This window comes from Homo sapiens, chromosome 15 (genome assembly GCF_000001405.40).
Source record: "Homo sapiens chromosome 15, GRCh38.p14 Primary Assembly".
Lineage (NCBI taxonomy): Eukaryota > Metazoa > Chordata > Mammalia > Primates > Hominidae > Homo > Homo sapiens.
Window position 1 is genome coordinate 48,305,975 of NC_000015.10, and position 417,037 is coordinate 48,723,011.

General features: G+C 39.4%; 2 protein-coding genes and 4 long non-coding RNA genes across 14 annotated transcripts, besides 20 other annotated features; 3 read left to right on the plus strand and 3 right to left on the minus strand.

Annotated features, from left to right (window-relative positions):
• On the minus strand, positions 4,494 to 25,882 carry DUT-AS1 (DUT antisense RNA 1). 2 transcript variants are annotated; one of them, NR_186809.1, is made up of 3 exons: positions 25,589 to 25,882; positions 8,921 to 8,989; positions 4,494 to 6,767 (listed from the first exon to the last, which is right to left on the minus strand). It is a non-coding gene; the product is annotated as a DUT antisense RNA 1 (long non-coding RNA). The 2 variants fall into 2 exon arrangements; NR_186810.1 differs by lacking the exons at positions 4,494 to 6,767; positions 8,921 to 8,989 and adding an exon at positions 24,371 to 24,718.
• Positions 10,750 to 15,201, minus strand: LOC124903486 (uncharacterized). Its single transcript, XR_007064625.1, has 2 exons — positions 14,193 to 15,201; positions 10,750 to 12,671 (listed from the first exon to the last, which is right to left on the minus strand). It is a non-coding gene; the product is annotated as an uncharacterized LOC124903486 (long non-coding RNA).
• Positions 23,494 to 23,684: a silencer, noted in NCBI's record as "fragment chr15:48621665-48621855 (GRCh37/hg19 assembly coordinates)". NCBI's record gives its function as "represses an EF-1alpha promoter that drives an FKBP-Casp9 reporter gene in an ReSE screen in K562 erythroleukemia cells {active_cell/tissue: K562}" and the evidence as "EXISTENCE:reporter gene assay evidence [ECO:0000049][PMID:32094911]".
• Positions 24,963 to 25,489: an enhancer, noted in NCBI's record as "H3K27ac hESC enhancer chr15:48623134-48623660 (GRCh37/hg19 assembly coordinates)". NCBI's record gives its function as "activates a minimal SCP1, AML or CMV promoter by ChIP-STARR-seq in naive H9 embryonic stem cells {active_cell/tissue: H9 hESC(naive)}" and the evidence as "EXISTENCE:reporter gene assay evidence [ECO:0000049][PMID:30033119]".
• On the plus strand, positions 25,121 to 37,399 carry DUT (deoxyuridine triphosphatase). 4 transcript variants are annotated; one of them, NM_001330286.2, is made up of 7 exons: positions 25,121 to 25,217; positions 26,294 to 26,432; positions 28,443 to 28,534; positions 30,072 to 30,116; positions 35,315 to 35,389; positions 35,541 to 35,611; positions 36,048 to 37,399. In NM_001330286.2, exons 1-7 carry the CDS (start codon positions 25,193 to 25,195, stop codon positions 36,102 to 36,104), a joined length of 504 nt encoding a protein of 167 aa, NP_001317215.1. In that variant the 5' UTR covers positions 25,121 to 25,192; the 3' UTR covers positions 36,105 to 37,399. The 4 variants fall into 4 exon arrangements, with proteins under 4 accessions (NP_001317215.1, NP_001020420.1, NP_001020419.1 ...); NM_001025249.1 differs by lacking the exon at positions 25,121 to 25,217 and adding an exon at positions 25,450 to 25,505; NM_001025248.2 differs by lacking the exon at positions 25,121 to 25,217 and adding an exon at positions 25,455 to 25,821.
• Positions 25,490 to 26,014: an enhancer, noted in NCBI's record as "H3K27ac hESC enhancer chr15:48623661-48624185 (GRCh37/hg19 assembly coordinates)". NCBI's record gives its function as "activates a minimal SCP1, AML or CMV promoter by ChIP-STARR-seq in naive H9 embryonic stem cells {active_cell/tissue: H9 hESC(naive)}" and the evidence as "EXISTENCE:reporter gene assay evidence [ECO:0000049][PMID:30033119]".
• Positions 25,490 to 26,232: a biological region, named in NCBI's record as "Sharpr-MPRA regulatory region 3998".
• Positions 25,678 to 25,887: a silencer, noted in NCBI's record as "silent region_6415". NCBI's record gives its function as "represses an Ori minimal core promoter by ATAC-STARR-seq in GM12878 lymphoblastoid cells {active_cell/tissue: GM12878}" and the evidence as "EXISTENCE:reporter gene assay evidence [ECO:0000049][PMID:35858748]".
• Positions 25,938 to 26,232: a silencer, noted in NCBI's record as "tiled region #3998; HepG2 Repressive DNase unmatched - State 1:Tss". NCBI's record gives its function as "represses a minimal TATA promoter and a strong SV40 promoter by Sharpr-MPRA in HepG2 cells {active_cell/tissue: HepG2}" and the evidence as "EXISTENCE:reporter gene assay evidence [ECO:0000049][PMID:27701403]".
• Positions 25,938 to 26,232: an enhancer, noted in NCBI's record as "tiled region #3998; K562 Activating DNase matched - State 1:Tss". NCBI's record gives its function as "activates a minimal TATA promoter and a strong SV40 promoter by Sharpr-MPRA in K562 cells {active_cell/tissue: K562}" and the evidence as "EXISTENCE:reporter gene assay evidence [ECO:0000049][PMID:27701403]".
• Positions 31,043 to 31,112: a silencer, noted in NCBI's record as "silent region_6416". NCBI's record gives its function as "represses an Ori minimal core promoter by ATAC-STARR-seq in GM12878 lymphoblastoid cells {active_cell/tissue: GM12878}" and the evidence as "EXISTENCE:reporter gene assay evidence [ECO:0000049][PMID:35858748]".
• Positions 102,339 to 339,735, minus strand: FBN1 (fibrillin 1). 4 transcript variants are annotated; one of them, NM_000138.5, is made up of 66 exons: positions 339,601 to 339,735; positions 338,632 to 338,976; positions 307,036 to 307,118; positions 304,754 to 304,852; positions 294,165 to 294,260; positions 290,309 to 290,404; positions 231,637 to 231,834; positions 228,106 to 228,231; positions 220,156 to 220,281; positions 214,685 to 214,843; positions 210,209 to 210,388; positions 209,413 to 209,553; positions 207,575 to 207,694; positions 204,070 to 204,195; positions 202,608 to 202,730; positions 199,051 to 199,173; positions 197,813 to 197,965; positions 193,011 to 193,064; positions 191,292 to 191,417; positions 190,126 to 190,251; positions 189,495 to 189,614; positions 189,149 to 189,286; positions 188,230 to 188,280; positions 186,487 to 186,612; positions 183,877 to 184,104; positions 182,394 to 182,519; positions 182,139 to 182,267; positions 181,338 to 181,463; positions 181,101 to 181,226; positions 179,400 to 179,522; positions 177,844 to 177,969; positions 175,681 to 175,806; positions 168,554 to 168,676; positions 168,281 to 168,403; positions 166,577 to 166,702; positions 164,660 to 164,782; positions 162,438 to 162,560; positions 161,964 to 162,128; positions 159,816 to 159,884; positions 159,594 to 159,719; positions 157,925 to 158,047; positions 157,108 to 157,266; positions 154,272 to 154,343; positions 150,663 to 150,788; positions 146,588 to 146,710; positions 142,794 to 142,919; positions 140,732 to 140,848; positions 139,402 to 139,530; positions 138,567 to 138,686; positions 135,747 to 135,872; positions 131,794 to 131,943; positions 131,348 to 131,413; positions 130,987 to 131,103; positions 128,620 to 128,739; positions 126,892 to 127,014; positions 124,697 to 124,828; positions 122,372 to 122,497; positions 121,593 to 121,799; positions 119,765 to 119,890; positions 119,395 to 119,517; positions 115,978 to 116,094; positions 115,584 to 115,712; positions 114,713 to 114,832; positions 109,562 to 109,793; positions 106,595 to 106,769; positions 102,339 to 105,405 (listed from the first exon to the last, which is right to left on the minus strand). In NM_000138.5, the coding sequence occupies exons 2-66, from the start codon at positions 338,793 to 338,795 to the stop codon at positions 105,016 to 105,018; spliced, it is 8,616 nt and encodes a 2,871-aa protein (NP_000129.3). In that variant the 5' UTR covers positions 338,796 to 338,976; positions 339,601 to 339,735; the 3' UTR covers positions 102,339 to 105,015. The 4 variants fall into 4 exon arrangements, with proteins under 4 accessions (NP_000129.3, NP_001393645.1, NP_001393646.1 ...); NM_001406716.1 differs by lacking the exon at positions 339,601 to 339,735 and having other exon boundaries at positions 338,632 to 338,996; NM_001406717.1 differs by lacking the exons at positions 102,339 to 105,405; positions 106,595 to 106,769; positions 109,562 to 109,793; ... (53 more) ...; positions 214,685 to 214,843; positions 220,156 to 220,281 and adding an exon at positions 223,006 to 224,406.
• Positions 109,766 to 110,266: an enhancer, noted in NCBI's record as "H3K4me1 hESC enhancer chr15:48707937-48708437 (GRCh37/hg19 assembly coordinates)". NCBI's record gives its function as "activates a minimal SCP1, AML or CMV promoter by ChIP-STARR-seq in naive H9 embryonic stem cells {active_cell/tissue: H9 hESC(naive)}" and the evidence as "EXISTENCE:reporter gene assay evidence [ECO:0000049][PMID:30033119]".
• Positions 166,395 to 167,594: an enhancer, noted in NCBI's record as "CDK7 strongly-dependent group 2 enhancer chr15:48764566-48765765 (GRCh37/hg19 assembly coordinates)". NCBI's record gives its function as "activates an origin of replication core promoter dependent on BRD2, BRD4, P300/CBP, MED14 and CDK7 cofactors, with strong dependence on CDK7, by STARR-seq in HCT116 cells {active_cell/tissue: HCT116}" and the evidence as "EXISTENCE:reporter gene assay evidence [ECO:0000049][PMID:35650434]".
• Positions 201,498 to 201,792: a silencer, noted in NCBI's record as "tiled region #3576; HepG2 Repressive DNase matched - State 12:CtcfO". NCBI's record gives its function as "represses a minimal TATA promoter and a strong SV40 promoter by Sharpr-MPRA in HepG2 cells {active_cell/tissue: HepG2}" and the evidence as "EXISTENCE:reporter gene assay evidence [ECO:0000049][PMID:27701403]".
• Positions 214,558 to 214,852: a silencer, noted in NCBI's record as "tiled region #9539; HepG2 Repressive non-DNase unmatched - State 12:CtcfO, and K562 Repressive non-DNase unmatched - State 13:Ctcf". NCBI's record gives its function as "represses a minimal TATA promoter and a strong SV40 promoter by Sharpr-MPRA in HepG2 and K562 cells {active_cell/tissue: HepG2 | K562}" and the evidence as "EXISTENCE:reporter gene assay evidence [ECO:0000049][PMID:27701403]".
• Positions 220,277 to 225,383, plus strand: LOC124903488 (uncharacterized). Its single transcript, XR_007064628.1, has 3 exons — positions 220,277 to 224,750; positions 225,021 to 225,117; positions 225,304 to 225,383. It is a non-coding gene; the product is annotated as an uncharacterized LOC124903488 (long non-coding RNA).
• Positions 223,759 to 224,958: an enhancer, noted in NCBI's record as "CDK7 strongly-dependent group 2 enhancer chr15:48821930-48823129 (GRCh37/hg19 assembly coordinates)". NCBI's record gives its function as "activates an origin of replication core promoter dependent on BRD2, BRD4, P300/CBP, MED14 and CDK7 cofactors, with strong dependence on CDK7, by STARR-seq in HCT116 cells {active_cell/tissue: HCT116}" and the evidence as "EXISTENCE:reporter gene assay evidence [ECO:0000049][PMID:35650434]".
• Positions 290,105 to 290,274: an enhancer, noted in NCBI's record as "active region_9375". NCBI's record gives its function as "activates an Ori minimal core promoter by ATAC-STARR-seq in GM12878 lymphoblastoid cells {active_cell/tissue: GM12878}" and the evidence as "EXISTENCE:reporter gene assay evidence [ECO:0000049][PMID:35858748]".
• Positions 338,710 to 338,759: a silencer, noted in NCBI's record as "silent region_6417". NCBI's record gives its function as "represses an Ori minimal core promoter by ATAC-STARR-seq in GM12878 lymphoblastoid cells {active_cell/tissue: GM12878}" and the evidence as "EXISTENCE:reporter gene assay evidence [ECO:0000049][PMID:35858748]".
• Positions 338,860 to 338,989: a silencer, noted in NCBI's record as "silent region_6418". NCBI's record gives its function as "represses an Ori minimal core promoter by ATAC-STARR-seq in GM12878 lymphoblastoid cells {active_cell/tissue: GM12878}" and the evidence as "EXISTENCE:reporter gene assay evidence [ECO:0000049][PMID:35858748]".
• Positions 339,400 to 339,579: a silencer, noted in NCBI's record as "silent region_6419". NCBI's record gives its function as "represses an Ori minimal core promoter by ATAC-STARR-seq in GM12878 lymphoblastoid cells {active_cell/tissue: GM12878}" and the evidence as "EXISTENCE:reporter gene assay evidence [ECO:0000049][PMID:35858748]".
• Positions 339,620 to 339,699: a silencer, noted in NCBI's record as "silent region_6420". NCBI's record gives its function as "represses an Ori minimal core promoter by ATAC-STARR-seq in GM12878 lymphoblastoid cells {active_cell/tissue: GM12878}" and the evidence as "EXISTENCE:reporter gene assay evidence [ECO:0000049][PMID:35858748]".
• Positions 339,773 to 340,297: an enhancer, noted in NCBI's record as "H3K4me1 hESC enhancer chr15:48937944-48938468 (GRCh37/hg19 assembly coordinates)". NCBI's record gives its function as "activates a minimal SCP1, AML or CMV promoter by ChIP-STARR-seq in primed H9 embryonic stem cells {active_cell/tissue: H9 hESC(primed)}" and the evidence as "EXISTENCE:reporter gene assay evidence [ECO:0000049][PMID:30033119]".
• Positions 339,810 to 339,899: an enhancer, noted in NCBI's record as "active region_9376". NCBI's record gives its function as "activates an Ori minimal core promoter by ATAC-STARR-seq in GM12878 lymphoblastoid cells {active_cell/tissue: GM12878}" and the evidence as "EXISTENCE:reporter gene assay evidence [ECO:0000049][PMID:35858748]".
• Positions 339,831 to 346,286, plus strand: FBN1-DT (FBN1 divergent transcript). Of its 2 annotated transcripts, none has more exons than NR_183871.1 (2): positions 339,831 to 341,102; positions 344,980 to 346,286. It is a non-coding gene; the product is annotated as an FBN1 divergent transcript (long non-coding RNA). The 2 variants fall into 2 exon arrangements; NR_183872.1 differs by having other exon boundaries at positions 339,831 to 340,856.
• Positions 346,287 to 417,037: the final 70,751 nt, after the last annotated feature.

The following is a 417,037-nucleotide window of genomic DNA, read 5'->3' on the forward strand; positions in this document are numbered from 1 at the left end:
TACATTTTTAACTCAGATCTCTTCTAAGTCTCAGATCCATATATTTAAACACTAATTGTCTTGATGTTTCTCTCTAGGTGTCCTACCCTAAATGCAGATTGACCAGACTTTTGTAAAACACACACACATACACTGGAGGAATGGCATCTAATTCTCTTTCTCTCTCTCTTTTTTTTTTGACATGGAGTCTCACTTTGTCACCCAGGCTGGAGTGCCATGGCACAATCTCGGGTCCCTGAAACCTCCACCTCCCAGGTTCAAGCAATTCTCATGCCTCAGCCTCCTGAGTAGCTGTGATTAGAGGCACCTGGCTAATTTTTGTATTTTTAGTAGAGAGGGGGTTTGCCATGTTGGCCAGGCTGGTCTCGAACGCCTGACCTCAGGTGATCTGCTCGCCTTGGCCTCCCAAAGCGCTAGGATTACAAGTGTGAGCCACTGCGCCCAGCCTATCTAATTATCTTTCTCAATGCGTATCAGGTCTCCCCTGAAACAGCCGAGATCACGCCACTGCACTCCAGCCTGGGCAACAGAGTGAAACTTCGTCTCAAAAAAAAAAAATAAAATTTTTAAAAAACAGAAGAAAATCTGCATCACAGCAGAAAACTAAGAAAGGATGCCATTCACATGGTAATTTATTTAGAAATAAAATCATGCTATAGTTTACATGGGTGGAGACTGATGGAAGCAATCAAAGATCAGCTTACAATCAATGCTCCTGGGGAAAAAAAAATCTTAGGGAATAATTGCAGGAGACCCTGGGAGAATTCCAATAATCCTTCCCCGCAATTTGAAGCTGGAAGTGAGAATAGGCAGTAGGACAGGGTGGAGCACCTTCCTTAGGACCCATTGTGTTGGATACTGCAAGTATTCAGAACAGCTTCCCTGAGAGGTTGCATGGTATGCTTGGTGGGCATTGCTATGCAGCATCTCATGGATGCCTTTGGCAGAGGCATCAGAAAAGAAAACAACAACATTGTGTGTAAATCCCAATACATAAAGAGCATAAAAACATTAAAAATAATCCAAAAGAGAAGAGTAAAAAAATATTACTTAAAAAAGAGAGAAATTATACAATAATAGAATCCTACAATAGAAGAAAAATCAAACATGCAAGAAACAAATAGAAAACACAAATGTGTTCATCTTTCTTATTAACAAAATGACTCTCAAATTTAATGAAAAAATCAAACTCTATTCTATCTGCAAGCATTATATTCAGAATTAAATATAAAAAGGCTAAAAGTCCACAAGTGGAAGTGAAAAAAAAAGGCTAAAAGCAAAAGAATAAACAAAAATATACACAAACATTTAAGCAAAAGGAATAGAGTTGACAATATTAACTTCAAAGTTTAAGACTAAAAGAATTAGGAATGACAGGAGAGTATCATTTTATATTTATAAAATAGATATAGCCACAATGTAGCTATAATAATAATGCAGCATTCTGTAAACAAATAGCATAGTATTGACATAAATAATACAAAAAATTGTTGGAAACAAAAGGACAGTCCCAGAAAGCCAATTTTTGATTTTTTTTTTTTTTTTTTTTTTTTTAAGATGGAGTTTCACTCTTGTTGCCCAGGCTGGAGTGCAGTGGCACAATTTCTGCCTACTGCAAGCTCTGCCTCCCGGGATCAAGTGAGTCTCCTGCCTCAGTCTCCTGAATAGCTGGAATTATAAGCATGTGCCGACAGCTCGGTTAACTTTTGTGTTTTTAGTAGAGACAGAGTTTCACCATGTTGTCCAGGCTGTTCTTGAACTCCTAACCTCAGATGATTCACCCGCCTCGGCCTCCCAAAGTGCCGGGATTACAGGCGTGAGCCACTGCACCCGGCCAGAAAGTCAATTTTCTTAGGAAACAGTTCACCCTTATGACAATCTTTGACAAATCAAGTATAGGAAGAATTCAAACAACATTAAAAAAAAATTGAATAGGTACAATAGTGCTCACCCACAGAAAATACATCAACTTTTAAAAATCTATTGAATATTTATGAAAACAAATTCTATGTTAATAGCAAATAAAAACTCAGTAAATTCCAAAATGTAGAAATAGTAAATATAACACTTTTATCACAACACAATAAAACTGACATTACAAATATATAAACAACAATATAAAAAACCTTACTTACTGGAAAAAGAAAATTCTCCTAAATAACTCAGGTCAAAAAGAAGTAGAAAATGCAGCTTTAGACTCTTTGGTAAAAATGACATGGAGAATTCCACATAGCAAAACATATGATAAAAAAGCAGGAGTTGGAGGCAAATATGTAGCCATAAATGGCTTTATTAATAAATAAGAAAAATGGAAGTTAACATTAAACTCAAGAATTAAAAACAGCACAAAGTAATCAAAGGAAGGCATGAAAAAGAAATTGAGGGAAAAAGCAGCATAGTAAGATGAAGAGCTCAAGCCTAGGAGACAAAGAGCTGGGAGCTGAATCTCAGTTTCCCCACTCTCTAGAAGAGGGGTCGTTAGTTGGCGTCCTTAAGAATCAGTCTTCTCCTATGTAAAACGGGGATTAAGAGAATGCATCTCTTAGGGTTGTTGCAAACAGATGAGATAATGTGGGTCAATAGATGAGCACAGTACTGGGCTCAGCACTTTATGGTAAATACTTAAGCACAGACATTATTATTTTCAATAAAGACAGTAACAGCTCAAATGACAAACTCAACTGTTGTTTGTTGCTGTTGCTAAAAAAGAAAAGGAATAACATCAAATAAAAAAACTTCTTTTTAGTTTTAGAAGAATAGATAAAATATAAATATACACATTTACAAATAAGCAAGGGACTTTGGGTTCAACTTTGGGAAAGAATGTCCTTTAAAACTCTAGTATGGTAAATTTTTAATTACAATACACATATCTATTTGTAGTAAAATATAAACCACTCAAATTAACTCAAAAGGAAATAGAATACCTGATAAAATCTAATACTTCAGGATAAAACACGAAGATTGTCAAAGATCTAGCTCAAAAAAGTTTCAACCCAAAGGATTTTTTCTAGGCAACTTCTTTTAAACTTTCAAAGAAAATATAATTACCATTATATTTAAGCTATTGCTGAACAGAACAAGATAAAACATTGTCTTTCCCTTTCTCAGTTATTTTGCAAAACTAGCATAAACTTGATACCAAAATATGACAGACCACAAAAATAGGATACAAGTCAATTTCTTGTATGAATAAACATAGGAAAATCCAAAATAGAATACTAGCAACTCAATTTTACCAATGTATTCAAACAATATTCCACTATAATCAGGAATATGGTATTCTAGGAATACAGATATATCTTATTGCTAGGAAATCAGTTAATTTAATTAATCCAATTTAGTGAGCATTAGTTACCATTTACTTATTCATATTTTTTGAATATTTATTTGTAAATGCATAGTGTACCTCTAGAAGAATGCATAAGAAACCAATTAGGGTTGACTTTGGAGAAGAAAACTGAATGAAGGACAAGTAAGAGATTTCATTTTTACTATATACAATAATAACTACTCAAAAACTAACATTTAAATAATTAAATCCATAAACAAGCTACTTGTCTGCCAGACTGTATTTAATGATTAACTCATGTTTGATCTGACATATATTGTGAAGGTCATATATAATAAATTTCTAACACTCAAAAATATATTATACCATCATTATTGTGTTGTGCTTATTCGTAAAATAAGTGAGCAACTAAAACGTCACTGTAAAAAGAAAAAGTTGACCCCATCACATACCTACTGATAAGCTTAGGTTTTTAGTTTTGTTTTTTTTTTAAACATGAGATCTTTTAAAATATATATATGCCTCTTTCTTGGGTGGAGAAAGTGATAGAGAAATATTGCATCAGATTTACCACTATGGCCCTGCAGACATTATTTAGGTCAGTAGGTTCATATTGCATATTTTACTTTCTGGAACTCAGGAATAGACAAGTATAATCTTGTGCTGTGTTTTGTTTTGTTTTGTTTTGTCTGGAGACAGAGTCTCTGTTGCCCAGGCTGGAGTGCAGTGTCGCAGTCATAGCTCACTGAAGCCTCTGAACTCCTGGGCTCAAGTGATCCTCCCACCTCAGCCTCCCAGGTGGCTGGGACTACAGGTGCAAGCCACCATGCTGAACTATTTTTTCGTTTTATTATTCCTTTTTCTATAGATGGGGTCTCACTCTGTTGCCCAGGCAGGTCACAAATTCCTGCATTTAAGCAGTCCTCCCACCTCAACCTCCCCAAATGCTGGGATTACAGGCAGCAGCCACCATACTCAGCCAAGTATAATCTTAATAGGTTCTGAGTTTTATTTTCTGGGCCAAATAAAACTCAGAATTGATATTATCCATAGTAGGATAGGGTAATTATTATAATGTGACTGAATTGTGTGAATCTATGCATTATGAGTATAGTATGTTCTTTCATCCTTTTAAACACAAAACCCAAGTGGGATGTGTATTAATTTTCTACTGCTGCATAATAAATTATCACAAACTTCATGGTTTAAAACAGTACCCATTTATTATTTCACACTTTCCATGGGTCGAGAGTACAGGCATATCTTTTATTTTATTTTATTTTATTTTATTTATTTTTTGTAGAGACAAGGTCTTGCTATGTTGCCCAGGCTGGTCTAGAACTCCTGGCCTCAAACAATCTTCCTGCCTCGGCCTCCCACAGTGCTGGGATTACAGGTGTGAGCCCTATGGCTGGCCAGACATATCTTAACTGGGTTCTTTGCTCAGGATCTTACTATACTGGAATCAAGATTTTAGCTAGGGCTACAGTCTCCTCTGAGGTTCAGGATCCTCTTCCAAGCTCAAGTGATTGGCAGCTGTATTAATTTTCTTGCTGCTATAGAACTCATGGCAGCTTGCGTCTTTAAGGCCACCAGGGAGAAATCTTTAAACTCTAGACCCTCTGTTAAAGGGCTTACCTGATTAAGTCAGGCCCACTTTAGTCAATCTCCCTTATGATTGAACTTAAAGGCCGGGCATGGTGGCTCACACCTGTAATACTAGCACTTTGGGAGGCAGAGGCTGGTGGATCACCTGAGGTCAGGAGTTAGAGATCAGCCTGGCCAACATGGTAAAATCCCATCTCTACTAAAAATATAAAAATTAGCTGGGTGTGGTGGCCCGTGCCTGTAATCCCAGCTACTTGGGAGGCTGAGGCAAGAGAATTGCTTGAACCCGGGAGGCAGAAGTTGCAGTGAGCCAAGATCGCTCTACTGCACTCCAGCCTGCCCAACGGGAGCAAGATTCCCTCTCAAAAAAAAATAATAATAAAATAAAATAATTTTTAAAAAGATCAAACTTAAAGTCAACAGATTAAGGATTTTAATTATATCTGCAAAAATTTTCATCTTTTCCTTATAAAGTAAGCTAATAATTAGAGGGGCACCCCACCATACTCACAGGTCCCTCCCAGACTCAAGAGGAGGAGATTACACAGGCCATCTTAGAATCCTGCCTTCAATATTGCTATCTCACATTTCTAGAGATCATATATATCAGCTATGAAGAGCCAAGCTGGGAGTTAGATAAGTTAAAAATGGTCCATGAAGTGTCCCCCAAAAAGTTCCACTCTCTGTGCATGCACAATAGATCATATTCATTTGGAGGGATATCTAGAACCATAAAAATAAATTAAACCTGAAAAAGACCTCAGAGATCCTCAAGTACTAAAATGATGTTTCCATACAGAACATTTGCACACAATTCTAGTTACATTGTTTTTCAGTCAACAAAATGTTAAATGAGCAGTAACTAGCCATAAGTGACACCAGGGATAATGCAGCAAAACATGAAAAACTTTTAACAAAGGAAATATAGAGCACAAAATTGCAGCAATCTGAGGTCAAAAACGTGAAAGAGATTCTACACACCCCAGTAGAGCTTGAGGACATCATTACTTTGTAAGAGGACAGACTAATGGCAGAAAAGCTCAATTTTGTTCCATGTATCCTGGTTAAGAAAGCAAGGATACCTGCACTGCAATTCACCCTCAGAAAAATTCTCGTCCACATGGCTGGCATCAAAAGATGGCTAAGCTTCAGTTATCTGGAAAATTAATTTACATAGACAGACTCTTTCTGCAGTTAAGCAGAGTATATGGAGCTCCAGTGTAAGATTTAAACAGTATATTTTCAGGTTAAGTAATTTAAGATGAGGAATGCAGAAAGGAGAACTTCTCAGAGGTTGAGGCCAAGAACCAGGTCATGAATGTCATTGCTTCAGAGAAGGTGACAAGCAATGACAACTGGGATAAGAAGACTAATTTCCTCCTCAGCCTGGGAGACATATTGCAGCAGAGGGTAGTTTGGGACAAAACTCAGCAGTTGACTTTGAGAGAAAGGCATAAGTAACTGCTAAACTGTGAGACTGCTGCAGACCCTGGGGGCTCAAGCCCAACCCTCTGTTGTCATGCAAGCCCCTGTTCTCACACAGCATGGCTTTCCCAGACTTTCAAATCTGGATCATCTGCTCTTTTCGATGCCCAAGAGATGAAGAAAAAGAGACTGACTTCTCTGTTATTATGTACTTGCACTTTCTGATGTTCCTATTGCACTTCTGCCCAACAAAGAGGTGGTAAAATTATTCTCAGGGAAAGTGAGAAGTTCAGAGGAGTAAGAAATAACAGGTATTTAAAGATGTTAGGCCAAGCACGGTGGCTCACATCTGTAATCCCAGCACTTTGGGAAGCCGAGGCAGGAGGATAGCTTGAGCTCAGGAGTTCGAGAACAGTCTGGGCAACACAGTGAAACCCTGTCTCTACAAAAAAAAAATAATAATAATAATAACAAACATTAGTCAGGTGTGGTGGTGTATGCCTGTAGTCCCAGCTACTTGGGAGGCTGAGGTGGGAAGGATCACTTGAGCCCTAGAGGCGGAAGTTGCGGTAAGTTGTAATTGCACCACTGCACTCCAGCCTGGGTGACAGAGCAAGACTCTGTCTCAAAAAACAAAAAACAAAAACAAATACAAAAAAAAATATTAAACAACTCCAGCTGCTAACACAACACGCACATTGGAAACAGATCACCATACTGTGATTTCCTAATGCTCAAAGATACATTTACAAAATGAATTCTACTAAAAAAAAGTATTATTTGTGCACTTTTGACTTAATGTGTCCAAAAGTGAGCTCTTACTCTTCCTTCCCAAAGGTGCTCTTTAACACTCTTCCTTCATCTCCATGCATGACAATGCTATCCTTGCCATGAATCTTCGAGTCATCTTTGACTCTCACACGCACATCTGATTTATCAGCAAATCCTATTGGCTTCAGAATATATCCAGAATCTACTCACTTGTCACCATCTCCACTTCTGCCTCTCTGACCCATGTTGCCACTGGACCATTTCTCACCTGGATCACTGCAGGAGCCTTCTCAAGGGTCTTTCCACATCAGGCCTAGCTCCTCCTCTGCCTCATTTCAACATCTTCTCAAAGGTCTTTCCACATCAGGCCTTACTCCTCCTCTTCCTCATAGCAACCCAAGCAATCCTGCCAAGTAAACTAGAGATTGTCATTCCTGTTACCAAAATCTTCTAATGGCTTCCCATTTCAGTCCATGGAAAAGCCACTGTCCTTACAAGAGCTTACAAGGCCCTACCCCTGCACCCCATCCACCTATTTCTGCGACTTCAACACCTACAACTGTGTACGCCTTCCTCTGTCACTGTTCAGACCACACTGGCCTTCTTACAGGTGAGTTTGCACCCTGGGACCTTAGTGCCTGCTGTGTCCTCTGCCTGGAATGCCCTTCCCCAAGATATCACTTCCTTCAAGTTAGGTAAAACAACCCCCAGCCCCCAGCCCCACAATCAGCAAATAGCATGTTCTCACTGAGGCCTTCCCTGGCTTCCCTCTCTGAAATCAGAAGTCTAAATCCCATACCTCCCTCCCTGCTTTACTTTTCTCCTTAACTCTCGGCACTACTCATTTGAATCACATCTTCTATCTGTTGTCAGACTTATTTTGTCTGTTCTGTTCCCTGCCATATCCTCAAAGTCTAGACCAGTGCCTGGCACATGGAACACATTCAACAGATATTTGTTGGAACGATGAATTAATACAGGGCACTGAGGGGACATGGCAAGTATGAAACTCCTTTGGGGTCTGGTCTCTGACTCACTATGAAGCCGCATTCTGCCCTGCTCAGGGCCCTTCCACACCAGCTATGCCCTGACGCACCACACACTCTGTACTCTCCAGAGCTCTGAATATGCTTATCCTGCTGCCTGGGATTTCTGACTCTCTCTCTCTCTCTTTTTTTTTTTTTTTTTTTTTTTGAGATGGAGTCTCGCTCTGTCACCCAGGCTGGAGTGCAGTGGCATGTCTCAACCCACTGCAACTTTTGCCTCTCAGGTTCAAGCGATTCTCATGCATCAGCCTTTCAAGTAGCTGGGATTACAGGCATGCGCCACTATGCCCGGCTAATTTTTGTATTTTTAGCAGAGATGGAGTTTCACCATGTTGGCCAGGCTGTCTTGAACTAATCTCAAATTATCTGCCCACCTTGGCCTCCCAAAGTGCTAAGATTACAGGCATGAGCCACCGCACCCAGCCTCACTCTTTTTTTTATGTTTTTGAGACGGAGTCTCACGCTGTTGCCCAGGCTGGAGTGCAATGGTGCGATCTCGGCTCGCTGCAACCTCGCACTCCCGTTCAAACGATTCTCCTGCCTCAACCTCCAGCGTAGCTGGGATTACAGGCACCGCCACCACGCCAAGCTAATTTTTTAATTTTTAGTAGAGACAGGGTTTCACCATGTTGGTCAGGATGGTCTCAATCTCCTGACCTTGTGATCTGCCCACCTCAGCCTCCCAAACTGCTGGGATTATAGGCGTGAGCCACCTCGCCCAGCCTCTTTTTTCAATCACTGTTATTTTTATCCTTATTTAGTTCACTACTATACTCACTTTCTCTTGAGTTGATTGGCCATCTGGTGTCAGTTCTTTTGTCAATTGATTCAACAAAAATGTGTCAGGCTGTAAAGACACAAAGATACACTGTTCTGAGCTCTTAAGATATTGGCATCCACATTCCCTGCCCTCAAAAAGTTAAAGGTTTAGACAGACAAGAAAACAAGTTACACATAATAATTACAAATTGTGAAAAATACTGTGAAGGAAATAAAGAGAAAGTGTTGAGACAGGATAACTCTGTTGACCTTGATGCCCTTTGTGGGCGGGAACTGGAGAGGCTCCTTTCACTCAGCCCACTGTCGGCCACTCCTCCCAAAAGAGAGCCTGCGAGCAAGCGAGTGCAGCAACCGGAGACAACACTGGAACTGGCCCATTACTCCTCTCTGGCAGGAGCACGCTCTGTGCAGGCCCTATAGCAGCATCCAAGCCCCTGCCCTCTCCGTACCCGGGCATCCAGGAAGAATCAGGCCACAAGAACGAATAGAAGGGTGGTTGGTGTATGCGGAGGATTTTACTGGGTGATATAAGTGGCTCTCAGCAGGATAAGGAATTGGAAAGGGGATGGGTGTGGGAAGAAGGTGATCTTTCCCTGAAGCCACACTGTCTGAAGTTAGCCACATCTATCCATAGTCTTGATGCTCAGCAGCTTGTACCCCCACCGCTCCGCTGCTTGTGTTGCTCTGCCAGTTGAAGTCTTTTTATGTCAACAGGATAGGGGCGTGGCAGGCCAAAAAAGTAACATTTGGGTGGAAAAACAGGGTCAGCTATTTTCACTTAGGGCTGTGGTTCCAGGCTTAAGGGTGGGGTGGGGAGGGGGTTTAGCCAGGAGCCCAGCTGTTCTGTATCAGTGTGACAGAGAATAATGGAAATAGTAATACTTTATTAGGGTACTCAGTGAGGATGTCTATGAAAAACACATAAGGATAAGAAGGTGCTGACAGTGTTGAACTTTACCGGAGCCCTGTGCTCCTGGAACACAGCAATCGTTAAGAAGTCTCCCCAGCTTTCTGTGTTCTAGAAATGGCTAACTGAAATCAACCACCATTCCCTATATGACTTAGACAAGACACTGCCAACTCTTTCTCATGATTCCTACAAGACTGTAGATGATTCCTTTGTTTACCTGTGACAAGGTCAAACCCAGACTTTTCCCCTTTAAACTGAGCCTGCACATAAGGTCAGACAGACACCTTCTAACTTTATTCTTTGTCTCATGGATGATTAGCTGAGATAAGTTTTGTCCTCATGAAACTAACTAGACACAGAAATAAACAATCCCAACTTTAAATTTACTCCACCTATAACTTGTCTACTCTTCCCTATAAAAATCTAAGACAAGGCCAGGTGTGGGGACTCACACCTGTAATCCCAGCACTTTGGGAGGCCAAGGTGGGCAGATCACTTGAGGTCAGGGGTTTGAGACCATCCTGGCCAACATGGTGAAACCCAGCCTCTACTAAAAATACAAAAAAATAAGCCGGGCATGGTGGCGGGTGCCTATAATCCTAGCTACTCAGGGGGCTGAGGCAGGAGAATTGCTTGAACCCAGGAGGCAGAGGTTACAGTGAGCTGAGATCACACCACTGCACTCCAGCCTGAGTGGCAGAGTAAGACTCTGTCTCAAAAAAACAAACAAACAGAAAAAATCTAAAACAAAACTATCCTGCTAGATACACTGTAGTAGGCTGAACACGGCCCCTGAAGATATCCAGGTCCTAATCCCTGAAATCTGTGAATTTTACCTTACATGGAAAAAGGGCTTTTGCAAATGTGATTAAGGATCTTGAGATGAGGCAATCATCCTGGATTATCTGGCTAAGTCCTAAATAAAAGCACAAGTATTTTTTTAAATTTAAATTTTATTTTACTTTATTTTATTTTAAATTCTGGGATACATGTACAGGATGTGCAGGTTTGTTACATAAGTAAACACATGCCATGATGGTTTACTGCACCTATCCACCCATCACCTAGGTATTAAGCACCACATGCATAAGCACAAGTATCTTTGTAAGGGGGAAGCTGAGGGACATTTGACTATAAGCAGAAAATCATGTGATGGAAGCAGGGTCAGACAGAAGATGCTACACTGCCGGTTTTGAAGATAAAGGGGCCATGAGCCAAGGAATGCAGCTCTAGACATGGGAAAAAGCAAGAAAACAGATTCTCCCTTAGAGAATCTGCATCTCTCCAGAGGCAATGTGGCACCAGAGACACCTTGATTTTTGGCACGGAAGACTCATTTTGGAATTCTAGCCTCCAGAACTGTAAGGGAATCAATTTCTATTGTTTTAAGTCACTAATTTTGTGAAAATTTTTTACAGCAGTAATAGAAAATAAATACATACTCTAATCTTCAAATCTGGGGTGTTTTCCCTATTGCAATAGCCAAAATAAAATCAATCTCCTTACTTATTCAGTTTTTGTCTTTGATGGTGCTACCCATGTGAAGAACAGTGAGTAGAACAGGCCAGGCAGAATGAACACTACGGGCAAAAGCCCCCAGGCAAGAGAGGACTTGAGATATTCTGGAACCTAGGAAATGAGTGTGACTCAAGAGAAAGTTGAACAATAACAGTCTGATCATGCAGGGCCTTGGGCCATGACAGGGAATTGGGGATTTATTATATGTGTGATGGGAAACCTTTAGAAGATTTTAAGCCATAAATGGTGAAAGCAGGGAGGTTAGTTAACAGTCCCGGTAGCTGGGTGTGGTGGCTTACGCCTGTAATCCCAGCACTTTGGGAGGCCGAGGTGGGCAGATCACGAGGACAGGAGATAGAACCCATCCTGGACAACATGGTGAAACCCCATCTCTACTAAAAATACAAAAATTAGCCAGGTGTGGTGTTGCATGCCTGTAGTCCCAGCTACTCGGGAGGCTGAAGCAAGAGAATGGCTTGAACCTGGGAGGCGGAGGTTGCAGTAAGCCAAGATTGCGTCACTGCACTCCAGCCTGGCGACCGAACAAGAACTCCATCTCAAAACAAAAACAAAAACAAAAACAAAACAAAACAAAAAACCAGTCCTGGTAAGAAATGATGGTGGCCTCAGAATGGGAGAATAATTCAGATTTGTTTAGATACAGAATTAGTAGGGCTGGATGAACCAGATTCTGTCTTTGTGTGGGTCACAGTAGGAAACAGAGAACACAGTCAAATTAGGATAACTTGAGGAGGGTTTACTAAAGGGACTATTCATAAAGATGTGGGCAAGAAATGGAAGCCCAAAACCACAAGGGAGAGTCCAGTACCTACAAGCTGGGAATAATGTGATGCTCTTCCCTTTGCCAGGTCCGAAGAGAAAAGGGGAGAGCATCATTTCTAGAGCTTGGAAGACAAGGCAACTTGACAAGAGCAGTGGCGTTCAGTAGAGGTTTAACGCCCACCTGACCTTTCCCGCCCTTCTCCCTCTGGTCTCCTGCTGGGGCTCTCCATTGTCTTAACCCACATTGAAGCCACAAGACAAAGGAGCTCGTTGGTGATGCCCATACAGGTCAGCTGCCTGGACAGCGAACAAACTGTAAAGGGACAGAGAGTGGGCCTGGAGGGAACAAACAAAGGTGTGTTAGGGATAGTCCAATTATTACAATTTACTAAAAGAAAATGCAGAGACTTGAATTTTCTACATGATTTCCTTAATACTCAGTTTCAGCTAGCCTATGCCTATAGGCACAAAAATAATGAACTCTCACCTTCCTGACTTCTTTTTCTTTTTTTTGAACATTTACAACTGCTTTTTTGTCCTAAAGGCAATCAGGAAAGAAAGTGATTAAAACACTTATGAAGATTAATAATGCTGTCTTCAAAGTTCAGTGGAAAAATTATTTTGGTAAAATTCTAAAATTTGAGAAAACGTTTCTATAGGAGAACTGGATAATACCCACTTTGGACTAAAGAGAATTGAGTTTGTGCAGTCTAGTAAGTAAAGGTTGTTTCACCAGGGCAGAATGCGGAATCACAATCACCCGAAACCACAAGCGGAATTCATACGTCTCCCTGCACAGATACCCATATTTTGCCATTGCTTAAGTTTCCTTTTTGTTGTTGTTGTTATTACTCTGGAAGATAATTCAATTCATATTGCACATTTCCTCACAGAAAATTTGAATCTTATGAATATAAAAATCATGGACTTGGCCCAATTTTATTTTAATCAGTTTTTCAGTTTCCTAATTCAGGATTAGCTTCCCAGTATATATGCAGACATTTAGTAACAAGTGCAACAGTGTGCACATTAAAATATGGAGAGTTTCAGCAGCAATTTGAGTTATAGTAATTACTGGGTTTGTTTACACAGACATAGATGAAAAGTATAACCTTTTTCTTTTTTTTTAATTTGGAAAAATCATGTGCTACCAGCAGAAAAAATTATACAATAGTTGTATAATGTCATAGAGGAAATCAGGTGCAACCAATGAGACTGAGAAATAAAGGGATCAAAATCATATAAGGTAGTGTCTTAACTAGGCATCCTTTCTCCTGGAATTAGCCCCAATAGTAGAGAAAGGCTCTCACAGGCACATTCTGCTCAGAATGATTGCCACAACCTTCACCAGCACCCAAATCACCTGCCCAGTGGACACCAGGATCTCCATTTACCAATTCCAGTGCAATCCCAAAGCCATCTTCTACTGCGCTTTGGCAATCATTTGTCATATCTTGTTCCCTGGCCCCATTTGCTCCATCTGGGAAATCAGACTGATTGAGATGGGGTTTGTAAAGGGGAAGGAGAGAAGAGGGAGGAAAATGCCCTCTCTGCTACCCTAGCAACTGGGAGCCAACAAGAGAGGCACTAGTGTTCTTGGGGAAAGTGGGAAAGTAAGTCCATCCCTGGGGACACTCAGAAACAGATCAGGCCTGCTTTTGAAAGGCTTATTGATACCAGATCTGAAAGCTCTCCCAAGACACTCAGATTACTGCTTTCATGACTACAGGGCTGTTTCTCTAAAGGCAGCAAGCAGGCATACAGAGACCTTCACAAGTCTTACAATGATTAAAAAGGGGTAAAATTACCCAAATCACCAATAATTCATCTCAATATCTTCTTCCACCTATTCTACCCTATTTCCATATCAAATTGACTTACTGAGCCATCAATTCAGCTAAAAGGGAAGTCCTATTGATTGTTTAAAATATCCGTTTTAAGTCTTGTGGTAGACAGAAAAATGGCCTTCAAAGATGTCCACACTCAGATCCCCAGAACTATGAATTTTATTACCTCACATGGCAAAGGTGACTTTGCAGATGTGATTAAGGTCACCAACCTTGAGATGGGGAGATTATCCTGGATAATCTGGGTGGGGCCACTCTAATCACATGAGTCTTGAAAGAGAAGAAACTTTCTCAGCTGTGGACATAGAACCAGAGAGGTGGCAGTGGCAGCATGAGAAGAATTCAACTTGCTGCGTTGGCGAGGAAGACGGAAGAAGGAGGTCACAAAGCATGGAATGCAGGCAGCCCAGCAGCTGGGAAAAGCAAGAAAATGGATTCTCCCTCAGAGCCTCTAGAAGGGAGGGCGGCCTTACCAACATCTTAATTTTAGTCCAGTGATACCCATGTCGGACTTCTGACCTAAAGAACTGCAAGGTAAGAAGTTTGTATTGTTTAAGCCATCAAGGCTGTGGTAATTTTTTTACAGCAGCAATAGAAAATTTGGACTGTGTAGTCTTCATCACCTCAAGCTTGGATTAGCACAATAGAAAATTTCCAGTCTCCCCAGCCTCCAGCTTCTTAGTCTCCACGTCATCTTAGAAAATCTCATTCCACTAAACTCTTGTCAAATATTACTCTACTCATTCTACTCCCCTGTCCAAGAGCCTACAAATGGCAATTTTTCAAACTAAGCACCTCTGAACATCAGATCTGTGGTGTCCTCTTTGGGCCTGCCAAGGGGGGAAGATGGGAGGCTCACCATGCACCTATTTTAATGGCAAAAGTTCTGGTCTGACTGTTCTACACTGTGTACTTCAGAATAAAATTAGGCTGAAAGAATGGGTTCCATTGCTTTACAAGTATTTGACCTATAGCATTAAATATAAGCTTCTCGGCTCAATTTTTAAGGCCTGCACAATCTCACCCTACTCTGTTCCTCTAGTCTATGAACTCCTTTAGTCCCCAAAAGTAATCTTTCACATAAATCAGAACAATTTACTCACAATACCTACAAATAGTTATGTTCCTATTGATACCCACACACTGAAGAGTGCAAATACTGAAGCTTAAAATCATTCAGTCTTCTCTCAACTCGGAGAAAGACTTTCTTTTTTTTTTTTTTTTTTTTTTTGAGACGGAGTCTCTCTCTGTCGCCCAGGCTGGAGTGTGGAGTGCAGTGGCGTGATCTGGGCTCGCTGCAAGGTCCGCCTCCCGGGTTCACGCCATTCTCCTGCCTCAGCCTCCCCGGCAGCTGGGACTACAGGTGCACGCCGCCACGCCCGGCTAATTTTTTGTAGTTTTGGTAGAGATGGGGTTTCACCGTGTTAGCCAGGATGGTCTCATGAGCCACCACGCCCGGCCCAGAGAAAGCCTTTCTATTCACCTCCAGACCTTTTTACACCAAGAAACCAACCCAACTTCCCTATTCCCTCCCTGCCAAGTAAAGTCTACCTCTTCTACTCCAGGGAGCATTTACAGGTTAAGCATCCCTTAACTGAAATGCTTGAGACCGAAAGTGTTTCAGATTTTGAATTTTTTCAGATTCTGGAATATCTGCATATACATAATGAGTTATGTTGGGGATGCGATTCATGTCTAAAGGTAAAACTCACCAATGTTTCCTTTTTTTTTTTTTTTTTTTTTTTTTTTTGAGACGGAGTCTCGCTCTGTCGCCCAGGCCGGACTGCGGACTGCAGTGGCGCAATCTCGGCTCACTGCAAGCTCTGCTTCCCGGGTTCACGCCATTCTCCTGCCTCAGCCTCCCGAGTAGCTGGGACTACAGGCGCCCGCCACCGCGCCCGGCTAATTTTTTGTATTTTTAGTAGAGACGGGGTTTCACCTTGTTAGCCAGGATGGTCTCGATCTCCTGACCTCGTGATCCACCCGCCTCGGCCTCCCAAAGTGCTGGGATTACAGGCGTGAGCCACCGCGCCCGGCCACCAATGTTTCATATACACCTTATACACATAGCCTGAAGGTAATTTTATACAGTATATTACATAATTTTGTGTATGAAGCAAGGTTTGTGCATATATGAAGTTGATGTACATTGAACCATCAGAAAGCAAAGGTGTCACTATCTCAGACACCCATATGGACAGTCACCTGTTGTTTGGCATCACCATCATTGCTGACTTTGAATTGATATGCAACCAATAAGCAATCATTTTCTTATACTTATTCACATATAAGTACTTAGTAAAAAATATGACATACCACTAATACGGTGAAAAAATGTGTTCAGGGTAACTAAGTGGCACAATAGCACCACCAGAACACCTGTATCATCCATTAAACAACAGCAGTCACAAACAATGACAGGCTCTCAGTTTCCACCTACAATTCTGTGTTTTGATTGAAAAGTTACTGTGCACTGTAACCCCTTGGGAATGGTGAATAAACAGTGTGTTTTGTGTCTAAGTCTTGATTGCAACAAGTTGCATGAGGTCAGGTGAGGAATTTTCCATTTGTGGTGTCATTTGGTGCTCAAAAGTTTAAGATTTTGGAGCATTTTGGATTTTCAGATTAGGGATGTTCAACTCACAGAGCTATAGGGAGTCACTGTGTATGCCAAGGGAATGCCTCTCCTATCTCATGAGTCACTTTCCTCCAGCTTATTTGAGAGTCAATTTGTTTTAAGATCTAATTCTACATTGTTGCCTAGTTTCTTCTCAGAACCACTCCTGTTTAGTCCCCGTAAGTCTCCAAACCCCAACTCAGATGGGGCCTCTGATCACTTCTGTTGATTACTGGGGGGATTCTAAGATTTCCTTTAGCACAATGTCGTCATCATCAGGTTAAAATCAGAGGAGATGTGATCCTTGGAGAGAATACTCCCATTCTCCGCTTTATCCCTTCTTAGCCTAAAATGCCACTAACCTTGTATGCAACATGCTTTAATGAAGGTTTGTAATAACTGAAAGGATCGTAATGTAAATCAAAAGCAAAAATGGAAAGAAAAAGTAAAACTGGATGTCAAATTTGACTGCAAACAAAGATCAAGGTGAAATGTTATAACATTTAATCGCAAGGTTTCCAATAGCTGCCTGTTCTTCCTGGGGCTTGGTAGTTCAATTCAACAGGTTGAACAATACACCCATTGTTCTTCCAAATAAATGTTAGTTGTTGATAAGGTTAGCTCAGGTTAGTTTCTATTACTTACCAGCAAAAGACTACTAATATATCCTTTACAAAAAATGGTTCTATGGCCACATGTGCTTGGGAAATGCTTACAGAGCACATAGCCCAGCTTGGAAATTCACAATGGTCATTAAAGACTCTGAGAAGTCCTGCAATACAGACACGACTTTAATATATAAGCCATTATTACCAAAGAGTATGTCCCAAACTTTTGTCAGTGTAAAACTTCCATTAGCAATACGTGAATACAATGAATGCATGGAGGCAATCACATCATTATTCCAAAAGAATTTGCCAACTCATCAGATTGTCTTGGCCACATTTCATGTAGCATTTTATGAATAATTTGCATTAACATATTGATTAAAAGTAAAAGGGATAATACTTTTGTTTTTGAGGCAGAGTCTCACTCCGTGGCCCAGGCTGGAGTGCAGGTGGTGCGATCACTGCTCACGGCAGTCTCGACTTGCCAAGCTCAAGCAATCCGTCCACTTCAGCCTCCAAAGTAACTGAGACTACAAGCGCGCGCCACCACGTCCAGCTAATTTGTTAGTTTTTTGTGTGTGTGGAGACAAGGTCTCACTGTGTTGCCCAGGCTGGTCTCTAACTCCCAAGCTCAAGCAATTCTCTCGCCTTGACCTCCCAAAATGTTGGAATTACAGGCATGAGCCACCACACCCAGTCGGGATAATACTTTTGAAATGCCCTTCTTGGTAATCCAGGGTTTTTTCTTTACTTACCCTTTATTGCTCAGAATATGGGAGGGTGAGATCGAAGAAGTTTTTAAAGAAGAGAAGGTCTCTAAACAACAAGAAAAGACAGGAAACAGCAGAAAGAAAGAATATGGCCGAGAAATCTAAGGATCCTAGCTTTCCCCTGCTACCCTCCTCACCTCTCCTGAGTCAAAAATATGGGGGAGAGGGGTATTTGTTGCTCTCCTGAAAAGTTTTCAAGCCCTTTAAAGAAGCCCCATGATACAGAAATATGTTTGGTGATCTGAAATGTATTCCCAAATGAAAATATTGCAAAGAAACGTGTTTTACATTAAGAAATAACGAAGGCATGTGATCAAGGGTACACATTAATTTTGCGAGAGCATTTTACAGGAAAAATATCTTGATTCCTGTTATGGACTGAATGTGCCCCACCCTCCCAAATTTAATGTTAAAGTCCTAACCGCTGGTCTGATGGTATTTGAGATGGGGCCTTGGGGAGGTAATCAAGTTTAAATTAAGTCATAAGGGTGGGGTCTTAATCCAAGGAAAGACCATATGAGTACACAGAGAGAAGGTGGCCTTCTGCAACCCACAAGAGAGCCCTTAGCAGAACACCACGATGATGGCACCCTGACCTTGGAGCCTCCAGAACTGTTTGAAAATTAATTTCTGTTGTTTAACTTAGTCTATGGTATTTAGTTATGGCAGCCCAAGGTAACTAAGACATATCTAAGTATTTCGAAGGAAGAATATCTTGATTCCTGAGCTTTCACAAAATGGGTTAAAATGTTCCTAGTTCCCAAAACTCTGATGCAATAATTGCAACTTAGTGCCCCTTAGTTATAATGTATGTTTCCAGACGTTACTTGTTTCTGACATTGAGTCCATATTTACCTTGTTTGGTTTAATATAATTACAGACAGGAACATTGCTTGAGCTTCCATCATCATACCTTGAAATTTATGAGCCAAAGATCAGGCTGAAAGGCTAATTAATATTACTGAAGATGAACTGAAAAGATTCCTTGGGCAGACTGATGGGTCAATAGAAGTTTCCAGGGTTTTCATCACCAAACATATTTAACAATCGAAATACGCTGGTCAGCTTACAAAATCTCAGTGTTTGCCCGTTACACTGCATTACTACTACTATGAAAATAGTCCGTGTGCTGGAGTGAAACCAGTTCTGCTACTCTAGCCAAATGGAGCCAAACAATTAATGTCTGAACCAGGTATAAAGACGGTCTGCATTATATGTTTACTTTTCCAGTCCAATTGGATGCCCTCCAAAGATGAGAGAGGGAGACACAATATGAAGAGATCATATAAGCCAGAGGAGACAGTGGGAGCTTAGAGTTGACTTAGTTTTTAAAGAGCTTTCCAGTTTAGTCCATGTGATTCCCCTCCACCTACTCTTTTCCCCTTATCTAATCTTGAACAATTAAAACCAGCAAATATATTTCTTACACTAGAATTTACATTAAAATTTCACTTTACATTCTACAGTGTTTCAGCCTTGCAGTCCTGTTTAACTATTGGGGCCTCGTTAGCGACTTGTTTATTTAATAGTCTCAGCAAAACTAAGAAATAAGCAAATATTCTGAATGCTGCCTGGTCTGCAGTTATTCTTTTTAAAAAAAAATTTTTTTAAAGACTAGTCAAGCATAGTAGTGAGAAGGGGAGAAAGTAGAACAAGGAGTTTCAGATCAAACTCCTGACTGTGAACAATCGGTTGAGATAACTCCCTACCTTCGGGCCAGCCATGCAATTACTCTTAATACAATTGTACCACAGAAGCATTGCTAAGAACACAGACCCTGGCTCTGCCTCTATATTTAAGGTAATGGAGCCTTTATTAAAACGGTCCACAGTATAGTATACTTGGTAAAGCTGGTAATATTGGTTATATGTGACATTATTCTTTTCAGGATGTCTTGACCCCCACAGATTCTCTAGAAATAAATCCCCTAAAGCAGTGGTCTTTAACCAGGGGTGGGCAACAGAATCACCCTGGAGATTTTGTGTAGTCAGTTGGTGATGGGGCTTGGATATGTGCATTTACTCTAGCTCTTTTGATGATTCTCCTGTGTACCCTGGCACTTAAGCCATCTGCTTATAAAAGATAATTCTTATTCTTATTCTTTTTTTTTTTTTTTTTGAGATGGAGTTTTGCTCTGTCGCCCAGGCTGGAGGGCAATTGTGTGATCCAGGCTGGCTCACTGCAACCTCCACCTCCTTGATTCAAGTGTTTCTCCTGCCTCAGTCTCCCAAGTAGCTGGGATTGCAGGCATGCACCACCACACCTGGCTAATTTTTGTATCTTTAGTAGAGACAGCATTTCACCATGTTGGCCAGGCTGGTCTCAAACGACTGACCTCAAGTGATCTGCCCGTCTCGGCCTCCCAAAATGCTGGGATTACAGGCATGAGCCACCACGTCCGGCCTGTTTTTATTTCACTTCCTAAAACTCAATGATGCTTTAAAATGAAATAACAATAGTCTTTCTCTGGACTGTAATTACAGAACTTTTGGCTCCTAGTGCTTCTACGCCACTGGCATAATTCAGAGTATGCTTTTCATGGTGATTATGTTTGTTAAGAGAGATTGGGTATTCAGTGTATTAGGGAGAACTATAGTTCTGAGTTTGTGGCTTAAGTATTCTGCTCCCTTTGAGCCTTTAGTTCAATGAGGCAGTCATTTGTGAGCTTGTCCAAAGTAATTTTGCAGAAATAAATGCTTGTTTTGTTGATTATCTGCTAGCTCCTTAACTGTTTATTTAACTGCCATTCAATGTCAATCTACTGAGCTACTTACATGCTTAAGAGTTCTGTGTTGGTCTTATGAAATCAAGTCTACATATATTTATCTGGTCTTTGTGCTCTTCCCAAGAACCTGGCAGGAACATTTTTGTGGGTTTCATAAATTATACCCCAGTTCAGTGTTTTCACATTCAGCCATATATACTCTCGGGGGAGTATAAGACATTCCAAGGAGTTTCCTGATGGTATTCTGGACAAAACAGTTTTATAAGAATGAACCGTCAGCTAGTCAACATACAAATGTACTTTTTACTGAAACTGATCTGCCTATATTCTAGCCCTTCTTCCTACCTCCTCTATTGCAATTGCCCTTTTGCAAAAGATGGGCACACTTACCTATCCAAAACCTGACTGGCACCTTATCCTATGGTATAAAAACCTCTGGGCTTGAAACAAAGGAGCACTTCTAAATTTTGGTACCAGAACCCAAAGTATGGCTTCTGTCTTTTTTTGGCTTACACATATTTCTATTAAGCGTGAACTGTGGCATGATAAATGAGTATTTTGTTCCATGATGGAATGTTCTAAATTGAAATATAGATTCCTTCAGTTATAGGAAATGATGACAATTTTCCATTAATTTTTTCAGTTCTTCCATTCCTCAATGATCGCCAAAGAACATATTCCCCCGAGGAGGAGTTTGAGAGTTTTGTTCAAACTCACAAAAAACTAAGACAGCTCAACTGTCTATTGGAGATCCTCTCCATGGGAGGTTTGGGCAGAAGGACAGTGATCCAGATGGAGGTCGGAGATGAGAAAGAGGAGCAAAGAAAGTAATAAAAGCATGGGTAAATATTTTTTTAATGACTATAAAAAGTAGTAAAATAATGATGCTTATTGAGATTAAAAGATACATTTAATACACTAGACAGTAATAGCATATTTGTCAAAAGAAGGGTTAATGGTGTTAAAGCAGTCTAAGGTCCTTGAGTTATCCAGAAGACAATCATTTTGATTAATTTTATATTTTAGACACTGTATGTTTTAATTTATTTAAAATAATAAAACTAAAGAGTAAAACATCTAAATTAGAGGGGAAAGGTGAAATAAAAAACATTTAGTAAATTTCACAGAAGGCAGGAAAAGGTTTTAAAAAGGAACATCTGAAACCCAAATTAAGATAGGTTTAAATCCATCATGAAGGTTATATGATAGTGGAGGAAACAAACAGCTAACGAGTCAAGTGAATATACATGTAATTTTACATAGCAATATATACTATGCAGAAAAACCCAACAGGGTAAAGCATTAGATGCTGCCTAGGAGGAGACTATTTTTAGGTAAGGGAAGACCTAAGATAGAAAGAGGAGGTAAGTAAGACTCCAAGGGTTTTTATCGTGAGCAATAACAGGTTGAGAAGGGAAGAGGAGCCAAGGAGACTGAGGAGACAGCCAGTGAAATGGGAGGAAGTGTTTCAAGAAGGATGGTATGATCAACTGTGAAATTAAGAATGCTTGGCTTATTTACTACAAACATCTCTCCCAGACCTGGAAACACAGCCAGTAGCAAGGTCAGTATTAAGTTACCACAAGGCCAGGCACAGTGGCTGATGCCTGTAATCCTAGCACTTGGGCAGGCCAAGAAAGGCGGATTGCTTGAGCCCAGGAGTTCAAGAGACCCGCCATGGGCAACATGGTGAAATTGCATCTCTACAAAATGTACGAAAAATTAGCCAGGCGTGGTTGCACGTGCCTGTAGTCCCAGCTATCTGGAAGGCTGGGGTGGAAGGACCACCTGTACTCCAGCCTTGGTGACAGAGTAAGACCTTGTCTCAACATCAACAACTGCAAAAGAGTTACCATAGACTCAACAGGGGACATATAAATCTACAGCGCACAGTGGCTAAACGCAAGGGTTCTGAGGCCAGACTATCTGAATTGTGGTTTAACCTCCTTCTAGTTGTGATCTGTGTGATCTTGGGTAAGTTATTTAATCACTCTGTGCTTTGGTATCCTCATCTGTAAAATGGGGATAAAGAATTTGTTTCCTCTAGTTGTCATGATTAAACGAGTTTTTTTTTTTGAGACAGGGTCTCACTCTGTTGCCCAGACTGGAATGCAGTGGCATGATAATAACTGTCTGCAGCCTCCCAACTCCTGTGCTCAAGTGATCCTCCCACCTCTGCCTCCTGAGTAGCTAGGGCTACATGTGCCTGCCACCCACCATGCCTGGCTAATTTTGTATATGTTTTGTAGAGATGGGGTCTGCCTACGTTGCCCAGGCTGGTCTCGAACTCCTGAGCTGAAGCAATCCTCCCACCTTGACCTCCCAAAGTGCTGGGATTACAGGTGTGAGCCACTGCACCCAGCCAATTTTTTTTTTTTTTTTTTTTTTGCGACGTCGTTTTGCTCTTGTTGCCCAGGCTGGAGTGCAATGGCGCAATCTCAGCTCACCGCAACTTCCGCCTCCCGAGTTCAAGCGATTCTCCTGCCTCAGCCTCCCGAGTAGCTGGGATTACATGAATGTGCCATCACATGCGGCTAATTTTGTAGTTTTAGTAGAGACGGGGTTTCTCCATGTTGGTCAGGCTGGTCTCGAACTCCCGACCTCAGGTGATCCGCCCGCCTCAGCCTCCCAAAGTGCTGGGATTATAGGTGTGAGCCACCACGCCTGGCCTCGAGTTAATATTTTTTAAAGCACTTAGAATACACCTGACATAAAGTAGTAACAATGTGTATCTTTGTTAAAATGAGAGAGAAATCCCCAAAATGGCAAAGATAGGAAAAACAACCATGCTTTTCAAGTACTGACTTGCATTTTCAGAAGGTTCAAATTGGCACTAGACTTAGGTAATTGAATTAATCAGCATGACTGATAGGATAACTATAGTCTGATAAAGAAAACACCATGAAGGGCAGGGTGCGGTGGCTCACGCCTGTAATCCCAGCACTTTGGGAGGCCGAGGTGGGCGGATCACCTGAGGTCGGGAGTTCGAGACCAGCCTGACCAACATGGAGAAACCCCATCTCTACTAAAAATACAAAATTAGCCAGGCGTGGTGGCGCATGCCTGTAATTCCAGCTACTTGGAAGGCTGAGGAGGAGAATTGCTTGAACCTGGGAGGAGGTTGGGGTGAGCCGAGATCGAGCCATTGCACTCCAGCAAGGCTCTGTCTCAAAAAAAAAAACAAAAACTATGAAGTAAATTATGGTTGAAACATGTTTAGTTCTTAACTGCAGTATCTTGCATTTAAGGTGTATGTTCATAACAAGTTATATTTCTATTGTCATAAAGAACGTTCTATTAAATGCTTACTGGCTCAGAATCCTATTACTTTTTGCCAGTTAGATTATGGCCGTTTCTCTTTTAGTCTAAAATAAACTCAGCTGAAAAGTAACAATAAACACTTTATGTATACAGATTAACAACAAAAAATAGAAGGTAACCTGCTTGGTGTTAGATATTGTAATAAGCCAAACAAGTAACTTTTGTGTAAACACTGAAGTAAGTGCTTTGAAGAATTCATAAAAGTTTATGACTCTAATTCATGTGAGAGATAAAATGCATATACATCAGAAGATTACACAATGAAAGTATATGGCTAACGACTAATGAATGATATAGTAAGTGTTAAAAGAGATAAGATGGGGCAGAGGTCACTACTGATTGTAAAAAGTTTCATGAATGAAGCGAGACTTTTATCTGGGTCTAGGAAAATGAAGTCGTTACAATCATTACATCTTAGTACAAGCAAGGAATCAAATAGTATGTCTCTCATGTGAACATTTTAAGTAAATAACTGGAGAAAGTACTTCAACAAAATAAGGGAGCAAAATAATGTTGGCTCAAAATGAGGTCGAAAAGTTGCAGGGCTCGGATCGTGTTGCTAAAGGCATAAATTTGGGAGTCCTCAAGCTGTAGCTAATAGTTAACGTCCAGAGAAGGTAGTGTATATTCCATAGCCTCATGCAAAGGAATTCCAACTACGAAGACGAACCAGTTAAGGAGACCGAAAAGGGGGGGCCTGTATGGAAAGGCATAGCAACGAATGTAAAATTTCCCCAATAATACTCTAAAACTGCCCCACAGCTTTTTTAATTTTGAAAATTCAAAACCATTCAATTCAGCTCGCAGATTTTTGTGAGAAATAAGGAGATACTTGCAGCTCAGAAAAAATTATTAACAACTATCTAGAAAGTTACTGCTTTATCCCCCACTGTAAACTATACTACCACGACCCGGGATCCTTGTTCGACTCCTAGCCAAGGGGTTCCCACTGCGTTTCTGTTGGGTTATCCCAAACCTGTGATAGGATAGTAGCGCCCTCCCTGCCTCCGGTCGAATAAACACTACAACGTCTGACACTCGGTGCTGAAAGGAAATCGGGCGCGGTGTCTTGCCCACAGCTTGGGGAGCGGCCCCGGGCGCAATAACTGTCACCGGCGCCGAGATGCGGTTCCGGCGCTTAGGGCGCCGCTAAACTCAGAGCCCGGGAGTCATGGCTGCGGGCGGTGCCGCCCCAGGTAAATCAGTCCAGGAGCAGGGCCCGGGCCTGGCGTACACTCTCGGAAAAATGGGGGCCAGAGCAAACAAGAAGAGCGAAAGCAAGAGGGCTAGGCAGCCAGAGGCGGCAGCAAGACTCAAGACGCCAACGGCGCCGTCTTCCTGGGGCCCCAGGGCCTGCGCCATCCCTGGGCTGCCGGGGCACCGCCTCTCCACGCCCCTCGTCCGGCGGCGGCTGCGACTGCTTCCGAGGTCATGTTCCCAGGACGGGCGCGTCTTCAGGGTGGAAGCCTGGCGCACGTCCGGAGGTGCCGAGGACCCAACCAGCCCAAACTCTGGGGGAAATGACTCCCCTCTGCCCTCGCCCCGCGCTCTGCTACCATTTCCTTACGTCTCTGCTTCGCTCAGCGATGCAAAACGCGCGAGGCGCACGGCAGAGGGCCGAAGCCGCGGTACTCTCCGGGCCAGGCCCGCCCCTCGGCCGCGCCGCGCAGCACGGGATTCCCCGGCCGCTGTCCAGCGCTGGCCGCCTGAGCCAAGGCTGCCGCGGAGCCAGTACAGTCGGGGCCGCTGGCTGGAAGGGCGAGCTTCCTAAGGCGGGGGGAAGCCCGGCGCCGGGGCCGGGTAGGAAAGGCGGGGGAGGGGCTCCGGCCGTCTGGAAGGAATCCACGCGGCTTGAGGCTGTGGGGGAAGTAGGGTGGCGAGCGGTCCTTCTGCGCGCGGGGGGCGGGGGGGGTGGGGTGGTCCATTAGGGTCCCCTGGCGAGGGGGCGGCTTTCTAGTGTGTGAGGGCGACGCCCTAGAAGCTCCCCTTCAAAGTTGGCCCCACGCGCTGAATGTGGAAAGTTGACTGGGACCCAGTAGTTTCCCATCCCAAACCTGCTTTCCGAGAAGGGCTTCAAACCCAAAATGTGAATCCCGCCTCCCCTCTCAGCCAGAACTGTGGACTCGTCCCGGGGAGGGGCGGTGGGTGGGGCGGGGCTGGCGGGAAATTTCGGTTTTGGCGCGCTCCCTGCGGCGACGCTCATCGTGCGCTCTCCTCTTCCCCCGGTGGTCTCCTCGCTCGCCTTCTGGCTCTGCCATGCCCTGCTCTGAAGAGACACCCGCCATTTCACCCAGTAAGCGGGCCCGGCCTGCGGAGGTGGGCGGCATGCAGCTCCGCTTTGCCCGGCTCTCCGAGCACGCCACGGCCCCCACCCGGGGCTCCGCGCGCGCCGCGGGCTACGACCTGTACAGGTGAGCGGGGACCTGCCGGCGAGGAGGCTGGGAAGGGCCGGCCGTCCGCTGCCACAGCTAGAAACAGTCACCGGAGAGATCACAGGAACACACTAGCTATAAATAGGATTTCTGCCTTTTTCGTGTTTAAAATTTTAGCTTTCATCTTTGGCATAAATTAAATAGAGATTTGGGCAAAGACTGCAGAATAAGTAAAATAGCTATACGGTGTCTAGCAAGGCGTTACTTTGCAACGTTTATTGTGCCCTTCCTAAATAGAAGATAGAGAGGAAGGCCCATGGTGGCTTTCGAGTGGCCCGAGGGTGATGCTGTGCTCAATAGAAAAACCAAGGTGAGAGCCTAGATGTGAGCGTGAAAATACCTAAGAAGGATGAACGAAGATGCATCTGCCTTAAAAAGTTATTTTCTATACATTCATCCGGCCCAGGGCGGAATTTGAGAAGGCATCTGAAAACGAAAGGCAGAGCTGCCTGTAATCTACCACACTTTCATCTCTACAGCACGTTTTACCTGTACTAAAAACTTTCCGTATGCTGTTGTATTTAGTCCTCACAACAATCCTTAACTAGATAAGTGTTACTTTTTACACAGGCAGGAGTTTGTGAAGAGCTGAATTGATTTCCCCAGAGGCTTGAAGATGATATAATTTTTTATCCCGAATTTTGGGCTTTTTTTTTTTCATCTGACTACTGTGCCCAGTTCTTAGAACCATTAAGGTAGGAGAAAAGTAATGCTGAGAGGGAAGGAGATTTTATACTAAATCCCAAGCATTGGGATTTATTTTAAAGTATCTCAGATAATTCAAACATGAGAACTATTAGTCTAAGCACAGGAGAAGAGAAAGTAGTGCCTGATGATAGCAACAGAAAAAAAAGGAAAAGGAAAGTAGGTATGGACAATTGTAGCTGGAAAAACTACAGTCTCTTAATTTTGATGAATAAAAGTAGAGTGATATAGTTTGACTAGACCTTTCCAAAGTATATTTTGGAGCACTTTCTTGAGTCCTAGGGGAGTCCTTGATTTAAGATACCTTAAGTAGACTCCTAATAAACACAGGTGACTTTCTGTATACTGAAATTGACATGGAAATAATGGATCAGCAATAAATTAGGGCTTAACTGTTTAAAGAGGGATTTCAGTGAAAGAAGGGGTAGTACTGCTTTACCAGAGTTAATTAAGGTCTCCAAAGTAAACTTCCGGTTCTGCTCATTGTAAAATCTCTTAAATTTCTACCCAGGAGAGGGCCACAGTAATATCAAGAGTAGCAGCATTTGCTATGTGGACTTTAGAGGAATTCTGTTCCTAAGCAAGGTCCATCTCCAGGGGCCGTTCACGGTGATCAGCTGTCTCCCTCAGCCAGGAAATTCATAGCCTAAGCTTGGTAAACTACCAAGCCCTGCCTGACAGATACAACACAGTTCTTTATCTCTTATTTTGTCCACCCGTTTTTCTCCTTTCCTTCTGCATATTTTCCCTAATCACACAGATCATTGTGAGAATAAAATGGGTTAATATATGTAAACCAATTAGAACTGTTCCTGGCACACAGTAAAGGCTTAATCAATGATAGCTAGTATTATTAGTAGTATTTGGCCTTTTTTCTTTGTTCTTTCTTCATTTTTTTCCTTTTCAAACTATGGTTGTAAAGCATCCACCTTTTGAAAGTTTGCCTTTCTGCCCTTTCACGCTGATAAGTACCTCAGTTTCCAATAAACTTTTGTTCAGGGGCAAACATTTACAATGTTGACATCTCTTCACACCACCAAAAATATTCATGGAGAATTATTTTATCTAAAGCTGTCTTTTTAATAATAAAATAGCCACCTCTACCTTCTTCATAAACTTTTAAGATGAATTGGTAATTCATCATAGCAAGGTTGATTTTAGAAACTAAAGTTGCATTAATTCATTAAATACACTGAAAGTAATTTTGTATGCTTGGTCACAAAGAAAATATAAAAACAATTTTATAAATAGATTTGCAGTTATTTTCTTTCAATATTTTCTTAGTGCCTATGATTACACAATACCACCTATGGAGAAAGCTGTTGTGAAAACGGACATTCAGATAGCGCTCCCTTCTGGGTGTTATGGAAGAGTGGGTAAGTCATTTAAGAAACAGGTAACTATTTGTCAAGTTCTCCTTTGTGATAGATTCTTCATGTTTCATTTGGGGTAATAAGCAGGCAATATTGCTTGGGCTGTGTCCTAAAAGAAGCACCATTTGTGATAGCAAATGCACTCTTTGAAAGGCTTTATTTACATCTCTGCTTTGCCTCTTTTTGACCCTTTTATTTTTCTCCTTCCTCACTGGAGCTTTTAGGCTCACACTGGCCTAGAAGGCTGTTCTCAGAACATGGCATTTTATATTATGAGAGTAAAACTTCTGACCTGTTGGTCCCAGAATGTGTAAGCCTACTTAACCTTTTCTTGTTTGGCCATGGGGTTAGGGTAAGGGATACTCTTCAGTGTTGTAGAGGCACTGGGAGGAGCTAGGACAAAATGGAGTACACGTCAACAGGTTTGATTTTTCTGGAGCGGATCAGTTGTTACCAGACAGTTCTTTGCAAGAGCGTAAGTTCTTTTTGACTAACTTCAGAGTAAACATAAAGGAGGCAATGGAGCTGTGACGCCCTCCTCCAGGGAAAGGAGCTAGACTGGCACTATATTATTAGCCATGAGTGAGGAAACTGCCAGTACTTCAGCCCTTAAAAGATAACAAGATGGGCTCTCATCTCATCTCTTGAGCATCATTGACTCCATTTTTTAGAATTTTTTCAGGGGAAGGGGCAGGAGATGGAGTGAAATAAAGGTTAGTACAGAAAGAGGCAGCATTATTGACAAAGTGCCTGATTTAAATTATTCTAAAATAAAATGCTGGAAGTTAGGATAATTAATTATAGGCCTGATGCTTGAGTCTGCAATAATAAGGTGTAACCTTAGCTTTTTATTTTTTTCATTTTTTAGGATTAAAAAGTATACTAGCATTGAATCATTGAGACTTAGTTTTTGGCATTTTTACTTAACTGATATTAGCCCATTTATCTTACTCTGGTTCATGTGTTTCCTACAGGCATGTCTTTTGGCATCTGAATCATGAATAGTGGGGTCCCAAGTTGTAGGCTATGGTCTGCTACTATTTGGTTAGGTTTGTTTCCCTCTCCCTTCCTCTTCCTTTCCCTTCCCATCTGCATTGTACATGTTGTGGTGTCCCATCTTAAAACCAAAGTCTTCTTCCTCAGTAGTGTGTTCCTGCTGGCCATACTTCTCTTTCTTCCCCTTTGAGGCTTAACTTCTTGAAAGAGCAGCCTACAGTTGTTCCCGCTTGCTCACCTTTCAGCTCATTCTAGCAGTCCTTCTCCCCTGTCTGCAGCACCACAAATTCTGACTGAAGTCACATGGGAGTGGTTTAAGTTAGTTTTGAATTAAAACCTTGTGGAATTTTTCTAAACTAGTCTTTCCAACTTTGGTAATGCAGTATGATGAATATATATTCTTTAATTCAAAACCATGTGCTAAAGTTAAGATGAAGATATAGATATTATAGGTGAAGAGAATGACATGCTTAAATTGCATCAGTTATCTCTGATATAGCCCTTCCCCCTTAAAATAACCAATGTCTCCTTTTTTGTTTTTTAGCTCCACGGTCAGGCTTGGCTGCAAAACACTTTATTGATGTAGGAGGTAATATATTTCCTTTTTTATTCTGTAAATGTTTGCAAGTATTTACTTTGTCTTTAAAAGGTAATATTCAAATGACAGATTTTATTTTTAAGAAAAGAAAATGATTAGAGGAAAGCTTGTTATAATAGGAGGAAAAGCTTTGTGGTTATTTTAAGTAATTATATTTTGTTTAACTACTAACTTAATTTTTAAAATAATGATTACCTAATTAATAATGACAGATTTAATGATATAATAATTAAGTAATTATTTAAGCAACAAAAGTTCTAGAAAACACAGGTCTATCTTGTAAGAATTTTCTTCATAAGAGAGCTATCTGTCTTTAGCAAAATTTAAGAAGAAAATCTTTCCCTGAAGTCAGGAGAGAAAACACTTTTCTCTAAATTTGTTAAGACAGTCCTCTGTGTTACCTGTTTCCCTTATAATAAAGCCTTTCTCATGTTTGTCTCAAAGTTAACCCTACCTCATGTGGTACCTTTCATGAAGAACCCTCAGTGTCCTCTGCTAACTACTCTTGATACAGAGCTACTCCTCTTATTGTAAGGAAATTTCTACTTTCCTGATGTGGTTTCCTTGTTTCAGGTCCGCTCCAACTGGGATTCAGACCCCACTTATGTGGTCCTTACATACTGACCCTTTATCCCATCAGTAGTGAATCTTTCACTTAACAAGATACCTTGGCCCCCACATAAGTAGGTGTGCTAGATCTCCTCCTCCACCCGTTTTTACAGAGCTGCTTTATGGAGGCTTGTTAACAGATCAGGAAAACTGGCTTAGAAATGAGCCCACATGGATATGTGGTAAAAACTGGAGTCTCTGTGTGATTCCAGCCTCCTTGTTCTTTCCACTGCAATTAATTGTGGAGATTACCCTGCTGCATCCCCCTCACCAACTAAACACGTCCAGAATTAGCTCACTTTTATGTGCCACTGCAAGGGCTAACTAAGCACTTAATGAAACCTGGCTATCCTAGACCTGCCCCTTAGTCTAACATTTGGTGGGTGTGGTGTCTCTCCATAGTGTCACCAGGTGGTGCTGTGGGACAAGACAGGACCCCAAAAGTACACCCTTTAGGGACTAAAGGGGAGCTGAGTTTTACATAGCAGGGTGGACATTGACAGCCCACTCTTGGGTTGAGGATTCCTTGGGCTCTGTAAGTTATGCCCGATGTTCAAAAATGCTTTTACAAGGTCAACTGTGGTCATTTTGGGACAGTAACTTAAGGATATAAATAATTGTATATATTTTCAATGAAGTTTCAAATGATTGTTCAAGGAACGGGAGCTTTGGAATAACAACTGGATGTAGGTCCCAGCTCTGTCATTAACTAGTTATTACTTAACCTTTCTGAGCCTGTTTCCTCATTTTACAATGGAAATTAGTGTGCCTGCCTCTAGAGGTAGGAGGATTAAATGATAATGTGTATGAAATACCTAATATAGTACTTGGCACATATTAGATTCTGTGAGATATAATTTCTGTCCTTAGGGACTTCACAGATTGTTTTTATGTGGAAACTTTTTCTTTTATTCGACTTTGTTACTAATTTTTGCTCTGTTTAAAACAACTTTCTGGAAAAAAATTCATGTAAAAGAATGGAAAGTTAGTTTGCCTAGTGGTTGGTATGGTGTTATTCATAAAATCACATTGTGGTGTGTTCTTGGATGCAGAGAATCTTAACAATCTCCCTTAGGCACAAGTTTATCATAGTTGGCAACAGTTTTTATTTCTGAAGAGAGATGTTGTTAGAAATCCCAGGCTCTAAATAAGGGTCAAAGGGAAAAGTTGAGCATTCAGGATTCTGTTCAGAATTCACATCTGGTAGGTGTGGATAGTTTTTCACTAAAAAAGGTTTCCAACAAATGACATGCCAAACTCTTGACACAGTAAAACTTTTGCCTGAAGTCAGTTAATCACTCTGCCAGTTCCAATGCATGATTTTTCCAGTGATAACTTCAAGTTACTTTCTGCTTTCTCTGAGGAGAAATATCCCTGATACTTATATCCTGTAGGCAGAGAAGGCTTTTCTTGGAGGTCGAATGGCAATTGGGTGGTAAATGAATTTGGAACTACTGAAATTTTTATACCGTCAACATTCATGCAAAAAAAAAAACTATTGAGGGCCTTTTTTTCTGCCATACATTTGAATTGACTTCAAACTTCTTAATTTCTTTTAGTCACTTAAAGGTTTTTCACATTTTCGTGGCCCAAGCATAAAGATCACCTATCTGCAGGATTCAAGACACCCAATCATTTGAGTAGTTCTGATAGGACTGCTTTACAGATACGTTAGCAGAGGCCTTTCAAAAAGGGAGTGTTTTTGTATGTTAGAAGATACTATAAAGCCAACAAGCAAATATTTGCAACTTATATGAAAAAGAACAAATGAGAAAAAAACATACACAAAATATAGACAAGGACATGCAAATGTCCAACAAATGGGAGGAAAAAAATCCAGCCTCACTAGTCATCAGGGAATGAAAAGTAAGGCAATGAGATAGCCATTTTGTACTCATCATATTGGCCAGAATGTAAGAGATTGTTGCCATCAAATATTGGCAAGGATTTTGGAAATGGGCATTCTCAAATATTGCTGATGGAAGTTTGAGTGGCTACACCTTTTTTGCAACCTATTTGATGAAAATAAAAAGCATTCATATACAAGGATATACTTAAAGGGCTGCTTCATTTATTATAGCAAAATGTAAAAGCAGCCTGTGTCTGATATTATGCAAGAGAATAGTTACATAGAAACAATGGTACAGGTTGGGCGTTGTGGCTCATGCCTGTAATCCCAGCACTTTGGGAGGCTGAGACAGGCAGATTGCTTGAGCCCAGGAGTTTGAGGCTTATTTGAGCAACATAGGGATACTTTCTCTCTACAAGAAATACAAAAATTAGCCAGGTGTGGTGGTGCCTTTGTACCTGGAGGCTGAGGTGGGAGAATCACTTGAGGTTGAGGCTATAGTGAGTTGTGATCATACCACTATACTCCTGCCTGGGCTATAAGAGTGAGACCCTGCCAAAAAAAGAAAGAGAAGGAGAGAGAGAACCCATATTTCCATATCTTGTATCTAAAAAGAATGGCTAACATTTACATATATTAATCTCAAAGGATAAAAAGAAAAAAATAAAGTAGTATGTAAGATATATTTCTGTAACATTAGCTATCTCAGGGAGGGTAAGAGAATATTATAAGCTTTTACTTTATATGTATTTGTATTGTTTTAGTTATTTAAAAATTTTTGAATAAAGTAGAAACAATAGTTCAGAAGTCAGTCCATGTCTTTCTCTAACTCATTCAAGATAGATGAATTATTAGCTTGTACCTCAAAATCTCCCAGCATGGAAGTTCTCTAGCCTACTGTGGCCATTTTTTCTAGCATGGAACAACATGCTATGTTGAGGGATTTCTTCATTAAATCTAATTTAAATTGTCCCTGCAGTCAAAATTTTTTCCATATAGATAATATGGAAAACAGCTGGTTTCATCTTTATATCAAATTTTTTCATAAATATTAAGGTGTAAATTAATGGTCAACTGACGGTGGAGAAATAAAGCAGGGTTTGGTATTGGAATTGGTCAAGTTCAATAATGGATTGTTTCCTTCAGGCCCGACAGGAGATGAACTGCCTTTGCTGCTTTTCTGCCCAGTTTTATACTCACTCTTCTCGTAAAAGTGTTGCATCAGGAACCTTTTAAGAAGTGCTTAAATTCAGATTCACTTGTCCCTAGTAATTCATTCATAAAGCACAGGGGTTCATTTAAACGTATGTTGTAATCCATTCGGAAAATCTAAAATGTTGTTTTTGCTGAATATTTTTCCCCGTGGTGGACCTAAGGGTTTGCTTTTTTCCCCCCATTATATGAGAAAATTGAAAGGATATGCTTAGGAATTACCCTTGTTCTTAAAAAATGGGGGGTGGGTATGCTTTGGGGTTTTTTTGTCTGTTTTCTCAGCTTTCAAATAATGAGGAGTATGGGCAAATAGCATTACTGCCCATTGAGCTGAACACAGGATTATTTTTATTTCCATATTTTTTCCTTCATCAGGGCTTTTGTTTGGGGTAGAGTATTAATAACAAGTAAGATGTGACATGGAGCTGTCTTCAGTTAGATTCACGTGAGTCTTATCCAGCCTTTCACAAACTGAGGAGAAAGAATTAACGTGTATAGCAGGAAATTGGGGGTGGGAGGAGGAAGGGGAGTGACTGCTAATAAGGTAGGGGATTTTTGGAGGGAGGGTAATGTAAATGTGCTATAATTGACTGTGACGATAGTTGGCCAACTCTGATACACTATGAACTGTGGAATTGTAACACTTCAAATGGATAAATTGTATGCTTTGTGAATTATTTATCAATATAAAAAAATGAAAAGGCCCGGTGCACCTGTATTATCTGTGCTTGTGCTTATGGAAATATTTTAAATTATTGGCTCAAAGATAAATGCTAGCAAGTCTGGTAAGTATAACTCTCTGGGCTATGTCAGGGACCTGGCTCAAGTCTCCCCTGCAAAGATCTTCTCCCCCTGTGTTCATAATCTTAAACAAGTATTAATTACACAAAAAAAGTTGTACTCATGAAGCCTATGTGCTACAGTCTTCTGAGAAACCATGCTCTAAGAAAGGATGGTGGTTCAGATTAAAAGGAGAGGAAGATTATGAACTGAAAAATACAGCTTCATTTTTAGTGTAAAAATGGAATATTCTAATATTTGCAAGACTGCTGCTTAACAATGTCAGCGTTGATTTACTCCACTGCAGAGCTTTAGGCTTTTTGACATTTTTATTTATGACTCAATCGTATTTCAATCTGGGTATTAGCGGGAAGCTGATACCAGGAAAAACCTTTAAAACCCAAATCGTAATTTTCTCCTAGTCTTTTTGGCAAGTGTGCCGTGGGTAGACAGTAGGTTGGAGATGGCCATTGCTACTGCCAGCTTAAAATAGGAAATGGTCGCCATTTGATAAAGAGTGACAGGTTGGAAAATTAGGACCTGTTTTCTAAATTTTTATTTGTATTTTAGTAATGTCATTTCTTGGTTTTGAGGCTTTACATAGTACCAGGGCAAGATTCACTTATTCAATTGTAAGAATACAAATCTCAGAGCTACATGATAATGATTTTGAGATAATCTTACACCTCTAGTATTCCAATAGCAAAAATTGAGATAATATTACTTTTCTTTTCTCTAGCTGGTGTCATAGATGAAGATTATAGAGGAAATGTTGGTGTTGTACTGTTTAATTTTGGCAAAGAAAAGTTTGAAGGTATGTTAAATATATACATTCACATAATTTTAGTGAATTTTCAGAGTCATGTATGTGTAAATTAATATTGACTCCTTTAATTCTCATTGAATAAGACAGGATATGGCGAATGTGTCAGTAACGTCAGTAATAAACTATTCTTTCTTTGAAGTCAAAAAAGGTGATCGAATTGCACAGCTCATTTGCGAACGGATTTTTTATCCAGAAATAGAAGAAGTTCAAGTAAGTATTACAAAGGAAGATACAGAATAAGTAATATAACATCTTAAGTGAAGAAATATATATAATCTTGAGAATTTAATATGCTGTTTGTAACTAAATAGTATATATGACTAAACTTATTTTAAGCAAATTTAAAATACTAGTTTTAGAATTTCTTTAAATGTTTTTCATGTAGCTATTATGTAGTATTACTTTGGATAATAAGTTATTTAAACATACTGTGAACTTCTAATATTTTATTAGAATTTTTTAAAGTTATCCAGTATTCTAATTTATGGAGCTTTTTAGAATTTAATTTTCTTTCTGTAATCTCCCTTTTGAAAAGATGATATAGCAAGAGTAGAATTCTGGCTGTATTTTTCTTAGGAGCTGGAGAGGAAAACTGAAAGAGGCTCTTAAAAAAAACTGTGAAGCTTACTACCTTTCTATCTTTCAGGCCTTGGATGACACCGAAAGGGGTTCAGGAGGTTTTGGTTCCACTGGAAAGAATTAAAATTTATGCCAAGAACAGAAAACAAGAAGTCATACCTTTTTCTTAAAAAAAAAAAAAAAGTTTTTGCTTCAAGTGTTTTGGTGTTTTGCACTTCTGTAAACTTACTAGCTTTACCTTCTAAAAGTACTGCATTTTTTACTTTTTTTTATGATCAAGGAAAAGATCATTAAAAAAAAACACAAAGAAGTTTTTCTTTGTGTTTGGATCAAAAAGAAACTTTGTTTTTCCGCAATTGAAGGTTGTATGTAAATCTGCTTTGTGGTGACCTGATGTAAACAGTGTCTTCTTAAAATCAAATGTAAATCAATTACAGATTAAAAAAAAAAGCCTGTATTTAACTCATATGATCTCCCTTCAGCAACTTATTTTGCTTTAATTGCTTTAAATCTTAAGCAATATTTTTTATTCAGTAAACAAATTCTTTCACAAGGTACAAAATCTTGCATAAGCTGAACTAAAATAAAAATGAAAAGGAGAGATTAAAGGTATTCCTTGTTCTTCCCTTCTCTTCACTAGTCTAAAAACTTCTTTTTAATCTTAAGATTCTTTGTGATGAGGGTGAGAAAAAGAATCCTCAGTTTATTTTTCCACTATTAATCTTTCTTTTGATAAATCCTCTATTGACTGGGTAGAGGTATGTTTGTGAAAGACATGTAACTTGGGGATTTGTTACTTTAGGTTTGTTCCCTTGAATTTCATCTCATCAGGCAAATTGTACTAGTTGTAGTTACGAGTTTTCCCTCAGTGAAGTAGCAATAGGCTGTAATCAAGAAAATATGCCATTTATAGAGATAAGATAAATGAAATAATACTTCAGCCACCAGGTTTTTCTGTCTCACATACATAAGCAGCATTTCATTGCAGATATGGGACTGATTCTGTGGCTTACCTTGATTAACATCTTTTGGAAGTTTTGCTAGTGTGCTTTCCTTTCTTTACTATGTTTCTCAGATTCCTTTGTATCAGGGTTTTGGGTGTCACTTAGGTTTTGTCCATCAGATTCTGTGAGACACCAGGCATCGTTTTGAGGATGTGGGTTATACACATGGAGTGCTTCTGGAACTATCAGCCCACTTGACCACCCAGTTTGTGGAAGCACAGGCAAGAGTGTTCTTTTCTGGTGATTCTCCAGGCCATTTAATACCCTGCAATGTAATTGTCCCTCTGTGGCTCACATTTCATTAGTGAGCCATGAAATCAACTCAGTGGGACATAGCCAGCATTTTTGCATACCAGGTTGGGCTATAAAATATTTCTGTTGTCAATAAATTTTAAATGTTTTCCTGCTAAACTAACCAGAATGAATTCTGTTTTGTGCAACTAAACTGTGATCAATACCGAGTAACAGTTGAGTAAGAACAAACAGTATTACATGGCTACCGAGAAATATGGTCTTAGTTTACACTGTTAATGTCAGTTACCTCTTACAGAAAGTCTGCTGTAACAGGCACTTCATAAACACCTGGTTTTTTACTCATACTGTGAGAGAGTAGGTAAAACCCATTGTACAGAATGCAGAAATGGGCTCAGAGAGGTTTAGTAACCTGTATAACATTTCAGCTATGATGATCACTGTCTTTGTTTTGTGCTGCTATACCTGAGATGGTAATTTACAGAGAATGGAAATTTATTCTCAGTTTTGGAGGCTGGGAAGTCCAAGATGGTGCCTCATTGCTATGTCCTCCAGAGAGGAGGAATGTCATATCCTCACATGGCAGAAGACTAGAAAAGAGCCACTCCCACAAGCCCATTTTATAAGGGCACTATAATGCATTCATGAGGGCTCAGTCCTTAGGACTTAAACACTTCCCGTTAGGCGCTGCCTCCCAATACTGTTGCATTCGAGACTAAGTTCCCAGCATGAATTTTGGGGGACACATTGAGACCACACCAGTGACTTAAAATGCAGGCCCTTATGCCTTCAAGTCCATATGTGCAGTATCTTCAGCCTCTTCCAAGTGGTAGAGGTAGAGAATGTAGAGAAGAGAGAGTTTAATTTCTTCATACCCGGAATGTTTCCATCTGTGTACCATGCTTAAAGGAACATGCTCAGATATGAAGCTGCTCGGGAAATTAGAGATTTGGAGTATGTCCATGGGGTTAGGTGAAAGACCCAGGATGTTTTGTTTAGAGAAGAAATGTATCGGGAATGGGAGGAATATGGGGGAAGAAGTGGCTATTGAAAGTCCCTGGGATATGATAGATGTCCTTAGATTAAACACTTAGATGGGGCTGGGCACGGTGGCTCACGCCTGTAATCCCAGCACTTTTGGGAGGCCAAGGTGGGTGGATCACTTGAGGTCAGGAGTTTGAGACCAGCCTGGCCAACATGGTGAAACCCCATCTCTACTAAAAATACAAAAATTAGCTGGGGATAGTGGCACGCGCCTGTAACCCCAGCTACTTGGGAGGCCAAGGCAGGAGAATTGCTTGAACCCAGAAGGCAGGGTTGCAGTGAGCCGAGATCACACCACTACACTCCAGGCTAGGCGACAAAGCAAGACTCTGTCTCCAAAAAGGACTCAGATGGAATTAGCCTTGTCACATATGACTTGAGGGACCAGAAATAGGATTAGAGGACTTAATCTATAGGAAGATGGTGGCATAGGGGCGGACTCATAGAACTTCCCTGAAATAGCAAAATTAATAAAATGAAATAAAAGCAAAATATATGCCATATAAAAGAAAATAACGTAATGGGATTATTGGAGACTCATTTTTCTGTGTTATTTCTATAAAGTTTGATTATAGTATTTTTACTGGGTGAAATGTAAAATTTAGAAAAGCATACAAAGCAAGTTTACAGTATAGTGAATAACTACAAAATAAGAACATCTGAATAACCATTACCAAAGTGACCAAGCAGAATATTGCCAGGAGTACATTCCTTCTCAATCATACGCCACCTGTAGGGGTATCCATTCTTTTGACACTTAATTTCCTTTTCCTTAAAGTTTGCAACCTAATCAAGCCTAAGTTTCGCTTTGCCTGGTTTTGAACTTTATCAATGTACTCATTAATTCTTGGGTCTTGCTTCCTTTCCTTAACATTGAGATTTTATCCATGTTTCATATAGCTGTAGTTCATTTATTTTATTACCTTACAGTGTTCTGTTGTATTAATGCACCACAACCTTGCCAACCGAACTTGGTCATGCTGTATTATTGTTATTGCTAAACTTGGTTTTCTAATATTTTGTTTAGGGTCTTCTTTTTTATCAATGTTCACAGGAGAGATTGGCCTATAATTTTTCCCTTGTCACATTGTATTTGTCAGCTTTTGGTACCAAAATTATGCTACTTTCATAATGTGAACTGAGGAATATTCTTTCTCTCTCTTCGAATCCCCTGTGTTCCTCCCCTCTCCTCCCCTCCCCTCCCATCCTTTCTTTTCTCCTTTCTCCTTCCCTCCCCTCCCCTCTCCTACCTCCAGCACCTCTACAGTTTCTGGCTTTTCTTGTAACAGTTTAAAGAGTCAGTTGTCAATCAAGCTCTAGACAGGTTATGTGCCTTTTTTCCTCTGGTTGGTTTTAAGATTATGTGTTTGTATATGTCTTTGGTTTAGTGTAGTTGCACAACTAGGGAATAGATTACTGTTTATCTTTTGGGGATTCACTGAGTCTCTTAATCTGTGTATTGATATCTTTCATCAGTTCTGGAAAATCTCAGCATCTCTATCTCTGCATGTTTTATTATAATATTCTGAAATGTCTGCTCAAATTACAGTTATAGTTGCTTATTCTCAATTAAGTTAAAACCACTTCTTTTTATAGCAGTTTTAGGTTCACAGCAAAATTGAAAGAAAGTGCAAAGATATCCCATATACACCCTCCTCACACACGTGCACAGCCCCCTCCATTATCAGCATCCCCCACCAGGGTGGTATATTTGTTACAATTGATGAACGTACGTTGACGTATCATTTTTACCCAAAGTCTGTAGTTACATTTGGGTTCACTTTTGCTGTTGTACGTTCTATGGGTTTGGACACATTTATAATGACATGTGTTCATCTTTATTGTATCACACAGCACATTTTCACTGCCCTAGAAATCCTCTGTGCTTCATCTATTCTGCTCTTCTGACCCATGCCTGCCTACCCCTCGCTTAGCACACTTAAGCAACCACTGGTCTTTGTACTGTCTTCATAGTTTTGCCTTTTCCAGAGTCTTACATAGTTGGAATCATAGGATACAGCTTTTTCAGATTGGCTTCTTTCATTAATGTGCATTTCCATTTCTCCTGTTATTTTCTAGGAGTTTTACAGTTTCACATTTTACATTTAGTTCTGATCCATTTTGAATTTTTTTTTATGATCTTTTAATTTTTGAATTGTAAGGGTTTTTATTCTGGATTAAAGTCCAGGATCAGGTATATGATTTGCAAATATTTTCATTTATTATTTGAGTGTCCTTTCACTTTCATGATGGTGTCAAGAAACACAAATTTTTAAAATTCTGATTAGGTCCAAGTTATCTTTTTAATGTTGTTTGTGCTTCTGATGTCATATATTACATAATGCAAGGTCATAAAGATTTTACACCTAATTTTCTTCCAAGAGTTTTATAGTTTTAGCTTTTACATTTGGGGCTTTGATCCATTTTGACTTGACTTGGGTATGTGGTGTGAGATAGAGGTCTAACTTCATTCTTTGGCATGTGGATATTCAGTTATTCCAGCATTTGTTGAAAAGACTATTTCCCCATCTAATTGTTTTGGCATCCTTGTTGAAAATCAATTGACCATAAATATAAGGACCAATTTCTGAATTCTCAAGTCTGTTACATTGATCTTTATTTGTTAGTCTTTATGCCAGTATCACACTGCCTTGAGTACTATAGCTTCTATGAAGTTTTGAAATTAGGCATCCTCTCTCTCTCTCTCTCTTTTTTTTTTTTTTTTTTTTTTTTTTTGAGATGTAGTTTCGCTCTTGTTGCCCAGGCTGGAGTGTAATGGCATGATCTCAGCTCACTGCAACCTCCACCTCCCTGGTTCAAGCGATTCTCCTGCCTCAGCCTCCCGAGTAGCTGGGATTGTCACCACGCCCGACTAATTGTTTGCATTTTTAGTAGAGACGGGTCTTCACCATGATGGCCAGGCTGGTCTTGAACTCCTGACCTCAGGTGATCCACCCGCCTCGGCCTCCCAGAGTGCTGGGATTACAGGCATGAGCCACTGTGCCTGGCCTAGGCATCCTCTCTGTGTCTCTCTGTATATGTGTCCATATTTCCCTCTTCCTCAATGTAGTATGACCTCATCTTGATTACATCTGCCAAGCCCATATTTCCAATAAGATCACATTTACAAGTACTGGAAGTTAGGACTTCAACATATCTTTTTAGGGGACACATTTCTACCCACTACAGATATAATTAATAGTATTTTTCCTCTCTTGTGATGTCTTTGTTTTTGGCATTAGGACCTCATAGAATGAGATGGAACGTTTTCCCTCTTATGTTTTTAAGTTTGTGAAGATTGTTTGAATTCTTTAAAGGTTTGAAATTTACCAGTGAAACCATCTGCATCTGCACATTTCTTTGTAGAAAGCTTCGATTACTAATTAAGTGTATTTAATTGTTATTGGTCTGTCCAGATTTTCTATTTCTTCTTGAGTTTGTTTTGGTAGTTTATTAGGGCTCTCTCAGAGGGACAGAACTAATAGGATGGATATATATATATATATATATAGGTGAGTTTATTAAATAGTAACTTACACGATCACAAGGTTCCACAATAGGTTGTCTGCAAGCTGAGGAGCAAGGAGAGCCAATCCGGGTTCTAGGGCAAGAAGCATCCTACATGGAATAAAGATGTAGGTGCGGAGGCTAGGCCCATCTTTCCTTTTTCACATTTTTCTGCCTGCTTTATATTTGCTGGAAGCTGACTAGATTGTGCCCACCGGATTAAGGGTGGATTTGCCTTCCCCAGCCCACTGACTCAAATGTTAATCTCTTTTGGCAACACCCACACAGACACACCCAGGATTAATACTTTGTATCCCTCAATCCAATCAAGTTGACACTCAGTATTAACCATCACAGGTAGTTTGTGTCTTTTTAGAAATTTCTCCATTTCATCTAGGTTATCTAATTTCTTGGCATACGCTTGTTGATAGTGTTCTTATAATCCTTTTTATTTATTTCCTTTTTTTTTTTTTTTTTTTTTGAGACAGAGTCTCGCTCTGTTGCCAGGCTGGAGTGCAGTGGCGTAATCTCAGTTCACTGCAATCTCTGCCTCCTGGGTTCAAGCGATTCCCCTGCCTCAGCCTCCTGAATAGTTGGGACCACAGGCATGTGCCACCATGCCCGGCTAATTTTTTTTTTTTCTTGTATTTTAGTAGAGATGCGGTTTCACCATATTGGCCAGCATGGTCTCGATCTTCTGACCTCAGGTGATCCACCTGCCTTGGCCTCCCTAAGTGCTGGGGTTACAAGCGTGAGCTACTCCACCCTGCCAATCCTTTTTATTTCTACAAGGTCAATAGCAATGTACGTCTTTCATTCCTGATTTTAGTAATCTGAGTCTTCTCTCTTTTATTCTTGGTTAGTCAAGATAAAGATTCATTACTTTTATTGATATTTTCAAGAATCAAAAGTGGTTTTGATTTTTCTGCTTTTTATATTCTCTACTTCATTTATTGCCACTCTGATTTATATTATTTTCTTTCTCATTGCTTTAGTTTTAGTTTGCTTTTCATTTTCTAGTTTCTTAAGGTAGAGGATTAGATTATTAAATTGAGATTTTTCTTTTCTTTTTAAATATGGGCCTTTACAGTTATAAGTAAGAAGTAAAAAAGAAAATAAACTGGTTTTCTAGGAGGTGGAAGCCTTATGCTAATGAGGCTTGGTTCCTGAGCTCATTGAGCTTTGCATTCCCATTTGCTAGATTCCTGCTGGGGGCAAAGGGAGACCAGGGAAGTGTCTTTTTCTAAAGGCAAGTTCTTCTGCACTAGAAAGGAAACCAAAGTTATTTACTTATGGCCAAGGAGAAGACCTTATGATTTTCAGATTAACTAATAATTGAATAGTAGTAACCATTTTGCCAGTCTTAGTAATTTCCCAGCAGAAATCAGGCAGTTGTCTTCTTTCTTGACAGTCTGCCTCACTCACTAATGATGCCCACTGTTCATTCCTGTCCTTGGTGCTATATGTACATCAGAAGAGAAATAACAGGAAGTCTTCTAAAGATGAATCTGATGCTCCATCAATTAATTGACTTCAGTGGGGCTATTTGCAGAGGAAGCAACATAGTATTATTTAAACAGTTGGCTTGGCTGGGCAAGGAGGCCAGGGCCTGAGATCTGAGTTTCATAGCACCTTCCCTTCACAGTACTATACTTCCTGGCCATTTCCATCCCACCTTGCAGGAAATTGGTACCTCAACTTCTTTTTCATCTTTTCATATTTTATCAATGGAAGAATAGGGTAGGCTGGAGGGCCAAGATATGCAGACACCTGGAGTGTTGTGAAGCGAGTACATGAGAGATTGGGGTTAATGGGCCTTGAACATAACTGGCAAAATTAAATGAGTATTGAATAGTCCAAGTAGTCACATAGAAAGCATTCTCAGCAGAACTCCTACCCCAATCCCCTTGTGTTGACTGTCTGTTGACTGTCCCCAGACCACCTATGTCTTACTTGCCCTTCTTTCCCCCTGCGTCTTCACCTCCAGCAGGGCTCCCTGGTAGGACGGTACCAATAGTTCATACTATCTATGCCATCCAGCTTCCTTTCTCTCCCTACTGTTTATTTCTACTACATACCCTAAGGTAGTGGGGATCGCCTATCAGTTACCAGAACTGCAGATTACATAGGATAAAAGTAACTCACGAATGGAAAACCAAACATCGTATGTTCTCACTGATATGTGGGAGCTAAGCTATGAGGACGCAAAAGCAGTAGAATGATACAATGGACTTTGGGGACTCGGGGGGAAGAGTGGGAGCAGGGAGAGGGATAAAAGACTCTACACTACAGAGGGTGCAGCGTATACTGCTCGGGTAATGGGTGCACCAAAATATCACAAATCACCACTAAAGAACTTACTCATGTAACCAAATACCACCTGTACCCAAATAACATATGGACAAATAAAATAAAAAAATTTAAAAATCATATGGGCCAAAATTCAATTATAAGATGGTCAGCCCTCTGTATCTACGGGTTTTGTGTCTGTGAATTCAACCAACCATGGATCAAAAATATTTGAAAAAAGAAATAGGTGGTGTGCCTGTACTAAACGTGCAGACTTTTTTTCCTCTTGTTATTCTTGCCTAACCAATACAGCATAACAACTTTTTGCATAGCATTTACATTGTATTGGGTATTATAAGTAATCTGGAAATGATTTAAAGTATACAGGAGGATATGCATAGGTTCTATGAATATGACACAATTTTATATAAGGTACTTGAGCATTCTAGGATTTTGGTATCTGCAGGGGGCAGAGAGATCTCCCGGAACCAATCCCCAGTGGATACTGAGGGACCACTGTATTAGCAGTAATATTTATAGATTCACAGAATATCTCCGGACATAGAGAAAACTTTACACACAAAATCCATGCTAACAAGCATGTGAACATTCTAGTAAAGATAATAGTATAATTCTTGATCAAGCATTTAAAACCATTTCATCTTCCATTCATTAATGTAAAATATATAGTTTTATTGGTAACTGACCTAGTCCTTTTATTTTTATTTATTTATTTGTTTATTTATTTATTTGAGACAGAGTCTCACTCTGTCGCCCAGGCTGGAGTGCAGTGGTGTGATCTCGGCTCACTGCAACCTCGGCCTCCTGGGTTCACATGATTCTCCTGGAGAATTACAGGCACCCGCCACCATGCCCAGCTAATTTTTGTATTTTTAATGGAGACTGAGTTTCACCATGTTGGCTAGGCTGGTCTTGAACTCCTGACCTCAGGTGATCCACCCGCCTCGGCCTCCCAGAGTGCTAGGATTACAGGTGTGAGCCACCATGCCAGGCTGACCTGGTCCTTTTAGCTGAGAAATACCATCTAGTATTATCATCCTAAGAAGAGAGCTGAAATGGGGAGGAGTAACTTCTCAAAAGGGAAGATAAAATGCCTTTTGTGAAAAGATGCTTCTCCACTGGAGATGGGTATGTAAGCAATGTTTTGATGTTGCTCTTTTTCTTACTGAAAAGGGAATGAAAAAATGGAAAAGAAATTATAACTGAAACAAATTTTCACTGGAAGAATTATCTCAAGAAGCATATGATTAAAAAATATTAAAAAGTCTTTCATGGCAACTAAACACATTTAAGTTGGGAAGATTCTAAAAGATCCAGGATATCTCATAAAGAGGATATCTCATAAAGAAAAAGTCTAATAACTACGAGAGCAAGATTAGAGAGAAGAGTTAAGATTAACAAACTACCGGCCGGGCGCGGTGTCTCACGCCTGCAATCCCAGCACTTTGGGAGGCCAAGGCAGGCAGATCACGAGGTCAGGAGATTGAGACCGTCCTGGCTAACACGGTGAAACCCTGTCTCTACTAAAGATACAAAAAATTAGCCAGTGTGGTAGTGGGCACCTGTAGTCCCAGCTACTCGGGAGACTGAGGCAGGAGAATGGCGTGAACCCGGGAAGCGGAGCTTGCAGTGAGCCGAGATCGTGCCACTGGCACTCCAGCCTGGGCGACAGTGAGACTCCGTCTCAAAAAAAAAAAAGATTACCAAATTACCAAATTATGTCTAGGTTTGATCATATGTTTTCAAAATGGGTTTACCTATGAGTAAAGAAACTTCTAGGAGAATATATATCAAAATGATGATATCTTTGGCTGTTGGAATTGTAGGTAATTTTTTCCTTTTTGCATGATCTATATTTTAACTTTTTTTTTTTTTTTTTTTTTTTCTGATACGGAGTCTTGCTCTGTCGCCCAGAGCTGGAGTGCAATGGTGCGATCTCGGCTCACTGCAACCTCTGCCTCTTGGGTTCAAGCAATTCTCCTGCCTCAGCCTCCTGAGTAGCTGGGATTATAGGTGTGCGCCACTATGCCCAGCTAATTTTTTTTGTATTTTTAGAGAGACAGGGTTTCATCATGTTGGCCAGGCTGGTCTTGAACTCCTGACCTCATGGTCTGCCCATCTCAGCCTCCCAAAGTGCTGGGATTAATTACAGGCATGAGCCACTGCGCCCAGCCTATTTTAACATTTTTTAAACATGAAAACTATATTACTTGACTAAGAAACGATTAAAATTTTATTATAAAATACTTTTGTTAAATTTGTATTGCATTTACTGCTTTAACAAATACTTTTAATATTGAAAATATATGGGAACATTATAAATTACAAATTTTGAAGTAAAAAATGAGCCTGATCTAATGAAAAAAATAGTAACTTTGGGAGTTTTACATCTGAGTTTAAGCTCTGTTCTTTTACTAACTAAAATATCTTCAATAAATAAAGTAAACTTCCAGATCCTCAATTTTTATCATAAAATAAAGAGAGTCGGTCGGATAATCTCGGTAGTCTTCTCCCCCTCTCCCGTTTTACGAATCTTGAATAAGACCAGACTGTACAGCCGTGGCAAATTACTGCCACCTGGTGGCAGTTATCTAAGGTGAGCTAGCTGTATTTAAGGGATAGAATCACCATCATTCATGCATACTTGTGTTTGCCTAGCATCTATGTGCCAGGCAAGTGTCAGCATTATTGTTTATCCAATTTAGTGTTTTTCTAGATGATGTAGGTGAAACAACCAAGACATAAGCTGTGACATGCTAGCTGTGTGACCTTAAGGACATCATCTAACCTCTTGAGTCTGCCTTTCCATCTGAAAAATAAAGTTAATAATATCCACCTTACATTATTAGAAGACCTAGAGATGATAGGTGTAAAGTATCTTACACAGTCCATGGCAAAAGTATTTAGTCAATAAATGGTAGTAGTTATCCTTAGGAAGGTTACCATCTGTAGCAGGGGAAATAAGACAAATATAGGCATCTGTGCAAATATAGGTAGTGTGACATATATGATGTGCATGAAAATACAAAGAGGGCATGAGGTATATTCAAGAAATGGCAAAACCAAAGTTCCAATGGACTGGAGTATAAAGGACATGTAGGGAATTGTTGGTAACTCTTCTGGAATGGTAGGTTGCAGATCTGCTCTAGAGGGTCCTAAACGTCAAGGAGGCAATGGCCAGTCACAGAAGAGTTTTGGACTAAGAATAATATCACTAGAGCTGAGCTTCAGCAATACTGATATTAATCAAATGTCTGACAATGAGGTTAAGAAGCCAGGTAATGAGCACAGAGGATGGCAAAAGAAAGGTGGGTGGAGACCGAGCGTGGTGGCTCACATCTGTAATCAAAGCACCTCGGGAGACTGAGGTGGGCAAATTGCTTGTGCCCAGGAGTTCAAGACCAGCCTAAGCAACATAGCGAAACCTAGTCTCTAAAAAAATTAGCCAGGCATGATGGCTCACACTTGTAGTCCCAGCTACTCGGGAGGCTGAGAGATGGGAAGATCACTTAAGCCCAGGAAGTTGAGGATGCAGACCTTTGGTAATTACCCCAGGCAACGAGGCTGTTTTACAATGCGGCATAATCATGCCACTGCACTCCAGCCTGGGCAACAAAGTGAGACTCTGTCTCAAAAAAAAAAAAAAAAAAGAAAAAAAAGAAAAGAAAAGAAAGAAAGATGGAAGCCAGGTGCAGTGACTCACGCCTGTAATCCCAGCACTTTGGGAGGCAGAGGCGGGTGGATCACAAGGTCAGGAGATCGAGACCATCCTGGCCAACATGGCGAAACCCCGTCTCTACTAAAAATATAAAAATTAGCTGAGCGTGGTGGCGCATGCCTGTAATCCCAGCTACTTAGGAGGCTGAGGCAGGAGAATCGCTTGAACCAGGGAGTCGGAGCTTGCAGTGAGCCAAGATCACGCCACTGCACTCCACCCTGGCGACAGAGTGAGACTCCGTCTCAAAAAAGAAAGAAAGAAAGAAAGATGGGTAGGAATGACACTGAAAAACTGCAGAACTGCAATTGTGAGTGAATCTTTACAAATGAACTACCTGAGACAAAGGGAAACTAAGAAGTATTTGGTGTCAGGACACCAACCAGCCATAGCAGTTGTAGGACTAAACTCCAGGGTTCCTGGCCTGGGTCTAAAACCCTTTCCCCATCCATGAAAGGCATTAGCCCAAATTTCTACTGAGGTCTGAACCAAATATGAGTTTGGCCTTCGAATCACACATTGTTCAATACATAGGATAGTAACTCTTTGTGACTATTTTCTAATGTGCCATGGGCTAGAGAGGAAATACGACAAAATACTTTTCTACAAGGTCATTCACTTTGAGTATCAGAAAGAACATTCTACTTAGAATAAAATAAAATCCCAAGTGTGCCCATTTTAAAATCCCTGTGGGATTTATAATGGCTTAACTTTTAGTTGAGAAGAAATTTTTTTTTTTTCTGGCATCTTAGAGAAGCAGACAGAGAAGCAGAGGTGATGCTTTGACAAATAGTAGCATAGATCAGGATAAATGACAGGAAGCTCTCATAAAATATACTTCGATGAGAGCAAAGGCAAATAATGATATAATGCCCTGCAGCTACATGTTTGAAATGGAAATGTTTGGAATGAGGATGTTAGGGAAAATAATATTAGAAAAAGACTAATGCTGTATGAGGTTCCTGTCAGATGAGGAGTGTAGGATAATTGTGTAATAGTGAAATAATATGGTTTAGAAAAAAGAAGGTGCTGTTGACTGAGACTGTTTGATTATCATAGAAGAGATGAAACACTTTTTCATAGTCAGAAAAATCAATATACAGCCCAAGAAGAGAAGTCGTTTGATGATAAGGCAATAAAAACTTCAAAGGGCAAGTTAAAAATGTTTCCTAATTCATTTCAGCCTAAACTGATCCCTGCGCCCGTCTCACACTGTCCGCCAGCTCTTTTGCTGAAGTATGTTACCCTTTCTCCTTGGAATCATTACCCGGTCTCCTTGGAATGGAAACTGTGTCAGACTCCAGGGGTGAGTGGGAGGGAAAATGGTGCTCGCAGAAAGAGAGGAAGTGTTTTTTCAATTTAGAGCTAGAAGTAAGTGCTGACATTGTCTCATGTGTGTTTGGGGACAATGGCACAGGCCAGCGGTAACACATCCACTTTTCTGTGTCCCTTGCTCAGATGTGTTTGGCATGAGGCTGCAAAAGCCACGGCTACTTTATCGCACCCCAAATCTCTGAATCTCTGTTCTCCCTCCTGGGAATGTGAAATATGGACAACATGCAGTTTCTACCTTGTATTGTTAACATAATTATCCAGATGAATTCTCTTATTATTTCCCCACACATATTTTGAAACAAAAAATCCTTTCCCTTACGAAACTTCACTTCCTTTCTTCAGACGCACACCTTCTGTGGGGTTTGAACATTAACCTCAGCTGACTTCAGAGCTGCACTAAGCAAAGCCTGTGTTTTCTAGGCCAAAGTAGACAAAGTGAAGTGAAAGGAGCTGTTGCCAGTTGATGCTGACGAAGGTAGAAGAGAGGCTGGGTACTCACGCTAGGTTCCACCCCCTGCACCGCCCTCTCCCCCAGTACAGCTCATCTGGGAGTTCAGATTCCTCAGCCTTCTAGGTCACCTCTGATGAGCAGGGGCTGTGAGAACTGCTTAGCCTTTTGGCTACTGTAGTGTGGTTGGGAGAGAAAATACGTATTAATATTATTACTTAAAGATAGTTTTATTTGTGTCTATATTGAACATCTCTTGTTTAGAAGGCAAAATAATCATCTGCCTGCCACATTTTACTTCGTAGGCATAGAGTATCACCTTTTTTTTTTTTTTTTGAGACAGAGTCTTGCTCTGTTGCCCAGGCTGGAGTGCAGTGGCACGATTTCGGTTCACTGCAACTTCTGCTTCCTGGGTTCAAGAGATTCTCCTGCCTCAGCCTCCTGAGTAGTTGAGATTACAGGTGTCCGCCACCATGCCTGGCTAATTTTTGTATTTTTAGTAGAGGCGGGGTTTCACCATGTTGGCGAGACTGGTCTCAAATCCCTGGCCTCAAGTGATCCACCCGCCTCGGCCTCCCAAGTGCTGGGATTACAGGCGTGAGCCACCGCGCCCAGCCAGAGTATCATCTTTTAAACTGCTTTGTTCTAATATAATTATCTGTGTCCAAATTTTAGAATTGATTTTCATAACTTAAATTAGAATACAAATAATAAAAGGAAGAGAGCTAACATTTTTTAAGTGCTATATACACCAGGTGCTATTCTAGTTGTGTTCCTTTTACCTGAATGAGGTATTGTAAACCTAGGGGCAGAATTTACTCTTAGGGTGAAAACTGGTCTCTTTATTTTTAGGGAGTCAGCAAGCCATTCTGATGGGCTACTCAAATGTTAGAGTAGGATCTCAGAGCTCAAGGGCTTGTTTGGGCAGGCTGAGAAGGAGAGGCAGAGAGATGTGAGGGACTCAGGAGTTGGTGGCAGGGGTGGTTAGCAGGGGGCAGGAACGCCAAAATATGGTAGGAGGCTAATCAGAGAAAGGACCAGTGAGAAATTTCCTGCATCAAGGAGTGCCAAGACACTTCTTCTAAATTTATATTATGGAAATTTCTAGCATATACAAAAGCAGAATGAGAAGTATAATGAACCCCGTGTAATCATCACTCAGCTTTAACAATGATCCTCTCATAGCTGATTTTGTTTCTTCCGTATCCCTACCTACTTGCCCACTCCCAACCCCCAGTGAATTATTTTGAAACAAATCCCAGACATTGTATCACTTCACAGATTACATTTTAATCTGTTTTCCGAGCTATCTGTACGGTAGCTCCCCTCTTATTACCCAAACTTCAGTCAAATCCACTCCTTTAGTGTCAGTGGGACTTTAGAGGGGGACTAAAAGCAAAAGAGTTTGCATCTGGGCCAAAATGGGTGAAGAAAAAGTAGTGAGAAGCCTGATGCGCAGCCGAGATTAAGAATAAGCAGAGCTCCTGAGAATCCTTGAAAAGATTGGAGGTGAAGGGATGCTAGTTCTTCCATAGAAGTCAGATGGGAGTTTTATATAGTAGTGTGTGTGTCTGTGTGTGTGTGTGTGTGTGTGTGTGTGTGTGTGCTGTTATTAAAATGAAGAGTGACTCTGGAAGACTGGAAGACTTGGGGACAGCCAGACAGCTGGCCTTTGGGTTACAGTTGCATTTTCCAAGTTTCCTTTCCTTGCAAGGAAAGAAAATACTAAATTTAAACACCATCTTTCAATTTCTCAGTCAATAATTTCCTTTTCTGTCTCTTTCACAAATGCAGTTTCAAGACATCAATGCAAGGCATTTATTTTCTACGGCGCCTTTCAGAAACATGAAATCACTGAAGGAGCGTTGTTAAGCAATTCCAATCCCAATTAGGTTTGCAGCTGATGTCTACGTAGCCTTGTTTAAGTTACTATTCTTTAACAACTTGTGGTGTAACTAGCAAAAATTGTAAAAAGTGGACCTAGATTCTTGCAAAATTACCCTGTAGCGTTCTCAAGGTGGGGGAAAGAAAAATATGGACAACAATTGAACTAAATTTAATTTTATCAAGTTAATAATGCCTTTAAGATTATAGATAGGCCAGGCGCAGTGGCTCACGCCTATAATCCCAGCACTTTGGGAGGCCGAGGCAGGTGGATCACCTGAGATCAAGAGTTCAAGACCAGCCTGGCTAACATGGTGAAACCACATCTCTGCTAAAAATACAAAAAAATTAGCCAGGCATGGTGGCGGGCGCCTGTAATTCCAGCTACTTGGGAAGCTGAGGCAGGAGAATCACTTGAACCAGGGAGGCGGAGGTTGCAATAAGCTGAGATTGCGCTATTGCACTCCAGCCTGGGCAACAAGAGCAAAACTCCGTCTCAAAAAGCAAAACAAAACAAAAGATGATAGATAAACAGAGGAATTTGGGATTTGAAATGTCATCTTCTCTTAAGATGCATCTAGACAGTTGATAATTGCCCAAATAAGTTTAATATGGGATAGACTGCGAACTTTTTTTGCATGCAGATAGCATGAGTTATAGCTATTTCCTTATTTATATTCTAATAGAAAAAGAATTTTTCTTTGAGAAAAGAAAATGGCAACTTTACTATCTTTATCAGATGCGTTTCTGTCTTAAAAAAAGACCGAGGCTGTATGTGGGAAACAAAAATTATAACCAACATTAAGACAATATGTTGTTGAAAATACTGCTATCTAGAGGCCTTAGGAAATAGTATCTAGCAACCACTAGATGTCACTTGATGTTTGCTTTTTTGTAAAAGGTAGTTTTTTTGTTTTGTTTTTGTTTTTTCATAGTTTATCTGCAATTATAAGTCTACAATTCTCAATGGGTCCAAGCTGGCAGAAAACAAAATGCTGCAATATTTGAGTGAAAGCAGGCAAAAGTCATTAGATGAGAACAATGATTTTAACTTTAAATAAGATTTGGGTGGTTGCAGGGTTTGTATAATCTCTCCTGGCATTTGTAAGGACCAGAGAAGCCAGCAGCTTTGCCCTCCTGCTGTGTTTAAACAAAAATGGAAAATTGTAATGAACAGCTAGATTTTTCCTATCTTTCATTTTTTTCTTCCTCCTCCTTCCCCATTTTTAGGAGAATGTGACTTTTAAAATGATTGCCCTTTAATGAGGTTACTTGCAGCATTTTAAGATCAATCCTTCTTTGTTCAAATTTCTACCCACAAATCAAAACTGTTTTAATCTTCATTATCTCAGTAAAGCGCATGTGACAAAAGTAAATGGAGAAGACGTCTAGAAATGTTGTGAGGGTTCTCTGGGGTTATCCACTTCCTGTATTTGCTAAAACTCTAATAATCAGTTCCAGTAGAGACCATGTATCCTGGGGTTTTGTTTTGTGTAACAGCTATTTGTTTATTTTTTTTAACTGTCATTGTATTTTGGCTTCATGATGGTTAAATGAGTCTCCGTATTAAGTAAACCTCTCTGACCCTGCCTATTTCCTGTCTTGTCAAACCTTTCCTTGTAAGAATAACAGTGTTCTTTTATTTGGTAGTGTGCAGCATGATGTTTTTGGCATGGCCAACATTTTTGACTTGCAAAAATTTGTGACCTCAAGTGTGAGAGAAGTGAATGCTTTTTTCGGTACCTCATGGGGTCTCAATCTTAAAAAGTATCTTACGAAAGAATTATCAGCATGTTTATTTCCCAAACATCACAAATAAACAAATAGAAATAGCTTTTTTTAATAAGCTACTAAAAATATTAAACCAATGAATACTTGGTGAACATTTTGCTGCTACTAAACTTACATAATTTCTCAAACTGGCCTAGCTATATGAAGACACAGAGCTTTTATCATGTTCTGTCTAGTAATTCATATTTTTGAAAACATATTTTCAAACCAAAACACATTGTATGTGAGTGGAGTATGGCTATTCCAAGTCACAGAATGGAAGAAATATCTTTGTTGCCTCATCCTTATATACCTAGGTCTATTTAGTTCTGAAATGGATTCTATAAGATAAGAACCATCAAAATCAAAAGTCTCAATCAAATGCACCTCCTTTTTTTAAGGTAGCTAGCCATTTGCTAGCATTTTTCTCTTATCTTTTGGTTTATTTTTCAATAATGTGGACATTATGAGAATAAAATCATGGTAAACATCTCTTGCATTTAAAGATTGACAACTGCTAAATATTAATTTTGAAATATTGATAACTAATTAGAATCTGAAGAAAATAGATTGTGTTGATTTGAAGGTGTCATGAATAAATTCTTATAATCACATAGCAGTAGTTCTGAAAGTCTTGGCTAACAAAAATCTAAATATCTGCAGCAAATGGAATTTGATAAAAGTACCACCAACTAGTAGTTTTTTGTTTTTTATCATTGGCTAGAAATATAGTTCTAATAAAGAGCCTGTGATGTATAGGCAGTAACAAAGAAAAAGCTGAGGACTAAAAAGATACATTCATCATTCTAGTATGGAATATTTTTTCTCAAAATGTCTGAAACACAGAACTATAAGCTTAATTTAAGATTTTCAGCCTGAGCAACATGGTGAAAACCCATCTCTACCAAAAATTAGCTGGGCATGATGGTGCATGCCTGTAGCCTATAGTCCCAGCCATTCAGGAGGTTGAGGTGGGAGGATCAATTGAGCCTAGGAGTTCGAGGCTGCAGTGCACCGAGATCACACCATTGCACTCCAACTTGGGTGACAGAATGAGATCCTGTCTCAAAAAAAAATATTTTTTCTTAGACCTGTCATTCAAACTTCCTTTAATTATTCATTGTCATTAAGTATTTCTTTTTCAGAGCCAAATCCAAGGAGACTTAAATTGTATTATCAAGATTTATTTCATTTATACCACACACATATAACACATATACTTTCCTATACTATAGTTTTCAAAACACTATTGTGTTGTCTTCCTTTTTAGAAAAAAAATACAGTAATACTTGAAATTGTATTAGCATTTTAACTAGCCCAGCACCTATTTTTTTCCACATGTGGTTTCCACTGGTGGTTTTCATAGGCCTCTAGAAGTTGTAGGTGTAGCCCCTTGTAGGTACAGATTGCCTTGTTTAAATAAAGGAATCATTTTTTCTTTAATAGAACCTAATTTTTTAAAAGCACATTTAAGTTGTGCAGTTGTGATTTGAAATAATAACAAAAAGTGATTACACCTAAAAGTTCTAAACTGGTACAATATTATCATGCCATTAGCTGTGATGGAGCTGAAAGCTGATAGAACTTACACTTGTATCTCATGACTCTGTTTCCTTTGAAGTAAGCACTGGTGGCTGACCGAGTTTAATGTCCCAGCTTTTTGGATCTCTAAGAGGATTACAGTGTGATTTTATAACCTGCCACAAATTCCTCTCTATGCAACTTACTATGTGCTATGTATGTGTTTTTAAAAAAATCAACTGGAGCATGTGCCTGTAGTCCCACCTACTTGGGAGGCTGACTCAGGAGAATCATTTGAGCCCAGGAGGCGGGAGGTTGCAGTGGGCTGAGATCACACCACTGTACTCCAGCCTATGGGACAGGGAGAGATTCCATCTTAAAAAAAAAAAAAAGAAAAAAAAAAGCAAAACAAAAACAACAACAGCAAAAAACCAATTGGAATCAAAATGTGTTTTCAAATGAGTCACTTTATTTTTTATTTCTTAGAGTTTTCTGAAAAATTTTTTTTTTTTTTGAGACAGTCTCACTCTTTTGCCCAGGCTAGAGTGCAGTGGTGTGATCTCTGCTCACTGCAAGCTCAGCCTCCCGGGTTCAAGCGATTCTCCTGCCTCAGCCTCCTGAGTAGCTGGGACTACAGGCGCCTGCCACCATGCCTGGCAAATTTTTTTGTACTTTTAGTAGAGACGGAGTTTCACTGTATTAGCCAGGATGGTCTCGATCTCCTGACCTTGTGATCTGCCTGCCTTGGCCTCCCAAAGTGCTGGGATTACAGGCGTGAGCCACCGCACCTGGTCTTCTGAAATTTTAAAAATTGCTTCAGCATAGTGCTGAAATACTTTATGTATGTAATGTAGAAGTCAATACAACAATAAAAATATCAGTCCTCTCTCTACCCCTCTCCACTCTGAGTCTAAACACTTTCAACTGTTTGTGATTTACTTTCATGTTCCTAAATAATATGCAAGTGCAGTTATTTCATTTCGTTTCAAGTGTAGTCACTTTCTACTGGTTTTCTTCTGGGGCTGATGAGAATTTAGCTTTCTTACCATACCCCTCTGGCTGCATTCCTCCCATGCCCCCACTTTGTCCTTCCTCTCATCCTCCCAACATAATCGTCTAACAATATTCTGGCTAAATTTAAAGCTGAGTCATATAGTGTACTATGGTAACATGTTTATGTAACCTTTTGTGGGTTTCTTTTTTTCATTAGTAATAGCTTATTTTTTGTTGTTGCTTAGTTTTTTATGCTTATTAGGAATTTCTCCCTAAATTCTTTGGTAGAATTGTGATACTCCCTTGAATAGAGTTGGACTCTAAGATAATCTATCAGTTTCTTTTTCTTTTCATTTTTTTTCTTCTAGATGCTTCCCCACTTTAATTCCTTTGTCTCTAGCTCCTGTCACTCCTGACTACTCTGCAACTGCCATCCTGGAGCTCAGTCTTCATAGGAATCCCTTTCATCTGTGTCCTCCACGCAATTTCCTATTGCCTGTATCCCATGCTTTTCCAGTTTGGGTTTGTTCCTCACTTTGGTAAAGCACAATCTCCAGCAGCTGCTTTTTAAACATTTGAAAATTTTATTTTATTTATTTTTTTTTTTTTGAGATGGAGTTTTGCTCTTGTCACCCAGGCTGGAGTGCCGTGGTGCAATCTGGGCTCACTACAACTTCTGCCTCCTGGGTTCAAGTGATTCTCCTGCCTCAGCCTCCCAAGTAGCTGGGATTACAGGCACCCTCCACCATGCCTGGCTAATTTTTGTATTTTTAGTAGAGACGTGGTTTCACCATGGTGGCCACACTGGTCTCGAATTCCTGACCTCAGGTGATCTGTCCGCCTTGGCCTCCCAAGGTGCTGGGATTACAGGGGTGAGCCACCGCACCTGGCCTAAACATTTTTTTAAATTGAAGTGTACCAAACTGTTTGCTAAACTTAAATGCACTAACTTAAGTGCTCAGCCCAATGCATTTTTGTATACACAGACATTCACGTAACTGACATCCAGATCAAGATATTGAATAGTTCCCAAACTCTTCAAGGCTCCCTCATGCCTCTTCCCCATCAGTAACCTCTATCCTACCCCGTACCTTCAACACGGTCATCGCTACTCTGGCTTCTACCACCATCAATGAGTTTTGCCTGTTCTTGAACTTTATATAAAATCATCATACAGTATGTACTGTTTTGTGTTTGGTATTCTTGCATCATGCTTGGGAGAGTCATCCATGTTGTTGCATGTACCAGTTGTTTATTTTGTTGTTTGTTTTTGCTATTTTATGTGGTATGAATGTAAAGTATTTGGATATAATAAATAAAGCTGCTACAACCAGTCTGGTCCCTGTCTTTTGTTGCACGCATGCACTCATTTCTTTTGGGGAATATCACCTAGAGGTGGAATTGCTGGGTCATAGGGTAGCCATTAACTTCTTGAGAAATGGTACAGTTAGAAATATCTTTGATAGGTTATACATTAGGTTAGGCTAGACTATGCTGCAGAAAAAAATAAGCTTCATTTCTTTTTTTTTTATTATACTTTAAGTTTTAGGGTACATGTGCACAACGTGCAGGTTTGTTACATATGTATACATGTGCCATGTTGGTGTGCTGCACCCATTAACTAGTCATTAACATTAGGTATATCTCCTAATGACCCAGCCATCCCATTACTGGGTATATACTCAAAGGATTATAAATCATGCTGCTATAAAGACACATGCATACATATGTTTATTGTGGCACTATTCACAATAGCAAAGACTTGGAACGAACCTAAATGTCCAACAATGATAGACTAGATTAAGAAAATGTAGCTTCACTTCTTAATGGGTTAACATGTCAAGTCTTTTTCTGGGTCACACCAAGTTGGCTGGAAGTTGGGTAACTCTCCAGGGCAACTATCTTTCATGTGGTGATCCAGTAATGCAAACTGCTTCAATCTCGTGGCTCCACCATTTCAACATCAGACGTCTTCAGAAAGCGTGGAGTTCATACTCCTGTCTAACTATTTGGCCAGAAAGTCTATGTCACTTCTGTTCACAGCCATGATCAGAACGTGTGGCCCTGCCTAACTTGGAGAAGCCTGGGAAGTGTAGTCCTCTTTGCACCCAGGAAGGAAAGGGGAACCAGATATTGGGGAGCATAAATACTGTATACCACACTTTACATACCTGACAATACCTTGATTCTAATTTCACAGTGAAATGAGAGATTGGCCAGGGAGTAAAGCCTTGGTAGAAAGTAATTGTTTTCCTTGGGATCTTTAAGTCATTTCTACATTGCTTTTTAGCTTCTACTGTTACTGTTAAGAAGTCCAGTACATTTTGAATCAACTTTATGTGGAAACTATTTGTTTCTTTGGAGTTTTAAAGAGTTTTATTTTTTATTCCTAGTATTTTGAAATTTCACAATGACATACCTTGATATGGGTATTTTACTTTCTTATCTTTACTCATTGTGGTTTTTTTGTTTGTTTCTTTTGTACTGCCTTCTAAAAGATATTCTTAATTTTACCTGCCAATTCTTTGTGGATTTTTAAAAACATTTCTACTTTAACATTTTAATTTTTAAGAGATTTTTATAGCATCTTATTATCTAGGTGCAGGAACTCTTAAAGGAGGGTTTCTGAAGTCTTCTCTTGCATTGCCTCTTTTCTTCATGTTTTTGTTTTCTATTTATTTGTCATTGCTCTTGTTTTTAAAACCTGTCTCTCATATTGGAGAGTTTCCTAATGTATCTGGAGATCTTTGGCTGCCTACATTTAGGCGTCAGGGAATAAAATGTTGATTGGAAGCCCTGTGTGCTTTGGTAGGACTTGCAGACTGGTGGACTGCACTGTAGAATGATAGGCAGGAGCCAGGCACTTCGTTGGGTGACTGCCATGTCAGTATTAGTAGGTGTTTTCCTTAGGGTTGGTCACTTTCTCCAAAGAAGAACTTGCCAGTCTCCTCTGTAGGGAGCATAGGCTTTGATGTCTGTGTTCATGGAGCTGCATGAAGGTTTCCACGTGTCCCCCTTCAGTATGTGGACTTTCACTTAATCCTTCTGTTTCTGTCCAGCCTCTTACCCTACTCCCCAGTATCACTGAGTCCAGAACCCTGCTGGTTCAGCCTCTCCAGAGAGCAAACATCCTGCCTTCTACCAGGGAAGAGGAGAGACGCTCATCTGACTGGAGGCATGGTGAAGACTCTATAACTTACTTTTATAGACATTCAACAAAGTCTTTGCCTTTGGCTCCACCCATTCCTGTCATCTTCATCAACACCAAGAACTATCAATCCTGACCTTTCCTAAGTTCTTTAGAGCAACTTATCTTTCTTCTTCTTGGCTTCCTCTTAGGTTTTATTAGGCTTTTAGGTTTTGGTTGTTTTCCCCACTTTACTCAGTCAACAACTCCTCTCTTTTTGGCTTTCCATCTTCCAAAATACAATTGTCAACTTTTGTCTGATGTCTCCTCTACAGCTCTCTTTGTCCTTGGGAGTTTACACCTTTTTAAATCCCCTTACTGTCATTTTCAATAGGTTTCTCCAGAGAGTATATATAAATGTTTGTCTTTAATTTTCAATGTTTAATTTGAATCATAACTACTTTGTAAAGCCAGAATACCATCATGTGACTACTGTGGCTAAAATCTGTTCTTAGAACTTCAATCCTACAGCATGAGTTCTAACCCATAAGCATGCAAGATCTTTCACGATTTAACTCTTGGTAGCTTTTCTAACCTTAATAAAACAACCCAGACAAAGGATTTTGTTTTGTTTGCTATTTTTCAAATATTCCTACTCTTTCTTGTTTTCAAGGCTATGCATAGACTTTCCATTACATGGAATCTACTTGTCTTCTTCCTATGAAACACCTACTGATTCTTCATCTTTTCTATGAAGCATTCTTTGACTTCTCTAGATCAGAGTAAGTCTCTTCTTGTATGTTCATATAGCAAAAATAATAATAATTATAATAATAATAAAAAATATAAATATAAATATAAATATAAAATTTTTATTTTATAGTTATATTTTTATAATTTTATAATATAATTTTATAATATAAAATTTGATTTTTATTTTATAAAAATAAAAATATAATTATTATTATAATAAAAAATACTTCTTTAAAAACAACTATATTTTCCCAATCCCACAGTGGAGAATTTAGGTGTAGTATTTTGCAGTTCCACAATGGAGGACTGCTGCACAAAATATTGCCCTCAATGGCTACGATTGTGTCCTATTCTTCCTTGACTTTTCTAGCACTTAGCAAAGTGTCTGTCATATCTCAGCCATTCAGTATATATTTTATGAATGAATGAATATGGAAGATATAATCTGAGACCTCTTGGGTGCTGCAAAACAATTGCATCAAAAGGTAAAACCTTCACCCTGGAGCCAGGATTTCCAGGTCCTGATTTTTGCCTCAGTTGAGCTTGCAGGATATAACCTGGCATAACCCACTGTCACTTTTCTGCTCTTGAATTTACTCACTTGTGCAATAGGAATATCTCTCAGAATGTTATCTTCCCCTCCCCCCCTTTTTTTTTGACTCAAGAGTCTCAATTTGTTACCCAGGATAAAGTGCAATAGTACAATCATAGCTCATCGAAGCCTCTACCTCCTGTGCTCAAGTGATCCTCCCACCTCAGTCTCCTGGGTAGCTGAGACTACAAGCATATGCCACCACACCCAGATAATGAAAAAGCAATACCCTAGAGATAGGGTCAGTTGCCCAGGCGTCATAAGTTTTAAAGACAGGTTAAAAAATTGCTTTGAGTTCCAAAGTCCCTTAGACCAGTTATTTCAAACTCTGTAACTGAATTGTTTTCCTAATTGTTCTAGATAAGTTTGCTTCTCCCAAACACCAAGAAGGCAAGGACACCACCATTGGGAAATGCCCCACATCTAGGCATGATAAGCTACCCACCACACCATGGCTTTGTTGTTCTCATTAGCAATGGCTAATGAGCAAGGCTCTTTAAAAGATGCACCCTTTTTGTCTGACCTTGTCTGCTCGACACTGGCCTCAGATGAGCCTACACTCAAGATCCACCCCACAGCTGTCTCCTTGGTAATCATGTCGTGGGCCAGGATTTGTTTTGTAAAAGATCCAGCTGTATGGAAAGTCCCAACAACTGCAAATAGTCAATAGAATAGAATCTTTAACTCTGTTGCTGAGACTTCCAGGTGGGAAAACCTGTGAAAGATTGGTTCCTCTCAGGAAACTTCATCTCCACACTGGTGCACCTTTCCTGAGAACAGTCGGACAAGCACATTTTTCATTTAGAGCATCAACCCTGGAGGCAGCCAGACATGGGATTCTGCTTTTTTTTGCTGTCTGACCTCAGCAGGTCTTATCTATTTGAACTATTGACTGTGCTGTTGTTAAATGGAAGTGTCACCACTCGCCTCAAAGGGCTGGGTGTAAGAATTCAACAACATCATGTGTGTAAGGCACTAGCACCCAGCAGGCATCCCCTTCCAGTATTTTTCCTCCCAGAAAGGAAGTCACCATTCTGCTCTGTAGATTTTTACTTTTTTTCCTTTTACTGTTGGTACTTTTTAAATTTTTTGGCCAGTCTTTTATTGTTCCACCCATTATATCATCGTTCATTTTTCCTTATTTAGGTAATATGTTTGTAGTTTAAAATTTAAATTTAAAAGTATACATTTCATAAATTTTAGTTAAATGTTGGTCATATCTCTCACATCTGCTTTGTGATGATTTCCATCTTTTTTACTTTATTTTCTTTCTCATTTTTTGTCACATTGTGTTCTCTTAGTTTGTTGGCTTGAAGAGTAATCCCAGATAGCGTTTGGGAGTGTTTTATTCAGGCATCCATCTTCACAGTTGGAAGGAATAGAGAACCAGGAGAGCCCACTCAGTAGAGGTGAGGGTAGTTTGGAGGGAGAGTTGGGAGTGATGGTTGTGGTTGAGGGGCGGGGAGTGATGGTTACAAAACAAAGAAGAGTCACAGGAATTTGAAAACAAGAAATGAAATAGCATGGGAACTCATGGGACTTGGAATCTTGCCAGGAACCAAAGCCACTCTTTTTTTTTTTTTTTTTTTTTTGAGATGGAGTTTCACTCTGTCTCCCAGGCTGGAGTGCACTGGTGTAATCTCGGCTCACTGCAGCCTCCACCTCCTGGGTTCAAACAATTCTCTGCCTCAGCCTCCTGAGTAGATGGGATTACAGGCACCCACCACCACACCTGGCTAATTTTTGTATTTTTAGTAGAGACGGGGTTTCACCATCTTGGCCAGGCTGGTCTTGAACTCCTGACCTCATGATCCATCCGCCTTGGACTCCCAAAGTGCTGGGATTACAGGTGTGAGCCACCATGCTGGGCCCAAAGCCACTCATTTTAGGGGTATTCCCCTTTCCTCTCTGCCCCCTTTCTCCCCCTTTCTCTACATCTGCTCTGTGCTCTTGTCATATAGAACATGTCTCATGATGGCTAGCCCAGCTTCCCAGTCTACATGACCTTCCATTTGTCTTCTTACAGCTAAGAAGTTAGTCTCTCAGTTTCTCAAGTCCAAAATTTTAAAGAAAGTAATCCAATTGGCCCGGCTCAGTTTTTCTCTTTTCTCACTGGCCTGCTTATGGATGAGTTAGCATTGATCAATGTCCATCCTAGTCCAACTGGATATTGCCTGGGAGAATAGCATTGCTTGGAATTTCTGTGACTTTCTGGGTATGCCCCTCCCAGCTGGAGCATGAATGTCTTAGAAGATAGTTTGACCAGAATTCCCAGCTCCAAACACAGCAGTGCACTGGATTGGATCAAAATTACAAATATTGGGATGTGGCCAGGCATAGTGGCTCACACCTGTAATCCCAGCACTTTGGGAGGCCGAGGTGGGTGGATCACCTGAGGTCAGGATTTTGAGACCAGCCTGGACAACATGGTGAAACCCCATCTCCACTAAAAACACATTAAAAAATTAGCCGAGTGTGGTGGTGTGCGCCTGTAATCCCAGCTACTCAAGAGGCTGAGGCAGGAGAATCCCTTGAACCTGGGAGGCAGAGGTTGTAGTGAGCTGAGATTGCACCATTGCACTCCAGTCTGGGCAATAAGAGTGAGACTCTATCTCAAAACAAACAAACAAACAAAAAGAAAACAAAACAAATATTGGGATGCTTATTCTAAATGAGAAAATCCCCCCGCCCCCCACAAAAACAACTAATGTGTCAGAAAAAGACTTATCCTATGATGTAGAGTGTTTTTGGAATTTTCTCTATTAAAAATTTAGGTACCTGAGTGATCACTCTCCTTCTTTTGGAAACTTTCTTTTATGTGGAAGCTGTTTGCAAATAATTCTAAAGTGACATCGTTCCAAACTTTAAAATCTCACCTCTGGAAACTCCTAAGATGTAGCACCACTTGTTTCTTCACTAGCTCATTTAAGAGGGGGCGACCAAGGGGCACATGCCACAACTGAGCCAGCTTACCTGGCTACAGAGTTAGATAGGAACCTGGCATTCAGGCATGTCACCTGCATACATCTCACACATAGGCACAAGTGGGCTTGATGTGGGAGGTCCTGAGGGATAGGGTCAAGAGGGATCTCTCCCATGAGGCGAGGAACCTGGCCCTTGTTCATCTGGGTGACCAAGCCCAATTGTTAAAACACAAACAATCTATTCCCTGAAATTTTCTTTTTTCAGAGTGAATCTCCCATGTTCTAGTTTATACCTAAAATTATTCTACACATATTCAGAGGCAACATAGTAAAATCTCACAAGCTTTTCTGAGTTACTCTCCTAACCTAGTTGTCTCAGCAATCTCTCTCTTTTCATCTCTTCACTCTCTTTTTCTCCTCTCCCACAACCCTCCACTCCTACCAGGTTGTGCTCTCCACCTCTCCTTAACGTGGTTTTAGGAGTAACCTTTAGGAAGATCTGACTAGTGGAGTCAAATTGCCATAAAACATCTGAGCTCTCATTCTGACAATATGGGAATACAGCTGTAAGGCCAAAGTGACACCATCCCTCAGCTGAAGTATTGAAAATGCTCTACTCTGCCTCTCCTCCTTTCCTTCCCATCTTCTCGAAGCCAGCTTTTGTAAAGGGTGGATGACTGTGCACAGGGAATTTGCTTCTTATCAAAAGCATGAAAACTGGTACATAAACCTTTATTACTTTCCCCTATCCATTTTCACTGCTTAAATCTGAAATGTTTCACTTTGCTTTCCTACCAAGTTCAATGGTTTCTTTAGGAAACAAGAGTGTAGGCCTGGCACAGTGGCTCATGCCTGTAATCCCAGCACTTTGGGAGGCCAAGGCGGGTGGATCACGAGGTCAGGAGTTTGAGGCCAGCCTGGCCAATATGGTGAAACCCCGTCTCTTCTAAAAAATACAAAAATTAGCCAGGCATGCACCTGTAATTCCAGCTACTTGGAAGGCTGAGGCAGGAGAATCGCTTGAACCCAGGAGGTGGAGGTTGCAGTGAGCTGAGATTGCACCACTGCACTCCAGCCTGGGTGATAGAATGAGACTTTGTCTCAAAAAAAAAAAAAAAAAAGAAAAGAAAAAAAAAACGAAACAAGAGCGTAATGTACCTCTACCATTGATGACAGAGAATTATTTTTCTACACTTTAATTTATAAACGATATAACTTACCCAAAAGGACAGTATTTAAACAAGCTAGGGAACAAATATCAGGCAGAGAAGGGAGTTATTTATTGTTATTACCAACTTTTCTCCTTTCTAACGAGAACTCTTTGAAAGAAATGGGTCAATGCCATGCCTCTATTGGAAAATATCCCCCCAAACAGTGCTAGTTAGTGTTTCTGTCTGTTTTCTACATAGAGTGCTTCGTGAAAGACACGCCCAAATAGCATAAGACCAGAGCTTGGGAACCTCAGTCTGTTCCAGAAACCAGAGTTCCCACATAACTACATAATGTGCTGCTATCAGGTTACCAGCTCACCACAATTGCCTAATGTGACAGTGAGTTTGGGGTGCTGCTGTGGGGAGGTAGAATTACCAGGGGGGATGACTTAGGCTGAGTGGTTGCAGTATTAACGTGCACAGCTCATAAGCAGGCCAATGCTCCACCTAAATATTTAATCCTAGGCCAAGGATATCCAGGATTAAACTTCTCAAGATCTTTTCCTCCACTTTGAGATAATATTGTGTATTAGCTATTGTTTCTATGACACAAGAGTCAAGCAAAGGACAGCATTTAATTGCACTGCTGGTCTTGTTTTCATGCCTCTATTTCAGAGTATGTTTTGATTTCAGAATCCCCCAAATGATTTCTGACAAGGTTTCTGGTTTTTCCTTTGCAGTGCAAAAAATTGCTTGTTGACTTTTTTATAACAGGTTCAGGATGGTGATGATGATGATGGTGGCTTGTGACTAAATGTATTTTGATTTTTTTTTAAGAGATGAGAACTTGCTACGTTGCCTAGGCTGAAGTACAATGGCTATTCACAGGTACAATCATAGAGTAGTACAGCTTTGGCTTTCTAAGTTTAAGAGACCCTCCTGCCTCAGCCCCAAGTAGTTGGGACCACAGGTGTGCACCATCACACCTGGCTTAAATGTAGTCATTTTTATATCAAATTTCAGCCTGCATCTGTTCTTGTTGCTAATCATTACCCGGTCCCAGAGCCTGACCTGGAATGGGCTAGGCTCACTAGTGGAATTTATGGAGTTTATCCAATTTAGGGAGATGACAGGGTTGAATGTTGACTTCACACATTCATGGAAATGACAGGTAAAAGTGGAATGTTTAAAAGACAAGATCCAGTCCTGTTTAATGTGGTTGGTAGCGTTTCTAGTGGTGCATCAAAGCTCCCAGGAGTAAAGCCTAACCTGGGTCCTAGGATTTAATAGAATTCTGGCATAGGATCCAAGTCTGGAACTTGATCCCCTACATTCACTTCTCAGTTCCTACACACTACACACATTCCCTGAAGAGGTCCTGCTTGGCTCGGAGTTCCCACTATCACAGCCTTGGTGGGCCACCTTTTCTGACCCTGGATGACCAAATCCCCATGACTTCTAATCCCATGTCTTAAGCATGATCATCACTCCACCCCCTAGCTCCCATGTGACAGTCTAGATCACTGTTTACCTCTCCTGATGGTAAATTCCTTGGCTGAAAATTATCCAGATGTCCTGCACAACTAAACAGGCAAGAGGTTAAATAGTCCTGTATAATGACGAATTGCAAAGATTTTTCCTAAGTAGCAAAATATTCTTCAACTTAAATCTTATGCAGATGTCCAATATCTAAGACAGGTGAAAGTGGTACTGCAGGGATGTTCCACCATGATGTCGTGTTGACCCTAAGGAAACTTCACAAACTTGACCCTAAGGCTCCCCAGAACATGGACTGGAAACCACTACTGTACAGGATTCTGAAATGGGATGAAGAAATCAAAAAGTTTGCAGCTCATTTCAACAGTTTCTTCACTTAGCAATTATAGCTTCTGTTCCATGACCTGCCTCTGAACCCAAGCCTCTTGGATTCTATTCAGAGCCAGGGAATGGGGTGACCTATAATAAAGCAAGCTTCCCACTCCCTTGTTCAATTTCTTCTCCAAGTTTTTCACCAAATTCCTGCTCTTGTATGTCCTGCAGGTCTCTAGTCAAAGGATCTAGATTCTAATTCCGGTTCTGCTTTTTCCAGCTGTATGTAAGGATCATTTGAACTCCCTAGGACCTGATTTCCTTCTGGACTGATGGTGATAATAAAACCTACTTTACCTGTCATGAGGATAAAGATTAATATAAGCTAACTGTATAAAAGTATTATATAAATTAGGCATTATACATACTTTGGAAGTTGTTATTAATACATACACTAGAGTACTGGAGACAAGAGATACATTACCAAAGATTTATGGTTAAACTGTAATCACTGTTCTTAACCTGGATAGCTCTGGAGGCACACACAGAGGATACAGATGTTGGAGAAAAATGACCTGCTTTTTTTTTTTTTTTTTTTTTTTTTAGCATCCTCCCGGTGCTATGAATGAGGAGTTGACCTGTGATGTAGAGTCACAAATCTCAGTGTATGCTAGCAGGAGATTTAAGGGAGATGGACATCTCCCCTGGTGAAGTGTCATAGAGCAGAAGATGATCGCCAAACTCAGACTTTTGGCAGCACCGGGAAAATGATGAATTTGTTGACAACCAGCATAGGGTGTTTGACCAAGCACCTATGTGAGGCTGCAGGCAAAGCAAGGCAAGTTTCAGCATTTGTCCTGCGTCATCCATGAGAAAGTAGCCATGGAGCCAATGACTGCTTCCATGCATTCACGCAGAAGTGCTCAGGATCCTGGAGAGAAGGACAATGAAGACCGACAGTGGCAAAGAGGAACCCTATTAGGAGTAGCCTAAGGCAGGTCACTGCTGTAATCTCTCACATATTATAGTATTCTAGAGTGTGAAAAAAGGAATTTAGAGATTATTTGGTGCAGAAGTCAGAAACCCATGGCACTTATACCATGGCAGACACCACTAAGCAAGACTCACTGTGAGACTCCTTAATCATAAAATGGATTAATAATGACACAATTTATGTAGATCACTTAGAATAGTGACTTTCACAGAATACTCAAAAATTGCTATTTTTCACAATGACCCATGTTAGCATTTTCCCACTTACTCATGATGTAGTCTCAGAATCCCTTTCCAGACACAACACTCTAGGAAGCCACCTCCAAGATGTGAGAAGAAACTAAGGAGCCGTTTCCAATGATTCCTAGTTCAATTCCTCCTCCTAGCCTTGCCCCCACCACCATTTTGTGATGAAGGAAACTGACGCTAAGGGAGAAGGAGTGCTGCCTGTCCACTGTACTGTACACCCTGTAAAGACTGATCATGGTTGGAAACACCGGTCATTGTATCTGCTTTCTGGAATGTTACTGTACAGCATCTCACCTCCATTTTAAATAGCCCTTCATAAGCGAGACATCGTCTTCTAAGATTTTGGTAACTCCCTCTCCCCATGTCAGTGTCACCAATGACTTAGTCATATTACTGTGAGACAAGGCGAGGTGAAGGGAGGCTCAAGTTCTGTGCAGAGTGACATTAAGCAAAGGAATCACAGAGTTTTAGAGGAAAAGAAAATGAATGACTTCACAGTCCATGTGAATGACAAGACAAGATGGAATCCATAGGGCTGAAAAGAGACTAGTATAACATTAATCATGTTATGCTGGCAACAATAGCTGGCCCTACCCTTAGTATTTTAACCACTTCTTAATTTGCTAAGCTTCTTGATGAGCTCAAGTAGTCGTACCAACCAGGGGCTGCGAAGCAAATCTGCCTGAGAGGCGGTGAGTCACTCCTCTGAGGCTGCCCCGGTGTGCAGCTATCTGGACTTGCGCCATGCTTGCTTTTCCCCCACTACCTCCCTCCTCCTCCCCATTTCTCCCCAGACAGATTGTGAAGTCTCTTTGCTTGGTCCACTCCCTGCCTGTCTCCAATCCTCTGATTGCTTCACCTTCCCCCGGCTGCCATTATCTGTCGCGACCCACCCTTTCGGCATCCAGTCCTCGGTCCACACCCAGTGTCACTTTTCTGTTCATCAGCCTCTTTCTCTGCTCTCACTCCCACTCTCTTTGCTGTAGCCCATTTCTTTCCATTCTTCTCACTTATTAGTTTCCTGAGCTCCACCCTTCCTTATTCATCCCAGTTCTTATCTTTTATGTCTATTTCTCTAGACATTCTTTTCTTTTTAAACATCACAGTGCTGAGATTTAAACTCAGAGGAAAGTGTGTTTTGACCTATACTACCCTTCATAGCACATTTTCTCAAGGGTTTGACATTTCTCATCATGATCTGCATTCAAACTATTCATTCTCTTTTGTCTACTGATAGACTTTCTTCAATACCATGTAGCTATAAAGTCCCATCGATTTTTTTTTTTCTTGTTATGTTACTGGAGGCGGACAGGAGGCTGAAAGAGCAATGAGCACAAGAACGTAGAAGGGATTGGATTGGATTGGATGACTTCCAGCATCTTCATGAGCTCTGCAGCCCTGGAAGCTAGATTTTACTTCACCATTTGTACTCATTCTCTCCATATCATTTCTAAGAATATATTCACTCCTTTATGCACAGAAAACCTGGACTGGGGTAGAGAGATTGGTCTCCCTGATAAAAATCTTGGACAAATTACTATTTGCTTTATCAAGTGAGGGGAAGAAAAGGGATAGGGATAGAAGGGAGCAGAAATAGTATAATCCCTCTCTCTTTCTCTCATCCCCTTCTGTCAACCTGCAAATGAAGAACTGGCAGCTAAACCATGGAAATTGGACTAGTTTAATCTGGTTTTCAAAGATGGAGTTGAATTGGATCCCTTGGTAGCTATAAAGTAGGCAAAGTTAGTTTGCTCTGCCAGAACAATTTGGGTTTCATAGATTCACAGATCTCTTCCATCTGGAGACACAGAGCTGAGCTAGCAGTCGGGACCCATTTTTGAAAGTTAGGGCTTGTGTGCATGAAGTGGGACCTCAGCTACTCCAGGTGTTTCTGGACATCCCCCGGGGTGCCTCATATGTGCTCCCACCCAGTTCTCACAGTCATTCACTCCAGCCCTCTCACAGGTATTTGCTGCCCCAAAGTCACAGAACACCTTGCCCCAACCCTGTAAGAATCCCACCAGCTCCCTCCACATGGTATTATTTCCTGGTGATCTCAAAGCTGAAACCCTGGAGATGCAAAAATGACAGCAGCTTCCCCTAGATCCTGACAGCACTGGAGCATCTTGTGTTCCCTGTGGGCCTGGTAGAAGGCAGTGATATCTGTCACAACTGTCATCCAGGCCCCAAAGCCTGTCTGCTCATGGCCTCTGGCTCTGTGGAGCTCAGAGAAGAAACAGAAATATGGAAAAGATCTCAGCTCCCTTGCACCTGCCCCCAAGCACCTTTGAACAGCACCCTATCAAGAACTCCCTTCCTCTCTCATCCCCACCCTCCTCTGGTGAAAATCAGCACTAAAAAATAGCCCAATCAACTCACAGATTGACTTAAAACCCTTTGCCTTTGATATGGTTTGGCTTTGTGTCCCCACCCAAATCTCATCTTGTAGCTCCATAATTCCCATGTGTTGTAGGAGGGACCCAGTGGGAGATGACTGAATCATGGGGGCAGGTGTTTCCTGTGCTGTTCTGATGATAGTGAATGTATCTCATGAGATCTGATGGTTTTAAAAATGGGAGTTTCTCTGCACTAGCTCTCACTTTGCCTCCTGCCATCCGTGTAAGATGTGACTTGTTCCTCCTTGCCTTTGACCATGATTGCGAGGCCTCCCCAGCCATGTGGATCTGTAAGTCCATTAAGCCTCTTTCTTTTGTAGATTGCCCAGCCTCAAGTATGTCTTTATCAGCAGTGTAAAAATGGACTAATACAGTAAACTTGTACCAGTAGAGTGGGGTGCTGCTGAAAAGATACCTGAAAATGTGGAAGCAACTTTGGAACTGGGTAACAGGCAGAGGTTGGAACAGTTTGGAGGGCTCAGAAGAAGACAGGAAAATGTGGGACAATTTGGAACCTCCTAGAGACCTGTTGAACGGCTTTGACTAAAATGCTGAAAATGATATGGACAATGAAATCCAGGCTGAGGTGGTCTCAGATGGAGATGAGTAACTTGTTGGGAACCGGAGCAAAGGTGACTCTTGCTATGTTTGAGTGAAGGTGACTCTTGTTATGTTTTAGTGAAGAGACTGCAACATTTTGCCCCTGCCCTAGAGATTTGTAGAACTTTGAATTTGAGACAGATGATTTAGGATATCTGGCAGAAGAAATTTCTAAGCAGCAAAGCATTCAATAATTGACTTGGGTGCTATTAAAGGCACTCAGTTTTAAAAGGGAAACAGAGTATAAAAGTTTAGAAAATTTGCAGCCTCACAATATGATAGAAAAGAAAATCCCATTTTCTTTAGGAGAAATTCAAGCCAGCTGCAGAAATTCACAAAAGTAATAAAGAGTCAAATGTTAATTCCCAAGACAATGGGAAAAATGTCTCCAGGGCATGTTAGAGGTCTTCACAGCAGCCCTTCCCATCACAGGCATGGAGGCCCAGGAGGAAAAAGTGGTTTCGTGGGCTGGGCCCAGGGTCCTCATTCTGTGTGCAGCCTAGGGACTTGGTGCCCTGTGTCCCAGCTGCTCCAGCCATGGCTGAAAGGGGCCAATGTAGAGCTCAGGCCATGGCTTCGGAGGGTGGAAGCTCCAAGCCCTGGCAGCTTCCATGTGGTGTTGAGCCTGTGAGTGCACGGAAGTCAAGAATTGAGGTTTTGGAACCTCTGCCTAGATTTCAGAAGATGTATGGAAACACTTGGATGCCCAGGCAGAAGTTTGCTATAGGGGTGGTGTCCTCATGGAAAACCTCTGCTAGGGCAATGCAGAAGGGAAATGTGGGGTGGGAGCCCCCACACAGAGTCCCTACTGGGGCACCACCTAGTAGAACTGTGAGAGGAGGGCCACCATCCTCCAGACCCCAGAATGATAGATCCACTGACAGCTTGCACTGTGCACCTGGAAAAACTTCAGACACTCAACACCAGCCAGTGAAGGTAGCAAGGAGGGAGGCTGTACCCTGCAAAGCCACAGGGGTGGAGCTGCCCAAGACTCTAGGAACCCACCTCTTGCATCAGTGCGACCTGGATGTGAGACACGGAGTCAAAGGAGATCATTTTGAAGCTTTAGGATTTGACTGTCCTGCTGGATTTGGGACTTGCATGGGGCCTCTAGCCCCTTTGTTTTGGCCAATTTCTCCCATTTGGAATGGCTGTATTTACCCAATGCCTGTACCCCCATTGTATCCAGGAAGTAACTAACTTGCTTTTATTTCACAGGCTTATAGACAGAAGGAGCTTGCCTTGTCTCAGATGAGACGTTGGACTGTGTGGACTTTTGAGTTAATGCTGAAATGAGTTAAGGCTTTGGGGGACTGTTAGGAAGGTGTGATTGGTTTTGAGATGTGAGGACATGAGATATGGGAGGGGCCAGGAACAGAATCCTATGGTTTGGCTCTGTATCCTCACCCAAATCTCATCTTGTAGCTCCCATAATTCCCATGTGTTGTGGTAGATGACTGAGTCTTGGGGGCAGGTCTTTCCTGTGCTGTTTTCATGATAGTGAATGGGTTTTACAAGATCTGATGGTTTTAAAAACGGGAGTTTCTCTGCACAAGCTCTCTCTTTGCCAGTTGCCATCCATGTAAGATGTGATTTGCTCCTCCTTGCCTTCCGCCATGATTGTGAGGCCTCCCCAGCCATGTGGAACTGTAAGTCCAGTGAAACCTCTTTCTTTTGTAAATTGCCCAGTCTCAGCTACATCTTTATCAGCAGCATGAAAACAGACTAATACAGCCTTTTTTCTGAATATTGATATAAATCTGAGTAGTGATGGATGTGTGTTATTTACAGTCACCTTTGTAGCCAATGGAAGAACAAAAAGTAACAATGTAACCATTAAAGATCAGGAGGATAAGGGGGAGGGAAAGAAAATATTCTTTCTGGTTGTTGCCCTTCTTCTTCCCCTTATTTCTTCTCCATCTCCTCTCTCCGTTTCACTGACTCTCTCACTTCTATTTCTCGGACTCCCATCGGCCCCTGACTTTTTGTTCCAACCAAAAGGCTCAGTTCCTGCATGCTTGAAACTCTTGTATATTAGAAAGCACCTGTGCCTTCCAGGTCTACGAACAGAAGTCAGCACTTTCAGGCACTGCAGACTGAAAAGAGATTGTTAAATGAGGCAAGAATCTATCATCTGTGAGAGAACAGTTTCCATGAGTTGCTGGGGTCAGGAGTCAAAATTGAAAGGTTTTTTGAAATTGCACTTTTTAATTTTTGATAAAACTTTAAGGAAATATGTTGATGAAAATGTACTCAATTTTACCTGTGAAAATTGTTTTGCAGCTGAGTGTGAGGCAGAGGGCTGAGGATTTTGAGTCTTGAATTCTGGTAAACTGTCCAGGAAGTGTAAGGCCAAAATAAAGCTCTTTCTCGACAAGCAAGGGTATCCTTGCTTGAAATTAGGTAAGGATGCACTTCAGAAAAAGTAAATGAGAATGAAAGTCAAGGAAGAAGCAGCATAGGATTCTGGAAACAGAAGGTTCAACCCAAAAGTACAAAAAAGGCAGGTCTCAGAGGTCAGTCACGAAACGGGAGGATGCACTGCTTGGAGAGGAAGGCTTGCATTTGACAGCACGACTAAGGGGATGAGAAAACTTGAGGAAATCATAAAAGCACATTATTGTTTTGTCAAAAAAAGGCAAAGTGCAGGACAGTTCTCTGGGTGGCCCTGGACAGACCCAGTTCTCAACTCTTTCTCACTTTTTGTTTTCAAGAATAGCTGTAGAATGTTCTGGGAAGGCAACATCCTGAGATAGGGAGGGACTGGCCAGAACAGCCTGGGTTCTGTCCCAGTCCAGCTACCTGCAGGACAGAACATCCTTCAGTGCTTCATCCCACAGGGTCCTGTTACCCCAGATTATAAAACTCAGAATGGGTTAGTTTTAGAGTCTCAGCTGTGGTGCAAGTAGGGCATGCACAGTTGAGACTTCATCTGCCCTGTGTAGCTTTCCTGAGTCCTGGGGAACTGGCTTACAATGAATTCTGGGATTCTGCAATCTCTTGCTACATATCTGTAAGTAATAAATTTGCTTCATGTAACTTGTTGCATATGAGTGTGTTCTGTCTCACCAGACTCAGGCAAGTTGGTAATCAATGCACAGTGAACTACTTCACACAAAGCACATTAAAAGTGTCAGGAAAAACAATAATCAGGACAGAAAATCTTGGTCTGAATATAGAGTAAATAATAAAGGGGTATGATTTTAAGCAATTTGATAATATATAAGAAAAGGGAATCTGTTTGGCCTTGATGCTATAAACATTTTCCTTACATATCCCAGAAGACCTTTGAGAAGAAAATGCAATTCTAACATGCTACTTGGGTCAGCATTGAGCAAGATTTACTCAGTCACAGAAATACAAATGCTCTGTATTCACTTCTACCTTCTAAAATTAATCAATAGACAAAGTACAGATGCCTGACAGCTAAGCATAAATAAATGTTAACTGCTATGGTTATGCAAAAACTATGTCTATATTTGTAATTTACTCTACAAAAAAAGGAGTTGAGATATTGACCAAGGTTGATGGAGGATGAAATAGTGTATAAATGTGTTATTTAAAGTCACGAAGGCAGTCAGTGAAAAAACTGAAAAATAGTAACAGAACTATTAAAGATCAGAAGCATAAGGAGGAGGGAAGGTGAAGGATGATGTAAAGAGCTAAATTGACATTTTAAGAGTAAATTGATATCCTTAAGTGCTAATAGATCAAGAAATAGAAATCTACACCTATTATCCAGTACTGTGGATGTCAGTGTTTGCCTCAGGGTATGGCATGGGTGGTAGGGAAAGGTATAGAGAAAGACTATTATTTTAAAGCTCTTCTCCATTTTTTTTCTTAAACCATGTGTATTTGTTCGTTCTCACGCTGCTAGTAAAGACATATCCAAGACTGGGTAATTTATGAAGGAAAGAAGATTAATTGACTCACAGTTCCACATGGCTGGGAAGGCCTCAGGAAACTTACAATCATGGCAGAAGAGGAACCAAGATGTCCTTCTTCACACGGCAGCAGAGAGAACAAGAAGGAGAACTGAGCCAAGTGGGAAGCCCCTTATAAAACCATCAGCTCTTTTGAGAACTTATTGTCATCAGAATAGCATGGGGGAACTGCCCCGATGATTCAATTACCTCCCACTGGGTCCCTCCATGACACCTGGGGATTGTGGGAACTACAATTCAAGATGAGATTTGGGTGGGGACACTGCCATATCGTCATGCTTATTCTTATATTCATACAATATGAACTTAAATTATGCCCCACTTTATTTGTACCTATTCAGGACAGGGAGAACCCAGCAACCACCAGGGATCAGGCTTTTTCAAATGTTCATCATACACTATGCATTCATTTTCATTTTTCACCCTCATATCCCCCACAATAAAATAGGTGAGGTGCTGACCCCTGCACTGATGTCATTTCTTCGGAAACAAACATCACTGTTTCCAAGCTTGTCTATTTACTAGGCTTGGTGAGGCTGAGAATGGACAGCAGGGCAGGAAGCATTGTCCCCAATGCCCATAAGCCTTTGTTTTCTTTTCTTAGAGGATGACACTTAGAACATTCTGTTTTCACAGGTGGCCTCCTTGCTGAAATGTGAAAGGAAAATTGTGAACAGCAATTTTCAACCTGTTTACCAATGTTTTCCTGACATAGTACTCTTGTAGCTCTGCCTGCCTGGAGGGGAAAACAGGAAGGAAGCAGTGATGATTCCTTCCCTCTTTTCACTCCCAGTGGCCACCTTGGAAGGATATGAGGTGAGACTCTCTAGCTGGCCATTGAGTGCTGGCCTTAGCTTAGTCACTCAGAAACCATTGAGGAGCATCATACAGCCCTACAACCCTCCCAGGCCACATAAATTCATATGTGAACACACTGCAGAACATTTCCCCGTTGGGTATGTCCATAGTTCAAGTGAATTGAGAGTCACCTGCCCATTTAATTGAAGCAGCAAGATGAACTCTGAGCATGGGTGAAGCCTTTTGAAGCCAGGGGCAGGCAGAGGGCAGGTAAGCACTTTTCCAAAATCCAAAGCCAAAATGTAGTTATTGGTACTGTGGTAGCTCTAAAGTGTTAACATCCCTTCTGCAAATTCCTAACTTCCTCTAAGGGAATTGTTTCTACACTTAGTTCAATATTTCAAGAGAAATGCAAAATTAAGTAAACGAATCTTTTTTTTTTTTTCCTTTTTGAAGCCATCACAAACTTCTGGGTCACCTCATATTGACAAATATTTGTTGGTCAAAGAACTTAGAATACCATAGACTAAATTTTATATCAAGTGAATTCAGACCTTTATAGTTAAACCCATTCTCAGAGAAGATGAGAAACAAGATACCAGACCCTATGCTTGAATTGGAAGACTAAAGGTTATTAAAAAAAAAAAATCTATCTAAAGTGGTTACCATAGTGCCTCACCCAAAGTAGATTCTCATAATTGTAAGAGTGTTATCATTACTACTACTACTACTACTAAGGTTCTACTTTTTATAAAATAGCATAAGGATGTGTATGCTGAAAAATTTCTTAGTGATTATAACAATTAGGATGCTTTTGACAGCAAGTAACAAAAGACCTATGCAACTCAACATGGCTTACATGATAAAAATATTTATGATCCATATGAGAAGTCTAGTGGTAAAACAGTTCCTGAATGGGTTAATTCAGCACTTCCTTTATGTAATAAGGAACGTAATTCTTTCCATCTTGTCTGGCCTGCCAGGCTGACTGTGTCAGGTTTTGTTTTTTCCTCTAACGGTCCTATGGCTGAGACTCTAAATATTGCATTCTCACACACGTATATCTAAGTCTGGAAGACAGAAGCCTCCTTCCCTATGTCTCTTTTTAAGAGTGAGAAAAACTTTCCCAGAAACCTCATTGCAGACTTCACTTTCATCTCAGTGGCCGGAATTGTATGGCATGCCCATTTCCAAACCAAGGAAGGACAAAGGACTATATAATGCTCATAACTGGTCTGGGGGAAGAGGCCAATACTTCCTGAAGCCCATGTACTCCTGATACCCGAACAACATCAGGTGAATTCAGGTTGAAGAAATGGGGAATGGTCATTGGGTGCACAACCAACAGTAACAGCCACAGTGTTGGAGCTTTATGTTAATGTAATCAACCTGATTTCAGCCTATACTTTTCACAGGTCTAACTTTAGACTCTTTGAGATAGCAATGAAATCTTATTTGTCATTAGATTCTCCCCAAAATGCTTAACATTAAATGATTTTGTAGCTCAATAAAGTAAGACAATTACATATCTTTTCCATAGTTATGTTTTGTTTTCATTATGAGAACTGAGAGCTCAACTAATTAATAAAAACAGGATTTCCGGTTGTTATTTTTCCCCTGGTGACTTTTCCTTTTACGTTTATCCTGAGTTAAGAAAGTCTGAAACTGTCTTCATTAGGGTTGAACATTACCATGAGAATAGAGAGTAGAAAGCTAAGAAAAGCGTGCCATCAGAAATTTCTTTTTTCTAGGTTTCATCTCTATTCTTATCAAAATTTCAAATGTAATGGAGGTAGTGGGAAGAATGAATATTTTTGTTTGATGGAATCAAAATACCAAATTTTTCATTGAACTGAAATGATTAAAACTAATTTTTATGAGAAAAACAAATATAAGTTGCTAAATCAAATCCAAAAACCAATTACTAAAGTGCAAAAAGGAGGTATGGGAGAATGTGTGAGTGGTAAATCTGACCCTGCATGAAAAAACACTTAGACATTGATTTGGAAAAGCGTTATACTGCAAAAGCAATCCCAAAATCTTGTGCACAATGCAATAACAGTTTATTTTTCACTCAAGCAAATTGTGCTGCATGTCTGGGCAGCGTGCTAGGGCTGCTGTCCTCCATGTGTTGGCTCAGCATTCCAGCTTGATTCAATCTATGACAACTCTGTATCAACACATGGGTTGACAATAGTCAGGATGGGCAAAGAGATGCCTGGAAAGATGAGAATAAGCACTTAAGTGCCTGAACCTGGAACTGACATGTGATACTCTACTCATTTCCTATTGGCCACAGCTGGTAACATGACTATTTAAAAAACTGTTTTTCTCTATTCTCACAACACTTCTAACACTAAATTTGTGGGGATTTTTCTCACACCAACCAATTTTTCCAATTTTCAACTAGGTGTCCTACAATTTAACTCATTTCTGACACTATCTGCCCAGAGTTGGTGCCGACCCCACAGGTTGAGGCCTCAGTCCTACAAGAATGCACCACTAAAGGATCCCGAGCACAGAAGTTTCTGTCTCCATGGAATTTGGGGTGCTCCATCTTCCCAGCATGTGGATGCATTCTTGTTCACCAACCTGGAAGCTCTTCAAACCCCTTTGCTTAATTTTTTTAGGAAGGCTTCATGATATAGGCATGATTGATTAAATCACTGGCCATTGATGATCAACTCAACCTCTAGCCCCTCGCCCCTCCCAGAAAGGCAGAGGGTGTGAAACCAAGTTCCAATCCTCTAATCACATGGTTGGTTCTTTTAGCAACCAGTTCCTATCCTGAAGCCATCCAGGAACCCCAGCCACCAGTCATCTCATTAGCATACAAAATACACTTATCATTTGGGAGATTCTAAGGATTTTAGGAACTGTATTCCAGGAAAGAAGGGCAGAGACAAAATATATATTTTGCATTCTGTCACAATGACCATAGCTATCTTCAAGAGGCAGGGGAGTGTACTACTTCCATGTGCTCAGAGAGTAGAGCAGAACTGGTGATTGGTGACCAAGGGCGTGGCCTAGTCAAAAATTCTAGTGGGAAGTAAATTAATTATGAGTTCAAAATACCACAGGCTTTAAGAAACAGATAAATAGGAAACAAAGTCAATAGAAGTAAAATCTCAGAATGAAGAAACTGATAATGGTGTTGGTTCCTCTCCCTGAACAGAATATACATTGAGTGCTGTGTTCATATGAGGGACTGAACTTCAAGAGGTCCTCCGGAGGTGTTCAGAGGGAAGTAACTAGATGCAGAATAGTTAAGAATTCTTATGGTTTAGACTAGAGAAATCTGAGGACAAAATAGCCATTCATTCTCGAATATATGAATATTTGACTTGCTTTAAGGAACTGTGTGTTGTAATTTACAAAGAGACAGACTCTTTAAGAAAGAGTATTTTGCAGTCACACTGCATTAGTTGCCTTGGGGAGCTCTCCTTCTCAAAGGGTGGGGCTCCAAGCATGGGATGAACGTCCTCTGGCACAAAGAGGAAAAGAGGGAATTCAGGCATCATATGGCTCATTGGATTAGATGATCCTTAAAGATGCTTTTACTCTCAAATTTGATAGCTTGGTGGGATAGGTGCCCACAATTCCCATTTGGGTGATTGCCCCAGGACCTCCAAAACTACTGGCACTTGCTTGGACTTCCTCTCAGATCCTGGGGCCATACATTGCTAGGATCTGGCTACACAAATTAGAAGCTGATGACTCATATCCCAAAGGTGAAAAGATAGGGTGTGGTTCTGAGTCCTGAGTTGCTGTATTTTATCCAGAATTGAATTCACAAGGCGGCTTCGAGTCATTCCAAAGCTAATGTGGAAACACACAAGAAGCCGCACACCCTATTGTCTTCCTGCAGTGAAGTTGGGTTGAACTCATGCAAACCAAAGTTGATTTAAACAACAACAACAAAAATCAAATTCTTGTCAGGCAAAGTCTTTTGACGTTGTTTTATTCTTGAGTGAATATTTACAGCTGAGTTGGAAACTCTATCAAATAGGAATTAGAACTTTGCCAACTCCTGATGTACATCTTAGCCAGGGTATGCAGGGTATGCACGCAGCCTCTTCAGAGCTGCTCTGCTTCACTGACCAGGGGTTGACTGAGTTCTTCACTCTGTAACCATTTCCTGACATCCTCTGCATGGACACTCTTGCACAGACATTTTTTTTTTTTTAATCTAGGAGTTGCACTTTCTTGGTTACTATGGCTGCAAATTGTTTATACTGGATTCATAGTCAGGTTTTTATTTCCTTTTGTAATTTTTCCCGTGAACTAATAAGCCACAGTGGAGTTAAAAGTGCGAGTAAATGTGAACTCTACACAAAGCATTTTTATGTTCTATTGCCATTCCCTTCCTACCCTTAATCATTTAGAGCTGTTAACATAAAAAAAAATAAAAGTGTTCAGCCTCCTCTCTACTCCCCTCCTTTGCCCTCTCATTTCCCAAGCATCAGAGGGGAAGAACCACCACCCATTTCCCATCAGGACTGTTTGCAGAGTAACACATGTCCTCAATTACTGGGATCAGAAACTGAAGGCACCTTGGGTTGGTGATAGATGACTGGTTGGCCTCTGCTGGATATGCGTCATGGATGCCACAATAGGAATGGCTTAGCAGGGCAACAGTTTTCTCTCCTATGATTCACTTCAGCTTTTAGCCTGGGCCATCCACCCAGTACTCATTGGATATGGGCCCAGTTTCAGCTTATATGTGAACCACTCTATGAGAGAATGCAAGCTGAGAGCCCATCTTAGGGGAGAAAGATCTCAAACTGAATCAAGAGGGGGAAATGCTTAAGAGTTACCTTTCAGCCAGGTGCAGTGGCTCACGCCTGTAATCTCAGCAGTTTGGGAGGCCGAGGCAGGCAGATCACAAGTTCAGGAGACGGAGACCAGCCTGGCTAACATGGTGAAACCCCATCTCTACTAAAAATACAAAAAATTAGCTGGGCATGGCGGCACGTGCCTGTAGTCCCAGCTACTCGTGAGGCTGAGGCAGGAGAATCGCTTGAACCCGGGAGGCGGAGGTTGCAGTGAGCCGAGATTGGGCACTGCACTCCAGCCTGGGTGACAGAGCGAGACTCCACCTCAAAAAAAAAAAAAAAAAAAGTGACCTTTCATAATAGGAAGAGACAAGGCTCTAGATAAAACTGCCTGGGTTTGAAACTTGGATCTACCACTTGCCAGTTGCATGACTTTTCGCCAAGCCACATAATTTCTCAGCCACAGTTTTTTTCATCTGGGAAAAGGAAATTAAGAATGATAATCCCTAACTCATGGAGTTGTCATGAAGGTTCAAGCACACTGCATGGCATTGATTAAATGCTCAATAAGAGCTAACAATTATCCCAGTCAAGAACTTTTTCGTAGCAATGGACCAAACACTTCTCACAACAGCTTAAGCACAGAAAGGCAGTGATTGATTCATATGAGATATGGATGGTCCAGGGAGTCAAGAAGTGTCAATAAGACTCAGTCTCTGCTCCCCTTGGTTCTGCTGGTGTGGTAGCCAGCCTACCAGGTGACTGCCAATGATCCCTACCTTCTGACAATGTCACCCTTGTGAAGTTCCCTCCGGCAGTGCACCAGGGTGGGTCTATGTGACCAATATAGTATGAAAGAAAAAATAGTATGTTGCTTCCATGTTTAAGTTATAAAAGACACCATGGCTTCCATTTGGCCTCTATCTCTGTCTCTGTCTCCCTCCCATTATTCACGCTGGGGAAGCCAGGTGCTATGTTGTACTCAGCACTACAGAGAGGCCCATATGGTAATGAGCTGAAGTCTCCTGCCAATAGCCACATGAGGCCATTTTGGAAGTGGGTCCTCCAGCCCTAGTCAAGACTTCAAATGACTGAAGTCCCTGCTGACAACTTGACTGTAACCTCATGAGAGACCCTCAGTGAAAACTATCCAGCTAAGCCACTCCTGGGTGCTATCCAGCTAAGTCACACTTGACCCTCAGAAGTTGTGTGAGATAATACAGATAGCCTTAATTGACTATGGTTCTATTTAAATGATTTTTTCAGCCTTATAATGGTGTGAAAGCAATATGCATTCGGTATAACCATACATCAAGTACCTATACAACCATCCAATTTTTCACCTTCAGTACAGTATTCAACAAATTACATGAGATATTCAACAATTTGTTATAAAATAGTCTTTGTGTTAGATGATTTTGCCCAACTGTAGGCTAATGTAAGTGCTCTGAGCAAGTGTGAAATGGGTACCATTTCTATCTCTATTCTATGAGGAGTAGAGGATCAGAAAATTTAAGTAACTTTCCCAAAGTCACACAGCTAGTAAGTGATCAAGCTAGAATTTGAACCAAGACACTTTAGTTCTAAGGTCCATGGTCACAACCACACTGCTAAAACACCAATACTATGAAGTATCACAACCTGTTGAGTTTTGATTTCAGGTATTTTGTCCTCTTATGTCTCAGTTTTACTTTCTTTCTTTTTTGTTTTTTGAAAAGGAGTCTCACTCTGTAGCCCAGGCTGGAGTGCAGTGGTGCAATACTGGTTCATTGCAACCTCCACCTCCTGGGTTCAAGTGATTCTCCTACCTCAGCCTCCTGAGTAGCTGGGATTACAGGCACCTGACACCATGCCCGGCTAATTTTTGTATTGTTAGTAGAGACAGGGTTTCACTATGTTGGCCAGGCTGGTCTTGAACTCCTGACCTCAAGTGATCCGCCCACCTCGGTCTCCCAAAATGTCGGGATTACAGACATCAATTTTTCATTTATGGAGTATGTGTCTCTACTGAATTAGAAATGGAGATGGCTTGGCCTTAACTCTGAAGTACTGGACAGATGCAGTTAAATACCAGTGTGGGGGGAATGTATAAACACTTTCTAGTGATGTGCATCCAGAGTTCTACTGTAAGCACCTCCTGACTGACAGACCATTCACACAAAGGCACCCTCTCTTCCAACACTAAACACCAGTGATGGACAAGTGGACATTTAAAAAGTCATGGATCTTCTGAGTGAATATTCATGTAGAGAGGTACCTTTAATATAAGCCATTTAATATTGGCTATAACCCATTTACATTCCTATGTTTATATTTGTTCCAATCAATTGCACAACAACCTTCCTCATCTGGCCATATTAGTAGGAAATTTATTGTTTTCTTCTGAAGCCTTGGCTCCCAACTTAAATTGTACAGAAACCTGGTGACTTGTTCAGTGCAGATGGGTTAGTTTGGCTCCCAAGCTTTAGGCTGTTTGGGCAGTTAATGCCCTAGTGTGGTTTGCAGGGTGCCCTGCATGTTGTCTGCTGTGGCAATGGGCCCTCATGAGTCCTGCACTGGCTCTGAATTAACCTCACCTTCAGGCTTCAAGATGTAGGCTCTCTTCAGTTATATGCAGAAGGTTATTTATAGCCTCCCAAACATAAATACCACAGCAGGGTGGCTGGTCTTGGCTGAGCATGCAGGAGTCCAGCCCAGGCTACACTCCTGGAACCAGCTCTTCCTATAAACCCGTGGCCTTGTTCATTGATCCAGACTCCTGCTTCCTGCCTGTGAAGTTCTTCTCTGGGCCCCTTGATGTCCCGGGGAACTTCTGTTAGGACTGTCTCGATCCATCAGAGAGGCTTTCATTCTGTAGAACTGCACAAACACCCCAGCAGTTCTGAACCTGGAGTGTGTAACACACCCTTCTTCCTGGAGAGTGGCCAAGTCTGCATAACCTAGACCATCCAAGTGTTGTAGGGAAACATCGAGTATCATCTTTCCCAGGATGACTTTCTGCATCTTCCTAAACACAAAAGCTCTTGGCAAATTTTCTTTCTAAAAATGTATTGAAGTTATACTTGGCTGGACATCCTGCTAGAGAAATTTAACAACTTCCCAGTGTATTAGAATCTTGGGCATACTCTCAGATGGAGCCGGCCTTTCTAGCCCCATGTCTTTAATAAATCTACTTGATTAGAGAAGAGACAATTCCCTAAAGAGAGGGCACTACCATTCCCAGAAAAAGAGAGGGCTGTTGGGCAGACAGACCAAAGGTGACAAATACATTGAACAATGTGTCTGTGTCTGGCTAGCTTTGTGCTTGAGAAAGGGGAAGACACAAACTTTTTGATTCTAGCTGGTCCTATTCTTACTGCAATAAACTAGGTATTGTTCACCACTTATGACATTTTAGTAGAAAAATTAATTTTGAGCTAATGAAAATTTGAGACAAGTATATGAATTCAGAGGTAACAGGGAGATGGGGAGTAGTTACTAAGTAGATTGTTGTTATTGCCTCAGGATCTTGACACTCTATTCATTTTCTATGCCCCAATTCCATTGGGAATAAGAGGGTAGCAATTTTATCAGTTAAAAATACACAGGTAATTACATAGTGGGCAGTTTCATCTCAAAAATAAGAAGGCACCGAGCAAAGCACCAGGAAATACCAAAACTATTTGGATGATCAATGTTGAAAGGAAAGAACTCACCATTTCTTCTCTCCTCTCCTCTCCCCTGCCTTCTCCACCTCCTTTCTTTGAGTGAGCAACTTGCTACGGATTAAGAATCCTTGGCAAAAGCATGTCCCTTTTGAGGCAAGGGGAAATTAATATTTGGGGGTGAAAGAGAGAAGGATTGGGAGAGGTGTAAGCAAGAAGCCAGGTGCCGATGATTTCCCTGGAAACCTAAGACTTTCTAATTAAAACCTGGCAGCCCCACCGAACAGCTTGCACCATGTGGGAAAGAAAAGCCTGAAAGGTTGGGACAAGGAGGCCTGATGTAATTACATTCCACTGAGTGAGGATCCTTTCCTGTGGGTCAGTATTGTCCTGGGAATATCATATTCTGTTCCTAATAAATTTCAACAGGCAAAGACATGGACACATCACCTAAAAGAGGTCTTCAAATGATTATGGTTCCTAAAAGTCAGGAAATAGGTCTGATTTCCCATTAAAGTAGGTTTTTCTGTTCAGCAGGGTTCCCAGGTCGCTGTCATATAAAAGTTATTTGCTGACTCATCTTGAAATTGGAGAATTTTCAATTTTCCATTGTGCATAGTTCTGTCTCTTTCCAGAGTTTTCTTTTTAAATAATTTTGTGCAATATATGTGAACTATGTTTCCCTGTTTTATATCCTAACAAGAAATGTTACTTGTTCTTGATTCCGATAAAGATGGGAGAAACACGGTTTTTTCAGGACTTCTCAATTTAGTGTGTAAAAAAGCATAAGACATGGAAAATTAGTGGCCTCATATTTTGAGACAAACTATTGAAAAATGTGTCTTTTATTTAAGTCTTTCCACATTTTAGTAAGACTTTAAAAAATTATTGCACTTAAGAAGTTTTTTTTTTTTTTTTTTTTTCTTTTGGTCACTCCTTTGACGCTTATTTACATATATGGCCAAATAAACTAGCTTAAAAAAACAAACAAACCTTTGTTTGTTTGTTTGTTTCAGTAGGAAAGAACATGGCTTCCAGTAACTCTTCAGTTACTTTTAAACAAATACTATCTCTCCGTTCTGGTACAGGGTCCTACTCTTCCTGTCTTGAGTCCTGGCCCTGGCTAGGTGACTGCATCCTGAGATTTGGGGAATGGAAAGAATTTTGGAGACCCTCTATTTTGTATCACAACTAGTAAGGGGTTCCATCCACACCCTCGTCCCTCTCAATTAGGCCTCTGCTTGTACATTCAGGGGTGTCTCTATTTTGTGAGGCTTTTTCCTGGAGGAGATAAACTCATTTTCAAAGTTGGGCAGGGCAGAAAGACTGGATACATTCAAATTCATTTGTTAATTCATGCATTAATTTATTCCTTTGACAAATATTTAATGAGCACCCTTGTGCTAGGCAGGCTTTGTGTTGGCACTGAGGACAGAGATCAACAAAGCAGACGTGTTCTCTGCCTTCCTGGAGGTCCCAATAGGGGTGATAGACATTGACCAAGTAAGTGCAGGGACAACTAATTGCCAACTAATTGCACATTTTGCAATTATGATAAGTGGCATGAAGGACAAGTAGAAAGGATGATAGGGCTAATCATAGGGAGAGATAGCTTAGACTAGGGGGTCAGTTGGAACTATTAACTAACACTCTTTTCATTTTTCTCTTATCACCCAAAGAAAGCCGGGAGTATGAAAGTATGGGTTAGAATTCCTTAAAATAACTACTTATTAGAAAGGGCAAGAAGTATCATAAATGAAACAGTATTGATACAACCTAGAAGTCATTGATAAGGGAATAGTTAACTACTTTATAATATACATTATTCAGCAATATTATTTAGCCTTAAAACTAACTTAGAAAGGAGTTGTTATGGGTTTCAGAAAATTCTTATGCTCTAGCATTGAGAAAAATTGCAAATGCAGCGATTATCTCAAATATACTATATATATACATATGTCTAGCAAATATCTGAAAACCATATCAACATGTTTTCCATTTTTATTTGTATTATTAAGGATGTTACAAGTATGTAGCTAAAACATATTTTTCATGAATACATGTAAAGCAAACATCTGTGTAACCACAGCTAGATCAAGACATAGAACACTGCCACCATCCACAGGCCGCCCTTTCCTCCCTTTCCCCTTGAACAGCTTGTATCATAATTCTGTCTTCTCACCTAAAGGTAAACACTATCCTGATTTTTGTGATAATCATTTTATATATATATATATATATATATATATATATATATATATATATATATATATATACACATACACATACACACACACACACACATAACATTTTAATATACATATATTATGTATATATATATACAGTTTTATCACCTATATGTATTCATAAGTAATGTAAGTTAGTTTAGCTCAATTTCAAACTTAATATATATAGAATTATACTTTCCTTGTGTTTTAACTCAACCTTGTTTGTGGAATTCATCCTTGCCATTGTGTATAGCTGTGGTTAATTAATTTCATTGCTTTGGTGTCCCTAGGTATGAATGAATGTAACACAGTTTATTTATCCATTCTACTATGAGTGGATATTTGAGTAGTCTCCAGCTTGGGCCTTTTACAGATAGTATTGCTGCCAACCTTCTTGTCCATGCACATTGTACACAGTGCATTGAGCCTCTTTACTGTACAAAGCTCAAGTGGACTTGCTGGGTCATAGGAGGTGCTGGTTATTTTCGGTTTCTACCCTTCCGCCCTAATCCATTCTTTGCCTTTCTGTGCCTTGCTCTGTGTTTCTTTATGTACCATATTACTAGAGTACCTTGCCTTCAGCTTTTAGTTAGGTTTGGGCAATGGGAGGTAACAGTGTGAGTTTAGGGGGTGGGAAAAAGAGTTTGGAGCATTCTCTGATTTCCTCTTGGCCTTCCCACAGTTCTGGCAGTGGCCGCACCGCGTTTTCTCTTAGGTTCTAGCTCTTACAAGACTCTGGTAACATTCTTTCCTCCTCTTGTTGTTTCAGGCTTAACAGGCTTTCCCCACTTTCTGTCCCATTATTCTCATTGCCAGTGGCAAGGAGCCAAGAACCTTCTTGTCTCTGCAGCATAGAACAGAGACAGAGCCTCCTGCCCAGCCTTCCAGGAAGCCCGAGTTCTCATCTTAATTCCCATACCCTGTTTCTCTGGGTTCAGGCTAAGGTTACTTCTCTGTTCACTAAAGCTGCATTTATTTTCTGGGTTTTTCTCTGATCCACTTCCAGAGACTATGACTCCAAGAGCAAAGCAGTCTGTTCACGAAATAGATCATTCCCTCTCAGTGCCCAGATTCTGTTGACCTAATAATCAATCAGGCCTTCTCATCTCCTTTCTCTCTTCCGTCAACTTCTGCTTCCCACACAAACGGTCCTGGTACTCCTGTAGCTGCTCTTCGCCCTCTCCGGGGATGTTCGGGTCTCCTGTGGATCTAGACAGGCATTAGTGGTGAATGCAGGTTTGGCGTCAGAGTGCCTGGGCTCAAATCCCTGTCCTGCTATTTATTAGCTGTGAACCCTTGAAGAGGGTACCACTCAATTTCTAGTAGGGCTTCTTTCTAGTCTGTAAAATGGTGATAATGTAAGAATAAAATGAATTACTCATATAAACTTCTTAATTGTGTCTGGTACCTGGTACATTCTTAATAAATGTTAGCTATAATTGTGGTTATTATCTGATACTTATATAAAAACCCATCATGTCATAAAAGCCTTCTGTCATGAAAAAGATATATATATATATATATATATATTTAGGTTCATGTAGTAGTAAAGTGTTTACTCCTCGAAAAAGCCCAAAGGCAAGCAGATATATGAGAAAAAGCATTGTCATATAAACTGCTTTATATCATGATGACCAATCCTCTCTTCCAACACTTCTCAAACCCAAATCCTTTAGGGTCTAATTTGGAAGTGGAGAGGGCAGAGGTGCATGGAAACAGAAGCGGCGCTGGTGGGGTGCTGTGTTTCATGCCTAGGTTATGGTGCACGACAGACACCACACACTGGAAAGTAGAAGCTTACCAGAGGAGATGGCAATTACAAACGCCCTCAGGAATTCATAGAAACCAGGGGGAGAGTTTTACATTTCCACAGGCTGGTGGGGTTGGGGTAGGGGGTGATGATAGAATTCAAGCCCATCTTACTCTGATCTAAGGGGCAAAGACACCCCATCTGAGTTATTCAAGTAGAGCCCAGAATGGATCACTGGCACCATCTCCCCCAGTTGTTGACAGTTGAGCAAGGAGCCGGGCGTTCTCCCCTCCCCTCCTCCTGCTGTGCTCTGTCTTGGCCGCCTTCCTTATGGATAGGCCATATGGGCCGTTTTGGAGCCTGTGTTTGCTTTGGCTTGGTGGTTCGCAGCTTACTTCCTGTTAACATTCCTCCACCTCTCACCCCACATTATGGGTCTCTCTCTCAGAGCCACCTGCTCTTTCTGTTCTCTGTGCCCATAACCTCAGCTCTCTGATTTCTCCATTCATTGCTTGGCTCTTAACTGGGACTCAAATCTCACTTCTGTTTAAGTATTTTCCATGCCAGCTTCTTGTTTGGACCAGATAGTGTTTCACCATGATGGGCCTTTATTAGGAGACAAAGGGGTGATCGGGGTGGTACCGGAAAAGGCAAGTTCATGTATCCAAATGACTGTCAAGTGAGACCAGAAAAAGCCCTTCTTCCCATGAGTTTTTGTCCAAAAAGCATCAGACCTAGTATAGAGGCGATTATGGCCAAAAAGGCGAGCGCTGAGTTTGAGGCCAAAAAAAACAGCCTAGGAGTGGAGGGAGGCACAAAACTGGCACACGTGCCTGTAGATTCTCTCACATTTACCCTCCTGGGTCTCCTTAACCCAGGCCCTTGGCCTAGTAAGAGTGCCAGGCCAGGCCACAGTCCAAGGCCAACATGTGTACGAAACTACCACACCCCGCATGTGGCATGACTTGTTCTGGCTACTCACAAACGACTCGATGTTCATCTCCTCTAGTGGAGTTCAGATAAGGCCTTTCAGCTTGGCTGTCTCCATCTGGTTCTTCCCATTGAGCCCAGGTCCAGTGGCTCCACAGAGAAACACCTTAACCTGCCTCAAGAACCTCTTCCCTTGACTTCAACTCAGGTGGATGTCCCAGCCAAGAATGCTTTGGCAGGATGAAACCGTGCTGTGAAGAGCGTGTTCAGGGTGTGGGTTTAAGTCTCACTTCAACCAGGTCTTAGCTGTGTGACCTTGAGCAAGTCCCTTCACATCATTCTACCTGTTTCCTCTTTTGTGAGATGGAGCTAATTATGCAAAGAGGTGTGAGAATTCAAAAAGATCACCCACGAATAATAAGGTGGGACAATTCCCTGAAAAGCACACCAGGCCTACTGAGACAGGAAATAGGCTTGGTGTTGTGTATGGAGAGGTAGACCTTCTTTGCCATTTAGGGGATGAGATCCATAGCACAGTAGGAAGTATGGTGGGTAGCTGAGTCTGGAAAACAACTGTGTGTGTGAATGCAGAGGACTGCATATAAAGTGCCAGAGCTGTGCCTGGCACTTGTTGTTTGCCAGCCAAGGGTCCCTGAGTTGAGAACACACACACCAAGGACAGTGGAGAAGAGCAGATGCCATCCTTACATGTGCAGTGTTTTTGGCCTTGCTCCCATTCTGAAAGTGCCTGTCTGAAGGGATCTGGCTCCTGGAATGGGCAGGGGTTTTTGTCATCTGTTTCGCTGGGAGGAAGTCCACAGTCAGGGATTTTGTAGAATCTTAATGGTGACCGCCAGGCAGTGGCAACTATAGCCAAAAACAATGAGGCTCCTTGGTACACTAAGGAAGGCTTCGGGTTTAATGCCTTAGGGCAATACTCATCTGGACCGACTTTTTAGACTGAAGAAGCCTTCCTGGGGTCTTGGGGTTTTTACATAGACATAACAGGGGTGCCAAGGCATTTAGTGTACACATTTGAAAGATTGTGACTGCATTTTTATCCCAAGCTTATGAAGCAGCTACATTTGTGAAGTGGTTAGCAGGCTGCCTGGCATATTTTAAGGGTTTCATAAATGATGCTCATTATTATTAAGCACGCGTGTCACAGCAGCCAGAGCACTGAGCAGCGCTCCTTGGCAGCTGCAGCTCCCCAAGGGGAGGGCGGTGCCTTACAAGTTGGGAGAAGACAGTGGAATCATTAAGCAGCTGACACATACCCAGTCACTCCAAGGAATCTCCCATCCCTGTTCAGAAGTCTGACCCAATTTGCTCAGCTTTTCTCCTGAGACTCTCTTGTTCCAGCCACAAATCTGAGCTGGGAGCACCCTTCCTCTTAGCCACCTGTGACTGGGAGGCAGCGGGGGTGGCCCAGAGCTCACCCTAGTTGGGAGACTTGAGCAGTAGCTCCTCTCCTCCAGCATTCCCTGGTGGGGGTGTGGAAGGCTGTGAGTAAGGGAAGAGAGAGGGTGTGGGGCACCTCACATGGTCAGGGAGGGCTCCCCTCCCTTGGAACTCACAGCAGCCAGGTCATGGGCTCACTGGGGTTGTTTATCATCCTCAGTCTTGGGGAGAACAGGCTCACATGACAGCGCTTTGCAAATCGGTAAGTTTTTTTCCAAACATACAAAAACCTAGGCCTGGGGTTTAGGACTTCTAGAACTTCAGAGCACACGGTCCTGTGTCATGACTCTCAAACGGGGACACACATCACTTAAGTCAAGTGGAGGTGGAGCTGTCACGTTAGTCACTGCAGTTTGCAAGGCTTGGGTGCCAGATTCTTGTCAGATACCTCTCTGTATCCCTATGGAAACCAGAAGAATGGAGAGTGACTTGTGATGGGCTGTCCCAGGCATTGAGTCTCACAGAATCAGAGAGCTGGGAGCACAGGGGGTATGGGAGTGGGAACAGAGGAGGGAGATGGGGGGCAGGCAGATGTGGGAGGTCACCCAGGACAGCTTTCAGGCAGAGCAGTATCATCTGCCTTTTACAGATGTGGCAACTGAGGCAAAAAAAGACTCACTGGCTTCCCAGACCCACCACGACCCACTGCCTCTTCCTGCTGCCGCGCCAGATATCCTCCTTTTTTCATGAAAGCAACTGAGTTCATGGTGTTCCTGTGAACTTAGCAATTGTAGAATGTGGTTTTGCCTGGTGGCTGGAAAAGATCAGGAACCTATATAAGAAGTAAACCCTTTTCAACTTGTACAAGTCCAGAAGGATAAAGGGAGGTACAATCTAATGTGGCAGGAAGAGGCGTTGGGCCCATGGTGGGTCAGGGCGAGTGATTTCTGTGGGGGTCCAGAAAGGTTCCTGGCAAGAATAAGGAAACCAAGCGAGGTTCCCCAGCTGCAGAGGCTAATGTGCTCTCCACCTCAGCCTGTCCTATGCACCACCAGCTCATACTCCCTTCACCTTCTTTTTTTGTTTGTTTTTATTTAAAAAAAAAACAACTGTTGGTGGGACTGTAAACTAGTTCAACCATTGTGGAAGTCAGTGTGGCGATTCCTCAGGGATCTAGAACTAGAAATACCATTTGACCCAGCCATCTCATTACTGGGCATATACCCAAAGGACTATAAATCATGCTGCTATAAAGACACATGCACACGTATGTTTATTGCGGCACTATTCACAATAGCAAAGACTTGGAACCAACCCAAATGTCCAACAATGATAGACTGGATTAAGAAAATGTGGCACATATACACCATGGAATACTATGCAGCCATAAAAAATGATGAGTTCATGTCCTTTGTAGGGACATGGATGAAATTGGAAATCATCATTCTCAGTAAACTATCGCAAGAACAAAAACCAAACACTGCATATTCTCACTCATAGGTGGGAATTGAACAATGAGAACACATGGACACAGGAAGGGGAACATCACACTCTGGGGACTGTTGTGGGGTGGGGGGAGGGGGGAGGGATAGCTTTAGGAGATATACCTAATGCTAAATGATGAGTTAATGGGTGCAGCACACCAGCATGGCACATGTATACATATGTAACTAACCTGCACATTGTGCACATGTACCCTAAAACTTAAAGTATAATAAAATAAAATAAAACAAAGTTTTTAAACATGCTCTTTAACTTTTAGTTTTCCTTGATCACTATAACTCCATCTCCTCAGTGTTCATTTTTAGGGGACTAGGTAAAGGTGGAAAAACTAAGACCAGGAGAGAAGTGACTTTCCCCAGGCCACTGGGCAGTAGAGCAGGGGCAGGCCCTCTTAACTCATGCATTGCTTCCTTCCACTTTCTGAGCCACCACATTGTGAGATGCCGCCCTGTGTGGACTCGCACAGGATTTCATTCTTTCCACAAAGGATTGAGACAGACACAGCCCCTGCACTCATGCCTGAATGTGCAATGGGATAGGTGGGCATTGGCCAAGTGACTGTAAATGAGCAATGCAAAAGAGAGTTCAGAGACTTTCTGAATTGTTCCACCACCCCAGTCTCTGGGCTTCCCAGACATATCCTGTGCACTCCTGCTGGATTACTCCTCCGAATGTTCCCAAAGCTGCCCGCTGTATTCCAAATTACTCTAGACAGGCATTCTGGCCCCTCTACGACCACACCTCCTAACCTACTTCCTTTACACACGGTGCCTGCCAGCTGGCCTGTGGCCCACTGCACTGCCCTTACTCGGGATATCCTCTCTCTGAAAAAGCCCAGCCTGGCTGTCTGATCTCCAAGAAGCTTTCCCCAACACCTCTGATGGCAAGGATCTTTCAGCACCTCCATTACATACCCCCCATACTAAATTTTAGGAATTCGTTTTGTGGAAAATACATGTAATGCGATTCAAGAAATTTACAACTCCCTTCAGGTAATGAAAAGCCCAATAGTAGACAAAATGAAACTGGAAGACCTTGAACTAGCCATCTCTCAGCACATTTTTTCTTTTTTTTTTTTTTTTTTTGAGACAGGGTCTTCCTCCATCCCCCCGGCTGGAGTGTAGTGCTGTGATCATAGTTCACTGCAGGCTCAAACTCATGGGCTCAAGCAATCCTCCTACCTCACCCATCCAAATAAGTGGGACTACAGGCCTGCACCACAACATTTAGCTATTTTTTAATTTTTTTGTAGAGATGGGGGGTCTCACTATGTCGCCCAGGCTGGTCTCAAGCTCCTGGCTTCAAGTGATCCTCCTGCCTCAGCCTCCCAAAGTGCTAGGATTCCAGGCATGAGCCACTTGCGCCTGGCCACTCTCAGCACATTTTTCTAAAGCCCACTCTTACCCATAGACCACTCACAACACATCTTTTCTGAGCAACTGTCAAGTTCTGGGTATTGAATAACAGAATACAACATACAAAACAGGGTCCCCAGCCTCCGTGATCTTACATTTTGAGAAATCCCTGGAAAGGCTGCAGTCTACATCAGCTGAAAAGCATTTACTAAGCTCCATTTTTTTTTTTTTTAGAGTGCTGCCCTCCCCTAGGAGCTCAACCGGTGATATATATCATTGCATGTGATACGTCTCATAATATATCTCACAGCACCACTGTGAGACATCCTTACCTTCCCAATTCTGCATGTTTACTCTGGTTCTTCTCAGCCAGAAATGTCTTCTTCATATCCACTTTTCAGCACCCTAATCGGGTTTCCTTCTTTGTGCTCCAACCTTATGATCTCTGAATCCTTTGATCTTCTTTCCGGACTTGTAATTTGGCACCATACAGTTTAGCTGTTCCTCCTACATGATTCAGAAGCAGTGAGGTTTGGTGGCCTTGGAGTCTGTGGCAGAGAAAGCTAGGATATTTGCTCTCCTTCCATTAGGTTAGGTTGTTTCTGGGAAACAGCTATCTGGCCACTTCATTTCTCAACCCCTCTGTATCTTATTGGGGCCATGTAACTAATTATGGACCATGAAATAAAAGTGATTTATCTCATTTTGGGGTAAGAGTTGTTGCAGTATCTAATGTGCCATCATCATTCAGTCTTCCTCTTCTTTGATGACCTGAATGCCACCTGTTGGAAATAGCAGAGCTTCAAGATGGAAAGGACTGGATTCCTGAGTCACCACTTGGAGAATCACCTCCCAGAAGAGCCCAGCCAGCCAGGAACACCTGCAGAGGATATTGGGCAACAAATACACTTGTATCAGGTCAAGCCACTGGAGGTTTTCTTGACCAAAACAAAGTTAGATAAGTTTAGGATTGAGTCCCATCTCTGCCACTTGACAGCCCTGTCATGTTGGGAAGATTACTCACCCTTCCTGAGCCTCATATTCTCCTTCAATAAGAAGAGCTCAGTGATACCCAACCTTGCAGGATGGTCGTGAGGAGTAAATAAGATATTTCTGAACTACTTGAAACATTGTAGAAACCCAATAATTTGTATATCTTTATGTGTTTGTGAGGGTGTATGTGCATCCACATAGTGAGTGGCTTCATATGTGGTACTCTTGCTGCTGAATTGTAAATAAGTGGTTTAATGTTGTAAACCTGTATTCTTTCTAAAGCCTAGCACAGTGCAAAGCAAATGGAAGATCTCAGTTAATATTTACTAAGAAGCAAAAAAAATTGGCTTAAAATATAAGGAAAACTAATTTGCTGTGCTACCTCCTTATAATATCCCCCTGTGCAATGGGAGGAGTTTACAGCCCTCTCCCGCTGGGGCAGTGCTTCCCTTGGCTTCCCACTGATCCTGTCTTCTAAAGTGGATTTCTGTGTATACTTGCTGCTCAGTATGTGAGTAAATGGGTGTATTTATTTGGATAAAAGTGCTTTTGTGGTTTGTGACAAAGGAGTAGAAGCCAGACAGGGAAGGGAGGGGGCAGATTATTGAATTCTTTGGAAATAGATGGTGAGGAAACCATGCTAGAAGGGACCTTGTTTTATATTTTTGCAAGCGAGCTGTAGACACGAGCTGTGTGATGAAATCTCTGAGTTGAAAGATATCATTAAGCATTCCTGCCCAGTATAAAATATCAAATTGATGATGATCAACCATCTCATCAGATTGGTATGTTGAGATTTTGGTAATCATGTCAATGTGTTTTTAAAAAGAGGACACATATTTGAAGAATAAGAGCAATGAAGGAATAATGGATTATCTGAGGTCATCTTAAGCCAGCACAGTTTAGTTTATCTTTTAAAAACAAATCAGACTTGTCCTCCACTATTGAAGAAGCAGTTGAAGCTCCTTTTACGCCTGTTCATTTTGATATGCCCTTTGCATGTTAATCCCCTGACAAAAGCTCTCTAAAAAAGCAAAGTAACACCAATAAGTATTCTGATTATGCTAGATAGAGAATAAATGCCCAACCAAGGGAAAGCAAAATGTTTTTGCTTCAAGGACCATTCAAAAAGTTTTTTTTAAGGTGGCTCAGGCTTGTAATCCCAGCACTTTGGGAGGCCAAGGCGGGCGGGTCTCTAGGTCAGAAGATCGAGACCATCCTGGCTAACATGGTGAAACCCCGTCTCTACTAAAAAAATACAAAAAATTAGCCGGGCGTGGTGGTGGGCACCTGTAGTCCCAGCTACTCAGGAGGCTGAGGCAGGAGAATGGCGTGAACTGGGAGGCGGAGCTTGCGGTGAGCCGAGATCTTGCCGCTGCACTCCAGCCTGGGCAACAGAGCCAGACTCAGTCTCAAAAAAAAAAAAAGTATAAACTTCATTTTAAAAGAGTATAGACTGGGCATGGTGGCTCACACCTATGATCCCAACACTTTGGGAGGCCGATGTGGGAGGCCAGGAGTTCAAGACCAGCCTGGCCAACACAGTGAGACTTCATCTCTACAAAAAAATAAAAAAAATTAGCCAGGCGTAATGTTGCACACCTGTAGTCATAGCTACTCAGGAGGCTGAGGCAGGAGGATTGATTGAGACCAGAAGTTCAAGGCTGTGGTGAGCTATGATCACACCACTGTACTCCAGCGTGGGTGACACAGCAAGACCTTGTCTCAAAAATAAAAAAAAAAGAGGATGTACGGTATACACACATACATGCATGCACACATACACCATCAAGAAATGCAGCATCCATAATTGCAGTGAAGCATGCTAAATATTATTTCTCTTTCATAGAAAGAGTTTCATTCAGGAGGAGCTGAAATTTCAGAAACAACATATGCACAATTAGCACACATGGCAGTGTCTTCTTAAAATTCGGGGTCTTTGAACACATTTTATGTATAATAAGAACCAGTGGTATGGAGAGGAGGCAGGCTGGGGGGATTGAAATTGGATTGAATGCAAAGAGAAGTGCAAATCAATCACAGAGCAAGGACAACAGCCAAGAGCCATTCCACTAGCATCTCACTCCTGGAAGTGTGGTCCACAGGCCACACCCAGGACCTGGGCTAAGGCAAGGTAAGTGGGGCACTCTTCCAGAACAACCTCAGCACCTATAATAAATAATATTTTATGCAATATTTTAAAAATTCAAACTGCAAACTGTAACTGTGGTCTGGTGGCCTGTTTTTGTAAACAGAGTTCTATTGGAGCAGTATGAGCATCCCATGGGTGTTTGTTAGAAATGCAGAATCTTGGGCCCTATACCAGCCCTTCAGACTCAAAATTTGCATTTTAATAACATTCGCAACTGGTGTGTGTGCACATTAAAGTCTGGGAAACACTGCTCCAGCAGACTTTAAGGCAGGCTAGACTGACGTATGGTTGCTCTAGGCAGGACAGTAATTTGTTGCCCTTCAAGGTGGATACTCTTTAAACATTGATTACTTAGCATTTATTTAATAAGGACAGGAATAAATTAAAATAGATTTCTTTCTTCACATTTAACACAGAGAATTTATTGCATGCATTGGAAGAAACGTAATATTTAAACTTACTTGGAATGACTTTTTAATTTCACATCTTTCTACTGTGTATAATTGCACAGCGTTAGTCCCTCACACATGAAGTACACAAAAATATAATTGAACTTTCTTATTCAAAATATATTTTAAAGTTCCTTTTTCTGACTCTCATATTGGCAACAACATCCTACTTTTCTGTAGCTGATTTGTCTTCAATTTTTCTTTTGTGGTTTTCTGAATCAGAAAACTTCTAGGGAGGCATATGAAAGGTTTAAATTTGAGGTAACAGAATGCATCGCCCCTGCCATGCTTTAACTTTAGCATTTCAAGATCAGTTCACTTGAGCCTGGAGGTTGGTGAGCATGCTGGTTGGCAGCTCAGCCTGTATCCCATCACTGCACACTTTTAGCAGAAACTGATAGCTTCTTGAAAAGAAAAAGCTTCTATTTTCACTCCAGAGGACTATTTTTTTCAAAAGAATTAATTTCTATTTTCCAGTTTTGTAAAAAGTGATATGAGACAGCTTCAGTTAACTGGGCCCTGTTTCTGATTTGTATATTTTAGGGAGTTTTTCAGTATTTTGCTGTGGACAGATTTCACATTGGACACGCTGACTCCCTGGGAACTACCCAGTGTGGAGGCAAGAATTATAATCTTGCCCCAAGGCTAGCGTGAGAGGAGTCAGGTAGCTGGTTAATGCAGGAAACCACCTGGCAGCATCCACGCCTCACTGCTGCTTAATTCTTGTCTACTGATGACATGCCGCAAAACTCCAGTAAAAACACAGCTCACAGAGTCAGGAAATGGCATGGTTAATATTGTTAGGTGATAACACAATGTCCTGCAGACTGCGGTAACAATAGTGGAAGGGCACATACCAGAATTAAATGGTGGATTTCCCCAAGAAAACACCCTCATCTGTGTTATCTAAAGATTTAGAAAAGTGTTTCTTAACCATGGCTGCAAATTGCAGTCAACTGGAGAGCTTTTAAAACTGATAATGGCTGAACCTCAAATCCAGATTCTGAATTAATTGGTCTGGGGTGCAGTCAGGACACTGGGATTCTTTTTAAAAGCATCCTAAGCAGTTCTAACATGCAACCAAGTTTGAGAACCGTTGCTGTGGATTCCTTATAGTGAAAAAGTGGAGAATATTTATTTATTTATTATTTATTTGTATGAGGGTAATTAATATAGCTGGTACAACAAGGAGTCCCCAGATATCAATGGTTTACTACGAGAAAGTTTATTTCTTGTGAGTGTGGATGATTGCATAAGTGTTTTCTCAGCTAGACCTGAAAATGGTATACATCACACCTCCTGACATCCCGCTGGTTAGAATCACATCACCCAGCTCCAACCTAACTGCAGAAGAAGTTAGGATATGCCATCTTTCTGCGGCCCAGGAGAAAAAATACAGGGTTGGTGAGCTTGTAGTCCATTCCTGCCACATATAAATATCATAAAAATGCTTATAACTTCCTAATTTAAGAACCAAAGGCTTAGAGTTTAAGTACCAATATTTAAAAATAACTTTATATGGCCTGGCACAGTGGCTCAAGCCTGTAATCACAGCACTATGGGAGGCCAAGATGGGTGGATCACCTGAGGTCGGGAGTTCGAGACCAGCCTGACCAACATGAAAAAACCCCGTCTCTACTAAAAGTACAAAATTAGCTGGGCGTGGTGGCGGGCACCTGTAATCCCAGCTACTTGGGAGGCTGAGGCAGGAGAATCGCTTGAAACCCAGAGGCAGAGGTGGCAGTGAGCTGAGATTGTGCCATTTCAATCCAGCCTGGGCAACAAGAGTGAAATTCCATCTCAAAAAATGAAAAAAGTTAACTTTATATATTATTTTTCTCTTCTATTCGTAGAATCAATCATACATATACATTTTATATGTATATTGTTTTTACATATATATGTATATATATACATACACACACACTTATATTCGAAATAAAAGGGTCCTTTATGGCCGGGCACGGTGGCTCACACCTGTAATCCCAGCACTTTGGGAAGCCAAGTCTGGCGGATCACGAGGTCAGGAGATCAAGACTATCCTGGCTAACACGGTGAAACCCCGTCTCTACCAAAAATACAAAAAATTAGCCGGGCGCAGTGGTGGGCACCTGTAGTCCCAGCTACTCGGGAGGCTGAGGCAAGAGAATGGCGTGAACCCGGGAGGCGGAGCTTGCAGTGAGCCGAGATGGTGCCACTGCACTCCGGCCTGGGCGAAAGAGCGAGACTCCATCTCAAAAAAAAAAAAAAAAAAAAAAAAAAGGGTCCTTTACAGTATGAAATATGTCTGCCCAGGCCGGAGTGCAGTGGTGTGATCATGACTCACTGCAGCCTTGGCCTTCCAGGCTCAAGTAATCCTCCTGCCTTGGCCTCCCCAACAGCTGGGACTACAGGCATGTGCCACCATACCTGGCTAATTTGGGTATTTTTTGTAGAGACAGGGTCTCCCTATGTTGCCCAGACTGGGCTCAAGCAATCTACCTGCCTCAGCCTCCCAAAGTGCTGAAATCACAGGCATGAGCCCACACACTCTGTTATAATTTTTAATAAGAATTGTCTTGGAGGCAGTGAGTGTCTCCAGGTTGCCTAGCTTGGCTTTAACCCACGAAGCCCTGCTTATATTTTATGTATTGGATTTCAGAGTAAGTTTCATTTAAATATAGAAATTTAACTTTAAAAATGAACTCACCACTGAAAATCACCATTTTATGTGAAAACTACCACAGCATTACATGGGGGAGATAGGTTAGAAGGGTGTTTTAATTTCAGTGATTCATAAGGATCTAGACACGGGGCTTTACAGATGTCAGAAGGAACATAGTACAGAAGCATAGCTTGCCTCCTGGCTTCTAGGACCAAGGCACTGAAGATCATACACCCTGCTACTTCCTTCAAGAGCCTCAAAGGCTCACATCCCCTCTGACTATAGCTGGGAGAGAACTGCTCTGCTACCCCTTATTTGAAAGTACCTCTGCGTTAGGAACTTGGCTTCATTCATCTTTGTCTCTACTGCTTCATGCAGATGGCTCAAGGCAAGTGCTCAGAAAATATTTTTTTCAGAAAAACGAAGGGAGGGAGATGAAGAGGAAGAGATAGAAGAAATAGGTTGCTCTTCTGCAGAGATTTTTCCTATTTTCCTTCTCCTAATCTCAGTCATTGATCCTTTCAACACATATTAAGTGCCTGCTATGTGCCAGGCACTGAGCTGGGTGATAAAGCTACGAGGACAAAGCAGGCCTAGTCCTTGTCATCAGAGGCCTCGTATGGCAGCAGCGGGTTACAGGGGCCATGAAGAGATTTACTGAGGGGCGAGGGAGGGGAGCAAGCAGAGAAGCAAGAGGACTGACAACGGTATGGCCCACTCTCTCCTTGGCCTTCTCTTGGTTTCTAGAAGAGCAGAGAGAAGCCTAGATCTTGAATCACAATATAATTTGTAGCTTACAGATTCCTATTTTACTTTCTTGTGTTACATTTTATTCATTCTTCTGGCAAGCACAGTGAACTGGGTATGCACTGTGTTGTCAGAAGATCTGGAGTTTTTATTCTCAGTTCCAACTCTTTAGGGTGAGAGACCTTTGGCAAGAGACCCCAACTTGTGCATGATTAGGATGATAAAAATCTAGGATTGAGGTGAGGATTGAGGATCAGAGGTCACAGTTCACAAGTGCTTGTTAAAACTGTGAAGTTCTACAGAAGTATTAGACTTTTATATATAGTGGGTAATAATGGTCCAGCAAGGACATAGGGAAGGTGTTACTATTATCCACAATAATAAGGCTCAGAGACATCAAGGAGTTGCCCTGGGTGGAATAACTAGAAAGGGATGGAACTAAGATTTGAGCACAGCTTTCTGACCCCAGATGTCCTGCAGTATCAGGACTCTCAGGCAGGCACTCCTCAGGAGCAAAATGAGCTCTCAGTGAACTTTCTTTGCAGCTCACGGAAAGGTCAAAGCTCTGTAAATGAAGAATCACTGACGCTAGGAAAAAAAAAAATCAAGGCTGAAAGCATCAGCCTTTAAGGATGGTGCACCTGGCTTCCGTGTCCTCTCCTGGTAGGGGTGAGGCCTGTGGGGGTGAACATGTGGGCATGAGATCGGGAGCCATTTTCTCCTGGGGAGCTGGTTAAACAGCACACTGACTCCCCAGCTGGAGGCACCACACCTCCTGTGAATGACCCACCAGAGAGCCCACGGAAGCCAAGCCACAAAGGCGCAGGAAGCAGCAGGCCTCAGGGAGGAGCTTGCCACCCCGCCTGATCATGGGACTGCCCAAAGAGGGATAATCTCCATACAGCTGAAGACAGAAAGGCTAAACAGCACATCGTGCTGATTTCATGTAGTTACAAAAATACACAGACACAAACCCAATCTAGTCTGTTGAGCCTTGGAAATTCTGATATATTCAGGTCTCATTAATCTTTTCTGACAGGTCTGGCCTCCATAGCAGAGCTGGTGGGGCCACGCAGAGCAGAGTTCACCACGTAGACACAACTACAAAGGCCTGTGACCTCTGTCACTGTCTAGTAGGACTGATGGGATGTGTGATTATCATCAGGATGTTTTCAAATGTCTCCATTTCCAGGAGAAGAAAAAGGTTGATCATGTAGGTTTGATTTAATTCTCCCCAAGAGAGTATTTCAGGGTAAAAAGGAAACAGATCTCTTCTTATTTCTGCAACTCCCAGCACAGCTGCAAAGAATACATCAGGTGGGATATGAAAGTTAGGAAATGCTCAATGGAGCAGCTGCTTTTTGCTTAAAATCTCCACCTCTGTGTTGCTTAGATTTGAACCCAAGCTATGGATTCCAGAAGTACTTGGAAGGCTTGATGCCTTCTAGCTGACACCATAACCAACCCACAGGGGGCACAGGGGAGCACAGAGAGGATAATTTTGCCTTCATTTATGAAATGGGGATGGTCACAAAGATCAAAAATCACAATGAAGAGATAGCAGAGGGTGGAGCTAGCCAGAAATCGCATCCACTTACCTGCTATAACTTGGTTCAGTCCTTCTACCATCCAACAGTAAAAAATGAAACTGACATCCATTTGTAGAAGTTATAATTCAGATTTTTTTTTTCTTTTTCTTTTGAGATGGAGTCTTACTCTTCCATGCAGGCTGGAGTGCAGTGGTGTAATCTCAGCTCACTGCAATCTCCGCCTCCTGGGTTCAAGTAATTCTCCTGCCTCAGCCCCTCGAGTAGCTGGGACTACAGGTGCGCACCATCATGCCTGATTACGTTTTGTGTTTTCAGTAGAGATGGGGTTTCACCATGTTGGCTAGGCTGGTCTCAAACTCCTGACATCAAGTGATCTGCCCACCTTGGCCTCCCAAAGTGCTGGGATTACAGGCATCAGCCACAGTGCCCAGCCATAATTCAGGTTTGAATCAAGGATTCAAAGCAACCTATGTCCTAAAACAAGGTTTATGACTTTGTTTGAAAAAAAGAAACCATTTTAGATTTATTAGCAGTTAGTTGAAACAACAGATTTTGTGATTTTTGTCAGGTCTTGCCAAATGCATGTCAAATGTACAAGACCCTCATGTTTATGCAGATATTTGTGAGAATGTCTTTAACTGAGATCCAATCCTGTGAATAAAACCAGTCATGAATATACATGGAAATTTGCAAAGTCAAGTGTACAGCCCTTTTCTATCTCTCCAACCCTAACACTCAGAATAATATAGATCATCCTTTCCTAACTCATACGTAATGTCAGGCTCATACTGGGTTTCAAAAAAAGCATAATGAAGTAAATTGTTTTTTTTTTCTTCTCTCTTTTTTACAAAGTGTTATTTTAAATTGGCAAGGGGTAAATATCTGTCTTCAGCTATAAATGTGAAACTAATATTTCTGCCAGTAATGATCTTCTAACTTTAAAAACAATGTCCTTAAATCATTTAATAATTACATTCCTAATAATTACATTTCTAATACAGTTCTCTAAGAACTACAGTTAAAACCAGAATAAAATATATTCTGTGGACCAAGTTGATGGTAATTTTAAAATCCCTAACATTTATGGGTATATAACTTTTAAGGATACTAATGCAGCATCAACCCAATTGTCCTTTATTTTGGCTCATCTAATTTACAGACATGATTTCTGAAGTTTAACAGTATTTGTAATGGCAATATCCAAAGTGATTTTGGCTGAGTAAACTGCTATTTGTTGAACAAAAATGTAGTTGTTTGTGCAAGTTTAAACATTTCACAAGGCCAGCTGAGTTCATTTCAACCCTACTTACAAAATAATTATTGGCAAATGAAATGGGCTGAGGGGGTAGAGACAAGATATTTTCAAGCTTCTGAGAGATTTACAAAGCCAAGTTCTTCAACTATTGAAAGTGAAATTGAAAGGTCACAGACAATTGAAAGGTACAGGTTTAAATCTCAGGATTAAAAAGAGTTCCAACAAGAGGAATATTTACAATGGAACAATGAGGAAAATGTTTTGTTACAGTCAGAAACATGGAAAATATGCTGTTCAAAATTGTTGGCTCAGGAATAAATAAAATCCAGACTTGGACTATTAAAAATATCAAAGTGATCCACTGTGTGCCAACTCCATTTTCCCCTGTTGTTTGTTATAAAGAAAATCCGTTATTGAATATAATGCAGTTCTGGTTAAATTATCAAAGACATTTTCCATATGCAAACTGTTGTTTACCATATGCTATATATTCTTCGATAACAATTTTAATACACCTCTATCACATGGTTCCATAGGTGCAGCGTTAGAAGGAAATTTTGAGTTATATTTTAATCTCTTACCCAAGGTACAAACCCCCTTTGTAACAGCCATTCAGCTCATTCTGTTGAGCACCTATTATAAACAAAATTAGAGATACAAAAATACCTTTAAGATGTTAATGGCCTGTTAGGTGGAAGAAAGCATCTTTGTCCAATGGTTGCCATTAAGCCTAGACTGAAACTCTTCTATCTTGTGACAGGGAGCTCACCACAATGCAAGGAAACCCATTCTTTCAGTGAGTAGCTCTATAATTGGGACCGTGTGTATTAAACTGGGGCTGACATCAGCTGACCCTGGTTTTGCCTTCCGGAATAGTATGAGCCAAATCTACTCCATTTTTTTCAGCTGAGCTCTTCAAAGATTTTTGAGAGCACTTTCCTGTGTCCTACCTAGTTTCTCCGCCCACCACCTTCATGCCATCTTATTTCCTCTTATTTTCACTACCACGAAATGCTTTCCTGCCCTTAGGGATTTAAAAAATTATTTCATATCGACGGATTGAGCCTAACAGCTAAATACTCAATATTGCACTTAAAATAAAACAGACTTTAAAAATTATGACATTAAGAAACCAAAAGTTACAGCAATTGGATACAGTCTGGGATTATCCCTTTGTAATTAGATGAGCATTGACTAACGAAAGATGTTTAGGGGAAAAAAAAATGGAACAGAACACCTAAGGCTTGCCAAAACTGTGTATATTTGAGAGGGGGGCATGATAAATCTATTATAATGAAATTCATGTGCTCTAAGACAATGACTGAACTTGGTATTTAAGACTATTTAAAAGTCACAAGATGAATTAGGTCATGTTTCAGAAATGACTCTACAATCTAAATTTCTCACAAGCAAGTCAGGTTAATGACACCAGACTCTGCTACTTTCAATGGATAAAACAAGGGATCGACTCATATGTTAAATTTTCTTCTAGTGGTTATACATTTGGTACTTTCATAAGCCATAAGTAAGAGACCCAGGATAATTTAAATCCAGGAGACTTTATTTAGCCTCCGGAATGGCCCCTCCAACCCCAAATCCATGCAAGAACACAAAGCCAAGGGGTAAACTAAAAAAAAGAAGAGATTGTTTTATTGTGACATTTATGACATTGACCCCTTGTTGACAGGAATGACCGAGGGTAATCTTGGCATATTGCACATGCTGTGATGAAGGATGCACTGGTGATCCTCTGGCCACTGAGGCTGTTTCCTGGTCCTCCCAGACCTCTATGCACGTGTGGGCCAGTCACCGAAATTTCATTACCACTTGGTGTATACATTTAACAAGTCTTTGGTCTTAATAAGCACCATTACAAACCCTCACATTAAGGGCATTATTATTCTAGTTTATAAATGTTTCAATGATAAAAAATAGCACGATTACAGTATACACACACTTAATTTACATGTAATGTATTATACTCATAACTGAGATAAGCTACTGAACTAACTTTGGTTGATTGAAATTAATGAAGTATTGGAACTGAATACTTGTAATTTGGTTTCTAAGTTGTGTACATATTACAGTGCATTTATAAATCTAGTTTGAAAATTTACTAGCACCAAATAGGTACCATAAATGGACAACCTAGTACTTGTATTTGGAGAAGCAAAGTTTACAAATTTGCAAAAAATAGAGTAGTCCATCAATTGAAAGCACATTCCCGTACGTTTGCTGGAAGGATGGCATGTCAGCATAAATGGCCAACCCCCAATGGAAATACACGTCCCAGTTTTCAAGAATCAACACATATGACAAGGTAGCTTAGCTACACACATGAGAAGCCTGAGAAAGTGGTTGTTTTGAACTAGGGTAGTCACCTGTACCTTGCTTTGGTAATACAAAGAATAGTGCTTATTTATACAAATTTACTTGGTGAAAGATTGTACCTATGATATGATGATTCTGATTGGGGGAAAATATAGTTCTACCTATCTATATTTGTTTTTCTTTTAATTATTTGGTCTCTGGATGGTGAATTAATGAAGCAAAACCTGGATTTTCATCTTCAGATTATCACCCAGTTCACCACTGAGGTAGTCTTTGTCATATTTGTCTTCTAGTTGGTTAAGTTCTTTCTTTTTATAAAGTGGAGTACTACTGATTTGTAATGAATAGGTTCCAGCCACTGGCTTCTTCTTTGTGAAGTGGAGGTAGCTGATCCCTTCCTTTTGGTTGATTTTAAAGAAGCCATCTTCATTTCCAGATTCGATCAAGTATCTGTTGTGATTCGTCAGAGTTGTAAGAGCTGGAAGGAGTTCTAGGATTCGAACCTTGTTACTGACGTGGGAAATATTGAAAGCAAAGATGGCTGTCTTCTCAACATCCCAACTTGCAAGACTCACATTGGCTTCTGTCTCAGACTGATCCTGGAAAGACACATGGCAATATGTTAAATACAATGTACATATGCCACTTAGCTCTCATATTAAAGAAAAAATGACTCAAATTTCACACTAATACAATTTTCTGCCTTATGCTGCATACACAATATTGAAAGCATTTTGTTTAGACCACAAGTGTATTAAATTGGCACATATTTGTAATATTTGAAAATATTAACTGATGTCAGGAAGAAAGGCAGGTTGAAATCATTTGTATCTGGAGGTCTCAAAATGTAGTCCCTGAACAAGCTGCATCAGCATCACCTGGGAATCTGTTAGAAATGCAAATTCTCGGCATCACCCCAGAACTACTGAATCAGAAACCCTGGGATGTCTCCCAACAATCAATTTTAACAAGACCTAGTAGGTGATTCAGATGCATGCTAAAGTTTGAGAACCACTGTTTTAATAGATTATGTTCTTTCCAAAGACTTATCTCATTTCTTAAATGACAGCAGATGGGTTGCAGCACCAATACGAAGAACCAGACTATTTCAATTTGATTCATTGACGTAAAACCATCTTCTCCTAAGGACACACCTATGAGCCTACTTCCTGACTGTGATGATCTGCTAATATTCAATGCTTTTCACCTGGCTTCTTACTTGCCTCTCTGGGACCACATGTGCTGGATTCTATGGGCCCAGAGCCAGAGGTCTGGGTGAATATCTGTGCACTTCTGAGTTGACTGAAAGGCTGCAGCAGCCGTAGGCAAAGGAAACCAGGCTGCTTCAGCTCCACGTTATTTTTGTCTACAATCCAAGTTCCCTCACACTCCACATGGCTCTTTTCAGTAGAGGAGCCTCTAGCTTTCAGAACTTGGCATTCCTATGTAGGGAGCACTATGTCACTTCGCTATTCTGCCCACTTGCTGTCCTGGATCTCAGACCTTATCCTTTCAGCAGACTTTGGGTGGGTATTTGACTTTTTTTTGGCGAGACAGAGGAAATGAGCAAGTATGTGAAAACCTTCAAATGGCCACTCCCGAAAAGCAGCAAGAAACTCCAGAAAGCCCCACAGCCTCTTGTAAAATACAGCCTAGAGCTCAGGGAATGTCTGGAGTTTCTCCCTGGGGAGCTTTTTCACACTTTGGAGCATCCTTGGAGGAAACCACAGGAATCTGGAAGGGCTTTCCACCACAGGAGACATCAGGAGAAACTAACTTCTGACCCACCTCGATATTGGAGGCATCAGTTTCGTTTGTGCTTCTCCGTTTCCTGCCCCGTTTGGGGTAGCCATTGATCTTACACTCGTAACAAGCCTCTGGGGAGAGTGAATTGTCATCCATTTCACCACTGACAGGTGGCTCTGGGTTTCCTCGGCCCATGCCCATTCCAGAAACACAGTGCCTGCAGCAGAAGGGGAGCATAGATGTTTTTCATTAGAATGGGAAGACAAGGTAGGTGGTACAAGAGTTCTGGTGAAGCCTGTTCCTTGCAGTTGTGAGATACAGCCCTTGCTTGTCCACTGGAGGATCAGCTAGTTCTGAGAACTACATTGAGGTCCTCTGTTTGGCCTCTAATTCCCAGTTCCCTGAATGTATTGATTTCCTTCTACTGCCTATCAAGACCCTGTCTTGGATATTTATTTATCTCTTCATTCCCAAACCTAACATGGAAAGCATTTTGCAGTACTTATACTGGGGAGGAGACACAGAGTGGAAACAAGAGAATAGTAGATGAGGGAGGCCATGTAACTTGGGAGGCTAAATAAAAATGGCTTCTTTTTATGAAACAGGCTCCATGGGAGTGAGCAAGGTGTGAGACATCACTGTTGAGTTTCTTGCATTCTCCCACTTCCATCATTACTTTTCCTCACTCAAGCTTTGGAGCAATTGCTCCTATTCCTTGACGTTTCACTTTTGCTTATGCTACTGAGGATAAGAAGAAAGCTCCGGTTGATAATGAAGGTTAATTTAATAATAAACTATGAAGATATGCCGTATATAAAATGCATGTATCAGAGTTTGCCCAACTGTGGGAAACTGTTTCAAGTCATTCAAAACCACTAGGGCCACTGGCTCCGACTCATGTGAAGATGGATAAACAAACCCATGCCCAAGAGAGAACTCGTTCAGCTGTTTTTCTTTGCCTTTCAGTTATCAAAGCCAAGTTACGGAGGGAGGCTCGAATGTTTCACAAGTACCTTGTTTTGTTATTCTGCTTACTATTTCAGAGGCCACTTGGAATGTGTATTTATCAAGCTCCTCTTTCCAAATGTGTTGAAACATTTGAATGGTCCTTAAAAGAATCTTTATTTGGGGGCAGAGTCCATTCTAGTGATTCGGAGAGGCCAAAACTGTTTTAAATGGGTAGATTTCTAACAATGGGTCATAATATAGACCAAAAATTATTTATCTGTTTTTCTGTAATAGCTGATCTGCTCTTTAGAACTAATTTTCCTATATACCCTTAGGATTCAAAATATGTTGCCAATGAACAGAATATCTGTTGTATTTCAAAGCAGTTTATAGGTTCCTACTGTTTCCCCCAATCTTGCCAGAGTCCAATACATTTCCTTTCCTCTTTATCTTGCAACATGAAATATGTAGAAACAATACAATGGATGAAGTGATAAATGCTCATCCTGTGGGTGTGTGCGCATGCGTATACATTCACACAATGATTAAATTATTAGGAGGTAAACTGCAAATTTGCAGGCTTTGGTTCCTTTCTCAGAACTCCTTTCCAGTATTTTCATATCCCGGGAGCACCACTTATAAGAAGTGTGACTACAAAATCCCACTGGCCAAAAGCCAGTTTAGAGTGTCACAATTTTTGCTGGGAAGAAATGGTTCTGGCATTAAACTATAAAGAATGAGTCTACTGAGAGCCAGACACAAACATCTGGGAATTTGTGTCTGATTGCTGGCATTCTGTGTGCTTCCCACGAAACATTCTTCTACCTACCCAGATCCAAAATGAATCACTTGATGTTTGTATGTCAAGAAATCAAAGACTGCTACATTAATAATTTGGTATAAGTGTGGATGTGTGTGGGGGTGTGTGTGTACACGCATGTGGAGGAGTACATAATGTATATATATATTTAATGTCTATGTGTTCCTAATTAAAAAGTTAAAATGTGCACTTCCTCTCAGGATAGCTAAAACTAGGTGGACACCCGAGTCCAGATTAATTCAGCAGGAAAAAAGATCCAAACTTTGAAAACTTAACACTAAACTTTTAAATCACTGGGTAAAATAAAAATAGGCCTTCCCGGCCGGGTACAGTGGCTCTCGCCTGTAATCTCAGCACTTTGGGAGGTCAAGACGGGCAGATCACGAGGTCCGGAGATCGAGACCATCCTGGCTAACACGGTGAAACCCCGTTTCTATTAAAAATACAAAAAATTAGCCGGGCGTGGTGGCGGGCACCTGTAGTCCCAGCTACTCCAGAGGCTGAGGCAGGAGAATCGCGTGAACCCGGGAGGCAGAGCTTGCAGTGAGCTGAGATTGCACCACTGCACTCCAGCCTGGGCGACAGAGCAAGACTCCGTCTAAAAAAAAAAAAAAAAGGCCTTCCCTGCCCCAACTCTCACACAGACACACCTATAATTTGGTGAAGTGTTTTTTTTGTTTTTCTTTTTTTAACCAGGAAAATACAGTAAGTGTTTCAATGCACCTTTGGTAAAATTTAATGTAAATTCAAGTCTGAAATGTAAAATATAATTTAAAACCCTAAATAATTTTCAACCCAAAGGGATGTCTTTGACTTATTCTAACAGGAGCTAGATACAAAGGCATTTTAAGTCCAGATAGAATCCTCCCTGCCCCAGGAGAAGAGTGGATCAGTCGTGTGCAGGGTGAGCCCAGTTCTGTCATGGGTTGGCAGAGAGGTGTATTTACAGAGAGATGAATCACTTCCCAACAAGATGTGAAGATCAAGAGAATAAGATAGAGAAGTCATATAGCGAGATATTTACAATGTAGTTTCATTACTTTGTTTGACGTTTCCAGAAATCCAGATGCTTCCTTCCAAATAAAATAACCTAAAACTTTTGCCAAGCTAACTGGAATTAATTTTAGGATTACAAAAAGCATGGTTCTCCTCTGCTAGGACAGGTAATTTTGAGTTCAGTATACTTAATTATATTACGAATGAAAGAATCTCCAACCATGACCAGGAAGAGCACTGCTTACCCTTGGCCTATGCGGAAGTAACCAGGTGGACAGCCACACAGGTAACCGCCCTCGGTATTGGAACAGCCATAGCTGCAGGGGGCCTGCGCAGAGCCACATTCATTGATGTCTTGGCATCCTCCACTGAACTGTTCATACTGGAAGCCGGCGGGACACATGCACTTGTAGCTCCCCAGGGTGTTGTGACAGGAGGCTCCTCCGCAGATGTGAGCGCTGAGGCATTCGTTTTCATCTGCAGGCAAAATAAGAAGCGGCATGTGTGGCAGCAGCCAGAGATTTCTATTGAGGACATTGGATCTGGCCACTTGCTGCCGGCCAGCTGGCCCTCAGCTAGGCTCTCAGGAAGGTAAGACAGGCAGAGGTGGCTGGGTGGGGAGAGCAACAGCAGAGAAAGATGCGGGCATGGATGTGGCTTCTTGCTATGTTGTGAGTAAACATGGAAGATGAAACATGGAAGATGAAGTCAAATGCACCAGGCAGAGGGCATTAGAGGATGGCATTCTGAGGACCAGCAGACTCCAGTTCTCATCAGAAGTCAACACTGGTATCTTCTGCTCCATGTAAACATCCGGTCATGAACCAACATGGGGCTGGTCCGTAGCTAAGATTTAGGGTTCAAGGGGGGAGGAAAGGAATCTTGCAGTTCTCTGCGTACTTGCTTCACAAGTGCCCAGCGAGGAGACAAATCTCTCAAAAGCAGAGACCAACCATTTTCCCGCAGGCTGCTTTCCCTGTCAGCCTATTTCAGGATATGCTGATCTGGCAAAGGCTGATATCCTGCCCCAAGTGTCTGCCCCACGTGTCTGCCCCACTTGGACTTCCTTTTCAAAATTCTGCAAAAGCCCCCAGGTACCTGTTCTGGGAGATGAATAATGCCTTCTGGTATGTCTGCTCCCATCACCGAATCGGCCCCCTCCTTATTCAAACCAGCCTCCTGCCCAGAGTGTCTGAGCCCTGTCTAAAACTAAGTGTGGCTGGAAGAGATTTGGTGCAGACTTCACAAGCAGTAATTGGGGAAAACCCACAAGTGAGACAGAAGCTGCAGGGCTGGCTACCCACAGGGACCTGCCAAGTCTGATGCTAAGAAGCAGGAAAAAGAAATCTTACTTTAAAAAAATCAGCTAGAAGGGGGAAAACCATGAGTTTCTCATTATTTCTGATTTATAATTTTTGGAAGTCTCTAATATATTTTTGTAGATCTGCCTTTGCAGGGCAGGTTGGAAAGTTGCTGGTAAGACATTTCTTAACTGCCATAGTCCATTTTCAGGCATACGTTCATTTGAATGTAGATAGATTGGCCTTCTCTTCACTTAGCGAATAACCACTTCCTATGGAAGAGAGGAAGGGGAAGGGAATGAATGTTTATTAGATACCTATTTTATGATAGATAGGATACAGGTATTGACCATTTCCTTAGCTTTCCTAACAATCCTGAGAAAGAGGTATTATATTCTCTGTTTTACAGCTGAAGAAAGTGAGGCTCAGAAAGCTCTTCCAAGATCTCACAGCCAGCAGCAGCAGGGCAGAAATTCACAGCCAGGTCTGTTGGACTGCAAAGGCCATCCATGCGCTTTCCTTTATACCACAGTGCCTCTCAAGAGACGCTCCACATTTAAGCTGGTGCTTCCTTTCTCCTGTAATTAGTTTACCTTCTTTGCTAAGGCACATTCATTTATAAAGAAAAATAATGTTTCTCAACAAATCTATTTTTTCTTTTTTTTTAAATTAGAAAACAGGTGGATAAAAGTGGTGGGGAAGGATGCTCACTTGTATATACTTAGTATATATTCACATTTCCTACCTGCCTGCCTGCCTGCCTTCCCTCCTTCCATGTCTCCTTCCCTCCTACCTTCTTTCCTTCTCTCCTTCCCTTTCTTCCTTCCTTCCTTCCCCCCTCCCCTCCCCTCCCTCCTTTCCTTCCTTCCTTCCTTCCTTTCCTTCCTTCCTTCCTTCTCTCCTCCCCTCCTTCCTTCTCTCTTTCCCTCCTTCCCTTCAGCTACAGGTCTTTGATCTTAACTGCCTGTCTGAAAATCTTTTGTATCCAAAGACCTTCAAGTCTTCACCCAAGGTCACTTAGGCTCCAGGGCTCTTAAAATATAAATAATAATTTTATCTTTCTCATTCTTCCCTTTCTCTTTCTGTGCTCAACACGTTATCTGTGTTCTTTCTCCTTATTTTAAATTGAGGACGAAGTGTGCAATAGAGAGCAACAGAAACCACTGGCACCAAGCTCCATGTCAAACAAAGAATGAAGAACGAAGCATATTTACTTCATTGGAGAGAACACCCCTGGGCTGATGTCTTCTTGCTCCTCCACGTCCATCCTCCATCCTCTCCACTTGCTCTTGGCCCCAGGTGGCTGATCTATGGAGCATGAGCAAGCTCTGCTCCCCTGTCCCTCACTTTTGGTTGGCCTCAGCCATCTGCTTCTTGCTGGGACCCTGACTAATAAAACCTGCAAGGCGTGGGTATATGAGGGGGAAGACTTGTCATTCTATAGCTTAGATTTATTCTGTGTTTTTTCCTCCAAAGAGCAGAAGTAGGACCAATGGTGAGAAATTAGAGGGAGGAGAAATGATTTTTTTTATAGCAAAAAAAGACATTTCTAAGTATTAAAAGCTGTCTATACATAGATTGGGCTATCTTGGGAGAAAGTGGGCACCCTTCAAGGTGGTATTTAAGCCAAACTGGGATAAGCAAGGAAGTTAGAGAAGGATTTATATATTAGGAAAGAGAGAAGGCTAGATCTCTAAGGTTCTTTTTAACTTTGAGCATCTATCTGTGTTACTACAACTATCAAGAGTTCTCCCCCTCTCCTTTCACATTCTTTTAAATTTTATTTTACATTTTCTCCCTTCCCTGAGAATTTAATAAAGTTTAAATTAAACTTGCTTATCTAGGTTGGAGAGGTAGGATGGAGTAGAGCACAGATTAAAATAAGAAATTGGCAAATATTCAGTGTTTACAGTTTGAAAACAGCATGTTTGTGCACTCGCCCTTTTTATCAATATACAAACACCACGATTTGGTTAACATGTTTTGCACTTTTCCTGACCTTTTTCATCCTCTGCACTCTGGAGCAAATGACTCCACAAGGAATTTTTTTACACTCCAAAATATTTGTTTTATTCTTCCAGTTGGTACTTAGATTGGTGAGGGTTTTGTTTGTTTTATAAAAAGAGACAATTCGAATTTTACCAAAATAGCATTAAAGTCTGAAAACTACTCCTTAAAAGTGGATTGAAACCCACCACTCTGTCCTCTAAAATCAAAGGTTTCAGCATCCAGCTTGCACTGTTCATGTTAGCTGTGGCCTTAAGGGAGTACCGATAGGAAACTTCACAAATGCAGGATGGGCTTTCTTTTACTCATTTTCTCTAGGGGAAAATGGGTCAACTCTATCTATCTGCAAGCTGAATTTTTTGAAATTTACTTCTAGAAAGCAATGAAATTAGTGGCCCTCTTACCCCAAAGAGTGAACTTCCAGCCACCTGGGAGTGAGGATCCAGGGAGGGCTGGTCTAAGAGATCTGCTCTGTTTCTTGTGGTTCTGGGGAAGCTATTTTAGCCCACGGCAATGCTCATTCTAGATAACTCTAATTCTCAAGATTGATGAGAGCAATTTGGCATTTGGAGACATTAAGAACCCCAAACTTCTTCTGACTTCTAAATCAACTTGTTTTTTTAGAGTGTCCAGCCAGGAGATGATCTTCACGAGACCAGAGCAGAATCTCCAGGACACTAGTGCATGGCCTGGTCGCCTCTACCATCCTCAGACTGATGGTAGGAGGAGGAGGATAAGGTACAGGAGCGACATACCTTTCCTCTCTTATGTTTTTTTCACTTAGCTCCAGTGTTATTAAAATGACCTAAATAATGAGAACAGACAGGCTCATAAACTGGGTGTTGAATCAACAAAGTTCACTCTGGAAGTTCTGTGAACAATGTCAGAAACTGGTGATTAAAATCAAAGACCTCCCTGAGCTGCTAATGAACAAAGACATTTTTATTAAAACCAGATAGCTAGCCAGAGACTCACGCAGTCGAAACTCCTATAGCACAGGGGTCACTTCAGTCAACCCTACATGCCACTGCAAAACTGTCTTGTGTAGAATCAAACTAGATGACAGAGATGATTTTGATAAATGAAAACACACCAAATATGTCTTCATCTGCATGAAAGTGAACCCCTGCAATGCAGAGCCTGCACCCGGGAAGCAGTAATTCTTTGAGTTTTTGCTAAGGAGGGCTCTGTACAGAATAATGTGGCAACTAGAACAGGTTACCAAAGCACCAAGCTTGCAGTGGCACTTCACAGACGCTTGCTGAATGAACATAAACAAGTGAATGTGACACTTGAAAGGCAGCTCTACATCAGAAAGTTAAGAGTTGTGGGTTCTAGTTCCAAGCATGTCACAAAAGAACTGGGCAAGGAAATATTACCGTCCCTTTCTGGACTTCTAGGTCCTTATCTGTAAAACAAAGTGCCTGAGCTAAGTGGCTTCTGGTATCCCTCCAAACTCACAATGTTTTGATTCTCTGATGTGCATTAAGAGTTATTTTCCCATGACATTGTAGAATCAAAGATGACATCATTTCAATTTAATGAGAGAGTCAGTAGATCTCCCTTAATTATCAAAAGAATTTAGCAATCTTGAAAAACAAAACAAAACAAAACAAAACACACAAAAAAACACAACCTTGCTGTGTTTCCTGCTTGCGCTCTGTCTCAAAATGTGTAGAGCTGAACAGAACTACTTTGGCATCTTCAGGCCAAAAGCCACTCAAAATAGCCTTTGGCTGGCTGATATTTTTCAGTCATAAGTAAGATTTTTTGACCCCTGATATGAACATAACTCAAGTGTGGGCTGATGACTAGCAGTGCAGCGGGAGGGTGGAGGATATTGCGCTTCAAGAAATTCTGGGGGCATTTCATTTCAGATGCTCTCAAAGCACCCTCAATTATAATTTTTTTTCTTAGTTTGCTGTTTTGCAAAGACTGTTACTTACCTCGGGTTTCAACCAGGTTAGGGCAATTTTAAATGAGTATTTGTTGCTTCAATAACACATTTACAGCTTCAGAAAGCAAGCAGTGTTTTGCTTCATAGGACCTGATAGCCATGCATCTTGAGAGTGAGGAAAAGTTACTTGCCAACACACTGGTTCCACTGGTAGTGCTGGAGGTAGCCCTGGGGGCAGCTGCACCTGTAGCCCCCAATGATGTTCTGGCAGCCATGCTGGCAGCGGTGGTTACCCTCACACTCGTCCACGTCTGAAAAAGAAGCAGAGCCACCATGATGCCAACTCAACATCTCTCTCTGAAGCCAGATGGATTCTAATAAGAAATCTGGCCCCTACACATCCTACACATTATTCTACCACCAAAAACTTCAAGAATCTCTCTTCTGGAACTGCTGCTAAGTCCAAGGAGAAAATCATTCAGAGAGCCCTGGCAAAGTCTACAAATAAAAATTGTCAGGAAATTAGTGCAAAGCCCAAAGCACTCTCTGGGACAGCTCTGTAAGTTATAAGTTATTTGTGTTTGCTCTTTTTTTTTTTTATTTTTGGTGCCACAATTAGAAACCAAAACGTGTCAAAGCCACAGTCAACTTCTAAAAATATCATTTAAACTTCTAATTAAATGTCATCAGAAGAGCTATTCCTCATATGTTTAGTCCACATGGGGGAAATCCCTTTATGGCTCTGGACCCAGTGACCAGAAAATTAATGAATCAAAATCAAGTATATTTTTCTTGACTGAGTTATTCCCTATTAGGTTAAATTAAAAACTTAGCAGAAAAAGTCTTGATATACTTAGGAAAGGCATGTGTGTTAGACACAATCAAGCATGAAACAAAACACGACTCTCTAAGATACAGGACCTGTGCACACTATTTTAGCTGAGTGCCCCCCTGGGCTCAGATCTGCTATCTCATAGAGGCTGATGATGAAGGTGCCAATAGCCACACAGGCCACCTCCACAAGGATTCACCAGCTGGATCGCAGCTGAAGTCTCCACCCACCTTCACAGCTGGAGCCGGTCTGATCAAGTGAGAATCCCCGCTGGCATTCACAGGTGAAGCTTCCAGGAGTGTTCTGGCAAATGCCCTTAGACCCGCACAGATTGATGTCAGAGGTGCATTCATTGTTATCTATGAGAAGCAGTGGGGGCAAAGAGGGGTTAAAATTCCCCAAAGCTCTCTTTGTATCATTTAAAAGAAAATTAGAAGGATAACTCGGAAAAGGCCAAATAAGGCCAACAACGCTTCACATACATGTACAGGTGTGCTCACACATACATGCACTCATATATTTCTTTGAGCTTTTATTTTCTTATCCCAACAGCAGAGGAAATAGAAAATAATCCCTTAAAAGAATCGCTACAATCCATGTAGGATTTTTTCCTCTCCTACTCACCAATGCAGGACGTATGGTGTTGGGTAAATCCGGGAGGACATTTGCATGTGAAGCCGCCAATGGTGTTAACACATAGGAACTGGCAGTTGTGTTGCTTGGTTGCACACTCATCAAGATCTACAAGAAAATGCAAGAGAGGCATTTGAGTCAAGCCAACAAAACAGGATCAGGGAAGCTGACCCTATGAAGCAGCTCCACGTTTGATTTGGAGGTCTCAAATGACCCTGACTAGAAAGAAGCCACAGCAAAAGGCAAGGAGAGACACAGGGGGTAAAGATCTGAAAGATAAAACAAGGTGTCAATTTAGACCCTCCTCCCCTCAAAAAAATATAAAGAGATCTTTAGGGGATCCAAGAAAACACAATTCTAATTGGAGAAATGCAGGAATTCCTCAACAAAGGAATTTCAAATAAATCATGACATTTTAAACAAATTTTTAAATGAAGCGAAAGATGAATGATTCTGCAAATTTTCCAGAGCTTTGAAAAGATCTATTTAAGTTAAAACATAAAGAGAAATGTTGAAGCTGGAAATGAATTTGCTGGCTTAGTTCTCTTCTGTTTGCTGTTTTTAATCTACTCAAATGAAGTCATCAAAAACAAAATCTGATTTCTTTAGTCGTGATTCTTCTTAGGATAAACCAAAATTGAGCAATCAGGAAGGAAACAAAGCAAAGGAAAAATTCATTTTAATAGCTAAAGGCACTTTTAATAAAACTGCCTCCAGGCCAAGCGTGGTGGCTCATGCCTGTATTCCCAGCACTTTGGGAGGCCAAGGCAGGCTGATCACTTTGAGCTCACGAGTTTGAGACCAGCCTGGGCAACATGGCAAAACCTGTCTCTAGTGAATATACAAAAATTAGCTGGGTGTGGTGGTGTGTGCATGTAATCCCAGCTACCTGGGAGGCAGAGGTTGCAGTGAGCTGAGATCGCACCACTGCACTCCAGCCTGGGCAACAGAGTGAAACTTCGTCTCAAAACAAAAACAAAAACAAAAACAAAAAACAAAAAACAAAAAAAACAAAAATCCAAAACTGACAACTGCCTGCAGTGTTTATCCAACATTGTTTCCCACATCTCAATAAAACCCTCTGCTTTGACCAGGCCTCTTTTCTCAACGCCTCAACTTCTAAGTTGCATTCTCAACTCCAATGTTATTTCAAAATACCAAGAGATGAAATGTTGTGTTCTAGCTTCTAGCTAAACTTTAATGATAATTTTAAAATTGTCGCATATTCAGGAAAAAACATTAGTGACTTTATTTTATCACAAATTCAACCACTATGCCCTCACCATCTGCACAACTGCTTTGGAGCTGCAGATCAGTGCCAGCTTTGCCAGTGACTGCTTCCACTCCACAGGGCCAGTTCCTGGCTAGAGTAACATCTGGAGTGGACCTACACTGAGAGACCCTCCCGAGACCTGTCCTAGTTCCGGCTTCTCTTATAATGCTGCCTGTCCTGTGCTCTTTCCACTGCTGAGATCTTGACTGATATGCACTCTCTGTTCAGCTTTCTCAGAGTCTGTGGACTGGTTTCCCCTGTCTATGGCCCAAGGAGCTTGGCTGGAGCATCATGACACATTTGCTGAAGCTCACCTGCAACAGGTGAGGAAGATGACTCAGTGATTTCTCCTAACACCATTTCATGAGTACAACACATGAAGAACAGCAGCACTTGCTGCTCTTGCCTCCAAGATGCCCTTCCTCCTCTTCTCCCCTCTAATCTGCATTCTACCCATCTCTCACTGGGGATGTGCTGCTCCCACGGCCACCCTTCTGGCTTCCTCCTTCTCAGTGACTGTGGTGCAACTATCTGCACTATTCATTTGATATTTAGTTATATATACCAAGTAAGTGGAAGAATTTGAACCTTATGGGAAAAAACAGGAAAAGGGACAAGTTGTGAGTGGACATGTAAAAATTACAGTTGCTCTTTGCACTCCTAAAGCCATAAAGAGAACTTTATTGATGCATTTTCATTTTTCATCTTTTAATTGCTGGAAACTTTTGAGAATTTTCTGCCCCCAGAGGTTAGAAAAAATGCTATAAATTTGTTTTGCTTGTTACAGATAATATATACAATGAGAGATATTTTCCCCTTGAATTTGGTTCTTCATTTATATGAATAAATTTATGGCTCTGAGTTATAGCTTCACATTGCCTAGAACTCACAGTGACCCCAGATGTAAAATAAGTTCCACATTTGAGAAGAACAAAGCTATGAGCGACTTCATTTAAGATGTTTAGAATGTGTAAGTAGGTCTCTCAACTTCCTCTCCCCAAACTACAGGATTATACAGGCTTTGTGCTGCACAGGAAGGCCTCAGGCACTTGCCCATGATGTCATCCACTATTACATGTCTCTTAACTCTCCCTTTCAGCAGACACAGGAAAGAGGTCAAGAGCCCAACTTCTCTCTGCTCTCCACTTCTCTCCTCTCCTCTCCTCCAATCTGGATCCTCCGTGGGGATGTGCTGGTCCCACCCTCCACCCTTCTAGCCTCTTCTCAGTTCAGTGGTACACACAGCTGCATCATTCATTTGATATTTAGTTATATATACCAAGTAAGTGGAAGAACTTAAGCTTTATGAGAAAAAATAGGAAAAAGACTCCACTCTATCCTTTACCTTCCTTACTTCTGTATGTTTCTATAAATTTCCTTCAAAGTTTCATGGCATGACATGATATCTCTTGCTCTACCACTTGGTCTATCTTTTCTTCTCCAAATCTCTGATTTCCCAAATTATTGTTAAGTATGACTCACTAGTGCTATTCACTAAATATAATGTTCTTATTGTGGAGGAAGATGTTTACAGGAGTAAAATTAAACCAAAAAAATTTTGCAAAGGATAACTTCTGGTTGAGAAGGGATTTCTGCCCAGAGCTTTTCTGGTTCTTAATTCTGTGTGATATTTATGTCTCAGGGAAGCTCCTACAGGGCAGAAATAGACTTTTTCTGCAGAACAAAAATCTGGACACAGCATCTAATTCATTAGGCACAATGTCCTCTACGATCATGGCACTGATTATTCCGAGGCAGGACCTTCCTGGAAACCTGAACTATATAGCTATAAAGAATAAATACAAAAAACAGAAAGCAGAGAGGAGGTCACCAATTAAGAATCTGCCCCACCAGAGCCATTGAAGCTGGCCCTGCTATCTCTGAGACAGTCATGGATGGCCACCATGGATGCCCAGGGGGCATGCAGCAAGGACAGCTGCTTCCTCCACAATCTCCCTGGCTTTAGCCTCCTTCCCTCCAGCACAGGAGGTAGGTCCCATGGAGGCATTAACCCCAGGGAAGCACCTCCTGCCTGTAGAGCAGGTCTTTCGGCTTGCCTGTGGAGTTCTTACAGGCAAAGGAATGCAGCCATGTGTCAGGAGCTAGGTGAGGGGCAATGGTCAATTCTACTTTACCTTTGCAGCTCCTTCCATCCTCTTGCAGAATGTAGCCTTTCGGGCATGAACACTGGTAACTCCCTTCTGTGTTTTTGCAGATAAAATTGCAGGGTTTGGGAGCCTGGTTGCACTCGTTCAGATCTATGATCAAAGAAATACAGCGTGACTGTGCATCTAAAAATGATGTGTACACGCTCAATTTCCACAGGGTCTAACGAAGAATTTTAGTTTCGGGGAAAGAAAAAGGAAACTCTGTGTAGACTTTGATGATTGTCCTGTGCTTTCCTATGAAACTGCACAGACTTTTTAGATTTTTAGCTTTGGGTTTTTTTTTTTCCATAATCTAAAATTTCCACTTGAGGATAAGCCATCAGAAATAGACACTTACCTACACAGGAAGTCCCAGTTATATCTGGAGTGTACCCAGTTTTACAAATGCAATGATATGATCCTCTGTCATTGACACATTCCCCATTTCGGCAAACATCGTGAATAACCTTGCATTCATCGATATCTGTAATTTAACAAATATAAATTAAGAAATATATCATAAAATTGACAACATTAATATGTAGGGGGTCACTTCAGTGTAAATACTAATAAATTGTGTTACTATATTTTGGGCCTAAGAAATTAAACCAGTAAGATGACAGCATAAATTTAATATGTAACAGTAGCTATATCAAAAGGTAAACAAATAACTTCATTAGACTACAATTGATAAAATAATTCAGCCACAGAAAAACTTTAAAAACAACTGGTCTTCTAAATGTATATTTTTCTCTTCTGGATCCATAGAACAGCCACCCCATCTAGACATATTTGGCTTTTTGTGTCATCTCATGCCATTAAGCTTGCCTCCTGCTGACATCTAATAAATGAATCACAGAAGCAGATCCTTTTGATGAGGAAACCCCATTTCCACCCCCTAGTATTGCATGCTCAAAATAAGTAAGGTTTTTTGTTTTTTGTTTTTACATTATTTTTGTTGTCTTTGTGGTTAATCCTGAAAAAGTTCAAATTACATAATATTGGGGAAATGAGATGAACTTCTGTCCTCTGGTGAGGGGGGAAACTAACCAGGGCTCTGAGGTGGATGACAGTGCTGGGTTTTTGCAGCCTGCTAAGGAAGGGAGACCCTCACTCATGGCTGTACCACAGAGAGAAAGACTGGGTCAATATGCACTGTTGAGCATTAAAACCACTGTCTTCCACATCTTGACCCATTTTACCTCCTTACTGCTTGGCGAAGTGCCGATACAAGCACTTTCTACATGGGTTCTCAGCCCTTGACTGCCAAATAACCATTTTATACCAACAGCTGGGTGTATCTGACCTTTACAAGTCTACTCTGAAGTGCAATTTAGCACACTCTTATTGGTCTCCAGAAGTGAGTTTTTTCGGCTATCTTATTGCTACATCCTCCAAAGAATCATAAATTGCTTTTGGTCACTCCATCTTACCTTTCTAGGTCTGTTTTTTCTTTTTTTTTAAATCACATCCAGTTCCATTATTCTGCCTTCAGCCACATCTTTCCAATACAAACACAAATCCTTCTTAACCTCCTTCTTCCCCTTTCACTTCTAATTCCCTCCCAAGAAGCTCAAAAAAGCTCTCACCTTTTCTCAGTCCTTTTATGAACTAAAAACCAATTGTAGTTACAGTTGATAAACACAGGAATCATATTGGTGACAGGCCTAGATATCTCTAGAGTTGCCTTAGACAGTCTGACACTTCCTCATCCTGCTCTAGTTAAGGAGCTTGTGCTTTTCCAGATGCAATTGTGTCTAATTGCCAGGATATCAGCATGATTTATACTTCTTTTATGCAATACAGTTTGGCCAGTTTTAGGAGTTCCACATCTTGGTGGACTGGTTTGCACATTTAATAATCATTTATTTCAAAGTTTATCTAAAAAATTTAAAAATTATATTCTGAGTAGCCAATTGACTTATAGTAAACGGTTTAAAAAGTTGAAGACTCGCTGGAATGCAGAGGGAGGGTCCTAAGCACACACAGCTTAATCAAGTGGACCAAGGCCACTTTGGCAGCATGACCTCAAATGTCTAAAACTCCATAATGAAGAATTTTTGTTGGCCTCAGCTGTGCAATTCAACCTAGGCACATATTGCAAACTCCATATTTTCATCTGTGTTTCACACAAAAAACAAATAAATAGATTCCCTGCAAGTATTTTTGGACTATAAATGAAGTACCTGCTCCATTGGTCATGAATCCTCGGCCATGGGGACAGAGTTTCTTGAAAGCCACAGTCCCCTGGAAAGGGCAGATCTCACAGTGGGGACCCCAGCCTCTCCCTCCGTCACAGCAGCATTCCGATTTGGTGACGGGGTTCCTGTTGCTGGAGCCGATCTGACACATGTTTTGTAGCACCTCTGTGAAGCAGTACCCTTCCCGATTGTCTGGAAGGGACATTATATGGCAAAGGGGATGTCAGGAAATTTTAAGAGCAAACAAAATATTAAAAATTTGGTCAGATATAAAAACCAAAAAAGGATGTAACACTTTACCCTGGGTGAGAAGAAGCAAGAGGGGAAAGCTGGAGACAGCAGTAAAAGAGAAAGGATGACGTCTGAGGGAAACAAATAAGACATTCAGTAAGTAGGCAGAAAGACATTGGCCTAGACAAGCTTATAACTCTCTCTGCTCCCAGAAATACAGGGGAATAGCCATGCTTACAGACAGAGGGGCAGAGAAACATACGGAAGTGGATCCTGATCACCAAGGGCTTCAAAGGCAGCCAAGAAATTCCAAACAAGTGATTCAGGATCCAATTAGCAAAGGAAGAATTTAGCTGCAGGGTGGTGCTGAGCCCAATGGACAATCACAGTCATTACGGCATCTCCAAAATATGAACATTTTTTATCCTTCCTCAGATTTTGACATTTTCTTGTATTTTAAATAAGAAGTCTGGGTTTCCAGCATCCCAGTGTGGAGGCTGAGGTTAGGAAAGTGCGGTGCCAACTGTACTCACCAAGGCACTCGTCCTGGTTGGGGCTGGCGGTAAACCCATCATTACACTCACAGGTGTAGCTCCCACGGGTGTTGAGGCAGCGCCCATTCTCACAGATCCCTGGCTTCGTCTGACATTCATTCTCATCTGTTTGATTTTATTGAAGGACCAAAAACAAGAAGAGTCATCTGACCATTTTATAGAGGATGGAGCTCCTTCCTTCGTTCCTTCCTTCCTCCCTCCCTCCTTCCCTCCCTTTGTTCCTTTCTCCTTTCCTTCCTCCCTTCCCTCCCTCTCACCTTCCTTCCCTCTCTCACATCTTTCCTTCTTAACTTAGCTTTTGAATCACTAATCTGTTCACATGGCTCAAAATTTAAAAGGTATAAAAGAGACTTCAATTCATTCTTAACTGTTTGGTTTCATTGAAAGACTGAAAACAGAAAGAGCCATCTGAATCTTTTATAGAAGAATAGATTTTCTTCTTTCCTATATAGTTTGTAAATAGCTTATCTCTTCACATGGTTCAAAATTAAAAAGGTACAAAAGGAGATTCAGCAAAAGTACCCCCTTCATTTCCTATTTCCCAGACACCAAACTCCCCTCCTGAAAAGCAACCAATTCTGGGGCCGATTTCTAATGTATCCTTCCAGAGCTGGATTATGCATATAAAAGCAAATACATACATAATATGTGTATGTGTGTGTGCACTTCAGATCTTTTAAAAGCCTAACTGATAGCATTTTATATACTTAAACATAGATGGTAGCATTTTATGCACACTTACATTTTTCACTTAGTAAAATTTAAATCTTTTCATATTAGGACATAAAAAGGACTCTCAAAGTGTTATTTCAAGTGAAGGAGGGAAAAATGTGAATATCAGCATATGAAAGAAATATTTTAATACATGTTAGAATAATATCTGTAATGGTCAATATTGATCTGGGGGAGTTTGTCTAGATTAATCTTCAGATTAACCTAGATTATATCTCCAATATAGGTTGCATTTATTGTAATATTTCAACAATATTATTAAGAAATCATAAACTACAACTCAGTTTCCCAGGTTTAAAAAAACATTAAAATATCTACAGATTCTTAGAATTATCTGATGATTATTTAGAAAGATCAAAAATAATTTGCTGAGGTGCTTCCCTTCCTTTGAGAATAGTTCAGGGTCCCTCAGATGGAGCTCTCACTAGGAAAGAGAGAAAGTTGGAAGGTGAATCCAGAACAGTGTTAAAACAGGTTCAAAACCCCAATGCAATGCCCCAGCCACCCCCAGAACAATTCAATCAGAATATCTGAGGTTGGACTTGAGCTCCCCAAATGATTCCAAAGTGCAGCAGAGGTTGAGAATTACTGATCCAGGAGGATCCAGTGTGTGACAATTAATCTACATATTTTCTGATTCTGTGCTTTTAGAATCTGTTCTTTAATTCCTGCTTCAATCTGTATTGTACAGAGTAAAAGGGCAATGGGATTCTTAATCTTCTTGAATGACAACATAAAATATATCTTTATAATACCATTTATTATTAAAAAGAAAGAGAATGCGTGTGAGAAGGTTTTAATAATTTTCTCCTGTAATTATTATCTAAGCAGAGGTCAGGAAACTTTTTGTTAGGGTCAAATAGGAAATATTTTAGGCTTTGTGGGTCATATGGTCTCAGTTGCAACCACTTAGCTCTGCCATTGTGGCATGAAAGTAGCCATGGACAATATGCAAATGAATGGTTATACCTATGTTTAATAAAACCTTATTTATAAAAACACACAGTGGGCTGGCAGGCTGGAATTAGCCTGTAGGCAGTTTGCCAACTCCTGGTCTAAGGCTGAAGTCCTCAATGTTGGATCCCTATTAGAATCAGCTGAGGAGCTTTAAAAAAATATCAGTGCCTGGATGCTACTCTAGACAAGACCAGATTTTCTGGAGGTAGATCCCAATGGTTTTGAGATATTCCTGATTCAGAGGTACCTGGCATTTGTAGCAAAGCTAAGTCAATAGGGAAGCATTCCAATGTGATGGGGAGAATTGACCCCCAAATCAACAAAAGAGTATGGAAAGTAAAGGAGGAGAATAGAGAAAAGGCATGCTGTTCAAATCCTGGCAGCAAATGGGTCAAGAAAGCAGACAAAGGCCAGATCAGAGGGACAATGACAGTGCTCTTGGAATTCACAAATGATCACGAGGCAAGGGAACCACCATGGAGAGTCCTGACATGCGGTTAAGAGAACAAAATGGGTCTCGCCAAGAACAGTATCCCAAGAACTCAGAGCCCAGGTTCCTTCTGTCCACTGTCACTTCTGATGCACTCAAAGCTCCTTCCACAGGGATCCTCTTACCTACACAGCCTTCTCCATCAGGTCTCCGCTGATACCCGGGTCCACAGATGCACATATATGTGCCAATGAGGTTCTTGCATTCCATTTGTTTTTCAGTACAGTCATGTTTTCCCTCTTCACACTCATCCTCATCTGTAAAAAATGTACAATCACAAATTTGTCAAAGAAAATGCATATATCTGCCTTAATTACCTGACTTTTAAACATAAAATGTTAGTAAGTAACCAATTTTCATCTGTTATTTCACTACTGGCTGTATTTCCTTCTGCTCTGTTGAGTATGATCTCTAAAGAATGGAAAGGAATCTTCTAACCACCTTTGAACTTGAAGAAATTGCTCCCTAATCAACTGATGACCTCTTCAAGAAGCATGATTCTGATCATGCCTTTTCTCTCTTCTCCTTCCCTTATTTTTTATTTATTTTTATTTTTATTTATTTATGTTTTTGAAAGAGTCTCTCTCTGTTGCCCAGGCTGGAGTGCAGTGGCCCGATCTCAGCTCACTTCAACCTCTGCCTCCCGGGTTCAAGTGATTCTCATACCTCAGTCTCCCAAGTATCTGGGATTACAGGCATGCACCACCACGCCTGGCTAATTTTTTTTGTATTTTTAGTAGAGATGGGGTTTCACCATGTTGTCCAGTCTGGTCTCAAACTCCTGGCCTCAAGTGATCCACCCACCTCAGCCTCCCAAAGTGCTGGGATTACAGGCATGAGCCATCGTGCCTGGCTGTCCCTTTATGTTTTATACTCCTTTGTTGAAGCATGATTTCTAATTCTTGTTGACTAATTGAACTAAAAGGGCCTCATGTAATTATAATATAATGGATATATCTTAATATAACAATAATTATAACAGCATTATAATCACAATATATGATAAGGCAATAATTATAATAGTACTACAATCATAATGGATTGTAAGAGTAACAAACCAAAGCTTACATTATGCAATAATTATAATAATAACACAATATATTATAATATGATATTATTATTTTTTTGAGATGGAGTCTCACTCCGTCATCCAGTCTGGAGTGCAGTGGCATGATCTCAGCTCACTGCAACCTCCACCTCCGGGGTTCAAGCAATTCTTCTGCCTCAGCCTCCCAAGTAGGTGAGATTACAAGAATGCGCCATCACGCCAGCTAATTTTTTGTATTTTTAGTAGAGACAGGGTTTCACTATGTTGGTCAGGCTGGTCTCAAACTCCTGACCTCTGGTTATCCACCCACCTCGGCCTCCCAAAGTGCTGGGATTACAGGCATAAGCCACCGTGCCTGGCCAATATGACATTATTTTTATATGATAATATTAGTAAACAGGATATAATAGTAAATGACTATTTTATATTATATATCTCAAATATCTTATTCTCTACTGGTTCTTCCCTCCTTCATTTCCTTTTCTGGACTTGGTTGGGCCTTCCTCAGTCTTTACTTTCTGTCCTATTGTACTTCTTTATTTTTCTATCTTTCCCGTTTACATGCTCTGAGCTGAGAAATTTGAAATTTATTCTGCATATGATTAGGACCTTTCATTTAGGAAATTTCCCCACCCTTAAGCAAAATTATATTTACGCCATCTTGAGAGAACAGGTGTCTGTTCATTTAAGATATTGACAGGAGCAAATCAGAGCTCTTCAAGAGCAAACTCTATGATTACTGCAGTTTGTGAAATAGAGCCTAGTTCAGTGCTTAGGAAATTGCAGGTGTTCAGGAGGTATTTTTAATGGAGATGGTTTAGCTAAAGTAGATTCCACGTGTTACCCCATTCTTGAAATAGAATATCCTTTGGTGTTCTCAGAGCATTTTGTATATATAATCACCATAGCATTTATCACACTGTATTATGAGAACGTATTTATATCTGTCTCAATCTCTTCATATTGGGTTTTTTGAACGTGGGGAAATGTCTTTTTCTTTCTATTCCCATATCTTGTAGAAATACTGGCGTGTTGTGAGCATGCGATGCACAGTGAGACCTAATAAAGGATGTGCAGTGCAGTCCTCAACTTGGCTTGATGATGCTTCCAGCTACAATTTAGGGGGAAACGTGGCAGTGACAACCCCCGTATTGTCCACGGACTATTTATATTCCAATTCCCAGCCTTCTCCTACTAAGGGAAGCTTTGAGGGACATCTCCCCTCACAGATAAAGCTTCCTGGCTTAGATGACCTTGAACACGATGACTCACCTTTGCACATCCTACGGTCTTCTCTGAGCACATATCCCACGGGACATTTGCATTCATATGACCCATAAGTGTTCACACATCGGAAGGCACAGAGCAGAGGATTCTGGGCACATTCATTTATATCTGCAGCAGAGGAGAGTAAGTAAATAAGGGATCATGGACAGCAACAAAAGGGAACCTACCAATTGAACTAAAACTCTAAAACTTTACCAAAAGTTGCAATGCTTCATTGTCATAAACATGGATGGATCAAGTGGTCTCCCATTTCCCGGAAATTATAAAATGGGTTGATTATTTTATATTTGGTATAAACAGAGTGACTCTCCATCCCGGTTCTCCCAGCACAGTCCCAGTTTATGTTTGTTGTCCTGGTATAATTATTAATGATTATTTAGGTGGATGGGAAATTACAGGCCACCCAACATTTGAGGGGCTCTTCTGAAATTTTGGCTTAGAAGGCTCAGGTTGACCATTTGTCACTCCCAACAGTTACATGGCGTGGGAATCAGTTTTGCCCCATTCCGCCAAAACAATTGTGGTCAGAACAGAAACCAACTCCTCCAATATTGTTAACCACCTCTCTTTCCCCCAAACAAAGAGGCTCCTGTGAAATAACAGCAATTCTTCTGCCCAAGCAAATAGTGTTCCAGATCATTTTATACTGACAGAGACACTCAGTTTACACAGATGCCCATGTTCAAACCTTAAATAGATGGGAATGAGTTTACTGTTAATGGAAAAAAAGTCATTTCTGCAGACTGCAGAGTTTGGAACCATCAGAATGTGTTTTGGAAAAGCAGGATTAAAATAGACCATCTCAACTATCATGTTGCTCCCCAAGGCCAGTGCTGACTAAGAACACGAGTGAGAGCCCAGATCATGACTTAGTCACAACCTTTAAAGATTTACCACAACTCTGACAATGGGCATTTGATAGATCATATCTGATGAAGAGCTCTCTTTGCTACCAACTTTATTCTCTGCCTTCACCTCTCCTTCATTCTTTCCTTAGGCCAGTGAATCCCTACTTGAGAGTGTATCAGATCACCTAGAGGGCTGCTGGGCTCCACCCCACTCTCGGAGTTTCTGATTTAGGAGGTCTTGGATGAGGCCTCACAATGTGCATTTCTAATAAGTTCCCAGGTGATGCTGATACAGCTGCTCCTGGGAACCACCCTTTGAGAGCCACTGCTCTAGACACTCCCTCCCTTTCCTTCTTTCCATACATTCCACCAGGCTTACGGATGGACACTTTTCAGATGCTTATATATTACAGGCAACCGCTTTTGCTGTGATTGCCTCCAAATGGCTACAGGATGATGGTGGGTATCTTAGTGTGCAGTGCTCCTAGAAATAGAAAAGAAGAGAAAAAGAGAAAAGAAAAAGAAAGGGAGTATGAGAGACAGAAAGAAGGAGAAAGTGAGAGTAAGAAAGAAGGTATTAAACAACACGGAAGCATCTAAATATAAGTGGTAGGGAAACACCAATGAGAACTCTCTGTGATATACAGTGTAGATGTGCCATGAACACACAACTGTATCATTCTTGGATATCTCTCTTTCCCTACAGAGAAGAGGCCACAAAAGAAGAATGATCAAATGGCCCATCAGGCCTAGATGATCTTTATTATATACACCCTGAGTTGTATTTAATATTAAGACTTGTAATCAACCAATTGTTCCCAGGATCAGTACACGTAATCAACTGTTCTCTGTTTAAGAGATGTACCTTCACATGTCATCATTGGACCGGGCTCAAATCCCTCCTCGCAGGTGCATTCAAAACCTCCAATCACATTCTTGCAGGTTCCATTTCCACAAGGATTGCCAACAGAACATTCATCAGTATCTGCAAGAAACCAGGAATGTGTCCAAAACATGATGAATTGAGATAATACCTTTTATTCTATCAGAGGATTTTAAACTGTAATTTTGTTGTTGTTGTTGTTTTGAGACAGAGTCTCACTTTGACATCCAGACTGCAGTGCTGTGGCGCGATTTCAGCTCATGCAAACTCTGCCTCTCAGGTTCAAGTGAATCTCATGCCTCAGCCTCCTGAGTAGCTGGAATTATGGGTGCACATCACCACGCTCAGGTAATTTTTGTATTTTTAGTAGAGACAGGGTTTCGCCATGTTGGCCAGGCTGGTCTTGAACTCTTGACCTCAAGCAATCTGCCCACCTCGGCATCCCAAAGTGCTGAGATTAAAGGTGTGAGCCACCAAGCCCAGCCTGATCTGTAATGTTTAATTCTCATTCTGTTCTTGCAAAAAGGGAGTGTGCATGTCTTATTATCTCAGGTTTATAGCCGTGAAATTCGACTTGCTCAGTGGCAGTGGCAATGACAGTGAGAATGACAGTGCCTGGACATATAGCCCTTACAGTGCTCTTCTCCATGAGTTTCTCCAGCCTCCCACATTATAAACTAAATCTTCTACTTGGAGTAGATGCTCTAAGGGTTAAAAAAAAAAAGGCCCCTATCACTCGTCAAAAGTTTCTGCTTGTTTAAAGCAGAAATACATCCACAGTTTGGCCTTACATTACATCACTCCCCAAGAAGCCTTAAACATGATGGATTTTTGCCAGATATAAAATAAAAGACTAAACTTACGTAAAATAAAAGACCAGAGGTTAAGTAAAATTAATACATCAAATAAAATCAAGATTCAAGTAGATTGTGTTGATTCTGTTGAAACCAGATGGTTTACATTAGGAAGAGGAAAGGCTAGAAAAAAATATGTTTAGGTTATGACCGCTCTAAAACACAGGCGGAGAGAACAAATCTTTGACCAGAGACCTAAAATGTGTGTGTGTGTGTGTGTGTGTGCATGTGTGTGTGTATATATATGTGTGTATATATATGTGTATATATATGTGTGTATATATATGTGTGTATATATATGTGTATATGTGTGTGTGTGTGTGTGTGTGTGTGTGTGTGTGTGTGTATATATGCCTTCTAACCCATCCACCTAGAATACTCACCATTCTTATTCTGACACATCCCTTGGGGAGAATATCTCCCCTTAGGAAAGAAATAATTTTGAGAAATAACATTGATATTTTAGCTATCTAAGGCACAGAAGAGTAATGGCTCTTGTCAACAGTTGTTTCTTGTGCTGAGGTTCTTAAGTCAAAAGTAAAGGCAAGAGGCTATGGTGGGGAGCTCCTAGGCGAAGAGGCTCATTTCATATGCACATATTAGCACTAACTGAAGATTCTGAGGAGAAAACATTGAAATATTTGCTTTTGTTCTACTATAATATTCAATTACTGTCAAGAATATTATTTCTGTTTCAAGTTAATAAAAATCCCGATACCATTGATCTTTAGAGCTGCAAAGGTAATTAGAAATGTTATTTTACTTGCATAATATTATATTCTAAGGCCTAGAAAAGCTAAAAAAACTGCTTAAACTCCCACAGCCATAGCTGGAGCTGAAATCTTCATAACCTGATTTCTTGTATGGAAAAAGTACTTTCTAATTCACACAGACAAACTCTCAGCATTTATGCTAGTATTAATTATGTTATATTGAATCACTCTGGAATTCTTAGATAACTAAATATGATCCTTGGATTTAAGTTAGAGTTAGTGTTGATTAAGGGTCAAAGGCCAGCCAGAGGAGCCATTATTTGACATTTTAAAAACAGGGTTACAAAAAAAAGATTGTGTACTGGTTATATAGCCTTTCATCTTACTAAATGTAAAAGAATCCAGATAAAATTTTTATTTGATAAGGGAATAAGATTATGACCATTAACAATTTTTAAAAAATTTCACAAAGACTTTCATTATGATGTTGTCCTTTCTAGTATCTCTTCTGATATGTCCAGTGTCTGCCTTCACCATTAGGCTGTAAGGTCCATGAAAGGAAGGAACTTGTCTTTGTGGTTCAGTGCTGCAGCTCCAGAGCCTAGCACAGTGCCTGGGACCTGATGGTGACTCACTAGTATTCTAAATGAATGATGTATGAGTGGATGGATAAAACTTATTTCAGTGCCATCTTGGTACCTATATTCATGGCTATACAGTGAATACTGTATAGCTTAATTTTTAATTTGTAAAGTTCCTATGGAAGAAAACTTATTACTCACCTACACATTCATTCCCTGCTAGAATATAACCAAAGGGACACTCGCAGCGATAGGAACCATCTGTATTGATGCACTGTCCATGTTTACAGACATCGGGTTCTTTGCATTCGTCCATATCTTAAGCAAGAGAAAAAAAATAGTGAATAACAAGGTATTTTTTAAACGTGAAGATAAATTATGATCATTTCAGTGTTTAATCAAAAGATTATCTAATAATGCAATAATATAATTGCTATCTAAATGAAGGGACAAAAAAGTAGCACTTAATTTTCCAAGATAGATGGAGAAAAATAAGAATAACTAGAGAAGAAGCAGATTGAGAATACTGAGAAATGCTGAGAATCCAGCACAGGCAACTGACCAACTGCTGAATCATCAGGTCCCACGATGATCCCACTTCCATAAGGACATATCTGGCGGAAGGCCTCTGTGGTGGAGACACTCATTAATAGATAGAACAATAGCAATTCATTACAAGCTTCTCCACAAGTATTTTGAGGTAGAAAATTGCTACATGCTGTGCATATTGATAAATGATGGAAAAAACAAGCCCAGAAACCAGAGGAAGTTATTTAACGAGACTCCCTAAGATGTTGTGTCTACTCCTTGGGCATCTGTGATTCATGACATAATTAAAAAGAAAATAACTACCAAGCTCCTGAGATAAAATAATTTTTAATGAACATTCTAATTAGACTTACAATTAAATTAAATTGTGTTACTGTCTTTAAGGCCTACAGTCTTACTTACATCATGGCCAGTCTGCACCCTGCATGGCCCAGAGAGAAATGCAGATGACAGACATACCATCAGGTTCCGTGGGGCAGAGCTCGCAGGGGTCTCCCCAGCCTTCTCCCTTCAAGGCACAGCAGCATTCCTGCTTGGAGTGATTTCTGGATTTGGGTGATGAACACTTTCCTCCTTCAAACTTCGCATAACAGTAGCTCATTCGCAAATCTGCAGCATAAATTTATGACACCCTTCAGTTGCTTTCCTACTGAGTCCGTATTGCACCATAGCAAATAAAGAACAACCCACTATGTTATATATGTTCTCCTCTCAGGACCACAGCAATACTCCTTACGTGATTCTAATGGTAACTGAGCTGAGATTGTTAAAGTCATGGGTATCTTTTGTATAGTGAGATCTGATGAACAACTCTATGAACTTAAATTTATTACTTCTCATTTTAGTCACTATTTCAAAGTAACCCGATGTGAATCCAATAAAATCCAAAACTGACAGTTTTCAAAACTGACATCTGTCAGTGACTTCAGGATTGGAAAGTCCACAGAAGGAATCATTCACAAGATTCCTTCATTGATAGCTCTGCTTGCAATATCATGTTTAATGAGCACACTAGAGTAAGAGAATCCTCTTAGTTCTAATATTTACTGTGATATCACACTTTGTGGTTTATTCTGTGTCCCCTAAACTCTGGAACTAAAATAAAATCCCAGATCACAGGCACAGAACAAATACAGAAGTGGCAACTTTGTAGATGGGCAAAAATACAACACAAGGGTTGGTCACTGAAGCAGATACTCCCGGAGATGCTGGCTACAAAATGCAAGTGGGGCTTTTTGTAGATTTTACACACACACACATATGCAGAGCTGTGTCAATGTTAAATTTTTAAAAGAAGCTTGTTTAGCTCAACACAGAGAGGGAAGGAAGAGGAGGGCAGGGCTGTGGGTGGGTGGGAACAGAATAGTCTTTCTTTGAAAGAATATATTTCAATATTGATTATTGCTTTGATGACTCCAACAAAGAAGATGGGATCTACTTCCTATAAAATTCTCCAACATTGCTTGACATAATTTTGGAAACGGGCTTTTCCATTTCTCATACAACACATTGACTCCAAAAAGTGAGCTCAACCAGAGGTATGGACTGTGTTTTCCCTCGAACTTGACTTCTTAAAGCCTTCCAAAACTCCTCTCATTACACAGAGGCCACAATCTGCAGGTTTAAAAGAAATGCTTTCATACCCATATTGTACTATTCTTCTTTCTTTATATCTGACCACCTCTGCCTTTTTCATTCACTTCCATCACTGTTTTTCAATCCCAGGAACCATACTATCATAACCACCTAAGCACTTCTGTTAAGACAGTCTCACCAGCTTTTATTTCATGACAAAGAAGACAATGTAGGAATAACAGAGTTGCCAGAGATAACAAAGGAAAGGTTTTCATGAATTAAAGTTTCTATCTATCTATCTATTATATTTACCAAGTTATGTAAATCAAATTCAGGTAGCCTCCCCAGTAAACCTGCTCAACCTTTCATGGCTACCAACTCATCCAGATAAATCATCTCTCTAATTTCTATTCCACTTCCCCATCTGTTGTGGCAAGGACCTGGCAAGCACCTTTCAATGAATTATCCTTCTGAAGGTCAAGAGCAATAAAAGTCAATCCTGCGGCATCTCTGCCACCCAAATGTTTGCTTTGCTGAGAAACTTCAAGACTGAACAAATTCTTGTTTCTTGGAGAACACTTTTGATCTCTTTTATTCTTCAAGTTCTTTGTCACATATAATGTTTTGTATTTATCAGTCTTGTTTTTGTTATTTATGCCTCCAACTACCTTTAGATATAATTCAGTGACTACTCACAAAAATGTCTCAACAAATATATGAAAACTTAACTCTGCTTTGTCTTCCAGTTTGTAGTGTTTCTTTAAATATGTATGTTGTAATATTGGTGTATTAAAATTCTCATTCTCTTTTCCTTTAATAGCTGACTTCGTCCCAGACCCCAGCTCTATCTCCCCCACACCACTCCACCCCGAAAAAAAAAAATCTTGGCATTAGACAGAGACTCAAATGCACGAAGTCTTGAGTCAGTCTAAGTGGCAAATTCTCTTCGTTGAACTTTGCAAGTGGGAGTGGCTCATTTACACCTGTGGTCTTTTGTGCCAGGCTCTGTCCACCTGAGTCCCATGGCATTCGCTTTTTAAAAAACATTATCCACGGTTCTGTGGAATTTTCTCATTTCATGAGCAATAGAAGTCTGACTCCTAATTTGTCATCTTACAAGAAAAACCCAGCTCTCAATTTCCTGGCTCCAGCAAAATCTGTGCTCTGTAGGAGACTTACTTTAGCTTGTGGTGATTCTCTAGAATTGGCTTATTAATCAAGGGTGTCTTGCATTGGGGAAGAGAGCTGTGCTTGCCCACATACTTCAGGACTCACTGGGATGCCTGTTTACCAGTCCATCTGCAAAGAGCCCTTAATGACCTCGAAATTTCATCAGAACTACAAAAGTCACTTTCCCTGCTTGCATTCCTCAGTTCTGGCTCTGCCTCCTGGAGCTGAGCATGTGGCAGGGCTGCTCACAGCTGGGCTGATTCTTCCTGCAGCGTTAGCTTGCTCTGTGATGGGCCAGTGCAAATTGAATTAATAGCCTAGGAGTTTCCTCTGGCCTGCCACATCGGCAGATTCACACCTGGTTTCTCACTGCTTTCTTTCCAAATTCAGGCCAAGCCAAAGGCACACAAAAACAAGGGAGTAGGAGTTAGAATTTATCTGACTGGTCTGTACCATGCAGAATATCTGTTCGAATTAAGCACCACCCTGAAATCCACACAGACCACTGACAACTACCAACAAGCTGAAATCAACCGGAGAACTCTCAACCCTCTCCTTCTTACTTCCCAAATAACTAGTTGAAAAGTAAAAAGTTAATCAGATCATTAGAATAACAACAAGAGTCTACAAAGGACTCAGAAACTAACAAAGCTTTGTCACAGTAAGGCTGGTTGGGCAGATATTATTGTTGTTTAAAATGAGGAAATTGAGCTTCCAAAAGATTAAATGACTTGCTCTAGACTAAATATGGCAGGGCTGGGACCCCAAACTCAATTTTTTGAACCTTAAATGATATCCAGTGCCTCTTCCATATTTGGTAATACGGAAGCAAAACCAAAAAACCATGAAAAAAAAAAAAAACCCAACTCAACATCAAAACAACAGTAACAACCAAACAACAAAAGCTACAAGTGGAAAAAAAAGAAATACATGTGTTTGTTTCATCTCCCTTCCCCGGAATTCATGAAACTAGTTTGTGTATGTAGATATCCATACACAACTGTATTGTTTAGAAAAGTCTAAACAGTTTTCTGGGACTTAAGTACATACTGTGTTATGCCAAAGTTCAGGATCCTTTTGATTTTTGTTTAAAATTTGAAAGTCATTGGCAAACCCTTGAAAATCTTTACTCAAATAGTTGACAAGTATTATTCCTAAAAATGAACAATGGCCCAGCAAGAATCCTGATCAGTTTAAATTTATTTTTGTTTTCTTGGAGAATTTGTGATATAAGGGATGGTTACCATATTGTGGGGGCAAATGGGTTAATGTGCAGTTTTTCAGTCTCAAGTCTAACTTTGGACCCACATTTTTCAGCTTATCTCTTCAGAGGTAGGGGATATGTAGCTCAACTTCCCCCAGGCTTTGCTGTTTCGGTGGCTCAAGGTGTTTCCCCACTGATGGGCCTATCAGCATTTGTGTTCTTAGTGGGAGAGAGGTTTATGTGTCAGTACAATTGTATAAGCAACCATAACTTGATGGATGAGTTTTTAACCTTAAAAGTGAAAATGAACCTTCTGACATATGGTTATCATTAGACCTCTGGGTGAATGAAAACTCTCCATCTTCCTGTTCACAAAGAAACAGAGCTTTGCCATGTTTGAAAAATAAGACCACCACAAATAAACATGCAGCATTGAAAGCCCAAAGCCTTCAAAGACACTTACCTTGGCACCTTCTTCCACTGGAGGACAAGGAAAACCCTTCTGGACACAGACATTTGAAGCTGCCTTCAGTGTTACTGCATGTGCCCAGGGCACAAATTTCTGGCTCTTCGACACACTCATCAATATCTAAAAGAATCACATGAGTCAAACAAAGTCAAAACACGATGGAGACATCATCAGGTACCAAACACACAATGTGGACACACAAAGGGCAACTGAGTTTCCAAACTCTTACAATAATAAAGGTATTTTTCTGTACCATAACACTGTGGACTGGACTTCTAGGTTGTCATGACTTCAAAAGAATTAGTTTTGACAGTTATTGATATAAAAATGGAATGTGCAACTGCCTTCTAAGGGGTGCAGTGACAAACGTCTCTTACCCAGACTGAGTTGCTTGGCTAACTAGAAAAGTCAGAGTAATTTCATAGTACCCTAGGCCAGGAAAGAAGCATGAAATTCTAGAGTCACACTGCACCATTGTTCAGGAAGCAGAAATGCTGAGACTTTAAGCACATTGCTAGTGACTCACTCAATGTGAGATCTAGGCCTTTGATCCAAATTTACTCCCCTCCAACCACCCACAGAACTTTTCCCAATACCCTATGCTATAGCCCTAAAACTGTGAATTTTACAAGAACACTAAGACTCATGAAAATAAGTATAATCCTATGAAGTGCAAACTAACGATATCATAGAAGATGACGCTCCTGATTTGTGGGTTAATCTTTCTGAAGACACAAAAATACCTTTCTTGTACAGGCTTTTTCTTTCATCATATAGACAATAGGAAACTGTACACTTAGAATTGTGGCATGTTTTCTTTAGTATATTATACATCTTAGCTCCTGTACAGTGGTAGTTAAGAGTAGCCAATAAGAAGTTTGAATGGCTTGAGTAACCATATGTCCTAGTTTGCCTGGGGGAGCCCCAGCTCATGCCAGTTGGCCTGACTTTATTGTTAATAGTGCCCTTTTCTACTTTCAAAATTGGCTTGGGTTGGTCAATAAAACATACGATTACCTATGGAAAAATATGCCCACTCTATTCCAACAAACTCACTTATCTTTCCTCCTGACTTTCAGCAGGAATTTTTAGTGAACAAAGTGGTAAGTCTTAATTCTGAGCCATGCTACTTTTATGAGAATACTTTTTTATTTTTTCAACAAAACACAAAATATCCTTGTATCCTGGGCTCTTTATTTTTATATTTGTGCAAAGGTTTCTACTCACACCAAAATGTACTTGCATTATACAACTTTATTCTCAAGAGGCCCAACTAAGGAAAAGTTGAGAAATTAACCTTATTATCTTGACTTAATATTGTAAATACCACACAATAAATATTCTAGAAATGTGCAATGCCAAGTGATTCTCTTTCTGTGCAACGCAAAATCAGCTTCTCCATCATGCCATGTTATTGGGTTGCATTTATACCTGTGTTATGTTCCCTGTGGTTTATTAATGAATCTGATCTTCTATTGCCGATTGAATTACTCCATTCTGACACTCCTTCCACCCCTATATCCAACCTTTTCTTAATATAAAAGTTAACTTTTGTGAAAATGCTCAAATGTTTTCAGTTGTTTTTAATTATTACTATGACTATTTATATTATGGTAGAAATTAGCCTGTACATGCCAACTTATTAGGATAGGGCCAAATATTGTAGAATGGGCACATTCATTGACTGTGCAGTTATTTTTCTTTCTATATATATTCTGTTCAATTTAGCGAACTTATGTATTGATAATAAAGCCAATTTTTAATAAAAGTAAAATAACATGCTTAAAAAATTTGCATCTAGACAATTTCAATAAGGTGTTTCCATTTTAAATATCACCACTTGATTGTTACTTAAATTGGATATATAATAAAATTTCTAATTGACGATATTAAAAGTAGAGAAAATTCTCATTGTGGATTAGATGCAGACCTGTTTAAAGTCAGGGGTGTGAACTAGGTGACTTCTTGAAAATCCTTTCAACCCTACTTATTTATGAAATTCTAGCAATTAATGTCCTTCACTTAATGATATGACATATTTGTTGAGGTTAAAGGAAGGCCCTTGGGAGGCTGAGGAAGGAGGATCATTTGAGGCCAGGAGTTTGAGGCCAGCCTGGCAACATAGGGAGGCCCCATCTCTACAAAGAATTAAAAAATCAGCCAGGCATGGTGGCACATGCCTGTAGTCCCAGCTACTCCAGAGGCTGAGACAGGATGATCACTTGAGCCCAGGAGTTCAAGCTTACAGTGAGCTATACTCGTGCCACTGTACTTCAACCTGGTGACAGAGTAAGACCCTGTCTCCATTAAAAACAAACAAACAAAAAGGAATGTAATACTGTAAAATTTGCTGAGAATTTATTTGAAATAAGACATTTCCACTGCTCTATAGGTAAAAACAAAATAGACAAACGATATAACCACATTCATCCAACCTTGAATGTGGTCATTTAAAGTTTTTAAATGGAATCAGGAGCTATTTTTAGCTGCAAAGAATCGCCACTTAAAAAATGTAGTTCGGAAATACTGGGAGTAGGACACAGCATTCCTAACAAATGTGTGAAAGCACAGTGGAAAAGAGTCAGGATCATATGATCAGTCATATGCACAGAACAAAATAACTTCATTAGAGATTAGCATGATAATTAGTGCTTCTTGTCTTGCCAGAAGGATGAGACCATGTCATACCTATGCCCTTGCATTTGTTTCTGATAAAGTATTCCAAAATGAAGACGTCATTACAAAAATTCTCATTCTGCTAAGTCCAGTGGACACCCGACACTCCTCATTTGCTACAACTGATAGCTTTCCTACCTTCACACTTCTCATTTTGAAGACTGTATCCAGGTGGGCAAATGCATCTGTAGGACCCATCCAAGTTTTGACAGGTACCTGGTGCACATTTTCTGGGTTCTAGAAGACATTCATTGATATCTGCAAAGAAAAGGGAAAAATAAGGAAGAGGTTCCCACTGGCATGACTTCCATCAAACAATTAAAATTCAAAAAAACTAGAATGAATCAAAGAAATACATAAAGCAAATTAAAGTTCATAAAATTCCACCATGGAGAAAAATAAGCAATAATAAAAATAAGCTTTATCAGCTTTCAAAAATGTATAGCATAACAACCATATTTTATTTTACCTGCATCAAATTAAATGTTTCCAGAAAATTGTAGCATGTGAAAAGTCAGTGAGTATATAGATTTTAAGGATACTCAAAAGATATGAGAGCTTACTACAAAAGTATTTTAAAGAAAAATATTTAAGAAGGGAAATCACAATTGCTTACAGAGCAATTTAGCAATTTCACTGTTTAATAGTTTGAGTATTCTTGGTGAGTACAATAGCTTAATTTTTAAAATAAGGGAAAAAGTGATTATATATATATATACACATATATATATATACACACACACATATATATATACATATATATATACACACATATATATATGTATATATATATACATATATATATGTGTATATATACTTAAATAAAAACAAGCCTTTATAGGGAGGATTAATATAATTCTACTCTGACTTTTCCTCCAGGTTTCCAGAAAGAAGCATTAGAACAGAGACTGCATGATTCCTTGAGTGGTCTCTGGAAGCATTCTTTCCAGGTCTTTCTAAGTCCTGTACTTACCCACACAGGTCCTCCCATCTGGAGCCACCTCATAGCCTTCATTGCACTGGCACTGGAAAGACCCCACTGTATTAATGCATTGGCCATTTCTGCAAAGATTCCCATTTCCACTTGCACATTCATCAACATCTGCAGAAAAATCCCCAACAATCCTTTAATATATTCCAAAGATGTCATAATCCCAGCAATAATCAAAACTTCTAAAAGAAAAAATACTTTTTCTGAATTTTAGTGGCCTTTGCTGGCTTAGCCAAACAAGAAATGCCAATGAAGATCTAGTTTGCAACAACAGAACTGGCTTTAAGCACCTATACACATTTAACAATAAGATTACATTATTATATTAGAGACTGACAATTTACATTCAAATTTCCTATCAGTTTTTCCTTGATTTTCCTTTAGATTTTATTTTTAAATTTTAGATTTAAAAATTTTTTGATTTAAAAAATAAAATCCTAATACACAATTCAGCTAAGGGCATTCCTTTGTATTCTTGCAATTAGATTTAAATTAGCCTATAGCACAATAAAATTTAAAGAATTTGGCTTATTACTCTTGCCTAGTATGTTTTAGAAGGAGATTCTGTAGATTCAATGATTTATTTAAGAGAGGCTACATGAAACATCTAGACCAGAAGGTTCATAGTCCTGAATCATATAATTTCTATACAAAGAATCACTTTTGTATATTTAAAAATTTTTTGGCTTAATCTAATTCCATTTATTTTGAAATTTATTTAATTTACAGCAAAGTAGACATAAAAATTATAGCTGCTAATAAGCATTTTAATAAAAGTAATGGATATAGTTACAGTGGTTCCCTCTTATCTATGGTTTTGCTTTCTGGGGGTTCAGTTATCCAAGGTCAGCTGCTACCCAAAAATAGGTGAGTATAGTACAATAAAATATTTTGAGAGAGAGAGAGACAGTGCACAAGAAAGTACAGTCATATAACTTTTATTACAGTATACTGTTATAATTGTTCTATTTTCTTATTAGTTATTGATGTTAATCTATTACCATGCCTAATTTATAAATTAAACTTTAGGTATGTATGTGTAGGAAAAAACATGGTATATAGAGGGTTCAGTACTATCTGTGGTTTCAGGCATCTGCTGGGGGTCTCAGAATGTATCCCTCACGGATAAGGGGAGACTTCTGTAATATATTTCATGTTGAGCACATTGTATTTGACAAGTCCCATAACCAATTGTTATGCATAAGATAGCATACATTTTTAAAAGACAGCTGGAACACTAGAGATGATGCTAATTACAAAGAACACATATAAAACTGACTTCCTTTGCTGATGCACAATTTTGCACACGCACCTATACAGTCATTGTTGTGAGAAAGGATGAAACCATGATTGCAGCGGCAGTTGAAGGAACCAATTGTGTTCCGGCAAGTTCCATTCCCACAGGCATCTCTTTCACATTCATTTATGTCTAGTAGGAAGAAAGGCCATAAAGAAACATAATTATAAGTAGAAAAAGTGGTTACACGGTTACAGTGGCTAAAGAGCATTTTAGGGTTCACCAGGCCTCATCCATAGGCTGAGAACTTCTTGATGTTGGTATCAGCTCCAGCAGCAGTCATCCCTGCAAGATACCAGGCAGCGGCAAAGCTCTAAATCTTGGGAATAAATGGTTTCCTTGGCTGGCCAGTGAAAGGAGGCAAGCTAAGGACATGAGACCTGAACAAGAATTATTTTATTCTATTTACTTCTAGAATTCTCCACCCTTGCCACTTTTCTCAAATATTTTCACTTGAAAATGGAAAAAACTCTGTGTGCATCTGGGTCTTGAGGTGTTGCCACCTTTGGCAAACTTCAACCTTCAAGATTCTCACTCCAGTTTACCAAAAAGCAGTGACTCACCTGGCATTACCCCACAATCAGCAACAAAATAACTCAGCTTTCTAGCTCACCTGTCATTTCAGACAACTTTTCCTTTTTCCCTACACCCATAAAAACATAGAACAACTTCCACCAATGATGACTTCTCTCACTTTTCTAAACTACCCCAAAGAGATGGCACTTAATTTGTTCTTTTCATACATGCTTGCATTCTTATTCGCCTTTTGATTGGTCCGTACTTTTCTCTGATGATTTTGTAAAGCTACTCTGACATCTTATATGTCTTTGCATCTCATCACAGCAGCTAGCATATTTCTTATAAAGAGTAGATGCACATTATATTAAGGAGGAAGTAATAAAAAATTTAATGAAAGAAAGTTGTTACTGCTGGTTTGAAAGAATGAGGCACCATGAAGAGGGACAAGGATGAAATGAGAGAGAGAGAGAGTGGAAGGTAACAACGGAGAATAGCAAAATGTAATGATTAGAGCTAGGATTCCCTTTCTTTTCACATTTTGGACATGAAGATAAATGATCTGTGATTCCTGAATCAGGAAGCTATTGCTAACCCAAAGGGACTCTAATGTGTGTCTGTGGTTGAAGACTACACCCAGATGAGTCATTGCTAGTAATCAAGAATTTTTGCCTTGATTCATTTTTAGCCAAACTGGTGAAGTTCTTTGGTTGGGAAGGTTCTATGTTAGGGGGCTCCAGAAAATTCAGATGAGAGATGTAGAAAGAAAGTTGGGCAGGATCATCATAGCTTTTACACAGGTTAGCTGCCCAGTGATGAGTAGGGCTGTCAGTGCTCTTGTCATTACTCTGGAGAAGATACAACTTTATGAGAAATGTTCCCAAATGGATGAACCCAGTCATAGCCAAAGTCAAGGACTTAAACATTACTATATTAATTGTTCTTTCAGCTGTGAATCTGATTTATGTTCTTAATGTCCCAAAAAGACTTAATGGTATTGCTTTAAAGTAGAAAAATAAAGGAAGGAAAAGAAGAAAATGATTCATTACACACTGAAGTTTATTCTAAATCAGCATCCTGATAATAGAGAAATCAGGAAAGAGATTTAAAATCCTGAGCTCTTTTTCCTCTAGAAAAATGATTAACTTTTCTTTGCCTTTGTAGGATTTATAAATTTGCCTTTGAGAATCTGGTACACACTATAAACCCTTCCAAAAAAATGGTCATCTCACACTCAAAAACTCAAAAGAAAATCCACATCAATATTACATATGAATAATAGCCTATTAACATTAATATTTTTGTATTAATATCTTTTTCAATTTACCCCTTAGTCAATTTTTTCTAAACTGACAGCCAAATGAATAACAAAGGAAGAGGTTTATCATGTTCAGATTGCCAAAGATTAAATAGGATATCACTGCTGCATATCTGTCTGTGTTTTTATTTTGTATATAGCAAAAATACTACTAAAAGACTTAGTATTAAATTTTATCCATATTTAGAATCAAATGAAGCTTTCAACAGCATATGAAAAAAATAATAATAATTGCATACTTACCCAAGCACATGGTTTGGTCATCATTTGTTTTAAAACCAGTGTGGCAAAGGCAATAAAAGCTTCCAACTGTGTCAATGCACTGCCCATGACTGCATATATTGGGGATTTCTTGACATTCATTACGATCTGTAAATAAGAAGCATCTTAAGTGAGAACTTAGAAGACAAAATATAATTGAATAACTTACTTCTAGCTATCATTCTCAGGAGTAATCCTAGCTCTAAACTAAGTTAGTGAAACAGATATATTTATTTTTGCATCAAAATGGATTAAAACTTACTCTCATTTACCAGGCATAGTCAGAGTATGTTAACAATACTTGACACAATAAAAAATAAGGGTAAGTAATCAAAAAATATTCTGAAAGATGAGAAAACTTAGAAGTAAAATGGGGGGATTCAAGCCGGGAGGATTTTCTGTTTGATTATCGGCCTACGCAGCACCACAGACTGTGGAATTAATTGAAGTATTTTGTCTAGTTAAGATTTGGTGCCTTAAGTCATGGATAGTTCATGGCTTCCTTTGTAAATTTATATCAAAGTCAAATCCTATGACTAAGATTAAGTTTTTCTTGATGGACAACCTACATGGCTGCTTGTTCAAGTTGCATCTCTTTGTTTTGTCTTATGCCTGTAACTTTTTGTTCCATCTTCACCAAGTATTCACGTCTACACAGGGCTCCTTTTAGCATGTGACAACCTGAACACTGTCTCTTTCTTTTTACTCTCATCCATTCAAAAGGAAGCCCTCTCATCTTGCTTCTGCCAGTCTTTAAGTTCTAAATTATATTTATCATCAACTGAATCTTTGTTGCTTTCCTGAAATCTGATTATCTGAGGGGCAGAATTTAATGCATGAATTCACATATGACATAATTATATGCCAACTTACGTCTCTAATTTTTTAAAGCTCTATGTTTAGAGTAAATGTACTTTGAAGAGCACTGTGCCATTCTGATTTTCCTACTGTCACAGAAGAAAGCAAATGGAGTGTCATCTTTGCTGCAGATGCTGTAGGGCAGATGGCATTTCGCTCTTAGTTAAATAATCCAGACTTGCCGTTTGCCTGCAATGTCTACTCAGAACACAGTAATCATGAATGGACACTTTTTGCTGCACACAGCAACCCTCCCTGTGCCAGAATCATGGACATCTCCTCCATTTCATGTGTCCGGGATGCCACTGTTATGGTTATCTCCTATTTAGTAGATGAATCATCATACCATTTAGAAGTTCCAAGTGAAGTGGAGTATATCATTATGAGGGGAAATTGAAATAGAGCAGCTTAGGAACTACTACTAGCCTATGCAGAAATGCTATTTAACAAATTATGATTATTCCCTTTTGAGAAAATGAATTTAAAGTGAGCCAACTGCTTCCCAGTATAGGCAGAGGAGACTGATTTCCGATCTTGAGGAAGGGTGTCTCAGGTCCTACCATAGTTGGCCCAAAACTTTGGCACCTTCAGGTAGGACTGGACCTGGAGGTATGCAGGGGACGAGGTCTGTCTCATATCTGAGTTCCACAAGGAAATGGAGAGCCTTAAGGATCTTATTAGAAAGGGATCCCCAATTAGGAATTTCCTTTCATCTACTGCCCTATTTCATGATGGTTTAAATAAATGAAAAATGAAACATGGGGAGTACTTTGGAGTTCTACTGGTAAAACTAGAGCAGAAATCTAGGTTTCCACAAGCACCAGAATTTGAACTCTTAGATGATCATATTTGAGGTTGGGATAGGAGGTCTGAACAGGCTACTGTGGAAAGAAACCCAAATAGTCAACAGAGAAAGAGAGGAAACCACAAGGAAGTAGCTGGGAAGAAACTGTTCCTTGTCTTTTGTGGGGCAAGACATTTCAGAAGGGGGTTGCATTTGTTCTAACTATCCAGCTTCTGCTGTCAGACTAGCATCCTGAGCTCAGATATCTAATTATTCTCTCAGCTCTCTCAGCAATAATGTGGGTGCTATGGCCAGGTGTGATTTGGGATTTGAAATAATGTGCTTATGAATTCAAATAAGGATCTCATGATGGAGAGAAAGTTTTAGTTATTTTCATTTTAAACAGATGCACAAAGGAGTACTTTGCAGCATGCCTGAAAAAAAAAATGCCAAGTATAGAATAGCATTTAAAGATATTTTAAAAGTAAGACATAAATAAAGACATTTCTAGAATGAGGTCTTCAACCCAACAGGCTGAATGGTTGCAAAACTCAAGTTAATTCCCTTTCTTCTGAGGATTTCAATGAATAAAGGAAATCAAGCTTTTGGCTGCAAATGATGCTCACTCACAACACTTATGGCTGGCTGCATTTTATGTATGATAGTCTCCTACAAGAAAACAGTAAATGACTTAAGCTCCAGCAGGCTATGGCTGAATGTCTTATCTTGATCTATAAATAGCTCTGTCCCACTTCTTACCTGAGTGTGAAATGGTGTGAAATGACTCATTCTATATTATCAGCAATTCTTTATTTTGACTGGAATTATTTCATCCAGTTCTAAAGAAATATAAATTATGAGCAAAATGCAGGGAAGTGGTATCAATGCCAAGTTTCTCTAGGGTATTGTGGTTCATATCAGAGACGTCCCTGCTTTTCCTGTCCTGTATTTTTAATACATGGATAGCAACAGCTCTGTTGACAAAATGCTAAATACTTACACATTTTCCTTTAAACTCAACAAAACAAGTCTTGATTCTCAATGCGATTTTTTTGTTTGGCAATTACACCCTCTTCCCACCAAGGTCTCATAAAACAATGCAAAATACCCTAAAGAGAACAGTGCACTTCCTACCACTTAATCACTGGTAGGCAAGGAAATCCAAGGAAAATCTGACCACGTTCCCCTGTGTTGTTTCATTCACAAATGCATAAAATATCCAGGAAACCCCCCGTGAAATGAACCGTGAGCAAAATAACACATTCTTCCTGACTAATATACAATGATTTGCTTTGCTAAATATACAGTGATTTTTGCTAAATATACAGATTCAGAATTACTTAAAAACTTACAAGAAAATCATTCTGAGATATTATTTTGTTTCTGGGCTGAAACAGCAGTCTTTTAAATTTTCACACCACTGGCTACAAGATACCATCAGATACTGAATAACTTCACCGTACACTGAAGTTGATAACATGCCAACGTGCTTCCTATTTCTATCACATCCCTGACAAAAGTGAACACCAAAAAAATCTAATCTCTAGGGGTCATGGGAATAAATAGCTAATAAAGGCTGTTGATGTTTGCTGCCTTCAGTGAGTGACCCTTTCCCTGTAAGATGACTGGGAAGAAAAGCGATGGCTTTGTTTGTTCTGTTTCTGCAGATTAATCTGACCCAGCTCAGGAGAGCTTCACTGTCTAGATTTGGGGTATGCAGCCAAGATGGTGAAAACCTCACCTTTCTGAGAGGGATTCTGTGGAAGGAAAAAAATCATTTGGTCCTAAATGTTGCTTAGGGGAATGTGTGTATGCATAATTGTGTGTGTGTGTAATGTGTGGGGGTGAGTGTTTGCAGGCAGGGCAGCAGACAGGCAAATACGAAATCTATGTATGCGAATGATTTACTTCTTGTTTTGAAAATATCTCATCCAGAAAGAGGATTAAAAAGCTAAGTGTTTAGATATTTTGACAATATCCCTTTTTCCAATTTAGTTTAATATTAGAGTTCATCAATCTAAATCTTAACTCATATATTCTTCAGCTTAACTATCTGAAAATAAATCCAGATATCTGAAGCTTCATGAAGACAAACTCTTGGGTAGGCATGTCCAGCCTGTGGGGCACTACATACCATTGCACTGTCCTGTGGAGGTGAAGCGGTAGCCGGGCTTACAGTCACAGCGGTAGCTGCCTGCAGTGTTGATGCATTCGGCGTTGCGCTGGCACACTGGGCCGTTCTGACACTCGTCAATATCTACGAGCAGAAGAGAACTGAATTTGAAGGAGAACAGAATCTGGTGTCCAGTCAACAAAGCCTCTCACATGAAAACAAATTTATATTTTATTTTGATCTGTTCTATTGAAAAGACAACATAGATGTGTACAGCAGCTTTATTTATTGCCAGAATTTGGAAGCAACCAAGATGTCCTTCGATAGGTGAATTAACAAATAAACTGTGGTACATTCAGACAATGGAATGTTACTTAGCACTAAAAAGAAATGAGCTATCAAGCCATGAAAAGACATGGAAGAAAATTAAATATGGCCAGGTGCGGTTGCTCACACCTGTAATCCTAGCACTTTGGGAAGCTAAGGCGGGCGGATCACCTGAGGTCAGGAGTTTGAGACCAGCCTGACCAACATGGTGAAACCCCGTCTCTACTAAAAATACAAAGTTAGCTGGGCATGGTGGCGGGCACCTGCAATCCCAGCTACTTGGGAAGCTGGGGCAGGAGAACCGTTTGAGCCTGGGAGATGGAGGTAGCAGCGAGCCAAGATCATGCCATTGCATTCCAGCCTGGGCAACAAGTGCAAAACTCCAAGTCCAAAACAAACAAACAAACAAACAAAAAATAAAACAAACAAAAAAAAAACACACACAAAAAAAAAGGAAAAAAAAAGGAAAAAGAAAAAGAAGAAAAAAGAAAATTAAATGTATATTACTAAGCGAATCAGAAGCCAATCTGGAAAGGCGACATAATGTATGATTCCAACCATATAACATTCTGGAAAAGGCAAAACTCTGGAGACAGTAAAAAATCAGTGGTTGCCAGGGGTTAGGGGAGATTAGGGGATACACAGGCAAAGCACAGAGAATTTTTAGGGCAATGAGATTATTCTATGAATAGTTATGGAATGGTGGATACATGTCATTATAAATTTTTCCAAACCCATAGAATGTACAACACCAAGAGCGAGCTCTAATGTAAATCATCAGAGTGGACTCTGAGTGATAATGATGTCAACGGAGATTCAATTGTAACAAATGCACCACTCTGATGGAGGATGCTGATGATGGGGGAGGCTGTGCATGTGTAGGGGTAGGGAATATATGATAAATCTTTGTGCCTTCTTCTCAATATCGCTGTGGACCTAAAACTGCACTAGAAAATAAAGTCTATTAAAAAAAAAAGAAAGAAAGAAAGGAAGACCGAAAGTCCATTATCTAAACTTTCCCACTTAGTAATATTTATAAATGCAAGGCTTGATTTATGACCACATATGGACTCTAATGATGCTCACATCTAAAAAAAAGTCATGAAACTTGGCTGCTAGGGCCAGCACTTGACATGGGTATAGATTAATATCCTAGGAAGCCTTGTATTTACTCAAAGATCTGGATTTTATGATTCAATAAGGTTGCTATTGTCTGAAAGGCTGCAAGAGCAGAATGTCTCAAATCTTAAAGTCCACATGAATCACTTGGGATCTTGCTAAAATGCAGATTCTGACTTGGCATGTCTGGAAAATGGCCTGAGAGTCTGAATTTCTAATAAGTTCCCAGCTGATGCAGGTGCTCCTGGTCTGTAGAGAGTGCTTTGAGGTACAGGGCTGTAAAGACACCTGCTCAAATTACTACCACAAGGCAATCAAATCAAGAAAACCTAACATGGGAGTTATCATAAAACTACTGAAAACAAACCAACTCTCATTAAAACAGAAAAGATTTTGGATAATGGATATTGTGTGTTCCAGAGTTTTGACTTTGCTTAGGGGGTTGTCTGTCTACAAAACAAAACAACAACAACAAACAACAACAACAAAAAACAGATACTAATATAGTTCAAATTCATGGCATCACAAAAGTTACTACATGTCCATGCTATATCATGGGGCAAAATACATGTTTCCCTCTTCCCTGCTCCAGTGGAACAATCTAATTTACAGACTAAGTCCAATAAAGGGGATGGCCTATAACACAGGTGAAGGTTGGCCCTTAGTACCAGTTCTGGGCTTTTACACAGAAGTTGGCTCGACCAAAGAAGTTCCTACAAGGGGGTGGCAAATACATCAGCCGATGCCTCTTGGGCGTGATTCTGTGGTGGAAAACCCTCAGGACTGTCAGTCAGTCAGTGGGGGTTCCTGTCTAAGGCAGGTGGATTGTGCCTCTCTGGGCAACAGACACAGGAGCAGGAGTGTGTCTGCCTTGGGTTACAAGGGACCCAGCACCACCTCACTCACCAGGTCTGCCCTGCTTTGTATTCAGGATGTATAGAAACACAGGGGGCAGATTGCGCCACTGGAGAAACTGAGTAGTGTCACAGAGAAGCACTTCTATGATGTGGCATCTGATAATGTGGCTACTTGGCAAGAGCAGAGGCGTGGAAGCTCCCTAAATCACCTCTACAATCCATTCCAATTTCAGCATTGCTGAGGCATGTATGCACTCAACCTTCATTTTCCTATTCTAAGAGCTAAGAGTATGCTAGGAAGCAGCTGACCCTGGATTAAACATTCACCCTGAAGACGGATATTCTGTGAAATGGAAATCAGAAGTTGGAGCACTTAGTTATCTCAATATCCACAGAATGCTACCCTGACAGCAAAATGCCTTGCATTGGTACAGTTGCATGTGTTTAATCTCATGGATCTAGCAAGGTCTAAGTTGACTTGGTGGTCATGGGTGGTCTTGTCTATGGGTTCTGGCCAAGGCCTGCAGCTTCAGCAAATATAAGTGGTTAAAAGGTACCTGGGTACAGTCATCATCAAAGCCATCTCTGAGGGGAAGGGTGGGGAGGAAAATGCCACAGGCAGGTGGCAGGCATGCTGAGCATGTTTGAGAGGGGGAAAAGTGCGGCTGTGAGGGAGGCAGCCAACTCTAGCACTGTAAGATCATCTGCCGTGGGTTCCCTCTCCCACATCCATGCTTCCTCTCCAGGTACCTGATCCTTGATGGCTTCCCAGAGCCCAGGGACTTGGGCCAAGGTCTGAACTGGCTATCTTCTTAGGAAGGCTCGGAAGGGCTATTACCCCATTCCCACTAACTCACACAGCAGGCAGAGTAAGGGACATGTGCCCACTTGGACACAGTAACTGAAAGCCTGGTGACAGGAACTTAACAAGTATGTGGTTAGGACTATAACTTTACTTGTGGTATATAAGTTGTCTTCAGTATAGACAAAAAAGTTTTTTTTTTAACATTAAAATGTTGACATATGTGCTATAATACGTGCTCTAAGGGGTAATAACCCTTTCTAACATGAATAAAAATTCTGCTAGAGGCCTGAAGTGTAAGTATTAAATAGAAAATTATTCCAACTATCCTGGGCACATGGTATATTTAATAACCAGTAATGTCCCTTTTACTAAAATGTAAGAGAACTATCTTTCCCAGATGCAGGAAAAAATATGAAGTGCTATAAGGAATGCTCCGAATCACAGTACATATACATGGCAACAGGAGGTAATTTGAAAATGAAAAAAGTACATGTGCATGCCAACATTCTTCATATAAAATCAAATTTGCTGTTCTTGCCATTTGGAATTCTCTCATGCATTTGGAATATCTGCATTAACCTTGTTTTCACTTGGGAGTAGCAAAGTCTCTGTCTGGAAGAGAAATGATTTTGAGAGTCAACTAGGATGACTGTCCACTCATACTGATTTTCCAGCAATGTGAAACGAAAGCAATCTATGTGACACACCCAGGAACTCAAAGCTTTTTCATATCAGCTGGGAAGTCTAATATTAACACACTGTGTGTTGGGGGAAAGGGGCTGGGAATGTGCCTCCTGGTTTTTCCACTGAAGTTAGTGAATTTTTTTTTTTTGCATGAAATTTCATGTTGTTCCACACCATGCCCTTTACTATTTCTAGAGCTTAATGCATTTCTGAAATTTCAATGTTGTGAAATTCGCCAAGTGTGTATCAAGTAGCTCATCAGTTAGCTCTTTTCTGGATATGATAAAGTCATGATGCCACTTACCTTCACAAACCAACAACTTGTCATTATAGAAGAATCCCACTGGACATTCACATCGGAAGCTGCCAACCATGTTGATACACACTCCATTTTCACAGACCCCTGGGATCTCCCGGCACTCATCAATATCTAGAGACAGAGTAGTCATTCATGAGTGACAGGACAGCACATGATCCCTGTGCAGGGTAAGACAAGATGGAAAGTGCGTGCGTGTGTGTGTGTGTGTGTGTGTGTGTGTGCGTGCATGTGTTGGGGTGGTGGTGATGGCAATAGGGACATCAACGAATAGCAAATTGAGATAACTAAACCACTTTCCAGACATGAGTCTAACTGGATTTAAATATATGTTCTGGGTTTTGCTTCAGAATGTCAATTTTGTACAGGTAGGAGATATCTTTGTATCCTCTGGGCACTGTGGATGCACCAGATGAGTAGAATAGAGGGATGGTCAAGGGTAAACAGCCTCTCCACCCAAGTGTGCCTATATTTAGGGAAAAAGGCAGAGGTGAGCTGGTAAAGAACCACAGAGGAGCACATGGTCATATGGAACTCTGATCTTTCAAATTCCAGTTTAACTCCCCCTTCCTACTTCATGTGGCTTTAGAAAGGAGGTAAGTCAGGTGTGGGGATGTCAGCTGGGCTGGGGCTGACAATAAAAACGAGGTCAGCACCAAGGAAGAACTGTCGCAGTAGAATGTGTGCTTCCTAAGACTGGGAGTTGGGCTTGGCTCTCCAACACTGTGTTATGGTTCCTTAGCACTCTACATGACAGGTAGTAAGTGCTCAATTCAAATTTGTTCAGTTAAGAGCAAGTGTCTGGCAGTGTGTTGGTGAGCACTAAAACAGGACCAAGAGTGAGAACACAGCCAGGATCCAGGCTGCTAAGGCAGGGCTGGCCAGCTATGGATAGAGACTTTGGACACCTCACCAGCTTGGCCATGTCCCCAGCCTGGAGTGGTCCCATCTCTGTCTTACCCACTCTGAACTCCTGACCACTGAAGTGCCCTCTAGGATAAGAGTAGTAATAGTAGTAATAATGGTAATAGTATTAATAGTGACAGTATCTCATTTGCTGCATGACTGGTACATTTCTCAAGCATTCAACCTGTATTTATTGGCTGAATTATCACAGCCACCCCATGAGATGGTCTCGGTACTATGACTATTCTAACTAAGAGATGAAGCAAGTGAGGCCAAGCCACAGGATATAACCTGCCCAAGACCAAGCAGCCAATGAAAGGCAGAGTCAGGATTTGACACTGGGACTCAGTTAACAGGCCATCCTGCCTCCCTTATCATATAAGGGAAGATCGTATTATGGTGATTTCCTGCATCACCCTAATACAATCTTCACAGAACTGTCATCAACACTTTTGTTATCCTGGAGGGCCCTTCCATCAGCCCCTTGGCTGGGTTTGATGAAACACCTCAGCTGGGAGGTATGCAAAGCCTTGGTCTACAATCCAAAGTCTTCCAATTCACTAGTTTCTATGACTGTTGTTGAGATACGTTGTTTACTTATTATAGTCAGGAGCCTTTGCAAGGTACATACTTTGCTTGCATACTTGTGAGAAGATGATCACGGACTGAAGTGGAGCCTACAAGAGCTGCTGCAATTTTAGAAGAACCACACTCTATAACCAATCTGTTTTAAAGGAGAAATTTGATGTCATAGATTTATTTTAGACCCTTTTTAAAAAAGGGCTTGATTTTGTGTGAAGGCAAAATTGACCTATTTAATGAAAAGAAACAGCTTAGAATCTCAAAGGGTTCATTGCTATTTTGAATACACGCAATTATGTCTTTAGATCTTTCACACCTTTGTCATTCATGTCATGAAAATGCCATATAAAGTTACATCACAACTGTGTATCATAAGTAAACAAAAAACAAATTCAGATGCCATTCATTCAGTGTGGGTTAGAACACGAAACATCATATTCACATTCGTTTTAAATATAAGTGATATATTATTATCAAGTTTAACAATAACGGGCTGAGTCTAATTTCCAGCCATTGTTAGGTATAAAATAGCAAAAGGATATATTAAAAATTATATTTTCTTTTCCTGTCAGGATTTTATTTGAACTTCAACTTAGTGAAGTTTATATTTTAAGACAAGATTGATAAACATGCTATAGTTTTAACCCTATATGAATGGACTCCACATGCCAACAATCATAAGATCTTCCAAAAGGAGAGTATAAAGCTTAAATAAAACAAAGTTTTTCAGTCATCTAAATATTTTGTCATGCTGGAATTTGGTAACAATAAGCATATAGCTAAATAACAGATGTCCAGTTTTCAAGAGCTAGAAGCAAACTAAGCCATGAGTCAGGACTGTGTTCTGGTCCCAGCTCTGTTATTAATTAGCTGGGTGGCCTTGGGTGAGTCCCTTCCCCTCTCTGGGCCTCTGTCTCCTCAAATATGAAGCAAGGCATTTGGACTAGATGAAGTCTGAAGCCTTTCCAGCTCTCCTAGTGGACAACGCTAATGTTCTTTCTAGTCTTTGCTTACTGCCAAACTTGGAGGGCAGCCTTGCTGGGGTACATGCCTGGTTGGTCCGTGGAGAACCACTACCATTACAGACCACTTATCTTGTGATCACAGATTCTAGGGAGGTTAAAAGATCTGTTTTGGGAAGGGGAAAAACAAAGCAGCTAGGGCCAGGTGTTCCATGCCAATGTCATTTAGCAGTTTTTCTTTCCAAACCATGAAGTTTCTTTGGACGTGGACGAGACTGTGGAGCCATATGGATTTGGCACTAAGGGAGCCAGGCTGATTGCTGGACCAGACTCTTGTTTTCTTAAACAAGGTCACTGGAAAGGCTGATGTGGATTTTAGTTTACTTATTATGAATAAGGTGGAATAAAGCAAGTGGTGATGTTTGCTACTAGACACAACTGTGCAGACTTAAGAGGGCATCTAAGGATGCATATAAATCACACCAGGGAAAAACTCAGAGAATGCAATAGCTTTCCATCTACTTTTATGTTATTTGGTTTTAAACCACAAGGGCATTGCCTGCACTGGCTGAGTGCTGTGTAATACTTCTGATTCTTGCACAAGCATCTCTCCCAATGTTGTGTTCTCTGCTTCATTTACCAGGCAGGGCCTCAGACCGAAAAGATTTTTATTTCACATCTGAAATTCCCAAAGCAGATGACCTGAGGAGATTCCATGTAAGATAAAATTGATCCACGAAAGGACTTTATGTAAACAATCTACACGTAAGGATTGGTGTGAAGTCACTTAACCTGGTCTTAGTCAGAAGGAAGGATTGAGAATTACAGTTAAATCAAATGTCAACTGGCCCCACTCCCAGAATCTCTCCCCATGTTGATGCCTAAGGTTGGTGTAACTATGCTTGATTGTAATTTTGGGAAAAGCTTTCCAATCCCCTTAATCATGAACAACAAATGTTGTTGCCAATTAGGTGGAGCTGCACAGGGTGTTTGCACAGTTTGTTTCAAACTAAGAATCAGTGTTTCAATAAAGTGAAAGGCATTGTTTAATATTTTTTTTCCTTTAAGAAAAAAATGGGAACTGAAAAAATAATGCTAACACAAAGGCAAAAAACCAGAAAGTTCTGACAATGCCGTCATGACTCACCAACGGGTAAACCGGTATAAATGTCGATGACAAAGCCTGGCCTTTGACTTCCACAGAGTGTAGCAAACTCATCTGCAATGATTAAACAAAGGTGGGATGGGAGGATAGGGGTCAGCAAAGAACAATAATTGGACTGAAAAAAATTATTTTGTAAGCATTCTTGAAAGGTATTTGTCTGTAGTTTGAAGAATTTAAAATAAAAAGTAAACCTGAAAATTCCTACAGATATAATCTTGCCTGTAAGACAAATATTGAAGAAAAAAATGACCTAATGTTGACGTGATAATGAAGGAGAAGTAGAGATCCCCAGATCACATGCCACTCATTCACATGAGTTTACCTGTAGGAGTTTGGATTTCAATATGGATGTTATTCAGCTCTGAACTCAGGGACTGGTAAGAGTGCCTCTCTCTACTCTGCATTTAGAGATCTAGGGTTTGAGGAACACGTATAAAAGCCATTTTCTCGGTAGATTATAGGAGACCATAGCAAATCTAGCCACATTCTTGACATCAGATCTATTAATGACTAATTTGGGTCAATCAACCAACCTTCACCAGTTTTTCAGTTTTTGGAGCTGGATTTCATTTGGTACAGCTCTGTCATATTCTCTCCCTCTCCCTCTCTCCTTTTCTGTCTCTCTCTGTCTTTCTCTCACTTGAATTAGTCAAATTTAACAGATAATAAAGGATGAACTAAATTCTATCAGCAGTCCCTTCTAACTGTGAGATTTTGTGATTCCAGATCATGACTGTAACTGGTAAGGTATGGTATCAATCTAAGCTTCAGATGGCCATTGCCTTATTGGTCACGCTCAGTGAAAATCAGTAAAAGATTTCTGGAAGTATTTTAATCAAAATACAGCATGTTATTCTCCTTGTGTTTTGTCTCCTTAATCTATGAGTGTTCACTTCCAACACTGTAACGCCAGCTGACATTGGTCACCTAAAGAAATTACAGGGACTCTTAAAATATGTGCAGATTTCACAGCTAATGAAAAGCCATGACTGAATTTGGTGAATATCCAACATCAAGAAGAAATCTTGCATTTTACACAAGAGTATGTAGATATTCAAAACTCAGGCAATCATTTCTAAAAGTAAATGTTAGTCTACATTAAGGGTTTCCAAAGTGGTCTCCAGAGGAATATGCAATAATCCATTAGGATAAAAAAGAAAATGCGAGGACTTCTATCTATCTTTGGAAAAATCTAATCTTTAAAAAAATTAATTTTGTGTACACTTTATATTAGAACAGCTCAGAAAAATAATAAATGTATTTTTCAATATAATTGAAAACAAATACATATACACATACATAGATATATATACATAGACTTTTACATATAAATGCACACCAGGTGTGCATAAGCTTCAGATTTTTTACCAACAGGTAAGTACCACCTAAAGTTGTAAAGACCATTATTCAAGATCAAGGGTCAGCAAACTTTTTAATAAAGGGACAGAGAGTAAATATCTTAGGCTTTGCAGGCTGTACAGTCAGTCAAAACTATTTAATGTTGCCATGAAAGCAGTAGTAGACAATATGGAAATAAATTAGTGAGCTCTAAAAAAGTTTTATTTATGGGAAACAAAATCTGAAGTTCATGTAACTTTCATATTATGAAATACGATTCTCCTGATTTTTTCCAACCATTTAAAATGTAGAAATCCTTCTTAGCTTGCAGGCCATTCAAAAGTAGATGGTGGGACAGATTTGGCCCATGGGGTGTATTTTGCCAAGCCCTGGTCTAGAAACATTTTGCAGGGTGGAGGTAAATCAGAATTCTAAGTGGTGGTTATTATATTATTTCTGGAGTAAACAATGGATGGAATAATACATTTTACTAAAAAACAATTTTCTGTTGCATGCAATGTCAGGTAGTACCAAACAACAGATTTAATATTTTATATATCACTGTGGAAAATGGTGTAGGATTCCCTTTATAGAATACCCTAATCAATTCCTTGCATGATAATTTCAACTAACCCAAATCATAATCTTGGCAAATGATGTCATCATCATATACATAATGCACAGCATATACCATATGATATAAGAACAGTACACTAATGTCTTTATTTATTCAAAGGATGCAATTTAGCCTTTTTTTTTTAAGACAAATAACATTATTTAGTTTCTTTCTCCATGAGAATATAAGAAGAAATTTATCTCGATCTCAATATCAAGAAAAGTTGCACTTTCCTTTCATTTTGAGTTTTCTTTATGCTCATTGAGAATTTTGTACTTGATCACATCTCCCTTTTCATAGGAGCTGCTAGAAAGTTTGGGGCTAAAATTATTGCTTATTTCAGGCAAGTGTGTAGAATTCCCGGCTTGAATTTTGTGTATTAGTCCTGCTCCTGGCTCTTTCTTATTCTTGTTTGCCATTTGCCTTATGCTTATTTCTTGTTTAACATTTACATCTTTGTAGGCTGCCTTTAACTATTTTTGGAACAAGTTTAGCTTTAAATAAGTAAAAAGACAAGGAATTATGTTTCCCTTACTGTCACATTGATTTGTCTAATGTTTACAGTCTTTTAGATACATGAAGAATTCAGTAACAATGAGAACATTGTTTATAGTTTATATTTTTGTGATATGCTGAGTCTACAAGTCTGGTTACGTATTAGGGTATACATTAGAAAACATATTCTGTGACTCAGTGTTCGGCTGGAATGACCAGCACCAACTGTGAATTTAAATCATGAGCCGTTTTTTTCCCTGTAAAGATAAACAATGCACACTTTGCTTCCTTCGCTAAGACTGATTTCCCCAACAATTCATGGGTAATTTTTCAACCTATATTTTTGATAATGGAGAAACTAAAACTCACCTGTACTTGGGATGGGACACTGTTCACAGGGCTTGTTCCACGCCCGGCCAATGTTGTAGGAACAGCAGCACATCTTCTTGGTCATGTTGAATAACAATTCTCCATCACAGGTCTGGTTGTCAGCATAGTAGTTTCTGTAGCACAAACTTCTTCTCATATCTAGAAGGGAGGTAAAAAAAAGGATTGGAGGGTTGGTGATGCCATGTGGGAAATCACAACAAATTTCTAAGTGGATACTCAACAAGCAAGTTTCATTTGAATTGTATTGTAGCTTGACTTTGATAAGGACACAAAAAACTTGCTCTTACACAACTTTCTAGCTACCTATGCTGCTACAAGATAAAGGACTTTGAGAAATACATTCCCTGATATTTCATGCCACAGAACTAAGTCATTATATAGCTGTAGCATTAATAAACTTTAAATGACTCTCTGCCCAGTCTCCTAGTAACAATTCCCTACTGCCATTTGGCAATAAGTTTCTCGTTTCCGACTCGTGATGTTTTAATACTGTAGGTCAGCACTGTAAATATAATTGTACAAAGATACACCCAAAAGTCAAACAAAAGAAGTACTATTAACTGTTGTTTGGGATTTTCCAACATACATTTTAGAGAAAACTCCCAACCACCCACCCGTGGTGGTGAAAAAATGCCAAGTTATGATTTATAGGGGAAGAGTCTCCTAACAAGACAGTGAAGGGATGCCAGCACTCAGTCTGATGAGTAACATCACCCTAAGGTGATGAACTTGTGAGCTCTCTTCCTCTTTGTAGATGAGAACCAAACATGCATTACTGAGAAAAGCTTGGACTTACCCATGCAATTATTTCCCCCATTCACTTGCATGTAGTCTGGAGGACAGATACAGGTGTAGTTGCCAACGGTGTTGTAACATGTCCCTGGACCACAGATTCCAGGAGTCTCACATTCATTCACATCTATAATCCAAAGAGAAAGTGGTATGTGAATATGAAAACTTCACATTTTGGAATGGCCTGATACTTAATGAATGTTGACATTAGAGGAGAAAATCTATAGGGTATTTTCAAATAAGATAACGAAAATAGGTATTTCATTCATCCGTGTCCTCTCTCTGTGTAAATGTGTGCCTTTTGAGGAAAGAGGGTTTTAGAAAAGGAACTCTTGGCTGGGCATGGCGGCTCATGCCTGTAATCCCAGCATTTTGGGAGGCCAAGGTGGGTGGATCACTTGAGGTCAGGAGTTCCAGACTAGCCTGGCCAACATGGTGAAACCCCATCTCTACTAAAAATACAAAAATTAGCCAGGCGTGGTGGTGCACACCTGTAGTCCCAGCTACTCTACTCGGGAGGCTGAGGCAGGAGAATTGCTTGAACTCTACATGCAGAGGTTGCAGTGAGCCAAGATCATGCCATTGCACTCCAGCCTGGGCAACAGAGCAAGACTCTGTCTCGAAACAAACAAACAAAAAACAAAAACAAAAAAGAAAAGGAACTCTTGCCTTCTGACATGAGGCATTATCAAATATAATAATGAGTCTCCTAATAAATTAACCTATAATATCCTCAAAGGTAGGCAGAGATAGAAATGTGGAGAAATTAAAATATCAAATATCCCTTAGGAAGACAAGTACGCTTCTTATGCTCACAAAATCTATGATAGGGTATATAGTATCCCGAAGCCATTAACAGCTGGCTTCATGAATCTGCATTGGTAAGGCAGCATGGAGCATATTTCACATCCTCTCCCCACTTCCAAATGAAGGAGTTGATTCTAATCTTTGTTAACTCCATGGGTCTTAGAGCTGTGCCATATACACTGTGATGTTCAACTAATACTCAATAAGGTTGCCATTGTCTGGGTGACCTAATAAGCCATTAAAGAGCCAGGGGAATATTTCTTATGCAGAGCACAAGGAGGTCTCTTTCCTAAACAATTGTGTGATTCCTCCATGTAGATGAAAACCATGGCTCATGGCTGAAGTGCTCTGAAACCTGTAAGTGGTTAATATTCTCCACCTTTCCAGTAACACAGGATGAACAAGGGCCACCACTCATAGCATAAAGCCAAAGGGCCGCCTTCTAGGAGAAGCTTATTTGAATACATGAGCACCAATGGTAAGTGGTGAAGGATTAAAAGAAGAGGGCCCAGAACTCCTCCAAATAGAGAAGGAACACTGAAATTGGACCTGTGCCATTCATGTAAAAAATGGCTTTTCTGAAGAGCATGGAAAAATATTTTGTAAGCATAAATGAGGCTATGGTCCAGCAGAATAAGATTCTGTTTTTCTCAGGAAAAGAGGGAGATTTAGGACTTACCAGAAATGACATCACTTGAGTAACATTAGTCCAAATTGCCACATGTGAGACATATCTACCTGGCTATGTTCGTGTTTAGAACATTGTGCTACACTGCTAAATTCTATTTTCCTAGTAACCATATTCTGGTTTTGCAGGTCAGTTCTTGATATCTGCAAGACCTTATCATCCTACCAGGACCATTTACCATCACACACTCGTGTATCTTCATTCAGGTAGTAGCCGGTTGGACAGCGGCACTGGAAACTCCCAAAGGTGTTGATACATTTTCCTCCTTGGCACAGCCCTGGTAGCTCCTGGCACTCATCAATATCTATCAAAATCAAAACAAAGGCATTCCTTTAGCATTGTAAATAAACCCAAGGAAATTCAAGTTGTGTGTGCTTTAAGACAAAGGAAACACAATTACCTTCCAATATAACGGTGATAGGATTTGGTCGGAAACCTTCCCCTCCAGGACAAAGAATTTTGTACTCGGCTATTGAAACAAAAATTCAAATTGAGTTGTTTTGAATCTAAAGTTTTTAGAAATAGTATCCTCAAGAGAAATACTCACATATCCAACTGAAAATGTTCATTTTCAGGAATCTTTAGTTGTTACTCTGCCCGTCTGAAGTAAGTTAACACCTTTGTGTACACTTCCCATTTTCCAGTGGTTTTTATTATGTGTCCCCAGTGCAAGGCCACTGTCCTCAGTCCTTGAACTCTAACCACTCCCTGGTCTTACATGTGTGTGGACTGTTTTATACCTTACCTTCATCCCTTATTTCTTTTTACAGATTTTCTTTCCCTTTTTATTTTCTGAAAAACTTCATCTTCATTTTTATGTTCTGTTCAGCCTACTTTCTGGGAACTACAGCTTCCCTTAATAATCTTAATTGGCTTCTTTCCAAAACCCTTTCCAAATAGAGCCTTAGGAAAAGCTGTTCTCTGTTGATTCCCATCCCAATTCTCTCCTTAATGACTAGAGACATTTCTTGCACCTCTGTTTCTATGGGTGGCAATATTGATTCTCTTGGTTTCCAAAAACAACTTTCTATAGTGTCCTTGGGTTTCCCCCATTAATTCTTTCATCCAAGTATTTTACCCAGAAACATTTATTTCAGTGGTATGCACCAGGACGGTGATATGTACAGGACATGTGAATAAGAATGTCTGTAACCTGCTGCATCATCCCAGTGAGGAGCTATAAGATCAGTTCTTTCATAATGTCATGGTCTGTCCAGATCTGCTAATCCCTGTCCTGGCTCCCTGAAATTATATGTACACATGCCTATATGTATATATTCCAGTTCTAACTCTGGTCCAGATCTGGTGTGGTGTGGATATCTATTGTTTTGCTACTGTCATTAATCTACAAAGCTGACTCCCCAAATTAAGTGTCTTAGTTTGCCCCCTTCGACACCAATGAAATGAAAAGTCCTCCTCTTTTACTTGTTCTCCTCTTTCTGCAATCATCCATACTTTTTGAATTTCTTCTTTCATGTCACAACCTTCTTGAAGGCTCAATTAAAAAACACACTAAGTCCCCACCCTCTCCCAAGCAGAACTGACCTCCCTTTCTGAAGAGAAGAGAGAAGGAGGAGCCAGCTGAGCACTCACCCCTGTGCTGGGTGCTCTGCATGAGTGATTTCATTTAATCCTATGAGGTATTTTATGAATGCTAAGGAACTTGCCCAAGGTTACATGGGTGACAACTAGTGGAGTCCTAATGTGCACCAGGTGTGCTCTTTGTACCAACACAGCACTGTGCCTGCTCTTTCTTCTCTTTCTGAGGCCTATTTTGAATTATAGCGCTTATGTTTAGGTCATAATTTGCCTACTATGCTGTATTCTCCTGAAGGGCAGGATCTAGTCTAATTCATCTTTGCACATCCAGAGTACACATTCTAGGTACTCAACAAATATTTTTAGAAGAATTGAATAAATGACCCTTCAGCAAAAAAAGAATCCATACCTATCCCAACATACGCTATAAGCAGTAGCCACTGAATTTTGCCAAAGAAGCTACATCTAATTCTGAATCATAATACAGGACTCACTTGGAAAAACGAAAACCCTTTTATATTTTTAGGAGACATAGTTTGTATGTCCTTACAATCATATGCTAAAGCCTTCTTTCAAGCCACCCCATAACAATGGAATAATCTTCCATTTTATAGTTGCTTAACTAATTGCTTCTCTTCAAACCCCGGGACACTGAGTCTGGCGTACAGCCTTCCAAACTAGTCAATAGATGAGAAGAGGAGAGATAATCAATGTGTCCCTGGAACGTAAGCAACATGGTGAAAGTACCCTAGTCTGGAAAATCTTTAAAGTAATGCTATCTGCTTTTCACTTACACAGAAGTGAGATGTTACCTGCCCTACCTGATCTTTTAGTGTGAGCCAACCAGGAATATTTTCTGACTCTCGAATTGGGAATAAGGTCCCCTCTACAGGGCTGAGAGGACTGATCTTTCTTCTCTGATCTAAGAGTAGAAAAGGTTTGTCTTCTGATCTAGAAAGGAGAACTGGCTGGAGTTGAAATAATAATAAATAGGAGGATGTCCACTTACATGTGTTCACAGCAGGACACATCTCACAAGGAGTACCCCAGGCTTTACCCAGAGAACAGCAGCAGGAAGCTTTGGAAACACCAACTCCAATTTCATTGCTGCAGGCTGTATCTCCATTGTCTCCTCGAGGTCGAATATCCAAATAGCAATTTCCAGAGCGGGTATCTATTTACCATATACAAACACAAAAGCATCAGGCAGAATCTTTCTACTGGGGTTGAAAATTCAAACCCACTTCAGGAACTGTTCAAAAACCGTAATTTACTTTTACTGAGAAACTAAAAAGTGCCCATGAACATTATACACTACCGAGAATTTTCCCTATGGAAAAGATATCTGAATCTAAAGTAGAGTTAGGAAATGTTTAAATTTCTGTATCATTCATTTTGCAAACTTTGAGAATGGAATGTTTGGTGCTGTTTTCAAAATAATACACAGTATGCTTGCTTCTCTGAAAAGTTTTTAAGGTCTTACCAACACAGCCAACTCGAGTTGGGTTCAGTTCAAAATCAGGTGGGCAGTCACAGATATAGCTGCCTGGAGTGTTGACACAGTTCCCACTGATGCACGTGGTTGGATCCAGGCATTCATTCACATCTAAAACCGAACAGTGAGTAGTGGAGTTATCACCTGAGCCAGTGTAGGCAGACATCACCATAAAAGAACAGGGCCCAATCTAGAGCTCCAAACAAGAATTTTAAAGCTACTAGTTATAACTACATCTAGAAATGCAGTCTTCCACTTCAGAGATAAAACACCTCAGGAAGGAAATATGATATAGTCTTTGGTGGTCTTTCCCCAGAACACATTTACCATTCAAATTTGTCATCAGGATAAAATATAACTTTGGGCCGGGCACGGTGGCTCACGCCTGTAATCCCAGCACTTTGGGAGGCCGAGGCAGGCAGATCACGAGGTCAGGAGATCGAGACCATCCTGGCTAACACAGTGAAACCTCATCTCTACTAAAAATACAAAAAATTAGCCAGGCGTGGTGGTGGGTGCCTGTAGTCCCAGCTACTCGGGAGGCTGAGGCAGGAGAATGGCATGAACCTGGGAGGCGGAGCTTGCAGTGAGCCAAGATGGTACCACTGTACTCCAGCCTGGGCGACAGAGCGAGACTCCGTCTCAAAAAAAAAAAAATATATATATATATAAAATATAATATATATTACATATATATATAAAATATAATATATATTACATATATATATATAACTTTGGCACTAGGAAAAATATTCCAGTCAAGGTAACTGAAGGCAAAACACTGTTGTGACCTCGGTCAACCAAAAATTCAGACACAGGTTTTAAGAAAATATATTGAGTATATGTGGCTTGTTATTTCATCAAATTAGAGCAAGATGTCCCAGGAAACCCTCAGAAGGGCAACTCTTGCTGCTTCCCCTGACACACACGCGTGAGGCTTAGTGTGTTCCCTGAGGTCGGCAAGGAGTGTCTCTCCCATCATCCATGCTGAGTTGAATATTTCCCTTTCAGTTTCTATTCCAAAAATATGTACAGAATTCCAGATATTTAGGACATGGGTTTTGGCAAATTCCACTCTGTACAATTCCTTTTGTCTGTTTTGAACACTCATGAAATACTCAAGAATAGACAAACGGCTTCTGTGAGGAGGGACTGGAGAAGAGGGACAACACCTTTGCCTTGGTCCTCCCCTTGGATCTGGCAACCCTCCTGCGGGTTGCGCTGCAGATGATTTTTTTGTTCAAATTGCATGTGAATTTGGACGGACAGGGCCAGAGTAACAGAAACGAGATTAGACAGAATGATGTTGATAGTGATCTGGGGCACGCAGGACAGGGTACAGGCCATGGAGAGGGGGACTTCCTGAGGCATGCAAGAGACCCAGCCTGGTCTCGTAATAGCTTTAAGGAAAACCAAGGGAAGAATGTGTGGCTGGAGAGGAATACTCCATCCAGAGCATTTGCAGGGTGGTGGTGGTGGTCATGATCTGGAGAGCCCCTGAGTCATGGTTTGTTTAGGTGGTTGAAAAGACCAGATTTTTTCCGGAAATTTGAACTCATACAGAACATAAGTTGTTTCTTCAGTATCCTTGAACAGAGGGGTGAATTAGGAAGGGGAAATGCAAATGGCTTTCAAAGTCTTAGTGCCAAAGAGAACCGAGTGTCAGTCTGCTGGGTGCCTGTAGTTTTTCTAAGCTTTTTCTAATGTTCCCTGAGAGTCCTTGGCTCAACAAGAAAATGATTTATACACTAGAGATAGGTGGCTGAGCTCTGTGTACCCAGTACTCTGGTGACCACGAGCAGGGCAGGGGTAGGAAGGAGTGGGGTGGGTATTGCAACAACGAAGTACAAGGAGAAAACCCATGATCCCGGGGCATGGCCTCCAAAACGAAACTCTCCAAAAATGTACCCAAGTAGAAAAGGAAATGGCTGGGAAGCTACACCACTAGAGCACCCCTAGAACATTCCTTTGTAGCCACAAACTCAATTTCAAGGCTACAAACTGTGCTCCTTCAATTGTCTTAGACTCTTTCCTCTGGATCCTCACCTCCAATCAGTTCCAGGTCTGAGAAAAGGTATCTGTGATTCTTAATACTTCCCCCTTGCTTTTCTTGTCTTCTGTGACGGCCCTTGTGTAGTCCCAGGGAGGCTCCAATAGCTGGGTCCCCCGGGACACCAGGGAGCTGATTTTGATGCCAGTGGAGGTCTTACCTGTGCAGTTCCCGCCGCTTCTGTCCAGTTCGTAGCCTATCTCACACTCACAGCGGAACAGGCCAGGGAGGTTGTGGCAAGTTCCAAAGACACAGATGTTCGGAAGGGAGCACTCATCAATATCTTGGGGGGAGGGAGAAAAAAGCAAAAAACTTAACTTATATTTTTCTAAAAAAAACCTGCCAAATATAATTAGGCAACTAATGTAAATACTAAGAAAATGCAGAGTATCTAACACCAATCTGGGCACTTCTCCTATAGACTTTTAGATGATTTGCCATGCACAGTGAAGTCTCGTAGGTGAGAGGTTACTTTTCCTCAGTCTCTATTACATGCCAAGCAGCGGGCTGAGCATTTTATAGATACATATCTCATTTGTAGTGTTCCACGTAGGTCCACATCACTTTCGTAAAGTAAGAGGCAAGCAAGCCACCTTACGCTAAATTCGTTTTTTTTTTTTAATCTATCTATGTAGTCACTGTTTTTGTTGTGAATTAAAATTTCACAAGCCACAATGTCTTTCAGGGAACTGTCATAATTAGTTGCATAATCTCCAGTGTCCCTAGTCCTATGGCATGTGTTTGCCTTTGTTGACGGAGATTGGAAAACCGCACACGCTTCTTCCAGGCCTCTGTCTCTGCCTCCTGTTAACATTCTTCGTGTGCAGTTGACACACAGTCACATTTTCAGGCTTGAGACTAGCTTTAAATAGCCATGACCACTCCACCAGCCATGATTTATATTAAGAACAAACAAACAAACAAAACCTTCTCTTATAGCAATAAGAGAAGCAAAACTTTCACTGTGACTATTTGTGTCACCAGAGGTGGCACAGTACCTGTTTTCCTTGGATATTTGGAGTAACAAAAGTAAACAAGGTATTAGGCACATGATCAAGAGCATAATCTGGTTTCTTGACTCCAAGGAGTTTTATATCAAACTCTGCATATTTAATATAAACTGTATAAAGAACACCCAACGGTTCCATAACAAAGAAAAGTATTCACATAAAAATACATGAGGGAATTAGTATACATGTCATAGCTAATGACTGATTTTGAGTTCACGTCTTGTTAACAAGGAACAACTATTAACTAATACATTAATCAGGGTCTTGTTTAAACTTCTACTGACAATCGTTATCATTTGTTTATTTCTACTGAAATCTTCTTTTCAATGAAGGAGAATGTGCTTAAATTTGACAAATGTGGGTAAAGGGAAGAATCTTGTGTTCCCTAATGGGATCCAGCCTTAGCTAACAGGTTCCCAGGACTCTTCGTGTCTGACCAACACTTATCAGAATGACAGAGCCTAAAGCTGAGCGATACCATGCCATATGGCAGTATCCCAAGGGTCCCCTATTGAACAGATTTGCAAAACTGTTCCATGTTCATATATGTTAGATATTTAGAGCAAATGTGAGACATACCATTCTACGTATGGACAAGACTATTTGCTCTGCTTTTATTTCTACAAACCAAATACAGTGGAGATTAAAACCTGTGTTTCCATATTTAGTGATAATCCCACAACAGGACATTATCAGGGAACTTGCACTTTCAGCTCTTTTCTCCCTCAGTAGGGATTAACAGGTTGCATCCCCCTCCGTAGGGATAAATGGGTTGCACTGATTTAACCACACTTGGTTACCCTCATTGACCAATGGATACACCCTTGCAGACCATGCGGCCAAGGCTGGATGTACAGCTTGTGGCCAGTCAGCTGAGGTTTTCTGTGCAGCAAGAGAAATGGTCAGCTGGAAACCTAATCCCTCTACAAACTGAACTGACCAGCTTAGAAATGAAGCTAAAACACACCTCAGTTTAAAAAAAAAAAAAAAAAAAAGCATCAGGAATGTTTAAATAACCTAATCTCATCAAGCCCAGCAAGGCTCCCAGTGGCTTCCCCATCAGTTACCTTCACAGGCTTTCCCGTCAGCACTGGGCACGAAGCCCATGTCGCATTCACAGCGGTATCCTCCTGGTGCATTGAGGCACTGGCCATTGCCACAGAGATTCAGGTTCTCAGAGCACTCATCAAGGTCTACAGCCAGAAAGAAACACACGTTACTCTTCCTCGGTTAGGGGCTTTCTAATTCCTCAGGTCTATCAACTTTCCAGTGCAGCAATGTTTTGGCATAACTTCAATTTGACACATTTAAAGTCATTTATTTTTCTCTTTGGTAGGCTAACACTGAATATGAAATTTACATGTGGCTGATTCAGAATCCTGAATGATAATTTACCCTGAATGATATAAAATGAATAAGCCGAAGGAATCATGCAAACTAAGGCCTGTTCAAGAAGGGTCATCCGCATGGAGGGCACACCCATGACAGGAAATGACACATCATGTTTGTGTCTATTTCTCAAGTTTCAGGCTTAGCTTAGATGGGCACCAAAAGTGCAAAAGAATGGCAACCATAGGGAGAAGAAAAATTCCATCTGCTTAATCTCTACCTAGTTTTCTTAATAATCACAGGCATTTAAATATCAAACACATAAACCACACATGCCTAATACATGGAATTTGAATATGTTCTCAAAATGATGGGAGGTTTTTGATGACAAAACATCAATAAGTTAGGCAAAAATGATTTCATCTGAGATAAAACTTTCAGGGAATAAAAAAAAATTCCAGGTAAATCACTTAATGAGCCTTAGCCTCTATTGTGCTTAAATGACTTTTTATGAACAAAGTGCTCAGGATAAATCAATGTTTTAAGTTATAGGAGCAGCTATGCGACCTAATGGCTAATGGATCTTATTATTTTATTTAACTCCAGAGCTCTGATATAAAAAGTGCTGTCTGTAAATATATGCACATGTAAGTATATGTATAATTTATGTAATGACAAGTCTAATCATGTATGTTTACATGTGTATAGAAGTTTATGTTAATTCTATGGCTATTAATTAGAGCCAAAAAGAAAATTTCATTAATATATTATTGCAAAACTGGAAGTGAATGAATTCCATAGCAGGTTTGAAATTTTTACTTATACCAATATGGAATGTTGATGATGACGATAATGATGATGATGATGGCCTGTTGGAGAGAAATACATACTGTTCTTCTAATCTAGAACATCTAATCCCTTCTCCTTACATAGTTCCCTACAGCAAGCTTATCCTTGTGTTGGTACAGAAAGGAAGTCATTGGTGAGAAATAGGCAAAAAAAAAATAATAATAAATAAAGGCTAGGCATATAAAAGGAAGTATGATTTGTTTAAACTAATGACATCATTATATACAGTCATATAATGATATATATGCCAATTGTAACTATTATAAGGCCTAGCTGACTTGAGGTGGAGAATGGTATGACTTTTTTGGTATCATTTTATGTTAGAGCACAGATCACTGTAAATGATGTGATAATGGCACCTAAATATCTATCTATCTATCTATCTACCTACGTATCTACCTATCGAGAAGCTTTTGAGGTCTCCCTAATTGACCTGGTTCCAATTTTTTTTTTCCCACAGAGCTCTAGTGCCAAATGATGAATCTTTTCTATTAACTGACCCAGTCTTCAAAAAAGAATTGCTAGCCTGAGAAATGTGGAATGCCTGGCTTCTCTGACTAGTGTTGACACAGTTGTTTCCAGCGTGAACATACCTGTACAAGTGAAGCCATCACCTGTGTATCCTTCCTTGCACAGACAGCGGTAAGATCCCATGGTATTCTTGCAGTCTGCATGCTGGCTGCACATATGGGTTCCATTGGAACATTCGTCCAGATCTTATAGAAAAAGGTTATATCATTATTAACAGAAAGGGTGGTATTTAAAACCAATAATACACAAATTAAAATAACTTTACATAATTAATATTTTCATATGTGTAATCTATGCAGTCCTTGATAAGCAACCTCTGTTACTTTCCTACTCACCAGTGCACTTAATGCCATCTCCAATCCACCCGGGACTGCAGCTACATTTGAAGCTTCCTGCTGTATTGGTACATACAGCATGTTTGCCACAGTTGTGTGCTCCAATTTCACATTCATTGATGTCTGGAAAAATGAGCAGTGATTTAGAAAAAGGCTCAGCACAAATGTCTTTTGGTTTTTAAAATAAGTAATATTCAAAAGTTGACTTGCCTTCAAACTTCCCATGGTATAGTATAGACTGGTTTTGCATCCATATATAAACTCTACATATATCAAACAGCTTTAAATTTCAAATTATAAAGATATAACAATATGATTGTACTAGCTATTGTTAACTCTAATTATTTTCCGTATTTTAATGTAAGTTTCCAGTCACTGCAAAGTGACTTTTTACAGCTGAAGACCATAAAAAATGAGTTGCTTAATTTTCTATGGTTTTAATACTCCTTGTCACATATTTTCTTTTGCTAGTATTTTTAGTAAGTCAACTATGGAGTAATGATGCACATTATTTTCATATCTTGTATAGACAAAAAATACAAACTTGTTGGCAAATTAGAAAATTTTTGCATTATATTCTATATATAAAATATATTTTATTCTTAAACTTAAAACACTTATTTAATTATGCTTTATTTCTACAAAAGCTTTCCTTTAGGTATTGCTAATTTAAGCATTTGCAGAAAATGTTCCTTAAGACAGTATATAAGCCATCTTTTCCCTAGCTTCTTAGAGTCCTAGCACATTGGAGAGCCAAGCCTTCTTGTATATTTCATGTAAAACTCAAGTTAATCCAATGGGGATTTTGTCAGAATATAAGGAATACCAGATTAGGGTCACATTACTAAAAGACTCCAAATTTTCCAAAATGCTCTATTCTCCAAAATTCTATTGTCAACTTTAGCCAAGATAGACTCTCTAACATAAATATGTTACAGAAAAGAACATAAAGTACTAAGTGAAAATTTTCCAAAACGAGCCCATTCTATAATGGGTTACCCTCATAATCAACTTTGTCATTAACTAAGAACAAGAACTCATAAATATGGTACTCTATATGGAAACCAACATCTAACACCAATCTTAGGTCAAGAAGAACAATTTTGCCATACAAAACACTGCAAGAATTTCCAGTGAACACTTGAATAGTGGCATGAAAAAGAAACTGGGCAAGTAATTCATGTTTGCCTTTTTGTTTACTTATGAAGCCCAATTAAATGATTTGAAAGTGTTTGCAAACATGCTATCTGCCAAGTGTTCCATCTGAAGCTCTGAAATGGTCCTGGGATCTTTGGCTTCTTCATAACTTCTAGAGCAAACACAAAATGAAATAAGAACAGATTGCTCCTACAAAAGAACTTTATAATATCACTAATGATCATAAAAATGAAGCAGCATGCCTGGAAGAATGTCCTTTCAGTCATGACACATTGTATAGGTGGATTTTAGTGTAACCTTGGCAGCCACATGGACCTATCAAGTTATTACTGCAGGTCAAGAGAGACACATAGCTTTAGACTGTGACTGGGAGCTTTAACCAGCTAAATAATTGAGCATGGCACATTCCAAGGAAATGAGGAGGAAGGCCAATTCAGGGATAACAGTGCTAAGTAGGCACAGGAATTCAAGAATGTATGTCTTTCCATACCTGACCTAACAGATCCCGCAGAACTAGCACAAATACTCCCAAGCAGGGCTGTCGAAACTTCTTTCTGCCTCAGGTAATTGCTCCCCTCAGAGGTAATGCAACAAATCACCATTTTTGTGGAGTTTTGCCTAAATTTCTCTCCTATATTTGTCATGATCTCTGACAAATAATCTTATGTGGACACAAAAAGCTTCAATTGCATAAGTATCAAAGCCTCCAGATGTTATAGAATCAAGGAATTTTCTAAGTGGAAAGAACTCGTAATTCCATTCTCCCAATCTCAGTTTCTCAGAAGAAGACAAAGAAGTTGGGCCCTACAAGTCAGTGAGGGGCAGAGCCAGGACCTCCTGAAACTCAGTTTCCCCATCTGGTGATTGGCACTCCTTCCCTTGGGCCACAGCTGCCTAGCTGAGCTTCTTTCTTTCTTTTCTTTTCTTTTTTTTTTTTTTTTTTTGATGGAGTTTTGCTCTTGTCGCCCAGGCTGGAGTGCAATGGTGCGATCTCGGTTCACAGCAACCTCCGCCACCTGGGTTCAAGCAATTCTCCTGCCTCAGCCTCCCTAGTAGCTGGGATTACAGGTGCCTGCCACCACGCCTGGCTTTTTTTTTTTTTTTTTTTTTTTTTTGTATTTTTAGTAGGGATGGGGTATCACCATGTTGGTGAGGCTGGTCCTGAACTCCTAACCTCAGGTGATCCACCCGCCTTGGCCTCCCAAAGTGTTGGGATTAAGGCGTGAACCACTGCGCCCAGCTGAGCGCATTTCTTTAGTCATATCAGGATTTTATTCTAAGCCTTGCTTTATGGAGTTACCAAAATATTGGTGAATATTAACTGACTTATAGAAATACTCACTAATATCTTCTACTAAGCATAATTTTCAGAGATGACCACAACCTATTAATCTAGTAATTCTGTAATCTTTTTCTTTCCAGTTTTCTAATGACCAGAGGTACTCTTATTTTATGAGTATTATCATTTTCATATGGCTTTTACCTTCCATGTTTAATCTTGCAATTAAGAAAATTATCATTTCTTTTTAATGGAAAGTCTCCTTTAAAAATCATCAGTAATATGCTAATAGAAATTTACAACTTTAGAAAGTGTTTTCAGTTTTATGGCAATGTTTTCAAGGTGAAAAGAAACTATATTTACAACAGGCTGTGTATCATGGGCTTTTGGGTAATAGGAGAGAGTAACTCAGGAGCCAATATTCAATTCTCCATTTTGTGACTATTTGTATAAGTTATTATCTCAATGTTTTACACTCTCAGTATGTAACAATTGGAGAGACTTCAAGTGGTCATAAAGTATAAAAGCATCTCCAAATAAAAGGTTTTTGCATGTGGGTGTGTGTGCATGCATGCACCAACTATCATTCATTAATTGTTTCTGTGGCAGACTTGGACTGTAATTCATCATAAAAGCAAACAGAAGGGGAAAGTGAGCCATAAGGAAAACAAGCAAACAAAAATGCTGTATTGAAACACTCTTCAATAACATGAAGGAAACATAGTACATGTTTGCCAAGAATATCTCTTTCTGTAAAAATGTTCTCTTTCCTGCACAAGTTCGCTGCAAACAGAAAATTCCTGTTTAAGATTAAGAATAGCATAAGCCAAGAAAAGCAAAGAAATTCAAACTTAAAGTGACACCGCAACCTTCTTAACCCCACCAAACCTTTGTCACAAAGACTCAAAGGTCCTCTTGCATGGCTCTCTTGAAGGGCAAGGGTGTGGTGTGAGCAGACCCTGCTCACAGGCTCTGGGTATGTCCCATGCAAGTATGTCATCCAAGTATGGGCTTGTGCCCGGGGCTGCTGTGGCCTCCTCTTACAGTCACGCAGGGAGAGGCTGTATCACCCACACAAACACCTGCCTTCTCTGCCATCTGGGCATCTGTCTCCTGGATCCTAACCTGGCAGAGCTGTGCACTGCAGAAACTCCTTGATTAGGCATTGAGGAAGAGGGCGTTACCATGAATGGAGAGGCCAAACGTGAAGGCTACTTGGATTTCTTAATTTGGATCCAAATTTGAGCCAACACTATTAACTGAACACCCATGGAGTTTTCACAGGCCGACAGCCAGTGAAGGAAAATTAGCAGTGATAAGAAACTGGAAGGAAATGAACACAAATTCTCACTGACTGTTGGTGGTTGAAATATATGATTCTCTCCTATGAACCAAGATCCACCAGAGACATTTCTCTTATGAAAGAAACCAGCTAGTTTCCAATATGGAATTACCCAGAAATCCCGCTATTTTAACTGAAAACAAGTCTGATTTAATTCCACTTAATGGTATGCTTGCTTTATTCATTAACTAAGTAAGCACATGATGGGAGGTAGGGTCTTAAAATTAGCTTGTGAAAGCCAGGACCACCCATCAAAGATGACACCTAGCAGGGCCTTAATTATGTAGAACAAGCAGCAGAAGCCTTACATTGGGTCATAGAAAAATTGTAATCCAGCCCACTTAAGCCAAGGATAGAAGAGCTGTGTTCTGCGTTTCAAGCAAATGTGTTCTCTCTCCATTAAATGGAACATTCCCCCTTGGCAATACCCAGGGTCTGAACAAAGCTTACGGAGTAAAAAGAAACCCTTAGCATCTGTGTGGGCTGGGAATGTAAGTCAGTGGGTGGATTCTGAACATTGCTAAAGTGATTGGGGGAAAAAACATGTTTATTTGTTAAAATGGAAATACTCAGTAATGACAGGGAGCTGAAATATTTAGACAAAACTGTAATGGAGCCCAGAGGTCTTTTTCTTAGTTCTCATGAAGCAAAATTTCTCCTTATAAAATAGCATACATATTTTCATAATTCTTTTCATTAAACAATAATCTATCTAAATAAATAAATAGATAAATAAGTAGACATATTCCTTTTGTCTGCTTGCTTATCCAATTAGGCAAGATACCTATCTCTACTTACATTAGTTGCCTGGAACATTATTAGCAAAGCCATCACCAAGGTAACCTGACGGTGTTCTAAGTTGTGAATGACACGAATTTTAAACTAAAAGCAGCTAAAAGAGCCTTAGTGACATGGCATTCAAAAAACATTTTGCCCCAGATTTTTAAAAACACGTTTTCAAGTATACCAAACTTACTGTTTGGTTAAGCCATTTCCAATCAAATGTGATGCCCTTCCACAGGTCAGGGCTGTTACTTACCCAAGGAGAACATTTGAGTAACTGCAGAGCACCCTGGTGATTTGTTCAAGATCATGAATGAGTGGATTTACTAAGAACACAATTCAGGGTACTACTCCTTCAGATGAGAATATCACATGCCATGTTACTCTGGTATCAAAGGGGCATAAAACTCAAGTCTTCCTACAGTGCTAGCTGGATTTTAGCAAATTGGAAAATCATTTTAGGCTGTAATTTTCAAAACTGGAGGAAGAGCTCAAGTGTTTCTTTGACTTCAAATCTATGAAAAAGATTTGAAGAGGATCAAATGTTTCTTTGACTTCAAATCTATGTTCATGTGATTGACTCAAAGGCTGCTGTTCTTAACGTAAAGCTGGTGTCACTTCATGCAACTGTAGTGCACAGCTCTGTTACCATGGTCTTAGTATCTGTGCAAATTCAACTACGAAAAACAAGCCTTTCAATATAAAGAGTAAGATTTTCCTTCTTTAAACTGAGTTCAAGCATGAATCAGTAAACAGTAGCATAAAATTTTTGCTAGACTGTTAAATTCTCAAATGAAACAACAAAACAATGGACAATAGATATAGACTAGAAGCAATGGCTTTCACTAAAATGGCCTCTAGACACTGTGTCTATGTTTCATTTGACAATAGCTTTTATTTATTGACCAGCACTGCGCCAACAGCATTGTATACATTATATGTCATTTACCTAAAACTACATTAAATAACATGAAAATTTAAGCTTTCTTCAGGGTAAGGCCTAAAATAATCAGCCACTGCACATGACCCAGTTAGCTAGAATTTGGAGCATTGAATTCTAGAGACCTCTTTCTTATGGGGAATGAAGGTTGTTCCATGAGATTAACTTCTTTCATAAGCATCACTGCCTCTGGGTTGAATTTCAATGTGCTCAGCTTAACAAAACAGTAGTATTATCCTCTATTAGTTAAAACATAATACAGAACTATCTTACCTTTCTTTTCACTACTGCCAGACCATCATCCCTTACCAAGTCCTATATTTATACTGGAAGCTAAAAATAAAGCTTGAACCATAGACATACAAAGCTAGGCACCATTTGTACCGAGAGGCCGTATAGGAGTTGAGAGTTTAAACACTGTGCCATTTATCAGAATGGACCCCTAGACAGGCTTCATGTAAGGAGTAGCATAGTGAAAATGAAAACATTCCAGCTTCATGCTTCTTCTCATAATTTGGCTAGCATCTGTTATTTTTGAACCAACAATAATATTATTGCCCTTATCCTACATATCAATAAATTTGAAATAGCATTATTGGCCAGTTTGAAACAATAATAAATATATTTTGGTGTTTTCTTGAAATATGTTGATATAATTAAGAGGAGGATCTGCACATTTGCCCCACTGCCAATCTGCAAATATTTTAATATTTGTTTTAAGTCATAAGAGCTTGCCAAACTGGTTTTTGGAATTAAAGACTGTTATTTATTAAGAAATTATTCAGTTACCTAATTCAAGCTCACCATGGTTTCCATTATGTTTTAAATTATGTTATATGCCATAATCTGTCAAATTAATATAAGTAACTAGAGTAAAACTTTATTATATCATTCCATGGACTTAATGTCATTGCCTCATATTTGAAAATACCAACTAAACACTTATAAACTAAACACAATGTCATTAGCACAGAGTAACTTCTTCCATTTGGCATTTAATAGGATAGTCTCCTACAAATATTGTGAAAACATTTTCTCATGTGCTATTGGTAACAGACAACATTGCAAATGGTTTCATTATCACTTCATAAGATTTGCTAAGTCCCATGAATAAAGACTTCCTTGGACTAATATGACTTAATACATCAAAAGTACTCCTATTTAAGGCACTGGAAGACTAGTGAGAATTGATGAAATATATGAATTGTAGGATGTTTTCCTTTAAAGAGCAATTCCAGTTATAAACCTTAAATGAAGTGTTGGCAAAGGAGGTTATTGGAAAAGGCTTGCTTCGGTGAAGGGCCATGAATATTTGGTAATTAGCATGTTCACTAATTTGATATGAAAATGTGATTTTTAACCTCATAAAAATGTGCTATTTACAGTGTTAATTTATTCAATACACCTTTTTCCCCCCACAGGTCAAGAAAAAAACCTGCAACTTGGATCCAATATAAACGATGACAAATTTCAAAGAAGTGGAAGCTAAATTAATGAAAAATGTTATGCAAAATGTTTTATAATATAGTTAAAATGTATGAGTTTTAAAACATGTATCAATCTATAATTATGATACCAATCTCTTAACTACTTAATATTTTATTGTTCTACTTGAACAAACACACCTGTACAGCCAGTTTTTCCTTTTTTGCCGGAGTAGCCCATATCACAGTGGCAGATAAATGAGCCTTTCGTGTTTTCACAGGTCCCACTTAGGCAGATATTTGGATTCAGGTCACACTCATTGACATCTGTAAAACATATATACTATTAATATATGTAGCTATTTGATATCATTGAGTACTTTCCCCTCGAGACATAATAACTATGACAAATACATTAGAAAAGGTAAAATGCTTTCCCTCAGAAAAACAATGTTAAATTTTAGAGGCCAATTTACATTTGCTCTTCATTCTTTACATTGCAAGCTCATTATTCAGACTGGCTTTCATCTGGCCCATAAGCAGCAGGCCAGTTAATCAAATAAACAGATGGGCTCCATGCTGAGTTTAGAGCTCGTTTATGTGACAGTCTAGAAAACTTTTTAGAACAGCATACTCTATTGCAGGATGAAAAGTTTAATTCAGTCTGCATGATGATAACAATTTAGTTTTCATATTTTGAAAGAAAGGATAGATGAACTGGTTGTCTTAGTGTAAGTAGTTTAAGACTTCACTTCTTTTCCAAATTAAAAATTATTCATTTTTTATGACATTCATTTTAATTCTAGGACTTCAAACATTTTCAGTAAAGGCTTTCAGAAGATAAATGTGATAAAAATGTAAATATAATCAATACCAGACTCTTGCTTCTGGCCAAGATAGAATAACAGGAATTAAAATTATATTCTCAGATGAAACAACCAAAAAAAATAGACAATAGATACCTTAAAAAGTGGTTTTCTAGACATTGGACATTAGGCAACAAAAGACAGTGATCCCTGAGAGAAAGAAAAACTAGGTGAATCCTACAATTGCCCGAGATTACTGAATAGGAGAGTTTTAACTTCATGGCATAAGGAGGAGGTACCAGATGGAGCCAGGCACTGTCCTTGAGTTGAGGAGATGAATCTGGGCATCCTGGAAGGCTGAGGTAGTTAGGGTTCATAGGGCAGAGTAAAGGACAGGAGAGAGCTACACAGAAGAAAGCAATGCCAGAGATTTGCTAAGAGTCTTCTGCAAGTATTCAGATGAGTAGTGACCAGCACATTCATATAAGGAAACAAACTACTCAAGGCTGGGGAAAGCACTACCCAAGAAAATGAGAGGGAACAATCCTCAAAGTTCACAGGGGGTCTGGGATTGTGCCTGTTCCCACCAGCCTGACTGGAAAGCCTCATAATTCACAGGGAATTGGGTAGAATATCCAGAAGGGTCTTACCTCACTAACAGAGCAAAATTACCCCTAGACTAAGTGTAGCTTAAAAGCTTAAAAGCAAGACTTTGAAAGGGATCCATGTGTTTCCAAGTAATTTACACTTCAGAACAAAGTTCAAAAATATTTCTAGGAATACAAAAATATCTAGCACTCAGTAAGGCACAATTTACACTATCTGGTATCCAATCAAAAATTACCAGTCACTCAATGAAGCAGGAAAATATGACCTAAAATAAGGAAGAAAGTCAATTTATTCAAATGACCTAGAACCAATGCAGATGACAGAATTAGGAGACAAAGACACTAAAAGTTGTTATAACTGTATTCCATGTGTTCAAACAGCTAGAGGAATGATTGAACTTATGCAGAGACACAGAATATATGAAAAAATACCCAAGTCGAACTTTTAGAGGTGAAAACTACAACATCTGAGATGAAAAATACACTGTATGTGAGGAAAGGCAGATTAGAGATCGTAGAAGAAAAGTTTATCAAATTTGAAGGCATAACAATAGAAACTATACAAAACAAATAGATCAGTTCTAAAGTTTACTGCATTCTTGTCAGAAGTAAATTTTGTTTGCCTTTAGTCAAGGATTTAAAAAGCCTACATGATAGTCAAAGCAGAAGGAGGGTTAAGTGGACAAAAGTAATGGATAGGCATAAAAGAAATGTCCATCTGGAGCTGACGAATGGCCAGTCAGTCCTCATAACATATCTGACAAGAGTACCATTTAATAGCCACAAGAAAGCTCTCTTTGGAATGCTGGTTAAAATATGAGTATTGTGCCTCTAAATATCCTTACTTTTCCTATGGAATCTTTCTATCACTGACCCAAACTAACTTTATGTAATTTAACAGTGCTTATGACTAACAAGACAAGATGAAAAATTCTGTCTTCTTTGCTTACCTACACAAGTCTTCATGTCTTCAGATGCCATGAATCCATCATAACACAAGCACCTGTACTCTCCAGGGATATTTGTGCACTGACCACCATCACAGATATTGGGATTATCTTCACACTCATCGATGTCTGCAAAGAATAAAACCAACAACCACAGGTTGTTGATATTGGTTCCACTGTTCAGTGAGAAAACATTAACTGACCGCAGTCAAATAAACTTAGCCTACTAGCATAAGACTATTAACTCTCAAATCCAAATGAAGCTTTGCATAAACTAGCCCATTGGGTTATCCTTGGTAAAAAAGGAAAAAATATTTTTCAATATTTATAATATACTGCTCAAGGGCAACGTCCACACCTGCTTAAAAGTCTATTATTTATTTAAAATCTTTCTTTCATTTAATTTATCATTCAAAAATTATTATAAATCTTATTTTCCCTATTGTCAAATTATAAATGCCTGAATTCTATCAACTGTTTTAGCAATATTTTAAGGTAAGAATTACTTGAAATAACCATACCTACTTAGATGCTCTTAGTAATAATATTTACTTTCAACAATTTTTTTTTTTTTTTGAGACAGAGTCTCACTCTGTCACCAGGCTGGAGTGCAATGGCGCGATCTTGGCTCACTGCAACCACCGCCTCCCAGGTTCAAGCGATTCTCCTGCCTCAGCCTCCCAAGTAGCTGGGATTACAGGCATGTGCCACCACACCCAACTAATTTTGTATTTTTAGTAGAAATGGGGTTTCACCATGTTGGTCAGGCTGGTCTTGAACTCCTGAACTCAGGTGATCTGCCTGCCTCAGCCTCCCACAGTGCTGGGATTACAAGTGTAAGCCACCGTGCCTGGCCTTATTTTCAACAATTTTTGTAGCCAAATTTATATCTAGATTTTTTAAGGGACATTTTTCTAGGTCAGTAAAATAATTTTGGTTCCTAAATCCAAATTCTCTTCTTAAGCCAAGCCAAAATCAAAGCCTATGTTATTACCCACTTTGTTTCTCACCTCTACCTGGCTCACAGCTCTCGCAGCCAGGGTGATACAAAAGGAAGTGTAAATTAGACCACTGGTTCTCAAACTTTAGCATGCATCCAAATCATTTGGAGAGATTGTGAAAACAAATTCCTGGGATCTACCTCAGTAGTTTCTGATACGGTAGATCTGGAATGGGGCCTGAGATTTTACATTTTTTTAACAAGTTCTCAGGTGATGCTGTTGCCAATGGTTCAAGGAATAAACCTGGAGTTGCACTGAATTAGGCCAAAACATCAAACTCTTCAAAAGTCTGGTCAATGAAGGAAAATGTATTTTATATTCCATTTATTATATGCCAGGTACTATGGTAAGCTCTGTAAATACTATTTTATGCAGGCAATTTGAACTTCATTTTATAGATGAGGATTCTAATAATAGGTATCTTGATTAAGGATACAGTTAAAATATATGACAAACAAGGGTTTGGACTCAAGCCTGCTTGACTCCAAAGCCTGGGCCCTAAACTACTTTACTTAGGAACCTACTGAGAGATTCAACATGAGGCTAGAACCTACTCACCGGTGCATGATCTCTGGTCAGGCATTAGTGCAAATCCCGGCTGACAGCTACATTCATAGCTGCCTTCAGAGTTTGTGCAGAAGGTTTCACAACCACCATTCATTATGCTGCATTCATCAATGTCTAAAAGAAATGAAAATAATATCACCTTCTGATATGGTTTGGATGTCTGTCCCCTCCAATACTCGTGTTGAAATTTAACTGCCATTGTAACACTATTTAAGAGGCAGGGCCTTTAAAAGAGGTAATCATCCTATGAGGGCTCTACCCTCATGGTGGGATCGGTGCTGTTATAAAAGATCAAGTTCAGCCCCCTCTTGCTCTCTTTCACCCTCGTGCTTTCTTCAATGGGATAACGTAGGAAGAAGGACCATGCAAAATCCTGGCTTCTTGATATTGGATTTCCCACCCTCCAGAACTGTGAACTAATAATTTCTATTCATTATAAATCACCCAGTTTCAGGTATTCTATTACAGTATCACAAAAATGGGCTAACACACCTCCCTCTGTGTTTATGAGCATGGCACATTTTTAACATTTCCAGGCATACGTCAAATAAAGGGGAAAAAGCATTCTAGGGCAACTGAGTCACTGATTCCTTCAACAAATGTTAATGACATACCTACTATATGCTAGAGATGAGACTCTAATAGTGAATGGGACAGACACAATCTTTGACTTCAAAATGATTACACTGTGGCCAGGAGACAGATGAACAATTAATTGCACCATGCATGATGTGCCATTTGCAATGCAGGAGAAGTATTGGGTGCTAGGAGAACACATCTCAGTTATGATAATAGGCACGTGGATGAAATTCTCTTGGCCACAGATTCACTTATAAACTTGAAATTCAGTTTGATTGGCTGAGGTTCCAATCTTTTTCAATAACCTGAGTTGAAGTTCTGAGTTGTCCTGGGCCATGTTTCAGAAAACTTTGGGCTGATTTATGGTTTTGGGTGGAAACCATGTGAGACTTGGCAGTTCCACATGGTGTACACCCCAAACCAGGCAAAAACTGGCAGTTTCTACAAAGTTTCACTTTGACTCGGGGCACAATAAAGCCACAGGACTGTCTGTGCCACTCTTCACAGCACGACTAAACCTACAGAGGGCTGACCACAAAGCAAAATTCTTGTCCCACAAAAACCCATCTTTAAGGAGAGCCAGGCATAGCCTCAATTGCAGTGTAAGATATGAACATTCCATGGTCTTCTTTCCAATAGTTATTTTTTTGAAATCTTTTAGCTGATCTAAACCACATAAGGGCAGTGATTTCAACTCAGCTTTCTGCTCTTTTCCACAGCACTCACCGTGTTTAGTTTATTTCAGGTGGTTAGTTACCATTTGTTAATGTGCATTGGTATGCATGTGTGTAGACAAAGCACATGCTGCTACTGTTCCCTATCCAAACGGCATGGGTCAAATTATGCTTATTAGAGCTAAAACATCCTATGTCCTTCACTTAACTGGCTCTTTAAACAGATAATGGAGATGAGATCCAAAGATCGTGAGCCACTATAAAAAGAATATTGCAGGGAAACAAGAAAGATAAGTAAAAGTAGCGATGAAAACAAAACTCAGAGTACATAGAGTGTTTTAGGGAGAGATGAAATAAAATAAAATAAAATAACATAACATAACATAACATAAAATAAAGTAAAATAAAATAAAATAAAATAAAATAAAAAAGAACTTACCAACACAAAATAGCCTATCGGGAGTTGAATGGTAGCCAGGGTTGCAGGCACACTGATACTTCCCTATGAGGTTCACGCAACGGCCATTGGGGCACAGGTGTGCACTCAGCTCACATTCATTGATGTCTGTCGGGAAAATAAGAAGAACAAACACCCAAACATAAGCTTCCAACTTTGGCAATGATGTCATTCAAACAACTGACCACAAGTAAATGGTGTGAAAGTCTTTCTCCTTACCGATACACGCGGAGATGTTGGGGGACAGCTGATGGCCAGGCGGGCATTCACAGCGGTAACTTCCCTCTGTGTTATGGCAAACACCACCTCGGCATAGGAGAGGATCTCTCTGACACTCATCAATATCTGCAAAATGGAAATGACCATGTTAAAGGTGGGGGCCTCATCTCCTCCACCAGACCAAGCACTCCTCCCCCACCCATTGCTGGGTGTCCATCTTGACCTCCTTGTCTCAAGGTGGGACAACTCTCTGGTGCTATTCATACACCAGATCTCCCTGCAGGATCAGACTAAAACCAAAATGCAGCCAAACTCTTGGTTTATTTTCTTCTCCTGCACTACCCTGCTCTCCTTACTTCCTGACAAGTACCTTCTGAGAGAATTTGCTCACAGTAAGAAATACCACTTTTGCAAGAATCTCCATTTCAAACTTTGTTTCTAGGAAACCAGACCTAAAGCAACAAGTTTACCAATCACCTTTTCTAGAAGTGTTGGACAGACATCTTGTAAAGGGACCTCTACTACAGCTTCTGTCTCAATTGTCCTCTCTTCCGCCTGGGTATCCATTTCAGGTGTTAAAATCACTTCTCAAGGGCCCACAACTGGTCTCCGCCATCACCCACAAACCCACAGCATGAATTCCCTCATTCTTTCTACCTCAGTCTCCCTCTGTTGCAGACTGATTCCTAACTTCACTGGTTGCACTGGGGCAGCAGGAAGAACCTGGAACATAGGCTATGAGCCATCAAAGCTTCATGGAATCCTTCTCTTTCTGTGTTGATCAAATGATCCCAAACTTACCCATGCAGTTCTTCATCATCATGAATCCACTTTCATAGCCTTCGTCACACTTGCATTCAAAGTCCCCAGGGGTGTTCACACACTGGCCTCTGCCACAGAGGTCAGGAGATATGCGGCATTCGTCAATGTCTGCACAAAAACAGCAAGTGGCAGCAAATGAGTCTCAGGACAGCCTTAATTCTTGCGACAATATGTTAAAGATAAAGAGTTTTAAAGGACGTCCCCTCTCCTGGCCCTTAAGGCTCATTAACTGACCTGTGCAGTTCCTTTCTTCAGAATCAAGAGCAAAGCCGCTGTCACACCTGCACTTAAAGCTGCCAATGGTGTTTCTGCACTTGCCGTGGGTGCAGAGGCTGGGTATCATCTTGCACTCATTGATATCTTCAAGAATAAGAAAATGTGGGGCAAAATAAGTTTATGAGCAAGCAGTCAGGAGGTCTCAATGCCCACCATTTTAAATCATGAAGGTTGGAAGTTCTTGATTTAAGGTCTTGGCAGTATACATTTCCAAGAATGTGTGATGATCCATGAGATATATGACTTTGTAAACATTTCTAGCCTTTCAAATTTCTACATTTTATAAAGCATTGTTAAAGAAGCAAATAATGTGTCTATTCAGACTTCTAGGGCCCAGCACACTGCCTGACACATAGTGAATATTTAACCACTACTTGCTGAGTGAATAGATAATATATTCTAAACCACTAGTATCTATATTTAAAGCACATAGAACATTATTAGAATATATTATCCTACAGCTATCAATTGACTGTGTAGCAGAATGAGATATTCACTTAATACTGTTTGGTGCTTTTTTGGATATGCCAAAAATATAAAAATTTCAAAGATATAATTTATAATTTAAATTATTTGCAAATAATTTGTACAATTTAAAAATATTTTCTTAATGTATATACCTTAAGATGTCTTTCTTTCTTTTTTTGAGACAGGATCTGCTCTGTCATCAAGGCTGGAGTACAGTGGTGTGCTTGGCTCACTGCAACCTCTGCCTCCCAGATTCAAGCAATTCTTGTGCCTCAGCCATCTGAGTAGCTGGGATTACAGGTGTGCACCACCATGCCTAGATATTTTTTTTTTTTTTTTTTTTTTTTTTTTTGTAGACACAGGGTTTCACCATGTTGCCCAGGCTGGTCTTGAACTCCTGGACTCAAGTAATCTGCCCACCTTGGCCTCTCAAAGTGCTGGGATTATAGGCATGAGCCACCGCATCCAGCTCAAGATCTCATTAATATAATTTAAAGAGCTTCTTGTACACTAGAAAACTGCATACATGTAACATGTGACCTGAGTTTCCCACTACAGGGCCTTTTTCCAAAACAAGACCAAACACTCAAGAAATACGCAAGTAATTTCTACATGTAAGACAGAACTGGGAGATTAAATCTCCAGAACACCAAGTCCTTCTTCAGCAATGAATTACCATAGCTTTTGGAAGCAAAATTAAAGTTCCTTTGAGTTTACGTAACTGACATTTAAGAGGGCCACCTAGAAACTATCTGAAACTATCTCTCCATACAGAACAATTTTAACCCCCAGGACTTCTTGGACCAAACAGTTAAAAACAAAAAGTTCATACTTTTCTAAACAAAGATAATTATATAATTCAGAAAGCAAAAAGTCCATGCTGGGATGATCAAGTAGAGTGCTGAGATCATGAAAATGCATCCTATTTGTCTAAAAAGGGAGGCAATTGGCCATGGAAAACGTAACATTGTACCTTTGAAGAAAGGCTTTCCATTTGTAATTTCTTTTGTGGCAAATCCGGGTCCTCTCGGACACAGCTCCTCGTACTCAGGAGTATTTCTCATGGGACACTCCTCGCATTCCTCAGTACCCCAGGCTGCCCCGACGGAGCAGCAGCAGGCGTCCATGCGGTGGCGGCCAGCAATAGGCAGGGTGCACTCCTCGTCCTCGTACCTCAGGAAGCAGGTTTCCAGGCGGATATCTGTCAGAGGGAATCAAGGGAGGTTAAATAGAGCCACACGGCTTCCACTGCCCCAAACTGCCAACACTCTGTTAGGTAAAATACTGCACACATAATAATTTGCTGTATACTTATTGACTGGAATTAGTTTTATTCCTCAAAAAAAACCCCAGGCTCTGGGGTAAGTATCCTTGCCTAATAAAGACTCTCTTTGTCAGCCCATGTTTGCACCTCCTACTTCTGAAAAGTTCCCTTTCAACATCTGATAATTCTACATAAGGAATGGTATTCTGAGAGATCCCACAGTGTTCTTTCGGGAGATGTTTTTCTCCTGTACAGAAATACCTATCACCGATGCGTGCATGCCATGATGTCTTGGCATGTCCTCCACAGCTAAAAGCCAACTGTACTCTTTATTGTTGGAGCGTGTCTGCCCTAGTGCAATCACCTTTTCCTCCGACCCACTTCATTTTTGGAAAGGTGGAATGATGAACTCTGGAAAGAGGACTGCTTTACTTGAGATTAAAGAGAAAAATGCAAAGAAAAGCCATTCACTTTACTTCTCAAATATTTCTTTCACCTAAACACGTGCTTAAGGGCACATTCTTCAAGGTACTTGTGGGATACCTCTAGCCCCAAACCCAAATTCATGGGATTATAAAGAAGAGCAGAAAGCCTAGCAGAGCAGAGGTCAGAAGAGCTGGATTTTGGTCCTCTTCTGTAACTCAGTGGATTGTCTTCAATAAATTATCCTAAACCTGAATTTCCACATCTGTTACAGGATGTTGCACTCATCTCTCAGAAGGTTCTGTGAAGCTCAACTGAGATTATGCATCTGAAAATAATGAAGTGTAATTGAAATGTAAGATGTATCTTCCTTCTCTTTCTCCTTCACAATGGGGTCATTAACAATATATCTAACTCCCTGGGTTTCCTCTAACGTTAGAAAGTTTTTGAAGTCTTTATATTCAGCTTTATATTCAGACTGCCCATATTAAGATAAATTATTTTTAAGTGAATCCTAAATTAAACACTGAAGCATCTTTCAACTGAAGAACCTAGAAGAAGATTCTCATTAAATACTGATTCTTCCTAAACAAATAAACTAAGACTCAGAATAGCATTAACTGACATCCTTAATTACAAAAATACTTTTGGCTTTGAATTCCCGGTTCCATTCCATATTATTTATTTACACTATAAACTATAAAGTTCAATATTTAAAGGTTTGTTAATTCTAATTCGTAAGTGATCAAAATCCTTCACTGTATACCACTTTCTTTTTCTTTTTCTTTTCTTTTTTTTTTTTTAGAGACGGAGTCTCACTCTTTTGCCTAGGCCGGACTGCAGTGGCACTATCTCGGCTCACTGCAAGCTCCAACTCCCGGGTTCATGCCATTCTCCTGCCTCAGCCTCCCGAGTAGCTGGGATTACAGGTGCCCGCCACCGTGCCTGGCTACTTTTTTTGTATTTTTAGTAGAAACGGGGTTTCACCATGTTAGCAAAGATGGTCTCGATCTCCTGACCTCGTGATCCACCTGCCTCGGCCTCCCGAAGTGCTGGGATTACAGGCGTGAGCCATCGCACCCGGCCCACTTTTTTAACTACCTACAATAGTCTTCACTGAGCCTACACTTCAAAGTAATGTGGTTTCAGATGCAAAGTACAGGTAAGCATCATTTCCAGAGTCATGAACTCAGAAACCAGTGATCCAAGGGATATACTCTAGGCAGGCAGAAGCCATAGTAGTAACACCAGAATAAGTCTGCCAGACCTTAGATGCATGAGATGTGCGATCTCAAACTTGCCACTATCACGAGCCCATAGGGACTTAGGACTTAGAGTTCTAAGGACTTAGGGTTGGGGTGAGACAATTTGGCTAGAGGATCCCATTTGGGCTCTAGCAGTTGGCACAGAATATCCCACTATGACTAGCAGTGATACCTACCCTGGGCTGAGCTTTCTCAGGTTCACTTTTCAGGGGAGTGGCATCTTCACTCCTGATCTCCACAGGTGTTTTTGCAAGGACCTGTCCTTCTGGCCAATGTCAGGGTATGCTTAGAAGACATGGGCTACAGTTTCCAAATATGTGCAAATATTGTTCTTTTCTCCACCACTCAGCTTGTATTTTATAGTTCACGGCATATGGGGCCGATTTAAGAGCTCTGGAAAAATAACTGTGATGCTAGTGATTTAAGGAATAGTTGCATATCAACAGAAACTACAGTTGCTGCTTACTATTTGAAAGACTGTCAAAGGAGTGGCCATGGACCCTATCGGACATGCTGAATTTTGGAGTGTGTGTCTGTACCTGAAGCTAAGTGCTCAGCTATATCTTGTTAACTTCATTTTTAATAATCGTTAATAAATTATTATTAGAAAAATAATGAGCTCAGTATTTACCAAGACAGATCCTTCCTGTGGCATCCAAAGTCATTCCACTGGGACACTGACACTTGAATGACCCCCTAGTGTTAACACACAGGCCATTTTTACACACTCCTGGGAACACTTCACATTCATCTATATCTAAAAAGAAAAAAAAAGTATAAAGTTAATATATCTTTATAATATCATTCTACCTTATTCTACTCATAGAGTCATAATTATTCCCCATTTTGAACCTGGTAAGTTCATAAAACTAGTTTGCCTACAAGTAGTTTGTGTAGAATTTCTAGGGTGCCTGAATAGCAACCAGAACGAGCCCACCTATTACTAAATATGTAAGAGTTTCTCCATTGGTTTCAGGGAATAACTTTTGAGTTGTAGAGACAGGCAGCTGGTGTGAGTTCTTGGAGACAGCTCTGGTAGCTGCGGACATTTCAGGTAAGGTTCCCAGCAATATAATTTGCTTTATGAGACCAGATGTCTGGAAATGAGTAGAGAAGCAAAAACCTGGTTTTTCAAACTAGCAAAGAAGAAACAGCTTGAAGTTCAGCATAGAAAAATATCCCACCAAGGAATATGTGGGCCAGTGAAGGGTCTCTTTTAAGAAGTTCTGATAAATCACCAGAAAATGTACAATCAATTCTAACTCAGCCATGGTCTCAGGCTGTTCTGTCCATGCTTTGGTCTCAGCTTGGGTTGAGGGGAATTAAAAGATACTCATGTTCATTCATTCATCATTCATCCAATCTCTCTCAAATGTACCAGTCCTTCCCAGTTTGCCTAATGGAGAGCAATATGTTCTCTGCACTTAATTTGGAAAAGTATTCACCACCAAGTTAATCAAAAGAAAGGCACTTACTTGCCAATGCCAAAAAAAAAAGAGGGGGGAACATTAGCTAAGAAACTCATACACACTGTGTCTCTATTTAGAAGAAATAACTTTCCACAACAGGAATGTTGAAAAAATATTCTGAATCTTTCCTTGTAAGAGAGATCAATGGGGAGAGGGTGGAATCTACCTTTTTGGGTTTTTTGTTTTGTTTTGGCCACTTGTACAACAAAATATGCTGCTGAGGTCAGATAAGTTATTAACAGCGGGTCTGGACCAGAGAAAGGCCAAAGGATTCAGTCATCATTTGGAAAGCAAGACCTTGGGTGGGGGTTGTAGTGTGCCTCTTTGTTTTAACAGGGAAAAAACTTCATTTCATCCCACATATGGGACTAATTGCTGTTTTTAAAATTTTTCAGCTGCTGTGTCATGTCAGGTTGTGTTAGTCACCATGACCTATGTCTATCTGAAACTCCAGGAGAAAGAATCACAGCAAACTGAAGAAACTCCATGCAGACTTTCAACAAAGAGAAAACAGAATGTGTCCTTCTAAATCACCCATGACTGTGAAACAAACAAATAAAAAATGCCAGGACAAACCAAAGAAAGGCAAATTTTACAGACTCATCAAAAACTTCCTGTTTTTCTCTTCCTGATAGCATTTTGAAAGTGCAGTCTCTCTAAACTGCGATCAACCTAAAACATTTTCAGCCACCCACCCTGTCCTTTGGACATAGCGTTCTGACACTAGCAACAGTATATATATGCTTGTGAAATTAACAGCTGTTCCGTTTTGTAGTTCTCATTATTTTTTTTCTCTGCTGCATATTTCTCCCTGTGAAGTTATATGACAGCTTTATCCAGTCCGAGTTAACACAAACATTCATTATGCACACAAAAATGTATGGTTTATAAGTAATCAGAAATACCTTCACATTGTGTTCCTTTAATTCTTGAGTACCCTTTACCACATATGGGATCTGTAATAAAAAGCGAAAAACAAAACAGAAAACAAATTTGAGATAACAATATCCAGACTTTGCAGTTCTGACATAGTGTAAGAAACATGAAAGATGACCTGGAACATGAAGTAGATTGTGTTGCTATAAGTATGAGATAACAAAATGTTTCTGCGATTGCATAGGTGAGGAAGAACAGTAATGAAATGTCTCCTCAAATAAAGCTCAATTCCACTAAGATACTCCAAAAGACACAGACGTGCCCTATAGATCATGTTAAAGTGATAGCTAAGAGGGAAACTGAAGGTAGCTTTCTCTCTTGCTGTTCACCTGAAAATAGGAATCACACTATAGAATTACTTTAACCTGAATATAGAAAACTCAAGTCTATAATTTGGAGATCTCATGGCCTCCAGCATTCACATAAATTTACACATTTATATATTTAAACATTAAATCAGCAAAACCATGAGCAAGGTTCTCAAACCTCAAGTTCCCAACAGATTTAGAAGTTCACCAGAAACCCTTATGAAGTTTAGTCATGAATACCGGTTTCTTTACATCAATTAGCTTTTTGAAAGATAATCTGTACCTATAAAAAGCTCAGAACCCCTAACCACAAGGTTCCCAAGAGAGCTGGCAGGCACTGGTGCTCCAGGGAAGCAACACAAACTAACCACATTACAATGTGAAGATAGAAAATAATAAATGAACAAAATCACATAAAATTTGACACTTCTTATTTCCCATTCAGCAATATGTTCGGGGCCATCAGGATTAAATCTTTGAAAATTCTCATGTGAGCCTAGATAAATGAAATACTAGGCTTCCCCTTTTTATGCAAAGACCATTGGAGTGGTATAGGAACCACAGCATGGGTTTCTCTTACCAACTTGGCATAGGGTGCACGGGCTTCCCCACGCAGCACCGAGGGAGGAGCAGCACTGGGACTTTAAGGTGGCTCCATTGATGTTGATCTCACATCGCCCATCAATGACAGTCTGCCAGCAAGTGCCCTTGATGGTTTCTGCAGAGGAGGGAATAATATTTAATAGAATCTATATAAAAATTCAAACATACACCTTGGAATTATAGACAAAAATAGCATTTGAAACAAGGAATAATGAAGTTTTTAATATTGTTCATCCATACTTAAATTCTTTTGCAGGAAAAGCTGACATTAAGTATAACAACATTGATAAACATAGAAAAATCATTCTCAGAAAGATAAATACCTATGCAGATGGTTTTTGTTGGATCCAAAGTACTTTCAGAAGAACATTCACAAATAAAAGAGCCTGGGCTGTTCTTGCAGACTCCATTAATGCAAGGACTTGATTCGCATTCATCAATGTCTGAAACAAAAACAGGTCTACATTACTGCTAAAATCTAGTCTTGGGCCTAAAAGAGTACTTCAACTTTGACCCCAATTGCTACTACATATCCTTAATCCCACACAGTAAAGCTGGGCTAAATAGTTTTTCCTACACTAGATGGAATGCCAAAATAATAACTCTATAGTATAGACTAGTACATCTCTATAGTATAGAATACGGGACTTGGCTGAATCTTTTTATTTAGAAAATCTGGAGTAAATGTGTATGTGATTTCTGAATGAATAGCTCAAATAGCAGACACATAACATTTTCTTTATCTATTAAATGATGGCAATTAAAATGCCAATTACAAGTAAATACCATAAGTGGCTTACAAAGTACATACTAGTGCCATGTAGAACCACAGAATTTCAACTAAACTGGCATAACTGTCTAAAATACAGGAGACTCTAATTCAGTCTTATGGTTTTCTAATGGCATTCCAAAAGATAGCAAAGTACACAGTATAAGAACAAAAATATGGTTTACCTTCACATGTTTTTAGATCAGGTTTGTAGATAAATCCCTTGGGGCAGGTACAGACAAAACTTCCAGGAGTATTTCTACATTGTCCATTGTCACAAAGGAGACTGTTCAGTACACATTCATTAATATCTGCAAAGTCAATGAAAATAAACACTTAAAAAGGGCCCAAACTTTGCCTGTATCTACTTTGCTCTTTTACATTAGATCTTTAAAGTCATAACGACGTGATCAATTCAAGCAAAAAGGCAAAACTCCTGTAGCATTAGCTTTTACCTAAACTATCTCATTTTAGGAAAACAGAGGCTTGACCTGGTTTTAAACTAAGTATCTAAACTAAATATCTACAAAGCCTAAAGTCACTAGGCTATTTAATTCACTTATTTCTTTAGCAGGAAGAAAATACAGATTTGCTGGAAATCATTAATCTTTATAGAGTTACATTATATAATTAAATTTATATAATTTAATTCATTTTGTCGAATTAAAAGGATTAACCTTATTGATTTAAGGAACTAAATAAATATTTAGAAAGTATGGTCCAACTTTGAAATGTGTTAGTTCCAGAATGGGTGTTTCTTCCTTATAATAATTCAAATTGTCTCCAGGTATGATTATAAAGTACAAAGTAATCTGTAGCATTTATGATTGTCATGGGGAATTTAGCTTCATGATTCAGGGACCTCAGGAAAACTGCTTGCTTTTAGCTGAATAATATGCCTGTCTGAAGCAAAACCCAACTTTAAGAGAGCAGGTATTCCTGAAAATAAGCTGTGTTTTTTTCTGATTAAGTCTAATAAATGGTTGGGAGAAGAGCTGCTTCTCTCTCAGTAAAATCAAGGTTGACTTTGTAGTCACATGAGAATGGCTCAGAATCTCTGCATCTTATATCTAAGGAGCTTCTCTTTGAAGGAGTGAAATCTGATACATCATTATTTTAAGGAGCAAATCATTTCAAGGAGTGAATCTGATACATCGTTATTCATAAACTGTGAAGATTCAGTGATGTAAATTTTTGTTACTAAAGATATGTATATGCTGTGCTAACATCCGAAGTATAAAGTGTCCATTTGCCCAGTCCTCTAAGCTACTCAAAGGCAGTTTTCTCCCAGCAATGAAAGAAGGAATGCATTATGCAGGCAATGTTTCAGAAAATGGGTAAAACTTCTCACCAACGCAGTTTTTCCCAGTTGAATCCACTTCATATCCTGAATTGCATATACATTTATAGGTCCCACGAAGGTTTTCACAGATTCCATTTGGGCAAATATCAGGATCTAGTGCACATTCATTTATATCTGCACCACAAAAAAGGTCAAAATCAATTAAGATTATAAAATAAATACTGAATGAATTGTTAAAAATATAACACTACAATAAATGTAATGACCTTAGGAGCTACAGGAGGAAAAAAATCGATTTCACTGGAAAGAGAACACTCTGTCTCTTTTTCTCACTGTAAGATATTCTGAGTCCAATCTTTCTCCCACAAGTTCCTGAGAGGAACTTTGCATCTCAGCTGGAACTACAAGATAACCAATCCTTAATCAAGCTGAAGGAGACCTCCTGGACTTCTCCTAGTCCAAGCACCAAGATGGAAAAATGGATCGACAGCAGATCCCAAGTCCCGACAACTGGTCTCCCTACCACCAGCCCCTCTTTCTTCCATCTACCCTGCACTACTCTACACTGCAACCATTCTTACCATCCTAAAAACAAGGTATTATATCGTTCTCATGGTTCAAACTTTCATAGGTTCAACAATATCCTCAAGATAAAACTAAAATATAAATTCTTTGTTTACTTATCCCAGACTTCACACTCTTCTATGAACATATAATGCCCTCTTCACTCTGTGTCAGGAATGCTTGGAGCAGGCCTATTTACAGGTCAAAAGCCAGCTCCAACACCACATGCTCTGAAAAAGCCTCCGTTGCTCTGCCCACCTGAGGTGGGGCCCTCCCTCTTCTGTACCCTCACAACTGAGGAGGGAATCTCATAGTCAAGGCAGGTGCAGAATGACAACCAGTGAATGGATAGTCTCAAATCCTGGTGCCTGACTCTTCTATAAATTAGGGTTGACTTTTTTTTTTTCTTCCAAGTCCCTATCACAACTTACTTATTCCCCATTAACTCCTTATTCGTTATAAGTTTCCTTACCTCTCCTCTTTCCTCCTCTAAATATCCCCTCCACATTTTCATTCACGCACAATGATGAAACTAATCATACTGAATGAACTGACAATCAATTCAGCCAGTCCATGTTCTTTCAGATCTCCCTGAATCAAACTATGTAGCTTTATATTAATAAAATAATCCCTTCCTCTTTCTTGTCACCTATTGTCATACTTGTTCCAATTCTCCTTTTTAACTTTAATTCCTTGCATGGCACCAATATTTCTCTAGCTAAATATTTCATTCTCTTTTAACTCAGTTAATTGTTGTCACTGCTCTCTATTGCCATTTTATAATACTGAGCACTTAACAGTTCAGAATCCTTCAGAATGCAGATGGAGAATGGTTCAACTAGCCCATCATCCCGAGTGGTACTTGATAGTGGAAGATCCACAAGAGAGTCAGGCTGCCCCTTCTCAAGCATGAGCAACAAAAGTCATTACACATCATCTGCGAGCACCCATCAACCACACTGAGAGAGCACCTGACCCCCTCAGTGGCCAAGTCCCACAGCCACACCCAGAAATCCTAGAGCCCACAGTGCCCCGGCTGCTCTGCCACTGAAGGCTTCTGAGCATCCCAGATACATGGCACAGTGATGGCCAGAGAGGGAGTCAGGCCAGACTAGTGTAAAGGGATCAACTGGAAACCCACAAGAAAGCCTGATGCTGCCTCTGCACATACTGAAGGTAGTAAATTTTGAAAGGAATCCTTACCACTGCCTGCTGACGTCATTCCTGGCCCACTGCTGCAGAGTGCCTGATATTCCGCTGCAATAAATTAACAGATAGTAAATGATTCCCTTGTTTGCAGAACAGGTAGATCCTGCCCTTGGTTTTGCACACATCATTTCCTCCAAAGTGAGTAGAACCAAACTTAAGTGGTAACGGAAAAGGAGGTATCTCCCCAGGGAGTCACCTTTACACCAGGCTCCCATTTTAAAGGCTACACATCATCAAGGAAAACAACTTTTAAGGATACAGGCAAGTTATAGCAATTCCTTGTGCAAAGCCCTTTCGGAAAAGGTGTTTTTCCTATAACTTGATTTTGTTCACCAGGGAACACTTTACACTTACGGTGAAATGTGCCTGTTAAAATGTGGTTTCTTAACTGTTAATAAAACTTTCTCCCACCATCTTGGGGATAATTTTGTTTCTCAGTGCTAGCTGTTTTTTCAGTACAATTGGTTCTTAACATTTCCTCATTTCTCTCTGCAAATTCTCTAGCCTCCTCTCACAAGAGCAACAACAGAATACCTACTCTTGCATTTAAGTGTATTTTTAAAGTTAATATGTATCAGGATACTGGATTCATTCTCTATGGTATATCCATAGAGAAAGTATTGCTTAATGTTAAAACTGTGAGATCATATTGAAAAAACTGAAGTATAAAGAATATGTCCCCAAATTTGAGATAGAATCAAATTTCTATTTCTTAAAATTAATACCATGTTTTATATACAATTCCAACAATACTTAACATAAGAGTGAATGATGAAAATGTAGAACTAACTGGAATCACACTATCCAAGGAAAGGAAACTAGTGTCCCCTTAAGTTGCCAATGGTTTCTGGCAAACACAGTCTCATGGTCATATGTAAATCATCTGTGCTTAAGTGGAAGGAGAACTGGATATCAGGGCTGGGGCTTATTGTAGAGGCTGACTGCACCTCACTGCTGAAGCAAATAGTTCCTATCCCCTGCATGCCAGAGAATTGCATCCTGATGACATTGGAGGTAAATGAGTTATACAACCAAAGATTATCATGTCTTCTAACAAATGTGAATTTGAGAAAGCAGTGATGATTTAATTTTCAAACCATCTTAGAAGGGGTCAAAAAAACAACAGATGGGAAGGTGTGTTTGAAAGCCAGGTGTGGGAACAAAAAGAAATTCATCTTTTTTATTCTGCTGTATCAGCAAAAAGCTAAAATATGCATGAAATACTGTAAGTAATAAAACAAGAAAACCAAAATCATACCAGTTTTATAAAAAGGACTTTTAGAGATAATGACAATTTTGCTGATGTTTGGCCTAAATGGAAGCAAATTATTGTCACCATTGTTTTCCATTTAGGCAGGATCTGGTACTAGACCATTTTTTGTAGTGAGTTCAAATAAGCATGGGTTTTAATACCGATGACAACGCTAATTGCTGGGAGTTTTGGAAGCAGCCCTTTTCCTCTGTTAGTTTCTTCTCCCATAAATTTGGAATGACAACTCCCATTTCACCTGGTGGCTGTACAGAATTAACATTACATGTTTAATGATTGAACGTGTACTGTGCACAGCTCAGGCCCTGAATAAAAAAATAAGTAAATAAAAGTATTATAAACACATAGTGAGGGGTAGGTGTTGATGAGCTAACTCCGCGTAGTGCCATGGAGACAGTGACATGAGGGATCCATGAGAAAATCCCCCCGAATTACCCTCCTGTGGGTTTAACTGACCAATTACACTCCCGTGGGTTTAACTGATCCATGTCTGTGAAATGTCATTGTCAGAAGGCTGAGGACACAAGAGGGCTTGCTGAACAATGTGAATCAGCTCCAGCAACCAGTGAGAAACAGCTTCATATGTAGCTTGCCTGACTTGCAGACCACAAAGATGAACTTCAGATTTTGTATATTTGGAGTCTCTCCCTCAACTGACTGAAGACATTCCTTTTGAATATTTTCAGTACTTTAAACAGCCTACCCCCCATTCTTGAAATGAGGGATATCCTACATTCGGATGGTTCATGACCAAAGAGGTGGAGAAACCAAATGAATGAAACTACTTCCATGTGTGGACCCTTTTTTGGGTAAATTCATTCAAATATAAGACAAAAGTTAGTGGAACCGGGCCTTACATTTAACTCTCTTTAAGCTTTACTGTTGCTTTGGTTTGAATGTGTCCTCCAAAGTTCATGTGCTGGAAACTTCATCCCCAATTCAATAGTAATGCTGGGAGGTGAGGCCTAATAAGAGGTGATTAGGTCGTGAAGGCTCTACCCTCATGAATGGATTAATGTCATTATTATGGGAGTGAGTTAGTTATCATGAGAGTGACTTTGTTATAAAAGCACATTCAGTCCTCTCTAGCTTTCTCTCACTCCTGCATGCTCTGTTGCCCTTCCACTTTCAGCTGTGAAGTGACTTGGCAAGAAGGCCCCCCACAGATGCTGGCACCTTGATATTGGACTTCCCAGGCTCCAGAACTGGGAGAAATTAATGCATTTTCTTTATAAATTACTCAATCTGTGGTTTTCTGTTACTGCAACAAAAACTGGACTAAGACAACTGCTTAAAGAAATCTGGTCTTTTGGTCACCTTTTTATAAACCCACATAATTTCCCTGTGGATTTTAAGAATTCTTTGGAAGTGCACTTGGTCCAGAGGAAAATACAAAGGCAAATAACTATATGCACCAAGGTTCCTGGATTCTAAATCTTGGCTCTTCCAATCATTCAACATGTGAACAAGTCACCTGTACTCTTGTGTGCCAGCTTTCATGATACTTGTCTGTATTGCAAATTCAAAGTAGGTAAGTAAAGTACTTTGAAAAGTTAAAGTAACACACAAAAGGATGATATTAATAATATACAACTATAAAGTTATAGGCAAATGTCTTCAACAGAATGGTATTTGTATATAATAAAAGTATTATAAACACATATTGAACTGATTGGTGATCATACATAAAATGATAATTTCTATATTATTCACCGGGTGAAGTCATTAGCCAGAGCAGTTTTTTTCTTTAAATAGGCATCCCTCATTTCCTTTTTCTTTCTTTATTGAGACAGAGTCTCGCTCTGTCACCCACGCTGGAGAACAGTGGTGCTATCTTGGCTCACTGAAACCTCCACCTCCTGGATTCAAGTGATTCTCCTGCCTCAGCCTCCCGAGTAGCTGGGGTTATAGGCGCGCACCACCACGCATGACTTTTTGTTTGTTTGTTTGTTCGTTTGTATTTTTAGTAGAGATGAGATTTCACCATGTCAGCCAAGCTGGTCTTGAACTCCTAACCTCAAGTGATACACCTGCCTTGGCCTCCCATAGTGCTGGGATTACAGGTGTGAGGCACCATGCCTGGCCCCCCATTTCTTTTAAAGTCTTCCATTTAACTTTCTCTAACTTTTCATAGTGTATTTTAATTTCCAACTGTTACTTTCAAATACTATCATTTTTAAAATAACAAATCTTTTAAAATTATGATTTACTCTTTAATTTGTTTCCTTTAGGGCAGAAATAAACTGACTAAATCCTATATGTAAAAACAACCAACCAGAGCTACATATTTTCAATATTAGGTCTAACTTTATTTTAGGACATTAGAGGTCCACTGCCAAGCTACCTTAAAATTGTGTTTAAATACTGGCAGAACATTGTTTTAATTTCAGTAATCTATTCTTGTTTTATAAATAGAAATAATTTACAACTGGACAGGACCTTTTGGATTATCTAAGGCAACTCATTTTGTAGATGAAGTGTCTAAGGATAGCTTGTCTGCATTATTCTATTTTATAATTATGTTTATTAATATAAGCCACCTCAAATCCTTTTGAAAAGTAGGTGAGGAAAATTCAGAAATAAGCAAAATACACAAATAACTAAATCCCCTGATTAAGTAATTTGGCTGCCTGTTGATGGAGGAAGAGAATTCTGACTCGCTATCCAGTTCTCTTTTCATTAGGCCATGTCACTTCAACTGGAGAAAAATAGTTTTTTCTCTCAGGTTAAATCAAATCATTAAAGAAAACCACACCGGTCCGGGCGCGGTGGCTCACACCTGTAATCCCAGCACTTTGGGAGGCCGAGGCAGGTGGATCACGAGGTCAGGAGTTCAAGACCAGCCTGGCCAATATGGTGAAACCTCGTCTCTACTAAAAATACAAAAATTAGCCGGGCGTGGTGGCGCACACGTGTAATCCCAGCTACTCAGGAGTTTGAGGCAGAGAATCACTTGAACCCGGGAGGCGGAGGTGGCAGTGAGCTGAGATCGCGCCACTGCACTCCAGCCTGGGCAACAGGGCGAGACTCCATCTCAAAAAAAAAAAAAAAAAAGAAGAAGAAGAAGAAGAAAGAAAAAGAAAACCACACCAAAATCAATACGTGGGATGTAAACAAAATTTACAAATGGCCTTTTGGAAAGCTAGTGGAAATAGTCAAGTAATATGACAGTTATTTACTTTTACGCTGTGTAAAAGTCTGCTTTTATAATAGTTTCTGCAAAATGCAAACATCATGAAACAACTTTAGAAAACAAGGCAAGGTGCATGTATTGCAAACAGCTTGAGTATTATTGAGGTAGGAGAGTTTATACGAGAGGCACAAATGCAATGCCTATTCCAAATAATTATGAGGCTTAGATAAGTACCTGTGACTAGACACTGGCTGGCCTCTGCCAAGACCCCAAGAAGGCACATGGCGTACCTGGAGAGCAAAATGTCATCTTCCCTGTGAATTCCACAAATGCAAAGACCTCAATGGTGGCAGAAGGCTGGCAGTACGAGGGCATCTCCATGATACCACATACCTGAATTCTGTGCAGGACACGGCTGGCAAGGTTCCCCAAATGCATACTCAGTGCTGGCGCAACAGCATTCAGATTTAGTGACAGCACCAAACAAAGGTTTGATACACTGGCCTCTCTTGTATCCACCATAGCATGTGCTCCGCATGTGTGTGTCTAAACAGGAAGAAGCATCTGTCATCACACTGTCACTTCAAACAGATGAGAACCCCCCAAGTCAAAGTTGAAGAGGGCTTTATTTATCCATCATCCCTGGTGTAACTCACAGGGAATGCCTCTGATATCGGGGCTCCATTTGAAGAAAAAATAAACAAAAACAGAAAAACAAAACACGTTCAGCTTCTAAGCACTGGAAACCAATGGCCAGATTGCTTCAGTTTTCTAGGGAGTATCATGGTTTACTAAAATGTGAGGCCCTTCAATGCTGGAATTATATCTCACTTATTTTGTCTTTCTCGGGCCTGTGCAGAGCAGGCACTTAATAAATGTTGAATTAATGATGGATGAATGTTGAATCTCACATCCTGCTAAATAAGACCTTTATTAGAAATGCGGCCTATCCCAAAATAAACACGCAATTACTGAATGTCTGAATTAGGTATACTTTCCAAAAAGGAGAAAGTTTAATCTGTAAAAGGTTCGTTATATAAATATGTAGATGTTGGTCAACTAAGCTGTGTTATCTTTACCACCAGGAAGACAGTCTCCTGCTATGCCCTATCCTTTTCCAATTCAAATGGCTTACTGAGTACCTTTCTTAAAAATAATCTGGATAAAATTGGTATCAATTTTTCAACAAGTCTCATACTTTTTATAAAGCCTCATAAAACTACTATCATACAGGTTTCTGGATTATCCATATTCTCCTTTGCATTCTATACTGCCCATGGACATCAATTCTCTATTAAAATGTTCATCATGAGATAATAGCATATGCACATCAATTTCAATGACCAATATCAACAAAGGAGGCCTGGAGAAAACTGAAGACAGCTACGGGATTAGGGAAGAAAAGGGGGAAGGATAGGTGGGGATTCCCTTGCTTTTCACTTAGCTCATCTTTCTAATCCTCAAATTAATGTTCAATTTACACAAAAAGAGAACTGACCCTGTTGGTTTGTTGCTCTGCAAATATTCTTTATATCTTATCTGCTACAGTAGAGAGCGTTTGTTACCATTGGGCTTTATTGAGTGACAGAGGCTGAACCTCTCTCATAAGGTTAGCCATGATGTTTTCTTACCAACACACACACGGCCATCCAGACCCACAGCCAGTCCAGGGAAGCATTCACATCTGTAGGAGCCATCAGTGTTGACGCAACGCCCATTCATGCAGATCCCAGGGGTTTCACACTCGTTAATGTCTGTGGCAGAGAAAGGCACTTATTAAAAATGAAGTGACATTTATCTAAAATTATAACATGTTGACAATTATGTTTTAACCCTTGAAAATGGGGAAGATAGGAAATAATATGCAGCATCAGCAACAAAAGCTCAAATGGCATTCTCATTTTCCTTTGAAAGAACAGTAACAAAATCAAGAGAAATCAACTGTTGGAACTTATTTTCCATAAAAAGTAACTTTAATATATTCTCCCAAGAGATTTTTGTATCCAAAATAATCACAAAGGCAAAAACAGAATCAGAGGAAGGAGAACAATGGCTGCTAAAAGACAAAGGGTTTTGTGAAATGTATAACCAGGGTAGCTCTTCCAGGGCTCTCAGAAATCTAGGGTAATAGTAAACTACAGGAAGACTTTCCTTTTGGTATTCATCACCCAGACTGGCATCACTTCTAGTATCACCCATGTCTTGGCTCTCTGGGAAAATTCGCCTAAAATTAAAGGATATACAACTAAAGCCTTGATGGAACACCACAGAAAAAGAACAGAAAATGAATATAGATTATTTTCATGACCATTCTTGGCCAATAACAGCACTGTATGCAGTTGGAACCCAGCAAAGAAAAATCTTTCTTAAACTTTACAAACACTTTATGGTATTTTATGTGTATACTTAAGGAGGTCTGGTAAAAGACTTTATCGGACACATATTAATAATAGCAGAGGGTTTTTTCCCCCCTTAATATGGGGAAGTACAAAAGGCACCAAAATTGTGGTTTGGAAAACATACAACACTTAGAAGTAAATGATTTTAGGCCAGGTGCAGTGGCTCACACTTGTGATCCCAGCACTTTGGGAGGCTAAGGTGGGCAGATCACTTGAGGCCAGGAGTTCAAGATCAGCCTGGCCAACATGGGGAAACTCCATCTCTACTAAAAATACAAAAATCAGCTGGGCATGATGGCATGCGGCTATAATCCCAGCAACTTGGGAGGCTGAGGCGCAAGAATTACTTGAACCCAGGAAGCAGAGGTTGCAGTGAGCTGAGATTGTGCCACTGCACTCCATCCAGCCTGGGAGACAGAGTGAGACTGTGTCTTAGAAAAAAAAAGAAAAAGAAAAAAGCAAATGATTTTATAACAACTCCTTTTATAATATACAACTAGTGTATGGGACTATTAACTTTCTCCTGACCTTAAAAAGGCAAATTGAGAGTAAAACACCTTCGTGTTTTACTTAGCTTGTGTTGTTTGGCACAAAATATATTCGGGTGGTCCAAGGTTCTGTGTACAGATTGTATTTGAAACAGCAGTTATATTTAAATACAGGAACTCAAATTGGTTAGTTATTCTGGTCAACTTTTTATTCAAATTGTGACACACAGCAAAACGTGGAGACTACAACCTGAAAGGTAACACAAAGGGTTTTTAATAAGAACGGAGATGTAAGGTAGATCCAAAGGGAGGTAACCTTGGTCAAAGTTAGTGGCTTCAACTTTCAGAGAGTGAACAGAGAAGCCATGTTGTTGATCAGATGAGTTAACTGTGGAGACTGAATTAGCATTGATGATTCAGCTTTGAACAGTCACATCTTTGTGGGCTCAGAACTAAGTGCTCAGGGCTAGGAGAAAATCTTACCCTATGGCATAAAGACAAAAATTATAAAAAGGAAGAAATCCAGTATACATGGGATTAATTTCTTTTTTCATCCTTTAGTCTTATTACAGTGTGTGTACTCTATGCTCTATAAGCTAGAAAAAAATAAGACATTGATAATAATACAGAGCTGTGGAGCTCTCTCTCTCTCTCTCTCAGATCCTTAAGCCAGAATGCTAAAGTCAGAACAAACCATCCATATCATCAGCACTTTCAAATTAATAGAACAACCAATTTATTGATAGGATACTATTTCACTGGTTGCCAATGGTTGCCAAACCTGGTTTCATCTATGAGGTCACAGCATTATCTATTGGCCATACTTAATGTTGGGACGCTGTGGCCTGGGTCAGCAGGAGCCTAGAGGCATGAAGAGTGAATCTTAGTGTGCTCTGTGTATCATCAAGAAGATTATGTATTCTCCTAGGTCTGCTCACAAAGGGGCTTTCATATCTCTTTCTATTATTTTTTTTTGGAAGCCTAATTCCAAATATTCCAGCAATCATTCTCTTCCCTTTTCTTTTTTACTTGTACAGTGCTAAATTTGCACAATTTGGCACTTTGTTTTATGCTATTTTACACTGTAGAATATTTCTATGTGTTAATCCTGTCTTCTCATATAAGTTCCTCCTAGCACAGGGCTCAAAAGTACAGAAACCACCTTCCTCCTTCAAATTTGAAACACCCAACTGTTTTCTCTTGCTGGGAAGACAGGTTTGCACAATATTAAGAGCCATTGATGTGAAGGTCATAGAGAATGTAGGTAAACAACCAAGGGCTTGAAGTTCTTTTAAGCCTGGAGAAAATGCACATCTTGCCAAGGACTTAATACAAGGCTTTCTTCCATAACACGTTTACCAAAGCTGTCCACTAGGGGCACACAGAGAAGAGGCACCATAGGACTTTATTCTGCTTTCCTCTACCTTGAATAGCTTGACCCTCTACACTTCTGCATCTGAAACTATGCCCAGAAGCTCTAAGTGCAGCATTTTAGCAGATTTTCTGGACCTGCTTTGAGTATGAGGTTCTTTAAGAAGTCTGGTTCCAACTCAGATCCTGGACCAAGTGCAGTAATCACTGATCCCTACATAAGACAGGAGACACTAAGCACAAATTTGTCTCCAGTAACTTTTCTTAGGACCCCAATTCTCAACAGCAAAAATAAAAATCCTCATTTTTGCTTCGATACCTGGGGCAATGAGATTATTTCAAAATGGTTTACCAAACTAAAAAAATGGTTCTTGGTTGTTTATTTATTCTGCTTAATCCTGTTTCCCTTCTTGCTTATGTAACTTGATAAAGCCGAAATAAATTATCCTTAAAAAAAATTTCTGTGTCTTAAGATGCCTAGAGGAAATTATGAGGAAGAGATCATTGCAAATAACAGTCTACACTATTCTGTCCAGGTAAAGATGTAAGAGGTGGCAAATAACAGCCACCAAGAAGCCTAACCACCATTATTCCCTAACTGGAAAGAAGAGGTAGAACTCAGCTTCTTGAGAACAATGCCCACATCTGTTGGAAGACCAATAGGCAGTTTGGATTATTTATTTGCTACATAGCTTTTGACTCCTTTGAGAAGACCTCAAATACCCTTTCTGAAATAACAATAGTCTTCTGGGCATAAACTGTAGCTCTTTGGATGGCTGGATTTAAGAAGGAGTTTCAGTCAGGTTTCCCAAACCAAAATTCAAGGTACTTTAAGTGGGGAGAATCAGTAAAGAAAGGTAGTACCTCTAAACAACATAAGGAGGAGAAAAGGCACGTGAAGAACATGATCTAGGGTTTTATAGCACGAACCTTTGCAATAACGTCCATCTGATGCCAGCTGGAATCCAGGTTTGCAAATACATTTAAAACTGCCATCTTCATTGATACACATTCCATTAAGGCACATGTTCCTTATGCTGCATTCATCCATATCTGAAAATACAAAACATACATTTTCTTATGACCAGAAGAGTAAGCTTACGAAGGAAACCAATCTGGATGAAAATAATTCTGTTTCTTCGTATTTCTTTCTTTTTGTTATTACAGCCTAAGGCTAACTTTCATCCAAATAAGATCATCTAAGGAAGGAGAAGATGGGACATATGAAATACATATCTCAAGTTCTTGAGTTTTGGCATGTGCATGCAAACTCTAGGGCTAGATGTATAGGTATATCTATTTATAAAATTTGACTCCATAGAAGTTATCAGGATCCTTTTTAGGAATAATAGTTTACAAACTGAAAAATGTGCTAATAGCCTAGTGGGTATATTTATTTCACAGATTCATATTACTTCTAATGCTCTGAATATGAACATAAGTCAAAACTAAGATTAGTGGAATTTGAAATGTATTTAGGCTACATCCTAATTCTTTTAAAGATGAAAACCAGAAGATAACTTGTAGTTTGAAGCAATTTTAAATAGGGGCAGGTAAAAAGTGGACTTTTAGAATACATGGCTCAACTATGGATTATAGCTGTGGCAGTGAACCTTTAAGATCCCTTAAACATTGGGGATGGTTCTTTAAATTCATCACTATGTTATTTTATTTGATATTAAAGCTGTCTTGGGAGGCACTTGCTCTTTTAGACACAGTGTTTTCACTTACAGGCTTTAGAAAGACCAAAGTGATTTATTATATATACATATTTTAGATATATATAATATATATATTAGACATATATAATGTATTTTAAATATATATTATTTATATTTTAGATATATATTATTTATATTTAAATATGTATTTTATGAATATTATCTATTACATATTCAGAAATACATATATACATAATATATATACACATATTACATATATAGAAAATATACATAACATGTATTTTTACATTATATCTATTTTAGATATATATTTCAGATACTGATTAGTAGCATTTTATTACTAGGCAGACACTTTAAACAAAAAGATTATAAACGGCTAGATAATACACAGACTTAGGTGTGTCCTATTTTTAAAAAATGTACAAATTCTGATTGTAAAAAATTAGAAAGTATGAAATTGTGCCACAGAAGTTTCATCACACCAGGGATCTTTAAATGGCAAGCTCTCCTAGCATATTAAAATGTTATTTGATTCACACAAATGTAAATTAAGAAATGAATATCATGGAAAATTAGGCTTCCTTTTGAGATAAAATATATAAAACATATTTGATACTTTGACATTTCACTCATTATTTGGTCTTGTTAAAGACCCCTGATATTGAAACTGCAATGGAAGGAGAGGACTAACATTAGTATACTATTATTACCTTCACAGTTCTTCCCATCTCGTGTAACATGAAAGCCCGCATTACACACGCAATGAAAACTGCCATCTGTGTTGATGCAGCGTCCATTATTGCAGATCCGGCCATTCTGTAAACACTCATCAATGTCTAAAATCAAAGTTTAAAAAGAAGAAATAGCTTTATTTAGGGGAGTTAAAATTATTTTATTTCCCCCTCCCTCCATTTGCAAACTCATGATCTTGGCTTTTGGTTTTAATTACTTAATAATATTCTCCAACATAAATTGGTTATCAAATAATGTGATATTTAGGGTTATCAGAGTTGAAAAGACATGATAAAAAACCTGTATAATGGCATTAGATGTAACTCTAATTTCTAATAAGACTCCTTAAATCCGAAGTCTGTAAACAAAATAGATTCTTCTTCACCATTTTCCAAGCACATCTATTTAACCAGTATAAATCACTATTTATACTGAAATTTGGCTGGCATCTTTAAACATATAATTTTAAAAGACATATTTTATAGCTATCTCAGAACAATACAACATATGCTATTTTTTTAAACAATCACCTTAATTCTGCCTGAAAACCGTCAATCACATCTCTAAAATGTCCATCTTCCTTATACCAATTCTGGTTTACGTGCAGGGTTACTGCTGATAGATTCTTAGTCTTTTAAAAAACAACTTTATGAGTATTCTACCAACCAAATAAAATATTGATTCTATGAGGGTATTTTTCCTTTTTTTCTATTGTGGTTAATATTATGCCAAGGTACACAACAGAGCTTGACACGGAAGTGTTAAAATAACAATAACTGAAACAACCTGTATCTGATTTCTCCCTTAAATATTAACAATCTACCCAAAGTGGATAGCATGGTTCCCTGGATTATCTGTTTCTCTCAGTTTCTAGAAGCTACAAACCTGGATAAACATCAAAGAGGATGAACACAAACCTCTTTGTCTACACAGGCACACAATCACTTCCAGGGCTTATTCCCAGAAGACAGGGACCAAGAAACTATGTGGAGTTGGATGCGAGCATTCCTATCTATGCAGAGTTGAGGTCACATTTGTCTGAGTATAAGTGCCCTAAATATCCCCTGAACAATGAGCACGTGCGTTCATGGCATGTCAGTTACTCTGACTGTTTACCCTGTGTCTGTGTGGTGTCTTGTGGTTGGCCCTCAGATGCACTTTCTTTCTGGGCAGATCCTGCAGTGGTTTCCACACAAGTCATTGGACGAGCTGAGGCAGTCTGGGCTTTTCTTCTGTCTGATCTTTGTGCCAACAACCTACGATCTTTTTCTCTCTCGTTTATTTCTTAATCCTTGCTAAAAATCAGACTTGCTCCACACTCAAAAAAAAATGGTAAAAACCACATATTCTTGAGCAGACTTTTTTTTTTTAAGGATCCCATAATTTTTTGAGGCCCAAGGTTAAAATAAACAGGATAAAAAGTTCATATTTTTCTCTCTTCCTCAATTTCAGAATGTCATGGGGTTCCCCATTGCCCTATAAGACAAATTTAAAGCTTGTCATTCAAAGTTCTCCTCTACTGTGTTTCTGCCCATCCTTCTATCCCCTTCTACTCGGCCCCTCACTTACTTCCCAGTTATGTGCACAGCCTTTTGGACCATTCTGTGGCAACTTTCATCAGCAAAATAATGTGAGCACGTTCTCAACTTCTTATTTTCAGGATAACCTTAGTGCTAGCTCTTAAAGAAGGCAGTGCTTTAAGTATTCAGGTCATCCTCAGTCTCCAATACTAAGTCTCAGATTGATAACAACCACATACATGAGTTTATACTGGCTGGTCCTTGCCCCAGCTGAGTGCTCTCAATAACCACCTCTCTTTGCTTATTTAACAGTGCAGTCTCTGGACATTGATTTCATTTTATTTTCTGTTATTGCAAAATGCCTAGTATGCTATTTGTACATGTTAATTATATTAAACAATAGTCATAATATTAAGAAGGTTCTCAACTCAGTTACGTGTTCAACCTATCCATATTTATAACTAATTAATAGAAATGTTAGTGAGTTCAAAGTCCTTGCTCCAGTTTTTTTCTGCTTAAAATGGTCATTTATATGTAGTGCACTAAAATACACTGGTGGCAAGAAATCTCTACGTGAGAACAAAATTCATAAATTTTGAAGCCAGTTCACTGATAAAAATTAAAACTTCTATATGTCTTCAACTCATGAAGAGCTTTTGCTAAAAGAGGCAAATAAGATTAACTCTTGTCAATGGCTACCAATTTTCTAAAGTGATATAAACCTCGCTATCTTTTACTTAACTTTTAAAAAACTTTTAAGTTTAGGGATACATGTGCAGGTTTGTTAAATAGGTAAACTTCTGTCATGGGGGTTTGTTGTACAGATTATTTCATTACCCAGGTATTAAGCCTACTACCCATTGGTTATTTTTCCTGATCCTCTCCCTCCTCCAACCCTCCACCCTCCAATAGGCCCCGGTGTGTGTTGGTCCCTTCTATGTGTCCATGTGTCACCATTTAGCTCCCACTTAAAAGTGAGAACATGCAGTATTTGGTTTTCTGTTCCTATGTTAGTTTACTAATTATAATGACCTCCGGCTCCATCCATGTCCCTGCAACGGACATGATCTCATTCTTTTTTATGGCTGCATAATATTCCATGGTGTACATGTACTACATTTTCTTTATCCAGTCTATCATTGATGGGCCCTTTTATTTAACTTTAACAGAGTATTTGCCTGTTTTTTTTTTCTGTCTTTACTGAATTAATGATACAGTTCATTTTGTGCTTAATTTAGAGATAGAGATGGAGATAGATGTTTGGGCTCCCTGACAGTGATCATTGTATCTTATTTATTTCTGTTTTAGAAACTCAGTACATAAGAGTCATTTAATAAAAGGCATATTGGGTGGCTTAATAAATTAGTTAATAAACCTGATGGGAAATTTTTTATGAGGGGACATTTATAGCAGTGCTTCTCAAACTTCAATGTACATACAGATTGCTGGGGGATCTTGTTAAAATATAGATTCTGCAATAGTATGTCTGTGGTGGAACCTGAGATTCTGCCTTTCCAAGCAGCTCTAGGAGATGCTGTTGCTGACCACACTAAAAAGCAGCAAGGGCTTAGAGTGACATCCCTATCTTTTAGAACTTTCCATTAAGAAATTAATTGCACATAATTTCAACTGAAATTTTCCTCAGTTGCTGTGTCATAAAGGACAATTCCACTCTCTACTTCTCAGATGAAAACTTAAGAGGCAATAATAGTGACGAGACAACAATACTGAAAATAAGATTTTCCTTCAGGCATAGACGCATCTTATAAAATAACTTCAATGCTTGCCAGATTTTATGACACTGTCTTTCAGAATGACAATAGGTGGAACTAAGTTCAAAAAAGCCACGGGACTGTATTAGTCTCTTCCGGCATGGGTTATTTAAACTCCATGGAACTCCTTTGAAGCCAACCCCCAGTTAGCATATATGTCCCACATTCCACGTCAGGAGCCAGGACCATACCTCGGCATTCTGTCCGCGTGAGTGTGCTCTGATATCCAGCTCGGCACTGACAGGTGTACGAACCCTGGTTGTTAATACACTCACCACCAGCACAGGGGTTTTTCTCACATTCATCAACATCTGCAAAGCACAATGTATTTTAGTGCAAAATTACATAGCAATACCTCATAATTCTAAGACTTTCTGGGTTCCTTTTATACATATAAAACATTTTCCTTTTGAGAAATAAATAACATAATAAAAGGATCTTTTTTCTTTCCACTACAATATGTCATTAGCCATTTGAAGACTGGTTGAGCAGTTAAAGTGTATTATTTTCATGTGTCATTTTGCAGAGAAAAATTCCAAACATGTAGCAACTCAACAATCTGATCTAATAAACATTTTTTCTTCCTTGAGTCTGATCTAAGAGGACCAAACAGACTAACATTTCAGAAGTGGCTTCTGGATAGGATTCCGAGTATCTCTTGAAGCTCTGTTTTTTTCCAATAAAAAGAAGGTCTAACCATATCCAAGCATTCCCTGCTGAGTTCCACTAAAATGTTAGAACAAAACATGAAGCAACTGTTGTTTAAAGGGCAGTTCTCAATCACCACAGAGTCTCCCCCATCCCCAGATGTGTTCAATACACAGGCTCACACTAGTTTTACAGTCACTTAGAATTATCAGTACATTTAGAGATAAACTGGTTTATATGACCCTACTTGTAAACAAGAGGAAGCTAAAATTTAGCAAAGATAACCCACTTGTCCACATGCTTCTTAGTGCCAGATACAGATTTGACCTCACATTCCGCAACCCTGAGTTAGATGTTCCCACTTCTACTCAGCTCTGGATGACCTCTAGAAGGGGTGTTCATATCATCAGGAAATTAAATAGTTTGGGAAAGTAAGAACTCATCATTTCTGACAAATCATAAATTTATAATTATAAAAGTAGAATTCATAACAGAACTAAGAGGTGAACTTATTTTAAAAACAAGTTGATAGGAGCTGAGTGTTCTTATCCAATCCAAAAATTGATTATTCTTTCATTACATTTCCTCCCTTCACCAGCTTAAATGCCTCATCAGCAATTTAAACTTTCTTTCTTCCATTTAAAATAACTAGTCTAAGAGAGTTGGTAAGCTACACATTTAGACTAGTATAATGTGCAAAATTCCATAATTTGGGGATATTTTTAACGCTTTCTTTTAATGGTAGGGCTTTTGGTAGGGTGTCTTAAATTGGAGTTACCAGAAATGATTTGAGTATCTTTTACAATGAAAGTTAAAAGTAACTTTAATAGGCAGAATAATGACCTCCCAAATATGCTCATGTCTTAATTCCCAGAACCTATGGATATGTTTAGCTAGCAAAGGAGAATTAAAGTTGTAGATGGAATTAAGGTAGCTAATCAGTGATCTTGAGATGGAGAGTCTCCTGGATTATACAGGTGGCCAAATGCAGTCACAAATATCCTTAAATGTGGAAGAGGGAATTGCAAGAGAGAGCCAGAGAGAGACAAAGAGATTTGAAGATGCAACACTGCTGGCTTTGAAAATGGAGGAAGGGGTCATGAGCTAAGGACACAGGCAGCTGCTAGTAGCTGAAAAAGGCAAAGAGATGGATTCCTCCCAAGAGCCACCAAAAGGAAGACAGCCCTCCCAACACCTGGATGTTAGCCCAGTAAGACTTCTGTTGGACTACTAACCTACAGAGCTGAAAGATAATTTAAATTTGTATTGTATTAAGCCACCAAGTTTGGGGTAAGTTGTTACAGCAGCAATAGAAAACCAGTAGAGTCAAGGAACAGAATTACAACAGACCCTTGGTGCCAACCTAGGATGGATCACGTACCAATACACTCCCCACGGAGGTCCAGCTGGAACCCTTTGTTGCACTCACACCGGTAACTCCCAGGAGTTGGAATGCAGCGTCCATTTTGACAGAGATAGCGGACCAACTGGCAGTAATCAGTAACGTTTACTGGCAGCACCCCTAGAAGAACATTAAGCCCCATTAAAATTATTTTAACTATGGTATCTTTCATCAGTACTTAATCTGACAATAATGAACAAGATGTTGAATCAGAAAGGAAAGAGGATACTCTTTGGGCAAAGGTCGTCTGGTGACAACAGAGCATATTTCCACCCTGCCAACAGAGATCACATTGCACTGTGAGCACTGGGGAGCTCACAACCCAGCTGCAGCCTGCTTTTCTCTGCCCTCTTCACCACCTCACTCTCAAACCTCTAGTTTGCAGAAATAACAAAGGCAGAGAGATATTGGTATTGAACTACTTATAAAACTGCCTTGCAAGCTCTGTAACCTAAAGTCTAATATTATACCTCCTCTATTAATCCTTTCTGTGAATCAGATTTAACTATCGCCCATAACTCTCCCATAGTTGCCTGAAAACACCAATAACAAAAGGACATTAATCTCTGGAGAATAGGAAGCCTCCCGTTTTTCTCTATGCAATAGGAAAATTGAGACATACATATGATATAGATATAGATAACATTATGTAAACCAAAAATTAATATAACAATTTACAAACTTATTTAATGACTAAAGTAGCATAAATAAATAATAAAAAAATGTTAACTTGAACAATGCAAGAAAAATAACTAGATGATTTTTGAATTCTTACTTGGTGGCTCCCGAGATGGATACAGATATTCCACTGGTGGTCGAGGGACCGGAATTTGAGGTCCAGGAGGAAAGCCAGGAGGAACAGGGAGAACTGGAGGAATGGGGCCAAGGGGTGGGGGAGGATATTCTGGTCTCCCAGGAATTACCATAGGAACAGAGCACAGCTTGTTGAAATCCTCTAGAAAAACACAACAAAACAAAACACAACAGCTGAGCTGTAGCTTATGATCATAGGCCCACAGAAGTCATCCTTATTTTTTTAAAGATATTTTTGAATAAAATTGATCCTCAAAATTCACAGGTCAACTGGAGAAAAGAAAAAGAACCAACTGACTGGATTCCCATTTTTAATACCTGCAGCAGCAACCACTCTGGAACAATAATTCAAATCCAAAACCATGTTCCTCCCAAAACCTCAGAGTCTTTATCTGTATCAAAATTCACCTCATGGAAAACATAAAAGTACTACTTTCTCCATCCAGTCCCACCTGTGGATTCCACAGGGCTCTACAGAATACATTAAAAAATTTGAATTTTATTTTATGCGCAGTGCAAAACCACTGGATGTCTTCAACGGGGGTGGGACATGATCAGATGACCATTTTCAGAAGATCATGCTTACAATTACAACATATGAAGAACATTACTGCGGGGAGGCAAGGCTGTTGCAGAAGACCAAGGGGGAGATGATGATGTCCGGATGGGGGAGTCAGTGATTGAATCGGACAGAAGTGGACAAATCTGAAGCACATTTTAGAGATAAATGTGTAGTGTTCAGTGAAGTAGATTTTTGAGATAAATGTATAGTGCTCAGTGAAGTAGTAAGTGTCAGAGCTCAGGACACAAGAAGTCAAGAATGACTCCTAGTTTTCTGGTTGAGCAATTGGGTGAATGTTGGTGCCCTTGCCTGGACGGGAAAAATCATGGTGATAGCAGATTTGGTGGGTAGAAACCAAGTTCCATTTTGAACATAGGAGTTTTGAGATATCAGACATCCAAGTGGAGCTATCACTTCGCAGTTGTAAAAGACAGTGTGAAGCTTAGACGAATCAAGGCTAGACGTGAGTTTCAGAGTCATCAGTACAGAGAGGTGATACTCAAAGCCATGGGGATGGATGAGCTCATGTAAGAGTGGTGTGGAAGGGGAAGAGAAGGGAGTGCAAAGACAGAACCCTGAAGAATACTGATTCGTAAAAGAAAGCAATATCAATGGAGAAGTGGCCCATAAGGGAGGAGAAACACCAAGGGGTGTGGGTCGGGTATGAATGCTGCATAGTGACCCTCTGAATGAGGACATCCTGACTTCATCATCTGCTTCCCTATGATTCTACATTTTTAGGATGATTACTATTTTTCACAGTGTCAGGTCTTTATCAAATAAATCATCTTTAGGTTTCCACACATTTGTTCTGGGCTTCCAAAAAGGTGTTTTTAAGCAGTATCCAGGTTTCCAAGGATGTATTTATTTTATTTATTTTCATGTTGCCTACAAATAGCCATGTTTTTTCATAGTTCCCTTCTATAAGTAACCTATGTGACTTTTAAATTTCATTTTTTTCCTCTTTTGCTAGGATTTTGGTAATTTTATTTTCACAGTTGTACAGTGATTTTCTCATGGATACCTTCTATGCTAGTTTCAGCCATTAATAGAAATTAGACTAATATTTTTCTTTTCCTTACAGACTAAAATTTAACTTATTTTCAGACAGTAATAGGTCTTACTGAAATGCATTCATATTTCAACCTCACGGGACATTCTGCCAATTTACATGAGGTTAAATAGGAAAGTACTGTTGGTACTTTCTGGTCCATTTCTAAAATTTCTTCATTCATATTTGACATTTCCATCTCAGGTCAAGTTTATGTTTTCAGATAATTCTCTTACAGCATTTTAATTACGATTTCACTGGAATTTCAAATTACAGAGATACTGACGTACTTGAATGTATTTGTAAAGGAATTCTATGTTGTTCATGCTTCCCTGACTCAAGATGTCTCAATCCTGTTTGTCAACCAACAGTGATTCTTCCTATAGATTTATCATCTGTACGTGCCATATCCACCATTCCCTGGGAACCTGCTCTCACCAAATTCCCACCACTAAGACTGTGTAGTCTGTGAAGTCAGGGATCATCTCTAACTCATGACTAGTTCCCACTCTCAGCCTTGCCCTGCAAATTGCACATAACAGGAATTCATTAACTATGTGTTAATTTTATTAAATGACAGTTACATTAAGGAACTCACTTTGCTTCCAAGCATTTGTAGGTACCAATTCGGCCTTTCTTTTTAAGACTTTTTGAATTTATATAAAAGAAATTTAATAGCTTATCAGCATTTCTGCTAATTAGGTGGGTATTTTACTTTAAGAATGCCATTAAATTCATCTTAACCTCTCTAGGAAACTGTATCAGACTGAATCTGATATTTCTTCCTATTTTTTACAGATTTAGTAATCTTCTCATTGCCCCTTTACATTCAGGATCAGCAACGTGGGGCTAATTTTGTTAAGCTGATGTCCATCTTTCCTATCTCCACTTAACCCAAGATGATGCTGATTTATTTTTTAAAGAGTGAAAAGCTGGCCAATCTAAAATCCTTCCTGCATCACTCTCTGTAAGAGCCCAGATCTCTGTAGCACCAGTACTGGAACATTTGGACAAACAAAAACCTACCTGCAAGTTATTTTGCTCTATAAATCTGTTTTGCCCAAGGCCTCTGAGGGCTGTGCATCTCTCAGTGGTATACCTGGGAGGACAGCTCCCTGTAAAGCCACACACAGGAACCTGGTCTTCTGCTCCAACTGTCCCAAAGTAGGTCTTCCTGCAGGCACCTAAACCTGCTCTAGTCCTCTTCTCTATTCAAAGCCTCAACACAGGAAGGAATCCACATCAAAGCTGCTGATTCCTAAGTTAACATATGCATTTTAAAAGCCATTCTCCTGGTACCTAAGCCATGTCTTAGTAGGAAGTCATGTGCTTCTAAACAGTGATCTACTAAATGGTCCCCTACTGGACTCAGGAAGGTAAACTTCATCTATGTATTTGTTTATTTATGTATTAGTATTTTAATTGACAAGTAAAAATTGTATATATTCATTGTGCACAACGTGATGTTTTGAAATATGCTCAATTGGTGGGAAAGATGTTGCCTAATAAGTTGCTCTCTGTATTTGAATGCCTCCTATAAGCAAGATTTTGCTAAATACTATGGAAGTGTAAAAAGCATGAGAAATATGAGACTACAATAATGAATGAGATTTCCTAATGAGATTGATCAACCAGTAAAAGAGCAAGATGTGAACACACATATGGCACTCATGCCATAGTGATAGTACCAGCCAGAACCACAGGAGCACAAGGAAGAAGGGAGCACTTCCAGCTGCAGGTACCTCGGGATATTCATGGATTAGGTCATGTTTGAGCAGATCCTTAACAAGAAAAGAGGATATATAACAGGCAAGGATGGCAGGAGTAGGGAGAAAGAGCCTGAACTGGCAAGAAGTTTTAGAAAAAAAAGCCAACTTGAATTCAGAAATGCTCGGATTGGGTGCAATGAAAACTCAATCATATAATTTAAACTACTATAAAGAACAAGAATTAAAAAGATGAACTGGGATTAGATTTGGGACTCTAAATACTGTGCTAAGTAGCAAATGTTCTTTGCAAGAAATGGAGTGAATTGGCCACTAAATATTGCCTGAGTTCATCCTGGGGAAATATTTTTGGACATCTTTCTCGACTAACGAAAGTGTGCTGTATTTATGTATTTGTTTAGTTATGTATTTTTAAACTAATGAATAAAAATTGTATGCATTCATTGTGTACAACATGGTGTTTTGAAATAGGCTCAATTAGTCAAAAGGTGTCTCCTTTTTCTCCCCTAGACACAATTTTTTAAACTGAACTTCACTGACTCATACTTTGGGAAAGGTACATGGCAATGGTGGATTTCAGAGACTAGTTAGGAGACTACTGGAACAGTCCAGACTAGAGAAAATACGCTTCTAATAGAAACAAAAAAATGGACAGATAAAAGAGATACTGTGAAGGAAAAAAAAAACAAGCAGGACTTAGCAGGAAGGAAAGAGTCCAATGTTAGGAAAAAGGAAATGTGTCTCCTGAACAACTTACCTGAAAAATTCTGAAAGCTGAGTTTTACTCTACTGAGCTTTTGAGTACTCCATGAGAGCCATTAAGTACTAAAATGAGAATAAGTACTTCCCCAAAAGGTTTCTGTTTAGTAGTAATAAGCCAGCTAAGTAAAAAGCAGTACCTGAAAACAGTACTCTTTGTACAGACCCCTTTTTTTTTCCTGTGCATTTTCTAGGGAAATTTCCCTGGACGTCATCTCTTATATTTCCTGGAGACTACTCATTTACCCAAGTTTCCATTACATCTGCATCATGCACATTGCCACTGGGCTTGTGAGGGCTGGGATGGGATATTCTGCAGATAACTGGAAGGGCTCTTACCGGTTGCTCTGATGGGACACATCTCAGGGGCGACAGTGACCCCTGGAGACCAGCATCGGCCGGCATCACAGCAGCACTGCATTTTGGTTATGGACTGTGGCAGCTGGTTAGAGCAGCGCCCGTTTGTCAGAGCTGTGTAACAGTATCCTGGGCGAACATCTGAGGACAAAGAAACACATACACACACACACATCGCTGAGATAATACTTGTAACAACACTCCCCTGCCCGAGCAGCTCCATACTTCACACTGGGGCTACGGCAGGATTAACTCACACCTCTGCCCCCCGGAAGGGAAGCTGCGAGCGCTGCACAGGAACAGTGCTCAGTCAGAAATCCCTGGTCTCACACCTTTTGCCCCTGTGTGCTAGTGCACTTGGCTGAAGTCCCACATTCCATACCCAAGGTGGGAACGAGTGATTAAAACCATGTGTGCCATAGGAAAAGAGAGACTAAGAAAATCACTAGCAGTGACAGTTTATTATTTATAAAGACATGTCTCTATGCTGAAGAGAGACTGGGTTGTCCCTGGTTTCAAACTGCTTAATTCGAGCCATTTTAGGAAAATATGTAAATCTATTTTAAAACAACATTTAGTCTACATTTCTAAAAGATCTTTCTTATTTTCCAGTCTGCAACTGTGAGAGTCAGACATAAGTTTTTGTTGTTGTTGTTGTTATTTTTGAAGAATGAGTCACTTTGCATTTAGATCCAATGCTTATTAATCAAGATTTCCTTTTGTCTTAGGGCCCTAACAGATTTTATAAGGTACTAGTTATTTATAACTTCAAAATGGCCCTTGATTCCAAGTTCTTAGTCCTATAGGATACAATAGCTCTAGAAGGATTTTGTTGTTGTTTTTGGCAGAAAGTGTCTTCTCAAAGCAACATGGTAAGACGCATTTCTATATCACTTTTATTGGGTTACATCATGTCTAATTGTCATGACATCCGACACACTGCAGCGCAGCTCTGGGTTACGGAAAGAGTTTGTGGCATAGGAAAACCTAACTTCTCCATATGCCTTTGAGATATTACCACGAAACAGTGAAGGCAGGTAAGCAAAATGCAAAACACTTTTACTGCCTGACATGTGCTGAGGGTGTACCTCTCTTCAAGTAAACTATATCTCTACAGAGATCATATAAAATTAAATTTTGAAAAGCAAATAATATCGTCAATATGCTTGTTATTTAAAGCAGGGGTCTCTAACCCCCAGGGGCCCCAATCCCCAGTTCTGGTCTGTGGCGTGTTAGGAACTGGGCTGTACAGCAGGGGGTGAGCGGCAGGTGAATGAGTGAAGCTTCATCTGTATTTATAGCCACTCCCCATTGCTGGCATTACTGCCTGAGCCCTGCCTCTGTCAGATCAGTGGCAGCACTAGATTCTCATAGGATGGTGAACCCTATTGTGAACTGCGCATGCGAGGGTTCTAGGTTGTGTGTTCCCAATGAGAATCTAATGCCTGATGATCTGCCAATGTCTCCCATCACCCTCAGATGGGACCATCTAATTGCAGGAAAACAAGCTCAGGGCTTCCATTGATCTACATTATGGTGAGTTGTATAATTACTTCATTACATATTACAATTTAATATGTAATATTAACTTGTATTAATTAATTTAATACACTTTATTGTGTATAATAAATTAATATTGTGTATTAATTTAATTAATTTAATATAATACACTTTATTGTGTATAATAAAGTGCACAATAAATGTAATGTACTTGAATCATCCTGAAACCATCCTCTTCTCCCAGTCCATGGAAAAATTGTCTTCCACAAAACTAGTCCCTTGTGCCAAAAAGGTTGGGGACCACTGATTTAAAGGAATATAAGGGTTAAATCCTTTTGTAAAGCAAAGATCTTTCATAGCCAAAAATCCATCCCTGGGTTTCCTGTAAGTCTGAATATTAAATTTCAAGTTTTCTCAAAGAGGGTCATACCTGTAATTGTTATCATCTACATCATTCTTAAGAACACAAAGCCCTCATGTCTTGAGGTTTCAATAAATTAATAAAATGAAATAAAATAAAAACAAGGCTAATTTAGAAACATTTAAATTATTAACATCAAGTGAAGAAGACTAAAACCAACCTAGACAAACCATAAAAGAAAATTATGGGTCAGTTTTAAAGGATACAAGATTATTTCCGAAAAGTACTTAAAACCACTAGCCAGTATAAATGTGCTTTCCAGAATTTTTTTGTGGTTCCAGTTCCTGTACCTCTGGTCAGACTAATAGTTTCACCAAAGAGGCAGAACAAGTTTTATTCCAGCCTGGTCCAGGATAAACGGCTGGAGAGGGAGTATAGACAAGTATGCTCTCTGTGAAGCCTCAGGTGGTACCTCCCCCGTCAAGAGGGCAGAGAAATTGAACTTCCTACATTCTAATTTGTAATGCCTTAAAACCACTAATACTTTATATACTTGGGAATTAGTAAATATTTGGGGCATGGAAACCAAAGACTGTTCAGAATGGGAAGAGATATTCAAAACTGGCTTATATCCCAGCTTCAAATGAATTCGGTGGTCAAAACCCAGTGTAAACACTTGACCAAATTATGGAATTTGTACATATAATTTTCAGCATGGGCTATCTTTCAGAGCAAAACTAGGGCCTACAGTTGCCAATGACAAAAGCTTAATGGGCTAATGTCTATTATTTTGCAAATCAACTATGATACCATGTTATTGCCCATCTGGCTGACTTATATGTTAAATCAATGGATCACAAACTCTTGATCAAAATGGTGAATGTTGGGGGTAAAAAAAATTACAAATCAAGTTTGGGTTACTGGCAGTCCCTGATTTACAGATGGCACCTGCACATATAATAATAATTTTTCTAATTTATTTTTTTGCTGAAGAAGCACCTTTGTTAAAAATACACATTTATATAACTTATAATTTTAATGAAAACCTACAGGCTAATAAGTAAAGGAAGAAAAAACTGAAAATTGGAAACCATTTGGAGTAAATGACCTCCAGGACACAGCAGCCTGAAGTTTTTCACTTCGTTAGGCAGCAGTGCCACACCAAGGGTGGCTGGGGGGGGGGGGGAACCGTTGTGGTGGTATGTCACTTTGTACAGAGGGTAAGGGGTGGCTGTAGAATAACTTGAAGACCTTCAGGACTCAAGCTAAGGGGACATAAAGGGACACAGAAGGAACCACAAACACCTTCCATTTTAAATCTGCCCTGGCCAAGACATCTGGCGAAGAGGAGGAGGAAATCTCACTCTTTTCTCCCCTTTTGAATCACTTGGCCCTTATTCTCAGGACCCAGAAATCACATTATATCAAAGCAAATATATTATGGATTAAATAGGCGTTTGCAGGTCGTCTAGCCTGTCAACAGGCTTCTCCTAACCTGTCACGAACATGGTTGTGTACAACCAGGAGTTAGGAGTTGTGAGGCTCAAACTAGGGAAAGGACATCTTTATGACTCCTAGGAGTCGAAGAGAGAGAACACAACAATATAAAAAGACAACCCTACAGGCAATATTACAAATGCCACAGGAAGATCACAGAACAAGAAATAAAATAATACTAAAAGAGCTTAGAACACAAAGGGAGCTCGGGGCTGGGAGGTCTGAGAGTCTCAGAATGTGGTGGCAGCAGGTGACAGTTGGAATTTTACGGTTAGAAGAAATGTGCACGGAAGATACTGCATACCACTATCTACATAGGAGGTTTTCTATTGGTGAGACCTACTCATTCCAAACAACTGTCTTACGAACAAGCCTTGGATTTGTTTATACTGTCAGGGGCTATTTGTATTTTCTCATCACTACGGATAATTTTGGGGGTCTCTGTTGCTTACCATGGAGGGAAATAGGAGCACCAGAAGGCAGAAAGGTCACTTGGATCATTTTGTATGACAAGTGTCTAATTATGGGCACAACAGAGTTGCAAAGAAGAAACGGGGCTTGCCTAGGGATCTGGCAAGAAAGAGTGAACTGCATCCAGAGTTGAGGGGTAGAAGGCAAAATGAGGGAAATCTGGGCTGTGCACTCAGGTCACGGTGGAATCCCAGATCCCTCTCTCACTACCCACTTAAACTATTGGGCCATTATTTATCTAACCTCTCTCAATCTCAGCTGCTTCCCATCTACAATACTGCTGTGAAATGAACATCAAGTCAGATAATTTACATAAAACACCTCATACCCTGTGATCCATGAATCTTAGTTCCCTTCCATTCCTCCTTTGTAAAAAGTTAGTATGGATACATTTGATAAAAAGAAAGTAACTTTTAAAATGTGAACCATCTGATATGTAAATATGTCTTAATCCTCATGTAGTTTGAAGCTCTCTTAAAATCCTTAAATATCAGACTGTGCACTTTGGAACTTGAATTTTAATCTAGAACACTGCACTTTTAAAGAAGTCTTAACAATTATTAAATCCAGCAGCTGTCAAATCTATTTTTTTTTTTTTTCAGATGAAGTCTCGTTCTATCGCCCAGGCTGGAGTGCAGTGGCGTGATCTCAGCTCACTGGAACCTCCACGTCCTGGCTTCCAGTGATTCTCCTGCTTCAGCCTCCTGAGTAGCTGGGATTACAGGCACCCGCCACGACGCCTGGCAAATTTTTGTATTTTTAGTAGAGACAGGGTTTCACCATGTTGGCCAGGCTGGTCTTGAACTCCTGACCTGACTGAAGCAAACTGCCCGCCTCGGCCTCCCAAAGTGCTGGGATTAGAGGTGTGAGCTACTGCGCCCAGCCAAATCTATTTTTTAAACAATAGAACCCCTGATTTAATTGATACCTGACATGGAAGTCTAACACTCACAGCAGATAAAGTGAAATTGCTATGCCTAGAATGTGTGTGGGAGTGTGGGGGGACAAGAGCCCTTTCCACTCAGCTCTCTCCCTTTTCTCTGTGCCCTCCGCAATCCCTGCAGCCCTGGAGGGCTTTGAAACACTTGAAGGATCCACTGGACACAGACTGAAAACCACTAATTTCTAAGTCCTAATGGAAAACTACCGAGGGTTTGAGCAAGAGTGTTATTTAATCGAAGCACTATTTTAGGAAGATAAATCTGACAAGATGGATTGTAGAGAAGCCAAGAAGCAGGGAGACCAATTAAGAGATTATTGAAAAAATTCAGGCCAAATTAACATAGGTTCTGGGGAATGACTGAAGGTGGGGGTAAAAAGAGAGAGACACCTGGGATGGCTTCAAGGTTTAATGCTGCACGACTGCAACATTAATTAATAGACTGAAGATACCTGTAAGGTCTCCTGGATCATCCCTCTTTTATGGGAGGCAAAACGTCTCCAAAATGACCACAAGGTGCCTCTGTTCTTTAAGAGGGCAGTCAACTGTTTAACATTTTTCCAAAAATGTACATTTTACCTCAGTTGATAAATTATATGTGCTCCTTAACAAGCTTGTTTAGAAAGTTGTTTGTTATGGAACTGACTTACACAAACCATGCATGCTGTTTGTCATTAAACCTACCTATGCATCTGGTACCATCTGGAGAGGTGTAAAAACCAGGGGGACATTTGCAAAAGTAACTGCTGACTGTGTTTGTACATTCACCCCCTTCACAGATTCCAGGAATGGTGCTGCATTCATCAATATCTGGAATATAAAAAAAAGAATCTCAGCATTTGTAGAACACAATATAAAACCATTCGTCAGTAGAAGGACTCAGATGTTAACACTAGTCAAATCATGTCCCTGGAAACAGCCATCATTAAAAAGTAAAAACCGCATGGAGAACAGTCAATTCAAAGGTAGATGCTGCTTCTTTCAACACAGACTTACCCAAAAGATTTACCAAATTCAACAGATTAGGGCAAAATGAAATCACCCCCCTTTAAAATCTAAACCTGTGTACTGTTGTTTCACCAAGTAACTATAGCATGTTAATGTTACAAATGTCATTTATTTTAAAATTTTGTTTTCCTTTTGTTTCCATGTTTTGCATTAAGTTAAACTCTCCTACTAATTATTTTATATTCTGTATCACTTCTTGCGCTGCTTTTCAATCTATTTTCCACAACGCGGATACTGGAATCCTACAGAAGAGATCTTGTGGTCTGAGTGCTGATCCCAACTTGGCCAACTTGGTGTTCTCAGTGGCACCCAAACTACCATTATGATGGTCTTCTGTGGTTGGTGAATGAACTGTGATGGACACTGGGTGCCCTAACCAACGTCCCCTTCAAAGAGGGACTTGCTGCCCAGGAGGCTGGGAATACTGTCAACACACGGTCTTTGGCTCTCAGCCCCTTCTAAGATTGCCTGAGTCGCAGAGAGCCACCTCGCCCGAGGTCACACCCTTCCCAGGCACCCGACACCCAATAAGCAATTGTGAAGGAGGATCAAAGTCTGGTGCATCCTGCCCCAATGGGAGACAACACTGAAGGCCCCTCCGATTCCCCAATTCCTTCTGGGGCCAGTGGAGGCTGTTGATGGGCTGCACCCCAGCTTGCCTTCTCTGCACGCTCTTGCCTCTTCCTCTTCTCTTCTGCAGGTGTTGATCCCAAGGACATCCTCTAATAAACATCCTGAATGCTATGGAGGCCAAAGCTGGGGTTAGCCCTCAGGGCTTGACACCACTGGTTCCCATCAAGGAAGCAGTAAAATTCCCTTAGGACAAATATGGCCATTTCCTTCAAGGAGAGGTTTTCAATAGCCTGACCCACACACTGACAAATGTCAACAGATACGGCACCAGCAGAAGAAGAGAAAAAAATGACAGCTTCCTTCTTAGGCTAGAAGTAAACTCAGGGCACAGGGAATCTGCATGGCCTCCTCTCTGAGACCAGCAGAGCTTTCTGCACTGACCTTGGGAAAGGAGACATTTGAGCCAGGCCTCCTGGGAGTATTACAATGGCCAGGCTGACACCGTTAAAACTGGGAAAGGCTTACAACCCCCAATAAGAACATTTATTCTACAGGCTAAGTACTCTCTTCATTTATAAGACAAAATAGAGTTCTAAGTGAACCAGATTCAAGTATCTTCTGACTCAAGTTCACCTTGTTAGTAAAAAAGGCAGCAATGACAGTGTTTACATGCAGTTTAACCTTTTTAAAACCAAAATCACCATTCTTCCATGCTAGGCTAGAGGCTAAACCAAACAATATTTCACTGCTTATATTAGAGTCAATGCTAACATAAACAGCACTGTCATTGCAAAATTATGTAACGGTAAAGGTGCATATTCTATTCTGACAGATAGAAATTTCATTAGAGTCTGTGAAAGGGTCAGGTAGAGAAACTGCCAAGGGCAGACAGAGCCTAGGGTTACCCACGTAATATCTCAAGGCAGCCACACTTCTACTTAACACAAACAAAAAGCAAGTATGTCAAAGAGCCTACAGGATTCAAAGCTTCATTTAAGGATAGAGGAAGCTATAATTGTAATTAAGAAGAATGTACCTTTTTCAAAGTGTCCCTAAAAGTTAGTATCTGAGTCCTACAACACCTGCCAAAGATCGCATGAGGAGACAATGTGGTATTAAATATTTTTTCTCAACCCATTAATATAAATGACAGCTACCATTCTTATTAAGGCCACTTAGCGTACATCAATATCTAAAAGGTTTAAATGACAGCCCATGTCAGAAAAATTTGTTTAAACAATAGAATTAACATTGGCAGAATGGGGGAAACATCTTTTCCATGCTGGCTGAGTGAGATTTGGGCCCTTTATTGAAGATAACAATAACAAGAACAATAATGATGAGAGTTTGCATGTGCTGAGTGCTAGACATAGTCAAAATGCTTTATGTGTACCCAATCATCTAATCCTTATAATGCAGGTAGGACTGTGGGCCTGATTCTATACCTCTGGTGCCCAGGTACGCCTCTTGCATTACACTGAGGCCTTCAGAAAACTGACATGAATCAAACCTGAAATAAGAGCAAAGAGGCCCATCATTTATAAAGTGAGGCTAAACCCAAGTCTCCAACTGGCAGGGGTTTTTAGGGTGGGTGTGGGGAGTTTCCACCTAGGTACATGCCTTTGAAAGCCAGCAGGTCAGGAAATATGTCATAGTGCACACCTCCCTGAGTTCACATAGATTAAGATAAAATGGGACTAGGCCAAATTGTTACATTTGAAAGAGCTTAAACGACTTCAAATTCCCCTTAATATGTCCCCTTCTCAGTGACACACCCTTTTGCCTTCAGGTGTCTAGTGCCTTTCCCCTTTCCTAAACCACCTTGTTTCTCAGTGGCATGGCTTCGTAACAAATAAAAGCAAGAGTTCTATCTATTACCAGGCTGTGGTGGAAAGTTCCCGACAGCAAAGGCCAGAATAAGGTGTTTGAATAGGATTGACTCACACTCTGAAACTCATTCATATGAATTTATTATTTCTCCAAGTTCTTCCCACTCTGTGTTCATCTCCTTTTAATTGAATTTGAGGCATCCCAAGTTAAGAGGGAATTTGAGAACGGTCACTTTCTCAGTTTCTATAAATCAGGCTGTGTCAAATGCCAGCCATGAAAGCAAACCAGGTGGGGACGCTTGCTGGGGAGTGGTGCTTGGCTGGGAAGAGCTATTTCCGTGCTCTGGACATTTCTCCCTGCTTCCTTGAGGCAGAAAAGGAGGCAGAGCTGCTGGGGAGTAGCTGTCCCATGGTAGCTGTCCATGACCCCACTGGCTTCTTGCTGTGACCTTAAGAAGAGTCACAAATGGCAGATCTCTTCCTTCCTTATTCGCCACCTGTCCTTTGTTTCTGCTCCTTCCCATCCTTCAGTCTCATCTGTTCTCCCAGAGCATTCTTCCCATGCCTAAGCCCCTTCATCCTAGGGCTCCTCTGGCAGAATGGGAGGAAAGAGTGTGGAGGGCAGATGGATGGAGCTTGGTGTCTGTTCTGGGACAGGCATCACCATCTATTACTTGGCTATCTAGAAGCTCCATCCAAGATTGTGGACTTGACAAGAGAAACCTGATCCTGACAGTTAACCTGATCCTGACTGCCTAGATACTAATACAATGAGAGAAAAAAACTAAAAACTGTGGCAGCTGTTTAAAAGTAACATGTGACACACTAATGATCATGAATGCCACTGAGCCTGTGAGCTTAACTTTGATTGTACAAACTCAACCCAGTGTAAAATGTATCACTAAAAACTAAACAAGCTGACTCTTCATGTTGACAAAAACGTCAGCCATACTATTTTATAGTCACATCACGTACGCCAGCTTTTATCCATGCTGCATCCGCCGCCCGATCACAACTTGAAAATGGAGTCTGAATTCTTATCCATGCTGCATCCGCCGCCCGATCACAACTTGAAAATGGAGTCTGAATTCTTATCCATGCTGCATCCGCCGCCCGATCACAACTTGAAAATGGAGTCTGAATTCTTATCCATGCTGCATCCGCCGCCCGATCACAACTTGAAAATGGAGTCTGAATTCTTATCCATGCTGCATCCGCCGCCCGATCACAACTTGAAAATGGAGTCTGAATTCTTATCCATGCTGCATCCGCCGCATCACAACTTGAAAATGGAGTCTGAATTCTTATCCATGCTGCATCCGCCGCCTCATCACAACTTGAAAATGGAGTCTGAATTCTTATCCATGCTGCATCCGCCGCCTGATCACAACTTGAAAATGGAGTCTGAATTCTTATCCATGCTGCATCCGCCGCCTGATCACAACTTGAAAATGGAGTCTGAATTCTTATTCATGCTGCATCCGCCGCCCGATCACAACTTGAAAATGGAGTCTGAATTCTGGAACTGGAAAGAACCCCCACATAGCATCTTGTTCAACCCCCTCATTTGAAAGCTGAAGTAACTCAGAGATGGTAATTGACTTATCTAAGATCACACAAAGCATTAGGGACTTGACCACGGGGCATCAAGGACGGGAGCCAGGCCTGCCTTATTTCCAGGGCTCTTTGACCTTCACCGCAGAGATTTTTTTTTTTTTCAACTAATTGTATAGAGAGAGCCAGTTACCTTGAACAGTGAAAGTCTAGGGCCTGCAAACAGCTGAAAGAGGATGGAGCCCCATCTATGGTAGTGGGTTAAGCCGCCCCGGGAATTCTCCTTAGCTCCTGAGAGGATAAGAGCCCCTAACAGTAAGTAGCCATGAGATAAATATGCTATTATTTTGGAAAGGGGAAGTCCTGAGGTTTTTGGCTCACATATTATGGAGTGCATGGATTTAAAAGCTACACTTTTAAAAAGGTCCTGTGCATCATGCAGTGCTATTATAATTGCTAAAGGCTGGGCTGGCGATAATCTAAATCCCAAAATATTAGTGGTTAATTAGGAATCCAACGGACTTCTTCCAGAAATAAAACTTAATCCCTTAATTACGCTTTTTATTTCTTAATTTCCTCCCATAGTAACCTATGCAAATATGGACTTGGTTTCCAAAGAAAAATGTTCATGTGTTCTTTCAGCATGCGTACTCTACAGTCATTGGAAAGATCAACAAAGAAGGTGGGCATGAACTCTTTCCTTTTTTCTCAAATCACAGCTATAAATCTCAATCTTTTCCTTCTTAAATGTATGAAAATTTAATAATTGTTATTTAAATCCCTTCAACTTGTTAATTTACATTTCAAAATGTCCTCCAATTATATGTATTTATAAAACACTTTTCCGTAACATTTCTTTTTTTTTTAGTTTTTGGAAAGAGGGACATTTTAGGAAGGAAGTGAGAATTCTGCAAGAGGAAGATCTCATGGAAAGCAACTCGAATAATGGCATTCTCAGATCTGAGAGCGTGAGGGTTAGCATCTTGTGAATTTGCTAAAGCCAATTTGATGGAATTGGTTTTTCTTGAAAAAATTCTATGAAAAGTACTCAATTCCTTCCCCTCCAAGTCTAAAGGAAGCTACCTTTAAAAAGCCACTCAAAGCAATGGCAAAGGTACCAGGACATTTTCACAAGGGCACAGAACCCCATGGTTATACTCATCATCTTTCTAGGGAACATATTCAGTGATTACGGGCCAGACTTCCTGGGTTCCCTCTATTGGCCATCTAGACACCAGCCGATGCCCAGAGTTATGCCATTTCCACAGTGAGACACTGTAACCGGAAAAGAGCAAGGACGTCGAAAAAGTGAACCCGGCTTGCCAAGAGCTCTCAGGGTACTTCCTGATTACTTTCTTACCAGAGTAAGACAGGTCAACCCTGTTCACACCAGTCTCCAGGCCAGAGAATGTATAGCACTAACAGGACATTCTCCTCTAGTATCAATTTTGCATTGATACTAGAAGGAAAAGAAGGAAAAAACCATTATCTAAATTAATGTAATAGTAGATGGCAAAGGAAAAAAAAATCTAGCCAAAATAGTCTGTTTTTATCTTGCTGCTGACTTTCACATGTAGCTGGAAAATTTTTGTGTGTGGAAAAGGATTAAGTAATAGACTGAGTTTTTGGTCCACTGGATACACCACCATAATAGGTTTCTTAGCATCAATAAAAAGATTCGAATGATTTTTCTTTCAGTCTGAGCATTAAATTAGAATCTTCTGTCTAGTCCACATCCATAGACCATTCCTGTTAATTGACTTGTCTGAATGAAAAGCAAGAGACAAAATCAATTCTACTCAGGCTGGAAGCCATCATAATTTCAGAAAACAAAACACAGACTGGACAAGTCATAAGGACTATACTCCCCTCAATCTTGAAGCTGATTATATATTCTGAAGCTGAATATATTAAACTGAGAAAGCCTAAAAGATAAAACACAACCTATCGTTGATGTAGGTTTTGCATGTGATAAACTTTAATGGCTTGTTAAGTTAATGTCATATATATATGTGTGTGTGTATATAGATATATGTGTGTCTATATAAAGATATGTGTGTGTGTATATGTGTGTGTGTGTGTATATATATATGTGTATGTGTGTGTGTGTGTGTATATGGCCCGAAAATCTATTCCAGAATAATAACTTTCATCTAGGAAAGAGGACAATGTAATATGGCTCAGCAAGCACCAGAGTGTGAGTTAAAGAGGTAAATTTGAGCAGTCTTGTCTGAATGGCCTCAGACAGGGTACTTAATACACCCAAGACACCATTCCTTAATATATAATGTAGAGTGTGGAAATAGCTGAGTTCTTTGCCCCTTTCAGTGCCAACATTCTCTGCTTCAAATTTAGATCTACAGTACAACTTCTAAAATACATTGGCCTATCAAGAGTCAACTTTATTGTTCTTTGAAACTTAAAATGTTTTTTTAAGAAGTCTTTAGAAAGAACTATTTTTTCACAACTACCCCGAATAACTATGTATAACATGTTCAAGAATGCAGTATCAATTATAAATTCAATGATGATTTATAACCTAAAAACAATTCCAACTCATAAAGATAGTTCTATCAGAGTTAGATTATTCAGTTTCAGGGCAAGTAGATATTAAATGTCTTACATGTAACTTATGAATTGCACCTTAAATTTAAAGCTGTCTTTTGCTCATCTGATATACAGTGGCAACTGACAAGGTTAATTATCCAGCCCAGACAAATAACTTAGAATGTACTCACTGTTAGAGTCTAGGGGCATAAATATAACAGCATCTGTTTTCAATAAAAATGCATCCATCTAAGTGAAACCTCAAGGTGGGGTGAGTTGAGGATGAAGGAAAAAGTTTTCTCTTCTGATCTTGATGAGAGATGTAGCCCTGAGAATGCTGTTACACTATTGTTGGACATTACTATATATAAGTTACATGCACTCATCAAAGAAAAGAGAGTCCAATGCTGCCTACATATTTTCTAGATGCTCCCCTCTCACGAAGAAATTATGACTGTAATTGGAAGTCAGGCCTCATTTCGGCAAAGAGCAGTAGCAGTAGTGGTGACTATAAACACATCCTCTGTATATATATTTGTAGAAGTTCAATCTATAAACTAAATGTAAATATAAAAATTATCTCAAATTACTTTTCTGTTTGACTAACATTAAAAGCTTTTCATTTGATAGGCAATTACCATCCCCCAGAAAAGAAAATCATGAGCATGTACTAGGAGCATAAATATAAGGGTTAATAGATCAATCTGCCTCCCCACACACAAAATCAAACATACCTTTTAACTAGAAAAACTTCGGAAGATATATTATTCTGAATGATATCTAATGACCAAATTTAAATTCATGTCTCTAGAACTATGCAAAAACATGTGTGTTGAACATTTTAAACCAAATGTTGGTTCAAAAATATTTCATGTTTTTAATATTTAATTTGATTCAGATGGACCTCTTGTTTTGGGTCTATAAAAGTGGAAAAAGCTACAGGGTTTTTCTGGTCCAATAGCACAAAGGCATATTATTACTGTTAAAAATATTATATTTACACATTCACAGGGATGACAAAGACAGAAGGATTTAGGAATAATTTGCAAACAAGCTTGTTTCTAATGTTGAGTTTTGCCTGCCCCCACTACACCCCCCAACTGCAAAGCATAAGATTTCTTACCTTCACATTTTTGTGACACTTCATTAAGTTTGTGTCCAGCAGGGCATTTGCACTCAAAAGACCCAACAGTATTAATGCAATTTCCTCCCTGACAGAGCCCGGGGATGGCCTGGCATTCATCCACATCTGTCAGATTACAGAAGACAGAGAGAAAAAAAAAAAACTCATATGAAATTCATTGCAGAATAAAATGTGATAATTTGTCCACAATTATGTTACCATATTTATATCGGTGAGTTATTTGTCCATCACAATATTTGGAATATGATTAGAGAAACTGTTTCTCACAATTGCATTATGTAAAATACATCGTTTGATTAATAATGTTCCATAAGAAGTCACAAGTATTTTTTGTTTTCCCACCTTCCATGTTTCCTAATGTAGAGGAGAGTGCATTAACTTTTGCGGGTTTTAGCACATATGCAGCAAAGTATAAAGATACGTTTAAAAGGCCATTATTCACGGCCTCATTTTTATCTCCAGATTGGTAGTAATAATCAGAGTTATTCAAAAAATCTTGCAAATCAAAATGCAATACATTTCTACAATGAAACTACCTTTAAGAGTTGTACTGAGTGATTTAGTTAAAACGGAATTTATTGAAGGTCACTCAGACTACACGAGACAGCTAATGTTTTTGCGCAAATGAAGTGGAAATGTTCACTTCACATTCTGGAGAAGTGCCTTGCACAGTAAAAATTAAACAACTCAGAAAATTAGGCCAAGAAGTGAGAGAGATTGTTAGGTGAGTGAGTGTGTAGTTTCAGCTGCAGACTTACCTTGCTGGCACAGTGGCCACCAGAAGCCACTTTTGTAAATGTCAGTGAGATCATGTCTTTCCCCAGCTCAACGTGCAAGTGTGTACTATGTCCTGGGGAGTTCGACATGACTTCTCTGATCTTTTACCCATTTTCCACCCTCCTATCTCTCCCACCACACTGGATTCCTCAAATATGCCAAGGATGCACCTGCCACAGAGCTCTGTAAGGCTGCCCCTCTGCCCGGAATAGTCTTCCTCCAGAGAGCTGCATGGCCCACGATGTCTCATCCTCCAGGTCTGTGCTCCAATGCCACTTTAGCCACGAGCCCTTCCCTTGACAGTCCAACAGCAACACCTGGCTGCTGGCTCTAATCATCCTTCCTTCCCTGTTTATTTTTTTCCACAGGACTAACCACCCACTGACCTAATACATGCCTGTTTGTTTTATTTAATAAATTGAATGTCTTCAAAATGTCTTCAATATAAGCTTCCAGAAAGCAGGGACTTTGTCCATTTTCTTCACTGTTGTATAACCAGCACCTAAGGACTAACTTGGGTTCTTATGTGTAAGCCCAAATATTAACCTTCCAGGAGCAAAATTAATCATTTCAGGCTCACTACTTTTGTTATAAAGATTATAAAGTACATGTACATTCTCTCCATCTCTTTGTTCATAACAGAAAAGTCTGATTTAATAAAGAATCCCCAAGCAAACAGTCTAATGTATTCTTTTTGAAACCTGGAAGCTTAATGTGCTCTTTAGTTTCACTCTTCATTGAGTAAAGAAAAAAGTGATTGCTGTTTATAAGATCTCAACCTGTGTTCTTGAGAAAAGTCAGCATGCAGTAAAAGGGATATTAAAGAAACAACAATTTAGTTTATTATAAAAGTATCACTTACTGTTTTAAATGAAATATCTTAACCCACAGATACATGATTATATGTGGAAAATCATTAAATTATGTTTTCTAGCCAATTTCAGTTTTGTCTTAGACCAGAATTTTCCATTCTCTTGATGTGTTGAATGTATTTTTTAAAATGTTTTTGAAAATCAAGATTTTTACATATAGGCAGAACTAGCTGTCTTGTTGATCATGATTTCTGGCCAACAGAAAATATAGACAAGGCAATTCTCCACTGGCTGTATACTCCAGGTCTGAAGACAGAATAAGCTCCTTTATGAACCCATTTGCCCACAGCCCCTCACATCTGACCCAAGGACTGGAAACACCAGCAAGGAGCAAGAGCCACAACCTGGTGGCAGAATCTCTTAGAAAAAACAACAACAACAACAACAACAACAACCAAACATGAAGAATTTCACTCTCAAAATAGCAATATAACTGCCATTGTGATTCAATGGGTTTTCAAAACTTTTCTTATAAAAAACATTTTTTTTCTTGGATGTTGAATAGCAGAGTTAGAAAGAAACAGGAAGCAAATGCTGGAAAGATCCAGATTTATGAAACGAATAGCAAAGCTAAAGAGAAGGCAGTTCATTATCCCCACCCCCCCAATTCCATTAGCACCCTAACCTCTGACAATGGGTCACTGATGGGCAGCTGAGGCAGTTAAAAGTCTAGCTCTCTGGTCACTGTCAACAAGTTCATGGGTATTAGCTAACTTTGTAATCCCAAGATGAACAAATTCTTCAAAACTCACTGGGATTTTCTAAAAACGGGAAAAATAAGAAGGCACCAAAAAACAACTAAACTTTTGTAAAATACTACAATCCATCCCTTGATAATTTTAGAGTTTCAAGGTGACTTATTTCTTCTCCTGACATTCAGAGGGATACATTTAAGGGCATCCAAAGGAGCTGTATGTTGTACATGGGAGCTGAAGGCCAGGAATGACAATATCAGAAGTGGAATTTATTGAAGTGGAATGTAATGGAGACCCACAAAACTGTGTGACTAAGCTCAAGTTCTGTTTTATTGCACATTACCCTTAGAATTAACATACAAAACAACGCCAAAGTATTATCTATTTGCCTCAGAAAAGCATATCCTGAAGTTTCTGAAAATATTGCAACTTGCTATAAAAAGTCCTGAGGCTGTCTAAAGGAAACAGATACAGGCTGAGAGTTTTCAATCCCATCAGTTTAGTGTGGAGCTGCCTCTGTTCACTTCCTCCTGTTTCCTGCCAGACATCCAGACAATAAAAGAATTTGTACAGCTGGAAGAACAGGAGTAAAAGCCAAAAACAGAGTAAGGGCTTCTACGGGAGGCAGGAGAAGCAGCTAGCAGGCGACATCTGGGGATATTTAAAACTGTGAAACAAATCCTAATTTATTTTGGACTTGTAAAAAAATGCAAAATGTAGCATGCAAAATGTCGAGAGAAACAATTTTCTTCAGGTCAATTAAGCACAACCCATGAGAGAGGAACTCAACAGTTTCAAATGAAGAAAAAAAATTAAGAAAAACATAAACTACCTTGTTCACAAACCTTGCTTTGTGTTTCTACACAGCACTGCCATAATGCACTGCATCGCTGTAAACAGAATCACACCACCCCTGGAGTCAGAGGTACATACAAACACCTCTGGGGTCAGAAAGGGGGAATGGTTGGCAAGAAAACATTCAGTAAGACTTCAGCTGCTCTCTCGAGAGCCACGTTCCTAATGCCTTAGTTGGATATCATGCAGTCAGCGAAATTGTGAAGTTATGTAGCTGACACTACTTTTCCATTCTCTTCAACTTCATTGGAGAATGGCTCTCCAGAGCAAATAAGATTAATCCATTAATAATTCCATCAGCCCGGGTTTACCTTGACAAGCTCCCGTGCGGATATTTGGAATGAAGCCACGGCGGCAGGGGTGAGGCTGGGCAGGACACATCTCACAGGGGTGGCCCCAGGCTCGGCCGACTGTGGCACAGCAGAGCGTTTTTGTGCAGACAATCCCGCTGAGTTGTCCCTGGCACATCTGGTTGCTGATCACAGTAAAACATGGGCCTGTCCTGTAATCTGAAAATAAAGAATAAAAATCTGATGAAAATCCAGAAAAGCAGGAACCATCATGCAGAGGAACAGCTGTGCTCCATCTTGCTTGACTCCAAATTGAGAAATGAATTTCAGGGACAGAATCATGCATCACTGTCCCTGTGTAAGGCCTTGGATAGACCATTCTACTTCTGAACCCGATTTCCTAACCTACAAAATAGGGATGAAAACATCAGTTGTTACCCACTTTGAAAACGGCATTGTGAGGATCAGGCGAGCTAATGGAAAACTCTTTACAACTGTGAATTGCTATACAAATGTAACATGGTAATATTATTATCCACTCATTACTTAAGAAAATATATCAGTGCCTACACTGAATCAGCTCCTATGCCTGATACAGATGCTTCAGTGACTAAAAGAGGCCAAATCCCTGACCTCACAGAGCTTCCAGTCTATTGTTATTTAGGGCTGAGAAAGCAAAGAATTTTGAAGCTTGCAGTGAGGCAAGTCATGGCACCTTCTTCCTGGGAGTTCCTTCAATAAAAGAAATGGTTATCTGTTTCTTTTGAGTTGGGGTCATCTTATTTCAAATACAAAACAAGCAAACCAACAAACAAGAATTTAAAATTTTGTCCATGCAAAACACATTAGGTTTTAATATAAAGAGTGAGGACACTGGTCTGAAATCATTGTAACCCCTAGGCAAAAGGACCATCTTAAAGCAAAACAGGGATAAGCTAAGTCCACAAGAGAATTTCCAATCAGAGCAGTCTACCACCAGCTATAAGATCTGCCTCTTTTTTTTTTTTCCTACAGAGAGAGAGCCAACAACAAATAAGAAAGATAAAGACGTAGTGAGCACAGAGGACCAAACCCAGGTTGTCCCCTTGTGAGAGAAATCAGGGCCATAATATCCATTTCCGTGGTTCTACAATGACCTTGACAGACAAGGGAGGCTGGGCTGGGGTAAGACTCATGGGCTTCTATCCACAAACCAACATTTGCATGCTTCCAGGTCATTTTCAGAAGTGTTTAGGTGCAGTGATCCCTGTGAGTCTAAAAATGGACTCAATGACCCCAGTAAGTTCCTTTCACCTGTGAACGCAACAGTTTTATGAAAATCACTGGCTGTGCTAATGAAACTACTGGGATGCTTTCATTATTTTCTTCTTTCTTTAAGTAGCTCATAGGACATCGCAGACATGCTATTTACTAAGGAAAAAAGGACAACTTTTCATTACAGTACCAGCAAGAGTCAACATTCTGGATCGTAACAATGTTTTGGCAATAGCTGAATCTTATCTGCTGGCATCCCTCTATCCTGTGTGTTCTCTCTTGCTTTCTTTTTCTTGCATCTCCACTCCAACCCCTCCCTTGGAATTTCAACTCCATCTGCTCCCCATCACTACGTGCTCTTCCTCCCTCTCCTCTGCTATCTGCAATGAACCACCTCTGTTCAATGGTGTTGCAGAAACAGCACTGCTCTGATGCCCATGCTGTAAGATCAACCTTCTGAAGAATTCCAAAAACAAAACTCCATGCCAGTCATATATGTAAAGAAGACTACCATATCCAAGCTATGGCAGCACTGGAGAGACAGACAGGATGGTCCAAATGCCGAGTCCCCAGTTCCCCAGCTCCCTCCCTCCATGCCAGTGTTATGTCCCACTCACAGGATGCAAGATAATTTTAGATTTTAGTAGTCACATATTAATTTTAATGTGTATTATGAAACAGCATAAATATATCAGACTCATGATTTCACAGTTATGTCTGCTATGAGGATGATGAATTGAAAAACCTTTTAATTCAATTTTTTAAAAATATTAAATACTAGTACAGGTGATATGCAAACAGGTCAAAAATTGTGTGAGTGATATCTACATGCAACCAGACTCACCATGCCAAAAGACAAGCCTAAGACCTCTGTGTCCCTCTTCTCTGCATGATATAGCCCCACCCACCTTTCCAGCCCTGTCTCCTGACACTTTCTCTGTTTATCATTTGTCTTTTTTTTTTTACTTTGTTTATGCATTTCTTACTCTACTGTTTTTTTAGTTTTATATAGTCAAGCTGTAGGTATAGTTTAATATTTTACATTGTATGCCAGATTTATTCAAAACCTGCTATCTTCTTCCACAGATACTGAATTCAAACAAAAATATAAACAAGTATTAAATACTGAGCTGTTGAATAAATCTCAGCCCTCATTTCGTTCTTTCGATGAAGAAAAAGTCACTCAGCACTGCAGTAATTTGGAACAAAATCTCTTTAAAATGCAGGAACTATGTGGACAAAGTGAAATACCAAAGTCATCTTTATTTTTTTGGCTCAATTCTCCCAAACAAATACCTATAGGGATTTAATAAATACATCTTTGCTGTTTGGTCTTTCCTTTCTATTTCAATATTTTATTATGTATTTTAATTCAAAATTAAGTAATTACTTTAGACAATTGAGAAAAGGCAGTAGCATATAAACAAATGTAATTACACCTAAAGAAACCCTTGATAACGTATTGATTATATTATCGTACGTAAGATTTTGTGTGTATGCATGTGTGTGTTTTATTTTTTTAATCATAAAATAAGGATTATACTAAAAATATACTTTTGAATCCTGCTGGATTTTCTTCACTTAACATTGCCAAAGCTTTTTCCCATGTAATAAATGCTATTCTACAATATGATTTTAATTGCTGCATAATTTTCCATCAAGTTATAACAGAATGTGTTCAGTAATTTTCTTACTGTCTATCATTTAAATTGCCTCTAATTCTTCATTATTACACATAGCATTCAGTGTACATTACAATGAATCCTTTTCAGGATAAAAACAGTCATCAAGATTTTTATGACTATATATATCCTACATCTGAGACTAGAAAGATCACAGCAGTGTAATCTTTTATTTAAAAAATAAATAAAACTCTCCATGTTAGGTAACAAGAAAGAGAATTTAGGCTTGTTTCTTTCTGTTAATTTACTGAGACAAGTGCAAATGCTTTAATCAAACAGATTCAGGTTAGCTTGCCATATTCAATCCTTTTTAAAAAGCATAACGCAACATGAATTTTAATTTATAATCCTCTCTTCAACACTGTTGGGATTTGTTTTTCCACCTCCTCTTGCCAAGATACTCTATGGAATTATCTTATATATGAGGATTGCCAAGGTTCAGGATAGATACAAATATGGTGTTTTGTGAGTGACACCAGCAAAATCCAGACACTCTACAAAATGCTAATACAAATCTGATTCAGTTCTGTCTGCCACTGATTCATAACTTCACATGTGAATTTCTCATTGGAAGATCTTCATTAAAAAAAAAAACCCCTTAAGACTTTTCCAGGGTCAATAACGTATTATTCTTATTTCAATATGAAATACATAGAATCGAGATGGTAGTTGTTAATTCTGACAATCTATATTAGGCATCCCAACAGTCCACAGGGATCCAATTTATTAAGTATACTATATATTTGGCGAATACTTTATGTAGAATAGAAACTATGGACTTAGTACATTTCTGTGCTAGATATTTATCACTATAGACAAAGTTATTTTGGAAACAAATTCAAACTGGCTTATTTGACAGTACAGATTAGCAAGTGGATATAAATGTATTTGTAGATCCATATTTTAAACAAAAATTGCTGATTGTAGAGGGAGAGGCATAATCTGGATGAAATAAAATTGGATCTAAAAATGTCTTGGAAGGTAAATGCTGTATTAACATGGTTTTCAAATGTCATTCCGATTTGGCGGCATGTGCTTTTCGTCCTGTACTTCATTTAGATTGCCAAGGTTATGCTGTTTTTAGTCCAATACTCCAACCGCAGAAAGAAATCTGCCCACACTCCCAATTCCTTACTAATAATCCAATTATTTACAATTATTCCCATAGCACTTACATGATATTAAGCTAAATTTACATACTCTTTTTTTTTTTTTTTTCAGATAGTCTCAGCATTAGACAGGGAGTGTGCTTAACTCAAAGCTTGTGTAACGTCTGACTCATTCCTGGCTTCAGTGTAAATCATTATTCCTAATGCAACTAAAATATAGTATTAGAAATGCTTTCTATTTGCAAATTGCTCTACAATCACTTCCTTATAAGACCTTCATGAACTAGGGCAACAGGCCAAGTCTTTCCAAAATTAAAGTGCGACTCTAATTGTTTTTAACTGGCTTACTCCAGTGTGGCTGGTTCATGGGAAATTCTGCATCTCCATGTTCCCATTCTGAGTGGTTAGCTCAAGGATTGCTCTCCAGTCCCGTTAGATTTGGCCTCAAGGCTTGGGCTCTGACCAACATGTGTCTGCAGCCTCTGATCCTCAGCTCATGCCCAGCTCTGCAGCTCAGAATGCTGTGGTCTACAGCATTATTTCACTTTCATTTGTAATCAGACTTCACCCCGAAGCAAATGCATCGTTTACAGGGAAAGAATATTCTGTGGTACAATGAATTCTCGTCCCTCCTGCCCAGTCACTAAACCACAAACTGCAGGGAAGGCACAAGGATATAATTTTGGGCACTAGGCTCCAATTATTTTAAATCCTTCTTTTCATAAAAATGACAAACAAAAGAATGAGATATCAATTTATCCATGACATAGAGGGTCACAGCACACTTATTTCTCCCAGGTAGGTTGGCCTGGGGAACATTAGGCTCCTAATGTGTGGAATTTCAATACAACTTTCTGAGGAAGGAGTTCAGAGAACTTTTAGTCTAAGGAAAATTAAAGTTAAGAAGTTCCATTATCATAATCAGCCTCCTAACTGCTGTTACTTCTTCTTACTGCAATCATTCTTAACCTTAGGACATAATAGAATCACTTGGGGGAGCTTTTGTAAAATGCTGATGCCTGGGTCCCACCCTGTCCTCCCCCAGTTTTCCCCATGGAACCCGATTCAGTAGATGTGGCATGGGGCCCAGGCATATACGTCTTGCAAAAGCTCCCCAAGATTATTTCTGCCCTCTAGGACTCTAAGATGTGTGTGTGTGTGTGTGTGTGTGTGTGTGTGTGTGTGTGTGTGTGTGTATTTTTTTTCCTTCTTTCTCTTTTCCTTTAATGAAGAGTACTCGTGTGCCATGATTAATTGGAGATCTCTGCAAGATAACAACTACTTATCTGAAAGTCTAACTTTAGGAACATAAGCCAGCCCATAAACTGGCATCACTGCCACTCGACATAACCCAGTATTTCTCAACTAGGACTGACATCCTAATCATGGCAAAATACTATTCATTTCCACAGTGCTGCACTGATTATGAGGCACTTTATTATGTTCTTTACTAATTATATTATAGTTAATTATACTAACTACCAGCTCATCAAAGCAAACAACAAAGTCAAAATTTAGGAAGGTTGATCATCCACTACTGCAGTGTCCTAATAGTTAGTAGAATTCCCATTTCCAGTCTCTTTCCTTCTAGTTTTACAAAGCACACTGATATACATGATCTCATGCCGCTGTCAGGAACTCTCACATCCAACCCCTACCCACTGCTGCAGCTTGTATCTGAGTGGAATTCCAGGGGCATTCTCCAATTGGGGCCCAAATACAAGGCCTATTTAGCATCAGTAACACCAAAAGTCAACTCTTGATTCATTCCAGAATTGCACTATCACGGAGATCGTCTGAAATTCTTCCGGGACTCCTGATTTTATAAAATATAAAGTAGTGCACATTATCTATGAAGTTTCTTGTCAAAAAGTGTCAAGGCTTAATCTAATCAAACTTCCACACCAAACTTCTAGCTGAAAGGGAATATAGGGATAGAGGAACAAGGTAAATTACACCACAAGGAAACAACCAGAAAACTCAGAACATGTGATATTTTCTAAGGCAATTGTCTAGAACTTTTCCAAAAGCAAATTACTTTCTCTTCACCAAAAGAAGTACAGAGATTATTTTAGATTAAAAATCATAATAATCAAAACTCAACTGGATACTGTTTCTAAAAGAGACAATTTCAGAAATCTTATGTGGACTACATACTACATGACACTGCAGAATTGTTGTTTTTCTAGGTGTGATAACGGTATTGTGGTTACATACAAGAATGTCCTTAGTGCTTAGAGGTGACGTCTCATGATGTATGCAACTTAACTTTCAAATAATTCAGCAATGTAAATAAATAATAAATACATATTTTAATATATATTTTACATATTCTATATACACATATATACATACATATGTGTACATACACATAGAGAGCTATTATGTGTATAAAAGTGGGAACAATTATTCAATATAAGTGGAAAGTATATGTGTATACTTTATATTATTCCTTCAACTTTAAGTTTGAAATTTTTTATAATAAAATTTCAGGGGAAAGAAATTCCTTTCAGGCCTACTTTTACTATGCAATGTTGCTTCTCCCATCTTATTTAAGCTACATGGCATTTTTAAAATGACACAATAAGGTTTGAATATACTTTCCAATCCATGCATTTATATAAAATACTGCACACAAGATTACCTATTTAACATGGTCTATACAGTGTTATTAAAAGAATACAACCTTTTGGCAAAATTTACCAAACTGTATTATGCAAAATGTTTACCTTTAACAAACTGCTTCTGAGGTATGGCTTAATTGTAACTAAATGTTTTTAAAAAGCACTTTAGAAATAAACCATATAGGAAAAAAACAAAACCATTTCTACATTAGTATTTTCCCTGATTTTATTTTCTTTATTCCATAAATGAAAAGTATTACCACTATGACTTAAATGTAAATGTCATTCAAAACTGCAGAAACAAGGTGATTTGTTGTACACCTTTTAATCTAACATGCAGACTAAGCAATTCACCAAAATCCAGGCCATAGTTCTGTGGGACCCAATTATGTGTGGCAGCAATTCAACTGCAGCAAATTGTTACCACATTTTATTCTGTTCCATGATGAAGAAAACAGTTAGAAATCTTGTTCAGAGTAAAAGAATATCTCATTTTGAAATAATCATTTACCTGATATTATTTGTTCCTTCACTATAAATCCTACAAGTCATTACTGACTTTCATCTTCCTGTAAAGTTATCTCTACTTTTACTAGAAAAAAAAAGACTGGGAGAATCGGTAAAGTCAAATCATAGTTTGGGTGACATATTTACCATCAAGATAATAAAATCATACAGAATACTTTCATTCTTAATGGTCTGCAAATTCCACTTTAAAGAACCAGTTGGCTCTGATTCATTCCCTTTTAAAACAGCTTGTATGAAATGCCACGTTAAACCAAACACTGAAGTTTGACCACAGAGCATCAGCTATTAAACAGCAAGACAAAAACAATAATATTGTATAACAATTTATTTGTTCTTTTATATTTTTTCAAAGCCATGAAGCATAAAATATTCTCTCCAATCCAAAAACAAGATTAGTAGCCCAAGAGGAAAGGGTCTTATGATTAAATATAAAAATTGTCAGGGGCAACATATTCTTAAATTAACCTGTATATCATAAAAGTACCTTGTAATATTGTTTATTTTCCAAAAATAAGTTCCACAAAAGATGAATTAAGTTCATGAAGAATCCTAATAGAATGTTTTATCATTAAATAATTATTAGAAATGAGATTTTCAGTAGCAAGCCAATTTTAACACTGAATATTGTGTACGTGGAGGGTGAAGGCATATGTTGGTAAAGAGGCAATAAAAATAAATTGATATAAAATATCAATCGATTGCAGTGCACTAATATGAGGTACCCAGAGCAGTCAAATTCATAGACAGCAGTGCAATGATGGTTGCCAGGGATTTAGGGGAGGGAGGAATGGAGAGTTTTAGTTTGGGAACATGAAAAGGTTCTGGAGATGGATGGGGGTGACAAGGTGCACAACAATGTGAATGTACTTAATGCCACCAAACTGTACACAAAGAAGTGGTTAAAATGGTAAATTTTATCTTATGTATACTTTAACACAATAAAAAGAAAATTCTAGCTGGCACAGTGGCTCATGCCTATACCCCCAGCACTTTGGGAGGACGAGGCAGGTGGATCGCTTCAGCCCAGGAGTTCAAGACCAGCTTAGGCAACACAGCAAAACCCCATCTTTACAAAAAATACACAAAAATGTAGCTGGGTGTGATGGTAGGCGCCTGTACTCCCAGCTACTCAAGAGGCTGAGGTGTGAGGATCGCTTGCCGTAGTGAGCCGCGATCACACCACTGCTCTCAAGCCTGGGCAACAGAGTGACACCCTGTATCAAAAAAGAAAGAAAGAAAGAAAGAAATTCCACAACCTAAAATTAAATTAAACACTTTGACTTCAATGCTTTACAGTTGTAAAGGCCTACATTTTACAACTGTAAAACAGAATCATGGGTTTCCTTAATGCATTCGACAAATACTTATTGAGCCACAACCCTGTATCAGTGAATAGCACAACATAAAACCTCTGTTCACATGGAGTTTGCAATCTTGTGGAGGAGGTAGTGAATAAATAGATCAACACATTAAAATAGTTTTAGATTTGAGGTTGTAATTTAGTTACAAATGAAACAAGCATGCTGCTGTCATAGAGAATAATTGGGTACACCTGCCTTGGTAAAAGTTATCAGAAAAGACTTCTTTGAGGAGGTGACATTTAAACTGAGGCCTAAAGGATGAGCACAAGCCAGCTGTGCAACATCTAAGCGCTTTCTAAGTATGGGAGACAGCAAGAACAGTGGCTCTGGGCTGGCAGATAGCCTGGCTTCTCTAGGATTAAAAGAAAGCCGCTGTGACCAGAGCTTTGAGTGCAAAGGGGAAGGGGCATGCCATGAGGTTGGATCCTTTGGCAGGGGCTGGATTATGCAGGACATCTCGGGATATGATGAGGAGTCTGGATCTGGCTCAAAGCTCAATAAAAAGCCACTGAAAATAAAAGCCACTGTTATTTGAGAAGTGTGCTCCTTTAAGGGCTCAGGAGTTGAAATGGAAAGGGTTTCAGGGAGGCTACTGAAGGATTTGAGGTGAAAGTTGGCGAGAGTGGTGGCATAGAAAGGGTGGAAGGCCAGCAGGTAGGGGACGTCCTTGGGCCAAAGAACCAACAGCACGTGTGGATGGATCAGATGGGAAGCGTGAGGGAAACCGGAAGGCTCCCGGGCTTCTGGCTTCCATCACTGAATAAATGGTCATTTGCTGAAACGGGGAAACTAGGGAAGATTAGGCTGTAAATACTAATAATCCGTTAACAAGTTCTTCCCATTCTCACAATAAGGTACCTGGTGTAGAACAGGTAACTTGAATTAGTGAGGCTGTCCCTAAATAAAATCATATTATCTGTAAATCTTAATGCTATCAAAATGAACAAAAACAAAACCTGTGTATAATGTAATTATACCCTGACTTGTGTGTTTTTGCTTTTTTATAAATTTCTTTTCCTTCCCTTCCTTTTTGTGAGCAAGCATTTACTCCTATCATATTCAGACATTTATGTATAAACATTAGGGTTGAGATTCTTACTTCAAACACACTTGGTGAATTTTCACAGAAAACCAAGTATGAAGTACCCACGGCCCAGACCAACAATATGTGATGGAATCCTGGCGTGGTGGGTGGGATTTCCTCCAGAGGAACTCCACTGCCCCTTTCGTAAATGACAGGGCATGGGAATCCAAGACCACTAGCTTTAGCTGCCAGCCCTGAGTTCATTCTACAGGAAATGGAGACACACCACATTCACATTCCATGATAGCATCAATTCTGAGAGATCTGGTGGAAAACTTAAAGCAGGGACAAAAGTTCAGCCATTATTAACCACAGCTGAGAAATGCCTTCTATAAATATGAACTTTCTGTAATATCAAGACAGATAAACGGCAGGGAGATGGTTTTGATACATTGGTTGGCAAATGTTATTTCTAGAATTGGCTTTTTATCAAATATCCATGTGCTAATAGATATGTGGTATATAGGTTGTTTGTATATCTTCTCTCTTTCACACACACACACACACACACACACACACACACACACACACACACACACACACAGTCACAGAAGCATGCTAACATACTATCAAGGTGGCCCTCCTCTTCTCAGAACTTTTCTTTGGAAGAAAATGTCTGATGAATGAAAAATTCCTGAGACTGTTTCCAGCTCAGAGTCTGGCACTGAACTCAGCTGAAGAAAGACAAGTTGGAAGAAAGTACAAGCATTACTCAGAACACGTGAGTGAACCGTGCAAAAGACAGGCATGGGAGCTGAGGGGGTGGGAGAGGCAGCAGCACCAAAACCCGATTATGTAGATTTAATTCATCAACAAGAGAAGATTCCTGACAAAAATCAGTACGTGCTCAGATATCAAATACAACAGATGATCCATATTCTTAGACACCAACAACTAAGGCAGCAGACCCTAGAACTGAGTTTTCACTGTTATTTTATGGTCGTCCATTTTTCAGACCTGCTAAGTGGAGTGAGAACACATCACTAATGGGACAATCACATGGGGTCTCTTGGCAGCTCCACTGGAAACATACAGATTTCGATATTCTGGGCCACTGGTGAGTGACAACTGTTTTATGGCACAGACTAGCAATTATGCAAATATTCATCCTGCTCTTTGGAATTAATAGTTATTTCCCAGACACCCCAGGTACACATGATGTGAAGAGTTAAATCTTAATACTATCCCATGGGCAGATAGGCCACTCTAGTTCTAGCTAAGTGTTGCCCAGTGGAGCCAGTGGCAGAATAGTATATGCCTTAGAAACTTCCATTCTATAGAACTAGAAAAAAGATTTAAAGTTGCTCCTGAGACTATAAGTCCTACAACTACTAAATCATGTACTGTCTGAACACTGACAGGGCACTGTGTTACTCTGTTCCCTCTTACCACTTACTAGAGATTTACATCAGCTTGGCCAGACACTGGGGTTTCATCTAAGGCAGCTAGTTAGATACGTTCGGAAAGTGTATATGGTTAGAAAATAATAAGAGACAGCATTAAAAGTGGTTTAAAATGCCCCAAGAGGGAAGCCAAACACCACAATTTTCTCCAACTGTGGAAGAAAAAACAACTTGAGCCAGATTTTAGCTCTCTGGATGTATTAACAGGTCTATGTTTTATTCCCTTGGATATTTATGAAGCATGTTAACAATAATTAAAATGGAATTTTCCAAACCTTTAAGGGTAAAAGTTAGGAATAGAATATCAATGACCTTGGAAAGTGTTATAATTTAAAATACATCATATTCGCCATCCTGGGATTTCACTACTAATATTTAAAATTCACAACTCCTGCACAAAGCAAGTGTTCTTAGGAACTATGCTCATGCAAATGCTTTCTATTCAAATGTATTTTCAAATTTCTGCAGTAGTTGTACGGCTAAAAGTTAGTGCTGCTGGTCTATGGGCATTCAGATTTCTCTAGTTATGGGTTCTTAACTTGAAGACCACAATTGGGACTTGGTAGGTCTAAAGGTGCCCTGAAACTATACATAAATCACATCTGCAAGTTCGATGAATCTGAACACAATTAAGTGAGCAATCACATATTCTCTTCCAGAAATCTGGAATTGGGATTGACGAGCACTGGTGTTCACCTCTGCAGCTGGCTAGACCTCAGGTGACTTACCTTGGGAGCAGGGAGGCGGCATGTACATGATGCACAGAGCAGTCCACCTGCATGGGGCAGGGATAGAGACCAGCTGGCTCCAGAAAGAGTTGGAGAGAGCATTTGGTTTTTGCTTCCAGCCCTGGGTAAAGCCCTGCTATAGTACCTGCCCTTGGGTTTCTTATAACCTGGGATTTCCTTACAGTAAATCCCCTCTTCTGCTTAAGCTAGTTCCATTACTTGCAACCAATGCACTTGGACTCAATACAGTGCCTTCATTTATTCCTTTTTGGAAGAAGAACGTGTTCTTTCATCAAATTCTTAAAAGTGTCCATGGCTCAGAAAAGGTAATAATCCCCTGCACTATTTAAAAAGAAGTAACTAATAAGAATTTGGCATTACTTAGATAACTTACTCTGATTTACTAGAGTTTTATATGTTCATTCTCAAAGAAAAGAAAAAAAAAAACTCTCCTAGTTAGTGACACAAGCACAGACAAAAAAACGACTCCAGTTCTCCCCTTCCTTTACTTGTAATTCCAAAGGGAGCCACATAGAAACATAAACCTGCATGAAAGTCATCACTGCCCTCTATAAATTGATAGCTAACTTTTAGTAACACATACCGTCCTGGTTAGTTTTCCCCAAACGGCAGCAGGCATTTGTGGATAATGTTACCTTGCCCATTTAGGCAGAACACAGTGCAGGGCTAGAACCTAAAGACAATAAGCCTAAAAGTGAGGAGGCCTGCACGCCAGTCTCAGCTCAGCAACTAATTTGCTGTTCGTCTCGAGTTAGACACATCACTCTCTGATGGCATTCAAGTGGTCAAATCATGAACCATTCAGACGCCCTCGTGGCCTTTCAGCTGGCCTGAGCCAGGATGGCTTCAGCTAGGTTAGGAAGAGAAGGTTGTTTCCATAGTGCAGGAAGGGCAGAGCGTGTAGAAAGATGTCTGATAGAAGCTTGTTTTGCCATTAGACTTGCTCCTCCCACACTTCTTATTTTGGGAAAGGGCATCACCACAGCCCACATCACAGGGCCACAGACTCAGGGCAGCGGGGATTACAGAGTATCCCTCACACCCCCACCTAATCACCCGCAAACTTTGTCAAATTTACCACCTCAACAGCTTCTTTATTGCCCCTCCTCTGAAATTCAATTGCTACTGCTTTAGTGTAGACCCTCATTTCCCTTTGCCCTGCTGGAGTGAACCTAACTTCAGTTAGACCCTAAAACGCTCTGTGAAATGCTCCCTACTTGGCTTCCTCTCTGGCCTCTTCCCTAAATGCCTTCCCCCTCCATTGACACTGAGTGAACTGCAGTTCCTCAACTCACGGTGCTGTTTCTCTTCCACACGTCTTTGCAAATGCCATCTCCTCTACCTGGAATGCCTTTCCTCTCCCTATTTTTCCACCAAATTCCTCCACTTGGAAGTCTCCCCTGACGACTTACTCCTTCCCTCCTCTGTGGCACTAACCAAACTCCATGGTAAACTCTCACTTATATGATTGTCTTTCATCAGATTGTGAGCCTTAAGGATACATATTTTGTCTCTTTAAACTTTGCATCTCCATGGCCTAGAATATCCCCATGGGCCCATAATAAGCACTCAAGTATTTATGAATGAATGAATGAATGAATGAATGAATGGAGGATGCAAAATGACATATCTTTAAGTTAGTCTAAATCCTTAATCTTTTGAACTATTCATTCCCTTTGCTCAAGATGTAATTAACTACTTATAATTCCGTGAATCTATCATGCTTGATTTGAATTCTGGAATGCTGATTATCAATGTGGCAGTGAATAAAGTTACCCTTTGAGTCAGTTTTCTCTGCTTCCTGGGGTTGTATGAGTAGTAAATAAGTATACAAAATACCTACCATAGTCCCTGGTCCTTCTATTTTTCCTCTCCTCCCACACATACCATGGGTACACATAACCAATACATCCCGCTATTCTTAGAAACAAATGACGTCAATGACCCACAATCTGCAAGACACACCTTTTAATCCATTCTGAAGAGCTAAGAGATTTGTTCTAAGTTATCTCTACTCCCTTGCCTGGCCTTTTGTTAAAAACAACAGTTGAATTTGCAATATAGAGCAAAGATAAAGGTGACATGCAGATCAAGTCCAAGCCTGGATTCATGAAGACCTTGTTCTTTTTTTTTTTTTTTTAACTTTTAGTTTAAGTTCAGGGGTACAAGCGCAGGTTTGTTACATAGGTAAACTTGTGTCAAGGGGGTTCGTTGTGCAGATTATTTCATCACCCAAGTATTAAGCCTAGTTCCCATTAGTTGTTTTCCCTAATCCTCTCCCTTCTCCCACCCTCCGCCCTCCAAAAGGCCCAGTGTGTGCTATTCTCCTCTATGCGTCCATCTGTTCTCATCATTTAGTTCCCACTTATAAGTAAGAATATGTAGTATTTGGTTTCTGTTGCTGTGTTAGTTTGCTAAGTATAGTGGCCTCTAGCTCTATCCATGTCCTTGCAAAGTTCCCTTTTATGGCTGTATAGTATTCCATGGTGTATATGTACCACATTTTCTTTTTCCGGTCTCATTGATGGACAGTTAGGTGGATTTCATTTCTTTGCTATTGTGAATAGTGCTGCAATGAGCATACACATGCATGTGTCTTTATAATATAATGATTTATGTTCCTTTGGGTATATACCCGGTAGTGGTATTGCTGGGTCAAATGGTATTTCTGTAATTAGGTCTTTGAGGAATCACCACACTGTCTTCCACAATGGTTGAACTAATTACACTTCCAACAACAGTGTATAAGTGTTCCTTTTTCTCCACAACCTCTGCAGCATCTGTTATTTTTTGACTTTTTAATAGCAGCTTTAATAGGTGTTAGATGGTATCTCATTGTGGTTTTATAAAGCACAAAGAAAGAAGAACCTCAGTTTCAATGACTTTTTTTTTCTTTTTTTTTTTTTTGAGACAGAATCTCATTGTGTCGCCCTAGCTAGAGTTCAGTGGTGGGATCACAGCTCACTATATCCTCAACCTCCTGGGCTCAAGCAATCCTCCCACCTCAGCCTCCCAAATAGCTGAGACTACAGGCACATGTCACCATGCCTGCCTATTTTTTTATTTTTTGTAGAGATGGGGTCTCCCTATGTTGCCCAGGCTGGTCTTGAAGTCCTGGGCTCAAGCGATCCTCCCACCTCAGCCTCCCAAAGTGCAGGGATTACAGGCGTGAGCCACTGGCTGGCCTGATGACATTTTTGAGCAGTGGAATCACCACCAGCTACCATATACCTCCAAATTCATTCCTGACATAAGAAAAATTAACCCCTATTTGTTTAAGTCACTGTGGTTGGGTTTTGCATCATTTGCATCCAAACTCATTTCTAACTGAGACACCAAGTCCACAAATTATGTTGTCATTTGACATATATATGAGTGAATAATCCAAGCATAAGATACTACATTTCTGGAATTTTTATGTAGCTTGTATTTTAAAAATTAAGAGCAAAGAGATTGAGCAAAGTAGGTCAAGTGCATAACCAAATTTTACCCAAATGCAAATGAGAATTCCAGATATTCCTTCCTAAGCTCATATTCCCCAAATCAACTTAATTTTTCTTCCTCGAAACCTAGTAAGATATCTAATGTTGAGACATGACTCAACTCTGATCATCTCCGTTAATCCACTGTTCTCTGATGTACACATATTTTTCCAATTAAATCAAATAAATGGTCATATGCATCATTACCATCATAAGATTACTGCCAGTTCTCACTTGTAAGATACGTTCTATTTTTTAAATAAGCTCACTAATATCTCTGTTAGATGACCCTCTTTCTCTATTCTATTTTTTAAATAATTGAGATATTTTGAATGTGATATGCCCTATATACTACCGTCAATTGAAAGTAAAGACCACCATCCCCTCCCCTCAGTTCCCAAATGTTACATATTTGATTGCTTACCATAACAATCATAAAAATATAAACAGAGTGGACACATGGAAATAATGGAATTTTGGAGTTATTCCCAAACAGTGGCCAATTTCAAACAATACGTCAATAAGAATGGATTGAAAAGAAAGCAAAGAACTATGTAAATGCCTAGGTAGGTTCCCGGGAGACAGTAAAAGGTAAGTATTGCATTCACAGTGACATTCAACCTTTAAATAGGGTAACGGTACTGACACTTTATGCAAATGCAGATGGCTTATGAAACAATAAAAATGAAGTCGCAGCTTTATAGTCTATTGTTTTGGCTCAGGGAACGGGAGAATCAAGGGTAGTAAATGAACTTATATAATACTTCTCACTCCTTTCTCTCTACTCTGTGAGTGTGAGATGAGCCATTTTTTTTTTCCAGATGTTATTGTTAATTTCAAAAGATTCATCCAGACCTTGGAAAGTCTTCTAATGACAAGTCTGATTTGAGAGAAATGTTGAGCCCTTTAATACAGGAAATTCCATAATTATGAGCTGGTTGTGCTTCAGTCGTTTATGTATAAGATGAGCACTGGAATCTCCTATTTTAGAATTGGAAGGAAACTTATAGAAGAAGAAAAAGAAAATGAGCATTTATGGAGCATGGTGCTGGCTACAAGGGAGACATGCTGTCTCACTTAATTCTCACAACAATTCTCTGAGGAAGACTTTTGCTTCATTTTATAAAGAAGGAAACTGAGGCTCAAAGTAAAGTTAAGAAATTTGCCCAAGGTTCTACAAACAGTAAGTGGCAGAATGAGAATTCAGCTTTTGGTGTTTCTGATTCTAAAAGCTGTGCTTTCCCCACTACTTTGCCTTCCTCAAAATGACGGTACAATGTACACAAGGGTAAATCAAAACACAGAGCGGCAAAGTTATTTTCTCAATGTCACAGAACAAATTAGTGGCAGATGGAACGACAATCTACATCTTTCAAATCCCAGATCAGGCCCTGTTGGTTACTTCATGCCTCCCCTTTGGCCTCATTTTTGCCCTCTTGCTCCCCAGGATTAAATCACAGCAGTCGAGATTGAAGCAACGTTCAAATCAGTTTCAGGACCTTGTTCTCATACTCCTAAATCTTGAGCTAACAAAGCCTTCAGTGCAGTGTTGGAGTGTTGTTTGCAAGAAATGAAAATTATCCCAATTTTGTTTTTGTAAATATATTCACTGTAAACCATGGTAACACAGAAGCAATGTTGGTGTCAGCTAAAAAAATATATGTAATAAAATCTATGATAGAGGTTACCTCCCTGTGGAGAAGCAGGAAAGAGATGGTACGGGGAATCCTAAATGGGTATCAGTCATATTTTACTGCTTAGGTTGGGCAGTATTCATTTTTAAAATAGGTTTGTAACTAACACATACATGACATATACTCTGTAAATGTGTCATATAGTGAATTGAAAAAGTATGACAAATAGAAAAGGTAAGCTACATACACACATACACATTATATCTGCAAACTGAAATGGAAGTGTCTTATATACCTATGTGACCATGGGCAAATTATTTACTTTCTGATCCACAGTTTTCTTAATTATAAATAGGGATGATAATAGGGTGTTTGTAAACACTATACAAGAGAAATATTTAAGATATTTAATTTTCTGTCTGATTGTAACTCTTTCTATTCTATGACAATGATATTTTCAATAGAAAAAACCTTTATACCCAACATGCATCATTTAATTGGTTTCTTCAACGTGAGACAGAATAAGCCATTATTTGTACACTATAGAAATGTAAGGGCATGTTAAGATGTTATGCAGTATGTTCTATTTAAACATGGCATGCAGTGATGATGTGTAAATCTCACATACTGTTCCTTCACATCTTGTTCCCTTCCTTGTCCCTTTCCTGTGTTTTCTTCTTGATCCAAGGCTAAACTGTCCCAGCCCTGAAAATCTGTGCTCGGTTAAAAACTGTCATGTTAATCCCAGCTGCTCATTATCGAGGACTGTGCACAACCCCCTTTCGCCCAGCATGAGCTTCTAACGCTCTGATTCACCTCCGCAGAGTCACCCCACTCCACGTCTATAAACAGAGCAGAAATCTGTGGAGACTATTTGGCATTGTCTGTATTACCCAAGAACATGTCTGGTTGTCTCGCCCTTGACCCTGCCTTTAAAAGCCTTCTTATCCTTCAAGACCAAACTTAAACACTGCATTTTGGGAAAAGCCTGTCCAGCTTCATATATCAAAATGAACATCTTCATCTTCTGAGCTCCTATGGTGTATTGCTGTACATTGACTATTTGCCAGTCATACCATTTGGCCATGGTCCAAAGAGAAGCATATAGGTTATAACCTACCAAATGGTAGGTTCCTTAGGAGGAGAGAGTCTTGTTTATCTCTGAACTCTTATCTTCTATCCCCAACTTCCTGGAATAGAAGACACTCAATATATCTTTCTTAAACCAAACTGTTAACTAGGTATAAAAATTGCTCTTGCTTCCCCTGGGCCACACAACTACACACATTCCTTAGATGAGCTCATGTGAAGTTAATTAGACAAGTTAATTAATTCTCCAACTCAGCAGGTTATCAGAACTGAATGTACCCAACTCATCTAAATGCAAAGATAATAAATAGGCTTTTGCCTTCTACATTTCTAATGGGGGTTTCTGAAAGAAACTTTCCACTAGCTCTATAACTCTAATGTCTCCCAAATAGAAGACTCTATGCTAAAAGGCCTTTCCAAAGTAGTAATATACCTAACCTCCACAAATACCTTTTATCTCAAAGACAATTTTTCTCTACACCATCCCAGGGGAAAATGCAACATCTATGATTTTAATTTTTTACCCTCATAGATCACATCCATGCACAATTCAACTACTTAATGGGGTAAGGCTGTAGGTGAGTGCAACAAACCTCACGAACCTCAAAGGTTAGTGACTGTCTATACCACTGGAATCCTGGTAAAGTTTTGGAAGAGCCTTCATGACTCACCTTCAATTTCCATCCACTCCCAGGATGAAACTACCACAAAATAGTTGTTGGAAAGAAGGATTTAAGAACCAAGCTTCAACCATGGCAGATTCGAAATCCAGCCAATGCCAGCCAAATATGAGCTCGAAAGCATTCATAAGAAGAGGCTAAGGTTTACAAAACAATCCTTTTTGATGAGTTAAGTACAAGTGAATCAGAACCACATGGGTTAAATTCCCCTTGAAATACCCACGGATTTAGAATTAAGTGGAAAAGTGCTTGGCACAGCATAAATTCCAGGCATCTGAAATGCAGTTAGAAATCATTTTCTTTGAAACCTAACAAAAAGGGTTCCCTGAGATCTCCTGCACAAAACGCCAGGTATTCTTACAGCAATGGCAGCTACTCCTCATAGTGAACATAGTGCCAGAGTTGAATTCAGGCTGTGGACACAGAAAGTTCTGACCTAAATTCCAACCCTGCCCATTCTTAGCCCTGTGTCATTGTTTAATCTCAGTAAGCCTCAATCCCCTCACGTGTCAAGCGGAGAGAATTTAAGGTTGTTAAGATTTGGGTGAAATATTATATGTGAAATACCTGTAATTGTCTCAAGCACATATTTTTTATCAGTGATATTTTTAAAAGCATCACCCAGTGAGTTGCTAAAAATAGAGTGATTTAATTCAAGAAAAAGCTTCTTAAAGTAACGCGAAACATCCTGAATCACCTGGCCCACTTACAGACTTTTCGAATGCCCTTCTTTGTAGTGAACTGTGCAGGTGAAGGAAGGTCTTTTTGGTACCTGAACCCAAGATTGAGAGGGGAGTTGAGTGCACACTACAAAACAATATAGAGATGGCCCCTGTTTTGTGTAAAAAGGCAGTGCAGTAGATGAAAAGAAAAGCACTTAGAACCCAAATCTCTATTCATTCAAGAATTTGGTAACCTATGTGAATTCCTGACTTTGAGGATCAGAAAGGTTTTTAGAGAACAGCTCGTCACTTCATAGATGAAAAAAACTGAGATTGGGGTGGTGCAATGATTTGCCCAAGGTCACACAGCCACTGAAAAGCAAACCAGCACTAGGACTCAAGTTTCCTCCTGGTCTAGTACTATTTTCACTAAATCATGTTACTACTCTGGATGCCGGCCTGATACATCCTGGTGCCAAGTGGCAACTGGTTTCCCCTGCAGAGGAGCAACAGAAGGGGCAGCAGAGTCCTTTTTCACCTTGGAACACGCTGAGGATGGCGTCAAGAAAGCCAGGTTTAAACCAGGTCAGCCAGAAGGGTCTGTCTAAAGCACAGCTGAGCAAGCGCCATTCAAGCCAGGATTCTGTCAGTACAACGGGCGTGTCAGCGACAAAGTTGAGTGAATGAAGTTCATGCCAAGTATTCATTGAGAAGGCTGGGCAAGATAGGTCCAGGTTGGGGAAGGGAAGAGAAAACGATGAGATGAAGGTTAAAGGAAAGGATGACTGGGTGTTCCTCTAGGGCATCTTTTCCACAGTAGGGCTCTCTGAGCATACTTAGCTGTTTGTGCAGGGGCCCTAAGACACTGGCTATCAGTTGATATGCTTGCATTTGCAAGATTCTCACTTAAAAATAAAAACTTAACACTCACCTTGAATACTATGCCTGAAATATAATTAAGCCATCACCAGGAGATGAATTTGCCAGGACTAAGGCTTGAGGTCTGAATAAGTAGGCTTCTCCTATGTGGCTAAGTTAAAAGTTAGAGTGGTTCCCCCACTCCCATTCACATGTGGTTTCCTATTTTTTAAAAACTCTTAAACAAGCTAGGCATAAATAATAATCAGCACTCCAAGTCCTCTCAGCCAGGCCAAGTTACCATCCAACTCCATTTCCCCTCTCCCTATTTGAGGTCTCCTTGTTCCATATAAACTGTTAAATCTTTGATCCTACAACACATTTCATGTATTTCTCTGCACACACCTTTGTTTCCTTCAGCCATTTCCTATCCCAGAATATCTTCTTCCAGTTTATCTAAACAAAACAGTTCAGCACATAAAAAATTATAAACACTTGGGTATCATTTTGAAAACCATTTCAACTTCAACATTATTAGCATAAGGTTTAGTTTTAGACCTTGGTAATTCCAGGAGAGAGGGTTTAAATTATTAGACCTATTCCAAGCCAGGATATAAAACCCTTTCTAAACAGGTACTCCCCCAAGTATGGTGAAGGGAAGCATAAATTATCTAAGTCATCTTACAGCCCAGTCAAGCAAAGCATAGTTTTTTTTGTTAAAGCTGTTTTGGCTGTTTTGGCACACTAACAACTAGCTTTGGAAATTCTATACCTAAGAAGTTAGGCAGAATTATGAAAAAGCAAAGAAAAAGCACACAAATTAGCAAAATATCTGGCTACAGCACATACTAATAAAACAACAGAAATATATGAATAGCAGACAGATCAGATTCAGAGAGAAAATTTAGTAGGAATGGATATCAAATGTGTTCAAAGACGCAAAGCCTGCAAAATGAGATAACTAGGTCTGTTTTTCTGACAATCAATGTTTATAATTCCATGAAAATTTTTGAAGTATCGTGGGAGTACCTATAGGTGCTGTATAGCTCTGACTTGCTGGTTAAAGCTTAGTCAGTGAGCTATGGAGCACTGTACATGCATTCAGATCTGCATCTGCATCCCTGTAGAGAAATCCCACTTACCTGATTTCCCACAAAGAAAGCTGTTTCAGCTCTTTGGATTCACACTGGGAACAAGAAGTGCCGATTATCTGAAAGTTCAGACTAGGAAGCAGGTGAATAAAAAGGTATTCCCTCACTCAACACATGCCCCAAGAGTTTTGGTCAATGCAAAGAGCAGAAGCCAGAAGTCTTCTTAGAAATCAGCTGCTACTAAAAGTTAGTGTAAATACTGAATACAGAGCACTAGAAAAGGGAGTGAGAGCGTTGTGTGCTGCAAACCATTCTCTCTATCTTAGGTATGTGCTCCTTTGACAATTTATTGGCTAGTACAGCCTGTTTCCTTTCTTAACAAATTGTAGCCACAAATATATTATGTCTAAAGAATTTTGAGACCCCTTCGAAAGGGAGCTTGATCCAATCCTCAAGGCTCCAGGCACTTTCAGCATCAGCAGAGAGCTCTCCAGGAAGTCTGGCGGGTGGAGGCTGGATTCCCCCAGACTGAAACCCAAGAACTCTCTCATTAGAGGAGTCTGACTCAAGTAAAAGGCCTGCGGAGGACACAGACCAAGGACAAGCAGGCAGACCTCTGTGAGGAGCCAGGGTCCGGAGCAAAGCACAGTTTTTACAATCCTCAAGAACCTCTGCCAACCCAGCCAGGCTACTTACCTCGCCTGTGTCTATGTGAACTAAGGAAACAGTGTAAATTCCCCTCTCTTCCCAGAATGACTGAGTAAATGCTAAGGCTTGTTAACAACTGCCAAGAGGTTTCTACAGTATTCAAGGGCAGACTGGATTCACTCTGGCATCGGAAAAGAGGTTGAAAGAGATGATGGCATATCAGAAGATTAGGACGATAGAGGAAAGTTTTCATATCTAAGCAGCAGCAAAACAATGAACAAAATATATTGAAGTGAAAGACGAAGTATTTTACCAACAAAATCCTATGGAGACAAAGCCTGTTTTGTGTGCCCATCATCTGTTTTCAGTCATCTATTATCTGCAAGAGTTAAGTTTGTCTATTTCTACTTAGTACATGTGGAAGGCAAAACGAAGTAACAGATGCTACACAGGAGAAGCCAGGCTCACATAATAAAGAGTTTTGAGGCAAGAAGGCAGAATTCATGGGCCTCCTTTACTCATGGGCCCACTAAAGGCGACTCAAATTGCTACTGCATGAAATCAGGCTCACCCTGGGTATTGGCAGAGGTACGTTAAGTTTTCTCTTCAACATACCCTTATCTGAAACCACGCTACGTGTACTCTTAGACAAGAAGACGAGCCAGGCATGAGACAAAGCGCACACACCTTAAATCAATAAAGGATCCTAACTTTCCTGTAGGAGATAGCAATAAAAATAACAATAATAATAAGGACCCTGGTTGGTGATGGGCTTTACCACCTACAAGCCTTATTCAAATCACTTAATCTCTAAGTCTTGTTTCCTTATCCTATAAAATTGGGATAATAATACCTGCCTCAGAGGATGTGGTAAGGATTAAATGTGATAATACGTAACAAATGCTTGCCTTACTGGGTGCTCAAAGAGCAGTTGCTAGTATCATTTAGGAGAGGATGAGAGAGTCAAATGTTATTCTCTGAGGTTTGGGATTCCCCATCCCCTTGGTAGTTAGGTGCAGAGTTTGTGCTATGTGATATGAGATCTGGTATATTTGTAATTTGCATAACTTGGTATGTGTTGGCTTTGTAAGTATTCCTCGGTTGTCTTCGTATGAGCACATTTTGATACTCTAATTACAATGCGAGCTTCTAAAATTGCAAACCCATGGCTTCAATTTCCTTTGGATTTTTCCAAAAGACTTCAACAAATGTTGACGGAGCCCCAAATAGCTCATATACTCAAGGACTTGGATGCCAGAAGAGGCCCTGGAAATTGCCTAATCCACGTCCCCTGCATGCCACAGTGGAAAGAGCCCAGTACTGGAAGTTAGATGTCCCACCCCTGTGTGACCCTCTCTAAACCATATAACCTCTCTGGGTCATAATTTCCTCATCTGAACAATAGGGATCATGCCATACTACCCAACCCCCAGAGTTGTTGTGAAAACTAAGTAATGTATTCAGAAATCGTCAGCCAACTGAAATACAGGGAGTTTTCATCAGTATTATTACAGACTAGAAAACAAAGTCTCAAGAGGGTTGAGTGATTTGCCCAAGGTCACCCAAAACCCCAGTGATGAGTGGTCTGTCAGGGAGGGGCTTTAAAATAATGAGTATAAGTGCTAAAACAAAATGACTTGTCTTTTCAAGCCAATTAGTGATTTCCTTAAAACTAGCTGAATGTGCAGTCTTTCCCTTCCTGGCTCTGCCCTTTGGAAATGTTCATTACCTTCTGCTACAGGGACACCTAGATTCTAGAGTATGTGTTTTTGTAGCCTGGGCAGAGTCAGAGCAATCACCTACTAAGGCCCTACAATGAATGTTAATGCTTTAAACATTTATATTATTTAAAAATTTGTGAATAGGCAATATATTCAAAGGGTTCAAAAATCAAGAAGCATAGAAAATATTCACTGAAAAGTCTTCCCATAACTTCCCTCTGCCCAGTTCCTATGGCCAAACAGGTAACAAATTTATTGGCACCCTGAATATTCATCCAGCAAGGTTTTTATGAAAACACAAGTAAATAGAACATACTAAATATCAATTCAAGCTCCATTACACTCAATTCAAAATTTTAAAGAATCATATTTACCTTTTTTAGACTTTATCAACAATTTTTGATTCATCCACTGAATAAACAACCTTCAGATGAAAATTTTCCTACTCTCAGACTATGGAAAAAGTATCTCTAAATTAAAGATTTCAGCTCCTAATTTAGCGTATGTTTTTACTCATCCTTAAAGCTCATCTTGAAATGGTTTATACTGTCAATATACACAGCAGAGCAAATATGAAGGCAAGTCATTCTCTTGGGCAAGCATTCTGGAAGAACTATTTAGCACATAGCTTTCCCTGGAAATGGGGTCTTAAGGCTTATTGGTAAAAAGCCCAAATTTTAGTGTCCATAAGAACCACTGAGGAACTTATTGAAACGCAAATCCCTGGACTGAACCCTCAATAATTTTGATTCTGCTGGGGGCCAGGAATCATTTTTGCTGAGTAACCCTGCCAATCATGACGTAAGTTGTCAGTAGATCACATTTTGGGCAACACTGGACTGGATGTTAGAAGAATGGAATCAAGCCTGGACTCCCATCAATTAGCTCTGTGACCCCTGGTTAGTAAGCTCAGTTCACCGAAACTCCTCAGAACCCTCTACAAAAAGCAGAGATTGGGCCAGAATGCTATAAAGTTCCTCTCCACAGGTCCGTGCTGTGATGCTGGGACATCTTCAGTAATTTTGGCAGACCGTAGGCCACAAAGAGGCCATGGATTACTGTGATATATCTACTTCAGGGAAACTTTACAATTCTGAAAGAGCATGTAACACAGTAACCCACAGTTTTTCTTTGCTTTAATAAAGTTATTTTGTTGCCCAATGGTGGCCATGTTGTGTATTACAAATAGGGAATTGAGTCAATGTAAGAGAACTCCAAATGGAATACCCTTTTGTGCATGGGCATGAACGTTTTAGGTGTCGCCATCAGCAAAGGGAAATGTGAGTGCCTTTAAATTAACTCAAGTCTTGGATTCATTAAAAACAGAAACATATTTTTAAAACCAAAGTATTTTCATTTTCAAGGACAAAGATTGCTATTTTTTAGAGATTGCACTAGGTGGTGATGCCAACTAATGGACTGCCACTCAAACACCAGCATGCCAACTTGCTCGCTGGCAGGAAAGCTCTGCCTGCCCATGGTTTGAGGAAAGCATCTTCCCTACAGCTGGGGTCTTCCAGTCTAAACCAGGCAAGGAGAACAGCCCACACAAGCTTTCTGATTTAATTTAAACTGGAAGGGAAACATTTATGTATTGTTTTAATCAATAGTTTGGAGGACTCTAAAATTTGTAATGAAACATTCTAAATCTAATTTTCATTAGTCTTTTATTTAAATGAAGAGATTGTACCAAAAGAAGATGTTTTTATCTATTTGTAAAGTCCTTTAGAGGAGGATTATATGCCCAGTACCTAGTACTACAGTCCTTAGCACAGACTATGTCTTCAATAGATACATGAGAGACAGTGAATGAATGAACAGATGAACAATCAAATGAACCAAGATGTTTTACTCATAGTCCTGTCTAGAACTTCTTCATGAACTAAGTTTTATCATCAATATTCATTGAGTACCTACTGTCTGCCAGACACTATTCTAGGCACTGAAGATATGGGTGAAAACAGGCGGCCAGCTCTCCTTTTCTGAAGCTAACTTGAGAGAGAGAAAGAGACTTTTAGGTAAATATTTTTAATGGTAATGTGATAAAGAGAAACTAAGGAAGCAACACTGGAGAGGAAGGTGAGAGAAAATGAAGGGGTTAGGTAAATAAATTAATTAATGAGTATCATATGAAGGAGATTGCCTCTTGTAAATCAGCTGTCCTGCAGGGAGCAGGCAGGGAGGAGGGAAAAAAACCCTATCTATTAAATCTGTTTTGAACAAACAGATTGAGAAGCCATATTTCACCAGGTGAACCACTGCAAAGCTACCAAGTAGCCTAAGTTCCAAATATATACATTTATAAAACAAAATATTTTAAAAATTTCCAAGCAATTAAGCCTTCAAGTGTAAGTTATGTGTATTTAGCCAACTCTCCTGTGCCATTCTGCAAACGGGCGCTCCCCATGTATTTGGTACTCTTTCCTCGTGGGTATCACTCTGTTATTTGACACTCTCTACTCTCTCCTCTATTCCCCACATCCTGTCTAGCTTTAGAGCTCCACGTGTGTGCACATCCTACAACGATTTGTTTCCCCCTGTTTTCTGGGGAATACTGAAGAAAGGTGCAGAGCCGTAGAGGCACAGTCACCCCTGAATCCAGAACAATTTTAAAAATGCAGATTTTTTGTGATACATTTTAATCTTGATATATTTCAAAAAATGCTCTGAAAATGAGACTTGGAGATGAAGTTTGATCTCTTTAGTGAGCCAGCTATGTAAAAACAGTGCTCAAAATCTAGAAGGGCCAACGAGCAGGTATCACGCATGCTCTGCACTTCACCCTTTCTCTTTCCAAGCATCTGGATCCTTTTATATACTATATTGTTCCAGTGGGTGGTCTGGAAGTTTTAGGGGAAGGCTGTAATGTTTGGTATGGGAGGCAGGCATGCAGAAAGCTCAAGAGTGACGCTGTGGCTGCCTCACCATAGAACAATAACCCTGTGATTAGCTGAACTTTGCTCACCCATCACCTTCATCATCACACAGACACCAACACCACCCTGACTATTCAACAGTCACTTGAGAAGGCTTTTTATTGTATAGGATTATTTGTTGGACAGCACCCCTTGCAACCAGATCAATAAAACAAACTTATTAGAATCAACTGCTGGGACAGGAAAGCATTTCTGTGATACAAAGCCAATGCGGTTTTGTGTGTGCTTTGTTGTGGGGTCACAGAAAAGACACTTTGGGGAGAATTAAGTTGAAGTTTCTGGACTCAATGTCTCTGTCTAAACTGCTTTCAGTGATTCAGGACTTTTTTTTTTTGTCTAGGTATATCTTTGCCTTCTCAAATGCTTATTGTCTATTAATATAAAATTAATTTAATTAATTAAAAAGCAAAAATCCCAGGTGGCCCTCACATATCGATGAAATAAATATTTATAGTTGCACAACTACATAATAAATCCTAGTTTCTCACTATCCTTCATGATAAAACTAGAACTGCATTCTCAGAGAAAGGTCCCAACAGAAACTTGGCTTGGAAGGAATTAAGTTAATAAACCAAACTTTTAGTGGTTGGTATTTAAAAGGATGCCACGTGGAAGAATAACTGCAGAAATGGGGGAGGTATCTCAGAGATGAATGTCACCTGGGTATCTGGTCTCACCTTTCCCCCAGGCTATCTAAACAGACCGGCCTAACTCCAGAGGTAATGAGTTCATCACCATGAATGTGCAAAGCACAGTAATCATGATTACTTTCCTATGTACCAAGTATTAGACCAAGTGCCTTACATATAGAATCTCAATTCATCCTCTTTAAATTCCAGGCGAGAAGCATAAAATGATTACCACTTTACGATGGTAATAATTCATTGGGGGATATCATTTATTGCTCCCCACCCACCATACCTTGGTCAGATAAAGATCTAGAACTGAGCTTAAGGGAAACAGCTGTCTCTCACCTCCCCTATTCCTCCCCAGACCCAGCAAAGTGCATGGTGTATAGTAAGTGCATCATACATATTAAATAGATACATGAAAAGTTCCCTTTCTCCAGAGAGAAATAAAGCTAGAAATTCTAAGCTTTTATTAATTTTATACTTGTGGTCTTTTCTAATTCAAAAAAATTATGTGGCCTTTGTAGAACATTCAAAAGACACAAAAAATTAGAAATCAGAAAATGAAATTCAACTATAATCCCACCACCCAGAGTGAACCACTGTAAACATTTTCATCTGTGTTTTTCCTAACATTAATGAACATATCTTAACACATAACACAATCATGTGTTAGTTAATTAAAAACAAAAGGCCTGCCAAGCTGACCCCATTATTACTAAATGAATAAAAGGAAACCCACCAAGTAAAATATTGTGCCAAAAATAACAGAAATACAGTAAGTATATTATTTAAATGATGTTCAATGTGATAAAAAAAAAAAAAGAAAAAGAAAATGCTAACTTTCCACTAATCTCAGCAAATAAAAACTCCTATATATTTTGTAGACTTCAAATGTCTGTACCCAGGGAAACCATTACTCAACAGTGTATAAAACGAAAAAGCTGTTTTGAAGAATGAGGGTACTACAAACTCACAAAACTGATACTCTTTATCTTCAAGATTCTAAACTATTTTAATAAATTCCTGGGGCAAGAGTCTGTTCTTAAATTGAATTGAATAATGGCATCTAATGCATGATTTGCATTTGAGCCTGAGGAATTAAAAATTTAATAGAGCAGCTGAGTATTTTAAATCTTTTGGAAGAATTGAAAAAGAAATATGAACTCTTACACACCCTGTAAACCAGAATTTTTTTCTTACCCTAAGAATATGTTATTCATGTACTCTGTACATTAGGTCAAATATTAGTCACTTTCTTTGGAGGCTGACCAAATGCCTCCACCCTTCATTGCAGAGTTTGCTGTAATCATCTGTAGTAAGAATAGCAGAATCACACTAATATGTGCTGAAGGCTGAGGATACAGCCCCTGGAGGTTTTGACAACACATTTCCACCACAGATTTACCACCCTTTTCATTTGCTTTTAAGCAACAGGGGAAAAAGTTTCAAGTATCTCAGTAAATAAAATGAAATATAAAGGACAATGACATCATTTCAACTTGGCTGAAATTGAAGCCTTTCAGCTATTTTGTGTCAACTTGAATTTCATAATATAAACACCTATTTTACTTGTGTCTCCACACTTTAAGCAAGCCAGTTATTTTTTTAATTGGATTTCCAACTATAAAGTTAAACAAGACCCCCACCCTTTCTCTTCAAGACTTCAACATGGAAAAACCTTTGAATGTTGACACTAATCTTCCTGAATCATCCAAAATTTAGTAAAGCATGTTTACTGTTACTTTTTAACATTATGTTAAGAACTGTTGTAGCATAAAACTTTGGGTTCATGTTTTATTAGGTTTATACAAAAAGAAAATGCAAATGAAACCATAATTCTCCTTTGACATGGATGCTTAAAATCATAGACTGTGAGATCTGGAAAGGACTTCAGAGATCTTCTAGTTCAACCCCTTGGATTTATAGAGGAACAGCTGGAGACCCAGAAAGGTCACAGGCCAAGAAAAACAACTGATATCTAGAGAATCCTGACAGCTGAGTAACAATCCAACAATCTTGGAAAATCCAAAATATGTCCCAAAGCAATTTATGACAGGGTTATTTAAAAATCACATTTACGTTGCTGTCTGCATTGTTTTTCATAGCCTTGGCACTCAAAGTGTGACCTGTGGCCCAGCAGCAGCCGCATCACCATCACCCGGGAGTTTGATGGAAATGCAGAGACTCAGGCCCTGCCCCCAACCTGCCAAATCGGAATCTGCTCTTGAACAGGATCCCCAGGTGATTTCTATGAACATTAAAGTTTGAGAAGCATGGGTTTACACCAGTGCTTTACACCAGACTAAAAGCTGGTTCACAGATTTGTGAGAACTGTTTTGTGTCCAGTCTGTGATGAGGTAAACACAGAAATTAAGAGTAAACCTTTAGGAACGTTTTTATCAATTTCATGGAGTAATTTAATATAGGCTGAATATAATTCATCAGTGGGGCTTTTATTTGTATATTTTTGTATGACTTTTCTAGTAATTCAGTTTTATTATATTTTTAAAGTATCAATTCACAAGATAAGAAATGATTTTTAAATGAAATTTCATCATAGATAGAGAAACACTGTTGTGTACCATCCTTCCTTCCCCCTAACTGAGACCAGTTTAAAAAAAATAAATTGGCTCACTTCTCAACTTTTCTGTGAGCCAGGATTACCCTGATACCAAAGCCAGACGAAGACATGAAAAGAAAACTACAGACCAATATTCCCAATGAACAGAGACAGAAAAACCCTCAACACAGAACTATCACACCAAATCCAACAATATATAAAAAGAAGTATTCACCATGACCAAATGGAATTTGTCCTAGGAATGCAAGGTCAGTTTAACATCTGAAAATCAATTAATGTAATACACCATATTAATAGAATAACAGACAAAAACCACATGATCATCTCAATAGATATAGACCAAGCATTTGACGAAATCCAATGTCTATTCATGATAAAACTCTCAACAAAACATAAACAGAAAGAAACTACCTCAACCTGTTGAAGGGTACCTACGAAAAACCTACAGCTAACATGATACATAATGGCGAAATAACAAATGCTTTCTTTCTAATATCAGGAGCAAGATAAGGATATCAGTTCTTGTTACTTCTATTGAACATTGTTCTTGGGGTTCTAACCAGTGCAATGATGCAAAGAAAAGAAATTAAAGTATACAGATAAGAAAGAAAGAAAGAAAGAAAGAAAGAAAGAAAGAAAGAAAGAAAGAAAGAAGAAAGAAAGAAAGAAAGAAAGAAAGAAAGAAAGACTATCTTTATTCCAAGACAATATAATCCTGTATAAGAAAATCCTAAGGAATCTACCAAAAAAAAAAAAAAAAAGTCCAGAAAAGTCACAGAATACAACATCAGTATACAAAGAGCAGTCATAGTTTTATATACTAACAATGAACAATCAGAAAATTAAATTACAAAGCAATTCAATTCACAATTACATCAAAAGGAATAAGATTTATAGTAATAAATCTAATGACAAAAGTGCATAATTTGTGCACTGAACAAAACATTGCCAAGATAAGTCGAAAAATCTTTAAATAAGTGGAGAGGCATTCCATGTTCACAGAATGGAAAAATCAATACTGTTAACATTTCTTCACAAATTGACCTGTAGATTAAAGGTAATCTTTATCAAAATCTCAATGCAATGTTTTGTGGAAACTGACAAGTTGAAGGTAAAATTTATATGGAAATGCAAAGGACCCAGAGTAGCCAAAACAATTTAGAAGAAGAAGAATAAAGTTGGAGGACTTCAAAACTTACTACAAAGCAACAGTAATCAAGAGACTATGGTACTAGAGTAAGAACAGAGATTAGATCAATGAAACAGAATAGAAAGGCCAGAAATAAACCCTTCTGGTTACGGCTAACTGATTTTCAGCAAAAGTGTCAAGGAAATTCAATGAGAAAAGATGGTCTTTTCAACAAATAGTACTAGTAACATTGGATATGGATATGTACATGCAAAACAGTTGACCCTCACCTCACACCATATACAAAAATTAATTCAAAATGGATCACAGACTTAAATATAAGAGCTAAAACTATGCAACTTCTAGAAGAAAACATGAGAAAAATTTTAAGATCTTGGGTAGGCAAAGAGTTCTTAGATAAAATATCAGAAGCACAATTCATAAAAGAAAAAGACTGATAATTTAGACATCATCAAAATTAAAAATGTTTATACTTCAAAAGGCGCCATTACGAAAATTAAAAAGACAAGTCACAGGCTGGAAGAAAATATTTCCAATATCTGATAAAGAACTTGCATTAAAAACTACAAGGAACTCTTACAACTCAATAAGAAGATAACCCAATTTTAAAAGCCGGCAAGACATTAGAGTAAACATGTTACCAAAGAAGATACATGAATAGGCACATGAAAAGATGTTCAACACCACTAATCATTAGGAAAATAAAAATGAAAACCACAGGACATCATTTCACATCCACTAGAATGGTTATAATGAAAAAGAAAGACAGTAAAATAGTTGTGAGAATATGGAGAAACTAGAACCCTCACTCATTGTTTAATGGGAATGTAAAATGGTACAGCTACCTTGGAAAATAATTAGGCAGTTTCTTAAAAAGTTAAATATAAACTTGGCATATAATCCAGCAATTCTACACCTAAATATCCACCCAAGAGAAGAAATACATATGGTCAGACAAAGACTTGTATGTGAATGTTAATAGCAATATTATTCATAATAGCCCCATACTGGAAACAATCAAAATGTCCATCAGCTGGTGAATGTATGAACAAAATATGATATATCCTTACAATGGAATATTACTCCACAATAAAAAGGAATAAACTACATGCTACAACATTATGCCAAGTGAAAAAAGCCAAATATAAAATAATATGTGTTATAAGATTCTATTTATTTGAAAGGTCCAGAAAAGGCATATCTATAGAGACAGAAAGTGTATTAGTGGTTGCCCAGGGCTCTGGGAGAGAGCAAGGATTTTTTGCCAACAGGTGTAAGAAATCTTTTGGGGGATGACCGAAATGTTCTGAAACTAGATTGTGGTAATGGTTGCATAACTCTAAATTTACTAAAATTTGAATTAAATTGAATTGAATTATACACTTAAGATGGGTGAATTTTATGGTATGTAAATTACACCTCCATGATGCTTTTTTGAAAAAAAAAATCAATTCACAAACCAATTCTTATATTTACCTAAAAAGATGCACACGTTGTCAACTAATACAACCTACAAGTCTGTGGTCAGATATTCTACTTCTATCTCAACTGTATGGACTTAATACTCTTTCTGTTTGTTTTGGTTTTGGTTTCTTACACTCACTGGATAAGTAAGCTTTATATATCTAACCACCTGGGGCAGATACTAAACCTGTTTTCCAATCATATTTTTCCTGTTTTTTAGAAGCCATTTTTTCCAAACTAATCCTAGGACTTAACACAGTTGGCTTATCTAAGGATCAAACCTGCGGTTATGACCTCATTAACATCACGTTCTAGCAAATAAGATTCTTTACATAAATCTATATCACATTCCTTACCTTTTCATGAAGAGATCAATAAAAGGATGTATACACATACATAAATACACATGCAAAAAATTTGTTTTGTGCCTCTGCTACTGTAAATGTTGGGAAAACTTTGAAAAAAAAAAAAGGGAGGTGTGAAATGAGATACTCACGTAACTTCAGAACCTTAGGGTGAGAAGATTATGGAGACAGTCATCCTCATGAAATTCATGACTCCCCTATCTAACATTTCTTAAAATGTTTTCCTGAATCTGTTGAACACTCTAGGTGATAGGGTGCTCACTACATTTAAACTGGAAAAGTCAATTCTTGCTCAGTTATTGATTGAATCACTTGCCCCATACTCATTTATTTAAAACAAAAGAGCAATGTTATTGCTCTTATTTATTCTGCAGTCATGGAGCTAAAAAAGAAAGCCTTTCAGTCAGCTAAGGAGAGAGAGCTGGTGTGAATGTGCTGACCAGCCCAGGCAAACTGGCATCTGCTGGCCAGGCTGCAGGGGATGGGTGGGCAGATCCAAGAGGAAAGGTGATTGGAAGGGATTCTGCCTGTGGATGAAGGAGCTTGTGTTATAGGCCTTCCAGGGCCTAAGGAAAATGGTCTGTTGACTAATAGTGAGGGTACATTGTTTGCTGGAAAGCAGAGTTCACAAGCCCCAGAGAAAGGCCAAAGATCTAGTATAAACTAGCTGGAGGCTATTCAGAAACCAAGGGCAATGCACGTTCAGGGACAAATGCTAGATTCCCACTGAGCCACAGGTCAGCATGGGTATGAGAAGTCCAAGGCTGGTCCAACATTTTAGCAACACCCATCAGCCTGATTTAAATAACACTCCTACAAAGAGTCAGGTACAAAATGTGAAATGAATCTTGGAATTCATCCATCCACCACTGATAGCATTTATCACTGGTTTAAACTAGGTATAGCAGAACAATGGCACCCTGGTAGATCTGTCTTAGGCCTACAACAAATCCAAATTAGATTAAAGCATCAAATATATTTAAAAATCGAACCACAAAAAACTGGAAGAACATGAATAAAAATATTTATTGAATCTTTGAAAGCACAAAGACTTTCTAATCTTAAAAGCCATAGATAAATCACGAGGAAAAGGACCACATGTAAAATGAAAATAAAAATATATGTACACTAATACAAATTTAAATACCTGCAAAAATATTTAAAGTAAAGAAGATTAAAAAAAGATTTAAGAACCTATTTCAATAAAGAGTAAATGTCTATTGTTGGGAATAAGCAAGGATTTTTCTTTCTTTTTTATTATTTAAAAAATCCCTATGATGGCAAGAATGAGGTGAAACCAAAACTTAGACATGCAGGTGCACACGTGACCACATTCATAATAGGTAGTAAGGGCTTTAAAGTGCCTGTAGCCATCCTCCAACAATTTCACTCCATTCTAAATACAAAAAACACTCTGTGTTCAAAGATGTTACACATAACGAAATAACAGAAAAAAATTAAAGCTAAGGGTAGAGCCCAAATGCTTAAAAAATGAAAACACAGGGTTATATAGTATTTTAAAATGTGTATGTGTGGAAAACATATAATACAAACTGAATTTATGTTGTGATTGCAAAGAAATTTACTATGTAAAGAAAAATAGAAACTAGAAGGAAATATAGTCAGGCAAATATTAACTGTGATTATATTAGTATGGTAGGTAGTTTCTTCGCTACTTCCCAAACTTTCTTAAATGAGCATATTAAACATTAATAGCAGTCACTCAGGGACCTATGAGTATTTTCTCCAATTTCTCTGCACTTTTCTAAATTAAAAAAAATACTTTTCACATTATCTATTATGAATATGGATTACTTTGATATCAGGATTTCTTAAGTAAAGGATCGAAATGTTAAAAGGTCTTTGAGAAAAATTCTGAACATTATAAATGAAGGATTCTCAATGCTGAAACTACCAAGCTAATAAATAAGTAATGTGCTTTCTGTAAAAAGAAATCATGTATTATTAAATCTCTACCTTTGTAGGGGCAAGAGGAGGTCAGAAAAAGAAAAGGCCAACCAAGTTTTCAATAAAGGGGAGAATTAAAATTAGATTTTCCAAGACTGTCACAAAATCACTGAAGAAGCTCCAGACCAGAAACAGTAAAAAAATTTTTAAGAAATAAGCAACAATTTAATTAGTTTGTTAAAAAAAAAAACAAAGACCCCTCAAAGAATAGGAAGCAAAGAGCCCCCAAGGATCAGTACTGGGGATTGTCTAAAACGGCATTTTTAAAAAAATCTTGGAGAGAAAGTGTACAAGTAAAATCTACACAGTTACAAATGGCCACGAAATCATACACATAGTAAATTGACAAGATTAAAAACTCTAGCACAAATTCATGATGGCAGTCACCTCTGGAGAGAGGAATGGCAAAGGAACTAGGGAGAAAAAGAGGGACATAAGCTTTATCTGAGATGCTCTGGTTCGTTCATTTAAAATTCATGAAATGTTGACATTTGTTAATACCAGGTAGACAGTTTAAATATGGTTGTCTTATTAGTCACTGCACTGTTTTGCATTTAAATTTTTTTAAAAAACAAGAGGCGAAGGGCTCCAAACAGAGACAAGTAGACTAGTTGCGAACATCTGTTAAGTGTGAAAAGGGGGAACAATGGGAGGATGTGGGCATGGTTCTGCAGATAAATGAAGGGCACCTGCTGGGGATGAGCCAGCGAGGTGGGAAAGACCAGCTCATGGGAGGCTTTGTCTGGTCCACTAAGGAGTTTGAGCATTATCCGAAAACAGGAGGCTAAGAAAGCGTTTCAACTAAGAAAGAAATCTTTCTTTGAGATCTATCTTTTGGGATTGTCTCAAATTGTTTTTGCAAGTTTGTGTTTTTCCATATATTTATATATACATATGCTGAGTTATGTGATGATTATGGCCCAGAATACACAACACAGCTCAAATTATACATTGGAACTTCATATCTATAACTCATATCATGATGCCCATTAATCTTAAAATGGTGCATAAAGTGATAGCTATCACATTGTTGTACTAACCATCACTATGATCTCATATCACAACAGAATATAATAAATTGTAAATTAAACAATATGGCTTATAGTGTTATAAAAATAAAAAAGGACAATGGCTAAATTTTAAAATAACAATAATAATTAAGATTATTCCAAAACAGGTCTTACAAGGCTAAGTGAATGGAGAGTTAAAGACTAAATAAGCTTCAGCACATGTAAAATCATGGTCATAAGAAAGAAAATATATATTACCCTCCTAAGGCATAGCTCTCAATTAATGATTTGTGGCCAGCAAGGAGATCTTGGATTCTCATCAGTCCCTTGAAGTCTGTCATGTTCCCTTTAACCAGATTCTTGGCAAACAATTAAAGGAACCATCAGAACCAGACTGAGGCTTTGACTGAGCCTGCTCCCCCAGGAAAACCTCTGCTATCAAGAGACCCTGGGCAGTACCATCAAAGAACTCTTCTCTGATGAGGGTAGGCTGTGCAGACAGGCCAGGACGCCATGGATTTTTAGAAGCCAGTGATGGTCACTCCTCTACTGACTGTGGATGAATGAGGGGTCCCAGATTAAACCCAGCCTTGGTGCAGCCTTGCAGAGCCCTGGCTGAGGGTTAGGCCTCTTTAGCCTTGTCCCGACCGCACGGGTCCTGTTCTCATGGTGTGGAGCAGAGACCATGAAGCTGTGTGATACTCAGGCTGTGGCACTGGCCTAATTACCTTGTTAATTAATTCAGAGCACATTCCTGAGTCCTTGCAATGGTCAGTGGTACAATATTAGACCCTAAAGATACAAATGTAAGTAAGACAGAGCCTCTGTCTTGAGTGTACAACCTAGATGGGGAGATAAGTATAGACAGTGAAATGAACCAGTGTGATTATCCTGGAAGTACAAACAATGTTTTGGAAATAGAGAAGTGATTCTTCTGTGAATGGCTAATGGAAGCTTTCTCATCTGACAAATCAGTAAGAATGTCAAATGGAAGGAGCAGCATGGATGAAGCATGGCACTGCAAACATATACTGTAGATTGTGGATTGTTGTTTGTGACAGCAAGAGATAAGGCTGAAAAGGTCTGCTGCTTCCAGGTTGTAAATGGCCTGGTGGCTCTGGCAAAGGAGTCTGGACTTTTTCCTAAAGGCAGTAGGAAGTGGTTAATGATCCAATGCATGTTTTAAAAATATAACTCTTACTTGCCCATTCAAAAAAAAAAAAACATATTAAGCACCTACTTTGTACAGGCACCACGTACAGATAACATCTATATCCTAAACAGCTCTCAATCTTCTTATCACTATAAAACCAGCCAATATAAATGCAATAAGCTAGAAAAGATTCCAAGAAATGTTAATAAAATGATTAGAAACATAGAAAAGATCAAGAGTATGCAGTGGCTTCCATGTGACATCAGATCAGGACAATCAGGAGGCTTCCATTTGGAAACTCAAGCCTGACACAAAATAGCATCCAATTTTATGAATATCACTGTTGTTTTGTTCATTTAATTTTGAATGTTAATTTAAAAGAACAAATATTGATGATGACTGCATCACATATAAAGATATTAATACTAAAATCTACTAAAATTCTGAGGTTATGTTAGATGAAAATAACACAAAAGCACCATTTTACTCAACAGTTAGGCATTCCTATAGGTTAAACATAAAAACGGGTTCCAGAAGGGAACATTTGCAGATTAGAGACGGGAAATAGTTCACGTGTGACACGAAGTATAAACTCAAGTAAATACCATGAAAGACAGGAGTATTCTTTCAGAGATGGCCCCTGCCCACAATCACAGATAACAAAATGAGGATGAAAGAGCAATTGCTCTAGCATGGACTTTAGAGTCTTGCAACTCGTATTAAATGTTAAAGTCTCCACACTCCAAATAATGCTCTGGCAAGGAAATGGTAAACCAGCTTTAGAGCTCCGCTCAATTCTTTATGTATTTACATATGTATGTATGTATGTATGTATGTATGTATGTATGTATGTATGTATTTAGGGGGTACAAGCGCAGGTTTCTTACATGCACATATTGCATAATGGCAAACTCTGGCTTTTACTGTACCCATTATCTGAATTGTGAGCATTGTACCCAATAGGTAATTTTTCAACTTTCACCCTCCTCCTACCTTCTCACCTTTGGTAGTCTCCAATGTCCATCATTCCACTCTCTCTGTCCAAGTGTACCCACTGTTTAGCTCACACTTATAAGTGAAAACATGTAATATTTGGCTCTGTCCAACCTCTGCGGAAAACAGTATGGACATTTCTCAAAGAACTAATCCAACAATATCTACCCAAAGGAAGAGAAATCATTATATTAAAAAGACGCCTGTACTCATATTTTTATCACAGCACTATTCCCAAAGCAAAGATATAGAATCAACATAAGGATTCATCAATGGAGGGCTGGATAAAGAAAATGTGAGATACACACACACACACACACACACACACACACACACACACACACCATGGAATACTACTCTGCCATAAAAAAGAATAAAATCATGTTTTTTGCAGCATCATGGTTAGAACTGGAAAGCATTATCCTAAGTAAAAGAATAGAAACAGAAAGTCCACTTACTTCTTAGCCTGACATATCAAGCTGGGAAGGGGCACATAGTAAACTGGGAAACAGAAGAGCAAGAGGACCAAAACTCACATGGAGTGGTCTCACCTACTTGTCTGAAGTATTATGAAGTCTCAGTATTGTTGACTCTCAATGAACACAACAAAACACCTTGGAAAACCAATGATTTTGAAATGACTCTCCATTTAACTTACCTCCAAACTCCATCTGCTCCCATCATCTCCCTCCCTTCATGGTGAACTACCTGCCGTTTCCCTGACAACGTTGTCTTCTTCTTCCAGGTCGTATCCTTTCTTGCAAGTCATTTCATTTTTCATCAACTCTTACATATTCTTTTAGGCTCTACAAATCCTTAATTTTCCAATCCTTAATTCTCTGGAAAAAAATTGTCCTTGACCTCTCAGCCTGATTAAATGTTTTTTTCCCCCTCTACTCTGATCTCCCTTTGTGCACATGTCTAATATAGCATTATCACTCTGTACTGGACTCCTTCATTTACCCATGGGTTGATCCCAACAGACCATAAGCTGGAGGGCAGGAACCTTGTTTTATTGGTCTTTGTGCCTTAGCACATCCAGTGCCTGCTGGAGGAATGAAGGGAAGGTGGGAGGGAGGGAGAGATAGATGCAGGGAAGAGAGGGACTAAAATGAATTTCTGGCTTAAAAATGACACCATTGATGCACTCGTTCATTCATTCATTCATTCAACAATTTTTATCAAGAGCCTACTAAGTGTCACACACCACTCTTGTAGCTAAGGATACAACAAAGTGTGGGGGATGGTGGGAGCAGTGGCAAACAAAATGTCTGCCCTCATGGAGTTTAATAATGTCATGGAAGAACTAGGTCAGACAGAAAATATACTATATGTTAGATGGAGGATGTGTTGTGGAGAACTGTACAGCAGAGAAGGTAGATAAGGGATCTTGGAGGAGGGGTCTCTGTGAAAAATAAGCTACTGTGTTTCCCATTCAATGCCTCAGCACCAAATTTTATTATTTTTATTGCCCTCATATAAGGAATTCATGCTTTCCTGCATTAGCATCCCTTCCAATAGCAATTCTTTTAGAACTCATAATTCTCAGGTCATTTTTTTTAACCTCAGCCTTTTTTTCTGATGCCCAACATCAATTGGACTATAAATCTGTCATATACTACTACTCGTTTAGGTCTCTCCAAGTTATAACCCATGTGGTCCAGCCAAGATACAGAGATTCCCAAAAATGCTTTCATCACATCCCAGCTGGAATCTCTTAATTCATTATTTTCAGGTCTAGCCAGTACCTCCTGTGAGCACTTGCTGTACAGAAATAACTAGGTCACAATAGTGTTCTCAAGATTCTGAATCCCTAATTACAATTCCCCCATGATAAAGGCATGAGGGTACATATTTACATGAACCAAAGTTTTTCCTTTCTCAAGCCAAGTAACATTTTCTCTTGTATAATTTGAGTCAGAAACTCAGTTCTCAAAATTAAAAAGTATTTCAGGTTTATAAACCACTGATTAATTCCAAGGGGGGGCATTCAAACATCTACCACCACTCTTTCCTGGCCTACTTAAATCGCCCTTTTTTTCCTCTCATTTTATCCATTGTAATATGCTCTGGCATTTTCACAATAAGAATGCAATCAGAAAACAGACAGACTGGCCTCTTAAATAAACAAAGCCTGTTATTTCTTGAATTAAGTGGTTCAAAGAATGCTCATTGCCCCGCCTTCCCTGAAGTTTCTTTAGTCAATGGCTTGTGATTACTCAGCAGTGCCATTTCTACTTTTTGTTTCATGTGTTGGTGACGTTCCATAATGCACGAATTAATGTAAGTTAGGAAGTGAGCCAGCTAATAGGGCATGATCGTCCTTTTTGCAACGCCTTCCTACAAGGTCTCAGGTGCCATATGCCGCTAAGATTAATATATTTGTAACATATGTCTTGTTGTAAAAGCAGTCTTCAGCTGGCACCACATGATTGATTTGTGCAGCCTAACAATTCAAAAAGAAATTAAGCTGTTACTATGTGCTTGTTACTAAAGTAATATTTATCTTTATACAAACCAACCATCGTTTACATGCAATCTACAAAAAAAAAATTGAAGATTGGCATATGTATTTTTGGACAGAGAATGGGAGTAGGGAATTGAAAGTGATGCTACTGGTTCGTGTATTTGAGAAGAAAATATATTTTAAAATCAAACCTTCTAAGGTTGGCAAGTAGTTCAAATTCATTTTTAGTTCATTCATTAAAAGGGAGAAAGTGGAAAGAAAAATCAAATCTGCATGGGAAGAAGCACAAAGCAGCTACATCCACATGGCTGTTCCCAAGCCTGTCCACAGGGATAATGACTGAATGTTAGGGATGATAGTTTTGCTGGTACTAATGTTATTTTTTCAGGCTGTGTGGCAATACTGTGAACTGGATCCACTAGAAGTGTCTGTGGTTTGACGTATCCTTTGTTAATGTTCCACTCCTAGGCGTGTGCTCTCCAAAGCGCATCCTATAATTTATTTTTAAGTGAAAAATGTCAGCTGTAGAAATGCATCTCCAAGTCTTTTGGGTATATACCCAGTAATGGGATGGCTGGGTCAAATGGTACTTCTAGTTCTAGATCCCTGAGGAATCGCCACATTGACTTCCACAATGGCAAATGTCCAACAATGATAGACTGAATTAAGAAAATGTGGCACATATACACCATGGAATACTATGCAGCCATAAAAAATGATGCATTCATGTCCTTTGTAGGGACATGGATGAAATTGGAAACCATCATTCTCAGTAAACTATCGCAAGAACAAAAAACCAAACACCGCATATTCTCACTCATAGGTGGGAATTGAACAATGAGATCACATGGACACAGGAAGGGGAACATCACACTCTGGGGACTGTTGTGGGGTGGGGGGAGGGGGGAGGGATAGCATTGGGAGATATACCTAATGCTAGATGACGAGTTAGTGGGTGCAGCACACCAGCATGGCACATGTATACGTATGTAACTAACCTGCACAATGTGCACATGTACCCTAAAACTTAAAGTATAATAATAAAAATAAAAATAAAAAAGGGGAAAAAAAAAAAAAAAGAAATGCATCTCCAACTTGTTAAAGCTCGCAGACACTTTCAGTGACCTTATACCAAAGTGGTAAGCACAGCTTTGAAAGGAGGGCAGGCAGGGCAAATGCAATTTGAGGCACAGAGATTTCACCACGAGCACTGAATCTTGCTTGTATGTCATAACAAATATCTGGATGTAGCAATTAGAGCAGAGAATAAGAAGTTTTTCCTTGCATGCTTACAACAGAACATTTCTTGACCCCCCAAAAAATAAATTCTTAAAAATTCCATATCAGCTGAATTTAGGAACAATTCTATCTATGAAGCAAAACAGTTATATAATTCCTGTTTGGCCTACTGCTGAATTTTAATAATGGCCATTATTTTTCTTCTTATATTACAATTTCATCTACATACAGTTGAATATATAGCTCTACTACCATCTCAAAAAAGCAGGGAAGGAAGAAGGTTGACATTTTCATCTTTTAGAAAGTCTCAACTCCCCAGAAGCTACCTTTCTGAAACCTATGGACATCTGGAATAGCTCAGGTCTCTGAAGAATAATGAGGAGAACATTTCTGGAAATCTTTTGACTGAGACGTGGACTTCTTTCACTAATCTATAAATCTTATCTCAGTCCACATCACTCTGGAAAAGAACACTTTATGTCCCATCCCTTCACAAAGTGAAAAAGCTACTAAGTTATAAATCAGGCTCTTCCAAGCTCATATGTCCTAAGAAGGGCTCTTAATAATAAATCCCTATTTAATCAAACTCATGCACACTTAGATTCAATTAATCTAAACTGTGGTATGTGGTAGGGTCCACAGCTTTTTAGCAACCCAATACGACTAAAAGAATTGCCACTAGTATTAACTTCCTGAAGTTAACAAAGGAGTCTATTAAATAAATAATGAATAAACCAGAGTCAGTGGAGAGCTACAAAATATGTTTTGAAATTGAAGGGACACAGTCAGACATTTCTGTTTCATTCTCTTTCTTTCTCTCTTACAGTTACTGAAGTTAAAAAAAGCTTGAAATTTCCACCCTTCTTGGTATTTCTCAATCCAGCCTCTTAGTTTCATTTTCTTTTCCTTCCTTGTCCAGTTTTTCCAATTGCTTCTAAGCCAACAGATCCTCATACCTACCCACACCATGGCGCTATCAAAGAAGAATATACAGTCATCATGCATGCACTAGGACCATTCATCCCTGACAGTCAGACAAGCGTGACATTTGTATTTCTTGGGGCAACTGAAGAACACCTTTTTAAAGTTTGCCATTTCCTAGCACTATGAAACACGTGGTAGAGCCCCTGCCCTTTGGAGATCAAGCAATCGATCAATCAGTCTCTTTCTCCACCTCTCCTTAGAAACTCTACGTTATATCCCTCTGACATAAGCTTTTTAGGCTTTCTAGGATGCTTCAGCCAAGTATTATCTTCTGCTCCAAGTGCACTCGGTAACTGGCTTCTCCATATGACTTGGCAAGATAATGCTCAGTCTACGAATGGCAGATAACCCTACAGTCAAAAGACCGGGTTGTTCTGAGCACCCACAGGAAGGCATGGGAAAAAAAGAAACATCTACTTTAGGCCATTCCAGTGATGCTAGACTATGCCAAAAGCCACACACCCAAATCTGAATTTCTTCTGAAAGCCAAACTTCCTTGTGACCAAATGTTTCTCAGGGGGAAAAAACTGATAGTACATTAATCCATGTCACTTCAGGCTACCCAGAGTGATCCATTTTAATTATTTTCATTCTTATCTCCCTATTTTCAGCCACAGATTAGCTACAGTTACTATTCTATCCTAAAGAGATAAACGAAAGCCAATTATAATTTCATAATCAAGTATAGCGAGCCAGAGGGGTAGGAAACTACCCACCAAAACAGAGACTAAAACTGCATGCACTTGTATAGTGGGGCAGACAAGAGCCAAACACCAACTCTGACATGACTTGAACTTGCTGTCATTGAGTAACTGAGGCTGGGTGAGCTCAGAACATCATCACAGCAATGCACCAACAAATCATGCACTACACCATCAACCCATGTCCTATTGCAAAAAGTGATCAGCTGTATATATGCCAGATCCATTCTTTAATTCAACAAATATGTATTGACCATCTACTCTGTGTTAGACATTTTCTAGCCACTGTAATTAGACAGTCAAAACTCCCTGTTCTCAAGGGGCTCATGCTCTCAGAGGAGATAATTCTAAATTTCCAGTAGTTTTTATATGACAGAAACTGCAAATCTCCTGATACGTGCAGCAAGAAAACAAAGAGGTCATAAAAGAAAACCAATTCTCAACTCTTCCTGGAATACACACTCCAATATGCAATATGCCTGGTCTACTTTCACAGAAATTCCAACAGAAGGATGTCCCGGGCAGCGTGACACAGCAGCAGTTCATTCATTCACACATCCGGATTATCCATGCCTGTGTGTTCTCAGACTCCTTCAGGACCAGATTGTCTTCTGATTCTATGCACAGCTCAATTTCAGCTAAGCCAAGTGTTTTCACCACATAATATCCACTTACAATTAAAGACAAGCTCTCCTTGACAAAATTAATTCTAAATATTGCCTAGTTCCCTCAAATTTGAAATTTTAAAAATGGACATAGTGTCTAAGAGACACAGAGAACAGAAATAGCAAAGTGTCAGCAGTCTGACTGAAAATCAAAAAGGTGTGAAAAATGAGAGGAAAGAACAAAGATAGAGCTAAAATTAAAAGATAGTTAATAATAACAAAAGGTAATGCTAGCGACCACAGTGAGCTCTAAAAGCAAGCAAATACATGTTGGAGAATATAGATGCCCCATAGTCTGGGCTGACTGAGAAGACATAAGTCTCATTCCTAGACACCTGCCTTAGAATTCCGAGTCACAGAGGTTCCCCTTCAATCTCACTCTTTGCTATAAAATATGAAGGGTTGCCCCAAGGACTGACTAAGGTGGTATATGTTCATAAGTGCTGCATAAATGGAAGGGATGACATAAATGTGGCATCTCTGAGGTATTAACACTTCACAGAATACACTTGGCTCTACCTGACACTGTTGTGTTCATGGTTTTAAAAAGTCGAGGGAAAAAACTATCGGCTAAAAAGTACAGATGGTAGATCAGTCATTTCTTTTTTGAATTACAGGAAATTCAAGAAATAAACTATGCCTGAAAACTACTCATTTGTTCATTTTTCCAGTCAACAAATACTTGCTGGGCTACTGCGTGTCAGGCATTAGACCTAAAATGTTGAACAGAACAGAAATAGTCTCTCCCGTGTGGAGTATAAAATTACTAATAAACTAGCAAAGACCCATGTTTCATTCTTACAACATGCAGTGTGATTTCACCTATTGTGCACAGTAGGCCTCCAACAATATTTGCTGTTTAATTTTCAAGACCTTTTAGATGCAGTAAGAATTTATTCTTCTAAAGCCCACAAAACCACATGTGGTATTAGAAAAAAATGACATGACCAAACAGTGTGTTGCTAGGTGGTTGTTGTTATTGTTCACGTAAACCATTACAAATGTATCTAGTGACTGACGTGGTGGCCACGACTTGTCCAAACAGCAAATGATTTACTGAAGCCAGGATTGCATGACATCCAAAGGCGTTCCCCAGGGACAAGACTGCAGGCATCCATTCAAAAGTATGCATTATCTCAAAATGTTTGACGCCTAAACAAACCATTTTTGTGGTGTACTTGCATTTTTTTGGACACTTGAGTTCCAGTTCATTAACGTTTCTGGGGGAAAGCTAGGGATCAGAGTCCCTGTGGGAGCACAAGGATTAGAGGAAAAGCAATCTAAGCAGCAAAAGACTCAAGATCCCTCTGACTTTGAAGGGCATTGGAAACCTATAAGAAGAGCTCTCTCATCTTAACAAAGTTGGTATTCCAGAGGCTCCTCTGGGAAGAGTCTCATGGTCAGCCGGAGCCATCAAACTTCTAATGTGCTATAGAAAAATGTACAGAGCTCCTATTCCCAGCGTGGGAGTCACAGCACCACTGCACACCTCTCAATGTGTGGCCAGCCTTCCTACACATGCCCTTCTAAGCACTGCTTCCATCTCTCCACAGGAATGTGACTCCAGAAGGCGGGATGCGTGTGTTTCATTCATTATTATACATCTCCAGTCATTAGCATAGTGCCTGAGAAATACTCATGCATGATAGATAAACTCACACCTCCTCTCTTCGTCTTAGAACAATTTCTTTTCAGCATAACATCACACCTTTTTATGGATAGACTTAACAAAACTGAACACTAACAAGGGCAGCTTGAAATTTGTGGGTTTAAAATAACCAAATGTTTTGATTTTTCTAACTTTAGTCCTCTGGGACTAACACTTTTAGTCCTTTGCAACAAAAGAAGAATGGCACATGGTTCCATGAGTAAAAGCATCCCCCACTCCCATCCAACCTGACCAGGCCGTATTTGTAGACTTAAGGTCTTACAGCCACCTGGAAACTGTATACTTTACAGAGATGTTCAGTTTATTTTACTGATGGGTAAGTGTCTATTACCTCTCATTGATTTTAGAATGCCGCATTTCTAAAATAGCTAAGTACCTCTTATATTTCGTTATTGGCCTTTTCTGAATAGACAAGTTCATTTTCCCTTCTGTACCTGTATGTCAGTAAAAGTAAGCAAATCTTTCAGGAATTTTTGGTTAGCTATTGGGAGAACAAATGCTTCCCAGACACAGTCACCATTACATTTTATGGAAATAGTTTTCCCCTTACCCCTTCATTTTCTCTTTCTTTATTACTATTTGCACTATTGTAGTTTTAGCCTTCATTACAACTGCAACAGTTGAATGTGTACTAAAGAAAAGCACACGGTTGATGTGCTTCTTTCTTGATGTTGACCTTTCTATATCCAGCTCAAGAATGTTGGGTTTCATCTGAATAGGGGATCCAAAAAATACGCTGTTCAAGTAAAATAACAAAACTTCTAAGTGGAAAAAATGGTCAAAATGAGGCCTTTAAGTTTAGGTGTAATTTCAGGGATATGTGAACATTTCATGATACTGTTAATGAAATGATACTTGTCAACCAAGATTACCCTCATTTTCATGTGAATTTAAAATAGTTAACATTTCTTATACATGTATTATGTGCCAGATCCTGTGCTAAGTACTTTGTGGATGATCTCACTTAATCTTCCTGACAATCTTACTAGATAAATACTATAATTACCCTCATTGTATAGATTAGGAAACTGTGCCTGAGAGACATGCAGTAACTTGCTCAAGGCCACCAATCCAGCAAGTAGCAAGATTTATCCTCAGAGCGTGAGTTCGTGATCAGTTTTCTAGGAATGGCTAGGCAATTAGAAAAACACAACTCCTCCTAATTAGATATTTTAAATGAAAACATTAAAATGATTGTCATGTGATACTGACAAGTTGGAATGAAGACTCCTTTGAGATATGATTTAGTTCTGAAAATAATTTCACTATCATTTTGTCTCATTCATAAAAAGTAAAGAATAACAACCCCAGGAGCCATGAGAACAGGAAAGTCCTGGGTACACTCCCAGTTGGCTCCGTCAAGGGATGGGATGCCTTCTAGGCACTGCCTTTTGTTTAGTTTTGTGATAGCTTATTCTGCTTGGCAATGTGGAGAACACTGTAGAAAGAAATGAGGCCTAAATAAGGTCTGAAAAGAAATAGCCCAATCCCACTCCAAATTATGCCGTCTGAAAAAATAAATAAATAAAGAATTTTCGATGGTGATTTAGGGTTGTTTTCCTCCAAGGACAATCTGAATTCTATTACATACTTCTTTCCAAAGCCAGTTTTATATCATTAAGATACTGTGGATGCTTCTGCTTTTATCTTCTCCATAGTAGAACAAGAAAGTTCCAAAATTTTCTCCAGTTTTCAAGTGAAGTTTTCAAATGATTATATAAAGAATGAGTCAAAATTTACTTCTGGCTTCGCTTTTGCCTTTTAACGTTCACGAGTCTTAGTTTAAAGAATATATCATTGGAATCCCTAACAGAATATGATCATTTCCATTGGGACTTCAGGAAACAAATGGTTCATGAAGAGCTAATGTATGTTTATAAAAACATTTTCAATTTGGATAAAAGTTGCCTCCATCCTGTAAGGCTTCTCTTTCAGCGTGGTTCAGTGCCTACAATGGTAAAGGTCAACAATGCCTCCTAGGAGAGGGCAGGCAACAAGATAAGGGCTCTCTAAGGACAGAGATAGAAATGGATCTATCTTATAAACTCAACCATTAGAACATTCTTTATTTCCTGAGAAAACAAATATCCCAATCTATTGTTTACTTATAAAGCTCTTCTCAAACAGTTCAGAGACAAAAGATTATCACCGAGGGAATATGGCAGGAAAGTTGGAGAACATTTTTTTTCATGCGTTCACTTCCTACAATATTTCAGTTATAAATAACTACACTAATATTTCCATATAACATACACATAGATTTATAAATATTGTTGTCCAGAATGTCTTTTCTTAGAATGTTGGATTAAACAGATGTATTTAACATTTAAACACTCCCTCTCATCGACTTCAAGAGCCCACAGTTAAATTATGTAAATCAACAAATATTTAATAGATACCTACTCTCTTCACAGCTCTAAGCTTGGTAGTGAAATAGGAAGAAGTATCAGATCTAATTTCTAGTCTTTGACCTATGGGGAGTACCATAGTCTGACTGAAAGACTATACATAAACCTCTATTTTAGTAGTCCCAAAAGCAGATTAGCCAATTGTGTAATTCCCAGATGATGGGACTCATAAACCAAATTGACTTTTTAAAGAAAATACTGAAATAATACCTATATAATTATTTCATATTTTAAAATTAATAGATGATTTATGTTTCACTTAGTAAAGAAAATATTTTTAAGGAAACTTAAATATTGCAATTTGCTGATAAGGCTTCCTGAAGCCATGAAACAGAATTCTAGATGGTTTTATGCTGATAGAAGTATTTCAACACAAAAATCAATAAATGCACATGGAAAAAAAGTTTTTTGACAAGGTGAATATGCTCATTCTTTACCTCTTAGTAAATATTTAAAAATCATGAGTACATATCCCCAGAGACAAGCACTGGGTCAGTTAATCAGTTTAAAATGTAATAAAATGCAAGAAAAACAAGAATTCATTGGAGGAATAAAAATGCTAAAATGTCTGATGTAATCCTTAAAGTGAATGGCAAAAACCAAAAATTTAATAGATTCACTGAGCAACTGAAATGTGGGTGGGGTCCGGGAGGCCAGAGGTGGCCATGTCAGCAAAGTTGCATAGAAACTGATGGGGCTGGTTGGGGTGGGGGTTTGGGGGCTGGCCTCCTACAGTCAGGAAGTGACTGGGGAGAGAATGAGACTTAAACTTGACCTTGAAAGAAAAGGATCTAACCAGTATAGAAAAGGGAGCTCTAGCTCTAAGAATATCTCATACTCCTAGTTCTAGAAGTAGTACCCCCAGTGGCTGATAAGAACCAGAACCAGGATGGCATGCACACTGACCACATCAAGCCATTAAAAACTAGGAAGTTATCGGTATTTAATGGGATAGTCCAGCTCTCCTATATGATTCTTTAAAGTATTTGAGAACCAAACCCCAAAGGATGAGTGTCTCATGCTGTGTTTAAATTTATGGTCAAATGAATCCTCTTAGGAACCCAAAAGGTGAATGATTAAATAATGAAGATCTTCCTCCAAAAACCTCTAGACATTTAGGCAAATATTTATCTTTAAAATGAGGATCATACATGGATTCAAAACATCTATCTAGAATATGAAAATGTTGTCATGCAGATGTCAAGTGACTTTCAAAATGACTGTCAAAATAATAAGAATCCAGATCTCCAAGATGAAGACATTAAAGGTGTTAAGGGAAAACAAATTGGAAAGAAGAAATTCTAAAATTCATGGGCTTGGAGATGTGAGTTAAACTAAGTAAAAACAGTTTCCTTCCTGCAGGACTCCCAAGAGCTAACAAACCCGATGCCTCCCCAAGAAGACATGGGATGGAGTTTCCAAAAATGATATTATATCCATGGCAACTTAATTTCATGGAACCCCTCATGGGACTGATGTTCTACAAAAAGTACTTTGGCACATCGTCGGGACCATGAAGCCCCATGTATTTGTCCAACATATGTTCATAAACCAAAAACAGCATAGACTCTCTAGAGACCATAACTACTGGGAACATAAACATTAAGTGTTCTGAAGTACTCTCAGTTGGGCATATAAAATTGGTAAGGATTTCCTGAATGCCGTCTATAAGAAAGTGAAAACAGTTTCAGAAATAGACCAGTCTTCCCACTAATTTATACATACAAAGGGGCATTTTTTAATCCCAATATCCTGCTTCAGACAGAAATTGTACAGAAGCACAGTTCAATAGAATGGAAGGGCATCGTGGAGAAGCTTGCAATAGGCCCTCCCTTCTTTGGAGTTATGTGAGTTGACGTTGTGCCTTTGCCTCTTCTCCCACAGAAGGGCTCCAGTACCATGAAAGCTGACACAGCAGGGTCCTCCCTTTTCCCCAGGTCAATACAAGCCTCTAAATCTGTACTAACTCTTCCCTTTACCTGTAGTACTTTCCTTTATCTCCTCTGCCTAGCTAAATCCTGGCCCTGCTTGGTTACTTAACTGTTTCCAATATAGTATGCATGTCTGTCTTTCCAAAAATTATTTTAAGGCCCTCATGACAAGAGCCATACACTCCTCTCATGATTCTATCATCATGCCTAGCTTAGTGCCAAGGCTTTATTAAATATATGCTGTAGTTGTTATATCTAATTGACATGATATAACATGAGATTGAGCTTTATCACTTATATTTGATCAAACTTCTACTAAGACAGAGAACCTGAGAAATTAGGCTCAGCTCTGAGGCCCCAGTTCTTTTTTTTAATGGTTTACTTTTCAAATATCAATGCAGCCTCTCTTTGATTTTCTAAGATGCTGCTTTCTGAAGAGCTGGAGAAGCAGCAGAAGGAAGGAAAAGAAAGAAAACTGGAAATCTAGTAGATACTTTGGGTAAAGTTTGGATATGTATTACTGGAAGTTCTAGAGTTGTGCTGTCCAAGATGATAGCCACATGTGGATATTAGCTGGTCCAAACTGAGATGTGGTATAATATATGCATTGGATTTCAACGACTTAGAATGGAAAAGAGAATACAATATATCTCATAGATAATTTTTAATACTGAGTATCTATTGACATAAAACTTTCAGATATATTGGGTTAAATAAAATATATTATTAAAATTAATTTCACCTGTTTCCTTTTACTTTTTCATGTGGCTACAAGAAAAGTTAAAATTATATATGTGGCTCACATTATATTTCTATTGTTCAGTACTGTTCTACTGTTTGAACATCTAAGATCGAAAAGTGGTTCAAATATTAAATGTGGGGCTAACGACATATAAAAATTAGTTTTATCTTTTTAATAAGTTCATAAGAGCTAAAAAAAAATGAAGTTAAAAAAACTGTTTTTGAAGATGAAACCATGACACTAAATTTAACAGTTGTACTAAATGATTAGCTTTGATAACACAAGAGAATGTTAGAATCAAAATTTCAATTGAACCACCAAGGGAACAGATGCCACATTCTAAGTCAAGTGTGATATTTTGATGCATAATTTGCAAAGTGGGTGATGATGACCTCTTAAACCTTTATGCATATCAAGAGTATTCAAATGTCCAAAGTAGCAAGTGATGGGAAGCGGGTTACTCTGGAGAGAGCTGGGCTGTTACTAGCCCTTCCTGGGAAACTGGTGAAGGGCCACATTATGATGCCAAGTCATGAGAGAGGCTTCAGGGAGACTCCTCAGATTGCATGATACCTATCCCCAGAAGTCTGGAGGACACTGTGGACTAGGGACTGTCAAATGCCTGGAAACTGTCTGGCCAGATGCTTGGACAATGGTTCCAATGAGCATTTGCTAACGTGTCAATAGTTTGCACTCCAGCAATTTATCGTGGCAGAAAAAATGCATGAATGTTTTCTGCCAACAAGCTAGGGGCCGCCAAAAAGAAAGCTGATGTGGACTGAGCCTAGCTCCTTTCCCAGATGGCTCCTTGGAGCAGCAAAGAGAACTCAAGAGGCTGGAAGTACCACTGGATGCCCAGCGACTGAGGAAGAAAATGTCAGCAACAGTCAGAACACAGATGCCTCTGCCCCCATTAAAGGAACTATAGGGGAGAAAGTCCAAAACAGACCAGATGATTTCATCTACCAGCAGGAGAAGAAGTAGCCTACAAAGTGGGCCGAGAGGGACAGTGAGTGGGAGACAAAAATCAAGCTTCTTTCTGGTTGCATCCCATCCCCACTGCTTGTTCATACCACATATGTGCAGCCTGCGAGACAGAGGAGCATGTGTGCCCTCAGTGTATACAGTTACCCAGCCACAAAAAAACGAGTGTGTGTGTCAAAAGATGCAATTCCTGGAACTATTCTAGGAAAATCTAGTTTATTCAGTGATCCACCAGCTGCCACAAATGTTGCAATACCACTGTAGACGCACAGTAACATTTAGGGCATTGTGCCCCTGCTATCTACACATTGTTACTTTCTTTTTTTTTTTTTTTTTTTTTTGAGATGGCGTCTCGCTCTGTCGCCCAGGCTGGAGTGCAGTGGCGTGATCTCGGCTCACTGCAAGCTCCACCTCCTGGGTTCACGCCATTCTCCCGCTTCAGCCTCCCGAGTAACTGGGACTATAGGTGCCCACCACCACGCCCGGCTAATTTTGTTTTTCTATTTGTAGTAGAGACAGGGTTTCACAGTAGAGCCAGGATGGTCTCGATCTCCTGACCTCGTGATTCGCCTGCCCCGGCCTCCCAAAGTGCTGGGATTACAGGCGTGAGCCACCACGCCCTGCCACATTGTTACTTTCCATTGAAACTAAATACCAAAAGAGAGGTTCATAGAGGCCTTCAGTGTAGTTTAGTAATGACAGTTTACTGCCTTTTGCTTTTGGAAAGAAGAAAATATACATAGTTCACAGAGCTCTGCCTTCCAAAGGCACATGGAGAATGGGAGTTAGCCTGTGGCATTACCTTGGGAACTTTAGTGATAGCCACCTACAATTTAAAATTATGTAAAATTCGTGTCAGAAATGCAGCTCTGTAAAACTTACTTCTACATAGAGAAAAAATAATAATGAATCTGTATTTTATTAATACCTTCCTGAAAAACACCAGGAGAAAAAAAGCACAGGAAAATCAGCTCCTGATTCCATGAAGCTCTCTAAACAGGTCTTGAGATAAGGTAAAGTTTTTACTTTCTTTTTCGAAGCAGGTGTTTCCAAAATGGACTATCTGATTATTATATATTTGGATAATTACATGTTAGTCCTTTCCATTCACTAGACACAGTATAGATGCTGCCTTTTTGGATTTATATAATATGTGTTTATCAACTGCTTAATGTAGTATTTTTGAAAGTCATTCAATAAAATCATTAGAAAGATATCTGTGCAAAATCATTTTTACATCATCAGAGAAACAAGGTGTGAGGACAAGTTTCTCAAACGTCAACTGCACATATAAGAAGGAGGTGGAATTACAATCAACCTAGCTGTTGTTTGTTCTATTCTGTTTCATTGTTGTGCTAACAAATACAAAAACCTTTTCAGCTTCATTAAGACTGTAATTTCCTAGGAAGCAAGTACCTGCATGAAGAGCTAGTTCACTTTCAACTGTTCTGCTTCTCTAATGAACTAAGGATTATTTCAATCCTCTCATTTTTATTCTACTCCACTTTGGCCCCAATTGTTCCTTTTCCTTAAGGCTATCAGTTCAACAATGCTTTCCCCTATACTTTATCTACTGATAGCCAGCATAACAGCCAACAGACTTTCTTAAGTTGGCAGAAATCCAAGTATTGTCTTCACAGTTTAGACTTGGGTAGGAATTTAACACAGAACAAATGCACCAGGATTTAGAAGAGTCCACGTGCATGCTAATATTCTGAGGATACATGATGAGCAGCTTCAGATGGAGAAATGAGAGAAAACTTCTTGCTATTTGCATTTATGCTTCCAAAAGGCTTCATCCTCTGGCTCACATAAAGTTTGACATTAAAACATTAAACCAATTCCATGTGCTTTATGAACCACATGAGAAAATTATTTTTAGTATTTTTTAAATCTAAGTCTGCTTTTGATCCCAAACAGCTAAAATGTGTGATTACCCACTGTAGTCACTAGAATTAACAGTAAATTACTGTAGGCTGTTTCTGAAAACTCAAATGCCTCCTCAAAAGGGAAAAAAAAAAATCACACACTGATTTGAATGTATTGCTGATTCTGTAAAGGCACCTCCAAAAAAGAGTTCCAAACACATTTTGAGCTGTTGTAATATTACAAGAAAATGATATAACTTTCCATGATAACTGCACTAAATGACAATATTCATTCCATATGTCTACTTCCAGGCATGTTAGTTCAGTCCTTTGGAGCACATTTATATGTCCTGTAAACACACAGGAATCTCTCTCTTTCCAAGAGCAGATTCGTACGTTGAAATCAATCAAATAGAGGAATATTCCAAAACCCTACATTTGAAACATCCAAGAATATGCAAGAATCCTTTCTTTTGCCTTTTCATCTTGACTTCCATTCTAAGATTCATAGTTCTAGGTTTCTTCTTACCGTTCCTCAGAAAAGTCTTTAGAGTTATGAGTGGCCCCTTTCCAGTGAGGTCTTCAGAGTTACGAGTGGCCCCTTTCCAGTGAGGTCTTTAGAGTTATGAGTGGCCCCTTTCCAGTGAGGTCTTTAGAGTTACGAGTGGCCCCTTTCCAGTGAAGTCCAAGTACTACACAGTGGCTATGTGCACAGGCTTAGGAGCCAGAATGTCTAGGTTCAGGCCTCTATTTTACCACTTATAAGCTGTCCCTTCTTGGACAAGGCACTTGATCTCTCTTTGCCTCTGCTTATTCCTCCATAAGATGGGACTTATTACAGGACTTTTCTCATAAGGTTGTTGCAAATCATCAAAGTGAAGTGCTTAGCACACCCCCTGGCACACTGCAAGTACTCAGTACATGTCAGCTGTTCTTACGTCCAATGGCCGCTTTATGATTCTCATTCTCAGACCTTCGATGAGTCTAACAATTGCCAAGTTATTTCTTGAACTCCTTTTTGTTTGTTTGGTTCAATGCTCTCCTGGTTCTCTTGCTGTATCTCTTTGTTTCTCTTCTTCCCTAAGCCTATTCATCATCACACCCCACCCCCATCTCCAAGTTCAGGTCTATCTCCATCATTCTTTTCTCTTTTGACATGACCCTGAAAAGTCTCATCCACTCATATGATTCACTGTGTTTAATACAAAGGCATTTAACAAGATTTTAAATGTGCATTCTGAGGCAAGATGGCAAGAGAAAGGGATTCCACACAGTTTTTTTGTTAGCAGTAACTATGGCAATATACGACTAGCTTGTATTGTCATTGCCAAAACAGGCACTGACCTCACTTCAATAATCTGATAACAAATGCTAACATACTGTACCACTGAGCTAAGAAGTGATTAAGTTCTACTAGTTGCTCAAGGCCCAAGCAAAGAGAAGGCAAAGGGTCGGAGTAGGAGGCAACAAGAAAACCACAAATGTGAACTTACCAAAAAAAAGTGACAGGAAGAAAAATTAAAGAAACTTGTGGTTAAAAAAAATAAAGACACAATCTTTGACAGAGAAAGCAGCAGGAGGTGGCAAACTTGAATGCTCACAAGGGCTAATACCTAAGCTAAATGAATGAACTTGAGCAAGATGTGACAATAGGTAGTGGTGGGGACTATGACAAACTAGAAGATGTATTTAAAGGTATTCCTATTCAGCTTTTAAAAAGTAGACATCACAGGCCAAATAAGCCACAGGTCTCTATTTTTTATCCTCTGGGTGTAGAGAAACAATGGTAGTGGCAATGGTAAAATATATCATTGCTACCTGCCCACTGGGGATGAGGCTGGCCAGCCAAGAATGTTTTTAAACAAACTTATCTTAATGACAAAAAGCTGCAAGTAAGACTAATTGCTTTATAATCTTATTACACTGTTATATGACTATTATGATTCATAATTCAAGCATGAGATCTGCTGCTTCTCTCCATCACAAAACCAAAATACTATGTTCATGGATGATTAAGATTGACTTATTGGCTTAATGTGATACAAATCCTGCCAGTATGACCCCCAAAGGCGTATTTCACACTCATAGTGGGTCTCTGAGGTAGTTATTAATGTATAAAAGTTCCAAGGTCTCCCAGGGACATAGATCTTTATCCTGAGAAGTACTTGTAACTGACATTCTAAATGTTCCCTTACATGTGTATTATATCATGATAAGAGGTTTTTGCTTTTGTTTTTATTGCCACTTAGTTTTGATCAAAACATTCCTCCTTTTTGCATCCCTGTTAACTGAAAAATGACAGTCTTGTGGACCTGAAAGATCATTCTTCTGAAAGATGGGACCAAATTCAATTAGATATCAACATTGTAATCAGCTCTGTTTAGCATGAAACCAATGAAATCAATATCCAGGACTGTTGGCAAACAGCAATTATTTCCAGGAGATACTTGTTCATATCCGATCATTATATCTCCAGATTTTTTGATGCTATTAAATGAATCCAGTTCATCATCTATGGGTCGTGTACTGTGCATCACACAGTAAGGCTAGAATTAAGAAGATGAAGAAACTATAGTTGCTCCTGAAAACTTATGCTCTAGTGAGGGAGATTGGAAACTTGCTGTTTTGATGCAATGCAGTAAATGCTATAAAAAGAGATGTGGAGAGAGTACTAAGGGAAAATGTAGATGAAGGGAGAAAGGAAAGTAGTAAAGGCCTCCCGGATCTGCACTTTAAAAAATAAACATCACATCCCAGTTAAAACAGAATACAACCAACCTAGGTACTTATCCAGTAATAAGCACCACAATAAGTATACCAACCCACCATCGGAAGTCACCCTGAATACTTCCCCACACTTCAGGATGGATCTGTCCTGACTCGGTATCAGATTTTTATTCATCACTCTTGAAATCACGAACATACATCTAAGTAAGAGAATCTACTGCCTCTAATTCTTCAAAGAGGTAAGCAGGTGACTTTCATAAGAGCAGCAAACAGTGAAGACTCTACAAATGGAAATAGAATTCTGGAATCAAAAAGACTCCTCTCTCCCATGTGGTGTGGGAAATGACACCCATGTTTTTCTTCTCCCATTGAAGGTCTGGGACTGTACCCGTGGGTAAAACAGGCAGTGGGTAGATGGCACTACCCTTCTGCTACTAACGGGCAAGCCTGCCTTCTGCTCTCCAGTCTCCACTACCACAAATGCCTGAAAATCTGCCACTTGGGGATGAATTTGATTTTGAAAATCACCACTGGGAAAATTCTATGGAGTCAACAGATATTTACACCTTAGTGCAGATTTCAGGATAGCCCTTTTTCCTGAAGGGGAGCAGTTGAAGACACCCCCAAACTTGGAGAAACCTCTGAGTAACATGCCAGTTTTGATTAGTAGCTTAGTAATTTAACCCATTCAGGACATTTCTTAATCTTGGACAAAGATCAAATCTTTGAAGAAATCACTGTGGAATGGTTCAATATCATGCCCTTTATTTTAGACTGTGTTATCATCAATATCAACTATGAGCATCAATAGTCTTTGCAGCAAATCTTTAACCACTTTGTTAAAATGGTTACAGGTAAAATGTTACAGGTAAAATGCCCTGTAACTTCATCTTATTAGTGATTTTTCTAAAACAAATTATGCCCAGCATTATCATCTGAGAAATTATTTTCACACACCACTCCTCAAGCTACACATTAACAATTTTAATCTCCTACAACTTCCCTGATTAAGTAATAAGGCCACAGAATGATATTGCCTAGAAGAAATAGTTTTTAGTACTCTGGACCATTATAATTATTAGCGAATAAAAACACATCTGTGCAAGTTGTAAAGAGAAGCAGTTTAAGGAGGGACTCCTAAAGGATATCAACATGCAATGTAAAGGTCTATTATGCATTACACATCAATACCATGCAGTGGTCCCATTAATAGAGATACAATGTAATTTACCTAGTAATCAAAGTAATCGACCTGGAATTTCTTGCTCAAATAGGTATTACTGCATTATTAGCAAATAACTGAATTTAGATAAATTATAAACACAGACAGAAAATAATTTCTCACAAACCACTCTCTGCTCTTTGTTTTCCTCTATTACATGTTTTAAATGACATATTCAACATCTGCTACTGAATCTTTACTTTCCATCTTAGAATAAGATGTCTATACAACTTTGGCTAAAAGTGATTACTGCAGTTTAAAAGTTCATGCAAATTTTCAATTACAGTTTTGTGTAACATAAAACTTCTAAACTTTCATTATAAAACTAGGGATGATGAGAAAAAAATCTATAAATGTAGAGACAAGATTATTAGTAAGACCAAAGTTCAGGGAAAAAAACTTAAGAATATTGCATATCCACACATATCTCAATATCATACTTGTATTTTTAGGTAGGCAAATCAGGTAGAATGTTTCTTTTAATTAAGAGCAGCAGTAAACATTAGACTTGAAGAGACAAAACACACATTCAAATTAAAGGTTTCTTATGTATGTGGCCTTGGGGACATCCCTGGACCTCTTTGTGCCTTCATCTTCTCATATGCAAAATTAAGGATAATTCTACACACTCTAGCAGGCTGCGATGAGTACTGAATAAACCATCTACACAAAGTAGCTTCTCAGCAGACACTCAATATATCTATGGTGAGTGTTGAATGCTGAGCTTGTACACCTCTACAGCCCCCAACAGGTCCAACAGATCTTTAGGTGTGCTTTTCATACTGAAATTCTCCCTTTCCATACATATGTTTTGTTCAAGACCACTTAATTCACTGGCATAATAAAGAGCTTAATCCTTACCCTTACAGAAGAAAGTTCTCCCCTTTTTATCCTGATGCCAACTGGTAATTATGTATACACTCATAACTGAGTACCACCAAATTAGCAAATAACTGAATTTAGGTAAACTTGGACTGACAAACATTGCCGAATATCATGCATAGATTCAGGGCCGCTGTCTTGTCATCCTAGGGACCTTCCCAATGACAAATGAGAAATCCCCTCAAAGCTCAGCAACATTCAGGAAGTAGCCATGCAGACCCAATGTCTGTGCAAATTAGTAACAGCTTTAGGTACCAGCATGTCTTTACGTAAATGATTTTAAAAACCATTACCTCTTTCACACTGGGGTCCAGTAAATCCGTAAGTGCATGCACATCGATTTGGGGCCACACACCTTCCTCCATTGAGACAGCCACTTTCACAAACAGCTGTAAAATAAGGAGAGAGCTGAGACGCTTTACCTGAAAATAAATGCTAATGAAGTAACACTTGTGGTCCTCTGGAAGGACAACAATAAAATGTCTAAAGTCACCCTGGTGTTTGTTTTGGACGGTCACTCTACAGTTACACATACTCAGATATTCCTCAGTCCACTCTTAGGTAAAGCTGCCTGGAATAGATGAGTTTGTATCTATGTTAATGCTGATGGTCTCATTCCGTGAAGCATCTGAGCAATGCTTTCAGTTTAACCTCGAAAACAGTGGTTTCTAAGAGATGTCACTGAATGGGAACTGTGTGTTAGCAAAGACTCTTTTGCTTATGATTTACGTTTAATTGCAACAGGGCTCCCATGAGGGGAAATATCAGCCCCTCTGATGTCACCATTACAGAAATGTAGCAAGTTCAATTGCACAATTAACTGCAAACAACAAAATACTACTAATGATCTTCAGTAATTTAAGTACCATAATGAAAATCCAATTGAGAGTTATAACAGAACTTACGGAAACTATTGGTGCAGTAAATCTAGAGATGCTTCAGGGCAGGATATTTTGCTTGTTAGAAATGACATTAAAATAAGAATTGAAAGTTCATGTGCTGAACAACTCCTCTTTGTACAAGTTCCTGTAACTCGTGCATGCATGGGCTCTTTCTAGGCATCTTCGTCATGCGTGGCAGGCTCTTCTCTGCCAAATATGTCAGTTCCACCCACTCTTCAAAGCCCAGCTGAAATCTTACTGCTCCATGAGGCTCCCCCAAAACCTCCATTCAAATTCCTTGCTCCTTATATATTTTCTATACATTTTTCCATACATTACCCTATAGCAGCCATGAAGTTGAGCCACTCATACTTTCCCTCAAGAGAATCTCCTGCAAGTTTAGCTGGCAGACCACTTCCAGCTGCTGTACCTTCAGATCTGCTGCAATGTTCATGTCAAGGGCAGGCTCACAGCCAATGACTAAACACAGCATTAGGATACTAAAGCCTGGCTATTTCCACCCATCATGGAACTCTTTGATGGGCACTTTTTGCCCTGGGTTCTCCATCAACCTGGCTATGGCTTTTTGGAGCTGCACTACAGGCTGAAGTTCCTTCTATGCAATTGTCCTTCCTTCCCTCCCTCCTTGCACAGGATCAGACAGGCATCATGGTCTGAAGACCATTCCCTCCTACTTCTGCTTCCTCTTTCCTTTATTCTTCACGGGTCTTTTCCCCAATAAATTCTCTTTTATGTCTAATTCTGTCTTGATATTTTCTTGGCATAAGAGGACCTGAACTGACACAACCCTTTTTAACCAAAAATTATGGCAGGAGGCCATTACTCATCATATAACCAGAGAGGTTTATGTAAATTAATTGTCTTCTTTGCCTCTTGATTTATAGTCAGGGAGAATGAAGAGCTTCTAAACAGAAAAGAAATTTTGAGCTTGCCTAAGCCAACCCTCCCAGATTACAGATGAGGAAGCTGAAGTTTAGGAAAAGTTTTCTAATTCTGCCAGTGTTAATTAAGCACTTGTGTGTTGGGCATTGGGCTAAACTCCCTCAGGGAGCACCAAGGGGAGCAGAAGAGATGCCCAGCAGCCCCTCCTGATTCTCCTGGAATGCCTTGGGATCCAGCCCCATCTCGCCATCTCCACAGCCATAGCCTTAGTTAGGACTTGTCTTCCTGCTCCTGTTTTGTCCTCCTCCAGTTGCGCTTCCACACTGTGATCTTTCTCACTGTAAACCTTCGTAAGTGAAGGGTAATAAGGTTGGTATTTCACAAGAGTAAACACATGGGCTATGGAGTCAGACTGCTTGGGTTCCAACCCCAACTCTGCCGATTACCATCTATATACCCTTAGAGGAACTACTGAGGTCCCTGTGTTCCAGTTCCCTCATCTGCCAGAGGGTAACATTTATGTCCTCTAATACAAAGAGTTGTTGTCATATTAAATGAGTTAACACACATAGAGTTCTAAAATGTGCCTAGCACACAGTAAGCACAGAGTAACTGAAAAGATGTAGGTTATTGATGTTGTTAGTGTTGTTTATTGTTGTGGTCTCACTCTTCTTTCCTAGCCCTACTTTGGAAGAAAACATAGTATGTATAAAGGCATCAAAACCTGGCCCATGACATCCTATCTGACCTTACTTCCTTTCCCCTCACTCTCCTCTGCATTTAAGCTCTAGCAACACCAAAGCACTTGCTATGTCCCACATCCCTTGCTGTGTCTTGTGCTGGTGCTTTGGTCATGCTCTACCATCTGCCCAAAAAGGTCCATTCCCCATCACCTGACAGGTAAGCTCCTACCCATCCCTCAAGACTCAGCCCAAGGATCACCCACACTGCGGAGGCTGCCTCTCCTCTCTCCAGGCTGGGCTACACAAAACTCAACCAATATTCTTCTCCCACTGCAGTGTGTGGATGGTGATACAGTTTGGCTGTGTCACCACCCAAATCTCATCTTGAATTCTCATATGTTGTGGGAGGTGGGAAGTAATTGAATCATGGGGGCAGGTCTCTTTCCCATGCTGTTCCCATAACAGTAAGTCTCACAAGATCTGATGGTTATCATAAGGGGGAGTTTTCCTGCACAAGCTCTTTCTGCCTGCTGCCATCCATGTAAGACGTGACTTGTTGCTCCCTGCCTTCCACCATGATTATGAAGCCTCCCCAGCCATGTGGAACTGTAAGTCCAATAAACCTCTTTCTTTTATAAATTGGCCAGTCTTGGGTATGTCTTTATCAGCAGCATGAAAACAGACTAACACAGATGGTCACTAGGGCATTCTCTACATTTTTGTTTATTTATAATAACATTATTAATCCTAATAAATATATACACAAAAGCAAAAATTAGAAACGCCCTGAATAACGCCCACCATTGAGGATTCATTAAATAAACAGTCAAACATCCAGGTAATAGAGTACTAGGCAACCATTAAAATGTATTTTAAAATGTGTAATGAGCATACTTTGAATAAAGTATTAAGTGAAAAAGTGGTACAAAAACTATATATACAGTAAGAACTCATGTACCAAATATGCATTACAAGTCTAGAAGATACTATCTGGAATGATGAAATCACGAATAATTTTACTTTTTGTATTTTTAAACTTTTCCAAATTTTCTGTAGGGTATATATGCTCATCTTAAAGTAACAAAAAAAAAAAACAAGGTTTTTAAAAAGAATGTTCGTCTTCTGCAAAGCACAGGGACTGGTAGAAAGTAGATACAATAAATGGTGTGTGCAAATGAACCTTCAAACTGAACACCATGTGATAAGTACTTCGGTAGCAGAATCTAGATTAGGAAATGAGAGGGATGCAGATACCACCAATCAAGATAAAGGACATGTTTAGAGAGAATGATGAGGCTGAGTTTTGAAATACTTTATTTGAGATGCTTCCTGAAAATCCAAGTGTTGAAGTTCAGCAAGTGGGTGGAAGGTATGTGTCTGGAATGAACAAGAATTCTGCTCCTTTGGTGGTGACTAGAAATCAAGGAGATCAGGCAAGCAAGGTGGTGAAGGTAAATGAGAGGAAAATGAATCAAACAACCTGTAACCAATCAAGGTTCCAATTGGAAATTTGGTGTTAAGTTTTTTGAGTAAGTGATTTGTTCATCTGTAAAGGTCACTGGACACTTGTAAACATGCTGTGTCCCAGGTAATCGAAGAAAATCCATCAGCACTTATCTCTTTATTCTACTTGTCTACAAACAGGTTAACATCTAGAATACTTATAACTACAGTGTACTTACGTTGTCCACAGTGAGTCCCTATGTATCCTTTCTGGCATAGACAGTGATCGTCACTGCAGCTACCTCCATTCATACAGCGAATATTGCAGTGTTGTACTTGAAAAAAAAGAAGAAGAATTCACTTTTGCAACTTAAATGCATAGATTGCAACAGCTCACAGGAGTTGATTTGTAGTTATTTGAAGAGAAAATCAAATAGCTTATCAGGATTCATCTATTTTTACCTGATAATGACCTAATTGAGAATGCTAAACATATTATTTGTGTGTGTAAAATCATTTACCGGCTAGGCGCAGTGGCTCATGCCTGTAATCCCAACACTTTGGGAGGCCAAGGTAGGCGGATCACCTGAGGTCAGGAGTTTGAGACCAGCCTGGCCAACATGGTGGAACCCCGTCCCTACTAAAAATACAAAAATTAGCCAGGCGTAATGGCGCATGCCTGTAATCCCAGCCACTCCGGAGGCTGAGGCAAGAGAATCGCTTGAACCTGGGGGGGCAGAGGTTGTAGTGAGCGGAGATCGCACCACTGTACTCCAGCCTGAGTGACAGAGCGAGCGAAAGAAAGAAAAAAAAATCATTTACCATGCAATGCAATTGTTTCTCTGGCATTCACTTTAATAGTGCTAAATGACTTCTTTAATTTAACAGAAATTACAACTCAATGTCATTTCTGTAATTTATACCAACAAGAAAGTATTGCCTTGAGTAACCATATGAGACAAGATTATGATGGCAATAATTTTCCCGTGAAAAGATTTAGAATCCCAGGTAGATGGCACAGGGGAACAGTTAAGAGTAGCAAATTCCAAAGAATTTTGTTAAAAGAAATTTTAGAGGCAGAATAGAGAAAAAAGAAAATACCTACAAAGACATTTAATAACAACACTGCCTGACGACAGGGACAGCTGGATTTGCCTGAGAAAGAGCTGCTTGTTTAAACTGTAACCTCAAACTAAATAAGATCCTCATTTTCACCTACAGAAGTGTTCATTTCGGGGCCCAGGGTAGAAAGACCATGGGCTGACAGCCTTAGACCCCAGACAATGAGACACTCAGAGAAGCTGGAGTAAAAGACAGCCACGGGCTCATAGTGAGCAATGACAACAGCGCAGGCAAGTGCTCTCATTTCTCCAGTGTTCAGGCTATCTCTAGGTCAGTAATTTAGGAATGCTAATAGCACTTTCAAAATCCTAGGCTATTTCCTAGTCCAAAGCTTGATTGAATTAACCACTAATCCTTGTTGATACCTGCCTACACATGGAGGCCAGGATTGGGCTTTGGAGGTTTGGCTTATTCTGTCTGGTCCTCCAAGTTGTGGAAGTAAATTCTCAGAGAAGAAGGTTCGATAATTTTAGCTAAGGAGAAGAGAATATCTTCTTTCTACACAAAAGCAGAAATCTGCTGTTTATGCTCACTCTTCCTGAAGCACAGGGGCCAAATCTTCTCTTCAGAGCAAATAGAAGATTCCTCCCAACAGCCACCCTGTCCATTACCCCTTGTTAGGAATCCTCAGCCACGGTATTGAAAAGTGGCTACTTGACTTCAGGAGAAAGGGACAATTTTTATAAGGAGCTACACAAATCTCAGCCTGCCAACAGGGAAGGAAAGTGCAGAACCCACTATCTTCTATACCCTTCCTTTTACAGCACAAAGAAGTTAGGTTGAGTTGAAAGTTAAATGCCTTTTCAACAACATGCCACACACTGAAACACCATCAAAGGCCTGTTTCTACTGAACTAGAGCCACCTCCATCTCTCCACATTCACGGTCCCCTCAGCATGGCCCCAGGTATCTTTCGAGGCTCCTTGGCACATGCCCACTATGTCCTATGACTCCATCCCCTGATCTACTTATCAGTCATTCATTCACTCAATGAACATTTCTGAGTGCCTACTATGTGCCATGCAAAACACCCGGCACTTTCCTTGTCCTAGTCCCTCTGTAGAACCCTCTCTCTTACCTGCCTCTTTGTCTCCTTGCCCCTAACTCCTAAACCCCAACACAACACACACACAGTTCTCCCCCAAACCTGAAATCCTATCTATCTCCAAAACCCATTTCAAATATTGCTTCCTTCCGCTAATCTTTTCTGATATCTCCCAAACCAAATGTGAGCCCTCTCTCCTTTCCAATTACTTCATATTTCTCTTTTGAAGCATATATTATATAATCCAGCCTATTTTTACTTATTTTGCCCCATCTCATTTGTTTAAAAACTTCTTCAGAGTGGGGAGTGGGAGAGCATTAATTATGCAATACCTCTTAAGTGCCTAGAGTAGCACCTTGCTTTATATGTAAGTGCTGTATAAAACTGTGCTAAATTAATTTTTATTTACTTAACTCATGCTGCCTGATGATGACATCAAAAGCCATGCCCAAAGACCAAACTGAGACTTAGAAGTTGTCCATTGTGTCCGAGGCACTTATACAGCCCTACTAAGTAGGTTGCTATTAAAAATATTTTTATCTTTGTTTCCCCATGTATGAATGCAGAAATAACTCCTTTGTTGGAGTAATGAAATCAAGCAACCCCGGAAACTGATTGCAGTTATTTTAGGCTCTTATGATTCCGTTAAAACATCTCAGCCAAGATGCTTTTTTAACTAAAAATCTGTCTATACGTATACAAAGAAAAAAAATGATTTAGTGAAAACTTTGAATAATATTCTAAGTAGGTCATGAAAAGGTGTATAGTTGCTTTAAATTTGAAGTTAAACTTAGCTTCATCCTATCTTAGAAAAACAGTGAGGATTGGGAAAAGCACAGGAAATGATGTCATCTGTCAAGCAGCATAGGAACTCAGCCTTCAAACTGATTTCAATTAAAGCAGTTCATGCCAAGAGCTAATTTCCATTCCCACATGAGCAACAAAGCCATTTAACTACTTTGAGATAAAAAAGCTAACAGTAGTTTAGTGACTTTACATTATTTGTTCAAGTTGAAAATCAGAATGAATTCTTCTTTCTGGCAAGAATGGTAAGTTTACAATTAAATGCAATATAATAAAAAATCTCCCTGATATATATTTTTTACCCTGTCTTTCAGGCAAACCTTTTCCAGCATAAAATATTCTTTCTTTAAAAAATAAAAGCACTCATTCAGACTTGTGAAACAAGAAGACATCAAGGAACCATATGCATGAATCCTTGGGGGAAGCCAGGAGGAGGCAGGCTCAGCACAGGTAATAGGCTCTGAATCACTTGCTTTGCCACCGTGTTAACCATGGGAAACTGTATTCGTTGTGAGTCTTAGATCTTTAGTGGGGAATAAAGCATTCCGATAAAGGTGGGAGCAGTCGCTCAGGATTTCTGTGGGGAAGTGAAAGAACTAGATACGTAGTTTCACTGTACACGCAGGAAATAGTTTACAGAGAATATATACCGAAATTGGTTTTATTTTGGATTCAGTCCTGCCATTGATGCATATTCTAAATTTATACTGATTTGAACAAGAATTCTAGATGTATCATAATTAGGAGACCAAGTTCTACGTCTCTTAAAAAAGCCAACTGAAACCTAGGGGTTCCTCCTACACCCATAATGATGCTGTATTCTTTACTGGATGCACTAAGTACCCCAAGTCAGAAGATATTCCTAAACTCAATCTGTGTTAAGATTTTACTAGAAATTGAAAACACTAGGGGAATCAAAGTGCACAGATCCAGCCATATGCAGTGAACCCTGAGTGTCCTAGGGTCCCAGTGAGGACCTGCCCTTGAAGACGAGCAGACAGCCGTAAAGGGTTTCATGTAAGGCTCAATAACCCAGAGCTAACAGAAAATGTTGCCATCTCCCCATATCCATAAAAGATCCCAAATTAATTTTGTGTTCATATCAGATGTCAGTCAGTCATTTCAGTCATTCAACAGTGACTTACTGAACGTCTTTCATTTGGCAGCATTGGCCAGAAAGAGCAGAAGAAATTTTCTTTAGATTACAGCCCAGCACAGATTAGTTCTTAAATGATTCATCAGAAAAGAACAATGTGAGCACGCTATGGGAATGAGAGAGAGGCAGGGCTGGCACCTGGATCTCAATACCTCAGGTAATGATTTTCTTTGGGATGCATTAGGTTTGGAATGATTCTAAAGACCTGCCATCATCTTGGCAGGCACAACTGGCAGGAAGAACACTGGGAGCAATTTGCACATAAGCATTTGTATGACGAACATGTGATTTTAATTTAGGTACTAGGAAAAGCACAGACAGACAAATTAAACAGCTAGACTAACTTCTGGACTCTACACCTGAGACAAGAGTCCACAGGGACAATCAGAGTCACTGCAGGATAAAAACAATTTTCATTTAGAGGGATAACAGCAATGGCATTTCCCTTAAGTGAACAGATGTCTGGGGATGCCTAAAGACACACAGCTTGGAAGAGAAACTTCACTAAAATTCTCAAACAAACAAATAAACAAACAAAATCTAGCCAAGCTGGAAAAGCTGTAGAGAAGGACAAGTTAAATGACAGTAGTGATAAAGGTGCTTCCATAAAGGGTGGAGTAGAAAGCAAAGAGTTCAACCATTTCTAAGGACAAGTCTGAGTAGATTCCATGCATGCTTCTCCTCCCAGTCCATATAAATCCCACACTTCCCTGAAAAGCTTTTTCAAGGAGGACTTCTTCCAGACTGGCTAAAGCACCACCTTCCCTTCCTCTGAATGTCCCCACACTTTCAGGATGGTTGCACCATACTCCCTCAAACTTGCTAACACACTGGTCTAGAATTGTTCTGCTGGCCTTCTTACACCCTTAGAGCTCAGATTTGCATTGGGAGTACAAATGCCCCAAACTCTTGCTCCCAGCTGATTAAAGCCCCTTCCTAAAACCGGTGTCCGAGAGGTTTTGTCTGCGACTGGTCCTGCTGACACTCTCATTGAATTGAAGTAAATTAAATGAGAAAATGTGATCAAACTATAAGGGGTTTGAAAAGTGTAAAGGGCCCCAAATTGATATACAGGTTTGATGCAATTCCTATCAAAATCCTAAAAGGTTTTGTAAATATAGACAAGATTAATCTACAGTTTTTACAGAAAAGAACTAGAATAGCTAAAACAAAAAAAGGATAAAGTGGGGAAGATCTGCCTACCCATCTGGGTGGCAGAGCAAGACCCTGTCTCAAAGAATAAGTAAATAAAAATAAAACTATGAAACCATCAGAAAAAAGTTGGAGAAAATCTTCAGAATCTAGGAGTAGACAAAGCATTCCTAGACTTGACAATGAAAGCATGATCCAGTAAAGGGAAAACTGATAAGTTAGACTTACTCAAATTTGAAAACATTTGCTCTATGAAAGATCCCATTAAAAATATTAAAAAGCAAGCTACAGAGTGTGATAAAATGCCTGCAAATAACATATCTGATAAACAGCTAGTATTTAGAGTATACAAAGAATTCTCAAAACTCAACAATGAAATAACAAACAATTCAATTAGCATCTGGGCAAAAGAGGCCAGGCACAGTGGCTCATGCCTGTAATCCCAACACTTTGGGAGCCCAAGGCATGCAGATTGCTTGAGCTCAGGAGTTCAAGACCAGCCTGGGCAGCATGGCAAAACCCTGTCTCTACCAAAAATACAAAAAACTTAGTGGGGCATGGTGGTGTGCCCCTGTAGTCCCAGCTACTCAAGAGGCTGAGGTGGGAGGATAACTTGAGCCTGGGAGACGGAGGTTGCAGTGAGCTGAGATCGCACCACTGTACTCCAACCTGGGTGACAGAGTAAGACCCCGTCTAAAAAAATTATTTTAATGAAAAATAAGAATCTGGACAAAAGATATAAAGAGACCTTTCACTGAAAAAGATATACAGGTGGCAATAAGCACATAAAAAGATGTTTGACATCACTATCCAATAGGGAAATGCAAATTGAAACCACAGTAAGAGATGACTACACAGCAATCAGAATAGCTAAAATAAAAAATAAAGACAACACCAAAAGCTGGTAAGGATGCAGAGAAACTGGGTCATTCATACACTGCTGGTGAGAATGCAAAATGGTACATACGGCGACTCCAAAAACAGTTTGACAGTTCTTAAAATGCTAAACATGAAACTATCATACAACTTAGAAATTGCATTTCTGTGTATTTATCCCAGAGAACATAAGATTTGTGTTCACACCACAAACTTGTACACAAATGTTCATAGCAGCTTAGTTCAAATAATAAAGAAAAAAAAACTGATGACAACTCAGATGCCCTTCAATAGGTGAATGGCCAAACAAACTTGTGGTACATCCATAGCATGTACTACTACTCAGCAATAAAAGATAACAAGCTGTTCATACTGCAACAACCTAGATGACTCTCCAGAGAATTCTGATGAGTGAAAAAAGCCACTTCCAAAAGGTTACATATTCTGTGATTCCATTTATATAACATTTGTGAAATGAAAAAATTATAGAAATGTAGAACAGATTAGTGGTTGTCAGAATTAAAGAGAGAATTATGTCGGGAAGAAAATGACAATAAAAGGGTAACATCAGCGCTCTTTGTGGTGATGGAAATGTTCTGCATCTTAACTGTATTGATTTTGTGATATCCTGGTTCTGCTCTTGTACTATAGTCTTGCAAGATGTCACAATGGGGAAAACTAAATAAAGAATACCCAGGATATTTCTGATTTCTTACAACTGCCATGGTTGGAATGTTCCTTCCAAAACTCATGTTGAAATTTAATTATCATTGTGATGGTATTAAGAGGTGGAACCTTTAAGACGTGATAAGGTCATGAGGGCTTTGCCCTCATAAATGGATTTATGCCATTATCTCAGGAGTGGGTTGGTCATCTCGGGAGTTCAGCCCCATTTTCTGTCTGTCTCTCATACTTGCTCCCCATGTGATGCCTTCCACCATGGGATGGCCCTCTATAGACATTGGTGCCATGCTCTGGACTTCCCAGCCTCCAGAACCACGAGCCAAATAAACTTTTGTTGTTTATAAGTTATCCAGTCTGTGGTATACTGTTATAGCAGCAGAAAACAGACTAAGGCAACTGTTTGTAAATCTACAATTATCTCAGAATATGAAGTTTAATTTTTAGCATTCTTAAAGTGTAAAGAGTAAAACAGAATGAGAAGATTTCAAAATTACAAAATATAAACTGTAGGAATTACAAAATAGAAAATACAAAATTACAAAATATAAACTATAGGAAACAACTTTTATCATGTATCATATATAATTATATATATAATTAGACAATTATATATATACACATACATATACATATATATATATATATATATTATTGTCTAAATGTTTGTGTCCCCACAAAATTCATATGTTGAAACTTAGTCCCTAATGGGAGAGTATGGAGCAGTGGGGCCTTTGGGGAGGTGATTAAGTTATGCAGGCAGAGCCCTCATGAAAGGATTAGTATCCTTATAAAAAAAAAAGGCCTGGGAGACCTGTTTGTCCCTTCTGCCATGTGAGGACACACAGAAAGCACCATCTAGGAGGAGAAGGCCTTCACCAGACATGTAATCTGCTGGCCTCTTGATCTTGGACTTCCCAGCCTCTAGAACTGTAAAAAAATACATTTTTATTGTTTATAAATGACCCAGTCTACAGTATTTTGTTATAGAAGCCCAAACTGACAAATATATATGTAAAGTTATAGAGTTTATTAATCCCAGTGTTACAAGCTAATATATATTTGAATGTGTGTATACACATATTAGAACAATGAGTAAATTCATACATCAGTAAACCATGATAGGTCTTTATGACAATTAGGATTGCTCAAAATCCATCTGTACCCTCAGAGACTGACATAGCAAAGAACAGTCCTAAAGAGGGCTGGAATTAAAGTCTAGAAAAACTACTGTTTTGACGCTGTCTAGCCAATCATTCTTTTTGCCCTGGTGCTGAATGACGAGTGTCGAGAGTTCCACCAGCACCAAGGGAAGCCACAACTTCCTGTTGTCCAAGAGAATCACTGGCTGGTACTTTGAACCTTCTGGAAATGCAATCTCTCATTCAGGTCACTAAGAGATCATTTTCTATTCTCAGAGTCACAGGACACTCAAGTCAAAAACCACCTGAAAGAACAACACTTCTTCCATTCTGTTCATATTCAAGTGGGAAAACTAAGCCTCTCTGAGGTCCCACGACTTGCCTAGACCTCCTTGATCCCTATCATATAAAAAGTATAAAATTTTTCAGAGGAAAAATTCGTTCAGTGATCTAAATTGATCCTTTTTAGTAGAACCACATGTAGTGAATGCAAACATTTCACTGAGTAGAATTGTCCTTCTATTAGCAGGAAAGTTAGCAAAGTGATCAGGATGTTCTGTGGAATGGCACAGCTGTTCCCTAGAACATCACTCCAAAAGATGAGAAATGAATTCTGATCATCCCCAGCTATCCTTAATTTAAAATATTTTGCCATCTTTAATTTTGCAAGCCATTTAGACAATATTAGTGCAGAGAGAATCAAAGCCAACAATTTTAAAGATTTCAAGTAACCCCAAAGATCCTGATGAAACCAGAACCTCCTCCTTACACTACTCTCATCCACAAGCTACTTGGGGACTTTGTCTAACGTCCAGGTACCATAGATATGACTCAGACTTCCTCAGAAAGCACCACCCACAGTCTTGGATTTTAGTCTCTAGACTAAATCTGGCCCCAGGACCTTACTACTATACTCGTCACACCCCACAGTTAACTTGGATTCTACCAGGACCATGGCTTTTCCCTCTGGTCTTGTTAACATCCTGTCTCCACATCTCATGATTTCTACTCGATAGAGAAGTCATTATCAGTTCACATTATCATTGAAGACCTTCCCAACTTAATACCCAGTTTTGCCATCTGGCTATATTTCTTCCCCCAGAGGAGTGCAATGTTGTTAGTTGGTTCAGGGACCAATCTGAGAGATGGGGTCTATTCCCAACTTTATAACTGCACTTCTTTTCCAACCCTGAGATGCTTATGCTTCAGCGGCAGCCTGGAAGTCACCCTTATAGAGACGGAGATGTCCCGCATGTTCCCAGATGTGCTGCCAGCTGGCTTCTCTGCCTCGTTCTATTCCTCCAGTTCAGGGGCTCTTGCTACGTAGAATGAACCTGCTATTACTCGGAAGATGCATGTCTGACACCAAGCTGAGATCAAGGAAAACTATGCTACACATTCAGTGCAATAAGCAAGAGTCCCAGCCCATAGGGCAATTTCTATCCCAATTGTAACTGGCTGTATTTAGTAAAAGGTGGCTGTTACTGTGTGGGCTCCACCAGAAGCAGATTCTGAGACAATAATTTAAATGGAAGTAGTTTGTTCTGAAAGTAATTCTAGGAAACACTCATAGGAGAGTGGGAAAGTGAGACAAAAAGAGAAGGAAGCTAATAAAGTACATTATCAAATCTATTATCACTGTGAACAGCGAGGGCTCGGTCCCACTGGGGAACTTCAGGAGACAGTGCAGAGTGAACCTCATGGTTATCCAAACTGAGAGGCAAGGAAGCTGAGGCACTTATCCAACCACTCTCCATCTGTTGTTGGTTAAAAGTCTGCTTCCAGGTCCACTAACCCCCAGCACTTCCAGCTTGCCCTGCATGCAGACCTGGCATGCTCTCTGGCCAGAAAAGTATACAAAGCTCTCAGGAAGAGTCCCCCGTGTTCATCCATGAAGCCAAGGGAGGCAAGAGGGCACCAGGAGTGCTACACAGGACAATTTGCCCTAACCTGTTAATTGGCTTGTGAGAGACACACTCAAATGTTCAGACTCTTAACAGGTAATGAGCCTTGACACAGTGAAGTCTCTACTTGCAGTAAACAAAAGAGAATGCACTTATTCCACAATGTTTTTCTTTAAAACTTTGTCAAAATAGGACACACAATAAGGGGGGTGCATTTTCTTACAGGACAAAAAGAAACGGAAAAGGGACCTACGTTTTTTGCCATGGGGACGGTCAAAGTTTTGAGGGGCTGTTTATACAAACAAGAACTTCAGCTTTTTAAACAACCAATTATGACTCACTTGCCCAAACCCCCAAAAGAAAAACAACAGAACAAGCAAGAAAAGGTTCTGAAGAATGAACTGTGGATATTCATCTGGCATCACAGAAAGTGGCAACATTCTGAAAGGAAAAATATGTTTATGCTTCATTATAAATCACCCCCAGAAACTTCCATAATGACTTCTTACATTTTCTTCTTGTAAAGCAGGGGTCTTGAGTCTTAAATAAGTTTTTAATCAGATTCATATTTCAGTACCACAAGGAAGCATGCCTAGATTTCTTGAGCCAAAAATGTCCATTAAACAACCATTTCATTGAGCACCTTTTATGGTGTTTACACTGGAGATACAAAGATGAATAAGGCGATACCTACATAAAAGGCCATAAGCTTTATACTATTCATAGTAACTATGCCCCATAGGTAATTTTCCTATAAAGAGTAAAGAAGGGAAATGAGAGGCCAGATGAAGGAAAGCCTTTCCAAGTATTTTGGGCAGAACAGAGAAGGCAGATGTTCTAGTGAAAAAATGTATTGCAGGAAAGAGGAAAGCCAAAATCAAATTTAGGAGAAAATGGGGTATAACCACATAAAATAATATTATATATAATGACATGTTAGACTTACTGGATCTGGAGCCACAGGAAGGAGCTATCTGACCAGATGGGCAAGTGCACATATTTGGCCTCGAACAAAATCCATCCCCACAGGAATGCCGGCAAATGGCTGTGAATAAACCAGAGGTCTGTTAGCACATGGATTTGGAACACGATTTGTTATAGGGGACCAATCCTCAAATGAGGAAACCTGGGTTCTCAGGTCCCTCACAAACTTTGCTATCATGACTTATATGACCTTAAGCCTCAGGTGTACTCATTTTCAAAACAAGTCTATTGAACTAAATAAACTCTGGCTTTAAAATCCACAACTCCTTTATCCAGTCACGGTGGTTCTCAACCTCTCTTTGCTTAGTCCACAGCACTCAATCCATCAGAAGCCCAGGACAGGCTATGAAGAGAAAACCAAACAAACAAATTAAATCCTGCATCTAAACATATTTATATGATCACAAGAAATATATTATTATATTAACTCTAAGATTTAATGATATAAAAATTACATTATTACTCTTGGGAGCCAATTTTATTGTAAATTTATTTTGTTTTGCTTTGTTTTTTGAGATGGAGTCTCGCTCTGTCACCCAGGCTGGAGTGCAGTGGCGCAATCTCTGCTCACTGCAAGCTCCGTCTCCCAGGTTCATGCCATTCTCCTGCCTCAGCCTCCCGAGTAGCTGGGACTACAGGCATGTGCCACCATGCCCAGCTAATTTTTTGTATTTTTAGTAGAGACAGGGTTTCACTGTGTTAGCCAGGACAGTCTCAATCTCCTGACCTTGTGATCCGCCTGCCTCGGCCTCTCAAAGTGCTGGGATTACAGGCGTAAACCACCGCGTCCAGCCTATTGTAAATGTTTAATGTTTAATTTTTATCCTGTTCTGAATTCCATCAACAGTCTGAGAGAAGAATGCTGGAATCTACTGCTAGAGTACTGATTCTACAGTCAGGAAGCCATTCATCCTTTAGAGAAATACTAACATTTGCATACCACCCAGAGACTAATATCATGCTGGTACCAAATGCTCTGCTAGTGGTCACAACAGTAAGTTTAAATGGCATATGATTTATATTTATCGGCAGACTAGCACTTGGTCACTACTTTTCGTCATGACAGGCATGATCTTTTCCTCAAGCTCCTGCACAATCTTGCAAGTGCAAACATGATATGCAAGGCTAAAAGAGTACACTTGATAGAAAGTGCATTCAAACATCCAAAGAGTTTAGGATGGAAACTGGAAACGACTAAGAAACAAACTGTCAAAGATCCAGTAAACATTTATTTAAATATCTGGAGACATCATTTCTCAGAGAACTCTACAGAAGGCTAAGAAAGGGTTCTATTATAAAGTTCATTGAGAAAAATCCAAATACCATTATATTTCTCTTTTAGTGATCCAATTTTGGTCTTAGACCATAATGTGCCAAATAAAGGAGATGCTTTCTGGTCAAAATCAAGAATTGAGAAACAGTTAAACTTTTTCAGGTCATGAAGCAAATATTGGCCAATATAGTCTATTGAATACTCCATTGACCACTGTCAGCCAAGTGAGAAGGTGAACTAAGTGATTCTTAATGTCCCTTCAGCTCTAAATTTCCCCATTATACTACTGGAGTTTTCTGAAAACTGGACATTATTTCATAGGTACAACAACTGTAAAAGCTCATGAAGGGCAGGCATCATGACTAAATTTGACTTTGGTGTCTCCATTAAAGAACACCTTGTCTGGCATGCGATTTGTCACTCAACATTTGTGGGATATTGGGGAAATCTGGAAGTTTGCCTTGCCAGCAGAAATCAATAGAGGAACCTCTGTTATCATTTGAGATCTTTCTTAGTCTTTCCACTGATCTTCGTCTGGTGATCTATCTCCTTCCTTTCCCCTCTGTCTAAGAGTCAGGTCTGCTCTTGGTCCCTCAATCACCCAAATTCAATGTACAGGGTTTGGTAAGGCCCGTGAGTGGCCAACAAAGTTAGAAATTACAATAAGAAAAGCAGCAATAATACCCTTTCATTCAAACTCCCATCAAAGTAATTAGATAGTCTGTGTAGCCAGGCACAACATATGTAAATGACACAACCTCAAGCAAAGTATCCCCGTGACTAAACTTTGACAGGGTTTGACCAAGTTGATGTATTTCCCAAACTGGAAAGGTAGAAAAGTCTTAAAGCTGGAAGGCTGTACTATCAACAGATTAATAGTACAGTTACAAAAGGCCACATTCTAAGGCTCCCCATGCAACCAACACAACAAAAGAAGGACATGCAGAATGACAAGTTTTCTATTTACTTACGGACAATACACTGATTTCCGCCAGGTAAGGTTTTCCATCCAGGGCAACAGTAAGCATTATAACGTGATCCACAGACATTGGGTCTAAAACAAAAACAGAAGAATTCCATACTTTAAAAAAAAGAAGAAGAGGAAGAGATGGCCAAATAAAAGGAAAAAAAATTCCTGAGTTATAAAAGCAAGATGAATCCTGGCAGACAGATAAAGCAAACTCATGAGACTCAATGCTGGGTTGGTAGCTTGGGACACTAACATAGTGATATCAACAGGGACATCCCTTAATATCACCTATGCATATGGCCCATCAGGGAAATAAAAACCAGAGATACAAAATGTAGCACATTCTGTCACAATTCATGAAGCCATACAAGTCTTAAATTAGACAATAAACTTAAACAATAAATTTCTTACCAATATGGTTAAGAAAGTTTGTAATAAAATCTAATGCACATAAGACTTCACATTTCTACACTTTGAAGCCATATATATATATATATTTTCCTACGGCCCATCTCACCTCTATAATTTTACATATTCTCCCTTTCACTAAAATTACAGGAACGCAAACTCTGACATGAGTCAGAAAAAAATAAAGGCCAAAACATGTAAATATTTCTTTAGCAAAAGTTTGGAAACAGGCCAGGCGCGGTGGCTCACGCCTGTAATCCCAGCACTTTGGGAAGCCGAGGTGGGCAGGTCACTTGAGGTAATGAATTCAAGACCAGCCTGGCCAACATGGTGAAACCCCATCTCTACCAAAAATACAAAAATTAGCTTGGCATGGTGGCACGCACCTGTAGTCCCAGCTACTTGGGGGGCTGAGGCACGAGAATCGCTTGAATCTGGGAGGCAGAGGCTGCAGTGAGCTGACATCGCACCACTGCACTCCAGCCTGGGCGACAGAGTGAGACTCTGTCTCCAAAAACAAAAAGTTTGGAAACACACTTGATAACAGCAGTTACAAGAAAATAAAATCAGTGTCACTCTGGGTTTCTTGTTTACAGACAGTTCATCACATGTCTTGGAGTAGAAACTCCATTCAGAATCCAGATGATCCACATTTAACAATTTCAGGGAGCAACTAAGTAAGGATCCAATGACTTCTACACTGGAAACTAGGACAGAGACTATAATACACAGAGACCTAGAAGCAACCATTAGTTTTACTTTGCCGTATCCTGAGGGCCTAAGCATTGATGCTAGCTGCTAGCGATCAGGGGCTAATAAGGAAGGTCAAATGTTTTGCAATCAATTTCACAAACTAGGAGCAATTCCAAAGCTTACTGGTATAAACACTGTAAACCCAAAAGCATAAACCTTTAAAAACAACTGTATAGCTAAAATGTATTTTCAGTTAGGGTGCACTCCCACATTCTCTTTGTATATGTAGACCACGTGAAACAGTACAGAGTCCTCCCACATTTCCTCTGAACTCACTACTTCAACATCATGCAGGTTTGGGAACCAACATAAGGTCTTTGCTATGTCCTTTACCCCTTTTGTTGCTCCAGAAAATCTGGAACACCCTGCAGGGCACCACACATGCTTCACACTGACAGATGCTGAGGTCAGAAAGGGATTTAGGAAGAAAGCTGGAGGAGCCAAGGAAAGGGCCCTAACTCCATACCCAGCAGCCCAGGCCTTCTCTAAGGATAGAGAGGAAATGATTGGATAGAGGTGAAATATGTGCATGATGTTAGAGCCTGTGTGAGCTCAGTATATTTCTGTGTACAATGGCACAATGAAATGTCTCCCTTGTGTGTATATATGTCAAATAATGGACATGAAAGCTTCATATATGAAAAAGATGATGAAAATGCAATGCAGCATTATCATCCTGATGGAATCATCTTCTGACCCAGGTTACTCAGCCAGTGGAAACACAAGGAATAAAGGAAGAAAGATGTTATGGAGAATTTTAAGTCAAAGGCTCTCAACCCTTTGTCCCTCCATGACAAAGTAATGCCTGAAACTTCAGAGTGTCCAGAAGTTCCTGGGGAAATTCAAATTCTCGGAAAGGAAAATGAGAGAGGAAGTGAGGGTAGACAGCTGGGGTAGAGGGGAACGCACAAACCTTCCAAACTTTTATTATAAAAGTTCTCTCAATTTGAAATGACAATCCAGGCCAAAGTCAACCACCTCAAACCTTCTCCAGCAACAGCCCATTAGAACAGCTCCGCTGGAGATAGTCCAATCCCTACCAAATCCTGGAATAGTGTCAGAGCACTCCTGAGCCTTTGCAGGGTGCCCTGTGGTTGACATAACAAGGTTTTATTTTTTTTTTTTACTACAATCATACATTGTCTGACATAATATGTCACAGTCATAGTGTCTGACAAAAATATGTATGTCATAACACATACACAAGATGAAGAAGCTCAGAAACAAAGGATCCAGAATAACAATTTCAGTCCTACAAAGCAAAATATTCTAAAGATTTTCCAAGGAATTTGAAAAAGCATGGTAATATAAACATTCTTTTTTTAATGTTTAGAATCAATCTACAGCCAAAACATGGAAGATTTTACAATTTACTATAGTTACAAAAGAAAATGTAAATGTTGTAAACCTTCACAAGAGTAAAAGTAATGGGACAGATGACATAACTCGGGAAACAATTTGGGAGGAAAGGTGTGGCAGTCAATAAAGCAGCTGATCCTAGAAACAGAGTCTTATATATATTACACTGTGTTTTAAAATAACCAATACATAAAAGTTATACTAAAACTATATTTTAAAGTTGTGAAGAAGAAGAGAGAAAGAGGGTACAGATACTTTAGTGAGCTAAGTCCCCATCTTTCAAAGCAAGAAACCAGTGGGTACTGTTTAAATCTAGATACAGAGGTACAAACATGGTAGATGGTGTTACATGAGAAGAACAAAAAACAGAAATGTTTCAACCTAGTTACCTTAAGAGATGAGAACCCGGGGAAGCAGAGAGAGAGTTCTCTTGCTTTCTTATCTAATATTCATCCACAACTGTTCATTTTAAAATATACGCTCTTCTATTTCCATCGTCTTTCACTTAAAGCAATAACTAGACTTTCGAAGTATGAACGTCTTATCTTTGAAACAGAATACTTCTTGTTTTATTCATTCACCATTCCCTTTCATTAGTGCATCACATTTTCATTTCACTGTATTTCTTAAGGTTCTTTATAATTTTGGGTTGGACTTATTTTATTTGCATCCTCTGACTTTCTATGAGTTTTAAAACTTTATCATTAACAAGTAACATGTTATTTAATTTCAGCTGTTTCAACCAATACCTTCAAATGACAATGATTGTTTTAATTGTGTTGCCATTCATTCTTAAATCATTCTAAATGCTATGTGGTATGGCTCAACGCAAAGTATTTGAAACATGTAAGATTTCTCCTCTGCTGCTTTTGGTCTTGAGAAACTGCAAACTATTAGAACTCGTTCAAACAAGCTGCATGACATTTGTTTTACTTATACACAGAAAAAAAACAGCTCTAATTCTGGAAATAAATGAATGTCTTATTGAAGCTGGAAAGAACCAAAATATGTAAACTCTAAATGAGACATGCTGGATTATTTCCATAATAAAAGATTTAGTTATAAGGTTTCAATACAAAATGCTTGTACAAGGAAGGTAAATCTTTAATAAAGTTACTCTTTCGGGTCAATGAAAGTATAGCATCCATACCTCTTTCTCTTTTCACTTCATGAGCCATCCCCATCAACCCCCATCACTCCAACACACACACACAAAGTCGGATTTAAAGCTCTGTGCAAGTAGCAATAACATTCAACAAATTTTAAAAAATTAAAATTCAAAGGGGAAATAACTTTTTGCTAAGTGCTAAAGATATATTATTTTATTTCATCCTAATAACAACTCTTTGAGGTAATTTTTATTGTTATAATGTTTAACACTAAAAAAAAAACTATGGCTTAAGAAGGTCAAACAACCTGGCCAAGGTCACATAGCTTAGACGTGTCTAATGGAGATTTGAACTCAAGAAGCCTCCTGATTCTAGAGTACGCTCTCCTAACCTTATGTTAAGTCAAAAGTGTACTTAGAGGACAAGATGATATTTCATCCAGTAGTATTCATGGTGACATAAGTAACACAAATCACAGAATGTCCATCAATAGACCAAGGATAAAGCACAGCATAAACTGTTTTGGGGGTTTTTTTTTGCTTTTTTGTTTTTTTTGAGATGGAGTCTCGCTCTGTCGCCCAGGCTGGAGTGCAACAGTGCGATCTCGGCTCACCTCAACCTCCGCCTCCCGGGTTCGATAGATTTTTCTGCCTCAGCCTCCTGAGTAGCTGGGGCTACAGGCACACACCACTACACCCAGCTAATTTTTGTATTTTTAGTAGAGACGGGGTTTCACCATATTGGCCAGGCTGGTCTCGAACTCCTGACCTCGTGATCCGCCCGCCTCTGCCTCCCAAAGTGCTGGGATTAAAGGTGTGAGCCACCGTGCCCAGCCAGCATAAACTGTTTTTACCTGTATTCCAATAGTTTATAGGGGAAAGAGGGAAAATACATTTATATTCCACTTCACCACTGTATGTTACATTTTTTTAAAATAGCTAAGTCTTTATCTGTAACTTCTCTTACCAGTTACTTTCAATATTGTGCTCTGTAAGAACCCAACTCCAAACACCCTGGGGGATGAGTGAGTCTCAGCAGGTTTGATACTTGGATTCAGTTAAACATAGCCCTCAGAGAGCCTGTGGACTGGCAAAAGCCTCTCTCAACGGAGCAAACAGCTGGCCTCTACCACGTCTGACCACATCATTGCAAGACTTGGCCTCTGTGCAAGATGTCTGCAGTGTGTCCACATTCCTTAGCCAAAGCCCACTTCTGCAATTTGGCCTCTTACAGCAAGATAGCCTTTCTGTTTCCTATGCAAAGTGCAAACTCCTTTTCAGAAAAGGTTAAGGTAATAAAAACAAGGTCAGGAGGCTCTTATTTCATATATGTTAGTTTCTCAACATATTTGTTAGTGATTAAACTCTTGGGCAAGGAGAACAAGTACTAGGTAAGGGCTAATGAGACTGACCCTGCTCCATTAACTGCTTTTTTTTTTAACCTTTAAGGAAAAAAACTATGATTTAGCCCCTTAAGTATAAATCTGGAGGGGATCAAAAGGTACATGCCCTCACACAACAAAGGACACCCAACTTCCCATGTAATGTGTCCCATGTTAATATCTTAACATCCTACTGTTCCAAGGTTAAAATAACTTCCACTATAAAAAATGTGATAGATCATGAAACAATTACAATACATAAATGAGCTGCCTGTATTGTGAACTACACATCATGATTTTATTTGCTCTTTGACAATTTTCTTATCAAGATAAAAAAAGAAAAAACATCATGAGTACTGTCTGATGAAGGGGCCCATACTATTCTAACGAACCTTTCAAATATTCCCCCTCTTTATTTTAGTGCCTTTATTCTGGCCCTCTTCACTGAAGTCAGAGGTCAAGTCTCCCAGTAGTGATGTGAATACCTCATGTGACTGTTACAGTCCATCTGCCAGTCACAATGCAACCTGGGTAACAAAACTTCAAACCCTGGTAATGAGAACAGCTTCCATGACCTCCCTAAGCTTCAGCTTGACTCTCTAGACTGGGGTCCCCAACCCCTGGGCCACAGACCAGTAACGGTCCATGTCCTGTTAGGAACTGGGCCACACAGCAGGGGGTAAGTGGCAGGCAAGCAAGTGAAGCTTCCTCTGTATTTACAGCTGCTCCCATCACTCTCATTACCACCTGAACTCCACCTCCTGTCAGATCAGGGACAGCATTAGATTCTCATAGAAGCACAAACCTGATTGTGAACTGCGTGTGGGAGGGATCTAGGTTGCCCACTCCTTATGAGAATCTAATGACTGATGATCTGTCACTGTCTCCTATCACCACCAGATGGGATCCTCTAGTCGCAGGAAAACAAGCTCAAGGCTCCCACTGATTCTACATTACGGTGAGTTGTATAATTATCTCATAATATATTACAATGTAATAATAATAGAAATAAAGTGCACAATAAATGTAATGAGCTTGAATCATCCTGAAACCATCCCCCCATCCCCCAGCACCCTTGGTCCGTGGAAAAGTTATGTTCCACGAAACCAGTCCCTGATACCGAAAAGGTTGGAGACCACTGCTGTAGACCCAAAGACTCTTTTCTGGATTGTCTGAGTTGACACTGCTTGGGACACGGGCAATTCTGGCTTCCTCCTTTGAGGATGCAAGCCAGCCAACCACTCTAACTTACTTTGTGCAGTTTGGGATTTTTTTTTATTTTTTAGATGAAAGTAATCTGAAAAGGAACAGAATGAATAATAGATTTATTCTGGTTTTCAAGAGCTTTATCCCCTTCTTGCCTTCTCCATCACCAGTAGATTGGTGACTCTATTACGTTTTCCTCCCAAGCCATGGTCCATCTGTTTCTCTCTCCCTCCTTCTCTCCCTCCCTTCCTCATCTCCCCTTTCCTATCTGCCTTTCTTCCACTCTGTCTCTTTTCTTCTCTCTTCAGTTCCTGTTTTCAGGGCATTTAGAATTAAATGTTTTGTTACCATCTCAAACTCAATTTATCCAAGATCAATAGCTCCTCTTCCTGTGTAGCCAGTAAGTTCACTGCCAGGTCCACAACCGGATACATCAGGACTATTCACCTTGCCCACAAGCACAAAGCTGTTCAACAATTTTTTTTTTTTACCAACCCAAAGGTTTTTTTTAAGTTTCTTGTTTTTTTGTGACTATGGAAATAAAATATGATTAAGAAACAAACTGAAATAATTTGTACCTCAAACAATCATGACACGAGTTTACCTGTATAACAAACCTGCACATGTACCCCTGAACCTAAAATAAAAGTTAAAAAAAAAAAAACAGGAGAAGAACTAACATTTATTGAAGTCTGGATACTCTACATGCTTCGACCTATATGAATGCCAAATCAACATGTTTTAAAAATTAAATTAACCTATTGAGATACATTTGGTTGTGCGCTGAAGGGCTCATGAGAGGGACTCAAGCTGCCCCTTTCCTGAGAGCCATGGTCGGGGGACTGGAGGAGCATGTATGTACAAAGGGTAGTGATGAACCCCAGACAACATAAAAACATTGCTGAGCAATCATTTCAAATAGGAAGCACTATGGGAATTCTTAGGAAGGGAGAGTGAGACTATCATGGCTGGAATGATCCAGCTCCAGATATTCCTTACAGAAGACTGGGAAGAGAGATGAAGAGATGACGATGTATGTAATGTTACACATCATTGAGGGTTTGGGAAACAAAGACAAAACACCATAGTTCCATCAGCCTCACAATAATCACTATATTAATCATATCTATTGAGTGCTTATCCTATTTCAGTCACAGCACTCATTTACCTCCCCACAATACTTCTATGAAATAAGTTATTACTTTTATCATTACTGTTGCATTATAATTAATGTGAGGAAGCTGGGCCATAGAGATTAATCCATCTAAATTCATATGTTAATAAACTGGGGAGCCAAAATTCAAATCTAGCTCCCCATGTTAGCATTTTTTGCACGAGTCTCTGCTTGTTTTGCATGAGTGTTATTACAATCTTCATTTTTTGTTACTTTTTCACTTATGTTATTGTATAAATCTAATGATCATTTTTGATAGATACATAATATTTTATTGAGTCATTTGTACCATCAGTTACTCAACATTCCATTACTGCTGGCTGTTCAGCAATATTTAATGAGAGCCTATTATGTGCTAGGCACTGTGTTAGATAAGAAATAAAACTGACCAAGAAGAGCACACCTAATGCCTAGATCTTGGTTGCTAATACTATTATTCAATAAAAGGAATCAGGGCTCCTGGGAGATGATTCTAGGGCTGGGCAGGAAATAGACAAGCTGAATCTGTAGCATCTTGCAGTGACAGAAAGTATAAGGAAGTGCTAAACAAACATCCACACTGAGGGGAGCATGGCAAGGGACACAGAAGCCAAATGAAGGAAGTGTAAATGGCCAAAGCTAGAACCCTTTTGGAGCAACAAAATAACAAAAGCAGCATTGGATTACAATACCAAGTAAAAAATAAATATCCATAAGTCCATACTGATAAATAAATGATTGAAGAAATAAATGGGAGAGAAAAGACAAATCTCTTGTGCTTCCGACTTTCAAATAATTTTGTAGATGCTCTGCCTTCAAAAAGATGAAGCATAACTCCCCACTCCTTACATGTGAGCTACACATACTGACTGTCTTCCAAAGAGTACAGTATAAAGGGAGGGGGAGGAAGTGGAAAATCCTGACAAATCCTATCTCAGCCAGGCAATGAAGGGTTACAGCAACAATGGAAAATCATGTTGATACTATAAACCCTTAATATTATGTGATAAAAATGGAACTTTACCTCTGTGGTCTTTTTCCCAAAAACCCATAATTTCAATGTAATCATGACAAAAACATCAAATAATTCCACTAAGGGCCATTCTACAAAATATCTGACCAGCCCTTCTAAAAACTGTCAAGGTCATTAAAACAAGGAAAGTCTGAGAACTGTGACAGCTAAGTCAAGTCTAAGAAAACATGACTACTAAATGCAGTGTGGTATCCTAGATGGGATTCTGAACATAAAAAGGACATTAAGTAAAAACTCAGAACATTTGAATAAGGAATAGACTTTAATCACTAACTACATATCAATATTGGTTCATTGGTTGGGCACGATGGCTCACGCCTGTAATCCCAGTACTTTCGGAGGCTGAGGCAGGCGGATCACAAGGTCAGGAGATCGAGACCATCCTGCCTAACACAGTGAAACCCCGTCTCTACTAAAAATACAAAAAAAAAAAAAAAATTAGCCGGGCGTGGTGGCGGGCGCCTGTAGTCCCAGCTACTCGGGAGGCTGAGGCAGGAGAATGGTGTGAACCTGGGAGGCGGAGCTTGCAGTGAGCCGAGATTGTGCCACTGCACTTCAGCCTGGGTGACAGAGCGAGACTCTGTCTCAAAAAAAAAAAAAAGAAAAAAATTGGTTCATTAATTACAAAAAATATACCACGCTAGTATGAGATGCTAACAACAGAGTAAAGTGTCCAGAGTATATGGCAACTCTCTCAATTTTTCTGTGACTCTAAAACCGTTCTAAAGTGAAAAGTTTATTTTAAGGTAAAATAATAATAATCCTGTCCCAATGCAATTATAAATAAAACAGCTATATTTAAAAAGTGACTAAGACACACAGTCTTTGCTCTTGAGGATCTTACAGTCTAGGAACACAGGCACATACACAAAGATTATCTACACAACAGACAAAGCACTAACATCAAGGTCTGCCTGGGGAACTCAGGGAGGCCAGAACAAAGGCCTTTAGCCACAGCATGCATGGTAAGCTCAGAAGAGGACTATCTGAGCTATGACTTGATGTTTCCCGGTTGCTAAGGGGAGTCACTAGTTTTATTTCATCCCACTGATGAAATTCCCCTTAAATTCTCCAACTCCATTAGCAAATCCCTTGTCCAAATCCTGGTGATTTCATTGTTGGACCAATATCATGTTCTTTTTTCCTGGCTTCCTAGTTTCTCTCTACTCCATTAGGACAATATGGGTAAGTATCTTTTCATATTCACCGTGCTTATTTCTATTCCCCTACAGCCCAAAGATGGACCTTCACTCTCTATAATGTTAAACATCTCATTATTAGGTTCAGATATCTACCAGGTAGGCCTAATCTACCTGTCAACTCTTATCTTTACCTATACCTTCAACTTCCACCCTCCTACTCAGCTCCTCTTCTTCACCGTCTCAGCCCTCACTCATGCACGCACTGCTATCTCTGACACACACTAAAACCAGACACTTCCTCCATTTTTATATCAGCTCTTCCATCTTTCCATTTCAATATGTAGTTCCATCTCCCTTAGTGTTCCCTGATGAATCCATCCATCTTTCACACTACAAACACAATTCCAGACATATCTTCAAAAACCTACATAGGCTATACTGTAGTTATATATTTAAAACAATTATATGTCTAGATCTCATCCCTGAAGCCCAACCCACCACCCCCTTTACTCCCAGAGTAATAAATTGTTCTTCAGGCACAGAAACAATGTCTATTATGCCTAGACTATCCTGGAGTCTATTTAGAAGCACACAAGATAATATTGACTAAAGGCAATAGTGAGTACGAAGTACAATTAGCAAAGATTAATATCATCTCCTCAGTGCCAAAAGTAAGCCAGATGGAATATGCCACCGACATTAAAATCTGTGCGATAGAATTATTTCTTATAAATTTATCTATTTAAAAGAAGACTATTTAACACGTCTTTGAAAGGCTACATAGGCAGTTAAACAGAAATGTATGGTGGTTTTGTGCCTTGATTATTTCACTGACATGCCTGTCATTAACTTATTCTGATCAGTGAAGTTACCCATGTTTATAACTCAGAAATCAATATTTTCCTTTGAGAAAATACAAAATCAATGTAGACAAATAACACACATATGTAAACATTTGATTCTATTTATTTCTTTGGCAAAAGAAGAAAAAAAATCCCACAAGCAACTAAGTGAAGGTTTTCAGCTCACAAGTTGGCATGCATTTTATTATGGCAGATTGCTGCAACTGATCAAGGCCATAGATGGAGCCAGCCTCATGCGGCCAATTCCTACAGACAATCATGACAAAATTCATAGAGTGACCTTGATAGGTCTCTTTGGATGTGCTGCTTGGATGAAGGCTTTTCCCACTGCTGAGTGGAGTAACTCACAGCACAAGCAGCACAAAGGTGTTGCATCAACAGTTTCATTCACTGTGTACCCTCAACTTTTCATGGAGATTTTGTGTTGATCAAAAGCAATAGCCCAAGAACTTATGGTCCAAAAATGTCGTCCCCCTTCAAGGGCATGTACACATGCACCCTCCTCCCCAACACACACATTCTCTCTCTCACATACACACACACAAAGACACAAACACACACACACACACACACACACACACGCACAGCCTAAGAAAATTAGGAAATAGAAAGCTGAAAAGGCAGTTCCTCGGATCTGGGACATCATTTTTAGACTGACAGCCAATTTAAATCCTATTGGAATCTTTTATAGGTGGAGTGTATATATTTAAAAAAAAAGAATTTGAAGCTCAAAAAGCCATGGGATGCACTCTACAGGAAACTAGACAATTGAACCATGAAGACCAGAGGCACAGATGTTTAAAGTACATCATGTGTGCAGCAAGTCAGCACTCTTCACTTCATGCTTCTGGAACTCTGGATTAAGCAGCACTAAGAACACTAAGTCTGCTTGTCTGCTTAGAAAATTACACCACCAGAATGGACTCCTCAAAGTTCTGAAGGCAATGATTTGAATAACTTGCTGTCCTAGTGTGTACTGGATCACTTCTCCAAGGGAGGGCATCTGTATCTGGCCTACTGGCGTCACATGTCTGGTTGGTTGGGTAAAAGTTGCTCCCATACATGGGAAGAGGTGAATTTCTTCATGAAGTTTCAACTATTTGACCATCTAAGGATGAGGAAGCATTGCTTCCAAACAGAAAATCCAGCTTATCTCAAATGTTTGCTTCTGGAGCATCTGAGAGGATATGGCCAATGACACGATGAGAACATGTTGCCTGTGTAAAGAACTGCTTCCCAGCACTCTGAAACCCCTGGACTTCACCAGTGAGCTCAGGGTCTATCAAGAGCTTTTCTTTGACTGGGATATTCATTCCATTTATTCAAGTTGAAGCCACACTGTACTTTTCCAAAGGGTGAACGAAATCATAGAAATGATTGAAAACACAAAACAAGTGGTGAGGGGATTCTGAGCCTGCACAGAGAGAGGCCGGCCAGAGGCGGAGCCGGGGGTGGAGCTTGTGGAATTCCTTTACCACCCACAGAAGGAACTGGGGACTAAAACCATGATTCTTGCCACTTCCCAGAAATTCTCAAACCAAGAGCTCTGTCCAGGGAGATAATATCTTCTGAATGTACTGGCAGCCCCAGGAAGAGACAGGAAAATCAGCCAATGGGGTCAGACTTAGGAGAAAGAAAGAATGAGGTCTTTCAGGAACCTAGAGTGCAGGGTGATTTGATACTTGAGTTCCGAATGCTGTCAGCCCCCAATTGACAAACAGGTAGAGCTCCAAAATTTCATTTCTATATTAGTATTTAGAACTTGGAATGGCCTGTCCAATAGAAACAATGTTAATAGGTGGTGGTTTGGTCTCCAGACCAGTCAAATAGCAGTCTCTCAGCTGCATTATCAGCTGAATAGGCTATTGTGGGCTGGTCTGGGAACCTGACCACAACTTAAAATGTTGTTTCTATGGGAAAACACATTCCACGGCAGGCAACCAGAGGAAAACTTGGCCACTCAAACCCACCATGTCTCAGCTTAGTAAGCTGCCCAGTGATCTGTGAGAAATGAACACCTTAAACTCAGGCAACTCCACACAGTCCTGAGAGGGCAGCCAGAGTCAGAGCCGTCCCAGCCCAGGCTTGACACCCTTCTGGACCCCCTGCATGAGACCATCAGGGCCAATACAGGACATCCACAGGTCCATGAATCAGAGACTTAAAACCTGGAGAGTTCTCATCCTCGATGCACCTGATTTATTTTAAAGGCCAGAAGATCCCGCCCCATTAGCAACTATAACATAAAATCAGTATCCTGGACTGGCTCACAGATAGACTTCAGTGAGCTATTTCTAGCACGAGTGGCTTACACGTGAAGCAAGGAAGCAAGTCCGTTTTGAATCCTATTTGGTGACTTTAGTCTCATACCAAAATTATTCAAGAATTTCACCTCTCCTAAAACTGGAAATTACCAGCGTTTTTTTTGTGTGTGTATGCAAGTTCCTTAAATATAGCAAGTTCAGATTTATCTTTACAATCCCAGCACCTAACACAATACTTGAATCTTAAGTGGTAAATGAGAGTTTAGAGTTTCATTTACCACTAAGACAACATAAGTTAATGAGAAGTCTATCAGAGTAGTGAGTATTTAATTTATTTAAAAAGGTGGATATGTTTATAAGAAACTTTTAAAAAAAGATCCAGCCTGGGCAACATAGCGAGAATCTATATCTTCAAAAAAATTTTTAAATTAGCCAAGATGGTGGCATGCACCTGTAGCTTCCCAGCTACTTGGAAGGCTGAGTGGGAGGATCACTTGAGCCCAGGAGGTTGAGGCTAGAGTGAGCCGCAATCACGCCACTGCACTCCAGCCTGGGTGACAGAGCAAGACCCTGTCTCAAAAAAAAAAAAAAAATGAAAAGTATAATTACTAGTAAGAAATCAGTATCATTTCATCTACTTTTTTAAATTTTAGAAAATTAAAAGGAAAAAATCTAACACATAACAACAATTACCCATAAGTGGAATACATGGAGTACGAGAGTGAAATTCTTCCATGTTTCAGTTGCATCATTTAGAAACATTTATAGCTACAAAAGCTTCAGAGATCTTGTAGCTCAAACCATATTTCATAGCAGTCAACAGGCCATGGATCTTTAAAACATTTCTCTATCTAGCCCTCCCATCAAAACAGGGACAATATTGTTGCTCAGGAACAAAAATAAATAAATAAATCACTAACAGATTTTAAGTTTCTATAAAGTCAGAGGAAGTTAGGTAAAAGCATGCAGTTTGCTGAGATTATTTCATTGAAATTAACACTTCACAATATTAGCAGTCAAAAACTTAAGTTTTTTTTTTAATTTTGAAATTGAAACAAAGTTGTAAGCATTTATTTTTTAAACATTTAGATATGTGGAAAACTTTTAATAAAAATAGTCTAATTTAAATTTAAGGGAATTTAACCAAATCAGTACTTTAGTCCACATGAAGTCATTCAGTGGAATAAAAATAATAATTAGCAACTATTAGAGAGCTTTAATTTATAAAATTTACTCTTCCCCCAAACCCTATCAAGAAAATGTATTGGTGTGCTCATTCTCAGATGAGGAAACTGAAAATGTGAGAAGTGAAGTAATTTTTCAAAGGCTACACAATGGAAACGTCATAAATCCCTAATTAAAAACCAAAAGACTTTATTAATAACATTCCAAGGTTAGTGTTAAAGATTTTTAGATTAGAGATTAGAAAGATGTTTCCATAAATACTCCAAAGAGAATGTATTCTCTTTTTTGTATAAACTAATTTGTACATCATTTTTTGTGCTCTGATTTTTTTACTAGGTTTGCAAAATAAATAAATAAGACAGTGTTTTGGAAGTGTATTAGCAAAGGAAAACAATGTAAAGAGAACACATTTTAGGAACATTCACTCCTATAGATTGGCACTTCTGTTTCTGAAATAGTTTCTGCATTTCCCAACAGAGAATGAGTATTCTGTCCTGCACCCTCCGGTAAAAACATTAGTCAGCTCTTAACATGCTCAACGTTTGAGGGAGTGGATGTGTAGAGAGCACAAGAAAGATTCAACATGTGGATAATTCAAAACCTACTCAGAGCTGGCATTGGAATGTGTTAGTACACACACTTCAACATGGGTGTGGCTTGTCTTTTGAAAAGTAGCTCAAAGCAAAACCATCAGGACACGCAGGCAACTGTCTGACCCGGCTTAGGAAGACAATGAGCTGCTCGAAGGCCTGGGTGATCCAGATGATCTTCTAAAAAAAACCCTCCAATTTCACGTCTCTGTGACTTAATTCAGAGGCTGCTGGGATATTGTCCATTACACAGAGAAAGTGGTGACTGTCCTCATTCCAATGGCCAGCACAGCTCTTCCCTGAAATCCAACCCGAAAGATTTCCCTCTCAGTGTGAGTGATGCCAGCACTGTCCTCTCAGCACCCTTCCAGCTCCAGGGAAGATGTCACAGTATTTGTGTTTCAAGCTATAATTAAGCAGAGCAGGTGCTAAATGCCAGCACAAAGTTTCAACATGACAACTTCTGAAGTGGTGATGATGATGTCAAAACAGACAGAAATACATCCACCTCGCATACCTAAAGGGCTTCCAAATCTCTGTAGCAGCACCCACTGACGAAAAAGCAGTTCCAAAAGCCTGTCATTTCACCCAGGAGTTTTCTATCAAGTAAGAATACATGAGGCCTTAGAGAATGACGGACATGTTTCACTGACATGAAACACACGGGTGATGTGCCTGGCACACATGCACATGCGCACGTATCATCCCCTACAAACAGTCGGGGAGGTGCTCCTGGGGCAGCTCTTGTCCCTACCTTCCTTTCCCCAAAGGGGACTGGGTGTACCAGTAATTTTCAGAATCTTTCATTTGAATCACTAAGGTTGTACTTGTTCCAATTTCTTGAAGAAAAAAAAAAAAAAGAGCATTCCTGAGAGAGCAATGCCGAAATGAAGGTACAAAAATTCACTTCTGAATATTAAAATCTCTGCAGATATCTTCTTTATTACCCTCATAGTCCAAAATCTTACCAACTTTTCATAAGGTTCTTGCCTGAAATCCCTTACTTTAAAATAAAAACACATTGAGTGCTTCCACCTTGACACTCACAAAAGATCATGGGATAAATGGACCTTTGCAGAATTATTTTCTTCCCTTTCAAATGCCAGGCTCCTTCTGTGTGAATTTTCCACAATTTCATAGCTCATAATAGCCTATCCTTACTGTTAGATATTAAATAATTTTTCTACAACAAAGTCGCAGATAAGAAAAATCAGACCCAGCATATTGCAAACATTACTGGCTGTGAAGCATTGAGCCTAAGTTCAAAACTAGGAGTAAAACTTTACAGCATTAGTAAGTCAATAGGAAATGACAGAATTTGAATATCCCCATTCTGCCACCCTAATAGATCTAGAAAACGATTATCAATGAATGCTAATAACACAAAAAGAGAGACTAGTAGTAATGATGTCCCTCCTAATGGAAGGACACATACCACTTATAAAGTCTTCTTGAAAAAAAAGTTAATTGAGTTGAATCAAGCATCTAGCTCTAACTAGCAATTCACAACAAATACAGGGGACTGAGAAACATGGTAGGACCATACCACTGGAATGCAGTCATCACTGGACTGCAAGAAACTCTCCAGTGGTGAAAGCCATGTGTGGTCCAAGGACTGGCCAGTGCTGTTCTACAAACTAGACGTTACTAGTCTATATTGAGATAAGGAGTTTAAGCTAGAATCTAAACCATCTCACTGCTTCCTTCATCGAGAAAGTCTCCCTAGAAATAAAATATCAGCTGAACTAAATAGTGTGCTTAGTGACATATTTTGGATTTACACCCTGGCTTCTCATCTCATCATGGACCAGTAACAGGAGTTTGTGGACTGGCATCTTAAGAAGCACTGGTGTAGAGGACAGGAACCAATTTCTTCAATACATAAATTACAAGGAAAAACTGACAGGGGGACAATCTACATATTCAAAAATATTTAAGACAGATCAACCAATTGCAAAATATGGACTTTTTTGGATCCTGATTTGAATAAACTGCAAAAAAACAAATAAAATTTATGACTCAATTAGGAAATTTTAAATATTCACTGAATATTTGATAATATTAGAAAATTAGTGTTAATGGTAAACAGAATAATGTTATTGTGTTTATGTTTCTTAAAGGGCCCTTATCTTTTAGGACACACATTGAAATATTTAAAAGTAAAATGATTTTTCAAGGATTTACTTCAAAATAAATGCAATGAGGGAGAGAAGAAGTAGATAAAACAAGATTGACCATTAATTGATAAATGCTGAAGCTGGATCATCATTGTATCCTTCTTGCTAGTTTTGAAATTATCCACATCTGTGTTAAATAAAATTCTTTTTAAAAAACACAAATTTGCAGCAGCACCTGGCCTAGTCCATCCTGATATCCACAGTCTCCTACATGCCATCATGCCACACTTTTGTTTTCTGTTTTCGTTCACTTGAAGAACCACCTTTATCTGTTACGCAGCTCAACATTCCTGAGAGGGAGGGGACCCCCATTAAGAGACAACAGTCCAATCCCAACATGTGTACCATGTTAAATCAGTGGCAAGAACTAACCAAAGTGTTCCTACTAAGTATCCAGCTACTAAATAAGGTTACAGTTCACTAGATGAAGAATCCAAGAACAAATGACTTCACTACACCTGTGCAAACAATTAACATGTCGGTCCAGGGGATGGATCCCCTTGGGCATCACAGGTCCTTTTTGACATGATTCATTTTCATAAAGACATTTTATCTTTCTTTATGACAAACATAAACCCATCAGTTAACAAAAGATGTGTTTTGGGGGAAGGGGTTTTTGTGTATCAGGTCCATAAAAAGGTTAAATTTGGGTTTTTCTGTGCATAAGTGGAAGAATTCTTATGGACATGGGAAATATGAAATGGAGGGAGGAAATCATTTAGCAAAGAATCCTGGTATGTCTTCTGACCTTTCAATGTGTGAGAATGTGTGTCAAACAACCTATTTTCAAGGAAGGTCCCAAATGCAAATGAGCAGATGAGTCAGTCTGCAGTCAAATTAGACCCTGCTGTCTTCTGTCAAAGTTCAATAATGTCTGGATTAAGTTAGAACTGCTTACAAGCAAAAGGAGAAAAAGTGGTTTGCCTATCTTTGTAAAATACCTGAAAGGTTTTCAAAACTTTAAAAGGAAAAGTTTATTTTATTTGAGGTTTATTTTTTTCCCAGGAAGTCGGTAGAGCACAGAAAATACCCGGTATTTGCAGTGAGCCGAGATTGTGCCACTGCACTCCAGCCTGGATGACAGAGTGAGACTCCATCTCAAAAAAAAAAAAAAAAAAAGAAAAGAAAAGAAAAGAAAGTACCTGGTATTCATTTGTTTGATTTTATATTCTTACTTTTTTACAAACTTTCTGTTGGTGATGGTGTGATTTACCCCACGGGGATGAGAGACATTAAGTAATTTGAACATTTTCAATGGCAAATAGAAAAGTAACTATTATCTGTTCAAATCGTTCCTTATTTAAAACACTCTACTCTTATTTTTATAGGCTGTGAATGAATATGAAGCAACCGCAACTTCTTAGAGTTTACTGCCAATCAGTTAACCAGAGCTGGCATGTAGGGTGCAGCGTATAGGAACTCTACGAAAGCTATGCCTAAATTAAGATAATGTATGTTTTGTTCCACTCTCACGGATGTTCAATAGTTTAAGACCTCTCCGAAAGTCAACTCTCATTAAAATCAAAATGGAAATCATTAAGAGAAAATTTAAAAATAAAAAGATTTTCAATTTCTCAAGAGAAAGAGGACACAGAAGAAGAAGAACAAATAAGAATCTCTTTGTAGTAAATGAGCATTATGTTGCTGCATGGCATGAAGCCAAAGGAAGGGAACGCTCAACTAGAAAGTGGCTCTTCTCAGGGGCTGCCAATCTGAGTCAGCCTGTCCCCAATCACGCAAGCAAGGCCTGCCCACAAAGCACCTAGAGAGGACAGTGATAACAGAGTGGGTGGAGGGAATACTGACGCTATGGAAAAGGGAGCTTTCTCCCTGTGAGTGCAGATGTGTTGTGTTTGCCCATCCAGTATCCCTTCCCCTTCTCTGCTAACCAAACTCTTCGTTTCCTAAGCCCATTCCACATGGTTCAGGCAGGACTAACACATGGCTCAGTCCTGACCAGCTGGAGTGTCCTATTTCTTTGGCGACAGTGAAGGGCGTGTGACTGGGGCAGTGCTGGAGTTCTCCGCGAGATCTGACATGAGCAATCTGGAAAAGAGGGCTTATCTCTTTACCTCTGAGATTATGTGTTGAAAGGCAGTGTGGCTAAGAATTGTAGGTGGTCATCTGGGCTACCCAATTATAACCAAATCCTTACTCCAACAGAGGCAATTAAAGCACATTTCAAGAATAGCGCACCACCTTGCCATGAAACAATTCTAACTCCCAGGGTATCTCTGCACTGCTGCCAAAGAGAATGGTTTTCAACCCAGTCTTTCCATTTACTAAAATTTAAATTCTTTTCACAAAGTATCTTTTTAAAAAATGTGCTAATCAGGAAAGAGGCAAGGCCTATTTGACAGATCTGCCAGTTAAAAAATGCAAACTTTTTTGGAAGAGTTGAGGGGGTGCATATTAATAAGGAATAATATTTAGTAAGTTTGTTTCCCAATGAAGACAACACAATTTAGGGAAAGAGAAAATTTAAAAATAAAAACTTATCCCCAAACTGCCTTTAAGTATAACCAGATCTCCACAGATATAGTAAGTCCATTAAAATTACACTTTTGAACATTTTAAAATTCAGGTTTGCCTCCTGTTTCTTAATATAATCATTTCTATGATGAGAAAGTGGAGACTGTGGTATCCAGATAGGTATGATTATCTAGATTTTTGCTTTAGCCATAAAAAACAGCCTCTTTGGATGACTCTCTGCCTCATTTTCCTTATCTGTAACAGCATTATAATCATTCTCATCATCATAGCTAAACATGTCAGGCATAGTACTAAGAACTTGAAATGTACCATCCCATTAAATCTTAGGACAACACAGAAAGATGAGTAATTTAATCGCATTTACAAGTGAAGAAACTGAGGCCCAGAGAGGTCAAATCACTCGTCTGAGGTTTCCTCCTAGAAGGTGGTGGAGCCAGGGTTTGACCCAAAGCATGTCTATTTCCACACTTCCAAACCTCCCTGAAAGTGTGGCCAAAGGTTATTAGTGATCATTGAAAATGACTCCTTGGTCCTTTAAAATATGGTCCCACAATCAATACCAGTATACCCCACTACCCACAGCCAGGCTCAAATAGGAAATAGTGTGAGGTAATTATAACATATACCCCAGCCACTAGCTCTGGGTTTTTATGACCAAACTGCCAAACATTCCTAGCCAACTCTTCAGGAAATGTTCAGGCACTTTCTCAGATTCCAGCTAAAACACCGACTATGTGACCCTGGGGAGCACAGAGCTCACAGGGTGGTAATGGGATATAAAATTTGCAAACTTGAGGTCAGTGGCCTCAACTCTGGGGTGTGAAGCACCAGCAGTCCATGAAAGATTAAAAAACTATTTGTCTACTTAAAGGCTGCACATCAAGTCCTTCACTGAAAAGCATTTGCCTACATCTCCTCAGACATTAACCCCATCAGAAAGGGAGAGAAAGATATTCCAAATGGCAGTTCTGCCTAGAATCATTGGAAAAAAAGATAATAATATCAACAAGCCCAAGACAGGGTGTTCATTCTGAAAATGAAGCATTGGGTCCTATTCAAACGCAGCTAATGCTCATAACATAGTTGTCACTTGGAGTAGGCAGATGTTTTACAGTATTACTAGGTGAGATGATATGGAGGAAAACACAAGAATTTAAGAATTTTTTTCTTTCTTTAGCATGTTTATTACATAAACTCTTAATGTATAGTTTGGATAACTGAGCCAGCAAGTTACACAACAAGAAACCAAGCTTAATCACAGACCCAGAACTGCCTTAGTTGATCCCAGGTCATTTGACTCTTTGACTGCCAATTAGAAGTGTGAGTATGTGTGTGGTGGAGGGTTGCGGGGAGGAGTCATGCTTCCGATTCCCGGAGAAGACTATTTCTCTTTTTCCAACCACCTGACTGATACCCTCATTGACAACTACCTCCCTCAAAAAGTCCCATCCCACCCAATCCTTTCTAATGTGGAGGTTCCCACTGAGAGCAGGGTAGTACTGAGGATCTAAAACTCTGCTACAGTATCACCCCTTCAGGGCTGACCGCTGAGAGAGTAATCACACTGCCTAAGATCAAATAAATGAGAGAAAGAAAACACCCATGCCCACAGGATTGATAAGGTTTGGTTATTTCAAGTATAGCAGAGAACTTGCAGATACCAGTCCACCTCTTGAGGGTGTGAACACAAAGAGGCCCAATCTATTACCCAACAACGCGCCTCTTAGGTCAGCTCTCGCTACCACGTGACTCAGCTTCCACACCTACGAACCGGAGAGGAAAATAAGCACCTTGAGCACTTGTTCCTGGACCTTCTCTGGGCCTCAGTTTCAGTATTTATACATTTCTAAAATCTGTCCTACTATAACTAATTTATAATATGAATTTTTCTAAAGATGGATGGTCTGGCTATGGAAGAAGATATAAGCCATAATTTCAATGGCAAAAATAAAAGCATTTAAAAATAAGAAGGTCCTTTAAAAGTTATTCATCAAAGGCCCAAACCTATTAGGGTCTGATTACACAATCTTACAAATTAGCACTGAATGAACAGGGGAAATGATACACAATAAACCATTAGTTACAAGAAGCAGGATGCATCAAACTTTACATAGTACCATATACACAGGTGCATACCAGACAATGGATTAACCTGCTTTTCCACTGCATTCCTCTAAATGTTTTCATACGAATCTTTTCTGGCATCCAAGTGTCTTTCTTTTATGTCCTGACTCTCCTCCATAAGCTCTCTGTCCCCTAAAAGAGGCTGATTAAGGCCACAGGTCGCCTGGTCCCAATGCTGCCGGGAGTGAAGGGGTTGTCATCAATCTCTTTCAAAACCCAGCATCTGCTCTGTCCAGCCTAGGTCCACTGGCTGGCAAGACTTTCACTCCAGAACCTTCTCCCAGCTCTCTCCTCCTGCTTCCCTCAGGCTTTCTCCTTCCTTCCCCTAACAAAAACCTTAACCCTGTTTTGCTTTTTGAACACCCCAATGTTCCCAGGTAAAAATTTTGTATTTTACTTAGACCTTGTTTACTTTTCTTAAGGTTTTAACTCTCATTTGATATTCCTATCCTCCCTATTTTATTTGCAGCACAGCTTATGAAATTACTTACAAAAAGAAGATGAAACAATGATGATGAAGAAAAAGAAGAAAAGGAAAAGATGGCAACAAAGAAGGAGAAACAGAACCGGAAAAGGAAGAAGAAGAAACCAAAAAAAAAAAAAAAAAACCACACACACACACACACACACACACACACACACACACACACACACAAAATGAAACCCTGCCTCTGGAATACATTGTCTTTATTAATAAAGATATTACCATACTTCAGTTCAAAACCATGAAACTTGACAGCAGACAATGTGTCTTTAGGGCAGACATAAATCCTGTCTCCCAACACCAACATCATAAAATGGTTGTACTATATTTGGACTTAGATGTGTTTGGATACTTATATTTGAATGTAAGTATGACTGATGGTCTAGGAATTCATAATCCTTCAAAATGTTGAACTAAACCACTTGTTTAATGGAGCAGTTCTCCCACTCTGAGCCTGCTTGCTGTCTGGAATACATCTCCGGCTGGGAATGGTGGAGATAGGGATTTTTGCTTTCTCTCTTCCGCTCTGAGGGAGCTGAATAAATAGAGTCAGTGATAACTTCAACCAAAAAAAAGTCACTTAAGTTGAAAAAGTGGTAGTCACAAGAAATTTAAATCTAGGATTTGATATAGTATAAGACACCCACAATGCAAACTTGACTATATTCCTAATCCAATTTTATTCTATTGATAATGTGGCTACTCCATTTATAAGAAAAATAGTACAGTTCAGCTCATTACAACACCAATTCTATTAGCAACTGCAACCTATTTTTACTTATTAGTATAACCCCTAATTTAAAAAATTGAGGTGGATTACACCAACAGATACATACATTTGAGGCTATAAATAGAAATTGAAAATAAAATTCCATACAGAAGAAAGTTAAAACATACCAAAGTTAATAAATTAGAGTGATTGCCCATTAAATTTATTTCATGTATAATCTTAAAAGCTGATTTTCTTAAAAGCAAATGGAAAATGGTTAGATGTTTTGAAATTCTCATATTTGAATAAAACAAAACATACTGCTTCATTAGGAACTTTCATTTTATTCCTGACAGTTGTGAGTTCTTTAAATGCAGAACTGTGGACAAACTAAGATCAATGCCCTAACATGAATCTAACAGAACATGCAAACACAATATTTATGGAGCTTTTTCATTCTGAAGTTACAGCAGCAAAATACAATGAGGCATCCTCAGTAGAGAACTAAGCCAACTGAACTTGATCAAGTTAGAATTAAAACTTAAAGTATCTGATTAGCCTTCTCAAAGATCTATTGCCTCACAGTGGTAGCTGGTCTCCAAAGATGGCTCCACTTTCTCCCCTCCCAGCAGACACATGATGCTCCTCACATCCAAAGGTAGGTCTTAATAGTCCATGCCCTTCAATCTGGATGAGGCCTATGACTTGGATGGAATTCCAGGTCATGCGATTCCAGGCTAAGTTTGAAGAAAGTCTGGTAGTTCCCACTTTTGTGCTCTTGAGAGATCCTGAACTGCCATGGAAAAAGTCTGGCTATGCTGCTCTAAAGACCATGTAGAGAGGCCACGTATAGAAAGGGGACAACCTGAGACTATATAAAGGAGAATCAAGGAAGCCAGGCAATGTCGAGGACATATGAGTCCATGTGACCCCAGCCAGCCAGCCCCCAGCCCTTCGAGTTAGCCTACGGTCAATATGTGGGATTAACACATGTGACCAGGGTCAGGAGGCTGTTGTTCAAGATCCAGCCCCAACAGACACTCACTCTGAGCAAGGCCTAGTCGCTGCATCTGGGGCTCAGTCTCCCCATTTGAAAAAAAACACATTCAATGGCTCCATCCCGGGGGCAGGTTCAGGCAGGAGACTGCATGAGAGACAGCTTTAAAACTTGGAAGGCCCCCAGCAGAGCCAGACAAGTGGCTCTTTGCTTCCTTTATTCCCCTCCTCAGTGGGTCCATTTAGATAAACCACACCCAAGTAAACAGGGCTGCAGGCGCCAGTGCCTGGTCACAGAACCAGATGCATATGTGAAGAAGTCATACTGCCTGTTCCAGCCCAACTGACATTGTGGGGCGCAGAGACAAGATTCCCCACTGTGTCCTGTCTAAATTCCTGAGCCACAGAATCATGAGAAAGAATAAAATTGTTGTTTTAAGCCACGAAGTCTGGGGCAATTTGTTACGTAGCAATAAAATAACTCAAACACTCACAAATGAAAATACTTTGTTTCATGGTAGTAGAGGGCCTAGGCCTGATCTCGTTTCCCTTTATTTTCTCTTTATGGTGCTACAATGACTTCGTGTATGGTAAGTTTGAATATATATGGAGGTGGGAGCATTCTAGGTCCTCCTCGCCTTTGTCTTTCACAACCAACTAGTCAAGTACTGTCTGCATTAACTCTGGAACCACCTGAGTCTCTTCTTTCTTCACCCCTTTCACTGAATTTGCTCAGACCATCGTGGACTCTCACTGTGACTCCTATATTAGCCTCCTAAATCCAAATCTCCCTGTCTTTAGTCTCTCTTCTCTCTAATCATCTACCCTTCACACCTCTACCCAGTGGCAAAGATCTGATCATGTTCCTATCTTAGAATCCTTTACTAGCTCCCCGTCCTTGCCTTTCACAACATCAGTGACATTTATATTTCCACTAGTCCCTCTCCTTTCCCTAACAACATTGCCACCTATGTACGGGCTCACAAGATTGCTCAAGGTTGCAAACTGCACAGCTCCAGAGGGCACTCGTTTCATAGACTGCACTACAAACCATGTCACTTGGAACCATGCCGTGCCAACCCTGCCCAACTGCAGTCAATGTCCTAAGACCTCAGACACTTCATATCCCTTTCCCTTGATGTATTTTTCACTCATCTTTCCTTTATTTCTCAGCTATACTTACTCCAAGCTCTAGTCTATATAATTAACCATACCCAGTTAATCAGCTCATCAAAATTGCTCAGAGTTCAACTATCAAAAACTATTCTATTGAACATGTGCCGCATACCCAGTTCCTAGATGTTCCTAGAGATAAATAAAACAAGCAAGATCTCTGCCTTCAAGGAGTTCTCACTCCTAGTAGACAGTCACTTTTTATCACGTAGATCAGAGGTTGTTAAACTTTTTCTGTAAAGGACCAAAGAGCAAATGTTTCAGTTTTATGGGCCATACTGTCTCTGTTGCAACTACTCCACTCTGCTGCTGTAGGGAGAAAGCAGCCATACATAATAAGTAAATAAACAGGCATGGATTTGTTTCAATAAAACTCTATTTTCAAAAAAAGTGAGCTTGGTCTTCAGTTTGTTGACCACTGATAAACTTTTTTTTTTTTTTTAAGACAGGATCTTGTTCTGTCGCCCAGGCTAGAGTGCAGTGGCATGATCATAGCTCACTGCAGCCTCAACCCTCTGGGCTCAAGTGATCCTCCTGCCTCAGCCTCCCAAAGCACTGGGATTACAGGAATGAGCCACCATGCCCAGCCCTAATAGACTTTCACTGTAAAGTCACTTCTGATCAATCCCATTCCCACAATGATGCTTCCCTTGGCTTGTAACAGCATCTGCCATCAATAAATGTTGAGTCTTTCCACATAGCAATGGTGGGAGAAGATTCTTGGGAAACGAAGGTATAAAAGGTATGAAAGAAAAAAATTTACCAGCTACAAGATTTATTATAACTGTAAAGCAGTAAAATATTAAGATTAAGAGCTCCAGCTATGAAGCTAGATTTTCCAACTCTACCACTTACTAGTTTATGTCCCTGGAGTAATTACTGAAACTCTGCATCCCTTGTTTCTTCATTTGTTAAATGAATAAATAAGCTTAATTTTCCTCATAAAGGATTTATGTTTTAAAGGAATTAGTATTTGCAAAGTACAATCATAAGTGATACATCAGAGCTTTTTTTTTTTTTTTTTACCATTATGGCTGCAATTTAATGTAAAAAATTGGGCTGAGTTTACAGGCAACCAAGGTTAAAAAATGAAAAAGAAATAATTAAATAACTCATATGACTGGTCGTGATTTAAGACACATACCAATTTCCACTGGAAAGAGAAATACTTCTTGCAACCCTATTCAGAGAGATTTCTCACAGGGGACATGACAGCAAGAGGGTTCTGAACAACATAAACAGCAATGCCTCCAGCTCAGAAGCCCACACAACGCCCAGCAGGCTGCCTGCAATGGTTACCTACCACCCTCACACAAGTCAAGGTCTAATATTAAAATATAATACGCTGTCCAAAGTCCCACTGGCTCTAACATCCTATGATTCTTTCTGTTTTATTAATGTCTTTGCAGAAAGTTTCTTGTTGGACTAAATAATACTGTGTGATTAACCATACTTAGGATTTGTGAACTAGCATGAAAGAATATTAGGAATTTTAAGTGGAATTTTACCAATGTCTTGGGCCTGCATTTTTGTCTGGTGGAATGAAAAACCAAAACCATAACTAAAATTAATGGAGAAAGAAAAGTTAACGTTAAGTTTTGTCTTTAGAACTTAACCTCTGCATACCTCGGCTCTCACATCTGTGAAGGGAAGCTTATGAAAGCACCCAGCTTGTAGAGTGGCTATGAGGATTCAATGAATTATCATATGCAAAACAGTAAGAACAGTGCTTAGCAACATATAGTGCTTAGTAACATATAGATGTTACCTAAATGTTACCTACCATGGCTGCAATTGTTATTATGTATTTGTTTAGACTTAATACCAGACCCCCTTTCCAGGGACGCTGTCCTTCTGTGCACTCACGGTTCCTGAAGTACCCCCAGGGTTATGGGGTATATGTCTCTGGCCTTCCACAGAACTAAACTCAAGCTAGCATTCAATCAAGACTTCCTGAATTAATGAACTTTCTGAAACCCCACTTAATGATGAGTTAGTGGTAAAATGCTTATAATAGGATTCTTGTCTTCAATGATTTAACTATCTAATGAGAAAATCGACTTGAACAATCATGAAACGCTAAACTATCATGTGCCTGAGTTAGGCCACATAACTCAGGCCTGATATATTATTGATGTCGGTTTCTTCAAAGAATCTCATGGGAAAAAATTCTAAGTTGCTTAAGCAGGCCCATTTGCTGGGTTCATGTTTAAAAACAAAGAAATTGTTAAAAGAATGTATTTCTCTTTCAAGAAAACATTTGTAAAATCTTATTTTCACATTGAAAATAAAGCTAAAACTCCCAAAGTGGTTAGGCTGATTGGCTTACTGGAAGAAAAAGCCAACAAACTGGTACATGAATACTCTAATAATTTTTTAGTATTTTGCTTGATTAGAGTCATCAGTATAATACTATAATTTTTAAAGTATATGCTACACAAGACGATAAAGGAACATTTTAATATTCTTTAAAATTCCAAATAAGGTTGAAGGGAAGTCTGTACTCCATTTCCATCAGCTCTCATCTCATTTCACCATAGGCTGATGTATGTTTTAATTAATTTGTATTACCAACTTACACATTTTTATAAACAACCTCTATGTCTTCAATGTTACAAAATGAGTCACATAAATAAATATTTTGTCTCTACCTTCTTGTTTCATGTGTGGAATTGCTGAAATCTTCTATTTAAGAACACTATATCCTTTTTTAAAAAAAAATTGTGTCCCAATATTTTAGCTTAATCTTTTCAATAAATGTAAACCATACCCCTGCAGGAGTCTTTCCCCATATTTAATTATTAGCCCATCTGACTTCAGGTGAAGTCTTAAAGTCCCCTTTATAAAGTAAAATGGACTTTATAAAGTCTACAGAACTTTTTCTGTATTCCCTATTACAGTTCTTTATTTTAATAACAGACTTCTACATAACTAATCCCTTGGAGTTTGCCATCACATAATCTACCATGGGTATGAACTGTTCCATGTGTATTTTTCTGGCAACAAGACCTCTGGAAAAAAATAAACAAATAAACAAAGACCAAAAGGAATCACACACAAGGGGACAAATTGTGTCAAATACAACTGGTCTCATGTACCTATAAACCACACAACAAGGGCAGAAGTCTCAATCCATCTTCTCCAAGGTTTGGGAAAGGAGATCTCACTGTGAAGAACTTTTCCCCCTTTGACAGGAAACAGTAATATTTCCTTACTTGGGAGCTAAAGCAATAAGGCAATCATAAATAAATGGTGCATAACTATTGCTATTCAAGTACAGTTGAGTTTTTTTTTTTTGGACTGTCTCCCACACTTTTTGCCTAATCACCATTTAGAGTTTAGCTGAGAAAAATTCCCATGAATTGAAAGTCAAACAAATAGCGTTATGATTTTATTATTTTTCATAAACCCATTTCACATATCAAGCAATGCCCAAGGAAAAGAAAACTACTATACATTTATTATTTCACGTGGTTTTGAAACTTGAACAAATCTCATTTGAAAATAGAGAAAAATGCAATTTTTGCAGAGTAGATGGGGACCACACTGATTCCATTTTTAAAAAAGGATTTCCTGTAAAAACAGAAATTGGCAATTTACTCTAAGAAAACACAGCAGAAGCTGGGAAGAAACTTGAGGATGCCTAAATTTCCACTGTGGAACAACTTTTGCTGCCCAGTGGGGAGAGAATAAAAAAAAAAAAGAACACCTGCAACAGGGGGGGAGGAGAGGAAGACAAGCTGGGACTGCACATCCAGTGAGCAGAAAATGAGGCAGTTTTCTAATCTAGGAAGAGAGGGAGCTGACAAGAAAGGAATATATATGCATTTGAAGAATACCAAGGCGGATTTTGTAGTCACCTGCCACATCAGAGAAAAACAAGAAGGCAGTATTTGCTGGGGAGAAGGAACCAGTGCACAGCAGATACTGATGAGTTTAAGGTACCTTTTAACTAGAGGAAAGATTAGTGAGGTGCTGAAAGTTGCTGCCACCAACTGGGCATCAGGCAGACTCGGGGGTTACAAATCACTTTCACTTCATAAACTGTGCATCTCCAATCAGAATGGTAAACAGGTTTCACTGTAGTCAAAGAGGTGAGTTTTGAAGCCGGTAATATTTTAACAGACAAAAACAGAAATTTTAAGCAATAACTGGAAAAATGTAGTACATAACTGCTTTTTCTGATGATTTATACAGCAGGGCACCGTTAAAGGATTTATTCATATGAGACTGTAACGGCAATAAGCAGAGGGAATAAATTTAAAATGTTATTCAAATTTAACATAAGAATTGGGGTTTGCTTAAAATCTATGGGAAAGACTTTGATCCAGCAATTCTATTTTTACTAATTTATACCACATATAAACACGTGTATGTAAACACAGGTATGCAGAAGAAAGTTGGTAATAGCAAAAGACTCAATGTAATCTAAAGAGCCATCACTAGGGAACTGTTCCAGTGACATAATGAGGTTCTATACAACAAGAAAATGGGGTAGGGCGCAGTGGCTCAAGCCTGTAATTTGGAGAGGCAGAGGTGGGTGGATCGCTTGAGGCCAAGAGTTTGAGACCATCCTGGCCAACATGGCGAAACCCCATCTCTACTAAAAATACAAAAAATTAGCCGGGCTTGGTGGCACCCACCTGTAATCCCAGCTACTCTGGAGGCTGAGGCAGGAGAATCGCTTGAGCCGGGAAGGTGGAGGCAGTAAGCCAAGATTGCACCACTACACTCCAGCCTGGGCAACAGAGCAAGACTGTGTCTCAAAAAAAAAGAAAGAAAATGAATGAGGTAGATCCATATGAGTTAATAGATGGATGCATTAAAGATACATAAAAAGTAAGTAAAGTTCAGAATATTGCATGTACAATACATTCCATGTATTAAAAAGGATACACACACACATGTGTATGTATACATATATATTTGTGTTTATTTGTACATGTATACATATGCCTAAAAGATTTATAGAAAAATACACAAGAAAATGGTCTCTGAAAGGTGGCAGGGAAATACTTTTAATTGTATATATTTTTAAATTATTATTTTCACCCCCGTGTATGTGTGTGTGTGTGTGTGTGTGTATATATATATATCACTTATTATAAAATCTTATAATTAACATGAGAATTAGGAACACACATAATTACAATTCTATTAATACCCTGTTTTTAGGAAGGCTTTATAAATAGTTTACAATAGGATAAGGTCTGTGTTAATGATCAAATACTGTGAGGAGCACAGAGAGGTATCTCTCTATAATCACAAACAAATTTAAAACCAGAGAGAAAAAGCACAAGTGTGAGTAAAAGTGTGGCATCCTGTTAAGCAACAAAGTAAAGCTTAGTTTCTTTTTTCACATTCCCAAGGGAACACACTAGTTGGTGACAGCCCAGAGAAATGAGACAAATGTCTGACCAGGCCTCACACCTCTCTGCAGATCTTCAGCCACAGAATTAAATCCCCACGTCCTTTATATACAGGAGCAATCCTATCAGAATAGATATTAAGATATTATTATGTAGGAGAAATGTATTTTTGAAGGAAAAATACTGGACTAAATGAGGTCCTCTTGAGAACATATGAAAATCAGAGCCTCAGTCTACTTATTGAACTTGCCATGTGCCTTGCACACAGGGCAATAAACATCTGCTGTCTGATCAAGGTCAGGTTTACCATGATAAGCAAACTTCCTTCCAACATTATCGGAATTCTGGGTTTATTTTCCACGAAGGCCAAGATGGAACCGAATTAATCATAACTATTTTCTGTGCTATTTTATCACAGCCTAAGTGCTTGGCTCATACAATCATCTTGTCCTTACTCCAGACTAGGAGTCAAAAACTGGTCTGGTGAGTTTACTTTTTCTTCTCATATCTGGGCCATACAAACACAAATTTTACTACATATACATGACTATAACACCTCATAACAAAAAAAGAGTAAGTGAAATGAACAGCCACATATCCAAGTGGATACCATCACTTGGTGACCCAGAGCTATATAATAAAGCTACAGAACCACTCAGGAAAAGAGCATCAGCGAGAATGGTAAGAATTTAATACAAAATCTCCCTATATATACTGTCTGAATTTATTTAACAGGCTCCTCCAAGAAGATAAAAGGGGTCACTGACAGTCCATCCTGTTGTTTCCATGGAGGCTTTAACTTAAACAACTGCAGACAAATTTCTCTTAAAGGAAATGTATTCCCACTGTCCTTCAATACAGGAAAATGACAACCCTTAGTCAAGTCTAATTAAAATTTTTCCGGCTGAAACATCTGTAACAGCGGCATGGGAAGCCAGTGAAATGGTCAGTTGCATGTACACAACACAAACACCACTAGTTAAAAATACTCCCTTAAGGCCGGCCACAGCAGCCTTACTGCTGCAGTGAAACGGAGAGCCCCACACAACTCAAAAAACCAGTTCTCAGAACCACTTGCCCTGTTCTGCTTCCAATGTAGACATCTAAAGGAAGCATTGCCCAGAAAACCCAATCCGTAATTTTAATAAGCATAATTTACGGAAGAGTCAACTACTGTGTGATTTCTCCTCTGACTGTCATGGGAATCCCTTCCTTTCCTTGCCCCCTTTCAAATACAGCATCTACCAAGATGACCCCAAGGAAAGTACTTTCCTCTAGAAACAACCAGAATTGATATTGCAGGGAAAGGAACGGGCTTCTCCTCTTATCCCACTCGCAACTCCTCCCCTTCTTCCCCAAGGAACTCTTCTCGCCTCCCAAAATCTGCCTCAACAATGGCCCAAGATTCCATTTAACCACGTCCTCTCCTTTGGGGCAGAAATCTCTGGGAGTAGGGGCAAGGTAGTTTAACCACGAACGGGGTGGGGACTAAACAACCCTAGCACCTCTAAGGTGCCCCCAGGAGGTCTTGCCAAGGAGTCTTCCACAGGGAGAGTCATCCTGCCCGTTGTTCTGGATCTTGAAACTTGGGAGACCCACACCAAAGGAGGGAACCGGTTCCTTTACCCTTTAAGCGCGTCGTGTCCTCCACCGCCTCTTCTCTTGGCCCGACTGGCTCTGGTTTCCTTCACGTTCCCAGCCTCCAAATTGGCGTCCGCCCCATGGCTCGTGTAGGACGCTAAAAGCACGGTAAATCCCAGGGCGATCTCCAGCAGACGCCCTCGACGCATGATGCCGAGCCGCCACCGGCTCCCGCCGCCTCTTGCCGCGCCCGGGGCTCGGTCTGCGGCCGCCGCTGCGCCCTGAAGCGCACCGCGCCGCCGGGGTCCCGCTATCCCGCCGCCCGTCCCCCGGGCCGGGCTCCTCCCGCCTTCTCCAGGCGCTGCTCCCACTTCAGGCGGCCCCTGCCAGCTGCAACACAGAGACAAATCCCCGAGGCGGGGAGACTTTCAGGGCATCGGGATGCTGAAGCCTCGCGGTCCCCATTCCCAAGCCCAACCCGTGCGCCGCCTGCGCGTGGCGCAGTTAATTTGGGTAAGGGAAGACCGTTTGGTCCACAGCTGGCTGGAAAGCCCAGGCCCCCGGCGGCAGCAGCCCCGGCCGATCCCTCGGCCTCCCGGGCCCCGCCAGAAGAGCGCGGCGCAAAGTACCCATATCCCCAGCGGTCCTAAGCCCCGGGCGAGCTCTCTGGGTTTATTTTTTTTAGCGGCACGAATTGCGCGCGATGCGCGCTCTGAACGCCCCACTCCTCAGCCTGCCCTCTCCGCCAGGCTGGAAGCCAGCCGCGCCGTCCCCGCCGACTCCGGGCGATGCCACCGCCCCCCGAACATCTGACGCGGAGCCCGGCACCAAGAGCCCCGGGCCAGGAAGCTGTCAGGCAGGGGAGGGCCAGCGCCAGCTGTGGACGTTCCGGGACAGCCCCTCACCCCAGTCCCTGTCCCTGCCCTCGGCGCGGCGCAAACGCAAAAGCCTCCGTGGCCGCAGCTCCAGCCCCGGTGGCCGCCCGACCCCCGTCGGGACCCCGGCTGCACCCACTGGAGAAGCGGCGGCTCCGACTCCCGAGGAGGCGGCGGCGGCTGCTCCCAGTCGTGGCCGCTACAGCCACTGCTCGGCTCCGCTCGCAGCTGTCCCAGCTGTGGCTCCTGTCCGCTTGTGGCACCCACAGTCTCTGCCGCGGCTCCCGCAGCCCCCTCCTTTCCCCACCTCTTCAAGTATCGTCCGCGCAGCGGTTTCTCGCGAGAGAAATACTTTTTTTAAAAAAAGAAAGAAAAAGAAAATGACACCCCCTCCTTCGTCGCCCTCATCACCACCCCACCCCCCGGCCCCATCCATCCTCCCTTTCCACTCCCCTTTGCCAGCCTCCGCCTCGGTGCGGGGCCTCTCGCTCGCAGGATTAGCGCAGTGGGAGGAGGCAGAGGTGATCAGGTCCTGCCCGGCCTGGGACTTTTTGTCTTGAGGTGGGGAGGGGAGAAATGGGAAGAGGTGGAGTAGCGGTTTTAGCCCGCTCTGCGGCTGCGAGGTTTAGATCCGAGATTAACCTCTCCCGCGATAGGTGAAGCCCTACCGGAGCAGAAAGCTGTTCCACCTGCACCAAGAATGCGCGCTGGAGACGGTTGCCCCGGAGGCCCTGGCCCGAGAGAAAACCAGTCCCCGCTGCCCGCGCCTCCCGGTAGCGCGCTCCCTGCGCCTCTCCCGCCGGACACTCAGCAGACGCCGGAGGCCGGGAGGCTAAGACTGGGCGCGTCGCAGGCCGGGACCGCGGCAGAGGCTGCTGTGCCGACCGAGGAGAGGGCTCTGCCGCCCCCACTTGCCCTGGGTGTCGAGAGCCCACTCCAGACGCGGCTCTTCTGAGGCTCAATTCAAGCCACCCAGGCCTGAATCCAGGGTGCTCTCTCTAAGTCGGTGTCCAACCCAGGGGCCTGTAAATGTTGGAACCTAGGATGTAGGATGGGAGCGGTGAAGGGATGGTCCTCTTGCCCAGCCCAGATTAAGACTGGGGTTCATCTGGAGGACTCTACTTACACCCTCCCGGTCCCCTCGCCCTCCCCCACACACAGCTGCCTCTCCCCAGGATATGCGCGGCACAGTGAATTTAGTGGCTTTGAAAGGTATAGTATTTGTGGCATCCTTATATGGATAATGCCCAATGATGCCTGCACCCTGTAACAGTTTAGGAAGGCCTGAAGTCGCACACTGGGTCCTGGCTGCTGTAACTGGAGACCCCCAGAAGATCCCCTGCAAGCAGCCACCAGCCTGCTGTCAAGCCAATAATAAAAGCTCAGCACAAACAGGTACCCTGGGAATGTATCTTGTTGAAAGGGATTTTCCTTATTTGTAACCGTTTGTAAAGGGGCCCAGACAGTAGGGTAGAGAGACCTGGGCAAGTTATTCAACTTCTTTCCAAATACAAGATGGGACTTGTAGTGTCCACCACACAGGGTTGTAATGGTGATGATGGACATGCTGAACTGCTGTGATACATGAAGATGAAACAGAAAAACTGTGGGAACTATGAGCTGATCTAAAGCCATAGTCCTGTAAGTATGTATGTGGTGTACTTTAAGGTCTCACCTGCAAAAGGTCTCTTAGCAGATTCATGAATGAGAGCCTTGGTCACACACTCCTGGCTGAGTAAAGGAGATCATTCATTCAAGATGTTTTTACTGAGCACGAACTGTGTACTACTTAGTGCATTGTTGAACTAGACTTCAACAATTTTAACAAGGCAGGTTCAACAATTTGAACACGACTGACTTCAACAATTTAGTGAAAAGGGCAGAAATGTGTCTCCCCTCACACAGCAGGTAGTCAACAAGGAAAGGCAGACTTGAAACAAATAATGGACCAATTGTTAAGCGCCAAACAGGATAAGTACTGGGTGCTTGCTTGGAGGATATATAACAAGGGGACTTGACCTAGGCTAGGGCTGATCAGGAAAGGGATCCCTGAGGAAGTGATATTTAACTTAAGTCTAAAACATAACTAGACTCTACTTAGGATAGCAGTTCTCAACCCTGGCTATGCAGTAAAATAATAAGAGGCTTTAAAAAAATTCTGACACCAGGATGGGCATGGTGGCTCATGCCTGGGCCTGTAATCCCAGCACTTTGGGAGACCAAGGCGGGTGGATCACTTTAGACCAGTAGTTCAATAGCAGCCCGACCAACATTGTGAAACCCTGTCTCTACTAAAAATACAAAAATTAGCCAGGTGTGGTGGTGCATGCCTGTAAATCTTGCTACTCAGGAGGCTGAGGCACTAGAATCGCTTGAACCTGAGAGGTAGAGATTGCAGTGAGAGGAGATTGTGCCACTGCACTACAGCCTGGGCAGAACAGAGTGAAACTCTGCCTCAAAAAAAAAAAAAAAAAAAAAAAATCTGACACTGACACCAGGCCCCAACACCCAGAGTTTCTGATTTGAGTAGTCTGTAGTGGATTCTTCACATGGATATTTTTTAAAGCTCCCTGGGTAGGGAGGGGTAAGGAGGTAATTCACACTGGGAAAAGGATCTGAGCAGAGGGACCATGGATTAGGAGAAAGCAGGGCTGTTGGACATCCAGAAAGGCCTTGTCCTGCCCACCAGTTTTCTGGGCTGCTCTGCACCCACAGGGGACTCTGGAAACTGCATGCTTTCCTTGTACTCCAGCAGCATGCAAGACATGCTGTGCCCTTTCTCTCAGAATCTTACACTCAGTGACATGTTGGTCAGCAGCAACCAAACACAAGCCTTTTCTAAGGCTTCTGCCCAGGAAGTAAAGGCCAAATCCTGGTGCCCTGCAAGTCCCCTCTTCCAACATTTCTGGACATTTCTATTATTTCTAACTCAAACTGCCTTCCAGGGTTTCACCTCCAAGGGAGGGATTTGGATTAAACGTTTTTACCTGGCCTTTGCTTTCCCCGGCAACCTCCTCTTTATTCATTGGCCTCTTTCTCCAATAAAGGAAAGATTCTTCCTTCATATTGGGTGGCAGCTCCAAGCCATATACTCCCCTCTTTGAGCAATAAGTCTCATGTTCTGACCACAATGGTGGAAGATTACAGGGGAAGGGGAAGCAGGGGGAACTTGATTACTTAAAAGTAAATACATTTTAAATATACAAGAACTATTCCCGCTATCTAGGCAATCAACATGTATTAGAGTAGCATGCTACTTATGACAAAATTCAGTAACGAATAATAAAAATCTGTGTCTTTGCAATAAGATTTTCTTGATGCCAGATGATTGAGGACCCAACTCTCCTTAAACCTATCACAGACTTTTTTTTTTTTTTTCGTAATAGGTTGTTTTGCACTGTTTGCAAATTAAGTCCATGGGCTAGAATTCCTTGCTTCCATCTCCTTATTTCAAAGAATTCTATTCACCCTAAGAAACCTTGCTCAGATTCCTTCTTGTTCGTAGGTGTTTTAGCTCATGCCCATCTCTCTTGTTCTAACATCATTGCACTTATTAACTGAATCATTCACTTAATAGTTAATACATAATTATAGTATGCCTACTATATGCCAAGTGCCATGTCAGGCACTGGACATTAGGGATATTTCTTCTGTTGCTATAGTGAACTATTAGGTTGGCACAAAAGTAATTGCAGTTTTTGCCATTTAAAAGTACTAGCAAAACCGCAATTACTTTGGCGTCAACCTAAATATATATTTTTTTTCTGTAGCCATTGTACTTACTCCCCCTAGCTGTATGATAGATCCTTAAAGACAAGGTGGCATTCCTTATTCAAGGAAACTTGCTAGTGTCCTGAAAACTATGACAAAACACAAATACTTTGTTTGTTGTTGGATCAATTGAAATCTTTCTTTTTTTTTTTTTTTTTTTTGAGACAGTGTCTCGCTTTGTCACCCAGGCTGGAGTGCAGTGGCGCGATCTCGGCTCACTGCAAGCTCCACCTCTGGGATTCACGTCATTCTCCTGCCTCAGCCTCCCAAGTAGCTGGGAATACAGGCACCTGCCACCATGCCTGGCTAATTTTTTTGTATTTTTAGTAGAGATGGGGTTTCACCGTGTTAACCAGGATGATCAATTGAAATCTTGTGGCATTTTCAGCTTCAAGCCACTCTCATCATTTTATACCTCCTGTATAAATATCTATGTCAGCAAGGGTTCTTTGTCTACAAGCAAGAAAACTAGCTATGGAAAATTTCAGCAAAAAAAAAGATATTTTAAGTATTATCAGGTTATGAGATGGCTCATTGAACTTGACTTTGTGATAAAATGGGGAGTAGTACAGTTCTGGGATAATGGTAAGCAGAGAACCTCTTCAGGCTGATGTCATGTGAGTAAATCAATTCCAACCATTTTCATCTTTTTGCCACCCCTCTTGGAGTTCAAATTCAAAGGACAGGGTCCTTTTGACGTAGCTATTTAGGGAACTTGGGCACAATCCTGGCCAAAGGATGATGGAGTATCTTGATGGATAGTCCCAACAAGATTGCATGCCATGGGAAAAGGGTTCATCTATAAAAGATGGGCAAAACACTATTTTGGTCATGCACCAAAAATTGAAGGGCATTAATGCTTGTCAGGAGAAAAAAAAAAAATCCAGATGTCCATTACATCATCTCAAGAACTCTCAAGATGTTTAGAGCTTACTGAAATAAAGCATTTTCAAGCTTTACTTGGAAGAAGCATACTCTAAAATCAGCTTCTACGTCTTCCTTTGCAAACTAAATCATGACTTCACAAAAAGCTAACTAGACTTTCATGTAGCCTCAGTTCCTGCCATTGATGGTGGCAAATAGATCACTCATGATACAACCAACTATATCTTCAAAAATTGGCTTCTGACTTTTAGTGAGTATTGTAGAATTTTGTAGTTATAAAAATGTAATGCATATATCACAGCTACCAGAAACCATACCTATTTATATATAGAGAGAGAAAAATAATACATTCACATACATAACCACATTTAATCTTTGCCACAACTTTTGGTAGATTGAAAAACATAGCCACAATATTTCTTATCTTCTTCCATCAAGAAGTAGCGTCTATTTCTCAACTCTTTGAATCTGAGTTGGCTTTTTATTTTTCTTTTACCAGTAGAATATCATGGAAGTAACATTGTATGACTTCTAAAGCTAGGCCTTAAGAAATCTTGCAGCTTCCTCTTTTACCCTATTAGATGTTGCCCTGAGATGGATAGGCCTTCAAGAAGTCCAGGATGAAAGACAATGTGGAGAGAGACAGCCCCAACTCTCTCAGCTACATCAAGACTCTTCCTGAGCTACCAACTAAATGTAGTCACATATGTGAGCCCAGCAGATCAGCCCAACTGCCCAGTTAACCCATAGAATACATATATCATTGTTGTTTTAAGCTGCTTATTTATTAGGGTGGTCTATTACGTAGGAATAGATAAATAATTGAAACCTTATAATATAAAATAATTTTTCTCAATTTTAGAGATGAAGAAACTCACATTGAGAAGAGTTAAGAAACTTGCTCAAATTCATAAAATCAAGAGGAGAGGTGGATGTAATTAAAACCAAGCCTTTGACAAATCAAGGAAACTTTTCATGTCGTCACTGCTACCTCATCCGTGGCCACAAAATCTCAGTCAAGATCTAGGGTTGATGCAAACTGGAGTCATTCCCAGTATCCACAACACTTCTCTTGTGTCTTCTGGGAAGCTAAGATTTCATCCCTTGAGTTTCATTGCTGCCTGAATCTATTGCATCTTACTTGAGAGCCTCATTTATTCCATGCTACAAGATCCATGCAAGATTCCAGGATCACCAAGATCACTCCAGGAAATGAAGAGATCAAGAGAGCTGCCATGGACAAGTCTCTGCCTCTCTGCTTCAGCTTCTAGTTCCCTCATAATATAGGACAATTCCTTGTACAAAACGGGTGCTCCATAAATATTTGTTGAATGAACTTCTTTTCTAGATGGTGACGTGATGGCAACCTTAAAACCTCATGCCATTCTTCCTCATCATTCTCTGGGTTAAAGAAAGGCCTAAACTTTTCCAGCAATTGACAGAGCCTTGGTGTGTCATATTGCCTCATTGTGCCTCAGTTGTCCCATCACTCCCACTTGGGAGAGGATATGAATGAATGGATCTTAGTTTTAAAGAGCTGAAGGTGGAATTCAGTTGCCTGATTGCTAGCATAGATAGTACCTCTATGTATGTGCCATTTCTTTTTTTTTTTTTTTTTGATTGTTTAGTTCATTTATTTGTGTAACCAATTTTGATTAAAAGCTGAACACTGTGCTGGAAGCTGAGGCTTCACTGGTGTAGGGATGCCATTTCTGCCCCCTAAGAATCACAAGGGCTAGAGCATTGCAGGAGGTCCTTACAGCAACAATTACCATGAACTAAGCCTTTGCTTAGTGCAGGCACTGTGTTAAGAGGGAAGTTAGTAATGTTCTTCCCATTTTAGAATTTTGTAACTATAAAAATATAATGCAGGCTTAAGAAAGAGCAGTTTAAAATGACATAAATAAACCTTTGTTTTAGGGAAAGTTTGCATATGTTTGTGCTTCTGTGTTATACTAAGAATCCTGAGCAATTCCCACTTCAGTATAAAATTCTAGTGGTGTGAGGGCAAAAGGTGAAAAAGAGTTTTAAAAAGGTAAAAATTTATACATGCTAGAAAAAAAATGAGAATTGTTTTCATTTTCATGATTCTTCAGAAAATTTATTTATTAGAAATATTTTAACTACTTAAATAAAAGATTTTTTAAAGTATTTTTTTCATAATCCCAACCACCCTGTTTTAGTTTTCTCATTTTGCCTCTAGTCTTTGTCCATATGGTGCATTTTACATAGTTGTAACCCTGGTGGATGTATAGTTTTATCTTCTGCTCAACAAGGAGGAGAATTTGTTCAGCATTTGAGTGTTTAACCTTTGCATTTTGTGGATGGGGTCCCTGGGTGAGGTCTGCCTAGCCATCTTTCTGGCAGAAAGCATGTACAACTGTTGAATTATGTTATTGAAATCACTTTCATTACCTCAATCCCCCAAAGCAAACAGTTGCTCTCCACCCAAAACAAAAGCTCTGGTTCCCAGACTTCATTTCACTTGTGTTTTCCGTGAGTTCTGTGACCCACCCTGGTATTCCCTGTCATTTTTTCTACCAGACATAACAGATACCAGCCCAACGGCAGAGGCGAATAAAGCGGAGGCCTGGACAGCAGGAAAGGACATAACATCGTATCCATCACAAATTAAAAACATTCTCTATTAGCTGCATTCAACAAGTGTTACCAAACACCAGCCTTGTGTTGCAGACTAGGGGAGACACTACAGAAGCCACCAAAATGTGCCCATCCTGCAGCCTGCTCTCTCTCAGGAGGGAGAAAATGAGTGCTTATAGCAGAGGTCAGCAAATTTCTATAAAGTGATAGACAGCTAACAAATACTTTAAGCTTCATGAACCGTAAGGCAAAAGAAAACAAATTTCCACATGCATTTTACTGACAAAAGTAAAAATTTGTCTATGGACACTGAAATTTGAATTTCATATAATTTTCATGTGCAATGAAATCTTCTTCATTTGATCATTTTCAACAACTTAAAAGTGTAATAACTATTCATAGCCTGCAGGCCATATAGAAACAAGGCATGGGGACAGATTTGCTCTGTGCAGCCATAGTTTACCAACTTCTGGAATTAAAGAAAAAGGCCAGCACAGAACCTGGCTTGGGCATGATTCTCCAAAGTGGCTGGCACCAAGACAGGGATCCACAGAGGAGAGAGGTGGGGTGGGGTGGGGTGGAGTGGTCCAGTCAGAAGACTTAATGGAAGAAATGAGATTTGAGGATCGCCTTGAAGGGAGGGTAGGATTTGGCTACATGGGGAGAACATTCCAGGCGGAAGTGATGAGCATGAGTCCAAGGCACAGAGGGAGGGAAGATTATGGGCCAAAGGGGACATGCAGGGTGTTTCACCATCCTTCACGGTGACATACTTCTAGCTCTCCAAGGTTTCTGTGACACACCCTGGGCTATGTGTTTATGAAGAGAAGGGGTATTATGGCCTGTAGGAGTCAGTCTTTAAATGACTACGATTAATCATATTATATGAATGTTAATAATATCCATAACCCAAAACTTGTTGAAAACACTGAGATCCATCTGATCTCTGGTTTAAACCTGATGAAAGGCAAACTAGACCTTATTTTTCTCCATCCAGAGGCTTTCCACATTTCATTTGGTCACCTATTTTAAATAATTTTTGTAAAGAATGCACTTTTTCTTCAGGATCTTAGTATTCTAATGATACCAGAAAATGCCACCTGCCCTAACCCAAATATTCATGGCAAATATGAAAATCTTGATTAAGTTATGAGTAACAAGTAGCTTTGGTTAGTGACTTTTCTGTTTTCCTACATCTGTTTTTGTTTTCACTCTAGATCTGAATTTTCTCTAAAAAGTTAGTAATTAGTGCATACCAGTAATTACTTGATACCTAAAAAAATGTTTTTCCTGGCTGACTTGATCTATTCCCATGATTTCACCCCTTGGTCATAACATACTACTAACTCCCAAATCTGAATCTCCAGCCCAGACATTTCCCTAGAGCTTCAAATTCAGATGTCCAAGTTCCTGCTGGATGCCTCCACCTAGTCCTCCCACAGGCGTTCAGACTCAACTGTGGTAGCAGCCTCTACGAAGGCCTCCAAAGATCCCCCTTCTGGGTACTCATGCCCAGGGGTAATCCCCTCCCCTTGAGCATGGCCTGGACCTAGTCACTGTCTTCTAACAGACAGAGTATGGCAGAGGCCATGGGATGTCACCTCCAATATGAAGTTACACAAAGACGCAGGAGCCTGTCTTGCTTGCCCTTTCTTGCCCTCCTGCCTGCCCACGCTGATAGAAGCCAGCTGTCACGTTGTGAGCTGCCCTGCAGGGAGGCCCTATGCAAGAAACTGATGGAGGCCTCCGGCCAACAGTGATGGACTAAGGCCCACAGTCCAAACCACGCTTGATGAACTGAACTCTGCTATTGATAACAATCACACAAGCAAGCTTGGGAGTCTTCAGATGAGACTGCAACCCCAGCCAACACCTTGATTCAGCAGTGAGAAACGTTCAGCCCGAGGCATCTAGCTAAGCAGTGCCTCATTTGTGACACAGAAACAATGAGATAACAAATGTGTAGTGTTTGAAGCCACTAAATGTTGAGGTTATTTGTTACACAGAAAGAGGTAACTAATATGTCAGCAAACTCCCTAAACTTGTTTCTTCCCCTAAATTCTGTTTTAATTATTAGGACCACCATGTTCTCACTCACCTATGCTTGCAAAAGGGTTTATCAGAGGTCCTTTATCTGTGTTTCTCTCATCTATGAAAGCTTGAATGCTTTTTGTATTTTTCAATCACAATTGGTATGATTTAGTAGTCTTAAAATTTGTTCCCTTTGAGTTCCATCTGGAACTCAAGCCATTTGTGCTACAGCTTGAAATTTCTCAATTTCTGCATGATTCTGCTAGCAACAATATTAATGACATCATACTGGATATCTTTCCACAGATTAAAAAAAAAAACTTGGGGAAGTGTCCAGAGTGATAGAATAGGAGAAGGAAGAGTCTGGGAAATACTAGAAAATTCTGCCCAGAGTTTGAAAATCAACTACATAAATAGGGATGGAACAAGCATGGAATTAGAAGACAGAAGACTATGGTCCTGTCTCGGCTTTGCTACCCATCTGCTGTGGCCTCAGAAAGTCACTTTACTTCTAGGGTCCTCCCTTTCCTCTTTAGGAAAATAAGGGAGTTAGATTTCAATGAAAGGCAGGCCACGAGTGGGCTATTTCAGGATAAACCAAGGAGCTTGTTACACTTCAGATTCCTGTCCCTAACAATCACCCAATGCAGATTCAGTAGGTCTGAGGTGGAGTCTAGGAATCTGTATTTTTAAAGTGTCCAGTTCTCTGAAATATAACAAGGTATGGAAATCCATGAATTAGATCCTTCCAAAGAATATTTACAATTCTAGTGCTGTAATTGCGGAGCAGTGTTTATTATATGGCAATTCTACCTTGCATGCACATTGTAAAACATATCCCGCAAAAAGCTAATTTTAAAGGATAATTTTTTGTGTGTACATGTGCCTGTACATGTATGTTTTTTTCATTTTATTTTCTTCCCAAACCCTAACTGATCTCCTTGCATCATCACTAGAACACATGAATCTCAGGAGAACCACTGGAGACCGTGACAGGTCTATGGAAATTGGGTGAAAAGGGGTACAAAGGTCAAGAACACCGAGACAAACATCCAAGGTAGCAGGCGAGCTCCTTCTACTCGTGGTACTGCTTGGCATCACATGGAATACTGAGAAGTGTAAGGGGTGTGTGTGTGTGTAGTTAGCCCTTCTTGTTCTCACCTGAAAGCCCATCTCCATACAGTGTCATATCACAAAAAACAGAATCTGTCTTAATGAGAAAACATCTGACATGATCTTCAGTAAAAAGTAACATAAGTCATCACTGAAGGACTCTCATGAGATGTGAAGGGAAGACTGTGCCACACCACGCACAGCACAGTTTTCTCTCTTTACTGTAGAATCCCCATGTCTCCCTCAGACCTTAATTTCCCCATCTCCAAATCTTTCAAATCCACCCGTACACCTGTGCTTGCCATGGTTGTCCTCCTCTCTGCCCCTGGCCTCTTTCCTAAGATTCCTCAGTCTACCCTCCAGGCCCACCAGCCCCCTATTAGGCAGAGTTATTTCCCCTTCTCTCAGCTTCTCCCATTTGCTCAGCCTGGGATTCGTTTTCAGTTGAAAGGGAACACAGGATCACAGTTAATGTCTAGTATATTTTTAACCCTGTACACCAAAAAAGAAAAAAAAAAAGGGAAACTAACAATGTAAGGCAATTAGTGCTAAACCAACAGAGAATGGGAGTTCTAGATGTTCAGAGGAGAGGAAGAGACCTCTATGCCACAGTGACCAGAAAAGTTTTCATGGAGAAAGGAGGAGATCAGCTGAGGGTTGAAAACTTGGGAAAAATCTTTTACCGGTGAACGGTAGAGCCCTCCTGTCATATTGGAGGAGAAACTCTTGTACAAGGAAAGACCAAAGATAGGAAAGTATGCAACCTGTTTAGAAGAATGGACAAAACTGGGTGGAATGTATAAAGAAGAAAAAGAGAAAGAGAAGATTAGAAAGTGGGTTGGGACCAGAAGATTGAGGATTGTGAAGAAATGCACATTATTATAGAATGTAAAGCATGGGAATGACATGATTTAGAAAATTAATATTTTGTCACCATGCAAGAAGAACTGGAAAACAGAAATCTTTTAAGAAAGGAGATCAGGAGGTTAAGGCAGCAGCTGGGTGTTGGTGATGAGCATGTGCTCCAAAGATTTGTCAGTACACGTGAAAATGAATAGAAAATTATAGTGTCATTTCATGATAGAATCATTACAGCTGAATGAATGATTGAATATGAAAAGCAATGGAGAGAGGGAAGCCAAAGATAACACTGAGACTTGAATTTGGTTGGCCAGAGAATGGACAGAACTAAGGAATTGAGGAGGAGAAAGATGCGAATGGGGAAGAGAGAAGATGGTGAGCTTAGTGTTTGTTACATGTGGCAGTTCTGAAGGCAGCCCAGCCGAGGTGAAGTAGCCAGAAGGCAGAGGTTTTGGAGCAATTTTGCCAGTCAGTAAAGGAGATGCAACAGTTTTGAAGAGACTTGGGATTCAGACTTGTGAGCATCTGTAAGAAATTAAATTTACCAGCTAATTAAAATTGCATTTTCCTATAGTTTAGACTTTTGATTCCTAATAAACCTGCAAATTGACCTGGAAGGGATAACCCTCTTGATAGCCAGCATTTGTTCTTTGAGTTTCAGATATATTCTTGGAAACAGATTCTCATGGCAAGAAGGGTAGGAATCCTGTGTAATTAAAGAGGAAAGGAGGGACAACCTCTAAATATCAGAAACAGACTCTGCTGCTGGCAAACACAAGGATAAAAAAAGACCTACATGTCTCCACTTGGAATGACAGTCAGAATTTTGGGAGGTGATAAAGAAACTACATTCATGTAATACATTCATGTCTGGATAATTTGTGAATAATAAATATTATTAGTGCATGTAGACACTCAAATGATTATCAATTAAAGAAAGCTTTGCAAGATGGTTTTGTTTCCAAGAGAGAATTTTTTTTTGTTTAAAAACTGTCCAAAATACACAATAATAAATTTACATTTCCAGAGATAAATATTCAGCTCTTGACTGAAGATTTGAGAATACATTTGAATTACATTCTTGATCAGGAACCAGGAAGTATATTTCATATTTATTGAGCAAAAATAAATATCCACTTTCACTAGTCTGAGTGCCCATCAGCATGAGATAATCAACATAAATACATAAGGTTGATACCGTTAGCTGAGCTGACTTGTCCTTGTTTCTAGGATGCACATAACTATTTTCCTAGGCCCCTACGGATCCAGGGAACTCAGGTTGCTCGGCACTGTTTGGGGCCCTTTCCACATTTATTTATCTGCCCCCTGGCCCTCACCAAGCCCAATTCCATATTGCCACTGCAAATCTCTGTATTTAATACGCTGCTTTTGCTCAAACTTTATCTCACATTCAAAATGTGTTTTCCCTTACAAAGTGGATAATGCTGTTCTCTGCCAAGCTCTCCTCTTCTGCGCCGACGCACACAGCCCCCAGTTGCTGGGAATGTTAACTGCTAACAGCTCACAGCTGTGTCCCTCTTTGAGCTTTGCCGTTTGCCTCAGAAAACTGCTAGCTCAAGGTGATGCCCTCTTCTAGGGTGTGGCCCAATATTTCCAACATTCCTAAAAGTCTGTTATGGATAATATAAGTTCAATACTCTTCAAGATGAAAGGAGAGGAGACAAGTGACCCATTTCAAAATAAAAGACAAGACATTGTTAAAAGTCCCACAGACTTTACAAGGTCAGGGAAATATTAAGAACAACTTTGTGCCAATAAATTTGGAAAATTAAATGAAATACAAAAATTTCTTGAAAGACATAAATTACCAAACTGGTGCAAAAGAATAGAAACAGGGCTGAGGATACCTTTAAAGATATTAAATTCATAATTTAAAATATCTCCACAAGGAAAATACCAGGTACGAACAGCTTCACTGATATAGTTTATCAAACATTTATGGAGGATATAGTAACATTCCTACAAAAACTTATCCAGAAAATAGAAGCAGAGCAAACACTTCCCAATCATTTTATTAGCCTACCATTATTCTGAAAAAAACAAGCAAGAGCATTACAGGAAAAGAAAGGACAGATCAATAACCCTTAGAAATATGGAACAATAATCTTAAACAAAATTTTAGCAAATCAGAATCAGCAATATATGGAAAGGCAAATGCATTACGAACAAGCAGAGTTTATCCTAGGAATCAAAGGGATTTTTTTAACATTCAAAAATCAATGTAATTCACCATACTAATGAATTAAAAGAGAAAAACAAAATACAGAGAAAGCATTTGAGAAAATTAAACACAAAATTATAATAAAAAACTTTCAGCAACCTAGGAATAAAAGGGAACATCCTGATAAAGAACATCTATGGAGAAACGACACTAACTCACTTTCAGTGGTGAAAGACCAAACGTTTTCACCTTTAGTCAGGAAGAAGGGAAGAATCTCTGATACTGCCACTGAATTTAACACTGTACTGAATGTTGCAGCAAGAAAAAGAAATGAAAGGCATATATATTGGAGAAGGAGAAATCAAACTGCCACAGACAAAACAGCTATTTAGACAGAGTACACTAACAATAGACAAAAAGGTGACTAGAACTAGAAAGTAAATTCACCAGTGACATAGAACACAAGGTCATTACACAAAAATCCAGTATCATTCTATATATTAGCAAAAAAAAAAGTAAAATAGATTTTTTAAAGAACATTTTAAAAACAATACCATTTGGTATTTCACTTTTAGTCTGACTAAATTGGTTCCTGCTAGATGAACACTTCTACAAATAACAATAAGCTAGAAAAAATACAAAAACAAAACAAACAATAATTACAACAACATAATTATCTAAAGGACTAGAGTGTGAACAAAGGCAGGCCGATTCTGGAGAAGAGTTGATACCCAGAGGAAGGAAATGGCACAGGGTGAATTTTCTATTTCTTATGACTTTTGGTCTGAAGACAGGCTGCAACCAGCATGGTATAGGGTGACTAAAATTTTGAGAGAAAATCCATAGTCTTTCTGGACTGAGGAAACAGAGTACAGAGTTCAGGGCAACCCAGCTGATGGAAAGTAAGGGGAGAATCCCAAAAAGGAAAGAATCAAAGAGGGGAAACAACAAAGTTTGTGTGTACATGCTTTTCAAATGTCTGCCTGGCCTGTGAATATTCATAGATGGACAGACTGCATCCAACCCAGTAAAGGCTATAAGAACTAAACTGCAGTTTGAGCTACTGTCCAAGAGACAGAGTTCATAGTCTGTTGTATTCATAAATTTGAATACAACAAAGTTAATTGCCCATTAAACAAAACAAAACCAAATCACAACTCTATTTGAAGAAATACAACAAAATCTAGAGTCTTCGCTATTAAACATTCATAATGTCCAGGATACAACTCCTAGCATTCAAAATACAGAGAAACAATAAAATGTGAGCAATTTTCAGGAGAAAAGACAATCAAGAGATAGAAACTCCAAGATGACCCAAATATTGGAATTATCAGAAAAGAAATTTTAAGGCAGGTATTATAATTCTGATCAATTAAAGAAAATGTGGTACATATACACCATAGAATACTACACGCTAAATACCACATGTTCTCACTTATAAGTGGGAGCTAAACATTGGGTACTCATGGAAATAAAGATGGCAACAATAGAAACTGGGGACTACTACAGAGAGGAGGGAGAGATGAAGGGGTAAAAAACTATTAGGTAATATGCTCAGCACCTGGGTGATGGGATCATTCATACCCCAAATCTCGGCATCATGCCATATGCCCAGGTAACAAACCTGCACGTGTACCTTCTGAATCTAAAATAAAAGTTGAAAAATAAAAATAAAAATAATTGTGATGAATGACGCAAAGGAAAATATGCTTATAATGAATGAAAGGGCAGAGGAATAGCAGTGAAACAGAAAGTATAACAAAGAACTAATGAGAAATTCTAGAATTTATAAATATAATATCTGAAATTAAAAATATATTCGATGAGCTAAACATTAGAATTGAGATCATATTGAAAAGAGTCAGGGAGCCTGAATATTAATCAATAGAAATTATCCAATATGAAGAACACAAAGAAAAGGACAAAAGACTTAAAAAAATTAACAGAGCTTCAAGGACTTCTGAGACCACCATAACAAAAGATCTATCATAAAAGCATCTGAAGTTATAGAAGAAGAGAAAGAGACAGATAGCAGAAAGCATAGTTTTTGAATAACTATGACCAAAAATGTTGCTATATTTACAGATTGAGGATGCTCAGCAAACTGGGGAAGAATCAATATAAAAAAGACTATGTTAATGCTGCTAAAAAAAAACACAGATAAGGAGAAAATCTTCAAAGGAGCCAAAGAAATGACACATTACCTACAGGGGAACAATCATGCAAATTAATTTTGACTTATGATCAGAAATAACAGAGGTAAAGAAACAGTGAAACAATATCTTTAGGGTGTGGAAACAAACAAACAAAAATTGTTGGCCCCAAATTCTCTACCCAGCAAAAATATCCTCCAAAATGAAGGACAAACAAAGGCATATTCATTCTAAAAAATGTCACTTTAAATTTGAAATACTCAGAAATAAATTTAATAAAATATATGCAAGACTCATATAAGAATTATAAAATATTCCTAAAAGAAATTAAAGAAGATCTAAATAAATGGAAAGATGTAATAGTTTATAGATCAAAAGACTCAATGTTCTTAAGAATTAAATTCTTCCTAAATTAGCCTATAAACATAATCTCAATTAAAATCCTAGTATACATTTATGCAGAAATTAAAAAACTGATGCAAATTTTATAGGGAAAATATAAAGGAACTAGAATAGCCAAAATAATTTTGTCTTATAATTCTATCAATTGCTGAAAGTAGGGTATTAAAGTCTCCAACTATAATTGTGGATTTGTCTAGCTCTTTCAACCTAGTGGTGACTACAGTTGCCTCACACTGCCTTGTTAATTCTTGTTGGTTCTGGGTGAGCATGGAGGCCCATTTTAGCACAGGACCCTGCAGATGGTACCCTGGCATGAGAGTCCAAACACCCTTCACTTCCAAGAGAATCAGAGCATCCTTCCCTTTCATTAGGTAGAGAAGGAACGATCAGCTTCCACCTCAGCCCTGCTGATACCACTCAGTGGAGGAATCATAGCACTCAAGTCTGTCTTTGTGGGCTAGAGGAGGAGGCTGCAATTTTTCCATTGGCGTTTGAACAGAGTTTGGCAAATTTTGAATTTGCCAAAAAAATTGTGTTTTGTTGTTAGGCCACTCTTTTCCCCATTCTTTGGTGGCAGAGAACAGGGTTTTTGTTGTTGTTGTTGTTTTAGCGTTTTTGTGTGTATGTAAGGAAACCTGGGAGGCTGAGGCAGGAGGATTGTTTGAGGTCAGGAGTTCAAGACCAATCTGGGCAACATATTGAGACCTCATCCCTACAAAAAAAATAAACAATTAGCCAGGTGTGGCCACATGCACCTGTGGTCTCCACTGCTCGGGAGGCTGAGGCAGGAGAATTGCTTGAGCCCAGGAGTTTGAAGCTCACTAGCTATGATCACACTAGTGCCTGAGCAACAGAGTGAGAGACTCTGTCTCAAAAAAAAAAAAAAAAATTGACTATAATATATATGTCTGACATAGGACATATCAGAATACATAAAGAACTCTTACAATTCAATAAGAAAATAAACCAGTTTTAGAAACATGTATAAAATATTTAAGTTTTGCATAAAAAGATATATAGATGGCATATGGAAAGAATGTTCAACATTATTAGTTATCAGGGAAATGCAAATTAAAACTATAATGAGATAACCACACCCTGGAGAAACCAATTCATTTTATTGATAAGTGGCACATCATACAGGACTGGTCCAGCAGCCAATATGAAACTGCAACTTTCAAGAGCAAGAAGGTCCTGAAGTTGCAGGGAATACAGCAGAAATCTCCAAGGACAATCTCTGTTCCCAATGCCACATACTCCATCCCTTGGCCAATCTGCACAGGTTGCTAGTGATGTGATGTATGCAATCCAGCAGCTGAATATGCACAAGAAATTAACAGCAATTTAGGATTTCTCTATCTGAAGGATATCAGAACATAATGTCCCTTTCACATCACCCAGCTGTCAGTCTTCCTGAGAACAAATAAGTAAATAAACATGTAAAAGAAACTATGTTTCATGTGTAAAAATGTAAGCCTGAGCAAGTAGGATAACTATTCCTGTTGTCCTCTACCTGGGTGCACCTTGCTAGTACTACAGGGTACTTTCCCACCACAGGAAAAGTAAGAGGATGTTGTTACATGGTGAGCAACAAGGCCCAGGAAAAGAAAGTTTTTCAAAACTTCTTTCTCTGCTCATCACCTCAGTTCTTCAACCCTTTTCCCAGCTTTTGGAGTCCCCAAATTCTACAATTAGAGATTCATTTATTTGTAATAATTTTTAAAGGGAAGTAATACATTAAGCATTCATAAATGCTTTTCTTGTATGAGGGCATAGATTCAGTTCCTTTGCTGAGTCAGATTTTGACAAGGGATCCTTGGTTGAAACATCACACGTAGGGAGAGTTGCAAAAACAGGGAAGGCGCCAAAGTCTGTGGAAATGGAAGACTGGGCATATGGAAGATAAACATTGAGGACTTCACTGAATGTCAGTCCTCACTTAAACTTTAAAAACTTTCATAAATACCTGATTCTAAAACAGCATAACTGTTAAATAATTTCTACAAATATTAGAAGATTATAAAAGTTCTCTGCCCCGCCACTCCGCCAGATTTCCCATCTTGGATAAATTACTTAACTTCTTTGAGAACCAGTTTTTCCCACATGTGAAATGAAGACATCCCTTGCTTATTTCCAAGGTCATTCCTAGGGAAGGGTGAAACTTGAAATCAATCATGGTAGTGTGGCCTCACTCTAAATATTCTGACATAAATGAAACCCAACTCAAATAAATGTCAAGAATAGCTTTGAAGGAGACAGGCCATCCCAGAAAGGCAACCTACAGCCTCAGGACAACAAATAAGATGATCTTTCCAGCTTGCACTTCTCATGGTGTTAACTCAAGGGAAACATGTAGGCTGATGCTAATGTAGCTGCGTTTGTCATCAAAGCAAGTCTGCAGCTCCCCCTCCACTCTCTCCATATTGTCCCCAGGTCATCGCCGCACCCCAGGTTCTGAGTTACTTTGCTCCTCACCTGAGTTCCCCAGTGTTCTAGGCTATTACCATAATCACCTGTATCGCAAAAATAGATTTTTAACCAAAACAAAGGGCAATATAAAACTTAATAAGAAGTAGCTGAAGATTTTTTAGAAAAGGTATCTTTAACAACTCTAGAAGTTACTATCATCTGGAGCTGGAGTGAAAATAACTTAATTGAAAACGGAATCGAAAATGTGAAAAATCAACACGAGAACCTATTTCATGATACAAAAGGAGGACGTGAAGAGAGAGAAGATAGCAGTCAGGGAGGGTAGGAAATGCAGATGCATGCCCAAAACTTGTAAGGGCCCCTAAGGGAGAAATGAGGAAAACCAGTACAGAAGCATCAGCCGAAAGCACCCCTGAGGAAAGTTATCCTGAGCTGAGAAAAGAGGGGAATGAGCAAATCAAAAAAATTTGCTGTCTTCTAGGCCAAATAAATGCTTAAAAAGAGGCTTGCATCTAACATTGAGAATGAGCTATCAACAAGTAACTACCAGAGAACATGAAGAAAATATATTTTGGCCAAAGTTTCTCAGAAACATGCCCTAAGACAAAAAAAAAAAAAAACCTACCTGTGAGCACTTTCCTGGGGAATGTGATCCCAGCAGGCAGGTGTGAAGGGTAGGGATGAGGTAGGGTGTAGAGTGTATTAGTTATCTATTACTGCATGATAAATGCCACATTACATTCCAAAACTTAGCCACTTGAAACAACACACATGTAATTATCTCACAGTTTCTGTGGGTCAGGAATCCAGGAGCCACTTAGCTGAGAGCCTCTCACTTGGGATCTGTGACAAGACTGCAATCATGTATCTGCTGGGGCCGTAGTCATCTCAAGGCTGGACAGGGACATCTGCTCCCCACCTCACTCATGTGGATGTTGGCAGTGTTCATACTCTCACTCTGTTGATGGCATCAGTTCCTTGCCATATGGGCCTCTTCTCAGGGATACTCACAAAATGGCAGACTGCTTTCCTGAGAACAAGGGCTTCCAGAGAGAGAGAGAGAGCAAGATGAAAGCCAGTGCTTTTATAACCTATTGTCAGAAGTGACATTCCATCAGTGTTTCTGAATGGTATTCTGTCTTTAGAAGAGGTTACTAGGTCCAGCCCACACTCGAAGGGAGGGAATTATTCAAGGGCATGAGTATCATGAGCCCAGACATTGGAGATCATTTTGGAGCTGCCTACCACAGGAGGGTGGGGAGCACAGTGCAGGGAGAGAGGAAGTGCCAATACAAAATGGGTTAGCAAGTAGGCTAATATCCTTAAGAAATACTTCTCAGAACTGTCTATCCAGAAACAGAAAGGAAGGAACGTTTGTTTATTAAAGTGTTGCCCCAGAAAGCATGAATTCATTGATTCATCCAAGTTGTGCAAACACAAGCTTAGAGTGGGATTTCATGGGAAGTCTCTGTGCAGCATGTGAAAAGCTCTTGAAGTAGCCATGGGACCACCCTAATGTGGATGGCCTTGAGAGAGAGTCTATAACCCTGCACCTGCAGGAGGCTGGAAGGAGTCCGAATAGAGCTGGTTGCCATGTAGGTGAGAAAGGAAGATTAGAGCTGTCTGATATGAGTCTGAACTCTAAATATTGAAGTGATGGAAACTGAGTCTTCTGAGGGACCAGCACAGTCAAATTTCCAAATGTCTATTATTTATAAATGATCACATCCTAGTCTCCCAACATTTTCCATAACAGTGGCTCCAATAACCACAGGAGAGACAAGACATAAATCTACATGTTCTATTCAGTAATTAGGCAAACATTATCATCGTTCACTTAATCAAACTCTTCTTGGCTTTAATCTGATATTATTTCTTTACCATATCTTCAAAAGCAATAAGATTCTTCTCATTTAATTTTTACCTGGAAATTTATATTATATCAAGAGGTCTCATAGACTCCAAAAATTCAATACCTGGAAGGAACCCTAATGAGTCACTTAATTTAACTTCCTCTCTCCAGACAGAACTATCCCTCAACCATCCAACTGTGCTCGTAATATAGATCTAGATCTAGACAGATGTATAGATATATGCCTACATATATTCCTTTCTCTTTCTCTCTCTCTACACCTCTATATCTCTAGAGAAAGAGAGAGAGAAAGGGAGGAAGACACACACACACAGACACACACACACACATATATATACACACACACACAGAGAAATTATTTGCTGATGTTGCATCAAGAATAACCTCTTTGAAATAGATTGGATGAGCCGGGCGCAGTGGCTCACACCTGTAATCCCAGCACTTTGGGAGGCCGAGGTGGGCGGATCACGAGGTCAGGAGATTGAGACCATCCTGGCCAATATGGTGAAACCCCGTCGCCACTAAAAATTAAAAAAAAAAAAAATTAGCTGGGTGTGATGTCATGTGCCAGTAGTCCCAGCTAGCCAGGAGGCTGAGGCAGGAGAATCGCCTGAACTCGGGAGCCGGAGGTTGCAGTGAGCCGAGATTGTGCCACTGCACTCCAGCCTGGTGACAGAGTGAGACTCCATCTCAAGAAAAAAAAAAATAAAATAAAATAGATTGGACATTTTTTGTAATTCTTTTGAAAAAAAATAAGCTCAACAGAAAAATTTAAGAATTAGGCAAGATGAATTTGTTACAAATTATTATGGGAAATTGTCTTAAAGTCATTATTAAAAATCTTAGATCTTTACCTCAAAATATGTGGGCAAGAGAAGCAGGAAAACCAATTAAGAGGCTCTTGGAGTGGTCCAGGTGATTGAAGATGGTGCCCGCACTAGAGTAACACTGATGGAGATAGAGGGCAGGACACAGTCAGGGTATCCTTGGAGATTAAAAACAAAAACAAACAAACAAAAACAATGGAACGTGCTGATGGATTGGATGTGTGGAACCAGAGAAAAAAGTCAAGGATGAGTTCTACCATGGAATGGCCAGACACCTGGTATCTGCTTCAGAATAACCCAGGTAGAGGGATGTGAGTGGTGGTGGAGGATAAGCGAGTTTGCCCAAGTTGATTGCTGTTGAAGTGGAGTGATGGGTGCACGGGTTTCACTTTGCTATTTTGTCACTTTTCTTTATGCTTTAAGTTGTCCACAATAAAAATGTCTTAAAATGCCAGTATACCTATACTTTTAATTGTAATTCCAGAAATCAAACTAAGAAAACAATCAGAACTATAAACAAGATTTTTATATACAGATATTCATAGCAATATTATTTATTATATTGAAATACTAGAAATAATCTTTTTGACTAACAGAAAGGCAACAGTTGAATACACGGTGATACCGTTCATATGACATTCCTATTGAAATATAATGTCTTGGAAAAATATTAATGATTTGGGAAAATGTGCATGATACAATGGTAAGTAAAAAAGAAACAGGAAACAAATCATATATATGAAATGTATGTCAAAAGAAAAATACCAAAAAATTTATCAAAATGTTATCATTGTGATAAGATTATCAGTGGTTTTTATTTTCTCATTGTATTATATATAATTTACTACAAAGGTTATGCATTAGAAATAAGTAAACATTATTTTAAAGTGCAGAAGAAAAATGATTTATTGAAATTCATCTTTCCTAAGCATGCCAATTAAAATTACAAGTGACTTTCTTTCATTCTGAAACAATTTATTGACTACCTATTCTTTGCAAAGCACTGCTCTATGGTTATTCTATGTTCTTTGCTAGGCAAAATAATTCACATTTCAGATTAGTTAAAAAAGAAAGGAGGTAAGGTTGGAGAGAGCAAAAAGAAAGGAATTTGGTATTCAGGGAGCTCAGGGTAACTTTCTAGCAAGACAATGTGTCCAGTTTGGGAAAACTCAAGTTTAATAGAGTTAATGAAAATTCTCCACCCATTTCCTTTATTGCTGCTGCCTCAATATGGTCTCAAAACCACAGATAAAATATTTCATATGTCCCTTTTCTATGAATTCTAACTTCATTATGAAAACTAGGAGAAAAGTAAATATTGTTCAATGACGGCTGCTACAAAAATGTGTCAGCATTACTTACAAAACCCTGGGAGGCAGAGATATAACATTCTCTGGAAAAAATTGGAAAAAATGAGTAAACATTACAAGAATTTGTCACAAAAAGTGCAGAAATTACAACCCAAGCTGTTGAACTCTTCCTAGTTTTCCTTTCCTTTGCTTTCTTCCAGGAAGGCTGAGGGCTTCTTATACCCTGAGACTGAGTAACTTTGTAGCAGGTTTGGCCTGGATGAATATGGGACATGCATAAGCCATTTTTATTATCTTTTGCCTGAACTCTGTGAATACAACCACCCTGCACTGAAAAGATGATGGAGGCCGAGCCACATCATGCACTTCTCTTCTGTGACCTGCCAAGTTCTAGCCTGATCTCCCTCTAACATAGTGCAGATCCCAAATGGCTAGAAATTTCAATATGCCCATTGGATTTGTAGAGATAATCAGCTCTATTGTCTTCTGTAGGATTTTCTCTTATGTATAGATCCTCCGGAATTGAAAGGAGTATAACTTTTGCTCTGCAGTGAAGCAAGATAGATTCTTGACGCTAGGAAAACCAATGATGAATTAAAATGGTAAATGACCCACATACAATAATTCACAGTTCATGAGTCTGTTCCATATGGAAAGGAGTGCCTTTTGTAACATTTATTAAATTGTTCCAAGACAATGTTAAAAAGCACAAAGTATATAAATTCAAACTAAAAGTACAGATAACCAAAGAATAGCAAGTTAAAATTTTGTTATTTAGTGCAATAAGATATTCAATTTTTTTTTTTTTTTTTTTTTTTTTTGAGAGGGAGTCTTCCTCTGTTGCCCAGGCTGGAGTGCAGTGGCTTGATCTCAGCTCACTGCAACCTCCGCCTACTGGGTTCAAGTGATTCTAGTGCCTCAGTCTTCTGAGTAGCTGGGACTACAGGTACGCCACCACCACGCCTGGCTGATTTTGTATTTTTAGTAGAGACAGGGTTTCACCATGTTGGCCAGGCTGCTCTGGAACTCCTGGCCTCAAGTGACCCACCTGCTTTGGCCTCCCAAAGTGCTGGGATTACAGGCATGAGCCACCGCACCCCGCCATGGGTATTCGAATATTTAGACTGACTTCTGATTTCTGATGTTTGTATATTTGGGGACAAGAACTAGAAACAGTTTGCAAAACAAGTTAATTAGACTTGGATGGCTTTGATCTCTAGTGGGACACTCATGGTGTATTTTTCAGTATCTCACATTGACACATGATGATTACCGTATATGAGGTAATGCTATACAATCCATGGTATGCATGAATTAAGAGAGAAATACGCAGCATACAATCATTTGAGATGCAGATTTTTGACAGTTAATTTATATTCTGAAAGAAACAGATTTTTAGCTCATTGATTTTGAAGTTGCATATATTGCTAAAGGATAAACAACCATATTCTCATTTCTTCTGAGCAAATTATTTTCCATGTAGACAGGCATAAAATGACTTTTAAAAAAAGTAAATGTCTGTCAAACCTTAGCTCTCTGCAGAAAAACACCTTTATTGAAGATGAGCGAACCTCTCTAATAGTCTATTTAAATTATTTTTCTCCTTTGAGATCAGATTACTAGGAGAAAAAAAAATAGCCAGGCTCTTAATTAACAATTTCAAATGAATATAAAAGATGTGGCCATGAACACCAGAATAAATCTTGTACCCAAAAATGTGTAATATATCTGTGTACATAAATATGGATTCTCAAAGATGGGATAAACATGGTTAGTAATATACTGTATATATTTTTCCCCTTAATAAAAAGCTCTCTTTATTTATCTTTGACACAGTGGAGTTGTGAGGGAAAGATGAAGTGAAATAGCATCATATTTGATGGTGGGATATGGAGTGGGGGAGGAGTTTACCTAGATAAACCAACAATAAACCAAAAACAAAAAACAAAACGTAGGTACAAAATAGTAGAGTACAGTTTTATGTAGTATAGTAGAATATGATATACTGTAGTACAATATAGTATATATATATATATATATATATATATATATATATTACAGTATACTCTATAGTTCCTGGCTCAAGGAGCTTAGGATTCATCTGGCAAGATTATGAATACATCAAATCCTTAAAGACTAATGGGATTGGTTGCTGAACAGTATGATGCAACTGAAGCTCTATCAAAGCTCACAGGAAGGGAGTTCTGTGAAGGAGGTAGCACTAGAGTTCTGTTGCAAATAAGAGGTGTGTGATCTATTTAGGCTAAAGGAAAAAGATTATGTTGCCCAGGCTGAGGAGGAAAAGTGTGAACACAAATTAAATGAGCTTTATGCATTTGAGGAATGTTAAGAGACCCACCTTAATATTAAGAGCAGGGAGACCATGTTGAGAAAAGGGAAAGAGCTGCTGGATTGGTTGGTATAGGCAAGTCATACCATGAAGCACCTCAGAAATCTGGCAAGGGATTTATGTTAGATACGAGCAGCCAGTGGTGGGATGAAAGCAATGGGTGGGATGAAAGGAACATTCACCTGGGGTCCACGTGCAGGATAGATTGGAACAGGGGATCCTGGGGTAGGAGAGCTTCCCCGGGAGGCTGATGGACTGATCCAAGAATGAGCTGGAAAGGATCTGAGGGAAGCAGTGAGAACAGAGACAGGGACACACACAAGGAACAAGATGAAAGAAGTCAGTAGATTAGCTGACTGAGTATCAGAGTCATACCAAGTGACTGAAGACAAGGTTTCAAATGGAACATAAAAAAAAAAAAAAAACCTGGTGTTGACAACACTGATATTAGAACTAGGAAAGATAGTTGGTTGTGGAGAGACCAGTTCATTTTTACACATCTTGAGTTTTCACACGGACATCCAACAAGTGTCTTGAAACTCGAGATACAAACCAGGGGTTTAAAAAGCTCATTTTGGTATTCAGAAATCTAGGGTGGGAACTGACGTTGTAATAATTAAGCCTGAGGTTCCTGCAAAGATTGCAGGAAGAAAAAGCCATAGAAAGTGAAAAATTATATTTTTGCTCCTCACAGTCACTGTGGATGTAAGAAGAAAAGTAAGTGAAGGAAAAGTATATTAGACTCTTAGTATCTCTTAAAAATGCCATTGAAAAGGGTGCCAAATAGCTAAGAAGATGATCATAAAACTTTAAACCTCTTTAGTATCTACACAGAATAACCCACCTATTACGTAGAATATAAGCTCCATGAAGGCAAGATTTAAAAATTTATTCATTCATGTATTCCAAGCACTTGAATAATGTCCAGTACATAGTAGCCTCTCAATAAATATTGGTTGAAAGAATGAACGAATGAATGAATAGATGAGGAATATAGGCATAATGGAACTGATGTTTTTTTTTCACTCAGGCCCTACAGGTCCTTTGATAGGGCAAACTATATAGCAATTCACATTTCTACCACAGAAAAACATGAGGCAAAATTCCCCTGGATTGAGGCTGGTGTTCTACAGGCAGGGATGTAGCAGGGTTGGAGAAGGACCTACACTTTATGGAGAAGGGTGAAGTCTCCCTGGGATATTTAAAGTCATTGCCTTTTCTAACTCTTCCATTATTGATAACACGCTACGTGAAGAAAGCCCGGCACAGCCAGGGTGATCTCATTCTTACTAAAATTCCCTGAAGCATGCATAGTCATTGTTTCAGTCAAGGCCAACCCAGTATCTGCAGCCAACATTGCTCCTCCCAGAACTGAGCTTCAGCTTGAGTCCACTGGGACACCGCCATCCCAGAAACATGGTGTTCTAGCCTCACATACTTTTGGCGTGTGTGATGCTGGGGTCTCCCTGAAAGGGTGCTGTTTTAACTACAAGAGGCCCTTTATTCCTAACCCTGAAAGGGTTTATCCTCTTGATCTTGCTGGGTGGTTTTCTACAAGTTATATTTAATAAGCTGAGGCTGTCTTTAGTCAGACTTTGGCCTCTCTGGGTTGATGACTAAACTTTTGTGATTTCTTACTCCCCTCTGGTTTGAGGGGTGGTGTTTCTGCCAGAAGGGGACAAAGTTAGTCCAAAAGCTTCTCTTTTCCCATCAAGAGTCCTGTTTGCTCTCTAAAAATCTGAAAGGAGAAGATTTAGGATCAGAGACTTTGAAGGTTAGAAGAGACCTAAGAGATCTTCTGGTCCAGAGTCCTACGCTCGTGTGAACAGGCTGGGCAGATGACACAGATGGGTTACATGGGAGTGATAGGGTCTGTGTCAAACAGGAGAGTTGATGCCCCAACCCAAGGGCTCACGTTGAAGGACTTTACAGCCCTGTGCTAGCCGGATAAAGCACAACTGGGCACTGATGAGACACCTGAGCCAACACAGTTGCTTCATCTTACAGTTGCGGTATCTGAGACCCAGGCAAGGAGTGAGAGCACTTTGCGATAGAAAGAACACTGCACTGGAAATGATGAGACCTGAGGTTCTAGACCCGACTCTCCACACAACAAATGACCTTGGCTTGAGGTTGACCTCTCAGAATCTCATTTCCTTATTTGGACACGAAGTAGGAAAATGAGTAATTTCCCTAAGGTGTTTTGTGCTCTAAAATTCCAGGACTTTCCAAGGTCACCCAACTAATTAGCGGTGGATCCCTAACTGGAGCCCACGTCCCCTGATAGAATGCTCTTTTTACTAAAGTGAACTGTTTGCCAAGACAAGGCAGAAGGAGGAAACAGCAGAAACACCTAGAAGCCAATCTTTCCTTCTTAGGAGATGTTCTCACTGCTTGGGAAAGCTGTGAAAACCAAGGGGGAGGGGCAACTGAGACACCTTGGAGTCACATGTGGGGCTTTTCTTTTCCTCCTCACATGTCTGTTGAGTGCCCATGCGCCCCAAGGCAGGACTTCTGAAGATGGGGTCTCAGAAGTTCTGAGCATTTATGCTTCTTCCCACTGAGTACAAGTCAGATAACACCAAAAGGAGGATCCAACTGGGAAGAGATACTGGATTGCTTTGTTTCGTTTCATTTTTTGCTTTTGTTTAGATGTTCTTTTCTGTTGGAAAGTGGAGAAGTAAAGGGCTATTTATGAGCCTCTGCAGCAGCCCAAGATACATTCTCATTCCAGGGTTCTCACTTCCACTGTCTCATCTTATCCTCATAATGATGCTACTCTGAGTAAAGCCGGTACGTGTGTCCTGGTCTACCTCCCCAGTCTTTCTTAGAGCAACTTTCCTTCTAGCTACAATTTTCCCACTACACTGGAATATTCTGTTCCTCAAAGTATCAAATTCATTCCCATGTCATAACTTTGTGTTTGCTGCTACCTCACCCTCAAATGTCTTCCTCATCCCCTCCCCCAGGTCACTACATGGACAGTCTTCCTTCAGGTCTCAGCCAAACTGTAAAGAGGAGATGATTTCGCTGTCTCAAGTGGCCCACAAAACCACCAATCACTATCACATTTCTTGGTTTTATTTTATTTTGTGTGTGGTGCAACATATAAGTAGAATTATCTTCTGTATTTACTTTTTATTTTCTATATAACTCCTTTAAACGTGATTTTGATGAGAGCCAGGGCCCCTGTCTTGTCACCATCATATTCCCAGTGCACAGAACAGTGCCTGGTCCATAGTGAGTCAGAATAAGTATTCCATGAATAAATAAATGATTGCTGAAGTTTCCACAGCTGATTAGTGGAGAAGCTAGACTGTACCAAGATCATCCTATTCACAGTTCTTTCCCCTAAACCACTAAGCCTCAGAGCAACGACTGTGTCAATGCACTGTCTAAGGAAGTAAGTACTAGGTCTGGACTTCAGGACAGCATGGGTTAGAAGAAAGAGCCAGTTGACCCAACTCTAGTCCAAGTTCTGCCATGAAACCTTGGCCAAATCATGCAACGTTAATTTTAGACAATATCTTAGAGATCACCTAGTCTGAAGGCTTTGAACATGTTTATGGCATCAGAAAACTTTATTCAAACACAACTCTAATATGTAAATAAAATAAAGAAGTGCCACTCTGCTAAAAGCAGAGGAGAGCCCAGAGCCTGCCTTCCGGGTCTATTCTTTACCCCAGTTAAGGGTCCCCTCTGAAGCAACTCTGTAAAACGTAGATTTAAAACCACTGGGTAGCCCAATAGCCCACCCAGTTCAAGAATCCCTGGAAGCAGGATGCCTACTCCATCAGGGCAGCCCATTCTACTGTTGGGATAGTTATTAGGAAGGACAACCTCTTCTTGGGCCAAGCTTCCCATTTCACAGAAACGAAAGTCACTTCTCTCCAGTTCTGTGCCAGTTGTCAAAAAACAAACACCAGCAAGCTATGGCCCCCGTCTTGAATGAAACAGACCTGGTTTAAGACCAGCTCTAAGTTACTTAACTTCTCTAGCCTTTAAATACCTCTTTTGTAAATTAGGGATAAAGATATATCATGGGGCTGTTATAAAGATCAAGGGCAGTAATGTGAAAGACATAATCCAATGCCTGACACAGGTAAGTGCTCAATAAATTGTTGCCATTCTCAGGATCATCTTGGTCATTACTATTACCACCTCACCCCCTTACCACCACCACCATTCTTCTTACTTCTTCTCAAGGAAACTACAGGCTACTCAAGGAAGCTAGTCACATCAGTAAGATATAATTCATCATGGTAAATTTATTATAGAAGTGTGCCCCAATTTTTAAAAATTATTAGCTAATAGCATCAGGATACTTACTTACCAAACATATAATAGCCATTTATTTCTCCACTATGCTTTGAAACTTTTCAATTTTTCTTGGCCAGGCCAATGGGAATCATTTATATTCTCTAAGGTCTTACAACACACAGCAGCATCAGTATCACCTGGAAACTTGTTAGAAATGCAAAATTGCAAGCTTTACTCTAGACCTTCTATAACAGAATCTGCATTTTAATGGAAGCTACAGTTGCTCTACATGTGCATTAGAGTTGAGAGGTCCTGCCCATGTTTCAATTTCTTCATCTTTGAGCTGGGGAGATAACTATTAGCTCTGCCTACATCGCTAGGGTTCATGGGAGGACTGAATGGGATGCTGTGCATTAAAGCAACTTAGAACAAATCAGCTGTGAATTCCTCAGTGCCTACCAGATTCCTTTACACACAGAACTTGTGGAACACTGATTGACTTATGGCAGGACTGTCTTAGTATGCTGTCCCGTTTGAACTCTGCTTCAACTGTTGAATGTCTGGACCTTCTTACTATCTTTGTTTTATGAACTACGTAAATTTTCTGTGAACCTCAGGAAATTCCATTAAAATGATTTCTGCCTCAGAGCGTGTTCATGTCCTAAAGCCTGCCTGGTCCCTGTGTGGTCATCTTTCAGAATTCACTCTGACCTACAGTTATTGCTCTCACTCTATTTTATGGAACATTTTCAGCCAGCTACATGATTTAATGGTTTTAAACACATCATTATTGCCATTATTTCATAGCTCACATGCCTAAAATAATACATGACACATTTTTAAATGCATCTGAGATTTAAGTTTTATCATCTAGGAATTAATAAAATCTACTTATTAAATCTTGCCACCCAGGATATCAAAGTCTTGGTTCTAGCTGGCAGTTGGGTGGTCAAAACAAATTTTAGGGGGATATACTCTGAGGTATCACAAGAAGTTAGGAGCCAGGAACCACATGGGAAAGGAAAGCCTTATGTATTAGTGTAGCCAACACCCTCTTAGGTGGCCCAACATAAAAACAAATGATTCAATAGTTCAAAGCCCCCAACCGATTTCACAGAGGTGACCAATGTAGGCACAGTTATTACAAAATGCTCCTCAAAGTCTCCAGAGGGCCAGTTATGAGTCACATGTTATTCAGGACATATGAGAAAACTGGGAAAGATCAGGAAGAAGCCTAGAAAGACAAAATTACGAGGACCCAAGGCAAGGGTTCGCTAAGTCAGTAATACGAGGTCAGCCCCCTAGGCACCTAGACCAGTATTCACCACCCCACTGAGCCTTCTCTTCATAAGGGCTGCAAAAAGATACAGAGTTATGCAACACCAGAGAACCACAAGGAAATGGCCCATGTTAGGGACACCAAATGACCGTCTTCTCCATTGTTTCTGGATCCTCTCTTCTGTTACAATGTTCTCTGTTTCCTCTGTTGACTTTCTAGTATGGCTTATTCCACGGGGAAGTTTCCTAGTCTGCCTTGCCCTGGTGACATGGGATGAGATAGGCTAGGAGGAAAAGTAAATGTTGGGACTATGAGCCAAGAAGATAGTTTGTTGAGGAAAAATGGTCCAGCCACGCCTCTCACAAACACATATGTACAAACACACACACAAACAGATTCTATGTATAAATGTACTGTGTGTGTGTGTGCATGTGTGTGTGTGTGTGTGTTTTCCCACCTAATTCTTTCTTGGTGAAAAACTTCACTAGGGTTTGAAGTTGGTTAGGAGAGTCCCAATTGTCTTTGTTGGACCTTTCTAGTCAGTTATTATCCTCATAAAGTCAGGAAGCCTAGATATGTCTCCCAACCTTTTTTTTTTAACCAGAGACATAGCATGTCTTCTTCATCAAGGCATCTCTTCCTAGCTTTCACCCTTTCTGGATCTGCAGCTCCTCATCTGCACACACCATGTAGGTGCACCACTGCACAGTCAGAGCTGCGAATCAGAGCTGACACAGGAGGCCAGGCCAGACTGTCCCTCTCATGTCTTCCCTGTACCGAGCAGCACTCTGGTTAGCATGAGGTATTGGGGAGATTCTTAGACATGGAATCTGGGGTGTGTTTCTTTTTTATTTTTAGCCTTGTATTTTGAAATAATTTTTGATGTTCAAAAAATTGTAATAGTACAAAGGATACCCATATACTCTAGATTTACCAATTGTTACCATTTTGCCTTGCTTGCTAATTAATCATTCTCTCTCTCCTCTCATATATATGAATGCACACCACACACACACACACACACACACACACACACACACACACACACACACCCCAATATAGAAGATTCCTATCAAAACAGCAGCAAACCCATAGTTAATGAAAACTTTCATGTGCAGGAGGATGGCTGTGGCTGCATAGGATCTGAATAAGGGCTCCCCCTTGTCCTCCCACACTCAGCTAAGTTAGAATGGCTCTCCCAAGCCAGCAAACATGTCTGCCAGGTAGGTTATAACCCCTTGGAAGCAAGTACATAGTGAGGAAAGGCAGGGCTGTCTTCCTCTATCAAAATATGCTATTTAGAATTTTCAAGGTTTGGCCAGACTGTGGACTATTTGGAATATGAGCTCTCAAAGAATAGGGAATAAGATGCAGACTCGAGTGGATTAGGACAGATATTTAAATGTGTTGGGGAAAATTGAGTTTCAGTATTGTATTTTAAAGTCATCTGTTTTAGCCACATTTACTTTGATGTGTAAGGTAAATTGTTCAAAGGAAAATCCCTTAAGATATGTTTATAATTCTAAGAGAGTCTCACAGTCCTTTTATACTGGTTGAGTTAATTTGTACAATAAATCAGACAAAACATAGTGAGAGGGTTAATTTTAACTATATTGATGGGTGAAATTAGTATCTTATGATGTAGTTGTCATTTGAAGTGAACTGTTTTCCACGTATACATTTTAACAAATGTAGTTTCCCAAAACAAGCATTTATAATCACAATTCAATAGTCCTTAGAAGAATAAAACAAACCTTAGAATATTTTTGGCAAACAGATTTACACAGAAACTGGACAATGACAAAACATATACTTAAATGTTAAGATAATTAGTATATAAATATCTGCTGTCTTTTATCTATCTAAAGAAAGGTTGTAACTAACATAGTGCTTTGATTTTTTAGAGTGTGTTGCTTCTTAGTCTCTAAAGTTTGTTACTTAAAGAACAACTCATGGGCCTCTTGTTTTAATTTTAAACAAAGCTGAATTAAAGACATTTGGAGATTTTAAAAATGTATTTATATAAGTGGCTTATATGTGCAAGATTCTATTCTAGACACCTTAACATGTCCTGGAGAAGCAGACATCATCCCCATTTTAGAAATAAAATCCTAAGATTTAGGAAGGCTAAGTAACTTGTCCCAAATCACACTACTTATGAGCAGCAGTCTTGGGATTGGGACCCAGTTCTTTCTGACTCTAAAGCTCATTAATTTCTGCTATGCGCCCTTTGGCTTCCTTGTCAGGACTGCGACTATTAGATAAACAGCCCATGTCTCCTGAGGCAATGTAATTCATTCCAGGTGAACCTGCAGACATGGGTAGCAGCAACTTGGGATAGCATTAGCCATCTTGTCTTGGGAACATAATCCATGAGAAATGCTTTCTTCCCTACACACCATGTGTGGCTCTCTGTGGCTGCCTCCATTCTTCTCAACATGGAGTCTCCACCAACTGCCATGGATGTGTCCCTTCCTCCTCAGGCTGGGATAATAGGTTTCCATAATCCACCCACACTTGAAAAGCCTCCTTAATATGTGGGAGCAAGAAGTGGATGTTACCGCTTTATTTCTGAATGTTCTCTCTACAGGTCCAACCTCTTGAATCTCATACAGCTTAAAGGATGTAATTTCTTTTTTTCTTTTCAACAATTTCTTGTCATACTTTCAACTTCCAGCTTCTTCGTCAATAATCTTTTCCCTCCTGGATTCCTACTCTAAGTATTTTATCTGTCTTAAGAATCTCTTCGTCTCTTCTAATAAACGGAATATTCAGTGTCTCTTAAGGCTTGAAGTCTTATCTTCAAGCTCAGTCCCTCCATGACTGGTGATTGCCTTATGCACAAAAGCAAACACAACACAAACAAGGTTACTAGGGTAATTTTCTCTGTGTGTTCAGAGTTTAAATATATGATCATGGCTTCCTTTGGAAATGTCAACTAAAAATTTGTAATAGAAATAGGCAATCAATAATAGGAAATACAACACAGATAAAGAAGATATGAGAGATGAGATTGAGGATGTTTGTAAAGAGAATTTCAAAAACTGCAAAGATTTAAAAGACTGTAAAAGGCAAGAAGCAAGAACCCCTTATTAACTCCTCAAACTGAAAGACAACCTATTTGTCAAAGAAAAAAAGGCTGCCTTGAACATCTCACTCCCTAAGGATTCATAAGACTGGAAGGTGGAAGAGGAAGCTGAAGATGATGATATGTCGGGCTGTTAGTCCATGGGACACGTGGACTCCTTCCACAGGCAGGTGTTACTGAAAGGTTTGCAGGATCATCTGGATGCCCGCTGAGAGTTCACTCACTCCCGTGACTCACTGTCCGGCCTGCTGGAAATAGGTGCAAGTGGAAGCATGGTACATGTGAGAGAATCCCTATGATATCCAAGGTAAAGGGATACGATGGCTGTGAAAGCACTTATGGCAGGCTCCAAAAGAAACGCATCACACCCAAGCAGGAGAAAGTGGGGTTCAAGAAAGCTCCTCACAAGTCACTGAAATTTAACTCCGAAAGATCAAAAAGCACAATGCCTTTCAACTAACAAATAAACCCATAGATTCAAGGCAGGCACTGCAGACGTTCAGGAAATACCCAGCAGACACAGAGAAAGCAAATTGCTGAGTTCCATCTACAAAGAATTTAATATCACATATGTCATGACGGGAAACAACACATGATCTCTTTCTTGATTTGAACCAATAAAACTGTAGTATATCACCAAAGACGTTAAGAAAATGTGACATGTCCTTTTGAATTATAAGTTCAAGAGAGTAAATAAATGAAATTACATTTTAAAAATTAATAATTGCCTATTTACTACTAAATTCATCATGCAAAGACTTCGAGTGAGTGTCCTATTAAACTGTCCAAGTATTTAATAAAATACTCCTCTTTGGAAACTTTTTATGTATATTAGTATATTAAAAATATTTTAAACTTATTTTAATACACTTCTCAATATTCCAACAAGAAAATATGTGGCAAACATTCAACACCCACAGAACAGCAGTTTAGGAAATGGCAGTGTAATTGTATGAAAGCATCTGAATGCATAAAAATATGGGAAATATTTAAATATCTTTTGAAAGGCTTGAAGCTATAGTAACTTACAATAATAATTTACAATGATAAACATTCAACAAACCTCTGAAGGAAAATGAACTGATCAGTATCTGTTGTGTGTAGAAAATAAAGGCACAGACTGTTTTTTGCCTGACATTGTTGGAATCCCCAGGAAAAACTGAATGGATTTTTGTCACTCAGCCATGTCATAGTCCTCAGCAACTGATTTTCATTACAGTCATCCATAGCTTAATGACAGGAATACATTCGCAGAAATGTGTCATTAGGCAATTTCTGTGATGTGGTGTGAGCATCATAGAGTATTCTTACACAAACATAGATAGCATAGCCTACTCCACACCTAGGCCATCTGGTCTAGCCTACTGCTCCTCAGCTACAAACCTGTACAGCAAGCAGTTACTGCACTAAATACGGGAGGTAATTGTAACACAATGGTGTTTTTATATCTAAACACATGAAAGGGACAGTAAAATGCAGAATAAAAGATAAACAGTGGTGTAGCTATATGGGGCACTTAACCCTATCAACACTGTACACCTAAGTTATACTACATTTATCTTTAAAATTGTCTTTTTTCAATAATAATAAATAAGGTTTCAATAATAAACCTTAATTTACTGTAATTTTTTTACTTTACACACTTAACTTTTTGACTCTTGTAATAACATAAAATGCAAACACATTGTGTAGCTGTACAAAAATGTTTTCTGTCTTTATATCCTTATTCTGTAAGCTTTTTCTATTTTTCTTTTTTTAACTTTTTAAACTTCTTGTTAAAAATGAAAATACAAACACGCACATTAACCCAGACCTACACAAGGTCAGGATCATCAATTTCACTGTCTTCCACCGCCACATCTTGTCCCACTGGAAGGTCTTCAAGGGCATTCACAGGCATGGAGCTGTCATCTCCTGTGATAATAACAATGCCTTCTTGTGGAATTCCTCCTGAAGATCCGCCTGAGGCTGTTTTACATTTAACTTTTTAAAATATAAGTATAAGGAATAAACTTTAAAATAATGACAAAAATATAGTAAATACACAAGCTGGTAGCATAGTCATTTATTATCACTCAAGCATTATGTACTGTACATAACTGTATATGCTACTCTATGACTGGTAGTGAGTGTAGTAGGTTTGTTTATACTACCATCACCACAAACACATGAGTAAGGCATTGCACTACAATGCTGTGACAGATATGATGTAAATAGGCATAGGAATTTTTCGGCTCTATTATAATCTTATGGGACCACTGAGGTATATGTGATTCATCTTTGAAGCATCATTGTGTGGTTTGTGACTATACAAAAAAAAAGTACATTTTTGTGATTAACTTGAATGCTAATTCTATACAGAGCATATAGAATGGACTCAAATCAGTAACATATTGATATGTGAGTGAATCACATGTATAGTTTTATGCCCAATTGGCATCTGGAGTTATTATGTGAAGAATATGCTTGATAAGAAAAAGCATGGAGATCTTTTGAAGGCCATTCGCTGGTGACAGCCCTTAACATTACATTAAATTGACTCTATTCATCCAGTGAATGCTTAAATCAATAGCCAAGTCATAAAGCTTTATGATGTATGCCTTTTGGCAAAACTAACATTTGATAAGTGTACCTGGCAATTAGATTATTCCTGGGGAGGGGAGCCAGGGAGCCAGAACTTGCTTGTTATTTGCTTGTTATTTGCAATGATAAATCCCAACGGTTTATCATTGTTGCTATGTACACTAACTTATCAGAAAATTCTGAGTGAGACATCTTTCCTGAGGGCTTTACGTGGCAAAAGAATGAGACTGAACAGTCAGCACAGGCTCTCTCTCTGGCAGGAAAAGCTCTTTCCCTAAGTTGGTCCAGCATTTGCCTCCAGTCTAATGTTCTGTGGGTTCCAGTTAAGTCAGTTTCACAAAGGAGATGGCAAAGGAGAAAGAGGCCCAGAAATGGGCAAAGGAACCCCAAGCTGAGGGCAATGTGGATCCTCCATGTCCCACAAACAGAGCAGATGCTGTGTTCCTGACCTGTTTGGAACTGAGCACTGGATGTTAATGAAAAAGTTAAGTTAAAACAGGCAATGGCATGCATCAGTTCTAAAAAATTCTACTTTAACCAAAAATATATAATGTAAATTTATTTACCATGATTTTAACTGCTTTATATTCGTTGTATTTGTTCTTTTTTCCCAAATTTTTTTGCTTTCTCTGGTATTAAGAAACATTTTATGTAATTTCATTTTATCTTCTCTTAAATATCAACTATACTTCTTTTTTAAAAAAATTAAATCGTTGACCTAGAGTTTGCAATACTCCATTAAAACTAATCAAAGCCTACATTCAAAAAACACTACAGAACTTCAAATAGAGTGAAGGTCCCAATTCCTCCCTCCTGTCACTTATGAGATTGCTGTTCTTCATTTCACTTACCCATTAGATATATTCACCCACTACACTGCCACAATTATTAATTTAAGAGAACAGCTTGCTTTTTGATCAATTAAAAATAAGAAAAATAAAAGATTTCAATTTACTTTCATTTATTCCTTCTCTGATGTTTTCCTTTCTTTATGTAGATTCACATTTCTGACTATATCAATTTCCTTCTCCCTAAAGAACATACTTTAACACTTCTTGTAGGACAGTCTGCTGGCAAGGAATTCCCTCAGTTTTTGTTTTCCTGAGAAAGTCTTTACTGCTCCTTCACTTGTGAAGGATAATTTCGCTAGATATAAAACTCTAAATAGAGGTAGAGCAAGATGGCTGAATAGAAGCCTCCACCAATCATCCTCCCCACAGGAACACCAAATTTAACAACTTTCTACGCAAAAAAGAACCTTCATAAGAACCAAAAATCAGGTGAGTGATCACAGTACCTGGTTTTAACTTCATATCACTGAAAGAGGCACTGAAGAGGGTAGGAAAGACCATCTTGAATTGCCAACGCCACCCCTCCTCAGTTCTTCAGTAATGGCCACATGGCACAGAAGACAGAATCTGTACATTTGCGAGAAGAGCACAGTGCTTGTGGAATTTTGCATTGGACCTCAGTGCTGCCAACACCAGGCAGAACTCAGCTGAGACCCACAGAGAGAACATTTAGATCACCCCTAATCAGAAGGGAATCACCCATCCCAGCAGTTGGAACTTGAGGTTCAGCAACCCTCACCACAGGCTAAAGTGCTATGGGATCCTAGGTAAACTTGAAAGGCAACATAGGTCATAGGGACTGCAAATCCTAGGCAACTCCTAGGGCTGGGCTTGAAGCCAGTGGACTTGGAGATTATGCAACCTAGTGACATACCAGCTGGTGCAGCTAACAGAGTACTTGCATGACCTCTACCCCAACCCCAGGCAGGGCAGCTCACAACAATGAAAGTGACCGCTCCCTTCTGCCTGAGGAGAAGAGAGGGAAAGGTGAAAAAGACTTTGTCTTGCATCTTGAACATCAGCTTAGCCACAGAAGGATAGGGCACCAGTCAGAGTCGTGAGGCCCCCATTCCAGGCCTTAGTTCCCAAACAACATTTCTAGACATATCCTGGGCCAAAAGGGAACCCACCACCTTGAAAGGAAGGATCCAGTTCTGGCAGGATTCATCACCTGCTGACTAAAGAACCCTTGGGCCCTGAATAATCAGCAGTGGTAACCAGGTAGTACATGCTATGAGCCTTGAGTGAGACTCTGAGATGTGCTGGTTCCAGGTGTAACCCAGCATATTCACAGCTGTGGTGCCTATGAGAACAGACTCCTTCTGCTTGAGAAAAAAGATGGAAGAATACAGGGAACTTTGTCTTGCAGCTTAGGTACCAGCCTGGCCACAGTGGGGAGAGTACCAAGCAGGCTCTTCAGATCCCCAATTCCAGGCCTTGGCTCTTAGATGTCATTTCTGGTTCTTCCTGGGCCAGAGGGGGCCCACTGCCATGAAGGGTGAGTCCCAGACCTGGAAGCATTCACCAAAAGAACCTTTGGGCCTTAAGTGAATATTGGTGGTACCCTGCAGTACTCCCCCAGGAACCTGTGGTGGTGGTAGACACAGGAGAGAGTCCTCTGCCTGGGGAAAGTGGAGGGAAGAGTGGGAAGGGTTTTGTTTTATGGTTTTGGTGCCAGCTTAGCTGCAATAGAATAGAGCACCAGGTAGATTTCTAAGGTCTCTGACTCCAGGACAGCATCTCTGGACTTGCCAGGACCCTGGGGAACTTACCACCCTAAAGGGAAATGCACAAGACTGGCTGGCTTGGCCACCTCCTGACAGTAGAGCCCTAGGGCCTTGAGCGAACATAACCAGGTAGTGGCTACGGTAGGTCTTGAGCAAGACCCAGTCTTGTGCCAGCTTCAGGTCTGACCCAGCACAGTCCCAGTGGCGGTGGCCAAAGGAGTCCTTTTGTCACCCCTCCCCCAGCTCCAGGCAGCTCAGCATAGACAGGGAAACTTTGTTTGTTTAGGAGAAAGTAAGGGAAGAGAACAAGAGTATTTGCCTGATAATCCAGACAATTCTTTTGGATCTTATCAAAGACCACTAAGGCAGTACCTCTACCATTCTACAAGAACGTCAGCATTATTGGCCCTAAGGTGCCCTCTAATGCAGATATGGCTGCAGTGACCAAAAACTTAGATCACAACATCCAAGTCTCTGAATACCTAGAAAGCCTTCATAAGAACAAGTGCAAACAAGTCTAGACTATGAAGACTGTAATAAATACCTAACTCTTCAATGCCCAAATACCATTGACACATTCACAAACATCAAGATCATCCAGGAAAATATGACTTCACCAAACAAACTACTTAGGCACCAGAGGCCAATCCAGGAGAGACAGAGATATGTGGCCTTTCACACAGAGAATTTAAAATAGCTGTTTTGAGGAAACTCAAAGAAATTCAAGATAAAACAGAGAAGAAATTCAGAATCCTATCAGATAAATTTTACAAAGAAATTGACATAATTAAAGAGAAGCAAGAAGAAATTCTGGGATTGAAAAATGCAATTGACATACTGACGAATGCATCTGAATCTCTCTTTTTTTTTTTTTTTTTTTTTTTGAGACAGAGTTTGGCTCTTGTCACCGAGGCTGGAGTGCAGAGGCATGATCTCAGCTCACTGCAACCTCCATCTCCCAGGTTCAAGCAATTCTCCTGCCTCAGCCTCCTGAGTAGCTGGGATTACAGACAACCACCACCAGGCCCAGCTAATTTTTGTATTTTTAGTAGAGACGGGGTTTCACCATGTTGGCCAGGCTGGTCTCAAACTCCTGGCCTCAGGTGATCCACCTGCCTCGGCCTCCCAAAGTGCTGGGATTATAGGTGTGAGCCACTGCGCCCAGCCCAGAGTGTCTTAATAACAGAATTGATCAAACAGAAGAAATAATTAGTGAGCTTGAAGACAGGCTGTTTGAAAATACACAGTCCGAGGAGACAAAAGAGAAAAGAATGAAGCACACCTACAGGATCTAGGAAATATCTTCAAAAGGGCAAAGCTAAGAGTTATTGGCCTTAAAAAGAAGGTGGTGGGGGGGTAGAAAGCTTATTCAAAGGGATAATAACAGAGGACTTCCCACATCTAGAGAAATATATCAATATTCAAGTACAAGAAGGCTGTAGAACACCAAGCAGATTTAACCCAAAGAAGAATGCCTCAAGGCATTTAATAATCAAACTCCCAAAGGTAAAGGATAAAGAAAAGATCTTAAAAGCAGCATGAGAAAAGAAACAAGTAACATACAATGGAGCTCCAATATGCCTGGCAGCAGACTTTTCAGTGGAAACTTTATAGGCCAGGAAAGAGTGGCATGACACATTTAAGGTGCTGAAGGAAAAAAATCTTTTATCCTAGAATAGTATATCTGGTGAAAACATCCTTCAAACATGAGGGCAAAATAAAGACTTTCCTAGACAAACAGAAGCTGAGAGATTTCATCAACATCAGACCTGTCCTATAATAAATGCTAAAGGGAGTTCTTCAATCAGAAAGAAAAGGATGCTGAGGAACAATAAGAAATCATCTGAAGGTACAAAACCCAGAGGTAATAGTGAATGCTCAGAAAAACACAGAATGTTATAAAACTGTAATTGTTGTATGTAAACTACTTAAACCTTGAGTAGAGTGTTGAAAAGATGAATCAATCAAAAATAATAACTACAAAAACTTTTAAAGACATGGACAGTACAATAAGATATAAATAGAAAAAACAAAAAGTTTAAAAGGTAGGTGATAAAGTTAAAGTACAGAGTTTTTATTAGATTTCCTTCTGCTTGTTTGTTTATGGAATCAGTTTTAAGTTGTCATCAGTATAAAATATTGGTTTATAAGATATTATCTGCAAGCCTCATGGTAACCTCAAATCTAAAAACATACAATGCATTCACAAAAGATAAAAATCAAGAAATTAAAATATACTACTAGAGAAAATCACCTTCACTAAAAGGAAGACAAGAAGGAAGGAAGAGATGACCACACAACAACCAGAAAACTAATAATAAAATGACAAAAGTCCCTGTTTATCAATAACAACATTTAATATAAATGGACTAAACCTCCAATGAAAAGATATAGAGTGGCTGAATGGATGAAAAAACAAGGCCCAATGATCTGTTGCTTACAAGAATCACACTTCACCTATAAAGACACACACAGACTGAAAATAAAGGGAGGGAAAACATACTCTATGCCAATGGAAATAAAAAAAAAGCAGGAGTAGCTATACTTATATAAGACAAAATAGACTTCAAGACAAAAACTATAAAAAGAGACATAGAAGGTCACTATGATAAAGGAATCATTCAGCAAGAGATTATAACTACTGTAAATATACATGCACCCAACACTGGAGCACCTAGATATATAAAGCAAATATTATCTGAGCTAAAGAGAAAGAAAGGCCCTAATACAATAACAACTAAAGACTTCAACACTCCAATTTCAGCATTGGATAGATCATCCAGACAGAAGTTCAACAAAGAAACATCAGACTTAATCTGAACTATAGACCAAATGGATCTAATAGATATTTGCAGAACATTTCACCCAAAAGCTGCAGAATACACATTCTTCTCCTGGGGACATGGATAATTTTCAAGATAGACCATATGTTCAGCCACAAAACAAGTCTTAAAACATTCAAAAAATTGAAATAATATCAAGTATCTTCTCTGACCACAATAGAATAAAACTAGAAATCAATAACAAGAGGAATTTTGGAAACTATACAAACATGGAAATTAAATAATATGCTCCTGAATGACCAGTGGATCAATGACAAGATTAAGAAGAAAATTGAAAAATATTTTGAAACAAATGATAATGGAAACACAACATACCAAAACCTATGGGATACAGCAAAAGCAGTACCAGAAGGGAAGTTTATTGCTGTAAGTGCCTACATCAAAAAAAGAGAAAAACTTCAAAAACAACAACAAACCAACAGAAAGAAACACCTAACTGCATCTTCAAGAACTAGAAAAGCAAGAGCAAATAAGCCCAAAGTTAGAAGAAGAAATTAAATAATAAAGATCAGAGCAAAAATAAATGAAATTAAATGAAGAAAACAAAAGATCAATGAAACAAAAAGTTTTTTAAAAAGATAAACAAAAGTGACAAAACTTTAGTCAGACTAGATAAGAAAAAAAGACAGAAGAACCTAATAAATTAAATCAAGCCAGGCATGGTGGCTCACACCTGTAATCCCAGCACTTTGGGAGGCTGAGGCGGGTGGATCACCTGAGGTCAGGAGTCTAAGACCAGCCTGGCCAACATGGTGAAACTCTGTCTCTACAAAAATAAAAAAATTAGCCAGGTGTGGTGGCACACACCTGTAGTTCCAGCTACTTGGGAGGCAGAGGCTTGAGAATTACTTGAACCTGGGAGGCAGAGGTTGCAGTGAGCCAAGACCCTACCACTGCATTCTAGCCTGGGCAACAGAGCCAGAACATGTCTTTAAAAAAAATAATTAAATCAGAGATGAAAAGGAGACATTATAACCAATACCACAGAAATTCAAGGGATCATTAGAGGCCACTGTGAGCAATTATATGCCAATAAATTGGAAAATCTAGGGAAAAAATGGATAAATTCCTAGACACATACAACCTACCAAGACTGAACCATGAAGAAATCCAAATCCTGAAGAGACCAATAAAAAGTAATGAGATCAAAGCTGTAATAAAAATCTCCCAGCAGGGGAACAACACATACTAAGGCCTACTGGGGGACGGGGCGGGAGGGAGAGCATTAGGAAAAATAGCTAATGCATACTGGGCTTAATATTTTGGATGATGTGTTGATAGGTGCAGCAAACCACCATGGCACACGTTTACCTATGTAACAAACCTGCACATCCTGCAAATGTACCCCAAAACTTAACATTAAAATTAAAATTACAGTTAAAAAAAATCTCCCAGTGAAGAAAACCCAGCAAATGATGGCTTCGCTGCTGAATTTTACCAAATATTTAAAGAACGAATAGCAATCCAACCCAAACTATTCTGAAAAACAGAGTGGAGGGAATACTTTCAAACTCATTCTACAAGGCCAGTTTTACCCTGATACCAAAACCAGACAAAAATACATCAAAAAGCGAGAGAGAGACAGAGAGAGAGAGAGAGAGACAGAGAGAACGAGAGAGAGAGAATAGTATCTCTGATGAATACTGATGCAAAAATTCTCAACAAAATACTAGTAAACTAAATTCAACAACATATTAAAAAGATCATTCACCATGACCTAGTGGGACTTATCCCAGGGATGCAAGGATGGTTCACCATATGCAAATCAATCAATCTGATACATCATATCAATAGAATGAAGGACAAAAAACATATGAGTATTTCATTAATGCTGAGAAAGCATTTTATAAAATTCAACATCCCTTCGTGATAAAAGCCCTTAAAAAACTGGATATAGAAGGAATATACCTCAACAGAATGAAAGCAATATTTGACAGACCCAGAGCTAGTATAGTGAATGGGGAAAAACTGAAAGCCTTTCCTCTAAGATCTGGAACATGACAACAATGCCCACTTTCACCACTGTTATTCAACGTAGCACTGGAAGTCCTACCTAGAGCAATCAGACAAGAGAAAGAAATACAGGGTATCCAAATCAGAAAGAGAGAAGTCAAATTATCCTTGTTTGCAGATGATATGATCATATTTGGAAAAACCTAGTCTACCAAAAAACTATTAGAACTGATAAACAAATTTATTAAACTTGTAGGGTACAAAATCAACACACAAAAATCAGTAGCATTTCTATATGTCAAGAGTGAACAATCTGAAAAAGAAATCAAGAAACGAACCCCATTTACAGTAACTACCAATAAAATTAAATAGCTAGGAATTAACCAAAGAAGTGAAAAATCTGTACAATGAAAACTATAAAACATTGATCAAAGAAATTAAAGAGGACACCAAAAAATGGAAAGATATTCCATGTTCATGGATTAGAAGAATCATCATTAAAATGTCCATACTACCCAAAGCAATCTAAAGATTCAATGCAATCTCTATCAAAATACCAATGACATTTCTCACAGAAATAGAAAAAAGTTATAAAATTTATATGAAACCACAAAAGACCTAGAATAGTCAAAGCTATCCTAAGCAAAAAGAACAAAACTGGAGGAATCATATTACCTGACTTCAAATTACACCACCAAGCTATAGTAACCAAAACAGCATGGGACTGGCTTAAAAACAGACACATAGACTGATGGAGCAGAATAGAGAACGCAGAAACAAATCGATACATCTGCAATGAATTCATTTTTGACAAAGGTGCCAAGAACATAAATTGTGGAAAGGGCAGTCTCTTCAATAAATGGTGCTGGAAAAACTAAATATCCATATGCAGAAGAATGAAACTGGACTCCTCTATCTCTGGCCAGATCCAAAAATCAAACCAAAATGGATTAAAGACTTAAATCTAATACCTCATATTATGAAACTACTATAAGAAAACATTAGAGAAACCAGGACATTGGACTGGGCAAAGATTTCTTTAGTAATACCCCACAAGCACAGGCAACCAGAGCAAAAAGGGACAAATGGGATCAGATCAAGTTAAAAAGCAAAGGGACAAATGGGATCAGATCAAGTTAAAAAGCTTTTGCACAGTGAAGGAAACAATTAACAAAGTGAAGAGAAAACCCACAGAATGGGAGAAAATATTTGCAAACTATTCATCTCACAAGGGATTTATAACCAGAATATATAAGTAGTGCAAACAAATCTATAGGAAAAAAAATCCAATAAAATAATTAAAAATGGGCAAAAGATCTGACTAGACATTTTTCAAAAGAAGACATACAAATGGCAAACATTTATATGAAAAAGTGCTCGACATCATTGATCATCAGAGAAATGAAAATCAAAATTATAATGAGATACCATCTTATCCCAATTAAAATGGCTTTTATCCAAAAGACAGACAATAATCAATTCTGGTGAGGATGTGGAGAAAGGGGAACCTCATAGACTGTTGGTGGGGATGTAAATTAATATAGGCACTATGGAGAACAGTTTGGAGGTTCCTGAAAGAATTGAAAATAGAGCTACCATATGATCCAGCAATCCCACTCGTAGGTATATACACAAAAGAAAGGGAATCAGTATATCAAAGTGATATCTACAGTCTCATGTTTATTGAAGCACTGTTCACAATAGCCAATATTTGGAAGCAACCTAAATGTCTGTTAACAGATGAATGGACAAAGAAAATGTGATACTTATTTGCAATGGAGTACTATTTGGCCATGAAAAAAAAGAGATCCCATCATTTGCAAAAACATGGATGAAACTGGAGGTCTTTATGTTAAGTGAAAGAAGCCAGGCACAGAAAGACAAACTTCTCATGCTCTCATTTATTTGTGAGTACTAAAAATTTTTTTAATTGAACTCATGGAGAGTAGAATGATGGTTACCAGAGGCTGGGAAGGGCCATTGAGGAGTGGTGGGAGGGAAATGGAGATGGTTAATGGGTATATAAAATAGTTTAAAAAGAATGAGTAAGATCTAGTATTTGATAGCACAACATGGTGATGTAATAATTTAATCATAAATTTAAAAATAACTAAAGAATATAACTGGATTGTTTGTAACACAAAGGATACATGCTTGAGGTGATGGAAACCCATATACCCAGATGTGATTATTACACATATATGCCTGTATCAAAATATCCCAAACACCCCATAAATATATATACCTACTATGTACCCACAAAAATTAGAAGTTAAAAAAGAAAAAGAACTCCAGGTTGCTGAGGATTTTTTCTTTCATCACTTTAAAAACTTCATGTTCTTGCATAATTTCTGATGAGAAGCCTGTTGTAATTTTTATTCTTGTTCCTCTGTAGATGAGGTGGGTTTTGTTTTTTTTTTTTTTTACTCTGGCTTCTTGACAGATTTTCTCTTTGTCGCAGTTTGACTATAATATGTGTAAGTGTAGCCTTTTGTTATTTATCCTGCTTGTTATTTTCTGTGCTTCGGAATCTGTGGTTTGGTGTCCCTCTGGTATTCCTGATTGCACATATACACATCTTGATACTGTTCCCACAGATTTTAGATGTTCTGCTCTGGTTGGGTGTTTTTTTTGTTTTGTTTTGTTTTTTATCCTGGTCCTTTAAAAGTATATTGACTTTTGCATTATTCTTCTCTTTTCTCTTTCCATTTCAGTTTGGGAAGTTTCCACTGCCATATCTTCAAGCTCATTGATTCTTTGGCTGTGTCCATCTGCATGTCCGTTTTCAATCTTGCTTTTAACACAGGAGATACATTAAATCAGCACACAAAGACAGTAGAATTTTTTACATCATATTTAAATCTAGAATTGTGCATAGTAAAGAGGGAATTTAGTTTGGGAAATCTAATATTAGAATAAGGAGACTCAAAAGAACCACTCATTCTGCCTTAGATTGAACAAGAAAGGTAAAATTATAACACTCTGAAAAGCAAAAATTAAATGTTCAAATAAAGCAGACTCCATGGTTGGAGGCACCATGTTTTACTGGATGTGACACACAGTTCACATTTCCTGGGGTGTAGAGAAAATAGTTGTATGTTAAAAAAACATGCACTTGACTCTATTCCACAGGGGATTAAGCAAAAGAGAAGTCAGAAACAAACTTGGCCATTAATGAAAAACAGTGGGGATAGTGAATCCTTACCACAACCCACTAACATTGATAAGAAATGTTAATTTTCTTTCAGTAGAAAATAAAACTGTCTTTGGTTCTGATTAAACTGGTTTTTAAATGTTTCCAGAAAAGACAATGAGGAAGATCTTTTAAAAGAGCCTGATTTGTAAGTGATCTGGAAGTCTTGCATTCACTGTTGGCAAGGATACCAGTTGTATACAGATTCAGGAATTCCACTGGTGGACGCTTATCAGCTAAATATCTATTGATAGAGAAAAACAAAATAATTTTGTATTAAAGAGAAAAACATCCTTTTATAACTAGAAAAGGAGCAAGAGGATTCTTAGAGTAGATATGTCTTTAAAATTTACCTGAAAATGAGTTTGAGACCAGCCTGGCCAACATGTCGAAACCCTGTCTCTACTAAAAATATGAAAATTAGCCAGGCATGGTGCCAGGCACCTGTAATCCCAGCTACTTAGGAGGCTGAGGCAGGAGAATCGCTTGAACCCAGGAGGCAGAGGTTGCAGTGAGCCGAGATTGCGCCACTGCACTCCAGCCTGTGTGACAAAGCAAGACTCCATCTCAAAAAAAAAAAATTACCTGAAATCTATATTTCTTTATTACTTTTTTAGGCTACAATGCAAAATGATAGATGGAAATGGATAATTTTATGGTTAGAAAAGTGAAAAAGTTTATGGCCATCAAAAATCTTTCAGGTAAAGCAGAAGCTGAGTGTGCTAAGAATGTAAATTTAAGCTATCTATAGGTCTCAAAGCCCTAATCCAACTAAAATGACTTGGAATGATATGTTCTCCTCAAGCTTAGAGAAAGAACCAAGTCATAAATAAGCCATAACTCTTAACAGCTATGGGTTACTACAAAAAGTAGAATTTAAAAACCAGTGGCCAGGTGGGGTGGCTTATACCTGTAATCAGTGCTTTGGGATGCCAAGGTGGGAGGATCACTTGAGGTTAGGAATTCAAAATCAGCCTGGACAACGCAGGGAAATCCCATCTCTAAAAAGTTTTTTTTAAAGTACCTGAACATGGTGCTGTATGCTTGTAATCACGGCTACTCAGAACGATGAGGTAGGAGGATTCCTTGAGGCCAGGAGTTTGAGGTTACAGTGAACTATGATCATGACACTGCACTCCAGCCTGGATGACAGAGTGAGTCCCCAACTCCAAAAAAAATTTTTTTAAGGTAGACAATTCATACTTGTATCTAAGGCTAAATTTCTTCTGTCTACTAGATAAATACCATTAACAAGCAAACATTTTTTATCTTTAAAAAGCAAATTAAAGTCTCTATCAGTATTTTTCTCCAGCCCATTTCTCTGGAAAACTCCTAGAAAGAGCGATCTCTACCTGCCATCTCCACTCCTCCTCTCATTCTCTCAATGCCACTATGCCCATAAATAGCTCTTATCAAAGTTGTCAACAATTTCAGTGTTTTCAAATCCAATGGTCAGTCCTCAATCATCCAACCCATTCTATTCAATCTCTCAGTCCTCATGAAACACTTTCTTCACTTAGTTTTCAGGATGCTACACTTTCTGGGTTTCCTCCTCCATCACTGTCTACTCCTTCTCAGAAATATTGGCTGGTTCATCCTCATCTTTCTGACTGTGGTATCAAGAGCTCAATCTTAGACTCTCATCCTTCCTCTATTTATATTTGCTTACCAGATGATCTCATTCAGCCTCATTTCTATGCTGACAACTCCCAGTTGAAATTTCTCCAGCCCTGTTCACTCACCAGAACTGCATATCTAAAGCTCCTTTTGGACAGCAATAGACATTTCAAATTTAACATGAGCAACACCAAATTCTTGATTTCACTACTACCTCCCCTGCCCCTGGAAAAAAAAGAATTGCTCATTCCATAGTTTTCCTCTTCTCAGTAAATGACAGCTTCATTCTCCAAGATTCTCAGGGCAAGCATCCTGGTCATTATTGATTTCTCTCTTTATCTAACATCACAGGAATACATAAGAAATTCCTATAAGCTTATCTTCAAACTATATGTAGATTACCACTTCTTTTCTCCAACTCTTCCATTACCATACTAATCCAATCCACGACAATCCAAGGGTACTGCCATAGCCTCCTCTCAGATCTAGCTCCCACCTCCCATCTTTGCTTCCCTGTATTGGATTCTTCTCCCAGCAGCTGGAATGATCCTTCTGAAAAGTAATTTAAAGTATATTATTTCTCATTATTAAATATAAGGTCTCACTCTGAATAAGACTAAAATCTTTAGCAGGGCCTACAAGACCCTATACGACCTTGCCCTTATCTCATCTCTACTATTTTCCCCTCCACTCACTTCACTGTCATTACACAGGCCTCCTTGCTGTTTCTCAAACAAACCAAGTGCACTTCTACCCCAGGGCCTTTACACTTGCTGGTCTTTCTGCCTGGAAAGTGCTGCTCCATATACCCACAGGACTCTTCTCTCTCACTTTTTTCAGGTCCCTGTTCAAATGTCACTGATATGGTTTGGCTCTGCATCTCCACCCAAATCTCATGTTGGATTGTAATTCCGAATGTTTGGGGAGGGACCTGGTTGGAGGTGATTGGATTGTAGGGGAAGATTTCCCCCATGCTGTTCTCGTGCTAGTGAGTGAGTTCTCACAAGATCTGATGGTTTAAAAGTGTGTGGCACTTCCCCCTTTGCTCTCTACCTCCTGCCACCGTGTGAAGAAGGTGCTTGCTTCCTCTTCACCTTCTGCCATAATTGTAAGTTTCCTGAGGCCTCTTCCTATTAAGCCTGCAGAACTGTAGTCAATTAAACTTCTTTTCTTCATAAATTACCCAGTCTCAGGTAGTTCTTTATAGCAGTGTGAAAACTCACAAATGCAGCCACCTTATCATAAAAGCCTTCCTCAACTACCCCACAAAATATGTATTACACATTCACACACATAAACAGCTGTCATTGTCTCCCAACATTGCTGTTTTATTATAGTTATGACTACTTTTCATGTTACCTATTTCAAATTTAAATTTAGTTGTCTATTTCCCCCAACTAGAATGAAAACTCTGTGAGAGCAGGGACTTTGTCAATATCCCCAATGTCTAGAACTCTGCCTGTGACATAGTTAAGTACAGAACACATTTTTTAAAGAAATGAACAAGCAGAGTAACTAGGAATGCTTATGCATTCCAACCATAAATGCAAACCCAAGACAGTAAAGGAAATGTTTCCAAGTGATTGCAATCTGAAAGGGAAGTTTTTCTTGGCCATCCATGCAATTTTTGCAATTTTAGTATATGACTGTGGAATCTTATGTCATGGGCCATCAACCTCAGGAAAAATTAAAATAAATTTCATGCCACAAAGAAGCAAAAAGCAATAATTAAGGGCTAGAAAAAGGATCAGACAATTAGTCACCACTTGCTCTGCCAGAGTGGTTGAGAGCATAGTTTGGGAATGAGACAGATCTGGGTTTGAGTCCTCACTGCTGTGCACCACCTCTACTACCTTGAGCAAATTAGTTACTTGCTCTCCCTGTATCTGAGCCTTCTGATCTACAAAAAGTGTCTAAAATCTTCCAGAGTTGTTGTAAGAATTCTGCTGGCTTTATTATTTTTTAATACATTATCATACTATTGCTCAATTAGCCATCAGTACCTTTCACTAAATAACACAGCAGTTATATACACACCTCCCCCAGCAGAATTCTCTAAGGGGTAAGAGCCTGTTTACTGGCTTTACTCATGAGATTCTTCACTCTCTGGTCAAATAGGTGTGTCAGCAAAGGAATCTACACATAATTATCATTAAGGAATTCATTAATTCAAGACTTACTGAGAATTGTATAAAGACTTGTTGAGAAAAACTGAACCCACACTCAAACGAAATCTCTATTCAATGAACTATACGTACGTGTTTGGAATGAGTTTTCTTCATGCTTCCTATTCTGCAGTGCTAAGAAGCAGGCAACAAGCCTTTGCAGTGAGGCTAGGGGAGTGATTTCCATGCTGACTGGTTAGAGTTTCTCCCTTGTGGGTTCCATGATGCTCTTGCTCTGTATTACCTGACTGATCTGTGCTGGGATATTTTTTTACTTTGCTTCAGTGCCCCTATTACTAATCTTATTTCTAGCTTATGCACTTGCTCAAAGTCTTCTCTGAACCTTAAGTCTACTTATTAATCCCAAGAGTGGCTAAGTAATACAAAAGTTCGTAACAATCCTTTTCCCCTTTATTCATTCAAGAGATACGTTAAAAAAAAAAGTATAAAAACTGTGACAGACCTGGTGCCAAGGTTACAGACAGCAAGATGAGCACAGTACCTGACCTCTGGGAGCTGGAGTCTAATGAAGAGCACAGACATTTAACACACCCAAACACACACGTGTGTGTGTGTGATAAGAACTATAATGAGTAAATTACAGTGTTTCCAAGAAAGGCATCACACTCAGACTTAAAATACCAGGAAATTGAGGCATTACATTCAAGGGAATGTTTTTCAAGCCTTTTGACCATTACCTACACTAAGAAATATGATTTATATTCTATACTTTTTTTCTATCTTGGTGGTAAATACCTACTATATTGATTTTATGACCCTTTGATTAGTGATATCTGCAGTTTGAGAAACACTCATCTAAAACTAAAGATAAATATCAGTTAGCCAGCTCTGGGGTAGAGTAGGAATTGAGGGTAGCAGACACATGTTCCAGGCAAAAAACCATTATGCCCAAGGTCCCTGAAGTGACTGCATGTTAACTCATTTCCTCTTATCCCAAGTGCTGTGATTACGATCAATTGGCAACCAGCTTCCATCTTCCTTCTAGGGTGTCTTCCTAAGCTGCAGAGACTGGTAAATAAAAACTACATTTCCCATACTCCCTTGCAGTTGGGTTCTACATTTAAAATAGCAAGTTATCTGCAGTTGCAAGATGAGGAAGCTGGAACTGAGTCAGATGCAAATTTACTGTGGATGCTAGGGGTTATAGCTGGAATCAAGGTCTTAAAGACATAGCTTCTACAAGATAGTGGCCAGGCACTGTGTTCTGCTGTCTAGTCACCAGCTTTGGCTACTGAGAGGTAGTTGTGTCCATGCTGGCAGCAGCTTCCCTGCTGATATGGTTTGGCTGTGTCCCCACCCAAATCTCATCTTGAATTGTAATCCCCATAATCCCCACGTGTCTAGGGAGACACCTGGTGGGAGGTGATTGGATCATGGGGGTGGTTCCCTCATGCTGTTCTCCTGATAATGAGTGAGCTCTGATGAGATCTGATGGTTTTATAAGGGGCTCGTCCCCCTTCACTCCTCACTCTTCTCTTTCCTGCCCTTGTGAAGAGGGTACTTGCTTCCCTTTCACCTTCCACCATGATTGTAAGTTGCCTGAGGCCTCCTCAGCCATGTGGAACTGACAGTCAATTAAACATCTCTCCTTCATAGATTACCTAGTCTTGTGTATTTCTTTATAGCAGTGTGAGAATGGACTAATACACCGGCCCTCTGATTATGGCAGGATATTCTTAAGCTTAATGGTGGCCTCTGATTCCTGTTCCCTTCCAATGATTTTATAAGCACCCAATTCCCTGCATTAGATCCCTTTCTTCTAAAGAAAATACTTATGCTGTGTCTTGGGTCAGTTTTCCTGGAAGCAGACTCTGAGATGAAGATTTATGTGCCAATGATTGAGTAAGGAAGTGCTTCCAGGAAAAACCACTCAGGAGATGAGGGAGGTGGGACTAGGAAAGGGAAAAAGTTAAGTGAGGGTGCAATTTTAGGCCTACCCAGCCAGATCCTTCAGAAGTGCTCTGGAGGGGAAATTACAGCTCAGAGGTTGTCCTAAATTGAGGTAAGACAGCTGGGCTTTCAAACCCTCACGCTGTCGTTACTGGGTATGAACCATACTGTGGGGTGCAGCGGATGCCCTGTGCTTGCAGACAAAGTGGCTCCAGGAACCCGAGGGCAGTCCTCTGGAGAGGTGTGGGTGGTTAAAAGTAAAGACCTACAGAAAATGGGGGAAGGACACACAGAAATATTAAAAGTGATCTGTGGGGATGGAGGAGGAACACGGAGGACGGGGTGTTCTGCTGTTGGGATATTTCTGTTATTTGCACCAAACCTTAAAAGATACAATCAGCAACAGAAGTTCACAAGTTATTGGTTACACATTTATGCTCACTGGCATGTAGGTTATAATTACACGCACTAATAATGCTATCCAAGTGGAACCTGCAATTGAAATGTTTCCAAAATTCTCATCATATATGTGATTATTATTAAGCAAAGGCCTAGATTCAGCACTTTGGGCTTTAAATTTTTTTTTACCACATGTATAGGATTTTGTTAAAATGTGTTGACATTTTTTTCTTAATCGTAGACATACAGCAAGAAAAAACAAAACAATACAAAATTGACATTGGCAGTTATTAAGGGATCTTGGCAACCTATCACATAATGGGAGGAGGTAGCTATATGAATCTCAAACGCCAACTTACCAAGCAGATACGCTACTAGGTCCTCCGTGGCTTCCCCTGTGAATGTGTAAAGAAGTATTTCTTCCAAAAAAGATATTGGAATAATTTTATTTTCTGTTTATTTCAGAATCTAGTGAGGACTTACTATTACATAATACACTTATTTCTCCCAGAACGTTTTTACTTATTTAAGTCATCATTTGACAAGCATGGTTTGCCAAAGCTGATTAACAAACCATTAGTAATTCCCTTCTCTTCTCCTAATCTTTATTTTTAAAACTGAGTAAAATTGGACAAAATATGTAATTTTTATATGTCAGGGATTTAAAATATATAATTATGTAATTGGTAGTGAAGATAACTGAAATTCTCTTTTATTTTCTGGTGAAACTTCACATCAAGTCTTTTGTTGGAAAAGATGTGAATTACAGCAAAAATATCAAGTAGGATTATATTAATATATATCAAGAATATAACTTGAATATAACCCAGTATTTTGGATTTAGGTACCAATGTCTTGGTTACTTTTGGTAACATAATTACAAAAAGTTAGCAGGCTACTTCTATCTAAGTACCCTAGATCATTAATGCTTGGCTGTTATTGTTAAGATCTATAGACCTAAAAATCTTAAATAAAATATTAGCAAATGAAATATGGAAGAATATTAAAGGAATGAAAGCCCATGGTCATAGAATGGTTTCTTTTTTTTTTTTTCCGAGACAGAGTCTCACTCTGTCACCCTGGCTGGAGTGCAATGGCACAATCTCGGCTCACTGCAACCTCTGCCTCCCGGGTTCAAGCAATTCTCCTGCCTCAGCCTCCCGAGTAGCTGGGGTTACAGGCACGTGCCACCACACCTGGCTAATTTTTGTATTTTTAGTAGAGACAGGGTTTCACCATGTTGGTCAGGCTGGTCTTGACCTCCTGACCTCATGATCCACCCACCTCAGCCTCCCAAAGTGCTGGGATTATAGGCGTGAGCCACCATGCCTGGCTGGAATGGTTTCTTTTAAACATTCAAAAATAGTTTAATATCAAAAAATCTATCAATATAATTCATCACATTGATCAAAGGAAAAAAGACATTTCAATCATCTTGATTACTAAAAATTCATTTGGTAAAATTTAGCATTTACTAATAAAATAGGAATCAAATAAATTTATGTAAAATGGTCTTGAAAATTGTTTCCGCTGGGCATGGTGGCTCATGCCTGTAATCCCAGCAATTTGGGAGGCCGAGGCAGGCAGATCACCTGAGGTCAGGAGTTCAAGACCAGCCTGACCAACATGGAGAAACACCCTCTCTACTAAAAATACAAAATTAGCCAGGCGTGGTACTGCATGCCTGTAATCCCAGCTACTCGGGAGGTTGAGGAAGGAGAATCGCTTGAACCTGGGACGCAGAGGTCAATGTGAGCCGAGATCACACCATTGCACTCCAGCCTAGGCAACAAGAGCGAAACTCCATGTCAAAAAAAAAAAAAATTGTTTCCAACCAATATCCAATAGCATGTTTCAATATATAGAGTGTTGGTTAGCTAAGGTTACAGTTATTGCGTTAAAAAAAAAAAAAAAGAAAAAAAAGAAGGGGTCGGGCACAGTGGCTCATGCTTGTAATCCCAGCAACTTGGGTAACCAAGGCAGGAGGATCACTTGAGCCCAGGAGTTTGAGACCAGCCTGGACAACATAGTGAGATCCTGTATCTACAAAAAATAAAAAGCTGAGCACGATGGTGCATCCCTGTAGTCCCAACTACTCGGGAGACTGAGGTGTCAGATCACTTGAGCCTGGGAGGTTAAGGCTGCAGTGAGCTATGATCACACCACTGCACTGTAGCGTGAGCAAGACAAAGACCCTGTCTCAAAAAAAAGAAGGGATAGATTAATGGTTTATTATTAAATTATTAAGTACATTTAGGAAATGGTAACAATAAATTAATCACATGTAAACAAATCTCTTTACTACAGATATTTCAGAACCTTTAACATATTAATATGTGTTTCCAAAATATATTTGACTACTGTTTTTTAAACAGTATTTTCAGGAACTTTCAGAATACTGCTGCAAAGACATTTCTCTTTCAATCAGATATAAAGCAAGAATGAATCCTGTTTACCATATGATTTAATATCACTCTAGATACAACATATATGCTAGCCAATACAATCACATATGCTAACAAAACATGGAATATATATTTTGGAAAGGAAAAAGCAAAAATCATTATTATTTACTTCTGATAACTGCCTTTCTGGAAGAACAAGAACAACAACTGAAACACTATTAAAATTAATAAGCAACCAGTATCGTACTAATTAATACACAAAAATCAATAGGTTTTTTTTGTTGTTTTGTTTTTGGAGACAGGGCCTTGCTCTGTCACCCAGGCTGGATTGCAGTGGGGTGATCTCAGCTTACCGCAATCTCCACCTCCCAGGTTCAAGTGATTCTTCTGCCTCAGCCTCCTGAGTAGCTGGGATTACAGGCACACGTCACCATGCCCAGCTAATTTTTGTGTTTTGGGTAGAGACAGGGTTTCACCATGTTGGCCAGGCTGGTCTCGAAATCCTGGGCTCGAGTGATCCACCCACCTCAGCCCCCCAAAGTGCTGGGATTACAGGCTGGAGCCACCATGCCCAGCCAATAGGTTTCTTATAATACCAATATTAGTCCACCAGAAATTGCAATGTAGAAAATAACACAAAATGTATAATACCTACAAATAAACTTAAGGAACATGCAGGAGCAATATAAAGAAAACAAAAGCAATACAACAAGAAAACTTGTCTAAAAACATAAATAATTAAAAGGACAAATGTAGTATGTCTCAAATTGAAAAATTCATCAATGCAAAAATGTCAGTTGTACCTAATTAATACTAAATTCCATAGAATTCAAATGCCATTTAAAAATTTTAACTAATGATTAAAATTTTTCTTCTGGACAAAGTATGCAATAATAGCCAGGAAGTATCTGGGCAAAAAAGCGTATCTATCAGATATGAAAGTTTATTTTAAAGTTATCTGAATTGTGGTAGCGTGTGATATTGGTACCTGTCAGAATACATAGTCCCCCACATTGTCCCTGCCTTCTAGGGAGGCAGCACAGGGTTGTCTTTCCTACAGCTTGGTCTCTGCTCAAGGCCGGTTTCTAATGAAAAACTCTTCTTTGTACACCTGAATTCTAAGAGATCAGACTTTATATTCATAATTTCTAAACTACAAAATAATATATTTAAAATACTATACCATTTCTTCAACTGTTCTCTTAAAAATCCAAATAACTCTCAAAATTTATTTTTGAGTCAAAACACCAGTGGTCAAACTTTCTTGGATTACAAGGTTGGAAAAGATTCATTTTCCAGTCTAAAATATTCCAACCTAAAAGATTACCATAGTAGGTAACAATTTCTAGTAGATGGATATAGTAATGTACCCTACTGATTTACTTTCCTTGCACCTTCAAAGGAAAGCAAGCTGGTACATTCCAAAGTAAGTTTGTATGTTCGACATGCCAGCTTCCATTTCTTCATAATCATCCCAGAGAAGCAGAGCCCACAACTGAAGTAAACACTGTTTAATGGTTAAAAAAATTAAAGATGTCTTCAAATATGAATCTGATGAAGAAATACCTTTCAGGTTCTGGCCGGGCGCGGTGGCTCAGGCCTGTAATCCCAGCACTTTGGGAGGCTGAGGCAGGCAGATTACGAGGTCAGGAGTTTGAGACTAGCCTGGCCAACATAGTGAAACCCTGTCTCTACTAAAAATACAAAAAACTAGCCAGGCATGGTGGTGGGCACCTGTAATCCCGCCTGCTCGGGAGGCTAAGGCAAGAGAATTACTTGAACCCAGGAGGCAGAGGTTGCAGTGAGCCAAGATCACACCATTGCACTCCAGCCCGGGCAACAGTGCAAGACTCTGCCTCAAAAAAGAAAAAAAGAAAAGAAAGAAAAGAAATACCTTTCAGTTTCCAAGAATGAAAACAGCTGTTTGTCTTCTGAATGAATGATCTTTTATCCAGAGAAACACACTTTTCATGTATAGGTAAGACACAAGCAAGCAGTAAGTCACCTTCATCCTCTGAGCCACAGTGAAAATGAAAAAAAGAGAAACCCTAGCCAAACAGATGCAAAGGGTTGCAGTTTTCAGCACTTTTAATAGAGTGGAGCACATATTGATGGATATGTAGGTAGAGTTGTTCTGATAGCCTGTGGGACCCCAAGAAAATGGACTCCCTCCAAGTTTGTCAGGGGTGTTAAAACATGTGAAGCACTTAAAATGTTTCTGACACATATCTAGAAATTACTATGCAAATGTTAGCACTAGCAGATGAGGAAGAAGTATCACGGACCAGGCTCATGTCTTGTGGCATCCTCTATTGGACCAACCAGATATAACCTTAACCCTTCTCAGAGGTAGCCAGTATTCTAAAGTATTTACAGATAAAATGCAATAATTTCAGGAATTTGCTTTAGAATGCTACAGAAATAAAGCTGTGTATTGGGGAGGGCAAATAGATAAAACAACTCATCAGTATACAGTTAAACACTATCATGCTTTAATATTTTGAACACAACCGAAGTCAAACTAGTAAATTACAATCAAGTTGCATCAGCCAGTTTTATAGTAAGAGACCAGAGACCTCATTTAGTGGACAGGGTGATCACTAATTTCTCTAGGGAACTCTCCAGCCCCAAAAGGAGATTTTCCTGGAGGGTCCCCACCAAAACACAGCCTAGGACCTATGATAGGTTTAGCCTTGTCAACTTATTCCAGTATTAACTTAGAATTTTTCATATAATGGGAGGTCTTTACTGATGTACAGCCAGCTTGTGATCCACAAAAACTCTGATCTTATTCCCCTCAAATCCATCTAGAGTTGTTTTCAATTCCAATGAATAAGCTACCCCTGCTCAGCCCACTCTAAGAGGCAAATTCAGTAACCACAACCTGTTTTCTATCAGCCAAAACACTGATAATGATATTTCAAATTTGGGGACTTATTCCTGTTTTCTCCACTTGGTATAATTTCCATTGTTGCTAACCAACAAGTCATGAACCCACCTACTGGGGTTTCGGGATCATTAGAGCCAAGTCACCACTATTATGAGAATTCCATGAGTTTCATTTTCTAAGTCAGTGGCTATTAAGTGGAAAATATGCTAGAACCCAAAGTCCCTAAGTTATTATCTTTATTTCCCTTTCACTCTAATTTTAACCAGAGGTCATTCTCATTAAAAAGCCTCTGGGTCCTTTGATATATGTAAGTTTTATATTCACTGAGAGATCCTTGGCCCTTTCCTGTGGCTGCGCTCATGCCAGTCATCCAGCTGCTATCAATTAACATTCCATCAATTTCTCTGTCAGTTTGGGTTAGGCTTGACTGAGTCACAGGTACAGTCTACTTGGCAACATTTAGATCTCACAATGTGTTCACCATAACAGAGTTAGAATATTGAATAAAGTTTCATTCAAAAACAAAAACATTTATTGAGCACTTATTATATGAAAAGCATTATAGTCAATAAATAGTACTTCATTCCAATGATACAGAACTCATTGTCCTAATTAGTGATAGTCAAACTAATTTTACAAAAAGAGATTACTAAAACATTACTCTGTATTAAACTGAAAACAATTTTGGGGGCTTTTCTTTGAAAAATGGCATGAATGATAGAAAAAGGAAAGAAAAGAAAATGAAATAAAGAGCAAGAAAGATAAAACAAACAAGAATAATAAGAGGACAAGAAAGAGGGAAAAAAGAAAATATCAAGGGCATGTGAAAAGAAAAATAGAATGACAAAAAAGAAAAATGAAATAATGAGAAAGAAAAACCAAAGAAAACAGAGAAGAGGAGAGAAGAAGAGAGGGAGTAAAAGAAAGAAATCAAGAGTGAAAGAAAGCAAGGCATTTCTGTTTTCTTCAATATGCTAAACTAAATGGCAAAAATTAATCCTGGTACAATATATTTTAAAATATTAAAACATATTCATATATATAAATATATATATATATATTCATTAAAGTCACAGTCATCAAACGAGTAGTTGATACGGCAAGAAAATTAGGAAAATCCTCAGAAGCCTCAAATCAAAAAACAAGAAAGCGTGAATTGAGAGTGTGAGAAAGCACTGAAGCCAAAGGTTGCACATCTGTCAATCCCTGGTGGCCTATGAAAAAAAGGGCACAGGAGAAAAAGCACAGGTCCCACACAAGATGAGTCAGGTCAAGATCCCCACGTAAAGTGAGACCCCTGAAAGGTAACACTCTTAGTGAACAAAATACAGAACAAAGAAACAAACGACTCATAGAAGCAGATTATGAGACTTGCCTCAGGTAGAAAGAAATTAAATGTCCTGAAATTCCCAACCCAAATCATAGTTTGGAGTTGAAATTCTATAAGGCGCGCATGCACACACACACACACACACACACACACACACATACACACACACAATGCATTTAAAGCATTCTCAGGTTGGAAAGGCCTCTAGACATGTCACAGAAGTGAGCACAGAGCACAGTTCTTTGCAGAGAAGTACAACTTGATTAAACCTGGGCTTCAGTGAATTTCTAAGGACAAAGTTCCAAGGTACTCGAGCTGTCATTCAAAAAATATCACCTGAGAACACACGGACACGTAGAGGGGAACAACACACACTGGGGCCTTTCAGAGGGTGAAGAGTGGGAAAAGGGAGAGGATCAGGAAAAATAACTAATGTGTACTAGGCTTAATACCTAGGTGATGAAATAATCTGTATAACAAACCCCTATGACACAAGTTTGCCTACGTGACAAACATGAACTTTTACCCCTGAACTTAAAATAAAAGTTAAAAAACAAACAAAGAAACAAAAAACATCACCATACTCATAAAAAGAAAACAACCCATCATGAGTTAGAGGTAGACAAAATAATAGACTACAGAATTATATTTACAAAGATGGGGTATATTAGAACAATTAAAAACTAATGTAACTGTTTAACATAATTAAAGAAAAAATGAGAGCTATCCAAAACATGGCAAGGTATAAGAGTTATCAAAAATAGAAATCATTTTTTGAAACTACATTAAATATTTAGAGACTAAAATTAGAAATTCAATGACAGCTTAAACAGCAGATTAGACACAGCTGAAAAGAAACTGTGTGTAGTGAATAACAGGGCTGAAGGAATTAACTAGAATGCAACTCAAGAGACACAGAAATAGAAAACATGAAATAGAAATCAAAAACCATAGAGCACAGTTTGAGAAGTTTGAACTACATCTAATGAGAGTTGCAGGAGGTAATGGGGAGAAGCAATATTTTGAAGAGATTATAGCTGAAACTTTTCCAGAATCCGTTAGACTCATGAATCTTTAGATTCAGGAAACCCAGTGAATCTCAAGCAGCATAAATGCAAACAAATCTTAACCTAGATGCATTGTAGTGAGAATATACAACATCAAGTTAAAGAAATGATTTTAAAAGTACTCCCCCTCCAAAAAAGAAAGAAAGAGAGAGAAAGAAAGAAAGAGAGAAAGAGAGAATCAACAGAGAGTAAAAAGAACAGATTACTTTACTTTCAAAGGAATACTTAGACCAAAGGCTGATTTCTCAACAACAATAAAAGCAGGACAATGGAATAATGCCTCAAAACACTGAAAGAAAATAATCACCAATTTATAAATCTATACCCAGAATAGTTATCTTTTAAGAGTGAAGTAAAAAATAAACTTAAAAAAGTTTTTCAGACAAACAAACTGAAGGAAGTAACTTCCAACGTATATTTACTTTGAAAAACTTCTTATTTTTTGGATTTTTATTATTTTCATGTTTAAATTGACACATTGTAATTATACATAGTTATGGGACACAATTTGATATTTCAATATATGTGTATGTCATACAATGATCAAATCCAGGTAGTTATTAATAGCATATCCATCCTCATAAATTTATCATTTCTTTGTGGTAAGAATATTCAATAACATGTCTTCTGACTATTTGGTAATATACAATACCTTAGTACTAACCAGTCACCTTACTGTGCAATATAATATCAGATCTCATTTCCCCTATCTTATTGTAACTTTGTACCCACTGATCAACCTCTCACCATTCTCCCTTCCTTGTCCCCCTATCCCCAGTCTCTGGTAACCACTGTTTTCTCTACCTCTATGATATTAACTTTTTATTTTAGATTCAACATGAGTGATATTATGTGGTATTTGTCTTTCTGTGTCTGGCTTATTTCACTTAACATTACGTCCTCCAGGTTCACCCACGTTGTCATAAATGATAGAATTTCATTCTTTTTCAAGGCTGAGTATTATTCCATTGCTTATATATGCAACATTTTCTTTACTCATTCATTCTTTGTTGGACATTTAGGTTGATTCCATATGTTGGCTATTACAAATAGTGCTGAAATAAACATGGCAGTGTACATAGTTCCTTGACATACTGATTCAGTTTTCTTTGGGTATAAACCCAGTAGTGGACTTCCTGAATCATGCAGTTGCTCTATTTTTTTTTTAAAGAGGAAACTCCATACTGTTTTTCATAATGGCTGTACTAATTTATAATCCCACCATCAGTGAGTAAGTTTGTCCTTTTCTCCACATCATTGCCAACACTTGTTTTCTTTTGTCTTTTTTATAGCAGACATTCTAACTTTTTATAATAGGCACTCATAACCATTCTCATTAGGGTTTTGATTTGTATTTCCCTGATGATTAGTGATGTTGAACATTTTCCCACATACTTGTTAGCCATTTGTATATATTCTTTTGGGAAATGACTATTCAGGTCTTTGGTTCATTTTTTATCTGCATTTTTATTTTTATCTTGCTGTTAAGTTCATTATTTATTCTGGATATTGACTTCTTGTCAGATGTACAGGGTTTGCAAATATTTTCTCCCATCCTGTAGGTTGCCTCTTCACTGTTTATTCTTTTCTTTGCTGTGCAAAAGCTTTTTAGTTTAATGTAACCCCCTTTGCCTATGTTTTTCTTTTGTTGCTTTTAACTGTTATTTTGAGGTCTTATTTAAAAAATCTTTATCTAGTCCAATGTCATGAAGCATTTTCTCTATGTTTTCTTCTAGTAAATTCAGAGTTTCAAGTTTACATTTAAGTATTTAATGCATTTTGAGTTGATTTTTGCACATGATGAGAGGTAGGGGTCTATTCTCATTCTTCCACATGTGAATATCCAATTTTCCCAGCATCAGTTATTGGAAAGACTGTCTTTTCCCCGAAGGTGCTCTCTATTCTGTTTCCTTGGTCTATATGTCTGCTTTTATGCCAGTATCATGCTGTTTCAGTTTCTATAGCTTTATGTATTTTAAAGTCAGGTAGTGTGATGCCTGTAGCTTTGTTCTTTTTGCTTAGGATTGCTTCAGCTATTTTGTATCTTTTGTAGTTCCATTTGACTTTTAGAATTGTTTCTTTTATTTCTGTGAATAATTTCATTGGTACTTTGATAGTTTGTATTAAATCCGTAGATTGCTTTGGGTAGTGTGGCCATTTTAACAATATTTATTCTTCCAATCAATAAACACAGGATATCTTTGCATTTATTTGTGCCTTTTACAATTTCTTTCATCATTGTTTTATAGTTTCCAGTGTAGAGATATTTCACCTTTCTTAAGTTTATTCCTACCTAACTCATTTTTTCGTAACTGTTGTAAATAGGATCATTTTCTTGATTTCTTTTTCAGATAGTTCACTATTAGTGTATAGAAATACTACTGATTTTTGTATGTTGGTTTATATCCTGCAATTTTATTTAATTTGTTTATTAGTTCTAATAGTTTTTTGGTGGAGTCTTTAGAGCTTTCTATATATAAGATCATGTTGCCCACAAACAGAGACAAATTGAATTCTTTTCCAATTTGCATGTCTTTTATTTCTTTCTGTTGTATAAATTGCTCTGGCTAGGACTTTAAGTACTATATCAAATAGAAGTGGTAAAAGTGGGTATCCTTGTCTTTTTCCTGATTTTAGAGGAAAAACTTTCAGCTTTGCTCCATTCAGTAAGATGTTAGTTGTGGGTTTGTCATATATGGTCTTTACTGTGTTGAGGTACATTCTAACTATACCTAATTTGTTGAAAGTTTTTATCATGAGAGGATGTTGGATTTTGTCAAATGCTTTTTCTGCAGCTGTTGAAATGATCAGATGGCTTTGTCCTTCTTTCTGTTAATTTGGTGCATCATATTTATTGATTTGCATGTGTTGAACTATCTTTGTATTTCTGGGATGAATCCCACTTGATCATAGTGAATGATCCTTTTAATGTGCTGTTGAATTCAGTTTACTAGTATCTTGGGGATTTTTGCATTTGTGTTCATCAGGGCTACAGCTTGTAGTTTCCTCTTTTTCTGTTATGTTCTTGTCTGGTTTTGGAATCAGAATAATGCTGGCCTTGTAAAATGAGTTTGGAAGTATTCCCTCCTCTTCAATTTTGTGGAATAGTTTGAGGAGGATTGGTATTCTTTCTTCTTTAAATGTTTGTTAGAACTCAGCAGTGAAGCCATCAGATCCTGGGTTTTTCTTTGATGGTAGACTTTTTGTGACTGATTTGATTTCCCTACTCATTATCGGTCTGTTTAGATTTTCTATTTCTTCTTTATTTAATCTTGACAGTTGTATGTGTCCAGAAATTTATCTGTTTCTCCTATGTTGTCAGATTTGTTGGCATATAGTTGTTCATAATAGTCACTTATGATCTGTGATTTTTATAAAGGCATGGCAAAATGGGGGGGAAGTCTCTTATGATCTTTTGTATTCCTTAAAAAATTTTTTTGAGAGAAAGGGTCTCACTGTGTCACCCAGGCTAGAGTACAGTGGCATGGTCATAGCTCACTGCAGCCTGGAACTCCTGGGCTTAAGGGATCCTCCTATCTCAACTTCCTGAGTAGCTAAGACTATGGGCATCTGCCACCATGCCTGGCTAATTTTTTAATTTTTTGTAGAGATGGAAGCGGGGTGTCTCATCATGTTGCCCAGGCTGGTCTGAATCTCCTGTGTTCAAGTGATCCTCCTGTCTCTGCCTTCCAAAATGCTGAGATTACAAGCATGAGCCACTGCACCCAGCTGATCTTTTGTATTTTTTTAAATTTTTATTTATTTAATTTTCTGCCAAGGCTCTGTCATCCAATTTTTTGTATTTCTATGATATCAGTTGTAATGTTTCCTTTTTCATCTCTGATTCTACCTATTTAACTCTTCTCTTTTTTGAGTCTAGCTAAAGGTTTATTGATTTTATCTTTTAAAAAAAATGACTATTTGTTTCATTGACCTTTTGAATTGTTTTTTTTTTCAGTCTCTATTTTGTTTATTTCTGCTCTGAGCTTTATTACTTCCTTTCTCCTACCAATTTTAGGTTGAGTTCATTCTTGCTTTACTAGTTTCTTCAGGTGCATCATTATGTTGTTTATTAAAATCTTTCTTCTTTTTTTGATGTAGGTATTTATTGCTATAAACTTCCTCTCAGAACTGCTTTTGCTGTGTCCCATAGGTTTTGGTGTGATATGTTTCCATTCTCATTTGCCTCAAAAAATTTTTAAATTTCCCTCCTAACTTCTTCATTGACCGATTGGTTATTTAGGAGCATATTGTTTAATTTCTATGTATTTGTAAAGTTTCTGAAGTTTTCCTTCTTGTGGATTTCTAATTTATACCATTTTGTCCATAAAACATACTCAATACGATGTCAAGCTTCTTAAATCTGTAAAGACTTGTTTTGTGGCCTAACATGTTCTATCCTGGAGAATCTTCCATGTGCAGTTCCGAAGAATGTGTATTCTGCAGCATGTGTTATAGATGACTGTTAGGTCCATTTGGTCTGTGGTGCAGTTTAAGTCTGATGTTTCTTTGTTGATTTTCTGTCTACATTATCTGTCCATTGCTGACAGTGGGAAAGGAACTTCTCAAGTACTTCAGAAAGAAAGAAAATAACCCCAGAAGGAAGGTATGAGCATAAGACAGAAAGGTTGAAAGTAGAAGGATGGAAAAATATATACCAGGAAAATACTAATGAAAAAGTCTGGCATAGCTGTATTAATTTTAAATGAAAGAGGGGAATATTCATGAAGATAACAAAGGTCACTACATAGTTTTCAAAAGTTTTAATAAATCAGGAGGAAATAAGAATTCTAAATGTACATGAACATAAGATAGGCTCAAAATAGATAAAGAAAAATTGAGATGACTACAAGGAGAAACTGAGTTTCACATACTTCTTAAAACAATTGACAGATTGAACAGGCAAGAAATTAAAATTTGAACAACACATTTATCAAGTTTTATCAAATGATCACATATAAAATATAGATTGCCAACAATGGATAATACACATGCTTTTCAAACACACTAGGAACATTTGAAAGGCAGTGGGAATATATTGAATGTATTCAAGGCTGTTAGAAAAACTAAGAGAGGTAAAGAGATAATTAACATCTCTTCCTGGGTTCTAATCCTTGCCCTAAATACTAACTGGTAGCAATTCTAAGCAAGGCCTGAAGAAAGTCTTTCACAGAATCTCAGGATGGAGGGACTTCACAGCCACCTATGCCAACCCTATCCCGAATCTACAAGTCTCCACAACATCCTCCTTAAGCCTTTATCTAGCTTCTGTTTAAATTTCTTCACAAAGGGGAATGTGATAGTCCCAGGGCAGCCCTCTCAGCCTCTCCCAACCTTTAACTGGCTAGCATGCCTGCAAATTCACAGCAGCAATTCAACTGTATATCTGAGCTAATTAGTCATTATCTTAGGGACTGTGGGCAATGTCACAGGATGGGTCTTGTGATCGTGGTGTAAGAAATTCTACCCAGAACCCAGATGTGAGGTCTAGGTGACCGTGCCTGCTAAAAGCTATTGTATAACGACACAGGGCAACTATGTGGAGTTTCAGGATGATGTGGTTAAGCTTTGCAAGCCCTACTCAGGGGATTTTGCAACCTGGAAGTGCCTTAGCTTGGACTGGTGGAATATATACACTTCTCCCATAATTGAGAGTTTAAAAAAATCATAATAAAAAACAGACATAATGAAAAAACAGCAAAATTCTAGCCTAGCTTTTTCTAGTCCAAATTCTCGTCCCCCGGGGCAACAATGTATTGTCCCCCAGGGCAACTTTCAATCCCTTTAGCTGTTTTCTAGTATTTACCTCCAAATGTCTTTTTTTTTTTTTTAACTTTCAAAGTTCAGGGATTACAGGTTCAGGTTTGTTGTTACACAGATAAACTTGTGTCATGAGGGTTTGTTGTACAGATTATTTCATCACCCAGGTATTAAGCCTGGTACCCATTAGTTATTTTTCCTGATCCTCTCCCTCCTCCCACCCTCCACCCTCCACCCTCCAAAAGGCCCCAGTGTGTGTTGTTCCCCTCTATGTGTCCCTGTGTTCTCATCATTTAGCTCCCACTTACAAGTGAGAACATGCTTAGCTCCAAATTTCTAAATAACATCTTTTTGTTGTTGTTGTTTTTGAGGCAAGTCTGGCTCTGCCGCCCAGGCTTGAGTGCAGTGGTGCCATCTTGGCTCATTGCAACCTCAACCTCCTGGGCTCAAGCCATCCTCCCACCTCAGCCTCCTGAGTAGCTGGGACTACAGGCAGGTACCACCATGCCTAGCTAATTTTTTTTTTTTTTGTAGAGATGGGGTTTTGCCATGCTGCCCAGGCTGGTCTCAGACTCATGAGCTCAAGCAGTCCTCCCGCCTCAGCCTCCCAAATTGTTGGGATTACAGGTGTGAGCCACCACACCCGGCCTCTCAATAACATCTTTATACTGATTTTTCTTAATATTTTTTAGTTTTAGATATTATCTATTTATTTTCAACTGTGGAAAATAAGGAGTTTGCTCGTACATACCCTGCTTCTGCCCACATACATACACTTTTCTTCCCTGATAATCTCAATATAGCTTTATTATTCTTTTTTAAGGAGTGTAACGTGTTTACATTATTATGATAAAATAAATATTGTTCAGGGATAAGCCTACAGCATACAATGATAATATTTATTTCCATGTACAACTCTTTCTCTGGAAAAAATACTGCCTTTGACATTTTTTCAACTTTTTTTTTAAGTTGAGAAAACTTCATCCATCATCATTTCATCATCCTCTCATCGTTTCATCCACAGTTTCCCAACAGAACTAAAACTATTCTCTCAAGTTTAAACTCACTGGGTATTCTATACATTTCATTTTTCTTCAAGAACTCTCTTTCATGAGTATCTCCATTCTTTTCCACGATTCTAGATGGGCTGCAATCCATAATCACTGTACTGCTGGAACTCCCCTTCACAACCACCCTGGCAATTTCCTTTTTGTCTTGGGAATTCCCTTCCTTTTTCCATTGTGTTGCATTCCATCCTTGTTTCCTGGATCCTGTGTCTTCCACTTTCTTTGTTGCCAACTTGTTTTCGGAAAGCACATCCCAAAATAGTTTTTTGTTTGTTTGTTTAAAAAAAGAGTAATTTTTGTTGTTATTGTTGTTGTTAAATAGAGACAGGGTCTTGCTCTGTCACACAGGCTGGAGTGCAGTGGCATGATCATGGCTCACTGCAGCATTGAACTCCTGGGCTCAAGTATCCTCCTGCCTCAGCCTCCCAAGTAGCTGGGACTGCAGGTGCATGCCATCACGCCCACCTAATTTTTGTATTTTTTTTGTAGAAATGGGGTTTCACCATGTTGCCCAGGTTGGTCGGGAACTCCTGGGCTCAAGTGATTTGCCCACGTTAGCCTCCCAAAGTGCTGGGATTACAGGTGTGAGCTATTGTACCTGGAAATAGTAAATTTTTAAAGGCATTGCATTATTATTAAATTGGCAGGCTGAGTACTGGATTATGAATTGAAGGTCTTTTTCCATCAGAAGTGTAAAAGCACTGTTCCACTGTTTTCTAATTTTATTTGTTGCAAGTGAGAAGTCTGATCCCCTTCTAATTTTTAATTCTTGTTCTATGACCTCTTTTTATGTAAACATTTATGTGAAAGGCTGAAAACAATTTATATGTCAAATAAGAGGTTTATTTATTTCTATCTTTTCATTCAGGTCAAATAATATAATGTCTGTATACAATTAAGCCATTAAAAAGGGGGAGGCTCCAGTGAGGTGAGATCACACCACTGTACTCCAGCCTGAGTGACAGAGTGAGACCCTGTCTCAAACAAAACAAAACAAAAAATTATATTTTATAAAAATATTTAATGTCATAATAAAATCACCAAGATGAAAGAGATTATATATTCATGTTTTAAAATACTGAAAACTAATTCACCAAAATATTAAAAGTGCTGCTGCTGGGTGATAAAATTTTGGGAGTTTCTTCTTTTTAGTAACTTCTGTATTAAAAACATTTCTAAAACCTGTTTATTTTTACAGTTGGGTTTGAAAAATGTGTCCTAATGCCATGTTAAAGTCTTCCTAGAGCCAGTAATAAATATCAATGTTACATTGGAAAAAAACAAAGGAGAAGATTACTATAAATCTTTATAAATGCAGTTTTAAGTTTTAACCTCATATTGCTGGCATTTTATTATAGACTTTTTTCTTTTTTTTTTTTTTAAGACAAGTTCTCATTCTGTCACCCAGGCTGGAGTGCAGTGGTGCAATCTCAGCGCACTGCAACCTCTGCCTCCCAGGCTCAAGCGATCCTCCCACTTCTGCCTCCCAAGTAGCTGGGATCACAGGCATGCACCATTGCACGTGACTAATTTTTGTATTTTTGGTAGCGACATGGTTTCTCCACTTTGCCCAGGTTGGTCTTGAACTCCTGGGCTCAAGCAATCCTCTGGCCTCAGCCTCCCAAAGTGCTGAGATTACAGGCATGAGCCACCATGCCCAGCCTTATTATAGACATTTTCTAACATATGGCAAAGTTAAAATAATTTGTCAGTGAACCATTGTATGCCTACCACCTAGAATATATGAATAATATTTTACTATACTTGCTTTATCCCCTGTCTACCCATCCCTCTATCCACATCAATCCCTCTTTTTTTTTTAGTATTTCCAAATAAATAGCAGACATCCATACTCTTCCCTCTAAATGTTTCAGCATGCATTTTAGAGTTCAATATTTTCTGTATTGTTAATATTTAGAGTTCAACATTGTCTGCAGTACTTTTCTTTTGAGGTAAAACTTACAAACCTGAAGTAAAAGGTAAAACCTGAGTAAAATGTACAAACCTGAAGTGTACATTTGTTGAGTTTTGACGATTGCAAACATCTGTGTAATCCAAACTGCTATCAAGATATATTACTATATCACTTCATGTAAATTGTAGAGCACTTGCAATCATATAGTCCACTTATCAGCCACCTCCATCCCTTATTTTATGCTATAATTGTCATATGCATTAAATTTATATACATTATAAACATGAGACAATGTTATAATTTTTGCTTAAAATTGTTATATATATATTTTAAAGAAACAGATAAAAAATATTTTCTAGTTACCAGTTCTGATGCTCACCTTTCCTTCCCTTCCCCTCTCCTCTTCTCTTCCTTTCCCTTTTTTTTTTTTTTTTTCCTGTAGCTTTTTAAAGATGTTGGTTAATTGTTTTCTGGTCTCTTCATTTCTCATGAGACTTCAGTGGTCATCAAATAATTGTTCCCTTATATATAGTTTGTTGTTTTTTTTTTTTTGCCTGCTTTCAGAAATTTCTCATTGTCTTTGGTTTTCAGCACTTTGGTTATGCTATGACTTGGAGTTTGCTGAGCTTTTTTAAACTGTAAATTTATAATTCATATAAAAATTGGGGTCTGGGCACGGTGGCTCACGCCTGTAATCCCAGCACTTTGGGAGGCCAAGGCGGGTGGATCACGAGGTCAGGAGATCAAGACCATCCTGGCTAACATGGTGAAACCCCGTCTCTATTAAAAATACAAAAAATTAGCCAGGTGTGGTGGCAGGCACCTGTAGTCCCAGCTACTCTGGAAGCTAAGGCAGGAGAATGGTGTGAACCTGGGAGGCAGAAGTTGCAGTGGGCCGAGATCATGCCACTGCACTCCAGCCTGGGCGACAGAGCGAGAGTCTGTCTCAAAAAAACAAAAAGCAAAAAACAAAAAAACAAAAACAAAAAAAAAAGGGAGAAATTTTGTCCATTAATGCTTAAAATGTTTCTTTTGTTTAATTTTCTTTTTCTCCTCTCCTCTGGGCCTCTTATTATACATATGTTAAACCTTTTGGCTTTGTACCACAAATCCTTGATGCTTGCTTGCTTTCTTTGTTAAGTTTCTTTGACCACTCTATTGCCTATTAGATAATTCTATTGATTCTACTTTCAAGTTCAGTGGCTCTTTCCTCTGTCATCTCCTTCTGCCATTAAGCCCATGGTGAATGTTCTATTTCAGATAATTTAATTTTTAGTTCAAGAATCCCTATTTGGTTCTTTTAATGGTTTATTTCTTTGCTGAAATTTCCTATCTTTTCATTCATTGTAAGCATATTTCCTTTTACATCACTGTGCATGTGTACAACAGCTACTTCAAAATTCTTGCCTGTTACTTTCAACATTTGGATCATCTCAGGTTTGGTCTGTGTTGACTATTATTTTTCTTGAGAATAGATCACATTTTTTGTTGTTTCTATTATGTTGAGTAATTTTGGATTATATCCTAGACACTGTGAAAATTATGTGAGAAGACTCTGGATTTGGTTATATTCCTCCAAAGAGTATTACTTTTTATTTTGTTTTGTTTTAGCAGGCAAGTGACTTAGTTAGACCAAAACTGTAAACTCTTCTCTCTTGGGCAATAACCCAAATCTCAGTCCAGTTATTTTATTCTTAAGGAAGCTACTTGGAATCTGGTCCATCCATGAAGAAGTCACAGATCAACAAAGATTTGAGCAATTTTTAGTTTCCCTTTCCTGGTTTTATGATTGCTAGGATTCCCCCTTCACTTTCCAGTAGCTACAATTGCCTTGAACTCTGTGCTCTGATTCCTTAGACCAGAAAGACTCCCAATTTTCTATGGGCATTTCAGCTACCACATGTTGCCAACTGTGGTCTGCCTTCAGGCGAAGAGCTGTTAAAACACAGGAAATCTACCCTTTACCATTCCCTTCTCCCAAATGCCAACCTCCCTCCAGAATAAATTTCATTTTGTTCAGGCTTCATTGCCTCCAGGTAGATTTTTGTTTGTTTTTTATTTTGCCCAGAGGTTATAATTGTTTTCTGTGGGAGGACCAGTCTAGCAGAAGCTTAATCAGGCATTCCTAAAGTGAACCATCAACTTTAGGAATGCTGATGAAAATTTTTCATACAAAAGAGTAAAACTTTTATTTAGGAGAGTGGAGGTAAGTAGAAATTCTTTGGAGAATGGTTGTGAAAATTTAAGGAGAATGAAACAGAACTAAAAATTACACAGCAAGAATTCAGACTATATAGACTAAGGAGGTCTCCAAGCCAAAGGACACCTCTAAGCAGGTGCTGCACCAATTGGCAGTAGCAAGAAGGAAAGCAACCCAGAGTTTATATTGTCAATACTTTCATCTCTACATGTCCCTGTTAACACTTACCCTTCCCTTCCTGATGTAAACCCCTCCCCTCCTAGAGTATCAACAACACATAATACACTTACTGAGTTTGATTTCCAAGTTCCTCCAGGCATAAGTCTCTCCTCCATTGATGAGCATCTGAGTGGGTAAGTGTAGGCTTTCTACTGCCATGGGTATCAGGTTTATCCTTGTGTCCTCTTGGGTGAGTTATCTTTCTGAGACTTAGCTTCTTCACCTGCAAAATGGGGAAAGTGAACTAACAGGTCTTTAACCATTTTTTTTTTTTTTTTTTGAGATGGAATCTTGCTCTGTCGCCCAGGCTGGAGTGCAGTGGTACGATGTTGACTCACTGCAACCTCCGCCTCCTGGGTTCAAGCTATTCTCCTGCCTCAGCCTCCTGAGTAGCTGGGACTACAGGTGCACGCCACCATGCCCAGCTAATTTTTGTATTTTTAATAGAGATGGGGTTTCACCATATTGGCCAGGCTGGTCTCGAACTCCTGACCTTGTGATCCGCCCGCCTTGGCCTCCCAAAGTGCTGGGATTACAGGGGTGAGCCACCGCACCCGGCCAACCTTTTTTTTAATCTCCGAAATTATATAAACTTGTATAGAAATTCTACAAAACATCAACATGCTTTAAACATATTGCAAAATCATTTTTTTCCTCTAACATCTGCTATCCCATACCACACTCAGGGTATCATGTGCTATATAAAAATCCACTAGAGGGGAGTAAAACATTAAGTGAGAACATACAACAACTCAAGTTGGGTATCCTGTATAAATTATACTTGCAACTGTTACCTTATGTCTATTGTTTCTGATCAATCTCACTTAATTGCTTTAAAACCCAAAGATGTGAGGGAATCACTGATTCCATGTCAAAGTCTTCTGCTCTGTGGAATAAAGCCCCACGCCTAAGGCTAGGGAGTCTTTGTACTCTTTAAAGCCACTCACTAATGGAACAAGAGCAGTTCCTTAAAACAATACACATGCCCATTCCATTTCTAGTTTTCTTTTTATTTATAACTAAGTTATGGTGACCAAAAAGATTCCCTAAACCTTAATTCAGAAGAGAAGTTTCCTTCTGAGCACTAATTCTCACTGAAAGGCAAAAGCAACTGCAGTGTTCCTGATCCTTGAGTAGTTCAATATTTAAAGAGACTGCAGAACATTGTCTTTGTTCCAAGTTCTTTGCACCCCAAAAGCTGATTTCCAAGTTCTTTGTTCCAAGTTCTTTGCACTCCAAAAGCTGATTTCCAAAAGCTGAAGGAAGGAGTCCTTAGGTGGGGGTCCCCTCACATTAAGATTATTAAAGACCCTGGCCCATTGGTTTACTACTTCCACTTTAAAGAAATATAATTTTAACATAGTAAATTCATCACCTCTTCAAAGTTTTCCAAGAAGATCTGGGCCCTGGTTCTTGTTCTCGGGGAGAGACATTTTCAGGGAAAGAGAAGAGGGGACACGGGCAGGAGAAGGAAGGTGGCCCCTACTGAGGCTCCACTGGAGAATCAGCTTAGAAGGCTAGGCATCAGGACGATCCAGGCACACACATTCTTTAATTTGTATTTCTAGAGGGTGTCTACATTTCTTACTTTCCTAGTAGTTACAGAATGATAAAGAATGGATATCACTAACTTTAGAGTCAGCTGACAAGAGTTTAAATCCTAGATAAATTAGTTGATTTCAACTGTAAGTCCATAAGGAAATGGTGATGAAAACAAAAGAACAAAACTTGTTCCTTCACTATGTATAGCTTGAGAAGTGCTGGTGGACAGAGGCTGCCTTGAAGCAAGAAGTCCCTTTAGTTTAGGGACTTGGGCAGCCCAAAGTAATCTGCAGGGTTAAAGCCAGGGAATTAAACAGCTGGACTTCACTTTCTTCTTCCTTCCTATCTCCTGCCAGCGCTACTCGGTGACCAAACCCAACTGGGAGCTGGAAAGAGGATGAGTAAGCACTGTTGATGCAGCTCAAACCTGTCAGAGCCCCAAAGTCTAGAGCAGGGTGGAGAAGATGAAGGGAGGGTCTGGAGGAGCAAACAGTTGACAAGCAGATGCAAAATTATTCCTGTAACATCTCCACTTAGACTTACAGTTCCAATTCTAACATGTGAGAAAAGGCTTATTATTATTATTATTATTAGCAGAAGTATCTTCCCCTTCAGCAAGTGCTCCTTGAAGTGCTACTTTGAAGGTCTGGGGAGCTCTGGGGAAGGATGGAGGGCATATTGGAATGTTCTATTTCTACTATGCCATTCTTTAAGGGCAATCAATAAAGGAACACCACAGAAGCAGCAGTGTAGTGGCCCATAGCTGCAGGTTCCTCTAGGATGAGTCTGGCCTGGCAAGGACTGGGGCATTTGCCCAGCAGCTGCCTATTACGGTAACTGTTTCTGATTATTTTGTAGTGGCTCAACTTGTTTGGGTTAAACCATATTCCCCAGAATTCCCTTGCTAATAGGTTCTGCCCAGGTTGGGCTACAGGAGATATTCTCTTGCAAGAGTTGGGGGATGGAAGGGAAATAGCAGCCATTTTGTTGCATTCACATGCTTCTGCCAGTTATGCAATCGAACACGAATGTAGGTGCTGCGATGAAGGAACTTGTGGGTATAAATAAGTTCCTAATCAGGTGATCCTTAATTAGGGAAATTATCCTGTGTGGGCCTGACTTAACTGGTTGGAAGGCCCTACACGAAACAGAGACCCTGCCTGTGAACAGTAGCTTTGACCTGTGCACGTGGGGTCCCAGCTTGCTTGTGCTCTTCCCTTCTTGACTGCCTATTCTGTAGACTTTGGACTCACTTACCCAGCCCCCACAATTGTATACGTAACTTCCTTAGTATCTATCTATCCATATTAGTCATCTTTATCTCCTATTGGTTCTGCTTCTCTGTTTGAACCCTGACTGATAACACTACTTCTTACACGTGGGCAGGCAGGGAAGGCAGTGGAACAGTTCTCATTCCAGTCCCTGTGCCCCCTACACACCCCCACTAGCTCAGTGTCATCCTTTCCAGACTCAGTTTTTCTGTGACCCGTGTCCTTCTCTGACCCCCAATGACACAGGCAGCTCCTCCACTCCCATTAAAGAGGACCTGGAAGGCAAGGAAGGGCCACAGTCAGGGAATCCAGAAGAATGACCTGGTAGAAGGGATGGAGGTGAAAAAGGTAGATGCAAAGAACTGAAGGATCGATTGACAGAAGGAAGGAGGAGAAGAGGAACAAGATTGGTGGGGAAGCAGGACGGGTGGTTTAGGAAAGGTACAGAGAGAAGATCTGGAGGAAGGGAAGGAGTGAGGTCGTAGGAAGGAGAGGGAGACTAGCAGGGTACACCTGTGTTTAGCTTTGTCCTCCTTTGTCATCATCCCCTCCTTGGGAAAGGGAAGGCTGTTTCCACTAGTAGGATGCCTCACACTTCAGTTATAAATAATCTGTGGAGTACCACCCCATATGTGTAAGTGGCTAATCTTTTTTTGTTCCAGTTTTCACTATTTTCAGGTCTTCAATTTTTAGTACTAAAAAGCATAACAATGTTATTCATATGCTTGCTTTAAAATTTTTGATATAAGCGAGGTACAGAACAGTAGGTATACTATGCTACCACTCATATAAAATATGGGATATTTATTCATTTATACTCATGTAAATAGGTTTTGAGTAACAAACTCTGCTTCAAGGGTGGAGAATTAGGCAACTGGGACCAGAGCTGGGAAAGGGGCTTTTTATATATTAATGTTTTAAATGTGGACTTGCTTATGAATTGTCACCATAGATATTGATTATTCTCTGTGCTGCACCTATATGTAAGTAAAACACATAGAGGAGTCAGCCACTGCTATCCTTTCCTACATCTCTCCAAAGCTCAGTCTGTGACAACAGTGAGGCAACACTCCCTGGGAAGGTATTGCCACATATGATTCTGTTCCTCCTCAGCAAACAAATGATTTGTGCCAGTTAACTTAATGCGCCGCAATGATCCTGCTCACCATTGCCATGACCACCCATCCCATGTGCTTTGTGGGAAAATGAGAAACCCCAATAACATATAGAGCCGAGGTTTCTGTACTAGCTTTAGTGAGAGCTCCAGAACAAAGGGAACACATTTTGTACCCATTTAAATCAAAACCAGGCATCTCTGCTTAGGGTGTGCATCCTGATTAAGCAAGCAAAGTTGCACCCACCCCAGAGGAGCCAGCATATACAAGATACATCACGGAAGGACTCTTTCCCTGGTTTTTCTCCAACAGAAACTCGCCTTATGGATTTGGGCTTAAACAATTATCTATGGTCTCTAGAATCGTGGCAGCAAAGGGAAATCAGAGCAGATCAACTTAGTTTAATTTTGAAAAACCCACGGAGAAGGTTTGTGTGATTACAAAGCAATAGATTGAAATGACAGTGAGTTTTGCCAGCTGGAACCATTGAGGAAAGGGTTCTTGGTGGTAAAGCAACTACGTGTCTTGAGAAAACAACTAGTATGTGTTGCAGGCTCAATGGAATTTGCTTAATAAGTTGCACATTTGTCATTGTAGGTCAGTTCTTTGGGTGCCAGAAGACATAACTTCTCTATTATATAATCAGATATTTGTCTTTGCTGGAAAATGAGTACTGAAGAACGTCAATCCTCTGTTGTTTCCAAAAGCCTCTCTCTGGCCAGCTGGGTGTTCTGAACACTGAGCATCCATCACAGGGCACATTATGAAAGCTGAGCCTGGCACTGGGCTTTGGCCCCTCTGCCACTTACCTTTGCACCCTCTCTGCAAGACAACTGACCCAACTCCTCTAAACAGGCTGAGGGCTCAGGAAGTGGGAGGAGAGCAGATGTTTGGCCTTGATCTTAGGCAGAGATGGGAGGCTACAGGATTCCAAATTTTTCAACTAGCAGGTTTCTATCTGGCCACAAATTTTGTCAGCTACAGCAACATGTTAATTACTCTGAAGGACTAAAGCCAAAACATGTTTATTTTTTGAGGTCTTTTTTTAATCTTCTAGTGTCCATACCAATACTCATACCTGTATATATTTTGCTCTAAAATATTTGAAGACTTCTTCCAAGAAGAACAAAACTTTTCATTTCTCCTAAGGAGACCTCTTTCTTTATTCTTTGGTATTTTGACTTTGAGCAAGTACAGATTTTCTTCCTTCTGGTGTTCAAGTGTTTTTTCTTCAGAGCAGGCAAATACATGTAAATAATCTGATTTGTTCCAGGGAAGAGAACTTTGAAAGTAAACTTCCTACAGTATATTCAGGAAGTGACTTGAGGAAGATAATTTGCTTTCAATAGGTGAGATCTTTTTTCTCTCTCCAGATGGGAATATTGCTTAGTTTTTGGAGGAATGGGCCAAATATATTTTTATCTGAAGGGAAGAAAAGAATGTGCCTTTCTTAAAACTTGGTTTTAGGTTTTTCTCAACCTCCCAGCATTCTGGGAACACAAATTTGTGTTGTCCTATATTGACCTAGATTGATATATCCATGTGCAATTTTTATTGAGTACTAAACAACATAGAAGAAATGACAGTGTTTAGTGGGGGAGATTTCACACCAGATTTAGGGGCTTGAAGAAACTAAAAGCACCACCTTATCATTGTCACTCAGAGCTAACATTGATTATTGAGTCCATACTATTTTCCAGTTAGTGTAAGTTCCTTTGCAAAAATTCTCATTTGAACTGATAATCGAAATGAGAGACTGAGGCAAAAGTCTCAGTCGATGGAGGTTTATTACACCAGTTTTAGGGCGCATCTGGGAAAACATGAGCCACAGGCACATCTGTGGCTGTTTTCCTGAAGAGGTTTTTAGGAGCTTTAGAATTTATATATTTCTTTAAAGGGAGATAGGCATGCAGGAAGGGGGGAAGGTAAGGCGAATGGTTATATTCTCTTGAGACTTTAGTTAGTGCCCAGTAAATCTACATTTTACAGAGATAAGATGAATGTTTGAAGAGAAAAAAAGGAGAAAAGAATGAATCAATTATGCAGTTGTCTCTGATAGGTGAAGGAGATGACTGATGTTGTCTTGTCCTTGCTCTGCATCTGGAAGATAAGCTTGTAAGCAACATAATCAGTGTGG

Excerpts from the sequence above, each read along its gene's own strand:
- DUT (NM_001025248.2), top strand. The coding sequence starts at position 25,542 with ATGACTCCCCTCTGCCCTCGCCCCGCGCTCTGCTACCATTTCCTTACG. Across the intron at positions 25,822-26,293 it reads AAGCCCGGCGCCGGGGCCGG|AGACACCCGCCATTTCACCC; the intron begins GTAGGAAAGGCG and ends CCTGCTCTGAAG. Across the intron at positions 26,433-28,442 it reads GCGGGCTACGACCTGTACAG|TGCCTATGATTACACAATAC; the intron begins GTGAGCGGGGAC and ends ATATTTTCTTAG.
- FBN1 (NM_000138.5), bottom strand. The coding sequence starts at position 338,795 with ATGCGTCGAGGGCGTCTGCTGGAGATCGCCCTGGGATTTACCGTGCTT. Across the intron at positions 166,703-168,280 it reads TGATGGCTTCACTTGTACAG|ACCTTGATGAGTGCTCTGAG; the intron begins GTATGTTCACGC and ends TTCTGGCTGTAG. Across the intron at positions 157,267-157,924 it reads TGGGGGAAATAATTGCATGG|ATATGAGAAGAAGTTTGTGC; the intron begins GTAAGTCCAAGC and ends CCTCCCTTCTAG.